Below are 545,083 nucleotides of genomic sequence, written 5' to 3' on the forward strand. Positions count from 1 at the left end.
GAGGGGACAGATGGATCTATAGGTTACAAGGTAGGGCAGCCCCAGTGGCTCAGCGGTTTAGCGCTCCCTTCAGCCCAGGGCGTGATCCTGGAGACTGGGGATCGAGTCCCACGTCAGGCTCCCTGCATGGATCCTGTGTCTCTGCCCCTTCCCTCCATCTCTCGTGAATAAATAAATAAAATCTTAAAAAAATAATATAGGTTACAAGTTAGTATGAAGCTTTTTAAATTTTATTTATTTATTCGTGAGACACACACACACACACACAGAGAGAGGCACAGACACAGGCAGAGGGAGAAGCAGGCTCCATTCCATGCAGGGAGCCTGACGTGGGTCTCCAGGACCACACCCAGGACTGAAGTGCCACTGAGCCACCCAGGCTGCCCATAAATAAAATCTTAAAAAAAAAAAAAGTCATACATATAATAATGAAATTAAGATGAAAATAACAGACATTTACATTTACTCACTGATGATCTTTATTCCTCTCTGAGGATCTAAGTTTCCATCTTTTTTTTTTTTTCCACAGTTTTGAGCACATACGTATTTATTTGTGGGGTCCATCTTTTTTTTAAATATTTTATTTATTTATTCATGAGACACGAGAGAGAGAGAGAGAGACAGAGACACAGGCAGAGGGAGAAGCAGGCTCCACGCAGGGAGCCGTGGGACTCGATCCCGGGACTCTAGGATCAAGCCCTGGGCAGAAGGCAGGCACCAAACTACTGAGCCACCCAGGGATCCCCTAAGTTTCATCTGATATTATATCCCATTAGCCTGTAGGACTTTCTTTAGCAATTATTGTAGTGAGAACCTGCTGGTGGTGAATTTTCTCTTATCTGAGAATGTCTATTTTACTTTTATTCTTGAAGGAGGTTTTCATTGGATATAGAATTCTGAGTTGACATTTTTTTCTTTTCTAGCCTTTAAAATATCCGTTGACTTTTATTAGCATTTATAGTCCACTCTCTAGGGGCTTCATTTAGCTGTTTTTATGTGTGTGTGTTAAATCCAGAGTTTATCTTTTTTTTTCTCTGTGTAAAGTTGCTCTGGCAGGATCTTACTCAACCATTACCAGATGCGGATGTGTCCCAACTTTATTTTACAATTAGGTTTTTTATTTCAAGAAAAAAGTTAGACCTATAGGAAAATTGCAAGAATATTATAATAAAGTCCTGGGACCCCTGGTGGCTCAATGGTTGAGCTCCTGCCTTCGGCCCAGGGTGTGATCCTGGAGACCAGGCATTGAGTCCTACATCAGGCTCCCTGCATGGAGCCTGCTTCTCCCTCTGCCTGTGTCTCTACCTCTTTCTGTGTGTCTCTCATGAATAAATAAATAAAAATCTTAAAAAAAATAAAGTCCTATACATCCCTTACCTATATATCTTTTAAAGATTTTATTTAAGATTTTCCTTATTATTTCTGGATTATGGAATTACTTAGAACCCAGCAAGACATAAAAGAACCAGAATTTGACTGGCATTTCATTTTACTGAATGTAGCTTGTTATTGCAAAATAAACTGGGAAGGGGCACCTGACTTGCTCAGTTGGTAGAGCATGTGACTCTTGATTCCGGGGTCATGAGTTCAAGCCCCACATTGGACACAGAGTTCATAAAAAAATCAAAAAAGAAAGAAAAAGAAAAAAAAAAAAAAAAAAAAAAAAAAAAAAAAAAAGAAAGAAAAAGAGAAAAATGTGGAAAGGAGCCTATTCAAGGGAATTTCTTGGCATGTTTCTATTTTATCATAAAAAAGAAAGTACTGTAAGGATTTATAGATTGTTCCTGAAATGCTCCTTCCTAAAAATAAGTAACTCATTAAATATTTACTTCAGGAAGCTAGAATTTTAAGTTTTGGTCAATAGTGATAAACACAGTAAATCAAACTATACCTCTTATAAACTGTGTATTTTTAAATGAATATGTTTTATTTTTAACTAAATAATGCATGTTTATCCCAAAGAAAACATTTTGACTTTAAATAGTATTTTAAGCTTAAGAAAGTAAAAAATGATCATGTTTTATTATTTTCCTTATTCCCAATTTTTAATTGTGTAAAATTTCTTCTAATTGGGCTTCACCCTAAGACTTTTTTTTTTTTTTAAAGTAAGCTCTACACCCAGCATGGGGCTTGATCTCATGACCCTGAGTCCGGAGTCTGTACTCCACCAACTGGGCCAGCCAAACACCCCCCCCAATAAGATGTTCTTAAATCTGAAGCTTCATTATCCTTTTCATCTCTTGCTTTTAAATGTTTTTACTTTCACAACATGACAAGTTTCAGAATCCTTTAAAAACGACTTTATTCAAATTGTTTACTAAAAGAGAGATTTTGTGTTCTTTGTCTTTCATACCATCCAGAACCACATTTGCCTGAATAGACATTTCAGATGGACTCGGTGTCATCTGGGCCCAAGTGACAGCAAATGATGAAGCAAAACTGTAGAAATTGTCCAACATCTTTTGTGTGAATCAAGTCGATGATTTGCTGAGGATCTAACAGCTTTGCCTTTGTCTGCTGAGACAGATTGTCCAATAATTCCACTGAAATTCCCATCTGAGCAATAAGACAACTAGATCGATGGAAGAGAATAGAGAGCCAGAAATAGACATATACAAATAGAGTCAGCTGATCTTTGACAAAAGAGCAAAGGCAATTCAATGGCGAAAGAAAGAATAGTCTTTTCAACAAATGGTGCTGGAACAAACAGGACACCCACATGCAAAAAGAAAGAAAGGAAGAAAAATAAAAAACAAAAAATGGAATCCAGGGGGCACCTGGCTGGCTTATTTGGTGGAGGATGTGAATCTTGATCTCAAGGTTATAGATTCAAGTCGTACATTGGGTATAGAGATTTCTTTAAAAAAAATAAGAATCAAGACATGAACTTTATACCCTTCCCAAAAAATTAATTCAAAATGCATTATAGATACAAAACTAGAATTTATAGAAATTAACAGAGGAGAAAACATAAGTGACCTCGGGTTGGGTAATGACTTTTAAGATGCAACATCAAAAGCACCATTTATGAAAGAAAAAAATTATGAAAAAAAATTCATGAAAGAAAAATAGGACTTCAGTAAAATTACAAACGTTTGTCCTACCAATCTGAGCAGCAGATGGAGCCTGGACAATATTCATGGCTACTAAAGAGTGTCAGTTTCCTTCTCCAGATTTAAATCTGACATTTTGAAGAAGGCAACAAATTCTAGGAGCTAACATACTGGCACATATCTGAATCAGGACAGGAAAAGGAGAGCATCCCCATTTCTGTAGGAAATGAAATTATTCTCATCACAAAAAAAAAAGCACAACATGGCTGATACTTTCATAACCAGGAGAGTCAACCACAAATCTACCCTTACCACTGCTTTGCTGCTGGTTGCACCAGGCTTCCGGCCGCCTGGCAGCAGGGATGGAAGGCAGCAACTGAGAGTCCTGGGCTTACTGATCAAGTCAAGCCAAGAAGTTTCTAGAACTTGTGGGAGAGCTCCCACCTGGTCACCTACATAGTGGCTGAAAAGCCCTCTTAGTAAGTTGAATTGATCTTTAAGGTCATAATCCTGGCCTCACAAGTAGATTCAATGCAGAAACTCAAAACTCACTGTGAAACCACTGGCTACTGGCTGTTACGAGGAACATAAAAATTTCAAAGTTTTCAGCAAATATGTAATCCTACAAATTACATATTTCAACTTATTTGTAGGATTTCTACTGAGGAAAGCATTTAATTTACTACTGAACCATTGATAAATAGGATATAATGTTATTGTTAAAAACTGTGGTAACAAAAATTGTAACAGCTAACAAAAAATGTACCATTTTAAAGAATTTTACCATTTTGTTTTTGGCTCAGTGGCTCAGTCTGTTAAGTATCTGCCTTCAGCTCAGGTTAGGATCCCAGGGTCCTGGGATCAAGCCCCGCATCCGGCTCCCTGCCCCAAGAGGAGCCTGCTTCTCTCTCTCCCTCTGCTGCTCCCCTTGCTTGTGCTCTCTATCAAGTAAATAAATAAAATCTTTAAAGAAAAAATTGTATACCCATACATCTGTGTGATGCCAAGGCCCATTTTGACAATATCAGGGTGCATATACTTCTTGTATTATTTCCTAAAGGACTACTTTATTTTTACTACAAATATCAGGGAGTGGATATAGCCCTTCATTAGGGCGTGGACTCCAGAGGAAGGTAAACACCCAGGTCTGGGAGTCAGACCCACCTAGGATTGAACCAAAGCTTTTCTCCCCGCCATGTGATCGTGGCAAGATCCATAACTTTGCCAAGCTTGTATTTATTCATGTGCCAAGTGGGGACAAGAACACATCACTCAAAGAGTACGTCTCCTAAGTCAGGATTAGTTGAAGTCAGATAATAAAAAGTGGGTGGTGGAGCAGGGAATTCTGTTGCATTTGGTCTAGCCCTTTCCCTTTGTGGGGGCAGGCAAGTTTCTTTGAGGACACTAGGAATCCCTCCATGGCCCTGAGAAAATGCCTCAAGAATATCTGGTTTTATAAGAGGCAACGCAGAGGATCATAGGGGAAGGGAGGGTAAAATGGAATGGGAAGAAATCAGAGAGGGAGACAAACCATGAAAGGCTCTTAATTGTGGGGAAGAAACTGAAAGTTGCTGGAGGGGAGGAGGAGGATAGACTAACTGGGAGACGGGCATTAAGGAGGGCACGTGAGGTGATGAGCACAGGGTGCTACATGCAACTTCTGAATTACTGAACTCTACATCTGAAACTAATGATGTTCTATATGTTGACTAATTGAATTTAAAAAATTGTTTTTTAAAGTCTGCTTTGCTTTTTCCCTTTCCTCACTGAGAATTGCCCAGCAGGAAGTAGGGGCAAGAGATCAGTCATTCATTCAACACATACTGAGCGCCTTCTGTGTGCCAAGTGCTCTTCTAGGTACTGGAGCCACAGCAGTCAATAAGACAGACAGAGCCCCTGTCCACATGGACCTTCTGTCCCCAGGGGAGACAGGCAATCAACTGCTGAACACATAGATTTTAACATGGCAGATGGTGGGAAGAACTGGACGAAAAAAGAAAGCAAGGGGAAAGGATAGGGAATCCAAGGCTGGGGCAGTAATGCTGCTATCCTATGTGGAGTGGCCACGGAAGGCCTGGCTGATAAGGGGACATTTGGACAGAGACCAGAAGAAGGTGACAGTGTGAGTGGTTCTGATATATGGAGGATGCGTATTCCAAACAGGGGGAGCAGCCGATGCAAAAGTCCTGAGGCAGAGAGCGTGGTTTGTGAGGGGTGAGAATGGGGATAGGGGCAACGGGTGACGTTTAAAGGACCTCTGAGTGAGTGGGAAGCCTTTGAAGTGTTTTTGGAAGAACTGTGATCCATCGAAATGATCCCAGAGGACGTTCCGTGTGCTGTGTTGAGAGGAGACTGCGGACAAGGGAGGAAGCGGCCGTTAGGGCTTCCCCGTTCTCACTTGCTGGAAATGACGCACGCTGGGCTGGGTAGAGCTACGGTGCTGAGGTGTGGTGGGGTCTGCGGATAATCTGGAGGTAAAACCGATGGGATTTACTGACAGATTGCTGTGAGGTAGGGGAGTGCTTTTATTTCTGCTAAGTATTAGATACTCTGGCTTGTTTCAAGTTGTGGTGTCCCTACGCTTATGAGTGAAGCACTGTGCCCGCAGGAGACGTCTCCCCTCTTCTACATGGTTTGGAGCCACTTCTCTAGAAAACATTCTCTTTCTGAGTTTGTCAGTTTTGTCAACACTGAAAATTTGCCCGGAGTAACAGTTTCATCTTTAATTATGGCAGCCAGTTTGCAAAGGCAAATTCCCGGGGCTGCGAATTTTGTGCAGCTGCTTTCTGCATTTTACTGAGGGTGACGGTTAATCACAGGCCTGACGTCAAGGTTCAAGGTCACCGCACGCCTGCACTTCATTCTGCTAGTTCTCAAGTAAGAGCAGAGGGACAAAGCGGAAATGGCCCTGGGTGGGGGGAGACCTGCCCCCCCCAGCTCAGTGACCGTCAGCTGTGTGACCACCCCCCCCAGCATGTCCTGCGGCATCTCTAAGTTAAAGCACTGCAACCAGATCCCTAAGTGACCCATTTGTCCCTCAGACCGCCGTTGCTTTCTTGAGAATTTGGCTGTGCGTTTCCAATGATTTATCCTCTATTTCTAGGTGTCTGCCTGGCTAAAAGCAGGGCCAAGTCACTCTCAGGCATTCACTCACCTGCTCGTGTCACGGCATTTACTGGGCACCTACCCTGTGCCAGACACAGGCAGGCCCTGGAGCCCCAGGGGTACACCAGGCACCCTGAGTCCCTGCCCTCGGAGAACCTGCTGCCCAGCTACTTCCACGCGGTCCTTCAGCTGTGGATCCGCATCCTCAGGGTCTCCTGGAGGTTGTCTGCTTCTGGGGCCACCACACAGCCTTCCAGGGCCGGTTTCCTGGGACTCAGGGCTCCCTCTTTCCCGGGCTACCTTTTCATTTTGCTCGAGAATATCCTCTCAGATTCCTGAGAAGGTGAGCAAGGGAAGAAAAAACTTACCTCCTTGCATATCGGAAGACATCATTTCCTATTTGACAGTAAGCCAAGCTAGTAGAGGACTCTACATAGGGCATCCCTTCCGTTCAGAACTTGGACGCTATTACCCCATTGATCCCTAAGTCTCTGCATTACTTTAGGGAAATGTGTATCATTCAGGTTCTCAGTTCTTTGCAGGTGACCTATTCCCCACCCCACCCCCGATGCTTTTTTCTTTTTTTCTCTTAAGCTTTTCTGTTATCCTCGGAGTTCTGAAATGCCATGATGACAGTCCTCGGTGCAGTTAATTTTTGTTCTTTTGGGCCAGGTTGTTTCGATCTGGAAACTAATACCCCTCAGTTCTGGGCAGCTTTCTTGTCTTCTCTCCCTCTCTTTTGTTTTCCTCTTTCCTTTTCTGGATCTCCAGTTAATCAGATTCTGGCCTTTGGGTTGGCCCTCTGAAGGGTCTCCTTTTCCAAGTCCCTCTCCCTCCATCCCTTCCTCTCTCTTGCATGTCTTACTTTCTGGGAGCTTTCCCTCACTCTCACCTTCTAATTCTTCTCTTGAATCTTTTATTTTGTTGATCATTTTTATTTTAGTAAATTCTATCTCATTGTGTGTGTCTTTTAACTAGCATCCTTTTTTATTTTAAGATTTTATTTATTTATTCATGAGAGACACAGAGAAAGGCAGAGACAGAGACAGAGGGAGAAGCAGGCTCCCCGTGAGGAACCTGGTGCAGAACTCGATCCCAGGACCCTGGGATCACGACATGAGCCAAAAGCAAATGCTCAACCACTGAGCCACCCAGATGCCCAGTATCTCATTTTTTAATTTTTATTTTTGTAAGTAACCTCTACACCCAATGTAAGATCAAACTTATAACCCAGAGATCAAGAGTCGCACAGTCTATACCCACTGAGCCAGCCAGGCGCCCCAGCATTGTATTCTTGCTTTATGGGTTCAATATCATGTCGTATCCAATAATATTCATTAAAGTGTGTTTTGGGGGTTTTCCTTTGGTTTTTGCAGTTTTTTAAATTTCCTTTTTGTTGTTAGTTGTTCTAGTCTTTTATGTCACTGTGAAGAGTATCTGATTGAATGCAAATATCTGTTAGGTCTGGGTATCAGGTTGTGGATTTTTATTAATTTTTCTATGCTTTTCATATGTTTGAATGATTTTACATAGGTTTTAGGTAGACTGGACACTTGTATGTTCGTCCGACTTGGTGGCAGGAAATCTTCAACACAGCATAATCTGCAGAGAGCTGGCCTTTTAGTTGGTGTGCCTCTAAGTGACAGTATTTGTCAGTCTTTTCTCTTGGGCCAGGTTTTCCAGAGACCCTCCTAATCTTCTACCTGGGTACCTACGTCTGGCTGCCATAACTCTAGGGGAAGGGCAGGGAGAAGGAAGGAAAAAAATCTGAGGAGCCCATCATTCAAGATGCAGCTGTGCACTGAAATCGCTGCTTTTGATCCTGTGCCTCCTCCACACCTTTCCCTCCGCCTGCCCGGTGCCCTTGAGTCTGGAGCCTCTGTTGTTCCGTTTCTGCAGATCATAAACCTTCAGGAGGGTGGAAGCAACTCCTGGCTGCAGGGGATGATCGGGGACATTATTTCTTATAGACTTCCCACCCATCCCATGTTCCTCTGTTGCTACGTGCCTGACATCTCAAAGGTACCCGGAGCTCCTGGAACTCTTAGGTTCAGGGCAAATCTGTTCACTTTTTATCGGCATTCTTCTCTGAAAACAGTGACGTTGTAACTTCTGCTCTAGGACATTTCGCTCTATCTGTTCCTCATCTCCATTTTTAGGAGACTTAGTACAATATTTGCATAAGTAAACCTTTTCATTTTCACAGATGTCGCCTGCCTTTTAACATTATTTTAAAATCTGAGTATAGTTGGCACAAAATGTTACATTAGTTTCAGGCGATCAACATGGGATTTGATAAGTCTCTACCATATGCCGTGCTCACCACAGCTGTGTAGCTACCGTCTGTCTTCTTGCAACACGATGACAACATCATTGGTTCTATTCCCTATGCTGTGCCTTTTATTCCCATGACTAACTTATTCCATAACTGGAAGCCTGTATCTCCCACTTAATTTTGTGTGGCCACATTTACCATAAATTCTACAGGATGGGATCTCAGCCGGACAGGCTCTAGAGAAGTTTCCTGTGACACCATGAAGAAATGCAGTTCTCAGAAATGGTCACAAGGTGGCTCAGTGACTCTACATTTAATTTAGGTGTTCTCCCTACTACCCAGCCAAAAGCGTTGAATCTTGGTTAATTGGGCAGAGGGGAACCAGCATCATAGGATATTTATGCTGGACTGAGGCTTGGAGTGCTTTGTAGGCCACTTGCTTCTAGAGACAAGGGAATGTAGAACTACATCTGGAGGTGGTTTGTTGGTGGAAGAGACCCTAGATTTAAATTTTAAAATTCTTTGACAGTCATATTCAAAGTTGCCTTTAAAGGGTACCTGGGTGGCTCAAAGCATCTGCCTTTGGCTCAGGGAGTGATCCTGGAGTCCTGGGATTGAGTCCCGTATAGGGCTCCCTGTGGGGAGCCTGCTTCTCCCTCTGCCTGTGTCTCTGCCTCTCTCTCTGTCTCTCATGAATAATTAAGTAAAATCTTTAAGAAAAAAATCATAAAGTTGCCTTCAAATCGTAACACATATGTGAGTGCATGAAGGTGGCAGTAGAAGTGCAGTCAGGAGTGCTGCCAGTGCAGCCCTCTGCTAAGTGAGGTGGAGTGGAAGAAAGAGAAGAAAAGCCACGGGTTCACTTACCACATGTCCTGAGCTCTCATCACATGGGCAGCAGTGCACTAGGTGCCATAAACATGCAAAGGGGACAAGACAGGATCCTTGCCCTCCAGAGTTTACAATCTGGTAAGGACATGAAGACACTTAACCAAGGAAGTCTGCAATAAATGCCCAGTGGAACCGTAGGTCGTAAGTGTTCTTCTCAGCACAGAGAAGTGGGAATCAATTCCCTGCTCAGGAGTGGAATGTTCTTGCTGGTGGGATTGGGGCTGCCCTTGGAAGAACAGCCTATGTCAACAGTTCTCAAGTTGGAATATGTGCAATAAGCATCGCCTAGGGCTCTTGCTTAAAGGGAGATTCTGATTCAGGTGTGCTGAGAGTCTGCATTTCTAACAAGCTCCCAGGTGATTCCAGTGTGGCTTATCGAAAAGAGTAGCAAGGGCGCAGGCACTAGTTCATGATCAAAAAAGCACTAACACTCCAGTCTCATCTGGGAGATGCTGTGTTCTCTGGGCTGGGTGCGACCTTGGCATTGGAATTTTTAAAAGCACTTCCCAGGTGATTCTCATGCATGGTAAAGTTCGAACATCACTGAGATAGGGAACATTTGTCACTCTTTCCACCCAGCACCCGAACCCCCCACCTAGAGTCAGAGCCCACCCCACACTATGGATGCTGCACACAAGAGAGGCTCTCCCCTACTTCTTAGCATCTGGGACACAAGTATGCACTTTGGCTTCATCAACCAACTTAACCACCTCAGACTTCACAGCAAATGCTATGGGAAGAACCAGAGGCTGCGCAAGGATTTTGGCACAGGTGGCAGCTATATTGTTCTCAGCGGCGGTGATGACCATTCCTGGGGCACAATGTCCAGCGCCAGGAACTGTTAGGCCTCAGCACACCAATTCTGCTAAGCCTGATTTTGAGCAGTGGTCTTGGCTGCATAGCCTCTGAAACTGGTTCTATAGTCCTAGAGTTTGAGCTACCCAGGATAATATTAAACCCACACCCACACAGACAGAGTTCTTCTTCTTTTTCTTCTTTTTTTTTTTTTTAAGATTTATTTATTTATTTATTCATGAGAGACACACACAGAGAGAGAGGCCGGGACATAGGCAGAGGGAGAAGCAGGTGCCTCGCAGGCAGCCTGATATGGGACTCGATCCTGGATCCCGGGATCATGCCCTGAGCTGAAGGCAAACACCCAACCGCTGAGCCACCCAGACGTCCCACACACAGAGTTCTTTTTTTTTTTTTTTTAAGATTTATAAATTTATTCATGAGAGACACACACACGCAGAGGAGAGAGAGAGAGAGGCAGAGACACAGGCAGAGGGAGAAGCAGGCTCCATGCAGGGAGCCAGATGTGGGACTCGATCCCGGGTCTCCAGGATCAGGCCCTGGGCTGAAGGCGGCGCTAAACCGCTGAGCCACCAGGGCCTCCACTCCCCACACAGAGTTCTTTAGGATTAGAATACACCTTTTAAAACCTCATAAAACAAATATGTAGGCTAATGAATTGTTACAAGGCAAGCATCCTTGTAAACATCTGTGCCAGAAGATTTTGCTATCCCTGAAACCCTCCCTGTGCCCCCTACCATATTTTTAAGATTTATTTATTTTAGAGAGAGAGTGCAAGCAAGAGTGGGGGCGCAGAGTGAGAGGGGAGACAGAATCTTGAAGCCAACTGTGCGCTAAGCCCTCTGCGCTGAGCCCAGAGCCAGCCGGACACGGTGCTCGATCTCACAACCCTGAGATCATGACTCAAGCCCAAACCAAGAGTCGACCAAGAGTCAGACACTCAACTGACTGAGCCAATCAGGCACCCCAACCTCCTATCCATAACTCTTCCCTCCCTCCCTCCTAAGAATATCCTTATCCTTTCAGCGTAATCATTTCCTTAATTTTTTTCATATTGCTTCTGTAGTTCCCTAAATACACTACAGTTTATTTTTTATTTTATTTTATTTTTTTAAGACTTTATTTATTCATGAGAGACACAGGGAGAGAGAGGCAGAGACACAGGCAGAGGGAGAAGCAGGCGCCATGCGGGGAGCCCGATGCGGGACTCGATCCCAGGAGCCTGGGATCATGACCTGAGCCAAAGGCAGATGCTCAACTGCTGAGCCACCCAGGCGTCCCTAAATACACTAGTTTAGTTTTGCCTTTTTTTTTTTTCTTTCAGTTTCTGATTCCTTTATAATGTCTCGCTCTCTCCCTCCATTGATATTTAATTGTTGAAGAGACTGGATCAATTGTCCTATAAAATTTACCAGTCTGGATTTTGTTGATTGATATAGTTCATTACGTTCCTCTGTCCTCAGATTTCCTATAAATTGGTAGTTGGATAAAGACCAAACGTTTAATCTGATGTTTGAGAGGATCTCCCTTTGTGGTGTTAGCCATTGTCCATTCCTAGGCCCATTAATTCATTAGTTACAAAACAGTCAAATTCTATCATTTCTTCTTTCTTTCTGTGGTGGAATACTTCTCTACAAACTTCACCTTATTTACTATTTAGTGGGAAGAAAAACTTCATCCTCCTAGGTGCAATGTTTGGAAGCTTGCAAATTAAACTGACAAAAGACAGATCAGGAAGAGAGAAGCAGATGTTTACTCACAGAAGACCCTGTCTCCCCTAATTTGGGGCTTATAGGGGGTAAGGAAGGGCAGAGAGGAATTTCTCAGGGGACAAATGACTTCTTATACAGAGAGAGGGAGAAAGGGCCCTTACATTACTTTTTTTGGAAGATAAATGGAACAGGAGATAAAACGGTCCTGTGACAATGTGCTTGGGTGTGGTACAATCTCTCCAAGAGCCTAGAGTTGCTCCTTAGTGACAGGTGAGTTATCGGATGCTACGCTTTTAAGCAGATAAGAGATTTCAGGAATTCAGAAACCTTCCGTTCAATATGATTTTTATGCCCCAGTGGCTTATTCTGGCCGCCTTCACTGTTCAGTCACCCAGTGGTTTGTTCTGTATAAGGAAGCCAAGATAATTTCTGGATTCTTTTATTTACCCGGGAGGGTCTGATGGGGAAGAGGTTTCCCAAGCAACTTCCAATAGTGACTAATGAGGGGTGTGTGGGCCTGTGCGTGTGTATCACATCATTATGGATCCATAGACTTAGAAACATTTGATGTGTTCAAAATGTCCTCTCTTGGGACGCCTGGGTGGCTCAGGGGTTGAGCGCCTGCCTTTGGCCCAGGACATGATCCTAGAGTCCCGGGATCGAGTCCCACATCAGGCTCCCTGCACGGAGCCTGCTTCTCCCTCTGCCTACGTCTCTGCCTCTCTCTGTGTCTCTCATGAATAAATAAATAAAATCTTGAAAAAAAAAAAGTCCTCTGGCCAGAGTGGGCCTCTTCAAGTTGGCTCCCAAGCCCTACTGACACATCCTGAGATTTTCAGAACTTCTCTGTCTGATGTGACATTTCCAACTCATCTTAGACATTTCCTGCGACAAACATGGACTCTGTCATTTCTTCACGAAGCTCTGGTTTTCTTTTCTTTTAGCAGGAAAAAGGAACTTCTTAGGGCCCGGACTGTTGAAGTCTTCAGCGTTTGTAGTAGCCCCGCTGCGTTCACTTGCCTTTACAGTGCGCGAACCCCTTTGAGTGTGAGCCGCTGCTCTAATACTGGTTTGCGGGGTTTTCAAGTACTTGCTATTTTGGAGCTTTTCAATCCACCAGATGCCGTTTCTTCCCTATGCTTGCTTCTTCACAGATGCTATTATGCAGCTCCTGTTTCTGTCAGAGTTTGCCCCGGCCTGTTTCTGTTCGGGAGTTTGCAGGGGCACCTTATCAACCGCTTTTGCTGTATTCACTGTTCATGAGTTTTACTACCCTACTTGCTTTTTTTTTAATGGAAGGATTTGTAGAAAATGAAAAATTAAGCCACTGCCACCACTTTCATATAAAAATGCAACTTTAGGAGAGCCTGGGTGGCTCAGTTGGTTAAAGCATCTGACTCTTGATTTTGGCTCAAGCCACGATCTCAGGGTTGTGAGATCGAGCCCCATACTGGGCTCCACACTCAGCAAGGAGTCAGCTTGAGATTCTTCCTCTCCCTCTCTCTCTGCTCACCATCACCCCTGCTCACGCATGCACACTCTCAAAATAAACGAATCTTTTAAAAGAATTTAACCTCAACATCCTTTTAATAAATGTCCCCCACTGTTTAAGTAAAGCAAAGTTTTACCAAAACTGACACAGGGGGTGTTAATTAAGCAAAGAGATGGTAGAGGCAATGATCTGTTCCCTGACCTGTTTTGAGGCCTACAAGTAGCTAAGCACATTTGTGTAGAACTCTGGGTGACAGTTAAGGCTGTAACAATGGATTGGGGCGTGGAGAAGGCCCTCAACTGGTGGATCAGGTCAATTTACTCTTTTATTTCCGTGGAAGCATGGATGGTGACAGACTATATGATCAAAGCGTGACACATCCTTGCAGTAGGCAATGGGGTCACTGTAGATTCTTGAGGACCGTGGGGCCTTCAGAAGCTGAACCTTCTGATGTGTGCCAGAGGGACGAGGGGCGTGTCAGGGGGAGAGCAACACTAGGTGGTGAGTTAGGAAAGTAACTCAGTGGCCCAGAACAGTGGACCAAGTACCAAAATGAAAGTGGTGGGAATGTCAAGGGGAACACATGAGATAATGGAGGAAAAGTGAACAGTACTAGGTGACGATGAGGGGAAGAGTCCTCAGCAGTTGAGGTCTCAAAGCTGGGTGATTAGAAACTGAGACACAAGAATAGTAACGTCAACTCCCACATGAGCGATACATATTCTAGGAATTTCTTTACATAATTCTCTTCAAATATTGATTTCCAAGGTAATATGTAGGTGGCCTGTGTTGATTAAGAGGGATAGGGAGTGCCTCGCCCACACTCGGGTGTTCTCTTGGCTGCAGGGATGCGGGAGGGGCCATGGAGAAGGGCGCGACCTGGAGTGACTTCACACCCATCTGGCTCATCCCAGAGCGCTGGTCCCGGGGCAAGTTAGCGTCTTCTCCTCACAGCACCTCACTGCAGCATCTGCCTTCAAAACCTGCCAGACCTGTGGTTTCTGCAATTGCCGACACGACACTTGAGAGGCTTTGAAGAGTACTCCAAGCACGTCAGGAGAGGCACAGGTGAACGGCCTCTTCTGTGAGTCTGACCATTTCCACAGTGATACCCACTCTGCCACCTGCATGTCTGGTCTAAAAATGGACCTGTTCCACTTCCCACTGAGACCCTGTACCTCAGCACTCCCTGGACAGCTTATCTGGGACTGACTTCTCTCTAGCTCCAGTCAAAAGACGAGCTGTCATCATTTCGGAATTAAATAAGAATGGTAATTACCCTTTCTTGAAGAAGCAAGTCTACGGTCTACAGCAAACCAAATCACCAGAAAGCTACAAGCCTACACTTGATTACTTCGGCTCCTTGCAGAAATGCCACCATGGATTTGCAGTGTACTCTTCCATTTTATGGAAATTCACAAAAGTGACAGAGCAAAATGGCAAGCAAATTTATGCATTTAATGAACTTGCTTTGGAGACATTTTCACTTTGGAGGCCAATCAACTTTACTGATAGAAATTTCTGAATTTTGTGCTAGAGACTTTTTCTTAGCAACCATTCTAAGATGCACTAGGACTACATCTCTATCTCAGTGCTGGAAACCTCAGACCTAAATTCAGTGTTCCAGAAAAGCCCGAAGCCCTCAATTCCCCTATAGGAGTCTTAATCTTATATCAAGTTACATACATATTGTACTAATCATTTATTACAAACTATCTCAATTCCACCTAAGAATTTGGGATAAACTCTATCCAGCTACCTTCTTTCCCTTCTCCTGTATTTTGAGTTTTTTCACCATTTCGTGGTAGTGATTAATAAACACAGGTCCCCCTCAAATTCTAGTCTTAGAAAGTCAATTAAGAGAAATGTGAAAAGCAACTACTTTACTTTCAGCCAAAAGATGGTTTGAAGAAGCTAAATTACCCCCATTACAATCATTATAACCAAACCTTAAGACCTTATCCTGAGAAACTGGTAAGGTGAAGGTAAAAACAATGGTTTGCTTTCAAAATCCAACTCTAGCACCAAAGGGATGTGTAACCTTAAGCAGAGTACTATATCTGAGACTGTTTATTTTGTAAATAAATGGTATTTTGGATACCATCTCACCAGGTCACTGGGGATAGAACTCAAAGAACAAAGAACAGTGTCACAAGTACCTAGTAGGCTATTAGGCAAGAAATATTTTTTGGAAAGATTTTATTTATTTATTCATGAAAGACACACAGAGAGAGGCAGAGACACAGAGCGAGAAGTAGGCTCCCCACAAGGAGCCTGATGTGGGACTTGATCCCGGGCCCTGGGATCACGCCCTGAGCCGAAGGCGGGTGCTTAACCACTGAGGCACCCAGTGGTTATTCTGGGCAAGAAATATTCTTTCCCTTTCACATACGTGAACTTAAACCCTGTACTGCCTTTTGTCATTTTAGCCTGGTCCTATTCAAATCTCAATTAGCCTACTAACTTCCTATGTGATCAATCTCCAGAACCCTCCAGCTTCTTCTTTTTCCAATATACCTAGACTTGTTTTCCTCAAATACACACTGCTTTCACCACTCTTGAGGGCTTACCGGGATTCCCCATTGCCTATCTTTGTCCAGCTGGACTTCTGATTTCTCACATAAGCAAAGCCTGTTTCAAATTTACCTGTGGTCCCTTCTTAACCTTCCCATTAGTCTTATAGCCAATCAGTCTAGTTATCTAAGAACCAATTCACATCCCTCTTCCGTCAAAAAGCCACCCCAACTACTCTCAACTGAACTTGGTCTGAACAGCACTTAAAATCTCAATCACGACTAGTTGGCTTTCTTTCTTTCTAAGCTCTATACCCAATGCAGGGCTTAATCTCCCAACTCTGAGATCAAGAGTTGCATGTTCTATGGACTGGGCCAGCCAGGTGGCCCTCATTGGCTCTTATGTATGTTTAGCTAATGATTGTGTTTGCTTTCTAAACCAGATCTTGAATTTAGGGGCAGAGACCATGTTCTATTTTCCTATACCAGTCTCAAAAGAAGAATCATGGGTCTCACCCTAGACACAAAACAGAAAAAGTTGGAGAATGAATAAGGAAGCACTGGAAAAACACTCTTAGGTGATTCCTATCAATGCTGCAAAATGAGAAAACTTCTACACGTGATCTGTCTGGCAGAGATAAGCTTGTCAACAAATATTTATCTCTATTGATTAATAGTGCCCTAATATGGGATTAAGCTTTTCTTTATATAAAACAAAGCTGTCACTTATGGCTCACAAAAAAAGTGGGAAATACTTTTTTCATATAAGAGGATGGTCACCGCTGAAACAAGCATTCACCCTCCAAGATAAGAGCCGACCTTGGTGCCCCTGGGTAATCAGCTGTGGTCAGCTACAGTTGGCCTTTGGTACATTCTAGTGTTGCTGGATGGGGAGTGATAGTCACTGACTCTTTTGACACCAGGATGATTCTTTTTAGTGTCCCAGAGATTTCCATTTTTTATGTAGTTTCTTACAAAGATAGTTCTTGAAAACTTCCGGTTTTTCCTAGGCTGAGAAAGTTACTTCTCTTCTATCTGCCCCTCTAATATTGTTTGTTATTGTGTATTGTCTTCAGAAGTAATCCTCCATCTTCAACTCCATAAATAAATGAAAACCAAGCCACACAGTTGGAAATCAAGTTTTGTTTTTATATGAACAGAAGAAGACCATCTAGAAATATTTCAGTTTATTTAAATTGTTAAGTAGAATATGAAACCGAATTTGTAGCTAGTACCAGAGAATGGACTTAACTGTTTGGTGTTTAATGAGAACAGCTTCTACACAGGATCCCAAGAGACTTACAGAAAAAGGGGCAAAGCCCTAATATTAAGCAAATAAAACTCATGTTTCAAACAGGTTATACAAAAATTGATTTATACTCCATTTCCCTTTTTTTGATATTTAGAAAGTGCAGATTTAACAAAAGGTAGCCATATCCTTTCTATGTACAATGCCGATTATAATTATGCAAACAAAACTGTCAGTCTGTTACCCAAAAATCCCAGTGTTTAGCTCTCAAACCTTAAGTCACTGAATCGAATAAGGATTAAAGAGGGTTAAAAATAAAAAAGCTATTGCCACATTCCAGATGAAGGAAAGCAACACATACATTAAAATTAATCTAACAATAGTAGGTTTAACCTATAACTTTTCGAGAAGCTTAACATCATTTCATTATTATTTTTAGTGGAAAATTAGGGATTATTTGGCAATGCTGCTTTTACTAGTAAACAATGATAAAGTCAAGTGAAGGAAAAGCCTAACAACAACAACCAGTGAGGCATATAAAATTGTTTTTAGGGTACTATCTGAAAAATTCATGGATGTTTATAGCAGATACGTCCCTATGTTGTTGATGTGAGCCAAGAGAGCATTAAAATGCTATCCACGACACAGAAAGACTTTTCAATGGAAGCTGCTGTCCTAAACTCAGCCTCTGCTAGAAATGAATCATGCTATTCACAATTATTTCAACAAAGGTATCATCTTAGGATGCTAGCAGCATAGCAAACTTAACTTACCCTATCCTGATGATAAGCAATGAAGCAAAACTAGAAAAATGAAGTGAAAAAAGGACAGGGTTAGAGATAGCTGAAGATCTTATCTGTACATGAAAAGCCTTTTGTTGTCCTTTTCCCAAATCTATGGTAATACACGTTTTCCAAAGGGATGTGAAGACAGGACTTAAAAGTAATATTCTAAAGTATTTCTAATCTTAAGGTAAAGACAACTTAACACTGAAAAAGTGTTCTTCAAAGGCCAAATCTCAGTATATTTGGCAAACATGTTAATAAATTTCACTCCTCCTCCTTCCCACCATTTAAAAACAAACAAACAAACCTTTACTGGGCTACCAAACTGCTAGAGGAGTTGCCAAAATGGAGACTACTCAAATTTCGGTTAAGAGATTTATTCTAGGAAAGTGAATAGGCTATACACCTAATTAGAAAGACAAACCACAACACCCTCCAAACACTAGTGCATGCAATTAACTCTTCCATTTCATAAACTCGGTGGATAGAAAGGGAACAAAGAGGGAAGGAGAAGAGGAGCATGAAGTAAAAGAGTGAATGGAGGAATCCGGGGCAGAAGTTTTAAGGGAGAGAGAAAATGAGAGGAAGACATTTGAGAGTAGTAGGCAGTTAGAATTGATCTTTCAGTTTACTTATTAGCAAGTTAAATCAGTACTTTATGTTAAACTTGAAAAACCTACTAGTTTGCCCCTTTCATTTTTAAATAACTCATACCATTGGATGGTGGGGGAGGGAGGAGCAAATAAAGCAGCATGCAGGAAGACAGACACAAGGAAAAAGTGGCCAAAGAGAAGAACTGGTGGCAGGAATAGCTTTAAATATCAAGGCCACTTAAAATAAGACTCAGCAAACCAAAGCTATCATTTCTGCATTACCCTTTGTCCTCAATTAACTACTTTGAAAATTACAGCCAAGCAAACCACAAACATTTCAATGGTTTATGTTTGGATGATATGTATGTCTCCTGCACATGCTTCCACCAAAACAAACAAACAAACAAAATAAAGGGAAAACCAAAGAAGTTCCTTTCCACATAAGGCACAGGACAAAATTAATCCCATTTACACATTCAAGGCGAAAATGAGTGTTTTCCTGGCTTTTGTTTGTTTCTTTTGCTATCACATGTCTATAGATTATAGGGACTCAAGCACATTATCCATGACAGAAAATTCCACTGTTGTACAAAATAAAATTGTTAATTCTAACTTTTATTCTTATACAATTTGCAGAATAGAGTTGAAATGATTGCTATAGGTTTTAATGTTGATAAGAAGAACTGGACTATAATACAACTGAAATGCAGTGGTGAGCTGAGCAAGTACATTTAAAAATGAAGTCACAGACATGATTTTTCTATACATTTTCTTGTTTGAAGAAAATTATAAAGTCAGCAAGCAGTCACGGATGAAAGAACAAATAAAACAGGTGGATTGGAGAGTTAAGATGAGGAACAAAAATATCTGTTTAGAGTTAAAAATGGACAGAGTGGTTTATTTTGCAGCAAGAGGAAAAAACAGGGTGGTGGATGGCAACTGACGGAACAGGAGAACGCTCAGCAACATTTGCTCTTCCAGCCTGTCACGCCGCCTCCACTGCTGATATCTACATTTTCACTGTTGGGCTCTTTTACAGGGGTCTGGAACAAACACACAAGGAAAGCAACCCATGAAAAAACATTGCTACAGAGAAATCAAGATTTAACCACCAGAAATATTCTCATAAAGGTAACAAAATGTAACTAGTCACCTGAGATAGGTTTTCTCTCCCATGCAAAGTGAAGATTCAGCAGCTTTGTTTCTGCTGCCATTTCACCTGCTTACCCCAAGTTCTGAACTGTCTAGAGGCCTCTAGACACCCCTGTAATAAAGCTTTCAATATCTTTTCTGCTCTAATTTGCATAGAGGTTTGCTCTTAGCCCTGACCCCCTGAGTATCTAGAACTTAAAAAGCATTATCAAGCGTATGTATAAAACCTGATGTTGGGTCAAGTCTAACCTCAGAGAAGTAAAACAGCCCCTTCTGTCTGGTTACTTGCCTTTTGAGACTGAAGCTTGAAATACTCTATCATAGTTCTATTTATTTTTCTATCATAGTTTTAAAAAGGCAATCTCAACAATGATATACTAACATTAAATGGAGGAAAAAGAATAGGGCAGAATGCAAAGTTGTGTAATTCATGTTAAAAATGGATATAGAAAAAAAAATCAAAAGGAAAGACACCAAATGTCAATAGGAGAAAACTCTCAGGTACTGGGTTTATGAGTGATTTTATTTTCTTCTATGAATAATCCTGTATTTCCCCAATAACCTAAATATTAGTTTTAAAATCAGAAGAATATACTATTTTTAATGGATAGCCTAGTCTTTACAGTATGCATGAAAAGAACATTTTAACAGCTTACATACAGTAAAGCATACAAATCTTAATTGTGCTTAGATTTTTAGTATATAATATGAAGCTAGCAGCTCAAAATATAGAATGTAATACTCCCAGAAGGCTCCCCTGTGCCCCTTTCCAGCCAGTTACCACCCTCCTAAAGGTAATCAGTACTCTCATTTCTGTCACCAGGGATTAGTTTGTTTTTTTTTTTGTTCTTGACCTTCAAATATATGCAACCATGTTTTATGTATTCTTTTATGTATGATTCTCTTTACTCAGCATCAGTCTGTGAAATTTACCCAGGCTGTTTTATTGTGTTAACAGTAGTTCATCATGAATGAAATTTTAAAAGTTAAGATATAACTAGAATGTATTCTCTCATGGCAATATAAGGGAAAGTTAAAGTAACCCAGGGGGTAAAACTTAAAATATTATAAAAAGTCATGTAGCCCAAGAGAAGCCCTACTTAAACTCATAAGGAGGTGAAATTTTGACTTGCGCTTTGAGCTCACCTACCTACTCTTACTGCCCAATGGGATTCTTCTCATTGTATGTTAAAATTTCAAGTTTTGCATTAAAAAAATCTTTGTGAGTTTTCCTGAACAACCAACTTTACTCCTATTGCAGATCTTGAGAAAAATGTACGGAAGAAGATAAAGAGGCCAGTCAGCATATATCCCACAACAAAAGAATATGGTTATACAGGAAATATTCTTTCTCTGGTAATTTTCACATGTGGGTCAGTTAAAAGTACATGGGTGTTTAAAAAAACAAAATACATGGGTGCTTGTAACCAGGGAGGTCACTATATTAATTAGCACCTCACTCACAGTCTATCCTTTTACAATTTAACTTAGATCCTTGAAAGAGACTCTCTGAAAAAAAGAATTATCCCGTGCAGAGTAAAATATTTTAAAGCCAAAAGTATTAAATTTATTAAATACATGAAAACTGTTCCTAGCCAAAAATAAGGGCGAATAACCAGATTTAAAAAGTGAGCAAAGTTTACAGAAAAGGAAATACAAAAGTGATTCTTAAACCTATCTTTAAAAATGCTCCCCATACTCTTTAAGAGAGCTACAAATTAAATATACATTTTTAAAAAATCTGCCAGGCTGGGAAAGATCTGTAAGTCTTACAATCCATTATGTGGCTAGTGTGAGTAAACAATCTCATCCATTGCCAGAAGGAGTGTAAATGGGTACAAGCCTCATACCAACATACGGCAGCATGTAACAGAATTATAAAAATGTACACATATGCTCTTTGGCCACTTCTAGGATTCTGTCCTTCATATACTTGAACATAATCATAGTCTTGCAAAATGGTTTAAAATTAAGATTATTCACTGCCATACAATTTATGAGATCATAAGGCTGAAAATCACCTGAATGTCCCTCACTGAAAAACATGTTTAATTATGACATATCCACTCAAAGGAATAGCATTCAATTATTTTAAAAGTGGAATTATTTTACTTATTTTAAGTGCCAGAGTACATGTTGCCCTGTTTAAAAAAAAAAAAAAAAGGTGGGAATAAAATATATATTCAAATTTACTCATATATAAATAATTAAGAAGTTAATTACATTGATTACCTGTGGGGGAAGAATGAGAAGTTGAGGGAATGTGGTGGGAAACTTCCCTGTACTTTCACTCTCTTTAAATGTTTGAACCACGAGAGTGAATACCTATTCAAATAAGTTAAAAATGTTTTAAATCGCTTTCATTCTAAAATTAATTTTTCTTTTATCAACTCAGGAGAGAAATCATGACACAGAAAGCTGCTCGCCAAGAAGCACTCCTGTATTTCCCATACACTAATTTAAAGCATGTTTATGTTTGATGTTTTAACTCCTAACTTTACCATATTGAAAAGCGTATGTATGTGTATGGGGAAAAAATGGGATCTCACATTGGGGCCTGCCTATAAGAGGAAGACTCCAGACTGAGATCTTAATTGGTGATTCCATACTTTTAAACCTCTAACTAATGTGATAACAAGGAAGATCTATCAACCACGGGGACACAGATTATAAGACTACATAAACTTTATTTTTTTTTTAATGTCAAGATTAATGAGAAGACCAACGGATACAGTGTAGACAGAAAAAAAAAATCAAAAACAATGGAGAAAACTAAAAAATCCAGAAAGAGAAAGAACACAAGAGACAAGAGTATTTCAATAAGTGTTATGGTAAATTCTGTGGGTATAAGAATAATTTTTCACTGTGACCTACCAAACTCTGAAATACAAAGTATTCCACAACTAAGTTATTTTTCTATTCCTGTTATTCTTTTCATTTAATTAAAAATATGAACATTTTCCCTTGTCCACCGAGTACTTGACTTCTTTATTTTATTTTTTTTTCCTCACAGGCATATTTTCAAATATAAAAATGTATTTCCACAAGGAATTCCAAGAGGTTTTGGCTTTATATACTTGTGAAAGAGTATTTTTTAAATTTTAATTTTTTATAACTTTAAAAAGACACATTAAAATTTCTGAACAAAACTATATAAACATATGGGTCATTGAGTAATTGTGTTCTCTACCTCCTTCTCCTTACTACCATCACCCACTTGGAATACTTACTACTTAAGAGTTTGGTATAGATCCTTACAGATCTTTGTTTTGCTAAATAAACCAAATGGGTGTGCACATGCATTTGCATGTGTGTTTGGTAAGATATATAATTTTAAAAAGATCATATTACACGTATTATATCCTAACTTGCTTTTTATTACTCAATATATTATAGATACCAGGATATCAGCAGATGTGGAAGGGCACAACTTTTGCTTTAGAGTTCCTGTGAAAAGCAGTAACTGGTGACATTTTTCTGGTTTGAACACACAATTATAGTTAACAGGTAACTACATTTCACTATTAAAAAAATAAGTTGTTGATTTCTCTGAAATTTCACTAGATGTATATTTGAGATCCCATCACTATTATGTTTTATGGATAGATTGGTTTTGAAAAAATACTGTTATTTCAATTATAAAAATAGGATGGTTACCAGAAGCAATTAAATTTTCTCCTATACACAATTAAATTTTTTCATATACAATGCCTGCTTCTCCTTTAGGAGCTATGTCAGATTTCTTTTCTGTTTTTAAGTGCATTTAAATGTACCTTAGATTGAATAAATAACTCAGAATTTATAACCAAATCTGCGTATTAAATCTACTCATTTGAGGAAAAATATGAATTAGACTTCTCAATTTTGCTACAAGTTACTCATATTGGTAGGTATGCGATTCACAAATTGAAGCTAAACTAACTGAAGTAAAATGAATTCCCTGGGATCATGTTTCAGCAATTTTTAAAATATCGCAGATTGACATAACTGGCTAAATGAAATACAGGGATGGATTTACGGCACTTATTCAGTATATAATATATATATGCTCTTTACTGGCACATATGAGAAATGACTATATATATGACTATATATCACAGAATCAAGTGATTCTGTAGCAGTAACTATTACCTTAAATTCTAAGAAATTACAGCAATGCAAAGAATGTATAAAAGAAGTGAGTCCAAAAGTAAACAGAAGAGTCATAAGACCACGGACAAGACAAAAAGTTGAAAAAAGGGGTATAAAACCGGAGAATTGAGAGTCAGTGTGGGAACTCAATGGTGTTACTACTGACCAGATGCTAGAGATTTCTAATAGCTCACTGCTCCCCTGTTCCGTTTCTACTTCACTTTAGAGGGTTAGTTACTTGTGACAGGTAAACATGTAGGAACAATACCATCCAAATCTAATTCTGTATGTTAATCCATTACTTCAAAAAAGAATTGTGACCCTGGGCACCTTGGGAGTAAAAATTGGATCTTACCTTTCGAAGGATATCTTCAGCTAATGTGAGGAAAGCCTTTTCGATGTTTATATTTGCTTTTGCACTAGTCTCAAAAAATCTAATACCATGCTCCCTTGCAATCTAAAATAGAAGCAAAATGTCATGATAAAACTATCAAGCATAGAGTGCCAACTGATGACTTTAGCATCCTGTATGAAACATTATTATTCTAAAGGCAGCAGTCCCTACTAGGTTATATAAAACAAAATACTTCAATGGGTCATGATTCAAACGGTCAAGTTCTTTCAAAAATAAGTAAACAAAAATAACAAAAGAACTTTATCCCTTCGGGAGTTTACTTCAGATACTTAAAGTCTTAAGCTAAAAAACTGAGAATCATTGATTAGTACTTTCCCTCCTTATAGTTCAAATACAGCTAAAAATACTACTACCACAGATTTGATTCTCCCACACTTGCTAGATATGCACTGGAAAAATTCACTCAAATGATAAACTGCTTCTCACAACATTTATAAAACAATGGGAATAGCTCAGCACACTCCATTACCACTACCAACAATCAAATGCAGTACCATCTTCACAAAGAAAGGACAGCATATTAGTTTCATTCAGAGCTTTTTACCTGCTCTCCTTTTCCTTTAGGTACAACTCTTTTATCGTCCATATCACATTTGTTTCCTAGTAACATTCTTTCCACATCTTCATTGGCATGCTATAATGGAATGAAAATTTAATTTACACACTACCACGACTTACATCTTAATAGTCTCTTGTTTTTCTCAATTTTCAGTGTCACTTTTATAATCTGTAAATTTTAAAGCAATCACCCTGAAAGCACCCTATGTTAAAAGCCTATACAAATGCGTAAATTACTTAGAAACACAATTCCTAAGACGTACGGCTATCAAATATTATTTTACCCTAACAGGAGGCTGGTCTAGTTTCTAGATATATTCTCATCAAAAGAGAAGATATAGGCAAAAGATCTGAAACTGGAATGAATCCCTTATGCATAAGTTAAACCCAAGGTGGACCATGATTTTAGATAATGAATATCACCCAGTAGAAGCCTTAATTAAAAATTCTACAGAGTTCTTAAAATCTCAAAAAACTACACTGCTAGAGCACAAGAAGATCCCATGCAGAAAAATCAGTTAAAAACAAATATTTGCTCCACTGAAATCCTGACATCATTTGCACAAATAGAAAAATCCATCCCTAAAATTCATATGTAATCTCAAGGGACCCTGAAAAACAGGCAAAATGATGTTGAAAAAGAAGTACGAAGTTGGAAGATTCATACTTACTTCCTGATCTCAAAACTTACTACAAAGCTACAATAATCAAAACAGTGTGCTCTGGCATAATGATATATACATAAATAGACAGAATATAGAGCCAAGAAATAATCCCTTGCATGCATGATCAAAAGATTTTCAACAAGAGTGTCAAGCCCACTCAATGTGGGAAAGAAAGAATAGTCTTCTTTAAAACTGGTGCTGGGCATACCAGATATCAATACGTGAAAGAATAAAGTTGGACCCTTAACTTACACAATATACAAAAATGAACTTGGGGCGCCTGGTGGCTCAGCTCATGATCCCAGGGTCCTGGGATGGAGTCCTGCATAGGGCTCCCTGCTCCACGGGAAGCCTGCTTCTCCCTCTCTCTCTGCCTGCCATTCCCCCTCCTTGTACTCCCTGTCAAATAAATAAATAAAATCTTAAAAAAAAAAAATCAAAACAAAAATGAACTCAAAGTGGATCAAAGGCCTACATATAAGACCTAAAACTATAAAACTCATAAAAGAAAATATAGGAGAAATTTTTATGACATTTGATTTGGCAATGGTGTCTTGGATATGACACCAGAAGTATAGGCAACAAAAGAAAAAATAGGCAAATTTTACTTCACTAAAATTAAGAACTTTTGTGTGTCAAAGGTCTCTATTAAGAGTGAAAAGACGGGATCCCTGGGTGGCGCAGCGGTTTAGCGCCTGTCTTTGGCCCAGGGCGCGATCCTGGAGACCCAGGATCGAATCCCATGTCTGGCTCCCGGTGCATGGAGCCTGCTTCTCCCTCTGCCTATGTCTCTGCCTCTCTCTCTCTCTCTCTGACTATCATAAATAAATAAAAATTTAAAAAAAAAAGAGTGAAAAGACAACCAACCCCCAGAGTAAGAAAAATATTTGCAAATCATCTATCTTTGGTCCAATACTCCTTTCCCTGCATGTCTCTACAGCCAAGGTAGTTAGGTTCTCTAGATAACAAAAAGTAATTTGAGATTTGATTTGTCTTAAATTTGAATCCATCACATGCTTTCCACCAGCCCTATCCTTTTATGAGCAACTTTTACTTATTTCTTCAGATCTCAGCTTAAATGTCATTCCTCATATCAAGATTGTTTGGCTATTCCAGGTCCCCTGGCCTGCACCTCCATATGAATTTTAAGATTAACTTGTCAATTTCTGCCAGCTCACCCACCCCACCCCCCAAATTCCCAAGAGAGTAGGTGGGATTTTGACAGGAATTACACTGAATCTGCAGATCACGTTGGCTAGTGCTGCCATCTTAACGATGTGAAATCTTCCAATTCATAAACATGGGGTGTCTTTCCAATTACTCAGATCTTTCATTTCCTTTTAACATTTTATGGTTTTCAGTATTTAAGTCTTGTATGTCTTTGGTTAAAATTTTCCTAATTTTTCTTCTTTTTGATGCCACTCTAAATGGACCTATATTCTTAATTTCATTTTTGGATTATTCACTGCTAGTATGTAGAAATTCAATTGATTTTTATATACTGATCTTGTTTTAGCAGTTTTATTTTTTGGTTTGTGCATGGTTTTTTTTTTTTTAAGTTTTTAGTTATTTGACAGAGAGAAACAAAGCAGGAAAGCCCAAGAACAGGGGGAGCAGCAGAGGGAGAGAGAAACCAATGTGGGGCACAATCCCAGGACCCAGGGATCATGACCTGAGCCAAAGGTAGTTGCTCAACTGACTGAGCCACCCAGGTGCCCCTATGTGCATGGTTTCCTTAGGATTCTTTTTTTTTCTTTTTAAGATTTTATTTATTTGAGAAAGAAAGAGAGGGGGCATGCACACAAGCAGTGGGAGTGGTAGGGAGGTGAGAGAGAAGCAAGCTACTCACAGAGCAGGGAGCCCAACGCAGGACTGGATCCCAGAATCCTGGGATCATGACCTGAGCCATAGGTAGATGCTTAACCAACTGAGCCACCCAGGCACCCCTCCATAAGATTTTCTGAATACAAAAATCTCATTACTTACATATACAGTTTTCCTTCCCAATCTGGGTTTCTCCCTTTTCTTTTTGCCTAATTGCCCTGGCTAGAACCTCTACTACAATTCTGAGCAGAAGTGGCATACTTCTCATTTTTGTGATTGTAAGGGCAGGTATGATGCTGACTGTGGGATTTTCACAGATGTCCTTTACTAGGCTAAGGACATTCTTTTCTATTTCTAGTCTGTGAGTGTTTTTATCATGAAAGGGTGTCGGATTTTGTCAAATTTTCATGGAGTCTGTTGGAACGATTGTATGGCTTTTTGTCTTTTATCACGATGGTGTACTACAGGGGTGCCTGGGTGGCTCAGTCAGTTATGCATCTGCCTTCAGCTCAGGTTGTGATCTCAGGGTCTTGGAATCAACCTCCACATCAGGCTCCCTTCTCAGCAGGGGTCTCCTTCTCCCTCTCCCTCTGCCCCTCCCCACTGCTTATTCTCTCTCAAATAAATAAATAAATAAATAAAATCTTAAAAAAAAAAAAAAAAGATGGGTGTATCACACACTGATTGATTTCTTATATTGAACCACCCTTGCAATATATAATCCTTTTTAAAATGTTGGTGGATGGGAGACGTCTGAGTGGCTCAGTGGCTGAATATCTGTTTTTGGCTCGGAGCGTGATCCCAGAGTCCCGGAGATGGAGTCCAGCATGGGGTTCCCAAAGGGAGCCTGCTTCTCCCTCTGTCTATTTCTCTGCCTCTCTATCTCTCATGAATAAATAAAATCTTAAAAAAATATATGTTGGATCAATTTAGCTTTTTTTCATTTAGTTAAAGCTTTAATTTCTATAACAAAGTGAAAATTAGGCAACACCAATCTCTTATATGTCAGATATGTTGGAAAACTGAAGCCATCAGGCCTATGAAGTTAAATATATAAGGCTCTAATATTTAGACATTAAAAACACATTTGGCCTTAGTCCTCTGGCACTTACTCCTAACTTCCCAAGTGACAGAGTATCTTTTGTTGTTTAGAATAGGGTCCTTGCTGCTTACCTACATTTAGGCTAATGAAGAACTAAGGCAGAGGGCGGCTGATCTCCAGAGCTTCACAAAGGAAGCTGGTCACCAGAGGAACCATTCGTGATTAAAGAATTAGAACTTTCAGCTGCCACTCCTCTACTTACCAGGAGGTGAACGGGACTAGAGATTAAGTTTAATCACCAGAGGCCAATGATTTATTAACTAACTATACCTATGCAGTAAAACTCGGATCAAATCTCTGCAACAATAAAGTTAGGGGACCTCTTCTAGGTTGGTGAACACATCAAAAATGCCCAGAGGGTGACATACCCAGAGATGGATGGCATGGAAGCTCTGTGTTCCCCAATTCCCATACGCTTCCTTTACATCTCTTCTATTTAGCTGTTCCTGCACTGTATCCTTTATAATAAAATTATAAATGTAAATACAACACTTTCCTGAGTTCTAGGAGTCATTCAGCCAACTATTGAACCCAAAAGTGGATCCTGGGAACCCCCAAACTTGCCAAGTCAGACGAAGTGTGGGTAGCTGAGGGGTCCAGGACTTAACATCTGAAAGAAGGGCAATTTTATGGGACAGAGTCCTTACATTTGGGGGTCTGACACTAAGGCTGGGTAGTTAGTGTCAGGATAGGACTGAACTGTAGAAAATCCAGTTCATGCCACAGAATTTGGAAAACTGGTTATTGTTGGAACAACACTGCACAGTGTCTTTATCAATTGCTCCTACTACACGTGCTAACTTGGCTGAATTATAAAATAAAGGCTGAGGAAATCCAAAATGGAGCCTTTTGTTTCAAAATCTGCTACGATCAACTGATAATAGTAACACACTTTCAAGATTTATTGCAGCGATGGAAAAGTTATTAATGAACTGTCAGGATTGCTACCATTGAGATATCATTATCTTGTGTCTAATACTACCTTAAAACTAGGTCTTCTAGCCAAAACTGCTTTAAAGAGTTAGTCTTAAGGAAATTCAAAGCTTAGAAGACTGCAGTAGGACATGAAAAATTATTTCAACAAGAAGCTAGACCTATATTGCAGGACAGAAACAGATCTGCTTTGACATGTATTTTACTTTTTAAAACTGACATCTTCACATGCGATGATATGGCACTATTTTCTTGGGTTTTTACCACATCACTACTCTGTATCTTTCAAAATACCTAGAAGTGATACATTTCTGTTGTTTTAAATTACTACTAAAAATGTAATCTATTCATTTAATAAAAATCTACCAACAAAGAATTCATTTAAAAAGCGGTATGAGGAAAAAAAAAAAAGGTATGTGGGCAGCCTGGGTGGCTCTGCGGTTTAGCGCCACCTTCAGCTCAAGGCGGGATCCTGGAGACCCGAGATCGAGTCCCACATCAGGCTCCTGCATGGAGCCTGCCTCTCTGTCTCTCATGAAAACATAAATATAATATTTTTAAAAAATAAAAAGAGGTATGTAAAACCACTGGTAGCTTCTACATGGGGCCATCTTATAAGAAGGCTATATAGAATTTTGGAATAAGTAATTGCTTTGGATGGGGTTCTAGAAAGACTTACCCAAAAATTTAAGAGAAAGGTAGGCAAAATATAACATTAACCTTTAAGAAGTAAAATAACTCAATAATAATGATAGTACATGATATCCTAAACATAATTTAGAATTATTTATCCTTAGCTAAACATAAAAATGTGTCTTTATAAAAGGATTTATACAATTTCTAGGTCTTACCTCATCTATGTTTCTAAGCCATTTGCTGATGTTTTCAAAACTTTTACCATTGGTGATGTCATATACTAGCATGATACCCATTGCTCCTCTGTAGTAGGAGGTTGTGATGGTGTGAAATCGCTCCTGGCCTGCTGTATCCCTGAAAAAAAGAAACAAAAAAAAAACACCAAAAAACAGTAATAATTTGTATTAAGCATTCTGATATTATTACATTCTAGATATATTCATGACCTACCTACAGTGAACAAAAACCTGGAAGGGAAAAATCCTAGAAAAATGACATGTAAACTCTTGGAGCTTATTTTAAAATGAACACCAGGGGCACCTGGGTGGTTCAGTCGGTTAAGCATCTGCCTTCCACTCAGGTCATGATTCTTTCCTCAGGTCATAATCCCAGGGTCCTGGGATAGAGCCCCACATCGGGCTCTCTGCTCTAGCAGGGAGCCTGCTTCTCCCTCCCCCTCTCCCTCTGCCTGCTGCCCCACCCCACCCCACTTGTGCTCTCTGTGAAATAAATAAAATCTTAAAAAAAAAAAAATCAAACAACAGTAAGTGTGCTAAAAACTCTTGAAATTCCATTTTATTCAGTGATCTAGTTCTAAAATATAACACCAAAACGTGAATGTTTAGAACATTAAAGGATTACAACATAGTACAGCCACGTTTACCTTTAGGATCGTTTACAAAATATTGTAAAGTTAATCTCATTTTTAAGTAACAAAATGGAAATATGTAAATAGAATCTTTTCAATTCCTTCATGCCAGAGATCTAAGATATATATTTTGCTCCTGTAATTTTCCCCTCTTGTTCGCATCACTAATTTCTTCCTTTTATGAATCATTCTCATCAGCATACATACATGTTTACTATCTCCTACTTTTCGAAAAAAGCAAAATTGAAAAAACCCCACAGTACACACACACACGAGTGTAAAAAAAAGTGAACTCTAAATAAGGTCTTTTGATTTTATCAATGTAAATTTTCTGGTTTTGCTTTCATATTGTGGTGTAAGATGTTACCATTGGGGAGAGCTGGGTGAAGGATACACAAGACTTTTTTGTACTATTTTTGTAACTTCCTGTGAGGCTATAATTATTTTAAAATAAAAGTTAAAAAACAAAGTCTGCTGGGGAGGGGAACAGAGAAATGTGTTAATTGGAGCGATGTAGGGTTCAGAGATGTACAGATTTGTGTGATCACCAACACAAACAAGATAGAAAACTGTTGTAGCACCCCTCATCTCCTATAGTCCCTACACTCTGGCCAATAATCTGTTTTCCGTATCTGTAATTCTGTCATTTCCAGAATGCTATATAAATGGAATCATGCCATATACAACCTTTTGAAATGGTCATCTTTCCCTTTTTCACCATAAGCTCTTTGAGATCTATTCAAGTTGTTGCATGTAATACTAATCTATTCCATTTTATTGCTGAATAGTATTCCATTGTATGTACATATCATAATTTGTTTAATTACTCACCTGTGGAAGGACACTGGGTTGTTTCCAGTTTTTGGCCATTACAAGTAGGGTTGCTATGAATATTATATACAAGTTCCCATGTGTATATCAGTTTTAATTTCTCTGGGATGAATACCCAGGAATGTTATTGCTGAGCCTTATGATAATACATATTGAAATTTATAAGAAACTGCCAAGCTTTTCTAGAGTGGCTGTACCACTTTACATTCCATCAAGCAATGTAACAGATCCAGTTTTTCTGCATCCATCAGCATTTGGTGTTGTTACTATTTTTTATTTTAATCTAATAAACAGGTGATGCTTCATGGTCATTTAAATTTGTATTTCTCTATGGCTAATGATAGTGAACATTTTTTCATGCAATTATTTGCCATCCATATATTCTCTCTGGTGAAATGGCTGTTCTTGTCTTCTGCCCATTTTCTAATTGGATTGCTTTTCTTTTTGAAACACTGCTGCATGTTGAGAATTGAGTCTTTTGAGAGTGAAAGTTTGAATACTGAAATCCAATTTACTTATTTTTAAAAAATCTTTGATGAATCATGGCTTTAGTGCTATATCTAAGAACTTTTTGCCTTAAGTTTTAGGTCCCAAAGATTTTGTTTTCTTCTAAAAGAATATGGTTTTACATTTCACATTTAAATTGATGATACACTTTCGAGTTAATTTTTGTACAGGGTGTAAATTTTAAGCAGAGGTTCACATTTTTACTTATGGATATCCAACTACTCTAGCACCATTGTTGAAAATGTTGAGGAAAGAGCCTTTCTTTGAATTGCTTTTTGTACCTTTGACAAAAATCAATCAACCATGACCCAGTTCTATTTCTGGGTTTTTCTTTTTCTTCCAATGACCTATGTGTTTATGCCTCCCTCAATACCATACTGTCTTGATTACTGTAGCTAAATAAAGTCTTAAAACCAGATAGATTCCTCTCACTTATTTTTGTCAAGAGTTGTTTTGGCTAACCTAGCCTTTCCATATAAGTTGCTGTTTTTAGGTAGGCTCTATGCCCAGTATGGAGCCCACTGCAGGCCTTGAACTCACACGTGTCAGATCAAGATCTGAGCTGAGATCAAGAGCCAGGTGCCTAACCAACTGAGCCACCCAGGTGACCCTCCATATACATTTTAAAACCAGCTTGTCGGGATCCCTGGGTGGCGCAGTGGTTTGGCGCCTGCCTTTGGCCCAGGGCGCGATCCTGGAGACCCGGGATCGAATCCCACATCAGGCTCCGGGTGCATGGAGCCTGCTTCTCCCTCTGCCTGTGTCTCTACCTCTCTCTCTCTCTCTCTCTGTGACTATCATAAATAAATAAAAATTAAAAAAAAAAATAAATAAAACCAGCTTGTCTATACCTACAAAAAATATCTCCCTAGCAAACTTCTTTAAAGAGTTCTCTAATTTCTGTCTTCCCAAATTCATTCCTCAACCAATTCTGACTACTGCTACTACTATTCTACAAGACTGTTCTTCTTCAAAAGGTCTCTGAAAACAACCTCTGATAGCTAAATCCAGGATTTAGTTCCTTTTTATATATTTTAATCATTCATTAGGATGCCATAAAATTGACCACTTTCCTTTCTTGAAACAGTTTATTATCATGGCTTTTATGACAATACATGTTTCTGCTCTTAGTTCTATGGCACTGACTGCTCAGTCTCAGTAACTTTTACTGGCATTCTAACATTCAGAGATATAGTAGATGACACTATCTACATAGTAGCCAAAGCAATCTTCTTTAAATATATGTCTGATCACACCATTTTTTTGCTTAAAACTTCCAATAGCTTCAATGGGGAAAGAAAAGGTTTTTCCACAAATGGTGCTAAAACAACGGTTATCTCCATGTGAAAGAATGAAGCTGGACCCCTACACTTTAACCATATAAAAATTAATTCAAAACAAATCTAAGACCTGAATCTAAGAGTTGAAATTATAAAACTCTTAGAAGAAAATATAAGAAGGATGCTTAACACCATTAATCATTAGGGAACTACAAATCAAAACCACTTCATACACTCTAGGATGGCTATAATCAAAAAAGCAAACAACAAAGGATGCAGAGAAATCGAAACCCTCATACACTGTTGGTGTAAATGTAAACTGATGCTGGCCACTGTGGAAAATAGCCTGGCAGTTCCTCAAAATGTTAAACATTTAGATATGATCCAGCAATTCTATTTATTGGTATATAACCAAGGAAAATAAAAACATATGCCAACACAAAAACACATACATCAATATTCATAACAACATTATTCATAATAGCCAAGAAGCAGAAACAACCTGAGTGCCCATCAACTGATAAATGGATAAATAAAATGTGGTATCGTTATACAATGGAATACTATTCAGACATAAAAAAGAATGAAGTAGTATAACTCCTACAACATGGGTGATTCTTGATAACATTATGTTAAGTGAAAGAAATCAGACACAAATGATCAGATAGTGTATGATTCCATTTATATGAAATGTCCACAACAGGAAAATTCACATAAGTAGAAAGTGGCTGGATGGGGAATGGCTGCTAAAGAGTATAGAGTTTCAAAAAAAAAAAAAAAAGTATGGGCTTTCTTTTTGGGAATATACACAGGTTCTAATATTGTGGTGATGGTGTATACATACCTTGAAAATACACTAAAAAAACCAACTGTATACTTTAAATGGGTGAACTGTATGGTACATGAATTATGTCTCATCTCAATAAAGCTATCACAAAACAAAAAAGATTACTAGGCTTAAAAAAATAAAACAAAATATCTGATTTATTACGACTAGAACCAACTCCAAAATTGTTATCTTGAGGTTTACAAAGTGTTACAGGACTTGTTCTTTCTCCAGCCCCGCCCCCATTTTTTTTTTTTTTAAGATTTTATTTATTTATTCATGAGAGACACAGAGAGGAGAGAGAGAGAGAGGCAGAGACACAGGCAGAGGGAGAAGCAGGCTCCCCTCAGGGAGCCCGACGTGGGACTCCCTGGATCTCCAGGGTGTCCAGGATCACGCCCCGGGGTTGAAGGCGGCGTTAAACTGCTGAGCCATCTGGGCTGCCCAAGCCCCCCAAATTCTTTTTTTTTTTTTTTTTTATTTATTTATGATAGTCACAGAGAGAGAGAGAGAGAGAGAGGCAGAGACAGAGGCAGAGGGAGAAGCAGGCTCCATGCACCGGGAGCCCGATGTGGGATTCGATCCCGGGTCTCCAGGATCACGCCCTGGGCCAAAGGCAGGCACCAAACCGCTGCGCCACCCAGGGATCCCGCCCCCCAAATTCTGAGGCATTCTTTTCTTTGACAGTTAGTGTCACGTTTTTTTTTTTAATGTCCCCAAATTCGCAAGCTTGTTTTCACTTGACAGCCTCTGAACTAGCTGTTGCCACAGCCTGCCTGTACTTGACTGGCTCATATTCACATTTTGACCATCACCTTAATAATGAAGCCGTCTCTGACTACCCAATTTAAATAGTCATCCAGTCTTTCTCCATTCCGTCCCCCTACTTTACTTCTCTGTGTAACACTTATTACAGATTTATTGTCTCCCATGTTTTCTAAAATTAAAGTTCCATCAGAGATCTATCTTGTTCATAGCAGAATGCACGGTATCTGCAAGTTGAATAAGCATTCAAATGTTAATGAGTCAGTATTTTAGAAAATTACCTTGCTGATTTTGCATTATTTTATTTTATTTTATTTTATTTATTTATTTTTTTGTATTATTTTAAATATCAAAGCACTCCAATTCAGTTACATGACCCTTAAAAATATTTTTAAAATAATGCTTATATGTCCCAAAATATATATAGCCAGAAATATAATAGAACTACTAATACATCAATATTCCTTACATTCAATCCTGGTACACAATTACCATGTTCACACATCTGCCCTCTATCCATCTATCAATTCAAACATGTACTGATCATCTACCTTGTGCTGGACATTATAACACACAACATGGGTTTGGAGTCAGATCCACGTTTATCCTCAGACTCCAATCCTTCTGGGTAGGTGAACTTAAAAGTATATAAAAGTCAAAAAAAAAAGTATATAAAAGTCTCTGGATCTTTTTTTTTCATTCCCAGCTGGAAGAAATAACTAAAGTAAAATTCCATAATTTATTTATATTATAAACAAGCCCAAAGCAATCTGTAGTAGAAAAATATGCAAAGATACAATGTCATTTTGAGATCTAAAATTTATGATTTCAAGATGTCCTTAAGTCAAAATCATCTCTGTAGATGCTCTTTCAAGTTTGTATCTGTGTTGAAGCTGTACTCGAAGCTGCTTCACAAGGAAATCCCTGGCTTTGACTAAAGCCTATTTCTGAAAAAAAAGGTAAGATAAAATGATTTTTTATTTAGCCAAGTTAAAGATGACCTGGGTGGACTTTTCAACTTTTGTAAGAGAATTTCAGTCCTGTCACTTGCCTAACTCACCTCAAAGTATATGGATTTGCCCTTTATTTATTTATTTTTTTTTAATTTTTATTTATTTATGATAGTCACAGAGAGAGAGAGGCAGAGACACAGGCAGAGGGAGAAGCAGGCTCCATGCACCGGGAGCCTGATGTGGGATTCGATCCCGGGTCTCCAGGATCGCGCCCTGGGCCAAAGGCAGGCGCCAAACCGCTGCGCCACCCAGGGATCCCAACCGCTGCGCCACCCAGGGATCCCTGCCCTTTAATATAATGTAAAAAATCCTGGGTGCCTGAGTGGCTCAGTCAGTTAAGCATCTGCCTTCGGCTCAGGTTGTGATCTCAGGGTCCTGGGATCCAGCTCCACATTGGGCTCCCTGCTCAGCAAGGAGTCTGCTTCTCCCTCTGCCTCTGCCCCTCCCTTGCTTCTGCTTACACTCTCTCTCAAATAAATAAAATCTTTAAAATAAAAAATGTAAAAATGTAAAATCCCATCTATTCATTCTGCAAGTATTTACTGAACAAATAGTACATGCGAGATACTATTCTAGACACCAGAGAGAAAGTTGTAAACAAAATAATTCCTGCCTTAATGAAGTTTTTATAGTCTACTGGGGGTAGGCAACAACCAAATAAATCATTTTTTAAAATATTTTATTCATTTATTCATGAGAGACAGAGAGGGAGGGAGGGAGGGAGGGAGGGAGGGAGGGAGGGAGGCGCAGAGACACAGGCAGAGGGAGAAGCAGGCTCCATGCAGGGAGCCTGATGTGGGACTTCATCCCGGGTCTCCAGGATCAGGCCCTGGACTGAAGGCGGTGCTAAACTGCTGAGCCACTGGGCTGCCCCTAAATCATTATTTCTAAAACTATGTATCTTCAGAGAGTGAGAAGTACCAAGAATATAAAAATTAAAGAGACTAGGGGCTGATATTGGGGATGGTGCAAGCAAGTAAAATTTTAAACAGAATGGTGAGGGAACACCTCAGTGAGAAGGTAAAGGGAATAAGGAAGTATCTAGGGGTAACAATGTTCTAAAAAGAGGGAAGGGGATCCCTGGGTGGCGCAGCGGTTTGGCGCCTGCCTTTGACCCAGGGCGCGATCCTGGAGACCCAGGATCGAATCCCACATCGGGCTCCCGGTGCATGGAGCCTGCTTCTCCCTCTGCCTGTGTCTCTGCCTCTCTCTCTCTCTCTCTCTCTCTGTGACTATCATAAATAAATAAATAAATAAAAATTAAAAAAAAATAAAATAAGATAAAAAGAGGGAAGAACAAGTGCAAAGGTCCTGACCCAGGGCTAAGGAATAATAAAGAGCACAATAGGACTTCAGCTTTTTCTCTGAGATAGGAAGTCTACTGAAGGCTTTAAAAAAAGAAGTAACTTAACCTGCATTTAAAGAGAATCATTCTAAGGGCACCTGGGTGGTCAGTTGGTTAAGTGTCTGCCTTTGGCTTGGGTCATGCCTGGGATGGAGCCCTGCACTGGGCTCCCTGCTCAGTGGGGAGCCTGCTTCTACTCCCTCTCCCTTTGCTGCTGCTCCCCCTGCTTGTGCACACTCTCTCTCTCCAATAAATAAATAAATAAATAAAATATTTTAAAAATGAAAATAAGAAGAATCATTCTATTTACTGTGTTGAAAAACAGTGTGTGTGTAAAAGCAGAGTCGGAAGATAATGCAATACCAAAAAAGGGTAATTAGAGATCAAGGAGTGGAGGAGCCAGATCATCTTGATATAGCCATGTTGGAAGAATGTATGACATTTGTAAATGAAAATGGGATAGAGAAAGCCTTTAAAAAACTTAGGGAAGCATATAAAAAGAAGGAAGGTAGTTGGGTTTAAGAGATTTTGGAAGATGGAGGAGACTAAAAGAACAGATGGAGTAGAATGTCATGGATCAAAACAAACTTAACTCCGAATTTAAATAATGATTATCTTCTTTTCAGAGGGGCCATTAATATTTCAGTATCTTTTCTATTGACATTTCATATGTAACCAGTATTATAAAACCTCCTCTAAGTGCTGTTGATTTAGATTTAACTAAGTAATGTCTTTTGCAGTGTATTCTTTCTTGGTAGAGAATTTAGTCATAGATTTGACACTGAAATGCGTGTATAATTTGCTAATTTTGTAATGTGAATGAATGGGGAAGAAGAAAGCATATCATAACTAGACGGTTTTGGGGGCTGTTGCTCATAGTGAGGTACTGTGGAAGATCTCTTTACATTGTTACTACTTATGACAAAAAATGAAGTAAAAGTTTTGTATGCCTCCTACACTATAGCCAGTAGGCACTTCTGGAGTCCCAGGTGCTACACACACACACACACACACACACACACACACACACACACTCTTTTGTCTTCAGTAAGTATATTTTCAGCCTGGATTTTCTCTAGGAAACTTTAATCTTTCTCTAAGGATATAGAATTATTAATTGATTTATTCTTTTCTTTTTTTTCTTTTTTTGGGGCAGACATTATGTTTTATTTTTTTCCTTGTTCCCTCCCTCCATTTATACCTTTCTTTCAGAAAAGAACTAAACGGTTTCTACTGTGATAAGAAAAAAATTTTTCATGAAATCATAAATTACATGTGATCACAGGTACCTTGTGACTAAATAGATGAGATTAATTAAAGAAAAAAAAAAGAATTTGGAGTTGAGGAAAATGGAAAATATAAATACACTATCTCCAAAGGACAATTTATTTGCTATGCTTATCTTAGAAAACTTACCTAGAAATTTCTTGGGGGCCAAGGCAAAAAAAGGGAAAAGAGAAAGGACTAAGGAGGGATACCCACAGTAGATTATATTACTCTTTTCAGAAATAATGTAAAGAATGCGGGGGAAGGGCAACCCAGGTGGTTTAGCGGTTTAGCACCGCCTTCAGCCCAGGATGTGATCCTGGAGACCCGGGATGGAGTCCCACCTCAGGCTCCCGGTGTGGAGCCTGCTTCTCCCTCTGCCTGTGTCTCTCATGAATAAATAAAAAAAAATCTTAAAAAAACAATGCGGGGGAGACCAGATACAAATGCAGAATACGTTTTTGTAAACCTCCTTCTTGTTATTTTCAGTAAATTAACAAATTTAAAGGTAAGGATGATAAAAATTGTGGTCTAAGAATGTAAATAAACATACAGTTACAAATACGTGTGTGTGCCTGTGTGTGTAGTCTTTATTGATCTAACTTAAGGATACAGGGATCCCTGGGTGGCGCAGCGGTTTGGCGCCTGCCTTTGGCCCAGGGCGCGATCCTGGAGACCCGGGATCGAATCCCACATCGGGCTCCCGGTGCATGGAGCCTGCTTCTCCCTCTGCCTGTGTCTCTGCCTCTCTCTCTCTCACTGTGTGCCTAGCATAAATAAATAAAAAAAAAAAAATTTAAAAAAAAAAAAAAAAAAAATAACTTAAGGATACAACCTGGAACAACTGATAGCATGTCTCTTAGATGGTTTTACTTAAATGACCGAACACTCCTTGATCTCTACCCCTTTTCCTAAATCCTGCCTGGACACTCCTATCAGGCCCTACCAATTGTTAAGGCAATCAACCACTTATTTCCAACCAGAAACTTGAGTTCTTGCTCACTCTAAGCTAATTGATGACCCCCTTTGCCCAGGGCTAAAAATAGCTACAGCTGCTTATTCACTGCCCAAATTATTTTTAGATTTGCATGAACACATACACCCAAGATTAAAGACACCAGGTTGACCCCAATAAGCAAAACCAGGTTTTAAATACCTGAAGAGCAATTTAATGTTGTATGTACTCACAATATTATTTGTTTACCAAAATACAATTTTTTTTAAGATTTTAAAATTTATTTATTCATGAGAGACACAGAAAGAAAGGCAGAGAGAGGAGAAGCAGGCTCCATGCAGGGCGCCCGACGTGGGACTCAATCCCAGGACTGCAGGATCATGCCCTGAGCCAAAGGCAGATGCTCACAACCACTCAACTTGGTTTTCCTTTCTTCTGATTTTTTTCTTCTTTTTTTAAAATGTATTATTTATTTATTTATTCATTCATTCATTCATTCATTCATGAGATATACAAAGAGAGAGAGGCAGAGACATAGGCAGAGGGAGAAGCAGGCTCCATGCAGGAATCCCGATGCGGGACTTGATCCTGGGATTCCAGGATCATGCCCTGAGTCAAAGGCAGATGCTGAACCACTGAGCCACCCAGGCGTCCCTGATTTTTTTTTTCTTCTTTACCTATGTTGAAAGTTTCTGAAATTACAACCCAGTGGCAACAGGACTTTCCTTACATAAAATAATAGATACACAGCTAAGAGAATGTTGCAAAATCCTATTTTTTTTCCCCACTGACATATTATAAAAGAAGTGATATGTTCCTAAGAACTAAAATAGCTTATTTTCTTGTTAGTCCCACATGCAGGGTCAAGGAAGCTGTGTACTCTAGCTGCTATTATGACAGCTATTTTTAGTCTGGGCACTGACAGCACTAGAACAGACCAGATCCAACATCATTTGCTCTGCAAAGCAGAGACCCTAAATTTCCTACCTTTGTGTTTTTGGTAACATAATGAAGTTATTTCTTACTTTATAAATTAGGATATCAAATTTCGCAGAGGCTTTTTTTCTTAAAATTTTATTTTTAAATAACCTCTACACCCAGCGTGGGGCTCAAACTTAAAACCCAGAGATCAAAAGTCACATACACCACCAAATGAGCCAGCTAGGGACCCCACAATGAGTTTTATTTTAACAAGATCTGCATTTCCTTATAGATATGCAATTTCTCTACTTCAAAATATCATGAATTTTAACTACGTTTATCTTCATTAAAAAAAAAAAAAAAAAAAAAAGAAGTCTGAAACCTGCTCTTGCAGTGCTTATATTCCAGTGAGGAAAGGAGCAAGCAAATAAGTAAATATATAATGCCAAACTGTGATCAATGCTAACAAGGTAAACAAGCTGGAGCGATGAAAACTGGGGTAAGGAGAAGGGAAGACATAATCTATAATCTAGATAGAATGATCAGGGAGGTCCCTGATGTTTATGGTGAATGAGAAGTATGAATAGAATCAACCAAACAAGGTCATTTAGTCAACAAATATTTACTGAGCATCTGTATTTGTCAGGCTCTATTCTAGGTGGTTGTTATAACTATGTATCAGACAGATAGGATCCCCATCCCAAAAGGAGGAATAACGGACATTTAAAAAAATATTTTATTAATTTATTCATAAGAGACACACAGAGAGAGGCAGAGAAATAGGCAGAGGGAAAAGCAGGCTCCCCGTGGGGAGCCCGATGAGGCACTCGATCCCAGGACCCCAGGATCACAACCTGAGCCAAAGGCAGAAGCTCAACCACTGAGCCACCCAGGTGTCTTAATGGGACATTTTTTTTAAAATATGGTAACTTAAAAAAAATATATGGTAACTTAATTTTTTTTTGTAACTTAGTTTTTTTTTTAAAAAAAAGATTTATTTATGGGACGTCTGGGTGGCTCAGTGGTTGAGCACCTGCCTTCAGCTCAGGGCGTGATCCCAGGGTCCTGGGATCGAGTCCCTATCAGGCTCTCCATGGAAAGCCTGCTTCTACCTCTGCCTATGTCTCTGCCTCTCTCGCTAAATAAATTGTTTTAAGACTTTATTTATTTAATAAAGTGTGTGTAAATGAGCGGAAAAACAAAGGGAAGATTTCCCACTGAACGTGGAGCTGGATGTGAGTCTCAAATTGACAAACCTGACATCATGACCTGAGCCAAAATCAAGAGTCAGACCTCAACTTAGAGCCACCTAGGTGCCCCCAAAGTATGGTAACTTTAGATACTAAAAAATACTATGATAAAGATCAACTAGGACAAATGAGACAGTGCTTGACGGACTGGGCTGCTTTACCTCAAATCATGCAAGGCCTCCCTCAGAGGATAACACGGAATTAAGATCTGAATGAGAAAGAAGCAGGACAACCAGAAAAACAGTTGAAGTACAAAGTCCCTGAGATGGGAAATGCTTGGCATGCTCAAGGGAGACAAAAGCCACACTGGTTGGAGCAAAGCTGGTGAGAGATGAGATCACAAGGGGCAATAGCCACAACCTGACGTTTTCACATTTTATTTTTGATGAAATGGGAAGGTTCTGGAATGAAGTGGTACTTCAGAATGTTTGGTCTAGCCACGGTTGGGGGTGTGGGAGGTAGAGGTGCTTGAGGGAGGTCTATGGAGCATGTACAAAGGTTCCAAATTGGAAAAGAGCTTGTCATGTTCATGGAATTGAAAGATTCCACTGGGGGTAGAGACTATATATTGTATATACACAAGACACCCCAAAATGAGGTTGAGGCCACTCTGTTAACTGTGGTAAGGAATTTAAATATGGAATTTGGACTTTCATTTGAAATGCAATGGAACTCAAAATGGTCATAAATGGGGAAAGAATGACAACCATGACCTATACTTGATTTATACTAAGGCAAAAGGGGAAATAAGGACCTGTTAGGATACTAAGAGCCTACCTACTATAGTGGCTCAAAGTAGTAGTAATGGTGGCTTGGACTGGGGGTTAACATAGGAGATGGCAAACTGTATGTGGATTCTAGACATAATAAGATTGAGTCAACAGGGCTTACCAAAGAGGATGCTGGGATTAAGGGAATTAAAAAATCAAAGATGGACAGCCTGGGTTGGCTCAGAGGTTTAGCGCCACCTTTGGCCCAGGGCGTTACCCTGGAGGCCCAGGATCAAGTCCCACGTCAGGCTTCCTGTATGGGGCCTGCTTCTCCCTCTGCCTCTCTCTCTCTCTGTGTCTCTCATGAATAAGTAAATAAAATCTTAAAAAAAAAAAAAAAAAGAATCAAAGATGACTCCCCATGAATCTGGCACTTTATAGGTAAATGGTTAATTCTTTAACAATGTGACACTATTGATTTCTCGTTGACTGGGTTGATAATAAATTTGCTGATGGTACAATATATAGATGCTAACAGTAACAAACATTTTTGACCACTTTCCCTTAAAAACAAAACAAGAAAAGTAAACATAAAATAACTCACTAGGGCTTTTTTCCCGGGAGGACCCACAACTCTAAGGAAAGTGCAGATAGATACTGTGGTGGAAACTTCTAGAGATCTGGGATTAAAAAGCCACAGCTGGGGCAGCCCAGGTAGCTCAGCGGTTTGGCTCCACCTTCAGCCCAGGGCCTGATCTTGTAGACCTGGGATCAAGTCCCACATCGGGCTCCCTGCATGGAGCCTGCTTCTCCCTCTGCCTGTGTCTCTGCGTCTCTCTGGGTCTCTCATGAATAAATAAAATCTTTAAAAAAAAAAAAAAAAAAGCCACAGCTTCTCTATATCAGCCAAACAAGCTAATTTTAGGCCTACATACATGTGCCTTGGCCAGCCTGAGATCCATCTCCACCCTTATGCAACAGACTACAAGACCCCTGGAAAAAAGGTAAATGAAGATAATTCAAGTAAAGAAAAATAACACAAATCTTTAGCACTGACTGAAGTTTCCCAAATCAATATTCAATCACAGAACAGAATTTTTCATGCTGAAACAAGAATCTGAATATATTCATTCAAACTAGAGACAGATAAAAAAAAATCACTGTGCTTTTTTAGTAGCAATTGGAAGCAAAGCATTTAATGTTGAGTGAGGATAGTGTTTTGAGTTATGAGTAATGGGTTTTCCAGCTAAAAGCCTTCTTCAATTGTGGTATATCCCAGATCTCTTGGAGATGCATGATTTCCTTCTCCTCTGATTGTTAGAATGAGAACTTTCAAAAGCAAATAAAGAAAATCAGCTACCACAATGCTAACCTCTTAACTATCACTTGCAAATTTTCACCACTCATTCCTGATCTTTATGGGAAAATGGATTTTCAAATTAAAAGCATTTTATATATGAAAACCTAGACTAAATGAAATTTTCCTTCTAAAGTGTTTTTACCCAAAAGTGGTTATATTAATAATGACTAAAAACCAAACAATTCTAAATTAGAAATGTTACCATTTCTGTTCTATACTTGAGATTTAGATGTACAGTAGAAATCATTTCTAGATTAATCTTGAAGGTCAAACTGAGGACTTACTGTTGCAAAATGACATCTTCTAGAAAGGTTCCTTTTTTTTTTTTTAAAGATTTGTATTATTTATTCATGAGAGGCGCAGAGAGAGAGAGAGAGGCAGAGACACAGGCAGAGGGAGAAGCAGGCTCCATGCAGGGAGCCAGATGTGGGACTTGATCCAGTGTCTCCAGGATCACACCCTGGGCTGAAGGTGGCGCTAAACCACTGAGCCACACCCAGGCTTCCCGAAAAGGCTCCCTTTTTAAAAAACAAGTGTTAGGGATCCCTGGGTGGTGCAGCGGTTAAGCCCCTGCCTTTGGCCCAGGGTGCGATCCTGGAGACCCGGGATCGAATCCCACGTCGGGCTCCCGGTGCATGGAGCCTGCTTCCCTCTCTGCCTCTCTCTCTCTCTCTCTCTCTCTCTCTGTGACTATCATAAATAAATAAAAATTAAAAAAAAAAAAAAACAAGTGTTAGTTGTTACTGTTTACTTCTAGAAGCTACAGAAACTAAAACAAGAGGGAGGAAAAAATACTTAAAGTCACAGGACAAGGAACAGAAGGGAAAGGTTGTAGGGGCACCTGGATGGCTCAGAGCATTAAGTGTTCGACTCTTGATTTTGGCTCGGGTCATGATCAGGGTTTTAAGATGGAGCTCCATGTCAGGCTCACACACTGGGTGTAGAGCCTGCTTAAGATTCTCTCTCTCCCTCTCCTTTTGCTCCTCATCCCCTCTGAAAGGAAGGGAAGGAAGGGAAGGAAGGGGAAAGGGGGAAGGGGAAAGGGGAAAGGTAAAGTTTGTGGAAGAATGCAGAAAGACAAACAGGACAAATTTAGCAGGGCAAAGGTTTTATGTAGTATATGAAGAAAAACATCTTAAAATAGTTTTTTGCACTTTTAAAAAAAGATTTTATTTATTTATTCATGAGAGACACAGAAAGAGAGGCAGAAACATAGGCAGAGGGAGAAGCAGGCTCCCTGCGGGGAGCCCGATGCGCGACTGGATCCCAGGAGCCTGGGATCATGACCTGAGCCAAAGGCAGATGCTCAACCACTGAGCCACCCAGGTGCCCCAGTTTTTCGCACTTTTGTTTCTGCTGTATACATGTACATATAATATACTGATTCACAAAGTCACAATGTAAAATATATCTTTTACCATCAAAAAAGCTTGGACATTATTGGTTTACAGTGTGCATAGAGGGACGCCTGGGTGGCTCAGTCAGTTAGTTAAGTGTCTGCTTTCAGCTCAGTTCATGATCTCAGAGTCCCGAGTCCCGGGTTAAGTCCCACATCGGGGTCCCTGTTTTATCCTTCTCCCCCTGCTCACTCATGTGCTCTCTCTCTGTCTCAAATAAATAATAAAATATTAAAAAAAAAAAGTGTGCACAAAGAGGATGCAGTTGAGAGGAATGCCAATCAGTGTGACAGAGCTTAAGTGGGGCTTGGAACACAGACTACCCTGCAGGGCCAATGCTAATATATGGTATGAGATAATAAAGGGCAGGGGGGAGAGTTGGTTGAAATTCAAAATAAATAATTGACATCCATTCCCTTGAGATCAGCTTTAATTATAATGAAACAGAATTATGAGGCCCAGTTCATTTGCTTAGTTATTTCCCAGTTAAAGTAAGGAAAAATCAATAATCCTCAAGTGGACTGTACTTCAAAAGGAATCATTCAATTTAGAAAACACTTTAAAATGTCCACATTTTAGGGCACCTGGGTGGCTCAGTGGTTGAACATCTGTCTTTGGCTCAGGTCATGATCCCAAGATTAAGTCCCACATCAGGATCCCCACAGGAAGCCTGCTTCTCCCTCTGCCTATGTCTCTGCCTTTCTGTCTTTCATGAATAAATTTTTTAAAAATCTTTTAAAAAAAAACGGTTTAAAAAAATCCACATTTTATTTAAATTTGTATTAAATTTTAAATATGTTATAAAGTTCTTACCTCTAATTACATGGTCAGTTAATGACATTCTGGTTAAACATATCCTACTCTTCTAATTATTAGCTCCCTTTGGCACCTAGGTGGCTCAGCTGGTTACATGTGCAACTCTTGGTTTTGACTCAGGTCATAATCTCAAGGTTGTTGAGATTGAGCCCCACATCTGGCTCTGCACTGAGTAAGGAGTCTAAAATTCTCTCTCTCCGGGCACCTGGGTGGGTCAGTTGGTTAAGCGTCTGCCTTCAGTACAAGTCATGATCTCAGGGTCCTGGGACTGAGTTCCATATCTGGTTCCCTACTCAGCAGGGAGTCTGCTTCTCCTTCTCCCTCTGCCCCTCCACTCCATTCATGTTCTCTCTCACTTGTGCTCCCTCTCTCAAGTAAATAAATAAAATCTAAAAAAAAAAAAAAAAAAAATCTCTCACTCTGCCCTCCTCACCCCCTGCTTGCATGGGCTCTCTCCAAAATTTATGAATACTAATATTAGCTCTATTTCAAAGGGAATACCTAACTTTTTGAAACTGTCTTTGGATTCTGGACATTGTTCTTTCCTAATTCTCTTTTTAACTCTCCTTTGCTAACTTTCTCCTCTGCTCATATCCTAAAATAAAATGTTATTATTCTTAGGGTTATAGTCTCTTACTGGAAGATACCCTAATAATAATAGCTATGATTTATTAAACACTAATTATGTATCAGACACTGCTCTTAGTGCTTTACATGTACCACTCATTCTCACAACCATTCTATGACCAGTCCTTTTACAGTGAAACTCAACATGAATTCAAATTTAGTACAATTACTGACTGGTAATGAAGAAAGAAATGACAGAACTGGAAAGAGCAGCAATCAATGTCAAAATGCACTATTTGTAGGAAGCAGGATAGTAATTAATAGTGTTACTCTCAACTCTACAGTCTGAGCATGTAATGTATCCCTGTTCTGCATTTATATGCTGAAGATCTTGGTTATTTCAAAATGCATCCTTTTGGGCAGCCGGGGTGGCTCAGCGGTTTTGCACCGCCTTCAGCCCAGGGTGATCCTGGAGACCCAGGATGGAGTCTGGCGTCGGGCTCTCTGCATGGAGCCTGTTTCTCCCTCTGCCTGTATCTCTGCCTCTCTCTCTCTCTCTCTCTCTCATGAATAAATAAATATATTTTTAAAATGCATCCATTTCATTATCTGTAAAACAGGAGTAATCCAAGAGAAGGAAAATATATAGCAATTCAAAGATCTGGAGCAGCTTTATGGTGAATAACCAAATTATGATGTATCTTAGCAACGGAATACTATTCAGTAATAAAAAGTAATGAACTTTTCCACACACATAAAAAAATCACAGATAATCTTCAAAATAATTACACTACATGAAAGAAGCCAGACCATCTCTACCAGAAAAAAATACGAGAGAAAAAAAAAAAGACACTATATGATTGTATTTATATACAGTACTAGAAAATAGAAACTAATTTACAGTGACAAAAAGTAGAAGAATGGTTGCTTGGGGACCAGGAGTAGAAAGGAAGGAGAGATTACAAAGAGACTTCAAGTGACGGATATGTTCATTATCTTGATTGTGGTGATGGTTTCACAGGTATATACAACATATATATACATTTAACTCACCAAATTGTATACTTTAAATACGTACAGTTACTTTGTGTCAATTATACCTCAACAAAGCTGTTTAAAAAAAGGGAATAATGTATCCCATAGGGTCATTTTGACTATTAACATGTTAATACATATATAGAAAATATTTATCACAAAATACTGTTATTCTAATTTTAAAGTTTATGATTCATACTTGAATACAATTTTTAAAAATTTCATTTTACTTCTATAGGGTAAATCCGATACAGACTAATAAAAATAAAGCCTATAAAAAGTTATAAACACATTAAAGGAAACAAACATTTTAGTGTAAGACTCTCAAAGCAAGAAACTCTTTATATATTGAGTGTTTGTGAGCAAAGTATGGTGCTAAAGGCTCTACATAGATTATTTCATGTAATCCTTAGAACAACCCTTTGAGGTAAGTGGTATTATCTCTATTTTACGTATGAAGATGTAACAACCCCATGTGGTAGGTAACTTGTTCAAGTTCATAGAGTAAGTGGAAAAGATAAAACACTTAGCCAGATCTCACTGACTGAAAAAAAAAAAAAAAATCCATGTCAATAATTATTTATTTACTGTTAAAGTAATCTCTCCACCCAAAATGGGGCTCCAACTCATGACTCCAAGACCAAAAGTCACATGCTCTACCAACTGAGCGATCAGGTGCTCCATGTCCATAATTTTTTTACTTCACTGAAAGGTGACCTGATTGCTGGCTTTAAAGGAAAGTCTCAGAATCTAATCAGGTGACAGAAGGATTTCACTGCCAAACCTTCAGGAACTTGGCAATCTACTACATAAAGCAGGTAAATCAGCATCACTTACCATATCTGTAGCTTGATCTTCTTTCCTTGTAATTCAACTGTTTTGATCTTAAAATCTATTCCTACAACACAGAGAAAAAAAAAGGTAAATTATATCTATGGCTCTGATCTTGGTTCTCCTAAAGTTAACTGGAGTAAAAATAAAAACACACTTTTTAAATCTGAGTCTGGCTCTTGATAGTCACTAAGTATGCAAAATCTGAGCAAATTACCCAATTTTAAACTTGAGTAATAGAAGATCCAACATGGCAAAAGAAACAGCTATATATGAAGATTGAGTTTTAGCAATTAGGAAATAAAAGGGTAAACTTGAAAACATCTCAATTTTTTTAAAGTAGGCTCCACAACCAATGTGGAGCTTGAACTCATGACTTCAAGATAAACAGTTGCATTTTCTACCAACTGAGCCAGCCAGGTGCTTCTAAAATATCTAATATTTTAATATTGGAAAGAATAAAAAAATAAAAGAATAAAAATGTTTCCTAGTAGGAAAAAAATAGTCTTTACTAGCTTGCAAAGCAAAAGATCAGGGATAAAGAGGGTCATTTCAAAATGATAAAAGTGTAAATTCATTAAGAAAGCATAGAAATACTAAATGTTGGGCAGTCTGGGGGGCTCAGCAGTTGAGCGCTGCCTTCAGTCCAGGGTGTGATCCTGGAGGTGAGGGATCCAGTCCCAGTCGGGCTCCCTGCATGGAGCCTGCTTCTCCCTTTGCCTGTGTCTCTGCCTCTCTCTCTCTCTCTCTCTCTCTCTCATGAATGAATAAATAAAATCTTTAAAAAAATGTCTATGCATCTAATAACACAGAGCTTCAAAATATATGAAGCAAAAGCACTGTAGATTACCCAGATCTGTCTGCTCCCTAACCAACCAAAGTCTTCAGCTTGGGTTGTTTGCATACTCAAATCAAAAGAAAAAAAGGGTCACGTTCCTGGCATTTATAAACCTCAGACTTTATCCACAGTCCTAATTTTTGCTTCTCTAGGAATTACTGAAAAAAAAATCACCCTACAGTAATCTGATTGTCAAGACCAATACTGAAGACTAACAATTCCAATTAGGATGTAATTTATTAGTTAATCTAAATGACAAACCTGACAACCAATACTATTTCAAAAAGAACCTCCCTGAAGAGAGGTAAAATTAGGACATGGTCTGAAAACTCCAAACCTTCTGAGATAGAAACCAGGTCCAACTGGAAAATTAAGATTTTAGGTGGTTTTAAGCCACCTACCTCCAACCTAGACTCTGAGTTTCTCTCTCAATCAATGTTGTCTATCCTCAAGCTAATTAGCAATGGTTAAAGCAGTTCTTCATTCTTTCCTGCACAAAAACTCTCCTTGCCTACCTCTGGCCATTCATTCTTCAATATTCATTATTGGTTTCTCCTTAGCTCTCTGAAATTTTCTAAAAATTGGAGTGAACTTTTCTATTTTCACTCATTCCCTTGGTTATTTTCCCTAACCGCATGGCTTTAAATTCCACATACACACTAATAACTCTCCAATTTATATCATAGCCCAGACCTCTCTCTTGAACTCCAAACTTGAGATAACCATTTAGTGTCTATCTGTAAATCCCATCTTTCACAAAGACTAAAGCAAAAGTCCTTAAAACGGTTCACAAGGCCCTACACATTCTGCCCACCTCCCCCATTTTTTTTTCTTTAGATTTTATTTATTTATTCATGAGAGACACAGAGAGAGAGAGAGAGGCAGAGACACAGGCAGAGGGAGAAGCAGGCTCCATGCAGGGAGCCCGATGTGGAACTTGATCCCGGGTCTCTAGGATCAGGCCCTGGACCGAAGGTGGCGCTAAACCGCTGAGCCACCAGGGCTGCCCCACCTCCTCCATTTTCAACACTGTCCTCATACTTTTCTGTATCTTTCTCTGACCTAGCTAACTGTATTGTATCAGCCTCCTTATTATTCCACACAGGGGTCAGGAAGATTCCCAAGACAAGGCCTTTACATATAACTGTTGTCCCAACTTGAAATACCTCTTCTCCATCCATTATGGCTCCTTCCCCTCGCTATCCTTTCCTATGTGTAATGTTTCCCCATGTCCCTGACCCCCATGTCCATTGTCTGTCAATCCCTACCCTTCTTCCTTACTTTTTATCTTTAACATCCCTCAAATATACTGTACATATTTTACTGTTCTTGTTATTTACTGTCTGTCTCCCTATACCAAAATATAAGATCAAAGGGTAGGAATTTTAGCTGTTGAATTCAGTTAAATTTCCAGCATCCAGAGCTATGCCTGACATAAAAGCAGACAATCAAAAAGTATTTGAATAAACAGATAAATGATGTTGTCTAGAGAAATTGAAATGGTACCTGAGAAAAGATATATAGATATTTTACCCTAAGGGTGAAATTCACCACTTGACAAGCTCCACACTTGTCCCCTTAGAATCCAATTATATTTTTAGAGCCTCAGGCCAAAATATGAACAACAAAAGTTCTGATGAGATACCAAAAACTAAACAAACCAAAAAAGAGAAACTGAAGGAGACAGGGGCAATGCAGAGAAAAAGATAACTCCTTTTATCTTCTCGGAGCAAGATGGGGGAAAAAAGAGAAACAGAGGAAACAAAATGAACCTGAACCATGAAACTCTTAGAAATTAAAAGTGGGGGGGGACAATATATTCGACAGAATGGCTGTAAGAGAAAATTGAGATCTCCCAAAAAATATAATAAAATGACAAAGAATTGAATTTGTGATATATGACAGGTTAGAAGATCAAACTGAGAAATCTAGACAATCTAACAGAAGTTCAAGAAAGAACAGAGAAAAAGACATATAAATAGTAACAATTTAAAAATTTCAAGAAATCTGCACAGCAAGGGAAGCAATCAATAAAACTAAAAAGTAACCTACGGAAAAGGAGAAGATACTTGCAAATGATGTCTGATAAAAGGTTAGTATCCTAAATATATAAAGAACTTATAAAAACTCAACACCCAGGGATCCCTGGGTGGCGCAGCGGTTTGGCGCCTGCCTTTGGCCCGGGGCGCGATCCTGGAGACCCGGGATCGAGTCCCACGTCGGGCTCCCTGCATGGAGCCTGCTTCTCCCTCTGCCTGTGTCTCTGCCTCTCTGTCTCTCTCTGTGTGACTATCATGAATAAATAAATAAAATCTTTAAAAAAAAAAACTCAACACCCAAAAAACTAATAATCCAATTAAAAAATTAACAGAGAACATGAAGACATAAAGATGGCTAACAGACACATGAAAAGATGCTCAACATCACCTATCATTGGGGGAATACAAACCCAAACTACAATGAGATTATCACCTTGCACCTGTCAGAATGGCTAAAATCTATACCACAAGAAACAACAGGAGTTAGCTAGGATGTGGAGAAAGGAGAATTCTCTTGCACTGCAGGTGGGAATGCAAACTGGGGCAGCCACTCTGGAAAACAGTATGGAGGTTCCTCTAAAAGTTAAAATAGAACTACCCTACGATCTAACAATTGCACTACTAGGTATCTACCCACAAAATACAAAAATACTAATTCAAAGGGATACCTGCACTCTGATGTACATAGCAGCATTATCTACAACAGCTAAATTATGGAAACAGCCCAAGTGCCCAGTGTTTTATGAAAGTATAAAGATAAAGACGGGAGCCTAGATGGCTCAGTCAATAAGCACTTGCCTTCAGTTCAGGTTGTGATCCCAGAGTCCTGGGATCCGGCCCCCGCTGAGCTCTCTGCTCAGGGAGGAGCCTGCTTTTCCCACTCCCTCTGGCCTTCACCTCACTCTCATGCATGCTTTCTCCCCTATAAATAAATAAATCTTAAAAAAAAAAAAAGATGATAAAGATACTCACACACCAAAATATTTCTCAGCCAAAAAAAAGAATGAAATCTTACAACCACATGGATAGAGCTAGAGAGTATAAAGTCAGTCAAAGAAAGACAAATATATCATTTCAGTCACATGGAATTTAAGAAGCACAACAAACAAGCAAAGGGGAAAAAAGGGAGGCACAGGCAGAAATGGACTCTTAACTACAGAGAACAAGCTGATGGTTTCCAGTGGGGGGGGGGAATGGGGTTAAATAGGTGATGAGGATTAAAGGAGTGCACTTGTCATGAGTACTTGGTGTTGTACAGAAGTTTTGAATCACAACATTGTACACCTGAAATTAATATTATACTGTATGTTAACCAGAATTTAAATTAAAACCTTAAAATATGGTGCAAGAAAACCTAACAGAATCAAAGGAATCTATTTTAGATTGACTCACCAAATGCCTAGCATAGTGAATAAAATAAGTTCTATAAGAAGTAATATCACCATGAAATTTCAAGACATCATGAATAAGTATTATAAAAGTTTGCAGAAACAAATTAGGCCATTATTAACACTCAAAAGTGACAACTCTGAACTTGTACTTTTCAACAGCAACACTAGAATACAATAAGATAATGTCTTTTTTTTTTAATTTTTATTTATTTATGATAGTCACAGAGAGAGAGAGAGAGAGAGGCAGAGACACAGGCAGAGGGAGAAGCAGGCTCCATGCACCGGGAGCCCAACGTGGCATTCGATCCCGGGTCTCCAGGATCGCGCCCTGGGCCAAAGGCAGGCGCCAAACCGCTGCACCACCCAGGGATCCCAAGATAATGTCTTTAAAAAATATTTTCAACCTGGTGTACCTGGCTGGCTTAGCAGGTAGACAGCATGCAACTTCATCTCAGGGGCATGCCCCATGTTAAGTATAGCACTTACTTTAAAAAAAAAAAAAAAAAAAAAAGGTATATTCAAAACCCATATTCAGCCCAGTAAAATAAATGCATTTCCAGACATGAAAGATCTCAATTAGTTAGCTCCCGTACACCTTTTCTAAGACAACTACCAGGAAATCGCTTTGCAAAAAACAAGAAGAAAAGAAATTCATCAAGAAGTGAGGTAAATGGCAGCTCAAACTCACCTAGAGAGCAACCAGTTCAGAAGTGAATGAGGGCAGAAAAGGACAGAACAAAATGAGAAGAAAGTTCCAAGGGATATGCCTACAAAGAGAGGCAGGGGGAGAAATGGTGTTAAATGTAGTTTGTATGAAAAACAGGAATTCAGAGGGTTTGGTAATTCTGCTGCAGAGTTTGGGATAATGTATGGATAACCGTTTTTAAATCTAAGTGAATGTAACAATGAAGAAACTGTAAATCATAGTAAAAACAGAAAGTCATCCAAGAAAGGAAATGTGATTATAGTACACTACTTGGTTTAACAGCTATTAAAAACATGTGTTATAACTATTTGAGAAGATGAAGAGAAAGACCAGGAGTGTCTGGTGGTATAAGAATAATCAATTCTCATTTCCCATAACAACAAGAGAGAATTTCTGAAGTTAAGTTTTCGGGGTTTAAGTTAAAAAGCCATGACTAAGGAATATGGTGTTGAAAAACAGAGTAAAATGGCAAAAAGTGTTTGGAAAAAGAAACACACAGGTAGGCATATGGCAAAGACGCTGTCCTCAAAGGCCTTGAAATACTATGTGACTTCTGAAATTCTGGTCTATTTCACTAACAGAAATAAAAACTGGGTTAACAGGGGAGGAGGTATGTTTACAAATATGTTCTCTCCACTACTTAAACACTGCAATTTGATCATCATATTTTAGAATGGTCCTAAGCCACCCCTATAGTCTCAATCCCTCCAGTATTCCTCTTGTAGTCACCTTCAAACAACTCTTGTAGCTGTGTACTTGTTTCCAAGTAAATACTTTTGTCATTCCAGCACGCACTTTATACATTCCCAAAAATAAACACACTAAGTATGGGAAAACTTTTACTAAAGATAGAGTAGAAAAGCTTTTAATAAAATTTAGGAATTAGAGCAAAATCAATAGCTTAACTGCCAAAAGAAGCTAGGAAAATCTATACCCTTTAAGATTCTGCCAGGAGATATAATCAGATTCTCTAGCAACACTATCATTTCCTAAATTACTACACACTACAGCAATCATAGGGCTTGATCCAACCAGTGATTCTTTTAGGTTTTGCTTACATAAAAACACTTTAAAGGAAATCTCTATTTTTTACAGATTCCTGGGACTCAGCTCAAATGAGTATTTCAATTTACTGCAATCTAACTTTTACCAATTTTCAGTGCTCAGGAAAGTAAGAAACAATACTAGCCAAAGTATTTGCCTTAATGATGTTGCAGAGGCACCATCCAGTGGCAAGAGGAGTAACTGCAACTTCTAGCTACTATTATAAATAAGTTTTCCAAAGCTTAATTAGATTTTTAAAAATATTTTATTTATTTATTTATTCATGAGAGACACAGAGAGAGAAGCAGACATAGGCAGAGGGAGAGGCAGCCTCCCTGCAGGAAGCCTGATGTGGAACTTGATCCCAGGACCCCAGGATCACAATCTGAGCCAAAGGCAGATCTGAGTCACCTAGGTGCCCCTTAATTAGGTTCTGATGACACACCAGTATGTAGTATTTAATGCAGACAGAAATATAATAAACTCCAGACAACCAAAGTTTAACAACTCAAAGGTAAATGATCAGTATCTGTGGTTTTTAACAAATGAAAATAAAGTATTTTCACATCAGGAAAGGAAATAAAAATTCTATACCCACAATCCTTTGAATATAGCTTGATCTGGAATTTAAGAAACATGATTCTAACCCTAGCTCTAGCTCTGTCATAATAGCACAAATTTTGAGAAGACCATTTTCCAATACGACCTTAGTTTATCTAGATGCAGATGTGAAAATGCAGAAGGCAAAAGTTTCCCCCTTCATATAATAGTTAACAGCTTACCAAACACTTTGAGTAAGCTACAATGTGCCTTGCAGTGTTTTAAGGCCTTTGAGTAGATTAATGCATTAAATCTTCAGAACAGAGACGCCTGGGTGACTCAGCGGTTGAGCATCTGCCTTTGGCTTGGAGCGTGATCCCGGAGTCCCGGGATCGAGTCCCACATCGGGCTCCCTGCATGGAGCCTGCTTCTCCCTCTGCCTATGTCTCTGCCCCTCTCTCTCTCTCTCTCTCTGACTCTCATGACTAAATGAATAAAATCTTAAAAAAAAAAAAATCTTCAGAACAATCCTAACCTATACTTTTATTTCCATTCTACAAATGAAAAATGAAATAAAAACCAGTAACAAGAGAGAGAGAGAAAAAAAGGCAGTGACTGGATAATTACAAAGTGTTCTAAGCATTTCACATATACCATCTCATTCAATACCCAAAAATACTCTCTGTAAAAGTGCTAATAATATGCCTATTTACAGAAGAGGAAACTATTTTTTTTAATTTATATTTTAGTTAACATACAGTCCAATATTGGTTTCAGGAGAATTCAGGGATTCATCACTTACATACAATACCTAGTGATCATCCCAAGTGCTCTCTTTAATACCCATCTCCCATCCCCCACCTACCTCCCTCTATCAACCCTCAGTTTGTTCTTTTTTCATTAAGAGTCTCTTATGGGAAAAAAAAAGTCTCTTATGGTTTCCCTCTTTTCCCTTTCCTCCTTTCCCATATGTTCATCTTTTTTCCGACTGAAATCCCACATTAGTGAGATCATATGGTATTTGTCTTTCTCTGATTTATTTCACTTAGCATAATACATTCTAGCTCCATCCATGTCATTGCAAATGGCAAGGTTTTGTTCTTTTTGATGGCTCAGTAATATTCCATCATCTGTGTGTGTTTTTGTGTACACACACATCTCATCTTCTTTATCCATGTATCAAAGGACACTTGGGCCCTCTACATAGTTTGGCTATGAATAACGCTGCTATAAACACTGGGGTTGGGACACCTGTGTGGCTCAGTGATTGAGCATCTGCCTTTGGGTCAGGGCATGATCCCAGAGTCCCGGGGTCAAGTCCTGAACCCAGCTCCTTGCGTGAAGTTTGCTTCTCCTCCCTCTGCCTAGGTCTCTGCCTCTCTCTCATGAATAAATAAAACCTTTTTTTTTTTAATAATAAATTTATTTTTTATTGGTGTTCAATTGGCCAACATACAGAACAACACCCAGTGCTCATCCGGTCAAGTGCCCCCCTCGGTGTCGCCACCCAGTTACCCCCACCCCCCGCCCTCCTCCCCTTCCACCACCCCTAGTTCGTTTCCCAGTTAGGAGTCTTCCATGTTCTGTCTCCCTTTCTGATATTTCCTACCCATTTCTTCTCCCTTCCCCTCTATTCCCTTTCACTATTATTTATATTCCCCAAATGAATGAGACCATATAATGTTTGTCCTCCGATTGACTTATTCCACTCAGCATAAATAAAATCTTAAAAAAAAAAAAAAAAACACTGGGGTGCAGTTACTCCTTCAAATCTGTATTTCTGTACCCTTTGAGTAAATACCTAGTAATGCAATTGCTAGATCGTAATGTAGTTCTATTTTTAACGTTTTGAGGAACCCCTATACAGCTCTCCAGAGTGGCTGCACCAGTTTGCATTCCTATCAACAGTGCAAGAGGGTTCCCCTTTCCAGAAAAGGAAACTTTAATTTACCCTAGGTCAGAGAATTAACAGGTGGCAGAACCAGAAATCAACTCCATCTGTTTTTTCAGAACATACAAGCTCTTAACCTACATTAAGCTCCATAACTCTATTTTTTAAACTTATTTTTATTTTTGAGAGCACACAGGTATGTGTGGGGGGATGGGAGGTAGGAATCTTAATTAAGCAGGCTCCACATCCAGTGAGGAGCCCAATGTGAGGCTCAATCTCAGGACCCAGAGATCATGACCTGGGCCAAAATCAAGAGTTAAGACACTTAACTGACTTAGCCAGCCAGGTTCCTCAAAAATTCCATTTTTTTATTTACTTATTTTCCATTGAGGTAAATTCACATAAGATGCATCATTTTTAAATAAATGATTTGGGGCACCTGAGTGGCTCAGTTGGTTAAGTGTCAGCCTTCAACTCACGTCATGATCTCAGGGTCCTGGGACTGACCCCTGCATTGGGCTCCCTGCGCAGCATGATGCCTGCTTCTCTCTCTCCCTCTGCAGCTCCCCTTGCTTGTGCTGTCAAATAAATAAAATCTTTAAAAAATAATATAAAATGAACAATTCAGTACGTTCACAATGTTAGGCTACCACCATCTCTATCTAATTCCAGAATGTTTTCATCACCTCAAAAGTAAATTCCATACCCATGAAGCAGTTGCTTTCCATTATCCCCTCCCATGACTCCCTGGAAACCATGTCTGCATTCTGTCTCTATAGATTTACCTATTCTGGATATTTTACATAAATAGAAGTGTACAATATGTGACCTTTTTGTCTCTAGCTTCCTTCACTCAGCATAATGTTCTCAAGGTCTATCCCACTGAAAAACATTTATCAGTACTTCATTCTTTTATGAATGAAAATTCCATATGTATATACACCATAATTTGTTCATTCACTTATTTCTTGATGAACATTTGGGACACTTCCAACTTTTGGCCTTTGTGAAGAGCATTGCTATGAACATGCACATACACGGACTTCTGTGAGCACCTGTTTTCAATTGTTTGGGGAATACAAAAAATAGAAATGTTGGGTCTTATGGTCAAATTAAACATAATTTTATGTTTAACTTCTCGAGGAACTGCGGTTTTCCAAATCAGCTACACCATTTTACATTTCCACTAGCAATGTATGAGGGTTCAGTTTTTCTACATCCTTGCCAACATTTATTTTCTTTTTAAATTTTAAGTCATCACAGGGGCTGGGTATGAAGTGGTACCTCATTGTGGTTATGGTTTGCATTTCCCTAAGGACTAATGATATTGAGCATCAATTCATCTGAGCGCTGGCCATCTGTATATCTTCTCTGAAGAAATGTGTATTCAAGTCCTTTGCCCATTTTTTAATCAAGTTGTCCTTTTGTTGTTGAGTTGTAGGAGTACTTTTTAAATTTTGAATAACAGACCCTTAATCAGATTTATGATTTGCAAATATGTCCTACATTCTGTAGGGTCTTTTCACTTTTTAAGTTTCCATTGATGCACAAAAGCTTTTAATTTTGATGAGGTTCAATTATCTTTTTTATTTTGTTGCATGCTATATAACTTTATTGATTTAAATTTCTAAAATGCCTGATAGAAGTTCCTAGGAATTAAAAAATTACTGACAGGGCATTTACACCCGAGAGAGAGACAATAAAATTTTTTTTTAAGATTTGAGAGAGAGACAGAGCATACACATGTGTGCACACATGCACAGGAATGGAAGGTGGGGAAGAAAAAGAGTCTTAAGCAGACTCTGCACTGAGCACAGAGTCTGGTGCTGGGCAGAGAGCCCAACCTGGGACTTTATCTCAAGACTCTGAGATCACAACCCAACCCAAAACCAAGAGTCAGATGCTTAACTGACTGTGCCACCCAGGCACCACAATAAAAGTTTTAATGTTAGTAATGACATATGCTATAAACAGGAATGGAAAAAATAAAAAAAAATAAAAAATAAATAAACAGGAATGGAGAGAGCTGTTTTATACAAGAAAATCAGGGAATGTTTTACTGAAAGGCCTTTGAGCGACCTCAAGGAGGTCTGGAAACAAAGCTGTGTGATTATCTAGGGAGAGTGTTCCAGGCAGAGAAGAAACTAAGAGCAAAGGATCTCAAGTAGAGATGTGCTTGGTGTGTTCAAAAACATAGACAGGGGTTTGAATACAATAATATGAGTCTTCTATACCATGAACATGATAAAATTCATGGTTTATTTGGACAATTTTGTAGTTTCTAGTGCCTAAGTCTTAAATATTATTTTGTTAAAACTTATTCCTATTTCATTTTCACTTTTAGAATGCTGTCATAAATAATACTTTTTTTTTAGTTCATTTTCCAATTGTTTGTTGCTAAATATAGAATACAACTTATTTTGGTATACTGACCTGTACCCTGCAACCTTGCTACAGTCACTTCTTAATTCTAGCTGCTCTTTTGGGGGGGGGGGGTACTTAGGGTTTTCTATGTATGTAATCATAATCAGATAGTCTACAAGAAAAGCACTTGATCATCTTCCTTTCAAACCTCTGGCTTATTTCCCTTGCCTTACTGTTACCAGCTAGGACCTCTAATAAAATGTTGTTTTGTACTTGATCCTTAAGAGAAAGCTTAGACTGAAAGCTTCACCATTAAGGTATCATGTTAACTGTACATCATTTAGTAGGTTGAGAAAATGTCCTTCTATTCCTAGTCAGCTGAGGTATCATGACACAAATAAGGTTGCATTTTCTCAAATGCTTTTTCTATACCTATTAAGATGATCAGGACTTTTCTTTATCCCCCAAAATTGATTTTTGAATGTGAAATCAACATTGGATTCTGGAAATAAAGCCTAGTATGACCTGTTACTCGTTTTCTAAGTTCCCAAGGTGCTTTTGCAATTATTTAGATAAGGATTCTTATGTACATGTTCATAAAGGACATATCACTGTTCCTTGGAGATATCTTTGGGTTTAGTATCCAAGATAAGGCTGGTCCAATAAATGATTTAAAAAGTGTACCCTTCTCCACCATCTACTGAAATACAATTTTCTCCCTTAAAAATCTAATAAAATTCAACAGGGAAGCCATCTGGGCCTTAAAGTTTCTTTCAGAAAAACTTAAGATTCTTTTTTTTTTTTTAAGGTTTTATTGATTTATTCATGAGAGACAGAGAGAGAGAGAGAGAGAGACGCAGAGACACAGGCAGAGGGAGAAGCAGGCTCCATGCAGGGAGCCTGACGTGGGACTAGATCCTGGGTATCCAAGATCACATCCTGGGCTGAAGGCAGCGCTAAACTGCTGAGCCACCAGGCTGCCCTTAAATTAAGATTCTATTTCTTTAATTCTGCTTACTCTATCAATCACTAAAGGAGAATGTTGAATATACAACTGTATAACTGTAGATTTCTATTTCTCCTTCCAATTCTGTCAATTTTTGCTTCAAAGATGTTGAAACTCTGTTATTAGGTATATAAATATGATAAATTAACATCTTTATCATAAAAATCTTTTAAAAATCTTAATCATAAAAAAATCTTATTCTGGGAAGTACATCCTTTCTCTGAAATCTGCTTTGTCTAATGTTAATATAGCCACGAGCTTTATAATTAGCTTGTTAGATTGTCCCAATATATTTTTTCACTGATTGCACTAGAGTTTATAATATACATTTTTAAGTAGTATAATTCACCTTCAAACCATTTCTCATATTAATATAGGAATCTTATTAGTATACTCCCACTTTCTCCCTCCCATTATTGGGCTATTATTTTTTTTCACTTTTTACTTCTACTTGTTGTGCTTTGAAATTTTACTTGTCAATTGTCTTTGAGTAAATTTAAATTTGAGAAAAAACATTTTATATTTCCCCACACGTACCATTTGTTATCCTCTTCATTTCTCTGTGTATATCTGAGTTTCCAAGTAGAATGTCAGCCTGAAAAAACTACCTTTACCATTTTTAATAGTGCAAGACTATCAGCAAGAAATTCTCTCAGCTTTTCTCTGGAAAATGTCTTTATTTTGCCTTCATTTTTGAAAGGTATTTTTGTTAGGATTAAATTCTAACTTGGTAATTTTATCCCTTCAGAACTTCTTGTTTTTTAAGATTTTATTTTATTTTTTTTAATTTTTTAAAGGTATTTATTTATTTATGATAGTCACAGAGAGAGAGAGAGAGGCAGAGACACAGGCAGAGGGAGAAGCAGGCTCCATGCACACCGGGAGCCCGACGTGGGATTCGATCCCGGGTCTCCAGGATCGCGCCCTGGGCCAAAGGCAGGCGCCAAACCGCTGCGCCATCCAGGGATCCCTAAGATTTTATTTTTAAATAATCTCTACATCCAACGTGGGACTCCAGCTTACAACTCTGAGATCAACACTTGCATATTCCATGGACTGAGCCAGCCAGGCACCCCTCCAGAACTTTAAAAGTGTTACTCCACTGTCTTCTGGCATGCACTGCCCCCACAAAAACATACACACCCCTTTTGGTAGAAATGTAGATTTAAGAAACTTTTTATTTTGAAATGATTTTACAGAAAAGTTGCAAAAACAGAGCCCACATATACCTTTCATTCAGCTTCTCCTTATGTTAACACTTTTATAACCATTTGTCCAAAACAAAGTAACACTGGTACCATGCAATTAATTATTGACCAAATTTACCAGTTTTTTCACTAATGTCTTTTTCTGTTGCAGGATCCAATCTAATTCCCACACTGCATGACAAGCCTCCTGTAATCTGTAAGTTACTCAGTATTTTCTTGTCTTGCATGACCTTGTAATTCTAAAGAATACTAGTCAGGTATTTTGTAGAATCTCCCTCCATTTGGGTTTGTCTGAGGTCTTCTCATAATTAGAGCAAAGCTTCACAATTTTTTGGAAGAACACCACAGATACATTTTGCCTTTCCTAGCTCATTATCAGGGAGTATATGCGAATGTCTTATTGCTGTGATATTAACCTTGATACCTTGGTTATGGTGGTATCTACAGAGTTTTCTCTCTACTGTAAATTCACTTTTTCCCTTTGTAACTAAGAAGCTTTTTGGAGAAAATACTTCAAGACTATACAAATATCATGCTTCTCACCATATCTTCACCCACTGATTTTACCTTCCATCATCAATTTGTTCCTGTGACAACCGTTACTGTAATACTCGCCTAATGGATGCAATGTTTCAGTCACTGCTTTACACTTAATAACTGGAATTCAAGTGTTTATTATTGCCAATATGGACTCACATATTTTATTCTACTGCTTATAATGCAATATTATAATTATTTGATTCCAACTTTGGCCATTAGAACCTCTTTCAGGTTGGTTCCTACATCCTTTTGAGACTTCTCACCCTTTTTTTTTTTTTTTTTAATCACTTCTTTCTCTTCTGGCACCAAAGATGTTCCAGGATCATGTCCCATGGCCCCTGTCCCAGCTCCTTCTTCAAAGAGCCTTTGTTCCTCTTATTGAAGAAGTATAGAGTCCAAGATCTGGGCACAGGTATGCTCACTGTTCCTGAGGTGTCATTGCTTCTAGGCATTCCCAGAAGACAGAGCGAGGAAATACATTTATGTAAAATAACCCATGCACATACATACATTTCTGTAATTATCTATGTGTATATGTAATGTATATAAAATAAAACTACGACAATATTAATACCTCTGTCATCTCCAATTCAACATCAAAAGGTTTGTTCTAGTCTTTTTCCTTCGTTTACTGTAACGTCTTCATTTAATAATTAGATACTTAGGACTATCATAACCTAAAATCTATTTACTTATATATTCAATCCTAGTATATACATAAAGTAGTTTATATATAACAAAACAGTTTCAGACTTACTAACCCAAGCCCTTTGAGTAAGGGCAGATTTACTAACTAGAATACTGTATACAATATTTTTATCTTCAGTCTTCCAGTGTATCTAGTCAAAATACTGTGCTTTTCTGTTTTTTTTTTTCTGTTTTGTTTTTTAAAGATTTTATTTATTTATTCATGACAGACACTGAGAGAGAGGCAGGGACACAGGCAGAGGGAGAAGCAGGCTCCCCACAGGTAGCCCAATCTGAAACTCAATCCCAGACCAGGATCACATCCTGAGCCAAAGGCAGACAATCAATCACTGAGTCACCCAGGCATCCCTGATTTTTTTTTTTTTTTTTTTTTTGAGAGAGAGGGGGGCAAGCAAGGGAAGAGGGGAAGAAGGAGAGAGAGAATCTTAAGCAGGCTCCATAGAGAGTACAGAGCCGAAAGAGCAGCTCACTCTCACAACCCTGAGATTACAATTTGAGCCAAAATCTAGAGTTGGACATTTAACTGACTGAGCCACGCAGGTGCCCCATAAAATATGGTTTTCTAATGTTACTTTGATTATTCTCTTCCTTCTCCTTAGTGTGGTTATGTTATTCAATTGTAATAAAATCAGGTTCATTTGCTGACTTACATTTTTCTTCCTGAAAAGTCAACAGCTGTTCTTATCTTTGCCCTCTGTCTATACAATACAGTCTTTCTTTCTTCTAACTTCTCTTAAGATCTTGCTTTGTAATTGGTTTTCAGCAACTGGATTAGGATGTGCCTCAGTGCGACCCTCTTTATTTATCCTATCTGGGCTCGTTAAGTCTAGTTTCATCACACTTGGAAATTTTTCAGCTATTATTTCTTCAAATACTTCTGCACTGCAGCCCCTCCCCTACCATCCTGCATTCCAAATGCAAATTTTAGACTGATAATGTCCCACATATAACTAAGGCTCTTTTCTTTTCCTCCAGCCTTTTTTCCTTTGTGCTTCATTTTGGATAGTTTCTATTACCCTATCACTGATCTTTTCTTCTGCATATCTAATCTGCTGTTAAGAATGTTTCATTTCAGATACTGAAATTTTTCATTTCAGATACTGTTTTCAGTTCTAGAAATTCCAATGAGTCTTTTTTACATCTTCATGTTCATGCTTATCTTTAAATGCTTCAACATATCTCTGTCTTCTAAATCTATCATCTCTGTCATTTCTGGGTCTGTTTCCATCAACTGATTTTTCTCCTGGTTAAGGATTACATTTTCTTATTTCTTCATATGTCTAATAATTTCAGATTAGATGCTGCACATCTTATCTATTTTGTTAATGTATAGATTTTTTAAATGTTGAGATTTGTCCAGATGGGCAGCTAAATTAGTTGAGAATCAGCTTAATCCTTTGAAGGTCTGTTTTTCAGCACAATTTTAAGGTGGGTCAAGAGCAACTTCTTCTCCAGAATTACTTTAGCCACTCCTAATGAGTCCCACTTCTGGGGTCTCCCCTAAATGGCCCTGAGATCTCTCTATTCTGGATGGTCAGATCTAGAATGTCTCCCAACCCATGTTAAGTTGTTCTTTCCCTAATTGTTTTCTGCCCAGCCCGTGGAGCCCCACACATCTTAGTATCCAAAGATTCAAAGAGACTCCTTTCTGGATCTCACTGTCTACATAATCCCATCTTCTTTATTTTTACAAAAAAACAAAACAAAACAAAACAAAACTTTTTTTTTTAAAAAAGTAGGCTCCACACCCAAACTGGTGCTGAGCCAAAGGCAGACAATCAATCTGAGGTCACAACCCTGAGGTCAAGAGCTGCATACTCTGACTCAACCAGCCAGGCGCCCCCATAACTCCATCTTCTATGGTAAACAATCTTGCAAACTCCAGCCTCCCCGTCTCTTCTACTTTGATTTCTATCTCCTTGGCCCAACAAGACTGCCTTGCCCTGCTTAGATCCTGCACTGGAATCTAGTTTCAGACAGAAAGCCAGGGTGATCACTGGGTTCAATTTCTTTGTTTTCCTTCTCTCAAGGATTGCAGTTCTGCCCCAGCTGTTACCAAACATTTAAAAATAGTTGTTTCATATGTTTTGTCCAGTTTTCTAGCAATTTATAGCCAGAAGGCTGTTCTGGTACCTGTTACTCTGTAAGGTCCAGGAATGGAAGTTCTCAACTTTACTGTCTTTTAAAGGTTAAGTAATCCTTGATCTTTTTTGGAATATGTTTCAAATAATTTGAGAACTTAATGAAATACTAAACTGGATATATACAAAATTTGTTGGAGTACAATTTCAGGGAGTTCATGGCCTCGGCCAGCCCACCTACTGTTCCAGAGGGTTGTGGTTTACAGTATTGGTGCACTATCATTCTTTCAAAGCTTTATAGCCAATTTTTATTCACTGAAAACTTGCTACGGCTAGAATTAAAGTATTTGAACCAAAGAATTTTTTAAAATTAAAGACACAAACAATTCAGCTATAATTTTTTCTTCACGTGTGACAGATAAATTTTCTCACATATCTTCATGATGATATACTGGTAGTCTGATATTACAGACTGAAGAAACAAAGCTGAAGTAATCTGGATTTTGTACCTGATATTAGCTTTCATTTGTTATATAAGTATTAAAAAGCATACTATGCTGATCTAGCCAGCAACAACAGCAACACTGATACTGAATTATTAATATATACACTTTATATATGTATTCATTCTTCGTTAACTGTTGTTAAAAACTGGCATTCTCCTAGGTTACTAGTCCTTACACAGTAGCATAAGCCAGCTTTGTCAGGCCAGATGGATATGAATAAATATCACCTCAGAATTCACCCTAGTCCTATATATTCAGCAATATAGATGTGTTGATTTAAGTTAACAAAAGAAGCTGAAAAAGTAAAGACAGAAAGGTAAATAGGAAAGTATAGCATATAAGAGTACTTGATATTTAATTATCAAAACTCAGTGGACCAGAATGTAAGGATTTATTTCTGGACTCTGAATTCTATTCCACTGATCTGTAATGTCTACCTTTATGCTAAAACCACACACAGTCTGGTGGCTCATAACATTAAGCATCTGCTTTCAGCTCAAGTCATGATCCCATGTCCAGCTCCCTGCTCAGCAGGGAGCCTGCTTCCCTCTGCCTGCCACTCTCCCTGTTTGTGTGCTCTCTCTCTCTCAAATAAATATATATATTTTTATAAATAGATAGATGATAGATAGATAGATAGATAGATAGATAGATAGATAGATAGATAGAAAGAACAAACCACAAGTCTTCGTTACTGTAGCTCTGCTGTAAGTTTTGAAATCAGGTAACAGGTTTTCCTACATTGTGCTTCATTTTCAAGATTATTTTGGCTATCCTGGGTCCTCTGCATTTCTCTATGAATCTTAGGAGCCACTTGTCAACTTCTGCAGACAAGCTTCCTAGTATTCTGACAGAAATTGCATTGAATCTGTAGACCAATGTGGACAGTACTGCTGTCACCTTAATAATTGTCTTCTGATCCATGAACAATGGGTATCTTTCCATTTACTCAGATCTTTAGTCTCTTTCAACAGTGTTTTCAGTGTATGAGTCTTGTACTTCTTTTGTTAAATTAGTTTCTAAATATGGATTCTTTTTGATGCTAGTATAAATCCAATGAATGGGGGCACCTGGGTGGCTCAATGGTTGAGCATCTGCCTTCGGCTCAGGTTATGATCCTGGGGTCCTGGGATCCAATTCCGCATCAGGCTCCCTAAAGGGAGCCTGCTTCTCCTTCTGCCTATGTCTCTGCCCTATTAATGAATAAATAAATAAAATATTTTAAAAATAAGTGCATAAATAAATGCAATTAATGTCTTATTTCATTTTTAGATGTTTCATTACTAATGTCTAGAAATACGTTTGATTTTTGTATATTGTTCTTATATTCCATTTATAGACTTTTAAAAAGCAAAGTAGCTATTCTAAAGTACCTGTACATTACATAAAATATTACAAATAAAAAAAGTCATTCGAACAAAAATAACTTCATCCAACAAAAGAAGCTGACACTACAAAGTAGTATATAATAAAGCCCAAGAACTGCCAAACCTATAGGTTTAGGATGAGGAAAGTTTTATTTGATATGCACTAATTTCAGAGACACTCCTCTAATTCATTAAGACTATAGAAGTAATATAGTTAGAAAAGACAACAGAAAATCTAATAAATCCCACAATACCAGTTAATAGAGCATAAAACAAGAGATAAGCAACAACACAAAAACAAAAAATTAACAGGTTTGTCCATGCACAAAAGATTGTCTTTATTCACTGCTAGAATGTTACATTTTCTTATTTGAAAATTTAAAATTTCCTTATACATATATATGTATTTTATTATTTTTTTTTAAGATTTTATTCATGAGAGACACAGAGAGAGAGAGAGGCAGAGACACAGGCCGAGGGAGAAGCAGTCTCCATGCAGGGAGCCTGATGTGGGACTGGATCCCAGGTCTCCAGGATCACACACTGAGCTGAAGGTGGTGCTAAACCGCTGAACCACCCAGGCTGCCCTGTATTTTATTTTTAAGTAATCTCTATACCCAATGTAGGGGGCTCAAACTTACAGCCTGGAGATCAAAAGTCAAATGCTCTACCTACTGAGCCAGCCAGGCATCTCTAATACCTGTATTTGTAATACCTATGTACCCTTTTAAGTATTAGCTGGCATTTTGCCTTTTACTACCTGCTACCCAATTTGGCAAAAATGAAAAATAATAGCCAATCTACACTTCTACCTCACAAGATTTCTAAAAAATCAAAAGCTCTGAAAAATAAAACACAACCATACTTATTGTCTTAATTATTTTGAATTCAAAATATAGCAGAAATTAATGAGCTTTGTGCTTTGTTTCACATAAGCCATAAGATTTATTTCATTGGAGTCATATATTTCCAAAAATAGTTTTAAATTTGGCATGTGTAGTTAACTCCTCAAGTCCCTAATGAATTTCCTTCATTTCCTTTATTCCTAAGCTCTTTATATACTTCTTTGACACTTTTCTAAAAAAAGGAAGGAGAAAAAAAAAAAGGAAGGAGAGACTTTTTCATGTCAAAGAACAAAGCAAGTAAATTCTGTGATGAAACACTGTATTGCTGCTTTTCTACTACCCAAAATTTTGGAGGCATCTTACAAAAGGTGTTCTCCAGAATATGGCAGTATCTTATTTTTTTAAAAAAGATTTTTTTATTCATGAGAGACACAGAGATACAGGCAGAGGGAGAAGTAGGCTCCATGCAGGGAGCCTGATGTGGGACTCGATCCCCAGACTCCAGGATCACAAAGGCAGGCACTCAACCGCTGAGCCACCCAGGGATCCCCTGAGCCATCCAGGGATCCCCAGTATCTTATTTTCTTAAATAGGTATCACAGCATCAAGAGTAACCCTGACTCAAATACCTACCTTGATCCCTACACAAAAAGCTACTCCAGGTGTATTCTCAGGATCGATTAGGTTATACACTACACCTCAACAAGCAAATACAAGTATGGTGTTGACAGTGAATTCACCTTGGGAATTAAGAAAGGTCATATGTAGCATAATGACTGAGAGTATGCAGATAAACATGGTCTTCTAGGTCTGCCACATACTAGCTATGTTGCATTAGATGAAACTTTAATCTTTCTAGACCTCTTCTTGTTGCCTCCCCACCTACAGCAGAAATTATAATTTCCATTTCCAAGATGTTGTAAGGATTAAATGAGATCATGTGCAGAAAGCCCAGGAGGGTACATAACAAGCTTTCAATGAAGCTATTCTTAAGGTGGTCCTGAATACTACTCTAACTATTCAAATTCAGTCTAATGCTTTCCCACTAGTGAGTCAAACTGTCCATCCACTTTTTGGCCTCTCTAATCTTACTCTTCTGACACATCTTGATCCAGCCCAAACTGTATCCCAGGCAGCAACATGATTGTTAGGTTAGTAACTCTTCTCAACTTTCCCAGAACTTGCTAACTTCTCTCCTAACCCTTTGATTAAATTTCTTACATTCATTCCTTTTTTTGTGGGTTTTTAAAACTTCACATATAAAAATTTTTTCTGGGGACAACTGGGTGGCTCAGCGGTTGAGCATCTGCCTTTGGCTCAGGGTGTGATCCTAGAGTCCCAAGATCAAGTCTCACATCAGGCTCCCTGCATGGAGCCTGCTTCTTCCTCTGCTTATGTCTCTGCCTTCTCTCTGTCTCTCATGAATAAATGAATAAAATCTTTAAAAAATAAATAAATAAAAAATACAAAGCTTTTCTGGACCATTATAAAATGAGTTCATACATAATCTCCAAAGGCCACCAAGTCCTCAGAATCTTTCTCTTTTTTTTAAGATTTTATTTATTTATTTATTCTTGAGAGAGACAGAGAGGGAGAGGCAGAGACACAGGCAGAAGGAGAAGCAGGCTCCATGCAGGGAGCCCGATGGGGGACTCAATCCCAGGTCTCCAGGATTACGCCCTGGGCTGAAGGCGGCGCCAAACCACTGAGCCACTTGGGCTGCCCAAGTCCTCAGAATCTAGGACTTGATTAACTGTTTCAAATTTATTATTGAATAATGCTGATCTCCACATAGTACCATGACAACTTGTCATTTGGCCATTATACTTTCACATCAGAATAACACTTTGCAATGGCATTTATTCTGTATTAGACATAACATTACCATTTTAAATTTCTGCTAATTTACTTGACTACTTCTCTTCCCCTCTAGCTTTCAGCTCAGGTTTTAATGTTTTCTCTCTCTCTCTTTTTTTTTTTGGTCTTAAAAAACAAACAAACCTGGAATGCCTAAGTGGCACAGTAGGTTAGGCAACCAACTCTTGGTTTGGGCTCAGGCTGTGATCTTAGGGTCGTGAGATCAAGACCCACGTCGGGCTCTGTGCTCATTGGGAATTCTGCTTAAGTTTCTCTCCATCTCTTTCTGCGTCTCCCTGCCCACACTCACACGCATACATGTGCACTTTCTCTCTCAAATAAATCTTTTTTTTCTTTTATGATAGTCACAGAGAGAGAGAGAGAGAGAGAGAGGCAGAGACATAGGCAGAGGGAGAAGCAGGCTCCATGCACCGGGAGCCCGATGTGGGATACGATCCCGGGTCTCCAGGATCGCGCCCTGGGCCAAAGGCAGGCGCTAAACCGCTGCGCCACCCAGGGATCCCTAAATAAATCTTTTTAAAAAACATCTCAAACAGCCTCTTCCCAAGCCTATTCATGAAAGAGACAAAACATCTGCTTAAGTAAGTTAATTCTGCACTGATCCATTCAGGACACCAGCCAGCCAAAGCACAAAATCATTTCATTCCACAGAGAAGCGGGAGGAGGTAGGTGGGAAGGATCTTCAAATGGGATCAAGCAATAAAAGACTTAATGGAGGAAATGAGGACCATTTTCTCTACTGGAAAATGAAGGACAGTTCTTTTGGCACTCAAGAATTTAGAAGACATTGGCTTGCTAAGAATGTTTGATGTGGGGGGAAAAGGGAGATACTAATAAAATTTGGGCATAAAATTCTCTAATTTCTTACCAATATTCCAACCTTCGACTACCTCATCTTGGCATCTTTAATTCTCCAGGAAGCCTGTACTCTTATACTGTTGTACTAGCTGCTCTAAGATTTAGAATCAGGCTGGTTTCAAGAGCTCCAAATTAAGCCCAGTCTCTACCCTCAACAAATGAGAAAAGAACACCACTGTCTTTTCCCCCAACTTCTTATCACTGTCTGAGGTCCTTGGCTTTTGTTACTGTTTTTGTTTTATTTAACAAACATTTACATAGTGCTTACTATGTGCCAGACATGTTCCAGCATTTTATAAACATTAACTCATTTAATCCTCATAGTACCTCTCAGGGTTTGGGGGATGAGAAATAAAAGGCACATGGAGGATAAGTAATTTACCCAAGGGTAAATGGCAGGACTGGCATTTCAACTGCCATCAGCTTGACTCTTAAAGTTAAAGTCCATGGCTCTTAACTATAAATGCTACTTTTTCTAAGCTTAAAAAACAAAACAAAACAAAACAAAACAAAAACCCTGTAACTTATAGAATGCCTGTACAAGAAATTAGAGCAAGCAAGAATTCTCCCCTTCTTTATAATCCAAGCTTAGGTTTTATCCACAAATGCTGGAGAAAGAAAAGGTGGAAATATTTAAAGGAAGGGGCAGGGAATCCTCAGGGCCCTATGTAACACTATCAATGTTACCACACAGCCTTTCCCTTTACTATTCCCTTCTAAAGTCCCAAAGTAGTATATTATTTTGCACATCATTTAAGTCACTTCTCCCAAATGTCTCAATGTAATGTTGCTTCATTTTCTGCCAAAGGCCATACTGTTGGTGTACTGTTATTTTCCCATACATAGAACTCTACACACCATCTCTTCAACTGTGCTAATAACTACAAATACAATCCATATAAATCACTTAGTACAGTTTCTGGCATATAGTTAGCCTAAGTGTTAGATCATATTACTTTTATTATAAACAGAAAATAAGGCCAAGAAGTGAAATCATTTGCTTATTTAAAAAAAATTATTGTTGACAAAGCTAGTTTTCTGTCTCCAACACAAGGCTCCACCTACTATCTACACTACCAAAAGATTATTATAGAGCAGAACAAAGTATTCCAGTTTATAGTTTCTGGAACTTGTTTAAAAATCCAATGACTGAAAGTGTCTGGGTGGCTCAGTCAGTTAAGCATCTGCCTTCAACTGAGGGCATGATCCTAGGGTCCTGAGATGGAGCCCCAAGTTGTGCTCCCTGCCTAGCAGGGAATCTGCTTCTCCCTCTGCCCCCTAACCCTCACTCATGTTCTCTCTCCTTCTAATAAATAAGTAAAGTCTTTTAGAAAATAAAAATAAATCTTAAAATAAAACCTCCCATTAACTGGTTATCCCCGTTATCTTTCACTGCAAAGCTAGAACAAATAAGGATTGTTTATCCACTTGAGGGGTCCTATAGTACTAAAAACAAAGCATTCTTATAAACATTTAAAATTAATTCTATTGGGACACCTGGGTGGCTCAGTGGTTGAGCATCTGCCTTTGGCTGGGGGCATGATCCCGGAGTCCTGGGATCTAGTCCTGCATCAGGCTCTCTGCACAGAGCTTGCTTCTCCTCACTCTTCCTGTATCTCTGCCTCTCTCTCTGTAGCTCTCATGAATAAATAAAAAAAAATTTTTTTTAATCCAATTTTGTCAAATACTAGATAAAACAAACTTGCTTTCATAAGTTAATTTCATTTCTCAACAAGTTCCCAACATTTTTGTTTTCCATTATTTGCTAGGAAAATTTGTTTTGAATGGACTCCCTTTAAGTGACTTTTCTCACTACAATTGTTTCATACATTATCCTACCATTTCACTTTTCACTTTAGGTCAGTTTCCTATCCCAATTATAAATAGAATTAGGAGAGACTGTAGAAGCAATGAAGAGGTACACCACCAGTTCTCAAATTTTTTGTTCAGAGGACCTCTCTATGCTCCTAAAATTACTGAGGATTCTAAAAAGCTTTAGTTTATGTAGGTTATGTCAGTTTATATTTACCATACCAGAAACTAAAACTAAAAAAAACTTTTAAATATTAATGTATTTTAAAATAATAAACCCATAAATAACATTTTTATGAAAATATATTTTCTAAAAATGAAAGTAAACATGGTGAGAAGATAGCATGATTTTATAGTTTTGTAACTTTAATGTCCAGCTTAATAGGCAGCAAATAGATTTTCAATCTGCTACAATATGCTGTTATGTTTGAAATATATGAAGTCTAGTTGCACACAGATACATAGTTGAAAAAGAGACATGTATTTTAAGAACATATTCATTTAAGGACATTTAATTAACATATTAATTCTAAATACTCTGATGCTATAAAACTCAACAAGTGGTACTTTCTCAAAGATTAGTTGCATTGTGGAATCTGGAACCACACCAAAGAGTTTTTCATATTCAATTGCATTAAACCCATCAGTTACTTTTGTATTTCGAGTGGATCTTTTTCTCCATGCACGATTTTGTAACGTGTACTGGTCGTTGGAAAACACGGGTTCACTAAGCTACACAGTTCTCCAAATGTTAACACATCTCAGTACAAAATATGAAAAAATATCATGTCTGTTAACATCACCATGGGCCTCATCACGAGACTCTCTAAGTACTGGAAAACTGTCAAGCTCATGAAGGCAGACACAAGTTTTCCAAAATTCTAATTTTCATTTAAAAGCATGAATTTTATCATCGGCAACAAATACTATTTCATTCGAGAAAATGTCTGCTAAATATTCAAAGGTGGAATAACCATAATGGTCAATAATTCAATCAAGGATAAATGGTGTTGCATGAAAAAGGTGGCCAATTTGAACCATTTCACTAGTGCTTTTCCTTGAGACAACCAACACTGTTTCAGAACAAGGCAGAAGTATTTTACAGTTACTTCCCATTTTGTCACACAGAAAAAAGATGTGTGCTGAGGGACAAGTTTTTGTAAAAATAAAAATCATTTCTGCTTCATCAAGGAAATTAAGCTTTGTTTTTTTCCTGTAAGACCATGGTAGTGAAGAAAACAATGACTAATTAGTCCAGCTTGATGCCACTGTCTTGGTTAATGATAACGCCAGCAATTTTACACACCACTGCTTCTGTACAATCAGTTTAAGCATCAGCATGGTGAAAAACGACAAATATGTCAGAATTAATATGAACTATATTTTTTTAACTTTCTGGTCATAAAAGATCCCCATGTAAGGTCTATGGAAATCCAAATTTTGAAAACCCCAAAAGTAACACTAACATTTGCTGAGAATTTATGTCATACCGTAATGTGTTAGATGCTTCCATTATATATTTACTCCTTCCAATAATCTTGAAAGAGGTTTTTTTAAACAAGTAAGAAATTCAAGTGGAGTCAAAAAAGAAATCCAACTGTTTCTAATCCCAAATCTTCCCATCACCATGTTTAAGACCAGGCTCTGATATACTTGACACATTATCAAGGGCAGGTCATTAAATTTTGCTTCTTCATCTGTGGAATGATAATTCCCTACTTCACCCCTTCACAGCACTGTGCAAGGCTCATAGAAAGGAAAGTAGTACACCTGGGTGGCTCAGTGGTTGAGCATCTGCCTTCCCCTCAGGGCATGATCCCGGGGTCCCCAGAGAGCCTGCTTCTTCCTCTCTCCCTCTGTCTCTAATGAATAAATAAAAATCTTAAAAAAAAAAAAAAAAAAAAGGAGAGACACCTGGTGGTTCAGTGGTTTAGCGCCTGCCTTCCACTCAGGGCATGATCCTGGAGTCCTAGGATCCAGTCCCACATTGGGCTGCCTGCAAGAAGCCTGCTTCTTCCTCTGCCTATGTCTCTACTTCTCTTTCACAAATAAATAAATAAAATCTTTAAAAAAGAAAAAAAGGAAGGAAAACAGTACTCTAAAATTTTTCCTAAGCTTTATTAAGTATTATGAAACAAACAAAAATCAACTACAAGAAGGGAGGGGGTGGAAATCCTTGAGATTTAAAAAGATGTAGCTAGCCCCTTTATTAAGTGATTATAAACACTTACGTATCTGTTTTGAAACAAGTTAAAAAAAATCACCACTGACACATCTGAAGAAATACTACATCAACATCATCAATGCCCCAGGTCACCATGACTTCAAGAACATGATCACAGGTACCTCACAGGCAGACTGCACTGCGCTGACTGTGGCAAGTGGTGTAGGTGAGTTTGAGTCTGTTTTGCTCGAATTACAACTTAATATAAATCTATCCTTTCCCACCATTTCCTATTGAGCTCTCCAGCCTATCCCTCTGAACAAAATCTAATTTCTGAAGTTCCCAAAGGAGCCAAAAGTAAGCCCTCTACTCTTTATGGAAAAGTGAGGAGGCCAAACTCAGAAAAAGATAACGGTGAGGCCAAGAAAACCAACTCTCATGAGAAAGCCAAGGATGCTTAACTTCAAGTCCAAGGAGCCTGATCCCTAAAACCAAGGAGCTCAAGTAGAAATAATTACAGTTGCACATCCATTATAGCTCAATATAACAGTACAGAGTAAAGATAAATCTAAGATTGACACACTGCCCCAAAACCAAAACTGTTACCATCAAAACTATCTAAGCAGTTGAAGTTTTTTTAAATGCTTTGCTATTTAAGGCATTTATAACTTCAAGATATGCCTCAAAAAGTTGAAATTGCAGGAGTGCCTGGCGGGACAAGTCAGTTAAGTTTCTGCCTTCCGCTCAAGTCATGATCCCAGGGTCCTGGGATCCAGCCCTGCATCAGGCACCCTGCTCGGTGGGGGAGCCTGTTTCTCTCTCTGCTCCTTCCCCTGCTTGTGTGCACGCCTTCTCTCTCTCTCAAATATATAATTATTTACATATTTGAGAGACAGCACGAGAGAGCAGACTCCACATTGAGCAGGGAAGTCTTACACAGTGCTTGATCCTAGGACCCCAAGAGCATGACCTTAGCCGAAGGCAGACGATTAACTGAGCCACCCAGGTGCCCCGAGGCAGATAAAATCCTTAAAAAAAAAAAAAAAAAAAGATTAAATTGTGGAAAAACATAAATCTATAAATCCTGAGGAACACTGCAATCCAGCATTATTCTTGGGACAGCTGAAATTTTTAAAAAATGAAAATTTTGTATATGAAATTATAAGGACACCTGGGTGGCTTATTCAGGTAAGCATCCAACTCTTTATTTCAGACCAGATCATAATCTCGGAGTTCTAAGATCAAGCCCTGCATCAGGCTCTGCACTGGGTATGGAGTCTGCTTAAGATTTTCTTTCTCTCTCTCTGAAAAAAAAAATTATATAGGGACGCATGGCTCAGTGGCTGAGCGTCTGCATTCGACTCAGGGGGTGATCTCAGGGTCCTGAGATCAAGTCCTGCTTCAGGCTCACCTTGGGGAGTCCTTCTTCCTATGTCTCTGTTTCTCTCTCATGAATAAATAAAAATCTTTTAAAAAAGAAATTATGTAAATAAAATAGGAGTGCCTGGGTGATGCAGTTGATTGAGCATTCAACTCTTGATTCTGGCCCAGGTCATGATCCCAGAGTTATGAGACTGAGCCCTGTGTGGGGCTCCGTGCTCAGTAGGGAATATGCTTAAGACTCTCTGCCTCTCCCTCTGCCCCTCCTGCTAGTGCTCTCTAAAAATAAATCTTTTTTTAAAAAAACTAAAATATATAAACCTACAGAGAGGTATAAGGTAAACTTTAAAAATTCTTAAATTCTGGGACACCTAGGTGGCTCAGCGGTGAGCATCTCCCTTCAGCTCCAGGGATCCTGGAGTCCCAGGATCAAGTACCACATTGGGCTCCCTGCATAGAGCTTGCTTCTCCCTCTGCCTATGTCTCTGCCTCTCTCTGTGTCTCTCATGAATAAATAAATAAAGTATTTAAAATAAATAAATAATAAAAATTCTTAAATTCAAACTGCCACTAAAACAGAAAGTGTATCAAGTCCCCTATGGTATACCATATTCTCACTCCTCAATGAAGAATCTGAATGAACTAATGCCCTAACTGCTCTGCAAAAAATTCTGATTAAAAAAACAATAAATAGGGGCACCTGGGTGGTTCAGTGGTTGAGCCTTTGGCTCAGGTCGTGATCCCGGGGTCCTGGGATAGAGTCCTACATTGGGTTCCCCACAGGGAGTCTGCTTCTCCCTCTGCCTGTGTCTCTGCCCCTCTCTGTGTCTCTGTGTCTATCATGAATAAATAAATAAAATATTTTAAAAAATAAAATATCCATAAAACAACAACTTCTTTCCTCTGACTTCTACACAACAGATACAAGATGCCATGAAGTTGGCTAAGTTGACTTTAATTAAGCCTTGCCCACACAGCTAAGAAAATGACTCAGCAAGACTTAGCCCATACGTTAACTACAGTTAAGTAATTAACACAATTAAATTAAACCTGTATTTGTCTAACATGCTCAATTTACAAATAAAGAAAGAGGCTCAGAGGTTAGATGAGTTGCTCAAGCTCACAAAGCAAATTAATAATGATTAGAACCTTGTCTTCTGGGTCGCCTGGGTGGCTCAGGTTGTGAGATCCCAGGATCCGGGATCGAGTCCCACGTCCGGCTCCCTGCAAAGAGCCTGCTTCTCCCCTGCTTCTCCCTCTGCCTATGCCTCTGCCTATCATGAATAAATAAATAAATCTTAAAAAAAAAAAAGAAAGAAAACCTTATCTCCTGGCTAAATATTCTAATACATTTGGCACTAAAAAGATAACTTCCAAAAATTAGATCATTCCAAAAAAGAAATATTCTTTGTGTCCTATTTATATATCTTTACTAGCTACATCTGATGTCATGTGCCTTATATTCTTCTTAAGAATGTGGGTTTTTTCCAGAATGGTTGTTTTTTTTTTTTTAAGATTTCCTTTATTTATTCATGAGAGACAGAGAGAGAGAGACCTAAGCAGAGAAAGAAGCAAGCTCCATGCAAAGAGCCCGATGTGGGACTCGATCCCAGAAATCCAGGATCCTGCCCTGAGCCAAAGGCAGACACTCAACTGCTAAGCCACCCAAGGGTCCTGGTTGTATTTTTTTAATAGTTTTCTGTAGTCCCCTAAGCTGTATTTAAAGATTGTTTTATTGAAAATTACTGACACTTTCATTTGGCCTTTACTTGTTTGCAAGGTTTTATTTTTCAGTAACTGCAATTTGCCAAACACCAAATCCTGAACTTGTTGGCATTTCAATTCATTGATTAAAAAAATGAAATCAAGGGGCACCTGGCTGGCTCAGTGGAGCATATGACTCTTGATCTCAGGGTGGTGAGTTCAAGCCCCACACTGGGTGTGGAGCCTACCTTATATATACAGAAATAAATAAATGCAACCATAATTTATAAGACTCATTTATAAAAAATTACTCCATGCCTCTGTAGGACACTCAGGTAGATTTATGAAGTAGTTCTTTAAAAGCTCAAACATTTCCAAAATATGAATGATGACAGGTAACAGAGAGGAATCACATGGTGCCATTCATTATGTCTATGTATACAGAAATCAGCACAACAGGTTGATCACAAATTGCATATTTCAGTCATTGTGTGTTTCTAAATTTTAATGTCTAAAGCTATCTTTCAAATGGTAGAATACTGTAGCCTTCCCACTTCCCTCCTCCTTTCTTTTTATTTATTTGAGAGAGACAGAGAGTGACCACAGGGACAGAGGGAGAAGGAGACATCCCCCTGAGCAGGAAGTCTGACTTGGGCCTCAATCCTGGGACTCATGGATCATGACCTGAACTGAAAGCAGATGCCCAACAGACTGAGCCACCCAGGCGCCGCTCTGCCACCCCCTTGCCAGCTTTATTTGGACTATAGGTTGACTTTTTTTTTTTTTTTTTTTGTATAGTTGACATACAATGTGAAATCAGTTTCAGGTATAGAACACAGATTCAACAATTCTGTACCTTATGCCATGCTCACCACAAGTAGAGCTACCATCTGTTACCAAACACTGCTATTACAATACCATTGCCTATATTCCCTATCTTGTACATCTTTTATTCCCATGACTCTGATTTATTTGTTCCATAACTGGATGCCTGTTATCACCCACTTCCCTTAACCCATTCTGCTCACCTTCCCACCTTCAAATGCAGTCTTTTTATATGCAGTTAGAACAATGTGTATTCCACAGTCATTCAAAGTATATTTTTTGTTCTATAGTACTTTTTAGCCTAATAGGAACATTTTTGCCATAACACTTATACTCCACTCAAATCTGTGGAGTATCGTCATCACTAAAAAAAAAAAAAAAAACCTTTCCAATAGGGTTTTTATAGACTGATAGAGACCTCACATAAATGAATTCACAAATAAGAGGGAAGGAGAATCCCCATCCTCCTCCCGCCTCTGTTACCTACCCATAAGCTATTTCAGTTAAAGACAGTATCAGTTAGGGGCTCCTCAGTGTCACAGTGGGTTGAGCGTCTGACTCAGTTTTAGCTCAGGTCATGATCTCAGGGTCATGAGACTGAGCCCTGCACTGGGCTCCACGCTAAACAGTGGAGCTCACTTGAGATACTCTCTCCCTGTCCTTCTGCCCCTGCCCCCTATTCTCTCTCTCTCTCTCTCTCACACACACACACACACACACACACACACACACACAAGAATTAAGGAAATATATACAGCAAATAAAAGACCAAGATACATCTCTAAAACAGAACATTCACCTTTTATAAGACAAATCAGCAGCATGGATTCCAGAGCCAGTATGTCTGGGCTGAAACTCTCACATTCCACAAAAGGAAATCAACAGATAACGTCTAAAATTGATAAACAGCAATATAATACTACTTAGAAATATGACAGCAAACAGAATTAGCTAAGAGTCAAAAGGGCTCTCATGGGGAAATAGGACCTGTAGTGGAAAGAGTGGTACAGGAAACTCCTGTTTCTCATGGTAAGTCATACAGTACTGTTTAACGTCTTTAAACTACAAATAGGGAGATCCCTGGGTGGCTCAGCGGTTTAGAGCCTACTTTCGGCCCAGGGCATGATCCTGGAGTCCCAGGATCAAGTCTCACATCAGGCTCCCTGCATGAAGCCTGCTTCTCCCTCTGCCTCTGCCTCTCTCTCTCTCTCTCTCTCTCTCTCTCTGTGTCTCTTGTGAATAAATAAATAAAATCTTAAAAAAAAAAAAAAACTACAAATAGTTACTACTTTGATTAATTTTTTTTGAAATCTGTTTAAACAAAGAAAAAGCTGAGGGATGCCTGGGTGGCTCAGTAGTTGAGCATCTGCCTTTGGCTAAGGGCGTGATCCCAGGTCTGGGGATCGAGTCCCACATCAGGCTCCCTGCGAGGAGCCTGCTTCTCTCTCTGCCTGGGTCTCTGCCTCTCTCTCCCTCTCTCTCAAATAAATAAATCCTTAAAAAAAAAAAAGAAAAAAAGAGAAAAAGTTGGAAAGAATAGATCAAGGAAGCCTATTATGGTTGTGTATGGAGGTTTTTTTTTTTAAGTCAGGAAAATGCTCATTTGATTATATCCACATTAACATAATTCTGGCTAATGAAAAGTGAGATAAACTGGCCAAAGGACTGGTCAGAGTTTTTATGTCCTTCAAAGAAGATAAAAAGGAATGAGAAATGAATATTTTTTTGCAACCCCAAATGTAATCACTGATCCATTCATGGATCAAACCACTGGGTAAAATGTTAGAGAATACAACAGTTACACAGTCTCAAGGTATCATCACACCTATTACTTATTAACTACAAATGGGGAAAAAATACTTTAACAATTTGGCAGATTATCTCTTACACAAGGGCTCAAATTTATTATCTCCAATAATGACAAAATGACATTATGCACACTTCCTGATGTGATGCATTGAAAAGACCATCTAATTAATGTTTGCCAAAATATTTAATTTGAATCTAGTCAAGAAGCAGCAAATCCAAAATGTAGAGCATTCTATTAACAAAATATTTAGACTCACTTAAAAATGTCAATGTCATGATCTATTTTGTTCTCGGTTATGGAAAGTAAAGAGACAGGACAACTAAATTCAATGCAATATCCTAACTGGACTCTGGACACCTCTACTACCAATCATCCTCCAAAAAAGTCAAAGGAGTTGAGAAGTTTAAATAAGGACTATAAAACATATTATTAATACTAAATTTCTTGAGTGTAATCATAATATTATATAAAAATTATTGTTTCTAGCTTATATATACTGCAGTATTTAGGGATATAGTGTCATATCTGGAGCTTACTTTCAAATTTTCAAATGGCCTAGCAAATAAAAGAAATAGAAAGTGAGGGCAGCCCAGGTGCCTCAGCAGTTGAGCGCCGCCTTGAGCCCAGGGTCTGATCCTGGAGTCCCACATCAGGCTCCCTGCATGGAACCTGCTTCTCCCTCTGCCTGTGTCTCTGCCCTTTTCTCTCTCTCTCTCTCTCTCTCTCTCTCTCTCTATCTGTCTCTCTGTGTCTCTCATGAATAAATAAAACCTTAAAAAAAAAATACAAAGTGAGTGCACAAATAAAGCAAAATGTTAATCAGAAAACCTACATGAAGGGCATATATGTGAATAGTGGTACTATTCTTCCAAACTTTCAGTAGGCTTGAAAGTTTTCAAAATAAGCTGGAGGGGAGGGCACCTGGATGGCTCAGTCAGTTGGGCACCTGCCTCTGGCTCAGGTCATGATTCCAGGGTCCTGGGATCGAGTCCTACATCAGGCTCCCTGCTCTGAGAGGAACCTGCTTCTCCCTCTGCCTCTCTCTGTCATGAATAAACAAACAAGATCTTTAAAAAAAAAAAAAAAAAAAAAAAAAACCTGGAGGGGAAAAAGAGATACAAGGAAGAAATAGTCTTGGCGCACCTAGGTGGTTCAGTGGTTGAGCATCTGCCTCTGGCTCAGGGCACGGTACTGGGATCCAGTCCTGCATCAGGCTCCCCACAGGGAGCCTGCTTCTCCCTCTGCCTAGGTTTCTGCCTCTCTCAAGAATAAATAAATAAAATCTTAAAAAAAAATAAAATATGGGCAGCCCGGGTAGCTCAGTGGTTTAGTGCCACCTTTGGACCGGGGCATGATCCTGGGGACTGGGGATCGAGTCCCACGTCAGGCTCCCCGCATGGAACCTGCTTCTCCCTCTGCCTGGTCTCTGCCTCTCTCTCTCTCTCTCTGTGTCTCTCATGAATAAATAAATAAAATCTTTACAAAAATAAAATAAAATAGTCTTTTTTCTTCAAGGTGATGTTATATCTAGTATGTCCAGAGCCTAAAATTGCTGCAGCTGTCTCCACACAATGAGGAAAGCTAGCTGGGGACAAACTACTGACTAAGTGCAGGATGGAAAAATGACTTGGGTTCTAGTTGAGATTGCTAAGCCACTGAGTAAACAGACCCTCGAAGTGGCAGAGCTTCAAACTTATTGTTTAAGCCAGTCTGTGGGATTTCTTTGGGAGGCGAGGAGATGTCACTTCCTAAAACAGAAATGTATTAAGAAGTACTGCTACCAAAAAAATACTGAGGATGTAGAGCCAAGGACAGGCAGCAAGGAATACACAGGTACCACAGTAGTTACTCTTCCTATGTTATACATTTTAAATTTAACATGCATTACTTTTTAAAATTAAATTTTAAATAAACGTAATTCAAATAAAAACACACACCTATTTCTGGAAATCACTTTCCTGACCCAGGGATAAGGGCACTTACTACAGTAATTTACCAGATAATAAAAATATTCTAAGCCAAAGAAAATGTCACATACAGAAACTCCAACTCCACCCCTTTTCTGAAAGCTCCTAGAACAGTAAGCTGTTGGTGGTTAGAGATTTTGAGGTTTTAGTGGGTTCCATTTAAAGAGGTATGATATTTGATGTGAAGAGACATGGCTGCTTAAAATTATCAACAGAAGAGATAAATGATAAATAAATTTCAGCTAGGGGGACCTGGGTGGCTCAAGGGTTGAATGTCTGCCTTTGGCTCAGGTCATGATCCTGGGGGTCCTAGGATTGAGTCCTGCATCAGGCTCCCCACAGGGAGCCTGCATCTCCCTCTGCCTGCCTCTGCCTCTCTGTCTCTCTCATGAATAAATAAGTAAAATCTTAAAAAAAAAAAAATCGGCTAAATATCAGCTCTTTCAACCTAAAAATATGAATAACCAATCCTCTGCCTATAAAAATTCTATCTAGTCTGTTTATAACTATCCTCAAATTACATATCCAAAGTAATCACTCATGTAAAGGATTTTTTTCAATAAAGTCTTTTTAAGTCACAAAACGGTCCAGCCCTGTAGTCTTATCATTCCATTTAATCAATCAAGTTTACAAGGTAGGCATTATTAGCCCCTGCCTAAAGAGAGTTCAGAAAGATTTTAAATATTCATTTACTTGCAAGTGAGAGAGAGAGAGAGAGAGAGAGAGAGAGAGAGAAAGAAAGAGAGAGAGAGAGAGAGCGCGCGCGCGAGATCTCGATCCCAAGCAGTGGGGAGGGGCAGAGGGAGAAGCAGGTTCCCCACTGAGCAGGGAGCTGGATCCCTGGTCCATCCCAGGACCCTAGGATCATGACCTGAGCCAAAGGCAGATGCTTAACTGAATGAGCCACCCAGGCGCCCAGTTCAGAAAGATTTTAAAACCTGCTTGAAATTAAACAGTGGCAAGAAAGATATTAATTAATCCATGTTCTTTTCATTACATCATCCCTCCCTTACCACTCTAGCCACTACTACTTCAGTTCCTTGCTGGATTCCTGTCCCATCTATACTTGAATGTTGGTATTCCTTGCAGTTTTGGGAGGTCTTCTCTTATTCCATATTCACCGACGCCACTGTGACTTCAACTGCTTTTACTTCTCCAGACAAGATTCCACTCCCTACCTCCCAGACATGATATACAAATATCTACTATCTACTAGATACCCTACAGGCATATAACCCAACTCGAAAACTTACCATGCCTCTGACCTGCTCTTTCTCACATATTTCCTGTTAATGACACCAATTCACTCAAACAGTGGCAGCAGCATCAGAAATATGTTACACAGGGCGCCTGGGTGGTTCAGTCAGTTAAGAATCCAACTCTTGATTTCAGCTCAGGTCATGACTTGAGGGTCACATCAGGCTCTGGGCTGGTCATGGAGCTAGTTTAAGATTCTCTCTCCTCAGGCAGCCCAAGTGGCTCAGCAGTTTAGCACTGCCTTCAGCCCAGGGCCTGATCGTGGAGACCAGGATGGAGTCCCACATCGGGCTCCCTGCATGGAGCCTGCTTCTCCCTCTGCCTGTGTCTCTGCCTCTCTGTGTGTGTGTCTCTCATGAATAAATAAATAAAATCTTTAAAAAAAAAAAAAAAAAGAATGGTTTAAAGATTCTCTCTCCTCCCCACCCCCACATACTCTCTCTCTGGGGAAAAAAAAAAAATGTGGCACAGGAGCATCTCTGGCTGACTCAGTTAGTAGAGCATGCAACACTTGATCTCAGGGCTGTTTTAGATCCACATGGGGTTTAGAGGTTACTTAAAAATTAAAAAGAAGGGATGCCTGGGTGGTGAGTGTCTGCCTCTGGCCCAGGGTGTGATCCTGGAGTTCCAGGATCAAGTCCCACATCGGGCTTCCTACATGGAGTCTGCTTCTCCCTCTGCCTATGTCTCTGCCTCTCTGTGTCTCTGATGAATAAATAAAATCTTAAAAAAAAATTAAAAAGAAAAAAAAAAAAAGATACATGGCATACCTTTAACCCTGCCACTCACCACTCCATCTACAGGATGAAGTATAAGTTCCCTGCCAGATCATAAAAAGTCCTTTCACAGTAGACACCCCAGATCCAAGATGCCAATAAATATAGGACAGACAGGTTGACTGTGATACATCTAATGGAACACTATGCAGCAGTTTAAAAAATGAAGAAACTAACACTGATGAGGAATGATCTCCAAGATATATTACAGAAGGGAAGGAAACTACAACTATTTCTGAGATGTATTTAATAATACAGTTGACCCCTAAACAACAGGGGTTCAAACTGCACTGGTCCACTTACATGCAGATCTTTTTGAGGGGGGATAAATACAGTACTGCAAATGTATTTTCTCTTCCTTAAGATTTTCTCAACATTTTCTTTCTTCTAGCTTTCCTTATTGCAAAAATACAGTATATAATACACATAACATAAAAATATGTATTAATCAACTGTTTATATTACTGGTAAGGTTTCTAGTGATAGCTATTTATTAGCAGTTGAGTTTTTTGGGGAGTCAAATTACACACAGATTTTCAACAGCGCAAAGAGGTTGGCACCCCTAACCCCACGCCATTCAACAGGTCAACTGTACAACCCTAGTTCTCAAACTTTACCTTGTATCAAAATCATCTGGAGGGCTATATCAAAACACAGTAGATGGCTGAGCCCTACCCAAGCAGTTTCTGATTTAAAACATCAGAGGTGGAACATGAGAACCTGGCATTTCCAGTAAGTTTCCTGGTGATGTTGGTGCTATTAAAGGAGCACACTTTGCAACCATTGTCTTCAGACACTGCACATTTCAAAAAAACAGATCATTTTTATCATCCTTATTTTTTTTAATTTTTTTTTTAATTTTTTTATTTATTTATGATAGTCACACACACAGAGAGACAGAGAGAGAGAGAGGCAGAGACACAGGCAGAGGGAGAAGCAGGCTCCATGCACCGGGAGCCCGACGTGGGATTCGATCCCGGGTCTCCAGGATCGCGCCCTGGGCCAAAGGCAGGCGCCAAACCGCTGCGCCACCCAGGGATCCCTCATCCTTATTTTTTTTTAATTCAATTTATTTATTCATGAAAGACACAGAGAGAGAAGCAGGCTCCATGCAAGAACCTGATGTGGGACTGGATCCTGGAACTCCAGGATCACGCCCTGGGCTGAAGGCAGGCGCTCAACTGCTGAGCCACCCAGGTGTCCCTATTTTTATCATCTTTAAAGGAAATCAACCCCTCACAGACTGTCCAAATTTTACAATGGTAAAGGAAGGCCAATATATACAATGGAATATTACTCAGCCATTAGAAATAACGAATAACCACCATTTGCTTCGACATGAATGGAATTGGAGGGTATTATGCTGAGTGAATTAAGTCAATTGGAGAAGGACAATCATTATATGGTTTCACTCATACAGGGAATATAAAAAATAGTGAAAGGGATTACAGGGGAAAGGAGAGAAAATGAGTGGGAAAAATCAGAAAGTGTGACAAAACATGAGACCCCTAACTCTGGGAAACGAACAAGGGGTGGTGGAAGGGGAGGTGGCAGGGGGATGGCGTGACTGGGTGAGGGGCACTGAGGGGGGCACTTGACAAGATGAGCACTGGGTGTTATACTATATGTTGGCTCCAATAAAAAAAAAAAAAAAAAAAAGAAGGCCAAACACTGCCTAAAAGCAAATCATCCACTAAAGCAGATTCATGGCAAGTAGGTGATAAAATTTAACTGACAAATAGCAAGAAAGATGAGTCACACTATACTACTATTCCATGGCAAAATCTAAAAAACAACACACAATCATGCAATACCAAGCAGGTACACAACACCACGGCTTTCAGGAAAATGTGTTTTACAGTAAAAGAGTAAAGGACAAGGGTTCCTGGATGGCTCCATCAATTCAGCCTATTGGACTTCGGCTCCAATAGGCTCTGCACTCCATGCGGAGTCTACTTGTCCCTCTACCTCTGCTCCTCCTCTCACTCGCTCGCTCTCTAAAATAAATTTTAAAATCTTAAAAAAAAAAAGTCAAGGACAAATTAACAAAAACTGTATTTACTCTTGAAATTGTTACCTGTAATATGTTCTTTAAAATTAACATTTAAGACTTCTAATTCTTTCCCTGCAACCACTCATCTCCATCAATCAACAAATTAACAGATAAGACAAACTGTATTTGAGAATATAGTTCCCTAAAAAATGCTCACATAACTGAGCAGTTTTAAACTCAGTAATTTACTAAAATTCATTAAGAGATCAGGAAAAAATGTTAAAAGAATCCCTTCAGCAGTAACGTTTTTTAGGAGCTAAAGTATTCCAAGGGTAGACAGAATGTCAAGCATGGAGATGTTCTCCAAGAGTGAAGAAAATGTTGAAAGAGCAAAGTGCTAGATCACCACTGGAACTGGAAATTACCATTAAATAGGAAGATCGCCAACCTACGGCAAAGGGTAAGAGCCTTCATATAAATATACTGCCTCATCCTTGAGCCAATAAACAATGCCTGCTACATAGTATAACCTAAAAACAGTTGAAATCAGCTCAAGGAAATATGTGTTGCGAGCTAAAGAAAGTTTAAAATAAAATGTCTTCTGTTTAAAAAAAAAAAAAAAGTCCTGTAAGTTGTGGCATCTAAATACAAAAACATCAGAAGAGGGAAACGTTTTCAGAAGATAAATTAAAAAATGAGTGGATGTCCTATTATAGTCTAAAACTTGGTTACACTGGAGTTTATCAGGTTAATATTGAAATTATTTTTAATCTCTTTAGAATACATTACCCAATAGTAACAAACAGCCTCAAAAGTACAGTCAACCTACTGCATAATTTATAGTTACCTGTGTTATATATCATTATTTAGTAGTTTTATCATAGAATATTTTATTGTACAGAGAAAAACATTATCAAACCCTCTCTGACTTATGATCCAAAAGTCCATTCTTGAGGGAGGCATATTAAGATTAGAGTATGGCTGACCTCCTGGAAATCCATCTTAAAGGTTAAGTATAAGCTAGTTTCACTAACATGCTATTTATGGCTCTATCATTCATTCACACATCTATGCAGACCCTCTTTGAGTCCATTTAAAACAGAGAAATTGGGGAGCCCGGCTGGCTCAGCAGTTTAGCACTGCCTTCAGCCCAGGGCCTGATCCTGGAGACCCAGGATCAAGTCCCACATCAATCTCCATGCATGGAGCCTGCTTCTTCCTCTGCCTGTGTCTGTGCCTCTCTCTCTCTCTCTGTCTCTCTCATGAATAAATAAAATCTTTAAAAAATAATAATAAATAAAACAAATTATTTCTCTGTATCATTCAATACACAAAAATCCTTATACTTCTCTCCTAAACTGTTTCATTCACGTTTCAAAGGATAACCCTCCAACAAAATCCTAAAACTTGAGAAGTGGTGAATAAATCTTAAATTTTACCTTAGCCAGGCTCATAATTTTCTCTATGTATTATATGCACCCTCTGGCCTCACTTTTCCACTGATCATCCTAACTTTTTAAAATCTTTTTGTTTTGGGGATCCCTGGGTGGCGCAGCGGTTTGGCGCCTGCCTTTGGCCCAGGGCGCGATCCTGGAGACCCGGGATCGAATCCCACATCGGGCTCCCGGTGCATGGAGCCTGCTTCTCCCTCTGCCTATGTCTCTGCCTCTCTCTCTCTCTCTCTCTGTGACTATCATAAATAAATAAACATTTAAAAAAAAAATCTTTTTGTTTTGTTTTTTAGATTTTATTTATTTATTCATGAGAGACAGACTTGATTTTTACTAATTTTTTATTTCTCAGTAACACTGAGAAAACATCAAATATTGCAGTGTTGGAAAACTAATCCCTGGATAAATGTAGCGTTACTAGTTGGTTAAAATTCTCCAACTTAAAGAAACTGGGGGCACCTGGATGGCTCAGTGGTTGAGTGTCTGCCTTTGGCTCAGATTGTGATTCAAGGGTCCTTGAATGAGTCCCCACATCGGGCTCACCACAGGGAGCCTACTTCTCACTCTGCCTGTGTCTCTCATGAATAAATAAAATCGTAAAAAAAAAAAAAAAAAAAGGAACTCTACGTCTTTCTTAAAGTATAGCAATATAATTATATAAAAAAATAAAATAGAGGGACGCCTGGGTGGCTTAGCAGTTGAGCATCTGCCTTTGGCCCAGGGAGTGATCCTGGGACCCAGGATCAAGTCCCGCATTAGGCTCCTTGTAGGGAGCCTGCTTCTCCCTCTCTGCCTGTGTCTCCATCTCTCTCTCTCTCTCTGTCTCTCATGGATAAATAGATAAAATCTTAAAAAAAAAAAAAAGAAAAAAAAGAAAAGAAAAGAAAAGGTATCTTACAAACATAAAGCTTGTATTTCTCACAACAGAAAATGTCTTAGAAGAACAGCAAAGGGAGGGAAAAAAAGAACAGCAAAGGTCTTGAGAATCTGATTCTAACTTCAGGTGCTGAGAAAACAGTAGTATTTTGGTCCTTTTCAACCACTCCCTCCCCCCTAGAGCAGTCACCAACTCATTACTACTTACCACTGCATCCCTGGGGCTCATACAAGATGCCTAACACATTGTAAAAAAAAAAAAAAATCTGATTTTTTTTTAATTAACAACAACTGTAAAGGCTTATAGCTTAATTTCCTAGTTTATTTTTTAAAAAGGACTATGTTTCCCTTGAAATATGTATCTTTAAACTATTTTGAATCAGATACATCATACACAAAATATAAACTCTTAGGAAGTGTAGCAAATATGGGCTATTGGCAGACCTAGAGGAAACATAAGGGGATTCAGAGTAATAAGTATCTTAACTGTTCTGTAGGTTTTAAATTTTTCAAAAGAAAAAAGCTTTTAAAACTCTTATTCACTTAGGTAAGAAGCTAATGTTTGACCAATTATTTTGATATTTTATTTACCTTTCGTAATACTATGCTGAGAATATATCCCCACACACAAATATATGCAAAAAGATATTACTGGATTTTTTTAAATTCATATTTATCTGTTAACTTCTGATTTAAGGAAGGCAAAGGCATTTTTTAGAAGACTAGGAATATATAAAGAAGTAGAATAACAATACTCTCACATTTTATAAGGACAAATGTTTACTAGGAAGTCTCAAACTAGCAATATCAAGAGGTAGTTTATCATTCAGTGCCAAGCGCTATAATATATGGGACACACTGCAATCTTCTGGCAGATTATGAATTTGCTGAATCATTTGTTGTTCAGTATCTTACAAAACAGTATACATCAAAAGCAGAAAACGAAACTAAAGACTCATACTTTGTTCAAAAAGCAAAAATCCTCCTTTTCTCCCCACCCCACCCCCAAGTAAATCAGCCAAGAATTATTCATCTAAATTAAAACAGTTTCCTTTAGGGGTGCCTGAGTGGCTCAGTGGATTAAGTGTCTGCCTTCAGCTCTGGTCATGATCCTGGAGTCCTGGAATGGAGCCCCATGGGGGGGGCGGTGTCCCTGCTCAGCTGGAAGTCTGCTTCTCCCTCTCCCTGTCTCTGCTCACCAGGAAGCCTGCTTCTGCTTCTCCCTCTCCCTCTGCCTGCAGGTCCCACCACTTGCATACTCTTTCTCTGTCAAATAAATAAAATCTTAAAAAAAAAAAAAAAAACGAGTAAAATAAAATTGTTTCCTTCAAATAACATTGTTCTGAGCAGAACTAGTCTGATTCTCTACCACATTCACCTGATTATCCTAAGTAACAAAAATATGGGCTGGATATTTAAAAAACAATAGCAGGACCCCTGGGTGGCTCAGCAGTTGAGCTTCTGCCTTCAGCCCAGCACGTGATCCTGGAGTCCTGGGATGAGTCCCACATCAGGTTCCCTGCATGGAGCCTGCTTCCCCCTCTGCCTGTGTCTCTGCCTCTATCTCCTTCTCTCATGAATAAATAAATAAAATCTTTAAAAATAAAAATAAATAAAAAATAAAAAACAATAGCAAAATATTATTTATCCCTCACTCTATTGGATGTTCTGAATTAAAAAGTGGAGTCACTATCATTTGGAGTCAAAAGTTACTTCAATTTCCAGGGATGCTTGGCTGGCTCAGTAAAGCATGCAACTCTTAATCTCAGGGTTGGCAGTTTGAGTCCCACATTGGGGGGTAGAGATTACTTAAATAAATAAGTAGGTTTTTTTAAAAAGCTACTTCAAATTCCAGTTAAGGTAGTAAGGAAAGATCTTTCTGACCCATTCTCTCCAAAGTCACACCAAAACATTGAAGAAAATAAGGGGCAGCCCGGGTGGCTCAGAGGTTTAGGGTCGCCATCCGCCCAGGGCATGATCCTGGAGACCCAGGATCGAGTCCCACGTTGGGATCCCTGCATGGAGCCTGCTTCTCCCTCTGCCTATGTCTCTGCCTCTCTCTCTCTCTGTGTCTCTCATGAATGAATAAATAAAAAATCTTAAAAAGAAAATAAAAAACATTAAAGAAAATAAGAAAAATAAACAGACAGACAGTGTAATCACAACACATGAAGACAAAAAACCTTATGACCTCAGGGTCAGCTGAAGACACCAAGGAGGAGCAAGCCAATTCATATCTAAGAACCCTGGAAAGGTTTTGCAATAGGAGTTATCAGGCACCGGGCAGAAAGGCCTAATTAAAGGTTTATATAAGGACATCCCCAAGACCTAGACTCCATCTCACAGAGTCAGATTTTACCACACCTCAAGGTTAAAGCAGGAATCTAAATGTTTATTCTTTTTTTTTTTTTTTAATTTTTATTTATTTATGATAGTCACAGAGAGAGAGAGAGAGAGAGAGGCAGAGACATAGGCAGAGGAAGAAGCAGGCTCCATGCACCGGGAGCCTGATGTGGGATTCGATCCGGGGTCTCCAGGATCGCGCCCTGGGCCAAAGGCAGGCGCCAAACCGCTGCGCCACCCAGGGATCCCTAAATGTTTATTCTTTAGAAAATATAAAACAGATACTTTGTGGGTTTTTTTAAAGATTTTGTTTATTTGGGATCCCTGGGTGGCGCCGCGGTTTGGCGCCTGCCTTTGGCCCAGGGCGCGATCCTGGAGACCCAGGATCGAATCCCACATCGGGCTCCCGGTGCATGGAGCCTGCTTCTCCCTCTGCCTGTGTCTCTGCCTCTCTCTCTGTGTGTGACTATCATAAATAAATAAAAATTAAAAAAAAAAAAAGATTTTGTTTATTTATTCATGAGAGACAAAGAGAGAGAAAGAGAGAGAGGTAGAGACATAGGCAGAGGGAGAAGCAGGCTCCATGCAGGGAGCCCGACACAGGACTCGATCCTGGGACTCCGGAATCACGCCCTGGGCCAAAGGCAGGCGAACCGCTGAGCCACCCAGGGATCCCCAACAGATACACTTTGAATGCAAGAACAAGAGGCTCAATGTAGTATGGAGACTAAAAACAAGGAGATTGGGGTGCCTCGGTGGCTCACTGGTTTAAAGCATGTTTAGCTCAGGCAGTGATCCCAGCATACTGGGATCCAATCCGGCATCGGGCTCCCCACGAGGAGCCTGCTTCTCCCTCTGCCTATGTCTCTGCCTTTCTCTGTGTGTCTCATGAATAAATAAAAAAAATACTAAAAAATAAAATAAAAACAAGGAGATTTAAAAGCCCTACCTATGTTTACAGAGCTTGCAAACACCTTTTTAATGACCCATTCTTAATTCTGAACATATACCCTGATATTACCAATCTGAGAAAGGCCTCTACATACAGAATAAACCCTGTGATCTCCTTATTTGCTACAAATAAAAACTAAATAAAAAAATTTTTATTTATTATTTTTTTTTTTATAAAAAAATTTTTAAATTAAAAAATAAAATGCAGAATAAACAAATGTGGGGGGGACACAGAAAACTTGACAGAAAAAAACAGCCATGTAAAGAGGAAAATGTCAAACAAACTAGCCTCAAAAAAAAAGAAAAGAAAAAAAAATGCTGTATTCATGAAAGGAGAACACTTTTAAAAACAAATTTCAAGGAATAAACAAGAAAAAACTACTAGAAATATTAAAATATGACAGCTGAAATAAAACCTACACTAGAAAAGTTAGAAGACAAAAATCGAGGAAATCTCCCCCAGAAAGTAAAGCAAATGAACAAAGCTGGAAAACAGGAAACTACACAATCAACCCAAGAAGTCCAAAAACCAATTAAAAACAGAAAATAGGGGCACCTGGTTGACTCAGTAGTTAAGCGTCTGTCTGCCTTTGGCTCAGGTTGTGATCCTGGGATCCTGGGATGGAGTCCCACATCAGGCTTCCCTCTGCCTATGTCTCTACCTCGCTTTCTGTGTCTTGAATAAATAAATAAAATCTTAAAAAAAAAAAAAAAAAAAGAACTCTCAAAACTCAACAGTAAAAATAAACAATCCAGGACAATGGGCAATTGACATGAACAAACATTTCATTAAAAGATACAGAGATGGGGGATCCCTGGGTGGCGCAGCGGTTTAGTGCCTGCCTTTGGCCCAGGGCGCAATCCTGGAGCCCCGGGATCGAATCCCACGTCAGGCTCCCGGTGCATGGAGCCTGCTTCTCCTTCTGCCTATGTCTCTGCCTCTCTCTCTCTCTCTCTCTCTCTCTGTGACTATCATAAATAATAAAAAAAAAAAAAAGAAGAAGATACAGAGATGGTAAATAAGTACATAAAAAGATTTTTTCAGCACCTCTGGCCAGTAGGGAAATGCAAATTAAAACCACAATGAGAGTATCACTACACACATACCAGAATAGCAAAATACAAAATAGTAACACCACCAAATGCTGGTAAGGATGCAGAGAAACTAGATCACTCATACGCTGCTGGTGGGACTATAAAATAGTACAGCCATTCTGGAAACAGTTTGGTAGTTTCTTATAAAACTAAACATGCAATTACCATATGACCCACTAATTATACTATTGGGCATTTATCCCAGAGAAATGAAAACTTATGATCACATAAAAACCTATACACAAATATTCATAGCAGCTTTATTTATAACAGCCAAAATCTGGAATCAGCTGTGATGTTCTTCAACAGGTGAATGGTTAACAAACCATAGTAAATGCATACCATGGTATACTACACAATAAAAAAGAACTATTGATGATATATGCAACTTGGATGAATCTCTAGAGAATTATGCTAAGTGAATCCCAATCCCAAAGATTACATCTGTACAATTGCATTTATATAACATTTATGAAATAACAAAACATTATAAATGAAAAATTTCTGGAGGAGATAAATGGGGGTTGGGAGTAGGAGTACAGTTAAAAGAACACTAGGGATCCTTGCCCCTTAGACGGTTCAGTATCTTGACGGTGGTGGTGACTATATCAACCTACACAAGTGATAAAACTGTAAAGTAGTATATATACTCGTGTATGTGTATATATATATATATATATACACACACACAAATAAAAATAAGTAAAATGGGAAATGTAAATAAGATTGGTGTACCAAGCCAGATGCTAATATCCTGGTTGTGATATTATACTATAGTTTCAAAAAATGTTTTCATAGGGAGAAACTGAGTAAAATGTACAAGGGATCCCTCTATTACTTTTTATAAGGGCATGTGAATCTACAATTGCCTTAACAAAAATTTCAATTAAAAAAGCATAAGCACTGCTGCTATTGATATGAAAGAAACAAATCAACATTGTCCTTCTGTTCTGATTTTGATACGTTGTACTTTTTGGGTCTCCAGAATACTGGTTTTTCCATTTTCTAATGATTTACAACCTTGGAGGCTCTGTTTCTGGGTCATACTGGAAACTCAGTGTTCATCACCAGTTGCTGTTTTCCACAAGTAAATTATTTTTCATCTCTGGGAAGAATAATAAACATCAAGTAATCACTTCTGCTTATAATCCATAATAATGTTTTCAAAAAACAAATTTCTGATTTCAGATTTCCCTTCAGGTGAGTTTTCTTCACCAAAATATATTCTAACCACCTTTTCAAATTTTTTATCTTATAATCCAAATTTTAAAAACTTATTCCAGGGGCACCTGGCTGGCTCAGTAGGTAGAGCATGTGATCTCAGGGTTGTAAGTTCAAGGTGTAAGTTGTAAAGTGGCTATAGACAGATAACCTAAAAATAAAATCTTTGGGGCGCCTGGGTGGCTCAGTTGGTTAAGCGCCTGCCTTCAGCTCAAGTCATGAATCCAAGGTCCTGGGATCGAGACCCACATTAGGGAGCCTGCTTCTCCCTCTCCGTCTACCTGCGGCTCCCCCTGCTTGTGCATGCTCTCTGTCAAATAAGTAAAATCTTTTTAATAAATTAAAAATAAAAATAGAATCTTAAAAAAAAGTATTCTATTAACCCCCAATATTCATCTACTTGAAGGAAGTAAATCTACGACCTTTACAAGACTTTTGGGATGTCTGGGTGGCTCAGCGGTTTAGCTCCTGCCTTTGGCCCAGGATGTGATCCTGGAGTCCCTGGATCGAGTCCCATGTCAGGCTCTCTGCATGGAGCCTGCTTCTCTCTCTGCCTCTCTCTCTGTGTGTCTCTATGAATAAATAAATAAAATCTTAAAAAAAAAAAAAAAAAACTGTTCCCTTCAAAACAATTTTTTAAAAAATAATAAAATTTAAAAAAGACTTGTATCAGTCTTATGGGTTCAGATAATGTTCTATTAACATGCCCTATAGTTTTAAACTTCCTTTATGACCAAACCATCTCCATAAGCAACTTTCCCATGCATATCTCTTTAGCTAATCACACAACTTATATTTTATGCTAAGTAAGTTTCTAATTTGTAAATCACCACTCAACAAGCCCCTACACTTCTCTATTAATCACAGCTCCTATCACTGCACTGACTGGAGAAACTAGTACTATTAAAATTTGACAGAGATTGCCAGTATTTCTCCTACCATTCTCTTTTACAAACCAAACAGGAGTATTGGTATTTCCTTTGCCACATCTTATACACCATTTTACACCACGATTCTGGAAATAAAAGAAATTATCCCTAACATTATCCATTTAGCTCTGCTCTGTTATGCTGAGTTTGCAAAGGACAAGTAACCTGAACACACCTTTTAATATTCAGTGCTGATATTTGTTCCTCTTCCTCACTCCTGCCAAAACAAAAACAAAACTGGAAACCACTGCAACTCTACTTTTCAAATAGATAATTCCCCTACTCACTAATTTCTATCATTTTTTTTTCATTTTTTTCAACAAAACAATGAAATTCTCAGAATGAGAAACATGGCCATAGACAGAATTAGATCTAGATTCTAGTGAAAACTCTTTCAGGGCACCTAGTTTTAGCTCAGGTCATAATATCAGGGTGGTGGGATACAGCCATGCCCTTAGGCATGGAGGGAGTCTGCCTGTCCCTCTCCCTCGGCTCTCTCCCCACCTAGCCCTTGGGCACCCGTGTTCTCTCAAAATAAATATTTTTTTTTTAAACCACAAACCTCTTTCACTAATTAGCCACATAATCTTCTAAACTTCCTTCACCTCACTAGTCTATTTCCTAACTCTTTTAAATTGCAGGGTTCTTTCCTGCATTAATATTTCATGATTCTAACATTCCATAGAGTTCTGTGTACATACAACAAAAAAGACAAACCTGACTTCAGTATCTAAAAGTACAGACCAATGACACTAAAATATGGTGAAATACCATAAAGAATCCTCTGGACTCAATGACCACTGGTTAACAGTAGCTATTACATGGAACAGTGAGGGGCTGTCTGTGATCAAACACCCTTACAGAGAGAACTGGGGTTAAGAATTGGGTAGGGGTTTTTTTGGATTCTTAGTAAAATATAACATAAAATTTATTTTTTTAAACTATGGTAAAATACACTTAAGACTTATCACCTTGGGGATCCCTGGTTGGCTCAGTGGTTTGGCGTGTGCCTTTGGCCCAGGATGTGATCCCAGAGTCCCTGGATCGAGTTCCACATCGGGCTCCCTGCATGGAGCCTGCTTCTCCCTCTGCCTGTGTCTCTGCCTCTCTCTCTCTCTCTCTCTCTCTGTCTCTCATGAATAAATTTAAAAATATATATTAAAAAAAAAAGACGTATCACCTTAACTAGTTTTAAGGGCAGAGTGCTGTACTATTAAATATATTCACATTGCTGTGCAACAGACCTCCAATACTTTTTCATCTTACAAAACTGAAACTCCATACCCACTGAACAACTCCCTATTTCCCTCTACCCCCACTCCCTGGGGGACTATTGTTGTACCCTTCACCGTTCTACTTTCCGTTTCTATGAATTTGACTTTAGAAACGTCATGTAAATGTAATCATAGTGAATATTTACCTTTTTGTGCATTTTAACCATTTTTATGCATATAATTCAGTGGTGTTATATTCTAATTGTTATACAACCATCACCACTATCCATCTCAAATTTTTCATCCCAAACTGAAACTCTGTACACATTAAGCAGTAACTCCCCATTACCCAGTCCCAAGGCCCTGGTAACCACTATTCCACTTTCTCTATGAATTTGCCTATTCTAAGTACCTCATATAAATGCACACAGTATTTGTCCTTTTTTTGGTCTGGCTTGTTTCACTTAGCACAGTGTTTTTCAAGGTCCATCCATGTTGTAGCATATACCAGAATTTCATTCCTTTTTAAGGCTGATACACTCTACGCAGACAATAATACATTTTGTGTATCCATTCATGTGGACATTTGGGTTGTTTCCACCATTTAGCTATTATGAATAATGCTGCTGCTAAATAGATAAATATTGCTAAGGATGTGGAGAAATTGGAAACCTGGGGCAGTGATAGTGGGAATGTAAAACAGTACAGCCACTATGGAAAACAATATTGTGGTTTCTCAAAAACTTAAAAATAGAATTACCACATAAGCCAGCAATTCCACTTCTAGGTCTATACCCAAAAGAACTGAAAGAACTTGAACAGGTAATTGTATAACAAAGTTCATTTGTGATAACTCAGTCATCCTAATGGGTGTGAAATAACATCTCCTGGTGGTTTTGATTTGCATTTCCCTAATGACTAGTGATGTTGAACACCTTTTCATGTGTGCTTACTGGCCATTTGTGTATCTTCTTTGGGAAAAATGTCCAGATAGTTTTTGATCAGTCCTAAAAATATGTGTTCAAATGAATGATTCATTAGGCACTCTGGCATTCCTATAGCATAAGCTGCTGACTGAGAATCACAGCAAAGTCCAGACGCTTTTCATTTGCCAGAGGTTTTTGTTTTTGTTTCATTTCTCTAAAAAGCAGCCTCCCCATAAAAATGGGCTCAGTTCAATCTAATCAACCAATTCTTAAATGCAGGCTAGTGGAACCATCCTACCCTCCCAAAGCTTAGCAAAAACACTCAGAAAGACAACAAAAGATGCATTCATTATACCTCTCCCAGGGGCAAGAGTCTTTACCAATTTAACTTCTTGCATGGAGCCCAAACACTCCATTTCCCAATGAAAGATACTCCCTATGGAAAAGGTAATATAAGTCTAGGGAAGGAGGAAGGGATTAACAAAACCAAAAAGTAGTATATTCAGTAACAGTCTGCTAAAAATTGCTGCTTTGGGAAATGTCCATTAAACTACTATAACACCAAAAGGTAATGTTTTCCTGACCTCATACTACAAGAGGGTTATAACCAAATCAACCACTGAAATCTGCTCATCCAAAACCAATAACTATCTTTTTAGCAAACATTTCTCATCTCAAACAATCTTTGAATTTCTAAGGCTGGTTTTATAATAAAATTACTCTCTTGGCCAAACAGCTAATATTCTTGAGTAAAGATCCCAATCTACTTCACGTATATAATGCTCAGAAAGTAAGTAGAAAAGAAAATATTTAAATAAAAACTATATTAGAAGATCCTGACTGTATTACCTGTCTGTCTGCCTGTCTTCCTTCACCCACTAAATGAAGAGATTCTTCTAGGTGCTTAGCATCTTTAAAAAAATTAAAAATTAAAAAATTTTTAATTAAAAAAAAAATGCCACCCTCTACTCTTGTGCTGCTTATATTCTAGTGCCCTTGGATCCTTGGACTCTCTTTGAAAATGGTAAGTGTGAAATATACCAGTAATTTGTTTTTGCAAGTCTGTCTACAATAAATCAAATCATTAATACCATACATAATTTCTGATGTAAAAGTATGGGAATTTAAAGTACACAGAAATATTTAAATACAGTTGTCTTTCACTGCACTATAAACATAATAAGCCTATAAAAATTCTTTCTTCCGGGATCCCTGGGTGGCGCAGCGGTTTAGCGCCTGCCTTTGGCCCAGGGCACGATCCTGGAGACCCGGGATCGAATCCCACGTCGGGCTCCTGGTGCATGGAGCCTGCTTCTCCCTCTGCCTGTGTCTCTGCCTCTCTCTCTGACTATCACAAATTAAAAATAAATAAATAAATAAAACTTAAAAAAATTCTTTCTTCCAAGAACCAATAACCAACTAAAATGATTCTGCTTGAAATGAGGACCTGCTTAATATTGGCAGTTTGGCTCTTCTGAATACCTACTTCTGAATACTCACTCAGCAAAGTAACTACCTATAAAAACCTCAGGAGGTTTTAACAATCAAGTAACAACTCAAATTTCACTACCATTCATAATTAAGAGAATGCTCCAGATTTTTTTTTAAAAGCCAAAGGGGGGGGTTTACCTAGTCAACTGATAAAATTTAAAATCTTTTTTTAAAAAGTGAAATAGTAGTATACGTCCATAGTCATTTCTCGTCATCTGCACGTTAACCAACTAGCTAGTTCAGACATGCCCTGTTCAATATGGTAGCTACCAGCCACATGACTACTGAGCACTTGAAAGGTGCCCAATCTAAGTTGAAATTAGCTTTGAGTATAACATACACATGAAGAAAAAAAATATAAAATCTCAACATTTTCTAAACTTTGATTACATAACAAAATGATAACATTTGGGATAAAAATGAATTCAAAATATCATTAAATTCTTCTTTGGGTGCCTGGGTGGCTCAGTTGGTTAAACGTCTGACTCCTGATTTCAGCTCAAGTCATCTCAGGGCTGTGGGATCAAGCCTCACACTCAGCAGGGAGCCTATTTGAGATTCTCTCTCTCCTTCTCCCTCTGCCACACCCCCTGCTCTCCCCAAAAGTGCAAGGGCACAAGCTCTCTAAAATAAATAAATCTGGGCAGCCCCGGTGGCGCAGTGGTTCAGCGGTTTAGCGCCGCCTGCAGCCTGGGGTGTGATCCTGGAGACCCGGGATCAAGTCCCACATCGGGCTCCCTGCAGGGAGCCTGCTTCTCCCTCTGCCTGTGTCTCTGCCCCTCTGCCTGCCTCTCTCTCTCTCTGCCTCTGAAAAAATAAAAATAAAAATAAAAATTTTTAAATAAATAAATCTTTTTTAAAAAATAAAAATAAATTCTTCTTTTACTTTTTTTAAGATTTATTTTTTCTTAAAGATTATGGGCAGCCCCGGTGGCTTAGCAGTTTAGTGTCCCCTTCGGTCTGGGGTGTGATTCTGGAGACCTGGGATTGAGTCACATGTCGGGCTCCCTGCATGGAGCCTGCCTCTCCTTCTGCCTGTGTCTCTGCCTCTCTCTCTCATGAATAAATAAATAACATCTTAAAAAAAAAGAGAGAGAGATTTTATTTATTTTGAGAGAAAGTGCATGCAAATGAGAGCAAAGGGGAAAGGGCATTAGAAGTGGAAGGGAGAGAATCTCAAGCCAACTCCCTGCTGAGCCCAGAGCCTCTCCCAACTAACCTGAGCCAAAACCAAGAGCTGGATGCTTAACCAAATGAACCACCCAGGCACCCCAAGATTTATTTATTTAAATTAAGAGAGAAAGCAGGAGGGCATGCGTGGTGGACAGAGGGGTAGAAGGAAAGGATCTCAAGTAGACTCCACTTAGCCCAGAGTCCAGAGCAGGCCTCAATCCCACAACCCCGAGGTCAGGACCCAAGCCAAAATCAAGAGTCAGATGCTCAATAGACTGAGCCATCCAGGTACCCCATTCTTTTACTTTTGTTAACGTAAAAAATGTCTTTTTTAACTTTTTTAATACCAAAAAATATCACGTGGCTCACATTCTATTTGTTTCAAACAGCACTGGGTTTAAGACAACAGGCTTCTAAACCTGTACACAAAGTAATACATGCAATATGTGCTGGAACTATGTTCAAAATTTTATACTTATGTATTTATTCATTTCTCGGTTCACACTCTTCAATCTATCTTCTATATCAAAATACCAAACATATCAAATATTTTTATATCAAAATATGAAAGTTTCAGAGTCTAATGTGAAATTGTTTAGCAGAGCACTAACAAATATTTGAGTGACCACTGTGCACAGGGCATTCAATCCATAAAGTAACTTACTCTGCTATACTTCAGTGGTCGAAAGGACACATATTCTATATCCTGCTAATATGCACTCTGTTCCTACAGTGTGCCTGGCACCATGTTAGATGCTCTACCCTCCCTGATCCATAAAATCCTCACAACTACCCTATGTAGTAGGTCCTATTTAAAGAAGAAACTGAAGCACATAGAAATTAAGTAACTTGCCAAAGCCCACAGACTGTGGAAGTAGGATTCCAACTCAGCAGGCTCAAACCAAAGCCACCACACATTTTCCCTAATAAAAGGACTACACAGGGTGGCTGGTTCAGTTGAAAGAGCACAGACTCTTGATCTCAAGGTTGTGAGTTCAAGCCCCATGATGGGTGTAGAGATTACCAAAAACACAAATAAAACTTTTAAAAAGGACTACACAAGATTGTGTCATCTTACAGGAGGACTGGGTTCTACTTGAGGGTGTGTACCTATTATAAAAAGACTGAAATAGGGCTTAATGCATTGCTTCTCATTCTCCGCCTACTCTTCTCAATAGCAGGTTAAAGTTGACCACACAAATTAAATCCTTGATCTCACAGACTATGTTCCTTTTCCAGAATTTCTAGGCCCTATCCCATCCCAATTCCTATGTCCTGCAGGCTTCATTTCAAACACCATATCTATGCAAGCCTAGTTAAGACTCCCCATGATTCAGGCTAATCACCCTTCCTCCCTATGTGCATCCCTACTGTAGCAGTTCCCACACTCTGTCCTCACTAGACTGCTCAAGGGGTCTATTGTGTTCACCACTTAGAGTACCTAAAACCGTGCCTAACATTAGGTGCTCAATAAATATTTGCTGATCTAACCACTTGACCCACCCAGCTACAGCTAAAAGGGGAATATTAAAAGCAAACTTAGTGATAGGAGGGGCTAATCCACAAGCAGAGAACAAGTTCTAAATTTCATTAAATTTATGACAGGTCAAAAGAATAGTATGATACACATGAAATAATGATTGCAATGACTCTTACCCACCCCAGAAAAAAAGAAGAGTAAAATTAAAATCTATTTTAAATGATCACTTGCCCAATTTAGTTTCAGCATAATTTTGTAACAATGAATTAAAACGTTGTCCTAAGAAATCCAAATCAACCATTCCAGTAATGCTATAAATTGAAATCAGCTTAATTTTGACAATTCCCAGAGTTCAGAGAAGACTGGAGTTGCTTTTTAAAATCGTCTCAAATATAAAACTAGTTACACTTATAATTGGATTTCACTGCACTCCCCCAATGCTGAGTGCTGGGCTCCACATGACAGGAGCAACCATGTGTCCTTTAAGATATTTGGGGGGGCGGGGGGGGAGGGAAAGGACGGTTTCCACACACAACTCGTTTAACACAAATTGTGTTAATGCCACTAAATTTTCTAACCAGAGTCCAAAGGGACTTTCCTAGAGCCTTCTCTTTTCCAAAACGGGAAACCGACTTAAAAGGTCAATCTTTAGTTCTTACTAATCTAAGTAATCCTGAAACATGAGGTGAAAGTACATGAGAAGTTCTAGGGCTAAGAGGACCGGCCAAATGTTTTCCTATAAACCGGAGCGTAAAGTCAAATGGAAGAGAGGACTTCATTCTTTCGGGTTTGAGGACTGAAAATGATCATCTCTCTTAGATTACTGCTCCTGTTGATGTCTGGAAAAGCACTGTGAGGCAAACATGCCAACTGAGTCCCACCCCAAGCACGAAGAGCCTCCGATTGTTTGACACATCAATGGATTAGTCAACGCGGGGGAACTCACTTTTCCCCTCTAATTTGCTTTAATTATTCCTCACACAAACCCTCAAGTTTACTCTAAGTTATGACCATATGGAACCTTCTCTCTGCCCCTAAGTATTAAATCCAGGCCTTTACCAAACGACTACTACGGCTTCCATCCCATCCCCTAAAATAAATCCCTTACAAGTATCGTACATCTAGTTAACGCCACACAGATATGGAAAAAGCCAGTCCAGGCGCTTAAAGAAACAGCATTTTGGAACGTGGTTAATGCTGCATATTTTGCAACAGAGGCAATGAACAGAGTGGGAGACTCGAAAGCAAAAGACCGGATGGAAAGCATGGGAAGACCCCGCCCCAGCAAGCTCGATGTCGATTCAATCAGTAACTTGGGTCTGTTCGCCTGGAATCGGAATCACTGAAACAAAGGCGTTTATTACGGGAAGCAAGATGTCTGGAGTTAAAAGAAACGGTCTGCAGCTACCCAGACCGTACACCATCTTCCCACAGGTCTTACCTATGGTGGAAATAAAGGTGGTATTGAAGGCATCATCCGAAAAACGAAAAAGGACGCAGGTCTTCCCTACTCCCGAGTCTCCGATCAGGAGCAGCTTGAAAAGCAGGTCGTACGTCTTCTTCGCCATTGGGAGGAGCGGCTCAGGCTCTCGCCGCCGGCGGCCCCAAGGGATCGGTCCCTCTCACGACGGCCAACTCCTCACTTGGGCGTTCTCAGGCCGGAGGACCGGGGTAGCGTGGGAAAAACGAGGGCTCGAGAGGGCGCGGGCGACCTGCGAACGGCCTCGTCGAGGAAGCCCCGACGGTGGCGGCGTCCGGTGCCTCCGAGGGCGGCGACCGCGGCTCCGCAGCCTCTCCCAGCCGCTCCGCCCGGTTCCGGGGAGTCGGTCGGGACAAAATGGCCTCCCCTCCCCCCTCAGGGCTGCTCGGCCGGGACGCTCCCACGGGCGAGCGAACAAGCTCTGCCGTCGAGGGAGCGCGGCGGACGTGAGGACAGGCTCTCTCCCGAGCAGAAACTCCGCGCCAGGACGCGGCGGCGGCAGCGAAGGAGGACCCCGAGCCGACGAGCTCAGCTACATAGCCACAGGAAGCCGAGCCTCCCCGGCCAGAGCCACCTTTTCCCCGTGCCCTCTCACGCCGGCGTGCGCGCTGCCTGAGACGCACGCAAGGACGTACGCCCGCCCTTCCCTCGCGCCCTCGCCCTGCGGATCGCCTCTGCGCACGCGCGCCGGAGGGTGTCGGGGCACGCGGGGGCGGGGAGCGGCGCGCCGGGGCCTCAGAGCCTCAGCCTAGGGCCCCGCGGAGAAGAGAGAGGGGAGGGGCGAGAGAGGGCGAGGCCGCGGGCGCGCTCCCTGCGGCCGCCTGATAGGGTGCGCGGCGCTACGAGCACGCCCCGCGGGGAGGCGCTGCCTGGCGACTGCGCAGGCGCGGCACGCTGGAGTAGCCCCTTGGCACCCCCCACACCCCGCCGGGCGTCTTCCGGGGGTCGCCCTCCTGGCTACGCTGCGGAGGCTCCCGGTCCCGTTTGTCGCGTGTGTCGAGTTGAAGGTCTCGGCGCACTGACAGGCTCGGACGGCCATATGTTCCGGTGCAGCGGCGGCTCGTAAACGCGAGAAAAAAAGTGGCGCCCTGGGTCGTTAATGGGCTCTTTGCTAAAATGAGACGCATCCCCGGAGTGCCCGCCCTCGTGGCTAATCGTGACGGGAGAAACATTTAGACCTCCATCCCGCTTTACTTAACGAGCAAGAGTTGACGTTCCAGAGAGCAGCAGTTTGAAATGGAAAAACTGGCCGGGCTGCTCAGGTGGGGATGATGTCATCCGCCTTTCAGGGCAAGGAGAGGAGGATTGAGGAACACCTGGGCGCGGGGAGGACCTTCCCGCAAAGTGGAGGCTTGGGTGCCGGGCGCCACGGCGAGAACCCGCTGCAGGCCTTGCAGTCCTTTTGGAAGACGGGAGAGCCCCGAGCGCCATGCATGGGAAGCACGGCCCCTCCCTGCCGCCAAAATCGAACCACCGGCGTCCAAGATTGAAGGATACTAAAGCCAGCCCCAACCCGACGCTGCCTCTTCCTGGCACTCTCTTTTCATATGCCTTAAGCCCTTCCTTCGGGCTCCCCCCATCAGGCTTTATGCTTCCCTCTTCCTCTCCTTCCTTTCTGTAGGTTAAATAGTCGTCCTCCTGCCCTGCCATTCCCAGTGTGTTGCACCGCCGCAAAGCACACCTAGAATGTCATGGCTGAGAAGTTGAACCTGTGGTTCGTCCTGATACAGGAGAAAACCCTGAGACATCTGGAAACAGGGATTGAGACAGAAGTAAAAACTACATTTTTACACCCTGCCGCCCCCCCCCCCGCAAAAAAATGCTATGTATATTTAATATGTAACTAAAATTGGTCTTTGAGGCAGTTAGGGTAATCACATTTCAATCTCCCTTTTTTTTAAAAGCTTGGCTTGCGTTCTTCCCAATCACCCCTAAAACCTCCCTACTGAAAATGCTTGTCTTCTTTAATACACCTCGCCCTTCAGTTTGTCTCTTATGATTGCTCTTGTTACTCAAACCTTATCCTCTATGGATCATTCTCTTTCCAGTTTGGAGTGTCTTAAGATAATACCAACAATTCTAATATAACTGTGCAAATCAAAATGAGCTATGGTCAGTGCTACACAGGTTTGTCATCAATTAAGGCATGACATTGTGCACCTCGGGGACTCCATTGATGGCGTGATTCTCCCATTCAAAATAAGTTTGATTAACTCAAGCCCCAGTATTGTGAAGCATTTTTTTTTTAATGTCATGATTTTTAAATGTAGAAAGCCTAATTAATTCCACTACATAAATTTTGGGAATTAGGGCAGCTAAATATGGAAAATAAATTTTTAAAACTATGCTTTATCCCAGTTGTTTCGAGCAGTTATATCAATTAGCCTTTTCTCCACAGGCTCCATATTCTGAAACCTTAGGAATTAATTACACTTATTAACAAATTGTATTTATTATTGAGTCAGGATTGTAGAATTTTAGAGCTTTCATTTTTTTTTTTTTTAAGATTTATTTATTTGAGGGACACCTGAGTGCTCAGCAGTTGAATCTCTGCCTTTGGCTCAAGGCATGATCCTGGGATCCAGGATCCAGTCCCACATCAGGCTCCCTAGGAGGAGCCTGCTTCTCCCTCTGCCTGTGTCTCTCATGAATCATGAAAATATTTTTAAAAGATTTTTCTCTCATGAAATATATTTTTAAGAGATTTATTTATTTGAGAAACCATGCACATGCAAGGGGGCACGAGGCAGTAAATCCCAAGCAGACACTGTACTGAGCATGCAGCCAGAGAGGGGCTCATCCCACCACTCTGAACCAAAACGGAGAATCAGATGCCCAACTGGCTGTACCACCCAGGTGCCCCAAGCTTTCATATCTTTAAATCATAATTCAACTCTTGCATGTGATTTACAAATAAGTCTAAGGCTTAGAGGTCACACCATTAGTGGCAGAGCCAGCATTATGTGCGAGGGAGAAGGGAAGAAAACCTCTACAGGACATCACATTGCATGGAGGTGGCTCAGGCAGTACTTAATATTTGGCTTCCCTAAAGTTAATTAAAAGTTTTGCTGGAGTAAGACATAAGCATCAAGCTATATCTACCACTGAAGGTGTCTGGCATGATCAAGGTGTGAAAGATCTCTGACTCTAGGAAAAAAAAAAAAAAAAAAGAATAAAATGAGGGTCTATGTAGGCCTAAAAGGTAAACCTAGCATCCTGAAATAATATTTGATAAATGCTAAAACTTAGTGAAAGAAAATGCCAAGTTATTACTAGCTTAGGATATATGTAGTTTTAAAAATGCTCTGAAAAGACTCTACTCCAGGGGAGCCTGGGTGGCTCAGCATTAAGCATTTGCCTTCAGATCAGGTCATGATTTCAGGTGGGATCCAGCCCGGTATCGGGCTCCCCACTCAGCGAGAAGTCTACTTCTCCCTCTGCCTCTCCCCCTCCCCTCTTGCCCCTACTCATGTTCGTTCTCTGTCTCTCAAAGAAAATCTTTAAAAAAAAAAAAAAAAAAAAGACTCTAGTCCAAATATTTGTAAAGCCAAGAAATAAAATAGGTATATTTATATGTTCATATTATTAGTTAAGGTATTATTTCTGTATTTTTCTAGAGAACACAAGCTGACCAAAGTCATGTTACGAATCTTCAGCTTCAACTTTCAGGACCTGCCTCTAAAGCTATAAGAAATCCCTGCCTTGGGGCAATTGGCCTGTTCTGTCTGAGGAACATGCAACTCTTGATCTTGGCTTCATGAGTTTAAGCCCCATGCTGAATGTAGAGATAACTTAAATATATATACACATAAGCTTCAAAAAAAAAAAAAAGAAAGAAAGAAATCCCTACTTCAAAAGATACTGACTCAGGATCATCTTTCCTCCTCTTCCTGCATATATTTTCTATTCTTTATACCTGATTTCTTCCTTTAATTTCTCCACCCCTTTGCTCTCTTTGTTCTCCTTAAAAAATGGAGTTCTTCCCTTAAGTGGCAGTTCCACTGTTAGGTCATCACCTTGCTGTAAAACCTACCATTCCAATCTCAGGGCTTTTGCCCATTTGCTACTGCCTGTTTCCTGTGTTCACACACCCAACCTTCAGCAAGGAAGTCCATGAAGAAGGTCTCTTTTAGACATCCCTGATGCCCAGAGGCTGCAACTGTTCTTATCACCATTCCCTGCCAATATTCTGCCCTGACTACCTATCTTGACTTGATCCTACTTCTTGTTAGAGAATGATTGCCCCATGAGCCTTCCCCAGTACATTGCATTGTTTGTTCTAAACTTCTCCAGGGGGGCAGCCTGGGTGGCTCAGCGGTTTAGCACCTGCCTTCGGCCCAGGGCGTGATCCTAGAGTCCCAGGATCAAGTCCCATATCGGGCTCCCTGCATGGAGCCTGCTTCTCCCTCTGCTGATGTCTCTGCCTCTCTCTCTCTCTCTCTCTCTCATGAGTAAATAAATAAAATATTTTTTAAAAAAACTTCTCCAGGGATACCTCAGTTCTGAAATACTGGGCTCCTGAGTGCTGGCACTTAATGGCAAGTCCATACCAGTGAGCTTTATTTCCTATCCTGGTTTCCATATATTAGTCTCCAGATGACTGAACTAGTCATCTTTTCTGCAGTTACTATGCATCTTCTTGATTTCATGCTTAGTTTCATGTGGTTCTCTCCATCTGAAATACACCCTCTCCTCACCCCACTTATATATCTCTTCAGCCTTCAGCATAAAAGTCCTCAGCATAGGCTGTCTTCCCCAACGCTCTTGCTGGGGAAGGAACTTGTTTCTCTTATGAACTCCCATAGCACTTTAAAAAAATCAATTGTTTCCCCTTTCTTATTTCACAAGTAACATAGAACCTATAGATAAGAAAAACACAAAATATTAATTATTAAAAAAACTACCCACAGGAGTGTCTGGCTGGCTCAGTTCATAGAACATGCAACTCAATCTCAGGGTTGTGAGTCTGAGCCCCACATTGGGCATAGAGCTTACTAAAAAAATTTTAAAAATAAAAATAAATAAATAAAATCTTTAAAAAAAAATGTAAAGGAAAGCTTGGGTGACTCAGTGGTTGAGCATCTGCCTTCAACTCAGGGCATGATCTCGGAGTCCTGGAATTGAGTCCCACATCAGGTCCCTTGCATGGAGCCTGCTTCTCCTGTCTCTGCCTCATTCTGTCTCTCATGAATAAATAAATAAGATCTTTTTTAAAACATGTAAAAAAATCAGGGCCCCTGCGTGGCTTAGTGGGTTAAGTGTCTGCTTTCGGCTCAGGTCATGATCCCAGGGTACTGGGATAGAGCCCTGCATTGGCTCCCTCCTCAATAGGTAACCTGCTTCTTCCTCTGTTGCTCCCCCTGCTTGTACTCTCTCTGTCAAATAAATAAATAAATAATTTTTTTTAAAAATACACCTTGAGTTGGTTAGATTTAAGGTTCTATATCTGTCCCTTTGTTAAAAAGAGACCTGTTGTAAGTTACTTATATCTCTAAACCTGTTTTCTCATCTGTGAAGTGAAAATAAGATAGAAAGTACCGTAACATTGTGTGAGGATTAGATGAGACACAGTGTTTGGCCTTTAGTTAAGCCTCAGCGATGTTATTACCGCCACAAGAACTAACACAACTTTTTCCATTTGAGGATCATTGGCTTGTTGAAAAAAGCAAAACTAGAGGGGCATAAATCTTAACAAATTACATGTTTTGAGACATGAAATGCATTCTGTTAATCCATGGTGACATCCTAGACAGGAAGGGATCTTTGCAACTTTATGCCTCACTCCCTGCATAGAGTCTGCTTCTCCCTCTGCCTGTGTCTCTGCCTCTCTCTCTCTTTCCCTCTCTCTCTCTCTCTCTCATGAATAAATAAAATAAAATCTTTAAAAAATGTAAATATGTAAACTAACCTTTTTATAATGTCTAAAGAAAAACAAAAGAATCATCTAAGGCAAAAAGAATCATCCAAGATAATCAAGGATGATTATCTATTTTCTAATAATTGACTCTTCAACTAGGTAATAAAGTATTAGCTGGGAACCCTGGGTGGCGCAGCGGTTTAGCGCCTGCCTTTGGCCCAGGGCGCGATCCTGGAGACCCGGGATCGAATCCCACGTCGGGCTCCCGGTGCATGGAGCCTGCTTCTCCTTCTCCCTCTGCCTATGTCTCTGCCTCTCTCTCTCTCTCTGTATGACTATCATAAATAAATTTTAAAAAAGATTTAAAAAAATAAATAAATAAAGTATTAGCTGCTTTATTTAACTGCTCTATTAACTGCAATTCACATTATTTAGAAAATGAGAGCATCAAGAAATAAACAAACATAGTGGTTCTCTTTTAACATGAAGACATGCAGTAGGGGCACCTGGGTGACTCAGTGATTGAGCATCTTACTTCAGCTCAGGTCATGATCCTGGGGTCTTGGGATCGAGTCCCACATCAGGCTCCCCTGCAGGGAGCCTGCTTCTCCCTCTGCTTATGTCTCTGCCTCTCTCTCTATGTCTATCATGAATAAATAAATAAAATCTTAAAAAAAAAAAAGACATGCAGAATAAACCCCTCGGTGGATCAATGCAAAACAGGGCTATAAGGGCATGCTTTATCCATCACAGGAACTGGAATTTTTATAGCAGCAAAAGTCAGAGCTCTGAAGAGCAAAAGAGGCTTTAGATAAATTGAGAGGGAAAGACAGGAGGGGAGAGCACAGGGCATGGTGACTTGACCTGCATGAGATGGTCAGAAAATTCACAGAAGCACCAAAAGTCAGAAGAAAACAGAGTTAAAGAGAAAAAGCACTTTCTAGAGGCAGAACAAGAGGACAGGAATGCTTTAACCCTTTTCCAAGGCAAGAAATTTGAAGCCACACTTGTGACTTAAAAATTCATGGACTTGGGCAGCCCCAGTGGCTTAGCAGTCGCGCCGCCTTCAGCCCAGGGCGTGATCCTGGAGACCCAGGATCAAGTCCCACGTCAGGCTCCCTGCATGGAGCCTGCTTCTCCCTCTGCCTGCCCTCTGCCTCTCTTTCTCTCTGTGTCTCCACGAATACATTTAAAAAATCTTAAGCTGAGTGAAGTAAGTCAGTCGGAGAAGGACAAACATTATATGTTCTCATTCATTTGGGGAATATAAATAATAGTGAAAGGGAATATAAGGGAAGGGAGAAGAAATGTGTGGGAAATATCAGAAAAGGAGACAGAACGTAAAGACTGCTAACTCTGGGAAACGAACTAGGGGTGGTAGAAGGGGAGGAGGGCGGGGGGTGGGAATGAATGGGTGACGGGCACTGGGGGTTATTCTGTATGTTGGTAAATTGAACACCAATAAAAAATAAATTTAAAAAATCTTTAAAAAAAATTCATAGACTTACGGCATGGTACAATGGAGTCATAGTGATCTGATCTTGAATCCCTGTTACATCTCATTTAGCTGGATCTTCTTAGACAATTACTAATCATCTTGAACTTCAACTTCTTCATCTGGAAAGTGGGGTTATCAGTAGTTGCCAAACCAAGCTATCGTGAAGATTAAAATAATCCATGTAAAGAAACTGACAGTGAGGCTAGCAGTCTCTTAAACATTGACTCTCTTCCCCCTGAAAGATGTAAACCATCTAAGGAACCACTGTTGTATCTTCTATAATACCTAGATCAGGGTCTTTTATATAATAAGGGCTCAATACATATAAATGAGATTGAATTACATCTGCATCAGAGGAAATCTTGAAAGGCGTCTAAACTAATTTCCTGCTCTGTGCAACAATGCCCTAAGCAACCAATGGCCTGTCCAGTCTCAATACTACCAGTGAGTTTGCTGATGCTGAGAGGACTGATTCTAGTGCTAGGTATTTCTGATGGAAGTGTTCCACATACTGAATCTAATTGTGCTTTGCTGGAACATCACCCATTTGTTTTAGTTCTGTACTCTGGAGCAACACAGAATAAACTTTTCCCCACATTCACATGACAGCTCATCAACTCTTTGAAGATAGCATTGGTATTTTCCTTTAAGCTGCTCCAAACTTAGGTGCCTAGGTGGCTCAGTTGGTTAAGCATCTGACTTTTGATTTCAGCTAACGTCATGATCTCAGGGCCATGATCTCAGGGTTGTGAGATCAAATCCCACATCTAGTGGAGCATGGTGTCAGCTTGAGATTCTTTCTCCCTTTGCCCCTCCTCCTGCTCCAGCTCTCTTTCTAAATAAATAAATAATCTTAAAAAAAAATAAATTCCTTAAAAAAAAAAAAAGGCTGCTCCAAGCTAACTCTTTTCATGTAAGGTAACTCTCAGATAACTATCAGCTCTACCTTTTTAGTTTGCATATGTCTCCTCCAGTGGAATGTGACACTTATAATTGAATATTATTTGAATCGAGCATATAACCATAGGGAAAAGGGGACCTGGGGGCTCAGTGGTTGAGTATTTGGCTCAGGGTGTGATCCTGGGATTGAGTCCCACATCAGGCATCCCTGGGGGAGCCTGCTTCTCCCTCTATATTTCTGCTTCTCTCTGTGTCTCTCATGATTAAACAAACAAAATCTTGGGGAAAAAAACCCTATGGAAATTCCCAGATCAGGCTACCACTGCAGGTTATAGAAATCAGGGCCAATAGGGATATTCCCTATGACTGAGGTGATTTGGTACCTGATTGAGAAGAAGCCACCTTCCAGATGAATAGCTACAGAAGCTATTCAATAAATTATGATAAAAATTACCTCTTACATACACAAATTTAAAATAAACAAAGGAGAAAAAATAATAAAATAAAATAAACAAAGGAGAGAAATGGTAATTCACAGGAGTAGAAGAATGTATGGAAAAATGTTCAAATTCACTTGTAATCTGAGAAATTCAAACAACAAGATAGTATTTTCTGCCCATCAGAATGACAAAAATTAAAGGATACCAAGTGTTGGTGAAGATATGAAGGGACAAGAACACTCATGCATAACTGGTGGGAGTGCAGTCTGGTCAAGCTATTCTGGAAAGCAATGAGACAATATTTAATAGACGACATACATGCCTATGACTCGATAATACCACTCGTGGGTATGTCCCTGAGAAATCCCCACATTGGTTCATCATGAATATGTTTGTGGCAGCTGGATGTTGGAATCAATCTAAGCACTTGTTACTAGGTGGTAAATAAAATGTGGAGAATGCATATTGAGCTAATCCAGATCACAAAAGCTTGCCTGGGTGTTGAAAATTGGCTAATATTGGGGGTCCTGGATGGCTTAGTCAGTTAAGCGTCTGACTCTGGATTGCAGCTCAGGTCATGATCTCAGGGTCATGAGATGGAGCCCCCATGTTGGGCTCCACGCTCAGCAGGAAGTCTACTTGTCCCGCTTCTTCTGCTTCTCTCCACGCTCGCTCTCATTTCCTACCTCCCTCTCTCATAAATAAATAAATAAATAAATAAATAAATAAATAAATCTTTAAAGAAAAGAAGAAAATTGGCTAATATGACAACTTAGACCCAAGGCAACATTTTTACTCCAATTCACTAATAAACTGGCAACCAAGTAAAGCAAAGAGCAATGCCTTCCAAGTTCCTAGCATGCACATGCCCAAACTCTGGTGATTAATGCAGGCCATTTAGAGGGAGAAAGACAGGTCTAAAGAGTTCAGAGTCAGGACTAAGTTTTTATAGGATTAGGTTGGTGAGAGGCTGGGTCAGCTTTCAATGGCCTATCCTCTACCATGTAAGAAAATTCTCTACTGGGGCACCTGGGTGGCTCAGTGGTTGAGCATCTGCCTTTGGCTCAGGTCATGATCCTGGGTCCTGGGATTGAGTACCCTCTCTCTCTGTGTCTCTTGTGAACAAATAAATAAAATAAGAAAGAAAGAAAGAAAGAAAGAAAGAAAGAAAGAAAGAAAGAAAGAAAGAAAGAAAGAAAATTCTTTGCTGTACTATTGGGCCAATAGCAGGCCTGTCCAAGTCATACCTCACATGCTATAAAATACTGTGTAGCAATATTAAGCAAGTAACTAGTTGCATGCTCAGCAACTGGAACAAAGGAAACAAAATGATTTCTAGTACAATGCTATTTGTGTAAATTAAAAACATACTAAACAATATTGTATGAGGTTTCAAGCAAATTTTTTTTAAAGATTTTATTTATTTATTCATGAGAGACACGGGGGGAGGGGTGGGTGGGAAGAGGCAGAGAGAGAAGCAGGCTCCATGCAAGAAGCCGTATGTGGGACTCAATCCTGGGACTCCAGGATCAGGCCCCAGGCTGAAGGCAGGCACTAAACCGCTGAGCCACCCAGGGATCCACTCAAGCAAATTTTTTTTTAAAGATTTTATTTATTTATTCATGAGAGACACAGGGAATGAGAGAGGCAGAGACACAGGCAGAGGGAGAAGCAGGCTCCATGCATGGAGCCCAACGTAGGACTCAATCCCCGGTCTCCAGGATCACACCCTGGACTGAAGGCGGCGCTAAACCACTGAGCCACAAGGGCTGCCCACCTCAAGCAAATTTAATTAAGTACATCAAACACATCACAGAGGGAACCTGTGGAAAGGAAGAGCAATGAGAGGGGAAGAAGGGGAAAAAATATGAAATAAAATAAAATGGGAAGGACCTTGCACAGATTAAAAATGTGAGTAGTCCATGTGCAAATAAGTGAGGAAGGTGGTTGATTCAGTGCTCTGCCTCCCAGATCTAAATGTTTATTTTTATTTTCATTTATTGTTTTTTAGAGAGAGGGGAGCAGAGGTAGAGGGATAAAGAGAACCAGATCCAAATTTTTAAACAAAACAAAAGTGAGGAGGGGATTCAGTTGTACCTGGCGGTGGAGGAAATCACTACTGATGCTCCTTGTAGATATGAGCGAGAAAAAAAAAAAAAAAACTAAATATTTGGTTTGGTCTGAAAAAAGAATAGATTTTGGCTGTTTGTTGTTATGCCTATTACCACACAACCTAATAATAGTTATGTAAATTTTAAAATTTGTGACGGATTTATTTGATCACATTGATTGATTATGGAAGCTCAGACTTCATGGAATCCTCCTTTTGAGAAGCTGGGAGCTCAGCTTTCAGCTATCAGCTGTCAGCCCTTGCCCAGTCCTGCTTTCAGTACTTTGGACCAAGCACCCAGTTGTTTACAGGCTGTCCCCCACCTCTTTCCTGGAGCCCAAGAGAGGGTGGAAGCATGGGATATGAAAAGCCTCATTGCTACATAACAATTGAGTTAGACACTACCAAGATATTATCTGAGGGCAGCCATTTCACTTTCAAAACTACTCCAAAGAAGAAATCAGGCCTTTGGGGCACCTGCATGGCTCAGTGGTTGAGTGTCTGCCTTCGGCTCAGGTTGTGATCCCAGGGTCCTGGGATCGAGTCCGTACAGGGAGCCTACTTCTCCCTCTGCCTCCCTCTGTGTGTCTCCCCTGAATAAATAAGTAAAATATTTTAAAAGAGAAAGAAAGAAACCAGGCCTTCGCCATGTAGTTTGTACATCTAGCATTCTACTAAATAAAATTTTTAGGGCAGCCCCGGTGGTACAGCTGTTTGGCACTGCCTGCAGCCTGGGGTGTGATCCTGGAGACCCGGGATCGAGCTCCCTGCATGGAGCCTGCTTCTCCCTCTCCCTCTGCCTGTGTCTCTGTGTCTATGAATAAATAAATAAAATATTTTTAAATAAGTAAATAAAAACTTTTAAAAAGATGGAACTTTTTTGCCCTACTTGGGGCAATGGTATCCATGACAGCTAGGTGGAAATCCTATGTGGATTTCTTTGCCTTGTTACCACCACAGCCAGTCTCCCAGCCCTCACTCATATTCATACTCACTTCCTTGTAGAACAGACATTTGTCAGGTCTTTGGCTGCCCAGCATCAAACTCCTCCCTTTGACAAGCGAACACCCCACCACAAGCAACTACGATGTAGAGCCCTCCTCCCACCGTATTTCCCTTCCCCAGCACCTGCTCCCCTAAACACACATCTCAGCTGTGGGGATATCAGCTGGACCGTACCAGCCTGAAGCACCAGCTTAAAGCTTTGGTACAGAGGCTGATGACACAAAGCAGCAGGCACAGTGTGGCATGTCCTGAAGAGGCAATGGGGTACAGCAGTACTTGGTTCCTAGGGCACCTGCGAGCCCCAGAGCTGGGCAGCATCCCAGGTGCAGTGCTGCCCACCCTGGTGCTGCAGGCTGCATCTTTGGTGTGCATGGGGCAGCTATGGCCTCACATACCGTCGGCATATGCCACCTGTCTCTGTCCCCTAATTCCTTAGCCTTCTCCAGCCTTCTCAGTAATTCTGAGAACTTCCCAATAACCTTTCAATAAATTTATTTTCTGCTTCTATTGACCAAAGTCAGTTTGTGTTGCAACCAAGATCCCTGACTATCACAATTATTTCTGGTAGAACTCCTACAGTGACCCCTTTTTTGCCTGCCATTCCCTCCACGTCCACTTTCTCTTTCTCATTTTTTGCTGACCTTGCTGCATGGACCTGCCACACCTCTGCTCACACTTAGCCTGTGTCTGTCAGTCTCTCTCATATGGCTGCTGTACCTTTGCTCTCTCTTTCACGTGACTCCATAGCCTCCCTCTAGCCCCCTTCCTAGGACTTAGACACCCTGTGCTCCCAGCCCATCTTGAGGCCTGGACAGCTAGGCAAGTCATCCTAACCCTGTTGCAATGTCAGCACCGGATCTGGTGCTGAGAGAGGAGAGCGTCCCTAGATGCTACAAGGAGGGGTCACTAAAAGGAAAGAGAGATACAGGCAGAGAAATGGGAGGGTAGCAAGACTTCCTATTTTTATTATTTAAGTATACAAATTGTCATTTACTGAGTTCTTGCACAGTGCTGGCCCCTTATATGCATGACCTCACATTAATACTTTAAGGTAGGGACTATTATAATCCTATTTTCATGTGAGGAAACGAGAGTTTAAAGAAGTTAGGGTGCCTGGCTGGCTCAGCCGGTGGAGTATGCAACTCTTGATCTCAAGGTCTTAAGTTTAAGCCCCACATAGGACATAGAGCTTACTTTAAAAAAAAGAGTTGGGGTGCTTGGGTGGCTCAGTTGGTTAAGCGCTCGACTCTTGTTTTTGGTTCAGGTGGTGATCTCATGGTCAAAAGATCAAGCCCTGCCCTGCGTCAGGCTCTGCAGTCAGCAGGGAGTCTGCTTGGGACTATCTTTCTCCCTTTCCTTTGCCCCTGCCCCTCCTAAAAGAACTAAATCTTAATAACAAAAATTTTTGAAGAAGTTAAGAGGCATGGAATGGATGAAGCCTGGAATCTCCTTCAAAACAGTTGGAAGGGATCCCTGGGTGGCGCAGCGGTTTAGCGCCTGCCTGTGGCCCAGGGCGCGATCCTGGAGATCCGGGATCGAATCCCATGTCAGGCTCCCGGTGCATGGAGCCTGCTTCTCCATCTGCCTGTGTCTCTGCCTCTCTCTCTCTCTCTCACTGTGTGCCTATCATAAATAAATTAAAAAAAAAAAATTAAAAAAAAAAAAAACAGTTGGAAAGAGGAGAGACAAAACAAGGAGTGATAAAACAAGATTGGCCAAAGGTTGTTTATTGTTCAAGCTGGATAATAGATATATGGAGATTCATCATACTATTATGTCTAATTTCGCTAATTTCTCTATAGTCTAAGTTTTCCATAATTAAAATTAAATATTGCTTCTCTATAGTCTAAGTTTTCCATAATTAAAATTAAATATTGCTTTCTTTTAAGTTAAGAAACTTGATCAAAGTTATACAAAGAATAAATGATAAAGTTGAGTTTTGATTCCAGACCCTCCAGACTTCAACACCTGCCCTCTTAACCTCTACACTGGATTCTTTTTCTTTTTTTTAAGATTTTATTTATTTGAGAAAGAGAGAGTAAGTGAGCAAGAGAAAGAAGAAGCAGGGGCAGGGCAGAGGAAGAAACAGACTCCCTGCTGAGCAGGGAGCCCAACATGAGGCTTGATCATGGGTCCCAGGATCACCACCCAAGCTGAAGGCAGACGCCCAACCGACTGAGCCACCCAGGCACCCCTCTACACTGGATGCTTGACAAGGAACCTAACAAGACCTAAGAGAAAGAGCTTAGTGATTTTCAGAAGCTTCAAAGGGGATTCAGAGATCTCTTAGCTAATTTCTGTTCTGGTTTTCCTGGTAAATTTTGGCAAGGATCAACAGAATATGGCCAGATATTAATTCCCCATATCTAGAGCTTATTATAAAGAAGATGCAAAAAAAAAAAAAAAAAAAAAAAGAAGATGCCCTCATTTTCTCTGCCTGTTTCTGAGGAAATACAGAAGCAGCCCATGGAGTCTTTGGTAGCCAAAGTTTTCTAAAACCACCCAGGCAACAGCTGTCCTTGGACTGTCACCTGTCTTGCCAGGCCCTGAGTCAGCGCCGCTTGCCCTGCCCAGCCCCCACTGCTGAGCCAGATGGGACTTGCCCTTTTCTGGCTGGGCTGAACCGGTTGGGCCAGCCCAGCCCTGCCCTGCCCCAGCATCTTCCTAAGTGTATGGGTTCTTGCTTCCTTACTCTCACCTGGGGTTCCTACCTTTGCACCTCTTTTGTCATCCCAAGCACCAGACTCAAGCCTGGAACTTGAACTCTGAAGGGAGGAGCCAAAAGACCACCTCCCAGGGATCCCTGGGTGGCATAGTGGTTTGGCGCCTGCCTTTGGCCCAGGGCTCGATCCTGGAGACCCGGGATCGAATCCCACGTCGGGCTCCGGTGCATGGAGCCTGCTTCTCCCTCTGCCTATGTCTCTGCCTCTCTCTCTCTCTCTCTGTGACTATCATAAATAAATAAATAAATAAATAAATAAATAAATAAATAAATAAATAAATAAATAAATAAAATTTAAAAAACAAAACAAAACAAAAAAAAAAAAACAAAAGACCACCTCCCAGATGTTGGAGACATGGACAGGTCCCTGGAATTTGTCTTTTGACAGAAAAAATGAGCTGAGTACCAGCATCTCCTACTATCTACAAAGGAAATCCCCCTTCTCTGGGTGACTCTAGGATTTGCTTTAGGAGAAAAGCATTAAAAATATATTTATAAAGACACTGCTCCTTTGCTGTAGAGGAGGATTCCACCCCTAGGCTCAAGCCCAGAAAAGACTGGGTTTGGGGAAATACAGAGACCAAATTTTTGGTCTGTGTTTCTGTGTGGAGAAATTTCTGTGGGCCTTCCCATCACTCCCTTCTCTTGGTTTAGACATAAAGCCACAGCAAGTGTGCTCAGTAAGCCTGGCACTGGAAGACTGGACAATGCAGACACTGACCCCACTACTAAGTCACCAGGGTTAGCTTTCTCCCTAATGTCAGCCCTGTCCCACAGGCATCCAAGGCTAGCCTGCTCAGAATCCGGGCCCTGCCACGTGGGCATGTGTGACCCTAGGATAAGAACTAACCTCTTTGAGCCTCAGTTTTTGTCATCAGTAAAATAAGAATAAAATACTCACCTTGTAGGTTTATGGCAAAGACCAAAGTAGTGTATGTGAAGCACTTAGTAAGTACACAGCACTACTCGTTTCCTTCACCTAGCCTTGGAATTGCCTTCACCTTGCCTATCCTGCCCAAATAGGATTTGCCTCTCCTGGCCAAATTGGACTGATAGTAAAGGTTTTAGGCCTGAGACCACGCACTGGTCTCATGTCTTGATTCTAGACATTCACACCCACCCACACAGGCCAGCTGTTTCTGATCATCAAAATGCAAAATTCCAAGCATTATTTTCTTAAATTAAGAGTTTTGATTCATTTGTCCATGTCGATTAATGTTGGTTCCAAGTACCCATCTTTTTTCCCCAAACACCCAAAGGTAAATTATTTTAAATAACCCAATTTTGAAAATAAAATTAAATTAAATTTTAAAAAATAACCCAATTTTTAAATATATAGCATCAACAATAACTCACTATAGTTTGTTCCCTACCATAAAGCTGGGCCAGCTATACCCCATGGCCACACACATGACCCAGACCATGACAGTCAGAATCTAATCCTGAATTTTAATTTGGAAGCCAAGACTTGCTAACTTGGTAGGTTGTAATCCTCTAGACATTGGTGGCCATTTGCCACCACTTGGGGAGAGTCTGCCAAAGAATGAAACCAACATTGAAGATAGCAGAGCTGAGAGATGGAAAGAAAAGGATTGTTGGATTACATCACTTGAGTCTCTAGACTTAGCTTTGCCTAAAGCCAACCAACCCCTGTAATTTCTGGCTACATGAGCCAATATATTGTATTCTTTTTATAAACCAGTTTAAGCTGAATTTCTATCACTTGCAAAAGAAATCCTGACTAATACAGTATGAGTGTTTTTAGTTGAGCAATAGAATACATAGTCTAAAATGTTGTGTTTAAAAAAAAAGTGTTTTTTTTAATGTAGGCTCCACACACAGCATGGAGCTCAATGTAGGGTTTGAACTCACAACCCTGAGATCAAGAGCTGGGCTGAGATCAAGAGTTGGATGCTCACGGGATCCCTGGGTGGTGCAGCGGTTTAGCGCCTGCCTTTGGCCCAGGGCGCGATCTTGGAGACCCGGGGTCAAATCCCACATCGGGCTCCCAGTGCATGGAGCCTGCTTCTCCCTCTGCCTGTGTCTCTGCCTCTCTCTCTCTCTCTGTGACTATCATACATAAATAATAATTAAAAAAATTTAAAAAAAAAAACGAAGCTAGTATTTAAAAAAAAGAAAAAAAAAGAGTTGGATGCTCAACTGACTGAGCCATTCAGGAGCACCTAAAACATTGTTTTATGTAGAATTTCCGTATGATCGCATTATATATTCAACATTATTATAACAACTTTATTGAGATATAATTCACATACCATAAAATCCACTTATTAAAGCATACAATCCAGTGATTTTTAGTATAGTCACAGAGTTGTGCAACTATTACCACAACTGTATTTTAGAATATTTTCATCAGCCCTAAAAGAAGCTATATCCACTAGCAGTGATTCCTCAACTACCCACTTGCGGATCTTCCTTTAACCACCAACCAACCACTAACCAACTTTCTCTATATATAACTTGTCTATTCTGGACATTTTGTATAAATAAAATCATTCAGGGATCCCTGGGTGGCGCAGCGGTTTAACGCCTGCCTTTGGCCCAGGGCGTGATCCTGGAGACCCCGGATCGAATCCCACGTCCGGCTCCCGGTGCATGGAGCCTGCTTCTCCCCCTGCCTATGTCTCTGCCTCTCTCTCTCTCTCTGTGACTATCATAAATAAATAAAAAATTTAAAAAAAAAATAAAAATAAATAATAAAAAATAATAAAATCATTCAGTATGCGGCCTTTTGTGGCTGACTTCTTTCACTTAGCATAATGTGTTCAAGGTTCATGCGTTTTGTAGCATGAATCAGTGCTTTATTCCTTTTATGGATAAGTAATATTTCATGCTATGAATATACCACATTTTGTTTATACATTCATCATTGGTGTACACTTGCGTCATCTCTACGTTTGGGTGATTACGAATTGTGCTGCTATGAACATTTATGTACAAGTTTTTGCATGGGTGTATATTTCAATTCTCTTGGGTACGTACCCAGGAATGGAATTGCTGAGCTATATGGCAACTTCATGTTTAACTTTTTGAGGAATTGCCAAAATATTTTTTCAAAGTAGCTGAATGAACCATATTAAATTCCTACCGGCAATGTCTAAGGCTTCTAGTTTCTCTACATCCTCAACAATACATGCTATTGTCTGTTTTTAATTTTAGCTATCCCAGTAGGGAGTGAAATGATATGTCATTGTAGTTTTGATTTGCATTTCCCTAGAGATTAGTGATGTTGAGCATCTTTTTCATGTGCTTATTGGCCATTTGTATAGCTTCTCTGGAAAAATGTATATTCAAATCCTTTACCCAGTTTGAATTGAGTTGTCTTACTATTTTATTTTTTTCTTTTTTAGGTAAGCTCTACACCTAACATGGAGCTTGAACTCAGAACCTTGAGATCAAGAGTCATATGCTGAACTAACTGTGCCCTCCAGGCACCCTTAAATTGTCTTTTTAATTTCTAGAAGTTACATGTATGTTCTGGGTACAAGTCTCTTGTCAGATTTATGATCTTCAAATATTTTCTCCCATTCTGTGTTTTTTTTCACTTTTTTTTAAGATTTTATTTATTTATTCATGAGAAACAGAGAGAGACACACACACAGAGAGAGAGAGAGGCAGAGACACAGGCAGAGGGAGAAGCAAGATCCCCACAAGGAACTGGATGGCAGATGCTCAATCACTGAGCCACTCAGGCGTCCCTTTTTCTTCACTTTATTGATGATGTCTCCTAAAGTTCAAAGGTTTTACATTTTGACTGTCTAATTTATCTTTTGGTTTTTTCTCCCACTCCTGCTTTTGTATCATGTCTGTTTTTCTAAGTAATCTGTACACCCAATGTGAGGCTTGAACTTACAACCCCAAGATCAAAAGTCACAGGCTCTACTGACTGAGCTTGCAGGCACCCCCATGTCTTAAAAACCATTACCTAATACAAGGTCAAGAAGATTTACTTGTTCATTATCTTTTAAGAATTTTATAGTTTTATCTCCTATATTTAGGTCTATGATCGGTTTTGAGTTCTCCTTTTTTTATTTTTAATGTGGTATGAGGTAGAGGTCCAACTTCATTCTTTTGCACGTGGATATCCTATTGTCTCAGCATCATTTGTTGTATTTTTCCTGCATTGATATAGCATTATTTTTGTAAGCATGTTTTACTCAGAAAAATATTAATATCAATTTATATTCTCTGAAAATATCACGATTGCTTCTGTCAGCAATGTTGCATGGTAGAGACTGGGAGAAGGGTGATCCTCTGTGGGCAATTAAACATCTGGCCACAGAATATGATCAGTATGATCAGTATGTGTACAATGATGCCCAAAGTTTGGTGTACATCACAATTATCTGCGAAAATGTTTTTTTAATGGGAATCCCCAAGCCCTACCCTAACCTACTACACCAGAATTTCCTGGAGGCAGGGTGGGGAGATAGGCAAAATAGGTGAAGGGGATTAAGAGGTACATATTTCCTGGGGCACCTGGCTCACAGAGCCTGAATTTTTTTTAAGTATTTGCATTTTTATTAATTATTATTTTTTAAAGATTTTATTTTAATTATTCATGAAAGACACAGAGAGAGAGGCAGAGACATAGGCAGAGGGAAAAGCAGGCTCCATGCAGGGAACCCGATGTTGGACTCAATCCCGAGATTCCAGGATCATGCCCTGAGCCAAAGGCAGACGCTCAACCGCTGAGCCACCCAGGTGTCCAGAGAGCATGCAATTTTTGATCTTGGGGTCGTGAGTTCAAGCCCCACATTGGGTGTAAAGCTTACATAAAAAGAATAAAAAGAAGGAAGGAAAGAGAAAGAAAGAAAGAAGAAAGAAAGAAAGAAAGAAAGAAAGAAAGAAAGAAAGAAAGAAAGAAAAAAAGAAAGAAAGAAGGAAGGAAGGAAGGAAGGAAGAAGAAAGAAAGAAAGAAGAGAGAAGAGAAAAAAGAGAGATGCACTTCCAGTTATAAAATGAATAAGTCATGAAGATGAAAAGTAGAGGATAGGGAATATAGTCAATAATATTGTAGTAACTATGTGGTGACAGGTTCTAAGTACACTTATTATGATGAGCACATCATAATGTATATAATTGTCAAGTCACTATATTGCACATCTGAAACTATATATTATACGTCAACTATACTGTAATTAATTTTTTAATTTTTAAAAAGAAGTTTAAAAAGTCAGTTAACAAAACCTAAAAAGATTATAGTTCAGAAACAAACAGAAAAAGGAATTTTCTGGCAACAGTCTCTCTATTCCATATATTGAATCATAAAACATTAGGGATGGAAGTCCTCATAAGACTACATAATTCACCTCTTCATTTTTGAGTTGATTGTTTAACTGGAAAATGATTAGTTTTCGCTCTCACTCCTTGTACACATCATTCATATCAAGGCCAGACTGAGCACTGTTTGCATCCCCCTAACACACTCAAATTCCAAAGTATTTAAAACTAATGAGATTTTACTGAAGGCTTTGTGGGAAGATGGAGAAGAGGATTATATCACATACCACAAAGCAAAACTTATTTATTATTTATTTTTTTTAATATTTTATTTATTGATTGATGAGAGAGAGAGAGAGGGAGAAAGAGAGGCAGACACACAGGCAGAGAGAGAAATAGGCTCCATTGGGCAGGGAGCCTGATGTGGCACTTGATCCCGGGACTTCAGGATCATGCCCTAGGCCGAAGGCAGGTGCTAAACCACTGAGCCACCCAGGGATCCCCACAAAACTTGTTTAGATCCCTCCATTTGACCAACTATCCCTGTTCTTCTTTCAAAAGTTTTCTCCATTGCCAGGTTTCTTCTGAAATTCCCTTTTCGCCAAACCATTTAGCTCTGGTATTGTTTTGTTTTAGTTTATTTATTTATTTATTTATTTATTCATTCATTCATTCATTCATTTATTGCGGATAACCTCTACATCCAATGTGGGACTCAAACTCACAACCCTGAGATCAAGAGTCACCTGCTCTTCCAACAGAGCCAGCCAGGTGCCCCTGGTCTCAAGTTTATATACCACACTCAACAAAGTAAAAGTAACTACTTGCCTATAAAGCAACTATCTTTCCTCAAGCATGCTCCTTGGGAAAGTGAGGAGGTATCTCAGACCATTCTATGGTCATAGAGCCATATCAAGACTTCCTGCTTATTAAGAATAAGACACTGGGCTAAGTATCAGACAAAATGGCTTACCTAAACGTCATTGTAGCTCAACAGTGGCAAATTGGGTATGGAACTTTAATGATAAGGGTTGAAGCACAACCTCTGAGCCACTCATATTTATTGTCTTCTGTTGTTGTGTTTTTTGTTTTGTTTTGGTTTTTTTTTGTTGTTGTTGTTGTTGTTGTTGTTGTTGTTGTTTTTGCTTAATAGTAGCCTGTGGAACACATGGAAAATGTGTTATTACCCCATTTTCTAAAGATAGAGAAATTGAGTTAGAGTGACAATGAGTGACTTGGAACTCGGATAGTGGAAGGTCTCCATCTGGTATTTAGGATTGTTCATCTTTAGCAGTATATGTGAATTGTAGCTGAAATCTCATTGAAAAGCCACATTGAGAAATGTAACCAGTAAGGGACAGGGTGTAATCCTGGGCATAGTAACGGGAGGGAAAGCCTAGAAAAATTGGAGCATTAGGGCTGATAAGGAGCAATGAGAAAGGGGAATGGGGGCAGAGTGTCAGTGTTTCTCCCACAGTGACAGGAAAGGTATGGCAGCGTTGGGCAAGGCAGGATCCTGTTTGGCAAAGAACATCTGTTCTCATGTAGGAAAGCATGACTCATCAGGGTGCCCCAGCTCAGTGACACAGTCTCTTAAGATCTTCCAAGTCCCCTTAGTCCAACTCTGTATTTACCAAGCAACTCTCAGATCTACTTTTGGCTTCCACAGCATGCCTTCCCACAGAGTAAAGAATGTGCTGACTGGGGTTTCTTCAGGCCTATTGTCAATTATGTTTTACAGGATGAATGAATAATGCTGCATCTGGGCTCTTTCTCATGGGTCTGGTGGAGAGTGAGTGTATTCATTCAACATTAATTCGACAAATATTTATTGAGTGCCATCTACGTGTCAGGCATTGGTCTGAGCCCTTGTGATACAAGATATGGACCTACCCTCACAGACTGTCCCTGCTAATGAAGGGTGACACATAACAAAACAAACAAATCAAGAGATAATTTCAAATTGTGATACTCCACACCTAGGGTTATTGAATTCCTTCCAACAGGCTCGGCTGTAGCCCAGGCTCTGCAACCCTCCCCCCACTCATCTTCCCCAGGATGACTTAAGAAGTTTTAGCCCAATCTCAGAGGACTCAGCATGAAATTTCCTCTCTGGTCTGGCCTGGACCCTGAGAAACTGTTTCAGTAACTAAACTTAAGATCCACAGTGTTCTTCACCACAGCTCTAGCCCCTGGGCTTCTATCTCATTTCCTACCCATGCCTTGATAACCTCATCTATTTGTTCACCCAACAAACACTTTCTGAGCTCTTATTGAACACCAACATTTTTTTTTTTTTGAGCTGGCGATTCAGAAATGAATAAGACATGGTCCCCACCCTCTAGTTTACAGTCCAAAGAAAGAGACACACACTCATGATTCCCCTTCTTCTCCTACAGGCTAGGAGTGATGGAAATGCAGAGTGACTATGTGCACAGAAGAGGGATCCCAGAGTCATACTGGAGAGTCGTGTGGTCAGAGAAAGTTTCCCTGATGAGAGGATCTTTAAATTGATGTTTTGGGGGGATTTTTGCTAAGTAACTTCTATTGTATCTTCTTCATAAAATTAACAAATGTTGAAACTTTAGAAAATACAGAAAAATGAAGGACATTTAAAGCCACCCATAAAGTCACCATTGATAACACATTGGTGGCATGGACCTAATGGTCTCTTCACTGTTTGAACTTGGGTTTTGTTTTGCTTTGTTCTTTTTTTTTTTTTTAAAGGTTTTACTTATTTATTTGAGACAGAGAGAGAATACAAGCAAAGAGGGTCAGAGGAAGAGGGAGGAGCAGACTCCCCACGGAGCAGGGAGCCCAAGGGGCTGGATCCCAGGACCCTGAGATCATGACCCAAGCTGAAGGCAGAGGGCCAACGGACCAAGCCACCCAGGCGCCCCATGTTTTGTTTGTTTTTAAAGGTGTATTTATTTATCTTTAGAGAGAGAGAGAAAGAGGAGGGACAGAGGGAGAGGGAGAGAATCTCAAGCAGACTCTTCATTGAGTGCAGAACCAGACACAAGTTTCAATCTCACAACCTTGAGATCATGACCTGAGCCAAAATCACGAGTCATATGCTCAAATGACTGAGCCACGCAGGCACCTTGTGTTTGAGCTTAGTTTTGAAGTACAAAACTTTGAAGGCAGGGAAAAGTATCTGATAAAGGCAACATCCTTAGATTGCCTTTAAGAATGAGATATAATAGATAAAGGCAAATATATATATATATATATACATATATATATATATATATATTTGTTTTGTTTACAGAAATATTGTTGGTACCTAGCCTACACAGCGCAGATAGTAGTTGCTCAACATATATTGGTTAGTAACAAAGGAAAAAAAAGTTCGAGCCCCACAATGGGTATAGAGATTACTTAAAAAAAAAAAAATAGGGGCACCTGGCGGCCCCCTCATAAATAATATAAATAATAAATAAATAAATTTTTTAAATTAAAAAAAAAAAAGAAAAGGGCAGTCCTGGTGGCGCAGCGGTTTGGCGCCGCCTGCAGCCTGGGGTGTGATCCTGGAGACATGGGATGGAGTCCCACATCGGGCTCCCAGCATGGAGCCTGCTTCTCCCTCTCTCTCTGCCTGTGTCTCTGACTCTCTCTGTGTGTCTATGAACAAATAAATAAAATCTAAAAAAAAAGAAAAAGAAAAAGAAAAAAAGGAAAAAAGTCTTGGAAGAAGGCCATGCTAGGCGGGGGTCTCTAATCATTTGTTATCAAATTTTAATGTTATAATTTATGATTTTGTTATCATGCTCTTTGCCTGATCAAATGTCACAAAATGTTTCCCCTATATGTTCTTCTAGAAGGTTAACAGGTTTAGGTCTATGATCCATTTTGAATTCAGTCTTATACCTGGTATGAAGTATGTGTCCTTGTTCATGTTTTTCCATATAGCTATCCTGTCACTACAACACTATATGCTCGAGTATCCTTTCAATGAAATTGAGTTACACTGGCACTTTTATGAAAAAAAAAAAAATCAATTGATTTGATGAATTAGAATTTATTTCTGGACTATGTTCTGTTCCTTTGATCTGTATCCTGCTGACTCCTTTTTATTTATTTATTTATTAAAGACTTTATTTATTTATTCATGAGAGACAGAGAGAGAGGCAGAGACACAGGCAGAGGGAGAAGCAGGCTCCATGCAGGGAGCCCGAGGTGGGACTCGATCCTGGGTCTCCAGGATCACACCCTGGGTCGAAGGCGGCGCTACACGGCTGAGCCACCCGGGCTGCCCGGACTCTTTTTTTTTTTTTTTTTTTTTTAATGAAGTTTTATTGTAATACAGCCACACTATCCATTTCTGTATTATACATGTCTGCTTTCATGCTACAATGGCAGCTCAGTAGTTATTACAGAGACCACACAGCCTGCAAACCTAAAATATTTACTATCTGGCCTTTTAAAGAAAAAGTTTAGAGGCATCTGGGTGTCTCAGTGGTTGAGCATCTACCTTTGGTTCAGGTCGTGATCCCAGAGTCCTGGGGATTGAGTCCGGCATTGGTCTCCCCACAGGGACCCTGCTTCTGCCTCTGCCCATGTCTCTGCCTCTCTCTGTGTGTTTCTCATGAATAAATAAGTAAAATCTTTATTTAAAAAAAAAAGGAAAAACTTGATGATCCCTGGTCTATATATTTATCCTTATGGGGATACCATACTCTCTTGACTACTGAAGCTTTATAGTAAGTCTTTTTTAAAAATTCAGTTTATTTAATATATGCTGTATTGTTAGTTTCAGAATTAGAATTCAGTTCATCAGTTGCATTAACACCCAGGGCTCATTCCATCATGTGCCCTCCCTAACACCCATTACCCAGTTACCCCAACCCCCATCCCCCTCCCCACCAGCAACCCTCAGTTTGTTCCCTATAGTTAAGAGTCTCTTATGGTTTGCCTCCCCCTCTGTTTTCCTCTTGTTTTATATAGTAAGTCTCGATCAGAGAATGTAAGTCCTCCAGCTTTGATAGCCTTCAAAATATTTTAGCTATTCTAAGTCCTTCACTTTTCCATATAAATTTTAAAACAGCTTGTCAACTCCTCAAAAAAGACTTAGATTTTGATTGGGATCACATTAAATCTGAAGAACAAACCGGGGCTGATTGCCAACTTAACAATACCAAGTCGTCTTCTCTTTTTTTTATAAATGATAAACCACTTTTTTTTTAAGTTTATTTATTTATAATCTCTACACCCAATGTGGGGCTTGAACTCATGAGCTCGAGATCAAGAGTCACATGCTCCATCGACTGAGCCAGCCCAACAATATCAAGTCTTTGAAACTATAACATTAAATTCTGTTTATCTAGTTCTTTAATTTCCCTTTGCAATATTTTGTTGTTTTCAATGTACAAATTTTTGCAAAACTTATTCCTTAGTTTGTTTTAATGCTATTATAAATGGAGTTGATTTTAAATTTTTATTTTCTAGCTCTTTGTTGCTGGCATATAGAAATACCATTGATTTTTATATATTGACTGTGTATCCTAACTGGTAAGTTTTATTTATTGCAGTAAGTTCCTTTTGGTAGATTCTTTTTTTTTTTTTTAAGATTTTATTTATTTATTCCGGGAGACACAGAGAGAGAGAGACAGAGACACAGGCAGAGGGAGAAGCAGTCTCTCTGTGGGGAGCCCAATGTGGGACTTGATCCCAGGACCCCAAGATCATGCCCTGAGCCAAAGGCAGACGCTCAAGTGTCCCCCTTTTTGGTAGACTCTTAGCGTTGTTTTTTTTTTTTTTTCCATATACAACAAGGTCATCTACAAATAAAGACAGTTTTACCAATACAGAACTATTCAAGCTTTCTGTGTCTTTAGTTGTTTTATCAATTGCCAAAAGGGAGAGTTTAAATTTCCATTTATGGTTATGGGATTGTGGGAACCCTGGGTGGTGCAGCGGTTTAGCGCCTGCCTTTGGCCCAGGGCGCGACCCTGGAGACCTGGGATTGAGTCCCACGTCAGGCTCCCGGTGCATGGAGCCTGCTTTTCCCTCTGCCTCTCTCTCTCTCTCTCTCTCTGTGTGACTATCATAAATAAGTAAAAATTTAAAAAATACATGGTTATGGGATTGTATGTTCCTCCCTTTAATTCTATTAATAAAATAAAGTAGGTTATTCTCTATAATGTGGATGGGACTTATATAATCAGTTAAAAGTCTTTTTTTTTTAAGATTTTATTTATTTGAAAGAGAGAGAGAAAGAGAGAGAGAATGATCAGGGGGATGTACAGAGGGTGTGGGGAGGCTGACGCAGGGCTCTACTCCAGGACCCTGAGATCATGACCTTAGCCAAAGTCAGATACGTAACAGACTAAGCCACCCAGGTGCCCCTTGAAAGTCTTAATAGAACAAAATCTGACCTCCCCTAAGAAAAAATGAATTTTGCCAGCAAAACTACTTCCTTAAAATCAATTTCTTTTTCCCTCTCTCTTTCCCTATCCACACACAGACACACAGACACATACAGATTTGGCTCTGTTTCCCTGGAGAACCCTAATACAGCCATTTTTCACCAGTGAGTATTATTTCCCTTGGTTTAGCAGGAAATTTTCTTGGCTAGGCTGGAATGGCAAATCCATTTCTTGTGCAGCCTCTTCATTCTCTGTCTGTTCCATACATGTGTGGTGCAGGCATCAGCCGGAGACATGCACCGAGGCTGCTTTTAGGCAATAGGCTTGGGCAATGGAAGCTCCATCAAGGCAAAGGGCCCACAGCAACCACCCAGCTGAATGCAAGCAGACTCATTAAGTGACCCACCTTAAAATAGCCATAGGCCTGGGGCACCTGGGTGGTTCAGTGGTGAAATGTCTGCCTTCAACTCGGGTTGTGATCCCCGGGTCCTGGGATTGAGTCCCACATCAGGCTCCCTGTGGGGAGCCTGCTTCTCCCTCTACCTATGTCTCTGCCTCTCTCTCTGTGTCTCTCTCATGAATAAATAAATAAAATCTTAAAAATAAAAAATAGCCATTGGCCCTCACTGACCAATTAAAACCAGGCACAGTTCCTAAGATGACCAAAAAGGGGGAAATTCCATAAGTCTCCATACCCCCTCATTCGGCCCTATAACTGTAGCTCCTTACCACCACCTCATGGCAGATGGTTTCTACTTTGTTGTCCTGCCCACCGCTCCCTTCTGGTGCATTCAATAAACTTCTATTTCCTCTGTTCTCCCTTGTGTGAATTCCTTCACTACCCATGCTGTCAACCCTCACCCAGCTGGGAACCTCCACAGTATAGGTAGACACTTTGAAGATCTCCTCTCTGGTTCTTTTCTCTTCTCTCTTTCCTTTTTAAAAAGTTTATTTGCTTATTTATTTATTTAGTAATCTCTACACCTAAAGTGGGGTTCGAAGAGATCAAGAGTCACACTCTTCCAGGTGAGCCAGCCAGGTGCTCCTGGTTCTTTCCTCTCCAAGGTTCCACACTTTTCAGTCTTCACTGGTTCCCTGGCTGCTGCTGCTGCTGCTGCTTTTTCTTCTTTCTTCTTTCTTCTCCTCCTCCTCCTCTTCCCCTTCCTCCTCTTCCTCCTCCTCTTCTTCCTCCTTCTCCTCCTCCTCCTTCTTTCCTGCTTCCCACATCAGAAGGATTGTGTGTTTTTCCTTGTGAAGCCCAGTGCCCTTTGTGAGGAACATAGGACGCACTTCACCCTGGGCCAAGAGAACTTCTCTGTGTGACTCTGCCCATCTGCTTCTGCTCCCAGGCCAATCACCTGCAGGGTGCCAGCTCCAGCCTCAGTTCAGTTTACCTTTGGCTGAGTTGAGTGGTGTCTGCCCTGTGCATGACTCAGCAAGGTGGGTCAGAGAGGTAGGGAGAGAGTCTGAGTCTCTTCTCTAGTATCTTCGGGTACTTCCTTTTTATATCAGGCCCAGGAATGATCACTGTTTTCTGCAGAGTCACATGGTAAAATCTTTATCACTTTGAGAAGTAGAGGCTCAGCTTTTGTATTTCTTTTTTTTTTTTAAGATTTTATTTATTTATTCATGAGAGACAGAGAGAGAAGGCAGAGACACAGGCAGAGGGAGAAGCAGGCTCCATGCAGGGAGCCCTGAGCCCAAGGCAGATGCCTAACCACTAACCCATCCACGTGTCCCAAGCTTTTATATTTCTGAAAAAGTTTATTTCATCTTTATTATTGAAAGATATTTTTCTTCTTGTTTGGCTGCTTTTATTTTCCATGCCATGCCTTAGAGATGTCTTTCCATTAACTTCTGGCTTGCAGGTGGCCAACAAGATGTCTCCTATCAACCTTACCTTTGTTCCTCTGCACATGATTTGTTTTTCCCTCTGTCTACTTTTAACATTTTCTCTTTATTATCATCTTCACATTTTCTCTGTGTGGGGTTTGTTCAGTTTCTCTGATATGTGTGGGTTTATGGTTTTTACCAAATTTAAGCAATTTTCAGCCATTATTTCTTCAAATATTTTTTCTGTCCTCTCCTTACCTCATAGTCTCTTTCTGGGCCTCCAGCTACATGCATGTAAGGCCGCTGAAGTGTGCTACCATTCACTAAGGCTGTGGTTATTTTATTTTATTTTATTTTATTTTATTTTATTTTATTTTATTTTATTTTATTTTATTTTAAAGTAGGCTCCATGCATGGAGCCCAACGTGGGGCTTGAACTCATGACCCTGAGATCATCACCATTCACTATATTTTTTTACCTCTAGAATTTTGATATCTCTTTTATATCTTATATTTCACTCCTCTTGAAGCTGCTCTCCTGCACCTTCTGGAATGTATGGGATATATTTATAATGGCTGTTTCAGTGCCCTTTTCTACTATTAGCTAGTGTCATTTCTGGATTTGTTTTTATCGATTGATTTTTTTTTCTGCTTCTTTGAATGACAGTTAAGCTTTTTATTAGATACCAAATATTTGGGATCCCTGGGTGGTGCAGCGGTTTAGCGCCTGCCTTTGGCCCAGGGTGCGATCCTGGAGACCCGGGATTGAATCCCACGTCGGGCTCCCGGTGCATGGAGCCTGCTTCTCCCTCTGCCTGTGTCTCTGCCTCTCTCTCTCTCTCTCTGTGTGTGACTATCATAAATAAATAAAAATTTACAAAAAAAAAGATACCAAATATTTTGTGGGTTTTTTCCAGTTTTATGGAGATACAATTGACATATAATATTTTGTAAGTGTAAGATGTACAACATGATTTTATACATGTATGTATTGTAAAATGATTACCACAAGGAGTTTAGTTAACATCCGAGAACTACTTTTTTAAAATAGCATAGTGGTTGGACGACTCCATACATTATGCTATGCCCCCTACAAACGTAGGTATCATCTGTCACTACATACCACACAACGCTATTGCAATCCCATTGAGTGTATTCCCTATGCTGTACCTTTCATCCCTGTGACTTATTCATCCCATACCTGAAAACCTGTTATCTCCCACTTCCCTTTACCCATTTTGCCCATTCCCCCACCCTACTCCCCTGAGGCAACCATCAACTTGTTCTCTATGTTTATGGGTTTGTTTATATGGGTTTTTGTTTTGTTTTGTTGTTTGTTCATTTGTTTTGTTTTTTAGATTTCATATAAGTAAAATCATACGAGATACCAGATATTTTGAAGTTTATATTGTTGGGTACTAGACTTTTAAAAAACTTTTATTTTTTTTTAATTTTTGTAAAGATTTTATTTATTCATGAGAGACACACACACAGAGAGAGAGAGAGAGAGAGAGGCAGAGACACAGGCAGAGGGAGAAGCAGGCTCCATGCAGGGAGCCTGACGTGGGACTCGGTCCCTGGTTTTTTCCAGGATCACACCCTGGGCTGAAGGCAGTGGCGCTAAACCGCTGAGCCACTGGGGCTGCCCTAAAAAACTCTTTTAAATAGTTGGTGACTTTAGTATAGGATGCAGTTAAGTTACTTGGAACTAGTTTGATCTTTATAAGGCTTGCTTTTCAGCTTTGGTAGGTGGGTCCAGAAGAACTCCTAGAATGGGACTAATTTGGCATGACTACTGGGGTAATTTCCTTCTAAGGACACTATGGCCACTGTGTTGGGAGGTTTTCCCACTCTGGCTGGTAGGAACACCAATTCTTCTCAGCCTTGCATAAGCTCTGCTGGGTTTTCCATCTCCTCATCCTCTACAGGGCTTCTTTCCTCAGTGGTGGCTATTTCTATATACACATGTACTGATTGGTAGCCTGGCAAAAATTCAAGGAGACTCCTCTGTAGATCTCCAAGAATTTTCTCCTTCTCTGTGCTATAGCTCAGAATCTCTCTCCAGATAGTGAGCAGAGATGCTTGTAGAACTCATCCTATTTGTTTCCCCTCTCTCAGGGATCACTGTCCTGAGATGCCTATTATCCAATGTCTTCAAATGATTGCTTCATATATTTTGTTCAATCTTAGAATTGATTAAGGCAGAAGATAAATCTAGATTCTGTTATTTCATCATTGCCAAAAGTAGACATTGCTTTTATTCTTTTAAGTAATCTTTTTTTATTGAAGCTTAGCATACACACATGAAAGCATACAAATCCTCAGTGTACAGCTCAATAAACTCAAAAAATAAACACATCTATGTGACCATCCCATGTTAATAAATAGAATATGGCTAGCACCACAGAAATTTCATGTTCTTTTCCAATCATTATATCCTCTCAGAGTAAACATTATTCTTGTTTCTAGCACCACAGTGCTTGTTTTATATAAATGGAATCACATAGCATGTATCCTTTCATATCTGGCTTCTTTCACTCAATATTGAATGTTTGTCAGATTCATCCATGTTATTATGTGAAGCAATAACAAATTCACTTTAATTGCTGTGTAATATTCTATTTTATAAATATACCACATTATTCCTCTATTCTCCTGTTGGTGGACATTTGAGTTATTTCTAGTTTGGACCTATTATGAGTAGTGCTGCTATGATCACGTTTGCACATTTTTGAGTGTGTGTTTACATATATTTCTACCAGAACTGCTGAGTCATATGCTAGGGATCTCTTCCACTTCAGTAGATACCACCAGTTTTCCAAAGTAGTTTTCCCAAATTTACTCCTACTAGCATAGTATGAGTATTCTAGTTGCTCCCATATTCTCACCAACACTTGTTATTATGTATTTTTCATTGTAATCATTCTGATGGATTTTACTTACATTGCCTTTCAGAACACCCCATGGGCATTATAAAACTACCAGGCAAAATGAGTGAACAGTGTGCCATTTTTGAGACTCCTGTATATATGGTGTTTCTTCTCAATGTCTGTGAGCGTTTCCTAAAGCATTCAGTTACATCTCTGTTCATCGACATTATTTGAGCAGAATTTGAAAGCTAAGTGTTAGATTATTCTAACAGGTGAATATATGGTGAGAGGAAAAACCAACAGGGGCATTCTTGGCAGAGGAAGCAATGTATGGGAAGGAACTCAAAAGGGACCTAGCTCAGGGATGCCTGGTAAAATTGTGCATGATTCTTTCCTTTTTCTATGGAGATGGCACCTCCAAGAATTGTACAGTGCCACAACCCATGAATCTGTACACAGCAGCCATGTGTGTCATGGTCAGGAACTGATAAGAAATTTGTTATGACTGTAAGACAGAGTGGGTAGCAAAGAGAAGCAGGAGAAGATAAAGCCAGAGTTGGGGCAACATAACCAACTTGGATTTTGCCAGAGGCTTACTTTAAAAGTTTACCCCACCCCCACCCCTGCTAGATGAAGGATTGTACAGGCTTCTTCCTCTTGGATCCCTCAGCTCTCTGAGCCAATAGGGCTGCCACTGAACTGGGGCTAAGGTGAAACCCAAGTCAGGAAGGAGAAATGCTGAGCACACTCCAGTTTGTCTTGCTACACAACTCTGGTCTCAACAAGTCGAGGAACCGACGCCCTGTCCTTCCTCTATTTTGGCCTTCCTTTCTTGCCTATGGCCTCAGCACAATCCTCTGCCCGGTAAAACTGGGTGAACCTGGATGGAAAGCTGTGCCCCACCCATCTGACCCTTAGCTTCATGTGCCTGAGTCACTGGAGGTGGTTTCTGAGAGCACAAGAAAGTGAAAGGAAAATCCCAGGGTCCCCACTTATCATTCCCACAGCCTGCCAGAATGAAGCCCATTCCTCCAAAAGAAAGACATTCTCTGGGTTGACATTCTTTGTCCTTAAGGCCTCACTACACTTGTTCTGGGCATTACATAATTTAAATAGGCCCCCCTGTTGGCCTGAAAGGAAGGGACTATCCACTATGGACCAGAGAAGCCAAGGTCTCTTCTGGAAGGTGAGCCTCATGCTCAAGCTCTGCCTTCCTTCCAGTTTCTTGAACAATGTGTATTCCTTAAACTAGAAACCAGGACTGATGGAAGGGTTCCAAGGAATGGCAGAAGGAGAACCTCTCCTGGCTCTGGTTACCAAGGGAGGAGGTCCAGAGAAATAAGTGGTAAGATGGCACCTCCCCAAGGAGGAGACAAAAGCCATGACATGGACTTAGGAAAAGTGCCCATGGTTACGCCGGGATTCTGAGACTAGAGTAAATAGCATGAGACCAGCTGTCAGTGGGAGATTTACAGGTCCTGGGACTAAGTTAACTACGATATAAGTAGAAACCTTTCCAGCCTAGCTTTTTTGGCCTATTTTTCTGCAATTGCAGAAAATTCTGATCATTGCAAGATCAACTTTTATTTTATTATTTTATTTAATAAATAAATAATAAATAAATAAATTTATTTATTTATTTTATTATTATTATTTTATTTTATTTTTTAAAGTTTTTTTTTCTTTTTTTTTCTTTTTTTAAATTTTTTTTTAATTTTTATTTATTTATGATAGTCACAGAGAGAGAGAGAGATAGGCGCAGAGACACAGGCAGAGGGAGAAGCAGGCTCCATGCACCGGGAGCCCGACGTGGGATTCGATCCCGGGTCTCCAGGATCGCGCCCTGGGCCAAAGGCAGGCGCCAAACCGCTGCGCCACCCGGGGATCCCTTTTTTTTTTCTTTTTTTAAGTAATCTCTACACCTACCATAGGGCTTGAACTCACAACCTGGAGATCAAGAGCTCCACTGAATAAGCCAGCCAGGTGCCCATGAGATCAACTTTATTTTCTTTTCTTTCCTTTTTTTTTTTTTTTTTTTTTTTTTAATTTTACTCATTTATTTGAGAGAAAGAGAGAGGGAGGGAGAGGGAGAAGCAGGCTCCCTGAGAGCCCACACAGGCTCAATCCCAGGACCCTGAGATCGTGACCTGAGCTGATGGCAGACACTTAACCGACTGAGCCACCCGCATGCCCCAAGATCAACTTTTCAATCAACTAACAGGAATATACAGCACACTTAAAATATGTTCACGGTGGCTTGGTCTTAGGAGGAGAAGTAGAGAACAAAAGACAAACAATTTCTCTCCTCGAGGAGGCTACTAAGTAACTGAACAGAGCAGAGCAAGGCCTGTGAAACCCTAAGGAACAGTGCAACTGGTAGTATTTTTTGTTTCTATTTTAAGCCAAAATTAAAATGATCATGAACTCCCTGAGCAGACACCAACTGGGCAACAGTAAGAGTATGAAGCAACCCAGGCAGAGGAAGAGCTATCCTGGGACCCAAGACTGTTTCCCCATTCATCTGTGTTGATGATCCTTGTGTGAACTGTCAAATAAACTGTAATATTCCTAAAAACAAACAAACAAGACAATGAAGACCATATCTAGTTAAATTTTAAACTATGTGAGTTGAGGGGGTCCATGGTCCGCCAGACACTCTACGTGCTGAAGAAGTTCCAATTATCACTGGACTGGGGGCAGAAGGGAGGGCAGACTTTGGATAACCGAAGGGCATTCTGGGCAGGGGAACAGTGTGGAAAAGGCAAAGAAACCATTACCTTCCGGCACCTGGGTGGCTCAGTCAGTTAAGTGTCTGGCTTTGGCTCAGGTCATGATCTCTGGGTCCTGAGATTGAGTCCTGCAATCAGGATCCCTGCTCAAAGGGAGCCTGCTTCTCCCTCTTCCTCTGCCTGTCACTCCCCCTGCTTGTATTCTTTCTCTTCCTCTCTCTCTGTGTCAAATAAAGTCCTTAAAGAAAGGAAAGAAAGAAAGAAAGAAAGAAAGAAAGAGAGAGAGAGAGAGAGAGAGAGAGAAAGAAAGAAAGAAAGAAAGAAAGAAGAAAGAAAGAAAAGAAAGAAAGAAAGAAAGAAAGAAAGAAAGAAAGAAAGAAAATCGTCACCTTCAAAATCACTCCCATCTCTCTTGAATTTTAAAGTTTTCATACAACCTTCATAGCTCTGACCTATTTTTATTTTCCCAGTAGCTTTGAGCATTTGGCAGAACAGAGATTCCCACTCACAAGGGAAGTGAGAACTGGAGAGTATCTGTTGATCTTGTTTGCGGTCTCCCATCTTCTGCAACAAGGACCCCACTTTTCCTTGGGAAAGCACTTTCTCCACCCTCAGACTCTGACCAGAGCTGACCCACCACTTGCCACGGTAGTTCAGGCATAGGCACAAACGGGCCTATGAGACACATCCAGAACCTTTGCTGCAACAGCTGAGGAGGAAAATTAAGCCAACACAGAGGATATCTGAGCCGGGAGACCATTTCCTGCTGGCAGTGTTTGGGTTCTTTGATCCAGCTGTGCCTGAAACCAATCTTATCCTCCGATTTTTCAGAGAAGTGAGCCATTACACTACCTTTTTGATTTAAGCCAGTTTGAGTTTAAGTTTTTGTTACTTGCTATTGAAAGAGTCCTGATTCAGGGGCACCTGGGTAGCTCAGTCGGTTGAGCATCCAACTAGGTTTCATGATCTCAGGATTGTGAGATCGAGCCCTATGTGGGGGCTCCACAATGTCTCTCATGGATAAATAAAAAATAAAAAAATAAAGGAGTAGAAAGCCTCAGAAGGCTCTGGAGCAATTTATTTATTTATTTTTTAAGAATTTATTTATTTATTCATGAAGACAGAGAGAGAGGGGCAGAGACACAGAGGGAGAAGCAGGCTCCCTGCAGGGAGCCCGATGTGGGACTCAATCCCTGGACCTCAGGATCATGACCTGAGCCAACAGTAGATGCTCAACCACTGAGCCACCCAGGTGCCCCAAGTTCTGGAGCAATTTAAAAGAGACATTTAAAGAAAATTATGGGGCATGTGGGTGGCTCAGATGGTTAAGCGTGTCTTCGGCTCACATCATGATCTCAGGGTCTTGGGATTGAGGCCTACATTAGGCTCCCTGCTCAGCAACGAGTCTGCTTCTCCCTCTTCTTTTGCCTTTCTCCCTGCTGTGGTCTCTGTCTCTCTCTCTCAAATGAATGAATAAAATATTAAAGAAAGAAAAGAAAAGAAAAGAAAAGAAAAGAAAAGAAAAGAAAAGAAAAGAAAAGGAAGTAATAGCACTGTGTTCTGTTTCTTAACATGGGGGATAGTTATAGCCCACATACATTTGTGATAAATTAGGCATATATTTTTTGTAGGGTTTTCAGAATTCATGGTGTTCAGAATACTGAATAACTTTTTTAAAGTTTTTATTTATTTATTTGAGAGAGAAAGAGTGAGAGAGCATGATGTAGGGGGGCAGAGAAAAAGAGAGAAGCAGACTCCTTAGTGAGCAGAGAGCTTGGTGTTTAGCTCAATCCCAGGATCCTGGGATCACGACCTGGAGCAGAAGGCAGACACTTAACTGACTGATCCACCCAGGCACCCCCTGAATAAATTTTTTGAAGATTTATTTACCCATTTATTTGAGAGAAAGAGAGAGAGAGAGAGAGAGAGCAGGAATGCTTCCACAAGTCAGGGGAGGGCAGAGGGAGAGGGAGAAGCAGGCTCCCCACTGAGCAGGGAGCCTAATGCAGGGCCCATCCCAGGACCCCAGGATCATGAACTGAGCTGCAGTCAGACACTTAACCAACTGAGCCACCCAGACTCCCCTAAATAATTTTTTTAATGAAAAAGAAAATAAATAATGTGATGGGACTGGTCTATAGAATGGAGTGGGAGAGACCTTGGCATCAGAGATGCAGGAAGGCAGCTGGCTCTGAGATGGAGGCTTGGGGTCAGGAAGGTATGGAGTAGAAGCCAGGAATAGGGATGGAGGGGTATGGGAAGATGAGGGGTGCTTGCTGGGTGAATGAGAGCATGAGAAAAATAAACTCCAGATACTGGTAATGATGGCGGAGACAGCGCAGCTATGAGTGAAAGACTTGGCTGGGGATGTCAAGGGAGGCTGGGAGGGTGGTTGCATTTGGAATCGCTCAGGTGGGATTGCTCAGGCTGTCTGTGGTATCCCTTGGAAGGAACAGAAGACTCCCTGGGCCAGCTCAGCTGGGGAACTGGAAAGTCAAAAAACCAGGCTCCTCTCTCTGTCTCTCTGGGACACATGTGATCTTCCCTCTGCTCTTCTTTGCAGACCACTTTCTTCTGTTTTCTGGGAGGGGAGAAGCTCCCCTGGGAGCTCCCCTGGGAGCCTGGGAGAAGCTGGAGCGCCCTGGGAACCCCCCAGGGAGGCAAGGTTAGGATCAAAGCAGCCGAGCAGGAGCACCAGCTGAAAGGACTGTTAAAAGTGTCAAAAGGTGACCAACTGGATGACAAACAGTTCCTGATTTGGGCAAGTTCTAAGGTCTGCATTCAAAGAAAGCAGGAGAAAAGAGAGACTGGTATTAGTCTGGGAAGGAGAGGCAGGTGAAGCCCCGTCCCAGCCGTGCTGATGTGGGTGAGGGCATGAGAGCATCTGTGGCCTATGACGTTCTCTATAGGATTCTTGCTTTCGGGTCTGCATGCCGCCCCTCCTCTCCCCTGCCCTGCAGCCTCCCTTCCTCCTTCCCGGACTCCTTAAAAGCCGCTTTGCTGGGGCTCCTTAGAACCGTGCTAGCAAGGTCTCCAAAGACTTTCTGGTTGTGATAGCCAGGCTCTAAATACTCTCCAGTTCATTCACCAGTCATTCATTCATTCATTCATTCAGAGAATATTTGTTATGTGCCAACTACTTGCCTAGTGGTAGGGATATGATGTTGAACAAGATGAATGAGGCAGAGATTCTCTGTAGAGACAGTGTGAGCCTTTTCCTCCCAAGACACCACACGCATCATGCACGTACACGCACACATGCGCCGGCATATGTGCTTGCTTTTTCTTTTTTTTTTTTTTTTTTTTTTAATTTATTTATGATAGTCACACAGAGAGAGAGAGAGAGAGAGGCAGAGACACAGGCAGAGAGAAAAGCAGGCTCCATGAATCGGGAGCCCGATGTGGGATTCGATCCCGGGTCTCCAGGATCGCGCCCTGAGCCAAAGGCAAGCGCCAAACCGCTGCGCCACCCAGGGATCCCTGTGCTTGCTTTTTCTGCTTAGATCTTCCCCAAAGGCTCTGGGAACCCAGCTGCGGGGCATGTGATCTATGTGGAACACAGACAAATGGAGAGGAAGTTAGGCCTGTAACTTAAGGCAGCTGGGGAGGAAGAGGGGTCAGACATCCTGGAGGGGGCACCCCAGACGTACACATACATCAGCCATGTGGTGGCCATTTGCTAGTGGCCTGGGGAGTGCAGAACTCTGAATGGCAGGCACCCCATAGAAAAGAGCACACTGCCAGGATCTCAGGTTCTGGGCCACTTCAGGCAGTTCTTGAGACAAGGCTCTTTCCAGAAGGCCAGGGAAGAACCCAGGGACCTGGTTCCAGCCTGTCGAACATGCCTGCTATCTCGAATTCCTTCACTGAATCCTGGCCTTGCTCCTGGAGCGTGAAGCACTCCCTGCAAAGGGGAGTCTCTGGGCAGGACCCTGGCATCCTATAAATGCAAGGAGCCAGACAATTAGGGCTCCAGACGGTTAAATACCTAAAGGTTGGTGATGGAAGGTCCCAGAATTTTCCTTTCCTTCTCTTACTGGGGAATTATACAAAGTAAACGAAGAATAAAGAGGAGAGGGAGAAAGAAGAGGGGAGAAGGAGAAAAGGAGCCCATAAGGAAGAAAGAGGTGGAGAAGGAAAGCATTTTTTAACAGAACACAGCTTTGATCACAGTATTTCCCCGCTTTTAGTAACTTCCCATTGCTCATAAGATAACCACAGCCTTCTTTACTCTCTCCGCTACCTCCCCACCCCTTTCAGCCATATGGGGGTTCTGGGGCCTGCTAGGATGTGTTCACAAGTCTTGTGGGAAATTGCCCCATGGGGTTGCAGCAACTGAAACAGGGAGCACCAAAATGGGCCTATCCTAAGGAGCATAGAGACCTACAAAAAGGGGGTTTTAGTCCTGGCTCTATGACTGTAGGACCATAGGAAAATCACAGTCTCTAAGCCTTCTTTTCTCCACCTGCTCAGTGTTCAGAGAGAATGATCCCTGCCCTGCTTTGCTGGTTATTGTGTGGCTCAGGTGAGATAAAGAACCTAGAAACCCTTTGTGAATTCTCAAGTACTGAACAAATAAAGGATTGTTCCAACTACTGTATAAAATACCTTGAGAAGGGTCAGCGGCCTACCCCTTTCATCTCTCAGCCCTTTTCTAAGAACCCTCATATCATTACAACACTTTACGCTTTTCGAAGTACTTTTATATTAATTGTGTCACTTTTCTGACTCTGTTGCCCGAGTGGCTGGGCAGGGCTGCCCCTTGCTGGGCATATCAGGGCACAGGCTCAGAGGGGTGAAGTCACCAGGAGGCCCAGTGTCACGGGGCACACGGTGGCCGAGCCAGGCCTGAGCTCAGGTTTCCTGACTCGGGCCCAGAGCCTGCTCCCAGCTCTTGGGGCCACTCTGCTCCCAGCTCAAAACAGCTGTCATTCTCTTTAGATTCTAAACCATCGGAAGGTACAGACAGGATCTTCTTAGGGGATTAACTTCGGCAGTTAGCATGGCCTTTGGATGGAACTATTGCAGAGGACACTTGAGCCTTTACCAGAGAGACAGGCTTGGGTTTTGAAAATCTACTTGCCCTGGCCTGTGGGAGTTGGCCCTGGCTCCTTCGTCACTCCTCTGTGACAGCAGGGAGCCAAGTCAGGCCAGAGGTGTGCGTGTGGGACCACTTTGGAATCCTTCCTCCAAACACCATTTGGTGGCTCCCTGTCACTGCCAGAGGGTGTATTCGGTGTCCAGCCTCCCCGGCTGGGGAGAGGCAGAGAAACCCACGCATGCTCCCTGTGTCGTCACTCCCAGTGGGAGACACAGCATCGCAGGAGAAGCAGCAAGAGGATGGCGTGAGTGCCCTCTCAAGGGGGGGACCCGATGACCCTCCAGGATGAGAGACACCAGGAGGAGCTCAGAAAGGTAGAGATCCCCTGGGGATGGGGAAGTGGCTGAGGACGCTTCCGGGTGTGTCCCCCTCCCCCAAGCCAGTGTCTGGGTCAGACTGAAACATTCCTGTAGTTTGTGAATCACACCAGGAAACCGCCCCTGCAACATTCCAGGATGCAAAAGCCAGGACCTTGGTCTGACTGCCGATTGGTGGCGGTGGACCAGGGGAAAGGACACCAGCGGGGCCGTCTGCAGATACAGGATTCTGTGCCTTGATCTTCACACGTGGGGGTGGTGGGGGTTGGATGAGGCAAAGGGAGTCCGGGGCTTTTCCTGTCGAGGTTAAATGTCAGAGTGGCCAGAGTTTCACCTCAACCCCGGTCTCCTGACTTTCCCCTGTAGGCACCTCCCAACTTCGGTGATGACAGTGGGCTTGGCTGACAGGCATCATCGGGAGAACCATCTGGAATTCAGGAGGCAGAGCAAGGCTAGAATGTTAGTGGGCAACACCTCCCAGCCCACCTCACCCTCATTTCCTCTTCCTGAGTCCCAGGGGGCTTGGATGAAGCTGTTCCCACAACATTTAAAATAGTGTTTGAAAAAAGAAAACAATGCGGCGCCTGGGTGGCTCAGTGGGTTGGGCGTCTGGCTTCGGCTTAGGTCATGATCCCTGGGTCCTGGGATCAAGCCCTGCATCAGGCTCCAGGCTCAGCCGGGAACCTGCCTCTCCCTCTGCCGCTCCCCCTGCTTGTGCTCTCTTTGTCAAATAAATAAATAAAATCTTAAAAAAAAAAACAAAAAAACACAAGCACACACAAAAAGATCACCCTACATGCAACAACAGGGAGAATGATCTGAAATAAATTATGACCTAAAATAAATTATAAAGTTAAGCCACTATTTAAAACAATAATGTTTTTAGAGCTTCAGTGGTGGTTGAGACTTCACTGCCAAGCTAGGAATGGGACAGATGGTGGAGACTGACCCCGGCACCCGAAGGATCTCACCCTGGTGGTGTAGACACTCCTGCAACAGATGCAAGATAAATGTCGGACTATGTCTGACTAGATCGTGGGAAAGAACTGATGGCATGAGGAGTCCCACTGACGACCTGGAGAAAAACATTGCAGACCTCATGACACAGGCTGGGGCAGAAGAACCGGCAGATGAAGACAAGATATCAGCCACACTAAAGAGTAGAAGCTTGCTATTTTACACTGAAATTTGGAACAGCATTTTTTTTTAAGATGTTATTTATTTATTCATGAGAGACAGAGAGAGAGAGAGAGAGAGAGGCAGAGACACAGGCAGAGGGAGAAGCAGGCTCCATGCAGGGAGCCCGTCGTGGGACTCGATCCCAGATCTCCAGAATCAGGCCCTGGGCTGAAGGCTGCGCTAAACCGCTGAGCCACCCGGACTGCCCCTGGAACAGCATTTTTATTTTTATTTTATTTTATTTTATTTTATTTTATTTTATTTTATTTTAGAACAGCATTTTTATAAGCAAGAGAAGATCGAATGGCTTTTTTTCATTACTTTTTAAATTTATATTCAATTTGCCAACATATAGCATAACATCCAGTGCTCATCCCATCAAGTCCCCTCCTCAGTACCTGTGACTGGGTGGCATCCCCCCACCCACTCCCCTTCCGCAACCCTTTGTTTCCGAGTTAGGAGTCTCTCACTGTCAATGGCTTTTTGAAGCAACTACTATGTACAGACAGGTTTTCTATGATAAAGTGTACACTCTTCTTATCACATACTGTCTAGTGAGTTTATAGGGTGATTCCTCCCAATTTCTCGAACATGGTAATTTCACATCTTTAGACCTTGGTCAGTTATGCTGTTATTTTTTTTAAAAACAAGCAATTTTTTAAAAAGATTTATTTATTTATTTACTTTTTTTTTTTTAATTTTATTTATTTATGATAGTCGCAGAGAGAGAGAGAGGCAGAGACACAGGCAGAGGGAGAAGCAGGCTCCATGCAGGGAGCCTGACGTGGGACTCCATCCCGGGTCTCCAGGATCGCGCCCTGGGGCAAAGGCAGGCGCTAAACCGCTGCGCCACCCAGGGATCCCTATTTACTTATTTATTTATGATAGACACAGAGAGAGAGAGAGAGAGAGAGAGAGAGAGAGAGGCAGAGACACAGGCAGAGGGAGAAGCAGGCTCCATGCAAGGAGCCCGATGTGAGACCTGATCCCTTACTCCAGGATCGCGCTCTGGGCCAAAGGCAAGCGCCAAACCGCTGAGCCACCCAGGGGTCCCCGCAATTTTATTTCTTTTAATGATTTTATTTATTTATTCATGAGAGACAGAGAGAGAGAGAGAGAGAGAGAGAGAGAGGCAGAGACACAGGCAGAGGGAGAAGCAGGCTCCATGCAGGGAGCCGGATGTGGGACCCGATCCCAGGACTCCAGGATCACGCCCTAAGCTGAAGGCGGTGCTAAACTGCTAAGCCACCCAGGCGTCCCAGTTATGCTGTTAAATAGTAAACACCCAAACTTTGGTGGATCCTGCATAAAATTGTCAAATATTTTAGGGTACAAAAAAATAAAACAATAAAACTTTTAGAAAATAATATACGAGGGACGCCTGGGTGGCTCAGCGGTTGAACATCTGCCTTCAGCTCAGGGTGTGATCCCAAGTCCAGAAATTGAGTTCCGCATGGGGCTCCCTGTGAGAAGTCTTCTTCTCCCTCTGCCTGTCTCTCTCTCTCTCTCTCTCTTTCTGTGTCTATCATGAATAAATAAACTCTAAAAAGAAAAGAATATAGAAGAATTTCTTTGTGACCTTGGGTATAGAAAGAGTTTTAAAGCAAAACAGGAAAAGTGCTAATCAAAGAGAAAGATGGAAAAGTATGTCTGTATTCAATTTAAGGAATCCTGAATATAAGAAACACCATAAAAAGAATGAAATGTCAAGCCACAGAGAAGATATTTGCAACACACATAAGCAATAGAAGTTTCAAAGCCAGAATATAAAATAACTCCTATAAGGACACCTGGTGGCTCAGTGGTTAGTCTGCCTTCAGCCCAGGGCATGATCCCAGAGTCCCAGGATCGAGTCCCACATGGGCTCCCTGGATGGAGCCTGCTTCTCCCTCTGCCTGTGTCTCTGCATCTCTCTTTGTGTCTCTCATAAATAAATAAAATATAATAAATAAATAAATAAATAAATAAATAAATAAATAAATAACTCCTATAAAGCAATAAGAACAAGACAGATAATTCAGCAGAAAAGTGCGCAAGAGGGGCACCTGGCTGGCTCAGTTGGAAGAGCACGAAACTTTTGATCTCAGGGTTGTGAGTTCGAGCTCGATGTTGGGCATTAAGATGACTTAAAAGTAAAATCTTTAAAAAAATGAGCAAGAGATATGAAGGGGTAGGTAATTCATGGGAGAAGATATGAAATGTCAGCAGACATATGAAAACATGTTTAACTTTGTCATCTCCAAGAAATCCAAATTAAAGGCATAGTGGGATACCAAGTATCTAAAACAAAGAATGTCAATATTAAGTTTCGGTTCTTCTGAAGCAACTGGAACTCTCATACACTGTTATCAGTGTAACCTTTTACATCCAGTTTGGTAAACAGTTTGACATCATCTACTGAAATTGAAACTTGCATTCTCTATGACCCAGCAATTCCACTCCTAGGGACATACGCAAGGGAAACGGGCTCAATGCACGCAGGAGACATAAATAAGAATGCTCATAGCGTCATAACCTATAATAACTCCAAATTGGAAATAACCCAAATAGTAATTTGGGGGCAGCAGTGTGGCTCAGTTGGTTAGGTATCTGGCTCTCAACTTTGGCTCAGGTCATGATCTCAGGGTCCTGGGATCAGCTCCATGTCAGGCTCCATGCTCAGTGGGAAGTCTACTTGAGGATTCTCTCTCCCCCTACCCCTCCCTCCTCTAGTGCTCTCTTGGTCTCTGGCTCTAAAATAAATAAGTAGCTGAGTGAAGTAAGTCAGTCGGAGAAGGACAAACATTATATGTTCTCATTCATTTGGGGAATATAAATAATAGTGAAAGGGAATATAAGGGAAGGGAGAAGAAATGTGTGGGAAATATCAGAAAGGGAGACAGAACGTAAAGACTGCTAACTCTGGGAAACGAACAAGGGGTGGTAGAAGGGGAGGAGGGCGGGGGGTGGGAGTGAATGGGTGACGGGCACTGGGTGTTATTCTGTATGTTAGTAAATTGAACACCAATAAAAAATAAATTAAAAATAAAATAAAATAAAATAAAATAAATAAGTAAATCTTGTTTAAAAATGAGTAGATAAAAAAATGAGTAGATGATAGGTGGTATAGTCATACAATGAAATATTATACAGTAATAACACTATACACAACAGACACAACAACATAGATGAGTCTATCAAATAAAAGAAACAAGAAAAAAAGCCCCTTACAAAAGAATGCACACTATATGAATTATATAAACCTCAAAAACTGGCTGGCTCAGTTGGTAGAGCATGTGATTCTCAATCTCAGGGTTGTGAGTTCAAGATCCACAGTGAGTGTAGAGTTTACTTTAAAAAACAGGCAAAAGGATCCCTGGGTGGCGCAGCGGTTTGGCGCCTGCCTTTGGCCCAGGGCACAATCCTGGAGACCCGGGATCGAATCCCACATCGGGCTCCCGGTGCATGGAGCCTGCTTCTCCCTCTGCCTGTGTCTCTGCCTCTCTCTCTCTCTGTGACTATCATGAATAAATAAATAAAATCTTTAAAAAAAAAAAATAAAAAAAAAAATAAAAAACAGGCAAAAGAAAACCGTACTCTTTAGATGATAAAAGAAAAAGAAAAGCAAGCAAATGAACATTATAAAATCAGGAGTGCTTACCTTACGGAGAAAGGAGAGAAATGTGACTGCAGAGGGTCCTGCAGGGGACTACTGGGATGCTGGCAATGTCCTCTGTTTAGCTTGGATGGTTGGCACAAGGGATGGTGGTTTGGGGGGGGTATTTTTTTGGCACAAGGGATGATGGGTTTGGTTTTTCTTTTTGGTATTTTGGGGGCATTTTTAAGTGGTATATTCATGTAATACAACTTTCTGAATGTGTTTTATTCGATTGAACTATGTGAAATTGCCAATATCAACCATTTTTAACCTCCAAAATGGCAATTTCAGATGGCTCAACCTAATATTTCATAGTAAAATCAAGTTTACATTAAGATAAGCAGCCATTCAAAAGAAAATAGAAGAAAAAAATAGAAAAAAGAAAGATAAGCAGCCATTCAAAATGACTATTGTAGGGATGCCTGGGTGGCTTGGTGGTTGAGCATCTGCCTTTGGCTCGGGTTGTGGTCCTGCGGTCCTGGGATCAAGTCCCGTACAGGGTGTCTCTGCCTCTCTCTGGGTCTCTCATGAATAAATAATAAAATCTTTTGAAATATGATTATTGTAAAGGCTATTAATAACTACATTCACTTATTTAATTTTTAAAGATATATTTATTTATTTGAGAGAGAGCTTGAGCATGCACACTAACCAGTGGGGGGAGGGACAGAGGCTCAAGCTGAGCACGGAGCCGGAAGTAGGGGCTCCATCCCATGACCCATGAGATCAAGACCTGAGCTGAAACCAAGAGTCAGACGCTCAACTGACTGAGCCACCCAGGTGCCCACCATTTATTTATTAAACAAATATTTCCTGAGGGCTTATGAATCAGGCGTACTTCTAAGCACTGGAATAGAGAATCAAATTCTTTCATGCTGCTTGCATTCTAATGGATTTGAAAACACAAGTGAATGAAGTGGAGGAGAGAGGCCCTGTGCAGCCACGGGAGGGAAAGCCCGCGGGCAGAAGAAAGAGCAAGTGCACAGGCCCTATGACTGGAATGTGCTTGGGAGTACTGCAGAACAGGGAGGCCAGTGTTACTGAGTCAGAGTGCAGCAAGGAGAGAGGATGAATACATGAAATGGGAGAAGTAACTAGAGACCCACCATGGAAGGCCACGTGCCCAGGCAAGGGACTTTGGAGTTTATTCTGAGAGCAATGAGAGGCCATCAGGAGGTTGAGAGCAGGAAGTGGTATGATTTGATCTATAGTTTAGAAGAAAGATTTTTGGCTGTTCTACAGAGAAGGGGAAGTAGGGAAGTGGAAGCAGGGATTCCTGTTAAAATGCCGCTGCAGTGTCCAGGCGACGGATGAAGGTGGCATGGACCACGGTGGCAGTGGTGGTAGCACACAGTATGTTGCAGTCAAGATCGGTAGATTTGATGGGTAGAACTCAGGTAGGATTTGTGGATAGATTGCACCGAGAGTAAGCAGAAAAACAGTTGATAGTGTGTGTATGTGTGTGGGTGTGCATTTTAAGATTTATTTATTTCAGTGAGAGAGAGTGCATGTGAAGGAGGGAGGAGCAGAGGAAGAGGGAGAGAGAAACTCAAGCAGATTCTCTGCTTAGCGTGGAGCCCCACCTAGGGCTCGATCTCATGACCCTAAGATCATGACCAAGAGTGAGAGGCTTAGTCAACTGCACCACCCAGGCACCCTGATAATGTGTATATTTTTTAAAAATTAGGATACACAATTCTATATATGGTACAGTCAAAACTCTTTAAAACATGTTCTTGGGGCACCTGGCTGGCTCAGGTGGAGGAGCATGCAACTCTTGATCTCGGGGTTGTAAGTTCAGGCCCCATGCTGGGTGTAAAAATTACTTAAAAATAAAATCTTTTGGGATGCCTGGGTGGCTCAGTGGTTGAGTGACTCACTTCAGCCCAGGGCGTGATCCTGGAGTCCTGAGATCGAGTCCCACATTGGGCTCCCTGCATAGAACCTGCTTCTCCCTTTGCCTATGTCTTTGCCTCTCTCTCTCTCTGTGTCTCTCTTGAATAAATAAAATATTTAAAAATAAATAAATAGATAATAAATAAATAAAATCTTTAAGGGTGCCTGGATGTCTCAGTCAGTTAAGTGACCAACTCTTGATTTTGACTCAAGTCGTGATCTCAGGTTTGTGAGATGGAGCCCCATGTTGGGCTCTGCACTCAACTGAAATCTACTTGAGAATCTTTCTCTCCCTCTCCCTCTGCCCCCCTCCCCCACCACTTGCACCCTCACACTTTCTCCTCCCTAAATAAATAAAATAAAATAATAAAAATCTTAGGAAAACAAAACAAAACATGTTCTTAAAGTATTTTTGTAACAAGAAATTCAAGAATGGAGAAGTAGAAGAAATTCAGTTGGGGAAACAGAATATTTTCATCAATGGATGGATTACACCATTAAACCAGCCGCTGCTAATTACAGAGTAGGAATGGCTACAGAAGGTAAGGAAAGAAAGAAAGTACCTCACCCCTCGCCCCAATCCCTCTGCCCTGCCCCGGGCTTGGAGAAAGCAAGAAAGTGTTTACTGGAGAGACAGGAGTTAATACGCTGCAAGTGGGGGGGGGGGGGGCATTGAAAGAAGGTGGAGTTGATCCAGGTAGGGGGCCATTTGAAATCAGAGCCTTGGGGCCCAGTACAAAGTGATAGAAAGAGCACCCACTCTGGAGTTGGAGACATTCAGCTCAAGTCCCCGGACTGCCAGGTACCATCTAAATTAATGTGAAAGTTAGATAAACATTCTGTAATCCACCTATGAGGTGTCCAATAAAGGGTAGCTACTAAGGACAGTGTTTTCTTTTTTTTAATATTTAGATTTTTTTAATTTTCAGATTTTTCTATATTTTGGTGGGGATGGGGAGTTAACTCAACTCCTATTTACCAGAAAATACAGCAGACAAAGGAGAAAACAAACTGTTGGGGAAAGAGGAACTGCTATTAATGTAGACTTGGACACAGCCAGGGATCTCTTGAGTTAGATAATCTCACAGTGACGGATCCCAGACTTGGAGCTGCGCCAGTGACTCTGTCACATAGTCATATCTCCCTCTGCTGGCAGAACTTGGTTTTGCAGGGTAACCCCAAACCCTGAATAACTTGTGTCTGAAAATTTGCAGGCTAAGGAGCTAAAATTGCCTTCTTGATATCATCTCATGCTGACTGGTTACTGGGACCACACTGGAAGAAGATGCTGGGATGGGAATCCCCTGAGAAAGAATGGTCATTGTCACAGAAAACAGTGAAGGAAGTTTCTTCCTCCCACCAAGCCAACAATGGGTCTGAACTCCTATGAGACTCGTATTCAAACCAGGACTGAGAAGCAACCATTTTGCCATGTCCACAGGAAGCTTGCCTTGTGACACAGGAGACAGACCACTCGGGTTGAAGGTTTGGAGTCTGAAGACTGTGCCATTTGATGGCGGGGTGTCCCTTCTCTGGTCACTTAGCCTGAAGCTTGGAGTCCTCCTTTGAATGTGGAGATATTAATATTTGCCCTCTCAGGGTTGACGTGGGGATTAAGTGAGAAATAAAGGTGATAACACGTTGTGAACTGTAAATCATTCTACAAATATAAGGGTGTTTCTTTTTGTTTTTGTTTTCATTTTTTACCACCCCTTCTTTGTCTTGTCTCCTCATTTCCTTGCCCTGAAGGTCTTGGAACATTTATTCATTCATTTGCTTCACAACTGATTTTGGTGAACTTAAGTGAATATAGTATCAGGCTAAGTGTGAGGAAAGGAGACACAGAGATAAAGAGCATAGCTCCTGGGTCGCCTAGGTGGTTCAATCAGTTAGGCATCTGCCTTTGGATCTGGTCATGATCCCAGAGTCCTGCTCAATGGAGAGCCTACTTCTCCCTCTCCCTCTCTCTCTCCCCCTCACTTTTGCTTTCTCTCTCTCACTTTCTCTCAAATAAATAAATAACATCTAAAAAAAAAAAAAAGAGCATAGCTCCTGTCTTCATGAGGCACATTTTATGGGGAGGGAGACAGACTCAGGGAACCATAGTACAACAAGGTAGACTGCCATGAGTACTATAAGGCTAATTAAACAACAAGCTATAGAATTATGAGGAAAGAAAATATTATTCAGAATAGAAAGAATTAGGGAAGGCAAAGAAGGCTTCCCAGAAGAAGTGATATTCATACAAGGCTTTCATTTATTTCATTTATTTATAAACATATACTGAGCACATGCTATGTGCCAGGAACTGGACTAGTCATTGTGAATACAAGAATGAACAAAACAGAGGCACCTGACCAGCTCAATTGAGAGAGCATGCAACTCTTGATCCTGCGTCATGAGTTTGAGCTCCACGTTGGGCATAGAGTTTACCTAGAAAAAAAAGAAAATGGGGGTGCCTGGGTGGCTCAGTCAGTTAAGCGTGTGCCTTCAACTCAGGTCATGATCCCAGGGTCCAGCTCTCTGCTCAGTGGGGAGCCTGCTTCTCCCTCTGCCTGCTGTTCTCCCTTCTTGTGCTCTCTCACTCTCTCTCACATGCTTTCTCTCTGTCAAACAAGTAAAATCTTTAAACAAAAATTTTTTAAAGATTTTATTTATTCATGAGAGACACACAGAGAGAGAGAGAGAGAGGCAGAGACACAGGCAGAGGGAGAAGCAGGCTCCATGCAGGGAGCCTGACATGGGACTCGATCCTGGATCTCCAGGATCAGGCCCTGGGCTGAAGGCAGCGCTAAGCCACTGAGCCACCCGGGCTGCCCTAAACAAAAATTTTTTAAAAAGAAGAGAAAATGAATGAAACAGTCATGTTATATTTTCACAGAGCAACAAAAGTGGGCAAATAATTATCGAATTACAAGTATGCTAAATTCTATGAAAGAAAGTAAAGGGAACAATAAGAACAAATTACAAAGAGATATAAATTAGGTGGGAAAGTCAAGAAATATACCCTTAGGAATTGACATTCAAACTGAGAGCTGAAAGATGAAGAGCAGGGATCTAGGGAAAGATGGTGAGGATGAATGTTCTATGTAGCAGAAACAGACCCTGTGTAAGTGCCTTGTGGTAGGAGATTGGAGGGGAACTGGAAAAGACCATTGTAACTAGAGCCCAGGGAGAAGGTGAAGAGTGGCATGAGATGTGACAGGAGATATGGCAGGTACCAGATTATATAGGTAGTTGGGGGTTATGTTTAGGACTTGGACTTTAACTCATGCTCAATGAAGAGCATTACAAGGTTTTAAGAATGGGGTGACATGATCAGACATGTATCTTTAAAAGACTATTTAGCAAAGAATGGGTGAGGGGAGGCAAGGACATACCTAGGGAGACCAGACTGGAGGCTAGTGTAGGATGCCAGGCCAGAGAAGGTGGTGGTTTGTGTCATGATATTGGCTGTAGAAGTAGAGAAGTTGGTAGTTTTGACAAATATTATGGAAGTTGAGTTGATAGGATTTGGTGTTCGGAGGAATATACTGAGGATAGGGAAAGAACTGTTTACAGGGACATTCTTGGAGGACAAAGTTTGGAAGAAGGATGATGGGTTCAGTGTGCACAAGTAGAATTTCAGGGGCATGAGAGCCATCCAAGTGGCGATGTTCATTAAAGAATTGGATATAAAGATTCGGAGCTCAGAGAAGTCTGGGCTGGAATACCAATTTAGAAATCATTTTGACATTAGTTGAAGTCATGAGCTATAGGGGTCATCATAGAGTGCCATTGAAAGAAAAAGAGGGCTTAGGACCTTAACCGACACTATTTAATGTTAGAGTTGAAGGAGGCCAATTAGTTAGGGAGATTGAAACTGAGCAACCAGAACTCAGGAGAGCTTGAGGAGGAAAACTAGAAAAGTGTCGTAGTTGAAAACCACAGAAAGTGAGTGAGAGTTTGCTAAAGAAAGAAGAAGTGGGTTATGTCAAAGACTCCTACTGAAAGGGGCCCTCTAGAATTGGCACCATGGGGTTCCTGATACCCTTTGCAAGAAGCATCTGTATTGAACAGTGGTAGGAGAAGCCATATTGAGTTGCAGAACGAATAGAAGATGAAGCTGTGTAGACAGGAACAAAATTAGAAGAACATTGCCAACAGAGATGTAGCACCAGCAAAGGCATATGGAGGTGCCCCAAACTGTGGTGTGCTTAGAAGACTTAAAGCAAACCCAAGTAGCTAGAGACTTGAGTGTGGAACAGAGAGGGAAGGAAGAGTGGCTGATGAAGATGCTGAAAAAGGAAACACAGGATGTGAACGGCCTTGAATTTGAGGGACAAAAGGAAGAAAAACTATGATTTCTTGAATGCCTTCTACATCCTGGGAGTTTTTATATTATCTCATTTAATACTCATGTAAATAAACCCTGTGAGTAACAGTAGAATTCCTATCTTCACTCTTCCCACTGAGAAAATAAGCTATTCAGAAACGTTTTACTTTTACTCAAAATCACACATCTTGTGAGCAATGGGATTCCAATCTCCCTCCCAAACAGGAGGATCTGGGGAAGTGCCTGCCGGGTGGTGGTATCAAGTGGAGGGGAACAGGGCCAGAAGCCCTTTCCTCCAGCAGCACCACAGCATCAGGTGAGTTAGCCAAAGCAGAGAAAACGTAGTCCAAAAACCAAAGCCAAGTACAACAAGAAAATATTCTAAGAGCCAAATGGTCAGTCTATCCAGAAGCCAAGTTGCCAGAGCCAAGAGAGGTTAGTCTACAAAGCCAAAACCTCACCTAGTAATCGGTCCAAAAGCCAAGTTAATCAGAAGCTTTAGAGCTTGATCAAAGAGAGGGTTGGGGAAAGCCAAGAAACTTCAGAAGTAGGCAAGCCTCCAGCTAAGCCTCAAGCTTCCAGTCGAGGTTTCAGATAACACTACCTCCTCAATCTGGTTTTCAGACAGGAAGGACAACTCGGGCTCATCCACAGGTGCCAATGCCCTCTACAGAGTAGAACATGGGTAGGACACTGGGTTAGTCCCTGGACTTGAGGAATTATACCTGACTTATATCCTAGAGGAAAAATACAGAGACCTCCAAAAAGAAACATCAAACACGGACCTGGTCTACTGAGGATACTCAAGAAAGCCAGAGCTATCAGGTGAACCAAGCCAGACCACAAGCCCATATTAAGGGCTTGGTTAAAAATAAGTCTTCTCTGGCAGCCCCAATGGCCCAGTGGTTTGGCCTGAGGTATGATCTTGGAGACCCAGGATCCAGTCCCACATCAGGCCCCCTGCGTGGAGCCTGCTTCCGCCTCCGCCCGTGTCTCTGCCTCTCTCTCTCTGTGTCTGTCATGAAAAAATAAAATAAAAATTAAAAAAAAAAAGTCTTCTCAGAGGTGACTGGTTGGCTCAATGGGTGGAGTGTGCAGCTCTTGATCTCAGATAGATCGTATAGTAGAAATTACTCAAAAACAAAATCTTTTTAAAAAGTTCTTCTCGGAGATCCCTGGGTGGCTCAGCGGTTTAGCGCCTGCCTTTGGCCCAGGGTGCAATCCTGGAGTCCCGGGATGGAGTCCCACATCAGGCTCTCGGCATGGAGCCTGCTTCTCCCTCCTGTGTCTCTGCCTCTCTCTCTCTCTCTCTCTCTCTCTGTTTATCATAAATAAATAAAAAAATCCTTAAAAAAATAAAAATAAATAAAAATAAAAAAGTCTTCTCATTGGCACAATAGCTCATTCCTTGTTTCATCTGAGTCTCACAACCATTCCATAGAGTATTGTTCCTCTCCCCTTCTCCAATTGTTTTATTTTTTAAAAAGATACATTTTTAAAAATTTATTTATTTATTTATTTGTTTGTTTATTTATTCAAGGGAGGTGGAGGGGAAGAGGGAGAGGGACAAGCAGACTCCTCGCTGAGCCTGGAGCGGAGAGGGGCTTGATCCCACAGCTGAGAGGGGCTTGATCCCACAACCCTGAGATCATGACCTGAGCCACAATCAAGAGTCGGGGTTTGGGATCCCTGGGTGGCGGGCGCAGCGGTTTGGCGCCTGCCTTTGGCCCAGGGCGCGATCCTGGAGACCCGGGATCGAATCCCACGTCGGGCTCCCGGTGCATGGAGCCTGCTTCTCCCTCTGCCTGTGTCTCTGCCTCTCTCTCTCTCTCTCTGTGACTATCATAAATAAATTAAAAAAAAAAAAAAGTTTGCTTTTAAGAGTCGGGGTTTAACTGACTGAGCCCCCCAGGCGCTCTCCAATCGTTTTAAACAGATGAGGAAATTGCAGCTAGAACAAGGTAAGAGATTGCCCAAAGTCACATCATTGGATGGAGATCAGAAGTGCAAGTTCAACCCCAAGCTTTGTTTTATGCAAATTCTGTCTCTCCTGCTGCTGTGGAAAAGAAATTGGTCAGGAAAGACTTCCCAGAAGACGAAGTGCCTGAACCGCACAAGCAAGTGGCAGGCCACCAAGTATAGAAGGGTGACAATGTCCTCTGGGCAAAGGCACAAGGACGCAACACGGCAGAGCCAGCGCAGTAAACAACACAGGGTTCTTCGAATGTGAGCCCCTTGTGGCCAAGAAGGTCCAGCTCCTAGAATGGGGCCTGGGGCTCAGCAGGGGCTGGGGAAGTGCTCGAAGGAACGAGGGAGCGAGGGAGCGAGGGCAGGGAGCGGAACGCAGAGTCTCCCCCGGAGGGTCCTGGAGATGAGGCCGGGAAACCGGGCGGGGGTCAGAAGTCGGAGGGGCTTGTATCCGACAGCGGAAGAGGAGGGAGGGGGCCGCGTGCGAGTGCAGGGAGGACGCAGGAGAGAGGCAGCTGGAAGGGGTTCCAGGAGAGAAGACCAAGGCCAGAAGTAAACCCGGCGGGCGAAAGGGAAGGACAGAGTCGAGAGACGTTTGGGAGTCAAGGTGCCAGGCACCGCTCCGAAGGGGAGGGGTGACCTGTGCGCCTGCACCCCTGAAAGGCGGGAGCAGCCGAGAGACGGAGGACGGCGCCTCGGGGGCCACGAGCGTGGGGGATGGTAACCCCCGACCCGGCCAGGTGGGCTGCACCCTCCGCAGTCCGTCTTCGGTCGCGGGCCCGAGAGGGAGGGGCCTCCCGGACCGGGGAAGGCGGCCGCAACCTGCCAGAGCCCCGTTAACAAAGGCAGGACTACAGTTCCCAGCATGCTCGGGCCCGTGGGGTGACGGCGGGCGGTGGCTGCGCCGCACCCGCCTGCTGGGCGCGGGACCCGGGTGGGCCCCCGAGCCCGTCCCCCCGGAGGGGTCTGCGGGGAGCGAGCGGGCGCTGCACCCCGGCCCCGCGCGCGCCGGGCTCGCGCCTCCCGCCTCCCGCCTCCCGCCTCCCGCCTCCCTCCCGCCGGCGCCCCGCCCCTTGCCCCACCCCAGCCGGGCGGCTTAGCTGGGGCCGCAGCGCGGCGGCAACATCACTCTCGCCGCCGCCGCTCCGCCCCATCCCCTTCTGTTTTCCTCTCATTCTCCGGTGGCAGCGGCGGGGAAGGTGGAGGCAGGGGCAGCAGCAGCCGCGCAGGCTGCGATGAATGATCCCCCAGCGCGGGGGGAGGACTCCAGGTGAGCCTCTGCCCTCGGGAGGACCGGGACCCCCGGCCGCCCAGGACCAGCCGCCCCCGCCATGGATCCCTAGAGGAGGAGGAGGAGGAGGAGGAGGAGGAGAAGACAGCTTCGCCGCCCACCCCCATCCCATTTTCCTCTTCCTTTATCTCATTGTTGCCGTCGCTGTTTACGGCAGCAGCGCTCCCTCTGCCCCAGCATGGGGCGGGCTCCGGGCACTGCCCTTCGGCCGGCACGGCTCCCGCGGCTGCCGGGGCACCCGGCCTGATTCTCCCTGCCCGGCCGGGGCGGCGAGGACCCGAGAGCGCTGGAGGCCCGGACTGCAGCGGCGGCGGGGCCACCTCCCAGCATCCCCACCCTCGGAGGCTGCATGCGGATTGAGGAGCCGCGCCGCGCCTGGGGGCTGGGCCCGCCCCGCTGATCCCGACCTAGCGAGGCCAGCAGGACCGCCCAGGCTGCGGAGGGGCCCCGGGGGCAGGAAGGAAGGAGCGGCAAGATGGCCAGTAAAACCAAGGCCAGCGAGGCCCTGAAGGTGGTGGCTCGGTGCCGCCCCCTCAGCCGGAAGGAGGAGGCTGCTGGTCACGAGCAGATCCTGACCATGGACGTGAAACTGGGCCAGGTGACCCTGCGGAACCCCCGCGCTGCCCCCGGGGAGCTGCCCAAGTCCTTCACCTTCGATGCCGTTTATGATGCCAGCTCCAAGCAGGCGGACTTATACGATGAAACCGTGAGGCCCCTGGTAGACTCGGTGCTTCAGGGTTTCAATGGCACGGTGTTTGCCTATGGCCAGACGGGCACTGGCAAGACCTACACCATGCAGGGGACCTGGGTGGAGCCCGAGCTGCGCGGGGTCATCCCCAATGCCTTTGAGCATATCTTCACCCACATCTCTCGCTCCCAGAACCAGCAGTACCTGGTCCGGGCCTCCTACCTGGAGATCTACCAGGAGGAGATTCGAGACCTGCTCTCCAAGGAGCCTGGCAAGAGGCTAGAACTGAAGGAGAACCCCGAGACCGGTGTCTACATCAAGGATCTCTCCTCCTTTGTCACCAAGAATGTCAAGGAGATCGAGCACGTGATGAACCTGGGAAACCAGACCCGGGCGGTGGGCAGCACACACATGAATGAGGTCAGCTCCCGCTCCCATGCCATATTCGTCATCACTGTGGAGTGCAGTGAGCGTGGCTCAGATGGCCAGGACCACATCCGTGTGGGCAAGCTCAACCTGGTGGACCTGGCTGGCAGTGAGAGGCAGAACAAGGCGGGCCCCAACACAGCTGCAGGGACCGCCGCGCAGTCCACGGGGAGTGGCGGCGGTGGAGGTGGTGGTGGTGGTGGTGGTGGAGGTGGAGAGAGGCCCAAGGAAGCCTCCAAAATCAACCTCTCACTGTCTGCCCTGGGCAACGTGATCGCTGCTCTGGCGGGCAACAGGAGCACCCATATCCCCTACCGGGACTCCAAGCTGACCCGGCTGCTCCAAGACTCTCTGGGGGGGAACGCCAAGACCATCATGGTGGCCACTCTGGGGCCAGCTTCTCACAGCTACGACGAGAGCCTCTCCACCCTGCGCTTTGCCAACAGGGCCAAGAACATCAAGAACAAGCCCCGGGTGAACGAGGATCCCAAGGACACGCTGCTGCGGGAATTCCAGGAGGAGATCGCCCGCCTGAAGGCCCAGCTGGAGAAGAAGGGGATGCTGGGAAAGCGGCTCCGGAGGAAGAGCAGCCGCAGGAAGAAGGCTGTGTCGGCCCCGGCTGGGTACCCGGAGGGGTCAGTGATAGAGGCCTGGGTGGCTGAAGAGGAGGATGACAACAACAACAACCACCGCCCACCCCAGCCCATCCTGGAGTCAGCTTTGGATAAGAACATGGAGAATTACCTGCAGGAGCAGAAGGAGCGCCTGGAGGAGGAGAAGGCAGCCATCCAGGATGACCGTAGCCTGGTGAGTGAGGAGAAGCAGAAGCTGCTGGAGGAAAAGGAGAAGATGCTGGAAGACCTAAGGCGGGAGCAGCAGGCCACAGAGCTGCTCGCAGCCAAGTACAAGGTAAGGGCCCGGGAGAGCAGGGGTACTCCGGAGAGGCCCATGGGCATCCAGGCTGGCAGGATTTTCTTTGAGGGTCTATGACCTGACCTGAAGCAAGGTGTCCTCCTCAGCACAACACACTGCCCTCCTGCCAACCACTCCCCTGGAGCAGCCAGGCGAATTCCTGGGATTCTGGGCTGCCAGGCAGAGCCTTCCAGGAGCACTGAGGAGAACACACAAACCACACACACACACACACACACACATGCACACACGAAGCAAAGCAGGCAGGGAGTCTTTCAAGCCAATGAGCTTGGGTCGATCTGCCCGACTGCCTGTCAATCTCTGTTGGTGGCCCTCTGAAGTGTCAGTCAGGTCCTCAGCGTCATTTGGCTGTGGGGTCTCTTGCATGGCCTTCTCCCCTGTGAACTCCTCCCTCTGCAGCACCTTCACACCTCACACCATTTTAATGATACCTGACATCTGGATAGCACTTCCCAATTTACCAAATGCCCCACAGACGTGATCTCATTTGATCCTTAGCCATCCAGGGTACAGGTTCTTAAATCCCCATTTTATAGGTGAATAACTAAGGCTCAGAGGTGACCTAACCATGGTTCCATCCTACAGAGTGGCAGAGCTGAGCTGGAACACATGGGCCTTGTGCTCTTCTGGGACTTGGATGGCAAGGCAGGACTGGGGATGGACCCTGCTCCCCACGAAAGCAGTCCGTGGGAACCATGCTGTGCAGGACCCAGTGCTTGGTAGCATTAGGAAGGAGATTCAGAGATCACAGAGAGGGTAGGGGAGAGTGCTGGGCTCTACCCTGGAGAACTGGAGTCTAGGCCCAGCTATGGTATCGCTCATTGAGTGGTTTTGTGTAAGTTGCTTCCTCCTTTCATCAAGCCTCAGTGTGGGGCTGAGGTACAGGGGCCCCTGCCAGGCCAGCCACAGACCTGGTAAATTTCATTGCTGCAGATGCCACAACTCAGTGTTCCAGTCATTTCCAGGTCCATGGATTTCTCAACACTGGGGGTGAGAGGAAGGACACAAGGAACAGGAGCTGATGACTTCCTGGGGAGAACCAAACATTGCTATTTTTTATGCCCTCACAAGTGTGCGGGCTAGGGAGCAGGGAACCCAGCTTGGGGAGGGAGAGCTTAAGCTGCCAGAAGACTGGGCAGATGAGCCGTATGCCATTGTCTGTGTTATGGGAACGTGCTGCTGCACCAGGGGCTCTGGCCTTGCATCTTTAATATTTAATTCACCTCCGTGAGCTCAGCAAGGGTTCTGCTGAGGTGATTCCTCAATGGATCAGGTGTCTGGCACCTTTGGGGCCATCCTGGAAGAAGCAAGATGTTAGCTGAACAGTTAGACTCAGCCCTCCCTGGGAGGAAAGGAATCCAGGCAATCTGGTGCTGTCCACTGGGAAATCTCACAGGGCCAACCTGTCATTGGTTTCATTACCAAGGGTACTCCCCTTACCCCTTACTTCCCTTCTCCACCCTCATTCCCCTTAAAGCTGAGAGGTAGTAGAATCTAAGACAGTAAAGAAGCACACTTCAGCCCTGAGGAAATGGGTAGAGGAGTTGATGTGAAGGATCCAGGGGATCCTTCCCATTGGGAACAATGGGGTCTCCCACTGCTGGGAACTGACTGGCTCCCTCAGTAAGATTCTTGGATCTAAGGCAATGTGGGGCACAGCTAATAGGACAACCAAGAGGTCAGGGCAGCCAGCACCAGAATTCTTATATTAGAGGCATTGTCCACAGAGCCCTCCTCAGAGCTGGCAGAGCTGCCCAGGGAAACTGAGGCCTGGACTTGCCCAGGTCCACACAGGTGAGTTAAGGAGATCCCAGACTCTCTATGCTTAATCCAGCCTCTTTCCATTTCTCCAGAGTCCCAATGTCACCTGTGCTACTTGATAATCAGAATAATTCATTTTTATGTAACACTTTGATGTCTTCATCTCGGGCAACCCCAAGAGACGGATATTACTGTTCCCATTTGACAGTTAGGGAAACCAAGACTGGGGAGGTTGAGTGACTATCTCTGTGCCCCCAGTTGAGGAGTGGTAGAGCCACTGGAACCCAGGTCTCCAAATGTTCCCAGACCTGTGCTCTTCCCAAGTCATCACTGTCCCTCCATGTTTGCTCACTGTGTGACTCAGGGCAAAGGCCTTTGCCTCGCTAGGCCTCAGGTTTCTATTCACCTAATGAGAAGTCTGACATATCTCCCTGGGGACTGAGTAAAATGGTCATTATGTGCCAGGCATTCAGATGTTAGAGAGGGAGGGTGGGGGGGCTGGGAAATTCCAGGAGGGGAATGAGTCCATATCCTGTGACTTCTTGTCACACCCAGCCCAGGACAAACAGCAACAAGCAGCTCAGAGAGGAGCCTGGACAGAGGACCCCAACTTCTTCATACCCCACAAGGCACTGTCTGGTTCAGCATTGGATCTTTCTAGGATGGAGGAAACAATTTGAGGGCTCTTGAGGGATCACCAGGGTAGAGAGGGGAGGAGCACATTAGAGTTAATCCCAGGCCAGCCTATTTCACAGGTTTGTGCCCAAGATTAAATGAGATCATTAGTAGGAGGGGGCATTTGAAATAAGTTGAAAGTACCAAATAAACGGAGAGGCATTAGCAGCCGCAAGGTGGCTTCCGTCAATCAAGCAGGGGTCCAGTGATGTCGGGAACTGACATCTTTGTTGTTAGCTTGACTCTGTTCTCTGCGCTGGCCAATCTCAAACTGCTTCACCAACAGCTCCAGAAGCAAAGCCAGACAAGAAAGATCTAGGAGAACTCAGAAGACGAGAGCTTGGGTCCTTCCTGGAAATTAACTGAGCTTTTGCTCCATAAACACAACACACCCCTCCAGTTCCCACTTCTGAGTTACAGCATCAGCTCCCCTAGTCGCCTCCCCCCAAACCCTTCTTCCAGCTCACACCACCCTCTGGGGGCAACTAAGCAGGAGCTGATACGACCTAGTGCCCTCATTCACTCTCTGACTCATCTTACAGCCTGGCTTGCCTGGCTTGCCTGCTTTTCCTGCCTGCCACCCCCAGGCTCCCCGTTTCCTTTGTTCTCCCCTCACTGTGTACAAACACCCTGCCTGTCTCCTTGGAGTCTCCTTTCATCTCTCCTTCCACATTCACTGCGGGCCTGGGGCGGGGGGGGGGGGGGGGGGGGGGGGGGGGGGGGGGATGTTAGGGTGTGCAAATGTGTGAGGGCTTGTGATTGTGATCAGTGCCCTGTTTCTCACTAATCATTAGCAACCCTTACTCACGTGGTATCTCCAGGGGGCTCAATAGGGGGTGCAGAAGGAGTCACAGACTCCCAAGCTGGGGCTGGGGCTTATCAGACACAGTGAAACTCAAATGTTTGTGCACAGTGCACGTACCACAGTGGGGACTGGTGAAAGAGTGTGGATTGGTTGGGAGAAAGCCCACTTTACTCATATTTAATTGTGCAAGACATTTTCCTAAATGACTGATTTTGAACTTTATTTTTTTGAGGGATTGGACCAGGTGATTTGTACAACTCAGATTCTAGATACTTAGAAGAAAAAGAGAGTATCTAGGGAGGTCAGGGCTGCAGATGACACCGAAGGCTCCAACCTTAGAGAGAAGTAGAAGAGACACTGCCTGTTGATCCCCATGTAAGTAGGTCTGGAGGGAGAAGAGCAGGCGGGTCCTGGCTGGAGCCCAGCTCTGTCTGTGGTGGGTGTAGAAAAGAGACCCTGTAGAAGTAGCCCCCGCAGCCAAAAGGATGAGATCATCGCAGAGAATACAAACTGCATTGAATTTTCACTGTCTACTCTGTGGCTCCCTCTTCTTCCCCCCACCTCTGAGCATTGGGATTGACCATAAAAAGATATGTAAGAGGGAGTTTCAAGCCCCAGAAACAGCAGTAATCACAATAATAATGCTGTTTACTTAACACTTGCTACATGCCAGCCGCAATATGCTACATATTACATACAAATGATCTAATGTCACCCACACAAGCACCTTGTGGTGGTGTTACTCTTGCCATTTTATAGGTGAGAAAACCAAGGCCCATAGAGGTTAAGTAACTCTCCCAAGGCCTGGTGATTTGTATGTGGCAAATCTAATTAAGGCCAGGTTGGTTTAACACATAGATCTTCTTTTATGCCTAAAGATTCAGGAATATCATTTTGGAAACTGGTTGCTAGGAAGGTGGTGAAAATTGGCAGATGCTTGTGCCATGGAATTTGAGGTGACAAAATCCAATGGGCAGCTGGAAATGGATTGGTGGAGTTTAAGAGCAAGCACAAGAGTAGCGATGGAGATTGGAGGGCCCATCTGTAGAAGAGAGCTCAAATGAGACCCACGCCTTCTGTTCTTGACACTCTCTCCCTCTAGTAAATGACTCTCCCAGGGTCTCCCATCCTGGTCTCTCTGCTGGCTGTGTTTTTTAGAGTGCTATATTTAGATCATGTGCCTCAGACATGGACAGGCCTGGGTTTAGTGACTTACTAGCTCTAAGACCTCAGTTACCTCATCTATAAAATGAAGTAATAACAGTACCGACATCGGTTCTATTGAGGGGATTAAATGAGATAATCAATGTTAAAGCACTTTGCACTGTTCCCGGCATGTAAGCACAACTGTTTATTACAATCTAATGGACAGTTTCACTTGGCTTCACCTTCCTGATAAGTCAAAAACACCATGTTTTAGTCTGGCATTCAAGACCTACCAGAGACTGGCTGCCATATATCTCCTCAATATTGCCCACCCAAGCAAGCTACTCCAATAGGAGCACCTCACAACCAGCTGGTCTACCTCTATTTTTTGAACCTAATATGCACCTCACTGCCTTTCTGCTGATGGCACTCTTTTTATATCCTAGATTGTCCTGGTAGCCAGGAGGTGGGAATTAGGGGGGCAGACTAAGCTCAATATTAAGAACTTTTTTTTTTTTTTAAGATTTTATTTATTTATTCATGAGAAACACAGAGAGAGAGAGGCAGAGATGTAGGCAGAGGGAGAAGCAGGCTCCATGCAGGGATCACACCCTGAGGCAAAGGCAGATGCTCAACCGCTGAGCCACCCAGGTGTCCCTATATTAAGAACTTATGGATACCTAGAAATGGGCTGCTTCTAGAGGTAGCAGGCTGCAATCCCTGGAAGTCCTCAAGGAGAAATGGAGTGTCAGAGTTGCTCTAAAGGGATTCATGTATCTGTAAAGCCTTTGAACTAGATGGTCTTTAAAGTCTCTTCCTCCTAAAAGCCTTTAATTGTTAAAAATACTATTTTAAAAAAAAAGATTTTATTTGGGCAACCCCGGTGGCTCAAGGGTTTAGCGCTGCCTTCAGCCCAGGGCCTGATCTTGGAGACCTGGGATCGAGTTCCACGTCGGGCTCCCTGCATGGAGCCTGCTTCTTCTCCTTCTGCCTGTGTCTCTGCCTCTCTCTCTCTCCCTCTCTCTCTCTCTCTCTCTGTGTCTCTCATGAATAAATAAAATCTTTTAAAAAATATTTTATTTATTTATATGAGAGAGAGAGGGAAAAAACACAAGGGTGGGGAAGGGCAGAGGGAGATGGAGAAACAGGCTCCCCACTCCCCACGGAGCCCTACGTGGGGCTCAATCCCAGGACCTGAGCCAAAGGCAGATGCTTAACTGACTGAGCCTCCCAGGTGCCCCCAAAATACTGTTTTTTTAGAGCAAAATATAAAATACTCAGTTTATCTTTTTGAAAATTAAGAGGGTTTAGATTTTAATGTATATGTTCAATCAATAATAAAAAAATAATTTTCAGCTTTCTCTCATGGCCAATTAGAGAAAGACAATAAGACAAGAGAGAAGAGAATAGAGAGAAAAACAGGAAAGAAATAGAAGGGGACAGGGAAGAGGGAAAAGAGAAGTGGAGTTATATAAAGGCAGGGAGGGAGAAGGAGGGAGAGGGTGGGTAGAGGAGTGAACAGCAGGGTTTCTGTGGAGAAGAAGCTCCAATAGGAGAAAGTGCTGTAGAGGACAGTTAAATACTCATCGCCGGCAGTGTGATCATTTAACAGAAGTATCACGAGCTGGGGGCATTTTGTAATATAAAGATTTGACAGGCAGGAAGCATTTAAGACTAATACATTTCCATCAGAGATTTTGGGCTTCAAGTTACATCAAGGCTCTGCAGGCCTTTTGGTCCAGTGTTGGGTTTCTCCCAATATGCATTGGCTGGGGGAGTGTATTATAAATTGCCCTTCGTCATTTCCAGCCCCCAGATAGCACAAGACTGGATGAAGTGGCTGTGATAATGTTTTCTTTGTGTTCTGAGGACTAGAGGAAAGGCCTGGAATTCAGCTGGAGAAGAGCACCCTTCTCCCGCCATGCCCTGCCAGCCCATTGCACTTGGCCAGTCTAGCGCATTTCTGGAGCCTTCTGGGCCTGAGAGCTGCTGAACCAGCTGGCCTGAAAAAAATAAGAAAATGGTCCCTCTTCCCACAAATCCAACCCTTCAGCCCTGCACACTGTGCAAGGCATCCCTATATGCTCGAAGTTCATAGGGCATCTACTTTTATGGTTTGGTGGATCTAGAATTTTTAACATACTGAGAAGTTCCTGGGTGTTAACTCCTGGTCAGACTAAAGAGGTACTTCTTGGTTGTCTCCCTTTCCTGCCAGATGTACTCAGCAGAGGAGGACCAGGCCCTGGGCTGGTCTGTTTCTATAGCACTAGGTACTGGACCTGCAGGCTTTCTTCTTTTTCGAGATGAACCCACAGAATAGTAATGGCAACAATAGTAGTGATGATGACAGCTACAAATTTTTTTAGTGCATGTCTAACGCCAAGCAGGCTGCTGTTTTCTCTATGTGCATTGTTCTTCCTTAATCACCATGAAGTACTACTATTTTAAAAATATTTTATTTATTTGACAGAGAAAGAGAGCACAAGCAGGAGAAGCAGCAGAGGGAGAGGGAGAAGCAGGCTCCCCACTGAGCAGGGAGCCGGATGCAGGGCTTGATCCCAGGACCCTGGGACCATGATCTGAGCTGAAGGCAGACACTTAACTGACTAAGCCACCCAGGTGCCCCAAGTAGTACTATTTTAATCTCCTTGTGACAAATGAGGATCCACATGCCCAGGAAGTGTTAGGGCCAGAATAGGAGCCCCCGTCTGCCTGACTCCAGAGCCCATGATCTTCACCTTCACACTATAATACCAACCTTGGAAATGAAGGATTCATGCCACATCCCCGGCTAATAGGCCCCAGTGGGAGCTCTTGTCTGCTGAGATGCTTAACTCAACCCATCTCTGTCCTTCCGTATGATGCAAACCCCCAGCCTCTGACTCACCTGGCTCCATCCATTCATATAATCAACAATTCTTTTTGTGTACCCATGACCAAGAACATAAATCTGTAGGTATAGTTAACAAAGTCTTAAAATTATTTCAATTTCTGGAAGAAATGAGAATTCACTAGTAGTGGTTATTTCTAGGAATTTTAATGGGGAAGGGAGCTTTCGATTTTCACTTTGTACTTTCTTTACTTTTTTTGCTTTTACTGTAAGCATATATTATTTTGTTAAATAAAAACTAATCTACAATTTTTAAGAGAGAAAAAATATAAAAGAAATGTGAGGGATGCCTGAGTGGCTTAGTGGTTGAGCATCTGCCTTCAGCTCAGGGACTGATCCCGGGATCTGGTATCGACTCCCGCATCAGGCTCCCTGTGAGGAGCCTGTTTCTCCCTCTGTCTATGTCTCTGCCTCTCTCTGTGTGTCTCATGAAAAAATAAATAGAATCTTTAAATAATAAAATAACTAAAATCTTTTAAAAAATGAATAATTGAGGAAGATCCATGGTTGATAATAATTCTCAGTGATACCCAGTTATTGGCAATCCTGTGACCTTGGACAAGTCCCTTCCTCTCCCGGGGACTGTAAGAAATGATCAGTAAATGATTCCTTGCTTTCTGCACCATTTGCTATTCACCTGAGAAGCAACAGGTTAGGACCCCAGGGTTAGAGGTCAGCCTGAATGATGGACAGTGGGAATTGGAGAGGAATGACCAAGCGTTGCCTGGGAGCTTCAGGCCATACGACCCCAGATGACCCACCCAAGCTCCTGGGCCCTGTGCCTAGGCTGTCAAATGCTGAGTCTGCACTTCATGCCTCCTTATGTCTCATCCAGTTCTGACACTGTGGCATCCTATTGTCTGGCTGGAGGGAAATAGGGGAGAAGGAGGAAGTAGGGATCAGATCTGAGGCGCTCGTGGTTTTCTCACTGAAGTGGATGGGCCAATTTTTTTCTTCCTGCTTTTCTCTACTGGGCATCCTTACCCTGCCCAGAACGAGGCTGCAAGTGGAGTCCAGGTCACCTCACTCCCCAGCCAATATGTTTCCTGATCCTGAATTTTTTTCTTTTGATGAGAGAATTCCTAGCATCCGAGAGACCGATCATTTCTGTCACATTTCGAGACATCCAAGGAGATTCAAGGCAGGAAACAGACTGGGTCTCCTAATTTCTGTTCCCCTAAGGCAAAGAATCCCTGAAAATAGCACTGTTCTTCCCTCTACCATTGTCTCTTTTGTTTCGTTTTCCCTTACTGCTGGCTCCTCAAGATCTACAACCAGGGAGCCTCAAAAAGAGAAATAGGTCTTTGACAGTCAGCATGGCTATAATAAGAGATAGAAGCAAAGACTTGTCCAATAATTGTTTTGTTCTGTTCTTTGTGATAAGTCATGAATACCTGTCAATCCACATACTGATTGACGAGTAACCACTGACTTCTGATTGTACTTTATCACTTACCAAGTACTTTCACATCTGTTACCCAACTCACCATTCTTACCCAAAGCCTATGAGATTTGTTGGTATTCTCTTCCATTTGACAGATAAGAAAACTGAAGTCCAGGGGCTAGTGCCCTAGATTTCATAGCAAATAGGGTGGCACAGTGTGTCCTAGTATTCAGACTCCCTGACATGCCCAGTGCTCTTTACATCATCCCGCTATGGAACTTGGGAGGTGGCCTTTCCCATGAGCATTCCAGCGGTTAGTCTCTCTCTGGGGTGCTAGGGATCCTGACAACCTCTGCCGAGCATACAATTAACACTCTAACCACTCATCTCAGAGGCCCCCATAAGATGCCTCAGGCAGAAGCATCATCAGCAGAGATCTGCCTGTTTTAGCTCGCAGAGAAAGAAATGGTGCTCTGAGCTTTCCCGATGGTTCCTGAGTCAGTGAAGGTGCAGATACCAAGTGCTGCTTCTCTCCAAGGTACCCTCCTGCCTGAACCCAGGAGAAAGCTGTAGCACAGGGATGCCAGTGGAATTAAGAGTTTGGTGTTCAAATATCACCTCTGCCATTTACTGGCTCCATAATCTTGAGTGAGTCAGTTCATCCATCTGAATATTAGTTTTCTTTTATGTCAAGTGGGGATCATACTTGTTATCTCTTATGGCTCTTATGGTGATTAAATAGGATGATTAATTTAAAAAGGACCTAGCCCAGCCTCAGACACATGACGAGTCACATCTGAGACTCCTGTCTCCTGCGGCATGTGAGAGATTAGCTGGCAGTAGCAGAGCAGAGCCTGTCTGGCTTCTCTCTGAAATCATACCTGATGGTATCTTCTCAGACAAGTGGCTGGCTGGGCCTAGCTGTCTCCACTCTGGCTTTTCAGATCAACACTTAATGAAGTACTGGGGTACTTCTTGTCTTGTACCCCAGTGGCTCTTGGAACAGGAAAGAGTGAGCCTCTGAACATCTACGCTGGGTCTATAAACTAATATGGTCCCTGTAATGAGCTTGGCTATTAATTGTCATGGCAGCTGACCTGCCTCTAATACCTGGAATCAAGACCCTAATCAAATTGGGAAATTATGGGATGCCTGGGTGGCTCAGCGGTTAAGCAATTGCCTTTGGCTCAGGGTGTGATCCCAGCCGAGGCTCCTGCATCAGGCTCCCCATGGAGAGCCTACTTCTCCCTCTGCCTGTGTCTGTGCCTCTCTGCCTGTGTCTCTCATGAATAAATAAATAAAATCTTAAAAACAAAATTGGGAAATTATTCAGAAAGAACATAGTCAATGTAGGAGCAGATACATGTCCTTAATTACGAGACTCCAGGCTTAGACTAATCCATTTCTGGGACTCAGTTTCCTAATCTGTAAAGCAAAGTGGATTGGAGCTGATGATTGGCTGAGGTCGCCTTAGTTATGCTGTGATTTGTATCAGTCTCTCAAGAGTCAAACCATGGCCCTGGAGCTCCCCATCCTGTTTCTTCCACCCCCACGGCCACTGCTTGCCTTTTCGTCACACTGGACTTATTTAGAACCAGTAGGACCAAACCCAGTCCTGTCCACAGGCCCCACCCACCTATCTTTTGCCTTGAGGGATCACAAAGGCAGCATTAACCCGGGCATCTAAGAACTCCAGAGAACTTTTCTTGGGGACCAGAACCCCTGTATTCCCAGCCCTTGCTTAGTATCCCTCAGCCTGAAGGGGGCCTGGGGATTTGAGGCATTCCTGTCCTCCCTGCCCTCCATAAGTGATAGAACAGAGAGATCTGAAGAAAAGGAGGTATCCTCAGAAAAATGGTGAAAAATTAAAAGCAAAAGCAAAAAAACAAAAAAACTCTGTTTCTAAGCAAAGAATTGAAGTCATGCATGACGAATTTCAGAGTGAGGGGATAAAGCGGACAACATGGATTGAGACTAGGCAGAAAGTGGGGGGTGAGACATTGCACCTGGATTGGGGCCCACCCACAGATTTCGAGCCAGGACCAGCCCCCTCTTCTAGCACAAGACAGGCTCTGTCAGGCAGGCTTGGCTGATAGTGTTGGGCTAGGCAAGTGGGCAAGACTTGGCGAGTCACCAGAAAGGCAAATTCAGTTGTCATTCAGACCACGTCTGTGCTGGGTCTCAGCGGGACTAGTAGAGAAACGTAGGGGCAGTGGACAAATGGAATGGGGTGATAATGGACAATCAGACATCATCCAGAATTCTCTGCATGGAGCCCAGGACCCAGCCAGAAGGAGAAATCCTGAAGCAGACTTGCACGTCCAAGGAGATTTCCCCTGAAGGTGGAAGAGCAAGACAAACAGAGAGAAATCTGTCCTGGGAATCATGTCATGGAGGCTGGGAAGAGGCTTAGAACTTGGGGGTGCTAACAGTCTTGGCCGATATATCAGATTCCAGGCCTGACTGGCAGCTCAAATTCTGCCTGACAGTGTCCAAATGGGTTTCTTGAATCCAGAATTTTGAATGAGAAGAGTGTGGGACTAGGTATGAGTAGCTGGAGAAGCTGGAGGTTGAGCAAAGAATTGTTTTGAATCAAAGGTCTGTGTCCTTACTTAAAAATCACCAAGTTGGGGGCCTAGATGGCTCAGTCAGTTGACCATCAAATCTTAAAAAAACAAAAAAACAAAAAAAAAAAAACCCACCTCACCATAAAACTCACGGGATGCCTGGGTGGCTCAGCGGTTGGGTATCTGCCTTCAGCCCAGGGCGTGATCCTGGAGTTCTGGGATCGAGTCCCACATCAGTCTCTCTGTATGGAGCCTACTTCTCCCTCTGCCTATGTGTCTGCCTCTCTCTCTCTGTGTCTCTCCTGAATAAATAAGCAAAATCTTTCCAAAAAAAAAAAAGTCACCAAGAAACAAAATAATTAAAAAAACACATGAAAGAGGTATGTTGTGAAAAGAGAGATCAGACCTCCAAAGTCCACCTTATTCTATAGAGAACATAAAATAAATGGGGAGGCTCAGTTTTATATCTATGATTATAGCAAATTTTAAAAATAATGATGATAATGCCTATGACACTAATAAAAGTTGTTCCATTATTTATTGCTGGCAGTAATTTAAGTGGTATAATCTATTAGAAAGGTAACTTGGCAGTATGTCTTAAGATAGACAAAATGTTGATGATCCTTCATCAGATCCTGAAATTTCCTTCTAAGAAAGTCATCTAAAAAAACAAAAAAATTGTATGTACAAGGGTGGTTTCTTTTTTTACAAGGGTGTTTATTGTAAACAATGTACACAACCAAAATGTCTTCTAATAGGAGTTAATTAAATACATTTAAATTATCTACCATAAGGGATCCCTGGGTGGCGCAGCGGTTTGGCGCCTGCCTTTGGCCCAGGGCGTGATCCCGGAGACCCAGGATCGAATCCCACATCGGGCTTCCGGTGCATGGAGCCTGCTTCTCCCTCTGCCTGTGTCTCTGCCTCCCTCTCTCTCTCTCTCTGTAACTATCATAAATAAATAAAAAAAAATTAAAAAAAATATTTATAAATTATCTACCATAAATATTATGCAGTCATTAAATTTATAGTCATAAACCTTATGGAAGTAACAGCAAATTCTGGAGGGATTTGATAAAATGGAAATAGCAGGACATGAGCTTATATTTATACCATGTCTATGATGTGCATTTGGAAAAAGTTGGAAAAACAGGAGAATTAAAAGAAGCTGATTAGGTAAGGGATATGTGAAATTTTTCTAATTTTATCTTATTTCTGTAGTTTTTTGATCTTCATATTTTTTTTCTAAAAGAAAAGACAAAATTAAAAATAATGTCCCCAGGGAGGTTCCTGGTTGGCTTAGTCTGTAAAGCATGCAGCTCTTGATCTTGGTCCTGAGCTCAAGCCCCACATTGGGCATAGATCTCACTTAAAAAAAAAAAAAAAAAAAAAAAAAAAAAATGTGTCCCTAGAATCCCTTAATACACTCTTAGATATTTAATACAGTCCTCCTGAGATAACAAATTCCATAAATTTATGACCTTCTTTAAACAGTAGAACCTCTCTTTATTTGTCCTAGAAGCCCAAAGTATAAGCTCTTCTCTGTGTACCAGGGTTGATCGGAAAAGTGTGGGTCATTCCTTTTCACACCTATTTTATTTTATTTTATTTTTTTGGTTAAGTGAGCTCTATGCCCAACCTGGATCGAACTCACAATCCTGAGATCAAGAGTCCCATGCTCTGTGGATTGAGTCAGCCACACGCCCCCACACCTGTTTTGATCGTATAGTTTCCAGGTCTATCCTCTTAACCTTTCTTTGTCTTTGTACGCTGAAGAATCCTATTTTTTAATAGCCCTTGGATGGTTTTAGCCGTCCTTCTCTGGATCTCTCTCCTGCATGTCCCCAGAGACGCAGCGAGGCAACTACACACAGTACTCCAGATTCAGCTGCATCACCATTTTATATTAGGGTCGAATGATTTTTGTTTTGTTTCCAAAAAGCCTTCATGATGGTGCCTGGCCAGATGCGGGTGGCTTTTTTAGCTCTGACAGCGTATTAAGCCAATGTCTTCTGGGAACAATAGAGAATTACTCCCCCACCCCTTGTTTTTCTTTTTCTTTTTCTTTTTCTTTTTCTTTTTCTTTTTCTTTTTCTTTCTCTCTCTCTCTCTCCCTCTCTCTCTCTCTCTCTCTCTTTTTAGCTTATAACTGACTGCTCACAGCTCTCATTGAATAAGTAGAGCTAGGATTACTTTTTCCCAGAATGTAAAACTGTAACTGAAGCTCATCTGACATTTTTTGTCAGCTCAGGCGGCCTAGAAATTGTCTCGAACGTTACCATTATGAGGATCTGGCGGTGTCTGTGGAGCTGGGTATCTGGCCAGTGCTCTCTTTCTTGCATGATTTCTAATGGAGATCAGTCCTGTTCTTTCCTATCTGAATATTTTTCCATCCAGAGAGATGCCTGTGTGCCTCTGTTTCCTTTCCCTAATCCACTCCCCTCCCTCATCTAACTCGACTAACCTCTGATGTAGAACCAAGCCAGGAGCATTTTAACCTCCAAAGTGCTGGCCATGGGCTCCCCCAAGTACTGGAATAACCATGGGGTTTAGGCTGACACGATTTCCTCCTGCTGGAAACGTGTGGCTTTGCTTTTAGCAGGTTCTGCTTCCTAAAACATTGAACAGAAAGAATGTCTGGAGTAGACGGGCATTGAAGCCAGGCCTACCTGGGCCTGGATTCTCCATTTAAATTTCGCGGCCATGATGTGACCTTGGATGGATTACTTACCCTGTCTGAGCTTTCCTGAGGAAAATGATGGTGCTAGTGGGATGCCCCTTAAAGCATGTCACACAGGCCACCTGGGGATCTCATTACAAAGCAGTTTCAGATTCACTAGGTCTGTGTAGGGCCTGAGATCTTGCCTTTCTTTTTTTTTTTTTTTTTTTGCGTGAAAGAGCAGAAGTGGGGGGAGGGAAGGGCAGAGGGAGAGGGGGAAGCCGACTTCCCACTGAGCAGGGGGCCTGACTCGGAACTCAATCCCAGGACCCCAACTGAGATCATGACCTGAGCCTGAAGGCAGAAGCTTAATGGGCTGAGTCACTCAGGCGTCCCTGAGATCCTGCACTTCTAATGAGTATCCAATACTGATTCTGGGGGACCTCAAAAAGCAGTGATTCCGTAATAAGAACCTTTGAAAATTTTAATGTGGACCTTATCATGGGCTCCCCGGGCCTTTTCAGTCTGATTGGCAGTGGGGTGTAGCCTGGGCACTGGGCTGAGTAAAAGCTCCCAGGGTGATTCTAATATACATCCAAGTTTGAGACCCACTTAAAGAGTTATTAGAAGTAAATGTGAGAGGTGTCCGGGTGGCTCAGTCGGTTGAGTATCTGCCTTCAGCTCAGATCATGATCCCAGGGTCTTAGGATGGAGCCCCTGGGGATGCTTCTCCCTCTGCCTGCTGCTCTGCCTACTTGTGCTCTCTTTCTCTCTGTCAAATAAATAAAATCTTAAAAAAAAAAAAAAAAAAAAAGGTAAACGTGAAACACCTAATCTGCAAAGAAGACAATGGTTTTCTTCCTCCTGAGTCCTCAGCCTGTTCTCGCTTCACCCCAGTCCCAGTCCTTCAATCAGTCAGGAAAACCAGGGCATGAGCAGTTGCCCTGTGCCGTCCTTTCTAGACTCTTCCCCGGAGCGCCTGGCGCCGGAGTTCTCACAGCCAGTCCTGAGGGGAAGGGCCCAAGCTAATAATGCTATGTGGCCTGGCAGTGGGAGTTTTAAAAGCTCCCCAGTAATGCTAATACAGCAACCAAGTTTGAGAAGTAGGGTCTTTATGCGGTGGCAAGGAGTGAAGAACACCGGAATGACATAAAGCACCAAGGGGAAGTGCAAGGACTCCGGGCTGAAGTGTCCCAGAATAGGAAACCAGGCCAGACACCAGGTCCCCCAAGGTCTCGTGACCTGGTAGGTTGAGGGATCGGTTGTCCGTGGCCCCAGCAGGAGGGGCTTTCCTCCAAGTATGAGAGAGCTGCTGCTTTGGTTCCTGCCTCCCTCTTCACACCCTCCCTTTCCTCCTGCCAGGTTTCCCAGGTGCTCAGACCTGCTGCTCTGCCCTTTTGTCCTGCAACAGTGAGTGTGTTGGTCAGTTGAAGGAGGGGAAACTTGGATAAAGGATCAGTTCTATTCTGCATAACAGAGCCCAGGAAAAGGACTTGAACCCCACTCTGGGGCTACTCCAGGGATTCATTTCAGTTTATCAAACATTTACTGAGCACTTACTGTGTGCCAAGCACTGTGCTAAGCCATGGGACCCTGAGATCTGAGTAGGACATGATTCCTGCCCTGAAGGAGCTCATAGGGGAGACAAGATGTAAGCAATAATGGTCCATGATGGGAAAATAATAGGAATGTGCCCTGGTTCTTGAGGAGGCCCAAAGGAGGAAAAGTACAGATTTTTTTTTTTTAATTTTTATTTGTTTATGATAGTCACAGAGAGAGAGAGAGAGGCAGAGACACAGGCAGAGGGAGAAGCAGGCTCCATGCACCAGGAACCCGACATGGGATTTGATCCTGGGTCTCCAGGACCGCGCCCTGGGCCAAAGGCAGGCGCCAAACCGCTGCGCCACCCAGGGATCCCGGAAAAGTACAGATTTGAGGGAATCAGAGAACCCATCCCAAGATGCTCAAGCTGGGTCTTGCAGGCTAAGGAATGGTTTTCTAGATAGATGTGGAGTGGGAAAAGAAGCCCAGTGTTGTGAAAAGGCACAGCACATGCCAGAAGCTGCTATTCTTTTGGCAGGGCTGGGGTGCAGAGCACATGTGGGGAGTAAGCAGTAAGAGGAGGCTGGGAGGCTGGACCAGGCCACAGGGTATGGTACTGCTGCAGACTTTGGGTTCTATTCTGCAAGGAATGGAGGTCTGTTGAATACTTTGTAAGCAGGGGAGAGGCACATTCTGACTTGTGTTTCTGGCAAATGCCCCCAGGTGGCATGTGGAGATAGATGAATGGAAGGGGAAGCTGAGGCAGGAGGGAGCTGCTGACAAGAATTCAGGTGAATCATGAGGATCTCAGTGAGGTCAGCAGGTGCCATGTGGATGGAAAGGTGGGAATGATATGAGCCCTAACAAGAAGGCAGACTTGATGGGATTGATGACTGGCCCAAGGAAGGGGAGACATGAGAGGCATGCAGGGCAAGGCCTGGGATGCAGGAGGTAAGGTGCATAGGGTACAATATGTAAGGAATCATTCACTCAAAGGACAGTTCAGGTGCTGGCCTTGAGTGAGAAGGAAGAGTCTAGAATGAGTTCAGGCTTGTGATATGGGGGTGAGCTGGATGGTGAGACCATAACCCGGAGCAAGGCCTGGGGGAGGCACAAGCACAGCAGGTGGCAGTGGTGTGGCAGTGAGGACAGGCAGCTGTCAAGGGCCCTTGGCTCTGCAGCAGCTCTGCCCTTGGCCTCTGAGGCAGTGAGGGCCGCTCTGACTGGCCTGTTTTGCTCAGTGTCCAAGGGCATCCTCGCACGGCCCAACATTTGACTGTCCTGCTCTGTCCCCAGTGATGGGGCTCTCCCAGATAGCACAGGGGCCCCCTGCCCCCACATTGTACAGCACTCCCTGCTTTGACAGCCCTCAAGCAGGTCAGCTGGTTCCACTGGGAAAAATTCTAGTGGGGAGGCAGCCAGTATCTTCTGGTGGCTCAAGGTGATTTCAACCTTCTGGGAAGCCTGCAATGAAATCAGAGGACAGCTGGAGTTTCCTGGGGCAGCACCCTCTGATTAGCAAGAGTGAAAATGCATTTTATGTAGTCACAACTTACCCAGCTTATACAAATCCATTACCAGTTAAGCCCCATATTCAACTAGCCCCTATGGCGTGTCTGTGCCAAGCACTGGGCCGAGGGCTTTCACGAAGTATAGGGGCTCACAGGGCGGGACCAGGGGTGGTGGATTCAGATCTCACCTCTTTGTTAACCAGCTGCAGGACCTTACACCAGTTACTCTCAATTTCTTCACTTGTTAAGAGGGAAGAGTAATAGTAGCTTTCTCTTAGGGTGAGGATGGAGATAGTGTTGGCCTCGCCCTTGCATTTGGTGGACAGAACCCAGATCTTTCTGGCTATCTCCAAAGTTCACACTGTTTCTGGGGCCTCATATTGCCCCTTAGTGCTACAGTCTTCTCCCTTTGCCTTGTCTTCTGCTTTGCATGTCAGCTGGAGATGACACCTGTGTTGAGAGCCTTCTTGGGGTGGGGGCCAGTCAGCTAAAGAGTTGGTCTGCCTGGTGACCATATCTCTGCTCCCCACTCTTGAACACTAGGTGGGAGCTGAGTGCTAGGATTCAAAAGCCTCCTGCACACTCCTCCTAGGCATGATGAACCAACCTTCCATCTGTATCCAAAGCAAACAGATCAGTTGCCTATATTCCCCATGGGATGCCCTCTCTTTGCCTCACCTAATGAATGGTCTTATCGGCAATGAGAGCCTCGGGCTGGAGCCCAGGAGGCTGGAGGGGAAACTTTGTCCTCGGGGAGGGCCATGAGGCCCCATCAGGGGTACATTTTTTGTCTACTCCTGGAAGGACCACAGAGCAGGGAAGCCAAACATCTCAAGCTGGCGGCCATACTTTGAAAAGCCCATCCCTTAACCCTTCCGTGTCCCCAGGCCATGGAGAGCAAGCTGCTTATTGGAGGCAGGAACATCATGGATCATACCAATGAGCAGCAGAAGATGTTGGAACTGAAGAGGCAGGAGATTGCTGAGCAGGTAGGGCTGGGGGCTTCCGGTCTCGTGGGAGTGCATGGCCTTGATGTCTAGTCTAGAGGGCACAGGGCAGTGAGCCATCATGGATTCAAGCTCCCTGGAATCCAGTGCTAAGAATCTAAGACCTACAGCCCTGGATCCCAGGGGTCCACCAGCCCAGGAGTGGGCCAGGGGCGCTGCCAGCATATGGGTGAGAGAAATGGTGGCTCTCCATGGTGTCAGCCCCTACAGGTCGCCTGGTATTAGTCCCTGGGCATTCCACAAGGGTGTCAGTTCTTTGCCAACGGTATGATTATGTCCTAAATCTTCAAGAATCGCAATTTGTTCATTCTACCAGTCATCTGTGATACCACATGGGGAGAGGGTGAGGCTGCTGGGAAGTCAGGATGATGGGAATCTATGTCGGCTTGACACTCCCACAATGTGCCAGCTGTTAGGGCTGGGGTCTCCATCCACAGGGGGCAGTGCCTGGCAAAGACATGGCCATATGAGCTAAGAAGGTCCAGAGAGGCTCCAGGGGCCATGGGCCATAGGACACTCTCTTCTCCTTCCCAGCATCTGTAGCCACAGTGGAGTGAAATCCCATGATAGGCAGAGTGAACTTGTCCCCTGAGCTCCCTTGGCCCTCCCCAGTACACGCTGCACCACTGAGCCCCTGTGCCTTGCCTCGGCCTAGAAACGCCGTGAACGGGAAATGCAGCAGGAGATGATGCTCCGCGATGAGGAGACCATGGAGCTCCGGGGTACCTACACGTCCCTGCAGCAGGAGGTGGAGGTCAAAACCAAGAAACTCAAGAAGGTGAGATGATGCGGTGGGGCAGGGAAGGGCCTGGCAGCCTGATGGAGCCTGGATTCTGGGATGAACCTGGAGAACCCAGAGGGTTGCTGAACCCAGAGCAGGCCAGGCAGAGGCCCAGCCACATGGCAGTTTCCAGGGACAGATTACCTCTTGGTGGGTCAGGAGCAGGACAGCAAGCCCTGCGCCCTCCACACCCCCATTTTTAAGAGCCCCTGGAGAGACAGGAGTAGGATAGGTCACCTTCCAAAGTGGCTCGGGCCCCCATCCCTCTCTGAGCCTTGCACCAGCAGTTCTGTACTTGGGTCCTGATTCTGACTCTTCCCATCGCTAGCTGTGTAACTGTGAGCAACCACGTGCCTGAGTTACCTCTTCTCTAGAAAGAGGGTGTTGGGACTAAAGATCTCTCAGGTCCCTTTCAGTGTGAACACGCCACAGTGCTGACAGCAGCCAAGAGGGGGCAGGTAACTGGCCCCCCAGCATAGGACGGACAGGGGGGCAGGAGGGAGATTCAGACTGGGTGGGCCTCTCCCCCTGGACTCAGCTGCTGGAGCCTGAGCCTGCAGAGTGGGGAGCCAGGCTGAGGGAGAGGGGCCTCCCCGCCATGCTGTGTCGCCTCTGAGCAGCGCCTGTCCCCGTGCAGCTCTACGCCAAGCTGCAGGCTGTGAAGGCAGAGATCCAGGACCAGCATGACGAGTACATCCGCGTGCGGCAGGACCTGGAGGAGGCACAGAATGAGCAGACTCGGGAGCTCAAGCTCAAGTAGGGCCCCCCCTCTCCCCACTCCTGGTCCTCACTGCCATCCCTCACTCCCTGGCCAATCCCTGGGGGACTTACTTCCTTCCTCCAGGCCTCATTCCACCCATCTACTCCCTGAGGAGTCCATGTCCCTTAGAAATAGAATGTGTCTGTTTCCTTCTCCTTCCTCTGTTCTGCCGTAATGATGAATCCTCCAAGGTGCATGCTGGGGGCTGGGTGCAGCCAAGAGTAACCCCTAAGGCCCTGAGTCTACCGTCTTTGCACTGGAAGCAGTGATTTCAAGTTCTGGGATTGCTGTAGGGACCCTCTCTTCCAACTTTCTGGTTTTCCCATCACCTCTGCTCCCTCTGCCTCTTTGCTTCTTGCTTCAACCTTCAACGCATGTGGTCGTGTGGTCTGTCACTCCCCAGTTCCCATCTCTGCCTCATTCCTGCTCCCAGGTACCTGATCATCGAGAACTTCATCCCCCCCGAGGAGAAGAACAAGATCATGAACCGCCTTTTCCTGGACTGTGAGGAGGAGCAGTGGAAGTTCCAGCCACTCGTGCCCGCTGGAGTGTGAGTCTCTCGCCACCTGGTCTGGGCCCTGCGCACCTGCCAGCCCACCCCAGGTTGGGGGGTGGCCAGGGGCCTGCGGGGAGTCAGAGGTTTCTGTGGATTTGGAGATAGGTATGGAAGATGCGGATGGAGATGGACTTTTCAGGAGCTGACATAGGTCTTCGTGAAAGAAGGGTGTTCTCCCCAAAATGAAGTGTCTCAGGTGCCCCTTGAGGGACCTACGGAGGGGAAGAGCACTCAGCATTTTGGCAACCCCAGTAAATGATCAACGTCTGGTCCGTCTGGTGAATATTCATTTGTCGGGTGCCAAACCCAGCAACAATAGTTCATATTGCCTGACTGTGTTGGGCTCTGTATACAGGACCCTACGGACAGAGAGTATCAGACGCAGCCAGCGCACGGTGCAGTCAGGAGCGCAGGGAAGCGATCGGCCTGGGGGAAATGACGGAGGTTGGCCTGGTCTTTATAACCTCGCACAGCTCAGCATTGAGCTGGTGATTGAGCACTGGTGGTGATTCAGCATTTCCACCTGTTTCCATAGAGCCTCGTGCGTGGGTATAGCTCGCATCCACTGGCTGGGCGTGTAGCTCCCTCTGCTGGTGGCCACGGAGAATGAGACGATACTCAAACCCAGCAGAGGGACTGCCTCCCTCAGCGGAACCGCTGCCCCTGAATTGAAAAATCTGCCTACAGAGGTGTCCAGGAGGCTGGATACCAAAGCACTTCCCTGGAGCTTCTTTGCTCTCTCTATCTTAGGAATGTTAAGGCCGAGATAGTGCAAGGTTCTCCCCAAAGCTGGGTGGGTCTGTGGCTTCTCCCTGGATATCAGATGCCTACTTAGTCAAAAGGCTGACCCTGCCCAAGCTGACACTATGTAAGTGGCAAGTTCACGAGTAGAGGACTTTTCAATGATGTCACTTTGGACTTTAGTAAAAGCTTCCAGGTGATTCTGCAAGGGAAGCCAGGCTTGAAAGCCACTATTCTAGTGCCCTCTGCTGGAGGGAGATGCTGGTGAGGCTTCTGGTCTGTTAAGGTTATTGATTTTGTACTCAGAAAGTTCTTCAATTGAAATTTTGTGTGGGTGCCTGGCTGGCTCAGCCGGTAGAGTGTGTCACTCTTGACCTTGATCTTGGGGTGGTGGGTCTGAGCCCCATGTTGGGTATAGAGATTATTTTAAAAATTTTTTTAGGGCAGCCCAGATGGCTGAGCGGTTTAGCACCACCTTCAGCCCAGGGCCTGATCCTGGAGACCAAGGATCGAGTCCCACGTCGGGCTCCCTGCATGGATCCTGCTTCTGCCTCTGCCTGTGTCTCTGCCTCTCTCTGTATGTCTCTCATGAATGAATAATAAAATCTTAAAAAACATTTTTTTTTAAAGATTTTATTTATTTATTTGAGAGAACGCAGGTGGGGTGAGGGGCAGAGGGAGAGAGAGAAAGGAAGCTGACTCCCTGCTGAATGCAGAGCTCAATCCCAGGACCCTGAAATCATGACCTGAGCTGAAGTCAGCCACGTAACACACTGAGCCAACCAGGTGCCCCCCGAGATAGTTTTTTTTTTTTAAGATTTTATTTATTTATTCATCAGAGACACAGAAAGAGAGGCAGAGACACAGGGAGAGAGAGAAGCAGGCTCCATGCAAGAAGCCTGATGTGGGACTTGATCCCAGAACTCTGGGATCACGCCCTGAGCCAAAGGCAGATACTCAACTGCTGAGCCACCCAGGCGTGCCAAAAATAAAATTTTTGAAAAAAAAAAAAAGTTTGCAGGTGGAGGAATTTCTTTACATTAGATAGAGATGGGATGAGAGGCTCTAAGAAGGCATGAGTTTTTTTAACTTTTTATTTTAAAAAATAAGCATTGCAAGAACAGTGTAAAGAATTCCCATATACCCTTCATCAAAACTCACTGGATATTGATGTTTTGCCACACCCTGCTTTTTTTTTTTTAATTCATGAGAGACAGAGAGAGAGAGGCAGGCTCCATGCAGGGAGCCTGACGTGAGACTCAATCCTGGGTCTCCAGGATCAGGCCCTGGGCTGAAGGCGGTGCCAAACCACTGAGCTACCTGGGCTGCCCCACCACACCCTGCCTTATTAATTCCCCATCGCCTAACCATTTGAGATTAAGTTGCAGACATTTGGATCCTTTACCTGCATTTTCTAAGAATGAGGACATTCTCTCCCATAACTATAATTCAATGATCAAATTCAGAAAATCTTATATAGACACAGTACTATTATATAGGCAATATTCAGGTTGAGCCAGTTATCCCAATAGTGTCCCTGAGGGCAACTTCCCTCCTCTTGACCTGAGCTGGTGCATGGCATTTAAAGGCAATGCCTCATGGTTTTCCTTTAATCTGGAACTGAGAAGGGATCTTGATTGGAGATTTGTAGTTTCGTGCTTCAGTTTATCCATTTCTCTGAATAGTTGGCATACACCAAAAAATCATTCACAGATTTTTATTTATTTTATTTTTTAAAAGATTTTATGTATTTATTCATAGAGACACGGGGGGGGGGGGGGCGGCAGAGGCACAGGCAGAGGGAGAAGCAGGCTCCATGCAGGGAGCCTGATGTGGGACTCGATTCTGGGTCCCCAGGATCAAACCCTGGGCTGCAGGCGGCGCTAAACCACTACGCCACCGGGGCTGCCCTCATTCACAGATTTTTAAAATTAAAACAGGTGGGGCACCAAACAGGTGGTTGGTTGGTTAAGCGGCTGCCTTCAGCTCAGGTCATGATCTCAGGGTCCTGGGATCAAGCCCCAAGTAGGCCTCTCCACTCAACAGGGAATCTGCTTCTCCTCCCTCTGCTGCTCTCTCTCTCTCAAATAAATAAATAAATAAAAATCTTTTAAAAAGAAATAAATGGGGCAGCCCCGGTGGCGCAGCGGTTTAGCGCAGCCTGCAGCCCAGGGCATGATCCTGGAGACCCTGGATCGAGTCCCACGTCAGGTTCTCTGTATGATGCCTGCTTCTCCCTCTGCCTGTGTCTCTGCCTCTCTCTCTCTCTCTCTGACTCTATGAATTAATAAATAAAATCTTTGAGAAAAGAAAAAGAAAGAAAGAAAGAAAGAAAGAAAGAAAGAAAGAAAGAAAGAAAGAAAGAAAGAAAGAAAGAAATGGGGCAGCCCAGGTGGCTCAGTGCTTTGGCGCCGCCTTCTGCCCAGGGCGTGGTCCTGGAAACCTGGGATCGAGTCCCACATTGGGCTCCCTGCATGGAGCCTGCTTCTCCCTCTGCCTATGTCTCTGCCTCTTTCTGTGTGTGTCCTCATGAATAAATAAATAAAATCTTAAAAAAAAAAAAAAAGAAAGAAATGAAATTCAATAAAATTAAAACAGCTATCTTAAAATAGTACTTTAAATCATTTTTAAGAATAGGTACCAATCGGGCAGCCCTGGTGGCGCAGCGGTTTAGTGCCGCCTGCAGCCCAGGGTGTGATCTTGGAGACCCGGGATCGAGTCCACGTCGGGCTCCCTGCATGGGGCCTGCTTCTCCCTCTGCCTGTCTCTGCCTCTCTCTCGCTCTGTCTCTCATGAATAAATAAATAAATAAAATCTTAAAAAAAAAAAAAAAAGAATAGGTACCAATCATAACTATTAAAAAGAAAGAAATCCTCCAAAATCGAGATAGGAATCTTTGCTTACTGCTTCACTGTTGACTTTCCTAGTCCCTCGTCTCCTGTCTCTTCTGCCTTAAAGGTGAATCTGTACCCTTGACATGCTCTTCGTGTGCCTTGGAAAACCCCCGGCAATGGTTGTGGGCAGGGCATGAGAGCTTAGTTGCCTGTGAGGCTTTTCCCACATCTTCTCTCCCATTAAGTCTTACTCCTCCCTCCAATCCATCTTTCTAAAGGAAGGTAATGCAAAGAAAGTTTCAGTGTTTTCCTTGCCACCAGAAAGCCTGAAAACTGATCATTTTTCAAAAACTTCTCACTGGGGCTTACCTAGTAGTATTTTCTTTTCCAGAACTTTCTGGTAAGAATCAATTCCTACATATGCAACTTGAACAGAGTTGCCCCTCAGCCTGCATGGAGGTGTTTTGTTCTGTTTTGTTTTGTTTCAGAGAGAGAGGGATAGCATGCAAGGGGCAGAGGGAGAGAGAGAGAGAGAGAGAATCTTAAGCAGGCTCCAGGCCCCATGCAGAGCCCTTATACAGGGCTTGGTCTTAACAACCATGAGATCCTGACCTGAGCTGAAACCAAGAGCCACCCAGGCGCCCTGCCAGGCAACTCTTGAAATACGTCCATATCCTTATTTTGGAAGGCTACCCCTTTTTTTTCCTCTGCTATCTCTGTGACACAACTAGTTGATACACGGGCCTTATACCATCACAAACAATTTTTGTATTAAAGTCACTTTGAAAATCCATTTTTGTGGGGCACCTGGTTGGCTCAGTAGGTTAAGTGTCTGTTTGGCTCAGGTCATGATCCTGGGGTTGAGCCCCACACTGGGCTCCCTACTTAGCCTATCTGCTCTTCCCCCTCACCCCCCACTCTTGCTCTCTCTCTCTGAAATAAATAAATAAAATCTTATTAAAAGAAAGACCAGTTTGCAACCAGCTCCAGCAAAAACTACTCTACAAATATAACCTTTTATTTTTAGTTTCTCATAATAGTCTTTATTTTTCATTGTATTTAGACAAAATTGTCTTCTAGGGGTTAATATTTGACAATGTCTATAGCCATTGGTCTATAGTTCACAAAATTCTTTTTGTAACTTTAGCTCTTGGCCCTTTGCAAGCCACCCTAGATTCTTTTTTTTTTTAATATTTATTTATTTATTATTTATGATAGACATAGAGAGAGAGAGAGAGGCAGAGACACAGGAGGAGGGAGAAGCAGGCTCCATGCCAGGAGCCCGACGCGGGACTCGATCCCGGGACTCCAGGATCGCGCCCTGGGCCAAAGGCAGGCGCCAAACCGCTGAGCCACTCAGGGATCCCCCTAGATTCTTTTCAAAGGCATCGTGGTGCAGTAGAAAGACACTGGACTTTGGATTTAGAACATTCTGAATTCTAGTCCCTGCTCTGCCATTTACTTGTGGCCTGTAAAAGGGTTTTGTTTTTCTTTTAGATTTGATTTATTTATTTAAGAGAGAGAGCATGAGTGGTGGGATGGGGGTTGGGGGCAGAGGGACAAGCAGATTCTCCACTGAGCATGGACCCTACTGTTGGCTCAATCCTAAGACCCTGAGATCATGACCTGAGCCAAAATCAAGAGTTGGCCACTTAACCCACTGAGCCACTCAGGCACCTCTGGAAAAAGTTGTTTGTTTGTTTGTTTGTTTGTTTGTTTTAAGATTTTATTTATTTATTCATGAAAGACACAGAGACAGAGAGAGGCAGAGACACAGGTAGAGGGAGAAGCAGGCTCCATGCAGGGAACCCGATGTGGGACTCTATCCCGGTGCTCCAGGATCACACCCTGGGCTGAAGGCGGTGCTAAACTGTTGAGCCACCTGGGCTGCCCTGGAAAGCTTTTTAACCTCACCGAACCCAAATTTCTTCACCTGTATTTTTTTTTTAAGATTTTATTTATTTGAGAGAGAGTGAGCAAGAAATAGAGCACGAGTGGGGGAGAAGCAGAGAAAGGGAGGGAGGAACAGACTCCTCACTGAGAAGGAAGCCTGATGTGGGGCTCTGTCTTAGGACCCCGGGATCATGACCTGAGCCAAAGGCAGACACTTAACTGACTGAACCACTCAGGCACCCCACAAATTTCTTCACCTGTAAGGTGGGATAGTAAATGTACCCTGCAGGATTATTGAGGTTGAAACGGGATAATGCATGGGAGGCTCCAGGCCACAGAGGAGATGATCAATGAATGGTTGCAATCATACTAATGAGCCAATATTATAATTACAGGGATGCAAGAGAAGCCAATTTGCCTTCATCCCATAGAAGTGCCGGAAAAGGGCAGTTTGGTTTACTGTTTTTGTCTCAGATTCTGATTTTTTTATTCAAGCTATCTCCAAGTTTAGAGAGGGAGCATTCCTTGCTCTAAATAGAATCAAGAGGGATCCCTGGGTGGCGCAGCGGTTTGGCGCCTGCCTTTGGCCCAGGGCGCGATCCTGGAGACCCAGGATCAAATCCCACGTCGGGCTCCCGGTGCATGGAGCCTGCTTCTCCCTCTGCCTGTGTCTCTGCCTCTCTCTCTCTCTGTGTGACTATCATAAATAAAAATAAATAAATAAATAAATAAATAAATAAATAAATAGAATCAAGATAGATAAACTTGGGGATCCCTGGGTGGCGCAGTGGTTTAGCGCCTGCCTTTGGCCCAGGGCACAATCCTGGAGATCGAGTCCCACGTCGGGCTCCCTGCATGGAGCCTGCTTCTCTCTCTGCCTCTCTCTCTCTCTCTCTCTGTGTCTATCATGAATAAATAAATAAAATCTTTTTTTTTTTTTTTTAAAGATAGATAAACTTGTTTCATTATACAGGCAAAGTTGACCCCAGTAAGAACATTCTCAGCTCTGGGTTGAGTCCCTAGCTTTATTCACAGATCTGTGACAACTGAGTTGGATCTAAAACAGGGAGAAATTCCAGCTGCCCCCAGGCAAGTAGGGCTGCGACGAGGGAAAGAGTAGAGTAAGCAGAGGGACGCCTGGGTGGCTCAGTCGGTTAAGCATCTGACTCTGGATTTCGGCTCAGGTCATGATCTCAAGGTTCTGGAATCCAGCTCACTCTACCCTCAGCAGGGAGTCTGCTCGAGGATTTTCTCTCTCCCTCTCCATCTGCTCCTCCCTCGTGCTTTCTCTCTCTAAAATAAATAATTAAGAAAAAAAAAGTAAGTAGACATACAGAATGCTTCAGGGTGGCCTGCGGGGACAGAGGGACCAGATCGCAGAGACAAGTCAGATTTGCTGTGGCAGATGATTGGGAAAGACCTTAAAGGAAAACTCACCCTATGATGTTGGACTCTGATTTTCAGCACCAAAGAAGAGGAAAAGAAGGAGATACGACAGCTGATCATGAGATTGGGGTCAGCCCCTAAGACAGAGCTGAGAGATAACTTTTTAATATTAAGGGAAAAAATACTGGGATAGTAATAGTCATATAGAGGAGGGGTCATATGACAATTCCTAGGATCTACTGGGCAGGTAGTTATTGTGGGTCTCTGCTGGGAGGGGCGGCCACATGCAGAGGCAGGCCCCTGCTCCAGTCTGTCAGCCACAACCTGCTTTACTAAGAGGGATCAATCATGGAAAGTAGGCCTGGGGCAGAAGAGGGAATAGATGGGACGTTTGGTGTCCCAGTTACAGACTCCCCTCCCCCAACCCCTTCTTCCCGCATGCCACCCAGAATAGCCCTGGCGTCTTTATTGGGTCAGGCTGCCAATTCACAGTGATCCACACTGCTCTGCTTGCCCAACCCTGTCCCCCTGTCCTATTCCCAGAGCTCACAGCCTTCAAGACGCTCCCAGCCCCAGCCTGTTCCTGGGTTCTCTGAGAGACAGTACAGCATCCTAAAAAGAGTATTTGGGAAGGTCCAGTTCCCAGTGTCTTCCTTCATTGTTCAACCATAGGCACAAAAGGCATTTTGCTTGCCTGAGCCTGGGGCTCCTGGCCTGCCCTTGACTACACCTCAGGAGGTTGTTGCAAAATTCAAATGGGATGTGTTGACGCACCTCATACACGATAAGGGGTTATGTTACCAATTTTTGTCCTCTGCCCTTGAGCCGTCATGGAGCTGCTGCTGCACACATTCACAGCCTCGCTGCTCCCCAACCCCCTCCCCCGGCCCCCCCACCTGGGGCCACACAGCCACAGAGGGAGCTGGGGCTCCTATGATTTCATCATTCTCTGCTTTTATCCATAAAGTGAGGTCAGAAGGGACCCCTAGGTAGGCTCTGGCCTTCTTTTATACGCTTGATAAAATGAACCACAAGTCTGTCCCTTCTCCTTACTCTGCCGCAGAAGGCAGGCCTTGTTGCAGTCAGCTCCTACACTGCTTGTTCTACTGGACAAGGACAGGATGTCCTGTCTATGAATTACTCGGCCTGTTTCTTCTGTCTTCTGTCTGCCTTTTGGCTTTTTTTTTTTTTTTTTCATTGCTCCTTTGTATCCCTGCTTGAAATTAGCAAGATGGATTGAGACTAAATAATCATCACAGCTGCCATGTGTTGAGCCTCTGTTGTGAGCTGTGCTAAGGGCTTATCTTGCTTAATCTCAGCAGTTGTGGGTGGCAGGGAGGAGATAGCTGAGTCTCAGGTATTAAGCCACCTCCCAAGGTAACGAAGCTTTCAGGGGCAGAGCCCACATTCAAACTCAGCTATGTCTTACTCCAAAACTTGTATTATTTTGTTTTAATGGAAATACTTTCTTGATTTCTTTCCTGTCTTTGTTTGTTTTGAATAATAAAAGTTAATACCCCACACCCACCAAACTGCTGGAAATAAGAAGTCTGTCATATTGTGAGGTGGCTAGGATAGAGTATTGGAAGCTTTCTGTCTTTTTTTTTTTTTTAAGATTTTATTTATTTATTCATGAGAGACACAGAGAGAGAGACAGAGACACAGGCAGAGGGAGAAGCAGGCTCCATGCAGGGAGCCCGATGCGGGACTCAATCCCAGGACTCCAGGATCACAGCCTAGGCCGGAGGCAGGCACCAAACCGCTGAGCCACCCAGGGGTCCCACATTGGAAGCTTTCATAGGTGTGACCACTTTGAAAAGCAATTTGGTAATATCTAGTAAAGTGGAAAATGCATATACGCTCCCATGGAACCATTCCATTCCTGGGTATATACTCCAGGGGAACTGTTGAATATGTACTTGAAGATACCTGTACAGAAATGTTCACAGTCGGGGCACCTGGGTGGTTCAGTCAGTTAAGCATCTGCCTTCAGCTCAAGTCAGGATCCCCAGGTCCTGGGATCGAGCCCCGCATTAGGCTCCCTACTCCTCGGGGAGTCTGCTCCTTCTTCTCCCTCTCCTAAAGCTTGTGTGCTCTCTCTCTCTCTCACTCACTCTTTCAAATAAATAAATTAAATATTGTAAAAAACAAACAAAAAAGGAATCAACCTAGATGTCCATCAACAAGAGAATATTATATATATATTTATACACATATATATGATGTTATATCGCAACCTTTAAGATAGTCAATATAAGTAAACTTTAATAATCTGATCTAGACATGCATGGATAAATCTAAAAAAAAAAAAAAATGTTTGTTGGGGATCCCTGGGTGGCTCAGTGGTTTAGTGCCTGCCTTCAGCCCAGGGTGTGATCCTGGGATCCTGGGGTCCTGGGATTGAGTCCCACATTGGGCTCCCTGCATGGAGCATACTTCTCCCTCTGCCTGTGTCTTTGCCTCTCTCTCTCTCTCTCTGTCTCTCATGAATACATAAAATCTTTTTTTTTAAAAAAAAAAAAAGGTTTGTTGAACACACAAAAATGCAGCATGTACACCCACTGTTCAGATTTTAGAAACAGGCATACAGATACCCATGTATATTGTTTATGTATATCCACATACATAAATAATGATAAAAACATGCACTGCATTGCTTAGCACCAGATTCAAGAGAGTAACTCTGGGGAGGAAGAGATAGGAGTCTTAAAAGCTAGTCAGCTTTTTTACATTTTAGATCTTTTTTTTTTTTTTTTTTTTTAGATTTTATTTATTTATTTGAGAGAGTGCAAGAGAGCACAAGCAGGGGGGGCAGACAGAGGGAAAAGGAGAAGCAGGCTCCCCGCTGAGCAGGGAGCCCAATGTGCGGCTCCATCCCAGGACCCTGGGATCATGACCTGAGCCAGGGGCAGATGCTTAACCATCTGAGCCACCCAGGTGCCCTTACAGTTTATTTCTTAAAAAAAGATTTAGAGTAAGCATAACAAAATGTTACACAGATGATTTGACAAGGCCAAATGGTAGGTGTACATATATATATTATTTTCTGTACTTCACTAAATGTCCGAGATAATTAGATACAAAGTAATACATTTTTATTATAAAAAAGTTAAGATTTTGCAGAAGGGCATAAAGATGACAAAAGTCACCTGTAATTACACCATCCAAAGACAATAACTATTTACATTTTGTTGAATACCCAGACTTTTTTCTAAGCATATACACACATCCATACACATTTATTTAAAAACAAAACAGGGCAGCCTGGGTGGCTCAGTGGTTTAGCGCTGCCTTCAGCCCATGGCGTGATCCTGGAGACACGGGACGTCGGGCTCCCTCCATGGAGCCTGCTTCTCCCTCTGCCTGTGTCTCTGCCTCTCTGTGTGTCTCATGAATAAATAAATTTTTTTTTTTTTTTTTTTAAAGTGGGGCTAAGCATCCAACTCTTGATTTTGGCTCAGGTCATGATCTCAGGGTTATGAGATCAAGCCCCACTTGGGGCTCCACTCTGGGTGTAGAGCCCGCTTGAGTTTATCTCTCTCGCTCTCTCTTTGCCCCTCCCCACCCTCCTCTCTCCCTCTCTTTAAAAACAAAGAGAATCTTCATCCTTTTATTTGCTTTTTTTTTTTATTGTATCGTGGTAATCTTTTCATGTGACATGGAACTACATGATTTTAACAACTGCATCATCTTCACACAGCTGACTAATACTTTAGTTCCTATCCTTGCACATCTGGGTTGTTTATAGTACTTTACAATTGTAAGTGATTTTGCAGCAAACATCCCTGCATCCCTGCATTAAATGTCCCCATCTCTGATTATTTCCTTAGGGAAATTTCTAGAAGTGGGAGTTTGGGTCAAAGCATATGCACTTTATTTTATTTTATTTTATTTTTGCATATGCACTTAAAAAAAAAAGCATATGCACTTTTTAAGAGCCACACCTGAGTTGTTTTTTTTTTAATTAATTTTATTGACACGTAGTTCACATTATAAAATTCAACAGTAAAAGTGTATAGTTCAGTGGATGTTAGTATGTTCACAAAGTTGTATAGACACCACTGTCTAATTCCAGAACATTTTTATCACTCCAAAAAGAAAGCCCCAACCCATTAGCAGTCCCTCCTCACTCTCCCCAATGCCTCTAGCTTGGGGCAATCACCACTCTACCTTCTGTCTCTATGGATTTGCCTCTTCTAGACACTTCATATGAATGGAATCATACAATAAGTCTTTTATGAGTCTTTTATGTCTCTCTTTCACCTAGCAAAATATTTTCAGGGCCCATCCATGTTGTAGCATTTATCAGTACTAAATTCCTTTTTACCTTTTTATTGCTGAATAATATTCCATTTTTTGAATATGACATATTTATTCATTTATTAGTTGATGGGCATTGTTTCTACTTTTCGGCTATTAGGAATAATGCTACTATGAACGTTCATGTACAACTTTTACCTTGGCATATGTTTTTGATTCTCTTGACTATATATTGAGTAGTGGAGATGCTGGGTAATATGATAACTCTATTATTTATTAACTTTTTGAAGAACTGATAACTCTTTCCAACTTGGCCAAACCATTCCCTCCAACAATATATGAAAGTTCCAATTTCTCTATATCCTCACCAACATCTGTCTTCTTTGATTATAGTCATCCTAGTAGATGTGAAGTGGTATCTCATTGTGGTTTTGAGATACATTTTGGTAAAGATGTTGACATCTTTCAAGTGCTTATTGCCCATTTGTATAATATGTTCTTTGGGGAAATGTCTATTCAGATCCTTCATCCATTTTTAAATTGGGTTGTTTGTCTTTTGATTGTTGATTTGTTAAAGTTATTTATTTTTTTTAAGATTTTTTATTTATTTATTCATGAGAGACAGAGAGAGAGAGGCAGAGAAGCAGGCTCCATGCAGGGAGCCCGATGTGGGACTCCATCCCAGGTCTCCAGGATCATGCCCTGAGCCAAAGGCAGATGCTCAACTGCTGAGCCACCCAGGCATCCCCTGTGAGAGTTCTTTATATATTTGAGATACAAGTCCCTTATCACATATGTGACTTGCAAATAAACTCTTCCACTTTCTAGATTATCTTTGCACTTTCTTTTTTTTTTTTTTTTAAAGACTTTATTTATTTATTCACAAGAGACACACACAGAGAGAGAGGCAGAGACATAGGCAGAGGGAGAAGCAGGCTCCATGCAAGGATCCCGATGGTGGGACTCAATCCGGGGACTCCAGGATCACACCCTGGGCCAAAGGCAGGCACTAAACCACTGAGCCACCCAGGGATCCCATCTTTGCACTTTCTTTCTGATGTCCTTTGAAGCACAAACTTTTAAAAAATATTTTATTTATTTATTTAGAGAGAGAAAGGGAGAGAGTGCAAGCAGGGGGAGGGGCAGAGGGTGAGGGAAAGAGAATCTTAAGCAGACTCCACACTGAGTGTGGAGCCCAATGAAGGGCTCAATCTTGAGACCTGAAGATCATGACTTCAGCCAAAATCAAGAGTTGGAGACTTAACCAACTAAGTAATCAGGGGCCCCAAAAGTTTTTAGTTTCAGTGAAATCCTGTTTATCTATTTTTTCTTTGGTTGCTTTAGCTTTTGATATCATATCCAAGAGACCTGATCTAGGGTCATGAAGATTTACTTCTGTCATTCTAAGAGTTTTATAGTTTTAGCTCTTACATGTAAGCCTGTGATCTATTTTGAGTTAATTTTTATATATGATACAAGGTAAGGATCCAACTTCATTTTTTTTGCCTGTGGATATCCAATTAATTGTCTCAGTACCATTTGTTGAGGAGACTGTTCATTCCCCATTAAGTGTTCTTGGTATCCATATAGAAGATCAACTGATTGTAAATATAAAGATTTATTTCTAGACTCTCAATTCCATTCCATTGATTTATATTTCTGTCCTTATGCTAGTACCACACAGTCTTGATTACTGTAGGCTTTGTATTAAGTTCTGAAACTGGGACATGCGAGCCCTCCAACTTTGTTCTTTTTCAGGATTGTTTAGGCTATTTTGGGACCCTTGCATTTCAAGCCTGATTTTTAATCATTTTTTGTGCGTGTGCTAACAAAATAAGAAGAATGCGAAAAGCAGAACCACTAATTATCAATGATTTTGCATAGTGTGTGGAATCAGCATATGAATCTGAAAGCTAAAAGAAGATTGGATTTCCTTTCTTTATTTCAGCCTTAATCAAACCTTTTTACTGTGGGGGGAAACAGTGGAAAAAACAAAAGTAAAGGAATACATGTTCCCTTGTGTTATGATAGTTTTCAGTTCTCCAGCTCTATCAGAACAATGAGAAGGAAATTCCTGTGAACCAGGGTCTGCAGAGCCTCCTGCCTACTTTGAATGATACGTAATTCTTCATGATATCATTTTCTCCATCTTCAAAAGAAATCCGCTCTAATATAGTCTCTTCCCCACAGCAATAACAGCCAAATGAAGAAGCGACCAACATCTGCCGTGGGCTACAAGAGGCCTATCAGCCAGTATGCTCGGGTTGCTATGGCAATGGGGTCCCACCCCAGGTACAGGGTAAGAAGCTGGGAAGTAGAAGGAGGGGAAGGAGCGAGAGCCCAAGGGAGGTGATGCTCATAATCTCTGCTTGCTCTACCTATCTCATTACCTTTGCTATGCCCAATATTTACGGAGCGCCTAAGAGATAAGAATCATCAGAGCCCCTGCTCATGTCTATCTGATGTTCCCACCACAGGCTGAAAACATAATGTTTCTGGAGTTGGATGTGTCCCCTCCAGCTGTCTTTGAGATGGAATTCTCTCAGGACCAAGAACAAGACCCCCGTGCACTACACATGGAGAGGCTCATGCGGTTGGACAGCTTTCTGGAAAGACCTTCTACATCTAAAGTTCGAAAGTCCAGGTCCTGGTCAGTGCCACTGTGGTCAGAGTGGGCAAGGGACTTAGGAGGCAGGGAGACTCTATGGGCCAGTTGAGGCACAGAGACTCTATGGGGTGGTTGAGGCATAGAGACCCTATGGGCTGGTTGAGGTTTTGGTTATACCTGTGAGGCCTTAGGGAGGGTAATAACTGGGATCATCAGGGAGGGGTTCCTATAGCCACAGGATGAGGGAAAGGCAAGTCCTTGCTTTTCTGTTTCCTGCTGTCTACCAACCTCCCCACTCACCCACCTCATCCCTACCCTCTGCAGGTGTCAGAGTCCTCAGCGGCCTCCACCCTCTACCGCACATGCCTCACTGGCCTCCGCTGCTCTGCGCCCTACAACAGTGCTAGACCATGAGTAACCACCTTCAGTCAGGCTGCCTACCCAAGAGCCTCCTGGGATGGGGAGCCAACCCTGGATCATCTCACCTGACGCTCAGTGTGTGTGCGTGTGTGTGCATGTGCGTGTGCGTATGTGTGAGGGGGTGAGAATCTGGCAGACCATGCATCTGCCTGCCTTTCTTAGCCTCCTTTATTTAATTAATGTTATTTATTTGTGGAGCTCAGCCGTGGGGGGAGATGCCCTCGCCTGAGCCTGCCGTGGTCACTGCATAGCCTCCTTCCTTTCCTTCTGACTTAGACACCCCCATGTCAGGCCTCCAGCTCCTCCCCGTCAGCTGCTCCCAGAAGGGAAGGTAGCCAGTGCCTGAGAACAGAGTACTTTTTCTACCTGTCTCACTCTAATCCATCTCCTATGCTGACGGTGAGCAGTGCCAAAGCACTTTCTGGGACTAGATAAAATGCTAGCTGTCCACAAAGGACAGGAGATGTCCTGACAGTGTTGGGCCTATGCTCCCAGCAAAAAGAGCCCCGCACTCTGCTTTCTGGACCTCAGACAACCTCTTTTGGCCTCTTGGGCTCCTTTTCAAGGACTTACATGACCTCACCGACACAGCCCATGCTCTTCGGCTTTGGCAAGAACTCATGGCTTACCCAAACTCTGCTCCTGGCCACCTTCCCAACCTTTGGATGGGAACTGTGAACCGACCAGTTGCTGCCTGCTTAGGACCTGCAGAAAACGAAACGGCAATGGAGACAACACGGACAGTCATCTAAGGAAGTCCCTTCTCTGAGTCCCTTCGTTTCTGTCCCCTTGGAGAAGTAACTTGGGTTAACAAGCGATCAAGCCAACTCCCCATTTCGGAGACACTGCTCCTTTCTGCTTTGGTCATTTTCCTTGGCAGCTGCTTGGATCCCACCCAGGTCATGGTGGGAGGAATCAATGTCATTCTCCCCGTGGCTACACAAAGGTATCGGAATCTGCTGTTTCCCCTTCGTTTAGCACAGGAGTCAGAGACCTAGGCACAATCTGCCAGCTTTGCCTATTACTCCTGTTCCACATCGCATTTGTTGAGCACTATTTTGTTGAAAATTATCCTTTCTCCAGCATTGTGCAAACTCTGGTCCCAAGGGAAGTACTCTGCACCTCCCTCTGTGACATCCCAAGATGTCTCCAGGTATCTCAAGTAATAAGTCAATTTCTACCAAAAGAAAAAGAAAGAGAGAGAGAGAGATTTTTATTGATTTACCTTTTTAAGTGTGTATTTTGGTAGAGGAGTGAAGAAGTAATCATGAAAGAAACAAGTGGTTTAGGATTTCAAAATGTCCTAAGAGTGGGAGTCTCTTGTTCCAGAATATAAGGATTCTAGTCATTGCGAGAAAAGCATGAAACTGACTGAGCTGCTTGAATTGGATGAGTGGGAGGTGGGAGTGGGGGTAGGGGCTGATTACCTGGTTCTTCTCTTTCCATCTGGAAGTGAACGCTTCCTGCATGGTTCAAGTTGCGCTCTGAGGACCGAGCTATGGTTTGGTTTAATTCAGTGTTGCTGTCATTTCTGCCATAGTTACTGGATTGGATGGTTGGACAACTCAATTGCCATTTGCTCCTGTCCTTCAAGGAAGTAGCATTTTTCATCAGAGCCCAAGAGATTATTTGAGACTTAGGATTCAGATCAGAGGTTTGGCTGTGTCCGGGACAGGAATCATGTGTAGAAATCCCCCAGGTGGCCGGGACACAGGGCGACTCCCTGCCTACATTGAGCAGCCTTTCCCACTGACCTTTCTTGTTTGTGGATGAACAGCACGCGTCACCCCCATTCATCACTTGGACACATCAACTCTGCATCATCTGGTTGCTTGACCCTCACAGTCTTAGAGCACAAAATACCCAATTTCACCACCCCCAGTCTGAGGGCTGGGCCCGAGGTGTGTCGGAGGAGGAGCTCCTGCCTGCGGTTTTGTGTACGTGTGTATGTGTGTGTGTGTTTGTGTGTGTGTTTACTTCCACAGAGGACACTCTACACTCGGTGTAACATATGCTGGGAACAGGGCCACTGGGGTGGTTGGATCTCTCAGTCTCTCTTCTTTCCCTTTTGATGTATCAAACATTTGATTGACAAAGTAAGGGCCTTGATGAGGACCAAATTTCCATGTCTGTTGCTATGGTCTTTATTTAGGACAACAGTTAATGCAGTGGCCCATTCTTGTCACTCTATACATATGACTATACAGGACATATGTAATATATAAATATATATAAAAAACATTACCCTCTGTCTCCTTGGCTTCAGATGAGGCCTCTCTGTTGAGCTGAAATGCACCTGCAGCTTGGTGCTGCCGGCAGCCTGCAGCCCAGCCCTGTTCAAATTAACAGTCGATAATAAAGGAATGAGTATCGTCACAGAATTGATTGCCTGCCTTCTCTTCCCTTTGTTCTTCCTTATACTCACTTTTGCATTTTCTCCCTTCTTTCTTCCTTGTTTTTCCAAGAGGGGTTTGAGAGTATTTGGAGCTCAGCTACAGTTACCAGCATCTGGGGGAAGAACGGGTTGCTTAAAAGGGACTCCTCTGTCCAGCAGGGTTGAGGCAGGTCCCAGGCTCTAGCCTGAAGTCTGTGCCAGAGCCATGGCAACAGCTGTTCATGTTCTGGGTGAAGAGTCCCCACTTGGTTAATTCTGAGCTATTAGCAGATGTCAGAACAGCCTAGATGTCCAGATTAGCTGTCAATATCATTTGACAGCTCTGCTCCCCCATTGATCAGCCAGGAGAGATGAAAGCGGGTAGTAATGTGTCCAAAGCACATAGATGTGCCTGGCATATGGTGAGCGCTGAATTAAAATAGTTTAAAGACTAACGTGCCATCAGGCTCTCTTCCCAGAGCTTCTTTCCCTCCCCTCCTGATCCTGGCTATTGGTTCCCCATAGCATGGAGGTCTTAGGGGAAATGAAAAGTAGTTGCTGCTGACAAACAAACACAAAGCCCTTGACTCCCAGGGCTGCACTGTGGTTGGCCTGGTGCACACAACTCAGCAGTGAGCCGGTTGGTTTGGCACTGGCGGTTCTCCTGGTGGGGCTCTGTGCCTTTGTGCCCTGCGCCAGCCCAGAGTGCCAGGGCTGGCATGGCTCTGCTGTTTGAGATTTGCCAGGTGTCGCGTTAGGTACTTTACACACGCACACTCCCCTAATCCTCCCATGTGGAAGTTATTGTCACTGGTTTACAGACAAGATTTAGGAAAATTAGCTAACGTGGCTAAAGACGTGTTGGTTAGCAATGTGGCTGGATTTCCACACTCAAAAGCCCGTATTTTTTTTCCCTTCTGTTCCACACCTCAAGCCCATCTGTACCTCAGGAAAACTGATGAGCACCCTGTATGGTTTTATAAGTAGTGAGAGCCAGGGACAGGAGGACAGTGGTTGGAAATAAAACCAGGGATCTCTGGGTGGCGCAGTGGTTTAGCGCCTGCCTTTGGCCCAGGGCGCAATCCTGGAGACCCAGGATCGAATCTCATGTCGGGCTCCCGGTGCATGGAGCCTGCTTCTCCCTCTGCCTGTGTCTCTGCCTCTCTTTCTCTCTCTCTGTGACTAACATAAATAAATAAAAAATTAAAAAAAAAAAAAAAAGGAAATAAAACCAAATCTTCTAAACCTGAACGTAGAGGTCCTATTTTTAAAACCACTCATTTCTCCTTTTAGCAGCAGGATCACCTGTATGGCTGACATAGGTGGTTTTCTAGAGCTTCACAAAACAGCCAGACGGTAGGAACTCTCTCCCTTTGCCCAGGTCTCTTGTTGATAAATAAGCTGCCATGTTCCACTTCTTCCTCCAAGGCTGGGCACCTGATCTCCAGAGGGTGGGCTGTGTGTTCATTAGAACTCTTGGCCACTACTAGAGATTCATTTAAGCTGGCCTGAATGAAATAAGGACCCAGAAAATCATGCCATGGGGATGCCTGGGTGGCTCAGTGGTTGAGCATCTGCCTTTGGTTCAGGTCATGATCCTGAGGTCCTGGGATCGAGTCCCACATTGGGCTTCCCACAAGAAGCCTGCTTCTCTCTGTCTCTGCCTCTCTGTGCCTCTCATGAATAAATAATAAAATAAAATAATAAAATGAAATAAAAAGAAAGAAGAAAAGCATGCCTTGGGCCCCAAGGGCAAGTATAGAACTGGTCCTCAGGAATCATCTAGCATTGGGGATTCAAACACTGCAAAGACCCTCTCTCTTTCACCAAATTTCTTTCTGTGTGGGGTCCGTGCTCTTGCCTCAGCTGCTGCAGTTCTTGATGCAGAAATTACGTCTGCCAGCAGCTCTCTGTTTACACGATGCAGTCATCCGGAGAGACTTAGAATCTCAGTCCTAGTGCCAAATTCATGGGAATGTGATTCCAATTCAGTGGTTTGGGTCAGGTGGGTGGAAACATGATATATGAACAAGACCTCCAAAAGTTCTACTGCTGTAACCATGTGTATGGAGGAGGGGTGGAAATAAAGAGTTTTTTCCAGAAAGATGGTGGGGGTAGCAGTGGGGAATGGAGTATGCTCTGCACAGCCGATAAAACAGACGTCCATGACCAGGACACCCATCATCCAGGATGGCTTCAGAAAGTTTTCATACAGCGTGATCTAAGGCTCACCGGCACCAAAATTAACACCCTCAGACATTCTACTTCATTAGGTTGAGGATAGATCCACGGGACACACACTATAGGTTGCCTTTCCGTTATTCATTCTTCCTTTCTTCCTTATTTACAGAAATGGTTCAAGGAGATCAGTGTACCCAACTAAAAACACTCATCTTCCTAGACTCCCCTGTAGCAACAGGTGGCCATGTGATGTGGTTTTGGCCAAGCAAACGTAAATGGAAGTCGGTTAGGAATTTCTAGAAATGGCACGCCTGGGTGGCTCAGTGGTTGTGGTTGGCCTTTGGCTCAGAGCGTGATCTTGGGGTCTTGGGATTGAATCCCACATTGGGCTCCCCTTGAGGAGCCTGCTTCTCCCTTTGCTTCTCCCTTTGCCTGTGTCTCTCCCTCTCTCTCTCTGGGTCTCTCATGAATAAATAAGTAAAAATTAAAAAAAAAAAAAAGGAATTTCTAGAAATGTTTTTGCTTTCCTGATAGAGACATCACCCGCTTTTCCTCTTCCTCTTTCTTCTTCCTTTCTAAAACTCAGATGTCCCTCCTGGGAGTGCATTCTCTCATTGAACAACTATTTACTGAGCACCTGTTACCCGTGTGTTCGGTCCAGGCATTCTTCTGCTGGGAATACAGCCTTCAACAGAATAAACTGGAATAAACAGAAGCCCCTGCCCTCCCAGTGCTTCCACTCCAGGTTGGGGAGGAGACACTGAAGGAGAAAAATAAAGCAGAGAAGGGAGAGATGGGGAGTTCCCAGATGGTTGGGGCAGGGTGGGAGGAGTTGCCCTTTTTAAAGCCTTAACTAAGAAGGTGACATCTGAGCAGATTTCTGGAGGTAGGAAGTGGCCTCCAGGAGGGGAAAAGGAAAAACAAATGCAAACTTCGTGGGTGGGAGCTGTCAGGCTTGTTCAAAGAGCAGCAACCGTATTGCAACCCTGAGGCAACAAGCACAACACGTAAAGGTTGATGGGGTGGAAGACTGGAGAGCAAGTTCCTGCTGAAGTCTGCGCAGCTGCTGCACCAGCCTGGGTCTCCCACTTCCCAGTTAGAATGATGCGGACAGGGGCGCTTGGCGGACTCAGTGGGTGAAAAGTGCAACTCGGGATCTCGGGTTGTAAAGCTGGGTCTCACATTGGGTACAGAGATTACTTAAAAATAAAATATTTTTTAAAAAAGGAATAATAGGGGATCCCTGGGTGGCGCAGCGATTTAGCGCCTGCCTTTGGCCCAGGGCGCGATCCTGGAGACACGGGATCGAGTCCCACATCGGGCTCCCGGTGCTTGGAGCCTGCTTCTCCCTCTGCCTGTGCCTCTGCCTCTCTGCCTCTTTCTCTCTCTCTCTCTCTCTCTCTCTCTCTCTGTGACTATCATAAATAAATAAATAAAATTAAAAAAAAAAAAGAAAACCTTTAAAAAAAAAAAAAGGAATAATAATGGTAGCAGACAAACCCCTCCAGGTTTAAGCCAGTATTAGGGGGATTTGCCAGAAATTTGCATTTGAAATGAGCACCTCCAGGTGATTGCAGTGCATACTCACTAAAGTGTGAGAATCTCTGGGTCAACTATTTGCAATTCCAAGTCCCGGTGGGCCTGGCTTTCAGCACCTGCCCGCGCAGGGGGCCTTGGGCCTGCGCTCAAGGACGGCAGAGGAGGAGGGCACAAAGCTTCTTGGAGCCCCTGGACTTAGTCATGCATCATTTTTTCTTCCACAACTGGGTGGAGAGGGTGGAGCTACCTCCACCTCAAATAATCACTAACCGAAGTGATTATTTGCTCACATCCAAAGCTCCCGCTTGGCAGTAAAAAAAGCAGACCCATAAAAGGACAGTAATTTCCCCAAAGTCACACAAACTATTAGCATGTGAATTGGACCTGGGAGGCATACGGATTTACTAGTCTGACACTGTTTATATTTTCTGTTGTGTGTTGATCGTTTTAAAATAATGTGAAACTCGGAACAGTTGCAACAATTGCACTAAGAATACCCATATATGAAAAAAAAAAAAGAGTACCCATATAGTCTTGTTTTGTTTTTTTAAGATTTTTTTAAGTTGGCAAGCGTGGGAGCCCAATGCAGAGCTTGAATTTATGACTGTGAGATCAAGACCTGAGTAGAAATCAAGAGTCTGCCACTCAACCGACTGAGCCACCCAGGTGCCCCTCTAAGATTTTATTTTATTTTTTATTATTATTATTTTTATTTATTTATGATAGTCATACAGAGAGAGAGAGAGGCAGAGACATAGGCAGAGGGAGAAGAATCTATGCACTGGAAGCCTGACGTGGGATTTGATCCCGGGTCTCCAGGATCGCGCCTTGGGCCAAAGGCAGGCGCCAAACCGCTGCGCCACCCAGGGATCCCCCAGATTTTATTTTATTTAAAGATGTTATTTATTTATTTATTTGGGAGAGAGAGAAAGCAGGAGCAGAGGGGAGGGTATAGGGAGAGGGAGGAGCAGGCTCCTCCTCACTGAGCAGGGAGACCTATGTGGGACTCCATCCCTAGGATTGTGACCTGAGCCAAGGGCTCACGCTTAACCGACTGAGCCACCCGGGTGCCCCAAGATTTTATTTTTAAATAATCTGTACACCCAATGTAGAGCTCGTATTCACAACCCTGAGATCAGGAGTCACATGCTCCATCGACTGAGACAGCCAGGCACCCCAAGAACACCCATATATATACTCTTCACCCAGTGACTCCATTCAAGTTTTGCCAACTGTCCCAAGAATTATTTTATAACAAAAGGATTAATCCAGGACCATGTGTTGCACTTAGTTGTTATGTCTTTTTGGTCTACTATCTAGAAAAATTCCTTAGTCCATTCTTTTTTTTTTTAAGTTTCTAAAATGTATTTACATAATCTCTACACCCAATGTGGGGCTCAAACTCATAATCCTGAGATCAAGAGGCATGTGCTCCACTGGCTGAGCCGACCAGATGCCCCCACTTAGTCCATTCTTGACCTTTGCACCCTACCTGAGTCCACACCAATTCCTCCCATTTTGACCCAACATCTCAGAGTTCCTTTTGGTATTCCTGTTTTTCATATTTATAACTCCTTTCCCTGACGTTTGAGACACCTGGCTCCCCCCCCCCCTTTTTTTTAACCTGGCTTCCCTTAACCTCAGTGTATTTACTTATTTGCCCACCTCCCTTGTACATGGCCAATTTCTTGACCCCCGCAAGGCTGCCACCGTGCTAGGTTGCCCTCCTCCCACGGGTGCCGACATTTGCCAGGCCCCTACTCTGCACAGCCATGCCTGATGGGTTTTTAGCTGAATCCCTAAGGAAAGGAGGGAATGAAGAGGGAAGAGGCAAGACATACGTGATATGCAAAGCAGGAACCCTCCCCTATTTTCCATTCCTTTCCACGTGCAGCAGTAAATTGAGAAAAGTACAGGAAGACAAGAAAAGAAAGAATGTGCACTACCCCTACTCTAGGGGGTTACAAATAGTCAGGTGTGAATGTTAAGAGCAAAAAGCCAGCATGCTCACCAGCTCATCACCCACGCGGCTGCTTCATGTGCGGTCACCAGGCTTCCACCTGGCGCTCATCCTCATTGGAGAGATCCCTATATCAGGGAGCCTCCCCTGTATGCTCCTAGGCAAGTCCATCAACATCCTGGACCTCAGGATCCTCACAGAAAAGGTCAAAGTGATGACCTTTCCCCACTCCACCCCCTCACCAGCAGTTACTGACCCCAAAAGACACTACAGTGTTTTATAAAGACAAAAGAACAGGGATCCCTGGGTGGCTCAGCGGTTTGGCGCCTGCCTTTGGCCCAGGGCACGATCCTGGAGACCCGGGATTGAGTCCCACATCGGGCTCCCGGTGCATGAAGCCTGCTTCTCCCTCTGCCTATGCCTCTGCCTCTCTCTCTCTCTCTCTCTCTCTCTCTCTGTGACTATCATAAATAAATAAAAATTTAAAAAAAAAAGACAAAAAATAAAAAATAAAGACAAAAGAACTCTATAAATACAAAGGATTATTATTATGGTTGTATCGGGATATAAGATCAGCTTCCTTTTTTAAAAAAAGATTTTATTAAAAAAAAAGATTTTATTTATTTATTCATAGAGACACACACAGAGAGAGAGGCAGAGATACAGGCAGAGGGAGAAGCAGGCTCCACGCAGAGAGCCTGACATGGGACTCGATCCAGGGTCTCCAGGATCACGCCCTGGGCTGCAGGCGGCGCTAAACCGCTGCTCAACCGGGGCTGCCCTAAGATCAGCTTCCTAATGGCAATCCACAATAACTGGGGCTTAACATAGAAACTTTTGGGGGCACCTGGGTGCTTGCTTCTCCCTCTGCCTATGTCTCTGCCTCTCTGTGTGTCTCTCATGAATGAATAAATATAAAAACTTTAAAAAATAAATTTAATTTAATTTAAAAAAATAGAAACTGGGCAGCCCAGGTAGCTCAGAGTTTAGCACTGCCTTCTACCCAGGGCATGATCCTGGAAACCCAGGATCGAGTCCTATGTCAGGCTCCCTGCATGGAGCCTGCTTCTTCCTCTGCTTGTGTCTCTGCCTCTCTCTCTCTCTCTCTCTCTTTCTGTGTCTCTCATGAATTAATAAATAAAATCTTAAAAAAAAAAAAAAAAGTCTGTTTCTGGGCAGCCCCAGTGGCCCAGTGGTTTAGCACCGTCTTCAGCCCAGGGTGTGATCCTGGAGACCCGGGATCGAGTCCCACATCGGGCTCCCGGTGCATGGAGCCTGCTTCTCCCTCCTCCTGTGTCTCTGCCTCTCTCTCTCTCTCTCTCTCTCTCTCTGACTGTCATAAGTAAATTAATTAATTAAAAATAAAATTAAAAAAAAAGAAACTTCTATTACTCTCTCACAGAGTATTATGGGTATAAGTGGACCAAGGCTAGTTTGGGGGTTGATGGGGCTGTTCTGTGGGGTTAGAGACCTATACTCCTTGCATATTGTTGGCTCAACATCTTTAGAGTGTTGTCCTTGTCCACAGGAACAAGATGTTCACCGTCACATCTGCATTCCAGTCCCTGGAAAGGGAGAAAAGAAGTAGAAGGCATGACCTGTTCCTTTTTGGGAATCCATAATTTACATAATTCTATTGGCTACAGCTTTGTCACACCTACCTTCAAGGTGGAAATGTGTGTCTTTATTCTGAGTGACTAAATTTTTTTTAAAGATTTTATTTATTCATTCATGAGAGACCCAGAGAGAGAGACAGAGACACAGGCAGAGGGAGAAGTGGGCTCCATGAAGGGAACCCGATGTGGAACTTGATCCCAGAACCTGGGATCATGCCCTGAGCCAAAGGCAGATGCTCAACAATTGAGCCACCCAGGCATCCCTGAGTAACTAATTTTTTTTTAAAAGATTTTATTTATTTATGAGAGAGAGAGACAGAGAGAGAGAGAGAGAGTATGAGCAGGGGACAGAGACAGAGTGAGAAGGAGAAGCAGATTCCCCGCTGAGCAGGGAGCCCGACCCCAGGCTCAATCCCAGGATCCTCGGATCATGACCTGAGCCAAAGGCAGTTGTTTAACCGACTGGACAGGTGTCCCTCTGAGTGACTAATTATCAGGGATTTTATTATGGTACTATTATATGTATTGGCCCTGTTTCTGTTCACAGCATGCCTTGTATTCTTTTTTTATTTTTTATTTTTATTTTTAAATAATCTCTACACCCAACATGGGGCTCAAACTCATAATCCTGGGATCAAGAGTTGCATCCTCCACCGACTGAGCCAGCCAGGAGCCCCTGCCCTGTACTCTGCGCTTTTCATAATGGCCTCTGTAAGGTCCAGATGTGTCTCTGCCAGAACAGCAGGGACTAGGTTTGCAGGATTTGGACTTTATACAATTTTGGGGAAAGGAGGAGAGCCTTTATTAAGACAAAGAACCAGGGCAGCCTGGCTCAGCGGTTTAGCGCCGCCTTCAGCCCAGGGTGTGATCCTGGAGACCTGGGATCGGGTCCCACATCGGGCTCCCTGCATGGAGCCTGCTTCTCCCTCTGCCTGTGTCTCTGCCTCTGTGTGTGTGTGTGTGTGTGTGTGTGTGTGTGTCTCATGAATGAATAAATAAAATCTAAAAGGAAAAAAACAAATATTATGAAACAAAATTAGATATCAAGGTGAATATTTGTTTAGAATGAGAAAATAAACCACAGCATATTACACAGTTGAAAAGCTGACACATTGTTTTTGTGTTTTGTTTTGTTCGTCGTACAATGACGATAATACACCCTTGTATGTATGACGAACCTCTCTAAAACTTTTTGCCCTGTATTTTTCTACTGTGCATTTTTGGAGGCCTCTGTCTTTGATAGGAACTTTATAATGTTTTCCAGCCAGAAAATAGAAAAAGAATTCAGTATTTCTCTTATTAAGAGTTTAAAATTTTCTTTCTGCTTCAACACTTTATTGGTAATGCCATGTTTAGAATTCTGGTTAAATTTGGGAAAATCTCTATCAAGTTCTTTTTTGAGCTGTAAGATTTCAGAGCATTTGAGGTTTTGTGAGTGCAATAACTAATCTTAAACACTATTTGAAATAATATTGCTAAAAATGAAATAATAATGCTTATTAACCAGCTTGTTGACAATGTTCTAATTGTGATGGCTTCATATGAGTTTTTTGTATTATTTTCAAATGTGGGGATGCAGAAAACACACAACATATACACAGATGTACTAGTTCTTTTAGTATGGCTCCAAGATTGTGCTCATAAACACAAGAAACCTGGTAAATTCTCTTGTGCACAATTATTATCAAAAAGAGGAAAAATGGTGAATTTTATGCTTATGGTTATATACACTGTGTCATGTACATTCCTGACAGGAGGGAACTTCCAGTTTAATCAGGCATTGCGGAGAACCAGTCTACTTATACTGTTTTGCACATCTGATAGCTGGAAGAAATTTCTGCAGACTTAGCTTTTGGCTCTGCAAATGTCAGACCTTGTCTCTCCTTCACTACCCACCGATGTCTGGTGCCAGGCACTGTGGGACTCTTCATTATCCATTTACAATGTCTGGCCTTGCACCTTCACATTTTGCCACCAGGTGAGTTGACAGAGTGGATGACAGGCATATTCCTGCACTCGGTCAGCTAGCAGTAATGTGTCTATACTGGCAGGACTGTGAGCCACATAAATACATCCCACTAAACCACTCTAAATTTGTCTCCCAACTCAACTTCTCTTAAGTTAGAGCTCAAAAATGCCTGCAGCCATGCCATGAGGGTCTGACGGAAGTGGGAATGGAAAGAGATGGTGGTTTTTAAGTGACTGCAGTTAAAATATCTTTTTCTTTTTTTTTTTTTAAGATTGTATTTATTTATTCATGACAGACACAGACAGAGAGAGAGGCAGAGACACAGGCAGAAGGAGAAGCAGGCTTCACGCAGGGAGCCCAACGTGGGACTCAATCCCAGGTCTCCAGGATCATGTCCTGGGCCAAAGGCAGGCACCAAACCGCTGAGCCACCCAGGTGTCCCTAAAATGTTTTTTTAAATTAAATTAAATTAAATTAAAAATTTTAAAGATTTTATTTATTTATTCATGAGAGACAAAGAGAGAGAGAGAGAGGCAGAGACACAGGCAGAGGGAGAAGCAGGCTCATGCAGGGAGCCGATGCGGGACTTGATCCTAGATCTCCAGGATCAGGCCCTGGGCTGAAGGCAGCGCTGAACCACTGAGCCACCCGGGCTGCCCCTAAAATGTCTTTTTTTATAAAAAGATTTTATTTACTGAGAGAGAGAGCACAAGCAGGGGAGGGGCAGTGGGACAGGGAGAAGCAGACTCCCCACTGAGCAAGGACCGGACTCTGGGTTCCATCCCAGGACTCCAAGATCATAATCCGAGCTGAAGTTCGGACACTTAACCAACTGAGCCATTCAGGCACCCCTAAAATATCTTTTAGAAGTTTTTAAGAAACATATGACCTTATAAATACATTGTTAAGGCTCCTCACTGGGCCCTGCAAGCAGGGGGTGTTCTAGGGTTTAAGCTTCAGCAGCTTCTGAGTAAATTGATCTCAGTCCCTGCTGCCCTAGGGCAGAGTGTTTAAGGGCAAAGTGATACAAGTTAGAAAGCAACCTTGCATTCCCCTTTATTACCTTAGCCCTTGCTTTGCTGCCCTCCTCTCCATAGCACTTCACCCCCAACCTCCATTCCAAACCCTGCTCTCCTTCTGATAAAAAAAATTTAAATAGGCAAGTATTCTCATAGAAAAATTTCTATTTTTTTTAAAGATTTTTTTTTTTAAGATTTTATTTATTTGGGATACCTGGGTGGCTCAGTAGTTTAGTGCCTGCCTTTGGCCCAAGGCATGATCCTGGGGTCCCAGGATCAAGTCCCACATCAGGCTCCCTGCATGGAGCCTGCTCCTCCCTCTGCTTATGTCTCTGCCCCTCTCTCTCTTTCTCTCTCTCTCTCTCTCTCTGTGTGTGTGTGTCTCATGAATAAATGAGACACACAGAGAGAGAGAGAGAGAGAGAGAGAGGCAGAGACAAGCAGAGGGAGAGAGAGAAGCAGGCTCCATGCAGGGAGCCCGATGTGTGACCCGATCCCGGGTCCCCAGGATCACTCCCTGGGCCAAAGGCAGGCGCTAAACTGCTGAGCCACCCAGGGATCCCCTAAAGTTTTTTTTTTTTTTTAAGGTTTTTATTTATTTATTCATGAGAGACATAGAAAGAGGAAGAAAGGCAGAGACACATGCAGAGGGAGAAGCAGGCTCCATGTGGGGAGCCCAACGTGGGGCTCGATCCAGGGTCCCCAGGATCACGCCCTGGGCTGAAGGCAGGCACTAAACCACTGAGCTACCCAGGGATCCCCATCCCATGGAAAAATTTCTTAATGTGAAACTTTTTTTTTAAGTTTCTTTCTTTTTTTAGTAACCTTCATACCCTACGTGGGGCTCAAACTTATGACCTCAAGACCAAGAGTCACCTGCTCTTCCAACTAAGCCAGCCAGGTGTACAATGACTTTTTAAATTATAAGGTCAGTACATGCTGGATGCCTGGGTGGCTCAGTAGTTGAGGATCTGCCTTTGGCTCAGGTCATGATCCCCGGGTTCCGGGGTCCTGGGGTCCAGTCCCATATTAGGCACCCCGTGGAGTGTATATATATATATATATATATATATATATATATATATATATACACACACACACACACATACATATACACAAGAAATTAAACAATTGATGAATAATTTTAATATTTTGATCTATGAATATGGAGGACTATTGAGAATAGGTAGCTAAGAGCTGCCCAACCCACTGCTTGCAGGACTGTGCCTAGTTCACAGGCAGCATTCAGGGAAGGCGGACCTTATCCAGAGTGTTTAGGCTGAGCAGGTGGCTGGCGGTGGGGAGGGGTGCGCATGCCCAAGCGCTCATCCTTGTGTGCACACACAGGTATAGGCACCTGGGCTAGGCATCTGGCACTGGGTGGAGTGTGTGTTCTATTTGGCTAGCACTCTTCTTTCCATGATGCCCTTTGAACACATGCTTCCTCATCCAGCCATCTGTTTGGTCTCTCTCCAAAGGAGAGGATGAACATTTCTAGAGCCACATCCTCATACAAACGTTCATTTTTGACTCCCAGTCTGTGTGACCTCCCTTTCCTGAGCTAGTGCCAACCCTGGAATGTAGATGATTAAATAATGTCTTTATTTAAAAATAGACATAAAGTCTGATGACACAATTAGGCGGCTCCCAAGGAAAGGAATCTAAGTGCATAGAGCTTCTTCCCTTCCTCCCACCCTCCTTCCCTTCTTTCCTTCCTTCCTTCTTCCCACCCCACCCTTCTTTTTCCTCCCCCCCCCCCTTCCTGGGAGTCAGTGGCCCACAGGGGATAAAATCATGATTTAAAAACAAAACAAGGGGGATCCCTGGGTGGCACAGCGGTTTGGCTCCTGCCATTGGCCCAGGGCGCGATCCTGGAGACTCGGGATTGAATCCCACGTCGGGCTCCCAGTGCATGGAGCCTGCTTCTCCCTCTGCCTGTGTCTCTGCCTCTCTCTCTCTCTCTCTCTCTCTGTGTGACTATCACAAATAAATAAAAAAAAAAAAAAAAAAAAAAAAAAAAAGGGATGCCTGGGTGGCTCAGCAGTTGAGCATCTGCCTTTGGCTCAGGTCAGGGCATAATCCCACTGTCCCAGGATCGAGTCTCACATTGGGCTCCTTGCATGGAGCCTGCTTCTCCCTCTGCCTATGTCTCTGCCTCTCTCTGTGTCTCTCATGAATAAATAAATAAAATCTTTAAATAAATTTTAAAAAGAAAGCAGATTTTTTCCCTTTATTTTGAGAAAGAATGCTAATACATTTTACTTTTGCACATTTTTAATGAGCAACTAAGAACATAGAACTAATAGTTACATATTTTTTTAAAAACCTACTAAAGGGGACGCCTGGGTGGCTCAGCAGTTGAGTGTCTGCCTTCGGCTCAGGGCATGATCCCAGGGTCGGATCCCATATCGGGCTCCCCGCATGGAGCCTGCTTCTCCCTCTGCCTCTGTCTCTGCTTCTCTCTGTGTCTCTCATGAATAAATAAATAAAATCTTTGAAAAAATAAAACCTACTAAAGTTCTGCAATTTGGCTGCATTTGCATTTGCCTGGTTAAGAGACATTATTAGAAAGAGAAACATGGGTTTGCAGGAAAGAGAAAATAAGAAAGGTGTGTGAGAGCTATTCAGGAGCCTCAAGCAGAAGGCCCAGAATCTGGAAAAGACACCTGGCCGGCAAGGACTGGGCGGGAGAGGCGAGGGAGCTCAGCAGGAAGTGCTTTGTGCTCACGCTCCACTCGAGCCCTCCAGGGTCTTGTAAGCTAAAGGAAGTTAAAGCTGACCTTTGAGTCCTTTTGACTAGTGCAAGAATTTCCGTATCACCTCTGCAATGAAAAATCGGCTTTCTCTTTTCATTATTATCCTTTAACTTTTGAAACTTAATGCTAAAACAACAGCTTAATGCTAAAACGATGGGATTAAATAATAATAAAAAAATAAAACGATGGGATTGTTTAAATAGGGAATTCTAAAAGTTTTGCTAGCATTTGAAGAAGTGACTTGTGTTTCAGTTGCTTTCCCCCACACCTAAGCTTCCTCTGTGGAGCAGTTTGACAGCTCTCTTTAATCTCCAAAAGCTGCTTGACTCATCTTTGTTCTTGCAGAGATCAGGGCTGTTGTCTGCCACAGTACTGACAATTTACAGTTGTTCATGGCCCTTTCCCCTTGTCAAATTAAACCCATACTTTGATTGCATTTTGTTCTAGCAGAATGAGATGCAGTGGAAGTGGTAATAAAAACAGCTCAGTGAAAATGACTTAGAGGAATAAATTGATTTTGCCCTCAGTGCAGCAGGGAAGATTCGCTCATCACTCCCAGCCTCTCCCAGCAACCAGAGTCCCCAGAGCCCAACCAACGCCTCACACCTCCCAGGGGAATCGCAGAGCTCCCAGGCCGCCCCCACTCAATTTGCTTTACAAAGGGAAAGTGATTCTCAGCGAGCTGTTGGAAACTTGCATTCTATCAGGCAAAAAGGCGGGGAGGGTAGCAAGGAAATATTTAAAAAGAGAGCTAGAGAGTGAAGGGGGCATAGGATAGCTGAAAAGATTCAACTAATTCACATACCCACACCCACACCCACCTCTACAAAAATTCCTGTTACCAAGTAGGCAGTAGAATCCAGCTTGGGGAAGACGAGTTGCAGAATTCTTCATCAGTGAGGGATGATCATCCTGTCATTTCAGAAAGGAAGAGAGCTTCATTCTTCCTCTCGTTCATTCGGTGACAATCTGCTGATCCCTACAAGGAACAAAGAGTGACGGGCTGCTCCATCAGCAAGTCCTCACCACTCTAGAGCTCACAATCTCTCACCATTTCCCTGGCAACTGCCCTCCCCCAACCTTAGGCCTCCTAACCTGTCTGTCTGCTCTGCCATTGCTGTCACCTCCCCTCCGGCCCCCGCCCCACAGTACATTATCCACACAGTAGCTAAAGAGGTATTTCATAGCAAACAAGTTATATTTAAAATGCAAAGGGAGGTCATACCAGTCCTCTGCTTAAAAGTCCCCAATGGCTTTATGTTGCACTTCAAAAACTCCTGTCTGCTTTTATAACAATCTTGTATCTCTCTACCTCCTTCGAAATACTCTGAAGCAACATTGGCACTTTTAAAGTCTTATTTTTTTTTAATTTTTAAGGATTTTATTTATTTATTTATGAGAGACACAGAGAGAGAGAGAGAGGGAAAGGGAGAGGCAGAGACACAGGCAGAGGGAGAAGCAGGCTCCATGCAGGGAGCCCGACGCGGGTCTCCAGGATCAGGCCCTGAGCTAAAGGCAGTGCTAAACCACTGAGCCACCCGGGTTGCCCTAACGTCCTCTTTTTTTCCTCAAATATACTATGCTCGTTCCCTGCTCAGCCCTTTGCACTTGCTTTTTTTTTCCCCTTGGAATTGCCCACACTCCTGATTTTTAGATGGTCAGTTCCTTTTCATCATTTGGCTCTCAATCAAATATCACCTCAGAAAGGTGAGCCCAGGCCACCCCATCTATAGTGGCCACCGATCCTGAAAATGTTCTACTCTATTCCCCTTTTTTATTTTTGAAAAGCATTCCACTTACTGTTATCTGAAGGTATTTTAGCATATGATCATTGACATCAGTTCTCAAAGTGTGGCTCTGGGATGAGCGGTTTTAGGATCAACTGGGAATTTATTAGAATTTCATGTTCTCAGGCCCTACTCGAAACCTTTTGCAGGTCAAGCCCAGAAATCTGTATTTTAAGAAATCACCCAGGTGATTCTGATGAAAAGTAAAGTTTGAGAACCACTGGCTTACAACGATTGCTGCTCCCCTTCCTTGTGCCCTGCCTAGATTGTAGACTCCAAGAAAATGGAAGTCCATCTCTCTTGTTCTGCACTGTGCTACAAGCACTAAACACAAAGCACACTCAATAAAATAAATTGTTGAATGGTGACAGATGGAATGAATGATGGATCTGGTGCCTTGAGTTCTGTCTCAGGGGGCCACATGGGAGAGACTTAGCAGAGAGCCCAATAGAGCAGCACCCCAGGGATCTACTGGCCCCCTTTCCACTAGAGCTTTTCTCTGCATAGCATATTGATTTTACAGGCTAGAAAAACCAGAAAAGGGGTTCTGAGATCAAAGAAACACTTGAAAACTGATTCAAAAATGTTATTAATTATAGTTTGGAAACTGCAAGTGTGTTCCAAGGTCCTTCTCAGATAACCAGAAGGTCTGTAGATTTGTAGATGGCATTCAGTAAGAAGGGAAGGATAAGATCTTTTTTTTCTCAATTCTGTAGAGCTCTTCCTGCATTCATCCCAGAGCAGGCTGCTGATTGACAAAGTGGCTTTCTCTCCCCTCAGTCTTTCTGCTTTATATCAATCTTGAAATCTTAAAAAAAAAAAAAAAGAAGGGGAGGGGGACTCTAAACCAATTAATCCTGTCTCCAGTGCTTTCTAAAAGCTTTCAGCTTGCAAACACCAGGCAAACCCCAGTCCAGATCAGGGAGGAAAAACACTATCTTTGCAGAAGACATTGAACTTTAGAAAAGGTTAGATCAACACCAAGAACAATAGAAGGGCCTTGGAAACCTCTCCTTAGAAATAATATGCTGGCTTGAAGCAAGTACTACAGGTCAGGCACCATGCTAGATACCAGAGTTACAGAGACCCAGAGAATAAAGTTCATGTCTTCAAGGATCTCCCAATCCAGAGGAGAGACAGTGTGTACACAGAGCAGAGTGTCAGTGCCGTAGGAGTGACCAAATGCTTAGTTTTGCCAGGGAAGGATTCCTGGAGGAGGTGATATTTGAACAGATTTGGAAGGCTCTATCTGGCTCAGGAGGTGAGAAAGGAAGCACAGTCTAAGCAGAGGAGACAACAAATGTAAAAGCAGAGATGAAAAGGGTCAGGCAGGGTTCAAACAGTGAACAAAAACGAATTTGTTAAAATACATATATATATATAAATATATAAATTAATATATATTGTATTTATATGTATTTATATATAAAAATTTGAATAGTGACTGGCTAGTTAATGAAATCATAGAATTATTAATTTTTTAAGTATTTTAATTATTGGGATCCCTGGGTGGTGCAGCGGTTTGGCACCTGCCTTTGGCCCAGGGCGTGATCCTGGAGACCCGGGATCGAATCCCACATCGGGCTCCCGGTGCATGGAGCCTGCTTCTCCCTCTGCCTATGTCTCTGCCTCTCTCTCTCTGTCTCTCTCTCTCTGTGACTATCATAAATAAATAAAAATTTTAAAAAAGTATTTTAATTATTTTGATTATGTTGTAAGAGTCTTTATATTTTGGAGACACAATATTGAAACATTGTCCCTGGATGAAATGATGTGATATTTGGAATTCACTTCAAAATACTATGGGAATGGGTGGGAGAAGGTAGAAATAAGATGAAATAAGGTTAATTTTTTTTTTTAAAGATTTATCTTAGAGAGAGAGAATGGGCAGGGAGAGGAGCAGAGGGGAAGGGAGAAAGACTCTCCAGCCAACTCTGTGCTGAGTGTGGAGCCTGACAGGGGACTTGATCTCAATGACCCTGACCTGAGTCAAAAGCAGGAGTTGAAGGATTAATGGATTGAGGCACCCAGGCATCTGAAATAAGGTTGAACTTGGTATCAGGGTCATGAGTTTAAGCCTCAGGTTGGGCATACAGCTTACTTTAAAAAAATAAAATAAAATAAATACTAAAAAAATTAAGAACATGAAACAAGGTTGACTTTGGATATGTATAGAAAGGGGGTAATGGAGGGGTGCCTGGGTGGCTCACTCTGTTGATCTCTCAACTCTTAGTTTGGCTCGGGTCATGGTCTTGGGGTTTGGGGATCAAGCATGAGTGGGCTCTGTGCTCAATAGGGAGTCTGCTTGTCCCTCTCCCTTTGCTCCTCCTGCCACTCCCTCACCATGCTCGCTCTCTTTCTCTCTCTCAAATAAATAAATAAAATCTTTAAAAAGAAAGAAAGAAAGAAGAAAGAAAGAAAGAAAAAGAGAGAAAGAAAGAAAGAAAGAAAGAAAAGAAGAAAGAAAGAAAGAAAGAAAAGAAGAAAGAAAAAGAAAGAAAGAAAGAAAGAAAGAAAGAAGGAAGGAAGGAAGGAAGGAAGGAAGGAAGGAAGGAAGGAAGGAAGGAAGGAAGGAAAAAGCTGGTAGAGGGGCACCTGGACTTAAGTCAGTTAAGTGTCTGATTTAGTACAGGTCATGATCTTGGGGTCCTGGGATTGAGCCCCAAGTTGGGTTCTGTGCTCAACATGGAGTCTGTTTCTCCCTCTTCCTCTCCCCCTGCTTGTGCTCTCTCTTTCTCTCTCTCTCTCTCACACATACATAAAAATAAATAAAATCTTTAAAAAAAAAGAAAGAAAAAGAAAGTGGTTGATAAATAGTGGGAGGTCATTATACTATTGAGCAGGGAGCCTGTATTCAGAGAGGCAAAAAGATCAGTCTCCTCAGGGGCTACCTTCTCTTTTATAAGGACTGGCTCAAGCAAGAAGCAAGCTTGAGGACTGATCCCTAGAGGATCTTCTGCATATACCTGGAGCTAGGATACAGACCCTAAGTGAGGAAAGGATCCTCAAGGAACTTCTGGGGAGCATAGCAGAGGGGGAAGCTCCAGGGCCTGGGATATACTATTTAGGCAAAATTTATAAAGATTTTGAGAGGAGGTGGATATAAAATATAACTACCACTTCTCTCTGAAAGAAGTCTCACTGAAAAATTAGAATACCCAAGCAGGGCTGAACTACTTTATAGGTAGACCAGGTGACCCTCTCTTAGCCAGTTGGAGAATCTTCAGCATAGACTCTAAAAACAACTTCCTTGAACACTACAGAAATTAGAAATATCACTATTAGAGGCTGACTCAGTCCATTGAGCATCTGCCTTCAGCTTAGGTCATGATCCTGGGTCCTGGGATGGAGCCCTGTATCAGGCTTCCTGCTCAGCAGAAGGTCTGCTTCTCCTTCTGCCCCTCCCTGCCACTCATGTTCTCTCTCTTTCTCTCCAATAAATAAATAAAATCTTTAAAAAATATATCACTATTGGAGAGTATTTCTTTTATACTAAAATTCATAGGAGGGGACATATATTGTATACTTATTAGGCTATTATTAATAATTTTATGCTGTCTTAAATTCATGTAGTATTATGAAATTTACAAGACTTTTTTTTTAAGATTTTATTTATTTATTCATGAAAGGCACACAGAAAGAAGCAGAGACATAGGCAGAGGGAGAAGCAGGCTCCATGCAGGAGCTCAATGTGGGACTTGATCCCGGGACTCTGGGATCACACCCTGAGCCAAAGGCAGATGCCCAACTACTGAGCAACCCAGGCATCCCTACAAGACATTTAAAAAAAAATCTAATTTATTTACTTGAGAGAGAGAGAGAGAGCACAGGGGAAGGAGTGGAGGCAGAGGAAGAGAGAGTTTCAAGCAGACTCCATGCTGAGCACAGAGCCTCACATGAGGCTTGATCCCACTACCCTGATATCATGATCTGAGCTGAAATCAAGAGGTGGCTGCTAAACCAACTGAGCCACACAAGGTGCCTCACAAGACATTTTTAAAGTTTATTATTTTGAGTAAGCTCTACACCCAAAGTGGGGCTTAAACTCATGACAGAGAGATCAAGAGTCATATACTCAGGGCAGCCCTGAGTCCCAGGATCGAGTCCCAGGTCAGGCTCCCTGCATGGAGCCTGCTTTTCCCTCTGCCTGTGTCTCTGCCTCTCTCTGTATCTCTCATGAATAAATAAATAAAATATTAAAAAAAAAAAAGAGTCACATACTCTTCTCACTGAGCCAGCCAGGTACCCCAAGACATTTTGATTTCTTATAAGGGGTCCCTGCATTAACAAGTAGTATCCTTTTCACATCCCTCCAGATCTTATAACTACTGGGGCTTGAATTCAAGCTTCATTTTTTAAAAGATTTTATTTATTTATGTGTGTGAGAGAGATAGCATGAGCAGAGGGAGGGAGAAACAGACTCCCCACTCAGCAGGGAGCTCCATGTGGGGCTCAATTCCAGAATCCCAAGATCATGACCTGAGTTAAAGGCAGATTTTTTTTTTTTTTAAGATTTTATTTATTTATTCATGATAGTCACAGAGAGAGAGAGAGGCAGAGACACAGGCAGAGGGAGAAGCAGGCTCCATGCAGGGAGCCCGACGTGGGATTCGATCCCGAGTCTCCAGGATCGCGCCCTGGGCCAAAGGCAGGCGCCAAACCACTGCGCCACCCAGGGATCCCAGATTTTTTTTTTTTTAAGATTTTATTTATGAGCAGCCCGGGTGGCTCAGCAGTTTAGTGCTGCCTTCGGCCTGGGGCCTGATCCTGGAGACCCGGGATATTTAAAATATAAATATATAAATATATATATATAAAATGTATTTATTTTATTTTATATTTTATATTTTATATTTTTATATATATATAAAATATATATATTTTATTTATTTATTTGAGAGAGTGAGTGAGTGAGAAAGAGAGAGAGAGAGAAAGAGAGAAAGAGCATGAGCTGGGAAAGGGGCAGAAGCAGAGGGAGAAGCAGACTCCCCACTGAGCAGGGAGCCTGATGTGGAGCTTGGGGCTTGATCCCAGGACCTTGGGATCATGACCTGAGCTGAAGGCTAATGCTCAACTGACTGAGGTACCCAGGCACTTCCAATTTTTTTTTTTTTTTAACTTTTGTTTATTTAAGTAACCTCTACACCCAATGCGGGGCTCAAACTCTCAACTCTGAGGTCAAGAGTTGCACACTTAAAAAAAAAAAAAGAGTTGTACACTTCCCTGACTGAGCCAGCCAGGCACCCCCAATTCAAACTTTTTTATCTTTCAAAATAAAGCTCATCTCTACATGTTTCAATCAATGATTCCTGTGTAACAAACTACCAGAAAACCCCATCAGTCATATGCCTGCACTCAGCCAGTGGTGGGGCTGGCGTGGCCTGCTGGGGTACCTTGCTTTGCCTCGCCTCGCCCTGTGGTCAGCTTGGACTTCCTCACCCTATCTTGTCTTGGGGTTAGCTGGACTTCTTACATAGCAGCAAGATGCCAGGAATGACAGAGGAAGGTATAAGGCCTCTTAAGGCCACATTCAAAAAGAGAGAAAACAGCCTTTTTTATTTTCATTTTTATTTATTTTTAAAAGATTTTATTTATTTATCTTTGAGAGACACACAGAAAGAGAGGCAGAGACACAGGCAGAGGGAGATGCAGGCCTCTCGCAGGGAGCCCAATGCTGGACTCCATCCCGTGACTCCAGGATCATGCCCTGGGCCAAAGGCAGAGGCTAAACTGCTGAGCCACCCAGGGATCCCAGACTCTTTAAAAAAAAAAAAAATTTAATATGAAAGATTGGCATTTTATTTATTTATTTATTTATTTATTTATTTATTTATTTATTAAGATTTTATTTATTTATTCATGATAGACATAGAGAGAGAGAGAGGCAGACACAGGAGGAGGGAGAAGCAGGCTCCATGCAGAGAGCCTGACGCGGGACTCCATCCAGGGACTCCAGGATCGCGCCCTGGGCCAAAGGCAGGCGCTAAACCGCTGAGCCACCCAGGGATCCCCCTATTTATTTATTTTTTAAAGATTTTTAAAAATTTATTCACGAGAGACGCACAGAAAGGCAGAGACACAGGCAGAGGGAGAAGCAGGCTCCAGTGAGCCTGACGTGGGACTTGATCCGGGGCCTCCAGGATCACCCCCTGGGCTGAAGGCGGCGCTAAACCGCTGAGCCACCTGGGCTGCCCCTGGACAGGTATTTTGTAGATTCTTCCTCCGTTGGGCTTTCTGATGTTTTCCTCAGGATTAGATTATGGATTTGGGAGGCTGGGGTTACAAATTTTGGGGAAGAAGACCACAGAGGTAAAGTACTAGTTTCATCACATCATATCAAGGGCACATCCCATTATCATGGCCTATCACAATTGATTTGACCTTGATTACTTACTTGGCTGAGGTAGTGTTTGTCAGGTTTCTCCACTGTAAAATTATTCTTTTTTGCCCTCTTCCCATACCATGCTCTTGGAAAAGAGGTCACTATGAGCATCCCACATTCAAGTGGTGGAGAGTTATTCTCCCTGCCCCCTCCCAGGATGGAGAATCATTTACATAAATTATTTGGAATTCTGATAGGAAATTTGTCTCCTCCCCCATTTATTTATTTTTCATTCATTTATTTGTATCATTATAGACTCAATGAAATTTATACTTTGGGTTATTTTATTTGTTGCTCAAATTATGGGGAGCCATTTAAAAAAAAACTTATTTATTTATTCATGAAAGATACAGAAAGAGGCAGAGATACAGGCAGAGGGAGAAGCAGGCTCCCGACGAGGAGCCGGATTCGGGACTTGATCCTGGGACCCCAGGACCATGACCTGAGCCAAAGGCTGACATTCCACCATCAAGCCACCCAGGCACCTTATGGGGAGCCATTTTTAATCATCTGTCATTACACTAAAGAAATAGAACAGTGTTTTTTTTTAACTTTTAAAATATATATAATGTACAGAAGATTGTACAAACCTCGAGCCTACTGCCTAATGAATTTTCAGAGACACTCACGTAATCAGCACCTAGAAAAAGAAACAAATCATTCTAACTGCCCAGAAACCTACCTCATCCTGCCTGCCAGTCATTACCCTCCAAAAGTAATCAGTATCCTGACTTCCAATAGCACAGATTCATCCTCCTTGTTGTTTTTACATAAATGGAATAATACATTATGTACTTTTCTGTGTCTGGCTTCTTTCACTCAACATTATGTTTGTGAGATTCATCCATGTTGTTATGCTTTGTTGTAGAGGATGCATTTTCTTAAATTTTATTTATTTATTTATTTATTTATTTATTTATTTATTTATTCATTCATTCATTCATTCATTCATTTAGAGGATGCATTCTTGCTATGCAAATCTGCCACCTTGACTTCCCCGCCCCAAGATTCTGAAATGAACCATGTTTCACAAATTTATTTCATTGCCATCTGAGGTTCGGGTCCTCAAAAACAGACTCTGAGACAAGAACATAAGTGTAAGTAATCTATGGGGAGTTGGATCTCAGGAAGCACTGGTCAGGGAGTGAGGAAGGAAACAGAAGAGAGGAAGCCAGGCAGAGGAGTTAATGAGCAATCAAAGCTCTGTTCTGGGGGAGATCCAGGCAACTGTGCCAAATATGTCTGAGTGGTCCCCCAGAAAAGTAAAGAAGCCAAGATGTGTATATACCAACTCCTTTCAGTTATTGGTTTAGAGTTGCTTCTGAGTACATTAACAACACTCTGGCCATTGCAGTCTGCTCCAAGTGTAGGCTAAATATGCACCTATAGCCAGAGAAATCTGGCAAATGGAGGATTGCAGGTACAGGCAGGAAAAAGCCATCAGAGTGAGGAGAGGTGTAGGAAATATGAAGGGCACAAATACATCTTGCCCTACTCTGCTCTATATATCCCACATTAAGTCCATTCTGTCACTGACTCTTCAAAGCTAGCAGCAATACATAAAATAAGATTTAATTGAGATGAATTTGTAGAACAGCCTCAGTCCACGTTACTGCATGGATCCTGTAGCTGTCCTGATCCACTCCTCTACCTCCCTCCTCTACCACTCATTCTGGGTCTTCCTCACCCTCAGTCAGATCTTTGCTGGTCTTGGTTTTTTGTCTCCATCCTTGAGGAATCTGTTTGAATCTTTGGTTACGGAGTCCCTACCTGAGAACCAAGTGCTCTAACCCAGTAGATCCCCCAGTAGGGAACCACACTGGTGTTTTGCGTTATCAGTGTCAACTCAAAGCTCTTGAAAGGCCAGGATATTCCCTTTATCCCATTGTTCAGTTAGTCTAGTAAATGGCCATGGTCCCCTTGTGGAAAGATTAATGGCATCACTACTGTATAGACCTGTTGTGGTGTTTGTAGGGTCCTTCCTCAAAGGGACTAGGAATCCCCTTCAATTGATGCACTCTAGATCTGGAAACTGGGTGAAGAATTATGATATTCTATCATAGTGGCTGGCCTCAGCTTTCTACTCACTCCTATTACTTTTATACTGCTGTATAACAAACTACCACAAACTTAGCAGCTTAGAACACACTCTATTTTATTCATAGTTTCCATGGGTTAGAAGTCTAGGCATGGCTTAGGTGGGTCCTCCACCTGAGGTCTCACAAGGCTGTAATCAAAGTATCACATGGACTATGTTCCTTTCTGGATAGAGCCATCTGAGCACTCTTCCAAGGTGAAGTAGTTGTTGATAGAATTCAGTTTCTTGCAGTTGCAGGACAAAGCAAGTGCTCTTGACACGTTGCCCTCTCTCTTCTAGGCAGTTCACCTTTTAGCAGCTTCCTTCTTCAAGGCCAGCAGGAAGATTTCTCAGTGCAGTTGGCTAATATGGTGTCTTTTATAACATAACCTAATTAAGGAAGTGACTATCCAGGCATCCCCAGTGGCCCAGTGGTTTAGTGCTGCCTTCAGCCTGGGGTGTGATCCTGGAGACCCAGGATCAAGTCCCACATCGGGCTTCCTGCATGGAGCCTGCTTCTCCCTCTGCCTGTGTCTCTGCCTCTCTCTCTCTCTGTGTCTGTCATGAATAATAAATAAAATCTTTAAAAAAAAAAAAAAAAAGGAAGTGACTATCCCATCACCTTTACCATACTCTATTGGCTAGAAACAAGGTATAGATAGGTTCTTGAGAAGAGGCAATTGTACAAGAGTGTGACTCATAGGAGGAGGGGGCTCACCCCAGGCAGAATGCATCTCTTTCACATTCATTCTTGATCTTTTTGTTGCTGTTGTTATAGAAGTTAAGCAATATCCCTATTTTTCTGCCCATCTTTCTTTTTTTTTTTTTTTAAGATTTATTTTTATTTATTTATGATAGACAGAGAGAGAGAGAGAGGGGCAGAGAGAGAAGCAGGATCCATGCCGGGAGCCTGACGTGGGACTCAATCCCAGGACTCCAGGATCACGCCCTGGGCCAAAGGCAAGCGCTAAACCGCTGAGCCACCCAGAGATCCCCTGCCCATCTTTCTTGTTCCTAGGTGCACCCTAGTCTATTAGCCATTGCCCCTTGAATCTGGGATGATCTTGTGACTTGCTTTGACCAATAAAATTGGCAGAAGTGATACTGTGCCTGTGACAGAGCCTAGACCTTAAGGTGTCTTGCAGCTTCTGCTTCTGTCCTCTTGAATGCTGAGATCTCTATATAAGGAAGCTGGTATAGCCCAGTAAAGAAGAAAGGCCATGTGGAGGAAGTGTTCCAAGCCAACTGCCAAAGCCAACTGTGAGACATGTAAGTGATGCCAGCTTGGACCTTTCAGCCCAGCTAAGTACAGTTGAATGCAGCTATGTGAGTGAACCCAGCAAAACCAGAAGAGGAACCACTCAGTCTACACACAGAATCCTGAGAAATTACAAATCATTGTCTTAAGCTACTGGTTTTGGGGTAGTTTGTTACACAGTCATAGGTAACTAAAATATATTTCTATTTGAACTCCAGTCAATCACTGTTTGATGGTTGCCCTGGGGCCTTAAAACCCTGGCTTTTCTGGTCTGCCTTGCTCATGAGTCAAGCGTGCTCCAGTGATTAGGGAAAACTCTCAGGCAGGGAGTCCCAGATGTTTGCAGGAAGGAGCTGTCAGCATATACAGGAACACTGAGTATTGGGCGGATATGGTGGAGACCAGTCACATTTCCTACAACCTCAGAAGGTCTTTTTCTCCAACTTGTATGTGGAGTGGGGGTGGGAGGTGGAGATGAGGAGGTTTCTTTGAGGAACCGCAGACATCCAAGTGAATGATACCTCTGGGAGACACCACCACTTAGGAGAAGAGTTTGCAGAACAGAAAGGTGGGACTGTCCCAAACTGAGATTGGGGGCTTCCCTTGTTCTTCTCAACTTCCCTAAGAGCCAGAGTTCTCACAGTCTGCTCTTAGACGGCATGCCTAGAATCCCACATTTTGCCAGCTCTCAGATTTGTCTCCATTGCTTTCTGCTTCCTAGTGGGCAAACCTACTTACTCTGCCTGGCTGGGCTCCTCACTAGCCTCCTATCGAGCTACCATCCTTCTCTACCATCCTTCTCACCTCTCAGTACCTTCCCTGTTTCCCAGCCTCTGGCCTTGAGGTCCCCACTAACTCCATGTCCTGTCCTGTTCAAATATAATTCATCCAGATCAGCTTTTCCAATATCAGGACATCTAAACCTTAAGGAGTTTTATTTTATTTTAAGATTTATTTATTTATTCATGATAGACAGAGAGAGAGAGAGAGAGAGAGAGAGAGGCAGAGACACAGACAGAGGGAGAAGCAGGCTCCATGCCAGGAGCCTGACGTGGGACTCGATCCCGGGACTCCAGGATCGCGCCCTGAGCCAAAGGCAGGTGCCAAACCGCTGAGCCACCCAGGGATCCCCTAAACCTTAGGGAGTTTTAAAAAGGAACTTGTCAAAAAAGATCTCATCAGTGAGATGAAATTACAGAAAAATCTCAGATGTGATTTTCTCCATTTCTGTCATTGCAGGGGAGATTATATTTAAGGTTGTAATAAATGTGATATCCTAGGCTGCAGAGTTGTTCCCAGGTATCAAATGTTGTGAATTAACATTTCAAAACATCTTGGAAAGTTACCAGAAGAAATCTTTCTTTTGTCTGAACATGCAAAAAAATAAAGAGAAGCAAATTTTGTGCCTATACTAACATGAGCTATGTTCCTGTATTTGAAATATAAGGAAGTGGTTCTACAAGAGACTGACGAAAGAAATTTACTTCCAGTTTAGTAAGACCACAAGAGCAGAAATCACAGCATTTTGCATTGGGTTTGCAAAAAAAAAAAAAAAAAAAATCAGGTGGGGGTGGGAGGTGGGATCTGGGAGATCCAGATGTGAAAAAAAGAACTCACTTTAGAAGAAAAATTTAGTCTGAAACCAAGGATCAGAATACATAGTGTATTATTTACCAATCCTCTGAATTGCAAATGGCGGCAAAAATAAATGAGTTGGTTTAGTTTCCTTCATCTTAGTATTTTCTTCCTCATAATAGCTAGTGAACTTTTTTGAGCATCTATCATGTGTCAAAAACTTCCATTCACTTGATCTAATCCTCAGAGCAACATCCACTATGCCAACTCGTTCTAGTTGAAATTCATGACCACACTTCTCAAAAGGAGTCTCAATGCTGCCAAGCAACCCTACTACACTTCTCCAGTATGTTCTCTCCCCCATTCTCCCAAACCAGTTATTTCACACATTCCGTCTCTTCTCAAAGCTCTCACATCCTCCTCCACTTCCTCAGTCCTACCTACCTCTCCCCTCTCTCCCCAGACTTCTCTCCACCTCACTCCATTCTAGATCTTTATATTCCATGGATACACCAAACTCTTTCTTCTGCCTCAGGGCTTTTGAAATTCTCTTTCCCTCTAATTGGAATGCTCCACACCCTAATCTTCACAAGGCTAGTTCCTTCTTGTCTTCTGTCTTTCCTCAAATGTCAAATTCTCAGAGAGCCCTTCCTTGTAAATTCAAAGATGCTCCAACTCAGTCACTGTCTTGCACATCAACCTGGTTGATTGTCTTCCAAGTATTTATCAACATCCAATACTGCCTATCTATTTATTTCTCCCAGGTCTTCACTTAAATGAAGCTTCCCTATGTGGTTTTCTGCTATATTTTCAACATCCAAATGTGAGTCTGTCACAAATAGTGACTCAAAAATGAATATTTATTGAGTAAATTATCTGAATGTTTGGCAGCTGAGGAAGCTCAAGATCAAAGATTCTAAATAAATTGCTTATATTCACTTAACTAAATGACAAAGTTGGGACTTGAACCTAAATCTTCTTAGGTCCAGGCTTTATCCCTCATCTACATAAAAATCTCTTGCTCGGATGAACATTTAAAAATGTATTTGGACTGAGGAATATTTGTGAATGTGGACAGCATTTAAGATAACTTCAGAATGAATAGTCAAATTCCTCAGGCAGAAAACCAAGGAGATGCTGAGGACATCTGGCTGGACAAAGCCCATGGTAACTAAGGAGCAGTGCAGCCTGGCTATTCCCAGCTTGTTCCTGGCTGGCTTCCAATTCCTCTGCCTTCCTTCCTGCTTCCTGCATCTTTGAGCCTTTGACCACCTGCAGTACAGCACTGTTTAAGTTGGGCTCTCATTTTCCCTTCATACCCATGAAGTGAGCTAGTTCGTGCCTGTCAGTGGCATTAAGATTCGTGTTTTAGAGAACCTAGAATAAGACAGTTTCTGTGGGGACCGGTCAACTCTAAATCTATGTTTATATATCAGCCTAAATCCTTGGGAAATTGCATTTTTAGTTCTTGCAGAAAATGGGAATCTTGTGTTGACACTTCATTGATCCTCAAAATGATGAATAAAAGGTGAAGGAGAGAAAATGAGGACTCTTTTGGGGCACCTAGCTAGTTCAGTCCATAGAGCATGCAACTCTTGATCTCGGGGTCGTTAGTTGGAGCTCCACATTGGGCATAGAGCTCCGTTAAAAAAAAGAAAAGAAAATGAGGACTCTTTTGGTTGTTATTTTAACTAGCATTTAGGGAAATCTTCACAAGTAGGTTATAGTCTCAAGGAATGCTAGATGTAAGGGGTCATTCATTGGATTTTCTTCAGAAACTAAGATCCAGACAGGTAATGATACTTATAGAGTGTTTATTATATACCTGGCATTATTTTCAGTTTTCTTTTTAAAAATTATTATTATTTTATTTTTATTTTTATAAATATTTTATTTATTCACTCATGAGAGACACAGAGAGAGAGGCAGAGACACAGGCAGAGGGAGAAGCAGGCTCCACGCAGGAGCCCGATGTGGGACTCGATCCTGGGACTCCAAGACCACGCCCTGGGCCAAAGGAGGCGCCAAACCGCGGAGCCACCCAGGGATCCCCTAAATTTTTATTATTTTTAAAAGATTTTATTTATTTATTCATGAGAGACACACACAGAGAGGCAGAAACACAGGCAGAGGGAGAAGCAGGCTCCATGCAGGGAGCCCAATGTGGGACTTGATCCTGGGACTCCAGGATCATGCCCTGAGCTGAAGGCGGACGTTCAACCACTGAGCCACCCACACGTCCCTATTTTCAGTTTTCTATGTGTATTTATTTTATCTTTAACACTTTATGAAATAGATACTATCAGTATTACACCCATTTTCCACATGAGGAAACTGAGGCCAAAAAGATTTTGAAAATTTGCCTAAAGTCACAAGCTGTTAGGCGGCAGAGCCAGGATTTCATTCACGCGATCTGACTCTGGAGCAGGGATTCACCTTTTTTTTTTTTTTTTTAATTTTATTTGTTTATTCATGAGAGACACACAGAGAGAGGCAGAGACACAGGCAGAGGGAGAAGCAGGCTCCATGCAGGGAGCCCCACGTGGGACTTGATCCCGGGACCCCAGGATCAGGCCCTGGGCCAATGGTGGCGCTAAACCGCTGAGCCACCCAGGGATCCTCTGGAGCAGAGATTGTTAACTACCCCCTATTTTTGTGTTCATTTGTTTTTACTATGGATTCCTTTGGCGGTTTGTGGAAACCTATAGACTCCTTCTCAGAATCTCTTTAAATGTGTAAATAAAATACATGAGATGACAAAGAACAACATTTATATTGAAATATAATGATTAGAGGGACTCCCAGATGGCTCAGTTGGGCGTCTGCCTTCAGCCCAGGGCGTGATCCCCAGATTCTGGGACCGAGTCCCTCGAGTCCCTCGTTGGGCTCCCTGCATGGAGCCTGCTTCTCCCTCTGCCTGTGTCTCTGCCTCTCTGTGTGTGTCTCTCATGAATAAACAAAATCTTTTTAAAAAAATGAAATATAATGATCAGCTTATTAGAAAAACAAGTATATGTTATAGTGATATATGTGCTGCATTATTAATGCATCAAATAATAAGAGGCAGTGACAGTTCTAATAATACTGAAGTTGTGATAAATGCAAAAATATTTCTAGATATCTCAACTGTAATATAACATGAAAATATCTGTGATTTCTGTTGGTGACAAGGTCATACGTTTAAGGTTAGTGAAAATAAAGTTGTACTTTTGTCTAAGCTAATGGATCCCTCCCTTGGACTGCAAGTTAGGACATAATGCCCTTAGAAGTGTTGCAAAAATCCTCCTGACTGGTCTCTTTGCTTCTAATCTCATTCATTCTCCCGGCCCTGACCACTCTCTTCACTCTCTGTCATTCCTCCTTAGAGACTTGCTGAACACCCTCCCTTACCCTAAGATCCATAGAGTTCATCACCTATTCCTCTATGTCACTTTAGGATCTTGTATATACATTTATGATTGCATGTATAACAATGTATGGTATTTGTTAATAGGTCTTTCTTATTTTAATATGAGCTATTTGGGAGTAGGGACTGTGTCTTGTTTATTCATTCACTTATCTGCTTATTCATTCAATAAAAATGTATTGAGCACTTCCTGTTACAAGGTACTATTCTGGGCACTGCAAATATAATAAACATGATAGACTCAGGCCCTGTCCTCACTATTTCACAATCTTACACTCATTTCTGGCCCTCAGTATTTGGCTCATGATTGAAATATAATAAATTAACCTGTTTAATTGAACTGAATAGAGTATTTCAAGATCATATTACTAGTTGACAGAAACTTTCTCTAAAAAATGTTTTAAAAATGTTTTAAAATATTTTATTTATTTATTTTAGATGGAGGGGCACACAGAAGGGTAGAGGGGGAGGAAGAGGGACAAGCAGACTCTGTGCTAGGCATGGAGCCTGACTTGGGGCTCAATCTCAGTATCCTGAGACCATGACCTAAGCTGAAATCAAGAGTTGGAAGCTCAACCGACTTGAGCCACCCAGGCGCCCCTAAAAAAACATTTCTTGAGAAGTTCCTCAAACTTTTTTTTTTTTTTTTTTTTTTTTTTTAGATTTTATTCATTTACGAAAGACAGAGAGGCAGAGACACAGGCAGAGGGAGAAGCAGGCTGATTCGGGGTTCAATCCTGGAGCTCCAGGATCATGCCCTGAGCTGAAGGCAGATGCTCAACCACTGAGCCACCCAGGTGTCCCAATCTTTGTATTCTCATATAAATTGCCAGGTATATAGCAGACATTCAAAACAAAGATTCCTTTCCTTTAGGCTCTTTGTGGCCCTGACACCAAGTAAGCTAAATCTTGCTGCATAGTAGAGAAATGAGAACAGCTGGTCATTCATAAGTTTTGCAGGAGGGAAGAAGAGTTGAGAAGGACTATGTTTGCCCTCTTTTCTGGTCAGGTATAATATATAAGATACCTAGCTGACATTTATGGATAGTTTCCAATGTACCAGGCACTGTTCTAGGCGCTTTACACATATCACCACCTCATTCAGTTCTCAAAATAATCCTCATAGAGAGAACTGAGGCTTAAAGAGGTTAAACGGGTTGTCCAACTTCTGATAGGTAAAAGGTACTCAGGTGGGGCAGTTCCAGCCCAGGCAGTCCTAGCCTAGCACCTCTTCCTCTTTGCAGCCACTGCTATTGACTATGTAGGGTCAGAGGTAAGGACTTTGAATGGGATCCACCTACAGCCTGCCTCCTGGTCATGACCTAACTCAAGGCAAGCACCTTTGAGATGGCAAATTGGTTAAGGCTGAAGTCTGTAGTGAGAGCAGAGCTGGTGAGAGCAGAGCTAACAGCAGCTCTGTTCCCTGGCACAATCATACTACATTGTTTATCTAATATTGCATTTTTATAACAATTGCTCAAACTATTCCCCTCTGGAACTAGTATCAGTTCTACTATCTGTGAAGCTACAGGAAGAAGTCTCTTAAAAAGGAAATTCTCTTTGAACTGCCATTAGACAGAATTGGATAAATTCTACCAAACTGGGGTATTTATTTAAGTTAATTACATTGCATTCTGATTTTTTTTTTAATTTTTTATTTATTTATGATAGTCACAGAGAGAGAGAGAGAGAGAGAGAGAGGCAGAGACACAGACAGAGGGAGAAGCAGGCTCCATGCACCGGGAGCCCGACGTGGGACTCGATCCCGGGTCTCCAGGATCGCGCCCTGGGTCAAAGGCAGGCGCCAAACCACTGCGCTACCCAGGGATCCCTGCATTCTGATATAATGATATAAATAACACATGTGCATTATTTACCTAATTTACCAAACTGAAATGTAAAATAGAAATACAAGTACCTGAGTATCTTTGGACAGAAGTAATTTAAAAACATATGGATAGAAGTAACTTAAAAAATGAGTTTTTCCTTCTCCAGTCAAAAGATACAGAGTGGCTGAATGGATAAAAAAGCAAAACCCAATTATTCACTGTCTAGAGGAGGCTCACTTCAGCTTTAAGGGCTTAAATAGACTGAAAGTGAAGGGATGGAAAAAGATATTGTATGCAAATGGAAACCAAAAGAAAGCAGAGGTAAGCTATACTTATATCACCCAAAGCAGACTTTAATTAAGCCAAAGCCTGTAACAAGAGACAAAGAAAGTCATTATGTAATGATAAAGGGAACAATTCATTGAGAGGCTGTAACATTTGTAAATATTTACACACTCAACATGGAAACACCTAAATATATAAAACAAATATTAACAAATTTGAATGGAGAAATATGCAGCAATACAATAGTAGGGAACTTCAATATCCCACTTGCAACAATGGATAGATCATCCAGACAGAAAATCAATTAAGGAACATTGGACTTAAAAGACACACTAGACCAGATGAACTTAACAGACATTTAAAGAACATTTCATCCAACAACAGTAGAATACACATTCTTCTCAAAAGCACATGGAACATTCTCCAGGATAGATCATATGTTGGTTAAAAAAATGACTTTTCATCAATTTAATAGCTTGAAATCTTATCAAACATCTTCTCTGAACACAGTGGTATGAAACTAGATAGCAATTACAAGGAGAAAACTGGAAGATTTGCAAGTAGGCAGAAACTAAACAATATGCCCCTCAACAATCAATGGGTCAAAGAAATCAAAAGAGAAAGAAAAAGAACTAAAATGGAAATGTAATATATCAAAATTTAGGGAATGCAGCAAAAGCAGTTTTAATAGGGAAGTCTATAGCAATTAACTCCTACATTAAAAAAGGGGTGGGGGCAGCCCTGGGTGGCTTAGCGGTTTAGCACCTGCTTTCAGCCCAGGGCATGATCCTGGAGTCCTGGGATGGAGTCCCATGTTGGGATCCCTGCATGGAGCCTGCTTCTCCCTCTGCCTGTGTCTGCCTCTCTCTCTCTCTCTGTGTCTCTCATGAGTAAATAAATAAAAATCTTAAAAAAAAAAGAAAGGGGTGGGACACCTGGGTGGCTCAGCAGTTGAGCCTCTGCCTTTGGCTCAGGGCATGATCCCTGGATCCGGGATCAAGTTCCATATCAGGCTCCCTGGATGGAGCCTGCTTCTCCCTCTGCCTATGTCTCTGCTTCTCTCTGTGTGTGTCTCTCATGAATAAATAAATAAAATCTTAAAGAAAAAAAAAAAAAGGAGTGCCTGGGTGGCTCAGTTGGTTAAGCATCTGCCTTCAGCTCAGGACAGGATCCCAGAGTCCTGGCCTAGGGCTCCTGCTTCTCCCTCTTCCTCTCCCCTTCCACTCCCCCACTTCCTGCTCTCATTCTCTCTTCCTCATATAAATAAATACAATCTTAAAAAAACAAAAGCTCTCCAATAGATAACCTAATTTTATACCTCGATGAACTAGAAAAAATAAAGAATGAAGCCCAAGTTAGTAGAAAGAACAAAATAACAAAGATCAGAGCAGAAATAAATGAAACAGATTCTAAAAGACAATAGAAAAGGGATGCCTGTGTGGCCCAGTGGTTGAGCTTCTGCTTTAGGCTCTGGGCGTGATCCCAGGATCCTGGGATTGAGCATGGTATCAAGCTCCCTACTCAGTGGGTAGCCTGTTTCTCTCTCTCCCTCTGCTGCTTCCCTTCCTTGTGCTCTCTCTCTTTCTCTCTCTCTCTCTCTCTCTCTCTCTCTCTCTCTGTGTCGAATAAGTAAATAAAATCTTTAAAAAAGAGAGAGAGGACTCAAAGTTACAAATGAAAGAGGAGACATTACAACTACCAACTACAGAAATTCAAAGGTTCATAAGAGATTACTATGAACAAGTATATGCCAACAAATTGGAAAACCTAGAAGAAATTTTCTAGAAACACACAAACTTCCAAAATTGAATCATGAAGAAATAGAAATCTGAACAGAATGATTACTAGCAAGGAGATTGAATCAGTAATCAAAAAACTCCCAGCAAAGAGAAGTCCTGGACTAGGTGGGTTCACTGATAAATTCTACCAAACATTGGAAGAATTAGCACCAATTCTTTGCAAGCTCTCAAATAGAAAAAGAGGAACCACTTTCAAACTCATTTTATGAGGCCAGTATTACCCTGATACCAAGCCAGACAAGGATATTACAAGAAAAGAAAATTACATGTCAACGTTCCTCATGAACATGGATGCAAAAATCCTTAACAAAAAAATGAGCAAACCATAGAACAATGGAACCAGGAGCTAGTTGTTTGAAAAGCTCAATAAAACTGATAAACTTCTAACTAGAGTCATAAAAAAAGGGAGAAAGAGGACTCAAAAAAATGAGCAAACCAAATCCATAGTACATTAAAAGGGTCATACACCATGATTAATTGAGATTTATTCCAGGAATGTTTTCATATCTTCAAATCAATGTGATATACCACATTAACAAAATGAAAAATAAAAATCATATGATCATCTCAATAGATGCAAAAAAGCATTTGACAAAATTCAACATTTTTTCATAATAAAAACTCTTAACAAACTAGGTGTACAGAGAACACACCTCAACATAATAAAGATCATATTTGTTGGGGTGGCTCAGCGGTTGAGCATCTGCCTTCAGCTCAGGGCATGATCCTGGAGTTCCGGGATCGAGTCCCACATTGGGCTCCCTGCATGGAGCCTAATTCTCCCTCTGCCTGTGTCTCTGCCTCTCTCTGTGTATCGCTCATGAATGAATGAATGAATAAATAAATAAATAAATAAATAAATAAATAAATAAAATAAATCTGTTAAAAAAAAAAGATCATATTTGTCAAGCCCACAGCTAACATTATACTCCATAGTGAAAAGCTGAAACATTTTCTTCTAAGATCAGGAATAAGGGCAGTCCTAGTGGCTCAGCGGTTTAGGACTGCCTTTATCCCAGGGCCTGATTCTGGAGATCCGGGATCAAGTCCCACGTCTGGCTCCCTGCATGGAGCCTGCTTCTCCCTCTGCCTGTGTCTCTGCCTCTCTCTCTTTCTCTCTCTGTGTGTCTCTCATGAATAAATAAATAAAACCTTAAAAAAAAAATCAGGAATAAGACAAAGAGGCCCACTTTTTTTTTAATTTACTTTTTTAAAAAACGTAATCTTTACACCCAATATGGGGCTCAGACTCATGACTCTGGATCAAGAATTTCATGTTCTGGGATCCCTGGGTGGCTCAGCGGTTTAATGCCTGCCTTCAGCCCAGGGCGTGATCCTGCAGTCCAGGAATCGAGTCCTGAATCGGGCTACCTGCATGGAGCCTGCTTTTCCCTCTGCCCGTGTCTCTGCCTCTCTCTCTGTGTCTCTCATAAATAAATAAATAAAATCTTAAAAAAAAAAAAAAGAATTTCATGTTCTACTGAGCCAGCCAGATGCCCCAAGAATGCCCACTCTTGCCACTTTTATTCAACACAGTACTGGAAGTCTTAGGTAGAGCAATTAGGAAGAAGAAGAAATAATAGGTAACCAAATTGGAAGGGAAGAAGTAAAATTGTCTCTATTTGCAGATGATATTACATGTGGAAAACCCTAAAGATCCCACCAGAAAAACTGATAGAATAAACAATTTAGTAAAGTTATAGCATACAAAACCAATATATAAAAATCAGTTGTGTTTCCACACAATAACAATAATCTATCTGAAAAGGAAATTAAGAAAACAATACCACTTGTAATAGCATCAAAAAGAATAAAATACTTAGGGATAAATCTAACCAAGGAGGTGAAAGATCTGAACACTGAAAACTATGACATTGATGAAAGAGATTCCAGACACAAATAAATAGGGGCAGCTCGGGTGGCTCGGCAGTTTAGTGCTGCCTTCAGCCCAGGGTGTGGTCCTGGAGACACGGGATTGAGTCCCAAGTCAGGCTCCCTGCATGGAGCTTGCTTCTTCCTCTGCCTGTGTCTCTGCCTCTCTGTCTCTGTGTCTCGTGTGAATAAATAAATAAAATCTTAAAAAAAAAAAAGACACAAATAAATGAGAACGTACTCTCTGCTCATGGGTTGGAAAGATTGATATTTGTTAATATTTCCATACTAGGGCAGCCTGGGTGGCTCACTAGGATTCGCACCTGCCTTTGGCCCATGGTGTGAACCTGGAGACCCAGGATCAAGTCCCATGTCGGGCTCCCTGCATGGAGCCTACTTCTCCCTCTGTCTGTGTCTCTGCCTCTCTCTCTCTCTTTCTCTCTCTCTGTGTGTGTGTCTCTCATGAATGAATAAGTAAAATCTTAAAAAAAAAAAAAAGAAACTATCCACTGGAAAGTTAAAAAAAATATTCCATACTACTCCAAGCTATCTAGACTGAATACAATCTCTATCAAAATTGCAATGGCATTTTCCACAAAAATATGAAAAACCATTCTAAATTTTTTAAAAAAGATTTTATTTATTCATGAGAGACAGAGAGAGAGAGAGAGAGAAAGAGAGAGAGAGGCAGAGACACAGGCAGAGGGAGAAGCAGGCTCCATGCAGGGAGCCCTATATGGGACTTGATCCCAGGTCTCCAGGATCACACCCTGGGTGGAAGGCAGAGGCTCAACTGCTGAGCCAGTCAGGCGTCCCCCATTCTAAAATATGTATGAAATCACAAAAGGCCCTAAATAGACAAAATCTTGAGAAAGAAGAACAAAACTGGAAGCATCACACTTCCTTTTTTTTTAAGAATTTATTTATTCATAAGAGACACACAGAGAGGCAGAGATATAGGCAGAGGGAGAAGCAGGCTCCCTGTAGGGAACCTGATGCGAGACTCGATCCCAGCACCCCAGGATCATGCCCTGAACTAAAGACAGACACTCAACCACTGAGCCACCCATGTGTCCTGAAGCATCACACTTCCTGATTTCAAGTTATATTACATAGTTATAGTAATCAAAATAGTATGGTATTGAAATATAAGACATGTAGATCAATGGAACCTTATAGAGAGCCCAGACAAACACCCACACATATATGATCAACTAATTTATGACAAAGGAGCCAAGAATACATGCTGGGGAAAGGATAGCTTCTTCAATAGACGATGCTGGGAAAACTGGATAGGAAATGATCCTGGTATCAGACAGACTTGTCTCTACAATGAGCCGTTACCAGATGAGCAAGTTAAAGATTATGTGAACTAGGGGTTCAATGTCCAGCATTCTGTTCAATATATAATAACATCATTGTCTACTTTGAAGGAACAATCAGAAATACAGGCCATGTGGGTAGAGAGGTTGGGATAGTAGGGATTCATAGCTGTAATTGTGAAAACCTGAGGGATTGGCCTTAAGAATTGCCAGTCTTGAGTTCTTGCTTATGTGAGCAAGGGGGAAGCCAGAATGACTCCTCCCTCATCCCATCCCGTGGAAAGCCAAAAATACTAATTTCTCGACCAATGATGATTTCCTACAGATGTACAAAAACTAGTGTCATTTTTAAAAAATGATTTTATTTATTTATTCGTGAGAGACACAGAGAGAAAGAGAGGCAGAGACACAGGCAGAAGGAGAAGCAGGCTCCATGCAGGGAGCCTGACGTGGGACTCCATCCCGGTGCCCCAGGATCATGCCCTGGACTGAAGGCGGTGCTAAACCGCTGAGCCACCGGGACTGCCCCTGTCATCTTTCTTAACAACAATAAGATTTCCAGTAACAACTTCATGAGAAAGTTGATTCTTTACAAAATTGCTCTAGCAATATTTCTGCCAATGCTTGCCTCAGAAAATATCATCTCTACCCTGGATGGGCCTGGCATGTGGCCTCTGGCCATCACAATAGAAGCTATGTTCCAACACAGGTGCTCTCAGCAGATACTATCCATTTGGACCCTGGTCTGATCAATAAGGAGATGCATCTATTGCATCTATATATCTATTTATGAATCTATTATCTGTATCTATTATTTCTCTTTATCTATTTGTATATATCTACTTAAACATATGTAAGGAGGCAAAGTATTTCTATCTATCTATCTATCCATTATATATATATATTTTTTAAAGATTTATTTATTATGAGAGAGAGAGAGTGAGTCCAAGTGGAAGGAGGGATGAAAAGAGAGGAGAGAGAGAATTTCAAACAGACCCCTTACTGAGCTCAGGGTCCAATATGGGGCTCTATCCCATGACCCTGAGATCATGACTTGAGCTGAAACCAAGAGTCAGATGCTTTTTTTAAAAAAAATATTTTATTTATTCATGAGACACACAAAGAGACAGAAAGAGAGGCAGAGACACAGGCAGAAGGAGAAGCAGGCTCCATGCAGGGAGCCCGATGTAGGACTCAATTCTGGGTCTCCAGGATCATACCCTGGGCTGAAGGCAGTGCTAAACCGCTGAGCTACCCAGGCTGCCCAAGACTCAGATGCTTAACTGACTGACCTACCCAGGCGCCCAAGCTTTTATTTTTAAATAATCTCTACACTTAATGTTCAAACTTAAAACCGTGAGAACAAAAGTCAAATCCTCTACCAACTGAACCAGTCAGGTGCCCCAACACTGGTTAACTTTTTGAAATAATTTTTTAAAAACGATTTTATTTATTTATTTATTTGTGAGACAGAAAGCACAAGCAGGAGGAGGGGCAAAGGGAGAAGCAGGCTCCCCACTGAGCAGAGAGCTCCATCCCAGGACACCTGGATCACGACTGGAGCCAAAGGCAGATGCCCAACCAATAAAACCATCCAGGTGTCCCTAAAATAATTTTTCAATCGTGATAAAATATACACAAGATTTATCATTTTAATCATTTTTTTCATTATACTCATTAAAAAAAAGATTTTATTTTTTTGAGAGAGAGAATGAGAGAACAAATAGGGGGAAAGGGAGACTCAGGCTCTCCACTGAGGAGGGAGCCCAATATGAGGCTTGATCCCATGACCCTGAGATCATGACCTGAGCCAAAGTCAGACACTTAACCAACTGAGCCACCCAGGCACACCATTTTAATCGTTTTTTAAAAAAGATTTTATTTATTTACTCATGAGAGACACAGAGAGAAAGAGGCAGAGACACAGGCAGAGGGAGAAGCAGGCTCCATGCAGGGAGCCTGATGTGGGACTCGATCCTGAGTTTCCAGGATCATACCATGGGCCAAAGGCAGCACTAAACCGCTGGGCCACTGGGGCCACCCATTTTTAATCATTTTTAAGAAAGGAATGATAGGGATGCCTGGGTGGCTCAGCGGTTAAAGTGTCTCCCTTTGGTCCACGGCATGATCCAGGACTCCCAGAATCGAGTCCCGCGTCAGGCTCCCTGCATGGAGCCTGCTTCTCCCTCAGCCTGTGTCTCTGCCTCTCTCTCTCTCTGTGTCTCTCATAAATAAATAAATAAAAATTAAAAAAAAAAAAGGAGTTACAATTCAGTGGCATTAAGTACATTAATATTGTTATATAACTATCTCCAGTATCCATCTCCAGAACTTTTTCATCATCCCAAACTGAAACTCTGTAACCCATTAAACAATAATTCCCCATTCTGCCCTACCCCTAGTCCCTGGTAATTTTTTTAAAAATATTTTATTTATTTATTCATGACACAGGGAGGGAGGCAGAGACACAGGCAGAAGGAGAAGCAGGCTCCATGCAGGAAGCCCCATGTGGGACTCAGTCCTGGGACTCCGGGATCATGCCTGGAGTCAGAGGCAGGCACTTAACCACTGAGCCACCCAGGGGTGCTGCCCCTGGTAATTTTTAAAAAAGATTTACTAAAAAAAAAAAAAAAAAAAAAGATTTACTTATTTATTTTGGGAGGATAGGGGCAGAGGGAAAGAGAAGCTTGAGCAAACTCTGAGCTGAGTACAGAGCTCCACATGGGGCTTGATCTCATAATCCCAGGATCATGACCTAAGGCAAAACCAAGAGTTGATTGCCAACTGTGCCACCTAGGTGCTACCCAGGTGCCCCCAACACCTGTTTATTTTTATAGAAGTATGTTTAATCAGGATTCTTTTAGCAATAATTGCGCCTTGGATAAACCTCATTGGCTACGATATTGCCCACTGCGCAAAGCTTTTAATCAGGATTCTTTTTTTTTTTTTTTATTTTTTTTTCAATTTTTATTTATTTATGATAGTCACAGAGAGAGAGAGAGAGAGAGAGGCGGAGACATAGGCAGAGGGAGAAGCAGGCTCCATGCACCGGGAGCCCGATGTGGGATTCGATCCCGGGTCTCCAGGATCGCGCCCTGGGCCAAAGGCAGGCGCCAAACCGCTGCACCACCCAGGGATCCCTTAATCAGGATTCTTAAATGAACTTTTATTTATTTATTTATTTTTAATTTTTTGAACTTTTATTTGTTAATCATAATTTGGGTTTCACTGATACTCTTGAAGTAGATATTGTTTTTATATGTTTGTTGTCTAATTGAATTTCCTCTTTTGTGAATTGTCTGCTTATATTTTGTCCATTTTCCTTTAGGGTTATACTGTGATGTTTTAGTAGGGGTATTAGTGTACTTTCTCCCATGGGATAAAACCAATTTAATTCAATAAATTTCACATTGCTTCCCATGTGGCAGCATAGCAACATTAAGAAGAAAAGAAGGAGTAAAATCCTTCTTTGTCATTCTCAAACTGTTAGCTCTCACTAATCATAATTAATTTTTAAAAAGATTTATTTACTTGGGAGAGAGAGAGAGAGAGAGCGACTGAGAGAAAGAGAGCGCAAGTGGTGGGAGGGGCAGAGGTAAAGGGAGAAGCAGGCTCTCTTCTGAGCAGGGAGCCTGATGTGGGGCTTGAACCCAGCACCCTGGGATTATGAGCTGAGCCAAAGGCAGACATGTAACTGAATGAGCCACTCAGGCACTTAATTTTTTTAATTAAAAAGACACAAAGTTGGGGCACACTGTTGCAGAGTGGGGTTCCTAGGAAGTAGGCTATGAAATGGAGGTTAGCATGCAGGAAGTTTATTGGAGAGTGTCCTCATGATCAACACCTTTTGGAAACCAAAGGAAGCATGACTGGACAGAGGGAGAAGTTGGGCTCTGATACAGTTTCAACAAAAGCTTCAGCCAACTCCCTATGGAGTTCCAAAGCTGGGTCAGCACTTCAGAATTGTCCTGAGTTGGGAGGAAGTGGCCAGTCCTTTATACTCCAATATAGACTAGTCATTGAAGGTTAAGATTCCCTGAGAAGTGATCAGGGACAAAATGACTCTTTTCTTTTAGTTTTCTCAGAAAACGTCCCAAAACTGGAAGAATAAGTTCTTCCGTCCTGAAAGGTGATATGGGAAGTGAATCAGTGTCTTCTACAGTCCACTTTTTGCATCCCTTGGAATCACTTATTTGTGTAAGTGCTGGGTGCAGGTCTTCCAGGTTCTGGTGGGCCTCTCTTCCTGAAGGAAACTTATAAGGAGAGGAGACTGTGATGATATGCAGCTTCCACCACTGAAGCTGATCTCGAGGCCCCAAATATACTCATTGTCTTGTGGTTGAGGTGGTTTACCTGATGTTATGACCCAGGTCCTTATGCCTGAGGGGTCTTAGGCCCTGGTACCAATGCCCTTTATAGACCATGGCTGATGTACTTTTCCATTTACAAAATTGGGTAAGAAAACACCAAGGTGGGACGCCGGGGTGGCTCAGTGGTTGAATGTTTGCCTTTGGCTCAGGTCATGATTCTAGGGTCCTGGGATCCAGTTCCACATCAGGCTCCGTGCGGGAAGCCTGCTTCTCCCTCTGCCTGTGTCTCTTCTCTGCCTCTCTCTCTGTGTGTGTGTGTCTCTTATGAATAAATAAGTAAAATATTAAAAAAAAAAGGCATCAAGGGATACCCGGGTGGATCACTTGGGTGCCAAACATGGTCCTTCCATCCCCTAATATGTAACAGAATCCCAAGCTCCTAATGATAAGGGTTAATTACTCCTGCCAAGATGGTGACTACTCTTGGGCACCTGCCTGGCTCAGTAAGTCGAGCATGTCACTATTGATCTCAAGGTTGTAAGTTCGAGCCCCACATTGGGTGTGGAGATTACTTAAAAATAAATTTTTTTTCAATAAAATCTTGAAAAAAAAGAAAAGATGACTTCTTTTCATGTTCGCTGGTCTCTTGACACAAGGCATCTGAAATGCCCAAACAGCAATCGTAGCTTGAAGTTCAGTGGGACTCCTGCTGTGCCTCTGGGTGCATTCCCCTTAGAAACCAGGATTTATTTATTTATTTATTATTTATTTATTTATTTATTTAGATTTTATTTATTTATAAGACACACACAGAGAGGGGAAGACACAGGCAGAGGGAGAAGCAGGCTCCATGCAGGGAGCCTGACATGGGACTCGATCCCTGGTCTCTAGGATCACATCTTGGGCTGAAGGCAGTGCTAAACCACTGAGCTACCGGGGCTGCCCCAGAAACCAGGATTTCTAAGCTCACAGAACCAGTTGAGCTGCTGGGATGCACAGAGCATGGTCATTTCTACCACTACCCCTTCATTTCCAGACCCATCTATTCTACCTACTGGGGATAAAGCACCATACATTGGTAACTGATTTAGAATGTATGAATAATAAAAAAAAATGTATGAATATGATCTTCAGGGTGGTGTCTCATCTCCTTATCCTTACAAAGTATGGTCTCTGAGCTGGTGTTTCAGTGTGTCTTTGATGAGCCATCACAGGGGATCCCTGGGTGGCGCAGCGGTTTGGCACCTGCCTTTGGCCCAGGGCGTGATCGAGTCCCACGTTGGGCTCCCGGTGCATGGAGCCTGCTTCTCCCTCTGCCTGTGTCTCTGCCTCTCTCTCTTTGTGTGACTATCATAAAAAAAAAAAAAAAAAAAAGGATGAGCCATCACATTGCTTAAAATCTAGGGACAGAGTGTGACTTCTTGAAATGACTATAGACCTAGGTGCTTTTCTTTTCTTCTCCTTCTCTCCTCCTCCTCCTCCTTCTCTTCTTTTTTTTTAAAGTAGGCTCCATGCCCAGCATGGAACCCAACACAAGGCTTGAATTCATGACCCTGAGATCAAGACCTGAGATTGTGTTCAGTGCTTAACCAACTGAAACATCTAGGCCCCCCAAATATTTTATTTTTAAGTAATCTCTACATCCAAGGTGGGGCTCAAACTAATGACCACAAAAGTCGCATGTTCTGCTGCTCTACTGAGTCAGCCAGGCATCCCTAGACCTGGGCTTTAGAGGGAGATGGTACATATGTTGCTTGAGTGCTATGGATAGTACTATGAGTTACTGAAAGGATTTGTGAAAATATACCCATGTCAATTGCTCTTATGCAGCTGTTTGATCAATGACTGAAGGAGAAATATAATGAAGTATCCAGATGGCCTCTCAAACTCCCTATTAATACTTTTTTTGTGTAATAGCCCTTTTGAAAAATTGAGGAAAAGCTATAAATCCTCTTTAATTTTTAAAAAAATTAAAGTAGGCTCCACGACAATGCGGGGCTGGAACTCGTTATACCCAGACATCAAGAATCACATACTCCACCGACTGAGCCAGCCAGGAGCGTCCTGAATCCTTTTCTCAAAAATGCATAATTATACACAAAATACTGTTCATAATTTTAGGGGTCCATGAAATTCTGAAACCAAACCCTGGACTCCAAGTTAAATATTGCTCTCTCCTGTTTTTACTCCCAAGAGGCAGCTTAACTCTCAGTCCTATTTTAGAATACAGTATGGGGCTAAGTTTACTAAACTAGATCTCAAGTAACTTCTTGAAGCAGATTATTTTGGAGAACAGGAGGGGTTACTATATTTTTTTACTTTTTAAAAAAATATTTTATTTATTTATTCATGAGAGACAGAGAGAGAGGCAGAGGAGGGAGAAGCAGGCTCCATGCACCGGGAGCCCGACGTGGGATTCGATCCCGGGTCTCCAGGATCACGCCCTGGACCAAAGGCAGGTGCCAAACCGCTAAGCCACTCAGGGATCCACATTTTTTTTTTTACTTTTCAAAGTATAAAAACACGACAGAAGATGCCACATTCTGGATCAAGAAGCTGTGATGGGCACTACCAACAATAATTTTTTTTTTTAAAGATTTTATTTTTTATTTTAGAGAGAGAGATAGCAAGAGAGACGAGGAACAGGGAGGAGATGAAGTAGGCTCCCCACTGAGCAGGGAACCTGACCTGGGGCTGGATCCCTGGATCTTGGGATCACGTCCTGAGCTGTCCCTTAACCTGAGCTACCCGGGCGCCCCTGATTTCTGACCACAGACGTAGCTGAATCTTCAGCAAATATTTACTGGATGCCTCACCAAGATAAGACAGACACCATTTGGGTCCTTTATGAGCCTCTCCACTTGAAAAAGCTTAGTGCCCTTTATTTATTTTTTTAATAATAAATTTATTTTTTATTGGTGTTCAATTTGCCAACATACAGAATAACACCCAGTGCTCATCCCGTCAAGTGCCCCCCTCAGTGCCCGCCACCCAGTCACCCCCCCTCCTCCCCCCTAGTGGCCTTTAATGAAAAAAAAAAAAAAGGTTGGGGGGGAATCATCTAAGTTTGAGAGGCATCGTGGGGGCTCAAAACAGGGCTCTGGGCTGGCGATCTGATTCCCGGTTTCCCCACGTCGTGGACTGTGTCCTTGGCGAGTCACTTGTCTCTCATCTATGGAAATCGGTTAACCTGCATATAAGAACTGCTGCAAATCGTCAAAGATGACCTTTGTAAAACTGAGCACGGAGAAACGAAAAAACACAAGTACGACGCGTACTGATAAAGCGACAGCCAGGAGGGCCGCACCTTGAGCTCTTGCACGGCTCAATCCCCACCGCGGCGCCCAGCACGAGGTCAGGCGCCGCTCAATAAGCCTTCCGGGAGGGACCCACTTCCGCTTCCGCAGGCCGATTTTCGCTGGAGGCGTGAGCGCAGGACGCCCGACGCACGGCAGCGTCGGACCTCCCCCGCCCCCCGCCGCGCATGCTCCGAAGGCTAGGCGGAGAGCGGAAGGGCGGGGGAGTGACGAGACGCCGCGGACCGCCGGCTCGTTCGTCCCGCAGCCCCGCGCGGGAGGCGGGGGCGCGCGCACGTTCGCGCGGCTGGCTGCGTACAGTAGTGACGGCCGCGCGGGAGCGGTCACGTGACCATAGCGGCTGCCTGTACAGTAAGGACCCAATATGGCAGCGGCGGTAGCAGTGGCAACGGCAGCAGGAGGACCGGCCGCCCCATAGACCCCCGCCCCCCCCCTCCCGCGCACCACCCCCGCCGCTTCCTCTGCTTGGGTGCTCCTCCGGCCTGACTTCCCCTTTCTCCCACCTTTCCCGGCACCGCGGGAAAAGCATCGCAGGGCAGAGCAGGCAGGGAGGGCGGCCGGAGCCCGGACACGGGAGCCTCCCAGTCAGTTCAAGACCCGACATGAGGGAAAAGGGCCGTAGGAAGAAGGGCAGGACCTGGGCGGAGGCCGCCAAGACGGTAAGGGGGAGGGAGCGAAGGGGAAGCCCGGGAGAATTTCGTTCCCTCGCCGCCTGCCGGTCGCAGGGGAAGGGAGGTCATTGGCCCAGCGACCCGGCTGAAGGGGGCACAAAACCGCGCGGAGAGGGCGGCGGTTAGTGTCGGGGTGGTGATCCCGGTGGGCATGGAGGCGCCCAGCGGAAGACGGTCGCCGCGGGGCTGTGGCTTCTCCCCGCGTCTGCGACGAGTCCCCTTGGTGTTTTGAAGCTGGCCGTTCGGGGTCATGTCGCTCTCACCTCCACTCTGTGGTAGCTCCCGCCCCGGCATGGGGAAGTCTGTTGTGCTTGCACAGTAACCGGTTCTTCTCCCTTGTGCGGCTGAAGAGCCCCCCATTGGATGCAGATAGGAGAAGGCTTGTGCGTGCACTCAGCCCCGGAAAGAAGAGAGGAGCGCTGGATCTTGGTAGAATTTACCCGCTATAGCAGACATGCCGCCTGACCCCGGGTCCCCTGCTCGTCTGGGCTCCCGGATCCAACGCGAGGTCACGAGGCTCTTGTTTTTGTTTTGCTGTTGAAGCTGAAAGTGCAGGAGGTGTTTAGAAACGAAGTAACAGGTGGGACTTGTAGAATTTTTTTTTTTTTTTTCTGTTTCCGTAGAGATCTACTCTGAACAAGGCAGCAATGCATGGTGGGACGTGTAGTTTACCCGGCCTTGACTTTTTTTTTTTTTTTTTTTTTTCCGTAGCTAGTGATGGGTTCACGAAGTTGTAATTAGCGGGTAAAACCTTCCTCCTCCCCGGCCCCCGCCTTAATTTTTTTATAACGAAGTTTAGAGGTGGGTTTTACGTGGTCCTTGAGACTTCCAATGTGTTGCATGAAAAAAATGAAGAGCGTGTACGTATGTAGAAATGAAACATTAGGAGATGCAGGAGAAAAGTAATAGGACATAAAACCGCATTTTCGTGTTGGAAAGTGAGAAAGTGTGGAGACGTTATCTTTAATGGTGAATCATGTCAGTAATACTTGTATAATGTGGAGAACCTTTCTAAATGAACCTTTATTATAAGATGTACGGCTTATTTTTTTTTAATGAGTTTTTTTCTGATTATGAAAGTAATAAATGTTAACTGTGGGAAAATTTGGAGAATTATAGGAGCGTATAAAGAAGAAAATAAGAAATCACGCATCTCACCTCTCAGTTTTATCTGTTAAAATGTTTTGTTATATTACCACTTAGTCTTTTTTATTTCCCCACATTTGGATCCTGTGTTTATTCAATCTTGTGCATTTTTGTAAACCTTGTGCATTTGTTTTGTAAATTTGTTGTGATAGGGGATTGATGAGTCTTAAGCTTGTATTTCTGTTTTAGTTGGAAATGTGAAAAAGTTAGTGAATAAATAAAAGCACATTTTATTTATTGAGTGTTTTCACTTAACAACAATCTAATCTCTCTTCATAATTGTGACTGTGCTGATAGTTTCCTTCTAAAAGACTAAACTCTAGAAATAATTTTTTTGGTTTTGAGGAAATTGCTCCTTCACAGAAGGCTGTTACACTTTCTTCTACTTGATGAATACCTCAAGACTTTTGCTTTTTATTAAAAAAATGACAAATTTTATAGTTAGGCAGACCACAATCCCAATTATGTTAATTACGTCTCTACAATCTTGAGTACTTTTGAATTGTGATCTCTTTGAATAAAATTCTCTAATTATTAGGCGATTGTGACAAGTAGGTAAAATTTGCATCTGGTGTTTAGATTTTCCTATAATAGATTAACATATTTGTTCATTTATAATAAACATTTCCTGCCTAGCTAGCTATGTGAAAAATAGTATCTAGAAGAGGGAGAGGCTAGTTTAATAAGAAGAGGACTGAGTTCTTGAAAGGATCAGTATATTAGTGGGTTGGTATTTTTATTTGGTTCTTGCAAATGTAAGGCCTCAATCTAAGTAAAAATGAATTTTAGGATTGTGACACTAAAACTTTTTTTTTTCTAGTAGCCAAAATGTAGAAAACATCCTGCTCTTTTTGGTTTGTTTTATCATCTATATAAAGTGAAGATTTAAACTAAACCTCTGTATTCAAAAGATTTCTATTTGTAGGAAGAACTATTTAGAAGTAAATGTAGAGGGACTAGATACAAGTAAATCTTTAATATTTCAGAATAATGAGATCAGAAAATCAGAAAATTAATATTAATTAAATTAATATTAATATTCTGAAATATTAATATTTCAGAATAATGAGATCAGAAAATTAACTTTGACCTAAATTAAGAAGTGTTGCATATAATTATAACATCAAGAAGACTAGAAGTATGTCTTAAACTTTTTTCATAGGCATTAAGGTCAAATATTCTAAGGACAGAGTTTCAGCAAGGAAAGAATAAAATTATTTACGAAAACAAGCAATATCTGCTGCTTATTTCATTGTGTTCTTGGCACCTGCATTGTAGAGCTGTCCTGTTTTAGGGAGCACTATTAAAATCGGATTGTAAAAAAATAAAAAAATAAAAATAAATAAATAAAATCGGATTGTATTTCTGACCAATAGCATAGCAACAGGTAAATAAACAAGATTATATATGTATATGTACCTGTTTGATGTGGAGGGTATGTGTGTGGATGTGTGAGAGTTACATGAATTGATATAAGATTATTATGGACAATCTGAAATATGAAGATAATATTCATAATTATTATATGATAGTAAAATTATGCTAAAAGGCTGATTAAATATAGAGTATATAGACTGATTCCAATAACTAAGAACACCAGAGAAAGGGAGAATGGAGTTGAGATTCCACAGAACTTGAATGCTCATTACACTGGACCATCTCCCTACTGATCTTATATATTTGCCCTGTATTAATACACTAGTTATAAAAAGCATTTTTCAAGTATTTGTTAACAGTGTCACATGTTTTAAATTTTAGGGGTGGCAGTGATGGTGATGCAATGATTTGGAATTAGATCTGTAGTATAGTGTTTGGTGCAATTTGAATAGAAAAATTTGTAGTAAGCCAGAGAACTTAAAAACCATTACACTGATTTTAGAACTGTTTGGAAAGTTATGCTCATTCTTTAAACAAAACAAAGCAAAAAACCCCATCAGAACCCTTATATCATCTAAATATTTAATGACATCCTTGAGAAATTTAGATGTTCTTGCAAAGCAGATATTTTGAAATAGTACAAACTTGTTGACCCTGTTTTCTCCTTTGACTTTACCTTGTTAACACCACAGCTAGGGAGGCATTAAAAGGGAAAAGTGTCCTAAAAGGGTAAGTTTCTTGTGATTGTAGGTGGAAGGGACAGAAGCAGACCTTAGAGATTGTATGCTAGAGGTACTTTTGAATATCTTGGGAATAAAGTGAGGGTGAGAAGTATGGGTGTTAGAGGTGAGGAGCACAGCAGTCCTGTAAATCTTTAGCATATGGTTTGTAGACTGAAGAAAAAGTTTTTTGGTGGTGGCGGGAGTGCAGGGGGATACTATATCTATATAGATTTCTCTAAATGATTAATACTGTTTTGAATGTACATAGATTTTTATTTTTGTCATTTACCTAAAGTCATTTACCTTTGGGGAATAAGATGGAAAGAAGATAGAAAATTTCTGTTAAAGTAGTAATCAGAGGCTAATTACTTTTGTGTAGGAAGTATAGATAATGGAAGTAATTAAAAGTATAATGGGGGCATCTGGGTGGCTCAGTTTGTTAAAGCATCTGACTCTTGATTTCGGCTCAGGATATGATCTCAGGGTCTATCAAGCCACGAGATTAAGAGTCTTTTTTTTTTTTCTCTGTCCCCATCCTCCACGTGCATGCACAGGTTTGTGCTCTCTCTCTCAAAAAAGTATAATGATAAAAATATATAATGAATGGAAAGATGATTAGGAAAACATCTAAATAAAATATGCTTTAGGGAAAATAGAAGTCTTAGAAATTTTCAGGACCCTTATCTTTACCGTAATTTTTTTTTTTTTTTTTTTTTTTTTAGTACAAATACGCATACAGACTTAAAAGCCATGCTTGGTTATGTCCTCTTGGGTATATATTGACCAGTCCAGAGTACTCTACAGTCTGTATTTGTACTTGTATTAGAATCTCCAGGAAAGAGTGTGTGTCTTGGAAAAACATATTAAATCTATTGTTTTTATCATATAGACTATGGAAGGTAAAACTGGGCAAAATCTTGGTTTGTGGAATACATAGAATATAGAATGAGAAAGCATTGTAAGGGGCATGGGTTAAAAATTGAGAAACTGCTCTGATCCGTAATTTTCAAAACACTAACTGCAAAAAGAAAAAAACCACTAACTGCAAATTTATATTCAGCTTTATTGAGGTATAATTGACATAAATTATAAGATATTTGATACATTTATGAATTTGCTATCTGCAATTCTATTTATGTGAGGGGATTTGATGTTACACTCTACTTGTCTGATTTTCCTTCTTGCCATAATATTAAAGTTCCCATGTTTTTCTTCTTGGATTTGTGTTATTTTCAGTTCGTCCTTCCTTCTGTCCTGTTTTCATGTGCCTGCTTTATTTTTTTATTTTTTATTTTTTTTAAAGATTTTATTTATTTATTCATAGAGACACAGCTAGAGAGAGAGAGGCAGAGACACAGGCAGAGGGAGAAGCAGGCACCATGCAGGGAGCCTGATGTGGGACTCGATCCCGGGTCTCCAGGATCACACCCCGGGCTGCAGGCGGCACCAAACCTCTGCGCCACCGGGGCTGCCCCATGTGCCTGCTTTAAAAGCCCATGAACCTCTAACTAGGTGAATGAAAAATCAAGTCTTTTTTGAACATATAAATTAGAAATGTCTATGAAAGATAGTGCTGCTATTCCATCTCCTAGAATTTTGACAGGAGCTGAAAAAAATAGTATCACATTTGCGGAATTCCTCGCTATTTCCTCCTCTACAGATTTTTTTAAAGCTATTTTTTAAAAGATATTTTATTTATTTATTCATGAGCGACGGAGAGAAGGAATGGCAGAGACACAGGCTGAGGGAGAAGCAGGCTCCATGTAGGGAGCATGATGTGGGACTGGATCCTGGGACTCCAGGATCACACCCTGGGCTGAAGGTGGCGCTAAACCGCTGAGCCACCCTGGCTGTCCTCCTCTACAGATTTTATCTTCTCTTAAAAGTCTGCAATTTTGCTGTTGGTGAAAGGGCGTTGTGTTTTCACTACAAAAGCTTTCTGGAGGAGACCACTGTGTGGAAGATAAAACTACAGGGAACTGAGAGAGACCGTCCTCATAGTTTACAGTAGTGTGTAATGTAGTTTTTTATTATTTTTCTTTTTTAAAGAATTTAATCTCTACATCCAACATGGGGCTTGAACTCAGAACCCTAAGATCAAGAAACATGCTTCACTGACAGCCAGCCAGACACCTCTTTAGTATTTTTAGTACAGTTTGATTTATCATGTTTTTATTTTTTATTTACTTATTTTTATTTTATTTATTTATTTTTTAATATATTTATTTATTTAGTTATGATAGTCACACAGAGAGAGAGAGGCAGAGACACAGGCAGAGGGAGAAGCAGGCTCCATGCACCAGGAGCCCAATGTGGGATTCGATCCCGGGTCTCCAGGATCGCGCCCTGGGCCAGAGGCAGGTGCCAAACCACTGCGCCACCCAGGGATCCCTATTTACTTATTTTTTAAAAAGATTTATTTATTTATTTATTCATGATAGACGTAGAGAGAAAGACAGAGGCAGAGACACAGGAGGAGGGAGAAGCAGGCTCCATGCTGGGAGCCCGACGTGGGACTCGATCCCGGGACTCCAGGATCAGGCCCTGGGCCAAAGGCAGGCGCTAAACCGCTGAGCCACCCAGGGATCCCCCGATTTATCATGTTTTTAATGTTTTATTGTTTATTATTTTTATTTTATTAAAAAGATTTTATTTATTTATTCATGAGAGAGAGAGAGAGTGAGAGAGAGAGGCAGAGACACAGGCAGAGGGAGAAGCAGGCTCCACTCAGGGAGCCTGATGTGGGACTTGATCCTGGGTCTTCAGGATCAGGCCCTGGGCTGAAGGCGGCCCTAAACTGCTGCACCACCGGGGTTGCCCTTTAATGTTGTTTTAAAAGGTTATTGAATATATTAGATTTTAGAACTCTTTAAATAAGACTTAAAAACAAAGTATTACTTTTTTTGTTTTTTTAAGATTTTATTTATTCTTGAGAGAGACACAGAGAGAGGTAGAGCCATAGTGAGAGGGAGAGGCAGGCTCCCCTGGGGGAGCCTCATGCGGGACTCATTCCAACACCCCGGGATCATGACCTGAGCCAAAGGCAGATGCTCAACTACTGAGCCACCCAGGTGCCCCCAAAAGAAAGTATTACTTGTTTTGAGTTTCTATTGAAGTTACATAGGCTCTTTCTTAAAAAAAAGATGGATCAGAAATGTGTAAAAGTTAATCTTTGATGAGTCATTGTAATGAAAATGGGATTAAATCAAAGTCTTCATACTGAAATATTGATAATAGAGTTACCATACTAAAATTAACTATGGTTGATAGTTTAAATATAGCTTTCTGGATTTTTAACTCTGTATGTGGAGATATACTTAAGTATACCTATTTATATTTTATACACAGTTCTGCAACTTGCTTTAATTATGCATATCATGGATGCCTTTTAATGTCATGACTTATGTATTTGCCTCATTCTTTTTAATGTTTTAATATTCTACTCTCTTTAGATGTACTATCATTTAAAAAACTCATTCCTTGATTTTTTGATGTATAGACCATTTATAGTTTTTTTTCCTTTAACAAATACTTCAGTATATACATGTGGGCAAATCTGTATGTTTGCATGTACATTGTGTGCATGTGCACGTGCATTTATATGCTTGGAATAGTTAAAATAAAGAGTTTGTAAACTTGAGTTTGTGCCAATTTATATTCTTCTCCAAAATTTTGAAGGTTACTGTTTTTTCCCTACTTTTCTCTTTTCCAAGGAATATACCAATCTTTACTCTTTGCCACTTTAATATATTAATAAAGCATTTCTTTTGTTCAGTTGAACTTATACAAATGTTCTATATCTGTACTGTGCAACACAGTAGCCACTAGTCATGTGGCTGTTGAGCAGTTGAAATGTGGCTAAGGAACTGAAATTTGAATATTTTTAAAATAAAGACTTATCTGAGAAAGAGCTCACAAGAGAGAGAGCACAAGCAGGAGTGGGAGGCAGTGACACCAAGAGGGAGAAGCAGACTCTCCCCTGAGCAGGAGCCCGACACAGGGCTCAATCTCAGGACCCTGGGATCATAACTGGAGCTGAAGGCAGTGGCTTACGTGACTGATCCACCCAGGTAGCCCTGAATTGTCAGTTTGATTTAATTTTTTTTAAAGGTTTTGTTTATTTATTCATGGGGGGGGGGGGAGAGGCAGAGACACAGGCAGACAGAGAAGCAAGCTCCATGCAGGGAGCCCGACGTGGGACTCGATCCCGGGTCTCTAGGATCACGCCCTGGGCTGAAGGCGGCGCTAAACGGCTGAGCCACGCTGAGCCACCCGGGCTGCCCTGATTTAATTTTAATTTAAGTTTAAGTAGCCTCATTTGTTTAATGGCTACCATTATTGGTTAGTGCAGGGATGAAGTAACTTTGTTTACTTATAATATTTTTCAGTAAACTTGATTGTTCAGATCTTTGCCTTTTGTTTTTCTTACTGGTCTTTTTTATACTAACTTCTAAGATTGCTTTTAGTTCAGGAAATAATGTTTTGTCATATGTGTTGCAGATCTCGTTTGCATTTTTGTTTTTTGTGTTGACTGATGTATGCTTTTTTTTGCTATTCAGACATTTTAAATTGTAAACAGATTTATCAGTCTTTACCTTTTTTGCTTTTCTGTTTTTTTTTGTTTTTTGTTTTTTTTAGATTTTATTTATTTATTCATGAGAGACACAGAGAGACATAGGCAGAGGGAGAAGCAGGCTCCATGCAGGGAGCCCGACGTGGGATTCGATCCCGGGTCTCCAGGATCGCGCCCTGGGCCAAAGGCAGGCGCTAAACCACTGTGCCACCCAGGGATCCCGCATATCTTCCTTAAATAAAATACATGTTTTGTTGTGAACAAATAAAGGGAATTCAGTTTATATTTCACTAAGACTGCTGGTGGAAGGGCAGAGACTTTCTTTTTTAAAGTAGGCTCCATGCCCAAAGTGGGGCTTGAATGCCCCTGGGAATAAGAATCGCATGTTCTACCAACTAAGCCAGCCAGATGCCCCTGAAAGCAGACTCTAAAATTTTCTATCTGCAGAGTTTAACTCACTTTTTTGTACAAGTGCTAAATTTTTTTTCACCTTTTAAAATTTTTTTATTGGAGATAAAAGAGGACTCTGTTCTCACTTTTTAGGAGAGCAAAAAATTTTTTTTAGAATTTATTTATTCACGAGAGACACAGAGAGAGGCAAGAGGCAGAGACATAGGCAGAGGGAGAAGCAGGCTCCTCCTAGGGAGCCCAATGGGGGACTTGATCCTGGATCCCAGAATCATGCCTTGAGCAGAAGGCAGCCCCTCAACCGCTGAGCCACCCAGGCGTTTCTAGGGGAGGAAAATTTAAATAAAGTTAGTCAACTATAATCAGTATTGCTAGGAAAACTGGTCGAGTATCCCTCTAGTTTTTTTTTTTTTTTCTTTCTTTTTTTTTTTTTTGGTTATTCATGAGAAACACAGAGGAGAGAGAGAGGCAGAGACACAGGCAGAGGGAGAAGTAGGCTCCACGCAGGGAGCCTGACATGGGACTCGATCCCGGGTCTCCAGGATCACGCCCTAGGCCGAAGGCAGTGCTAAACCGCTGAGCCACCTGGGCTGCCCGGTATCTCTCTAGTTTTGAGAAAGAAAATTATTACAAGACACACCAGGATATTCAAAGACTGTTTTGAGTAATGATTGGACATTGGGAATTTTCTTCACTTTCATAAAATTTATTTTAGAGCATGCATGCACATGGTTTGGGGTGACGGAGGTGGAGCGAGAATCTCAAGCAGACTACCTGCTGAGCATGGAACCCCATTTGAGGCTTGATCCTATGACTCTGAGATCATGACATGAGCCAAAATCAAGAGTAGGGCTCTTAACCGATTGAGCTCCTAGGTGCCCCTTTACATTGGGATATTTCTATGTTAATTTTTACTTCTGACCTTGCTTAACAAAACTAAAATTGGTTAATGGTAAATGCACTTGTACTTAGTACTAGGCCTCAGGGAACACTGTAAAACTTACAAATTATATGTCTTTTGAGTAATTTGATCTATCTCTTGGTAAAAATTGTGAAGAATTTTTGAAAATTATTTGGCTACTGACATTTAGCAGTTGATACTTTTTTTTTTCAGTTGATACTTTAGAATCTTTTAGTTCACAGCTTGGGATAGCTCAAATCATCTTTATTTTTATTTATTTTATTTTTATTTTATTTTATATTTTATTTTATTTTATTTTATTTTATTTTATTTTTTTAAAAAATATTTATTTATTCATGAGAGGCAGAGACACAGGCAAAGGGAGAAGCAGGCTCCATATGGGGAGCCTGATGCAGGACTTGATCCCTGGACCCCAGGATCACGACCTGAGCCCAAGGCAGATGCTCAACCACGGAGCCACCCAGGCGTACCCATCTTTCATCTTTAACCCACTGATGTCTGAATTACTTAGTAGCTGGTTTAGTTATATTCGGTTTCAAATAAAGTGCTTAATGATGTTAGTGATTTATTTTCAAGTAGTAACATAGAAATTTTATGTGTTGCTCTTAATTTGTAGAGATTAGTTTCCTGTATGGTTTGAGTTCAATTTTTTTTTTCAATTTTTTTTTAAAGATTTATTTATTTATTTTAGAGAGAGAGAGGGAGAGGGAGGAGGGAGAAAATTTCAAGCAGGCTCCCCGTGGAGTGCAGAGCCTGATGTGGGGCTTGATCCTAGGACCCTGAGATGATGGCCTGAGCTGAAATCAGGACTTGGATGCTTAACCTGAGCCACTCAGGTGCCCGGAGACAAATTTTTTATGTTTAAATGGATTTTACCCATGAAATATAAATGTATTAGGAAAGATTTTCTCTTCTGTATTGTGTGTGTGAAGTAAAAGAGAGGGATTACAAGTTAAAGGTAATAGAAAAACAGTTTTCATATATATCATCACTCAATAAAGACATAATAGATAAAGTAGTACTGTTTTTTAAGTAAGATTTATTTATTTTATTTGGGGAGGTAATGACAGCAGGATAGAGGGAGAGGGAGAGAGAGTCTTGTGCCAGATTCTGCACGAGTCTGGAGCCCAATGTAGGGTTCCATCTCACAATCTTGAGATCATGACATGAGCTGAAATCAAGAGTCAGACTGAGCCCAGGAGCCCTTGGACAGGTTATTTAAACCAGTGCTCAAATGCGAATGTAAGAATCATTTAGGGATTTACACCAAGGTTTCTCAATTTTCCTGATGTTAAAATAGAGATAATAATAAAACTTAACCGTTTGGGGTGTTGAAAAGTTCCTTGTACAATATCTAGTGTAAGTACTGTTTGTTGATATTACTGAAAGATAAATACATATTTTATTTATTTATTCATTTATTTATTTATTTATTTATTTATTTATTTATTTAATTTATTTATTTTTAAGGATTTTATTTTATTCAGAGAGGCACAGAGAGAGAGAGGCAGAGGGAGAAGTAGGCTCCATGCAGGGAGCCTGATGTGGGACTCGATCCTGGGTCTCCAGGATCATGCTCTGGGCTGAAGGCAGCGCCAAACCGTTGGGCCACCGAGGCTGCCCTATTTTACGTTTTTTTAAATGGGAAAACTAAACATTGTGAAGATGTTATTAGCAAATAAGCACAGGTTTAAGACCATTCTAATGAAAAGCCCTTTAACCTCAGGGACCCTATTTGCCAGTTGTTTCCCAAATGAATGTGGAATCACACAGAGACGTGGGAACTCACGAAAAATCCATGTCTTCTAGGAGATTTGCACAGAATCCCACTCTTGACTTAGACGTTGTGAACTGCCTGTGGAGAGGGCCATGTGGCAAGGAGTGGCAGGCAGCCTCTAGGAGTTGAGTGACTCCTGGCCAAGAGCCAGCAAGGAAACAGAAAGAGAATTGAGACCTGCCAACAAGTAAGCTTGTTAGTAGGCTTGGAAAAGAACCCAAAGCCTCAGATGAGTTCACAGTTCCAGTTGACACTTTGATTTCAGCCTTGTGAGACCCTAAGTGGAAGACTCAGTTAATCCTTGCTCACAGTCCTGACAACATAGAAACTGAGATAGGGTTGCCTGGCCGGCTCAGTCAGAAGAGCTTGGGACTCTTGGTCTCAGGGTCCTGGGTTTGAGCTCCACATTGGGTGTAGAGATTACTCAAAACAAAACAAAACAAACAAACAAACAAAACCCCACACACAAAAAACCCAAGCCCCCACAAAAACCTAAAAAAAAAAAAAAAAAAACCCCATACATTTATGTTGTTTTAACTTAGGTTTCATAATTATTTCATAAATAATCACAAAATAAATTTGTAGAGGCCATTTAAAAGCAAACTAGTAGTAATACTAAAATTTGGTGGAAAGGGGAGCATCCAGGATTGGTCTCAGAATATTTAGCCTGGGTATTAAGGGATGATGGATAAAACATAGGTGAATATGAGTGAGGAAATTTTAAACAGGAGGAAGAGCTTGAAAAGCGGGAAGATTAAAAAAATGCAGAGAATGTTTGCTGGCACAGCTTATTTACTGTTTAGTATTGTAAAGTATGGTGAAAAATAATAAGGCCAGGAAAGGTAGGTTGGGGGCAAAATGTGGAGAGTTGTAGAAGTTGGACTGACAGCTGTTTTTATTCTAGGAGCTATAGAGAATTTTTATGAGGAGATAACATCACATCTGTATTTGAGCACTTCAGGTCATTTGTGGAATTTACTGTAAAGGTGTTATGAGGTTTAGAGTACGGCTTTCTTCAATTAAAAGGGTAGGAAGGGGGCACCTGGGTTGTTTAGCGGTTGAGCATCTATCTACCTTTGGTTCTACTTTTGGCTTGGATCATGATCCCTGGGTCCCAGGATCCAGTCATGCATCGGGCTCCCCAAGGGGAGCCTGCTTCTCCCTCTGCCTATGTCTCTGCTTCTCTCTCTGTGTGTCTCATGAATAAATAAATGAAATCTTAAAAAAAAAAAAAAAAGGGTGGGAGGGGCTATACATTTTTTTTCGTGTTTAGGTTTTTTTCATTTTACATCAGTTCTGCCTACACCTATTCCATTTACAGTTCTCCAACAGAAGCCTTTACTGAAGTTCCACTAGTCTTCTGAAGTTTTCACACATACAAGAGGTTGTGGAATGCTTTTGAATCTTTTTTTTTTTTTTAAATTTTTATTTATTTATGATAGTCACAGAGAGAGAAAGAGAGAGAGGCAGAGGGAGAAGCAGGCTCCATGCACCGGAAGCCCGATGTGGGATTCGATCCCGGGTCTCCAGGATCGCGCCCTGGGCCAAAGGCAGGCGCCAAACCCAGGGATCCCTGTGGAATGCTTTTGAACACAACAAATAGGTACTATTCTTGAGATAAAAGCAGAACTCTTGGGCAGCCCGGGTGGCTCAGCGGTTTAGTGCCGCCTTCAGCCCAGGGCCTGATCTTGGGGACCCGGGATCGAGTCCCACGTTGGGCTCCCTGCATGGAGCCTGCTTCTCCCTCTGCCTGTGTTGCTGCCTCTCTCTCTCTCTCTCTGTGTCTCTCATGAACAAATAAAATCTTAAAAAAAAAAAGCAGAACTCTTTCCCAGTTATTCTAGCTCATGTTGATTTTTCTTATTTCTGAATTCCTGAATGTTCTTTCCATACCATGGTCCTCTGTGTGCCTGGTCATCAGGTTGATGCAGATGATAGAATCAATCAGGGCTGTGTGTTGCACAACTCCAAGAGGGAGCCATTCATACTGTATTTATGTGAATACTGCTCCCTGGAGTTGAATACCTCAGTAGCTCTGGGTTGTGTGATGCTCTTTGTGAAAACACCATTAAATATTTTGGATAAATAAATATGGATTATTTCTCTCTTTTTTTTTTTAAATTTAGTACTGGATTTGCTTCATATGTATTTCCCAGGTTTGTTTTCTAGCAGAAAAGAGGTAGCAAAGGCAGATGCTCTACCACTGAGCCACCCAGGCATCCCTTTAGATATTTTTTAATCTATATTTAATCAAACATTTTTGTTAGTCTTTTTCTTATTTTTTTTTTTTTAAGATTTTATTTATTTATTCATGAGAGAGAGAGGCAGAGACATAGGCAGAGAGAGAAGCAGGCTCCATGCAGGGAGCCAGACGCAGGACTTGATCCCAGGACTCGAGGACTATGCCCTGGGCCAAAAGCAGATGCTCAACTGCTGAGCCATCCAGGGATCCTTAGTCTTTTTCTTATTAATGACCTACATGAGGTTTGACATTTTATAAATTTATTGTTTGTGAACCTTGGTTCAGTTAGGATTACTGTATTATTTTTCACTCTATTGAGATGTACTTATTATTGAAGAATAACTAACATACAATATTGTATTAGTTTCAGTTGTACAACACAGTGACTCCTTATATACATTATAAAATGTATATAATTTGTCGTCATACAAAGTTTTTATAATATCATTGGCTGTATCCCTTATGCTGTACATTATATCCCTGTGTCTTATTTACTTTACATCTGGAAGATTGTACCTCTTAATCCCCTTCACCTATTTGGTTCATCCCCTCCCCCCCTTCCTGCTGGCAACCATCAGTTTGTCATCTGTATCTCTGGGTTTGTTTTTGTTTGTTTTGTTTGTTGGGAAATCATACAATATTTGTCTTTGACTTATTTCACTTAGCATAATACCGTCTAGGTCCATCCATGTTGAAATTTAAAATAAATATATTTTAGTTTTAGTAATATGTAATAGGTTTCCTTCATTTTACAAAAGTTTTATGAATTATTTAAATTATAGAAATAAGGGCACCTGGGTGGCTCAGTGATTGAGCCTCTGCCTTTGGCTCAGGTCCTGGGATCGAGTTCCGCATCAGGCTCTTCACAGGGAACCTGCTTCTCTCTCTCCCTATGTCTCTGCCCCTCTCTCTGTGTCTATCATGAATAAGTAAATAAAATTAAAAAAGATTTAAGTTAGGGACGCCTGGGTGGCTCAGCAGTTGAGCATCTGCCTTCAGCTCTGGGCGAGATCCCGGGGTCCTGGGATCGAGTTCCACATTGGGCTGCCTGCATGGAGCCTGCTTCTCCCTCTGCCTGTGTCTTTGCCTCTCTCTCACTGTGTGTCTCATGAATAAATAGATAAAATCTTAAAAAAATTTAAATTATAGAAATAATACTAACTTGGGAAAAATTACTCTGACACAATATAAACATTTTGGGATATTTCCTTCTAGTCTTTGATAGATTTTTTTCTGTGTAGGTGTAATTAGTCTCTCAGTTTCTAATCTGCTTTTCCATGTTAAATACTTTGATGTGTCATTTTCTGGTTTTGCTAACAGTAACCCCTTTTTATGGCTGAAGGCTATTCTATTATGTGGTTATGTCATAAATGCTCAACAGTATTAAGAAAATGAGAAAATTTTAAATCACTTTCATGCTGTAGTGACTTTGTTTTTAAAAGATTTTATTTATTCACAAGAGAAAGAGAGAGAGAAAGAGAGATAGGCAGAGACACGGGCAGAGGGAGAAGCAGGCTCCATGCAGGGAGCCCAATGTGGGACTCGATCCCAGTACTACAGGATCACACCCTGGGCTGAAGGAGGTGGTAAACTGTTGAGCCACCTGAGCTGCCCTATTTTCTACCTACATACGCGTGGTACCTCACTCTAGTATTTTGGTTAAGAAGTTTATATTAAGGGATCCCTGGATGGCGCAGCGGTTTGGCGCCTGCCTTTGGCCCAGGGCGTGATCCTGGAGACCCGGGATCGAATCCCACGTTGGGCTCCCGGTGCATGGGGCCTGCTTCTCCCTCTGCCTGTGTCTCTGCCTCTCTCTCTCTCTGTGACTATCATAAATAAATAAATAAATACCTAAAAAAAAATTATAAGAAGTTTATATTAAAAATTACCATGCAGCAAAAAACTGACCTTTTGTTACATAGTTGTGTGAATTTAACACATGTAACCGCCACCATTATAGTCAGGTACAAGCCAGGAAATATTGTTCTATCTTGCTGTAGTTACCCCCCACTTGCCCTTAACCCTTGGCAACTGCTGATATGTTACTCATCACTAGTTTTGTCTTTGAGAATGCCATGTAAATGGCATTATATAGTGTATAACCTTTTGAGACTTTTTTTTTTTTTAACATTTTATTTATTTATTCATCAGAGATAGAGAGAGGCAGGTGCAGAGACAACAGGCAGAGGGAGAAGCAGGCTCCATGCAGGGAGCCTGTTGTGGGACTTGATCCTGGCTCTCTGGCTCTCCAGGATCACGCCCTGGGCTGAGGGTGGTACTAAATTACGCTGAGCCACCCGGGATGCACTTGAGGCTAGTTTCTTAAATTCACTTTAATGCCTTTGAGATTCATCTGTGTTGTTTTATGTGTTAGTAGTTCATTCTGTTTATGGCTGAGTTCATTGTGCTAATGAGTAATGATTTATCCATTTCGCTGTTGAGGAATGTGTTGGTTGTTTCTGCTTTTGGCAAATAAGAATAGAATTGCAATAAACATTTGTGGCAGATTCTCCTTTGAATGTTACATTTTCATTTCTCTAGGATAAATACCCAGAAGTAGGGTTGTTGCATAATTGGTAAATATGTATCTACCTTTATAAGAAACTGGGAAACTTTTTCAGAGTGGCTGCTTTGTTTTGCATTTCCACCAGCAGTCTATTTGAAATGCAGTTGATCTTCATCCTTGCTTGTACTTGGTACTGTCAGCATTTTCATTTTAGTCATTCATTTTTTTTTAAAAATTTTATTTATGTGAGAGCATGAACAAGTGGAATGGGAGGGGGAGAGGGAGAAGCAGAGCCCACACACTCCCACCCCAACTGAGCAGGGAGCAACATGCAACGATAGATCCCTGGACCCTGAGATCATGACCTGAGCCAAAGGTAGACACTAAACCCACTGATTCACCCAGGCCCCCCCCCCCTTTTTTTTTTTTTTTTTAGCAATTCTAATATGTGAATAGTAGTAGATTATTGTGATTTTAATTTCTCTATGGCATATGTTGTGGAACATCTTTTTTTTTTTTTTTAACTGAACCATCTTTATTGGGGAAAGCTAGGATTACAAGGGCCGATGTAAGAGTTGGCATTGGGGCCCTTTTTCTTGCCAAAGATGGGCATAACATTGACAAAGCACCGGTTGTACTGCTTCCACTACTTGGCTCAGCCTGTCTTCTTTTTTTCTCGTTTGGCCACCTTGGGAGTCTGCCCTCTTACTTTCCCAGCATGGGCCAGGGAACCATGGACCTTACCTCCAAGCGTGTGGCCAGTTACTTCCAGGGTGGTCAGAGCCTTTATTCCACACTGACCTGGGGTAGCCTAGTCCTCTAGAGGCATGCCTACTAGGAGCACTACTTAATCTTGTAGAGCAATGCCCTCTAGCGAGGCTACATGAACCTTGATCTGGGCGACTGTCTCCTGCCTGGTCGCCTCAAGGATGTGTAGCTCCTGGGTGTGGACAAAGAGCTGCATGTTGGAGACAGAACTGCCGCTATTGCAGGTGTTACAGCAGAGATGGAATCTGGAAAGAGGAAGCAGCAAGGGTGCTATGTCCTCATTGCCTACTGTGCACCATGTCACACTTTTTTTTTTTTTCAAGATTATATTTGTTTATTCATGAGAGACTCAAAGAGGCAGAGACATAGGCAGAAGGAGAAGCAGGCTTCCTGTAGGGAGTCCGATGAGGGACTTAATCCCAGGATCCCAGGATCACTATTCCAGCCAAAGGCAGACGTCTGTTAACCACTGAGCCACCGGGGGGTCCCTTGTGCCATATCACTTTTAAGCATCTTTCTATGTGCTTTTTTTCCAACTGTATATCATCCTTGGTGAAGTGTTCTGCCCACTGTTTAACTGGGTTGTTGTTCTACTGATGGGATTTGAGAATTCTTTATGTGTTTTAGGTATGAGTTTTTTGCTGGATAGGATTTGCAGATACTTTTTTTCTGATTATGGGTAGAGCATTCCATCTTTCATTGTTAAGAGTATTAGCTATAGGTTTTTTGTAAGCACTTACTGTCAGGTTGAGGAAGTTCCCTTTTATTTCTAGCTTACTTAAGAGTTTTTGTTATGAATGGATGTTGAATTTTGTCCGATGCTTTTTCTGACTCAATTGCTGGGATCATTTGCGTTTAAGTTTTAGCCTGTTAATACGGTAGATGACATTGATTTTCAAATTTCAAATTGGCTTTGCATTCCTGGGGTAAAAAATAATCTCACCTGGTTATTGTGTATTTTTTTATATATAGCTGGATTTGCTAACATTTCGCGGAGGATATTTATAGTTGTTCATGAGACATATTAGTCTGTAGTTTTCTTGAGTCATCTGTGTCTCGGTTTTGGTATTAGGATAATGCTGGCCTCATAAAAATCAGTTGGAAAGTCTTCTCACTTTTCTGTTTCTTTTTGAAGAAGATCACATTTTATCATTGTCATTCCTAGATTCAGTCTTTATGAATTCAGCTACTTGATAAAATTTATTCCTTAATTAAAAAAAAATTTTTTTAAGAGAGAGTATGAGTGAGCCTGGTGGGGTAGGAGACCGGGGGTGGGGGGGATGGAGAGAGAGAGAGAGAGAATATCTTAAGTAGGCTCCATACCCAGCATGGAGCCCATCAGAAGGATTGATCTTATGACTCAAAGTTCATGACCTGAGCTGAAATCTTGATTTCAGAAGCTTAACGGACTGAGCTACCCAAGTACCCCCAAAAATATATTCCTAACACCAAAATCAACGCTTATGACATTTTTGTTGTCATTCACGGACATGTGCAATGTGGCAAAAAATTTGACTCACCTGAGTGGATATTCCCAGTTGAGGTCCCTCCTGGGGTTGAACAAGGTGGGATGCTCTGCCTTCTTGTTTATCTCTCGTAGTGAAAATGTGTCCTTTTTGTGACCTATTTAGTGCCTTGGCATTTTCATTTTCGTTGGTGCTTTCACTGTTTAAAATGACCCCAAAGTGTAGTGCTGAAATGCTGTGTAGTATTCTTAAGTTCAAGAAAGCTGTATATATATAAAAAAAAACAACAACAAAAATCAGCTGTGATGTTCCTTATGGAGAAAATTGCTTGTGTCAGATAAGATTTATTTAGGCATGAATTTTACTCTTGGCCAGGAGTTCAGTGTTAATGAATTATTAATATGTGTTATATAAGATATCTTTATTGTTACTTTTAAAGATTTTATTTATTTATTCACAAGAGACACAGAGAGAGGCAGAGACACAGGCAGAGGGAGAAGCAGGCCCCACGCAGGGAGCCCGACATGGAACTTGATCCCCGGACTCCAGGATCACGCCCTGGGCCAAAGGCAGGCTCTAAACCACTAAGCCACCCAGGGATCCCTATATAAGATATCTTTAAACAGAAGTACATAAAATCAAAGTTATATTGATTAGTTGACATAAATATGAGCAGAGTCTTGTAGGAACCTAACTTTGTATTTCCTCTAGGAGCATTGGTTCAAATATTTGCTAATATAGTGTTTGCAGTGACCTTTATAGAACATAACTGTTGTGAATTGTGAGAATCAATAGTTTCTTCTATAAATGTTTGATAGAATCCACCAGTGAAACATTCTGGGTCTGTTTTTAAGATTTTATTTACTTATTTAGAGCAAGAGAGAAAGCACAGAAGGAGAGGGAGAAGCAGACTACCCACTGAGCAGAGAACCCAGTCTGGGACTCGATCTCAGGGCCCTAAGATTAAGACTGCTTATATCAACAATAGCAACACTGTTGAAGATGTTGGCTACCTGGAGCCTGTGGGTTTCAGCCACAGTTCCCTCCCTGCTGCATGTGGAGCAGGAAGGAGATTGCTGGAGACAACACTCTTGTCCTACAGAGTATACCTAGAGAGTGACAGCATAAGAGAGGACCTTTTGCAGAGGGAGCAAAACAGTTCTTTTTGGTATATATCGAGGAGTGGAATTGCTAGGTCATCTGTTAGCTCTGTGTTTAACTTTCTGAGGAATTGCCAAACTATTTGCCATGTGCCTGTTTACATTGTTACCAGCAATATTTGATTATTCTAATTTCTCCACATCCTTGCCAACACTCGTGGATTTCTTTTTTAAAATTTTTTTTATCATAGTCATTCTGGTGGATGTGAACTTGTATCTCATTGTGGTTTTGATTTGTATTTTCCTGGTGAATGATGCTATTCATATGCTTTTTTAAAAAGGTGCTTTTCATAGCATCCTTTCATGTGTCTACTGACCATTGTCTAGTCTGTCTTTGAAGAAATGTCTATTCATATCCTTGGCCAATTTTTTAATTGGGGTATTTGTTATTTGTTGGTTCATACAAGTTTTTTATCAGATGTTAATTGAAATATTTTCTTCATTTTGTGGGTTGTTTTTTCACTTTCTTTGTTTTTGTGTTTTTTATTTGTTTAGTTTTTTAAAGACTTTTTTCAGTAACCTCTCTACACCTGACATGGGACTTGAACTCACAGTCCTGTGATTAAGTCTCATGCTCCACTGACTAAGCCAGCCAGGCACCCTGTTCTTTTACTTTCTTGATATGACATACACAAATTTAATTTTTGAGTAGAGGTTTTTTATTTTTTAATCATTAGATAATTTCTGTGTTTCTGTTTTCATGTTCACTTCCTCTTCTGTTATTGATTCATTGAATGAAGTGTTTTTTTGTTTTGGTTATTTTTCAGTTCTAAAATTTACATTTGCTTCTACTTTGTATCTTCCTCTTCCTTCAAGAGTGTTTACCTTTACGTGGAGCATTTTTATAATAGCCGCTTTTAAGTCTTTGTGAAACATTTCCCATATCAGATTTATCTTGTTGCTTCTATCTTTTGATTTTCTTTCCTAAGCAAATTGAGGTTTTCTTGGGTTGCTATACCTAGTAAATTTAGATTGTAATTGACACTTTGTATCTTGTTTGAATTTTGAGAATGTTGATAGTTTTGTTTTAGCAAACAGTTGACTGAATTGTGTTTAGCCTTCAAGTTTTTTTTTTCAAGTTTTTTTTAAATAATAAATTTATTTTTTATTGGTGTTCAATTTGCCAACATACAGAATAACACCCAGTGCCCCCCTCAGTGCCCGCCACCCAGTCACCCCCACCCCCTGCCCTAGCCTTCAAGTTTTGACCAGCCGTCTGTGGGTTGTTGTTTCAATGTCAGTTAAGTCTTCAAATACTTTTGACTGCTATTTGGATTTGTCCTTTGTGTGAACTGTCATAGTATCTGGGATTTGGGTGGTGGTCTTCCCTGTGGGTTGTGAAACTATGGCCTGTGGGCCAGATTCAGTTCACTGCCTATTTTTATAAATGAGATTTTATTGAAACACAGCAATGCCAACTTGTTTGTAATTTTTGTGGCTGCTTTCATACTTCAGTGGTCACATTTGAGCAGTTGTGACAGAAGCTGTTTGGCCTACAAAACCTAAAATATTTACTATTTGGCCCTTTGTAGAAAAGTTTTACTGACTCCAATCTATCCCATAGTTTAGTTCTCAAAGTCTATCTATGCTTTTTTTTGTATCCAGCCCGTATATGCACAGCTTAGGTGTTACTGAAGGATTTCATTCATAAGTTTAAGGGGCTTACTTTCCTGAGTTCTTTTGTCTGATTCCATGGAACTCCCATTTTTCATCTTTGGCCAGAAATTTCTTTATTCCTCTCTGTATATTTCCACAACTCTGTTCCCCTTGGGCCAAGCAGCAGGAGACAAGAGACTTAAAAAGAGCAATGGGGTTTTGTCTCAGTCTCTTGGGACCATAACTCCTCTGATATGGAGGGGATGGTTTCCCTCCTTTGAGAGTTTTAGGCACCTACTTATTCTGTTGCTGTTGTTGCCACAGAATAGCTTGGGTTCTGAGGTATGAGAGAACAAGGAAAATTAAAAGAAAGAAAATGGAGTAATTCTTGTTTTGTTGCTGCACATTAGGAGACTTCTATCCTAATGGCATTATCCACACTGATGCCCATATCCAGGTTTTTGGCTGTGTTGAGTTCAGATTGAGAGATACTGATGGGGAAAATTTACTAAACTCACTGCCAGTTGATATTTTGAATTCTGGTCTTCCCCAGTCTGTCTGCTACTATTTACTTTGTTGTATTTGATTTGTTAATATTTTGTTAAGGATTTTCCTCACTGTGTTAGTGAGAGATACTGATCTGTAGGGTTTTTTTCCCCTATAGTATCTTTATCTAGTTCTGGAATTAGGATATTGCTGGCCTAAGAATGAGTTAGGAAGTATTCCTTCTGCTTCTACCCTCTGGAAAACATTGTAGAGAATTGGTATAATTTCTGCCTTCAATGTTTGGAGGAGTGCCTGGGTGGCACAGTTGGTTAAGCGCTGACTCTCAGTTTCAGCTTAAGTCTTGGTCTCAGGGTCATGAGATGAAGCCCCAAGTCCAGCTTTGCTCTAGGCATGGAGTCTGCTTGAGATTCTCTCTCTCCCTGTTCCTCTGCCCCTCCTGTCCTCTGTCTTTCTTAAATAAATATATAAATCTTAAAAAAAAAAAGTATGCCATGGGATGCCTGGGTGGTCTCAGGTGCCCTATAGGTCCTATTCATAATAGATATAATTATCTATTTAAGATCTTTTGCAGGGCATCTGGGTGGCTCAGTGGTTGAGTGTCTACTTTTGGCTCAGGTCATCATCCTGGGATCTGGAATCGAGTCCCACACTGGGCTCCTTGCAGGAAGCCTGCTTCTCCCTCAGGCTATGTCTCTGCCTCTCTTTCTCTGAGTGTCATAAATAAGTAAGTAAATAAATAAATCTATCTTAAAAATTTTTTTTAAAAATTTTATTTATTCATGATGGACATAAAGAGAGAGAGAGAGAGAGAGGGGGGGGGGGCAGAGACACAGGCAGAGGGAGAAACAGGCTCCATGCAGGGAGCTTGACGTGAGACTCGATTCCAGGACTCCAGGATCGTGCCCTGGGCCAAAGGCAGGTGCCAAACCGCTGAGCCACCCAGGGATCCCCTATCTATCTTTAAAAAAAGAGTATTGTAGAATTTGCCAGAGAACCAATGTGGGCCTGGTGCTTTCTGTTTTGGAAGGTTATTAGCTATTTATTCCATTTCTTTTTAAAAAAATATTAATTTATTTGAGGGCAGCCTGGGTGGCTCAGCAGTTTAATGCTGCCGCCTTCAGCCCAGGGCCTGATCTTGGAGACCTGGGATCAAGTCCCACATCGGGCTCCCTGCATGGAGCCTGCTTCTTCCTCTCCTTGTGTTTTTGCCTCTCTCTCTGTGCATGTGTGTGTCTCTCATGAATAAATAAATAAAATCTTTAAAAAATAATAATAAAATTAATTTATTTGAGAGTGAGAGTGCAAGAGAACATGAGTGGGGGGGAGCATAGAGGGAGAGGGAGAAGGAGAAGTAGATTCCCTACTGACCAAAGAGCCTGATGTAAGGCTCGATTCCAGGACCCTGGGATCATGACTTGAGCTGAAGGCAGATGCTTGACCAACTGAGGCACCCAGGCACCCTAAAATTCAGGTTTTTGCCTGCATTAAAATTTTTTTTAAATTTAAATTCCAGTTAACCGGGACACCTCGGTGGCTCAGCGGTTAAGCACCTGCCTTCAGCTCAGGGTGTGATCCTGGAATCCCAGGATCGAGTCCCACATTGGGCTCCCTGAATGGAGCTTGCTTCTCTCTCTATGTATGTCTCTGCCTCTCACTCTCTGTGTCTCATGAATAAAATCTTAAAAAAAAATTCCAGTTAACATACAGTTTAAACCCATATTGTTTTTTTTTTTTTCCTTTAGATTTATTTATTTGAGAGAGAGAGAGAGAGAGAGAGAGAAAGCACCTGCACACGAGCCAGGGGAGGGGCAGAAGGAGAGGGAGAGAATCCAAGCAGACTCCATGCTGAGTGTAGAGCGTGTCTCAGGGCCCAGTCCCATGACCCACGAGGTGACGATCTGAGCAGAAACCAAGAGTTAAGACACTAAACTGACTGAGCCACCCAGGCGCCTCATAAACCTGTATTTTATTGTTACCACTTCCACCCTTTACCTCTTTTAACAGTAGTTTTGTTTTTTAAATTTCCCTTTGGAAGTAGACAAAATGGAGATGAAGATATGACTGCTGTGAAGTGAAGGAAGGCACCAAACTGACATACTCTGGAGTGGGGTGGAAAGAACATTTTCTTCTGAAATCTTTTCTTGTTTTCTCCACAGGTTAAGAGATTTAGGTAGAGACCAAGGATTATAGTATCATTATAAATATTGTCAATTTTAAAAAGTCAGGTCTTTAGATTTGTAAGGTAATGAATGGAAGGAGCAGTTCTTTGGTAAGTATCTTAGGTTGGCTTAGGTGAGGATCAATTTGCAAACACTAAATCTCACTGTCATATCTTTGGAGATTCAATATATGGAATATTTAATTTAGTTAAATATTTATTGAAGATTTACCATATGTCAGGCACATTCTGAGATCTGTAGATGTAGTAGTGAACAAATCAGAAAAAAAAATCCCTCTAGGCATGAAACTTTACAATATGTGGGTGGGGTAGAAGACAGGCAACATAGTAAATACATAAATTATATGCATATTACCGTAGCAACAGGTGCTATGAGGAAGAGGAAAGCAGGATGGCTGGGGAATGCTGGGCTGGGATTGGAGTGGTTTGCAATTTTAATTGGATATTCTAGGAAGGCCTCGCTGAGAAGTTGACCTTTGACCAAACATTTGAAAGTGGTGAAGGATCAAGCTTTGCTGATATTCAGGGAAAGAGAGTTCTTTATACGAGGGAGCAGTCAGGACAAAGACTGAGGCAGGAATGTGCCTGTCTTGGTCTAGTAATGGTGAAGAGGCAGGTGTGGCTAGAGTACAATGATTGAGGAGAACAGATATAGGAGATAAAGTCAGGGAGGTAATATGTATAATTACTAGGACCAAACTGTGGTGTCTGGGATTCTTGGTAGGTTTTATTGCCTTCTTGTCTCAATTTACTCTCCAGATTGTGCTACCTAGATATTAGATAAGATCTCCTGGAATGGGGATGCCTGGGTGGCTCAGGAGTTGAGTGTCTGCCTTCGTAGGCTCAGGGCATGATCCCACGGTCCCAGGATCTAGTCCTGCTTGAGGCTCCCTGCAAAGAGCCTGCTTCTCCCTGTGCTCTGAGAGTCTCTGCCTCTCTCCTCTGTGTCTCTCATGAATAAATAAAATCTTAAAATAAGATTTATTAAAAAAATAAAATCTTTAGGAAAAAAGGTTTTCCAGTAGAGTTTCTATATACCAATAATAACAAAAATAATGGCAAATATAAAGTATGTAGAAATAAGTTGAATAAGAAATGTACAGAATCTAGGTGAGGAAAACTATAAAATCCTTGAAAAGGATGAGGGAAAGACTTGAAAAATTGAACAGGGCCAATTTGTGTTTGGACCAGAAGAATCAGTATGATCAAAATTTCAATTCTTGTCAAGTAAGTTTATAAATTTAAAACAGTTCTACTTTGCAAAACAATTCAAAAGTTCAACTGGGTTAGACTAAGAATATTATTTGTGTATTTTTGTATGTATGTATGTATTTATTTAAAAAAGATTTTATTCATGAGAGACACACAGAGAGAGAGAGAGTCAGAGACGTAGGCAGAGGGAGAAGTAGGCTTCCTGCAAGGAGCCCGAATTGGGACTCGATCTGGGATCCCGGGATCACACCCTAAGCGGAAGGCAGAAGCTCAACAGCTGAGTCACCCAGGCATCTCTATTATCTTTTTGCGTGTGTGTGTGTGTGTGTGTGTGTCCACATTGCTCTTTTTAATAGTGGCATTCCCTCTTTTATTTGGTTAATTATCAATCTATTTTTACTAATTACTTGGAATTTAGACCATTCCAGTTTTATGATGTTACAAAAATATTTTAAGTAAATGTTGTACATATTTATTTGTGTTCTTGTAAATTCTTACATAGAATTGATGTAAGCTATAGAATTAATTTTTATATTGGAATTGATGGGTCAGAGATATATCCATCCAAGGCTGGAGAGTGCTAAATTGTGCTTCGAAAGGGTCGTACCATTTTATAGCAGTGGGTGACAGTGTCCGCTCCCCACACGCTGACAGATAATGGCCTTTTCAGTCTTTTTACTTTGGCCAACTCTGTAGGTGAAAAAAATCTGGTTTTGATTTCGATTTCTGAATTTATGGTTGTATGGCTGTGGTTAAACATCTTTGTAATGCTTACTGACTACTTGTATTTGTCTCTGTGAACTACCTTTTTATATCCTTTGCTAGTTCTTTTTTTTTTTTTAAATTATTGGTGTTTTTCTCATTTATTTATAAAAACCTTTTCTGTGTGTGTTTATATATTCTAATTTTCCCTAGTTTTTCTTTATACTTTGTTTATGGATTTGTGTGTGTACATGTGCATATGTATGATACCAAGTTTTTCGCTTTTATGTAGTTACAGTTGGTAATATTTTTCTTCTTCTGGTTTTGTGTCATTCTGTGGAAAGCATATGTAACAAAAGTAGAATCCATAAAGGACAAGATTTGATTGCAAAAAATGAAAAAAAAACTTTTGTGGGACAAATTAATATTTGCACTTGATAGAAAATGTGTGGGGGGGGGCTTAAAAGGAAAAAAATCACCCACTGACCTACTACCCAGTGGCAACCACCATTGGCATTTCAGCCTTAATTTTTTTGCCCCCTTCTAACTTAATCTTGTTTTGGTTTGTGGAGAATTATTAGTATGTAGCATGGTCACTGACCTGGAGGTAACACCGGACTTACTAATTGTGGAGGAATGATGGCTCTTATTTCTTGCCTGAACTCTTCCAGTTCACTTAGGCTTCCTGTCAGCTGGGAAGGAACTAGAGCGAGGAGTTTTGGTATTAGGAGATCATCATTGTGAGGTTCAGAAATCTGTTCATGTAAAAGTTACTGTGAAGTCTTACCCTTCCTTGTGTTGTGAAGCTTTGCTTCATTATTAGTAAAGTTCTTTATATAGTGCATGCACTTTTTCTTTCTTTTAAACTTTGGAAGGGCAGAAAGAGTTTATTTTTAAGTTTTTTTTTTTTGTTTTTTTTTTTAAGATTTTATTTATTTATTCATGAAAGACACACAGAGAGAGGCAGAGAAACAGGCAGAGGGAGAAGCAGGCTCCATGCAGGAAGCCTGATGTGAGACTTGATCCCCGGACTCCAGGATCATACCCTGGGGCTGAAGGCAGAAGCTCAACAGCTGAGTCACCCAGGCGTCCCTTTTAAAAAAAATTTTTTTAAAGATTTTATTTATTTATTCATGAGAGACACAGAAAGAGAGAGGCAGAGACCTAGGCAGAGGGAGAAGCAGGCTCTATGCAGGAAGCCCAACGTGGGACTGGATCCTGGGACTCCAGGATCACACCCTGAGCCAAAGGCAGACGCGCTTAACCGCTGAGCTACCCAGGCAACGGAGCCGAAAGAGGGTATCTTAATCTACTTTTTCATGGAGATTTAAATAGAAATTGTACATCTGGGGGACTACTGTGTGGATGGTGGTACTAATCACAGTGAGAAAACTGAGTTTTCTACTAAAAGAAAGGGAAAATTTAGTAAATCTACGTTGGAATTACCTGGTTATCTGTCCTCTTCGGGAGATTTTTTTTCTAGTTCTCTTTTGATTAAAACCTTGACTATTTTGTCTCTGTGAATAAGTGCATTTCACTGTGGAGAAAAGAGTAAGAAACTAAAATAAGTAAGAATGAGGGACGTCAGGCTGGCTCAGTCAGTAAAGCATGTGACTCTTGAGCTTGAGGTCCTGAGTTCAAGCCCAGTGTTGGGTGTGAAGCCTACTTAAAAAAATAAATAAAATTATTTAAATGATAAGATAAATAGGAATGATAAAAAAAAAATATATGTAGTTAGTTGCTGAAATTGCCCACTTCAAGTACCTAAGGTTGAGAAGGAAATGTGTCTCTGAGTCTGTGAGCAGACTTTTTGGATGTAGTGAGGCTTTAAGTTGATTGTTTTGAGTAAAGATTTAGAAGTCCAGATTCTGTTTGACATCTGTGAAATTCTTTAGTCCTAAAACAATTGCCTTGTCTTGGTAGCTTTAAAGCATTGCTTTTACTGGCTTCTGGGAATTTCATCATATAGTTAGTTAATTTACAAAGCTTAAATAAAAAATAACGTTAGGATTTTTTTTTCCTACACTAGGTTAAAAGCTTTTTGTGACTAGTAGGCTCTAATTATTGCCAATGTATTCACCATAATTAGCTTTACTGTTACAAGCCCATGCATATATGGATTCAGAATATAGATTTGTTATCTACTTCAGGAGTTCTTAATTTTGATCTATGAATGGGCGGCTCTATGTCAGGACTATTTTGAAAATGGTAGACATCTCTTCCAAAGTGATAGAAAAAAGAAAAGGGTATTGTCAACAGAAAATCTAAGGGAAGAGCTTTAGGTATGGTTGGATTCATTCTTTAAATAAAGGCATTATTAAGATTTTGTTTTCTCTCTCACTCTTTTGCTTTTTTTGTTTGACTTTGGGATATTTGAAAGCTGTTAGCTTCAGTCTCTCATCATTTAAGTTGAAGTCCGGTAGTTCCTGGGGCAGAAAATGTCTTTTTCCTGTCATTCTGCTCCTGTAGCCTTAGTTTCAGTCTTCTGCCCATTTCTGAGCGAATACTGTGGTTGGAAAGTGCTAATTTGTTTCCTGCTTTATTGCTAGTGTTGGTTCCCACCATATGGACTGAGAATGGAGGAGGGAGGTGGGTCTCCAAAAGTAAATCAGGGCCTTTTAACCAGAGGAATGTTGAATGGAACATAAGTGGTTAAAATCACAAATTTACCTTAACTTTCATGGAGTCTGTGGACCCATAGAAACTAACCATAAAAATTCATTTTTTTCCTTCTGAGAAGGGTTTTTAATAGCTATCAGACTCTGAAAGGGGTATGCACCTGTAAAAAAGGTTGTTTTTGATACGACTCTAAAGCGAAAAGGGCATTTTAACTGAGGATAAGTTCATTACCGAAGATGTACTTGAGAATGATTTTTGAGAAACAGCGGAATTGGGTTAACTTAACCCTGTGAAGATAGTTTGTTGAGGATAGTAGAGTATAAATTTGAATATTTTAGGTGACTTGTTATGTGATAGGACAACAGTTGACCCTTGAACAACATGGGTTAGGGGTGCTGATCCCCACGCAGTTGAAAATCTGAGTCTAACTTTGGACTTCCCCCCAGACTTAACTACTTACAGCATACTACTGTCAGAAGCCTTACTGGTAACATAGACAGTTGATTAATGCATATATTCTGTTACATGTATTACATACTGTGTTCTTACAATAAAGTAAGCTAGAGAAATGAAAATGTTAGGGAAATCATAAGAGAAAATACATCTATAGTACTCTACTGTATTTATTTATTTATTTAAAAGATTTTTAAAATTCATTTGTGAGAGACAAACACAGAGAAGGCAGAGACACAGGCAGAGGGAGAAGCAGGCTCCATGCAGGGAGCCCGACGTGGGACGTGATCCTGGGTATCCAGGATTACACCCTCAGCTGAAGGCAGCGCTAAACTGCTGGGCCACCCGGGCTGCCTGAGAAGCAGGCTCCTTGCTGGAAGCCCGATGTGGGACTTGATCCCAGGACTCCAGGATTATGCCCTGAGCCAGAAGGCAGACATTTAACCACTGAGCCACCCAGGTGTCCCTATTTATTTATTTATTTATTTATTTATTTATTTATTTATTTATTTATTTATTTATTTAAAGGTTTATTTTATTTTATTTGTTTTATTTTATATTCATTTATTCATAAGAGACACAGAAAGAGGCAGAGACACAGGCAGAGGGAGAAACAGGCTCCCTGCAGGGGACTTGGGACTTGATCCCAGTTGTGGGATCTTGTGGGACTTGATCCAAGAATCCTGGGATCACGCCATGACCTGAAGGCAGACACTCAACCACTGAGCCACTCACGTGTCCCCCCCAAAATTTTTTTTAAGAGTTTATTTATTTATTCATGAGAGACACACACACACAAACACAGAGGCAGAGACACAGGCAGAGGGAGAAGCAGGCTTCCTGCAGGAAACCCAATGTGCGACTCAATCCCGGGACTCCGGGATTACGCCCTGAGCCAAAGGCAGATGCTCAACCACTGAGCATCCAAAGGACTTTATTTTTTATAATTTATGGTTTTATTGTATTACAATCAGAAGTTTGAACATTTCAAACATGTTTTTGTACTTATTGAGACTTCCTAATAAACAGGAGATTTTTCTAATTATTTTCACTAGTGGTTGTGAGAAAAAGTTTTTGAAGAGTTTGAAGTTTGGTATATCTTTGAAATTAACCTTACTCATTTTATTATTCATATACTCTTATCTCTGTTTGTAATCATTTTTTTTATATAATTTTTTAAATTTTTATTTATTTATGATAGTCACAGAGAGAGAGAGAGAGGCAGAGACACAGGCAGAGGGAGAAGCAGGCTCCATGCACCGGGAGCCCGATGTGGGATTCGATCCCGGGTCTCCAGGATCGCGCCCTGGGCCAAAGGCAGGCGCCAAACCGCTGCGCCACCCAGGGATCCCTCTGTTTGTAATCATAATGAGAATTGTAGTAGTAGTAGTAGAAGGAAGATTGGGAGAGAGATGCACTTTATTTTATTTATTTTTAAAGATTTTATTTATTTTATTCATGAGAGACAGAGAGAGAGAGAGAAGGTGAGAGAGAGAGAGAGAGAGGCAGAGACACAGGAAAAGGGAGAAGCAGGCTCCACGCAGGGAGCCCAACGTGGGGCTCGATCCCGGGACTCCAGGATCACACCCTGGGTCAAAGGTAGGCGCTAAACTGCTGAGCCACCCAGGGATCCCCTTTAATTAGTTTTTTTAAAAAGTTTTATTTATTTTAGAGAGAGTGCGTGCATGCACACACACAAGCCGGGGGAAGAGTAGAGGAAGAGGGAGAGAAACCCTCAAGCCGACTTCCCTCTGAGATACAGCCAAATCCCAGGACCCCTAGATGATGACCTGAAACGAAGAGCTAGTCACCCACCTGACTGAGCCACCCAGGTGCCCGCCCCCCACCCCAGCTTCATTTTTGTGTGTATGGTTTAGCTTACTTAATTTTGTTGGAAATTTTTATCAGGGATTGTCTAACAACCCTAAAATTTGGAACCTACTTTTTAACTGAGACGTAGAATCCTTTTGCTGAAATTCTTTTCTGATAGTAACACATTTGTAGAGTGGTACTAACAGCATTGTTTTCCTATTCTTGTTCCTCCTTTGTTAGCTGGCTCATTTCTTTGAGGGATTGTAACATACAGATGGCTCAGAGTTGGCCTTTTTGATGACAAGTTTTGGATTCTCAGTAGCAATATTAGCTAAGGTTTATCAATTTTCATGAAAGGAAGGCTCTGTGCTATTGAGCTCATAAATTGCCTTCATCCCTGTCACCATGATGTCTTCATATGTGGGTCTGTTGGATATGCACATAGTGGTTTAAGACATTCTGGAGCATTTATTTGTTCAACCTGGCAGTTTGTTTAGGATTTCTGATAGGGTTTCTAACTTCCCTGTACTGGGGCTGCCCTGTTGCTGTTTGGTCTTCCTTGGCTTTGGAGAAAGCCTTGAGGCACAAAAGTGGAGAGACTCCTGGAACCTTGAGATAGGCCTATTGTCAGCCTGAGGTGAAACACTGTTAGTGTAAGTGGGAATTGTCCATAGCAGATGTGGCTGAGTTCACTTGTGTGGACTCAGGATGAGATACAGGGCACCAGCTGTTTCTGCTATATACTGTGCAAAAGATGGGAAACGGTCCCCAAACTCATCATTAGGAGATAGTTAAGTAAATTGTAGTATATCTATACAATGGAATATTATGCAGCTATGAAAAAGATCAGATGCTTTCTATATATAAACACAGGGACCTTCAAGATACTATAGTTGAATAAGATCATTTATTGAATATTGTATGTGACTTGTTGCCTTTTTTATGCAAAAGGAGAGTGTTTGCTTGTGATTACTTTAATGTTAGGAGGATACATAAGAAACTAGTGTCTGAGGAGGAGATGGGGGAAAATAAGAGGTGGATGGTGAGGGGGAGAAGGCAATAAAACTTTCCATGGTTTACTTTTTGTTTTCTTTAAATGTATCATCTGTTCTTTTTTGTTGTTGTTGTTGTTGTTCTTTTTTTGTTCTTTTTTTTTAAAGTAAAACTACCCCTATGAAATATTTATTATTGAGTTTGAATTTTATTTTCCATGGGATTAAATAAACTAGAATTTTTCATGGCTTTGAACTAAACTAATCAAATAGGACTTTGCTCTTATTTTGCCCTCAAATATTTCCATGCCTGGCAATTTGTCACTCCGTTCTCAGTTACATGTTGGGTCATCACAGGCTTGTGACTATTCAGTGCAATGATCTCTCTTCCCATTTGCTGTCACCCGGGCTGCCCCTGCATACATTTTATAGGAAGAATTAAACGTTCTTTATGTTTGTTTCTATAATTCTTTGTATCTTTTTAGTATTTGTTGTGTCATAGTTATAGTTGTCTGTCTCCCCTTTGCGCTACTTTTATTCTACCCTAGTTGACTATAGGATTTGTTTCTTACTTATCCTGCAGCCACAGGTTTTGGCATTTACACAGTTATTAATTGTATATTACAGTAACAACTAATTTTAGGAGTAGTATGGATGTGTAACTGATTGAGAGAGGAGGTATAGCATAATGCTTAGGAGCAAAGAATCTTGTCCTCCATCACTTACTAGCTAATGTTACCCTGGGCAAGTTACTTATTCTTTGTGCCACAGTTTTCACATCTGAAAAAAAAAGCCATAATAATGAATACCTCATGGGTTTATTATAAAGATTAAATAAGGGTAGCCCCGGTGGCTCATTGGTTTAGCACCCCCTTCAGCCTGGGGCATGATCCTGGAGACCCAGGATCGAGTCCCACGTCAGGCTCCCTGCATGGAGCCTGCTTCTCCCTCTGCCTGTGTCTCTGCCTCTCTCTCTGTGTCTCTCATGAATAAATAAATAAAATCTTAAAAAAAAATGATTAAATGAGGGCAGCCTGGGTGGCTCAGCGGTTTGGCACCACCTTCATCCCCGGGCGTGATCCTGGAGACTCGGGATCGAGTCCCATGTTGGGCTTCCTGCATGGAGCCTACTCCTCTCTCTGCCTCTCTGTGTCTCATGAATAAATACAATCTTAAAAAAAAAATTAAATGAGCTAATGTATGTAAAGCACTTCAGACTCTACCTGGCACTTAAATGGTAGATAAATATTAAATCTTAAGAATTTTGGGGAGTTAGGTTTTGAGAACTTTTTTTACTTGAACTAAGGAGTGTGCATGACATACAGACTTCTTGGATAATCAGGTAGAAAGAATCTAAATGGAATGAACTAGATAGGAATAACTTGATAGAGCTATTCAGAATTGAGGGGCCTTTAGGTAAAACTATACTTGTGAGTTTATGAAGCCAGCCTATGTAATAATCATCTCTGGCTATCTGTAGCTGTTTCTTTGTATATAAGTATCCTCAGCCACTTCTTACATTTAAGTAAGAAGATTCTGCTCTGAATCTACAAACTTATTTGCATTTGCATTCACCTATTATCATCCTTCTTTCTTGTTTTAAAAGAAAAAACACAGGGGATCCCTGGGTGGCTCAGCGGTTTGGTGCCTGCCTTTGGCCTAGGGCGCAATCCTGGAGTCCCGGGATCGAGTTTCGAGTCAGCCCGGCATGGAGCCTGCTTCTCCCTCTGCCTGTGTCTACCTCTCTCTGTCTATCATGAATAAATAAATAAATAAATATTAAAAAAAAGAAAAAACACAAATATTTTTATCATTGTCTAAAGCTAGTCTTGCCACCTGCATCCGTAATATTCCAGTTAGCCATCACATTTTAGACCTACCAAATGATAGGCACTAGAGATACTATATGAACAAGACAGAAGGTCCCAGCTCTTATGGAGCTTATGTACCAGTGGGCAAGACCAATCATTTAAAATGGAATTATAATAAATACAGTGTGATAAGCACTACTGGGCGTGTATAGAATGGCACTGTAGGAGCATATTAGTTTTTGAAATCATGAGAGTATGAAAATGTACAAGGAGATTAGAAATTAAGAGAATCCTGAGGAAGATCAGCATTAAAAGATTGCAGAGAATGAAAAGTCTCTGGTGGAGAGGTAGGGAAAGGAGAGTCTGGTGTCACAGATCTGAACAGAGGAGTGCATCTCAGGACAGAGGTAGTGATCAACAGATACTGCTAAGCAGCCAGGTAAGGTCCTTTCCCCCCTTTCCTTTTCAGATATTTGGCTCTATTAGTTATTCCTTCAAAATTCCATGTATTATTATTAGCTATTTAGCTTTTAAACTCACATAGACAGTTTGTATAGTTAGTTTGGTAGGTGGGGGATACTGTATCCTCTGAATTCATCTTGTTCCCAAGTGTGAAATTGGTAATAATCTATTTGCCTCTCATGTTGGGAATGAGGAGAATTGGGTAGCTAGAGATACTTCTGTGTCCTTTTATTCTGGTTCCATAAAACGTGGTCAAGTCCGTTTGACCGAACGATTTTTCCTTGACTCCTACATTTCCTTCACTGTTCTAGGAAGAGTTGTTTTAACTCCCTGTTGACACCTCAGGGCCTCTCATTGAGTGCTTAGACTCCCTCAAGTTTGATTTCTTTCCTCTTATGAAGCTAATTAAAGAGCTCCTTATTGCTAAATACAGTGGATTATGAAGTTGTTATCTCAACTCTTAGCAGTTTTTTTTTTTAAGATTTTTATTTATTCATAGACAGAGAGAGAGAGAGGCAGAGACACAGACAGAGGGAGAAGCAGGCTCCATGCAGGGAGCCCAATGTGGGACTCGATCCCCGGTCTCCAGGATCACACCCTGGCTGCAGGCGGCGCCAAACCGCTGCGCCACCGGGGCTGCCCAACTCTCAGCAGTTTTTGACATTGTTGACCACTTCATCCTTCTTAGAATGCTTGGTAAAGCATTTCGTTCTTCTGATTTTCTTCCTGTTCCTCTGGGCCACTCCTTAGTTATTTGCTAGTTTTTCTTCTCTCTTTAACATTGGTACAGGGCAGCACTGGTGGTGCGGCGGTTTAGCGCCGCCTGCAGCCTGGGGTGTGATCCTGGAGACCCGGGATTGAGTCCCACGTCGGGCTTCCTGTAGGGGGCCTGCTTCTCCCTCTGCCTATTCCTCTGCCTCTCTCTGTGTCTCTATGAATAAACAAAATCTTTAAAAAAAAAATAACATTGGTATAGTAGTTCTGTAGCATAGGCTTTCATCATTCTGCATATTTTCTGTGTGACCTTATTCATTACTGTGACATTAGTTACACTAATTGATGCTTTTGGACAGTAAGAAAACCATATAACACTGATAAAAATCTGTAAAGATTGTCATTTTTATCTGTTGATTTCATTTTTTAAAAGATTTATTTATTTGAGAGAGCGCATGGGTGAAAGAGAGAATACTATGCACGAACAGAGTGATAGGGAGAAGCAGGCTTCTCATTGAGCAGGGATCCCATTCTGGAGCTCAATCCCAGGACCCTGGATCATGACCTGAGCCAAAGGCAGATGTTTAACTGATTGAGGTACCCAGGCACCTCATCTGTGCATTTAAAATTCAAAATAAATCATCTAGATTATGTAAAATTCAGGCTCTGCATTTCTGTGCATATCTGGAAGGAACTCATAAGTGCAGCAGTAATTGAAATACTGCTGTTATTTACGCTAGAGTTAAACTCAAGTCTTAGGGGATATCTAGATTATTCCTGGTACTCAAGGTATAATTTTAGTATCTTGTTAGGTGGATGTAAGAATCTGCAAGTAAAAAAAATAGATGTATTAAGCACACTTTAAGGAACTATTTTATCATACTTTAATTCAGTGATGTTAATTTTAATTTTTAAAAAAGATTTTATTTATTTATTCATGAGATACACAGAGAGAGAAGAGAGGCAGAGACACAAGCAGAGGGAGAAGCAGGCCTCATGCAGGGAGCCTCACATGGGACTCCATCCCTGGTCTCCAGGGTCAGGCCCTGGGCTGAAGGTGGTGCTAAACCGCTGAACCACCCAGGCTGCCCAATTTTAATTCTGAGCAGGTTCGCCTTCCTGGCTCACTTGATAGAACATGCGACTCCTGATCTTGGGGTTGTGAGTCAAGCCCCATGTTGGGCATAGGGCTTACATTAAAACAATTCATTTGAGCAGCTACTCTGATTATCATAAAGTAGTTCTAAAAATTGTGTTTTGGAAGTAGTTCCATGAATAATTCCAAAGGAATGATACTTTTGTTTTTTGAAAACACTGCCCTCCTGTGGTTAAAGAAAGCCAAATACTTTGTAAAAGTACTGTGGTCTTTTTGTTTACATTAAACTTGTGGTAAAATAATATATCAGTAATAGTAATACAATATAGTAATAGTATTGTAATAGTAATTTACTGGAATACAGTATTTTTGCTTGGAAGGAAATGTGGTCATTTTGTCCTTTTCTCCATTGTTAGAGGTAAATGAAAAGGTGGATACATATTAAACTATTGAAGGGAGAGAAGCTATACTTAAATGTATAAGAGCTAAAATAAATCAAAAGAAAAGACCAGTCAGTTGTAATATGTGATGTTAATAAAAACCTTCATGGAAAACCCACAGTAATGAAAAGATGGAGGATAAACTAGAAAAAATATTTGCAATAAATGTGATAGTAAAAGTCTTATTATTTATTTTAGAGTTTTATTTTATTTTTTTTAAAAAAGATTTTATTTATTCATGAGAGACACAGGAAGAAGGCAGAGACACAGGCAGAGGGAGAAGCAGGCTCCCCACAGGAAGCCCGATGTGGGACTCGATCCCGGAACCCTGGGATCATGCCCTGAGCCGAAGGCAGTCGCTCGACCGCTGAGCCACCCAAGCATCCCAATTTTAACGTTTTAATATATTGAATGTGAAGATAAACTCATACAAATGGCATATATACTGAGTGAACGATGGTTATGAATAACCAGTTTGCAAGTGAGGAAATACAGAAATTAAATCACAAAAATATATTAAAATTCATAATAATATTCCACGAAATGTTATTCATAATATTTCTAATGATGTTTCAAATGAACAACCCAACCTCACTGTTCATTTTTGGAGCATTCTAGGCAAGCCAGCTAATTATTTTGAAAATTATTAAAAGAATTAAGCACTTAACCTTTTTCTGTATGAACTGTACATTCTTTAGGTAATCAAATAATAGATGGAGGAAAACTTCTCTTTTTAGAAAGATTCTAGCTGATGAATGAAGAAAGAATAATAGACTTATCACCATTTATGAACACCTAAATAAAATAAGTAAAGGTAGTGATCATCAGTGGCTATAAAAATAATTATGTTGGAATGCTGGTGGGAAACTTTATAATAGCTTATTGTTAAAAATATAAAATAGGTTTGTAGTTTATAATATGAAACTTTCCAATTGTCATTTCAAAAAAAGAGACCACAGATATTTTTTGTGTTCTGATGTGGTATGACAGGAAGTATATAACACTGCCTATGAAGTCTTTTTGCTAAAATAAAATCTGAATCTGAGCAGGCCTTAGGTGTTAATTCTAATTTTCAGGAGATATGAGGGACAGAGACTATACAATTAGCAAAATATAGAATGTGGAAAACAATAGTACAGTCTACCTGGTTTCTTCTATAAATAAATTGGAAGGAAAAAGGGAGGAAATCCAAAAATTAAAAGAGAGTTTAAGACATGTGTTAACCAAATGTGATGTGTATGGGTCTTTGAATACTGATTTGAACAAACCAACTGTTTAAAAAGTTTCTTTTGGGGGCACCTGGGTGGTGCATTTGGTTAAGCGACTGACTTTTGGTTTCAGCTCCAATTCTGATCTCTGGGTCATCAGACTGAGCACTGCATCAGGCATGGTGCTTAGTGTGGGATTCTCTCTTCCTCTGCTTCTGCCCATCCCACTCATGTGTGCGTGCTTGCTCTCTCTGAAACAGATATTTAAAAAAAAAATAAAATAATTTTTTCATGAAAATTGTGGATATTGTCTAAGTAATTTAATATTAAGGAATTATAGTTAATTTTTTGAGGTTTAAATGGTACTTTTGCTTTTAGAGAATGAGTCCTTATTTTTTTGGAGCTATAACTAAAGTATGGATGAAATATTTGAGATTTGCTTCAAAGTAATCCAGTTTGTGGGATGCCTGGGTGGCTCAGCGCTTGGGCACCTGCCTTTGGCTCAGGTCATGATCCTGGGATCTGAGATCGAGTCCTGCATCGGGCTGGGCTCCCTGCAAGGAGCCTGCTTCTCCCTCTGCTCTGCCTATGTCTCTGCCTCTCTCTCTCAGTCTGTGTCTTTCATGAATAAATAAATAAATCTTACAAAAAATAATCTAGTTTGTGGAGAAGAGGCTGGTGGTATAGATGAAACAAGATATAAGCCATGTTTGTAATTGTTGATTGTAGTGTTCTGTTTACTTTTGTATGTTTTAGAATTTCTGTAATAAAACACTTAAAAGTAGAGTACTTCAGTCTTTTTTTTTTTTTTTAGATTTTATTTATTTATTCATGAGAGACAGAGAGAAGCAGAGACATAGGCAGATGGAGAAGCAGGTTCCTTGTAGGGAGCCCGATGTGGAACTCAATCCTAGGATCCCAGGATCATGATCTGAACAAAAAGGCAGATGCTCAACCACTGAGCCACTCAGGTGCCCTAGTACTTCAGTCTTTAATTGAAAAACATTTCTGTTTCTTCCCCAGACTAAATGTTTTTTTTTTTTAAAAGGGCTTTTTAACTTTTTTTTAAACTTTTTTTTTTTTTTTTTAAGATTTTTATTAATTCATGAGAGATACGGAGAGAGAGAGAGAAGCAGAGACACAGGCAGAAGCAGAAGCAGGCTCCATGAAGGGAGCCTGATGTGGGACTCGATCCCGGGACTCCTTGGGCCAAAGGCAGGTGCTAAACTGCTGAGCCACCTAGGGATCCCTCAAACTAAATGATTTATATAGCTCTAAATATTGAGAAAATTTAGCATAAATTTTCTAAATTAAAATTAATTTTAGGTGCCTAGTACTTATTTTTATTAAGATTTTATTTATTAGAGAGAAAGAGTGTGCTCAAGCACATGGAGGAGCAGGAGCAAGGGAGAGGGACAAACAGACTCTGTGCTGAGCACAGAGCCCTACATGAGCTTGATCCCAGGACCCTGCTCTCAAGCAGACTCCTTGCTAAGCTCAGAGCCAGACTTGGGGCTTGATCTTACTGACCCTGAGATCATGACCGGAGCCGAAATCAAGAGTTGGGTGCTGGTATGCCTGGGTGGCTCAGCTGTTGAGCATTTGCCTTTGGTTCAGAGCATGATCCCCAAGTCCCAGGATCGAGTCCCACATAGGGCTTCCTGCATGGGGCCTGCTTCTCCCTCTGCCTATGTCTGCTTCTCTCTCTCTGTGTTTCTCATGAATAAATAAAATCTTAGAAAAAAAAAAAAAAAGAATTGATGCTTAACTGACAGAGCACCCAAGCACCACTAGTAAAAACACACTCCTTTGTATTTTTAAGCTTTTCAAAAATATTTATTTATTTATTTATTTATTTATTTATTTATAATTTTTTTTAAATTTTTATTTATTTATTTATGATAGTCACAGAGAGAGAGAGAGAGGCAGAGACATAGGCAGAGGGAGAAGCAGGCTCCATGCACCGGGAGCCCGATGTGGGATTCGATCCCGGGTCTCCAGGATCACGCCCTGGGCCAAAGGCAGGCGCCAAACCACTGCGCCACCCAGGGATCCCTCAAAAATATTTAAATTAAATTTGCAAGCATATAGTATAACACCCATTGCTCATCTCATCTTGTGCCCTCCTTGATACCTATTACCCAGTTATCCTATCCCTCCACCTATCTCCACTTCTGCAACCCTTTGTTTCCCAGAGTTAGGAGTCTCTCATGGTTTGTCTTCCTCTCTAATTTTTCCTCACTCAATTTCCCTCCTTTCCCTTATGGTCCCTTTCACTATTTCTTAAAATTCCATGTATTTTTATGTTTTAAAATTATTTAATTTTAATTTTTAATTTTTATTTATTTTATTTTTTTAAAAAGATTTATTTATTTATTTATTCATGAGAAACAGAGAGAGAGAGAGAGAGAGAGAGAGAGGCAGAGACACAGGCAGAGGGAGAAGCAGGCTCCATGCAAGGAGCCCGATGTGGGACTCGATGCCAGGTCTCCAGGGTCACACCCTGGGCTGCAGGCGGCGCTAAACCGCTGCGCCACCGGGGCTACCCAATTTTTAGTTTTTAAAGTAGGCTCCACACCCAATGTTGGGCTCAAACTCATGACCCCAAGGATCAAGACCCGCATGCTATATAATACCAACTGAGCCAGTCAGCTGCCCCACCAGAGAATTTTTTATTAATTTCCATTTTCTAGCTCCTTGGGCAGACAAAGAAGTCTCATTATGATTAATCAAAATATTTTTGCATATGAATGCAAGTGCCTTAATCAGTGATTTTTCACTTGTTTTTTTCCGTACAGAATAGTCTTCATATCTAGTCTTTATATTTGGAAATCTGTAATGTAAACAAGATTTGAAGTTTAGAGAAATGACATGATATGATTGTGAAGTCTTGGCATTTCATGTAAAATTATCTCATATTGTAAATTTTGTTTCTTGTGTACTATTTTTTTATTACCAGCAGGAATTATTAGTATAGGGCATTGTTAATTATCTGTGATGAAAATGGTGAAAAAGTCAAAGGGCGGGTAGCTTGAGAAAAGCATGCTATCTTTTGTATTTTTCATCCCCCTAACGAACACTGATGATTAAATGGGAGTATATCAGAAATGTGAACTGGCAAACAATGTTGTCATGTAGTTGATTAATAATAACAAAAGCCACTTTTATCAGCCACTTACAGTAAGTTAAGAATACTGCAGAATGTTTAATTTCATGTTCTTACCTTTGAGAATGTTACAACCCTCACTCTACCAATGAAGGATTGGGATTTAAGGCCTTTAGTCACCTAGGATATATTCTTAGGGCTATTAGAAGCAGGCTGACCTCTATACCTGTGCTTTGAAACTCTTGAATATTTTCCATAAATTAAAATTTTTTTCCAAACAAAACCCCTTGCTTATATGAATAGCTCTTACAGACACCAAAATAGAGTCTCAATCAATTTAAATTTACTATTGTATATCTGTATGGGGAGGAGTATTTATTATAAGCACTTGATACCATTTAAGAAAATCAAGCAGATCTTTTATTTGTGCTCTTATTTATTATTTAAAAAATTTTTTAAAGATTGATTTATTCATGAGAAACAGAGAGAGAGAGAGAGAGAGAGGCAGAGACCCAGGCAGAGGAAGAAGCGGGCTCCATGCAGGGAGCCTGATGTGGGACTCTATCCCAGGATTCTGGGATCATGCCCTGAGCCAAAGACAGATGCTCAACCACCCAGGCGTCCGTTTTTTTGTTTTTTTTTTTTTTTGTTTTGTTTTTAATATAAAGATTTTATTTATTTGTTTATTAGAGATAGAGATTGCACAAGCAGGAGTAGCGGCAGGGGTAAAGAGAGAGAGAGAGAGAGAGAGAGAGATTGAAAAGCAGGCTCCCCATTGAGCAGGGAACCCTACTTGGAGCTTGATTCCAGGACTCTGGGATCATTACCCAAGCCCAAGGCAGCAGATGCTTAACCAACTGAGCCACCCAGACACCCCTTGTGCCCATATTTAAATTTATGTTACACATTTTTGTATTCAGGATTTCCTAATGATAGTAACAAAGTGAAACTTAATTGCCAGGTGGATGATTGTATTAATTTCCCTAGAAGTCCCTTCTAGTTCTTGACTGGGAGAGCATAACATCTATTGCACAAAGTGGTCTTCTGTCAACTCCAGTGCTTTTCAGTACGATTTATAAAAACCTCTACATCTTCCCACTTTTCCCAGGCATCTCAAGCCTGATTAATATTAGAGTTTGAGAAATACTCAAAATACTCAAATCTTCCCAAGCCCCACCAGGATCTTGTTTTTCATTTTTATTTACTTGCTCATTACTAAAGACAGAGCCAGAGACCTACCTCTTTATTTTTATTTATTTATTTTTGATACCTACCTCTTTAAGATACCGACTTAATTTGTAGACATATGTGAAGGCTGACATTTTCATTAAGCTAATCTTGACATGTTTCAAAATAGACCTGTGAGAAAAAGGTCTCTATCTGATCATTATAGTTGAAGGTCCTACCCATTCCTATCTTAATCAAAACAGTAAGTGACATTTCTACAATCCTGTTATTATTATTATTTTTGCCTCAGCAAGTAAAAATCTACCTGTCCAGTAGAGGCACAGTTTTTTTTTATCATTCCAGTACATGTTTTAGTTAATAAAATAAATAGATTTTTTTGGTCATTGAACTATTTGCTTTGTATTAATTGTTGTTATTATCCTTTTTAGCTTGGGAAATTAAGAGTTTTGCCATTCAAGTTCAGGCTATGCTTTGTAACTTTTTTTTTTCTATTTATTTGTTTATTCATTTATTCATTCATTGATTCATTCATTCATGAGAGACAGAGAGAGGCAGAGACATAGGCAGAGGGAGAAGCAGGCTCTCTGTGGGGAGCCTGATGCAGAACTCGATCCCAGGATCCTGGGATCACAACCTGAACCAAAGGCAGATGTTCAACTACTGAGCCACCCAGGCACTGCCCCCCTTTTGGGTAACTTTTCTAAGTCTTACTTTTGTTCCTGGTAATAATAGACATACCTAAACCTGTGCTGCTCTTTTCTTGGATTGTTGTGAGGATCAAATGAAATGGCTATACAATGTTTTTTTTTTTTTTTAAGATTTTATTTATTCATAGACAGAGAGAGAGAGGCAAAGACACAGGCAGAGGGAGAGGGAGAAGCAGGCTCCATGCAGGGAGCCCGAAGTGGGACTCGATCCCAGGTCTCCAGGATCATACTCCAGGCTGCAGGCGGTGCCAAACCGCTGCGCCACCAGGGCTGCCCGGCTATACAATGTTTGTAAACCACAAGGCAGTTAGAAGTATGTACAAATTAAGGGAGAAATACAAAAATTTTGTATATATTATCTGGGCTGCACTATAGGAAAATAGTTTTTATAGGAAGATATGTTTTTTGTCGGCTCAGGTTTTATTTTTTTAGTAGGTATATCAGTCTTTTGTGTCCTTACCTGACCATCTTTTGTGTGTATATTTCAATATAAAGGCTCTTTTTTTGTGCTACATAAGTTGGTACAACCATTACAGAAAACAGTATGGAGGTTTCTCAAAAAATTAAAAATAGAACTATCGGCAATCCCGCTTTTGGGTATATATCCAAAGGAAATGAAATCACTATCTTAGAGTGATATCTACACCCCTGTATTCATTGCAGCATTATTCGGAATAGCTGAGACATGGAAACAACTTTAGTATCTAACAACAGATGATCAGATAAAGAAAATTACTATATGTACACAATGGAATATTATTCAGCCATAGAAAAAGAATGCAGTCTGCCCTCTTTGACAATAGGAATGAACCTTGTAAGCTGTATACTAAGTGAAACAAGTCAGACAGAAACAAATAGTGCGGATTTCCCTTAAACCCCGCCCCCCCATCATTCTCCATTGAATTTTTTTTTTTAAGATTTTATTTATTCATGAAAGACACACACACACACACAGAGCATGCGCAGCAGAGACACAGGCAGAGGGAGGACACACACACACACAGAGCATGCGCAGCAGAGACACAGGCAGAGGGAGAAGCAGGCTCCAGGCAGGGAGCCCGCTGATGTGGGACTCCATCCCGGGTCCATCCTGGGTCTCCAGAATCAGGCCCTGGGCTGAAGGCGGCGCTAAACCGCTGAGCCACCAGGGCTGTCCCTCTCCATTGGTTTTAAAGAAACATACAGTAAGATAACATCAAAATGTCTAATACAATCCAAAATCCCTTGACAAATGAAGAATTGGGAAAATCTTAAGAACTCATAAGGGAAAAGACACCTACAGACAATAAACCCAAGATGACCAAGATGTTGGAACTATCAAAGACATTATTTCTTTTTTTTTTAAAGATTTTTATTTATATATTTGTGAGAGACACACAGAGAGAGGCAGAGACTTAGGCAGAGGGAGAAGCAGGCTCAGATCACAACCTGAGCCGAAGGCAGACACTCAACCACTGAGCCACCCAGGTGCCCCTATCAGAGACTTTAAAGTGACTATTATAACTATGCTTAAAGAAGTCAAGTTTAAGTGGAGAGTGATGCGGCATGGGCTGTGGGGAGTGAGACGTTTTTAAAGCACTCATTTGACTTTGTTAGGTTCAGAACACAAGTTTCCAACCCATCTTCTCTGCACTAAAATTCCAATGTCTAGTTTTCAAAGCCTTTGCAGAGCTGTTCTGATCTGTAGGTGTACCATCTGGTGACTAATTTGGGAACCTCATGGTATGATTAGGGTCAGATATACACATATGCATAGCTCTGGACTGACCCCAGGAGTGTTTATAGAACTTAATAGTATCACTTTCTTGAGCTCCTTTTGCTTTGCAAGTTCCTTGATTCTTTCTGGGTCCTAGAGACCCTTATTTTATTTTATTTTATTTTATTTTATTTTATTTTATTTTATTTTATTTTATTTTATTTTTTATTTTATTTTATTTTTTAATTAATTAATTAATTAATTTATTTATTTTGAGACCCTTCTTTGTCCCATGGCCTGACAGACAGGTAGGGCTTTATTTTCCTGTTCTGCTGTATACATCTACCTTTGATGGATGGCAGAGAAAGAATATAAGCCATGTGGATTCCATTCACACTTAAAGGACCAGGAGGATTCTGCTTTGTTGGAATTTTAGGTCCCTGTTCAGCCATTGCTGATAGTATCACTGCCAAGGCTGCTGCCTTTGGCTTGATTGGGAACACAGATCAAGAGAAAGGGGGAAACGCCCAGAAAACCTTGCCTCCCTGGGGGCTATATTACTAATCTTCAGACCAAAAAAGAGAAGAATTCTCTTAGAGCTATTTCTGTCTACATTTAGTGAACAGTTCTTTTATACTGCCTTTGAGTCTAGGCTGAGTGGTCCCAGAGGAAACAAAACCAGGAAACTCACTTTGGGATTAGTAGAAGAACTTGTAGTTGTGGTTTCCTACTTCAGGCCAATTGCTATCATTTTCAGAGTTGTTAGATAGTTGCTCCATGCATTCTCTCCAGGTTTTTAGTTGTGTTCACCCTGAGAGAAGGATAAACTATGCTTACTCCTTTTTTTTACCAGAACCAAAATACAGATACCTTTTTAATATTGTTGCAACTATATTACTCATTTTTTCTGGCTAAGAATTTATTGAGAATTCATGCCATATGAGGCTTTGCTGGAAATATAAAAATGGTTAATCTTTAAGTACCTATAGTAGATCTACAGTTAGGCGTGTGATATGGAGGTAGAGGCAGAAAGTAAACAATTTCTTATTACACATTAGTAATAAATAACTTAGTTATTAATCTTACCCTTTTTGATCCATTTCTGCTTCAGGACTTGATATACTGTTTGTGGCTAAAAGAAGAACCTGTTTATATTCCATTAATTTTTTTTTAATTGTCCCAAAATATAAGGAATGGAAAATCTCTGGATATGTATGTGCTGGATGAAATTAATACATAGTTTTAATAAGAATAAGAAATATATATATAATAAGAACTTAAGACAAGAAGAAATAATTTATTATTATATACTTGTTTCTCAGGTCTTAGAAAAATACCCCAATACACCCATGAGTCATAAAGAAATTCTTCAAGTTATCCAGAGAGAAGGACTAAAAGAAATCAGGTGAGTTATTTAAATATTATTAGTAATAATTATAATACTTGATTAGAGTGTTTCATAGTATACAGCAGTGTATCTTAGTTCTGAAGATTAATGATTTAGTAATAACTGCTTTGCTAATTTCTGATTTGTTTAGTTGTCAGATCTTTTGAGTTTTCAGTAATAGCACAGTTACAAAATCCACAAGTAAGTTTAAAAGAAAATTCTTAGCTGTGTCCAACCCATGCACTTTAATTCTTAGGAAGGCATGGAGCCATCTTCAAGCCTTCATCTATGAGTTCAGGCTTTTGATAAAATAAGCTTGGTCATTAGCAGGTAAAAAGTACTCTGTAGTACAAAGAGAGGACTAGAGGTAGATAGTCTAGGAAGAAGTACCTTGTTCAAAAGGAATAAATTGGGAAAGATGTTAATAAAGCAGTGTATATTTCGTGTAATTATCTTATGTACAAGTAAAACAGCTTGGGGTCAATTAATACAGGACCAAAGGTAAAACACACTAATTTTTTAAGAGCCTTATATTAACAATAGTGTATAATAGTCACTTCATAATCAATTCCCCCTGCTATCAAGAAATGTTAAAATAATAGTCAATGTAGTTGGTATTCTTAAGGTAGAAATCTGGGAGTCTACATGAGAGATATTTTCATTAAAATGGAAAAGGTTGCAGTGCTTTAAAACTGCTACCAGTTGTTCTCAGTAGGGGTGGTATTGTGTAAACACCCATAGGGAAAGTGTTTAGAATTTATGGGATTATTTTTGGTGTTTTGTTTTTTTTTGAAGGGGGGTTATTTTTGGTTTTCCAAGTGTCTAGAAAGGAAGGGAGCACTGTGGCATTTAATGCTCAGCAAACAGGGATGCTAAATGTCTCACATTGTGTTGGACAGTCCTCCACACTGAATTGTTCAGCTGAGATGCCAGAGTAGTAGTGAGCTATGCTGAAACATTTGTAAATGGACACTAGTGTATTTTTTGATACAAAGCTATTGCATGTCTAGATTTTAATTCTTATTTTCTTTAATATAAAATTCAGTTTTTGGCCATTTGCTAACATAGCTAAAAATTTTTGTTTTGACCTATGGCCAAATGTTAGTAGGCTGGGAATAAATTAGGTTTGTTTTATTACTATGAAACAATGAAGTATAAATTAGTTTTATTTCACTTTATGTAACATGTCTCTGAGAAATTGTTTGGATATTTGTAAATTAAAACATTGAAATGCATTTGAGGAATTAGCTTTTAAACATTGTAAATTAAAAGATTAATCACTTATTTTATCAATGATACAATTCTAAATTTTTTTTTTTTAAGATTTTATTTATTTACCCATGAGAGACAGAGAGAGAGAGGCAGAGACACAGGCAGAGGGAGAAGCAGGCTCCATGCAGGGAGCCCGATGTGGGAATCGATTCCAGGTCTCCAGATCACGCCCGTGGCTGAAGGCGGTGCTAAAGCACGGAGCCACCTGGGCTGCCCACAATTCTAAATTTTTATTTGAATTAGATAAGCTTTATTAGATTAAAATTAAAGCATACAATTAAAGCCTTTTTTTTTTTTTTAAGATTTAATTTATTTGTTCTTGAGAGAGAGAGAGAGAGGCAGAGACATAGGTAGAGGGAGAAGCAGGCTCCACGCAGGGAGCCCGATGTGGGACTTGATCCTGGGTCTCCAGGATCATGCCCTGGGTGGAAGGCGGCGCTAAACTGCTGAGCCACCTGGGCTGCCCAAGCCTATGTATTTTTTATTTTTTTTCACTTTTTTAAAAATTTAAATTCAATTAATGTAGAGTGTATTATTAGTTTCAGAGGTAGAGTTCAGTGATTCATTAGTCTTATATTAACACCCAGTGCTCATTACATCACATCCCCTCTTTAATGTCCCTCACCCAGTTACCCTGATGCCCCTCATTCCCCACATAAAGCCTATTTAATAACACCAATTTGTACAAAGCTACAGGGGAAAAGATAGTTATTTTTGTGGTCTGAGGAACAAGTTCTACTAAGGTATTTTATTATTCTTTTATAACGCTATTGGGTTATTGAATAGGAATGAGTAAGAGATTTCATTTTTTCCTTAATATTAGACTTTTGATACACTGGGGAAATAGACCAGGATGTCTGGTATACAGAAACCAGATTCCCATCAGTCCCTTAGATCTAAATGCCATTTGGAGAGTCGTGTAGCTCCAATGTACTAAGGCTCTGTGACTTTATACTTGTCATTATCATTTCTTGGAAGCAGGCAAGAATAGTAAATAAGTAAAGAATAGTAAAGAAGGTGAAAAAAAGAACTTTAGAAAAAGTAGCAAGATGGTAGTCATCAAAAATAGCTTCTGGCTTTGTTTAGTGATAACAATTTATAAGTAGCTGTTCTTGGTTAAATTACATTGTTGTGATGCAGTTATGTGACCACAAAGCAGTTCTTTCTAAGTCAGCAGTGACTTCCATTTTGTTAATTCCATGGGACTTGTAGTTCCTGATTCTTATTTCTTAGCATTATTTAACATAGCCAAATACTGCTTCCTTCTTGAAACTGTTTTGTTACCTGAAGTGACCACAAACATTCCTCCTTCTTCCTTCTCAGTTTTTTTGCTTATTACCTTCTCACTTATGTATAATTTTATCCATTCCCATAGCTTTAAATATTATATGTTGTCAATTCTCAAATATGCAGAGAAGCTGTTTCCTGCCTCAGTCTTTGTATATGCTGCCTTCATAGCAGGGAATGTGCTTTTTTCTCTCAGTTGCATCTTATTTTTTAGGTGTCAGTTTGAGTACATCTTTTTAAGAGAACTTTGGCTGACTTTACAAGCTAGAACAAATTTCTTTTTTTAGTTTATTAAAGTGTTCTGTTTATTTCTGCATACCACCTAAAGGCTTGGAATTACATATTTTTGTGATCTTAAAAAAATCATACAGCTTATTTGTAGCTTATAGTAAGGTAGCTCCATGAGGGCAGTGATATTTGCTCTTTTTCTCCTTTCTCTTTTATGCTTGGCATATACCAGACACTGAAAGCCTTCTAGTTAATGCATATATGAAGTATCAGTGGTTGGAAGATCACATTCAGATGCAGTTACAACTTACTCTCTTGCTGTGATGATGTAGTAAATGATTAAAGTTTTTAGACAGGTTACAGAATGAAGTAGATAATACCTTTTTTAGAAGATTTTATTTATTTATTTGATAGAACACAAGCGGGGGGAAGGGTAGAGAGAGAGGGAGAAGCAGGCTCCCTGCTGAGCTGGGAACCCGATATGGGGCTCCATCCCAGGACCCCGGATCACGAACCAAGCCAAAGGCAGACACTTAACCAAGTGAGCCACCCAGTTGCCCTGAAATAGATAATATCATTATTGAAGATGTGCTACTTCTTACAGTTAATTTTCCTTCTTCAGTTCTCAGTACATGGCTTTCATTTCCCTGTGTTCCCCATTCTGAAGAGGCTCACTTAATTTTTTTTTAACATTTAATTTAATTTATTTATTTGAGAGAGAGAGAAAGAATGAGCTGAGTGAGGGTCAGAGGGAGAGGGAGAAGCAGACTCCCTGCTGAGTAGGGAGCCCGTCTTGGGGCTGATCCCAGGACCCCGAAATCATGATCTGAGCCAAAGGCAGATGCTTAACTGACTGAGCCACCCAGGTGCCCTGCTATTGCATAACATTAAAGTGGAAATAGCCCAAATGTCCATCAAATGGTGGAATATTATTCAGCCTTATGAAGGATTGAAATTCTGTGTGGATGAACCTGAAAAACGTGCTAAGTGAAATAAGATAGACACAAAGGTCAAATAGTGATGTGGCAACAGGAAAAAAAGGGCAAATGTATGATTCCTTTTATGTGAGTTACTTAGGACAGGCAAACTCACAGAGACAGAGAGTAAAATAGAGTTTACTAGGGGCTGAGAATAGGGAAGAATAGAGAGTTATTGTTTAAATTAGTACAGAGTTTGTTTTTGGGATAATGAAGAAATTCTGGAAATGGACAGTAATGACTGCACAGCATTGTGAGTGTATTCAATACCACTGCAATCTACACTTAAAAATGGTTCAAATGGTAACTTGTATGTTATGTATATTTTGCCACAACTAACAAACAAAAAAAGTATGAAAAATGAGGTGATTGGCTTCTGGCTGAGAAAAGAGTGAGGTACTTGTCCCTTTAAGAACTTAAAAGAGTTTTTTAGGGGATCCCTGGGTGGCTCAGCGGTTTCATGCCTGCCTTTGGCCCAGGGCGCGATCCTGGAGTCCTGGGATTGAGTCCCGCGTCGGGCTCCCCGCGTGGAGCCTGCTTCTCCCTCTGCCTCTCTCTCTCTCTCTCTCTCTCTCTCTGTGTCTATCATAAATAAATAAAAATAAATTTTTTAAAGAGTTTTTTAGCGATGTTTTCTGCAGTCTTTGACCTTTGCAGTTTTATAAGTCTCAGGATCTGGTCAGCAGATGGAAGCTATATGGTAATTTAAACAGGGAAGTTATTAAGTTAACTGGTTAAGTTGTTAATTGGTTAACCAGAAACTATTTAAAGAGAGCAACTAGTAACTTAGGGCTGAGGGCAGTATGCTGTAGGAAAGAGTAGCTTTCAAGAATCTCCCTCTATGTCCCTAGGTTGTGATTCAGATCTTAATGGAGTAGGTGGGGCTTTGGTCCAGTGGATGACAAAGATCACTGGTGCTGTAGCCTGGGCTGGCAAATAGGAAACTGCCTACTGGGCATTAGAACTTGCTGGAAAGCCTCCTGTTGGGCACCTGTCCTGCAGTCACTCGGGAGCCAGCTGAGGCACCAGCAGAATTTTCTGGGAAGCCACCCACAGTCATTCAGCTGAACCTTGCTGAAGGTTAGGTGCCATTAAGTGTCCCTCATGTTGCTGGGTGCTGCCTGCCATAAGAACAGGCAGGCAAGGGCACAGTAAAACCAGAAAGAAAGTCCCCTTTCATTCTGCAGTGTTCCTCCAGTTCTCTGCTGACAAAACTTAACATCGAGCCAGCTGGCAAAGGAGGAGTGTTTATAGGGTCCAGCTCCACTAGGAGAAAGACAAAGAAGGTTGGATTTGGAGCTAAAAGTCAATAAATTGATAACTAGCACAGCAGCTGTCAGTAGTTTTTCAGTAGAATAACTGAGATCATTGTATGGCCCCCTACAATGATTTTTTTCCATCTTCACTCCAGCTAAATAGATACACTGCTGTTCTCTGTACAGGAGCTAAGATTTCTCACCTTAGGACATAGATAAAAATCTTTTATCTTTACTTTTTTATGAAAAAATCTTGATAGTCTTTCAAAATCTCCTATGTTTTTTCTTACTTAGCCTGCTTATCTGGTATTATGGGGGTTGAGTTTTGAATACTGAGCCACCTTTGCACACCTGTAATCCTGCTTGGTTGTGGTGTATATAATTTATTTTATACACTACTGCATTTGGTTTGTTTTAACATTATTGAAGATTTTTGTTTTCGGGTCCACAAGAGATGTTAGTCTGCAGTTTTCTGACTTCTATACGGTTACTGTCTGGCTTGGGTCTCAAAAGTAACATAGGTCTCATAAAAGTATTTGAGAAGTGTTCTCGAGACCTTCTCTTTTCTGGAGGATATTGTGTGAAATTTGTGTTCTTTATTTGGTGGAATTCTCAATCGAAACAGCTTGGACTTAGAAGTTTCTTTTTCAGGAGCTTTTAAATAAAAATTTGATTCCTTTAATGGCTATAGGACTATGCAGATTATCTGTTTTACATAGTTGAGTTTGGGTAGTTGATAGTTTTTGAGGAATTTATCCATTTCTTCTGATTTGCCAAATTGATTGGGAGCTAAGTTATTTGTACTAGTCCCTCACTGTCCTTTGAAAGGCTGTATAATCTATGGTGACACTTCTGTTTCATTCCTGATATTGGTGATTTGTGTTTTTCATCAATGATCTTTTCGGTCTCGCTAGAGATTTATTAATTTCATTATTCTTTAAGAAAGAAACCAGATTTTTATTTCTCTTTTTCTGTTGTTCTTGTCGGGTTTTTATCATTTTATGGCTCAAGATATGGTCTGTCTTGGTATATGTAAATGTTCCATGCATGTTTGTAAAGCATGTGTGTTTTCTGCTGGTTTGGGGTAGAGTGTTCTATAAATGTCAGTTATGTCAAATTGGTTAATAAGGTTGTTTAGATCTTCTGATTTTCTGTTTGTTTTATTTTGAAAAAAGGCTGTTGAATTCCTTTTCTTCCTTTTTTTTTTTTTTAAGGTTTTATTTATTCATTTGAGAGAGAGAGAGAGTGACCAAGAAAGAAAGAGAACACAATTTGGGGAGGGGAGGAGACAAGGGCAGCAGGAGAGGGAGAAGCAGACTCCCCCACTGAGCAGGGAGCTGGAGGCAGGGCCTGATCAGGGGACCCCGAGATCATGACCTGAACTGAAGGCAGACACTTAACCTGACTGAGCCACCCCAGGTGCCCCAAGGCTGTTGAATTCTACAATTATAATTGTTTGTCTTTCTCTTTTTAGTTATTTTGGTTTTTGCTTCATGTATTTTGAATATTTGTTGTTAGGTATAATTACATTAAAGGCATTAAAGTTGGGCAGCCTGGGTGGCTCAGTGGTTTAATGCCGCCTTCAGCCTAGGGCCTGATCCTGGAGAACCAGGATCGAGTCTCACGTCGGGTTCCCTGCATGGAGCCCTCTGCCTGTGTCTCTGCTTCTTTCTTGTCTCTCATGAATAAATAAATAAAATATTAAAACAAAAATAAAGGCATTAAGTTTTCTTAGTGAATAGACCTTGTTAGTGTCTGTAGTCACTCTCTTTTTCCTTGGTAATATTCTTTGCTTTGAAATCTATTTTGATACCTTGTAGTATTTTTAAAAAAACAATTTTTTAAAAAGATTTTATTTATTTATTCATGAAAGACACAGAGAAAGAGGCAGAGACTTGGGCAGAGGGAGAAGCAAGCTCCCCACAAGGAGCCTGGGACTCGATCATAGGACCCCGGGACTCGATCATAGGACCTCGAGATCATGAGCTGAGCTAAAGGCAGATGCTTAACCACTGAGCCTCCCAGGCATCCCTAAAAATTCTTTCTGGGGCGCCTGGGTGGCACAGTTGGTTGAGCATCTGACTCTTGGTTTTACCTCAGCTTGTGATCTCAGGGGTTGTGAGATACAGCCCCAAACCAGGCTCTGCTCTCAGCGCAGAGTCTGTTTGAGATTCTCTCCTTCTCACTGTGCCCCTCCCACTCATGCATACACGCACATGCATGCTTTCTCTCTCTTACTTTTTTTTTTTTTTTTAGATTTTATTTATTTATTCATGGACAGAGAGACACAATGAGAGAGAGGGCGGCAGAGACAGGCAGAAGCAGGCTCCATGCAGGGAGCCTGATGTGGGACTCGATCCTGGGACTCCAGGATCACGCCCTGGGCAGAAGGCAGGCACTAAACTGCTGAGCCACTCAGGGATCCCCTCTCTCTTAAATAAATAAATAAATCTTTAAAAAAAGAATCCTATCAAAAAATAAAAAAATAAAAAAAAGAATCCTATCTGGGCACCCAAGTGGCTCAGTGGTTGAGTGTCTGTCTTCAGCTCAGGTTGTGATCCTGGGGTCCTGAGATCGAGTCCTGCATCGGGCTCCCCATGGAGAGCCCACTTCTCCTTCTGCCTATGTCTCCGCCTTTCTTTTTGTGTTTTTCATGAATTAAAAATTGAAAAAAAATATATTTTTAAAAAGAATCCTATCTGATAATCATTGACATGATTAGATTTACTCTGCCATTTTACTATTATTTTATTTTTCCTTCTTAGTTTTTAGTTTACTGTCCCCTCTCTGCTGCCTTCTTTTGAATAATTTGAGGGTTTTGGAGTATATTTTATTTCATTTATATTTTAGTTCATTTCTCTTTACCGCCTGGAGTATAGTAATATTGAATGCTTTAAAGGTTTTGTCTGATGAGTTTAACATCTGGATAATCTTAAGGATGGCAACTGTTGATTGTCTTTTCCCATAAGAATTTCTCACATTTTCCTGGGTCATTGTTTATTGAGAAATTTAAAGTTGTATTATTCTGAACATTTTAAATATTATGTTGTTTTAGGCTCTGTTTTTCTTTTACAAACCTCTGGAGAATGGTGATTCCTTTCTTCCTGCCTGCCTGCCTTCCTTGCTTCCTTGCTTCCTTCCTTGCTTCCAAGCAACCCAGCTGTCCTCAGATTATATGTTCTCTCTTACCTTCTGTAGGTGTTGGTTCAATAATCAGTTGTTTTCAAAGCCCCTGCTCTACTGTTTTGGGTTTGTTTCATGCATGTGCCACTCAAGGTTATTAGCCTGAGATGTGAGCTGTGGTTCAGTTCTCAAAGCCTTTACTGTGTTGGTTGGGAATGTCCTAAGTATGCAGAGCTCCAGGATGAGCCCATGCCTTGTGTGGGAATTAGGGTATTCCCTTCTCCTGTTCTGTTCTCTCTGGAATACCACCCCTCTTACCCCCCAGCCTTCAATGTCCTTTTTTTCATATCTTGGCTAGAAAGATAGGAGTTTTTCTCAGAATTGTATCTGTTCCTTACAGTGGTATATTTCCTCAATCAGGGTCTGTTTTTTAGTCAAAATGGTGAGAAAACCCTCCAGAAAACTTCCTATGTGAGAATTTAGCCAACTGCAATGTTAAAGGGAACAGTCCACATGATTGACTTCACTTATTAGTCCCAACTGCCTAGTTCAAGGAACCCCAGGACTATTCTCAAGGCTTGATACTTTGCTGGAAGAACTTGCATAATTCACTGAAAACTGTTATACTCATGATTATGGGAAGGATACAGGGAAAGGATACAGATGATGATTAGCCAAGGGAAGAGACAGATAGGGCAGTTAAGGTAAAGTGCCAAACACAGACCTTCTGTCTTCCTCTCTCCATGATGTAGGCTAGTGTTAAATATCAATATTAGTGTGTGTAGCATTTATCAGTATTTCATTTCTTTATTGCTAAATAGTATTCCGTTGTATGCATATGCCACATTTTGTTTATCCATTCATCAATTGATGGACATTGGAATTATTTTCACTTTTTGGCTATTATGAATAATGCCACTGTGAACATCTGTGTACACACTTTGGGAAGTTGGTTTTTGTATTTTTGTCCACAGGTTTTAGTTGGAACCAGCCAGAGGGAGAGAGGCTCTTGGGTCTGTTCTGTCTTCACCAAGTCTCTTTTAGTCAATTTTACTTTTATTTTTTTATTTTTTAAAGATTTTATTTATTTGAGAAAGAAAGAGCGTGTGCAAGCACACACGAGCAGGGTGGGGGGCAGAAGGAGAAACATACTCCCTGTTGAGTAGGGAGCCCAGTCCCAGGACCCCAGGATTGTGACCTGTGCCAAAGGCAGGGGCTTAACTGACTGAACCACCCAGGTGCCCACACTTGGTCAAGTTTAGATTATGAAATTGAATTGAGCCTGAGATTCATAGAATTCATGGAAGCGTGAATTAACCCACAAATTTTAGTTCAAAATCATTTGTGTTTTTCTTCGACTTAGGCAAAATTCTAGATTTTGGTGTAGCTTTTTTTGTAGTCATTTAAAATTTAAAATTTAAAAAATTTAAAATTTAAAAAATTACTATAAGGGGATTTATCACAGGTAATCTGGTGTAGGCTATTTAACATATGTTTTATGACTAGTATTTGGAACCTCTGTGTTGACTAGTTCCATAATTGGAGTTTGTTTTTTGAACCAAATAAGTAAGTAGATGTGAGTAGAACACAGCAAACCAGTATGAATCCATTGGTGAGGGTAAATGTAGAAGCATTGCTCTGTCCAAATGTGTAGTCAGTCCTCAAAGGGAAATCATACACCTACCTCAGACCTTTGGATCTGATAATTACAAGATGATGTGTAGTCTGAATTAATGATTTAGAGAACTGTATATATGTGAATGTAGTTTATGAAGAACTACTGCAGCAGTCAGGAGTTGAAAGAGTTAAGGAGACTAATGAAGGATTGTTTTACTAGAGTAGACAAGATATGGTGGTTTGGATTACGTGAATAGTGCTGGAGAGAATATAATGATTTGAGATACGTATTTCAAGACTTGCTGTTGGATTGATGGGGGAGGTAAAAGGAAGGAGGAAATAAATGATTTCTGGATTTCTGGATTGCATAGCTGCCATTTACTATAGAAAAGAACTGAGGAATTAAACTGGGCAAGTGAGGAACTGATAAAGGATTCACTAAGCGTATACTTGTGGGTTCAAAAAAACGTTTTGAAAAAAAAATGTTTTGAACCTCAGGAGGGGTGAGAAAGTATTCAGATGCAGGACATGGTTATGTTGTAAATCTCAAGATAGCAGTTAAAAGGTAACATGATCTGGAGCTGTAGAGTAGGTATGCATTGCCAGAGATAAATACCTAATACCTGCCTTGGACATTAGTGAGTAAAGAGTTCTCCTGGTGTGTTATAGAATCCAAGAATCCACTCTTTTCCTGTCATGATAATATACTTACGTCACAAGTCTAGGTTAATAAGGTAGGTACTGAAGACAGTTATTTAAATATAAATTTTTACTGTTAGAAAATTAAAACAAAAGTGTATATCCTCCAGCTAAATTGTAAATGGTCCTCCTACCCCACACTGTTTTGAAGTCAATCTTAGGCATTTTATTACTTCAGCATTGTAGTATATATCTAAGAGCTAAGAACTCAAGAGACTAGGTACAAATTAGACATTGTGGCTTGATAGGAAGAAAACAACTAAACACAAGTTAAGTATGCATACTATGGGTAAAACATACATAGAACAGTCTGTAAGTCAAATGCTTATGTATGCTGTGACATCATTCTTGCTGATCCTTACTGTTGTCACCCATTACTACTACTTTCCCTCGTCTTTTTTTTTTTTTTTTTTTTTTTTTTTTTTATGATAGGCACACAGTGAGAGAGAGAGAGAGGCAGAGACACAGGCAGAGGGAGAAGCAGGCTCCATGCACCGGGAGCCTGACGTGGGATTCGATCCTGGGTCTCCAGGATCGCGCCCTGGGCCAAAGGCAGGCGCCAAACCGCTGGGCCACCCAGGGATCCCTCCCTCGTCTTTTGTACAGGTTTTTCCCCTTCGTCAGTTGTGGCAGCCATTGATATTTACAATGTACTTTTATGGCATTAGTGTAGGACTTCAAGCTTTCATTCTAAAGTAGCCATTGCTTTTAGTGCCTGCCCCCTACCCCCCAAGTTATCTTTCTTTTTAAAAATTTTTTAAAAATAATTTCAATTAACATAGCATATTATTGGTTTCAGAGGTAGAGTTCAGTGATTCATCAGTCTTATATGACACCCAGTGCTCATTACATTATGTGCCCTCCTTAATGTCCATCACCCATTTACCCCATCCCCTTATCTCCCTCCCCTCCAGCAGCCCTCAGTTTGTTTCCTGTGATTAGGAATCTCTTATGGTTTGTCTCCTTCTCTGATTTTGTCTTCATTTTTTTCCTCTCTTCCCCTAAGATTCTCTGTTTTGTTTATTAAATTCTACATATAAGTGAGATCATATGATAATTGTCTTTCTCTGATTGACTTATTTTGCTTAGCATAATACCCTGTAGTTCCAGCCATGTTACTGCAAATGGCAAGATTTCTTTTTTTTTTGATGGCTGAGTAGTAGTCCATTGTGTGTGTGTGTGTTTGTGTGTGTGTGTGTATACACACATCTTTATCCACTTATCTGTTGATGAATATATGGGGTCTTTCCATAGTTTGGCTCTTGTGGACATTGCTGCTATAAACATTGGGGTGCAGGTACCCCTTTGGTTCACTACATTTTTATCTTTTCCCCCAAGTTTTCTTAACCTGCCTTGTTCATCCTTGGCTGTATTACCTCGACTCTTCTTATTTCTGCTAGTAGAGAAAGAGAGTTTTTAGGAAAGGAGAAAAATAACAACATAATTATTTTCTGAGACCCTATTCTCTTACTAGTTTTTCTTTCCACTCATAAGTAGAAGATGAGGGGTGCCTGGATGGCTTAGTAAGGTTAAGTGTCTGCCTTCTGCTTGGGTCATGATCCTTAGGGTCCTGGCATTGAGCCCCACATTGGGCTCCCTGATTAGCAGGGGAGTCTGTCTGCTTCTCCCTGTCTCTCTGTCTCCATCTGTGCTCTTTCTGTCTCTGTCAAATAAATAAAAAACCTTAGAAAAAATTAGTAGACCAAAGAAATTAGGAAGATTTTTGGTTTTATGAATTTGTCATTCACAGATTGAGTATTTTCTGAATTATATCACTCATGAGTGGCCCCAAGGGCTCTTGATATATAATAATAATTTTGGTGAGGCATGAATTTGAATCTTGTACACCGTAAAATTGATGTGAGAGAATAAGTTATGCACTAATAAGAGAGGAGCCAACTACCTAGCCTTTAAATTCCTATCATTGGGCAGCCCCGGTGGTGCAGCGGTTTGGTGCCACCTGCAGCCTGGGGTGTGATCCTGGAGACCCAGGATCGAGTACCACGTCCGGCTCCCTGCATGGAGCCTGCTTCTCCCTCTGCCTGTGTCTCTGCCTCTCTCGTGTATTGGCAGATGTGAGGCCAAGCAGACGATGTGATTGAGGGTTTCTTGCAAGTAAAGTTTATCTATTTATTTACATCATCATGGCCCCAATTAAAAGGATAATCTCTTGGCATTCCTCACCCTTTCCTCCCTCCTCAGCCCCTTTTGTAAACCAGTCACATTATTTCAGTCACAAAATGTTATAGCTAGAAAAGATAATTGGGATATTATCATTATTTCTCATTTTATTTTTTTAATTTCTTAAATTAAAAAAAATTTTTTATATCTCATTTTATTATTGAAGAATTAGGGCCCATGGAAATTGAACAAGGTCATACAACTGGTTCTGTGAAACTAGAAACCCAGGCTAATTGCTTCTAGTTTTTATTCGTATGTCATACTGCCTGTATATCCCTAGTTTTTCCTACTCTTCTGATTAGTCTATTTGCTCTCTTTTTCAAATTAAACTTACATAATATGCTGACATATAATAACTTTAGGATAGTTGCTGTCTGTTAATTGCTTTCTGGAAGAATTTGAAACAAAAACTTCAGCCATTATAATAACTAGGCTTCTGAAAGGGCCAATACATTTTTTTTTTTTTTTAAGTAGGCTCTACACTGGGTGGAGCCTCCAGTGGGGCTTGAACTCATGATCCTGAGATCAAGACTAAGCTGAGATCAAGAGCCAGACATTTAACTGACTGAACCACCCAATGGCCAGTACATTTTTAAAGAACTTATAGTATGGAATATTTTAATATATTAATATTTTAATAGATATTTATATTGTTGTTTTGTAGAGCTCCAGTTTCTTCCCTAACAAGGAATAGTTTTTCTGTTTTTTTTGTTTGTTTGTTTGTTTGTTTTTTTAATGTTTCAGTCCTGTGTCCCAAGTAAGCTCCTTTAAAGTTGGAATTGTAAGCTTTGTGCAGTGGCAGTATCGTAGCCAATGAGGTTTATCCGAGGTGCGATTATTGCTAATTAAAGTTGGAATTGTAAAGAATCCTGGGAACCATCTAGCAAACACCATGTTCAGTAAACATTTGCCAGGTTGAAATTTTACCTTTTTGAAGGAGTCCCAGTTGAATTTGATTAGTATGAATACATTTACTTATGAACAAAATAATCTCTCTCACATGGATTAAAAATATGTTTTAGCTCATCTCATACCAGAAACTAATCCTAGCACCTATTTTTTTCCCCGTCTGTTCTTATTTAAATGTGTAGCAAGGGAAATAAAAGTCAACATTTTCTACTACTTTTCAGCAGAAATCATTATCTCTGCATAGTAGGTCATTGGACTGTTTGCCAAGCTGAATTGCTTTACAGTGATTTATTAGAAAGAACTCAGTTTAAGAGTGAAGAACATTGTTGATTATATTGATAACCATATTTATCTAAAAATTAGCTGACTTTGAGTTCAGCCTGTGTTTTCTTTATCTACCCATTGCAGTCTACTCTCAAGCACACAAACCTTGTAGGGATGTCAAAAAGGATTAATAATGAGAAAACAAAAACCCTCAACTGCTTGCATATTGACAGAAAAGAATATCCATATCCATTGTTATTTAGCTTCGTGGTAGTGTGAGTTCATTATGGATCAAAGGGAGGCTAGTAAGCCTTAGGGCCCATAGCTGGTGGCTTTATGATGGCTCCTTGAAATTGAAATGCATGGGAGGAATATTAAAGAATATTCACTATATCCACATTTAACTCCAAACTGCTTTAATAGTTTTAGTATGCCACATAATTAAGGTATCGCAACTGCTGTCTGAAATGTTTGACTATTTAGCTGAGTTTAACTGTGCATTTTTAGACAAAGATATTTTGGGCTTAACTTAAATTCTAAAGAAGAAATGAATGTTTTATAAAGCAAAGCAGGAGGAGGGCACTAATTGAATTGTGGATATTGCTGGGAGGGAAAGGGAGAGGTTATTTTTTGACTTTATTGTTAAAATTAAAAGTTTTTTTTTCTTTCTTTCATTTTCTTGGGGTGCATTCCAAATCCAGAAGGTAAGAAGTATTATTTTATTCTAAGGAAGTATATACAATGATAAGTGTCTTCTATAAGTTTAATTGAATTCACCTTTGGATGCATGATTTTTATTTTATAAAATTAAATAGTCCAGAAACTAAATAAGCATGAGATTCTTATGTAAATATTTATTATATGTGCTCTTTTTGTCTTTGCTGTTTGTAATAATCATTATTTGGTCATAGTTTTAGAAACCAATCAACATTTAATTTTGTTAAAATTATCGTTTGACTTACTACCATTGGGCTGCCTAGTGTTCTGCAGAAAATATTTCAAGTTGAAAAAATGTGTGAGTTAACATTTGCTTTATGACTGTATGATTGAAAATATATGTTTATGCTTTGATTTAGAGAGAATAATGGTAAATTCTCTATGGGAATGACACCAGGCTAGAATAGGTTAAAATGAATAGTTTGGATCTTTTACTGAATTGGCTTTTTTCTGTGTTGACATAGCTATTCATTCATTCGTTCATTCATTCATTCATTCATTCATTCATTTACTTACTTGTTACAAGTATTCTATTTTTAGTTTGTTTCCTTCACCAATATTTCTTTTACCCTAAATAGTATGTCCTCATATGCAACCCTCTGTACCTCTTTAGTTTAGAGACATTTGCTTATTGTTCATGAACTTGGCCCAGCCAGTTAAGACAAGTTAGCATCCTGATGAGATGAAACAATGGCAGTTGATGATACTGTTTTATATGCAGTAGTTATAGAGTGACCTTTCTTAAGAGGATTGCGTTTCTCTTAAAGTCTGTATTTTTTTTTTACTATGTATTTCTCATAAGATTGAAAAGCAAAATGTTTTAGTTAATAGTAGAAATGGCTATTGGCTAAGATAGGAGTCAGATAGTTTATGCATATGATTTATTTAATCTTAAACCCTCTGAAGTATTTTTTTTTTTTTAAAGATTTTATTTATTTATTCATGATAGTCACAGAGAGAGAGAGAGAGAGAGGCAGAGACACAGGCAGAGGGAGAAGCAGGCTCCATGCACCGGGAGCCCGACGTGGGATCCGATCCCGGGTCCCCAGGATTGCGCCCTGGGCCAAAGGCAGGCGCCAAACCGCTGCGCCACCCAGGGATCCCCCCTCTGAAGTATTTATTTCATAGATAAAGACATCGAATCAATGAGAAGTTATATAACTAGTTAGTGATAAAACTTGAATCCACATCTGTCTGACTCTAAAATATAAGTCTCACTTTTGCCTCACTTTTGAGTGGGTTGAGGAGATTGAGTAAGGCTCTTAAATCTTTTGTATTTCTCGGGTGAAAAGTTACAGTGTTCTCCGAAGTCCTTCTCTATTGAGAGTTTGTGATTTCCAGTCTAAATAAAATTGAACCTTGTTGTTCCATTTATTTACTTTAAAGTAGGATCTATCAATCAGTTAATCAAATAAAACAGAACCACTGGACCATATTTTTCCTGTTTGGTTTTTTTCCCCTTTGGTGGAAATGGTTTTGCTCACGTCTCAATGGTACTGGACAAAGCATGCTTTTGAAAAAACAATAGTGGGGAAACCGCAATAATGGGAAGATAAAGACGAGAGGATAGATAGGCTACACAAATTTTTCAGAGTCTGTGTTTATTTCTGTGACCTCCCTCTCCAGGTCCCAGATTACTCTTCTACTTGTTTTGTGCCCTTTTACTACTCTACTGATCCACACCTCTCATTTTGGGGTTCCAACTAGGCTTCTCCAAAAATGCTTGTTTAAAAATTTCCCTGCATACCCATTCGTTCTCCAGTGATTCTTTCACATTTGTTTCATATGTTTGGGGAGGAAAATAGTTTGAAGAAGCGAATTCATTAAACTATGGATACATCAGATTGCTACCTTTTCTTTTTTTAAAATCTCAGTTTTTTTCTTTTTTTAAGATTTTTATTTATTTATTCATGAGAGACACACGGAGAGAGAAAGAGGCAGAGACACAGGCAGAGGGAGAAGCAGGCTCCATGCAGGGAGTCTGACGTGGTACTCAATCCCGGGTCTCCGGGATCAGGCACTGGGCTGAAGGCAGTGCTAAACCACCCAGGCTGCCCAGATTGCTACCTTTCTTTTTTTAAGATTTATTTATTTATTCATGAGAGACACAGAGAGAGGGGTGGTGGGCAGAGACATAGACAGAGGGAGAAGCAGGCTCCCCTCAGGAAGCCTAGTGTGAGACTGGATCCTGGATCCTGGATCCTGGGATCACGCCATGAACTGAAGGCAGATGCTCAACTGCTGAGCCACCCAGGCATCCCAGATTGCTTTTTTTTTTTTTTTTTTTAAGATTTTATTTATTTATTCATGAGAGAGACAGAGAGAGAAAGAGAGGCAGAGACACAGGCAGAGGGAAAAGCAGGCTCCATGCAAGGAGCCTGATGTGGGGATCTATCCCGGGTCTCCAGGATCACACCCTGGGGCGAAGGCAGGTGCCAAACCGCTGAGCCACCAGGGATCCCCCCAGTAATTACCTTTTTAAAAGTAGATAGTTGTTACTGAAATTAATTTCTTGTTGGAAGAATTGCTGGTAACATGACCGAGAGAGAGCAAGCTAAAGACTTTAATGAAAGAGTTTCTTTCTTTAAAAAAAAAAACAACAACTATTTATTTATTTATTTATTTATTTATTTATTTATTTAAATGAAGGGGTTTCTAAGAATACAACAATTTCCAGTGAATTAAAAACCTACCAAGACTATTTATTCATTTAGTGATTTCTAAACTCCCTATTTTTCAACATAAGGGTGCTGTTGAGTTCATTTTTGTTCTGGGTGCTCTGTCAGGTAAGCATGCCATAAAAATCAGTTCTTAGTTTTAAAGTTAGTTTGTATGTGGATAATGAATACGGTGCCTGTGTGTCTGTATAGATATATGTATAAATGTATCACGTAAGTTAAAGATTATTACATGTTTATTATTTTTGTACATTTAAAATTGACCTGAAATAGGGCATCCGACCATCTGTTTGGGGAACTGGATGACTCTACATTTCTTTTAACCTTGGAAGTCTGAGTCTGTTATTTAATCCTATTGAAATTCAAAGGATTGAGCTCTAAAGGATAAATATAGAATGTGTAATAGTTTAGTCAGAGATAGGGAAGCTGATTAATTGAGGCCTAGTTTTGACAAGCCTGTTCTGTAGGAAGGAGTACAGAAAAATGAACAAGAGATTGGGATTAAAGATTAGGCTGGGTAATGTATTACAAGGGGAAATATCAGTAAGAATAAATAAAGGAGACTGGTGAAATCTCTTAAAGCTTTTTATCATCAGCTTGAAATGGGCATAATATATGTGCTGCCGAAGCAAGCACTAAAGTGGGAATAATATTGGAGGACATTGGTGAATTTTAAGGATGAACTGTAAAGTTTATTAAATTTCTTTAGATTGGTTGCAAGAGGGGATGCCAGTGAGGAGAGAATTACAAATATGAAAAGGAGTAGACTTTAGGATTTTATGAAGAGGCCTAAAATACTCAAAGAGCTGTCCTATGGAGTAATGAAGAAATAATGTTAAATTTTTCTCCTACTCACAAAGATAAATATTGCAGGGTCATTTCGGAAAATTCAAAGTACAGAAAATCACAGATTTTTCCACCATGATAGCCACTGATTTCCAGCATAAAATAAAAACTAAACATGGAGTTTTAGGAAGAGATATACTTGGCTTAGCTTAAGGAAGAATTTATGAATAACTGGAAATGCTTGAGGACATAGTTAGCCTCTACCACCTTATATGCTTGTGTCAGACTGGACGATTACCTATTGATGATGTTTTAGGAGGAGTCATAAGCATCTGTAGTAAATGGACGAGATGACCAGTGAAGCTTGTGGTCAACCTGTGGATTTGTCTGATTCTTACTTGTAGATGTTGCATAACTGAGAGTATGGTAAAGAACAAGTAAGAGTTATAGGATTATATTTGACCTAGCAAGCCTGAGTTTGGCTATACACAAAGGAATTGAGAGTAGGAACTTGAATAGATCTATTGACCCCGATATTCCTAGCAGCAGTAGTCATGATAGGCAAAAGACAGAAACAACCCAGATGTCTACTAATGGATGAATGGATGAACAAAATGTGGCATATAAATTCAGTGGAGTATTTTTTTTAAAGATTTATTTATTCATGAGAGACACACAGAGAGAGGCAGAGACATAGGCAGAGAGAGAAGCATGCTCCCCATGGGAGCACAATGCGGGACTTGATCCCAGGACTCCGGGATCATGACCTGAGCCAAAAGCAGATGCTCAACCACTGAGCCACCCAGGTGCCCCCATTCAATGGACTATTATTCAGACTTAACAAGGAAGGAAATCTAATATGCTACAACATGGATGAACTTAAAAGACACTGTAGTAAGTGAAGTAAACCAGACACAAGAAGGGAAATATTGTAATTCCATTTACAGGAGTCCTATATATAGAGCCAGAAAGTAGAAGAATGGTTGCCAAGGGTTGGATGTAGGGGAAAAAAGAGAGGTATTTAATGGGCATAGAGTTTGAGTTTTGCAAGCTATCTTTTTTTTTTTAAATATAGAATTTCTTTTTTTTTTTTTTTTTTTTTTTTAAGATTTCTATTCACTTATTAGAGACACACACACACACACAGAGAGAGAGAGAGGCAGAGACACAGGCAGAGGGATAAGCAGGCTCCATGCAGGGAGCCCGTCCTGGGAATTGATCCCGAGGCTCCAGGATCACGCCCAGGGCTGAAGGTGGCACTAAACCGCTAAGCCACTGGGGCTGCCCTCTTTTTTTTTTTTTTTTTTTTAATATATTTTATTTATTATATACACAGAGAGAGAGAGAGAGAGAGAGAGAGAGAGAGAAAGAGAGAGAGGCAGAGACACAGGTAGAGGGAGAAGCAGGCTTCATGCAGGGAGCCTGACATGGGACTCAATCCCAGGTCCCCAGGATCACACCCTGGGCTGAAGGCGGTGCTAAACCGCTGAGCCACCTGGGCTGCCCACGTTTTGCAAGATTTCTAGCACTCGGTTGTATAAATAATGTGAAGGTAAGGTACTTAAGTGTAAGTGAAGTGTACACTTAGAAATGGTTGAGATGGTAAATTTTATATTTATAGTTTTTTTTTAAAGATTTTATTTATTTATTCATAGACACACAGAGAGAGAGGCAGAGACACAGGCAGAGGGAGAAGCAGGCTCCATGCAGGGAGCCCGATGTGGGACTCGATCCTGGGTCTCCAGGATCACAACCCAGGCTGCAGGCAGCGCCAAACCGCTGCGCCACCAGGGCTGCCCTATTTATAGTTTATATATATAGTTATTTATGCTTATGTTCAGTTCTTGAATTGATAGCAAAATTGCAAATATGATTAAAATTTTATTTTATTGCACATTTAAAATTTGTACCAACTTGCCTCATCTCTCTGATGGGAAGGAAATATCAGTTAATCATAAATGATTGTATAGTGTGTGTGCACGCACTATGAAATAGAGACACATCATCTGGCTCTGCTCAGTGCCAGTCCCATTATTTTTATTATTTATTTTTTTAGAGAGAGTACACGTACATGCGGGCACAGCAGTGAGGGGAGGGGAATAAGAAGAAGGAGAAAGAGAGACTGGGCATGGAGCCCAACTAAGGGCTCAATCTCAGGGACCCAGAGATCATGAACTTAGCCCAAATCAAGAGTCAGATGCTTAACTGACTGAGCCATCCAGGTGTCCCCCTCCCTTCATTTTTACATTAAAATGTATACTTAAGAAACCTCTGCTTCCCTTTTTATATCACCAACACTTACTACCTTGAGTTTACATGATAGCTTCTTTGTAAATGTTCAGTGAATGAGAAACCAGATTAATTTTTTTCCACATTGTCTTTTTTAAAATGTAGCTTTATTGATCCTCTTAGGTGTCTCAGTTGATGGAACAACTGACTCTTGATTTCTACTCAGGTCATGATATTAAGACCTATGTCAGGCTCCGTGCTCAGTATGGAGTTAGCTTCAGATTCCTTTTCTCCCTCTCCCTTTGCCCCTACCCCCTCTCACACTTTCTCTCTCTCTAAAATAAATGAAATTTTAAAGAACAGAAGCAAGTTTATTGAGATATGGTATACATTCTATAAACTTCACCCATTTTAAGTGTACAATTCAGTGAATTTTAGTAAATTTACTAGGTTGTGCAACTATCACCATAATGCAGTTTTAGAACATTTCCATCTCCCCATAAGATCACTCATGCATGTCTACAGTTAATAGAAGTTCCCATTGCCAAACCGTAGTCTACCTTCTGTCTGTATATTGACCATTTCTGGATATTTCAAATAAATGGAATCATGTGGTTTTGGAGGTTGATTAATCTATATTGTAGCATTTATCAGTACTTACACTTTTTCATTAGTCCATATTCTTTTTGTAGTTTTCTCATACAGTGCATGCTTTTAGCTTCTTATGTATTTGTTTGACATATTAATTTCAGACTTTAAGGAAAATTACAAAAGTAGTGCAAATAATTTTTATATAACTTTTGCTTAAATCCCCCAAATGTTAAAGTTTTATACTTTATCATTGTAATTTGTATTTCTTAAATGTCAGAATAAATTGTAGACATGATGCCCCATTCACCTTTAAACACTTCAGAGTATATTTTCAAAGTCAGGATACTAACATTGATATAATGTTACTACTCTCTAATCAACAGTCTTTATTCGGATTTGATAATTCTTCCACCAACGTCCTAATTCAGGCTCACACATTGCATTTGCATTTAATTTTCATGTGTCTTTATAGCCTCCTTTAATGTGAAGTTGTTCTTTAGTCTTTGTCTTTCATGACCTTGGCATTTTTAAGAGTTCAGGCCAGCTCTTTTGTAGTTTGTCCCTCAAATTGAGTATGTCTGATGTTTTCTCACTATTAGATTCAGGTTGTGCTAGAGTAGGCTGGAGCAGAGGGTGTAGGAAAATGATCACGGGATCAGGTCATATGAATAATTCTGGACTTGATTCTAAGAACATTATGATAGTATGGGTGAATTTTAAAAATATATATTTTATTTATTTATACTGAGAGACACAGAGAGAGGCAGAGGGAGAAGCACGCTCCTCGTGGGGAGCCTGATATGGAACTCAGTCACAGGACCCCAGGAGCATGACCTGAGCCAAAAGCAGACGCTCAACCACTGAGCCACCCAGGTGTTCCACATGGGTGAATGTTAAGCCCAGCAAAGTGGCATGATCATATTTGTTTTTAAAAGTTACCCCTGGCTTGGGGGTGGAGAATTGAGGGTGAAGGTGAATTTACTCTCACTTGAGATAGGAAACACTAAAACTTTTTGAGACTAGGCCAGAGGGGCAAGTTGTTGGGGTAATGATCACAGTTACTGAATATCTCCTCTGACACACTTTGATATATTATCTGTAATCTATGCAGATTACAAAGTAGATGGTATTACATCCATTTTACAGAGGAGAAAATGAAGTTTAAAGGTATTTAAAGTGATTCGCTATGGCCACTATCAGATCTGAATTCAGATGGGTGTGAATATCTAAGTCTGGCTCTTTTTGCTACATGGGGCTGTCTCCTTTCATTAGTTTGTTTGTTTATTTTTATGAGAGGCAAACTAAGAAACAGACTTTTAAATTTAATTTTTATTTTTAAAAAATTTTAAAAGATTTTATTCCTTTATGACAGACACAGAGAGAGAGAGAGAGAGAGGGGCAGAGACACAGGCAGAGGGAGAAGCAGGCTCCATGCAGGGAGCCCGACATGGGACTCGATCCCGGGTCTCCAGGATCATGCCCTGGGCTGAAGGTGGCGCTAAACTGCTGAGCCACCAGGGCTGCCCGAGAAACAGACTTTTTAAAAAAGATTTTTTATTCATTTGAGAGAGAGAAAGAGACAGAGCACAAGCAGGGGGAGCAGTAGAGGCAGAGGAAGAGGGAGAGGTAGGTAGCTTCCTGTTGAGCTGGGAGCACAATGTGGGGCTTTATCCCAGCACTTGTAGATCATGACCTCAGCTGAAGGCAGATGCCTAACCATCTGAGCCACCCAGGGACCCCCATTAGTTACTATATTTAATGCTTCATCTGAGCAGTGTGATTACAAACCTCAGGTCTTTAGCCCTACTTGCCACTGGTGAGTAACCACTTTTCTGCAAAGAGGATTAAATAAGGCCATTGGCAGTATAACTGAAGTTACTTCTGTTCTTGGGACTTGTGTATGCAACATCTTACTGTATTTCCTTACATGAGATAGATTTAGCCTAAAATTACAGCACTGCACTTGTTCTTTTCCTGACCCTCCTCCCCAACTCTGCTGTCTTGAGCATGGATAATAAAAATTAGAAGCTTCATTGTCTCATGATAATTATGAAATTAAAAAAAAAGATTTATTTATTTATTTATGATAGACATAGAGAGAGAGAGGCAAAGACACAGGAGGAGGGAAAAGCAGGCTCCATGCTGGGAGCCTGACGTGGGACTTGATCCCGGGACTCCAGGATTGCGCCCTGGGCCAAAGGCAGGCGCCAAACTGCTGAGCCACCCAGGGATCCCCTAATTATGAATCTTTTGAAGTGTTTTTGCTTCAGCTGCTTTGGGTGTCAGGACTTCCCTCATACTGTACTGCACTTGACTTTGCCCTCCTCAATACCAGGGTATTGTTGTCCATTTAGATGGTACCTGTTTCTTTGAGTTATTCAGTTATTTTTATTTTATTATATAATTCTGGAGTTTTTGTCCTTGAAGATCTATTCCTGCCATCATGGGAAGTGTAGCCTATTGTACTTCTCTGCCATTGCTTCATTTTTTGTAAAAATAAACTGCCAGGATGCTGGCTTTTTATATTTTCCCAAAACCAAAACTAAAATTTTGTTTTAAACAGTACAGTGTTCTGGGAGTGCCTGTGTGGCTCAGTTGGTTGAAAATCTTACTCTTTTTTTTTTTTTAAGTTATTTTTTAAAATAAATTTTATTTATTCATGAGAGACACACAGAGAGAGAGAGAGAGAGAGAGACAGAGACACAGGCAGAGGGAGAAACAGGCTCCACACAGGGAGCCCGACATGGGACTCGATCCCAGGTCTCCAGGGTCACGCCCTGGGCTGAAGGCGGTGCTAAACTGCTGAGCCACCAGAGCAGCCCTGAACGTCTTACTCTTGATTTCAGCTCAGGGTTGTGAGTTCAAGCCCTACGTCGGGCTCATGGCTTAGTGGGGAGTTTGCTTGAGATTCTCTCTCCCTCTCTCCCTCTCTCTCTCTTTCTGCCCCTTCCCCTACTTCCTTGCATTTGTGAGCTCTCTCAAACAAACAAATAAATAAATCTTTTAAAGAAACAGTATATTGTTCTATCTTGTGTGTTATTCAAAACTTCCTTATTTCCTTCAAAGGAAAATTATATCCAGATATTCAAGGAAAATATTATGATGGTGTTTATGTGACTTTTACCACATATTTTTACCAGATGTGTATGTCATTTACTTTCATTACTTGGGTTTTACTTTAAGGGGTTTTTGGTTTGGATTGGGTTGTTTTTCGTTGGGTTTTGTTTTGTTTTGTTTTGTTTTTTTGGGGTGGGGGTTCTGGGTACTAGATCCTAGATCACATTATTTGTTTCTTTCTCTGAGTTAAAGTACTTTATTATCTTTTAAAAAATTTTTTTAAAGTTGTTCTCTTTTTAAAGTAATCTCTACATTCAAGATGGGGCTCAAACCACAATCTTAAAATCAAGAGTCAGAAGCTCCATAGATTGAGCCAGGCAGGCACCCCTAAAGTACTTTAAATATATAGATCTGCAGTCTGTATTCTATAATTCCAAAATCTAAAATGCTTGAAAGAATTTTTTTCATATATTTGATATCAAAACTTGTTTGATAATAGCACTTCTGCTAAACTGACATAAAAGTACATACATTATTAGTATATCTGATTTAGTGTAAATATTTATGTTTTAATGTGTTAGGTTATGGGATTCTGTCCCTAATCCTTCTGATGGTGCTTCATAATAGATGGCATATCATGTTACTTTTCTAAAATTCAAAAGATTTTTATGCCTAAAACACTTGACCTTAAGTATTTTGGGTCAGGGATTGTAGGCCTATTTATAGCACTGATTACAGTGTCCTGTGGCTTTGTTCCCTTATCTATCTTTCTTTTTCTGAGCTAAGTAAGAATTCCTCCTTGGGCCTACACACAGACCCTAGTTTATTGGCCTAAACAGAGTGGGCACATAATACTGGAATTGAATACTATTAGATGGGGGCAAACTTGTACCAGATGGATTATTGAACTACAGATAACATGTTTTTTTACTTGGTCTTATTTTCTTTTTTTTTTTTTTTTTTTTTTAATTTTTTTTATTTTTATTTATTTATGATAGTCACAGAGAGAGAGAGAGGCGCAGAGACACAGGCAGAGGGAGAAGCAGGCTCCATGCACCGGGAGCCCGATGTGGGATTCGATCCCGGGTCTCCAGGATCGCGCCCTGGGCCAAAGGCAGGCACCAAACCGCTGCGCCACCCAGGGATCCCCGGTCTTATTTTCTTTTTAAGCATTCTTTTTTCTGCTTCTGTTTTCTTTCTTCTTACTGGAATCTTGGTTTCATCATTTACTAATCATATGGTTTTGTTATTTAACACCCTTATATGTTAAGTTTTTTCATTTATAAGAATGGCCTAACAATTTTGCCTGCCTCAAAGGATTGATGTGAGGGCTAAACAGAATGCTTCCTAGAATTTAGCACTTCTTTTGTTGTTAATGTAGTTGTTATTGATCATGTCCTCTTGGTTACTTTACTAACATACCGTTCCCTTATTAATGGACTTTGAAGTCATTTTCTGTGCTTTAACTTATAACACTGCTGGGTATGATCCTTCATATATGGCTGCAAGTCCTTGTAACCTTATTTTTTTAGGATAGATAGAATTCAATTGTTGGATCACTGGGCCCTAATATTTTTTCATTTCAATGGATACTTTTCATGATACTTCACTAAAGCAAAATTGAGATGGAGTGGGGAAGGCAGCAGTTTTTAGTTCTGTCAGCAATCTGTTAGAGTGCTCACTTGCTTTTATAACCATACCAGCAATGGATTTTTATCAATTCACTTGTGTTTTTTTTTATTTAATTAATTTCTTTATCTTTATTTATTTGAGAGGGAGTGCGAGAGAGAGTGTACTCATGAGCAGAGTCAGGAAGGTACAGAGAGATAGAGAGAGAAGCCTGATGAGGGACTCAGTCCTAGGATCCCAAGGTCATGATATGAGCTGAAGTCAGATGCTTAACTGACTGAGCCACCCAGGCACCCCTGTTTTTTATTTTAATGTAATTATAGACTCACAGGACATTGGAAAAAGTCCATGCATATGTCACCCAGCTTCCTCTGGTGGTAACATCATTATAAATATAGTATAATATCAAAACCAGGCGTTTGATGTTAGCATAGTACTGTTAACTTGGATTCATTTGCTTTCTTCCAATCTGATCAATGGTATCTTGATTTAATTATTTTCCCCCAAACTTAATAAGTTTGGGCTTCTTTTCATGTGTTCTAGTGACCATTTATGTTGCATGTTTTACAATTATTCATATCCTTTATTTTTTTAAAATTTTATTTATTTATTTATTTATTTATTTATTAAGATTTTATTTATTTATTTATTCATGAAAGACAGAGAGAGAGAGAGAGGCGGAGACACAGGCTGAGGGAGAAGCAGGCCCCATGCAGGGAGCCTGATGTGGGACTTGATCCTGGGACTCCAGGATCACACCCTGGGCCAAAGGCAGGCATTAAACCGCTGAGCCACCCAGGGATTCCCTCCTTTATCTATTTTTTGTTAGTATTTTCCTAAAAGCAGCTCTCTTAAGGCTATTCATTGTTTTGTCTGCCATATGTTTTGCAGTTTCTTATTTCAGCCTTATATACTTACTTTTTTTTTTTTTTTTAAAGATTTTATTTGTTTATTCATGAGAGAGACACAGAGAGAGAGGCAGAGACACAGGCAGAGGGAGAAGCCGGCTCCATGCAGGGAGCCCGGATGTGGGACTCGATCCTGGGATTCCAGGACCACGCCCTGGGTCCAAGGCAGGCACTAAACTGCTGAGCCATCCAGGGATCCGCATCTTCATATACTTTCCATAGAAAGTTGGTTGATTTTGTTTTTATCCTATGTAGAGCTTTTTTATTTTTATGTAGTCAATGTGTTTCTCTTTTGTGGTTCTTAGGCTTTCTTTCTTATTTAGAAAGGTTTATCCATCTAGCAGGTTATATACTATTTTCCTTTTTAATTTTAAGATTTTATTTATTTGAGAGAGCATGAGCGGGGGGAGGGGCAAAGGGAGAGGTAGAAGCGGACTCTGTGCTGGATCCCAGATCCCTGAGATCATAACCTGAGCCGAAGGCAGACAACCCACTGAGCCACCCAGGTACCCCCTATTTTCCTTTTAATATTTTCTACTTTTTACTGTTTGGTCTTTAATCCATTTGGAATGTGTTTTGGATATACTGTGAGAATTCTTTTTTTTTTTTTTTTTTTTTACTGTAAGAATTCTTTTCCTCAGATGTGTAACAGGCTATTCCAGCACTACTTAACATAAACTGTTTTATTCATGACTCTTTTGGTTGCTTATGACTTTAAAACCTCAGCAATTCCAAAGGTAGGAGTGGCTTGAGGCAAGGCTTGATATAGTGGCAAAGTAATATTGCTAAAATTATTGCTGTTTTCCTTTTTTATTTTTCAGTTTAGTGCCTTTTGGGGTGCTGTATTTTTCCCTGTAATTCTTACCCAACACTTCCTTTGTCCTGTGTGGTGTTTACCCCAATCCCAGATGCTTTCCTGATGGTCACATGATTGAAAGTTTTAGGCATTACTTCCTCTTACTGCTCAGGGGAAGAGAAAGAAGGTCTTTCTGAAGCTTTTCAGCAGAGCAAGTTTCTTAAGTGCCCAAGTAAATAGCTCCTTAGATTGTTGCCCCAAATTAGGTCATATGTCTGTTCCTGAATCTTTCCCTGTGGGGTGGGGAATGGGGTGTACACAGAAATGCTGATTGGCTTTTTATACCAGGAAATGTGGCTTAACAGTTTGGATTTAAACCTGTGATGCGCATGGGATTAATTCTGTCTCAACCACCTGTATGAGGATGAGAAGGGGGATAATGTTTCATGGGAAATTTTAGGTATTGTCTCCAGAAGAGGGTTCAAGTAGATGCCAGGTAGTAAAACCACAGGTGACCAGGTCATGACTCTGTCTCCTTCCTACTACATAGATCATAGAGAAAGGTACAGAATTGTACAAAGGTACAGAAATTGCACCTTTTACATTTATTATGATCTGTTTCTGAATTTTATTCTAGTAGCAGTCCAGGGTGTTCATTTGTCTATCCTGTCCTAGAGGCATACTGCTTCAATAATATAGTAGCTTTGAGTACATTTTAATATCTTCTTAACAAGGCTTCTATCTTTTTTCCCCCAGAAATTTCTTATATATTTATTTGATATGAACTTTGGGATTCTGACTAGATTGCATTATGCATATTTTTAAGATGGAAATTCCAAATTATATAAAAATATCTATAAGAATCAAACTGAAGACTCAATACTTTCTTTAGCAAAAATTAAAAAAAAATTTTCTTGCTTGCCCTCCATCGTCTTTACAGTTTTTGACCCTCAACACTTTCACAAATATCAGAAGGCAATGAACCATGGTCCTGCTCACCCCACAGAGAACTCCTATTATTGAGTATTCCCAGGATAACTGGCAGCCTCTTCTAGTAGCCTTACTCGGGTTATTGAGTGTTACCAGCAGAGAACTGAGAGGGAGAACTGCTGGAAATGTTCAGATAAGCTGCCTTATCCCTCAGATCTGAGGAAAAAAATTTTTAGTACTATAGTTATAATGAAGGAAGTTACTACTTCAGTTACTACTGAAGGAAGCTGGGTGACATATGCATGGGACTATTTTTCAATTTCCTGTGAGTCTATAATTACTTTAAAATAAAAATTTTTTTACATCTTCCGTTAAATTGCTATTTGTTATGTTAGATAAGTACAAAAAGATAGGAAAATAAGATGTGATAACAGAAAAGAAAATAATATATTTATAGTTTTTACAGATAATTTATTATATTCCTAAAACTCTAGAAATATGGTACATGTATATTGGAATTAGTAAACATTTAACCAAGGTGCTACATAGAAGATAAATATTCTAAAACTTACTTTATACGTCTTTAAGTGATACTGTGTTAGGTCTAAGTACAAGAGACCATTGTGTGTGTGTGTATGTGTATGACATCACTATTGTTGTACACTTGAAACTAATGTTATATGTCAGTTATATCAATAAAAATATAAAAAATTAATACAAGAGACCATAGAAATGTGTTCATTTCATACCTCAGATTTAGTGTGTTGCAGTAGTCCGCAAAGAGATTTATATATATATAAAATATATATATATTTTAAGGAGACTAATATTGTTTATTTGGATCTGTATGTATATTCTTTCCTTCCCCTATTTTACTTCTGGACCTGTAAAACTTGTGTTAAATGAAGGAGAATGTTTTGTTTTGTTTTGTTTTAATTTTAGCTTTATTGAGGTATAATTGACAAAATTGTAAGTGAAATACAATATTCACAATATATTTGTAAGACTTCTGTAAGATACATGTTTTCTTACATGTTAGATATTAGATCAGGATTAAGAAAATGAAAGAATTATTTTTCCTTCATATATATGGGGATGAATTTTATATCTATTTTCTCTATGGCAGCCTCTCTGTAGATTGTTAGACTTTTTATAGTTTATACAATGTGTTTATGTCAAATGATGTTAATCAGTTAATTTTATCTTATGTCAGCGTTACAGAGACAGAAACTAATCATTGTGTTCCTCTTGTTTTTGTTTTTGTTTTTTTGCAGTGGGACTTCTCCTCTTGCATGCCTGAATGCAATGCTGCACACAAACTCCCGAGGTGAAGAGGGCATCTTCTATAAAGTTCCAGGTAGAATGGGAGTATATACTTTGAAGGTAAATATTTTTGTTAAGGCATCATTTATAAAGTAAAATAAGTGACTATATAAAAAAAAAAAAAAAGAAGTGACTATATCTAAATGATATTTGTATCATAGACACAGAATTCTGTTCTTGAAGAGCTCATTTTTAGGAAAAGGTAATATGTAATATGTTCAACTCTGTATCCTGTACATTTTTATACTAATCTGTGGCCATCTGTGGGTAGACTAGAGAAGTAACTATTTTTTATTCTTTATGATAATACTGTCTTGAAAGGATGAACTGAAAATGACTTCCAGTGACTTTTTGAAGGACCTCACAACATTTGAATAATAAGTGTTAACTTGGAGCATACAGACCTGATGCTTTATAAATTGCTATTTAATTCTCCATTATAGTTCAGAGCTGTGGTTCTTCTTTTTTTTTGTAATAGAGAAAGCCCACGTTCAGAAGATTCGATTTTCTTGTTTAGTGTTTATCAGATAGTGTAAGAACTGGAATATGGACCCAGATCTGACTGGATTCCTGAGCTCATGTTCTTTTTACCATACCAGCCTTGCTGATTTCTAATTCTGGCACCGAGAAGACACTTGACTTTCAGTGTCCCTTCACTTACAAACCAGAAAACCAACTCAAATGAGCTTGATGGAAACAGAGTTTATTAGTTCATATAACTGTAGATTCTAAGGAAACGGAGTCTGGACCCAGGAGCTCAAATGATATCATCAGGGATTGATCTCGGCTTTCTTTTGTCTTCATTCTCAGGCAGGCTGTCTCCTATCATACATGACTTCACCGTTAACCCCCACTCTGCAGGATGTAAATCTGGAGAGAAAAGCAAGAACTAAAGTGGGAGCCCTTCAGTTAATTCTGATGTGGCTTAATTGGTTTGGCATGGCCCATGTGCCTATAACTGAATAATCGCTGTTGCCAAATGCATTGAGTCTTCTGATTGGCTATACATAGGTTCACGATCACTCTTGATGTGAGGTTGAGGATAAGTCCTCTGCCAGATGAATTCAGGAAAGGGATTGTTTGCCAAAGGAAATTATCAACAGAAGGAGAATTAATGCTTGGCATGCACTGACTATTGTCGATGTGTATGTGGGACTCTTTCCCTTCTTTTTAGCTTTCAGCTGTAGTCAACTCTATGCTCAGTGGTTGTAGTAGCCCACTAACATTACAAAGTTCTAATTTACCTATAATACCTCCTTATTCACTTTGTTAAACTTCTTATGATTACAGGGCTCTATTCTCACAGGGAGCTTTTTGCATTGCTTTAAGGTTCTAGCTGTTCTAGACCTTCTGTATTGTTAATAACACTAATTAAATGCCTACTCAATGCTGGACACTGTAAAGACTATAAAGAAGAATAAACTGTGGTCCCTGAGCTCTCGATGCTCGCATAGTTATTGAAGTGATTACATACTGACAAAATGTACTGTGATATAAAGTACTATAAGGCATTGTCATAGGGTAGAGAAATAAAGCTTAATTTTGAATAAGGGGATCTAGAAAGCTTTTGTTTGTTTTTTTTTTTAACTTAAAATGTTTGAGTTGAACTTTGGCAGATAACTAATGGGGGGAAGGGCCTTCAGGATAAGGAACTAGCTTAAGCAAAGGCATAGAAGGATCCAGAATGGATTTGAAACTAGAATAGATTGAAGTGGTTACCTTCATCTGTGTGTGGGTTAGTGTGGTAAGGAGTTGGGGGTGGAGTAAGCATTCGGTGAAGATCAATTTTGGAGGCCTTTTGAAAATCTGACTTAGCAGTTTTCGAGAGGGGAGGGGGAAGGAGAGTGCTGAGGAGATGGCAGAGGTTTTTCAGGAGAATAGTGTGATCAAATCTGTGTTAGGAAGATAATCCAAACTGGATAGATTTAAGGGTAAATCAGGGATTGTTTGTAAGAGATAATTGGCTTGAACTATGAGAGTGGTAATAGAGGCAGGGGCAAGGGACATTAGAGAAATAAAATATATACTATAGAATGGGCAAAAGGAGGGGTGAAATGATTCTGAGATTCGGGGCATTCATAGTTGACCAGATGATCCTGCAAGGGGTCACAGGTTTAAGCTCAACAAGAGTTATATTTGTACTTAAAATACTTGTTGAACCTACAGGTCAGGAGGTCTGGCTGGCAACTAACTCTGTAAAAGTTGTTCCACATTTTGAAGGAAAGAATAGAAAAATATGGGCTGTGTATTTTTTAAGAAAGTATACAACATCAGAAATGGCTTAGAGAGAAATGGCACTAAGATACAGACATAAGTGGGAAGTAACAGTTCCTTACTAGATCAGAGGTTTTATCTTGGCTATAATGTGTCAGTTGTAGGAAGGAGAGTCACATATCAGAATTATTTTTTATCTGATTATAAAGTGTGGGAAAATAAAAAATCTATTGAGGGGAAAAAAGAACTATCCATAGTTCTATAACTTCGAAGTTCACTAATGTGTTTGTTTACATGTGTATATTTTTATATACTACATACATACATAGTAGCTAATATATTTTGAGTTCTTATATGTCAGGCACTATTCTTAAGTATTTTCCATTTAACTCATTTAATTTCGAATGATCTCTTAAGATAGGTACTATTATCTCCATGTTATAGGCAGGGAAACTGAGGCATAAGAGGTTAAGACTTTGACCAAGATTGTATAATTAGGAAAAGATAGAGCCAGAATTCAACTCCAGAAAGTCTTAATTTCCTAGTTCTTCATCTTGCACCTATCCTACTGTATCTCTCACATACTGTGCTGACACAGGTGTCTTTTCTGATTAACATTCTCACTATTCAGTTTAGAAACCAAAGATTCCTGTGAGTTTAATAAAAAATTATTCCTTTTAGGGTACCTGGCTGGCTGTCAGTAGAGCATGCTCGGGGTTGTAAGTGTGAGCCCCACATTAAGAGTTTATTTTAAAATAGAAAAACATTTGTTTTAATTATTCCTTTTGTATTTGACTCTTGTTACTTATTAACCAATATTTAGGAATCAGATTCTCAAATAGTGAACTATCTCTCCCTATCCAGATTCAACTCAATTCACAATACTTAATGATACATACACACAAATACATATCTGTGAATGATGACTAATAGGTATCTTTTACAAAATTGTTACTGTATAGTTTTTTTATTCTGAAAACCTTCTCCTTTACTTGGACTTACATATACCCAGTTTTTTTTTTTTTTCCTAATTTAAGCCTCTGTATTATGCTTGCATATGATTTTCATGTATAATTTTTATCTTTGGATGTAGATGGAAACATTAGCTAATTTGACCCAAAGAAGAGAGATGACAGGAATTCCAAATAGATTACTGGTTCTGCTACTGAATCCTATAATATTAAAAATTTATCAGCACAGTTAAGTTGCAATAACGCATATTAGAAATTTAATTCCTATTTGCTGAAATGGTAATGATTAATCCTAATTGGATGCCTACATTTTCAGAAAGATGTGCCGGATGGGGTGAAAGAGCTATCAGAAGGTTCAGAAGAAAGCAGTGATGGTCAGTCAGATTCCCAGAGTTCTGAGAACAGCAGCAGCAGCAGTGATGGTGGCAGCAACAAGGAGGGAAAAAAGAGCAGGTGGAAAAGGAAAGGTAAATCCACCTGATCGCTCAATAAAGTATTGAATGCTATACGACAAAAGCCCTTGTTAGTAGCTCCACTTTTTTCAGACCCCAGGACAGTTCATCTCTTTCCCTTCCCTCTAGATTGGTAATGTCCTAGAATTTCTTGCAATGATGGAAATGTTCTGTGTTTGTGTTGTCCAACCTAACACGGCCAGTAGCTAGTCTACAGAGCACTTGAAATATGGCAGTTTGAATAAGGAACTGAATTTTTTATTCTTTTTAAATTTTAATTTAAATAGCCACATGTGTCTAGTGGCTACCAGTTGGATAACACAGCTCTCTAGGTTTTACCTGGGTTTATATTCAGCTCTTGGTCATCCCTAGCCTTTTTGAAGGATGCTGTCATCTTACTTGCCTCTTTAATCCTCTCTTCTAAACTTGAACACTTACTGCTCTAATAGCTCTCTACTTAACCAAGAAAAGAATGCTTTTCATTTCTACTAGTAAAGACTAAATTTAATCTGCTGTTCTTTGCTCTCCCCTGCTTGGTGTCTGCTTTATAGCTTACCCAAAAAACTTTTTTTTAGAGAATAATGTCTTTGTTGCTGCAGCTTCTTTGGGATGGATTTTCCACTTAAGGATACATTTTATTAAAAAAACAAAAAACAAAACAAAACAAAAAGGATACATTTTATTACCTATTCTTGCTAATTATTCATAGCTTCTTGTCAGAGTCTTCTTGAAGAGGGCAAATTGTTTTTACCTCAGTTTTTATAAATTTAGCTATACATGGCAGAGCAGATTTAAGTCAACTCCTGATGATTCCTTTACAAGGATTAATGTAATGGTATTCTAGAACAAAATGACATCCAAGAATTTCCCTAGCCTGGATATCCTCTTAGGTTTGTGTTACGGACATGAGCTGTCCTTAGATCTAGAATACTTGATTCATTAATTTAAGTGCCTTTGGAATTATTGATGTGGAACTGTATCAGAAAAATAGTCTGATTCATTACCATTCCTGCATTCGTGTGTGTGCTACTCCTGGAGGGAACTAAGATAATTGGTGACATCATTTGTGTTCTCTGGTAAAGCTACCACACATGCAGTTTGGGCAAATTTTATAAGAGGATTTTAGTTTTAAGATCACAATTACTTGGAGAGTAACCCAGACCTCAGGTGTTAGGAACAAATAGAATAAAGTCAAGATAAAGTTAGTACCTGTGACCAGTATTCTTGAGAGATATACATATATTAAAATCAATAGTGATGATTGAAAGGAGGTGTGGTCCAGGCCCTACATTCCTCAGAGTCCACTAAGGATGTTTTTTGGAAGAATGGAGCCAAAAGTGTTAAGACCTCTATCTTTCCTGCTTGTCTGTGGTTTAAACTTTCTTTCTTTTTAAAGATTTATTTTTATTTATTTAATTTTTTATTTTTTATTTTTTATTTTTATTTTTTATATTTATTTATTTATTTATTTATTTATTTATTTATTTATTTATTTATTTATTTATAATAGGCACACAGTGAGAGAGAGAGAGAGAGAGAGAGAGAGGCAGAGACACAGGCAGAGGGAGAAGCAGGCTCCATGCACCGAGAGCCCGATGTGGGATTCGATCCCGGGTCTCCAGGATCGCGCCCTGGGCCAAAGGCAGGCGCCAAACCACTGCGTCACCCAGGGACCCCTATTTATTATTTATTTTAGAGAGAGAGAGCCCACAAACAGGAGAGGCAGAGGGATCCCAAGCCAGCTTTACACTGGGCATGGAGCTAGTCACAGGGCTTGATCTCACAGCCCTGAGATCATGACCTGAGCTGAAACCAAGAGTCAGATGCTTAACCAACTGCACCACCCAAGTGCCCCACCTAGTTTAAACTTTTAATTCTGGAAGTTGTTGATCTAAGATTAGGAACCAAGCCAAATCATCAAGCAAGAGAAACAGCAAGATTCATAATTTCCAACAAGATGTGGCTAGAAACAGGGAAATCAGTAACTAAGTAGGCCAGACTAGCAAATTTGGGAACAGAATCATGGTCTTGGGGTCATTCCTTTTCACTTTTCAGTAGCCATATATGCTGTAGTAGCTGTTTGTTATGTGTTTGTTAAAGTTACATGTTTGTTAAAGGCAATCTCTGAGAAATTAAGGTGAATGTACTGTGATACAGGAAGATCTAAGAACTAACAGTAGAATCGCATTGTCAGTAGGTTAATAGATTTTTTTTAAAAAGATTTTATTTATTTATTCATAGGAGACAGAGATAGAGAGAGAGGCAGAGACACAGGCAGAGGGAGAAGCAGGCTCCATGCAGGGAGCCTAATGTGGTACTCGATCCTGGGTCTCCGGGATCATGCCCTGGGCTGAAGGCGGTGCTAAACCGCTGAGCCACCTGGGCTGCCCATAATAGAAGATATTTAACAGCAAAGTAAGAGCAAATTCGGAATTGTGGTCCAGATAAACTATTCTGTCATGCCTTTGTACTCATTCCTCTTCTAGAAATTATCACATTATTGAATATTTACCCTCCATTTACATTAAGATGAGATGTTCTATAAAGATCTTTTCTGATGATACGTAGTTTATTAAACTGAGGACAGGCTATATATGCTGTTTGGAAGGGAAAGGGAAAGGTGCAAATGATGTCATACGGGATTCATGTTTACCCTTTGCTGAGCTACCCTCAATGAAGAATGATTTAGTTTCTAATAGAATGTGCTTCTCTCGTTCATGGGTCATACATAGGTATTTGGCATAGATACATAAATTTTTAGGTATATGTTACATAATCTGTGAATGTTTTCGTAGCCCAGTGTAAATTGACGTGGAAAATTTGTAGGTAGCAGTGATAGGGCAACAGGGCAGTTCTAAATCAGTTATAGTTATTAATAAAGGTAAAGCAAAGTAATTGTGCTTATTCCTTTTTCTTATTTAGGGCTTTTACTCTCAATCTGACATCACTTATTTCAAAAGCTTTGTAAGACAGGAAGAACATTGAGATAGTATCAAAACCCACTTCCTTTTATGTACAAAAATAAAGAGCTCTGACAGCAAAACTGATACTTCTAGTTGAAAATCGATAGAAACTCTCTTGATAATAGGTATACCTTTCAGCCAAATAGAAACAGAGAACAGAACTTTGAAATTCAGTCCAATATCAAAACTAGTTTATTGATTTCCAAGTTCTTCCATAAAGTGGAAGAACTTAGAAGTTCACAGTTTTGGTTCCTAATTGTCAGACAGGAAACAATGTTCAGAGAAGAGCTTTATGGAATTCCAAGTCAAGGTAAGGTGAAATAAATCCAGAAAAAAAGATTAAAATCAACTTTTTCTGTTGCTTTTTTTGTAGGACCATAGCTAAGCAAAGTCTCTGCCTTTTCCCCAAGATAAAATATAAATATTGCTGCATGAAGCAATGATAGAAGGAGGATTATTTTTTTATCTTCTGATAGAGAAGTTTTGTTAAATTTTGGCCTGCTTTTTAAGTATCTTAAGAAAAATATTAATTATGTAAAATATACCTTTTTACTTACAAGGAATTACTAGTTCTTTCCTGGGGCATGATCGAATGTTAATTTATTTGCTTGTTCAAAACTACTTTAAATCAGGAATTTGATAACTACTATGTTTGGAGTTCTTTCAAATACCAAAGACCTGCCTGCCCTCTAATATCATTTCTAGATACAAGTTTACTGAATGGGGATGACTATATATAGAAATGTCTCATTTAAAAAGTATCCTGGGGAGAACAGCTCCTTTGACAAAGTTAACTTTTGTGGAGAGAGATCTTTCAGAGAGATGCTGTCTTTGTTCTGTGGTGTGGTTGGTTGGTGGCTGGGTCAGAGGTTTTAGCTCTGTCATGTGTTAAAGATGTCTCCACTATTAGTACTTGGATAGGTAGGTTATCCAGAAGCAAGAAAAGGTGTCCAGGTATGGCCTCTCCATCTTTGATTAGGAGATTGTTTGAATATTCATCAGTAGTGGCAACCTGCACTTGGTGTTGGAAGAAGGTACTTAAAAACTAAAACAGTCGGTTAACTCTTGGAAATGAAATTCCTCAAAAGACAGACTATGGTGAAAATAAAAACTCTCCTTTAAGAGGATTACTATTTGTGAAGATTAGAACAATTTTTGATACTTCAATTGTTAATCAGTCTTTCAGCTATTAATTCTTCAACTATAGAAAAAAACTAAGCTTCAATTTTGATGTTACTGCTTCATTATTTCTGGTAGTATCTCTAATACTTTAGAGGGACTCATTGAATATCTTCAGGAAACATAAAATATTCAGTCAAGAATTACTAAAGTCTTCAAAGACATCTAAGATGGATAATCTATCCTTTTGACCTTGTTCAGTGTAATAGTCATCCATTGAAATGGAAAATTCTCAGTGCTGTAATATATCTGAAAAGTAGTTCCTTCTGAATGTATACTCAGTGGGTAATACTAATTGTTCAGCAACCTGAAACTACTTCAGTAAACTATATAAAACTGGCTTTAAGTGCCTCAAGTTCTAGGGGCCCTGGGTGGCTCAGTTGATTAAGCCTCTGACTCTTGATCTCAGTTCAGGTCTTGATCTTAGGGTCATAAGTTCAAGCCTCAAGTTCTAAAATTTGTTTTAGATATTTTTCAGAAAATAATTGTAAGCTTAAAAACTCATTTCTTTACTAGGCTGCTGGGTTTTTGTTTTGCTTTTTAAATCAAATAGTAAGTAACTTGATCTTTTGATTAGAATTTGTTAATATTTAATAAAAAAGAATTTGTTAATATTTTATTAGGTCTATGTATTTATATGAAAACAAGCATTTTTGTTTCTAATCAGATACTATATACGTTCCTAAATAAAGAGAGCTTTTAAGCATTGAGCAGTCCATATTTGAAGACCAGTAGATCAGGATATAATCCTGAGAAGCAGTATTATTTAGGCGGTTAGTTTATTTACAGAACCAAAGAAATATTTCTAGACTGCTTGCCACACTTTCTTTTTCCAGTGCTATATACTATTTGCTAGGTATTTGGGGCAACCAATTTAAATAAGGTGCAGGCCCCATCCATATCTAGAAGTATAGAAAAAGAAGCAGATAGTTAGCAAATGACTTTAATAACAAGTGTTTATATGTGTCATGTTATAGCAGCATTAGAGAATTGTTAACTTTACCTGCTATAGAATTTTTTTTTTAAAGATTTTATTTATTTTTTTCATGAGAGACAGAGAGAGACAGAGACAGAGACAGAGATACAGGCAGAGACACCACTGAGCCACCCAAGTGTCCTGAGCTATAGAATATATTGGGAGTATAATCTCCAAGGAAGACAGGATGTATCATGGAAAGAAAACATTTATAAAGACAGGAAGGTAGAAGCGTGTTTCAGAAGGTCATATGAAGATAAGTGGATGGAAAAGCTTTGTAGAGAGAAAAAAAGAGAAAGAAGTAGAGATCAGACTGTTAATTTTTAGTGTTAGTCTCCATTATTTATAGGGTGTTGGTGTGCATAAAGTAATCTCTTAGGAGAATTAAGAAATGTAGTATGGAGATGCCTGGGTGGCTCAGTGGTTGAGCGTCTGTCTCTGGCTCAGGGTGTGGTCCTGGAGTCCCAGAATTGAGTCCTGCATCAGGCTCCCTTCAAGGAGCCTGCTCCTCCCTCTGCCTGTGTCTCTACCTCTCTGTCTCTCATTAATAAATAAATAAAATCTTTAAAAGAAAAAAAAAAGAAAGAAATGTAGTATGTATGGATCAGAGAATAGCAACCCGGCAGACTCTTTCAAATTTTCATAGCCATGTACCAAGAGAAACAAAATCTTTGTTTATAGAATTTTTGCTGTTGGTTTCATCCTCTTGTCCACTTAAGATCTGAGTTAATAGGGACACCTGGGTGGCTCAGCAATTGAGTGTCTGCCTTTGGCTCAGGCATGATCAGGTTTCTGGGATCGAGTCCCACATCAGGCTCCCTGCATGGAGCCTGATTCTCCTCCCTCTTGCCTGTGTCTCTGCCTCTCTTTCTGTGTCTCTCATGAATGAATAAATAAAATCTTAAAAAAAAAAAAATCTAAGTTAATACATTAGCTTTTTTAAAAAATAAAATTAAAAATTTTTATTTTATTTTTGTCTTTCAAGTTTTTTATTATTATTTTTTAAAGATTTTATTTATTTATTCATGAGAGACACAGAGAAAGAGAGAGAGAGGCAGAGACACAGGCAGAGGGAGAAGCAGGCTCCCATGCAGGGAGCCCGACGTGGGACTCGATCCTGGAACCCCAGGAGCAGCCCCTGGCCAAAGGCGGCGCTAAACCACTGAGCCACCTGGGCTGCCCTCTTTCAAGTTTTTATTTAAATTCCAGTTCAGGGATGCCTGGGTGGCTCAGCGGTTGGGCATTTGCCTTCGGCTCAGGGGGTGATCCTGGAGTCCCAGGATTGAGTCCCGCATAGGGCTCCTTGCATGGAGCCTGCTTCTCCCTCTGTGTCTCTGCCTCTCTCTGTATCTCTCATGAATAAATAAATAAAAATCTTTTAAAAATAAAAAATAAAATAAATAAATTCCAGTTCACTGGGCATATGGGTAGCTCAGATGATTAAGCATCTGCCTTTGGCTCAGTTTATGTCCCAGAGTCCTGGGATGGAGCCCAGCATCAGGTTCCTTACTCAGGGGGGAACCTGCTTCTGCTTCTCCCTCTCTTTCTGCCTACTACTCCCCCTGCTTGTGTGTACTTTTACTCTCTATGTCAAATGAATAAATAGAATCTTAAAAAAATAAATTCCAGTTCATTATATATGCTCGTTTTTGGTTCTTTAAAAATATTTTTTAAAATTTATTTACCAGAGAGAGAGAGAGTGGGAGTGCACATTAGGGGGAGTGGCAGAGGAAGAGGGAGAAGCCGCCAGGCTCCCCGCTGAGAAGGTTGCCCCACCCGGGGCTCAATCCCAGGAACCTGGGATCATGACCCAAGCCAAAGGCAGACTCTTAAATGACTGAGCCACCCAGGCACCTCTAAATATGTTAATTTTGATTTGTTTTTTTTACTTACTGTTATTTATTGTGATATTTCTCCTAATTGGATGGGGGCCCCCAAATGTGGAGTGACAATCCAGGTGGAAGCTGGTGGTGCTGGTAGTCAGAAGAATTCACCTGAGGCAGAACAAAGGAGATAGAAGTTTATTGAATACACTGCAAGGGAGCAGCAGGCAGGACAGCAAAGAAGAGACTATCTGCATGAGGTGGTGGGTGAGGGCTGTTTTTAAAAGAGTGGGGGTGCGGTTAAGAGATATAAGGATGTATGGAATCTTCCCTCTTTTGGGTAACTATGCCTGGTTGTAAGTAGCCCATTGGTCAGTTAGGGCATATAGATATTTTGAAGTGGGTCCTCTGATGGGCCAGTCTATTCAGCCAGTCCCCCACCCCCAGGCCTTTTGCCTTGTTCTACAGTCCATTGCTCAAGTCTGTTGCCCAAAAGCAACCTCTGTGTTTATGGTAGTTCAATTTATTTCTAATCACTAGTATATAGGTTAAAAGAATTCATTTCCATTTCACTGTTAAAAATCATTTGTTTTGGGTAATAGATTTCCTTAATACAGGATTAGATTAATTGGTGACATTAATTGGTTTTATTTGAAGTAAAAAGTAAAACCAATAGTACAGAAGTGCGAGAGATTATTTTTCTCAAAGTGCCGATTCGTAAGATAGGATTATAAACAATGTCTTAGTCCTTGTGGGATTTTGTGGGTCAACACTGTGTGGGTGCCAGCACTAATCAGTGGTCTATGAAACCCAGGAAACATTCAATGGAGGGAAGGCAAAAAAATCATAACAAAGGTTTGATTTCCCACTGCTTTGTGTTGATTTGCGAACAAAGAAGTATAATGTATATTGCACATGAATTTGTAAACCGAAATTTCTTGCAGCACACATACTACCTACCAAGAAATAAACATACTTTGTTTTTAAAAAAAGATTGTAGGGCACCTGGGTGGCTCAGTGGTTAAGGGTGCCTTTGGCTCAGGTCATGACCCCGGATCTTGGGATCAAGACAACATCAGGCGCCCCAGAGGGAGTCTACTTCCCTCTCTGCTTAGGTCTCTGCCTCTCTCCCTGTGTCATCAATCAATCAATCAATTAATCTTTTATTTTATTTTATTATTTTTTAAATCAATCTTTTAAAAAAAGGATTATAAATGGGCTTGATGAAGTTAAAATACAGCCTTAATATTCATTTTTCAATGTCCTATTCTTCATATCTTTATCTTTTTAAAAATGTAGCCCTGGTAAATCTTAGTTCCTTACTTTGTAATTCTGTGGACACTATTCCCATGCCCTTCCCACACACCCCCTACCCTACATCTTCCCCTCCTCAGCTAGCTGGTTTATTCTTAAACTTTTCATCACAAAGGACTGTTCTCTCCCCTTCTCTATCCATTGTGGACTGACACATAAAATACAATAAAATGGCCCAGCAGTGTCAGTTTTCTATGAAAATATCTAAATGCTCTCACTTTTGTATTTATCTAATAGCAGGCCAGGCTTTGGACTATATTTGAATAGCAGTGGTTTAGATGATTTGTCAATCTTATAAACTTTGGGAATGCTGTGTTTCTTTAATAAGAAAGGAGGAAAAATCTTTCATTCTGTTTTAAAGAAGGAAAAACATAAAATGATCATGTCTCCCCCTTTTTTGAATTGAGATTAGAAAATAACCACCTTCTTGAGTAAACAGTGAACCATAATGATCTTTATTAGCTAGCACTGCAGAGACATTATGCCAGCTTCTCGGTCACTGCCCATCCTTCCTCAGAAGTAGATGGTTGTCCCTTCTTCTGTCAACATAGATCAGTTTTGTCTGTTTAAAATTTTGATTAAGTTATATATTCAGGAAAAATGTATACATATTGTAAGTATACAGCTTGTGGAATTTTCACAAATGGAACCGCATCATGAACCAGCATTCAGATCAAAGAACAAAACACTGGGGTGCCTGGGTGGCTCAGCAGTTGAGTGTCTGCCTTTGGCTCAGGGAGTGATCCCAGATTCCCGGGACCGAGTTCCACATTGGGCTTCTTGTATGGAGCCTACTCCTCCTCCCTCTGCCTCTCTTTCTGTGTCTCTCATGAATAAGGAAAAAAATAAAAATAAAAAAGCTTAAAAATATATATTAAAAAAAAACAACGAAGAACAAAATATTGTCAATATCCCAGGAGCCCTCTCTGTGCTCCCTTCTGGTAATAACCATTGCCTCAAAGTAACCACTATAATAATTTCTGATAGTATAGATAAGACATGTCTGGAACAGAACCAGAAACTTTTTAAACTTAAATCATGTTTTTTTTTTCCTTGAATAATTTTATAAGTCTTCATCCATATTTTTGCGTGTATTCATCAGATTCTTGAAATTGTATAGTATTCTGTAACTATTCCCTAGTACCTTTACTTATCCATTTTTGCATTGATGAACATTAGGCTATTTCTAGTTTGTTTTTTTTTTTTTTGCCTATTGTGAATTTTTTTTTTATGTCTGGGCTTTTTTGTTTTTGTTTTTGTACTCATTTTTTTCTGGGTATGTACTTGGGAGCAAAATTAACTGTAGTGTATACTACCAGACAGTTTTCCAGACTGGTTGTGCCAATTTATACTCCCACCAATAATGTATGAGAGTTCCAGCTATTTCTCATGCTCACTAATTGTCAGTCTTTAAAATTTTAGACTTTGGTTAGTATATAATAGTGTCTCATGTGATTTTAAGAACCACTGGTTAAACCTTGTAGTAATAAGAGCAAAAGACCAGAAAGAAACAACATACTCATCAGTCTGGTTGAAGAGATTATAGTACATCTGCTCAGTGGAGTTCTGTGCATCTATTAAAAGGAATGTGGAAGATCTCTGTATTCTGTTCTAGAATGTTCCCCAGAACATATTAAGTTAAAAAATCAATATTCTGGACAATTTATGGTGGTTGATTTTTTACTTAAATGAGTAAAATGAATGCCTGGATGGCTCAGTGGTTGAGTGTCTGCCTTTGGCTTGTGTCTTTGTTCCGGAGTCCTGGGATTGAGTCCCGTATCATGCTCCCTACAGGGAGCCTGCTTCTCTCTTTACCTATGTCTCTGCCTCTCTGTGTCTCTCATGAATAAATAAATAAAATCTTAAAAAAAAAAAAAAAAGAAATGAGTACAAGTATTAAAAGGCCTATACTAAAAAAAAATAAAAAATAAAAAAAAATAAAATGTCTATACTATGTTTCACCAAAACAAAAATATAGGTAAAAAAACAATGGAAGGATGCAAATTAATATAAATGATTTCTTAAATGGGAAGAGAAGTAATAAAGGGGTCTCAACAATGGAGGGAGCTAGATTCATATGGAAGTAAGTTGTTTTATCACTTTACATAATTAAAACAAGTTTTTAAAATATACTTTCTAGAAATAACAAAACAAAGCAAACTCGAGTGTATGTCAAATTTGTGGCATAATGACATAAGTAAGTTTCTAGGGATATATCTTAGTTATAGGAGATCAGACACCAAGAAATCCTTAAACTACATTTAGTAGTCTCATTTTCAGGAATTATATAGGTATACTTTCTTTGAAATTAGATCTATAGTAGAAAGCAAATTAATAATTACAGTAATGTTATTAGGAAGCAGGATTATCAGGGGAGAAGAGAAGTGATAGAATTATAGAATCAGAAAAGTTAAGTGACAGTCCTGTCATCTTAAATTCGAATTTGGCATCTATGCATGAACTTATTTTTCTCTTTATAAAAAAAGGGACCTTTCTTGTTCTAATTATTGAAAAGTCCTAGAACCAGTGATAACCCCATAACAGTGAGCACCCCGTATCGTGCAGCACGTTTTTTTTTAAGTTTATTTAATTTTTTTTAATTTTTTTTTAAAGATTTTATTTATTTACTCATGAGAGACACACACACACACACACACACACACACACACAGAGGCAGAGACACAGGCAGAGGGAGAAGCAGGCTCCATGCCGGGGGCCCGATGTGGGACTCAATCCTGGGTCTCCCGGATCAGGCCCTGGGCTGCAGGTGGCGCTAAACCGCTGAGCCACCGGGGCTGCCCCGAGCACATGGTTTTTATTTTTTTATTTTTTTATTTTTATTTTTTTATGGTTTTTAATAACATTTCCGATTAAATGGGTCTCCAGGGTCCTTGGAGAAGTGGCTGATCCAACTAGGGCAAAAAAATATGCAAGGTTGCATGAGACTCTGTGGCAGGTAGAGAGGAAGCAGCTAGATACTGCTGAGGCCATGTCCCAGAGATGGTTTACAACTTGAAAGCTCTCCCACCAACCCAAGAGGGGGACCCAGTTTGAGTGCCAAATTTGTGATGATTGTTTTTGACTTAAACATTTCAAATACATAAACATCTGTAGGTTCATAGTGACAGTTTAAAATCAGTTTTACATACTATTAGTTTTTTGAAACTGCTATAACAAATTACAGCAAACGAGGTGCCTTAAAACAACAAAAATTTATTTTCTCATGTTCTGGAGGCCAGAAGTCAAATCAGGGTGTTAGCAGGGATACACTTCTACAGAGGCTCTAGGGGAGAACTCTGGTTCTTGTATTCTTTAGCTTCTGGTTGCTGACTGAGTTGCCTTGTGGCCATATCACGCAATCTCTGCCTGTCTTCACCTCACCTTCTTTTCTTTCTGTCCTCTGTGTCACTGGATTTAGGACACTGAGATAATCCAAGAAGATCTCATCTCAAGAGCCTTAATTACATCTGGACTCTTTCCAAATAATGTAACATGCACAGATTCTGGGGATTAGGACATAACTTTTTGGTGGCCACCATTCAGCCCACAACAAGTACCCACTCATTCTGAAAATATACTGAGTTTGGATCTTGGCTGTGCCCCTTACTGTCTGAGTCCTCTGCAAACTAATTATATTTCCTGATACGTAAAATTTAGATAATATTACAATATACAGAAAAATGTATATATTTGAAATTTATGTATAAATATATGTCCTTGGATTGAGCCCTGCTTGTACTTCTCTCTCTTTCTCTGTCTCAGATAAGTAAATCCTTAAAAAAATAAATATATGTCCTTTATAAAACATTTTTGTATTTCCTTGTGTGTATAGAAAAAATGTCAGTAAGGTGCCAACCCAAACATATTATCTAGTTATTTCTGAAGGTAGAATTGGAGGAGTTTGGATGGGAATAGAAAGAGGACTTGTACCCACTTGAAATGCTGTAAAAATGATCCTAGCATGCTGTTAGATGCATACAAGATAGTTACTTTTGTTTGCCCTTATTAATAAAAATGTGTCTGAAGAGATTGTAGCCACTAAAAGTAATTATGAGAGAGAAGTTTCTCACCATGTGTTTAAGCCTTTAATATTTAAAAGTTAGGACAAAGTTTAAGTTTCATAGAAGTTGAGACCTGTATTTAGTCAATTCTGGGAGATAGTCCCTACTGGTGGGTCCTGAAATTTTCATGATTTATTTCAGCTGGCTTTGAGATATGTTTATGTTTCATTTGATAGAAAAGGTTTTTGCCTTAAGGGGGAACAGTCCAAATAGTTTGCCCTGGCAATTACAGATAGCTTTATTGTCTCTTTTTCAGGCTGCAAAATGGAATTCTTATATAGTCTAATGGAATTATTTTGTTTGTTTTCTGTTTATTGTCAGGCAGTGCTTGAGGGTTAGGAAATGTATGTTTTCAGATTTCTGCAAACCATTAAAAAGAAAATGAACAGTCAAATGTTTGTTAATAGTCTATTTATTTTATGTCCCTTTAAAAACATTGGTCAAAAAAAAAAGACAGGAAATAACAGTTGTTGACAAGAATTGGAACCCTCACACATTCCTGTACTATTGTAAAAATGGTATAGCCAGTTTGGAAGACATTTTGACGGTTCCTCAAAAAGTTAAATATAGAGTTGATATAAGACCCAGAACTTCCACTTTAAGATCTGAACCCAGGAGAATTGAAAATATATGTCTCAATACAAAATCATGCTAATGAATGACCTTCATATCATTGTTCAGAATGACCAAAAGGGGAAACAACCCAAATGTCCATCAGTTAATGAATAAACAAAATGCAGTGTATGCATGAAATGGCCTGTTATTCGATGATAAGAAGTATTGATACATGCTTCAGTATGGATCGAGCTTCAAAACATGATCAGTGAAAAAAGCCAGTCACGAAAGAGCACATATTGTATGATTCCATTTATGTGAAAGGTCTAGAATAGGCAGATGCAGAAAGTAGATTAGTAATTGCATAGCACTAGGGCCATAGTTAGGGGAAAGAGAGGTGATAGCCAGCCAGTACAGGACTTTTAGACGGGTGGTGAAAATTGATTCTGGTGGTGGTTTTACAACTTTTAACCGAAGCTATTAAAATTTTTACACTTCAGGTAAATTGTATATTATATAAATCATATCTCTGTAAAGCTGTCATTTTAAAAAAATTGGTCAATGTAAGTAGACTGAGGATGTGGTTTCTTTCTGTTGCTCAGTTATCTCCGGAATTATCCAACTTTTATGTTTGTATGATAAATCACAACAAACTTTTTTTTTTTTAATTTCATGCTTACCACATGTCAGTTCTTTCCCATATATAAACCTTATCATAAGGATTGGAGTTGAAAGCCGGGTATGCCAAGTATGATCAGTCATCATCTTACTCTTGTCTGCTGTTGTCCTCTTTAAATGTTATCTACTGTGTATTCCTTTCTTAGGACATACAAGAATCTGTTGAAAAACTGTTTTCCCAAACTTGTGTATTCCCATGAACTATGATGCTTCTGCATTTTTATGTCAAGTAGCTACCTACCAGCATACTTTATGTGGTATCTTCAAGCTCTTTAGCCATACCATGAAATGCCATTTTGCTATCCAGGCCTTTTTGTCCAGTTACTATGGAAAAGAGAAGGTGTTAGTAAGCATGTACTCTTCCAGAGTCATCCCTAGCAGTAGTGATTATTATTTTTTATTATTTCTATTATTAAGGGGTCTGAATCAGCATATTTTGGTTATCTTTTATCATGAGTAATTCACTACTGAACTTTACAGAACATAAAAATCTAGTTGCTGTTTTATTATAATAGGTATATAAAAAAATAGGGTATATAGGCTTCTGAAGAGAAAACCCTCATTTACATCTTAGCTTTGGCTAAGCTCTGATGAGATATAAAACAACTTGTGATGAAGTAGAGAGGGGTTACACCCTATGCAAGTGTATGTTGCTTCTATTGGAGAAATCCTAATGCACCCTCTCACATTGGCAGGCCTGAAACTATTGATTTTAAGAGCTGAAGGAATATAAGAATTAAAGCTACAGTAGAGTTTTTGAAGTAGAATGGCCTTATTACTTTCATTTTAAAGATAAGGAAAACTGGGACCCATTCAGTCAGTCCTGGGCTCTTTCACAATATCATGTTGTCATTAGATCTACCTTAAGAACATACATACTGTCCAACAAGCTCTAGAATCTCCTCTGAGTTTTATCTAATTTGATGACTCATGGTTTATATTCTGCTTCCTGCTTCAATCAATCTATTGAAAAATCACAGAATGAAAAGTAATGAATACTAACACACATCCCTTCCCCATCCTATCATCCTTCACTAGAGCTTTCTGAGGAAATAAACTGAAAAGGGAGGCTGTTTGCAGTAGAACTCCAAAAAGAAGATCCTTCCCAAAAGTGTTTGGTCACAGTTCTTAATACAGGTAGCAGCATATGATTGGGGAAGGAATGGTGCTTGATACCAACTCTGATAACCACATTTTTTATTATCATTTTCCCCCTACTAGTATCGTCTAGACTGTCACAGCCATCCTCTCCCCAGTCAGGCTGCCCGTCACCCACCATTCCAGCAGGTAAAGTCATTTCTCCATCACAGAAGCACAGCAAGAAGGCACTAAAGCAGGTAATTATGCTCATCTCTGTTTATCAAAAGTCTAATCTATGTTAAAAATTCGTGATTCTGGAAGGCATTGGAAATTTCTTGAAAGGACATAAGGTCCTAATTTTGAGGAAAAATTTCTTGCAGTTTTCCAATTCGGATTTAATAATTTATGGACTTCTGTGTTATAGGTTTGTGGTAGCTAGTCTTTTTTATCATGGTTTAAAAGCTCTTCATTTGTTCCTAATTTGCTAAGAGGTTTTTAAATTGTGAATAGGTGTTGAACTTTTCAGGTTTGTTTTCTTCAGCATTTATTGAGAGGGTCAGGTTGCTTTTCTCTTTAAATCTACGAACACACAGACTTCCGAGGCTAGGTACTCTAGGGTAACGCATGCTTAGCTGTCAGCAATAAATTCTACATGTTTGTTACATGTTTTTAAATATGATAGATTTTTCTTTTGCTTGGATTTTGCTGTTTTCTTGTACAATTCTTGTACAATTTTGGAATCAGGATTCTAGCATTAAAAAGTTGGGGGCAGCCCGGGTGGCTCAGCGGTTTAGCGCCGCCTTTAGCCGGGGCGTGATCCTGGAGACCTGAGATCGAGTCCCACATCCCACGTCGGGCTCCCTGCATGGAACCTGCTTCTCCCTCTGCCTGGTCTCTCTCTCTCTGTGTGTGTCTCTCTCATGAATAAATAAATAAAATCTTAAAAAAAAAAAGTTGGATAGCTCTCTGCATTTTTCTAGATTTTTGGAAAACAATCATAGAATTGTTTTCATAGCATTTCAGTTTCATCTGTTACTGGTCTCATTTGATTCCTGCTTTTTCAGCTAATTTTGGAAAAATGTTTTTTCTTAATTTTGGATATGTATTTCTCTTAGAAAATGGTCCATTTCACTTGACTGTTAAAAATATTTGCATAAAGTTGTAGTAGCATTCTTTTATGTTTCTTTTTTGTTCCTCATTGTTGTTCATTTATAATGTATCTCTTTCCCTAGGGCTACTTGCCATTGGTCTATGTTATTGGGCTTTTCAAAGAACATTTTTTTTTGAAATGCAAATGGTCAGTAAATATAAACTCACTACTAATTAACTGAACATTAACAGATTTCTTTTATCCTCAGATTCGTATAAACTAAAGAACTTTATCAGATGTTGGCAAGTGTGTAGAAAAATGGCTTCTGGTAGTTGCTGGTGAAATATAAACTATCATATAGCTACTTTGGAAAGAAATTTTGTGATATCTATTAAAATTTCATTAAAATTTTAAATGCCCATACCTCATGACTAAGCATTTGAACATTTTGGAACTTAGGTTAGAAAAATACAGATATACATACCAATTACAAACACACAGAAAAATATTTGTATTGATGCTTGTAATAGCAAAAACTTGCAAGTAACCAAATATATATCAGGGAATTCCTTCATAAATGATGGTGTATCTATATGCTGGACAATGATACAAGATTAAAAGTTTGTAATGTGGTTGTTTTATATATATAGACATGGAAGCATCACCACACTATAATGTTGATTCACTAAATTTAAGTTGTATTACAACATTTAGAGCGTGATACCACTGATAAACAATGTATTTTTAATAGAGACATACATCAGTGTAAGAAAAGCTCAGTAAGGAAAATTAAATTGACTGTAGTTATCTCTGAAGACGAGGGGGCAAGACTGAGTGGTCAAGAGGGTTTAGCTTTATGTTTGAATTAAATGGTAAAGATGTAATCGTGTATTATCTATATAATTGAAATTTTAAAAATTATGTAGATCTTAAAGTATTAAAGGAAGTATTTAAAACAAAAGTGATTTTATTAAAAGCTTCGGAATTTGATAGCATTGATTGCTGTCTGTCTGGATAATCTCATAGCAGTTGTTTTTTTATAAATTCTTTAGAAGATTTTAAGAAGTATGTGATGCTTCTTTCCACAGGAAAAAAGGCATGTATTTTTCTAAACCTTATTAGAAAATGCATGACATGTTTACTACTCCTGTATTATACTCCTGTAATCCCAAGAGTCAAATGTATTTTCTTTAAAGAATACCAGTATGGAAAAATACGTTTATTAGGTTGTTGGTATGTAAAGTAATACCTTGCCTCCATTGTATACTTTTTATAGTATTAGGTGAGAAAAATTACTTCAAAATAAGGTATCCTTTATCACAATATGAGGGTTTTGTTATTGTTGTTCTTTTCATTTTAAAATAGAATAGGAACAGAGTTTGTAAGCTACTTAGGGAGGAGAAAACTGAGTACAGTTCTTAGGCTATAAGCTACTCTGTTTCCATCATGTATCTGAATTTACATGTTCACAGCAGGAATAGATGAGATCAAATGGTTCTATTAAATTTTGCATTAACCTGGAATGATGTGGATATTGTGAGAGACTAGGAAAGACCCACTGGCTGCCACCCAGGAAGCCTATGAATATTTTCTGTTCTGATTGCAGAGAATGAGAGAGAAGCTATAATCAGTAAACAACACTGACATTTTTTATACATTGTACTCCTGCCTTGGCTTTTATAAATGTTGAAGGTGAATGTAAGCCAGCCAGATCCCTGACTCACTCAGTTAGTTTTTCCCTTTGGCAGCTTAGGTCAAGATCAGTCGTTGCCTATGTAACATAGCCTGAGATGAGTGTGAAGAGGTAATGGGAACCAAGTAGCCAGTTAACCCACACTTTTTTGCATGATGGTCTAAAGGTTAAAACTTAAACTGGCAATTTAGCAAGGTCATAGGTTTCCAAAGTTTTCCTGAAATGTAGCTTTACTTTCTTAATTTCTGTGTCTTTTTTTTTTTAAACCTTGAGTTAAAAAGTTGCCTTCATATACTTTCATGACTAAACTCTAGGAAGTTAACTCTCTTCTATTTTTTTTTTAATTAGTTAACTGTCTTCTAATTCATTCCAAATAGTTTAGAGTATTCTACAAACTAGAAACATTATAGAAATAAAAATATGCTGAAATAGCCAGAAGAAATCATACTATGTTTTCCAACCTTCCTTCCCTTCTATTTACTGCTTTGCTATAAATTATGAGGATTTGGTCTTTGGCTCTTACAGGAGATCAGAATCAAGTAATTACTTAACATCTATTGTTCACATGTATCACCTCTGAAATATATGTAAGCTAAATATTTATATTTATACATAGAGCTAATGCAAATGAGTCTCTTTTTTGGTTGAAGGCTTAGAATTTTATTTCCAGAAATGATTGAAAACCTCTAATTTTCTGCTGCTACAATTACGAGAAGTCTGTGCATTACTGGTGATTTTTAAGTTCTAAAAATGTTCGTGACTAATTCTCACATTTATATACAGGAGTAATACTACCAAAAAATACTCAAACTCTTAAGTATCATTTTGGCCTTGCATTTAATTGGTTTCATTTAGGGTTTTGTTTACTTTGATAGCTTTCAAAGAAATTGGGTGATCAGCATGTTCCTCACCACTTAAAAAGCAGTCCTTCACTGTGTTTTTACTAAAAAATTATTTTGTTGCTTATAGAGTTTCTTTTTATAGGCTCTAAAACAGCAACAGCAGAAGAAGCAGCAGCAACAACAATGCAGGCCAAGCATGTCCATCTCCTCCAACCAGCCTCTTTCTCTCAAGACTGTCAAAGCAGCCAGTGACTCTGTACCTGCCAAACCTGGTAAGCAGACTTGGGTGTATTTCCATTGGAAGTTTCTTTTTCTAGTATTTTTTTATACCATTTTTCCAGTTTGTATACCATATACTTATTTTTAAGTTGCTCGGATTATTTACATAGCCTGTTACTGCAAGATCATTGATATAAATCCATTCAGCATAAATGGGAAAATTTATGCAGAATCATCATGCAGTTATGAAAAAATAAATTGGCGATATTTGCATGTTAGAATGAAATCAATGCCTGACTTCCAGGATTTCTAATCTAGTAATATTTGGAAGCCTCTAATCAGTGACCTTACAGAGCTGATGTTGCCAAGACACTGAGACTAACCTTCACCAGTCTCTCCTTTAAAGATAGGAAATTTTCCTAAGAATATTGGCTACCTTTGAATTTCCATTGGATATAAACACAGTCCTTTGGATTCTGGTTGTTGTTATTGTTATTTGTTTTATTTTTCATCAAAACCAGATTAGATACAGAGTTTGTATTTTATTACACAGTTCATTTTGATGCTAGCTGATTACATGGGCCTACCAAATTTAAGTGGTGTTCTGCAGACCTTTGCATTTTGTTAGGAAGGAGATTTACCACCAGAAGCAAATAATGTGCTGGGGGGAAGGAAGGGATTTTATTTTACTTTTTAATTCTGATTTTGCAGACTCAAAACACATTTGCAGGGTCACATTTCCTCATATGTAACTCCTTTCAGTTTGTGTTTGATTGATTGATTTCTGTCTATAACCCTAATGTCACCAGTCTTTGATATATTTTTTCTCTTAGCAATATGGGAAGGAAAGCCATCTGATGGGCAGTCAAGTAGCCCTCAGAACTCAAACTCTAGCTATTCTTGTTCAGTTCAAGTGGAAAACCCCTTGTTAGGCTTGGGGAAGAAGGCATTCCAGAGATCTGACAGGCTCCACACACGTAAGTTAATTTACAAAAACTTCGGTTCCGCATCTTAATTTGTCAACTGTGTGTTTGAATTTCAGCAGCTGTTGTGTGGTTTAGTTCTTTTTCTGACAATAGGCTGCTTTGTCTAGCATTATTTATGTCTTATTTCTTTGCACAGAGAAGTAGAAGGACTCATAATTAAACATAGTAAATTGACCCTTTTTGCCTGTTCCTTCTGAAATCCCACTAAGATGGGAATATGGAAATCCAAAAGATTAGATCCATAAGGGTGAAGAAAATAAAGAGACAACAGATGGGCAAGCAGTCAAGAGATTTTCAAAGATGAAGACTAGATGGAATTTTTCACCGAGCCTAGCAACAGATACCAATAATAAGCCAGCTAAGGCTGCAGACACCAGAAAGATTCAGGAATAGGAGACAGCATGTATCACAGTGGGGAAGGGTGATGCCTAGGATTGAAAAGAAGAGCCTTTTTTGAAAGTTAATAAGAAGCAGTCTGATGCTTTACCATAGCAGGAGGTAGGTTTATTTTGAGGTGATAAAACCATATAGACTACAAACTCAGAGATAACAGTGGTGGCTGAGGACAGATAATGAGGCAATGTACTGAAATCAGGGAAACAAGAAAAATATAAAGACTAACAGTGATCCTTCTGCTTGACTTCCAGAATGTTAGTAGTAAGGCATGTTCCTGTCACCACTACTTCCTTCCCTCCAGCCCACTGATGTTCCAGCAGGAGATGGGTGGGTTGGTGCCTAAAAACAGTGAACAACCTCAGAAGAAAATCTGCAGGCAAATTTATAGATTTCATACTAAATAGAAATCATCTGGGTCATACTTTTGTGAAGTTCACCAGTCTATAAGACCCACCTATGCACCCTAAATTGCCAGTCAGCCTTTTTTAATGCCTTTGTTTTCATTGTGATTATTCACAATCATCTTTGAAGAAGACCTCCACTATGAGACACAGAATCTGAAATACAGATTCAGAAAAAACAGGCAATTCAGGAATATTTAAAACAAATAACATCAAAAACTGTAATATCCACAGAAGGATATAAAAGATGATATTGCATCCATAAAAGAGACTATTTTAAAAATTGAAAAATAAAGAGAGTATTAACAGATAAGGTAGCTGAAATTTAAAAAAATAGAAATATTAAAAGGTGGGGTGCCTGGGTGGGTAGCATAGTTGGTTTAGTGTCTAGCGCTTCGTTTCAGCCCAGGTTGTGATCTTGGGTTGTAGGATCAGGTCCACGTTGAGCTCCACGTTCACCGCAGAGTCTGCTTGAGTTTCTTCTTCTCCCCCCCATCCCCCACACCCCATGCTTTCTTGCTCTCTTTCACTCACTCAAACGAATAAGTAAATCTTAAAAAAAAAATACTGAAAGGTGAAGAAATATCTCTGAACATAAGTCAAAAGAGAGATTCAAAAGTAGAGAGAAGGTAAGAAAACTGGAATACCAATCTAGGATATCTGATGTCTAAAATAGTAGAACCATTAGAAAGGACAGAAATTAAAAGGGGGGAGGGGAGGATAAGATAATAAGAAAAATCATACAAGAAAATTCCAGGGAATGGAAAGCCCCAGATTCCAAAGATGAAACTACATAATTGATGTCAAGAAACATGAATAAAAAGAAACCTGTTCCAAGGCACGTTTCTTTGAAATTTCAAAGCATCCAGGATAATGAAAATATTACAAAAAAGCAACCAAGGAGAAAGAAAATACTTCACATACAAAGATGTAAAAATTGAGATGGTAAACGTAGCAGCAGCAGAATAGAAGCTGAAGGGGTAGTACAGGGATGCTGACAAAATTCAAAGGAAAAGTTATTCTATGACCATTTATATTCCAGACCCTTCTAAACTATTAAGTATGAGAACAGAATTAATATTTTCAGACTTAATTTTTTGTTTTTTGATTTTATAAAATTATTTATTAAAAAAACAAATGATAGTTGGGAGGCTTGGTGGCTCAGTTAGTTAGGCATCTGCCTTCGGCTCGGGTCATGATCCCAGAATCCTGGGATTAAGCCCCATGTGGAGCTCCCTACTCAGCTGGGAATCTGCCTTTCCCTCTCCATCTGCCTCTTTGACAACTCATGCTCTCTCTCTCTCTCTGAAATGGGTGAATAAAATCTTTTTAAAAATAAATAAATAGGGACACCTGGGTGGCCCAGTAGTTGAGCATCTGCCTTTAGCTCAGGTTGTGATCCTGGCGTCCTGGGATCGAGTCCCACATCAGGTGCACCTCGAAGAGTCTGCTTCTCCCTCTGCCATGTCTCTGCCTCTCTGTGTCTCTCATGAATAAATTTAGATAGATAGATAGATAGATAGATAGATAGATAGATAGATAAGATAGCTAGCTAGCTAGCTAGCTACCTGAATGGCTCAGTCATTTCAGCATCCAACTCTTGATTTAAGCTCAGCTCATGATTTCAGGGTCATGAGATGGAACCTCATGTCAGGCTCCACACTCAGCAGGGAGTCTTCTTGAGATTCTCTAACCCCTCCCCCTCACATGTGCATGTGCCCCCCCCAAAATACATAAATTTTTAAAAATAATAATAAAATTAAAAAACAAGTCAGAATTCTTGAAATCTGGGGGGACCTGGCTGGTTCATTCAGTGAAGAGTGCAACTCTTAATCTCGGGGTTGTGAATTCAGGCCCATGTTGGGTGTAGAGATTACTTAAAAATAATAAACCTTTAAAGAAAAAGGAATTCTTGAAATCCAACAGTTGCCTTTCTGGGTTTGATTTAAATTTTAATTATATTGCACTTGGAAGATTATGCTATGTTATAGAGATGTAGAGGCATTTCCAGTCCTGCAGGAGCTGTAGCTTAGGTGTCTCCTGGCACCTGCAAAAAGCAGAACCTATCGAATTTGTTCTCCCCAAGAAGACATTTAAGTGAGATGTTAAGGCAGGAGGAGAAATAATTCAAAGATTATCAGGCACAATATATGCAATGAAATGTTAAGAACCTATTTTACAACTTGCTGGGGATGCCAGCTTCTTTGCCTATTGTCCTTATTCCAGCAACCGGACAGCCTCTTTGTAAAGTCTGGTTTGATTCTGGGTGGACTGTAAAATGGTGCATTTTTCTTAGGGGCGATTCTGCAATAAACTGAGCATATCCTTTGATTATTAATTCCACTGCCAAATATTAAAAATATTCATAAATTACATAAATACTTGTAAATGGTACACTAATATGCCAAATCACAGTTTTCTAGAGATGTGATGAACTGAACAAAGTTTCTTCCTTATGGAGATTATATTCTACTTAAATGCATTTAAACAGTTTTACTGTTTTCATTCAATTGCAGTAGAGATGTCAATGTAAAAAATTGAGAAATTATGGACTGAGAATTTCCAACTTCCATACTATAAACTAGAAAAAATTAATCATAAGAAAGAAGGCATGATGCATTTAAGTTTCACTTAATGGCCAAGAAGTAAATGCAGGTTCATCTTGTCATGCAAATAAGCATTAACGGAAATAAGATGGGAATTTTTACAGCACATGCCACAATGAGCATTTTTTTGAAAAATTTGTGAGAGAGGGAGAGAGCACGCACAAGTAGGGGGAGAGGCAGAGGGAGAGAATCTCCAGCAGACTCCTCACTGAGTACAAAGCCCAACTCCAGGCTTAATCCCACAACCCAAGAGATTGTGACCTAAGCCAAAATCATGAGTTGGACACTTAACTGAGCCATCTAGGCATCCCCCAAAGAGTATTTTTTAAATGTATGGAAGAAGCTGTACATTTTATGTAAAACAAATGATAAAGCTAAATTTCGATAATTCACATGAAATCTTTTTAGTTTACATTGATATAATTTGTTTTAGACAACTTCAGTAAAAATTAATAGTATATTACATCCCAGATTTAATCAGAAAAAAAAACATAGCTCACATTTCAAGTATAATATGATAAAATACAGCAACCTAAACTGAGGGGAAAAAAGGTCAACTTTATTTTTTTTTTAAGATTTTATTTATTCATAAGAGACACAGAGAGAGAGGCAGAGACACAGGCAGAGGGAGAATCAGGCTCCATGCAGGGAGCCCGATGTGGAACTCGATCCCAGGACTCCAGGATCACGCCCTGAGCCAAAGGCAGATGCTCAACTGCTGAGCTACCCAGGCATCCCAACTTTACCAAAACTGGAGGACTTTTTTAAACTTTAAATTCTAGAAATGAGCCAGTTAGTGTAAGGAACACAAAAATATCGCAGACACTATTTGATCAAGAATACATCAATATAATTTACAACTACTTCTCAGTCTCACTTAAGGAGTTAAGTTAAATTTTAGTGGGGCACCTGGCTGGCTTAGTCGGTGGAGCATGCAACTCTTGATCTCCAGGTCACGAGTTCAAGCCCCACATTGGGCATAGGGCTTACTTTAAAAAATTTGTTTTAAGAATTTTAACTAGAGTTTGACTCATGTGAAGGTACAAAATGAATGCACAATTAGCAAAAGCTATTAAAGGAATGCTGACACTCATTTCATCAGTCATATGGGGAAGCAGAACTAGGATGCTGCTCTCTCAGTCCCTAGAGCCATAGCAACATTGTTTATGCAAACCAAAAAATGGTAACCACCTATGTGATCATCAGTGGGTTTCTAATTAAATGAGTCATGGTATATATGTTGGAATATGGTGAAGCCTATCAAAAAGAGATGGCTTTGTAGGTTGTAGTTTGGAAAGTAGTTCAAGATATTCAGTGAAACAAAAGACATAATATAATTGATATGTATTTTGTGATTTCATTTATTCAAATTAAAAATATCATCTCTGATAGGACGGGGTTTGAATGTAGAAACCTGTACTTTTCATTTTATATATTTTGATACTTTTTCAGTTTTGGAGATATTTACTTTCACCTCTCAAATGCTGTGTTTAATATCATTCAATTTGAAAATTTTAAAAATATTTTATTGTGATTTTTCCTTTGTCTCAGGAGTTATTTTGAAGTTTTAAAAATTTTCTTAAAATATATAGGGATTTTTGAGAAAATTGGACAGACACATACAGAAGAATGAAACTGGACCACTCTCTTACACTATACACAAAAATTAAAAAATGGATGAAAGACATGAATGTGAGAGAAGCCATTAAAATCTTAGAGGAGAACCTTTGACCTCAGCCACAGCAACTTCTTGCTAGACATGTCTCCAAAGGCAAGAGAAACAAAAGCAAAAATGAACTATTGGGACTTCATCAAGATAAAAAGCTTTTGCACAGCAAAGGAAACGGTTAACAAAACCAAAAGATAACCGACAGAATGGGAGAAGATATTTGCAAATGTCTTATCAGATAAAGGGAAAAAACTTCTCAAACTCAACATCTGAAAAAACAAAAAATCCAGTCAAGAAATAGGTAGAAGACACGAACATTTCTACAAAGGTGACATACAAATGGCTAACAGACACATGAAAAAAGGTTCAACATCATTCAGCATCAGGGAAATCCAAATCAAAACCACAATGAGATACCACCTCACCCCGGTCAGAATGGCTAAAATTAACAAGTCAGGAAACAACAGATGTTGCCTAGGATGCAGAGAAAGGGGACCCCTCTTAGACTGTTGGTGAGAATGAAAGCTTGTGCAGCCACTGTGGAAAACAGTATGGAGGTTCCTCAAAAAGTTGAAAATAGAGCTATCCTATGATGCAGTAATTACAGTACTGGGTATTTACCCTAGGGATATAAATGTAGTGATTGAAAGGGGCGCTTGCACCTCAATGTTTATAGCAGCAATGTCCACAATAGCCAGACTGTAGAGGAGCCAAGATGTCCATTGACAAATGAATGGATAAAGAAGTGGTATATGTATACAATGGAATATTACTCAGCCATCAAAAGGAGTGAAATCTTGCCATTTGCAATGATGTTGATGGAACTAGAGGGTATAATGCTAAATGAAATAAGACAGAGAAAGACAAATACCATATGATTTCACTCATGTGGAATTTGAGAAACAAAACAGATGAACATAAGGGAAGGAAAGGAAAAGTAAAATAAGATGAAAACAAGATGAAACAGGGAGGGAGGAAAACCATAGAGACTCTTAACTTTAGGAAACAAACTGAAGGCTGCTGGAAGGGAGGAGGTGGGGAGATGGGGTAATTGGGGGATAGACATTCAGGAGGGCACTTGATATAATAAGCACTGGGTGTTGTATGCACTGAATTCTATCTCTGAAACTAATAATTTGGTATATGTTAATTATATTGAATACAAATAAAAAAAATTTTAAAATATATAGGGAGTTGGGGGCACTTGGCTGGACTTTATGATAGCTCTACCTCTATATAGTGATAAACAACAGCCTCTAAAGGCACAATGCCTGGGTTCAAATTCCTGCACTGTAACCTAATAGTACAATTTTGGGCAAATTATTTACCATGCCTCGGCTTCATTTTCATCTGTGAAATATATAATTATACTTTCTTACTTTATAGAATTATGAAATAAACAAGTTAACACATGGTCAGTGTTTAGTGCCTGGCATTAATGAAGCATTACAGAAGCATTTGTTGCTGCTATTATTGATTATTATTGTTATAATTACTACTAATATTATTTGAAATTTACTGAGACCTGATTGTGTTCATTCCTAATTATTGTATCCTCATCTTTACAATCACGTTCTTTATTTCTTTAATATTTTATGCAGCACCGTTCTGTATTTTATCTGTGACAGTTTCAGTGATAGTAGTACTTTTAGGTCTAAACCTTTTATTTTTTGTTTCTATTGACTCTGTGCACATCTGTTGGTTTGTCAGGGGTAGTCTGTGAGATTTTAATTTATAGGAATTCTGTGGGCCTAACTTAAGGGAAATCCTTTCCTCTTAAGAGAGCTTACTTTTGCTTCACCTTCAACTAGGAACAGAGGTTATCCACATTCAGGATTGTATAGTTTTGTGCATGTATTTCTAAAGATAAAATTTCTGGATCTTAGATTCTGACACACAGAGACACTGGGTGTCTCAGTGGATGAGCTTAGGGCGTGATCATGGAGTCCTGGGATTGAGTCCTACATTGGGCTCCCCTCCCCACAAGGAGCCTGCCTCTCCCACTGCCGGTGTCTCTCATGAATAAACAAAATCTTAAAAAAAAAAAAAAAGATTTCAACACACATGAAATTTTGGTATATATTATTAATTTTTTTTCCTAATACGATTATATAAATTTGGGACCCATCAGCGGTATTTGAGAGTAGTCTGTGCTTTTTCTCTGTGTAGTCTCATTACTATATTGCAGTATTTGCCATTTTGATAGGCAAAAAAGAGTTCATTGGTTTAACTGGCATTTAAAAAATATTAATACTGTAGCATATGTTTATGATTAGTTAACTATGAATTACCTGTAATTTCCTGTGCTCACTTTTCTAATGGTGGTATTTCTTTTTCATATTTATTTATTGATGCACTTAAAAAAATTTTTTTTAATATCTATCTATTGCTCTATGCTCAACATGAGGCTTGAACTCACAACCCTGAGATCAAGAGTCTCATGTTCTACCGACCTACTCAGCCAGATGCCCCATATAGATGCACTTTTAATATGAAGAATAGTAATAAAGTTTTGTCATGACTGGCAAATGTTTCTGTCAAGTTAGTCTTTTGTTTATAATATTTTTTGCCATTTACATTTGAAACCTTTGGATACTCAAATCTGTCAGTCATTTGAAAGTCCCTAATCTTTTGATTGTGACTAAGTTTCTTGAAATCATGAAGCTATTCAGTTATAACTTTTTTGGGGTAATCAAAATTAAAATTTAAAATTGATAAAAAAATTTTCATGGGAAGGGAAAAAGGATCTCAGTATGATATATAGATCTGAATTTTTCTGGATTTTTTTTTTATCATTGTATGTGTCATCCTTGATTTTGTTAGTCTTAGAAGAAATTTCTAAAAACCTTAAGTGTTCCCTTCTTCACTGTGTGATATTTAAGTAGTCATAACTATGATTTTTTTGCAGCCCAGGGTAAGCTATATGTTAGATAGAAACAAAAATGTAAAGGAGGCCCAAATGATTCTTTTCCCCTGTCTTTGTAGGGCAGATGAAAAGGACTAAATGTGCTGAAATTGATGTTGAGACACCAGACTCCATTCTGGTTAATACAAATCTCCGAGCACTGATCAACAAACACACCTTTTCAGTCCTTCCCGGAGATTGCCAGCAGCGACTGCTTTTACTACTGCCAGAGGTGGATCGACAGGTGTGTTATTTTTAAGCATAAGCAGTTTAAAAAAAAACCTTCTGAGGCTTTGTTCACTCATCTCCTTTAGAACTCCTTGAGACTTTTTGAATAGCTTTTTTTATGTAGACTTGGAAAGAAGTGGTATCAAAGGTAATCAAACAAGTAAGAATATTTTTATGTAAGTGTTCCTAATACTTTTGCCCTGTAAGCCTTCAAAAGGAAAAAACTTATCAGAATGTCAAGGTTAGGGGGTCAGATTTTTGTAGCTATCATAGTAGGAGGTAAGGTATTCATTGAATACAGTCCAGAAAGAAGAGTTGTCTTGCTTAGGACATTTAACAGGGACTTTTGAGTGTTTTGTTTTGTTTTGATTTGTTTGAAGGGAATAAGAATGTAGTTATTTTCATGTTTTGGTAGATTTTTAACAAAAACATTTCTTGCTTTCATAATAAAGAATTTTAAAAACCCAATATAGTTTATACTCTTAAAAAAAAGATAGCTAGAAGAAATACCAAAGGCTTGGGAAAAGTTCAGATCGGGACCAGAGAGATTTAGGTTGGTCAAGAATAAGGTCAAGAGGGACACCTGGGTGGCTCAGCATCTGCTTTCAGCTCGGGGTGTGATCCCAGAGTCCTGGGATCGAGTTCTGCATTGGGCTCCCTGCATGGAGCCTGCTTTTCCCCCTGGCTCTGTCTCTGCCTCTCTGTGTGTGTCTCTCTTGAATAAACAAACAAACAAGCAAACCTAACAAAAAAAAAGGATAAGGCCAAGATCTGAGACTTAGGCTTTTATCAAGGAAAGAGTGACCAGTAAGTCACTCTCCCTTCTGATCACCTGTTTCCTTCTCTACAAAAGGAAGATAGGACAATTATGATTTTTCTAAGGTTTATTCAACTCGAGGGGTTTTTTTATTCTGAGAATATAAAAAAACTCTATTATTTCCAAATACATAGTGTGTTCTAAGTAATCTGGTAGGCCCTCCTCTTTTTTCCTAATCATTATAAAAACAAGAAGAGAGTGAGTTTTCCCTGTTTACAGTAAGAAGACTAGATTTATATCCTGGTTTGTAATAAGAGATTAAAGAAGAATAAGTTGAGTTTACACACATCATCCTCAGAAATTATGACAAAACAAAATATTTCTAAGTTTGAAAACTATCTATTAAACTGTATTGATACCAGTTTCATTGCATAGTCATGTGAATCAGCAAGTAGGAAAGCAGGTCAGATTCCATTTCCAGAGAGACCAAGTAAGTCATATATACTACCAGCAGTAGGGCAAAGAAGTAAGTAAAGCTGATCCTTCCCAGGACTGCTTTTCCCTCCTTAAAAATTCTTGAGGAAATGACAGCTTCGGGGATGCCAAGTTAGGAGGCTGACCTTTCTGCAGAGTTTTTAAAGAATTTCTCATTACGAATTACTCTCATTTTTTTTTTTTTTAAAGACTCAGGTTATGATGTTGGGAATAAGATAGGACCTAACTAAGGCTTATCTCTAGAACTCTAATGCAGGTTCCTTAGAACTGTCTTTTGATTAATGGCCCTTATCTTCTCTCAGAAGCAGGATTGCTACATAAAATTTTAGAATTAAAAGGGACTTTACAAGCTATCTGTTCAAATTCCCATGGAGTGCAGTCCTGTGGGGAATTCTTAGTAGGACATTACTTAGCCTGTCTTTCTTTTTTTTTTTTTTTTTAAGATTTTATTTATTTATTCATTCATGATAGACAGAGAGAGGCAGAGACACAGGCAGAGGGAGAAGCAGGCTCCACGCAGGGAGCCCGACGCGGGACTCGATCCCGGGACCCCAGGATCGCGCCCCGGGCCAAAGGCAGGCACTAAACCGCGGAGCCACCCAGGGATCCCCTTAGTCTGTCTTTCTGAGTATGGTGAGAACACACAGTAATCTGAGAAATAATGTCCTCATGTATAGAAGTATGAAACTCAAATGAACTTCACTGTCATGTATAATTTGGAGCGTTTATAGAATTCTGGTTATTAATAGGATGAAACTGAAAACCACATTTCAGTGTACGGAATGCCCAGCTATGAAATAAAATTTAAGGGATCCCTGGGTGGTGCAGCGGTTTCGCGCCTGCCTTTGGCCCAGGGCGTGATCCTGGAGACCCGGGATCGAGTCCCACGTCGGGCTCCCAGTGCATGGAGCCTGCTTCTCCCTCTGCCTGTGTCTCTGCCCCTCTCTCTCTCTCTTTCTGTGTGACTATCATAAATAAATAAATTAAAAAAAAAAAGAAATAAAATTAAAAAAAACATCATTTAGACCAGAGAAAAAAAACATGGGAGGGGAATGGATTAAAGCACCTGTCTAGGGATCCCTGGGTGGCTCAGCGGTTTAGCACCTGCCTTCGGCCCAGGGCATGATCCTGGAGACCTGGGATCGAGTCCCATGTCGGGGTCTCTGCATGGAGCCTGCTTCTCCCTCTGCCTCTCTCTGTCTCTCTCTGTCTCTTTTATGTGTGTCTCTCATGAATAAGTAAATAAAATCTTTAAAAAAAAAAAGCATCTGTCCAGATATATTTGAAGGTCTGTCCTATGAAAGAGGTAAACTTTTGTGTTTCTCCAGAAAACAGATAGGGAGTTAAAATAACTTAAAACAAAACAGCCATAGCTATTTAAATGGATTGCCTTGTGATGGAGTAAGTTGCTCATCACTGGACTACTATTAAAGCAGAGGTTGGATGACCTGTTCCTATAGGGAAAACTGTTACTTCCCCCTCTGCCAACTTTCTAGAGTACAAATCAGCAGTTAGTAAATTATAGGCCTTGTGCCAGTTTCAGCCCACTGCTTGTTTTTGTAAATAAAGTTCTATTGACATATAGCCACTCTCATTAGTTTGTGTATTGTCTATAGCTACATTCATGCAGCAATGGCAGTTATTATATAGTTGCAACAGAGGCCCTGTGGCCTTGCTAAGCCTAAAATACTTGCAGTCTCTCCTCTGACAAAAAGAGTTCACCAATTTCTGCTCTAGAGCTAGGAGAAGATTATGTGGGCCCAGATAGGTGTAGGAAGTGAAATGGGTTGAGAAGAGTTCCTCAATCCCTGGGATGACCCAAAATTTAACTTAAATTTTCTTCAAAAAATTGTTTTTGACTTTTAATTCATCTAGAAATTTTTTTTAATTGGTGTTCAATTTACCAACATACAGAATAACCCCCAGTGCCCGTCACCCAATCACTCCCACCCCCCGCCCTCCTCCCCTTCTACCACCCCTAGTTCGTTTCCCAGAGTTAGCAGTCTTTACGTTCTGTCTCCCTTTCTGATATTTCCCACACATTTCTTCTCCCTTCCCTTATATTCCCTTTCACTATTATTTATATTCCCCATATGACTGAGAACATATAATGTTTGTCTTTCTCTGACTGACTTCACTCAGCTAGAAATTTTTTTTGTATCGCTCTGAAATCGAAGTTCAACTTTATTTTCTACTGAATAATAGCCAGTTGTTCCATCATTACACATTTAATATAACCATCTTCTCACAGTTTGAAACACCATCTTGATTATGTATTCTATCCGATTACATGCAGTGTGTGTTTATGCACACACTCCTTCCACTCATTTCTTCGTTCCTTCTAATGCTAGTAAAGTAGTTTTGACTGTAGTGGCTATGTGTAGTGGGTATGTTTAATAATTGAAAAGGCAATTTTTCTTATTCTTTTCCTTCGGAGCTTTATAATCATTTTGTTAAAAAGATATAAAATCATTTTGTTAATGAAAAATTGCATAGAGATTCTGATTGGAATGTAAATTTTAAATATGGGGGAAATGGCAATTTTATTAAGTTTCTCGGTCCAAATTATTTTCAAATCTTGTGTTTTATGTCCTTAAATAAGATTTATGCATCTGAACCAAGGTAGGGAATCCAAAATCTCTAATAGAAAGAATCTTAAAACCCTTTGGCAAGACATTACAAATCAAGTCAGTAGGCAGATAAATTGGGGGAAATATTTTTAGTATATATGACAGTTTAACTATGAATAATATGTAAAAGATCCAAACAAATTGATAAAAATAAGCAACTTCATAGAAAAATGAGCAAATGATAAGAATTTCACAAGATGGTAACTCTAAATATTTAATTAACATGCAAAAACATAAATTGTTCACCTTTGTGCATATTTATTAAATATATAGATTTACCATCTTGTGATATTAACTCTGCCAGAATGCTTATTGCAGCTTGGTTGATTATGGGAAAACTTTGGAAACAAGGTGTATGTTTATGATTAAAAAACTGGTAAATGAATTGAGGTGCATGCATACAATGAAATAATATGCAGCTATTATAAAGGAGCTAACATTATGCCAGTTGACTTGGAGAGACTTCCACAATGTTTTTTTTTTTTTTTTTTTTGATTTTTTATTTATTTATGATAGTCACACAGAGAGAGAGAGAGAGAGGCAGAGACATAGGCAGAGGGAGAAGCAGGCTCCATGCACCGGGAGCCCGACGTGGGATTCAATCCCGGGTCTCCAGGATCGCGCCCTGGGCCAAAGGCAGGCGCTGAACCGCTGCGCCACCCAGGGATCCCTCCACAATGTATTATGTGAGAAAAATAAGATTCAGAGCCATGTAGGGAGCTTGATCACAGTTTTATAAAACAAGTAATAACCGTGTCAGGAAAAAAACCTACATGTAGATCTATTTGTTTATAGATGATTCTTTGAGTATAATTAATGGGGAATGGAATTCAAAGTAGACAGGAGAGAAATTTATTAGGAAAAATGATATAAAATAGAAGTGTCCATAATCCACATGGTATGATATAGTCATGTTTCTATAAAATGTAGATGTATATACCTTCTTCTCTGAAATGAAAGAAAGTCAAATTCCACATGACACATTTGGCTTTCTTTGTAAGCTTCTCTTGGCTTATTCTTTGACCCAGGTTGGTCCAGATGGTCTGATGAAGTTAAATGGCTCAGCCCTTAACAATGAGTTCTTCACTTCAGCAGCCCAAGGCTGGAAGGAAAGACTCTCAGAAGGTAAGTGCTCAACTTCATGTGCCTCCTAGAATTATATATGTACTTGGAGCCACTATGAGGGCATATTGGCACCTTTGTGCCTCAGGGCGTTTGAGCAATTTTGGTAATCTTAAGGACAGGGTATTTCGGTAAGGTAGAACCAGCTATCTTGTGTGAAACACTACACTGACTTTTGTCTGGAACCTTTGTAACCAGGTTTTGCTCCAGATGGAGTCTAGCAATGTTTGTTTAAGAATTCAAAGTCACCTTTGAATTTGAGGAAACTAAAAAACTACATATTTTTAGGCCTTGTTCCTAAAGATTTTGATTCAGTGATTCTAGGTTAATGCCCAGGAATTAAAATTTTCCTAAGCAGAATATAGAATTAGACTTATATTGTTCGATTATGTTTGTTTTCCAGTATACATGGAATACATAACATTTGAAAGGTCATAGCTTAAACAGGTGTGAGAAGCTTTAAATACATTTATTTGTAAGGAGAACACTGGGAATAGTATTTATTGCTGACATTTTTGTCAGATCTCTAGCTTTTAGAGTTAATTGACCAGCTAATTAATATTTATATTGTTCACTGCAATTTTTGACATTTACTTTCCTATTGTTTTGGAATTTTTTTTTTTTTTTTTGGTGGGGGGGGCTACAAATTCTGTATAGAGGAGCTCTCTGACTGGTTACTGTGGTTCTATCTCTTAAAGATTTCCTTGAGCAGAGACCACTTTTTTCTGAAAGAACTGCAGTTACGTATGCACTTTAAAACATAAGTATTACCATCACATTTATTTTAAGAATAATTTGATAAAGGATATATGCCCTGCCCAACCCTCTATTTTTTTGTTTTTTCTTTTTGAGAAGAGAGCAAGCTGTGATGGGAGGAAAGGGGCGAGAGAGAATCTTAAGCAGGCTCTATGCCCAGTGCAGAGCTAAAAGCAGGGTTGATCTCTCGACCATGAGATCATGACCTGAGCCAAAATCAGGACTTAACCAGCTGAGCCACCCAGGCACTCATTCCGCAACCCCTGTTCTTTTTTTTTTTTTTTTTTTTTAAAGATTTTATTTATTTATTTATAGAGACACAGAGAGAGAATGAGAGGCAGAGACACAGGCAGAGAGAGAAGCAGGCTCCATGCAGGGAGCCTGACGTGGGGCTCGATCCAGGGTCTCCAGGATCATGCCCCGGGCTGCAGGCGGCGCCAAACCGCTGCGCCACCAGGGCTGCCCCGCAACCCCTGTTCTTTAAAGTAGATTTATCAATAGTGATTCCTTGATTATTATCAATGTTACCTTTTTTGTTTTTGTATATGAGCAGTCACTGCTATACCTAGTCATGTGATTATATTTTATGAGCAGCAAAAACTTTGAACACTATACACATGTGAACAGAATTCAATACTTTTTATTCCTCATTCTTTAATGCACAGTAGACTCACTAACCTGGAGACCCAGGATCGAGTCCTGCGTCGGGTTCCCAGCATGGGGCCTGCTTCTCCCTCTGCCTGTGTCTCTGCCCCCGCCCCCCTCTCTGTGTCTCTCATGAATAAATAAATAAAATCTTAAAAAAAAAAAAAGTAGTTCTCGGTTGGGTTCTGACAGGCAGATTCCTCTCTTCCTACTCCTATGCCCAGGACTGTGTCTTCAAACACTTTACATTCCATATTTTTACCCTGAAAACACCTAAACTTCAAGTCTACCATTTCTTTCTCTTATTCCTTGATGTCCTAGGTAGTAGAGATAAAAGAGCACAGCCTTTCTGAGGCACAGTTTGAAGATGGCCTACCCAGCATATTGCAGTCCTCTGCTGTTGGAGTGGGAGGGATTGAGATAGTTAGGAGTATATGCAAATAAGTGTCATATTCAGAGCAATGGGGTCATTGGCATGTTGAGTGTCTTATTGCCAAGGCACTAGAATGGTTCAATTTCTGGAACAATTGGAAAACTAACAACTCCCAAATAACTCCCTTTTACTGAAACTTCAATTGCCTCTGAACAGGGTCACAGCTGTTCATTATGCAGTAAAAGATAAAAGGCACAAAATACAAGTTGCCTGAGAGAAACAGAAGTTTAACAAAATGCCCAGTGGCATTATTTACTGAAAACACATGACTTTTTTCCAGTGGAAAAGAAATTACAAGTTCAAGGTTAGTGATAAAAGAAATCTTAGGGAATATGGTGTTTGGAGCAGGAGGGACATGTTCCAGGAGAGTCCAGAGAAAAGGCACAGGTGGCCTCCATTGAGTACTGAAAACTGCATGCAGTGGTGTGTAAGCATTGGATGTCACCTGATGGCTTTCAAGTGCTCCTTGCCAGTGAGGAATTGTGGGAAATTTCTGTTCCTCTCACATGATAGTATTCTGACTCCTGCATGAGTCTTTTATGATTTACAAATAGTTAAAAGTTACAAACAGCCTATTTCTATTGAATATCTTTTTTTATTTTTTTTTTCTTTTTGATACATTACAGGTGAGTTTACACCTGAGATGCAGGTCAGAATTCGACAAGAGATTGAGAAGGAGAAAAAAGTAGAGCCATGGAAAGAACAATTCTTTGAAAGCTACTATGGTCAGAGGTAATACCAAGACAGTTTCTATAAACCAAATGTGAATTCCTACATATATGTCATACCATGTTTCATCTTAACTACTTTCCAGAAATTCTAGCCCTCAGTTTCCTTCTATGTTTTCACCAATTCTATTTAACCAAGAATTTTTTTTTTTTTTTTAATGAATCATGGGTGCACAGAATTGAATTACTTGACTCTTAATACATTACCATTGTGGGTGGGATGGTTTCATTAAAATTTTTTTATTATCTTGTATTGGAGTCCCTTTCTTTGAATATACTGAATCGTTCTTCCAGTAATTTTGTAAGAATACTGAAGTTCTGTACATTTTTTTTTCTAATAGTTAATTATCCCACAAGATAGTAATTTATCCAGAATCAACAAGGAATAGTAGGAATCCCATTAAATGGACCATTCCACCCAGGGCATCATTAAACAGCCTCTTTTTAGAAGGCACTCTGACAGGTCTTCATAGTTGAATAAATATACAACCCCTATTCTTAAGGGGATGTACTTTAAATCATTTTTCTTCTAACAAAAAATCCAAATAAAATATTAATGGAGTCATTTAAATAGATGACCATAGAGCTGTATTGTTTGAAGTAGAATTGAACATCCAGAGGTTTATTGGTTCTCTCTCTTCTTGCCTTCTGCATACCGAATGGCAATCCTTAAGGACACTCTGTAACCACAGTTTAACAACTAATAGCTCTTTTTCTTATCTTGAAGTAGTTCATTGATCCCCTTTATGGTCATGTAGGAAGTGATTCCTATTGAGATTAAGAGTCTTACATATTCACGGACCTGGATGGCTTGATCGGTAGAGTGTGTAACTCTTGATCTTGGAATTGTGTATGTGAGCCCCACGTTGGGGGTAGAGATTCCTTAAAAATAAAATCTTAAAAAAAAAAAAAAGAGTCTTACATATTGATATTTTTACAGTCTTGGTATGAGCTTTGAGCCCTTCTATAGAAATGATGGTGTATACATTTAGACTATTATTACAGGTAACAGTTACTCCATAAATATTGTTTATTCCCTCCATAAGCATATACGTTAATTTCCGGGTCTTTCTTTTGTCAGCTGTTACTTTTTGGGCAGTTTTTACAGGAGGACTGTTTTTTTTTTTTTTTTATTGTCTAGTTTTGTTGTTAGCCACTCCATCTCAGAGGTGCAGTATGGATCATTTGAAGTCACCAAAGAGGGTCTTTGCTTTTGCCTGTTTAGTACTCTAAAACATTAGAAGGAATCTCTAGTGACCTCTGCTGAGTAGCCTAGCTCTACATAAGCCACACTGTGGAAGTCCCAGTTGACCTTCACTCCCAGGGTAATTCAGAGGCATTGGTCTCAGAGTTACAGAGCTATACTAAGTGAAGTTTAAACTTTAGGCTTTCCAGAAACTCCACAGTTTTAATTTTCAACCTCTGGAGAATGTTGATAGCCACCTCCTACTGTCTCCTCAGGGGCCCATAGATTTCTTGGGCCAGCCTTTCTACAGGTGCTACAGAGTGTAGTTGATCAGGGTGAGTGAGTCTTGGCCTTCTTTCACCTACCCGGTGGGTAGTCTGTGATGCTTGCCTCTAGACAAGACAGCCCCTCTTATAAGCATAAATAATAGTGATAATTAACATTATTGAGCTTTAATATGTACTAGGTACTGTTCTGAATACTTTATATGCATTAACTTAATCACACCAACAGTATAAAGTAATATAATTAAAGACTGGTGACTTACTTAATGTCACATGGATATGTTGGAGCCAGGGTTTGCATCTAGGCACTCAAGCTGCAGAACTTCACTAATAATAATAATAGTGATGATATATGAGGAATACTTACTATATGTCAGGGTTTCTTCTAGGCATTGCTATATACTATTATATCCTAATGCTTTCAATAACACGGGCCATTTCTCAACCAGAATGTTTTTTTCTTCTACCTTTTAGTTCTGGCCTGAGCCTTGAGGATTCAAAGAAATTGACAGCCTTGCCCAGTGATCTCAAAGTAAAGAAAACCCCAGCTGAGCAACCAAAACCCATGCTTCCTTCAGAGGCCTCACCTGTCAGTGTAGTCCCAGTAATTCCCCAGTCAGGGTCTAAAGAAGAAGTGGTGCAAATACCATCCCCAGTAAGAAAAGAAGAACATGAAATCCAAGATACGGTGCAGCCAAACCCCAAATCCACAGAGCCCCTACTTTCCTCAGCAAGCAATACACATGAGCTTAGCAGCATTCTTCCCATCAAGTGCCCAAAGGATGATGATCTCTTGGAGCAGAAGCCAGTTGCCTCTGCTGAACAGGAGTCTGAGAAAGAGAATCATCTCGCTACTACAACTCCTAATTATAACAAAGATGAAGGCCAAGAGGCTTTAGTTATGTCCCCAAACAAACCCAAGAGTCCTGGGGTGGAAAAACCAGTAATGAAGCCCACAGCAGAAGCAAGTCCACAGGAGACCACTGCAAAAGAACCTCCATCAACTCTGATTGATCACAGCCCAGAAAGCCTCAAGAGGAAATCTTGTATCATCCAAGAAGAGGCCCCTGTGAGCTGGGAGAAAAGGCCACGTGTCACTGAGAATCGCCAGCACCAGCAGCCATTTCAAGTCTCTCCACAGCCCTTTCTCAGTAGAGGGGACAGGATCCAGGTGCGAAAAGTACCACCTCTCAAGGTAAGAGAGTGGGAAGAATTGAAAAAGAGAGATAGTCTGAACACAAAGGTTCTGGTCTTATTAAATTTCAAGACATTTGTGGCATTAATGCAGAAGCAGTTGTATATATTTGATAAGCATATAACTGTGTTCTTACATAAAAAATTATTAATAAACAGGCATTTAGAACTGCATTCCTACAGATATTTATTAGTGTTTGAGTAAGTAAGGTACCTGGGTATCTAATGTAGACCACCTCCACCCACCCTCCCAGTTGGCTACTGTCATATCTTAAGATAGTTATGGAAATTATTCTGTCTCATGTGACAAAATAAGAAATAATGATAATAAACAGAAGGAAGCCATTGGTGTAATCAAGAGATTTTTGTGGCAAGAACCATGATATTTGTAAGTCTACTCTGGCCCTTTTCTGCCGTAACTGATTTGATGTTCTGTGGCTCTAGAACTACCTTTAGTTCCATCTTTTTAAAGGAAACATTTGACTGCCGTGAGTCACTGCTGATGACTTTAGGGACATTGGTAAGGTGCAATAGCCTTGCTAAGCTCTCCTGCTTAGGATATGTTATTAACTTCCATGTTACCATTATATTGCTGCTTATCAAATCTTTCACATTCATAAAGTGGTGTCCCTATCTTAGTTTATAAAGGCTACATCTAACCAGTAGGGAGCCCTTTAAAACCCAAACGCATTTTTACCTCTGACCTAAAAGTTTATTAATACTTGTGCTTAGTATCAGTTTGTGGGGCATTTATTCACTTAATAAATAGTATCAATAAAGTTTTATTTTTGGTATTTATTAATACTGTTGTATCTACTACGAGCCCAGGCACTGGGTATTAATTCATTCATATATTTGGGTATAAATAGAAAAAGGTGCCACATAGAAATACTTTTCCCCCCTTTTTTATTTAACTTAAATGAACCAAAGTTAGTTCTATTGGGAAACCATCCCTTAGAAACATTCAGTTGCTAGTACTTGACCCATTTCATTTACTACGTGATTTCTCTCATTTTGCTGCTTATTCCTAATCATATGACATTCTTTATTACTTTTTAAGATTTATGTGCTTAGGAATCACCCTTTTAAAAAAATTCTTGACCCTTTTCTACCATTAACATACCTTACGTGCTTTGCCAGAGATGTGATTTTTTATGAAAATCATTTTTGCTATTCTTTTTTTCCCACTTTTATTATTCTTACAAAAATATTGGAAACCTTTCCGTAATGAATGTCAGAATTTCTATCCAGACCTGAGAGCTGAGTTACAGTTTAGGTTTTACTTTATATAAATAATACTAGGTGAGATTCGTTGTTTCTATTATCTTATTTGTATAGAGGCTGAATTACAACCCCTTTGGTCTCCTTTCTATAATCCAGAGAGACTCCATACTGAAAACTTAAGTCTACCATGACTGTGTTATTGTTACTTAATTTTTTTTCCTTTCTTTTGCTTTCTTCTTTTTCTTCCCCCTGAACTCCCTCCCCGCCCCCACCACAGAATACTTTCTACCAGAAATTGCTGTAATAACTCTTAGCTTAGGTGGCCGTATCTCAAATCTCACTTTCTGAGACAAAACTTAATGTAATTTGTAACAGAGCAGAACCTTTTAACCAAAACTTAGGAAGAAAAATAAAATTTTAATTGTGTTATGTATATATACATATATATATATATGTTATATATATAACAAATGTTATATTTGTGTGTGTATAAAAGTTACGTATATGTATGCACATACATGTTATAACATGGATATCTGTAACATAATGTGTACAGAGAGAGAGAGAAAACTCAAACAGGCATTATGTGTTCTCTATTCAGTATATATTTAAAAAGAAAATCTACCTGGCTCTACCAGGCGTGGGCCTCTTGGTGTTTAATTGTTACCAGTGCCCATGCCCAGACAACATTGAAGCTTTAGTGCTTACAAAGTGTAACATCTCATTTATTTCACATCAACAGATAATAGATCTATTTGCATAAATAACTGAAACTTATTATTTTTACATATTAAAACTTTTTCTTTGAACCACTTTTAATAAAATTAACATTCCAGTAATGATTTTCAGCCATTACAATAGATATTATTTATTGTGTTAGGTATATGGTTTTTCTCAAGACTGTTCTGTTACAAGGTTGTTTGTCCCTATATACAATTCCCTTAAACAATTGTGCTTTTACTTTCTTGGATTTAATTTTCTGGTTTTATCTACTTTCTTTCTCCCCTTCCTACTAGTGCCTTCTAGATGATATTACCAAGAGACAACAATTGCTTCTTTCCCTCAGTTGATAGCCTCTGAAATACTGTGCAGTTAGATGTAAAAGAGATGCAGTGTTAAGAGAGAGATTAGGTACATCTCATGATGTGGGATGTGCGGACTTCATAATGGCTATTACACAGTCCCACAGCTCTGACTTCTGAATGACAGAGAATCCATTTCTCAGGACCACTGACCTTTTGAGAAATGGTTATTGCAAATAAACAGTTTTAGTGACTTTATTATTCTTAATTTAGGGAGTTCCAGAAAGATGACCTGCATTTTCTTAGAGTTCCATGCCTTAATTTTTCTTTTTTCTTTTTTTTTTAAATTAAAGGCCCTAGAAAGTCTATTGTAACAGTTATTTGCTCATTTAAGCTCTGGCAACTACTAGAAGGGTCTAGATTTTGATGCATTCTAATTTAACTCTGATAGCTTCCAAAGTATTGTTTCAAACAGGAGTGAGATTCCTTTCAGATACAATATTTTATGATACAAAAGTCAGTGGTTTCAAACCTGGTGATATATCAGGATCTCCCAGCAAGTGTTTCAGAAAAGCATTTTTTTTCCCTAGGGTTCTAATTTGTAAATTTGGGATAGGACTCAGAACATATATATTTTTAAACAGCTCCTCGAGTAAGTATAAAGGCAGCCAGGGATGAGAATAACTGTGGTATACGTTATGTACATACTCACTCACATGGATGGACAGAGTAGGGTATATCCATGGATCACTGTGTGCCTTCCAGTGCTATCTAGAAGCCTGTGTCATTGAGATGATTCAGCCTGTATGCTGAAATGTGCATGCGTGTATGTGTGTAGAGCAGAAGAGAGCAAGAGTTTTCCTTGGACCTTGAATGGAGAGCTATGAAGAAAAAGATAGTGGTATGCTTCGTCTCTCTCACACACACATTCGAAAGTGCAAATACCATAGCAAGGTGTGTATCTTAGGTAATAAGCAGTTGTGAGTAGTAATGCCCTTAGGAGGGAGTTGTTTTGAGAAAAGAAGCATGGGGTGGAAAAGATGTCAGGGGAGGAGAGGTTTTGGTACCAGTAGAGAACGTGGAAGGACCCTATAGATGAAGTCAAGTTGCTGTCTCCTCGGTTTGATCACTCGGCTGTGGACTTCCCATCTTTGTCCCTGGTGTGCAGTGTTTACTGCAGAAATTCAGGTGTTCGTGAAGTTCCAGTATTCCTGTAAATGAAAACTAAACTCTGGGGTTTTTTTTTCTCCCTCCTTCTTTCAGATCCCGGTCTCCAGGATCTCCCCCATGCCTTTTCCTACATCGCAGGTCTCTCCCAGGGCTCGTTTTCCAGTCTCCATCACTAGTCCTAACAGAACAGGAGCCAGAACTCTTGCAGACATCAAAGCAAAAGCCCAGCTGGTCAAAGCACAGAGGGCAGCAGCAGCCGCCGCCGCCGCTGCCGCCGCCGCAGCCACCTCCGTTGGAGGGACCATTCCAGGACCTGGCCCAGGGGGTGGACAAGGTCCAGGAGAGGGTGGTGACAGGAAAACTGCTAGAGGGGGATGTCCAGACTCAGACAGAGGTGACGCACCTGGAAAGGGCCCCACACTGGAATTGGCAGGAACTGGAAGCAGGGGAGGTACGAGAGAGCTTTTACCCTGTGGTCCAGAGACTCAGCCCCAGTCTGAGGCCAAGACCCCAGACCAGGCACAGCCTCCTAGTGTCTCTGGAGCACAACTACAGCAAACCTCCTCAGTGCCTCCAACCTCTGCCGTCGGTGGAGCACGCACAGGTGTCCCATCAGCAGCCCACACTAATGCACCCCCACCAGCTGTAGGGAAACTGAATAATGAACAACTGAATCCCACCAGGGCAACAGTCACAGTGGCCTCTCTGACCCACCCACAAGGCCCCAGTAACTGCAGACAGGAGAAAGCGCCTTCTACTCCAGCAGATTCTGCCCTAATCTCCGGTGCCTCACCTGTTTGTTTTGCAGCTGATGGCACGGTTGAGTCTCGAGCAGGTTCTAGTAAGAATATACCAGATCTTTCAGCCTCAGCGGAGACAGCTACTAGTACTTCGACGGATATGACTCCCTCTCCTTTAACATCTTTATTAACAACAGCCACTTTAGAAAAGCTTCCTGTACCCCAGGTTAGTGTAACTGTAGTACCTACGGGATTAGCTACATCCTCGAGCACTTTGCCAGTAGCTTCTAGCCTTAAAACTCCAGGAACTCCTTCAAATATGAATGGACCCATTTCAAGGTCAAGCTCCAGTATCCCTGCAAATAATCCTTTGGTCACTCAGCTGCTTCAGGGCAAAGATGTTCCCATGGAGCAAATTCTGCCTAAACCTCTCACCAAAGTTGAAATGAAAACTGTTCCACTGACTACAAAAGAGGAGCCGGGGGTAGGAGCGCTCCCAGGCACCCAGGTGGCAGAAAACAGCAGCAGAGAGGAAGGTAGTGAGAGGCAGCCCCACCCGGCTCTGCAGCAGCTGGGTAAAGCCTTGCACAGTAAGCAGCTCCCCCAGGTTCCCAGGCCCCTTCAGCTCTTTTCAGGTAAGGAACTGAGGGACTCAGGCATTGACACACACCAGTACCAGGAGGGGCTCGGCAAGGCCACCCAGGATCAGATCCTTCAGACTCTCATACAGAGGGTTCGGAGGCAGAACGTTCTCTCATTTGTGCAGCCCTCCCAGTTCAACTTCACTCACTCAGGTTTCCAGTTAGAAGATATCTCCACAAGCCAGAGGTTCATGCTGGGTTTTGCTGGCAGAAGGACATCGAAACCTGCAATGGCAGGTCACTACTTACTGAACATTTCCACCTATGGCCGGGGTTCAGAGAGCTTTAGGAGGACCCATTCCGTAAACCTTGAAGACCGTTTGTGTCTAAATAGCCCAACGGAGGCCTTGAAAATGGGATATACTGACTGTAAAAATGCAACAGGTGATAGTAGTAGCGGCAAAGAAGAAGATACTGATGAGGAAAGTACTGGTGATGAGCAAGAATCTGTCATGGTGAAGGAGGAACCCCAGGCTACTCAGGGCTCTGGCAAGTGTGAAGCAAATTCGGGACCCCACAGTAGAGAAACTCTGTCCACCAATGATTGTTTAGCAAAAAAGAATGTGAAGGCGGAGACACCAGCGCATGAGCAAACCACTTTAAGCAAGGAGAATTACCTGTTCAGTAGAGGCCAAATATTGGATGAGAAGACCCTAGCCAGAGATTTCCTTCAGGTGGCACAGAAACAGATGGCTCATGCAGTGAGAGGGAAGACGATGCGAACCAGCCCTGAGCTTTTCCATTCTACCAGTCTCCCTCTGACTGCAGACAGTCCCACCCATCAGCCGCTCCTGCTTCCACCCCTGCAGACCCCCAAGCTGTATGGAAGCCCCACCCAGATCGGGCCGAGCTACAGAGGCATGATCAATGTCTCCACCTCGTCTGACATGGACCACAATTCTGCTGTCCCAGGGATGCCTGATGGCAGCCAGGTGTCTAGCAACGTAGGTGACGTCATGTCCTTTTCGGTGACTGTCACTACTATCCCCGCTAGCCAGGCTATGAATCCCAGCAGCCACGGCCAGACCATTCCCGTTCAGGCCTTTCCTGAAGAGAACAGCATAGAGGACACACCTTCGAAATGTTACTGCCGCTTGAAAGCCATGATCATGTGCAAGGGGTGTGGAGCATTCTGCCACGATGATTGCATTGGCCCCTCCAAACTCTGCGTTTCCTGCCTTGTCGTTCGGTAATGCAGCTAGAGAGAGAACACATCGTAAAGGAGGCAGGGAGGGAAGGGTTGATGAGATAAGGTTTTTTGCGTCCTTTTTGGGAATCACAGAAATAAATAAGTAGGTTTCAGTTGTCTTAAGAGACAAATGTTACTTAATCAGGAATACAGAGTACAGATCTTACATTTTAGAGGAAGAGCACCTTGTATAGTAAGTCTAGGTCAAGCAAGACTTTGTGAATTTGTGACAAGTTTGCACTTAAAAAATCATGTAAATATGTCACATTTTGTTTTAACATTGTTTTCCCAAGTGTTTAGGTAATAATGTATTACTTTGAATTCAGATTTATGTTTCACTTCACCATGACTCTGAGAAAAGTTTAATGCCATGCATGGTTAAAAGGAAGCTGTCTCTCTTTTTCTCTCCTTTCTTAAGAGACTAGGAAAAGGAAGGAGGGAAGGAACGGTCCGGAGAAATGACCGTTCAAGCTGATTATGTCATGGCAGTCTGACCGCAGGCTTTACGTAGATTATTCAGCTTTTGCGGGATTTAGATTCAGGGTTTACTCAGTCCCTTTACCTTAGACAGAACCTTCTTAAGTTCAAATTGTTGATAAGGTATTCATTTCACAGGTGGTAAATTCAGACTCTGAAAGCTCATGACCTGGTTCTTGGCTTCCACAAACCAGTACCACCCCCAAGCTCTCTGCTTGCGGTTTGTGGACACCTGCCCTCCAGACCCCCTGCCCTGCCCTGAGATGGTGAGTGTGGCCCAAGAGGGGTGTGCTGCCCTGGGCCCCTGCTGTTAGCATAGCCTCTGTGGGGCCACAGTTCCAGCAGTAACACCGGGCACCTCGGCAGTCATGGGAGCTTACAAACAGGTGTGAAATACTAGTATGGCAGTAACAAAAAAATGTTAGTAACGGATGATTTGAACTATGTGTTTTGTTGGGCAAGGGAATAAAAAGTGCAGAAACTAATAAACTGAACATGAAGAACTTTGGAAAATGATTTTAACACTAGAAACAAGGTAGCCTCTCTTTTCTTCTTCTTGCCCAACTGTGTTCCCTAATGTTCTGTAGTCCGCTGTTGTGCAGGAGGAAAAGATCCTTTTTGCCACACTTGCCTGTTCTGTTAAGCCTATTTTGACCTCCCCAGGCATCTGAGGAGTATAGAGTAATCTTATTAAATATTACTTTGAACACGATGTGTGCGTGCACACATGCACACACACAGTAAAAGTTAGACGCTTCTCCTGTTTTAGAAAATATGTCCTCTGTTTTGGATGATTGCTGTCTATGCACTAGAAATTTCTAATGTAAAGGGACTTAAGTAAATGGCTAAGGGAACATCTAGAAAGGAAGATTAATTATTTCCAAAGTTTTGTTGCTTATTTTTGCTGACTCTCTTTTGTTTCCTTTGTTGTTGTTTTTTAAATCTTGTCTCTAGTGACTGAAGAGTTTTTGAGTACATATACTTAGGTCATGGTTAAAGGACATTAAAATAAATCTACAATTTACCAGAATTTGGTATTAAAGAATTGGGTATTGTCAATGTGCATCATTTGCATATTGATCTTAAGTTTCCTAATTTCAAGTGTGTAAAGTAAAAATATTACCGCAACCTAGTACACCTGTAGTTGTACTTAGTATTCAGGATGTGATATTTACCATATGCAGAACAGTGTAAACTTATTAAGTCACATTCCAGATTAGGAGAAAGTAGACAGTAATTACTCTTTGCTCTTCCCTATTCTGTTACCCATTTTTCCCCACCCTCCTCCACATTATACACACTTTTAATACTTTTGAATCCCATAAGAAACTTACTGCTTCACTGTTTTTCAGTTTTGGCTTCTGTTATTTTTTGTGGCTTAAGGCAAATATAGGATTAATATCTGTGTTCTAGTTTCAGCCAAGACAATAGGATGTTCTAACTTTCCTTTTCCTTCCTGCACACACATAGCTAAAACATAACGAAGGCCGCATGGATCCAGGGATAAGGAATATTCTCAAGCCAGGATCCAGGAGGAAACAAACATGGTTCAGTTCCCCAAACTTCGAGTACTCTGGGTAGTCCAAGGGCAGGGGCTGGAAGGACCTATTGCTGGTTAAAACTCTCCATGCTCAGCTTCACTCTCTGCATCAGGGCCAGGACCCAGGGCTGGTCTGCATGCTGAAGTGCCTGAGTAGTTTGGAACTGACCCTGTGCTAAAACTAAAACATTAGTTACCAATTTGGCTTGATCAAAGTGAATTTTCTTCTTTGCACCTTTCCTGTCCTAGAAGAGTCTCTCCTCCATGGTTCCCCTAATCTGAGGTTGAACAGGTAAACCAGGAAAGGTAGAATGGTTATCAGGGATTTTTAAGTCCACTTGGAGAGCAGACCGTATTGTGCCTCTTCATCTTGACCAGGCTCTTACAGATAGGTCCCTAAGCATTATTATTCCCCAGATTCTCTTAACAAGCAATACTCAGCTAATAAAATATTGGCATTTATGAATGTCCCTAAAACAGAATTGGTCAACTAGGTACACTGCCTCAATCTTGACAAAACGAGAGAATAGGTTCTCTCAGGTTGGTAGTAAATTGAATACAGTCCGTTAGTTTGCTTCAAAACAGTGTTTTCAGATAGAAAGTCATTCATTTTAAGAGCTGAACAGAAAAACAACAGCAACAATCCAAACACATTCCAGTCTGGCCTTTTGAAAATGAAGCAGTAGGAACAAGGAAAATCTTTATATTATTGAGAGCATGGTACTCCAGAACCATGAAAGCAGTTTTTATCTTAGGTTTTCAGAGTTGCTTTACCTTTCAGTTCAATCTAAAAGGTTGCTAATAAATGCTAAGCTTTTTTTTTTTTTTTTTTAATGATATTTAGTTGCACTATTTCCAGTGACTAGTCAGGCATTGTGCCTGATATTTATGCCTCCAAGGGATGTCTCTCGAGCCTTCAGGTACCTTCCATTGTAGGTCACCTTGGGGAGATAGCATTAACAATAAATATGTCATCTCAGTCTTACTTAATGAATGTTCTGAGTTGTCTAGTAGAGAAGGCTCCCTGAATCTTAAGAAAAAATTTTGATTAAAATTCTCCATCCTATTAAGCAGAAGATAAAGCCAAATGACCTGGAGTTGATCGCCCTACTCTTCCTTAACCCCTGTGCTCAAGATACTGAAACTATCTGTGGTAACCCATGTAACATTTCTAAGTAAGATCTGGCAAATGGGACATTTTTGTTAGGAGTAGGGGAAGCATACTTGCGTGGGCTGGGAAGGCACCCAGATGTAGGTGTTTTAGGAATTATCTCAGATTTAGATAAATAGCCAAAGGAAGACCTCATTGCCTTCCTGGTGAAGGTGTAAATTCATACATATTGCTGACTTGACAGTTACCATCCTAATTGCTTATTATTGCCTTTCTCCACCTTAGAGCCCTTACAGAGCTCTTGGGTGAAATGATTTGTTATAACGATGGAGTCTTCTCTGGTCATTACACCACTATTTATTTCTAGAACTCACTATCAGTGAGTAGTGCCAGGGTTTTTCTCTTTGACCTAGAGGTTTCACTTCACAGCAAAGAGGGAAAAGTCCCTGTTGCATTACCACAACTTGCTAAGTAAAAAACTTGGCCGACGGTAGTTTTCAGCTCAATTTATAGAATAGTCCAAAGAGACTCTGAGAAACATGATGATAGGCAGGGATCTTTCCTCCCATGTTTCAATACCTACATACCTATTGAAAGGGAACAGTAGGTAAAACATTTCCTAAAGTTGAAGTGAGAGCTTCATAGATTCTTGGTTACTTTATTTTTTTTAATGCTTTACATTTGATACAACTATTAAAGATCAATTTTAAAAATAGCTTTCCAGTAATATATTTTAAGTAATATATATTTTAATATCTATGTAAAAAGTGACAGTGGAAGACTTTGAATTTCTCATATATGGTATGTTTAACGTAGGACCTCACTGTTAAGGCACAAATTGTTACAAAGGAAGTTACTCTAAAGACACTCAGATTATTTCCAGAAAATGCAATAAGGGGAATAGTTTTGAAGTTTATTTTTTATTTTAAAAGAATATCAACTTATTTACCACAAGCTATTTTTTTTCCTTCTGGCTTATAAGGTTTGTACAGACTGGTTTGGTAAATGCTAAACTTTTGTGTCTTTTTGCCTTTTTAAAGGAATTGTTAACATTGGAATTGAGGGTATGTACAGAGAAGTTGGTGTCAACACCATTTAAAAAGTCATATTTTTTCACAAATATAGAAAAATCATTTTACATAAGAATTTTAAGTATTTGCAATAAATATATGTATATAGATTGTATGTATTCATATATTCTTATTTTTCATTTTATTATTAAGTAAAAGATAATTAAAGTGAAAATAAAAACCTTGGACTTTTTGGTGAATCTTGAGGTCTGACATCCATCTGAGAGCGGTGTGGGTAAGGGCCCTCAGCTGTTGCCTTATATTATTACCATTGGAAGATTACAACAGATTGTATAGAAGGGTAAAATGAGAAATTTGGTGATAAATCAGGGTAGCATATTTCTTTCAGAACTCTAGTAAAAATATTAAACTTGCCTAATCTGTCTGTCTCTGCTTTCACCCTTGAACTGTTCTGTCTCTTAACCATGGGATGTTACTGGGAACGTTGAAAAACAGACAAACACAAAAACATGGTGCATTCCTTTTTTTTTTTTTTAATGTGCCCACTGTTTGCTTCTAAAACAAAGAATGGTAAGAAAATATCTCAGGGGTAAAAATAGGTTTTTCTTTCTCAACTGTGGTTAATAATTCATTAGCAAACATTCACTGCCACAACCTTCTAAGCGATAGGAGTATGTGAAGAAATAATCCCATGAAGATAATCAAAAACTTGTTTTCTCTTTACCAGTTCTTCTCTGAGAAGTAAGTTTCCTAACTGGTTCTGTATCCTTCCTGATTGATCTGGTGAGGGAGTTTCAAAACCAGTTTTAGGTCCTTCCTAATTGATCTGGAGAGCTAGAAGAGCTAGGAGAGCTTGGATTTTGATCTCCCCTGTGTCAGGAAGGGCATTTATGCAAATGAGGACTCAGCCAGATATTAGGAGAGCTTAACTGCCAGTCTATATCCCATACCTACAGATAGCCTGGAATCCTGCTGTTCAAGAGAATTTTGTGGTTGCAAATACTTGGTTTTAGGATATGATTGAAGGAGCAAAATGATACCTAGATAGTCTTTGGAAATAGATATCTAGTCTATTCTTTAAAAATGAATAATTTATAGATTTATTGATGAAATAAAAAATAAGGTCAGAACTCCACGAATGTATCTTAGTGACCCATGAAACTGACTCTTCTAGTTTCCTAGTTCTCCCCTTAATTCCTCAGCTGTGATTATTTCACTGATAAAAGTAGCATATTTTGGAAATTAATAAGGATTTATAGAATGCTTTTTTTAAAAGATTGCCTTGTTATCTTTCAAAAATTGAAATTTCAAATATTGGGGTTGCCCAAAGACATTGAAGATCATTTACCACTCCAAGAGAACAGCATTCTAAATCTTTGCTTAAAATATGCTTTTTCTAAAGGAAATTTTCATATGTCTCAGGGAACATCTGCATTCTTATAATTACCATATATAATAGAAGTGAAAGTGAAATATTTAAATGTATGTGAACCAGTCCATTATGGCCATTTACAGACAGACACACACACACACACCGTTTCTAATACATATTTATAATTATTTAAATGGGCCTCCTACCTCACCGGAAGTAAAATTTCTTCATGTTCAGGTTAATGACATAGGAGCCTAAATGTGTAGTTGATGTGCAGTTGAATGAGAAAGAGCAATATACTAGAACACGACTTCAACTTGAATCTCCAATTGTCCATTCTTTATTTACATCACAGTCTAGAAACCTGTGTTCAATGCTTTTGACACTACTTGACCAAACGGTCTTAAGAAATAAGATTTTGCATAATGTGTCTAGCTGGTTTTGTGTACAAATCATGTTATTCATTGATTCACATATTTCTCGGAGCACCTACTATGTGCTAGGCACTGTGATGAGGTTCAGGTTTTATAAGGGTAAACAAAAGCAACCAGGTAGATTGCAAAAGGTCTTCCTAACATATCAGTAGCCATACAGCACATGTCTAGTTCAGGGCTCAAGGAGTAATAGATACCACATATTTCCCAAGACACGATGGAAATTTAAATATAAATGAGTTATGGAAGGGACGTGTTTGAGGCACTGTTTGAAACCATGGCAAAACATGAAGAGCGAAAGGAAAGGCATTGCCCCTAGGTAAAATAACATGGAAGTGAAGAAGATGTAGAATTCTTAATAGAAACTTAAATTTCTTAGTAACATCTTAGTTGAAGAGAGAATCCCGTTCAATTAATTCTGGTCAGTGCACCCAGAAAGATGCTATAATCTTAACTAACCCTTTCCAATAACTCTTAGGTAAATAATGTAGCCTGCCTTTCCCTAATGTTCAAACCGAAAGGAAGCTAAAGGGAATTAAAACTAAACCTTGATTTTCATTTTGTAGTCTGGTGAGAAGGAAGAGATGTTGCATCCCTGTTTTTTCTCCATAATGGATAAAACTGGTGTTCTAAAGTTTTTATTCTAGTACAGTAGAATTGGCTCCCCCATCCCCCATTATGAAGTCACAGAATTTTTAACTACAAGAAACTTCAGCAGTACCTTAGTCCTTTTTAATGGCCTAAATTCCCAATTTTTACTTTAAGATTTTCTGGTTAAAAAAAAATTTTTTTAAGATAAATCATTGTATTTTGTGAGTGCTTATTCTTGAATTTTCCTTATCATTTATCATTAACTTGGATTGTTGGATTTGCAACTCAAATTCTGCATGCCAAAATATCCATATTCACCTTTAAAAGAGGTATTTGGTGTATTCCACCATGAAATGTCCCAACTTTGCCCAGGAAGTAGGAGGGTGGGTATCCTGTATTTTCCTAATACTTGGTGACCTTAGAAAACCGAGTTTCTTTTACAGAGATGTATAAACTGAGGAATCTCTATACCTCCGTGGAGCTTTCACTCTTAATCAGTAAAGACTATCTCTATAAGAAAGACTTCCCTAAGAAAGACAGGAAGGAGGGATTGAGCCTGGAAGGGAGAGCCAGAGATGATCAGGCCATAGAAATGGGCTGTGACAAGATAGTGTGTTCTCCTGAAGAATAACTTCCAACTCTATTCCTGGTTCTTCAAACTCAAAAGGAGGCTAAAGGGAAATAAAAAAAGCCCACTGATTTCCATCTTGACTGCAAAACCCACAGAATGCCTGGGGGAGAAAAAAGGTAAACCCAAGATTGGATTTAAAATGGGTTTAAGTAAACTGAATTATTCTTAACTTACCCTTTTATGGAGTTTTTTTTTTTTTTTAAGGTTTTGAGTTCACATAATGTTAAATTGCCATGATTAGAATGTGAAATTTGATTTGAGACATTTTATGGGCAAGGTGATGGTTTTCTATTGAGTTATCCGGTGGCAGCTTTTGCTGCTGCTCAGGATTTAGTGTTGTGCACCTGTGTCTGTTAAATAATGCCGATGTTGCTCATAAACACTATTTTGCCAACTTGAGTCAACAATTTTATTAACTTTAATCGTGGGTTCTCTTTCTAAATATTTAAAATTTAAATTAGCCCAATAAGAAAGCAGTGCATTAAATGTTATCAAAATACTTGAAGATAACTTAGAACTATTATTTTACACACAGCCTGTTCCCTTTCTATGGAAAGGGTGGTACAAAAACTTTTACTTTATTACTTTCTTTCCAAAAACCAATATCTGATGTTTCCAGATACCTAGAGCTTGGAAATGATGGAGTTGGACTTTGGCCCGAGGTTAGCAATTCTCATTTTAGGTTTTTGGGCAATAGCAATTTGAAGACCTGGGTGGTAACCCCAGCTGAACGTATATGTAATCACTTAACACAAACTTTAAAGTAATGAAACTTTTCCAGAGTCTCAGATTTGGTTTCTCCTCTGTTGTTGCATAAGGAGATGGATTCTGGGCTGGGAAGGACCTAACCGTTTGTTCCTTGATAATAGACTACTGATTGAAGGGCAGGCTCTTACTGAATTCGTGAAATTCATAGAATCCATAAAAGATCTCGAGTACATGACTAATGAAACTCTGGAAATAAACCTTTCTCAGCCATAAGTGCTATGACCTATTTTTTTTTAAAACCCGTCTTAATCCTGTGACTCATTGCATCACACCTTAAAACTTTTTCACCAGCACCAAGAGAAATCAGAATGGAAGAAATGACCTTATGTTGGTCTTGTTCACTTAATCTTTGTGCACATAGGCCTTAGCACTTTGACAGATAAAATTCTGCCTTTTAGCTCCCCTCTCACTATCGTCTTTATTCCTCTCACTTTTAGACCGTTCCTTTTATTGGTTGTATAAAACTACCTTCCTCAGAATTGAATGTACAATGTTTCTGCACATGGGCAAATTGTATTTTATCTTAATGACTCATTTAAGTTGAATAAAGGCGTACAGTTTTACTCTAGCGACTGTGCCTTCTCTTTTCCAAAGAAATCAGACGTCATGTTGAATGACCCACCTGTTGCTCCTTTTCTTGCACCCGATTGCACAATTATCCCTGGGTCCTTGGCTAAATTTGGGTACTACAAAAAGTGCCAGTCTCTAGGCAACACTTGGGGATTAAAGAATGGATCACGAGCCATAAAGGATGTGTTGTACATTTCAAAAATAAAAAAGAAACCTATACCCAAAAGCCACAGAAATTAAAGCAGTGTGGTAATGGCATGAAGATAGACATACAGACCAATGAGGTAAAACAGAGAGCCCAGAAGTAAACCTTCACATGTATTGATCAAGTGATTTTTTGGACAAGAGTGCCAAGGCCAGTCAATGAGAAAAGGGGGGCAGTCTTTTCGATAAATGTTGCAAAACTTGCATATCCACATGCAAGAGAATGAAATCAGACCCTTACCCTATGCCGTATACAAAAATTAATATTGATCTAAGACCTAAACATTGAAAGCTAAAAATATAAAACACTTAGAAGAAAATGAGGAAAATTTCATAATTTGACTTGGCAGTGATTTCTGGGATTTGTCAAAAGCACAGGCAACAAAAGAAAAGATAAATTGGATTTCATTAAAAACAAAATGTTAAAATTCTGAAACTAAAGTCTTGTACATCAGAGGACATTATTCAGAGTGAAAACACAGCCCTCAGTATGGGAGAAAATATTTGCAAATCCTATGTCAACAAGAAATCAATATTCAGAATATGTAAGGAACTCCTACAGCTCAACAGCAAAAGAACAACCAATTAAAAAATGAGTAAAGGACTGGAGTAGGCATTTCTGTAGAGAAGATACACACAGATGGCCAAATAAGCACATGAAAAGATGCTCAAGATCACTAACTACCAGGAAAATGCAAACAAAATCACAATGAGACAACTCCATACCCATAAGGATAGCTATTAAAACAAGGGGCACCTGGCTAGCTCAGTAGAGCATGAGACTCTTGATCTCAGGGTCATGAGTTCAAGCCCCATGTTGGGAGTAGAGTTCATACACACACACACAAACTAAGTGTTGGCAAGGATGTAGAGAATTTAGTGTGCATTGCTAGTAGAAATGTGAAATGACTTTATTGCTGTGGAAAACAGTTTGACCATTCCTCAAAACAGAAGTACTGTATGATCCAGCAATTTCACTTCTGGCTATATACCCCAAAGAAATGAAAACAGGGACTTGAACAGATATTTGCATATCAGTGTTCATAGCAATGTTATTTATAATAGCTGAAAAGTAAAACAACCTAATATTCATCAATGAATGGGTAAACAAAATGTGATATACTTGGAATATTCAGCCTTAAAAAAGAATGTCATTCTGACACATGCCACAACATGGATGAACCTTGTAGGCACTGTGCTAAGTGAAATAAGCCAGACACAAAAAGGAATAAATATACGATTCCACTTATATAATGAACATACAGAAGTCAAATTCATGGAGAAATTAGAATGATGGTTGACAGTGATTTGGAGTAGAGAAGATTGGGAGTTGTGTTTATTAAACTTAATAAATTATTTAAAGATGTTATATTGGGCAGCCCTGGTGGCTCAGCAGTTTAGTGCCCCCATCAGCCCGGGGTGTGATCCTGGAGACCCGGGATCGAGTCCCACATCGGGCTCCCTGCACAGAGCCTTGCTTCTTCCTCTGCCTGTGTCTCTGCCTCTCTCTCTCTCTGTCATGGATAAATAAATAAAATCTTAAAAAAAAAAAAAAAAGTCTGTTTCTGGGCAGGCCCAGTGGTTTAGCACCGCTTTCAGCCCAGGGTGTGAGACCCTGGAGACCCTGGATCGATTCCCATGTCGGGCTCCCTGCATGGAGCCTGCTTCTCCCTCTGCCTGTGTCTCTGCCCCACCCCCCCTCTGTGCCTCTCATGAATAAATAAATAAAATATTTAAAAAAATAAAGATGTGATATCTGGGACGCCTGGGTGGCTCAGCGGTTGAACATCTGCCTTTAGCTCAGGGTGTGATTCCAGTCCTGGGATCGAGTCCTACGTTGGGTTCCTTGCATGGTGCCTACTTCTCCCTCTGACTGTGTCTCTGCCTCTCTCTCTCTGTCTCTCATGAATAAATAAATAAAATCTTAAAGATGTGATATCCAATTGTTCTCACATTAAAAGACATACTGAATGACTTTCATACCTCTGTTGGAAATCAATTGTCCATATATGTGTGAATCTATTTTCAGATTTCTGTTCCACTGATATGCTTGTATATCTTTGCACTAGTACCACATTGTCTTAATTACTGTAGCTTTATAAATGTTTTAAAATCGGGTAATGTTAGTTCTCCAACTTTGTTTTTTACCTTCAAATTCTATTAGGCTATTTGCCCTTTGATTTCCATGAATTACAGAACCAGTTGTCAATTTCTGTAAAAACAAGTTTAACTGGGATTGTGTTTAAGGTATACAACAATTTGAAAGAAATTGAGATCTTAGTATTTTGTCATTAATCCATATTTCCATTTATTTACATAATATTTAATTTCTCTTAGCAATGTCTTATTGGTACCAGTGAATAGAGCTTTCACATCTTTTGTCTGATTTAATCCTACATTTCAATTTTTTTTACTTTTAAAGTTTTTTAGGGGTGCCTGAGTCACTCAGTTAGTTAAGCATCTTGCTTAAGCATCTGGGATTGAGCCCCGCATCGGGCTCCCTGCTCAACAGGGAGCCTGCTTCTCCCTCTCCCACCCCCTCTGTGCTTTCTCTGTCAAATAAAAAAGTAAAATCTCTAAAAATTAAAAGTAAAAAATTTTAAATGATCCTATGAAAAATTTTTTAAATTTCAGTTTTAAAGGTCAACACTCAAATTTCTGAGCATTAATTGGTGGATATAAACATTCACTTTACATTCTTATACAGGCTTTGATAAAATCAATTGCTAGGGCAGCCTGGGTGGCTCAGCAGTTTAGCGCCGCCTTCAGCCCAGGGCGTGATCCTGGACACCCAGGACTGAGTCCCACGTCGGGCTCCCTGCAAGGAGCCTGCTTCTCCCTCTGCCTGTGTCTGCCTGCCTGTCTCTCATGAATAAATAAATAAAATCTTAAAAAAAAAATAAAAATCAATTGCTAACCTCGCTTACTAGATTTAGTGGCTTCTTTGTACATATATTCTGTTGGATTTTCTATATAGAGAACACTGTTAGCTGCAAAGACAATGTTTTATTCTAGATAACTTCTTTTTCTCATCTGCACTGGTTAGAACCTGTAGTACAATGTTGAATACAAGTGGTGAGAGTAGCCATCCTTGTTCCTGATCTTACAAGGAAAGCATTTACTATTTCATATCAAGTATGATGTTAGCTAAAGGTTTCTCCTAGTTGCCCTTCATTAGGCTGAGGAAGTTCCCTTCTATCACCTGCTAGGAGTGTATTTGTTTTTGTTTTTTAAATCAGGAATGGATGTCAAATTTTGTCAAATGCTTTTTCTACATCTATTGACTTGATATGGGGTTCTTTTTCAGTTTGTTAACATGATGAATTTCATTGATTGATTTCAGAATATTAATCCAGCTTTGGATTCATTGGTTTTCTCTATTGTTTTTGTTATTGTTTTCTAATTTCATTGATTTCCATTCCCTCTCTGTGTCTTTTACTGTTTTTTAAAGATTTTATTTATTTATTCATGAGAGACAGAAGAGGCAGAGACGTAGGCAGAGGGAGAAGCGGGCTCCCTGTGGGTAGCCTGATGTGGGACTCCATCCCAGGACCCCGGGATCACACCCTGAGCCAAAGGCAGATGCTCAACCACTGAGACACCCAGGCGCGCCTCCCCCCACCACTTTCTTTTAAAGTAAGCTCTATGCCCAATGTGGGGCTTCACATGTCCCCAAGATAAAGAGTTGCATGCTCTACTGACTGAGCCATCCAGGCACCCCCATTGATTTCCACTCTTACTGTGTTTCATTTATTTTGCTTATTTTATGTTTAATATGTTATTCTTTGTCTAATGTCTTAATATGGAGGCTGTTGTCAATAATTTGAGAACTTTATTAATAATTTTCTTTTTTTCTTTTTATTTTTTATTATTAATAATTTTCTAATGTAAATGTTCAATGCTATGAATTTCCCCCTAAGTGCTGCTATAGTAACATCCCCACAATTCTGATATGTTGTTTCATTTCTCTTCGGTTCAAACTACTTTCTAATTTTGATTTTGATTTCTTCTTCAACTCATGTGTAATTGAGAGATGTGTTATCTGGTTTCCAAATATTTGAATACTTCAGATATCTTCTCTTATAGATTTCTATTTTAAAAAAAAAGATTTCTATTTTAATTCCATTATACTCAAAGAACATACTTTGTGTGACCTGAATCATTCTAACTGTATTGAGACTAATTATTTTTTAAAGATTTATTTCAGAGAGAAAGACACACACACACACACACACACACACACACACACAAAGCGGTGGGGGGCAGATAGGTAGAGGCAGAAGGAGAAGGGAAGCAGACTCCCCTATGAGCATAGAGCTCCATATGGGGCTCAGTTTCCTGATTTGGAGATCATGACCTGAGCCAAAATGAAAATCAAAAGTTGGATCCTTAACTGACTGAGCCATCCAGGTGCCCCCCCTTTTTAAGGATTTTATTTATGTATTTATTTATTTAGGGAGAGAGAGACCACACCAGCAGGGGCAGGGGGAGGGGCAGAGGGAGAAGCTGGCTCCCCACTGAGCAGGGAGCCCAATGCGGGGCTCCATCCCAGGACCCTGAGATCATGTCCTGAGCCAAAGGCAGACACTTAACCAACTGAGCCACCCAGGCACCCCTCATATATTTTTTAATAGACTTTCAAGAGCAATTTTAGGTTCACAGCAAAACTGAAGGGAAAGGAAAGAGAGTTAACGTATACCCTCTGCCCCCCGCATTCCTCTCATTATTAATAACATCCTATACCAGAGTGGTATATTTTTTTAAATCAGTGAATCTACATTGACACATTATTATCACCCAAAGTCCAGAGTTTACATTAGTGTTGTAACTTCTATGAGTTTTGACAAATGTGTAAGGACATGTATCTATCATTACAGTATCATACAGAATGACTTCAGTGCTGTAAAAATCCACTGTGTTCCATTTATCCCTCTCTCCCATCAACCACTGATCTTTTTATTGTCTCTATTGTTTTGCCTTTTCCAGAATGCCCTGTAGTTGGAAACATATACTATGTAAACTTTTCAGATTGGCTTCTTTCAGTTATATGCATTTAAGTTTCTTCATGTATTTTCATGGCTTCATAGCTCCTTTCTTTATAGTTCTAAATAATATTCCATTGTCTGGATATATCACAATTTATTTTGTTCACTCACCTACTGAAGACCATCTTGCTTTGCCCCCAAGTTTTGTGAATAAAACTGCTATAAAAAAAAACTGCTATAAACATCAGCAGGTTTTTGTGTGGACATAAGTTTTCTTGCTTGTTTGGTAAACAGCAAGAAGGATGACTCCTGGATTGTATGGTAATAGTATGTTTAGTTTTGTAAAAACTGTCAAAGTGTCTTCCACAGTGGCTGTGCTCTTTTGCAGTTCCATCAGCAATGAATGAGAATACCTGTTGTTTTGCATCCTTGCCAGCATTCAGTGTTTTTAGTGTTTTTGGATTTTAACCACTCTAATTATGTAGTAGTATCTTGTTTTTAAAAATTAATTAATCTATTTTTAAAGGTTTTATTTATTCATGAGAGACACAGAGAGAGACACAGAGACATAGGCAGAAGGAGAAGCAGGCTCTCTGCAGGGAGCTTGATGTGGAACTCGATCCCAGAACCTCAGAATCATGACCTGAGCTGAAGCTAGACTCTCAACCACTGAGCCATCCAGGTGCCCCAGTACCTCTGCCCTTAAGGCCACCAGGTCGGAAACCATCTCACAGGTGGCTCAGTGTAAGTCAGGCAGTGTCTTTTGAAGTTTTTAATTTTAATGAAGTCTAGCTAACCAATTATTTCTTTCCTGGATTGTGTCTTTGGTGTTGTATCTAAAAAGCCATTGTCAGACCCAAAGTTACCTAGATTTTCTCCTATGTCATTGTCAGTTATATATATATATGTGTGTGTGTTTTACATTTAAGCCTATGATTCATTGTAAGTCTTGATACCTGAGTACCTGACATTTTTAGTACGTGTGACAAAATGGGAAGTTTACACATAAAACACTCCAACACACTGAAGTACAGTAGTTATTTTGAGAAAATGCATTAGTGTAGTTATTTGGGTGATGAGCTGATCTCACTAGTTGTTTCATGTTTAAGAAATGGGTGAAGGGGCGCCTGAGTGGCTCATTCAGTAGAGTGTCTGATGCTTGATTTCAGCTCAGGTCATGATCTCAGGGTTGTGAAGCCCTAAGTTGGGTTCTGTGCTCAGCAGGAAGTCTGCTTGAGATTCTCTCCTTCTCCCTCTGCCCCTCGCCCTGCTCTTTCTCTCTCTCTCTCTCTCTAAAATAAATAAATAAAATGTGTTTTTAAAAAAAGAAATCAATGAGGATCATCAAAGGACAAAAAAGAAAGGAAGAAAAACCATTTAGGAGTATGACTGACAAACTATGGTTATTCAGATTTGGGAATTTTTTTGAAAATGAACAAAGTCAGCCTGTCACTTAAGAAAAATAATTGATAGTGGGGCACCTGGGTGGTACAGTTAGTTAAGAATCTGACTCTTGGTTTCAGCTTAGTTTGTGAGATCAATTTCTGAGTCTGGCTCTGCACAGACTGCTTAAGACTCTCCTTCTGCCCCTCCCCCTAAAATAAATAAATAATTAAATCTTCAAAAGTACTTAAAATTTAAAAAAAAAATTTTAAAAGAAAAATAACTGGTAGTATTGGGGTGCCTGGCTGGCTCAGTCAGTGAAGCATGCAACTTTTGACCTTGGGGTCCTGACTTAAAGCCATATACTGGGTGTACAGCTTACTTAAATAATTAATAGTATTGGGATGCCTGACAGGCTCAGTTGGTAGAGCATGCAACTCTGGTTCTTGGGATTGTGAGCTCGAGCCCCACGTTGGGTGTGGAGATAAGATTTTTTAAAAAATAATTGATAGTATTTGTTGGCAATGATAAAATTTGAGCTTTCGAGCGAAAGAATTTTGGAAAACGTTTATCTGCCACCATGAGCTTGATAGCTTCCCAACACTTAAAGACTTCTGAAAAATAAAAAATACTAAGTTAGATAGATGTAAATAGATACTATATTACTATATAATGGTATATATCAACATTTAGAATATCTACATAACTCAGAGAACCAATATGTTCCAAATGATAAAATGATGTTACAAAAACATGAATGGTAAAGATCCATTCAAAGTGCAAAATAGAAAAAAAAAAAGTGCAAAATAGGGACATCTCAGTGGCTCAGTGGTTTAGAGTCCGCCTTTGGCGCAGGGCGTGATCCCAGGGTTCTGGGATGTAATCCTGCATGGGCTCCCCTCAGGGAGCCTGCTTCTCCCTCTGCCTGTGCCTCTGCCTCTCATGAATAAATAAATAACATATTAAAAAGAAGAAGTGCAAAGTAGGTCAGGGGCACCTAGATGACTCGATCAGTTAAGTACTTAACTCTCAATTTTATCTGAGGTCATGATCCCCCAGTCTTGAGATCAAGGCCGCCGTCAGGCTCCATGCTCAGCAGGGAGTCTGCTTAAGACTGTCTCCCCCTGGGGATCCCTGGGTGGCGCAGCGGTTTAGCGCCTGCCTTTGGCCCAGGGTGCGATCCTGGAGACCCGGGATCGAATCCCACGTCGGGCTCCCGGTGCATGGAGCCTGCTTCTCCCTCTGCCTATGTCTCTGCCTCTCTCTCTCTCTCTGTGTGACTATCATAAATAAATAAAAATTAAAAAAAAAAAAGACTGTCTCTCCCTCTCTCTTTCTGCCCCTCCCTCCACTCGCATGCATGTGCTGTCTCTCAAATAAACAAAATCTTAAATAAAGACAAGGTGCAAAATAGATAAAAAAATTTTATTGTAATGGAGAATAAAAAGTTTACTGATAATGTGACTTTATTTAAGTAATCTCTACACTCAACATGGGCTCAAACTCATGACCCCAAGATTAAGAGTCACATGCTCTACCAACTGAGCCAGCCAGGCACCCCAGTAATGTGGTTTTAGATTCCACATTGCAACTAATCTTTACAAAACTACCACTTGCTGAATTTTTGTGTCATATCGAAGAAGGATATCCAGGTTATCCAAATTCTATTCAGAAACTTCTCTTTTCCAACTAATCTTGCATAAGGCTGGATTTCTTCACATACTTCAACCACAGTAATTTTTCATAACAAATTTAATGCAGGATCAAATTTAAAGCAGAAAGAATCTGCTTTCTATTAAGTTTGATGTATAAAGTGATATATATACACACAATGCCATTGTGTGTATATTTAAAATTTTTTGGAAAAATAGTAATTTTTTAATAAAAATATTTATATTAAGGGGAGCCTGGGTGGCTCAATTTGTTAAGCGTCTGACTCTTGATTTCTGCTCAAGTCATTTAAAAATCTTAAATTTTCTTTCTTTTTTTTTTAATTTTATTTACTTATGATAGTCATATATATAGAGAGAGGCAGAGACATAGGCAGAGGGAGAAGCAGGCTCCATGCACCAGGAGCCCGATGTGGGATTCGATCCCGGGTCTCGAGGATCACGCCCTGGGCCAAAGGCAGGCGCCAAACCGCTGCGCCACCCAGGGATCCCTTAAAAATCTTTAAAAAAATAAATAAATAAAAATAATCTTTAAAAAATAATAATAATTTGTAAGAATATCAAGGGATCTCAAAACGAAAAAATTTAAAAACCACACCCTACAGAAACAGGCTCACTTGTTCTTGTTCTGCCTTCCAGAGATCAAAAAGTTTGAGAACCCTGTTCCATAACACTCTCCGTTACAGGTGACTCATGAACAACACAGGTTAGAACTATGAGAGTACATTTATATGCTGATTTTTTATAGTACTATAATCTTAAATAAAGATTTTCTGTTCCTTGTGATTTTCATACCATTTTTTCCTTTAGCTTACTTTATTATAAGAATACAGTATCATACTAAATAACATATATAGTATGCAAAATATGTGTTAATTGACTATGATATTGGTAAGGCTTTTTGTCAACAGTGGGCTATGAACTTTTAGGGGAGTAAAAAAATTGTATGTGGGTTTTGGATGGGCAGGGGCAGTCAGCACTCCTAACCCCTTCAAATCCCCCTCAAAGGTCAACTATGTATGGTTGATACATTAGGAGGCTGACACCAGGCCCACCTACCTTAGACACCTCCCTCAGCTATTGCTACATTACCAATCTAGAGAAGTTTGTCCTAGAGACATGATCAGTATCCTCACAGTGGGAAATTAGACACCAGCCTTGATATTCTTTTTATTTATAAATTTATTTTTTATTGGTGTTCAATTTGCCAACATACAGAATAACACCCAGTGCTCATCCCGTCAAGTGCCCCCCTCAGTGCCCATCACCCATTCACCCTGACCTTGATATTCTTAACATTATCCATACTTACCTAGTATTTAGCTATTGCAGTTTTGACACTCAGGTGATGCAAGAGATTTGCATTTATTTATTTTTTAAGATTTTATTTATTTATTTATTCATAGAGACAGAGAGAGAGGCAGAGACACAGGCAGAGGGAGAAGCAGGCTCCACACAGAGCCCAACGCAGGACTCGATTCTGGATCTCCAGGATCACTCCCTGGACCGAAGTTGGTACCAAACTGCTGAGCCACCCGGGCTGCCCGAGATTTGCATTTAAATCCTGCCTTTCGGGAACCTCGGGTGGCTCAGCGGTTTAAGCGCCTGCCTTCATCCCAAGGCATGATCCTGGAGTCCTGGGATCGAGTCCCGCATCGGGTTCCCCGCATGGAGCCTGCTTCTCCCTCTGCCTGTGTCTCTGCGTCTCTCTCTCTCTCTGTCTATCATGAATAAATAAATAAATAAAATATTTAAAAATAATAATAATAAATAAATCCTGCCTTTCGGGGTGCCTGGATGGTGCGGTTGGTGGGGCCTCTGGCTCAGGTCATGATCTCATGGTTGTGGGATCGAGCCCCAGTTGGGGCTCCGTGCTCAGTGCAGTCCGCTTGAGATTCTCTCTCCCTCTCCCTCTGCCCCTGCTGCTCATACTCGCTCGCTCGCTCTCTGTCTCTCTGAAAAATATTTTTTAAAAATAATACAAAATAAACCCTGCCTTTCTCTTTCTCATTCCCAGCTCATTCCCACTCTAGTGGAAGGGCTTTCTCCTCCACGTGTGGCAAGAATCTATGCTTCCTACTGTCTATGGCTTGTTCTGTGGTCAGTCCTCTAAAAGACATTGTAGAAACACAGCTTTAGAATTGCTGAGAAATATCTCTTTATTTCTCAAAAAAAAAAAAAAACCCTGACTTTTAAGACTATTGTCTCACTGTGAACTTTTAAAAAGTCTAATTCAAAGCACAAAGCTGAGCCACAACTTCTTTGTTTTAGCCAGCGTTCCTCTTTCTCTTCCCTCAGGCAGTAAACTTCAGTCTGAGGGAAAGGATGGTGGGGTGGGTGGGGGGCGGGAGAGGATGAGCTACCAGGAAGGGAAAGTACATTATTACCCAATAATTATGGATTGCAGGTGTTAATTAGGTTGAAGAAAAAGTAAAAAGTTCAAAACACCAAGATCCAGGGTATTGAGTGGCAAGGCCATGTGTAGATTGGAACAAGAGGTGTGAGGTAGAGAAAAAACCCATAGATTTCAAGTGTTTTTCTCAGTCCTGCGTATGCAAATATACATTGAATCAAATAGAACTCTTCATTTGCAATTTTTAAATTATTTTCTTTTACTTTCCAGAATTGGGGAAATGGAACAAAGGGGAAGAATGTTTTTTGAAGCACAGCCAGAAAGAGGGAAGAGTTTATTAAACCCTCTAATTTCAAATTATATTTAATTTGATGTCAAATTATATTAAAAGTATTAAATTAAAAAATGAACAGCTGGAAGGATAAACAAAGGCATATCAATGCTATGTACTGCCTAAAGTGTACTTGGAAATGAAAAAGAATGCTCACCTCTCCTCAGTGTATTTGCAAGATGTGTATTTAGACGATTAAATACACAGCTCTTCTGTTTGCTGAGACAATATTTCTCTAGTTTAATACTTTAATTGCAAATAGTAATATTAGCAATCAAATATTTATTGAGCACTAACCATGATCTTGAGGATTGGGACACCATGGTTCTAGAGAGGAGGAAGGGAGAGATGATCACACACTTACTTCACAAGTCGGCCAGAGCCTCACACGTCGACGTTTGGTGGCCACTGGCCCTTGGTGAAGGGGATATCCCGGCACTTCTGTTATTTATGGCAACATGCCTACATTTGTATCACACGTCTACAATTTATAAAGTGCTTTACAAAATGTGTTACATTTCATTCTTATCCTCTCCTGCTTGGTAGAGATTATCATGCTTGTTTAACATGTAAAAATCTGAGGCTTCGAGGGGAAGAAGTGTCCTCAATCACACAGTTAGTCAGTAGCAGAGTTGGGAGTGGCACCCCATTTCCTGAATCCTGGACCCAAGCACACCACTGGCTCCCTTCTGAGAAGGGGAGAGCATGCCCTGTTGTGGCTATGGCTGGCCTGCTTGCTTTTATTCCTTTTTCTGGCACTACCATCTATTGGGGAGGAATCCCAGGCTCCTCCAGGGGAAAGAAGCTCTGCAATTAGACTAAATATAGTCTGCGAGGGGCTGCATCTCATTTGGACTAATTATCTTGTCACCCATCAGAAGAACAAAGAGTAAAGAATTTTCAGGCCTCATCATTTCCATTCCTCTCACTAGCCTGGACTTCCATGGGATCGGCCTGGAGACAAATGTTAACAGAGTAGACATGCCCGTGGACTGAGGAATGTCTGGGCTGCCGAGGAAGTGTTTCTCTCTCCGGCACAATGACTGCATTTAGAACTGGAAGGAAGCTAACCTAGGGAAGAGATCCATCAGTCCTGGAGATGTCTGGGCCAGAGACAGAGAACAAGGATCATCCCTCAGTGGACAGCACAGCCTGACGGGCAGTCGCATGGTATATTGATAACCCATTTAGCAAAGCCCTCCCTGTTCTTCCTTCTAGCAAATACTTACTGAGCACATGTGCCAGGCATGTGGGGGGTTAATGAAATATCATGCTGTAAGGAAAGCAGAAGAAACCCTCCCTGGATCCCTAAGCATTGGATTCAAAACCAAAGTTAGGGGCAGCCCGGTGGCTCAGCGGTTTAGCGCCGCCTTCAGTCAAGGGCCTGATCCTGGAGACCTGGGTTCAAGTCCCACGTCGGGCTCCCTGCATGGAGCCTGCTTCTCCCTCTGCCTGTGTCTCTGCCTCTCTCTCTCTGTGTCTCTCATAAATAAATAAAATCTTAAAAACAACAACAACAAAACAAAACCAAAGTTAGAAAAATTTAAGAGGAATTTAAGAGGACAAAGATACTTTGGTCAGGATATGTGCTTGTACCAGTAAGTTTTGGGGTTGAGTTTCATTACTGAACGCTAGTATGTCAGGGGCAAGTTTAAGCAATGAAATATTGTCTCAGGAAGCTTTTACTAAGTTCTTGTTTATAGTAAGGAAGTGCCATAAAACACTCGCCATCAGCCAGTAACAAAATCTTTAAAGTGAGGCATGATGCTTAATAGACCACAAAATTCTGTTAGCCCACAAGTATTACAAGAATTATGAAATAATTCTCATCAATTTGTTACTGGCTGTCATGGATGACTTGATGTTAGAGAGGCACAACATTTGCAAGTGGGCTCAGGTAAACTGTTTTATCAAAGAATCTGTAACAGCACATCTGCGACAAGTGCCAAATAAAGTACTGCACTGGAAGGAACGGATGGCAGGTTTCAGATCACATGTTGGCACATTTTAAAATCAAATCTCACTTCTTAGAAAAGGTACATAGCTTATTCAGCCTATGGGACATCAAATACAGAGTTCAAAGGGTTCACACCATGGTTTGAATCATCCTCTAACCCAGATGAGTGCAGACATGACTCACACATCCTGTGCTTGGTACTCGCTTGTGGCTATTCAGTCTTTGTCAATAACAGTACCAATAATCCACTATGATAAGGTGAATGGAAACAGAAAATAGTTTTGCATTTCACGTGCACAATCCTTCGGATCCATATGCTGCTTCAACACAGGATTCTGCCATGGAGCCCAGCTATGGGACGGGACCTCCCACCTCTACCCAGAAGGTGGGAGGGAAAGGAGCTAGCACCCAACACAATGCTTCCGGAAAGCACAACAGAAGAAGGCAAAAGAGTAAGCTAAGGTGAGGATCCAGGGCTCTTGATGCTAAGAAGGTTAAGACTGGCCATTTCCATTCTTTCTGGGCTTGTTAGCCAACCGCCCCCACCCCCCACCCCCCCAACCCCCCCCAGACCTTTGGTCCCCCTCCCCTTTCTCTCTCATTGTCCCTCGCTCTTGCTCTCTCTCCTTCCTTCCTCCCTCCCTCTCCTTCTGGCTTCATGTTATTTTGCCTCACTATTCAGCATCCTCTACTTTGTCCAAAATTTGTGTTGCCTTGCTGCACAGATGTAAGAAAACCATCAGATTAAAAGCCAGTCACTCTGGAAGTCTGGGCTGCCCTGAAGACCAAATAGGATTAATTACACCCAGACAAGCTTTAAAAAGAAAGAAAGCCAAATGAACTGAAAACTCGGGTTCAGTGGCCTTGAGATAATTTGAATCATTTGCATATCTTGGTAAGGTTTTCAAAGAGTAAAAAAGAAAAAGCCCTTTCCAGGAACCTTTTTTTTTTTATTTTTTAAAATTTTTTATTAAGGTAGGCTCCACACTCAGCTTGGAGCCCAATGCGGAGCTTGAACTCACGACTCTGAGATTGAGACCTGAACAGAGATCAAGAGTCAGATGCTTAACTGACCGAGCCACCCAGGTAACCCAGGAACTTTTTGTTTGAAAACTAATTTTTTTTAATTTTTTATTTATTTATGATAGTCACACACACACACAGAGAGAGAGAGAGAGAGAGAGAGAGAGGCAGAGACACAGGCAGAGGGAGAAGCAGGATCCATGTACCGGGAGCCTGACGTGGGATTCGATCCCGGGTCTCCAGGATCGCGCCCTGGGCCAAAGGCAGGCGCTAAACCGCTGCGCCACCCAGGGATCCCCTGAAAACTAATTTTTATAAGAGAATCAGTTAAATATAACACTCAGATTAAAAATAAATAAATAAATAAATAAATAAATAAATAAATAAACAAACACTCAGAGAATGCAGTGATAGTGCTGAGTACTATGAAAACAGACTTCCAGGTCCATCTTCTCTGTCCCCGAGAGGAATATGTTTCTGGTTTGAGAAACTATAAGAGCCTTCCCCTAACATGGGCAAGTGCCATAGAGCCTAGAACAAAAGGGCTGGTTTTTCTAAGCCTCATAAGGGTAAAATGTGTCTCTATCCCTTTGTGGCCCAAAGCAACTGATTGTGGAATAAGCAGATCCCCTCTAGACCACGGTTCCTTAGCCTTGGCATAATGAAAGGCTGTCCTGTGCATTGTAGGATGTGTAGCAACATCCCTGACCTCCCCTATTACATGCCAGCACCATGCCCTCCACCTCCAGGTTATAACAACATCAGAAAATGTCTTCAGACTTTGCCAAATGTCTCCTGGGCAGCAAAACCAACCCCCTGTTGAGAACCACTTCTTTAGAGAAAAAGATGGAATATTTCATTCCAAAATATACATATAAGATATTAACTTTTTAAAAGTGGGAAAATAGGATGTTTTAGAAGAAATATGATGATAATACCTTCATAACTTGCAAGGCATGGCTCCAAGCTGTTATTTCTGCTCAATTATAAGCTTTCAATGGTGGGAACAACGTGCATCTTTCTTGTTTATTGCCATCATCTTAGGATCCAGTATTGTGCTGGGGATGTAGGAGGTGTTTAATAACAGTCGTGGGATGGATGCACAATTGATTGAGCAAATGCTACATGCCAAGAACTATGCCATGTTCATACATTAGCCCTAATCGTCACAACAACACTAATAGGATCGACGTTAAAACAAAACTCTTCAATAAAGCAAATTCAGATATTGCACAGTTCTTTGCCTCCCGGTTCCTGTCCTTCCCCCAGGCTCTGCTTTCAAAGGGATGAGCCGGAGTTCTTACCGACCAGAGTGGGAAGGGCTGTAGCTCCCTCTGGGGAGGTGGGAGGTGGGCAGAGAGTGAGTCCCTGTGTCCTCTGTGTTCTTCCAGCCAAACTTCCCTGGGTCCAGAAGACACTAAGGGTGCCAGGTGACAAGATTCCTGGAATTGTTGCTCCTGTCCTGGGAACTTTAGCCAGTGGCGGAACGGGACCCATCCTTGTCTCCATCAATATTTAAACCAGAGTAAACAGTGCTCAGGTGGCACCAAACCACAGCTGAGGCTGGAGAGGAGGACTTAGCTGACATCGCCAGAACCCTGGGAAGCCAAGTCATTTCATTAACTTCTCGAAATTGTGCACTTGCGTTTTATGAGACTGACCTACCCATCACCTGATGGGGGGTTTTTACTGTATCATCTTTATGCTATGAGTGGGGAAACCGAGGCCCTAAGAGATTGCGTGACTTGTTCAAATCACTTGCCTGCTTTGCGGCAACCCAAGATTCGAACCATGCCGTCAGGGCCTGACTCCTGCCCCCGCCAGGCGCCTCGGAGCGGGGCACACGTGCTCTTCCTGCGTCCCACGCGTCAACAATTCCCTGCGTGGCTCCGGGTGGTGGGTCGCGGTCTCTATCGTGTGGGCTGGGGAGGCGCAGGCGAACCAGAGCTGGCTTGGGGCCAACAGCCTCTACGCTATGCCAAGCTGACATACCAGGACGAACAGCGGGCAGGACCAGACTGGCCTGGTAAGAGCCGGCCGAGGCAGAAAATGCAGCATCTGGGGAGGAGAGGCAGCACCCACAGGAGGAGCTCGCTCGCCAGCTCGCCCCCGTGCCGTGGGCAGGACCGCGGAGCCGAGGGCGGCCCCCTAAAACGCGGTGAACGGAGCCTGGGATCGGAGAAGCCAGGAGTCTTGGCCGCTGCCACGTTGGGGAGCACGGGTGGAAACTGCACGCATCTGCAATGGTTTGCAGGAGGAAAGCTAGCTGGGTGCAGGAGAAGGCTGGTGTTCTGTACACGTGTCCTTTTTTATTTTTTAGAGCCCTCCTATTCTTTAAAACGTGGTATGCTTTAGGCGGTTATGTGGTCACCAGTCTGGCGGTTGATGTGCATCCGAGAGTGATACAGACGGGGGTGGGGGGGAGGGGGTCCCCCTGGTTACAGAAGTCAAGCGCACAATCGTTTCCAGCGAACGGCTGAAGCCAGCACGCTGCAATTTAGGAAGGAGCCACAGCCCCTGCGACTCTATCTTCCTTACCTGGGAATCCCAGGCCGGGCGGCAGCCAGGTCCGCTTTGGAAGATGGAAACGGGAAAGAGAACAGGCCCCAGCCACAGTCCAAGTGAGCAGGTGGTCCCAGATGTGACCCAGGGCGGAGGTGCTTCTGGGACGAGAGAGCAGGCCTGCTTGGTGGGGTTTTGTTTGTTTTTGATTGATAGTTGAAAACATATTATTGGGACGCCTGGGTGGCTTAGTGGTTGAGCATTTGCCTTTGGCTCAAGGTGTGATCCCGGAGTCCCGAGACCGAGTCCCGCATTGCGCTCCCTGCATGGAGCCTGCTTCTTCTCCCTCTGCCTATGTCTCTGCCTCTCTCTCATTGTGTCTCTCGTGAATAAATAAATAAAATTCTCAGGCCCATGTGGACCATAAGAGAAACTCCAGCTAGATGTTGCATAGAACCATCTATAAAACTTGGAGGGACCTTTGAAAATGTCTTGGAAGGGTACCATGTTGTTGAGGTGTCCATGCTATATTCCAGCAAGTCTAAGAAGCCTGGTATTCCCTCCAGGGTGGCGATGCAGTGACGCAGAGGTGGGAGCTCCCCGCCTCTGCCGGTCCCCGGTCCCTGGGGGCAGACGGGGTGTCACTCACACCCCAGTGAGCTCCCTTGCCTCCACGGGAAGACTGCATGGGAGCACTTGTACTCACTCCATCCCTTGCCTCCATAGTGTGAACCCATGTCGTATATTACTAGTAAGATGGTTTTCTATTATTTCATTAATCAAGTTCTGCCGACACAGGGGAACTCACACGCTAGGTCTCTCATTCTCATTTATTTTTTGATGCATGGACAGTTAGTAGTATGTATTTTTTAAATGTATTCAGACATGTACTGATATTTACTTTTTTTTTTTTTTTAATTTACTGGGTTCTAAGCTTTGTTGCAGATCCTAGGGACATAAAACCCGTAAGATTCCTACTGCTGGGCAGGCAAGGTGGGAAAGGAACATGTGGATGCACAGACAATATAATTCCAGATGGTGATAATCATCTCTCTGAAGTTAACACAATGCATTACAGTGTCCTGAATCACTACATTTGTTGTTCTATATAATATTCCGATGCTGACTATACATATTTTCCCTTCTCCTCGGTGTCCTGGAGAAAGTGTGAACCCTAAAAGCAGGTCTGCTGCTTTTCGGCAGAGCCATTTAGCTCGGAAGCTGTTACGTTTCCAGTGGGCTGGTTTTGGCCATACTGTTTTTTCCGCGCGATGTTAAATTACATCTGCGATCAGTCAGTCAGTTGTGTCATTGATTTGCTGTAATGGGTAAGGAGGTGAGAAGAATCAGGGAAGAGCTTTTAGGGTAGGCAGGATTTTGTAATGGCGAAAGTTTCACCTTTGGCAGGTTGTAACAGGCTGAATAATGGGCCCCTGAGATGTCCACACCCTGTTTCATGGAATGGTGTTGCTTTATACGACAGACAAAAGGGCAACCGTTTGCAGCTGTGATGAAATTCAGGATCTTGAGCTGGGGAAATGCTCCTGGATTGTCTGGGTGGGCCCAATGTAATCCCAAGAGTCCTTATAAAAGGGAGGCAGGGGACCCAGGTGGGTAGAGGTGATGGGATGATGGAAGCAGAGGGGAAAAAGTGATGTGATTGTGGGCCAAGGAATGAGAGCTAAGAGCTGGAGAGGCAATGAATTCTCTCCCAGAGCCTCCAGAAGAAAACAGCCTTGCAGACCTTGATCTTAGTCCTGTAAAATTCATTTTGGACATTTAACCCCTTGAGCTATTTTAAAAAAATCATTTTGTGTTGTTTTAAGCCACTAAGTTTTTATAATTTGTTACAGCAGCAACAGGAAATCAGTGCATGTGTGATTTTCACCTAGAGCCCACAACAGGAAAATGTATGAATCCTTCTCCTTCTGGTCCCATCTCTTCCATCTGGCTGCAGAGCAGGACTCAGTTTGGGAAGCCAGAAGGAATGATAGAGTTGTCTGGGGAAGGAAGGTCACGTAAGTACAGGCATCTGATCTCCTTTTTATCTACCTGCTAACGTTACATCTGCTGTCTCCTGCCTCTCTCTGTGCTCCCAGCTGAGAAGGGCTACATTGATCCGGGAAGACAGGAATGATCGGGAAAGACCAATCTGAACTCATTCTGATACTGATTCCCTACAGCCAATTGAGGAATCTGTAAGGAATAAATAAGCAAAGGAATACGCAAGGAGTTCAATTAGTCACCATGCATTTGTCAAGTGCCTCCAATTTTCTAAGAACCACATTGATACTAGAGAGCCAGAGATAAAGAAGCATAGTCAGTCCCTGACCTTGAGGAAAGACAGACGTGTACACAGTGAATTATAAAACCACACATGAAATTCTGTAATAGAGGAAGCAATTGTGCCATAGGAACACAAGGCACAGGGAGGAGTTCTGACAAGAGGCTGGAGGTAGCTCCATTCAGGAAGTATCATCTGATCTGGGCTTTGAAGGATGGACAGGAATTTCACAGAGAAGAAGAAATCTGTGTTCCAGCCAGAGGAGAAGAGATGTGAAAACGCAAGATTTAGCAGCCAGCAGTCCTGTGTCATCCATCACTCTTCTTTACCTTATGGGCCCTCGTGTGGCTACATTAACGAGGTGGCACTAAGTTTCATGGAGAAAGAGTGTGGGTAGGAGTCATGCACAAAGGACCACGGAGACCAGAAACTGGCAGTGTGGGGGGACAGTATCCTTCCTGGCCTCACAGTAGCAGCCACCCAGCCTTCTCATAGTTCTTAGGCTGTCTCTATTCATATGCAACCAACGGCAGTGGGACATTCCTCCCTTTATGGTTTATATGGAAACCACTATATAACTGTTCAGAAATTCAGTTTAAAAATGGTAAGCATGGGGCACCTGGGGGGCTCAGTGGTTGAGAGCTTGCCTTTGGCTCAGGTCGTGATCCCGGGGTTCTGGGATCAAGTCCCACATCGGGCTTCCCACAAGGAGCCTGCTTCTCCCTCTACCTGTGACTCTCTCTCTCTCTCTGTGTCTCTCATGAATAAATAAATAAAATCTTTAAAACAATACCAAAACCCGATAAGCACAAGACATTTTATAGGAAAAAAAAAAAAAAAAAGGAATTAGGTCAATATTCATCTTGCATGTACCATTTCAGCTTTTCTGATTTTTGTCAGGAAACTTACCAAAGTTAAAAACTCACAAAGTTAGGTTCCTAGCTTCCCACAAACACCAAGAGACAGGGGCTCTGTCTTCAGGTGTTGGCTGGAACAAACAGAACACTCCTTTGGCAGCCTTGAGTTTTCTCAGGCTGGTACTTGAAGTGGGGCCTACGGTCATCCCAAGGATGTGGCCTTGAGCTGTTGGCACCTATGTTAGTGTTTGTTCAAGTCTTTCTAGGCCAAGGTTGAGGCCTGGTGGAGAAAAGGCTCAGAGGAGGCTGGCTGGAGTTTAGTTAAGGAGAGAATGGTTGTCACCATTCAGATGCCTGGCATTGTCCCTGGTGACTTTCTAGACCTATCCCCATCTCTGAGACACCTGGGTCTATTTGTTGCTCTGGGGACCCCCAAAGATACCTCTCAATAAATGTTCCTAGCCTCCCAATAAATTTTCCTTTATTTAAGCTAATTGGATGGATTCTGGGCTTATAAGGAAGTAATCCCTAACCAAGACAGATCCCATTATCTATGTCAACACAGTCCACATACTTGTCATTTTAAAAGGTTAAATGGCCATTCCTTCTTGTTAATGTATCTTAGCTTGTTTTACAATGACTAAAGTCATTTCCAGTCTTTTTTTTTAAGATTTTATTTATTCATGAGACACAGAGAGGGAGAGACAGAGACACAGGCAGAGGGAGAAGCAGGCTCCCTGCGGGGAACCCCATGTAGGACTCAATCCCAGGACCCCAGGATCACAACTTGAGCCAAAGGCAGACAATCAACCGCTGAGCTACCCAAGTGTCCCTCCAGCTTTTTTGTTTTGTTTTCTTTTGTTTTTTTTTAATACTGCTGCATTAAAGAGCTATGGTGAACATATGTAAGAGTTACTTTTTCCTCCTTCCATCAGGTCAACAAGTGTACTGACTTGAGAGCTCCTGTCACGTTGCTGCCAGATTCCTCTCCAGCTGGAGTGCCATCAGCCCCGTTCCAGGGCATCTGTTCTCCCGCAGCCCCATCTCAACAGGGTTTCATTTTTATGTATTTTGGTTTGTGTAATGGTACCTTGGAATTATTTCACTGATATTTTTAAATTGCTAATGAGGTTCTGTGAGGATTCAATTAGATGATATGCAGAGAGGTCAGAGCACAGAGCCCGGCATATAGGGCATTAATATTACTATTGATAGTTACTGAGTAAAAAAATTAAATATTGACCTTATATTTGTGTTTTTTCTTTTTTTTTTTTAAAGACTTATTTATTTATTTTAGAGAGAGAACACGAGTGGAGGGAAGGGCAGGGGAGGGAAAATCTCAAAGCAGACTTCCTGCTAAACTCAGAGCCCCAAATGGGGCTCGATCCCATCACCTGGAGATCAGGACCTGAGCCAAAACAAAGAGTTGGATGTCCAACCGATTGAGCCACCCAGGCACCCGTTTGTGTTTTTTCTTATGTGTCTGTTTTGTTTCTCTCTCTCTCTCTCTTTTAAAAGATTTTATTTCTGTGACACAGAGAGAGAGAGAGAGAGAGAGCATGCACACAAGCAAGGGGATCGGTGGGGAGAGATGCAGGCTCCCACTGAGCAGGGAGCCCAACGTGGCGCTCAATCCTAGGACCCTGGGACCATGACCTGAGCCAAAGGCAGATGCTCAACCGACTGGGCCACCCAGGTGCCCTGGTTGCTTCTCTTTGTCTACATGGTAGCGCCTTCTCAATCTGCATGCTGCCTCCTGGCTCGGGCCGATTAGTAATTTCATTCCGTCCTGTGTCCTTACTACTGTCCATGTGCCAGCAGAACACACTCCTATCTCTAGCCTGGACTTCTCTCCTGTTCTCCAAACACACCTAACTGCCTACTCAACGTCTCCTCTTGGATGTGGCATCTCACACTTCATAACCTCCAGAGCTGAGCTCCTGCTCCCCACTGCACCTGCTCCTCCCACGGCCTTTTTCCATCTCAGTGAACAGCAACCATCCTTGCAGGTGCTCAAGTTAAAGACTCTTGAGTCTTCCTTCACTCATTCTTTCCCTCTCTCGCTTCACATCCCCGGCCTCCAAATCCATTGGCCACCATCTTCAAAATATATCCAGAATCCAGCCACTTGTCACCACCCTGGCCAAGACACCACCATCTCTCACCTGCAAAAACCAGTCTCCCTGGTTGTACACTTGTGCATCCTCAGCTTTTCAGCCCTTTGGCCCTCCTCCTGCTCATGTCCCAGCTCTGGTTGTGGTCCTGCCTTTGTGGTGAAGCTGCAGCAGCAGAAGACTCTTATTTAGAGCAACAAACCATCTGCAGAAAGCAGAGTTCCCTTCACCTGCCCATCCCTAAACCAGCCCGCGGCAAGAGGGACAGATCACTAGACTGACCTGGACAAATCGGGATCACCCCTGAGCAGCGTTTGGGACCAGCGTTATCTTTTCTGACAAGTAGACTCCTGAGCAGCAGTGAGGCTCCGATTGTTGAGGAATAAATGGGGAACAGAAGTTGGGTGAACACCCGAACAGAGTCTGTCACCACGTGGGAGGTCAGAGAGTCAATAAGAGAGGCCACTTACTTTTCTGGGCTGCCTAGTGTGGGTGGCCCCAGGCCCACAGGCCTTGACCATATATATCCAAGCAGGGACAGGGATGTGACAGGGAACTTGGGTCTGTTTCTGCCAATGGGAGATTTCCACCTTTGGGGGGCCCTTTATTTTGGGTTAATGGAAGAAGGCACATAACAGTGTTTGTATCCTCGGGCTGTGTAACAACCACACACTGGGGCTTGAAACAACACGAGTTTACCCTCTCTCAGCTCTGGAGCCTAGAAGGCAGAAATCAAGGTGTTGCCAGGGCCATGCTCTCCTGAGGCGCTAGGGAAAGTCAGCTCCGTGCCTATTTCTTAGCTCCTTGGCATTTCATGGCTTATGACTGCATCACTCCTGCCTTGACCTCTCTTGTCACATGGCCTCCTCCCTGTATGTCCCTGTGTCTCTTCATGTGAGGACGGAGCCATATTGAGTTAAGGACCCACCCTACCCTAGTATGACCTTGTCTTAACTGATTACTTTACAGCTACCCTATTTCTAAGTAAGGCCACCTTTTAAGGTCTGGGGGTTAGAATTTCAACAAATCTTTTTGGGGGACACGAGTGAACCCCTAACACTTATATTTACAGTATTAATTAGAACCTAATTTTTCTTCATTTCTTCCTTTCTGATCTGATTGTCCTTTCTTTCATTTTCTTGCCTGACTGATTAGAACCTCTAGGCATTTGTAACTATAAGTTTCCCTCTAAGTCCTGCATAGCTGCATCCCATACATTTTGGTATGTTGTGCCGAATTTTCTTCAGAAACTATTGTGTGTTGAGGCTTGACTTGAATTTGCTATGTCAGTATTAATAGCTGAAATTTTGAAGATCTGTTCCTCACCTCCCTTCCTTTCTCCCTCCCTCCCTCCCTCCTTTCCTTTAACTCACCTTTAAAAAGTAAAGGTCATTTACTGGAGAGTTTAATAAACTAGTAGCTACAGATCAAGAATTAAACAGTGTTTAAAAAGAGAGCATAAGGACATTGTGTATTAATGTCCTCTGTTTTGTTTTAGTTGTTCATGCCTGGGTTATGTCTTTACCATTGGTACTAATGGGACCAAAGCTTGATCCCACTGCACACATCCTGTCAGAACCCAAATTACAGACGCCATGCTTAGGAGGAAGCAGCCACCACAGACTGTATAATCTTAAGACAATATGTGAAATTTGCATTTTTCATTTCAGTGCACTACTGTTTTATGTTTTATCTGTAAGCCGGCAACTTTTTGTCTAGTTAATCACTTTCATTTTACAGAACCATTTTTAAGACCCGTGGGTGGAATTAACTCAATGATGTAGTGTTTATATTCTTCAGCTTCCTAGGGATTGGAAGAGCCAAAGGCTGAACAGGGAAGCATCACAATGTTTCCCCATGAAAAAGATGCCTTTCTTCACCTCCCTTCAGCTTGCTCCCCCAACACCCGCACCACTGTGGCACCAATGCTTTTCCAGTTTACAAGCATCGGCTCCCTCTCTCCAGCAAAGTCCTCCAAATCCCTAATTATGGATCAGGAACTGGCACCCTCCCCTGCCTTCTCTCCTGAGGGAAAGGTGATTCTGCGTCTCACTGAGTTCACTGCAGGAAAACCTGACATTGAGGTGAGAATTTCTCCGACTGCATCTCCTTGCATAGCAACACCCCTTGGCACAAACTCACCAGGGATGTCCAGCCCCCCGCACTTCCACCAGGAGTATTTATAGACTGTTTTCACAGCTCCCCTCCCCTCACGGGCTGTGCAGGGAAGTTGGCCTTTTGGAGCTTGCTCCTCCTTCTAGCCTGTCCAGGCGGAGGCTAGAAATCTGCCACTTGGGGGCAGAGGATGGCACTGGGCATGAGTCTACTCACAATAGCCTGCAGCCAGAATCAGTCCAAATAAAAAGTCAGACGGCTCTTGCCGCCACCTCGCCCAGACCTCATGGTCTTGCCATTGGCAGAGCATCCCCCGGCCTGCTGCTTGAGCAGCTGCTAAGGGGCTGGTCCTCTCACCTGCCTCTGCAGGAGACCATTAGCAGGCTGCTGGTAGCTGAGGCTCCGGGTGCTGATACAGGCTGCGCTCAGAGCTGCCCGCCAGCCCATCGATTGTGGGTTCACCGGGATGCTTTCTGACCTTTCAAGGTTGGTGAAGACTCAGCAGTTGCATACAGTTCTGTTATTAAATGTTTTGATCCTGAGTGTGGTTTATCGTCTTGTAATTCAGAGGACAAAAGGGACAGTAAGTAGCAAGGTAGTTTTTAGTGACTGTTACACTATGACACAGTCTTAAAAGTTTTAAAGAAACAAAGGTAGTCACAACTCTCACGTGTTTTATTTTTGGCATATTTTGTTTTTTGTATTTGGGTAGCTATAATGATATTTTCTGCACGTAATAATACATATTTTTTTAGTGAAGTATAGTTGACACCCAAGGTTATATTAATTTCAGGTATACAACAGAGTGATTTGACATCTCTACACGTTCCGCAGGCTCATCACATGGGTAACTGCTGTCTGTCACCATGCAACGTCATTACAATGCCATTGGTTGTATTCCCTGTGCTGTCTTTCATCTCCATGACTTATTCATTCCACGACTAGAAGCCTGCACTTCCCTTTCACCCATTTTGCCCATCCCCCCACCCCACCCCCACCCCTCTGGCAACCACCAATTTGTTCTATTTATGAGTCTGTTTCTGCTTTTTTTTCCTGCTTCCCTCCCCCCATTTGCTTGTTTAGTTGTTTCACTTTTTTTTTTTATTTTTTTTTTATTTTTTTATTTTTTTATTTGTTTCACTTTTTAGAGTGCACATAGAAGTGAAATCATGTGGTATTTGTCTTTCTCTGACTTCTTTCACTTAACATAATACCCTTTAGGTCCATCTACATTGGCAAGATATCATTCTTTTTTATGGCTGAGTAATATTCCATTATATATATATATATCTCACATCTTCTTTCTGTTCATCAATCAATGGACACTTAAATTGCTACCATATATTGGCTAATGTAAGTAATGCTGCAAATAGGGTACATTTATCTTTTCAAATTAGTGTTTTTGTTTTCTATGGGTAAATACCCAGTAGTGGAATAATTGGATCATATGGTATTTCTTTTTTTCTTTTTAAGATTTTATTTATTTATCCACAAGAGACACACACACAGAGAGAGGCAAAGACATAGGCTGAAGGAGAAGCAGGCTCCCCGAGGAAAGCTTGATGTGGGACTTGATCCCAGGACCCCAGGACATGCCCTGAGTCGAAGGCAGATGCTCAACAGCTGAGCCACTCAGGAGCCCCTGTATTTCTATTTTTAACTTTTTGTGGAACCTCCATACTGTTTTCCACAGTGGCTGTACCACTTTATAATCCTACCAACATTGCATGAGGGTTTCTTTTAAAAATCAGATTTTTATTTTTTGGTGTTGAGCTGTGTAAATTCTTTATATATTTTGGGTATTGACCCTTTATTGGACATATCATTGCAAATATCTTCTCCCATTCAGTAGGTTGCCTTTTTGTTTGTTGATGGTTTCATTTGCTGTGCAAAGGCATTTTATTTGGGTGTAGTCCCAATAGTTTATTTTTGCTTTTGTTTCCCTTGCCTGAGGAGATATCTAGAAAAATGTTGCTAAGGCTGATGTCAGAGAGAGTAGTGCCTAAGTTTTCTTAATGATACATATTATTTAATAAGTATTGCCCTAAGTTTCTATCCAATCTTTATGGTAGTTTTTAAGGAAGATTTTATTTATTTGTCTGTTTGAGAGAGAGAGCAAGAGCATGCATGCATGGGGTAGGGGGTGTTTGGGAAGTAGGGGCAAAGGGAGACGGAGAGAAAGAGGGAAAGAATCCCAAGTGGACTCTGGGCTGAGCAAGGCGCCCTACATAGGACTTGATCTAAGGACTCTGAGATCATGACCTGAGCTGAAATCAAGAGTCAGAGGCTTACCTGGCTGAACCACCCAGGCGCCCCTCTTTATGGTAGTTTTATTTATTTTATTTTTTAAAACAATTTTATTTATTTACTCACGAGAGACACACACAGAGAAGCAGAGACAGGCAGAGGGAGAAGCAGGCTCCCTGCAGGGAACCTGATTCAGCACTCGATCTCAGGATCCCAGGATCACGACCTGAGCTGAAGGCAGATGCTCAACCGCTGAGCCACCCAGGAGCCCCTCTTTATGGTAGTTTTAAAGGCTACCTAATCCTTTGATTTGATGTGCCTCACAGATGGCATTTCACTTCCTTACTTGTTGCATATTTAGGTTTTGGCAGAAGTTATTTAGTTGAAGAAGGTGTCAGATAATGCAGTACTCACCAGGAGGTTAGTAAGGGGGGCCACAGTGAAGGTTCTGGTGTCCACTGCCATGAGAAGGCAATGGGTACCTTGGTGTGGGATTGTAATAGGACAGAAACAAACCCCTCACCTTTTTGTCAGAGACGAGCCCTGGTTCTATGTACATCAACTTATGCTTCATCTTAAAAAAACAAACAAACAAACAAACAAAAAACCCCAAAAAGCCCAAACCAAAAAACACATAAGAAAAAAACGTCGAGGCATGTGTCATTTTTAGCACTGCAGGAATCACATGGTGTCCTATCAGGATCCGAAAGCCAGAGCCCGCTGGTCAGCACACAATAGAACTTCCTTAGGTCCCAGGACTGACATGGCTGCAGCTGGGGTCTGTGAAGTGGGTAGGTACAGACCTCCCGCTGCCCCATCTTTATCCCCTAGCTGTGGTCCCTTGGCCCTGCCCAAGCCCGGGGATCATCCTACCACTGGCCAAGGGAAAGCTAATTAGCCTCAGGAAAAGAAACAGGCATCACCTTGGGGAGGAGATCCGAGAGTAGAGCTTCTAAGCACACACATCCCACCCCCTCCCCACAAGCCACAAAGAACCAGAGGTCTGGGATGGGGCCTAGGAACTAGCATTCCAACAAGTACGCCGATTATCCCCATACAGTAATCGACCAGATGGAAACACACAACCTCTGGCCACAGCTTAGGACTTGGAGTCAAGGCTACTCCCTTCTGGCTGCAATGTACTCCTGATGCTGTAGCTGGGTCCCCCCCCCCCCGGGGCACCTGGCCACTTCTCAGGGCTCGGGGCTTGTGCTGGGCTCCTGCCTCCCCTCCAGCTCCGGAAGAACCACTGTCCGTCAGAGAACAGACGTTGCCCTGATGGATGGCTGCCGAGGGTCCTTCCGGCTCCCATCGCTCAGCGTTGCTGAAAGACCACAGGGTGTGTCACCCTCCGGCGTCCAGGTCCTCCAGGGCCACCTCCAAGACCTCGCCTTCCCGGTGCTCCCCGGGCGCTGGCCTGGGTGCTGACCCCGGTCCTCGCGTCTCCGGGCTTCCCGGGTCAGGGCGGCCCGAGCCGGTGGCCTCGCGCCCTCCTCAACCATCGGCTCCTCAGCATTTTCAGGCCGGTGACCAGGAGGCCAAAGAGGTGGTTAGTGCTGGAGTCCGTGGGTCAGACCAAATAAATGTGATCTATGTAATGACGCCCTCGAACATTCTGCTACACAGGGTTTCGCCGCGGACAGCAGCAAGCAGTAAAGGCCAGTCGCAGGTTGCGCTGTTGCCGACTCACACTGTATTTGTAACCTAGGCCCGACCTCTGACTCCCAGACCAACAAGGTCTCTACCGGTGGTTTGTCCTACAGGCCTGCAATGGGACCCTTTCACCACTAGAAGGCAAACGTGCAGGGTTTCTGCCTCTCTCTGCTAGCTGGAAGCTCTGCGGGAAGGTGCCAGAGAGCCGGGGTTCCTGGGCTCCCAGAGTCCAAAAGTGGGTGGGGGCAGTGAAGGAAGCCACTGAGGTGGGAAGAGAAGGAAGCCTCTAGTAGCGGATTGTAAGCCGTGCTCTTAGTCCCTGAGGCGCACACATCTCTCTTAATCCTTCTGGCCGCCCCATTGACAGATGAGGAAACAGAGTCAGGGGCCATAAGGCCCGCCCAAGACAACAGAGCTGACTAGTGGGGGACAGATTGAAACCAGACCCCATCGTGATAAAGCCTGTGCTCTGAGGACAAGTAATGGCCTAGAAGGGAGGTTAGGGTGCCTCGTCACCACCGCACTTCATTGTGGGAATGACCAGCTCTGTTCTTGTCACCTGTGCTCCAACCACAGCCGTCTGCGAGCTCAGGCCTCACACAAATGTGTGTGTGTGCATCTGCCTCCAGAAATAGTGCTTCAGAAGCCTGGCATGGCTGCTTTCTGTCCTGAAATGGAAATGATCAAGTGTCCTTGCAGGGTCTTTAGGCTTTAAATCCTAAAGACTGACCAGACATCCTAGTCTAGGGCTCTAGAAATGGCTGTGTGAGCAGCTGCCATTCCAGTGGCCCTGCCCAGGCAAGGCTGGTCTCCTCGTTCCGAGCTTCCACACGTCTAGTACCATCCATTTTGGTCAATTTGTGTTGGTCTATTTTCATTTGGTTATGTATATTGCTTTGAAGAATACACCGTGGACCATTCCACTTATGGGTTCATGCCCAAAAGAATTGAAAACAAGGCCTGAACAGATATTTGTCCACCAAAGTTCACAGCAGCATTATTCACGGTAGCCCAGTGGGGGAATTGGCCCACACATCCACCCAGTGAAGAATGGCTGACACGTGTATCCATACAACGCAATAGTATCCAGCCTTTAAAGAGGACAGAAATCCTGGCACATGCTTGAAGACGTCATGCTAAATGAAATGAGTCAGTCACCAAAAGACAAAAATTTTTTTTAAGATTTTATTTACTTATTCATGAGAGACACACACAGAGAGAGAAGCAGAGACACAGGCAGAGGGAGAAAGAAGCAGGCTCCATGCAAGGAGCCTGACGTGGGACTCGATCGCAGGTCTCCAGGATCAAGCCCTGGCCTGAGGGTGGCGCTAAACCGCTGAGCCACCCGGGCCACCCTCAAAAGACAAGTATTGTATAGTTTCCCCAGTAGGAGATAACTAGTGTAGTCAAATTTATAGACACTGAAAGTAGAACAGTGGGTACCAGGGGCTGGTACCATGGAAAACTGGTGTTTAATGGGTAATTTCATCTGGGAATGATGGAAAACTTCTGGAAATGGATGGTGGTGATGATTGCACAACAGTGTAAATTATTTAATGCCACAGAACTGCGCTCTTTAAAACAGCCAAGAGGGCAAATTTAATGTTATACCATAATTTAAAAAATTGTGTTGAACATCTCCCTGACAATCTCGGTCCAAGTTGTCAGTGACCTGTCCCTAACAGAAGCCTGGTGTCCCACTGGTTGCAGCCAAAGGAGTGCTTCCCTGGACACTGGTGCAAGCCCCGCTGTCTGGCTTGGCAGAAAGGGGACCCCGGGAAAGGCTAGCTCCCTCCACCATGTCTTGGAAAGTTCCTGAGCTCCCCTCACGTCCCAGCCTCCCATCAGACCGCGTCAGCCCCCGGCCTGGGTGATCAGCGTCACAGGCTGCTTCTGCCGAGCCCGCAGCCTTGCAGGAGGAAAGCCGAGGAAAGCGTTCGGGCTCTAAGGCACCAGGGACCCCGTGCTGCTCAAATCCCATGTTTTCCAGCTCAAGTGGTGCCAGTAGCTCGATTTTCAGTATGACTCTTCCAGATTCTTTTGTTAAGCTTTCACTTTTTCAACCTCCCCATCATGCCTGCAGCAAAAGCTCTCTGTGTCTCCTTCACTAACTTCATTGTGTTCTCCTCCATCTCGCCTCCTCCCTTTCTGTTTTGCCTGGAGCTGATGCCCCAGGAGAACTTCCTCTTCCATGGCCTCCTCCTTGCTTCCCTGGCTCAACTCAGCTCAGGGACGTTAGATCTCTCAGTCTGAATAAGGTTTGCCTGGAGGAAGTTGCTTCATTTACCGAAGGTGTCTTTAGACAGCATTACTTTGGAGGATGGAGGGGCTCTCTCTCGTGCTGTGACTGACTCCCCCGCTGCCCACCCCCTCTTCTCCAGGGCAGAGATGCTCCGTTGTCCTTTTCTCACCATCTGCTTACCTCCAAGCATGTTCGAAGGTGTACACCCCTTGACCCTGCACCCCATTCGGGTTGCCAGCCACCCCTCGTCTCCTTACCGCCAGACTTAATGGGAAAGTTAGCAAAGCCTGTCCCCACTTTGTGACTGTGCTCTCAGCTGCTTCCAGCCTGGCTTCGGCCCATCCGCCCGCGTATTTGGGACCTCACCTGCGCTTTGGGGTCGGTCACCACTTTCCATCTCTGCCTGGGGACCCTGCTCTCCTCTGCATCCTCTGTTCCACCGCTTTCTCCTTCACTTGCCTCTTCTCCGATGCCTACAGATGGTGCCATAGGTTTCTGCTTCAGCCGCCTTATCAGACCCTCTACCTCCCCGGCTTTTTTTTTTTTTTTTAAGATTTTATTTCTTTATGAGAGAGAGAGAGAGAGAGAGAGAGAGAGAGAGAGGCAGAAGGAGAAGCAGGCTCCACGCAGGGAGCCCGACATGGGACTCAATCCCGGGTCTCCAGGGTCAGGCCCTGGGCCGAAGGCGGTGCCAAGCGACTGAGCCCCCGGGCTGCCCTGGCTGCAGCTTTTGAATGGCTGGCTCTCGAGGGTGGCCCGCCTGCCCCATCAAGCCTCCTGTTGGACTCACTGCATCCTGAGCTAAACCCTTCACTTTCACCCCCAGGCCAGCCCATTCCCCCCGGTTTCCTGTCCCCATTGTCAGCGTCCCCAGCGCTCTGGGTCCTGGGTTATCGATGCCTCCTTCATCCCACTGGCCGCCAGTCGTCACCAAGCCCTATCAGTTCTGTCCTGCAGCCCTCTCACGTCTCTTCCTTTCTGTTGGGCTCCTGGCACCCCGGCCCCATCCAGCTCTTTGCCCTTCCCTGGCACGGCTGCTCCTTCCTGTCTTCCCCGCTCTGTCCACAGGGCCTGGCGCTAAAGCACCGCGGGTGGGCCGCTGGAGGCATGACCCCTCCTGGCTGCAATCCCCCTCCCACCAAACCTCTGGGTGCCGCACTCAGGGGCTCTGGCCCAGCCTCACCGGCCCGCCAACCGCTGCCTAAGTGCACCAGAATCTTCCCGACCTCTGCCTTTTCCACTGGCTGCTCAGCCAGAAACACCTCCCCAGGGGTCATCCTTTAAGGCCTGGGGCAAGTGATCCTTCTGGCTGGACATCATCTCTCCCTCCTCCTGGCTTTGGTACCAGTGGTGGTTTCCCCACCATTCAATATCCTGCCTCGTAGCCACAAGCTCCCTGTCTCTCTGTCTCTGTGTCTCTCTCCCTTCTCGCCCTCCCCCCACAGCCCATGCTGGGATGCAAGCTCCTTGCAGCAACAACCCCGTCCTAGTCATCTTTGTATCCTCTCTGCGTCTTATGCAAAGTAGATGCTCAAAAATGTGGGTTACTTTGAAGGAAGAAGCTGATCTTAACTTCAGATGGGGGGATGAGGTGATGTCACTTCCGTCACTGCCTCTCTCTGGTTTCCAGCAACAAAGCACCTTGGTCAGATCACCTCTCAGGAGGTGCGGTTCCCTTGTTTTCTGGTCTCCTGCTGGAACCAGCCTGGCAAAAAGTGGGGCAACTCAGGGTCTCTCACAATTGCCTTGTTATACTTTCATCCTGAGTCTCCCTCTTGGCTGGAGCGACAGATAGCCTGACTAACCCTTTCCCAGCTTAGGGACTCCTGGTCGGCCCCTCGGGGTTACTGGTGGGTCTCCTGGGTGCTGCGTCAGGATTCCTGTGGCTTGGAGGACCCCCGCCACCCCCAGAGCATCTAGGGTGGGCTTTCCTGTTCTCTCACTCCCATAGGAGCATCCGATTTGTCGTCAGAGTGTAGAATAGAGGTAATGGGGTTTTAAAAAACTTTACTATAAGGCAACCTATAAGAAATAAGAAAAACCTTCACCATGATCTCAGCCCTTTTATACAACTATTTTCATATTTGCACGTTTCTTTCTAGCTGTGTCCATATGCAGTGTCTATTTTTATAGTTACTGTAATATGATATATATATAGACTTTTCCACTAATTATGAAATCACGAACACTTTCCTGTGATTTTACACCTTTCATAATAGTTCTTGTACTTGGCTATAGAATATTGCCCACACAATAATTTATTTATCCTTTTTATTAGATCTTTAGATTGTTTCTGAGTTTTTTTATATTGAGTTGATGCATATAGCTTTTATAATATATTTCCTTGGGATAAATTCCTAAGGAGGGGAAGACAAAGTCAAAGGACAAACATTTTTAGGACTCTCAATTCTTATTTTCTTATTGCATTCTAAAAGCATTGTCCTGACTTACTGATAATAGTATTTCAGTGCTACCACAGTCCATTCTATTGTTAATGCCTACTCAGATTCAACAAATATTTGATTGCTTTTTTTTTTAAGGTTTACTTATTAGAGACAGAGATTGTGCACCTGTGAGCAGGGGGATAGAGAGGTTCCCAAGCAGACTCCCCACTGAGTGTGGAGCCTGACAGGGCTCGACCCCAGGACCCTGAGATCACGACCTGAGCTGAAATCAAGAGTCCGATGCTCAACTGCTTGAGCTACCCAGGCGGCCCCTGACTGCTTATTATGTGGGAGGCACTTACATATTTATTTATGCATTAAAATATCTTCCTAGAACCTTAGGCTTTCAGAGTTGGAAGACACATGCTCATTTTATGAATGAAGCAGGAAACCCAGAGAAATTATATACAACATTTACCGCTGCATGGTTTGAAAACGATAACACTTGGATGATAAACCTTGATTCTCTGGTCCTCGAGCCCTCTGCACTCTCTACCATGCCCAGCAGGTGCAGTCTGGGTGTTTGTTTCTTTCCTGCTCATGCACAGCAGAGAAGTGACAGTGCAAGTTTGTCCTCTGGCCACTGCCACCCAGAGGATCCCTTGCACGGCACATGTTTGGCCAGTAGAAGCCAGAAAGCTCCAGAACTTTAAGATTCAACAGATAAGCCAAGACCTCTGATGGCTAATGAAAGACTTACTGGCGTTGCTTTCTAAAAGGGGGCTCCTTTATTCCTTCTGGGCGTAGTTCTGGCAGATTGTGGCATATTAAGCATGAAGCAACCTGTAATTCCCTGTTCTTCCCCTTCCCCCACGCCTTTGTTTATACTCCCACCTTGCAGTGCCAGGAAGAGCCTTTCTCTGGCCTTCTATTTGCTCATCCTCTCTGATCTTTAAGTACTAGCTCCTCCAAGAAGGCTTTTTATTATTTATTTATTTATTTATTTATTTATTTATTTATTTAAAAAAGATTTTATTTTTTTATTCATGAGAGACAGGCAGAGACATAGACAGGGAGAAGCAGGCTCCTTGCAAGGCACTTGATGTAGGTCTTGATCCCAGGACCACTGAGCCACCCAGGGGCCCCCTAGAAGGCTTTTAAAAATCTTCCTGTGTGTCAGTTATCTATTGCCTAACAGAACCACCCTGAAACATTTTACTCAAACTAATAGTTACTTATAATTTCTCATGATTCTGTGGATTGACTGAGTGGTTCCAATGCTGGTTTCACCTGAAAATACTCATTCAACCAGGGTAGGAGGAGCTGATGGTCAAGATCTCTGGCAGTTGTTGGCTCACACCCGGGGCACCTCAATTCCCCTCACGGGGCCTCTCCTCTGGCAGTGGGCCAGATGGGCTTCCTTACGTGGCAGTCCCAGGGGATGTTTTAACGTGCAAGGGCCTATCAAGCCTCTGGTGTGGCACTGTCCCATTAGCCAAAGCAAACCACAAGGCCACACTCAGAGTCTATGGGAGAAGGAGGCACACACGCAGGTGTCCTGGGAGGCCTGATTCAGAGGACAGCTCCTCTAACAAATGGCTCACCTCCCTCCCACGTGCAAATCCCCTCACTCCTCCGGGTGCCCTCACACCTCACCTGATCACGGCCCCAGGCTTACAGCGCTGGGCCTCCTGGTCACCTTGGGCCCTGGTGCGTGCAAGCCTCCTCAGGTGCAGTTCCTTTGTGGCTCCTCTCGGTCCAAGGACTGTGAGCTTAAGAGGCAAACCATCTCCTCTGCTCCCTGCGCCCATCACATGGGCTGAGAGGGGCGGGATGACTTTGGTAGAACTCCCGTCCAAAGTGGGAGCAGCGGGAGACACGCAGCAACCGGGCACTTCTAAAATGAGCGGGATCTGTGCGGTCAAGGCTCCCTACTCTGAAGGGAGGGCGCCCCTGCCCTGGGCCCTGCCAGCTCAGCAGCGGGATTCACTGCCTTGTTCTCTCTGCCCCGCAGCTTTGCCCTCGGGGCTTCGGGTCCACCTTCTGAGATACTCTTTCTGGTCAGTGTGAACTGTGTCTGCGGCTGAGGAGCTCTCTGAGCCTGCTTTCTGCAACTTAGAATGTGTGGAGCCCTGGGGACTGTTTCACTTTGAAATCTCCTTGTCCAACGACCCTCCTTGACTCCCCCCTCCGCCCCCCACCCCCGGCCAAAAAAACAGTGTCAGAGAAGAGTCTACTTGGTTGGACAAAAGCCATTCCAGCAATTAATTTAGAGATGGTTCTCCCTCCATTTAGGCCAGCATGTTGGGGAGCTCTGGGGCAATGACCTTGTGATTCTTGGAAGCTGCTTTTCCAGAAGGGCTACTAGGTACCACCTTCTATCATTCTGAGGTCTTAACCCAGAGTCACAGCCTCAGACTTAATTTGATCTTCACTCTGAAGCCATGTCTTACTTGGAGACTTTTGTGGGTTAGAGACCAGAAATATAAAATGCTTAAATTGGTTTTGTTTTGGTTTATTTTATTCTATTATTATTATATTTTAAGAGTGTGACAAAGAGCAAGCAAGGGACGGGTCAAGGGAGAAGGAAGAGAATCTCAAGCAGACTCTGCTGAGCTCGGAGCCCTTGATGCAAGGCTCTATCTCAGGACCCTGAGATCATGACCTGGACTGAAATCAAGAGTCAGATGCTTAATGGACTGAGCCACCCAGGCACCTGAAACACTTTATTTTGGAAGCCAGCTCACCCCTACCTCACCCCTACCTCTCGTCTTCTTTTTAAATTCCTATGGGACACTGAACAATTCCTCCCTCCTGTCCCTTACAGTAAAAGCTGCTAAAAAAGACAATTTATAGTTTCAACATTCTGCCTGGAAATTCCCTGAGCCAGATTCATAAGCTTAATAGGTAAGTTTTCTACCTTCTAAATTCCTGCTAGGGGCAATTTTGCGGGACTGCTGTCACTGCTCACTGTTTCATTGCCAGAAGCTGCCTTTTCCCGTCCAGTAGGTTCCCCCCTGAAATCTCCAGGCTACACTCCTAGCCTCCCTTTGCAACACAATTGAAAGCCGCTACTACATGTTTTGCAGTTTTGTTATGGCGCTACCTCCTTCCAGGTACAAATTCCTGTATACTATCTATTGGTGTGTAACAAATCACTCCAAACTTTGAGTCTTAAAACAATATTTTTTCTCTCATTTACACATGGGTCAGCTAGGAAGCTCTTCTATTGGTGTCACTAGGGCACACTCATGTGGCTGCACTTAAACTGCGAAGTCAACTGGGCTAGAATATCCAAAATGGCGGCCCTCCATGTCTGGCAGTAGGTGAAGATGGTCTCTGTTTCCTCCACTTGGCCTCTTCACATGCTAGACAGGCTTCCTTACAAGGTGGTCACAGGCAATGTTCCAAGAGAGCAAGTCCTACTGTGCAAGTATTTCTCAAGCTTCTGCTGTGTATGTGTGCCATTTGTCCCATTGGACAGTGCAAGTTACAAGGCCAAGTCAGAGTTGACGTGGGAGGGGAACACACAAGGACACATATATCATAAGGCATGACGCACTGGGGACTATGGCTGTTATAGTCAGGCACACCATGCCTCTAGACCGAATGGGTCTTCTTCTTTGGGATCCCCTGGCCCTTTGTTTGTTTGTTTGTTTTTTAAGATTTTATTTATTTATTCATGAGAGACACAGAGAGAGGCAGAGACAGAGGCAGAAGGAGAAGCAGGCTCCATGCAGGAGCCTGATGCAGGACTCGATTCCAGAACCCCAGGATCACGTCCTGAGCCAAAGGCAGATGCTCAACAAATGAGCCACCCAGGTGTCCCTCCCCTGGCTCTTTAAACCTCTATTAAAATTCACTTAACTTAGTCTGTCTTTAAAATTGTCATTTCTGTATAACTCACTTGCTATCTGTAAGCTTTTCTTTTTTTTACAGGGAAAATAACTTTTCAGGACTTCTGGCTTCTTGCTGCCATGGCTTTGGGGATCTTGAGCACACCGGAGCACACAGTCTTGCTCGAGGGCTGGCACTTGCCCACTGTGACCATGTCGCCAATATGGATGTCCCTGAAGCAGGGGGGCAGGTGTGTGAATATGTTCTTGTGGTGTTTCTTGAAGTAGTTGTATGTTAGGATGCAGTGGAGGTAGTTGCCACAGAGGAAAATGGTCCTCTGTCTTCGTCACCTGCCACACCAGACAGAATTTGCCTTCAGATGGAGATATTACCAGTAAAGGGGCATCTCTGGTCAGTACAGGTGTCCTCAGTGGCCTCCGTGGGCATCTTAAAGCCCAGACCGATGTTTCTGTGGTATCACAGGAGCCTCTCTTTGCCAGTTTCTCTAAGCAGGACCATCTTCTTATTTTGAACGATGGTGAGCTACTTTTGGTAGGCATGCGCAGTCTGAATATCTGCCATTTCTTGGCCTCTTGAGGAAAGGTCTGTAAGCTTCTTTAAGAAGAAATGTCCAGGTCTGTTTTCTATTCCACCTTCTATTTCATAGCTTAGCACAGAGTCAGTGTTCATGAAATATTAGCTGTTAGTGAGAAAGTCCTAGAAGCGCAGCCCAGGGCATGGTAGTTCGTGTGGGGTTGGCATGTCATTCCTCCTTGATGTTTCTCACCCAACACCAGAGTACTGCACAGATTCTCCATCTCCTCAGATTTCTAAAGGGCCATGAAAGGATGTTGACTGGTGGGAATGTGGTTTAAGCTATGTGAGCCTACATGTAGAATATGGTCTCCTCCGTCGTCAGCACACTCAGCACTTGTATCCCAGCCAGCTGCAGACCCTCTGAGGCCCAACCCAAGCCCAAGGCCTACCTCTCATCTCTGTGGCCACAGCCTTCATTGCGTGTTCTGATCATGAGTCTTGGGTTTTGAGGAACTTGAAATCTAGTTGAGGAAGCAGAATGGGCACATATGAAACAACCCAAACTACTTACTAATCAATAGGTCAACAAAAGGCAAAAACCAGTACACTAACCCTGGGCCTGGTGGTATAAGGGATACAACACAAATATAGTGAGTCAGAATGCAATGAGGCGAATTCTAAGAAAGCCATCTCCTTGGAGAAGGTGAAGCGTGAGTTGGATCTAGAAACAGAGTATGGACGGATATTGGTGCAGACAATAGAGGATGATCGAGGGGTCTTAGTGGAGTGTGATGTCATGGAGTCAAATGAATGAGGTAGGAAACTGACACCTGATGTGCGGCAGAGAGTAAGCAGATCTGGAATTGGGAACCAAAAAATGTTGGGGAAAAATCAGTGGAGTGACGGATATGCCTTTAAAAGCCTCAGCAGGGCACTTGGTGGCTCAGCGGTTGAGCGCCTGCCTTCGGCTCAGTGCATGATCCTGGAGACCTGGGATCGAGTCCCGCGTCAGGCTCCCTGCATGGAGCCTGCTTCTCCCTCTGCCTGTGTCTCTGCCTCTCTCTCTCTCTCTGTGTCTCTCATGAATAAATAAATAAAATCTTAAAAAAAAAAAAAGCCTCAGCAAATCAAGCTGTACCCAGGGGGTTATCTGGGTACCTGAGATTGCCTCTGTGGGTGAAGTCTGTTTCTGGAGTTCTCCTCACCCTACAGTGAAGTTGTTTTGCATTTCGGGGCAATCAAAAGAGCTAGTACTGCATACATAAGGGAGGAATAGAGGAGGTGGGAAGCTACCCTGCCCCAAGGGGAGCTCAGAGCTCTGGGTAGCAGCACTGGGAAGCTGCCATCTTGGAGATTTGGCTTTCCCTGTGTTCCACGCGGTTTGCTGTACCTGTCACGACACCTCCAGTTCCAATGGTGACTTTTTTTTGCCTTTCTGCAATTTGGCCTCCTTGCTCCTGCATCTTTGCAAAAGATGGAAACATTGCAATGAGAGAAAAAGGAGGAACTTTCCCAGGCACACAGTGGTTCTAACCCATACTGGAAGGAAGCACCCTTAATATGACATAAAATGAAGCCACTGAGGCCCCTGAGTAGGCCTAGAGAAACATTCAACAGTGGGGATCCAGGCCCTAGAAGAATTCACTGTGGGGAACAAGAAGAGGTGGAAGGCTGCCCCAGGCTGAGCTCTGAAATGCTGGGATGAGGAACATAAATGTGCTGAGGCATGGAGCAGAAGAAGCTAACCGCAAGACGAGGAAACTAGTGAGTGTGGAGAAGCAAAAAAAAAAAAAAAAAAAGAACAGGTCAGCACTGGTGACAAGAAAGCACTTTCTTGTTCTGGGGCTTGCAGGGCTCATGTGTCCTTTCTAGTTCTAGAGAGAGGCACAGAAGTCCTAGAAGAGGACTGGGCAGGCATAGCTCTTTTCTCTTTCTTCCCTCACATGGTAACAGGGAAACGTGAAAAACTTATATTCCAATGTCCAAGGCTGTGTGGCGACATTCTGGAATGGAAAGCAGCTCAGCGCCCCTGCCCCTGTCAGCCATTCTGGAACAGCCCAGGATGCATGCAGGCACATGTGGGTACTAGGGAGCTGGCAGGGTTACCTTCCTCCTTCCACCAAGCTCATCCACAAATGCCCTTTGCCCTCTTTCTACAATCAGAACCTCTTCAAATAATTAACTTTAACAAGTGAAGAAGCTCAGTGGTTCTCCACTTTGGCTACACGTTGTATCACTTGCAGCCACTTTAAAAAATTCAGTTCATCTAGGGTTGGCCTGAGATGTAGGGATTTTTTTTTTTTTAAAGCATACCAGATTGGTATGATTGGTATGAAGCCAGATTGAGAACAGCTGGATTTACTAATCTTGAGCCACTTTAGAAAGTTTAGTTAACATAGAATTTGTTGATCTTTCAAGGTGTCTGAAAACACCACATAAATAATTAGCCTTTGGTAAACCAGCAAGACCTAGGAGATACCTTCTCTTAGATGTTGTGACTTCTGGGTTGCCTTCCTGGGGGAATTTTTAAATCAATTTTATTTATTTATGAGAGAGAGAGGGAGGGGGGTGGGGAGGAGTGGAGAGAGAGGGACAAGCAGACTCCATGCTGAGTGTGGAGCCCAACGCAGGGCTTGACCTCAGGACCCTGAGACCATGACCTGAACCAAAACCAAGGGTAGGATGCTTAAATGACTGAGCCACCCAGGCAACCCTCCTGGGGGGAGTTCTTAAGGATCCTTTGTGTGCCATTTAGGCTCTGGCCTCCTGAGCTTTCCACATTATGGCAGAATGAGAGCTCTTCCTGTGACCATCAGCACACAGCACAGCAAATACCCTGGTGGCTCAGTGTGGCTGAGTGGTTCGGTCCAGTACCATCTTCAGCATGACACCCGAGGACAGTTTTGTTGAAGAGCACAATTGCTATCCATAATGTAAATCTCAGAGAGTTTCATCGTAAGGTTTTCCATGTACTTTGTCTCAGACCTCACAAGACGTTATGGGGGGTGAGACAGGGTACCCTTGTCTCAGCACTGCCTCTCCTCCTGGCCATGCCCCATCCTCATCTAGCCTTCCAATCGTCTTCTGGGCCATCTTCACTTCACATTTGGACAAGACTGAGAACCGGTGATTCAGCCTCTGTGGGGGGAAGGATTTCCACATTGCTACCCACCGTGCAAAATAGCAGTTCCTATTTATCTCTTCCAAATTTGCCTCCTTCAGCCACCAGCAGCCACCCCTGACTGCTGGTATATAAGATTTGGTGGCCGCATGCATGCCAGCTCTGTACACCTTTGGCATATGACACTTAAGCCCTCGTCTTCCTCTGAAGGCCAGTGTTTGGTTTTTGTTTGTCATCATGTAAAGAACACTCTTCCTGCTTGTCATTTTAATTACTCACTATTGAACTCTTTCCAGTCCTGTTACATCCTCTGTACGTGCCAGGGAACAGAATGACACACATGATGGTGTCAGTTTACTCTAATTTGGTATAAGAATGGGATTGTGATATTTTGTTTCCAGTTTTCTTATCTGCACATTATTAGGGATTTTTGGTGGGGAGGTGAAGGGCAGGGCAGTGGATTCATAACTTCAAGAAATGTTTTTCAGGTTCATTACCTTATTTTCCGTGAGCTGTTATTATCGTTGCCTGCACTGACGCTCAGCTGGCAGGTGTCTGCCCTCCCACGCAGCGTGCTAACATCCTTCTTTTCACTGCTGTCAGCTCACTACCTGGCCAAACTTGGTGTCACCAACGACCTTGGCGATTCCACTGCATGCCTCTTCCCTGGATCATTTATCACCATGAAAATTAAGACTTGGATGTTCAGACTGCAGAATGCAAATGGGATGGGTTCTAGTATAGACTTTCGAAAAAGATTTTTTTTCTTGTTTTCCAAAAAGTGCATATTAACGTAAGACCATTGGAAAATGTAAATGAATACAAAGAAAATTAAAAGCAGTCCTCATCCTACCCTCCCTACCCCCCAGAGGCAATCTCTGCTAATATTTTGGTTTCTATTCTTCCAGTTTTTTCTTCAGGAAGCACAACACACACACACACACACACACACACACCTCTGTAAAACTCTTTCTCCCTATCTTTTTTTAACACAAACACCAAGAAACAAAACATCATGAATAATTGGCAATAATTGTCATTTACCAAAGCTCTCCCAGCTTTCCTCCCACGGGGTAACTATTTTCTCCAAGTCTGGGTTTATGATTCCCTTGCTTTATAAACGTGATTTTATAAATTGTGTTTACTTGATTTTAAGCTTTATAAAAAATGGTATCATGCTCTAATCATGTCCCTTGCTGTTTTCACTCAAACAACACATTGGCTCATTTTGTCCACGCTGTGTCGTGTAGATGAAGTTCCTTCGTTGAGACTCCTATGCAGTATTTCTGTCGTAGAGATACACATGATTTAGGTGATCGCTCTTCTCTTGCTGGCCACTTGGGTTGTTCTCAGTATTTTGTTATTAAAAGCAGTGCTTGTGCATGCCTTTTGGTACATGTGTCAAGAGTGTCTTTGGGGTGAAATCTTTGGCTATAAAGTATGTTTCCAACTGATCAGCTGCCTGTCCAACATTTGGCATCGTCAGACTTTAACACGTTTGCCTTTCTCGTAGGTTTATAACATTGTAGTTTTAATTTGCATTTTCCTGAATACTAATGAACTTGAGGATCTTTTCGTGCATTTACTTGCCATATGTGTTTACCTTCCTATAAAATGTCTGCTTATATTTTTGAATCCTTTCCTCTTGGACTTATTTATCTCTCACAAATATTTTTAAGCAAAATTTGAATTATACTACACATACCATTTTACACTTTTCCATGACATGAAATAATCTTTTACACTGTTATTTTCATGGCAGTGGCATCTTCTATTTCATGGATATCTTGTAATTTAATTGAAGACTTTTACCGGGTATTTTTTAATTTTAGTTTTTAGAAATAACTCTGGTAAGATATACTAATGCATAAATTTAAATATACATTACTAAATGTTTTTGTATAAGAAGCTGCAAGAATTTGGATTTCTGGGTCAAAGAATATCAACATTAAAAAAACCTGATATTTCTATATCACTTTCCAGAACGGTTCTATAATTTATATTTCTTCAAAAAACCCTTGGGGTGCCTGGGTGACTCAGTCGGTTAAGAGTCTGCCTTTGGCTCAGGTCATGATCTCAGGGTCCTGGGATTGAGCCCCGCATCAGGCTCCCTGCTCAGTGGGGAGTCTGCTTTTCCCTCTCCCTCTGCCTGCCACTCCCCCCGCTTTTGCTCTCTCTCTCTGTCAAATAAATAAGTAAAATCTGAAAAAAAAAAAAAAACAACCCCAAAGCCTCTTTACCATTGGATATTAAATATCAAATAGTTTGCTAATTTAATCTGTAAATATTAGCAATAAAGATAACATTTAAAAATGTTTATTTGCCACTGTGTTTTGTCTTTTTCTGGTATTCTTTTTTTCTCAGCTTATAGTTTGCATTCAAATGAAGGTATATCTAAGCACCATATACAAAATTACCTGGCTTACTTCTTTCTCCCTCTTCACATGGTTATATTATTCATTTGACACACAAATGAGTTCATTTATTTCTGTTTGCATCTAGTTACAGATTTTTCATCGTTTCTTATGCTTTTTGATTTAATTTTATTATTTTTTAAAGTTTTATTTAAGTAATTTCTACATTCAGCATGGGACTCAAGCTCATGACCCTGAGATCAAGAGTCACATGCTCCCCTGACTGAGCCAGCCAGGTACCCCTGAATTTTGTGTTTGAATGTATGCAACATTAACATGTTTCCAGAAGCCAAAACTACCTCAAAATTGTCCCTTCCTCTCTTATCCTTTCTACCTGTTCCTCACCTAATTCCTAACAGGCAAACAATTTCATTGTTTTCCGGCTTATTGTTCTTGTGATGATCTTTTAATAAAGGAAGCAAGTCCAGTTTATTTTCTTGTCTTTATTATACAAAAGGTGACATACTATACATTTGTTTTTGTACTTTGTTTTTAAAACTTAATAATATATCTTGGAAATTACAATGAATCAGTTATAAAGATTCCTCATTCATTTTTCTTGCTTCCTAGGTGTCAGTTGTAAGTTTATTCAACCAGTCTTCCTGTTTGGGCATTTAGGTAGCATCCAATATCCTGCAAATACAAATAATGATACAATGAAGAAGTATACATATGTAGTGTATGTATTATTTCTGGAGATTTCTTTAGGGCAAGTTCCTAGAAGCTGGAGTGCTGCGTTGAAAGGTAAATGCACAGGGGCACCTGGGTGGTGCAGTTGGTCAAGCATCCAAATCTTGGTTTGGCTCAGGTCGGGATCTCAAGAGACTGAGCCTCGTGTCTGGTCCCACATTTGGCTCCGCACTCAGCACAGAGTCTACTTAAGACTCTCTCTCCCTCTCCCTCTACCCTTCCTCCCCCCTCACTGTTCTCTCTTTCATAAATAAATAAATCTTAGGTAAGTGCACAAACCACTCATTAGATATTGGCAAATGCCCCTCCAGAGGGGTTTTACTATTTCCCATTCCTTCTAGTAATATTTGTTTCCCCATACCCTCACCAACAGAGTGAGGCTGTGCATGGCTGGACAGTCCTCCCAACACCATAATAAAAAGTCCTTCTTGGGGGTATCTGGCTGGCTCAGTCAGTGAAGCCTCTGCCTTTGGTTCAGGTCATGATCCCGGGGTCTTGGGATCGAGCCCCGTGTCGAGTTCCCTGCTCAGCGAGGGTCTGCTTCTCCCTCTCCCTCTGCTTCCCCCACCTCATGCTCTCTGTCGCAAATAAATAAATACAATATTTTTTTAAAAAGTCCTTTGTCTCAGCCATTTGACTGCTTCTCATATACTAGAACTCACATGTAGTTGGACTGATTTCAGTACCTACTATTTGATCACACTGGTCTGTCTATTCATGTGCCAGAACCACTTTGTTCCCAGCCAAGAGCTCCATGGTAAGTTTTGATACTGATTAGAGCCAATCTTTTCTCATATCTCTTTTCAGTGTTCTACTAGCTGTTCCTCGGTGTTTATTTTTCCACAAGAACTTTGGTTTCAATTTGTCTAGCTTCAGAAAACAAGAAAAAAAATTTGTTTCTATTTTGGGGGGAATTCTTTTAAATTTATAAATTAGCATAAGGAAAATTGTCACCTTAATGATGTTGAACTATTTTAACCAAAACCAAGGGATGTCTCCTTCAAGTATACTTTTGTGTCTTTCAGGATTGTTCTTTAGTTTTCTTTTTTCAAAGAACCAGATTTATTGAGACATAATTCAGATGTCTTTCATCTATTTAAAGTGTACCATTCACTGATTTTGGTATGATCACAGACTCGTGAATCCATCACCACAGTCATTTTAGAACATTTTCATCAACTCAAAAAGTAATCCTATGCCTGAAAAGTTCTTTCCCAATCCCTCCAACCCCTCCAGCCAACTTGCCAACCACCAACCTACTTTCTCTCTCTTGTCGATTTGTCTATTCTGTATATTCCATATACATAGAATTATATAGTATTTGGTCTTCTGTGACTGGCTTCTTTCACTTGGCACATCTTCTAGATTCTTCCATGTTCTAACATATGCTCCATTCTACTTTATTTTTGGAGGGGAGAGAGAAAGAGTGCACATGTGCATGTGCAGGGAGGGGTGGGTGGGAGAGGTAGAGGGGGAGAAAGAGAAAGAGAGTCCTAAGTAGGCTCCACACCCAGCACAGACCCCAAGATGGGGCTCGATCTCACAAGCCTGAGATCACGGGCAGCCCAGGTGGCTCGGCGGTTTAGCGCCGACTTCAGCCCAGGCCCTGATCCTGGAGACCCGGGATCGAGTCCCATGTCGGACTCCCTGCATGGAGCCTGCTTCTCCCTCTGCCTGTGTCTCTGCCTCTCTCTCTCTCTCTCCTCTCTGTCTTTCTCATGAATAAATAAAAATAAAATCTTAAAAAAAAACAAAAAACAAGCCTGAGATCACAACTGAAGCTGAAATCAAGAGCTGGATGCTTTACTGACTGAGCCACCCAGGCATCCATGCTCTGTTCTTTTTTATTGCTAAATACTATTCCATTGTATGGATGGATGTACCACATTTTGTTTACCCATTCATCAGGTGATGGAGTTTGGGGTTGTTTTCACTTTTTGGCTGTTGTGAACAAGACTGTGAACATTTTTGTATAGGTTGCTGGGTAGGCATATATTTTCAAGTCTCCTACAGTATATCCCTAGAAGTAGGATTGCTAGGGCATATGATAACATTACGTTTAACCTTCTGAGGGCTGCCACGCTGTTTTTGGAAACAGTTACACCTTTTTACATTCCCACCAGCTATGTATCAAGGTTCCAGTTTCTTCACATCCTCACCCGCACTTGCTATTGTCTGTGATTTTGATGTGAGCAATCCTAGGAGGGGTGAAGTGATATCTTCTATTTTTTACTTACATTCCACTAAGGGCTAATTATACTGAACATCTTTACATGTGCTTACCAGTCAGATAGCTATCTCTTCTTGGAAGAAATGTCTGTTCAAATCCTTTTCCTATTTTTCAACGGAGTTATTTGTGTTATAATAGTGTTGCTAGTATATATTTCTGATATAAGTCCCTTAGCATATATATTATTTGGAAATAGTTATTCCCATCCTGTAGGCTGTCTTTGTACTTTTTAATGGTGTCCTTTGATGCACAAAAGTATTTAATTTTGATAAAGTCAAATTTATCTACCTTTTCTTTTGTCATTTGTGCTTGTGGTGTGTATCTAAGGAGGTTTTGCCAAGGTAACAAGGACTTACACCTATGTTTTCTTCTGAGAGTTTTGCCTAATCATACCGAATGTGACTATTTTTGAAGATAGGGTCTTGAAAGAGATAATTAAATTAAAATGATGTCCTTAGGGGGCATCTGGCTGGCTCAGTTAGAGAAGCATGTGACTCTTAATCTCAGGTTTGTGAGTTTGAGTCCCACATTGGGTGTAGAGATTACTGATAAGTAAGTAAATAAATAATTTAAGAAATATGGTCATTAGGGTGGGCTCTACTTTACTATGACTGGTGGTATCCTTAGTTCAGACACTCACACTGCAGAGTGGCTGCCTATTTTTTTTAAAGATTATTATTTATTTATTTTAGAGAGATCGAAAAGAGAGAGAGAGAGAGAGAGAGAGAAGGGGCTGAGCAGAGAGCCTGATGCAGGGCTTGATCAGGGCCTGAGCCAAAACCAAGAGTCAGACACTTAACCTACTGAGCCACCCAGGCACCCCTGGCTGCCTATTTTTTAAAATCCATTTTATTTGCGATATAGTCACAGTCACTTCTTTGTGTATATATATATAATATATATATATATTATATATATATTATATATATATATATAGAGAGAGAGGCTTTTGTGCTTCAATAGCAGAGTTGAATATTAGACCTGCAAACCCCAAACATTTGCTATCTGATGCTTTAGAAAAAATGTGCTGAACCCTGCTTTAGGAAATACTTCGGATGGGCTTATGTGCATATTATTCTTTGAGTTCTTGGATTTTAAAAAGAGGATTTTTTTTCCTATAGAGTTTAATGCCTGAAAAGCAGCATGGATGGGTGGGTACAAAATCCTTAGCTTGCATCTTCTTTGCTCAAGTTTTTCAAAAATGCTGCATCACTATTGCCTTGCTTTGCTCTTGAGAAGTCTGATGCCAGATATTTTCTTTCCCAGATTCCATAACAAACTATTTAGTTTGAAAAGTAATGGCTTAAAGTGAGAACTATTTTGGATATAATTTCACAATCTTTAGGGTCAGGAATTTGGGTGGGGTTTGGCTGGATTATTCTTCTGTTCTACATAGCTTTGACTGGGGTCACTGTGTGGTACCCCAGCTGATGGCTGATCTGATATAGAGCATTCATGATGACTTCACTCACATCAGCTAGAGTCAGCTAGTCTCTCTCCCTCTCTATGCTATCTCAGAGTCTCTCCACAGGGAGTTAGATTTTTAAAAAAGATTTATTTATTTTAGAGAGAGAGAGAGACAGCAGGAGTGGGAGGGGGAGAGGAAGAAGGAGAGAGAATCTCTTCATGCTGGAGTCCAAGAAGACTCCCCCTCTGAGCACAGAGCTGGAACAAGGCTCCATCCCAGGACCCTGAGATCATAACCTGAGCCGAAACCAAGAGTCAGATGCTTAACCAACTGTGCCACCCAGGTGCCCAGGGGAGTTAGATATTTCATATTGTGCCTCAGGGCTTCAAGAGCAAGTGTGCTCAAAGACCCAGTGGATTCTTCAAGACTTCTTATGAAGTCTTAGAAGTCCTGTATACTGGGGATCCCTGGGTGGCTCAGCAGTTTAGCGCCTGCCTTTGGCCCAGAGCGAGATCCTGGAGTCCCAGGATTGAGTCCCACGTTCGGCTCCCTGCATGGAGCCTGCTTCTTTCTCCTTCTGCCTCTCTCTCTCTCTCTCTCTGTCTCTCATGAATAAATAAATAAAATCTTAAAAAAAAAAAAAAGTCCTGTATACATCACACATTCTGCTGGTCAAGCAATTCTCTTGGGCCAGCCTGGATCAAAAGAAGGGACACAGAATCTGCAGACATCTTTAATGTACTGCAGCCTTAGTACATTAAGTAATTTGAACTTTTTGCATGGTGGCTTTGAAAACTATTATTTTTGTCTAATAGTTTTAAGAGGCTAGCTCTTAGAATCGATCACTCTGATGGTTTCCCCCAAGTACAAGGGGGCTCTCTCATTATGTAGGTTTACATTTTCTTATTTCAAGAAAATTTCATTATTTGTCCCATTATTTGGCATTCCAAACAGAGAGAGAAATAAGCACAAAGGTCTGCAGGCAAGGGAAAGGAGGAACATTCCAGGAGTTTGGATGGGATTTGTGTAGGAAGTGACAGAGAGGAAGTGGGGAGATAGACAAAGGATAGATGAATGGATGGTTTTGCGTGCCATGCTGAGCAGTAACATATGCAGGCAGCATATTCTGGGAAGTGTTTTCTGACATGCAGTATAGAATATGGAATGAAAGGAACGAGACCACAGGAGAGGGACAGGATCAAAGCTATTACGTTAGTCTAGGTGAGAGGCTTAGCCATGAGGGACAGATTCTAGAGTTCTTAATGAGGAGAATCAACACGATTGTTGAGTGTGGTGGGGACGGGAAGGGAGGAATCCAGGATGACTCTCAGGTTTCTGAACTGGGCAACTGAGTGGACAGTAATGCAGAACAGTTTTAGACACATAGGGCTTGGGGTGGCTGGAGGACATCTAGGGGAAGAGGTCCAGAAGGTGTTTGTCTGTGGAACTCAGATGAGTGGTCTGAGCCAGTAATGCATTTGAGAGTTGCTGGTATATGTGATGGATGAAGACAGGGAGGGGGTGGAATGGCTTCAGGAGATTGTGTAGGGTGAACCGAACACTGAGAACAGAACTTGGGAGACTCAGGAGTGGTCAGCAGGGTGAGGAGGTGAGTCATGTCATGAAGGCCAAGGGAGTTTCCAAAAGAGTGGAGTGCTTTGTGTTGCCAGGTGCCACCAAGAGCCCAGTGATATGAGGACTCAGATACAGCCTGTGACATTTGGGATTCAGCAAGCCCTTAACGATGGATTGGTGCAGGGATGTGGTGGGGACAGAAGTTACATTGCGTGGGTTGACGAGGGAGAAGCTGCTGAGTTGGCAGAGATGAGTGCAAACTACTTTCAAGACATTTGTGAAGGGAAATAGAGAAAGGGAGCAAGCAGTAACTAGAACACAATGCAGAGGGACCGAGGGGTTTCTTGTTCTGAGGACAGGAAAAGCCTGACTATGGCAGATGGTGATGGAAAAGGTAAGAGGGTTTGATAATTTTGAGAGCTTGAGGTGGGGCGGGGGGCACGATCGAAATATGTCTGAAAGGAGTTTTCTGAGGATGTGGGAGGTAATGAGGTATGTATGATGCTCATAGAAGTGAACTTAATTCCCAGAATGGCTTATTATAGTCCAGCTCTGGTACTGAAATTACCTTGGTTTCAATCAATACGGCAAATATAGCAAACAATATCGACATATTTATTTTACATCATTTACACATCTTTTCTCCAAAGGGTAGGATCAATGTTTTACCCTTTCAAAGCCTCCCACATAGTTGGTGCTCAGTAAGTGGTAAATGAATAAACAAGATGTCTCTTGCCTGTATTCTGAGTATCTCAGCATATTCAGAACACAGTCAAGACCCTGCACACAAGCGAAAAAGCTTGAAAAAGCTTGCATGCTTAGAAGCATCCAAGAGTCCTAAAATCCATGTGTCAAAGTTGATGTCCTTTCCTTGAGGAACCTGTTTACCCTCACTTATTTCCTTCACCCTGGGAGTTTAAAAATAGGAAAATGAGAGGAGGAGGAAGAGGATGTTCTAAAGGCAGTCAGGCAGGCAGACAGCAGCAGGAGGTGGCACGATCTGCCTTACCATAAGGTGCCAAAAAGCAGTGAAAACCCAGGCGCACAGCATCCTGGCTTGGGGGCTCTTTGCTTAGGGACTTAACATCCCGCACTCACAGTGCAATTATCCTTAAAGGACACTGCTGATTTGAGCCGTAAGCAACTGTGAGAAGAACGATCCTCTGAACTATCGAGAAAAAGCTTAGCTGTTCTTATTTCGAATCATCTCCTACATTTCACACACTTTGGAAAGCATTCTGTCAAAAATGAATAATATTAAAACAAAAAAGCTGATGTCGAGATGGTAAATCTGGGTCCGGCTCCGTTCCCTCGCCCAAGCTGTTTACCCAGCCTTGGACGCCCTTTTTTTTTTTTTTTTTTTTCTCCTCGGACGTGTTTCTTTCTCTTCCTTCCAGTTGGGACACAATTGCCACCTATTCCAGGAACCCCCTCCACTTGGTCCAAGCGGAAGTAATCTCTTCCTCCTCTGCCCTGCCATAGCATCTCCTTGTGGGCTTGGCTTTGCCTGGGTCACCAGCCCCGCCTGTTTACACGGCTGCTTTCGTACGAAATTATGCGCACCTCGAACCAGGGGCCGTGACCGCGACGGCGTACCTGCGCAGCACCTGGCAGCGAGCTAAGCGCGGAGCCGGCGCTCACGAAACGCTCGCTGGGTTGAACTTCATTTGGGAAGATCCCTCAGGGCAAGACCTCTCGCCGGAGGCGCGGATGAATGATTCATGGGGTGGTTCTTTGCATTCTTCACCTTCGAGTCACGGCGCGCACAGTGTCCAGCTGCCCCGGCACATACCTGTGGAATCGAAACGCACCTCCGCCGCCAGCGCGCGGGACCAGCCGGAAGGGGGCGGGTTTCACCCCTCCGCGTCCGCCAGTCGCGGGCCCGCTGGGGGGAGGGGAGGGACGGGGGAGCCGGGTCCCGCTCGGCCGCAGGGGGCGGGGCTCGGAGGGAGCTCGGCCCGCTCGCCCGCCCCCTCCTCTGCGAGGCGGAAGCCCCGCCCCCGGCCGCGCGCTCGCACAGGCGGCGCGCGCCCGCCCCCCGCCCCCCGCCCCGCGCCCCGCGCCCCGCGCCCCGCGTCTCCGCGCCCCCGCGCCCTCGCGCCCCCGCGTCTCCGCGCCCCCGCGTCTCCGCGCCCCCGCGCCCCCGCGCCCCCGCGTCTCCGCGCCCCCGCGCCCCGCGCCCCCGCGCCCCAGCGCCCTCGCGCCCTCGCGCCGGGGGCGGGCTTGCTGCGCGTGCCGGGCGGGGAGACGGCGCGAGCCGGGCGCCTGAGAACGTCCGCCGCGGGGGCGGCTCCGGGGCCTGAGCGGGCTCCGCCGCCACCTCGGCCGCCGGGCCCGGGCCGCAGGAGGCGCAGGAGGCTGCGGCCGCCCGAGACCTTCGCGGCGTCCCCAGCTCCGGCCGGGAAGTGAGTGCGGCGGCGGCTCGCGGCGGCCGCGGGCTGCGGGAGGGCGGCGGGGTGGGCTGGAGCCTCGCGCCCGCGAGGAGCGGGAAGGAGCCTCCGGGCGGCGGGGGACGGACGGGGCTCGGGGAGCCGGGGCCGCTGCACCGCGAGCGCAGAGTCCGGGGCCGGCGCGGCTGGGCTCGGAGCCCCGGGCCGGGGAGGGGTCCCCGGGGTCCCGAGCGCACCGTGGCCGCGGGGCGCGGGGCCGGGCTGCGGGCGCCGGGCTGATGCTGCTGCTGGAGGAGGAGGCTGAGTTAGGTGCTGTGAGGGGCGAAGGAGGCAGGTCCTGGCAGAGGGCAGGTGAGGCAGTTAGGCCCTGGCAGAGGGAAGGGACTGTATCTCAGCTCGCCCCCAAGCACTGCTTGCGGAGGCGCCTAACCGTGCTGAACCCGTGCACCGAGGTCACCCTCGAAAAGAAGGTGTCCTGAGAGCAGGCGGGGTGGAGGTAACAGATGCTTGCCGTTGAATTCCTGTGCCAGGCCTTGGGATTAGGAAGACCTTCCAGCGCTCCTGGCCAACGTTTATCGATTAGCTACCTGGGGTAGAGAACCGCGGTCAGCAGCTGGGGCCACGAAATAGTGTAAAACACAGCCGTGATCTGCCGTGTAGGTAGGTGCTGACGATTTGGGAGCGAAGGTGTGTGCATGTGAAATACAAAGTAGCATTGAATTTCGTCTCACACTTTATTCACTTTAGGTCTTTTTTTGGGTCTTTTCCCAGTGTTGGGAAATTGGAGCTATAAATTGCTTGGTTTGGAGATAAAGCAGAAGAGTCAGAGGAGCTTGTGGGGGAAATTTGAGAGACTTCGAAGGCAGTTCTGCCTAACATTTAAAGGGGGGAGAAGGGAAGAAGAAATCTGGAAAGAGAAAAGAAGTTACCTTCCCTCCCTCCTAAAAAAAAAAAAAAAAAAAAAAAAAAAAATTTATTGGAGTTCAGTTCTCCTAAAATTAAGCTCCATGACTATAGCTGCTAAATCCTCAATGACAAGAACAGTGCCTGGCCCACAGCAGTCAGGTAAAAAATATTTATTGCGTGAACCAATGAACCAAGCAAGGCTTTGCTGTGTTTTACACGGAGCAGTATTAAATACTTAGATGTTAAGAATGGCTGATGGGATTCCCGAGATTCTTATTCTTATTCTTATTCTTATTCTTATTCTTATTCTTATTCTTATTTTCTTTTCTTTCTTTTTCTCCTCCTTTTTTCTTTTCCCCTTTCTCTCTTCCTCTTCTTTTTTTTTAATATTTTGGTCACATAAGGTAACCCAGGTTTCTAGGTCTGGGTATTTATTTTTTATTTTTATTTATTTTAATTTTAATGTTTATTTCTTTTTATTTTTTTATTGAAGTTCAGTTTGCCAACATATAGCATAACACCCAGTGCTCATCCCATCAAGTGCCCCCCTCAGTGCCCATCACCTAGTCACCCCATCCCCTCCCACCTCCCCTTCCACTACCCCTTGTTCTTTTCCCAGAGTTAGGTGTCTCTCATGTTCTGTCACCCTCTCTGATATTTCCCACTTGTTTTCTCACCTTTCCCCTTTAATTCCTTTCGCTATTTTTTATATTCCCCAAATGAATGAGACCATATAATGTTTGTCCTTCTCCAACTGACTTACTTCACTCAGCATAATATCCTCCAGCTCCATCCACGTTGAAGCAAATGGTGGGTATTTGTCGGTTTTGATGGCTGAGTAATATTCCAGTTATATATTAGGTCTGGGGATTTAAAGCAGTGGCTGAGGAGTGGTGATTTCTTGTGGCCACCCTGCCACTTTCACATCTTTATTCCACGTTGGCCAGCAGGAGCTTAGTCCTTGGGTCATTCCTTCTAGCCATCCAATTCTGGCCCTCCTCTTTTCTGTCACTTGAGGAAGAAGAGCACTTTTGTCTAGGGAACATTTTTTACACTTTTATCCTGGTTTTTGGATCTAAGAGAATGTGTCCCTGCTCTTCTGTGAGGACTGCAGTTCTACTTATTCTCTGCTGCAGTTGGATTTCTGGGCTCTCCAGCTCCCAGCTGCTGTTTCAGTGCCCGGGGTTGCAGTGCCTGTTGGGTTACTTTGTCTGCCAAACTAAAACTTGACCTTTTATGAGTTCTGTGAGGATTTTTATCATGCATAAGTGGAATTACCTTTGGAGAGGGTTATATAGTTAAAGTTGTGCCGGCGGGGTTTTTGAGCGTCCACTATGCATGGGAGACAAATTTTCTACTTAGAAAATTAGACTTAGAACCAACAGAATGCCAAGTTGCCTTTTATTTTATGGCTTTAATAAAAATCTTCTAGGGCCTTTGCTTGCACGTATAAAAAATAAGGGTAATACCAATCCAAACTTGGTCTTGTGCTGAAAGCCTTGAAGAACTAAGTTCATTTCTTTTTAGTTTTAGGACTGTGCACTTCAGAATGCAACCAGCAGGAGTCCATCAGTTCTTGTTTCAGGGTACCCTAGCCTGTAATTTTGAGTGCCTTAGTCCAGGTCCTCTCACTGATGTGGTATTTTATCAGTATATTTATGTTTCCTTTAAAATCAGTTTTATGGATGTGTAGTTGACATATAATAAAATGCACAAATATCTGTGTACAGTTGGGTGTGTTCTGAAAAATGTATATACTTTGTAACCACTACCCCAATCAGGATATAGATATTTACATCATCCCAGAAAATGCCCTCATGCTGGTTTATAGTCCACCCTCTCTCATTTTATTTACTTCTAGTTACACAAACATCAGGGCTGTGGTGTCTGGTTATGCAGGATGTGTATCACCTGCCTTTCGAGGGTGCCATTCATAGCGGAATCCCTGTAAATGTACCTCCTGGGCTTGTCTCATGCACAGTCTGTGGGGCTCGGTACTGCAGCTCTGTGAAGGGCTCATGAACACACACTTTCTTATAAAATACTCAAAATACAAACAGAATAAACCTTTCTTGGCCCACTCTCTTTTCTACTGAAATTGCAGTTACCAGTTTGTTACTATCCTTCCAAATCTTTTTTTTTTTTTTTTTTTTTAAGATTTTATTTATTCATGAGAGAGAGGGAGAGGCAGAGACACACAGGCAGAGGGAGAAGCAGGCTCCACGCAGGGAGCCTGACGTGGGACTTGATCCTGGGTCTCCAGGATCACACCCCGGGCTGAAGGCAGCACTAAACCGCTAAGCCACCGGGGCTGCCCTATCCTTCCAAATCTTTGCATTGTCTTCTATATATAGGTAATACAGAAAAAAAGCTAATTTCTCTCCACTCTTAAATTACTGACATGATACTGTACATTGTTACTGTTGCTGTTGTTTCCTAACAAAATCCCTGAGATCTTTCTGTGTTGGAACATTGGTATCTACCTGATTTTTCTTGACTAGACTACTACATGAACTCTTATGTGTGTTGTACTGTTGTTTATTTAATCGTCTCCTCATTAAAGGCCATTTAAGCTCTTTGCTGTTTCGGACACTGCTGCAGTGAATGAAAGAAGTAGAATTGCAAAGAGGATGCACATTTTAAATTTTAATTCAGGGGGATTTAACCATGGAACTTGTGGATCTGGTTCATTTTTTTTAAACTACTAGGTAATGTACAATTGTAGACTTAAATCACCTTTTTCATTCTTCATTCACTGAGGGACAGACAGTTGTGTTACTTTGGATACTAAATCTTTTTGGATCTATGTGTTGCAAATGCATCCTGCTAGTCTGAGGCTTGCCTTTCCCCTTGGTTGGCAGTGTCTTTGTTTGTATGCAAGTTTAAAATTTTAATGTTATATTTATGAAAAAATTTCCCTTAAATTAGAAAGAAAAGGTTGTGTATGTCTTTTTTTTTTTTTTTAAGATTTATTTATTTGAGAGAGAGAGAGAGTGAGCACGAGCAGGGGGAAGGGCAAAGGGAGAGGGACAAGCAGGCTCCCTGCTGAGTGGGGAGCCCAATGTTGGGCTCAGTCCCAGAACCCTGAGATCATGACCTGAGCTGAAGTCAGACTGACTGAGCCACCCAGGCACCCCTGTATGTGTCTGGTTTAAGTAAATTTTTTCTACCCCAGGGTGCGAATTATATATTTCTGTATTTTCATCTAAAATTTAAAAAGGGGCCTGACTGGCTTGTCAGAAGAGCATGTAGGGTTGTGATCTGGGGTTGTGAATTCGAGCCTCACATTAGGTGTAGAGATGACTTAAATAAGTAAAACTTAAAAAAACTAAATTAAAAAGTTTTGCTTTCCATGTAGAATTTCTCTGTGGTAGAAGGAAGAGAGCCTTTTTTTCCCTCCAATTTGGATATCTAGTTTTTCTGCTTTTTAAAAATTGTAAAATATACATGGCATACAACTTACCAAGTATACATTTGTGGCATGAGGTACATTCACATGGTTGTGTAACCATTACCATTGTCCATCTCTAGAACTTTTTCATTTTCCCCACCTGAAACTCCGTACCCACCAAACACCTCCCTTCAGCCCCTGGCAACCACCATTCTACTATCCGTATGACTTTGACTACTCCAGAGACCTCAAGTAAGTGGAATAACATAATATTTGTCCTTTTGCCTGGCTTATTTCATGTAGCATAGTGTCTTAGGAGTTCATTTATATTGTAGCATGTATCAGGATTTCCTTCCTTTTTAAGGTGAAATACTCTTCCATTGTATGTACATACACATTTGTTTATTCATTCATCCATCAGTGGACATTTGGATTGTTTCTACCTTTTGGCTGTTGTAAATAATGCTGTTATGAACATGGGTGTTCAAATATTTGTTCAGGTCCCTATTTCAAGCTTTTTTGTGTATATACCCAGAAGTGGAACTGTCTGTGATATTTTAAAAAAATTATATACATAACTGAATATGACCAAAATGGGTAGATGGTAGAGTATATGTCCCTTCTTCTCTGTATATGATTTCTCCTGTTATTAATATTTTGTTTTAGTGTGGTACATGTCTTATAACTGATGAATCAATGTTAATAAGTTATTATTAATTTAAGCTCATTGTATATATTAGGCTTCTCATTGTGTCCTTTGTGTTTTGTGGTTTTGACAAATGCAAAATGTCATGCATCATTAATGTCAGTACATGAATTTCGTGTAATGTCATTGCACTATCATCAGAATAATTTTATTGCTCTAAAAATCCCGAGTTCCATCTATTCATTCCTTCTTACCTCCTCCTGAGCTCCTGATAACTACTGATTATTTTACTGTGTCTATAGTTTTGCCTTTTTTGAGAATATTATGCAGTTAGAAATCATACAGTAAGTATTGTGGTCTTTCAGACTGTTCTCTTTCACATAGCAGTGTGCATGTAAGTTTCTGCTATGTCTTTTCTTATCTCCATAGCTTCTTTCTTTTCTTTCTCTCTCTTTCTCTTTCATTGAAATTCTAGTCAACATACAGCTCAGTGTTGGTTTCAGGAGTATAGTTTAGTGGTTCATCACTTACATACAACACCTAATGTTCCTCATGACAGGTGCCGTTTTTAATACCCATCACCCCTCTTTCCCATCCCCGACCCACCTTTCTCCATTAACCCTCAGTTTGTTCTCTGTGATCAAGAGTATCTCATGATTAAAAAAAAAAAAAAAAAAGTATCTCATGATTTGTTTTCTTTTCTCTCTTTTTTCCCCTTTCAGTATGTTCATCAATTTTGTTTCTTAAATTCCACATGAATGAAATCATATGGTACTTGTCTTTCTCTGACTTATTTTGCTTATTATGTTACACTGTAGCTACATCTGTGTCTTTGCAAACAGCAAGATTTCATTCTTTTTGATGGCTGAGTAGTATTCTATTGTATATATGTACCATATCTTCTTTATCCATTCATCAGTTTTTGGGCATTTGGGCTCTTTCCACAGTTTGGCTATTGTTGATAATGTTGCTATAAACATTGAGGAAACTTATTTCTTTTTATAGTTAAATAACATTCCATTGTATGAAAGTACCAGTTTGTTTATCCATTCACCTATTGAAGGACATCTTGTTTACTTCCAGTTTGGGGCAATTATGAGTAAAATGCCTAAATATTTATGTTCAGGTTTTTGTTTGGACACAGGTTTTCATCTCTTTTCAGTAAATACATAGGAGCATTTTTGCCGGATCTCATGGTAAGAGTATGTTTAGCTTTAAAAGAAACTGCCTAAGTGCCTTCTGAATGTGGCTGTACAATTTTGCATTCCCAATAATTAAAAAAAATTTATATCCTAGCACCCTAAATGTACTTAAAAAATAAGCCTTTGTCAGACTGTTCTCTAAAATTAAACTTCATCTGGAATGAATTCATATTCTAATTGTTGCTTTTGTTGGCTATCTTTCTTAGCATTATATTTCTTTATGTCTTTTGAAGTTTTGATTTATAGACTCATTCGAGTGTGAGTGCTTTTTATTCTGTTTTCCTTATTTCTGTGCTCACCCTTCTCTGTGTGGTGATATTTCAGGTGCTCCCATTGACTTTTTGAACCATAGTCAAGAAATCAGGTATAATAATGATGGGTTGGGGGTCCTACCCTTTGAGATAATTGGGGCTATTTTAGATCCATTCACAGAATATGGGAATGTCTTGGTTCAGTTCCTGGTCACGAGGATGTTTTTATCTTCCCACTTTTCTAGGCCTAGAGCATTATATAAACTGTAGCTCTAGGCAGAGACTGGCAGCAGTATTTTGTAGCTTCCTTTCAGCTCCAGGCCTCATCCTTGGCTTTAAGCAGTGAGTCTGGCTCAGATGTTTCTCCACCTCCTTTACTTTGAGTCACTGTTGCCCTTGAAGAAGGTATGTACCTGCTTCTGGGCTCGGGGTCCAGCAAGCCTGTAGCTTCAGTCCTGCTTATAGTTTTGTGTATCTGTTTAGTTTCTGATCCAAATGGAATTTTACCTTGTTTTTGAGCCTGCTTAAATCATTAACAATTTTTTATTTTTAAATTATCTCTATACCCAACGTGGGGCTGAAACTAAAAACCCTGAGGTCAAGAGTTACATGCACTACTGACCGAGCCAGCCAGGTGCCCCATGTCATTTAAAAATCTATTTAAAAATAGTTTATCTATTGATGTGTATTTGGAATAGAGGGGATGCACTAAAGTGTTTACTTACCAGGCTACTTTGATTAGAAGACCTAATTGACCAGGTGTCTTTCTAATCTTCATACCACTTACTTTGTTTGCATAATTGCAATGCCTAGACTCTCCAATACAAAAGTTGAATAGCAGTGATGATAATGGGCATTTTTATCTTTTTTTCTAAATGAGAATGCTTCAAGTGTTTCACTATTAAATATGATACTTACTGAAGGTTTCTGATAGATTTTTTTTGTCACTTTACAGAAGTTTTCATCTGTTCTTGGTTTGTATTTTCTTTTTTCTTTTTTTAAAAAGATTTATTTATCTATTCATGAGAGACACAGACTGAGAGAGAGAGGGGCAGAGACATAGGCAGAGGGAGAAGCAGGCTCCCCGCAGGGAGCCCGATGTGGGACTCGATATCGATCTCGGATCCTGGGATCACAACCTAAGCCGAAGGCAGACGCTCAACCGCTGAGCCACCCAGGCGTCCCTGTATTTTCTTTTTAAAGTTTTATTTATTAAGTAATCTCTACATCTCATGTGGGGCTTGAACTCACAATCCTGAGATCAAGAGTTATATGCTCCTCTGACTGAGTCAGCCAGGCATCCTGGTTTGTGTTTTTATTGAATGTTAAATTTTATCAGGGTTTTTTTTTTTTGCATTTGTTGAAATTATCATGGTCTTCTCTTTAATATGTTAAGAGTAGGACAGACAACTTTTGGAGTTGTAGATAATTGAGAGAAACATATATTGGTTATGATTTACTTAATGCATTTTTTAAAAAAGATTTTATTTATTCATTCATGAGAGACACAGAGAGAGAGAGAGAGGCAGAGACACAGGCAAAGGAGAAGCAGGCTCCATGCAGGGAGCCCGATACGGGACTCGATCCCCGGTGTCCAGGATCACGCCCCGGACTGAAGGCGGCGCTAAACCGCTGCGCCCCCCGGGCTGCCCTGATAATGCACTTTTTAACAAAAAATGAATCTTTAGAAAAACTCATTTTGATCTTGAATTTTTATGTATTAACAACATTATAAATAAGCTAATACAGGACTAAAATGCTATAATAACCAGGTCTGGGGACACCTGAGTGGTTCAGTGTGGTTGAGTGTCTGCCTTTGGCTCAGGTTGTGATCCCATGGTCCTGGGATCGAGTCTGCATCAGGGGAGCTTGCTTCTCCCTCTGCCTATGTTTCTGCCTCCCTCTCTCTCTGTCTTTCATGAATAAATAAATAAAATCTTAAAAAAAATCAGGTCTGGGCTAAATATTCTTGTAATTAAGCCTCACTATAATGAAATAGTGCTCAGTTAAAAATTTTTTTGGTAACTTCTGGGACTCTACAAAGACTTTTTCAGCGCCTAACCATTTGAACTTCTTCCTGGCTTCTTTTTGTAGACTTTTTACTCCCTCTTTTTAACTTCTCTCTCTGCCTGTTGTCTCTTCTTGCCAGAGAGAGACTTTCTTCCACAAGTAATAATATTATTTATTATGAGGCTATAGTATATCAAGTGCTTTTTCATAGATAAGGACTATTTTTTAATCTTTATTATTTTGGAAGCTAGGTATGGTATCTCCAGTATATGGATGGAGCTCAGAAAGGTTAAAACTTCTTTAGGACCACACAGCTAATCAGGGACCCGTATAATATTTGAACCCGGGGCAAACTTCAAAGCCCTTGTCCTTTCTACATGCTGTCTTTAAACAAGACTGTTGTTCTAGTTCAACTTGAGTTTTGTGTTTTGGTTTACTCACGTGATTCCTGAGTGGTCCCGACAGAACCACTCTGTGTCTCCAATATGATTTCCCTTTTTTTTTTTTTTTTAAGATTTTATTTATTTATTCATGAGAGACATGCAGAGAGAGGCAGAGACATAGGCAGAGGGAGAAGCAGGCTCCATGCAGGGAGCCTGATGTGGGACTCAATCCCAGGACTCTGGGATCATGACCTGGGCCAAAGGCAGACGCTCCACCACGGAGCCACCCAGGTGCCCCTCCAATATGATTTCTTTAAGAGACTTTTTCCTTAGGTACTTTATTGCTTTTTCCCCAGTCTGATGTTTTACATCTTCTTGAGAGATTTCTTAAAATTATGCAGTCTTTCTTGAATATGGAATGAATAGTGTCATGGTTATGCAAGTGGGCTCTGGAGTAAAGTATTTTGGTTGGACCTTGAGTTTATTTTCTTTTAATTTTGTGAACGTTGTGAAACATTGACTTTCTGAAAGATAAGGAGAATAAAACTAGTGAGTACCTATATACATACCTCTCAAGAAGGTAGGCTCCTTTTAGGGTTGAACCCTCATGTAACTCTTTGCCAATTGTATTCTCTTCCCCTTTCAAGGGGACTACTTTTCTGAACTTGATACTTTTCATTCCTGTACATACTTTCATTACATATGTAAATAGCCCTAAGATGTATATTCTTTTGCATTTAAAAAACTTTATATTAAAAATATTAATTATTTCTTTTTGTAACTTATCTTTTTTTTCCCTCTCAGTATTGTGAGACTCATCTATATGGATACATGTAGCTGTAGTGCTTTCATCTTGGCAGAATAGGACTGTATTTTTTGACTGTGTCACAATATACTTTTATATTTTCCTGTAGATTGGCAATTCATTTGTTCTGGATTTTTTTTTTTTTTTTTGCTATTACAAATAACACTGCTATGAATATTCTTGTCAGATTTCCTTGAGCACACATACATGTCTTTTAGAGTACTTGGGGGTAAAAAACGCTGGCTTGTGTGCCATGCACATCTTCAACTTTAGTGGGTATTACTGAATTTCTCTCTGAAGTGGCTTTACCAGTTGACATTTGCATCAGTGGTGTGTGGCTTCTATTGCTTCCCTGCTTTGTCAACCTTTAGTGTTATTAGAGTTTATAATTTTTGCAAATCTGATGGATGAACAATATAATCTTATTTTTTTATTATTTTGGTTTTTAATATATATTTTACTGATTATTAGTGAGACTGAACATTGCTTGATGTTTTTATTGGCTCTTTAGATTTCCTATTCTGTGATTTGCTTGTTTTCATCATTTACCTTTTTTTCTGTTGTATTAGCTTTTTCATACTGGTTTTTAATTCTTACTACCTTTTATACTGACATAGAAAGGTAGTATAACAGACCAAGAGTTATGGCTTCTGGGTTTCTATTTCCATTTCTTTATTGTAAAGTATTACTGTAACTGGGGACAAGACATTTATTTGGATGCTCAAAATTTGAGGTCTGGGTTAGGTAATTTCTAAGCCCTCCCATTCTGATTCTCCATTGCTTTGCTTTGGCTTTTGTAGCTCATAAGAATTACTACAAATGTGTTAACTGAAATTAAGGATCTGAGAACTTAGAAAAGGAATTTTTAACATCATGGATTTTGATGCGAAGGCTGCACACTGCTATTTATTTATTTATTTATTTAGATTTTTTTTACACTTTTTTTTTTTTTTTAAAGATTTGTTTATTTGAGGTGGCAGGAGGGGCAGAGGGAGAGAGAATCTTAAGCAGACCCTCTCTGCCCCCAGCAGGGAGCTCTAGGCCGGGCTGGATCTCAGGGGAAACCAAGTCAGCAGGGCTTAACCGACTGGGCCACCCAGGTACCTGAAAAGAGGTTTTCAAAAATACAACTTCATGTAGCAGTTCTGATGAATATCTTTTACTTCACGTAAATGTCTACTTTTAGTAGCAATCTCAAAAAGAAAATCCTATTTTTAGGAGTATGTTTAATTGAAAAAGTTCATTTTTTCCCACTTTCGTCTAGGCAATTGTTTTGACCAAAGGTAAGCCTCCACCAAGTACCTCATACTTAAGCACAGTTTGTAGCTTTTTTTGAAACTTTCATCCAAAATACACTTTATATCTTCTGTGGCCTAGGAAATACCTGTATCTTTCTATTAGGGTAATGGAAAGGAAACACTATGCCAGAGGCTGGACTATACAGAGTTTGGAGCCCCATATACCCCACTTGCAGACCACCACACTCATGTCTGCTGTTCACTAAGCCTGCTCCAAAAGCTCTAAAGTGAGCACTCTTCAGAGGTTCCAGAATTGGGTCAGGAGGTGGGTGGCCACCCTGTGAATCCGTGGCTCCGGATCAGACCCACTTCTTGGTGATGTTGAGATGGTCGAGCTGGTCTGCCACGAACCTGTGCAGGGGGAACTTGGACATCCTGGTCACCTTGATGGCCTTGAAGGCCGCCGCCCTGTACCCCGTCGCGTGGCCGTACTCCTGCTCCGCCGACAGGTAGGATGCGTTCCGCCAGTACTGGTCCTCTGCTTCTATCTCCAGCCGGTGGATCATGTTCTGCTTCGCTTGGAAGGACACAGGCCCGCGGCCGCTGGTGCTTCCTGATCCACTGCCGACTGCATCCCCCAACAGACCCCACGGCCTCCTTGTATAGATTTTATTTTTAAGGAACCTCCATACTTAGTATAGGGCTTGAACTTACAACCCCAAGATCAAGAGTTGCACGATTTACTAGCTGAGCCAGATAGGTACCTCTGCACACTGCTATTTAATTGGTTTTATTTTCTTTTCATTAATTCCAGAGTAATTTGAAAAAGTCATTCTTAATATCTTTCTTAAAAAAAGTCTCTAGGGACAAGCCTAACACTATGAATAACTAACAAAGATATGTTTTCTGAAATATAGCTATGAAAACTAGAGCTTTACATGTCCTTTCAAGAGTGTACCTTTTATTGTTCATATGCTTTTAGTATTTCCCTATTAGGTAAGTAGTATCTTTTCTTAGAACTAAAATTCCTTCTTATTAACTAAGCAACCCATAGCAGGTTTTAGGAAAAACTAGGAGGTTTGTCTTTAGCACAGTAGAGGCACATGTTTCTTCTTTCAGTGGCTTACTTTCTGTTACATTCTTTCTCTGATTCTTTGGGCACATTACATTTCTACCTCTTTATCTCTTTTCACTTTTGTTAAAACCTTTTCTCTATTCCAAATTTAAAGTGTAACAAGTGATTAATAACAAAGTATTTACTTCCAAGTTTATATCTTTATACTATTATTTTTTTAAAAGTCTCTTTTAGGGATCCCTGGGTGGCGCAGCGGTTTGGCGCCTGCCTTTGGCCCAGGGCGCGATCCTGGAGACCCGGGATCGAATCCCACATCGGGCTCCCGGTGCATGGAGCCTGCTTCTCCCTCTGCCTGTGTCTCTGCCTCTCTCTCTCTCTGTGACTATCATAAATAAATTTAAAAAAAAAAAAAAAAAAAAAAGTCTATTTTATGTTTTTCAGTAACCTCTACACCCAATGTGGGGCTCAAACTCTTGACCCAAAAGTCAGGAGTTGCGTGTTCTTCCAACTGAGTCAGCCAGGTGCCCCAATATTTTTATACCTTTAAATCAGAAGAATTGTAAATTAAGAAGGAGGAGTCTTGCCCACAGAATTCTAGTCTATGCATCATCCAAGAGGGTAGTTACATAATAACATCAATAATGATAATAATAATAGTAGCTGACATTTATTAGGCTCTTATTTTGTGCCAGGCATTGTGCTAAATGCTTTACATAATTTATTAATAGTTACCACAGCCCTATGAGGTTATTATGTTAGCCATTCAGAGCTCTTTGTGGTAGTGAAGTACAGTTTTGAATGTTTTGTATTGGAACCTAGAGGACTTTTTCAGATTTGTAAAAAAGAAAATCTTAGGGTTTCACAAACATTACTTTCCCTGGCTTCTCTTCTTTTCTTTTCTTTTCTTTTCTTTTCTTTTCTTTTCTTTTCTTTTCTTTTCTTTTCTTTTCTTTTCTTTTCTTTCTTTTCTTTTCTTTTTCTTTTTCTTTTTCTTTTCTTTCTTTCTTTCTTTCTTTCTTTCTTTCTTTCTTTCTTTCTTTCTTTCTTTCTTTCTTTCTTTCTTTCTTTCTTTCATATAAAGGAGAAGAGAAAAGAAGTGTTACAGGCAGAATAGTAGGGAATTTTCCTGAAATAGGCAAGGAAGTTCTCTTTCAGGGAAGTGTGACTAGTTACAACGAAGTACTAACTAGTGACAATCTCTGTTATCTCTGACTTCTTAAATAAATGGGCATCCAGAAAAAAGCTGATAGGAGTTTTGCTGGGAGACAGTGAATTTGCCCAAGAAGTTTTAATTCATGCATCCTTTGAAGTAACTGAGAGCTGGAAGGGTTAAGACAGTAACAAAAAGATTCAGGGGAGATGAAAGATATTTAACACTTGGGTGTAGTACAGAGACGTTCTGCAAACATTTCTAGAGCCTGCTCTCTTTCCGATAATCTTTTCCTTTAGTCTTCTCTGCTGACAGACTTAGTCCAACTCTGGAGCCTATTGCTTCCCATATGGGACTAACAAGGGGTCTAGATGTTTTGTTGCATCTAGATGTTTTGTTTTTGAAGCCTAATCTCCAGGCTTCATTTAATTGTAACATAAAAAAAACCTCTGTTCATGAACTTGCATTTTTCTTATTCCTGGAGTCCTCATGTTTGCCCTGGAGAGGGCGATGTGGCCCAGCAGAAAGAGAGTAGGTTTTTCTAGTCAAATGGGTTGGTTGCCTAACCCCACAGATTACTAACTTTGTAACCTTAGGCCACATTAACTAACCATGTAGGCTCTAAATTTCCTCATATGATTGCTACCACCCATATTACTCATTTGTTCTTCAAATCTAGCACAGGCCCATTTTCTCATTCTAGGGTGTTGTGTGTCTCTGTGTTTTAAAGAACAGTGGTTCCTAGAGTGGGAGGTGTGCAAAATGATTCTCCAGATAGGGTATAACAAAATATGGACAATTAACTTCTACTAGTTGACTAATAGGTTGACACTTTACTCTGTCTGTGTATCTGGTGATATACATCGGGTATGGTCAGCTAAGTAACCTGAGAGGGAGATGCTGGGGACACTACAGCCTGGAGGGGTTTGTCGTGAGAGCCTCCTTATTTGTTGGCTTATGTTCTGCTTGGACATATTACAGTTCATCTCTGCCTGGATTAGTGGTCTTTTGGATTATATTATCTGATTTCAATTAAATAAACCTTGCTAAAGAGACAAAGGGCTTAAGGGATTCCTGCAAAGAAATTACAGGCTGAAGTTTCTGATTTGGCTGAAGATTGAAGTAATGATATGCAAGAACACATGAACAACAAGAAAAAAACAGAGCTGATACTTTTATTTATATTATAAGCTTGTCAGTCTCATGAAAAGTATAAAATAATAATGATCTAAGTGGATTGAAGAGGAGTCAGTAAAAAAATTGTTAAATACTATTTGATATATGAGTTTATATGCACTGAGTATATTGTATCTTAAGATATTTACTAATGATAGTATGAGCCTACTTTTATCAGTTGAGATATTAAAACTAAGCGTTTAGTGTATGAAGACAAACTTACCGAAATTTTTCAGTGATGATTATAGGCATAAGCTAACTAATCTAGTACATTAAAAATTATTAAGTTAGACATTTTTAGAAGATTCTTTAGAGATTTCTTACTTTAGGAGTAAAAGACAAAAAGCCATAAACCTTTGCTTTTCCTGTTTGATTAAAATGGCTGAAATACCATATGGACAAATCAATAACTTTAGTTTGGTGACAAACTAAAATGCATCTTTTGTTGGGATACTCATAGAAGACATTGCTGAAGATTGAAGTAATAAATACTGTATCAAATTTGGAGCTTATGAGAGTTGGTGTACGTTTGGATAAAACTACAGAGCTTATGGTATTTTGTATACTGTTTCAATAATAAAATATATGGAGTCCTATATCCCCAACACCCCCAACCACTAAAGAAAAGATTTACTAGAGAATATACTCTAAATAAATGATTTAATGTTTTATTATGAAATAGGACCTATAGGGCACCTGAGTAGCTCAGTGGTTGAGTGCCTCCCTTCAGCTCAGGGCATGATCCTGGAGTCCCAGGATTGAGTCCCACATTGGGCTCCCCAGAGGGAGCCTGCTTCTCCCTCTGCCTATGTCTCTGCCCCTCTCTCTGTGTCTCTCATGAAGAAATAAATAAAATATTAAAAAAATAGGACCTATAAAAAATAATACAGGGTGCCCAGAACCCAATCCAATAAATAAAACAGCTAAGTAGAGTTAGTGTCCCTTTGCAGTCACATCATTCTGCTTCCATCTCCAGAGGTGTTCACTCCTCCGAATTTGGTGATGCATGCTTCATGTGCACTTGGAAAGAATTTGTATTTTGCCATTATCGGATGGCATGTTCAATAAATATCAATTAGATCTAGTTGGCTGGTGGTGTGGTTCAGTCCTTCCATGTTCATCTTGAATTTCTACTTGTATTGATCATAGAGAAGTATTAAAGTCTCCAAATGGAAATGTGGATTTGTTAATTTCTCCTTTGAGTTCTATCAATTTTTGCTTAGTGTATTCTGAGGCACTATGGTTAGATATGACATTTAGGATTGTTATGTCTTCTCAGGGAATTCTGTATGTTATAGGCCCAGCAATATAATGTTATGTATACTGTTTTATGTAATTGCTTTTTAAAAAAATTTTTATTTTAAAAATTTTTTAAAGATTTATTTACTTGAGAGAGAGCTTGCACATGAAATTGCAGGGGCAGGAGAGGCTGAGGGGGAGAGGGGAATGGAGAGGGACAAGCAGATTCCAAGCTGAGGGCAGAGCCAGATTATTCACTCATTATTTATATTAATGTCAATATTAATATCAAGTTGAATACTATTTAATTTTGTTGCTGAAATTGTTTCAACTTTGACCATTGGGAGCTTTCAGTTGGCTTCTTTTTTTTTTTTTTTTCCTAGTTGGCTTCTGTGTCCCTTTGATTCACTCCTGTCAGATGTTTCTTTCCTTCCCAGAACTTACTTTCAAGGTGCTCCGGGGCTCTTATCATGTATTTCCTGCCTCAGCCATTTCTCCAAGGAGCCCGGGTTTCTTTTATTGGAGAATGATATTATGCACCAAAATTTGGGCACTAAGTGTGCTCATTGCTATTGGGATATTGTTGTTTCTAGGCCCTCTCAATTGTCAGAGCAAGGACGTCTATATGTGTACACTAACCCATGTATATACACATATCTACAGATGCTTCCATGTGTAACTGTCTGTATCTGTATTAAAATAACATGAACTTGTATGGATGTTTCCAATTGTAATCCTTTACCACATGGATCTTTCTAGCTTCTCATCTTGCTTATCTGTAACCTCATCACTCCACCATCTGCTATCCATTAACTTAAGTGTTCGGTTGCAGTACACATGCATACTAATATCAGAATTGTCAACTTATAACCTGTGGGAAACTAGAGTACAGTTATATTTTGCTTTGCCTTTAGTCTTACAGACTCCATTTATTTTCAGAGTTGCTTAGGTGACTACTTTTCCCCTCAGCTTCTTCAGGAGGTTGTGTCATACATTTTGTAATACAGTTTGACTGTTTTGTCACATTCTCCATTTCATCGTGAGATCCTTTGACATTATAAGGATTTTTAAAAAATTTACATATTTTGAGGTTCACTCTAAAATTTCAGTTTTGATAAATGTGTAGTGTCATGGATCCACCATTCCAGTATCATATGTAAGTTTCACCACCCTAAAAGTTCCCCTATTCATTCCTTTTGGTTTCTCCCCAAACCTCTGGTAACTACTGATCATTTTTACCATTTGTATAGTGTAGTTTTTCTAGAAGGACATAAAATTGGATTTATATGGTGTGTAGCCATTTCCAACTTGCTTTTTCACTTAACAATATATATTTAAGCTTCCTCTGTGTCTTTTCATGGCTTGATAGATCATTTATTATTGCTAAACCAGTTGTGAAAGTACCACTGTTTATCTCTTCATACATTACAGGGCTTCTTATGGTTCCTTTCATTATTTGACACTTGTGAATCAAGCTGAGTGTAATCATTTGGGTGCAGGCTTTATGTGAGTATAAGTTTTCAACTCATTGGGTAAATACCTAGTGATGCAGTTGCTGGGTCACATGGCAATAAGATTATGATGAGCTTTGCAGAGGCTGCCAGCTTGTCTTCCAACATGACTGTGCATTTATCACTTGTAATGGATGAGACTGTTTGGGCATTATCGCTTGCAAGAATTGCTCTACATTCTTGTCAGCATTTAGTATTGTCATTAAAAAAAATTTAGCCATTGTAACAGGCATATAGTAATATCTCGTGTTTTAATTTGTAATTTCCTAATGACAATGATATTGAACACCTTTTTATGTACTTACTTATTATCATTTGTATGTCTTCTTTGGGGAAGTATCTAGATCTTTTGATCATTTTTTTTAATTGGGCTCTTTTCAAAAAAGATTTATTAATTTATTTTTAGAGAAAGAGAGAGTGTGAGGGGGAAGGGGTAGAGGGAGAGGAAGAGAGTCTTAAGCAGATTCTGTGCTGACTGTGGAGCCTGACATCAGGACCTGAGCTGAAACCAAGAGTCTGATGCTTAACTGACTGTGCCACCCAGGCCCCCCTCTTTTAAAAGATTTGATTTATTTTGTTGGAGGTGGGGAGGGAGAAGAAGAGAGAGAGGAGGATTCTTACTGTTGAATTTTTTTTTTAAGATTTTTATTTTATTTATTTATTTATGAGAGACAGAGAGAGAGAGAGGCAGAGACACAGGCAGAGGGAGAAGCAGACTCCATACAGGGAGCCTGACGCGGGACTCAATTCCGGGACTCCAGGATCATGACCTGAGCTGAAGGCAGCGCTAAACCGCTGAGCCACCAGGGCTGCCCTACTGCTGAGTTTTAAAAGTTTTTTTATACTTTGAATATAAGTCCTTTATCAGATGTGTTTTGAAAACATTTCAAATTAGGGCTTGTCTTTTTTATTATCTTAGGAGTTTCTTTTGCATAACAATTAATTTTGATAAGATTCAACTTATCACTTTTGTCTGTCATAGATTTTGCCTTTGAGGTGTTGTATCTTAAAACTCATTCTGTTTGATGAGGCATTAAACAGCCTCTTCTAGGGACTTACTGTTTCAACTGTTTTTTGATTGAAGAAACTTTACTTACATTCTCATAGCTAGAACTCTGGGTGGTGTTTTTGTTTTTGTTTTTGTTTTTGTTTTTTTTACATTTTGTAGACTAAGGCTGTGCTCTGGTTTTTTTTAATTATTAATTTTGCTTCAAAAGTGTTTATTGTTGCATTGTTCAAAATAGTAGATAATTGGAAATAATTGCCAACAATCAAGGCTTGAATAAGGAATTGTGATAAATTTCTGTTCTACCATTCAAAATTATGTTTTTGAAGAGTGCTCAATGGCATGGAAAGATGTTCATATATATTGTTAAATTCCTTCCCTTAGTTTTATCGAAGTGTAATTGACAAATAAAATTGTATATCTTTAAAGTGTACAGTGTGATTTGATACATATATACCTTGTGAGATGATTACCACAGTTGAGTTAATTAACACAACTATCACTTCACAGTTATCTTTTTTTGTGGTAGTTTAAGATCTATTCTCTTATCAAATTTCAAGTATACAATACAGTACAGTATTACCAACTATACTTATCACCGGGTACATTTGATCCCCAGACCTCATTCATCCAATAACTGAAAGTTTGTACCCTTTGATCACTATCTTCCCATTTCTCCCACCTCCCAGCCCCTGGAAATCACCATTCTACTCTGCTTCTGCTTCTATGGTGAGTTTGACTTTTTTTTTATTGCTAGATTCCACATATGAATGAGTTCATGGTATTTGTTTTTCTTTCTCTTAGTTCACTTTGTACCTTAATCTTTTTAGTTGGATAGAGTGAAGCTCCTGAGTAGGATCCCTGAAGATGGAACGTGTTGGCATAAATACACCTAGTGGATTTTTCTGTATATCCACAGGATGAACTACAGGAAGATGTGGGTGCAGAGTCTGAGATCACAGTGTCATAGAATTGTATTTGTGCATTCATGTGGACAAAGATTTTGGCAGTCGAAATGGGAAAAAAGGGTGGATGCTTGTGATCATGAGGAAGGAAATGGCAGGGTTTGAAGCCAGTTAGAATATGAAGGGAATGATACAGAGGTGTTGGTTACCTCTTGATCAGGAGGCTAAGAAAAGGCAAAGTGCCAGGAATGCAAGTGGAAGGAAGTAAAGAAATGTACTTGCATTCATGTTGTAAGTGTTGATTTTCAAGGTTTTATCAGAAGGACAAGGATATACAATCAGGTGTGGCAGTAGAATTAGATATTTGTTGAGTGTGGAAATGTTAAAATCATAATTACAGGGCTTAAGCTATTAGTATCCATAGAGCACTGGATGGACTCACCTATCAGTAAGGCCTAGGGGAATCATTTATAGTGATCTTAGTTTGTATGTACCCTATATTTTATGTAATCTGAATTGTAGGGTTGGTTGAAGTGAAAAGACTTAATGTTTTAGTTTGAGTTCTCCCCAGAAGCTGACTCAAACAGGATTGAGTGCAAGTATTTTGTTTTGGAGATTATCCCAGGAAATACTAGTAGGGGACCGTGAAGATAGGGAAAGGAAGTTTAGCAAATAAAGGATTTGTTTCAAGCAAGTTACCACTGTGAGAAACTGAGCTTATTCCTCCTGGGGAACTCTAGGAGCCGATGTAAAACATGTCCTCAGAGCAAGGTAGGTGGAGTATCTATCGGTCATTGGATAGGAATGTTTCCAAAGGATGGTAATTCTATAGTATTTCAGGCTTGACAGCAAGGAACTTTCTCTCAGAAGTCAAAGAAAGCCATCAGTATTTTGTTTTTAAGATTTTATTATTTTTTAATTTGGCTCCATGCCCACCGTGGGGTCTGAAGCCATGACCCTGATGAGATCAAGACCAGAGTTGAGATCAAGAGTAAGATACTCAACCAACGGAGCCACCCAGGTACCCCTTACAGATTTTATTTTCAAGTAATCTCTCTACCCAATGTGGGGTTCAAACCTGCAATCCTGAGATCAAGAGTCATATGCTCTACTGACTGACCCAGCCAGGTGCCCCCTGTTTTCTTTTGTTTTTAAAGCAGATACTGTCAGTCCAGTAGAGACAGAATTGGCAAAGATTAGGAGACATGGGCAGGGAGCCCGCTTTTGCCTCTTTTCTTTATACTATGCCATGTCGTTCTAGCATCTCCATTTTCTATAGGTCATCAATCCTCCTCACACCGAGGCTCAAATGAGTCCATCTAGCTGTACATTAGGACTGGCTCTAGGTGTCCTCTGGAACATTGCGTCCTAGGTCATGGGGGGAGTGCCCCTATACCAACAATTCTCACCAACCTTATTCTTGGTGGCCAAGTTCATTCCCAGGTCCCACCAGTGCATTTCATCAGTCCAATAGCTGTTTTGGTAAATCACTCCTTTCTATCCAAAGTAAGGACCGTATGTCTCTATTTCCATGAGGCCAAGACTTGACCCTCGTTATTAGCTTGGAATCAGTGAAGGAGGTAGGGACAGGTCCTGAGAAGGGGTCAGCATCTTTTGAGGAATGTATCTCAGATGAGGCCTTTTGTGGTCTAGGCAGAGGAGAGCGCCATCTTGTAGTAAGAGCCAGGGAGCCACTTCTTTTGGCTCAGAGGGTTCAGGAGAATCTTGACTGGACTGTGAATTCAGTCTTGTCTTGTCTTGTCTTTTCTTTTCTTTTCTTTTCTTTTCTTTTCTTTTCTTTTCTTTTCTTTTCTTTTCTTTCTTTCTTTCTTTCTTTCTTTCTTTCTTTCTTTCTTTCTTTCTTTCTTTCTTTCTTTCCTTCTTCCTTCCTTCCTTTTCCTTTTTCCTTTTTCCCCTCCCTTCCTTCCTTCCTTCCTTCCTTCCTTCCTTCCTTCCTTCCTTCCTTCCTTCCTTCCTTCCAGATTTTATATATTTATTCATGAGAGACATAGAGAGAGGCAGAGACACAGGCAGAGGGAGAAGCAGGATCCATGCAGGGAGCCCGACGCAGGACTCGATCTCAGGACTCCAGGATCACGCCCTGGGCTAAAGGCAGGTGCTAAACCGCTGAGCCATCCAGGCATCCCTGAATTCAGTCTAATAACTTACCAACTTTCATAATCAGAATTTGGGACTGATTTTTAGCACAATCTGCCTTCTAGTTGTAGGGACTGAGAGCTCCTTAAAATGCTGCTGTGAGGTCTTCTGGCTGTCATTATCATGCTTTGAATTGGTACTTAGATGATTTAGGTCTTGACATTTTCTTTCTTCTGTGCATCAATGCTACTTAACAAAAACTCAACCAATTTAATTATCTTTAAAATTCTTGATGCCCCTATATCTCTCAAATGCTAAAGCTATCACATAACCTGGTCATCTTTACCTGTATCGCATCCCACCTCCACCACATTGAGAGTCTTAGTAATATTGAGGCAACAGCATACCAGGGGTTCTCACCAAGCCACTTAATTACCAGCACTGGGAACCTTGTCTGTCATCTGGTTGGTAAGTGAACTACTTACAGAATGTTATATCAGGATCAAATCTGTCTTATTTTGGGTATTCTAGAAGCAAATGCTGATGTAAAGATAAGTGCAAGTTTGTTTTTGTTTTGTTTTTTTTTTCATGAATAAATAAATAAAACCTTAAAAAAAAAATCAAATGGCCTTTTCCAGTATTGTACTGTCTTGATGACTGTGGCTTTAGAGTAATTCTTCAAATTGAGTACCATAATCCTGCAACTTTATTCTTCCTTTTCAAAAGTGTCTTGTCGGTCAGCCCGGGTGGCTCAGTGTTTTAGCGCTGCCTTCAGTCCAGGGCCTGATCCTGGAGACCTGGGATCGGGTCCCACGTTGGGCTCCCTGCATGGAGCCTGCTTCTCCCTCTGCCTGTGTCTCTGCTTGCCCCCCCCGCCCCGGTGTGTCTCATGAATAAATAAATAAAATATTTAAAAAAGCAAACAAACAAAAGTGTCTTGTCTATTCCTTTTGCCTATTCATATAAAATTTAGAATTGTCTATATTTATAAAAATTTCTGCTGGAATTTTGAGTAGACTGACTGGGTAGATGGTATGTCTGTTTGTTTGAGTCTTTTAAAAATTTCATCACTGTTGGGTAGTTCCAGTATATAGATCCTATACATACTTTGTTAGTGTATACCTAAGGATCTCATTTTTGTTAGATATATTGTAAATGCTGTTTCCTAAGTATTCAGTTTCTAATTGTGTGGTGTTAGTAAACAGAACTGTGGTTGACTTTTGTGTTTTGACCTTGTGTCCTGTAACAGTGTTAGACTCACATTTTAGTTTTAGGACCTTTTTTTTGGCTCCTAGAATTTGCAATTTCTACAAAAATAATCATGCTGTCTGCAAGTAGGGACAATTTTATATCTTCCTTTCCAATCTGTTTTCCTTTTATTTTTTGTTTTATTTCAGTGGCTGAGACATGCTGTATGATGTTTAATAGAAGTCATAAGAATGGGCATCCTTGTCTTGGTCCCAATCTCAGGGGGAAAGCATATAGTTTTCTACCATTAAGTGTGACCTTAGCTGTAAATTTTCTGTAGATGCCCTGTATCAGGTGGAGAAAAGGGTTTTTTTCTAGCTTGTAGAGACTTTATCATCAGGAAGGGACATTGTATTTTGTCAGGTGCTCTTTTTGCATCTGATATAAGTGTGTTTTTTTCCATTAGATTGTTAATATGTTGGATTATATTGATTAATTTTCAAATGTTGAACTGGCCTTGCATCCCTGGGTTAAACTCCCACTGCTTCCGAGGTTTTTATATATTGCTTGATTCAATTTATAATATTTTGTTGAGGATTTTTCTGTCTGTGGTCATGAGAGACATTTGTTTTTGTACTGTCCTTGTCTGTTTTGGGTATTAGGATATTAGTGACTTTTCAAAATGAATAGGGAGATGTTCTTTTGTATTTTCTTGTAGCAATTATGTGAGATTGGTGTTATTTCTTCTAATACCTTTTCCATTGCTGTTCTTCATTTGTAATATTTTGTAATTATTTTTCCTTTCTGAAGAACTTTCTTTAGCAATTATTTTAGAGCATGTCTACTGGCTACAAATTCTCTTAGTTTTCTTCAATTTCTAAAGGATAATATCCTTTTAATATAAAATTAAAAGCATTGCTCTACCATCTTCTGACTTCCATAGTTTCTCATGAGAAATCTGCAGTAATTCATATCATGGTTCCTCTCAAACAGGAGTTGGTGGGTTATGTTCTGTCAGTTGACTGCTTGTTTGTTTTCAAAAGAAAATTTCAACAAAGCCATACCTACTTGTCTATATATAGTTTGTGGCTGTTTTCATGCTGCAGTGGCAATGGTGAGTAGTTGTGACAGAGACCACATGGCTGGTAAACCTAAAATATTTACTATTTGGCTCTTTAAGAAAAAACTGGCTGATCCCTATCCTATGAGTAAAATGTTCTTTTACTCTGATTTCTTTCAAGAATTTTTCTTTATTTTTCAGCAATTTGATCATGATATAACTATTATCATGAGTTTCTCTGCTTTGCTCAGTTTCTTGAATTTGTAGGTATATCTTTCACTGAACTTGGTAAGTTCTCACCTATTATGTCTTCATGAATTGTGTAGCACCACATCACCACATTTCTTTTCTCCCTTTGGGATTCTGAGCACATGATGAATGTTGGATCTTTTGTTTTTGTCCACCAAGTCCCTGAGGTTTTATTCCTTAAAAAAAAAAAGAAAAAAAAAAAAAAAGAAATCTCTCTCTCTCTCTCTCTCTCTCTCTCTCTCTCTTTTCTGTTCAGATCGGATAATTTCTGTTTGATATATCTTAAAGTTTACTGATTCTTTCCTCTGTCATCTCCATTCTACCATTGAGTCCATCCAGTGAGTCCCCTACCTCCTCTAATGAGTGTATAATTTCAGTTCTAATATTTCCATTTGGTTCATTTCATATCTTTTGTTTCTCTGCTGACACTTAAGATTTCAACTCTTGTTTCAGGAGTGTTTGTGATTGCTAATATGAGCATTTTTATAATCACTGCTTTAAAGTCTCTGTCAGGGGTGCCTTGGTGGCTCAGTGGTTGAGCGTCTGGCCTCTGCGTGGGTTGTAATCCTGGGGTCCTGGGATTGAGTTTCACGTTGGGCTGCCTGTGGGGAGCCTGCTTCTCCCTCTGCCTGTGTCTGTGCCTCTCTGTGTGTCTCTCATGAATAAATAAATAAAATCTTAAAAAAAAAATCTCTGTCAGGTTATTCCACCATCTGTTTCATCAGGTTACTGGCATCTGTCGATTGTCCTTTCCCTTGTGAGTTAAAGATTTTCTTGTTTGCCAAATAATTTTGTATTGTTTCCTAGACATACTGAACATTTTAAGACTTTGGGTCTTCTTTACATTTTAGATAATGTTGATATTTTTGTTTTAACATTATAGTTTGGTGGATAACCTGATGATCCAGAATATTAATTTTTCAAGATTAATTTGAAAAGAAAGATAAAATTTAGAAAATTTTCATAAAGAACTTAGAGAGCTCCAGGAATTCTTAGACCCTACTTTGAAAAAAGTGATGTAGAGAAATAGCAGTAATGTAGACAAAAAGTAGAAGAAAGGATATAATAAATGAGATATGTTATAAAGGATATTATGATAATATCTTTTAATTTGTGGTTAGCATTTTGCAATTTGTATTACTTAGTGAGAGACCAAGATTGGGGAGGAGGCAGTAAACTTAAATATCTTAATTTCTTTGTAATTATAGGCTCCTGATACCAACTCTTGTTTTTTTTAATCTAGGACCTAGATTTCATTAAATTTTTGGTGTTTCTAGTTGGTTTTTCTTTTGGCTTTCTTCCTGTTTAAAATTTTTTCCTCTTGGTAAATTGTTAAGTAACCATTATGTATGTTGAAGCCTACTTAGTAATATATCAATGACTTAGGAAAAAGTCAGCCTTAATTATCAAAATAGTCATTGTAGAATGTTAAGGAATGTATTTACATTTAAATTTTCTTTAGGATATACTTATAACTAAAAAACAAAAAAAAAAGGATATACTTATAACTAAACTTTTGCCAGGTACCTTGTTTTAATGGATGTGTAATTTGTGTATTCCTCATTTAATTTGTGATTCTAATATTATTGAGACTGTGCTATATAAATCACTCCGTGATTTATAGTAATTTAATCTACTTAGGGAAATTATTTATCTTATGTTCTTTGTCTAGAATTTTTTTCTTCATAGAATAAGGCAAAATTCAACTGAGATTATCACAGATTTTGCATCAGTAGGGTCTGTGTAATGGGGCATTTGTTTTCTAGCTTTTTAGGTGTGGAGATTTGGCAGTATGCATCTAAAAGCAACAATTATGTAAGAAGTTTAATGAAAGGGTGGAATTTTACTCTACCACTTCAGAGTTGTGCCCTCAAGCAAGTTAGTGTTTTCTAGCTTGTTTCCTAATCTACGAAATGGGGGTAGTAATGATACCAGTATCTAGGGTTGTTGGAAGAATTAAATGAACTAATACATGGAAAGAGTTTTAACAGAGTGACTGGCATAGTTTGTGACTGTCAACCCAAACTATTACCATATTGATAAAAAATTTACCTTCAGGAGTTCTTTGAATTTGGGGATGAATACCTTTTTGTTCACTATTGTTTAATAAGAAAACAGAAAATTTTATTTATATCTTTCTTTTAAGATTTTATTTATTCATGAGACACACAGAGGAGAGTGAGAGAGAGAGACAAGCAGAGGGAGAAGTAGGCTCCATGCAGGGAGCCCCACGTGGGACTCCTTCCCCCGTCTCCAGGATCACACCCTGGGCCGAAGGTGGCGCTAAACCGTTGAGCCACCCAGGCTGCCCATATCTTTTATATATAAGCTAATAACTATTATGTTCTTTAATTTAACCTTTCTTTTTTTTTTTTAACCTTTCATTATAATTATTTTCTAAATTATATTTAGTAACATGTTTATCTATGTAAAACTGTAGGGATATAGGAAACTGTGTCCCAACTAAGCCAGGACTCTGCAGAGAAAATAAAGTTAGAAATAAGACATAGCCTCATATTTTCAGCACAGGAAGCAAGTGTATGAGCTCATTTAATTATTGACTTTGTAGTATTTTAAAACCTATCAAATAAATAAAAGTACGGTGGTTTGTCTTTTTCTATATCGGGCTTCCAGTTTATTTTTCTGATACTCTCTTAAATGTGCATATATAGTGTGGTTTCTTGTATTTCTTCATAACAGAATGATAAGCACTTGGTTGAATTGTTAAATTACAGTGGTTTAATATATCTTTCTTTGTTTCTAGAATGATTGAGGAAAGTGGGAACAAGCGGAAGACCATGGCAGAGAAGAGGCAGCTGTTCATAGAAATGCGTGAGTCTTGAGTGCTTCTGGATTCCTTGGTTCCTTGTTTGTATGTGTGGGGACGCCTTTTTTTCTTTTTCCTGATCAAGTCACAGCTTTAAGCATTAGCATGTTCCTTTTTTTTTTTTTAAAGATTTATTTATATCAGAGAGAGACAGAGTACAAGCAGAGTGAGGGGCAGAAGAAGAGGGAGTGGGAGAGAATCTTACGCTGACTCTATGCTGAGCATGGATCCTGACCTGGGGCTCTATTTCATGACTCTGAGATCATGACTTGAGCTAAAATCAGGAGTTGGGTGCTTAACTGATTGAGCCACCCAGGCACCCCAAGCATTAGCATGTTCCAAGCTCTAGGAAAGGAGGAACGGGAGTTGAATCATAGAGTTGAAGGACCTCAAGCCAGAGCATATATTGTAATTGAGTTGACTTGAATTGCTTTCTTCAGCAAGATCATAAATACTAAAGCAGAAATATTACCTAAAACATCTGGGAGTTTAAGATTTATTTTAAGGAAATCTCTACAAGTAACATGGACTCAAATTTATAATCCTGAAATCAAGAGTTGCATGCTCTGCCAACTGAGCCAGCCAGGTGTCCTAAGGTACACCAGTCAGTTTAGATCTCTTACTGTAACTCCATTGTTACCATGAGGTTGCAGGTGGTGATAAATAATTAATACATTATATAAGATACCTTATACTAGATACAGATTCTAAGATATAGAGAACTGAGTGTTAGGGCAACATTTAAAGCTATAGGAATAATTAAAAAAGCACAAATATATATGGCTTGGTATATTACTTTGTGATACAATTTGAAATCTTCTGTTAAAAAATTATATTCTTCTATAAAACTTGAACAAAGAGAAAGATAGCTGAGAGGAATGGAATAGTTCCCAGTATTTGAATGACTTTGTTGGTCTGCGATTACTTATCTATGTGGCCTGGACTGTGTGGCCTTGACCAGTGCACTCACATTTGGTGGATCACAAATTCCTTTGCCATGAATTAGAGTTACTGGTCTGTACCAGTGATCGTGATATCCTTTAAAAGCATTGTACTCTTTTTAAAAAGTGGGATCTTACGAAGACCCTCAACATGTGTCATAAAATTGGTACTGCTTGGTTAGAGAGGGGAGACAGGAGCCCTGCCTGAGATAGCCCCTGAGAAAATGGTAGAAATCTAGAGTTCTGCATATCACAGAGTAAAAATCGACAGATAAAGCCTCAAAAAATCAGTAGATAAAAATCAAGGTATTTAAAATCTTTGGAGTCTTAGTAATAGCAGGCAGATTTTGACTCAACTCAGATCTATATTGTCCTGTCAAGCATAAACTAGGTAAATATTTGTTGAAGATGTCAGAGAAGAAATTTTTGGCATTGGGTGGGCAGTCAGTTGGGCAATCTTTGAGTTCTGTAGTTCTGGGTCTCCAGTTGCTAGTCATCCAGGTCAGACACCTTGCAGTCACTTCCCTCCACCTCACCTTCTGCCTCCAAAGTCGCAAAATGCAGCTGAGTTTAATCTCATACGGGAGTCTTGAGTGGTCTGTTCCTCATACTGTAGTGGCACTGAATCCAGGCTCTGCCATCAGACTGCCTGTGTTTAGGCCCTGGCTGTATAACCTTAGGTGACTTTACTTCATCTCTGTGCTATAGTTTCCTTGCCCATAAAACAAGAATAGTATCTACTTCATAGAATTATTGTGAAGATTAAATGAGATACTGTCACTTAGGCACATAGCACAGTGCTTGACACAGAATAGTAGGTATTTTATGTGGTTAGTTGTGTTTAATATTTTTATCATCATTACTTTTCTGAACTAAAGCAATCTGTTTCAGATCTTTTCTTTCAGGGTCAACCATTTCAAATCTGTGATCTCTGATGCTGCCAGCTGAACTGTATAAATCTGTGTTACTTCCTTCTTAGATCCTCTCAGTTGCTCCTCATCACTCTCCCAAGAAAGCCCAAGCTCCTGGGCATGCCAGGCAAGGCTCTTCTGGCCTCTTTTGTCCTCAGTTCACAGGTTCCCGGTTCCCATCACACACTGTATGTGCCATCTCCCAAATGGATCATGCATTTGGTGTCTTTGTGACCTTATTCATGCCATTGGGCCCACCTTCATCTCTCTTGTTGTTCCTGCTTATGTTCAAAGGGGTCATCTTTTCCATTTAATTTTTAACACATTTATTGAGGGTCTATTATGTTCCAGGCACTGTTCTAGGTGCTGGGGATAAGGGGAGAACTGAACATAGTCTCTGACTTCTCTCATATTGCTCACATTTTGAGAAGGAGAAATGGACAAAATGAGGAAAGCAAAATAAATAATAATTCCGATACTAACAAGTGCCTGGGATGCCTTCAGTAAATAAACACGAGCATGCAAGAGAGCACAACTAAGATAGATATTTGGAGTAGATATTGTGTATTCTGTGAAGAATTGGGTTTGCTGCTTGGTAAATGTTATCATTTTGACACAAACCTCAAATTGCCTTTCTCTGTAACAAACTCAAGTATATGGAGTTTTGGAGATGTTTTGGAGATGTTTGGTAAATATAGCTTTGTTTGTTTGGAGATGTTTGGTAAATATAGCTTCTTGTCTCCCCTCTTTTTTCATGGGAAGAATTGCATTGGTGACAGTGGTATCTGCTGCTAAAAGCCCTACTCTCTCTTTTCCAATATCCTGCCTAATCTCCATTAGTGCCTTCTATAGATGTAAAAATCATCTTTTGCCAGCCTTATCATATGATTCTACTGTCTAGGTTTTGGGTTGATTTTATGTTAATTTTGAATCCACTGATCTTTCTCCTCTCTTTCATTAGTCTCAATGGGTATTTAATAGATTCTTACTTATGTAGGTATATCCATCTTTTTTTTTTTTTTTTTAAAGACGTCACTTTTTTATTTTTTATTTATTTATTTATTTTTTAAGACGTCACTTTTTTAGAGCAGTTTTAAGTTCACAGTAAAACTGAGAGGCAGGTAAGGTAAGTTCCCATAGGATATGTGCTTAGTTTCCTCCTTTACTCCCCACCGGAAGGTAGACTCACTACAAATGATAGGCCTGTGTTGACAAATTGTTAACACCCAAAATTCGTAGTTTACATGAGGGTTCATTCTTAATGTTGTACATTCTTTGGGACTGTATGTACATATTTTTAAAGATTTTATTTATTTATTTGAGAGAGAGAGAGAGCCAGAGAGAGAGAGCGCGCACAAGTGGGGGTCAGGGGAGGAACAGAGGGAGAGGGAAAAGCAGACTTATGATTCGAGAATCATGAATGAGTATCGAATTTTATCAGATGTTTTCTGCTTCTCTTGAGATGAATATATTTCTCCTTTACTCTGTAAATATAGTACTGGGCTAGCAATCTTTCCTTAAATGGTCAGAAAGTAAATATTTTAGGATTTGCAGACCATATGATGAGTTCTCTGTCAGAGTGACTCAACTTTGCCGTATAGCTTGAAAGCAGTCCTAATAATTTAATAATTTAGTTAGGTTGTATTTTCCAATGTTGGATGACCCTTATTATTACTCCTTTCTATAATACTTTTAAGCCTTTCTGTTTTTAGACCATACCTTTAAATTCCCTACTATTCTTTCTTTGCTTAATATTTTCTCTGGTTAGACTCTAAGTGCCATGAGAATAAGGATCACATCTATTTATCTTGGTGACCTCAGTAGCTCGATAGATATTTATTGAAAGAAGAGTGGAGTAAATTACATGGAAATAATTTGTTAGTTTACGATTCTGACATGATATAAAATTACTAAGAAAAATGAAAGGTGGTAAGTGAGAATAGTAGTTCTTAACTCTGGTGCTAAAGTATAGTTCCATCTATAAAATGCTTGATGCCAGGCCTCCCTGCTCAGAGATTCTGATTTTATTTTTCCTTTTCCAAAGTTTTGTTAGTTTCATTGGTCTTTTCTTTTTTTTTTTTTTTTAATTTTTATTTATTTATGATAGTCACAGAGAGAGAGAGAGAGAGAGGCAGAGACATAGGCAGAGGGAGAAGCAGGCTCCATGCACTGGGAGCCTGATGTGGGATTCGATCCTGGGTCTCCAGGATCGCGCCCTGGGCCAAAGGCAGGCGCCAAACCGCTGCGCCACCCAGGGATCCCTCATTGGTCTTTTCAAGGAACTTTGGCTTTGTTGGTCCTCTCCATATATCTTTGTTTCTGCCTCATTATTTTGTGCCATTGTGTTTATTACTTTCTTCTTTCCACTTCAGGCAATTCTCTTGTTTTTTCCCCTGACTTCTTATGTTGGGTTACTTGGGCCATTTATTTTCAGACTTTTTTCCTCTCTTATGTAAGCACTTAAGAACTTCTTTCCTGTGATTTTCTATTTTTGCCTTCCATGTGTTCCAATATATGCCATTTTCATGATTACTTCTCTGTGTTTTCTAACTTCTCTTAGGAATTATTTAGAAGTACTCTTTTAAATTTGCAAATCAGTGACTTAATTAAAAAAATATTTAGTTTAATTGGGATATGGGTCAAGGAATGAAGGATGTTCTAGAATCTTTGGTGATATTTTTTTATATGTTTCTGTAAATATTCCATGTGTGCTTGAAAATATGCGTATGATTTTGTTATTTAGGTTTAGCTTGTTACATGTTTTATTCAGACTTTTTTTGTCCTTTCTGATTTGACCACTTAATTAGTGAAAGTTGTTAAAAAACCTCTGCTATGATCATGGATTTTAATTTTTTATCCCTTAGTTTTGTCTGTGATTTGCAGCTTTTGTCCATAGATGCACATGCATTAAAGTATTACATCTACCTAGGAAATTGACTGTTTTGTCATTATATAGGTACCCTCTTTTTCTACTAATGCTTTTTGCTGTGAGGTCTATTTTGTTGTTATTAATATAGCTGTATCAGTTTTCTTTGGTTAGCACGCCTTAAAACAGTATCTTTTCTTTCTTTTAAAAACTTGTGTCTTTATGTTTTTTTAAATGATTCATTTATTTATTTTAGAGGAGAGGATGTAGGGGCAGAGGGAGAGGAAGAGAAGGAATCCTCAACAGATTCCATACTGAGCCTGGATCCTGACATGAGGCTTGATCCCTGGACCCTAAGATCATGACCTGAGCCAAAATCAAGAGTTGAATGCTCAACTGACTGAGCCACCCAGGTGCTCCCATGTCCTTATGTTTTATGTGTATCTCCTGTAAACAGCATAAGGTAGATTATTTAACAACAACCATTGTGACCGACAATCTTTGTTTTTTCACTGAAGAATTTATCCTGTTTAATTTTTTAATGAATTTTTTTAATGAATATTGATAGATTTCATTTTTTCTTCCATCTTGTTTTGTGTATCAGCTGTGTCCTTTCTCTGTTTTTTTTTTTTCCTTCATTTCTTGCCTTCCTTAGATGAATTGAGCTTCCTTCCTTCCATCCCACTTTTCCCTCTTCTTGGTTGTGAGTATTCTTTTTCCATCCTTTCATCCCACTTTTCCCTCTTCTTGGTTGTGTATATTCTTTTTCTATTTTTTTTGTGGCTACCCTAGAAATTCTAACATCAATTAAAATGAAATCCAGAGCTTATCAATATTCATAACTTTATTCGGAGTAATACAGGAATATTAGAAAGTTTTAGAGTATCCCTTTATGAGATATATGCTATTTTTAGAATTATTTTTTTAACACCACAAATTAGACTTTATTCTTTAGTATGATCAGTTTTCTTTTGTCTAACCTCTTTGATTATCACTTTTTTGCTTGCTTTGAAAATTTTAATCTAAATCTGGTGGAGCCAGTCATGTGTCCCTAACATTTCCCTTTGTGGGATTTTTTTTTTTTTTTCTAGCTTACCCACTGAGAGAGTCACCATTCTGTGGTCTGTACCTTCCTCTCTGTTGGGACCTCTGGCTTCATCTCTGATCCCCAGGGTTTCTAATCATACTGCCAAGAAAAAAAATAAGTCATTTGTGTTTATATCTGTTACTTATTCAGACTCCTATACTCTTGAAAAGTTTTGCTTATTAAAAGTGACTGTAAGTGTTCCAGGGTGCCTGAGTGGTTTAGTCAGTTGAGTCTGCTTTCAGCTCGGGTCATGATCCCACAGTTTTGGGATAGAGTCCCACATAGGGCTCCCTGCTCAGTGGGGAGCCTGCTGCTCCCTCTCCTCCCCGCTTGTCCTATCTCGGTCACTATCTTTGTTTCTCTCTGTCTCTCTCAAATAAAATCTTAAAAAAAAAAAAAAGATTGTAGGAGTTTCAGACAACTCAGAAATGTTACTATCCTTAAGTTTACTAGGTTTGTCTTCTCTTTCTCCTTCTCTCCTCCTCATGTATTAGTTAGATCCTTTTTAACAAAATACACTTACTTCTTTTATTTATTTATTTATTTTTAAATACACTTATTTCTTTACATCTTCTCTGGGTGTGCTGAGCATCTCCACCAAATCCTCTAGCCCCTAGAATGCAGTTTGGGATCCTGTGCTCTATCTGAAGAAGGTTGCATGCATCAATGTGTTTATACAGGGAAAGGAGTTGGTTTCCCCACTACTTTTATCATCTCCTTGTATCAGCTTTTCCAAAATTATATAGTTTATGTAATATTTTTACTTTATTTGCTATATTTTTGGGGGAAAGCAGATTAGTCTTTTATACCAACAAAGAACTTTCTAATTTTCAGTTACTTATTTGTTCAGTAAATATTTCAGGTGCTATTTTTATGATGTCCTAGTTTTGGGCATATAATAATGAACAACAACACAGTAATAAAATAATCTCTGCCTTCATGAAACACTTATTTTCCTGAAAATGGAAATAAGAAATGATAGGGTGGGAGGAGCCATGATTGGGAAAGCACTGGGTGGAGGGTGGTCCAGGAAGGGATCTGGAAGGAAGCAATGTCTAGGCTCAGTCAGTTCAGTGATGTGATGAAGAAAGGGCTGGAGCAGTAAGTAGCACTTACAAAGGCTCAGATGAGAGGGCTTGGCATGTTTGGGTAATTATATGTAACCCATACTGATTGGAGTTGGGTGTGAGGTAAAATTTGAGAGTTGCATGAGCCAGACCTTTTAGCTGAGTTGGATAGTTATGTGTTTCCCAAACCTAGCTTGATTATAGGACTCTCTAGAATGAAGTCTCCAAGTTCCTCTCCAAGACTCTGATACAAGCCTATGATACAAGCAGATATAATATAACCCTTCCATTTGATTCTTTGCTTTCCTTGGGATTCTGTTATACTATAGAGGTTGATATCCTAGTCTCATGAATGAGGAGAAGTATAATATAGAAAGAAGGGTTAATCCTTTCTTAGCCTTTCCCTGTACTTCTTGGGTACTCAGTGGTTTTAGATAGTCTCCTCTCTGTCCAGGAGGTTCCCTGGGCTCTCTACCTTTGGCTAGAGTTCTGCCTGTGTGTTTGGTTAGGACTCTTTGTGCCATATCTTGATGAGCTTGAAATATACTGTCTGACATTAGTGTATTTCTTATAACGAAATATTCTCAAAATGAGTGAAAATGAAGAGTAATCTTTTCTAGTTCACAATACCCAAAGGGATAATATAATCATTTTAGTTTCTTCACTGGGGCTTTCTGTTCTTTTTTTTATGTGCCAAATTACCATATTTTCTGATCAGGAAATCAACATGACACTTACATAAGGGAAATTTTTAAAAAGTAAGGGCTATTTTTAGAGCAGTATGAGGATTTTCCTTATAGAAACCAGGAAAGATGACTGCTTCAGAAGAAGGTAAATGTATGAGAAGTTTGGGAACCTGAGTGGTTGAATATTGGTACATTAAGATTTTAATAAAGTTCTACAGCTATTGATTATATCATCTTGTAGAAATTATTTTGGATTTTTAAAAAGATTTTATTTATTTATTCATGAGAGACACAGAGAGGCAGGACATAGGCAGAGGGAGAAGCAGGCTCCCTGCCAGGAGTCCAACACAGGACTTGATCCCAGGACCCCGGGATCATGCCCTGAGCCAGAGGCAGATGCTCAACCATGAGCCACCTAGTGCCCCTTGTTTTGGGATTTGGACTACTATTAGACTTTTAAAATGATATTATGGCCAGGGTTCCCTAAAATTTCTGAATCCTGTGCCATCCCATTCTTATTTCTGCCTTTTCCCACTGGGTTATATTATTATTTTTTTTAATTTAAAAAAATATTTTATTAATTTATTCATGAGAGACAGAGAGAGAGAGGCAGAGACATAGGGAGAGGAGAAGCAGGCTCCCCATGGGGAGCCCGATGTGGGACTCAAACCCAGGACCCTGGGATCATGACCTGAGCCGAAGGCAGACGCTCAAACACTGAGCCACCCAGGCATCCCTCCCACTGGGTTTAGAGGGATGTATTTTCATAGGGAAAAAAATGACAAAGGAAAACAGAGTGATACTTGGATCTTGACTAGCACCTAAAACCTTAAAGTGGAGATGTCTGGCAAACTGGGCTGGAGCTTGCAGAGTTTCCCGTTTTCTTCAACTGGTTCACTTTGGACATTTGTGATATTTGCCCTGTTTCATTATGCAGTACCTAGATCTGGCTTTACCGGAGGAAGCATCTGAAGAGAGTGAGTTACATACCACGGGCACTGAGTTTTTCCTATACCTTCTCCATGAGCAGACAAGGCCTGATAACTGTCCTGTAGTCTGATCCATCAGATTAATACTCTTTCTGTTTAGTTGATGGGGATAGGACTTTCCTTTCCCAGCTGCTCACATTAGTTTTCCTCGTATTTCCCACAGAAGTAGTAGAAAAGGGAAGATTCGCTGAAGTTATGAATGTTCTCCCTTAGAATTTTTGTTAGGCTGGCAGACAGGATAATGTAGGCAAAACTGCTAGCATGGTCCTGAGCACAGAGTGGGCACTACTAACCTTTCCTTATCCCTTTTGTTTTCTCAGAAGAAGACCTAGTTGACATGTTAGATATAGCCTGTGTACATGCTGTGGAAAAGAGTCACTTCCCAGCATTTAGAAATTCCGTGGTAAATCCAGCTGAACATCTTGTTTGTACTTTTTTCAGGTGCTCAGAATTTTGATGTCATACGGCTATCAACTTATAGAACAGCTTGCAAATTACGATTTGTACAAAAACGATGCAACCGTAAGTCATTTCAGCTAATTTCTGTGATAGCTGCATAGTGCTCTCAAAACTAAAAGGTTTTAGTATCTTTTAGTCATATTGTAATGTTAATTAAATTTTTTTTGTCCTAAGTGTTTATTAAAATGTAAAAATTAGTCACGGAAAGAACTCATTTTACTCTGTGTGTCCTTCAAAATGTTTGCCCAAATACAATAATGTAACTGGTTTTGAGGGTGGCACAGTATTAATGTTCTTTAAATGAGAGAATTGATTTCTCCTTCTCACCTTTCTATGTTTAAAAAATATACAAAAAAAATATACAAAATGAGTATGATAATCAGCTTCTGGAAGAAAAGAAAAACATTAGTATTTTAATGGAAGCGTAGTAAGTTAATTTTCTTGATTAAAGTGAATACAACACAAATCAGCCTTTTTTTTTATAAGTAATCATTATGAGAATTGCTACTTATAAGTAAATGAAATATATGTGTATGTATGTATATGCATACACATGCACACAGGCATATAAAATCTTCCTCTCTTAATTTCCATGAAGATTAACTTATGACAGAATTATTGTATTTTTCTTGTGTGTGTGTGTGTGTGTGCGCATGTGTATGTGTATTAATGAAAAACTATTTTGTGTAATGGAAAGAACATTGGCTTTTGAATTGGAAAAATCTTAGTTTTAGTCCTGGTTTTGACATTTACTATAAGCATGTGATGTTGGGTAAGTCACTTTAACATCTAAATACTTCAACCCTACTTTAAGTGTTACTCAAAAATCCTTGCATGAAATTCTCTTTAGAGAGTTTACCATGTCATGCTGGACTGAAGTCTCCGGTTTCCTAAAGCATTGTTTTTCAAATTATGGGTTGTAACCCATTAATGGTTCATGAAATCATTTTGATGAGCTGTAGCCAGAATTTAAAACATGTAATAGAGAAAAAAAGAGAAGGAAAAAAAAATCAGAACACAAATTATGTGATAAGGTTAAAAGTATTTTGTGAAACTTTTTTTTTTATATATCTAGAAGAGTGTGTGTGTGTTGATTTAAATATATTTCTGGGGATCCCTGGGTGGCGCAACCGTTTAGCGCCTGCCTTTGGCCCAGGGCGTGATCCTGGAGACCCGGGATCGAATCCCACGTCGGGCTCCCGGTGCATGGAGCCTGCTTCTCCCTCTGCCTGTGTCTCTGCCTCTCTCTCTCTCTCTCTCTGTATGACTATCACAAATAAAAAAAATTAAAAAATATATATATATATTTCTGTGGGTTGTGGTAAAACCACTGTCAATTTTAATAATTGACAACTACAATTTTAATAATTCTTCCTGTTTCTTGGGAACCAGCAGTCTGTGTGTGGAGTGTTGAGAGTCTGAACCCAGGCTATTGGCATTAGTAATGTATAGTAAAAGATGCATTGTTCTAGAAGTTTTATTTTGTCACATTTGATTCTTTTTAATCAGCGTTGAATTTTTTTGTTTGTGGGTGTACAGTTTAGGAGTAAAATTTTAGTTTTGTCCACGTGTATGTTCTGTTGTCCCTATACTGTTTATTGAAAAGGCCATCCTTTTTTCTTCACTGGCCAAAAATCTTTCCTCATACTCATTAGGAGAAATATGTAAAAATTTTCATAGCAGTTTCCATGTATGAGAACTGCTTTTGGACTCTGTGTTCCGTTGGTCTGTTTGTCCTATCAATAACCACTATTATAGCTTTATAAAAAGTCTTTTTTAAAAAGATTTACTCATTTATTTGAGAGAGAGTGAGAGTTTGGGGTGGGGGTCAGGGCAGAGGAGAGGGAGAGAGACAATCTTAAGCTCCATGTTAAGCAGGCAGCCCAACTCAGGGCTCGATTCTGACCCAGAGATAATGGCCTGAGCTGATACAATATCAAGAGTTGGACACTTAACTAATTGAGCCACCCAGGTACCTCCTTTTGTAGTAAATCTTAACATCAAATAGAGCAAGTCTGTCTACTTTGTTGTTTTTCTTTTTAAGATTGGGACATTTTTGGCCTTTTACATTTATTTTCATATAAACTTTATTTTATTTTATTTTTTTCATATAAATTTTAGAATCTGATTATCAATTTCTACTAAGAACAAACAAAATGAAGCAAAGAACTCTGCTAGGATTTTTCCATCTTTATTTCTTTTTTTAAGGTATAATTTATATATAGTAAAATTTATCCTTTTAACATACAGCCCTGTGGCATTTTGTTGGGACTGCACTGAATCTATAGGTTAAGTTGGGGAGAATTGATATTTATAGATTTATTTTTTTCATAGAGACATTACAGTTCTTCCATTGGATTTGTTCCTAAATCTTTGATAATTTATGCTATTATAAATAATATTTTAAAATTTCATTTTCTGTTGCTAATAGAAATATAGTAATTTTTATGTTTTATATATAGCAATAATTCTAGACTCAAATATCAGTTTTAGTAATTTATCTAGTGAATCTGATTTTCTATGTGTAGAATTTTGTCATTTCTGAATAATGACAGCTATATTTCTTCATTTCTGAAATTCACATGGATAATTACTGCTTATTTATATTGGTTAGGACCCAAAGTACAATAGAAATGATAATAGTGAGCATTTCTTTTTTAAGATTTATTTATTTATTTTAGAGAGAAAGAGAACGCAGGTGTGTGAGCAAGGGGAGGGGCAGAGGGAGGCAGAGAAAAACTCAAGTAGACTCCCTGCTGAGCATGGAGCCCATCAGGACCCTGAGATCATGACCTGAGCTAAAATCAACAGTTGAATGCTAACCAACTGAGCCGTACAGATGCCCCATTTCTTTTTTTTTTTTAATTGAAGTATAGTTGATACACAATGTTACATTTGTTTCACATATACAACATAGTGATTCTACAACTCTGTGTGTTAGCTATGCCTACTGCAAATGTAGCTACCATCTGTCACCATACAATGCTATTACAGTACCATTGACTGTATTCCCTATGCTTTTCTTTTTATTCTCATGACTTATTCATTCCATAACTAGAAGCTTGTATCTCTCATTCCCCTTCACCCATTCTGTCCATCCCCTTACCCCCTCCCTCTGGCAATGACCAGTTCTTTGTATTTAGGGGCCTGTTTCTGGTTTTTTGTTTATGTGTTCTTTTGTTTTCTATATTCCACATATAAGTGAAATCATATGTTATTTGTCTTTCTCTGTGTGACTTATTTCACTTAGTGTGATACCCTCTATGTCCATCCATGTTGTTGCAAATGGTAAAATCTCATTCTTTTTATATGGCTGAATAATCTTCCATTCTATATGTATACCACATCCTCTTTGTTTATTCATCCATCAGTGGATGCTTGGGTTGTTACTGTATAATGACTAATGTAAATAATGATGCAGTAAACAAAGAGGTGCATGTATCTTTTCAAATTAGTGTCATTTTCTTTGGGCAAATACCCAGTAATGGAATTACTGATTCATGTGGTATTTTTATTTTTAATTTTTTAAGGAACCTCCTTCTTGTTTTCCATAGTTACAGTACCAATTTATATTCGATAGTGGGCATTTCTTATCTCATTCACAATATCAGAGGAAAGGCTTTCAACATTTACTATTAAGTAATATGTTTGCTGTAGTTTTCTGTAAATATCTTTTTTTTTAATTTTTATTTATTTATGATAGTCACAGAGAGAGAGAGAGAGGTAGAGACATAGGCAGAGGGAGAAGCAGGCTCCATGCACTGGGAGCCCGATGTGGAATTCGATCCCGGGTCTCCAGGATCGCGCCCTGGGCCAAAGGCAGGCGCCAAACCCCTGCGCCACCCAGGGATCCCAGTTTTCTGTAAATATCTTTAATCAGATTAAGGACATTGCCTAGTACTGTGTTTTTTCATTTCTGAATGTGGTCTTTTTGATAATTGGTAACTTAATTTCATTTTGATCAAAGAGCATGTTTGAAATGACTTGAATCCTTTGAAATTTGCCAAGATCAGCTTTATGACTCAGGATAAGGTCAATTTTCATACATGATGTTTGTGGTCTTGAAAATAGAGTATATTCTCTAAACACTAGGGGCAGGATTTCATGTTGTGCCCATTATACCTACTTTGCCAGTTGTAAAGTTTGATTGTCTACATCTGTATTTATGCTTGTATGTTTGCTCTACCACATACTGAGAGAAATGTATTAATACTTAATACTTCCCACTAAGCTTGTGAATTTGTCTCTGATGTTCTGTTAAATTTCACAATATATATATTTTGAAATATATATATTGTAGGGGAGGCAAAACTTTACCTCTACCCTCTTAAGGTCTCTGGTTAGGCCTGACAGTTAAATTGACATAGGTAGATTAGCAGAAGAGCACACAGATTTTTACATGTACCTGGGAGCCCCCATAGCAAAGTAAAGACCCGAAGGAGGGACGAGGCCTAAGTGCTGATATATTAGGGAAGAAGGAGTAGGGATTGTGGAAAATAACTAAAATATATGGGGAGTCTCAAGGAAGATAGAGGTTATTTTAACGAAACCCGTACAGATTTCTCTTGGCCTCATTTCACTGTCTTCAGGGATAAGAATGTTTCTTTCCTTTTGGAATAGGGAGGGCATCTTTCACTTGGGAGTTTATTTCCTGCTTTCAGAAAGAAAAAGGAGTTTAGCATGACCTTCTTGGCACCTGCTGTTCTTCAGGTGTCTTTAGCTCAAAATAATCCTTATGCTAAAGTGGCATATTTTGTATTTGGGGATCTTATTTTGCCACCCTTCAGTATTCTGTTAGATGTAAATAAATGAAAAGTTCTTAGACCTTTCTGATGAATTAAAACTTTTAAATTGTTGACTGTTTATTTTCTTTGTGTTTTAGTCCATCTTGTTGATATCTGGAACATGATTGAAGCCTTCCGAGACAATGGCCTTAATACACTGGACCATAGCACTGAGATCAGTGTGTCCCGCCTCGAAACAGTCATCTCCTCTCTCTACTACCAGCTGAATAAGCGCCTTCCTTCTACTCACCAAATCAGTGTGGAGCAGTCTATCAGCCTCCTCCTCAACTTTATGATTGCTGCATATGACAGGCTAGTACCTTGCATGCTTACTTCATTTTAAGAATGTTTGTCCCTTAGTCATCCTTCTTCCAGATTGCCTTGCTGAGGGCTGTCAACTTAGAATCACAGTTAAAAGGGAAGTTATTTTATGTAAATTCCTTCTAAATACTCGTTAGATGCCAGTGTGACTTACTGTCCTTGGGCATGTCACATATTAAATTTTATAAAATTATGGAAAATCACAACACTGAGACATATTGTTTGGTAAAATTATAAGTACTATAGTATAGCTGTTCTCTATTCAGAGAAGTATAGCTAAGTTATGAATTTGACTATGAGGTATTCTATTTGACCTTAAAGCTAACCTTTCTTTACTCTGTAATAATAAATGCCCCTTGACTCTCTACTCTTACTTTCTTCTCATTATGTCTAGGGTACTATTTTAATTTTTTTCAGTATAGAACATTGTTTATACACTTCATAACACTAGAAGAAAACTAAGTGTACTACAAATTAAAACAGAAATGATTTGATGTTTTTGTATTCATGGAGAGTGAAGTTAGTATTATAAAAAATGAAAAGAAATAATAAATGATGGAACCACGGAAGTTAATGTTTATATTCCAGGAACCAAGAGTTTAGGTTTTTTATTTCTGCTATAATGTTGGTCATCCAATTTGGATGGGTTAATTCTTTCTGCTTTTTTTTTTCCTTTCTGTAAACCTACTTTCAGTTTATATATTTGTAAAATGTTACTCATTACACTTTATAATATTGAAGACTGAATTAATGATAAAAGTCTGCAATTGTCAAAGTCAAATCACAGTGTAGGTACTCAATTCACATTTTATAAGATGTTATCCAATTTTTTTTTATGTTATCCAATTTTATAAGATGTTATCTAATTAGATATTCTATCCATTTAATAAAACATTATTTTGGGAAATTTGAATTTTTAAAATAAGAGTATATATTAGACCTAAATCCCAGAATTTGAATGCCCTTTTTTTAGTAATTTATTTTTTATTTTTTAAAGATTTATTTATTTATTTATTTATTTATTTATTTATTTATTTATTTGAAACACAGAGAGAGGCAGGGACACAGGCAGAGGGAGAAGCAGGCTCCTCACAGGGAGCCTGATGTGGGACTAAATCCCTGAACTGGGATCATGCCCTGAGCCAAAGGCAGACACTCAACTGCTGAGCCACCCAGGCATCCCTTTTTTTTTTTTTTTTTTTAGTAATTTAGATTAGTGAATCCGTAAGGTTGATTTTATACTGTTCAAAGAATGACTCTTTTGATTTGAAGACCCTTAGTAAAAATGGTTATTTTGTGGTGAATAAGCAGCACCTTATCATGACACTAATTCACTGAGTAAATCAATTAAGGTTGTGCAACACAGATTAATTCAAGAAACAATATTTTTACAAAATCAGAAATAAAAGTCATGTTACTGTTTAAAAATGATAAAGCAGAGATTATAAACTTTGATTCCATAATCATCTCAAATAAGTTAAATACTATGGGTAAGGAACGAAGGAGAGGGAAGAGTAAAGAGATAGCAAGAGACAATGGGAAGACCAACCAGAGGAGAAGATGCAGAGGTGTTCTGGTACATAGTTACAGACAGCTGGACACATCCAGATAGAGACAAAGGAAAAGAATAAGCAAACATAAATCATATGAAGACAGATCAGTAGATGAGTACACTGCAGAGAACTAGGAAAAACAAAAAAAGATGAGTGAGTTTAGAAGAGGAAGGGCAGTAGTAGGTCAGTGGTAAATTTGGTAATTCTCATATCATAATATCCTGTTGAAAACTTTGGCCATGGGCATCAGAATCAATGCTCACATCATTGTTAACCTAGAAATCTTATATTTATGAAATATGTATATATATATATATATATTTGTGATAATATCTTGATTTCCTCTTCAGTAATTTGAAATTGGCTTTCATGTCCTGGAAAAATGAAAGGATCTGGTTATGGGGTTTTATTTGTGAAAATCATAGCATTTTGTTGTGAAATATTTCAAATATTAGTCTTTTTATTGATTGGCTTCTTTATTACTTAGACTGGAGAGTCCTTTTGATATACAGAATATCTAGTTACTGACTTTACTTAATCTTTTCAGGTTTCATATTTCATGATTCCTGAGTTAAAATTTGAATGCAACACTTCTTTAATTATCCTTAAGTCACCTCACCTCCAAATTCACAGTCAAATTTTTGGCCAGGTTGTTTTCTGGTCATTATAATGGATTATAAGACTGTAAAACTATTTAAGGAACAAATAGGATCTAGACTTCTCTTTAAGTGTGTATTTAATTAGGAATTAATCTTTTTAATGCCAAGGGTTTAAAATATTTTATATTTGACAACTAAAACCACAGAGAACAGTAATGTAAGCATCTTTGTGTAGGACATTAGTAGAAGCTGTGAGGAATAGTCAAAACATTTGGATAGGCTTATTTTTTTCCTTACCGGGTCCTCAGTATGACAGTATCGGTAGTCATGTGGTCTGGTCTGAAGGTACAACAGAGGATGCTGTGACCAACTGTTTCTTCTTTTTTTTAAGAGCAGGGATATTGAAACTTCCAGCATGAGGGACAGGAAATCTCCCTCACTCTTTATCAGTTGAGCCAATTTCATTGTTTAGGGCTTGTGATTTACAAACTGCCTTTCCATCTTTGACATCTGTAGTATTAGGTTGGTGTTTCTAGTTGCAAGCAGTAGAAAACCTACTCACATGGGCTTTTGCAGTAACAGGAATATAGGCTCACATCACTGAGGAGCCCAGAGGCAGGCCAGCCCTCAATCTGGCTTGCATCAGAGCTCTGGCTTCAATTCTTCTCTTCGTAGTGGTTGTGGTTTTGTGTTCCTCTTATCTCAGCTTCATCCTTTTGCTACTTCAAAAAATGCCTGCTGTCAGCTATTCCATGCTTCCTCTTTCAAGTCTAGGTAGCTGGAGAGAGCCGGTTTCTTTCTGAGCCTCCCTCCAGACACGTGTATTTGGGCCATGCTTGTGCAGACGTTATACTTTTTAGCTCAAACAGATCAGGATTTGTGTCTCTGGAGCAGAGGGTGATTAAATTCTCACCCTCACTACATGTTGCCTCACAGTGGAGGGTGATTGGACTCTATATGAGGGAGATGACCATGTGTCCACCATGAAATTCTTTGTAGTGCGGCTAAACTTGGGGCTCCCTTTCCTGTTACGTGGCCTTCCCTGCATTCAGCTCCTTAAATCTGAAACCTGTAAGAATGACTTACACCCTTCCTTCTCTCTCAGCTTCACATCCATGTCAGTTACCAAGATCTGTCATTTCTATCTCTTGAATCTCTCAAATCTGTGTATGTCACTACAGCCCCACAGCTACTACCCAGCCTGCCACCATCATCTGCTCCCTGAACTGCTACCATGGCTTCTAACAGGTCTTTCTGTATGTGTTTTCTTGCCTCATCCATTCTTATAAATAATAAACATCATGAGCCCCAGTATCTAACCTGGGAACTTGAACATTAGCAGTAACTTAACACTTATCTCTCTTGTCCCATCCCATTGACCTACGCATAACTAAGGTGAACCTGATTCTGATTTTATGTTATCTTGTTCTTCTTAAAGAACAGTTTTTTCCCACATGTAGAGGCATAAACACAGTATTAATTTTAAACATTTTTACCAATTGTAAAAAAAAAAGTCATGCTATCTGTACTATTACCTGATTTACTTTCTTCATGTAGTAATATCTTTTAAAGATTCATTCATGTTTCATGTAGCTATAGTTCAGTAATTTTCACTGTCGTGTAAAGTTCTGTTGTGTTACTATACATTTTATTTTCTCCGGGTTCTTGTTCTAAGAAACAACACTGCCTGAAATGTTCTTATATGTATGTCCTGGTGCATGCATATAAGTGTGTTAAACTGCTCTTTTAGTCCTATCCTGAGGAATGGAATTGCTGATTTGGTGGGGGATGTACATGAAATTCAGTTTTAGAGGATAGTATCATATTATTTTAACAAATTGTACCAATGCATAAGAGATCCTTTTGATCCACGTTCTTTCTGTATGCCTTAGAGTTGTCAGACTTTCCAGTTTTTGTTAAATGACATCTCATTGTTGTCCTGATTTGCATTTTCTTGATTATCAAGCATGTCTTTGTGTGTTTCTTGGCCAAATATATTACTTCTATGAAATGCCTCTTTGTCTTTTGCCCATGATTCTAGTATATTTTTTCTTCTTTTGTGCTGATATAGGGGCTCTTCATAGATTCCAGGTAACGGTCCTTTCTTGCTTACACATGTTGTACATATCTTCTATTTATTTGTAGCTTGACTTTTTACATTTTTTAAAAAATATTTTATTTATTTATTTGAGAAAGAGAGACAGCATGAGCAGGGTGAGGGGGAGAGGGAGAAGCAGATTCCTCACTGAGTAGGGAGCCTGATTCAGGGCTTGATCTTGGGACTCTGGGATTATGACCTGAGCCAAAGGCTTCCACTTAACCAACTGAGCTACCCAGGCACCCCTGACTTTTTACTTTCTTAGGATATTTTTTTCTTAAAATGTTTTCTTTTGGGGGGGTTATTTTATTTTATTTTATTTTTTTTATTTTTTATTGGTGTTCAGTTTACTAACATACAGAATAACCCCCAGTGCCCGTCACCCATTCACTCCCACCCCCCGCCCTCCTCCCCTTCCAACACCCCTAGTTCGTTTCCCAGAGTTAGCAGTCTTTACGTTCTGTTTCCCTTTCTGATATTTCCCACACATTTCTTCCCCCTTCCCTTATATTCCCTTTCACTATTATTTATATTCCCCAAATGAATGAGAACATATAATGTTTGTCCTTCTCCGACTGGCTTACCTGGCAGGGGAGATACCATGATCACGGGGGGGTTATTTTAATTTAATTTTATTTTTTTTTGAGGGGAGGTGGGTTAGGGCAGAGGGAGAGAGAGAGAATCTTAATAGGCTCCATGCCCAGCACAGAGCCTGATGTGGGGCTTAATCTCATGACCCTGAGATCATGACCTGAGCTGAAGTCAAGAGTCAGACATTTAACTGCACTACCAAAGTACCCCTCTTAAAATGTTTTCTAATGAAAAATTTCAAATATATACAAACATAGAAAGAATATGGTAATAAAACTCAAGGTATCTATCACTCAGCTTCAGTAATTACAGTACATCACTGATTTTATTTCATCTGTGTCCCCAGGCTATTCTCCTCTACCCTCCCCTTTTCCTTGGCTTCTTTTGAAGTAAACCTCAAGTGTCATTATTTCATGTGTAAATATTCCAGTGCACACATTCTGTTGTGTTATAATACCATTTTCTTGCCCAGGTTTTTGCTCTAATAAGTACTACTGCTTGGAATGTAATGAAATTACACCTTAAATGAAATAAACCTATAAAAAATCATATGTCTAATGAAACTAGGTTTGGCTAAAATTCAAAATATATCAGTGTTGAACTTATCAACGGAAGGCTCGGGGTTATTGTTTATCATCTAAGTAACAGTATAATAGTATAAAACACTGTTGCTACTTTGAACAATCTAAAGATTTCTTTAGTGTAAAGAGTTTTATGTATATAATTTATGATGAGTAAATATAGAAAAAGTTGCTGTGTAGTTTGGCAATATGGCTAAGAACTTTTTTTTTTTAAGATTTTATTTATTTATTCATGAGAGATGCAGAGAGACAGGCAGAGACATAGGTAGAGGGAGAAGCAGACTGCCTACAGGGAGCCTGAATCAGGACTTGATCCCTATATTTACTCCCTACAGGGAGCCTGAATTGAGACTTGATCCCAGGACCCTGGTATCATGACCTGAACCAAAGGCAGATGTTCAGCCGCTGAGCCACCCAGGTGCCCTGGCTAAGAACGATTTTTAAATCTTGCTTTAACAACTTAATTTGGATATATTTAAAAGTTTCCATCGGTTTCTCTTAAATACTGAATGCTAAAAACAAAACAATATAAAAAAACAAACCAAAAACAATTTTATTTTAAATAAAGCAATTGTATTCCTTAAATTCTGAATATGCCCAGCTAGCATATTATGGAATGGACATTGCTAAAGAAATATTAGTTTACAGTCTTCTTCATTAATGATTTTTAAATAAAAGTATATACTGGGAGGCATAAAAACTTCATGTATTTATATACAGTATTTACTATTATCTCTGTGTGTTCTCAGATGGATTCAGTATGGCAGGAAAAAATGTAGCCAAATACAAGTAGGAGAGAAGTAGGGCTGAGTGGGAAGAGTTTGATGCTCACAGTAGCAGCACGTTTAGCTCTTAAAAGGATGTGAGCATAGCTCTTCTAGGAAATTTCCAGGGGTTGGTAGAAAATGAGATAGGGGTTTTGGATGTTTTAAAAAGGTGAAATCTAAGGGGAATGTAAAATGGAGAGAAACTGAAAATGGCTGTCCTGGTAGAAGAGGAGGAGGGCAGCCCACCTGCTTATGCTACATCCCCTACACTGCCATGTGGGTGTCATGTGGGTGTCGAGATGTGATGTCACAAAAGCCAGTTCACTGAGCCACAGTCTCAGTACTTGGTGGCAGGATTATTTATAGAGCAGAAATGAGTGAACTTGAAGTTTACTTATTACTCTTCCCATCACTTACTCTTTATTTTGTAGCTTTTCTTTCAAGAGAAGTCATGAGTTCATGCTAATTTTCAAGAAATCATCAAGCATGATGATTGCAGACCTGCAAGGGTTTCACCATTAGTAACTCTTTCAGAAAAAAAATTTTTTTGCATATTATTTTGGTCTTATCTTACTGTTTCCTTTATATATATAATTTTTTTTAAATAAAAGGCAAGAAAGGGCATACTTTTTCTGAGTGTTACTTTTCTCTTGCTTTTTTTCATTCTGAAAGTGAGGAGAGAGGTAGTTATAGAGACTTTGCTAGTCTATTCAGTACTTCCAAATTAATCTGATTAAGATCCTGATTTCATCATGTAACTTCTCACTGGAGAACCTTTCAGAATTCCCTGTGGTTTTTGAACGAGATGCCTACTCCTCAGTTCTAATAGTATCAGTCCTTAATTCCCTGCTCATGTCAAGGTCTAAGTAAGCTACTTGAGGCACTTTTCAATTTTTCCAACATGACATACTCATTCCTCCCTCTAACCATACGCACACAGACACACTCCAACCGCCACCCCATCAAGTTTTTACCTACTGTGTAGCTTTATAATCACCCCATTTTCATTCCTTTTAATAAAAATTGTATCATTTTGACCTTAAATTATATAATGATCTGAGCTGCTTCATAAGTGTACAAATAAGATTGAAAGCCCTTCAGAGCAGAGACTCTACCTTATATTTCTTTGATTCCTCAGTAAAAACAATGCTAAATTCTTAATAAATATTTGTAAGGTTGAAATGAAAATTAGCAGGCATTCTGATTGTGATAAAATTGAATAATATTCTGATTTTGCTTGATTAAACTATTTGACATTTGCCAAGTGGATTCTTGATTTGCAGTTGATTATTGCATAATCCATTCACTGTGAAGTTCTGTAAATTAAGATTAATTTGGAAAATATGAGTTTCTGAAAATCAAAGAACTGTTATTACTTTTAGATACATGTGATAATTGGACTAGTAATAGTGCTTCTAAAGTAGAAGTCTATTTTTATGTGAGAAGTACTATTTTATGGTTGGTAGCATCCACAATTGCTTGCTAAAGATGTAGAAACAGCTTGTTTTCTTAAGTAAAAAATATTTCCTGTAGTCTTGTTTTCAAAAATATTAATTTTAATAGCAAGTTCTTATTAGATAGTTCACAGCTATAAACACCATCCAGATTAGGTTAGTTTAAATATTTTTTAAAAAATAGAATTTGAGACTTTGCTAAACTGAAATGAACAAACTCCTGTCCGGGGGCACAGGTGAGGATTGCAGAGGTTGCTGAAGGTAGCTGCATGTTAAAACATAACAATGTTTATTCAGGGTGACTCACTGTCTGCTTAGCTTGGCACAGAGCTAATCATGGTGTTTTCTCAGTATTGGATAATAAGAATTCTTTTTTAGAAGTCGTGTGCATGGTTTATTGTCAGACTGTAAAATGATAGGTCTATAGAAGTGAATCATGCAGGGAAGTCTGAGAAAGAGAAGCATGATGTTTCTTTTTGAGGGAGGGTGCTCCCTGGAGAGACCGTTTGGGTGGGGTTAAAATAACATGTTTCCTCTCTCTCATCATCTTCAACAAATACTACCTGTTTGTACTTTCATTTTAGTATCTTTATGTAGGGGTTAATATACACTGTTTTTTTTTTTTAATTTTTTTAATTTTTATTTATTTATGATAGTCACACAGAGAGAGAGAGAGAGAGAGAGAGGCAGAGACAGGCAGAGAGAGAAGCAGGCTCCATGCACCGGGAGCCCGACGTGGGATTCGATCCCGAGTCTCCAGGATCGCGCCCTGGGCCAAAGGCAGGCGCCAAACCGCTGCGCCACCCAGGGATCCCTTAATATACACTGTTGTGTTTAACTTCTTAAATATTGACCTGCTAATCAACTTTGCGGGTATCATAGGCCAGATTTTAAGTTGAGTCATATTTTTTTTTTTTTTTGTATGATAAAACCCGGTTAAATATCTTCTCTGAATCCTGTTTGAAGGATACTGATTCTGGGATGAACTTGGATTTTCTATTGAAAGGACTGAAAACATGGATGTTGGTGAGGCTATGTATGCCATGGCCAGGGACAGCTAACTCTTCAGTTTTAAATGTAACTTGACTAGTGTATACAGATTAAATTCAGATGTCTGGTGGGAAGGATCGAGAATGAGTTTTTCCAAAAAGAAAGAATCAATTAGATAAAGGCCATAATCACAGGTTATTAGGGCACTAAGTGCCTGCAGTTCTTCTCTGCTGCCTCTGTAGAGGAAGACTGCAGGAACGCTAATGCAACACTAGAAAACACAGTAATAGTGACACTTTCCCTTTACTTTGTTTGGGGGTGGCTATAGGAAATTTTGGTTAGGCTTAAAGTAGACTGAGGAGCCTCAGTGCCAAGAAAAGCATTTAGAGCAGAGGAAAAAATGCTGATGTTTGGTTTACAAAGCAAACAGTTGAGAGGAAGGAGCTGAGATTCTATTTGAAGAGAAAAATAGAATTAACATGATTTCAGGAAGAATTCTGAGAATACCCCTTCACTAATTTATTGGGTGGTTATTTATGCTGAATTAGATTTTATATAAGTATCTTTAATAAGTATTTAAAATATCTTTAAATATACCATTTGTTATTTATATCAGTATTTCCTTTTGAAAGATGAGTAAACTTTTCGAGGGTTGAAACTCTGAACCTAAAGTTGTAAATGATGGTAAGCATTTTTAAGTAGGGAAGGTTAGTTCATAATTCCGACCTGAACCTACAGCCTCATTTTGAGGATGCATAGTTATATACTTATAAACAGATTCTTTTTTTTTTTTAATTTTTTATTTATTCATGATAGGCACACAGTGAGAGAGAGAGAGGCAGAGACACAGGCAGAGGGAGAAGCAGGCTCCATGCACCGGGAGCCTGACGTGGGATTCGATCCCGGATCTCCAGGATTGCGCCCTGGGCCAAAGGCAGGCGCCAAACCGCTGCGCCACCCAGGGATCCCTTATAAACAGATTCTTGAACATAAGGGCTCAGTAAACATCATTCCCAAATTTCTTTGTCTATAGGTCCTAATGATTCTTAATTTCAGATACTTCTCCTTTCCCCTTACTTAAAACACCCTCAACCTTGCCTATATATTCTCTTTATCCTATTGAGTTACACATTAACATATACATGCATATCCCCTCACTGTCAAATAAAATATGCATTGCAAGCACACATACATTTGCATACCCCAAAAGAGCATGCAGACAGAAGATCCATGGTGCAGTAGGTGGGAGATTATGTGTGGAGATTGCTCTGTAGCTCTTGTGAATGGGAAAATGGTTAGAAAGTAGATCTAAGAGATGACAAGTTGAGGGACCACATATTACTGATAGTAATTAGTTAAGGGGTGATGCACTCTTCTGTTAATAGTCTGTGAACTGCTTGATCTGAGACCAGCCATTGAGGTTATTAAAAATCCTAATGAGTGTAAAAGGTTACAAGTGCTAATCTAAGTCAATTGAGAAGGATAGTGTTGTCTTGTATTTGAATATAAGATGTTCTGAATCTAGAACTAATATTTGCATTAGAGCTGATTTAAAGAATGTTTAAATAAGGGATGGAGAGTGTTCCTAAAGCATTTAGAAGATTAGGAAAAAAGTGTTGTTTCAATGCTATTAGAGTAATTTTTACAAGTAAATTATCATAGTACCCACTAAGCCCTGCCATGTGGCATTTATCAATGGGTACTGTGGGTTAAGTCTTCAGTAACAGAATTGAGTTTGACCTGGCTCTCTTGCCAGTAGGTTGGGCTTTGCCACACTCTCCTGTTTGCATAAGTGGCATCAGTTTCTTCTTTGCAGCAAGAAGAGTTATCACTTTTTCTCTTTGAAGGAAGAACATGAGATTTGGAGCCAGAAAGTTATACAATCACAATATGATTAATTCTCTTTAATCTTTTATTATGTCCTTTGATTTATCATTACTTACAAAGTAAAAGCTAAAGTCTTAGTATTGCTTTCAAAGTTCTGTGTTGGTAGTTCTCAGCTCTGGATGCATATTAAAATAACACGAGAATTTTTTAAAAAATACCAAGCACAGTGTGGTGTTTAGGTATCTGAATTTTGGTGTCCACGTTCATGAGGGATACCGAGTTATCTTTTGTCGTAATGGGTTATTGTTTTTGGTATCAAAATTATGCAGGTCTCATAAAAGAATTGGGAAGCGTTTCTCCTTTTTTTATTCCCTCAAAGAGTTAATATAGAAATGCAATTATTTCTTCTTTAAATGTTTAGAATCCGGGGCAGCCCTGGTGGCACAGCGGTTTAGTGCCGCCTGCAGCTCAGGATGTGATCCTGGAGACCCGGGATTGAGTCCCACATCGGGCTTCTTGCATGGAGCCTGCTTCTCCCTCTGCCTGTGTCTCTGCCTCTCTCTCTCTCTCTGTGTTTCTCATGAATAAATAAATTAATTAATTAAAAAAAATAAATGTTTAGAATTCACCAAGATATCTCTCTGCATGAATTTTCTTTTTTGGAGGCTTAAAAATTAGATTTAGTTTCTGTGTTTGAACACAGAAACTAAACTATGGGCCTCTTGAAGTTACCTGTTTCTTGTTGCATGAGCTCTAATGATTGGTGTTTTTCAAGGAGTGATTTGTGTCTGTCCAGTTCATTTAAGTTGTTGAATTTATGGACTTTATAATATTTCCTATTTCTGTCATATTTGTAGAATGCATGGTTGATAACTTTTCTTTCATTCTTGATATTGGTAATTTCTGTCTTCTCTCTCTTTTTCTTAGCTTGGCTAGAGATTTATCAATATTATTGATCTATTCAAAGAACCAGCTTTTGGTTTTATTAATTTTTCTCGATTTTTTCTGTTTTTAATTTCATTGATTTCTGTTCTTAAGCATATATTTTTTTTTCCTTTTGCTTGTTTTGGGTTTGGTTTGCTGTTCTTTTTCTAGTGTCTTAATATTATTGACTCGAGAACTGTCTTTTCTAGCATAAGCATATTTAATACTTATAAAGTGAAAAGTGCCCAGACTGCCATGCTTTCCTTTGATTGCCTTCTTTCTACTCTGGACACAACCAATGTTATTTTTTTCAACATCCTTTCACAGAATGCTATATAGCATTACAGCAATTATTTTGTTCCATGCTTTGACCCCCCCCCTTTTTTAAATTTAGTAATCTATCTTGGATATAATTTTTTATCTTTCACATATTATTTTTTATTCTTTTTATGAAGCATAAAGAGCCAGTCTTCTACTAATGGACATTTAAGGATAGGCCTGGGTCTTGGTATTTTTAGTATTTTTTTCTTTTTATGCATTTTTAAAAAAGATTTATTTATTTATGATAGACATAGAGAAAGAGAGAGAGCGGCAGAGACAGGAGGAGCTAGAAGCAGGCTCCATGCCGGGAGCCCATCGTGGACTCGATCCCCGGACTCCAGGATCACGCCCCGGGCCAACAGCAGGCGCTAAACCGCTGAGCCACCCACGGATCCCCCTTTTTATGCATTTTATTATGAAAATTTTTATTCATGCAGTTTATATGTCTTAAATGTCTTTTAACCTGTGGGTTTCCCTTCACTTTTTTTTTTTTTTAAAGATTTTATTGATTTATTTGAGAGAGAGAGCACAAGCGGTGGGGAGAGGCAGAGAGAGAAGGAGAAGCAGACTCCCCACTGAGCAGGGAACCTGATGTGGGACTCGATCCCAGGACCCTGGGATCATGACCTGAACTGAAGGCAGATGCTTAACTGACTGAGCCACCCAGGCACCTCAGAAAGATTTTATGCATGCTGTTTATATATCTTAAATATCTTTTAACCTGTGTGTTTCCCTTCATTTTTCACCTTAAACCCTTAGCCTTGTCCAGTCATGGTAACCCTCACTTTCCCAGGATTCATTTTCTAAACAATTTTTATTGAGAATTAGAAAATGCTGACAGAAATATACCTAAAATGAAGTACAGTGTCATGAATCACAGTGAAGCAGATGCCCCATGTGGATACTCTGGCAGCCGAGGGACAGAGTAGAGTGAGCACCCAGGAGCCCCTTGTGTGGTGTGTCTGTGTCACCCCTTCCCCTTCTCCCAAAGGTAATCAGTATCCTGATTTTTATGGAAACCTCTTCTTTTTTTTTTAATATTTCATTTATTTATTCATAAACACAGAGAGAGAGGCAGAGACACAGGCAGAGGGAGAGAGAGAAGCAGGCTCCATGCAGGGAGCCCGACGTGGGACTCGATCCCGAGTCTCCAGGATCACACCCCAGGCTGCAGGCGGCGCCAAACCGCTGCGCCACCGGGGCTGCCCATGGAAACCTCTTCTAAGATTAATTTTTACTTTCCCCTGGACAGTCTCACATCATGAAATCAGTGTCTGCAAAAAACATTTGAGCACGTTCACCTTAAAAAATGTTAGTAGCTGTGCATCCAGGCTTCATCTGCTTTTCGTGAGCACTTTCTCTTTGTTCTTGCTCTGCTGATCGTCAGGCATGCCGCCTCACACTCTGGACTGCAGGAATGTTCTCTCTTGTTGCTTCATCTTTCTGGGCCACTTCACTTCAGGATGGAAGCTGTATCCATCAGGGTTCTTAGCTGTAAGCAATAGAAAGCACCTCTGGCTAATCTGTTAAAAGAATATGCATGACCCACAGACTCTGAGAAGATTGGGAAGGTGGGCTTGATGAGCACACTGCCATGAAAAAGAATTTCAAAATTGTGTCACAAAACTGGTCTCATGAAGACACCTCCTCCACCTCTGTGGGGCACAGATATTGCTGCTTGTGTTCCCTCTACCACTGCCTCTGGGCTGTGGACATGATGTAGGAATCTCTGTCTCTGCTGCCTCAGGAAGCTGAAGATAACTCCTCCTGGTGTGGCTATCCTTGCAGTGGACTCTTTGGAGTCCCTGTTTTTAAAAACTAATAGTTTTCTATTTGGTCTAGAGTGGGTGCATCTTGTTGGCAGAGCTTGTGGCATTGTGCCCATGTCTTAGTGTTGAAGAAAAATGGGAAAACAAATAGGTGAGGTTTTCTTTTTTCCCTTCTTCGTGCTTTGGCAATGGGATATGTATTTGTGTCATAAAAGAGGGCATGCTTGGGACACCTGGGTAGGTAGCTCAGTAGTTGAGTATCTGCCTTTGGCTCAAGGCGTGATCTTGGGTCTGGGGATGGAGTCCCGCTTCAGGCTCCCCATAGGTAATCTGCTTTTCCCTCTGTCTATGTTTCTGCCTCTATCTGTGTGTCTCTCATGAATAAATAAATAAAATCTTAAAAAGAGAGAGAGAGAGAGCATGCTTAAAAGTGTAGTTGGCATTTAGATGGTTGGTGACAAAAAGACATGTCACTGTAAAAGTTCTCTATCAGTCTTAGAAATCCATTCCTTTTAATAGTTGATGTTCTTTATAGCTATTTAATGTTGTTTATACAGTGCAGTAAGTATTTGACATAGACATACTCCTTATATGGCCAGGTGCTATTAAGATGTGGAGCAGTGTCTATATTTCTGAAGAACTATATATTTAAAAAAACCCATCTTGGAGCACCTGGCTGGGTCAATTGGTAGAGCATGTGACTCTTGATCTCTGGGTTGTGAGTTTGAGCCCCATATTGGGTGTAGAGATTACTTAAAAATAAAATCCTTAAAAGATAAAAATAAAAAAACCCATCCTAATTTTAGCTAATTGCATGGATTCCTGTTTTTTTCTTATGAATAAACTTAATGAGGGGTAGTAATTGAAAATCAGACTGTAACAAGTATTAGTATTTCCTGGAGATCTTTTCACTGAGAACCTTTGGGCTTATAGACCATTTGCCTTTTCCAGGTGTGATCTTACTGTTTACAAGTTTTGGAAAATGGGAGACACTGTTAGGATCCCATCAGTAAAGATAAATAGGATGACACTTGCTTTTCAAAACCAAGATGACATAGTTCTCATTATTTTAGATAAAAGATATTTTACTCTTACTATGAAACTTTATATGCACAAGCTTTATTATCTATCTATCTATCATCTATCTATTTTTAAAGATTTTATTTATTTATTCATGAGAGACACAGAGAGAGGCAGAGACATAGGCAGAAGAAGAAGCAGGCTCTCTGCGGGGGAGGGTGGGGGGTGGGGGGCAATGAGGGACTCCGTCCCAGGACTCCAGGATCACACCATGAGCCGAAGGCAGATGCTCAACCACCGAGCTACCCAACTGTCCCTGGGTAGGGACAAGCACAAGCTTTATAAAATGAACACAAAAGCCCATTGTTTGTTTGCATGTGATGACTTCAAAAACTGGCTAGTGAAGTTTTCATCTGCTGTGAAACCAGGGCATGGCAAGTGGATGGAGCAGTGGGCATGTGTGTCAGAGGGGCTTGCTGACATTGCCTTGGCTCTGCAGGTGGTGTGCAGTGTTATTTTGGATAATTCATGTATGTTCTATATTTCATCTTTCCAGTCGCTATAAAAGAATATTACTACCCTTTCCCCTTCACTTTTCTTACAGTGGTGGTATGGGAAGATCAGAGATAGATACAATCAAACTTCTTAGAACAAATACACAGTAACATAAGCTTGTCACAGTGAAAACAAAAAAGAATGTAATATAAAATTTTTATAGCACTGTGTACCCTGTAGGTTTAGTACATAACAAGAAACTGTCGTTATCACAATGGGAAGACACATTTCTGAATTATTCAAACCAGGTGGTGCCTCAGTTTTGAATACTAAAAACAACTCAGCTGTGAATTTCATGGGCTAAATTGATAGGAAATTTACTGCTGGTTCATCCATTTGACCTCTGTGTACATAGCCAATAGAAATTTCTTTACAGAATGTAAAGGTCCTTTCCAAATAATTCAGGTAGTTTTAATACTATCTACCTAACATACATGCGGCCTTAATTCTACAAAGGAAAAAAAAATCCAAGGTAATATTATAGCATATAAAGGTAGTTTACTAATTGATTGATATTTACTGATACCTTTGATTGGTTTTGTTATTCCATATAGCAATTGTTTCTAATATAATTTATTTTGCAGTGAGGGCCGAGGCAAGTTGACCGTATTTTCAGTTAAAGCTATGTTAGCAACCATGTGTGGTGGAAAAATGCTGGACAAATTGAGATGTAAGTACTTTCATATTATTTAAGAGATTGTATTTTCAAATCAGGACTTTTGAACAGTTTTAATGTTTTCAGAATTTTGGATGATGCTATATTGAACTTTTTTATTTTTACTACACATCACTTCGTAGCAACTGGCTCAGAGTATGTAAGTTATGCCACCTACTGTTGAGATGGAAAAACTGATTGAATTAATTTGTTTAGATTTCTTTTTTTTTTTTTTAATAAAGTAACAAAACTGAAGAGATTCAGAACGGTAATGTTGACCTTAAAAAGCCTTTTAAAAATGTTTTTCATATTATCAAAAATTTTGCTTGTAGATGATTATGTTGAGTGTATTTAGTTAGAAAATAAATTTGATTATTTTTACCAGTTTTGGTCAAAATTAGTCCTTTTTAAAATAATTCTCCATCAGGTGATATTTTTGTGATTAAACTTTTCCTTAGTAGCTTAGAGTTAAGCTCAGTTATTTAGAAATTTAGAGCCTGTTTTTTTGTTTGTTCAGTTATTTTTCCTAAATTTTTTCTTATTGTTGGCCATTTTGGCATTTTACTGTTGCCAAGATTAAAGACATTAAGATTAAATGACATCAGAGGAGGTAAAAAGTTATTTAAATTTTTTTGTTTATGGTTTTCATTTATTCATTCATTAGATACTAACTGCCTAAGGTATATGCCAAGGCATACCTTAAGCATTGTGCTAAGTGCTTTACATATATTTTCTCACTGAATGCTTAAAATTTCTTTGAGCAGCAGGTGGTATTTTCTCCATTTTATAGATGAGTTAACTGAGGGGACGAAGCTAGGATTTCAGCTCAGGCTGTCTAGCTTCATAGCCCTGTTCTAAGCTATTTTGTTGTAGTCTATATACTAATCCTATAATGGGCGGCACATATGTGATGGATACAGTACACTGATCAGAGTGCCATGCTTCAAGTAAGAAACTCTGGCAGGTTTCAGGGAGGTGAGGTTGAAGTTGTGGGTTTTAATGAAGTGTTGAGATACCCTGTGAACTACTTTGTTGAAGAAACTGGGTCATCTGTCCTCTAGCATTTCTCATGGACTAGAGTTTGATGATTGCATCCCCATGATGTTCTTCTGTGTCCTACTGTGTCCTACATTTTTTTGTTTTAATTGAAAGATAGAGAGACTTGGTCAGGTTTAAGCATAATCTTTTGGGCAAAGTGACTTGAGGGGTGCATTTATTTTCTGTGATTTTTCTTACCTGTTACCATGACATTGAAAGTTGGAAACCTGGATGACTCACCGGATAGAGATATAACTATTCTAAAGAAAGGTCTTAGATAATATGTTTGGTCAACTGTTATCTGGTTTATCTTCATTTCAAAATCAGCTGCAATGTAAAACAGTTTTAAGAAATATTCTTCTGAGTGTTTTTCACATGGTATCTCAAAATACTATTTGTTTAGACTGAAATTTCTTAGTATTTTCTTAATTCTACATGGTGTTTTTCTGAGGAAGATAATGTAATATGGATGAAATTATATTTCATTCAAACACAAAGAAAAAGTTGGAATTTTATCTGTTTTTAATGATGGTGACCTAAGTTAAAGACTATGCATTGCCATCTTTATTAGTACTGGAGAAAGTGGCTGAAAAACAGAAAATTGATGATCAAAACCGCATTGTAGGAAACTCTGGAGTCTGTAAGTTTCTATGATTAAATCTGCTACATTTAGATAGAGCAGGGACCTGGCACATAGTAAGTGCCAAAATTTTGCCAAATATCAATTGTTGATTGAGTATTACAATGACTGCAATTCTCTGTTAGTGAAAAAGTGCGAATTTTAGTATTATGTGAAGTGTGGAAGGGAACCAGGTGATGGCAGAGTTGTTTTGCTTTGTTTTGTTTTGTTTAACGTTGCTTTTGAACTTGTTGGAGGAACACAAGTGACCAGTATTCAAGAGGCACAAAGTATGTGTGCCCGGGCCAACATGTCAGTTTGCTCAGAATGCCAGCTCACTGCACATCAGATATGGATTGATGAGATACCAGCCATGCTAGGTCACTAATCACCATGTTTATATCATGCAGATAGATTTAAAATATGGTTTCCTTATCTTCTTCATGTTCAAAATTATAGTTTTCTTTACCATCAATAGCTCTTGTTTCATTATTTTTATGGTACTAATTATTGTGGCTCGAAAATGAGATATTTAACATAAGTAAAATTTTCAGATATTGAAGCCTATCTCCACTTCTTAATTTTAATCATCCAGAATGGAAACCAGTTTACATGTGGGCTGTCCGTCTTGTTTTATAGAGTTCACTGGTTATAATTTACATATTTTTCATAGCTCAGGGATGTCATCCTCTGATGCATTTGGGGCTCATTGTGAGGCTCTGTCTGGGTTGTTTGTCCCTTCTGATGTGTTTAGATGATGACTGCTTTCTCAGTTCTTGAGCTTTTTGTTGGTGGTGGTGCAGTGGTGATGGTGTGCACGTCCCCTTTATCACTGATAAATGTGATGGGATTATCTGAGTATCAGTCTCTACAAATCTCTTTGCTTCTAATTTACATTTAATGTAGAGAAAAAATAAGGAAACTTCTGAGCATTCATCTAAGGTATGAATGTAAGTAATGACTGGAGGTTTTGTAGTGTGATTGGCAATTTGGCTGCTGTAGGAATCCTTTTCTCCCTAGCTTTCCAGGGCCCAGCTGTGTCCTGCTTAGTTGAGATGGCTGAATAGTAGTGTAGACAAAAGTGAGCTAGAACGCTGTATGGTAACATCCAGTGACAGTTGACTGTTCACTTTCTTCTCTCTGCTTGCTCCACTGTTACTCCATCCTCCTGCTGCTAACTGCATTTTCTGCTGTTACCTCTGTTAACATCTCTTTAAATGAGGCTTTCCAATTTATGGAATACAACTTAGTGTTTCTACTTTCCTTCCTTTTATTTGGCTCTTTCTGCATTTTACCTTTTTTAAAAATTTTTTTTATTTTTATCTTTTTTTAAGATTTTATTTATTTATTCATGAGAGACACACACAGAGAGGCAGAGACATGGGCAAAGGGAGAAGCAGGCTCCCTGTGTGGAGCCTGATGCGGAACTCGATCCCAGGACCCCAGGATGACAATGTGATGCTCAACCACTGAGCCACCCAGGTGCCCCTTCTGCCTTTTACCTTTTTTAAAAAAATTAATTAATTTATTTATTCATTATACATATATATATATATAGAGAGAGTATATATATATATATATAGAGGGGGGGGGCGGCAGAGACACAGGAGAGAGAAGCAGACTCCATGCTGGGAGCCCAATGTGGGACTCGATTTCAGGACCCCAGGATCACGCCCTGGGCCAAAGGCAGGTGCCAAACCACTGAGCCACCCAGGGATCCCTGCCTTTTACCTTTTATTTTAGATTTTTTTTTCCTGAAATTTTCTTCCCTACCCCTTTTTGATTTGATATATTTTGTTTGCTTGTTTTAGGGTCAAGATAGCATTTAGAGCTACTTAACCAATATTTGTACTTTTAGCTTGAAACATTTTTTTTTAATTTAAGATTTTATTTATTTATTCATGAGAGACACAGAGAGAGAGGCAGAGACATAGGCAGAGAGAGAATCAGGCTCCTTGCAGGGAGCATGATGTGGGACTCGATCCCTGGACCCCAGGATCCTGACCTGAGCCAAAGGCAGACATTCAACTGCTGATGACATTTCTTTTATTTATTTATTTATTTATTTATTTATTTATTTATTTATTTATTTATTTTATTTTATTTTTTTTTTTGACATTTCATCTCTAGCTTGAAACATTTCTTGATTAGGTTTTTCAGATTTCTCTTATAAAAGTTTCTGTCCCTAGGTAGCACTCATTTGTAGAAAGAGTTCACTGTTGTGGCCATTTAGGGACTATATCCTAGATTCACAGTTAACCTAGGGTCTGATTCCAAATACCAACGATTTATAATTAGAATACAGACTTTAATTATAAGGATGATCAAAACTCAGTAATGTCAAAAACCCTACAAATAACTCAGAGAACAAAATTTATAGACTGTAAAGCCCATTATTTATGATTTGTCATTTAATTTATGTGATTTATTTACTTTAATTCTGCTATTCATTTTCCAAGAAACTTAGTCTCTCCTTCAGAACTCGTCTGTCTTGCATTAAAAGATAGGAGCAGAATCATATAGTTTATTTCTAAATTCTTTAAAAACCTGGTGCTACCATTTTGAAGGACAGTCTAAAAGTATGTATCAGGAAGGCTGTAAGAATATCTGTATCTGTTGACTCAGTCTATTTCTTGAGTTTACCCTGAGGAATTAATCAGAGTGCACCCTAAATTTCATGTATGTTCGGGTTTTTTTAAAGATTAAAAAAAATTATTCATGAGAGATACAGAGAGAGAGGCAGAGACACAGAAAAGGGGAGGAAAAGCAGGCTCCATGCAGAGAGCCCGATGCAGGACTTCCTGGACTCTGGGATCACGCCCTGAGTGAAAGGCAGACGCTCAACCACTGAGCCACCCAGGTGTCCCTTCATGTATATTTGTTATGACATTTTTATAATATGCAAAAACTTGAGACAGCTTTAGTGTCCAAAACCCAGAGCTTATAGTTCGGAATACCCACATGATTGAATATAATGTCCTCAAAGATGTTTCAGATCAAAATGCATCAATGTGATTTGGTTTTAGACAACAACTTGTTATGCACATAGAAAAAGTATACCAAAATGATAACCGGTATTTTTTCTGGGTTATAGCATAAGAATGTTTTTGTAATAATAATGATTTATATTACTTTCATTTTTGCATGTTTCTGACAGACCACACTTTGAGTAGCTGGAGAAAAGATGATCTGAGGTGCTGTTTTTGCCCAGAACTGGCAGCTCTCACTGACATTTCAATTGCTTGCTTCTTTGCTTTTGTGCTAGCAGACTGTAGAGGAAGCTGTCTTTTGCAGTTATAATTAAACAGATTCACCTGTTCAAAGTTTAGCCTCCTCTGCAATGGTCTTTTAACTGCCTGTCACTGCAGAGTTACCCTGGCTTCTTTATGCTAATCATCCCTTCTAGTCATTAGACAGACAAGACTATTTAATATGAATGAGTGATGTCCACATTTGCATTTCTCATATGACCAAAATGTTCTAGAACTGGAAGCAAGTAAGAGATAAGTCCTAAATCAGTATTTTATCATAAGAAGAAAAAGAAAAACAAACAAAACCAAGGGAGGCCTTGAAACTTGTCTGAAGCAGTTCCTGGCTGAGTCAGCTCTCGAGAGACCCAAAACGTGCTAACTCCCATCCTCCAGCCTCCCTCTGGGTTAATGAATGATGTAGGAATATTCATGAGTTTGGGAATAAAATATTCACTTGGATTTGGTTACATATAGGTATTTCTAAACATGCAGATGTATATACATGTTTTTGAGGGTTAGATTACTTAGTTGATAGAAAGATGATAGGTGATGAGAGTCAGTTACCTGGGAAAGCTAACATATAAAAGAAAATGGTATTCTGTTTATAGACTTTATTGTAGACAACCGTATTATCTTGCAAAAAGTGTGTGACTGGTTATGTGGGGAGAAGAAAAGAATGGATAGATGCAATGAGTAAAACCAGGCTCATTATCACCAGAAAAAGAAAAAAAATGGAAACATATGTGATGATGGTAAAATAGTAGCATTATTTTGCCATTGCACAGAGGACAGAATATTTTTTAAAGTGTGTATACATAAGCATTTAGGGACTCAGTTGTGGGTTTTTCACAAGGGAGAAAGCCTACATTTTTATCTGGAAACCACTAATGGGGAATTAGCATACCTTCTTTCAGAGGTATATAAGTAGAAAGAGAATTACTGAGGAAATTAACCAGTGTTCTGGGGAATAATTTAGACCCTTAATGCCTGAAGGGTTGAGGGCTTTAATTAGAGGATTAGTTTAATTTTTATTAAATTTTATTGTCTTTTATTTATTTCTTTGATGAGATCTTTTTATTTGTAGATAGTAAATCACATATTCATTGTTATACTTCATTTAAGATTTTAAAAATTAATAATTTTATACCGTTTTTCTTATGGATAAAAGAAGCCTAATCTCTAAAAAAAAATACTGTTGTAAACTAGTAACTCAGGAAATAATAAATAATTTCACTATGGCTTCAGTTTGGGGATCTAACAGTATTTCTCTTATTAAATCAAACAAAGAAACATGTTTCTGCTTGTTCTCTTGTAATTGTATTATGATCCTATTAAGTTATAGTTTCTTTTTTTAATGAATCTTTAAAAAATATAACTCTGAATATATTATAGGACATGTTAACCAAGTGTAAAAGAAAAGAATACTTTTTTGAGGAGATGTTAGTCATTTTATGATCCAGTCACTCCCTTTCATTACTGAATGAGTCAGGTGTAGATTTGTCAGTGCAGGTATATACATTGGTGTTTTTGGGATTGTGAAACTGTGGATATGTGTATTTATGTACTTGGTAGCATCAGTTTCCCATCTTGAATATTTACACCATTTAGTTAGTGGGTATAGTGTAATAACTTGCCAGTTTATCACTTACGAATACATTGAGTGGCAACAAAAAACTTCACTAACGGTAGCTAAAACACATTGAGATTTATTTTTCTCATGTTAAAATGAGTCCAAAGGCTGGTAAGTCAGTTGGTGTAGTGACTTAAGGATGTCATCAGAGACTCAAGTTCCATCCTCTTCTGCTCTGCCATGTGGCTTTCCTCCTTCTGACCTTGTGATTGCTGGATAGGCCTTGCATTCTCTTTCCAAGCAGAAAGAAGAAAGCAGTGCCTCTCTCAGGAAAACAGAAGCATTCCCAGAAACCCACTTAGGGTTACATTGTGCAAAAGAAATTGGGAAGTTATTTATTTTTATTTATTTTTTTGGGGGGGGAAGTTATTTTTTTAAGTGGAGCACATCGCCATTCTCAACACAGGGCTCAGCTGGGGAGCAAGCAGGGGAAGATAGATACTGAGTGTAGGCACCTCTCCACACACTGACTCTTTGTTTTCATTCAGGTTATTTTCCTCATTATAAGAATAGCACCCAGCTATCTAAAAATGAAGTCACTATGCGCTCCCCTCCTTAAGGGCATCCGTTTTTCACATTATTGGTACCATCTTCAAAGCTCTGTATCTGCAGTCTTGAGCTATAGCCCAATTCTCAGGTTCTCACTGCCTGCAGGAGTGTTTTACCTGGACATTTGCTGCTTGGTTCAAATATACTTATGTGCAAAGCTAAGTCTTTTTATCTTTAGTTAGTTTTTTTTTTTTTTTTTTTCAGTCAGGATTGTCTGCATTTTACCATATTAGGAGCTTAGAATAATCCTAACTTCTTAAATTCCTTTATTCCAGAATCCAGCCAGCCATCAGTTGTAGTTTCCTTCACTGAAATGTCTTGGAGGTGACCCCCTCCCCCCACCCACTGTCATTGCTGAAGTTCAAACACTCACCACCTCATTTGTACATCATCCACAAGGTTTACCAGCTGACTTCTCCAATCCTGTTCTTCCTCTTTTATCATTCTGGGGTCACTAACAGTCAAATTTTATTAAAACTTAGTTTTCTTTTTTTTTTTTAAACTTAGTTTTCTTAAATATTTTCCCCCTATATAGAGTTTTTAAAACAAATTTAAAGTGCTTTCCTCTTTTAGAGATTTCTTTTTTTAAAAATTTTTATTTATTTATGATAGTCACAGAGAGAGAGACAGAGACACAGGCAGAGGGAGAAGCAGGCTCCATGCACCGGGAGCCTGACATGGGACTCGATCCCGGGTCTCCAGGATCGCGCCCTGGGCCAAAGGCAGGCGCCAAACCGCTGCGCCACCCAGGGATCCCCTAGAGATTTCTTTCATACTAGATACTTATTCTGTCTTTATTTCTCAATCTAAATTGTCTTTCTTGTTGAAGAATTCACTCCTCAGTATACTGTCTGCCGCTTATCTGCTAACAATTACAAGTGGTCATGGAGAGTTTCCTCCTCTTCCCTGATTGTGTCCCCAGCCCCCACCTCCAGCATGTTTCCATTCTCATCATTCCAAGTTCTACCTTTTAAGGCCTACCTTCTAAATTATTTTCTTTTAGAACTTTCTTTGACAGTTCCTTCCTATGTGTTTTTGTATCTGTTCTAAACTACATTTTGAAGAAGCTATGTGGTATAATGAGATTTCTTTGGAGCCAGAGAAGTATAACTTTAAATCTTAGCTACACAGCAACTTTTTAGCCTTAAGCAAGTTAACCTTTCTAATCTAGTTCCCTTTTCTTTGAAATTTAAATAATTATGTGTACACACATATACCTTTTTGTGAGTGTAAAATGAAGTAACATTTAGTAATATATGTTAGTACTTAGTATTAGGAATTGTTGCTTGAAAACAAAAACCCAGGATAATAGTATCTTGAAATTGAAGTTTATTTTTCTCTTACATAAAAGAAGTCCAGGGTTAGGAAGTGTCCAGGGCTGATAAGGTAGTTCATCTGGGACCCAGGCTTTCTCTGCTTTTGTTTTCTTTCATCTCCTAGAGCCTAATTTCTATATCAAAATTATAATTACCTAAAAAAAAAAAACCACGAAAAACCCCAAAATTATAATTAGTTCAAGGTGGCTGCTGGAGCTCTAGCTATCATAACTACATTTCAGATAGCAAAAGGAGGAAGAGCATGAGGAGGGAAAGGAGGCCTGCTTTTCAGCTTAGCTTTCTTTAACTAGCCTTCCTGGAAGTCCTTCAAACCCCTGCTAATGATAGTCTCATTGGCTGGCACTTAGTCACATGACCACCACTTGCTAAAAGGAGGCTGTAAATTTTAATCTCTCAGTTGTTGGTACACTGTTGCACAAAATAGAATGAATATTCTATTACTAAGAAACAAGGAGATAATTAACGTTGAGTGGCTACAGGCAGCCTCAGCCATAGTTACTTGTGGTAACCCTGTGGTGCTTGACAAATAGGCTTAACAAGTATCTTTATGTCTCTCTATTATTTCTGTTCTACTTAGTGTCAACTTAGCACTTTATTCTTCTTTGCTTCAAATATATCTTACTTTTTCAGGTACATTGAAAGTTTCTAAGTGGACAAAGACTGTATATCATAATTCTTTGTTGTGTTTCACAACACCTAACAGAATGCTTGGCACTTGGACCATGTAGTAGGAATTTAGTATGTATTTGTTAATTGATTTTATTTTTTACTAGGACCATAGTTTTTTTTGCCTCTCATTGAATCTCCCCACCCATCATGAGTATTTAGTACTTATTCTTCAACTACAAAGTAGCAGCTGTCTAGAGAGGATGTACTTGAGATTTTCATTTCTTTGATAATTTCCTGCTTTCTCTTGCCTAAAAAGTTAGTCTGTGGAGTTGATATTCTAACACTTTATCTTTCTTGGGTTAATGTATTTAAAATGGATTTGTTATATACCTAGTGCTTCAAGATAAATACTTCAAATTAAACCTAAGGAATAATGCATATTTGTTTGTAGTATATATCAATTACGTATATATCTCTAATATACTTATTCATTATGCATATATAGAATAAGACTTCAAAATGCCACTTTTAGCAAGGCCTCAGGAAATGATTTTTCTGTGCATATTTAATTCACTCATTTGTAAGGAAACTCAATAGTTTGAAAAAAAGCTTAGGTCACATTTCTTTGTCACACTGATTTTGAGTTGCTAGTGATTTTTCTTTTTCTCCCCAACCATGGATGAGAAGACAGGAAGAACTAACTGGAGAGAGGAGACTCTTTCCAAGAAGATAAAGAAATAGTATTACTAGAAAGTTCTTTCCCATCTGCTTGAGTCAGACTTTATGGTAAAAATAAGATGTTACGGAATCAAAGTATCTTGGGATAGAAGAGTTTATAGGAATTCTTTTTATTCCATTTTGGTACTCACTGAATGGGGTATTTTTTTTTTTTTAAGATTTTATCTATTTATTTATTTGAGAGAGAGAACAAGTTGGGGGAGGGACAGAGGGAGAAGCAGGCTCCCTGCTGATCAGGGAGCTAGACATGGGGCTTGATCCCAGGACCCTGGGATCATGACCTGAGGTGAAGGCAGAAACTTAACCAACTGAACCACCCAGGCATCCCTGAATGGAATATTTTAAACATGCTTTATGCTTCTTTCACAGGTATACATTACATTATTAGCATATGAATATACAAATATGATACAATTTCACACCCCCTTTAACCAGTATGCTAATATATTCACCCAAACATGCATATGTCTTATATAAACACATATAAATGCTAAGAGAGAAAAGTTATGCTGCTACAAATTCTTCTTAGAACAAAGTTAGCTATAAATAAAAAAGAGTTATATATCATTCATTACACTCAAAGAGTAGGAAGTAGACTTATATGAGTGGTTATTTGGTTTGATGTTTAGATATATATTAAGTGGGTGGGAGATAGGGGCTTGGACAGTAAAGTAACTATACAATGTTAATAAGAATATATATTAACGAAAAATTATAATAGCTTTATGATACTTTTTAATTGATACTTTTTGACTGGTGTACAAATGACAGAGTCATTTATTTATGAAAAGTTGATATTTCTTTCTAGTTTGACTTTATTTGGTTTTGTTCTCATAGATGTTTTCTCCCAGATGTCAGATTCCAATGGCTTAATGATATTTAGCAAGTTTGACCAGTTTCTGAAGGAAGTTCTGAAGCTCCCAACAGCTGTTTTTGAAGGGCCGTCTTTTGGTTACACAGAACACTCAGTCCGCACCTGTTTTCCCCAGCAGGTAAGAACAGTTTTGTAAAATCTAGGACTAGGAGAGCGCTCATTTATCCCTCTACCTTTTACAGATTTCACCAGGTTGCTTGTAGTCTAGGGACATAAAGGGGGCGGGGGGGAGACTGAAGAGGGTGGATAAAAAATTTACCTGAGAATTTTGGTTTGGGGGAGAGGGGAGTCTTTTCTGAAAAGTGATAACATAAAATATTTTAAATTACTAACATTTTAAAGAAAAATGTTTGAGATGAAATGTTTATATTATTGCTGCTGGACATTTATTACTCTCCTGAATGAGATCTTTAAACTGTGAGACATAGGAATTTTGGCATAAAACTCTACAATACTGGACCATTTTTTCCTGAGCACCAAAGATTCCCAGCTGCCAGCTCAGAATCCCTCAAGGGCACACTGCCGTTTTCATATGAAGGAAAGACAGATTGGGTTTCCTCTTTATTTGTATGTCCTTCTGCAATCCTGCCCTTGAGGTTGAATGTGTGAATTCCTGAGATCTTAACTGGGCCTCAAATGACTCAGAGCACAGTGGATGCTGACTGTAGCTTCATTTATTCAGGGAGACATGAGATAAAAGGCACTTCATGCTAAACTTAGAAAGTTAGGGAAAGTGGGAAATTAAGAAAAAGTCTGTCTTTAAACTAATGAGTAAGAGAATAAGTAGGATATTGACATAGTCTGAAAGTATCTCTCCATAAGATATTTATTAATTATAAAAGGAAATATAGTAACCTTAAAAAGTTACTATGTTATAGTAGAGAAACCTCTTAGATCCACATTAACCAAGTGATCAAAGACCCTATCACCAGTAAAGGGGACACACTGATGTCCCTGCCAATCAGGAGGCAACACAGGAGGATGCACTGAGAAGCACCCAGTACCACTGCTTTGGTACATGGGCCAGAAAAGCACAACCTAAGTCTCATTTTCCTTTTTTCCTCTCCATTTTTTTTTAAAGATTTTATTTATTTATTCATGAGAGACACACACAGAGAGAGAGGCAGAGGCACAAGTAGAGGGAGAAGCAGGCTGCATTCAGGGAGCCCGACATGGCACTCGATCCCAGGTCTCCAGGATCATGCCCTGGGCTGAAGGTGGCGCTAAACCACTGAGCCACCTGCGCTGCCCTCCCCTCCATTTTTTGTTTGATTTTATTTTTTACAGTTTTGTTGAGATGTAATTGACATACAACTTTTTTTTTTTAATTATTGGTATTCACTTCAGAAACTTGAATCCACAGATATAAGCAGTATATTACCAGAAAGTTACAAGTAAACACAGATTATACATGCAAATTTCTGTTCACAAAAGTCACATGTGCAGGTATATGAATTAGAAGCGTGCATCTAGGGCACTGAGGTGGCACTTGCTGGGATGAGCACTGGGTGTTATTCTGTATGTTGGCAAATTGAACACCAATAAAAAATAAATTTATTATTAAAAAAAAAACGTGCATCTAGATTATGGCCAAACTGTTTTTAAAATGCAGAAATGTAAAATTACATCTTGAAATATGAAAAGATGATCTACACACTTCAAAAATCAAATGTTGCTTATACCAGATGTATGACAGCTACAGGATTCAAGTGACAAGCAATAAGATCTCAAGAAATGAATACTGCTCAAAGAGAACGGGAATATTTTTACATTTCACTGAAAATACATTGACTACTAGAATACAAAATCTAGCAGGAAGGGGGAAAAATTACAAAAATCTAAAGCCATTTGGCCATTTAGAGTTAAGAATTCATATTTATCTGAATTTAGGGGAAAAAATTACAAAAGTCTAAAGCCGATTACTTAGTATTTCTTATTACCTAAACAACAGCATGACATTAAAAGAAAACTGGGGATCCCTGGGTGGCGCAGCGGTTTAGCGCCTGCCTTTGGCCTGGGGTGCGATCTTGGAGACCCGGGATCGAATCCCACGTCAGGCTCCCGGTGCATGGAGCCTGCTTCTCCCTCTGCCTATGTCTCTGCCTCTCTCTCTCTCTCTCTCTCTCTCTCTCTGTGTGTGACTATCATAAATAAATAAAAATTAAAAAAAAAATAAAATAAAAGAAAACTGCACCTGCTTTTTAATTGCCAATCTCATATTAGTGAAAATCTCCAAATAAAAAGCAACCAAAAAAGCTTCAAACTCCAAATGAAAAGTCTGCAAGGCTCAGATTAAAATGTGGAATGTTTCAGATGAAAGTAATGAAAATACAGTTGGTTTTGTTCTTTATTGAATGGAATCAAAAGTATAAGGTGTACAACGTAATGACTTGGTGTTTGTATATATTGCAAAACAATTATCCACAATAAATTTACTTAACATCTATTTGGCCTGAGTCTCATCTTGAGGAAACATCTGACAAGTCCAAATGAAAGGATTTCTACAAAGTAACTAGCTTGTACACTTTATAAATGTCAATGTCATGAAAGACAAAAAAAAAAAAAAAAAAAAAAGACTGAGCTGTTCTACATTACATGAGTCTAAAGAGAGAAACATTCAATGCAGTTTACAATCTAGGTTTTTCTTTTGTTATGAAGGACATTATTGGGACATTTGAAAAATTCTGGATAAATTTTGTAGACTAGATAATAGTATTTTGTCAATAAATGTTAATTTACTGATTTTGATACTTGTATTAAGTTATGTAAGAAATATCCTTGTTTTAAGAAATATGATCTGAGGTATTTAAGGGCAGAAGGGTATCTCTTCTGCAGTGTTAGCAGTTAAGGAATCTGGGTAAATGGGAATTTTTTTGGTAATCTTACAGTCATTCTATAATAATAGAAATAATTCTAAAATTACTTACAAATAAGTTAAAATATAGAAAGAACAAATCTAAAGGTTTGAGAACTGAAAGTACATTGTAAACTAGATCCTCCCACCTGTAATATTTTGATTCACAAGAGCCAAAAACAAATACACATATATTTCTTTTTACATTTAGAGTTAAGAATTCATATTTATCTGAATTCAGACTTTCAAACATATTTTATTATTTGTTTAGAGATTACTCATTGGCTTTGACACCGAACGTGGTGCCTATAATACTGGTGAATTATTTTCACCAAGTTCTGAGATGTTCTTCCCAAATCTGTATGCACTTGGGCTAATTGTTTTTGTAGAAATTTGTCTCTATACATAATTTATTTTTTCTCCGTGTAAATGACAATACCAGCTTTTAGCATATTAAACATAGCTGTGTGCTTCAATTTATTCTAATAAAGTACAGTTTGCACCTTCCCATCCCATATATTCATTTTTATTTTTATTTTTTAAAGATTTTATTTATTCATTCATGAGAGACACAGAGAGAGGCAGAGACAGGGACAGAGGGAGGAGGCCCCCTGTGGGGAGCATGATGTAGGACTCAATCCCAGGACCCTGGGATCACAACTTGAGCCAAAGGCAAACGCTCAATCACTGAGCCACCCAGGTGCCGCCCTCCCTGCCCCCCAACCCAGTATATTTATTATTTATTCATTCATTCATTCATTCATTCATTCATTCATTATTTTATTTATTCATTCGTGAGAGACACACAGAGCCAGAGACACAGGCAGAGGGAAAAGTAGGCTCCATACAGGGAGCCCCATGTGGGACTTGATCTCCGGATCAGGATCATGTCTTGAGCCAAAGGCAGACGCTTAACCGCTGAGCCACCCATCTGTCCCATATATTCATTTTTAAATAATCTGAGCTGTCCATAGGTATCTTAGTACAGGATACCCTGCAGGTATTAAAATGCCCAGAAGCAATGTAAGTGAGGATGAGTATGAAAAAGAAACTGCAAATATTTTTCATTTAGAACTCATCTCACTTTTGCTGCTTTAGTAGTACCATTTCATCAAATGATTGCCCCCAAAATACTCTGGGGTAATCATGTATGTGATGTACATGTTGCTTTTCACACAAGATACTTGCTGGAGGTCAGGCTAAAACTTGATCAAGTTTTGGAATGCTATTATTAAGTGTCAGAATAGGGAAGGGAATTTATACAAAGAAGTGTCCGTAAAGAACAACATCTGATCAGTGATTAATTATGTGGGGTGCTAAATCCAAAGTAACCCTTGATCTAATTGTAATGTGACTAATATGACACTTTGGTATTGGAGCAGAAGTTTAAAATATTGAAGAATATACAGAAACTTCCAACTGTTAATCCTAAGAATGCTATCTAGAATTCTCCAGATTACTATATGCCTTTATTGTGAAGCCTTTGAACTGACTGTTGCTTCTTATATACTTCAGATTCCTATAAAAACTCAGTCTGTGTTTTGATATGTGCCAAATTTGGAAAAGTCAGAGAAGCTTATCTCAATCTAGAGGAAACTTACATTTTCCTTGGTCTGTAAAGATGACAAAAGAAAAAAGACCCTCACAAGAAAAAGAAACTACTGATAGAATGACCCCAAAAAAAGAGACTGGAAAAAGTTTCATGCAGCAAGAGTTAAATCCGATGATTTTTGGGTTCCTTTTTGAAATGGTCTTTTTCCATATGGATTGTTTTACTATGTGTGTGTTTTTTTAATGCAAATTCACTCTTAGACCCTCAGATGGAGAGAGAACAGTGTCAGCGTAAAGTGGAAATTGCACTGTTGAATCACATGCAGTTTTCCCCAGCTTATTAATATTCTCGGCTGAACAAAGAAGTGATCACAGAATGTACGTCTCTTTTAAGAAAGAAGTGGAAATCTTGCAGAAGTATCTTTCTTTAGTGAAAGAACTGGCTAGTTTGGAGAATTCACGAACTGCTTCACTTTCTACGGTGTTAATGGGGTAAAACTGTAGCTACAGATTCAAGAGATGTGAAGACATCTTCTGTCCCCCTACACCCGTGCTACAAAAATTGATTGATAGGGTTAGCTATCCCTTGGATCCAGTATTTAGTTTTGATAAAACTAATCTGTTTTGGGGCACCTGGGTGGCTCTATCAGTTGAGTGTCTGCTCAGGTCATGATGCTGGGGTCCTGGGATTGAGTCCAGCATCAGGCTCCCCACTGGAAGCCTGCTTCTTCCTCTGCTTGTGTCTCTGCCTCTTTCTGTGTGTCTCTCATGAATAAATAAATAAAATCTTAAAACAAAACAAAACAAAAAACTAATTTGTCTTGAAAGTAGTATGCCCTTATGAAGAAGTAAAAATGTGTCTCTGGATTTAAGACCAAAAGGTATCATCTGGTAGTGACTTTGGTTGGCAGTGCCTATGGAGATTTAATTGTACTGATAGTGGTGTTGATATTGTTTTGTTTGTCCTCTGTTTATAAGGCTGCATAGGTTCTTAGGTTTGTGCCAATCCTGTTTTTCTCATATACTTTGTTATTTTTAAGTCCACAGTTTTGAGGTATGTGCAATTTTTCCAATAATGTATGTGTTGAATTACAGGAGAAATGCTTGAATTTTTTTTAATGACATGAAGAAAGTTACATATTTGTTTATTTTAATACAGCTTTAATTCTTTTTTAAAAAACAATTTTTCAAACTAACCCAATATAAGAGATGTTGGACTTATGTAGTTTTAAAAACACAACAAAGGGGCACCTCAGTGGCTGAGTTGGTTAAGCATCTGCCTTCGGCTCACGTCATGATCCGGGGTCCTAGGACTGAGCCCCACATTGGGCTCCCTGCTCAGTGGAGAGCCTGCTTCTCCCTCTCCCTCTGCTCCTCCCCACCGCTTGTGCTCTCTCTCTTTCTCAAATAAGTAAAATCTTTAAAAAAAAAAACTCAACAAAATTAAAAGCATTTATAAGTTTATTCAGCAGAACACATCTACTGGAATAGCTAAAATTCAGACTACACCAAATGTTGTTGAAGATTTGGAGCAGCAGAACTCTCATACAAACCACTTTGAAAGAGGCTCTGTTGGTTTCCTATAAACCCTTACAAATACCTACCCATGATCTGGCAGTTTGACTCTTGAGTTTTTTTCCCACATGAAATAAAAGCTTATGTCCAAAAAAAGATTTACAAGGATGCCTTTATGAGCGTCAGAAGCATTTGAAATGTTTGTAATAAACCACTGGAGTAAAGTTAATTCAAGAAATAGTATGTCTGGAATTTTCTTCCAATTAATCCAGACTGAAGGAAGAGTAAAGGCATAAATTAAAATTAGTTGTATGTTGAGAATTGTTGAAGCTGGATGACAAGAATATTATATAATTCTATTTTGGTATATTTTAAATTAATAGAAAAATTAATCCTAGCTGTAAATTTGTGATCATGATTATTGTCTGAATAAAGCACAGTATTAACAGCACCTCAAGTCTAACATTTTGGGGAGTAGACCAAATTTATTGATTCTTCAGTGGTTATTTATTTACTTATTTATTGATTGTTAAAATTTTTATTTACTTATTTGAGAGACAGAGCATGTGAGGTGGAGGGAGAAGCAGTGGGAGGGAGTGAGGGGGAGAGAATCTCAAGCAGACTCTGAGGAGAGTGGAGCCTGATTTAGACCTCGAGTCACAACCCTGAGATCATGACCTGAGCTGAAACCAAGAGTTGGATTCCTAATGGACTAAGCCATCCAGGTGCCCCTGATTCTTCAGTGGTCATACACTAACAAACTGACTTTAGAGACTTAAAAAAGTTTTTATAAACAAGCAGTGCATAGCAATATGTTAAATTTCTCTGCATTTTTTCTAAACTTCAGTGTTTGAGTATGAGTTCTGTTTCTCCTTAAAAAGGTGATTGCTATTTGTTGTATTATTTATTTTTTAGGTTTGTATTGACTTTAGTTTGAAGTGTTCAGTCCACCCTGCAGAGGATTTCATTTTTTAATTGTTTTTTAAATGTGTGAATTTTTTTTTTTTTTGAGAGAGAGGTAGAGGGGCAGAGGGAGAGAGTGAATCTTAATGGGCATGGGGCTCTATCTCACTGACCCTGAGATCATGACCTGAGCCAAAATCAAGAGTCAGATGCTTAACTGACTGAGCCACCCAGGCAACCCTCACCCTGCAGAGGATTTTAAATTTGATGTCTATCTGTATGGAAGACTGAATAAGTAGAGCAGGGGAGAGAAGGATGAAAGAGGGAGATGGGGAAGTAGAGGCATTCTTTCACTCAGTGTGGCAGGATTCTCCTTGATTCACAGGGAGGTAGGAAGTGGGTAGCTATGAGATTACATTATCACCAGTGGATTTTTCAGAATAACAACAGGATTTCTCATGCCTGGAGATGTCTCTGATTCTATTTCGACCAGCGTATCTTTTGCTGTATGCCAAAGTGACTTTTCTTCCCACTTTATCTTTGAAGTGAGATGTTTTCTGGACGTTCTGACCTAGTTTTCCTGGACATTGAATAAAGTTTGGTAAGAATTGCCTGGCACATGTATATGTGTATTTCATAGGAATTCTAATTAAGCAGATTTTACAGTGTCCAGCAGCGGTCCTTTATTACTGTGATCTAGTTGGGTTATTACCATGTTTCATTGATTTGAAGACATTCAAATCACACCTTCGCATCTCTGATATAGAGATACTTCATATAGCTAATGGCATGTTACAATTGCAGTTGGCCAGGCAGTAGTTATGATGGGTTGTCTTTCCTTGCACATGTGTGAACTTGGTCATAGCACTTCCTGTTGTTGCTTCAGCTGAATTATGCCTGTGTTTGGTCCTGCATGTGTTGTCATTTCAAATGATATTGGTTTGCACTGACATGCCAATAACCCCTGAACTTCTCTCTCTTCAACAGAGGCCCTCATATTTCATATCCCAGCTAAAATAGCCCTTTTTCTTTGATGCCCTGAATCTTTCAATGTAGGATTAATTGTTCCTCTTCTCATTCCCATGGCATGTTATATCTAGCTCCCTTATATCCTGAAGGGATGCACCTTGATCTTCAACTTTATATCCCTGTGACTAATGATGTTTGGAAAATGAGTGATGCTTACTAGTGATTTGTTAGATTAAATGATTTAAATCAAATATGGCATGAGAGAGTATCTTTGGCTTGCATTCTAACTGAAAGTTTGAATCTCATGGATGTACCTGCAATCTTGTTTTCATTGGCTTTTTATTCCATGATTCTCTCAAATGAAACAATCTTTGCAATGAGGAAAATAGAGTATTTTAGAAATTCTGAAGTCTCCCCATCTTTTAGCTGTATTAAATAAAAACATCTCTAAAAAAATAGCACAGCAACATTATATTGTTGTGTCATTACAAAGTACTTTAATTTCAAAATAAATCTGCGATATGGACAAATCAGTGTCTAATAATAATCAGAAGGCTGACCCATAGCACTGGTCCTATAACCAGTTAATGTATGTTTGCCCTGTTCAGGCAAAATATTTTTAACTCTGCACAAAAGTTTATATAAACATGTTTTTAATCTGGAAGATTTTTTAAAAATGTTTTCAAGTTTGTTAACTATATGTCATACATGGTTTATTGTTTACCAAGTGAGTTAAGGCAATGGATAAGAAATACATGTTGTCCATAAGGAAACAAGAAGTTGTAATGGAAATGATGAGGTTGGAAATTGCACCTGTGATGATCCAATGCTAAACTAATTTACTTGTTTTTTCATGGTATTTTACTGATACTGGGTTTCTCATTTTTAAGAAATGGTCCCTGCCCCCCTGTAAAACAGGGAAAATGTAGTCATGGGTGGAGGGAAGGAGGTGAGAATGGCTCTAGGGTAATAGTATTGAGGCTTAGAATAACAAAGGGCAAGGGAGGTAGGTGACAAAAAGAAAGCTCATTTCCAAGAAAAAAGGTGAGTACACATAGGATAGAAACAGCGTGTTTTATAGAGGAAGGCAGAGATAAATCATGGTGTCTCTGCTCAGTGGATCAGACAGCTGTTAAAATGATTAGAAATGAAGACTTCATAGCAAAACAATTAATATTTAATAAAAAGTTAAGTGAAAAAACATATGTTTTCATCTACCCTATGTACATAATTACATAGATGCATATATACATTTGGAAAGAAATACAGAAAAATGAGAATTGTGGGAATGTACAGTTTTTGCAATTTTATTATAGTTTTTGTTATAAATATTGTGCTATAAAAATAAGGAGAAATGCAAAGGATGTGTTCAACTCAAGAAAAATAAAAATAAAAAAGGAGAAAAAAGAGCCAACCGGTCTTCCACACAGTTATTTACTAAGTCATGGAATTTTTGAGCAAGGAATTCTATCTCAGCTATTCTCAACCTTTTTGGTCTCAGGACCTCTTTACAATAAAAAAATTTTTTTAAAGATTTTATTTATTTATTCATAGAGATGCAGAGAGAGAGAGAGAGAGAGAGGCAGAGACACAGGCAGAGGGAGAAGCAGGCTCCATGCAGAGAGCCCAACATGGGACTCGATCCAGGGTCTCCAGATCACGCCCTTGGCTGCAGGCGGCGCTAAACCGTTGCGCCACCAGGGCTGCCCTCTTTACAACAAAAATTATTGAGGTCCCCAAAGAGCTTTTGTTTATGTGGGTTATACCTATTGATATTTCTATACTAAAGATTAAATTTGAGAAATTAAAGGTATTTATTGTCACTTTAAAATAACAATGATAGGACGCCTAAGGGGCTCAATCAGTTGGGCGTCCAACACTTGATCTCAGCTCAGTTTTCAATCTCAGGGTCATGAGTTCAAGCTCACAGTGGGCTCCACACCCAGTTGGAGCCTACATGAAAAAAAATAAAATAACAATCTTAAATAATAATAATAATAATCTTACATCTTACATCTTAAATAATACATTTTTATAAAAAATTAACTACATATTCCAAAACAAAAATATTTAACCAGAGTGCCATGGTAGTACATTTTTTTGCAAATTGCTTTAATATTTGGCTCAATTGAAGACAGCTGGGTTCTCCTATCTGCTTATCCATGGGTTCTGTTGTGATATGTTGTTTTGGTTAAAGTATGGAAAGAAATCTGGCCTCACATAGGGAGGAATTGGAAAAAGGAGGAATGCTTTAGTAGCTTTTTCAGATGATTGTGGATATGCCACTTTGCCTCTGGCACACCCCACTGTACACCTATAAGAGACATATTTTGAAATGGGCAAGTAATGTCTGAGAATTGTTTTAAAAATAGTTCTGGCCTCATGGACTCCTTGAAAATGTTTTAGAGACCTATAGGGCAGCTTCTGACCACACTCTGAGAAGCACTGCTCTACTGAAACCAGAATGTTTTTGTTTTTAAAGATTTTATTTGTTTAATCATGAGAGACAGAGAGAGGCAGAAACATAGGCAGAGGACGGAAGCAGGCTCCTTGCAAGGGAGCCCAATGCAGGACTATATCCCAGGACCCTGGTATTATGCCCTGAGCCAAAGGTAAACACTCAACCACTGAGAGCCACCCAGGTGCCCCTGAAACCAGAATGTTAAGTGACTTTCTCCAAATGGAAGACAAGAGTACTGGACACAGTTATGGTTTTATTTCTCATGCTCTTGGAGGAATTCAAATTACAGTATGACTTTAGGACAACTTTTGTAAACTGACCCTGAGTATTTTTATCAGGCTCTTCTGAGATGTCAAGTATAATTGTCCTTTTTCAACTTGAGTATTAAAAGAGAAACCTAAAAAAAAATAAAATAAAATAAAATAAAATAAAATAAAAGAGAAACCTCCATGATAGGCAAATCAAAACTTTCTAAGAGAAAGTAGCGTTAGGATTATAGGTAGACTTGTAGAAATGTAATTTTTTAATATTAGGTATAAAAATATAGAAATATTAATTTAAACATACATTTAGTTTTGATTACTACCTCTTACTAGCTAAAAAAAACTTCCCAGCATCTTCTTTCCCAGTAATTTTATGTAGACAATTTTCATTTATTTGTCTTTGTTGCATTTATGCAAATATCCTTATTTAGAGGCATTTTCCATATCTGAACCTCCCTTTAAATGTTCTGTGACTTTCTGGTTTGGTTTTTAATGTTTTGTTCACTCATTCCTCTGAGGTTCCACTGAGGTCTCAGAAACATCAATGACTTGGATGCCTGAGATGGAAAACACTTTGGAAAACTTTATTTAGCCTAATTAAGTGGGTATTTCCCAAACCTCACTACCAGTGCACAGCTTTCTATAAAGAGCCTTTGGATGGTAACTTCCTACTGTTATCAAACAGTAGGAAGCCCTCCATAAGCCCTCTTGCTTGCCCCTGCCCTACCCCTATTCAGTGTTGGCCTCCAATCTCTGTCCTCAGTTGGAGGCTTTCCTTAATTTTTCTTCCTCTTTTTCAAGTTTTTATTACAAAAGTCTCTTTCTTGCCTTGCCATCTACTTTATCTTCCTTTTTCTGTTCCCTAATTACCAATTTTTTTTCTTAAGATTATTGTTAATAAGAATTATCTCCTTATGTACAATGGAATCAAGATTCTCATAGTTACCAAAAAGATACACAAAAACAGAGATCCCTGGGTGGCTCAGTGGTTTAGTGCCACCTTCGATCCAGGGCATGATCCTGGAGACCTGGGATTGAGTCCCACGTCGGGCTCCCGGCATGGAGCCTGCTTCTCCCTCTGTGTCTCTGCCTCTCTCCTTCTCTCTCTCTGTGTCTCTCGTGAGTAAATAAATTAAATCTTAAAAAAAAAAAAAAAGTCTAGCTGGGGAGGTGGTGTTACAGGGGAGTGATGGACGTTGGATGTTTAGAGTCTATTTTCATCCCTATTTTCACTATCTCTGTGACTGGGTCTAATTACTTCACTTTTCTGCACTTTAGTTTTCTTTCTGTAAATGAGAAAGTTGTCAAGTGATGTTTAACAGTGTTTGCTCCTCACTTTTGTATGGACTCAACGATTACTTATCCAGTGCCTGTTGTGTGCCTGGCACTGTTATGAAATGCTGGCAAGGGACGCCTGGGTGGCTCAGTGATTGAGTGTCTGTGTTTGGCTTGGGGTGTGATCCCAGAGTGCCGGTATCGGGATCAAGTCCCACATCAGGCTCCCTGCATGGAGCCTGCTTCTCCCTCTGCCTATGTCTCTGCCTCTCTCTCTGTGAGTCTCTCATGAATAAATAAATAAAATCGTAAAACAAAACAAAACAAAACAAAACAAAAAAACCCAAAACCCCGAAATGCTGGCAATACAGTAAACAACAAATGGAGTAGTTTCTGCTCTCAATGATGTTGTTCTATAACAAGGTGTGGAATGTCTGTCTACCCCACAGGTAAGAGAAATAGTAATTTGAAGGGCAGCTGAGTTCCAGTCCTCGCTTTATGTGATTTAGGTAGGACCTTTACAGGTTATTCATTCATTCATTCATTCATCCCCTAAAGATTTACTTATTTGAGAGAGAGAGAAAGAAAGAGAATCCCAAACAGGCTTCCTGCTGAGTTCGGAGCCTGAAGCAAGGCTCAATCCCACAACTCTGAGATCATGACCTGAGCTGAAACCAAGAGTCAGATGCTCAACCAGCGGAGCCACCAAGGTGTCCCAAGATCTTTATAAATCATTTAAACGCTTTGTTCCTTCTTTTTCTCATCTGTAAGATGAAGATAGTGATATCTAAACTATTTACCTTATATGGTTAAGACTCAACGTGTGTGGAAATGCATTGAATATAGTGGTAATGTACAATGTGTTGCAATGTCTATAGTAATGTAAAATGTAATTGTACTTTGCTATAGAATTTCACATGGAATTCATTACAGCTTGGTTGAGAAACTTCTAGATTAACTTAATTTTGGAATTCAGAGGTACTTGAAGAATATAAAGTATGTTTGTTTTTCTTCTCTTCACAGAAAAAGATAATGCTAAATATGTTTTTAGACACGATGATGGCCGATCCTCCTCCCCAGTGCCTTGTCTGGCTACCTCTCATGCATAGGCTTGCCCACGTTGAGAATGGTAAGCAGAACTTTTGTCATTCAGTCTCGAGCTATAGGCAATATATGAATTTCCGGAGATTTGACCCATATCTTTGTCTTGCTTGGAATTGAAATGGTAGTTATCTCCAGTAACTTCTTAATTTTTTCTTTTTTTGTTATCGGTTTATCTCCTTGTTTAGCTTGTGTGAGTTTGATAAAGGAAAGGCTGTAGTTTTTATGTAACCTCCTCCTTTCTCTCAAGGCTCTTGGTGTTTCCTATTCTACCAAAGAGAACCAGTAACAGCTGAGAGGTGCTAAAAAGCCAAGCTCTCTTTTTCCCCTTTGTAAGCATGAAATACACGTCCACACTGTCTTCTCTCTCTCATCCATGCCTTTTATTTTTATGTTTTTTTTTCTTTATTTATTTATGATAGTCACACAGAGAGAGAGAGAGAGGCAGAGACACAGGCAGAGGGAGAAGCAGGCTCCATGCACCGGGAGCCCGACGTGGGATTCGATCCCGGGTCTCTAGGATCGCACCCTGGGCCAAAGGCAGGCGCCAAACCGCTGCGCCACCCAGGGATCCCGCCTTTTATTTTTAAACCTCTGAGCCTTTTGCCCCACTGTGGCTTTAGTTCACAGCTACCTTAGATTCAGGATTATTTTCTGAAAGGTGTAGACTCTCTTGACTAAACTAAAACAGTTAAAATTAAAAAAAAAAAAAGGATTTTACTTATTAGAGAGGGAGGGAGAGAGTACAAGCCAAGATGGGTGAAGGAGGGGCTAGGAGTGTGAGAAGCAGGCTCCCTGCTGAGCAGGGAGCCCTGACTTGAAGCTCCATCCCCAGACCCTGAGATCCTGACCCGAGGGAAAGGCAGACCAAACACTTGACCCACTGAGCCACCTAGGCACCTCAGCAACTAATTTTTTTAACTGGATTTTTGGATAGAGATTTATATTGTTAAGTTATTATAGTATTATTGGAGTATTATTGGCTCTTTTGGAGGCAATACTTTTAAAGCCTGAAGTGTTTTAGGACTTTTATATTCAGTTTGTTTTATAAAATCATTTTGTATCTGCCATACCATATAGAAAGAATCTCATTTGTCCTGATTTTTGTTATCCATATGAACATTTTATTGTGACTTTGTGTATAGTATTTATTGATTACATTCTTATGGGGTTAGTGATATTTTTCTCAGCTACAGAGAAATAATATGAACTCATTGACATATCTTAAAAATAAAACATTTTATCTATCACAATAACATTTACCTACATATCTTAATTTTTATGTTAGGGAAATAAATTCTAAAATTGTGGTATTTCTATATGGTATTATAGTTTGGGCTCTTTCTATGAAATTCATCACTTGAATTATGTTGAAGTAACTATAGGGTAGATATCTACACAAAAATTGTGCTTTTTATATTGGTTTACTAATCCAACTATATTGTTTATAAGAAGATTACAACATGATGCATTCTTCCAAAAAGAATACTTTTACCAAAACCTGATCTTATTTGTAATTGACCCAGTACACTTAGTGATCCTCTCCACATTCTGGTTCTTTCCATATCCACCTGGTCAGCCCACTACACAGTCTAATACAAGCACTGGCTCATGACTGGTATAGAAGTGAAGAAGAATTACACAGATATATATACATGTTCAACCAAGATTATCAGAATGTACTTAATAATTTAATATTAATGTACATATATTATTTAATATCAATAAAAATTATTGTATAGAATTATAAATGCTGGTATGTTGATGTTGACTCTGTTGATGTGAGCTCTAGATTGATTTGGAAATAGTGTTATTTGGTAAAACTTTACTAGGTTGTATAGTTTTAATTTGGAGCACAGATTCTTCTTAGTACTTCCATTATGCCTTAGAAATATCTTGATGACAGAAAGCTTGAATTTCTTAAAGGAAGTATGTCCTTTGGAGTTCTCATTCCTGATTTTACTTTTTTTTAGTCTTTAATGATCCTGTTACATTGGTTTTCTCTCCTAGTGTTCATTTTTGTTTGTTTTTTGAGTCTTGATTCCCTAGTTAATGTACATTTTTGGAAACAGGACCAAAAATCCTTATAAGATTGGATTTGTACACATAGTACTAGAAAGAGTTATTCAAATGAAGACTTAAATACTATATGCCCCTTTCCTATTGACTTCCATTTCTTGTGTTCAGAATTAAATTGTCAGAGGGGACAATTAATTATGCTACCAACACTTAAAAGTATAAACAACCGCCTATAACATACAGTTGTGCATTGCCCGTTTCCCACTCAATGAACTGGAGGTTCAGATTGTAAGAGAATCCCAGCAATCTCTATGAATCCTGACTGCTACCTGGCAGTTTTTCATAAGGTGAGATGCTCGTTAAGTGGAGAAAAGAATGACAGGTCCTTGAGTTTCTCTTCTTCCAAATCACTGCCCCTTCGTTAGTCTAGAGTACTTTATTTTACTGTTCTACTTAGAACTCTTACCTAAAACTAACATGGTAATATACTTGATTTTTTTTTTTTTACCAGTTACCACTTACACCCAGGTGTATGGTAGCTTTTAATTCAACCAACATTTGAAGGCCTTCAGTTGAAGGTACTGAGTAAAATACATAGTATTTTCAGGTAACAGAGACACATAGTATGTCATCCTGGCTCTCACAGATCTCATGTCAGTGAAGGAGATAAATGTCTCTATAGCTAACAATGATATATCTCTTTAAAAAGCAACAGGTTTGGAAAATAAGTTTTAGACTGAGAGGGCTTCTCTCTCTTCTTTCCTTATATATTTATCTGAGTTTTGAGAAACATGAGTTTCATTTAAAAAAAAAAAAAAAGAAAGAAATTGGTAAAAGAGAAAAAAAGAAAAAGAAATTGGTTATTTTCTAAAAAAAAAAAAAAAAAAAAAAGAAATTGGTTATTTTCTAAGGTGGATTGGAATGTAATATTCTAACCTGAAAAACCATTTTCTCCTCTATTGTCTTTCCCTTTTATTCCCGTAAATGGCAGTTTCCGTTAATTAAAAGACAATTTAGAATTTTCAATTCTAATTTTGTTTTCACCTTTGCTTTTTTACATGATATTTGGTTTTCCACTGTATTGACTTTATTCTTCAATGAAAATGACTTCTTTCCCTCCCCTGTTCTCCCCTCACCCCCACCTCGTCCATCCCCTGCCTTGCTTTCTGCCCTCCGCAAGTCTTCCATCCCGTGGAATGCTCTTACTGCCGCTGTGAGAGTATGATGGGTTTCCGGTACCGATGCCAGCAGTGCCACAACTACCAGCTCTGCCAAAACTGCTTTTGGCGTGGCCATGCCAGCGGCCCTCACAGCAACCAACACCAGATGAAGGAGCACTCCTCTTGGGTAATCACTTTGTGTCTCAGTCTATGTCCTCTACTGTTAATCTGTCTCTGCAGTGACAGCACTGGGCCAGCTTCCTGATAGATGCCTAACGAATAAGGATGCGGTGTAATCAAATCTTCATGATGAAGTTGCAAATACATTGTGCTTCGTCACCTGATTTTATTTATTTCCATCACTTGATTTTTTTTTTTAATTTTTATTTATTTATGATAGTCACACAGAGAGAGAGAGAGGCAGAGACACAGGCAGAGGGAGAAGCAGGCTCCATGCACTGGGAGCCCGACGTGGGATTCGATCCCGGGTCTCCAGGATCGCGCCCTGGGCCAAAGGCAGGCGCCAAACCGCTGCGCCACCTAGGGATCCCCTCCATCACTTGATTTTAAAAGTAGAATTTTTAAAATTCCAGGGGTTACTATTACAATTGAAATGGAAAAGTAAGTGAAAAGTGTCTTCTTATTTTAAAATTGTGCAAGGGGGGCTGCGGGGGGGGGACTGTGCGGCCGGGAGCAGCTTGGAGGCCGCTCTGGCAGAGGAAGAGGCTCCGCGCGGAGGGGGCTGTGCGGCTCTGGGAGCAGCTCCGAGGTGCTCGGGCTGCGGCTCCGCGGTGCTCGGGCTGCGGCTCCGCGGAGGGGGCTGCGGGGCGGGAGCGCGAATCCAACAGCGCAGGCCCCGGAGCCCAGGGCGCCGGGGACACAGCCCGGGATCCGGCCTCCCCCCGGGGACAGGCAGAGGCCGGGAGGGCCCAGGACAGCAAGGACGCTCCTGCCCCGAGCTGAGCAGATCAGTGGACCCGCCCCGGAGCATCCAGGCCCTGCAGGCGGAGAGCTTCAGAGTTCCTGTGGGGGCTGAATCCAGGGCTCCAGAGCTGGCCCCGCCACTGGGGTTGTTCCTCCAGGGGCCTCACGGGGTAAACAACCCCCACTGAGCCCTGCACCAGGCAGGGGGCAGAGCAGCAACCCCAAGTGCTAACACCTGAAATTCAGCACAACAGGCCCCTCCCCCAGAAGACCAGCTAGACGGACAAGTTCCAGGGGAAGTCAAGGGACTTAAAGTATACAGAATCAGAAGATACTCCCCCGTGGGGTTTTTTTTTTCTTTTTTCTTTTTTTTCTTTTTGATTTCTGTTTGCTTCCCCCACCCTTTTTTCCCTTTCATTCTTTTTCTTTCTCTTTCTCTTTTTCTTCTTTTGTTCTTTTTTTCTTCCTTTTTTCTTTTTCTCTTTTCTTTCCTTCTTTCTCTTTTTCTCCTTTTCCCCATACAACTTGTTTTTGGCCATTCTGCACTGAGCAAAATGACTAGAAGGAAAACCTCACCTCAAACGAAAGAATCAGAAACAGTCCTCTCTCCCATACAGTTACAAAATCTGGATTACAATTCAATGTCAGAAAGCCAATTCAGAAGCACTATCATACAGCTACTGGTGGCTCTAGAAAAAAGCATAAAGGACTCAAGAGACTTTATGACTGCAGAATTTAGATCCAATCAGGCAGAAATTAAAAATCAATTGAATGAGATGCAATCCAAACTAGAAGTCCTAACGACGAGGGTTAACGAGGTGGAAGAACGAGTGAGTGACATAGAAGACAAGTTGATGGCAAAGAGGGAAACTGAGGAAAAAAGAGACAATTAAAAGACCATGAGGTTAGATTAAGGGAAATAAACAACAGCCTGAGGAAGAAAAACCTACGTTTAATTGGGGTTCCCGAGGGCGCCGAAAGGGACAGAGGGCCAGAATATGTATTTGAACAAATCATAGCTAAAAACTTTCCTAATCTGGGAAGGGAAACAGGCATTCAGATCCAGGAAATAGAGAGATCCCCCCCTAAAATCAATAAAAACCGTTCAACACCTCGACATCTAATAGTGAAGCTTGCAAATTGCAAAGATAAAGAGAAGATCCTTAAAGCAGCAAGAGACAAGAAATCCCTGCCTTTTATGGGGAGGAGTATTAGGGTAACAGCAGACCTCTCCACAGAGACCTGGCAGGCCAGAAAGGGCTAGCAGGATATATTCAGGGTCCTAAATGAGAAGAATATGCAACCAAGAATACTTTATCCAGCAAGGCTCTCATTCAAAATGGAAGGAGAGATAAAGAGCTTCCAAGACAGGCAGGAGCTGAAAGAATATGTGACCTCCAAACCAGCTCTGCAAGAAATTTTAAGGGGGACTCTTAAAATTCCCCTTTAAGAAGAAATTCAGTGGAACAATCCACAAAAACAAGAACTGAATAGATATCATGATGACTCTAAACTCCTGTCAGTAGTAACTCTGAACGTGAATGGGCTTAATGACCCCATCAAAAGGCGCAGGGTTTCAGACTGGATAAAAAAGCAGGACCCATCTATTTGCTGTCTACAAGAGACTCATTTTAGACAGAAGGACACCTACAGCCTGAAAATAAAAGGTTGGAGAACCATTTACCATTCAAATGGTCCTCAAAAGAAAGCAGGGGTAGCCATCCTTATATCAGATAAGCTAAAATTTACCCCGAAGATTGTAGTGAGAGATGAAGAGGGACACTATCTCATACTTAAAGGATCTATCCAACAAGAGGACTTGACAATCCTGAATATATATGCCCTGAATGTGGGAGCTGCCAAATATTTAAACCAATTAATAACCAAAGTGAAGAAATACTTAGATAATAATACACTTATACTTGGTGACTTCAATCTAGCTCTTTCTACCCTCGATAGGTCTTCTTAAGCACAACATCTCCAAAGAAATGAGAGCTTTAAATGATACACTGGACCAGATGGATTTCACAGATATCTACAGAACTTTACATCCAAACTCAACTGAATACACATTCTTCTCAAGTGTACATGGAACTTTCTCCAGAATAGACCACATACTGGGTCACAAATCGGGTCTGAACTGATACCAAAAGATTGGGATCGTCCCCTGCATATTCTCAGACCATAATGCCTTGAAATTAGAACTAAATCACAACAAGAAGTTTGGAAGGACCTCAAACACGTGGAGGTTAAGGACCATCCTGCTAAAAGATGAAAGGGTCAACCAGGAAATTAAGGAAGAATTAAAAAGATTCATGGAAACTAATGAGAATGAAGATACAACCGTTCAAAATCTTTGGGATGCAGCAAAAGCAGTCCTAAGGGGGAAATACATCGCAATACAAGCATCCATTCAAAAACTGGAAAGAACTCAAATACAAAAGCTAACCTTACACATAAAGGAGCTAGAGAATAAATAGCAGATTGACCCCACGCCCAGCAGAAGAAGAGAGTTAATTAAAATTCGAGCAGAACTCAACGAAATCGAGACCAGAAGAACTGTGGAACAGATCAACAGAACCAGGAGTTGGTTCTTTGAAAGAATTAATAAGATAGATAAACCATTAGCCAGCCTTATTAAAAAGAAGAGAGAGGAGACTCAAATTAATAAAATCATGAATGAGAAAGGAGAGATCACTACCAACACCAAGGAAATACAAATGCTTTAAAAAACATATTATAAACAGCTATACGCCAATAAATTAGGCAATCTAGAAGAAATGGACGCATTCCTGGAAAGCCACAAACTACCAAAACTGGAACAGGAAGAAATAGAAAACCTGAACAGGCCAATAACCAGGGAGGAAATTGAAGCAGTCATCAAAAACCTCCCAAGACACAAGAGTCCAGGGCCAGATGGCTTCCCAGGGGAATTCTATCAAACATTTAAAGAAGAAATCATACCTATTCTACTAAAGCTGTTTGGAAAGATAGAAAGAGATGGAGTACTTCCAAATTCGTTCTATGAGGCCAGCATCACCTTAATTCCAAAACCAGACAAAGACCTCACCAAAAAGGAGAATTACAGACCAATATCCCTGATGAACATGGATGCAAAAATTCTCAACAAGATACTAGCCAATAGGATCCAACAGCACATTAAGAAAATTATTCACCATGACCAAGTAGGATTTATCCCCGGGACACAAGGCTGGTTCAACACTCGTAAAACAATCAATGTGATTCATCATATCAGCAAGAGAAAAACCAAGAACCATATGATCCTCTCATTAGATGCAGAGAAAGCATTTGACAAAATACAGCATCCATTCCTGATCAAAACTCTTCAGAGTGTAGGGATAGAGGGAACTTTCCTCGACATCTTAAAAGCCATCTACGAAAAGCCCACAGCAAATATCATTCTCAATGGGGAAGCACTGGGAGCCTTTCCCCTAAGATCAGGAACAAGACAGGGATGTCCACTCTCACCACTGCTGTTCAACATAGTATTGGAAGTCCTAGCCTCAGCAATCAGACAACAAAAAGACATTAAAGGCATTCAAATTGGCAAAGAAGAAGTCAAACTCTCCCTCTTCGCCAATGACATGATACTCTACATAGAAAACCCAAAAGACTCCACCCCAAGATTGCTAGAACTCATACAGCAATTTGGTAGCGTGGCAGGATACAAAATCAATGCCCAGAAATCAATGGCATTTCTATACACTAACAATGAGACTGAAGAAAGAGAAATTAAGGAGTCAATCCCATTTACAATTACACCCAAAAGCATAAGATACCTAGGAATAAACTTTACCAAAGAGGTAAAGGATCTATGCCCTAAAAACTATAGAACACTTCTGAAAGAAATTGAGGAAGACACAAAGAGATGGAAAAATATTCCATGCTCATGGATTGGCAGAATTAATATTGTGAAAATGTCAGTGTTACCCAGGGCAATTTACACGTTTAATGCAATCCCTATCAAAATACCATGGACTTTCTTCAGAGAGTTAGAACAAATTATTTTAAGATTTGTGTGGAATCAGAAAAGACCCCGAATAGCCAGGGGAATTTTAAAAAAGAAAACCATATCTGGGGGCATCACAATGCCAGATTTCAGGTTGTACTACAAAGCTGTGGTCATCAAGACAGTGTGGTACTGGCACAAAAACAGACACATAGATCAATGGAACAGAATAGAGATCCCAGAAGTGGACCCTGAACTTTATGGCCAACTAATATTCGATAAAGGAGGAAAGACTATCCACTGGAAGAAAGACAGTCTCTTCAATAAATGGTGCTGGGAAGATTGGACATCCACATGCAGAAGAATGAAACTAGACCACTCTCTTTCACCATACACAAAGATAAACTCAAAATGGATGAAAGATCTAAATGTGAGACCAGATTCCATCAAAATCCTAGAGGAGAACACAGGCAACACCCTTTTTGAACTTGGCCACAGTAACTTCTTGCAAGATACATCCAGGAAGGCAAAAGAAACAAAAGCAAAAATGAACTATTGGGACTTCATCAAGATAAGAAGCTTTTGCACAGCAAAGGATACAGTCAACAAAACTAAAAGACAACCTACAGAATGCGAGAAGATATTTGCAAATGACGTATCAGATAAAGGGCTAGTTTCCAAGATCTATAAAGAACTTCTTAAACTCAACACCAAAGAAACAAACAATCCAATCATGAAATGGGCAAAAGACATGAAGAGAAATCTCACAGAGGAAGACATAGACATGGCCAACATGCACATGAGAAAATGCTCCGCATCACTTGCCATCAGGGAAATACAAATCAAAACCACAATGAAAAAAAAAAAACAAAAAACAAAACCACAATGAGATACCACCTCACACCAGTGAGAATGGGGCAAATTAACAAAGCAGGAAACAACAAATGTTGGAGAGGATGTGGAGAAAAGGGAACCCTCTTGCACTGTTGGTGGGAATGTGAACTGGTGCAGCCACTCTGGAAAACTGTGTGGAGGTTCCACAAACAGTTAAAAATAGACCTGCCCTACGACCCAGCAATTGCACTGCTGGGGATTTACCCCAATGATTCAAATGCAATGAAACGCCGGAACACCTGCACCCCGATGTTTATAGCAGCAATGTCCACAATAGCCAAACTGGAAGGAGCCTTGGTGTCCATCGAAAGATGAATGGATAAAGAAGATGTGGTCTATGTATACAATGGAATATTACTCAGCCATTAGGAACGACAAATACCCACCATTTGCTTCAACGTGGATGGAACTGGAGGGTATTATGCTGAGTGAAGTAAGTCAATCGGAGAAGGACAAACAGTGTATGTTCTCATTCATTTGGGGAATATAAATAATAGTGAAAGGGAATATAAGGGAAGGGAGAAGAAATGTGTGGGAAATATCAGAAAGGGAGACAGAACATAAAGACTCCTAACTCTGGGAAACGATCTAGGGGTGGTGGAAGGGGAGGAGGGCGGGGGGTGGGGGTGAGTGGGTGATGGGCACTGAGGGGGGCACTTGACGGGATGAGCACTGGGTGTTATTCTGTATGTTGGTAAATTGAACACCAATAAAAATTATTTTATTATAAAAAAATAAAATAAAAAATAAAAAGTATTTTAAATGAAAAAAAAATTGTGCAAGGGGTATCCCCCTAAAGCTTATTCTCTGAGCTTTAAGTAAGATTTAAAGTTCTTTTTTTCAAGCATATTTTCTTCACTTCATATTCCTTCACTGTAGGGCTTATATAAATATTGCAAAGAAAGGTGCATGAAGTAAAGGAGTTAAATTTTTGTCTGTCTGAAGTTGAAGAAAATACAGTTGAAAAACTGTATTTTTACAGTTGCCACATTGGTGTCCTTACTTTCAAAAGTCATCCTTTAAATAACAATATTTGGGTGGAAGTCGATGTGTGTGATTGTCCTGTGCTGGTTGTAAATCCTGTAACCAGCTTAGCATCAATCATTTTTCTTTCCTTTTCTCAATTTATTTTCAGTTTTTTAAATGCTGTACTTTTATTTCCAAAAAGTTGATTTAAAAAATTTTTCTCTCTGGGTTTCATTGGTTGGTTGGTTGGTTTGCTAAAGGGTAGAACAATATACAGGGTCATACATATAAATCAGGATTTAGGTTCTTACCCTTGTTCATCCTGCTGGACCTTAAGTATTAGAAAGCTTCAGTTACCAGGGGATTTTCTTTTTTTTTTTCTAGTTAGCCTTCCTAAAACTCAACCCAGAAAAAAGCAAGTAAGTTCATATTGGGGATTTGTTTAAAAAAAAATAAATAAATTTCAACCCACATGTACATTTTACTTCTTATATCTCTGACATGTTACAGATATTTTTTTTTTAATCAGATAGGTTTTCAGTTACACTCAACCATAAAATTTTGTTAAACTGAACATCCTATCCTGGGTTGCTTTGTGTTGTAAATTCCAGTATTTTTTGGTTGAGAAGTGACTATTTAAAGTTTTTTAAACAAGCAAAGGAAAAAAAAATACAATGTGGTAGTTTCTTTTTTATTGAATAGAGATAATCTATAGATTTTCAAGTTGTTACTTTTCCCTTTCTTAAAGTACAAGTGTCTCACTTAATTGATTTGTTAATGTTCTTTCCACTGTTTTTTGTTTAGAGTATAAATCTCAATACTGAGGTGGCTCTTTGCTAGGTTACCATTTATAATGATTGGATTCCCTGGAGTGTTTCTTCTGACAAAATTCTCATTCTAGATGTTGAGGGGAAGAGAGTGAAGAACTTTTTGTTCATCTTAGTTTGAAATTGCTCGTTTAGCTAATTTGTAGTCCTTTTAGAAATGGGAATTTTACATTTTTTTTTAAAGATAAGTGACTGCATATTGTATTATGACTTACAAAGCAGTGTTTCAAATACTCCATTGAATTTTCGTTATTAGGTTAAAACACACATGAATGGAAGTACAGAAATCACAAGTGAATTCTTGTATTTCTGCATGATCCTCACAACATTCTTGTAAAGTAAGCCAAAACCCCATTTGTTATTATTTTCATTTCAGCTTTCTTTTTTTTAATTTCATTCATTTTTGTTGTAATGACTGAAGATTTCAAGAAAAATCTAGTCTTATAGGCATGAAGCTGGTATCAGTTCTGAATTTTGATGAGTATATGAATTATGTGTGACTGATGCATACTGGTAAGGTTTTTTGGCACTGTGTGTGTGTGTGTGTGTGTAACTTGTTTTCAACATTAGAACTGTATGTGCAGTACCATTGTTCTTTGAGGAAGATGTGAGTGAATTTTGAGACTAATGTGGGTAAAGAAGTTTCCATTAACAAAAAGATGTGTAATCACTTTGATAGTAATTTTTTGAAGATTGTCCACTGTTCTTATACTAGTATTTGAATGAATATTTCTCTGTGTTCACAAGAGATAAATATAGTGTGCATTTAACAAGTTTGTATATGAATTTGTATTGTAGATTTGATAGGTTATATTGGTGCTTGGAAGTTTACTCTGATTTTTCCAAAAGTTTCTGTTTAATGTTTTACCTTAGTAACTATGCATTGTAATTCATTTATTCTTTTAGTCATCAATCCATTCATTTGATTTTATTTTAGAAAAAAAGTGCCGTGTAGTATTATATCTGTGATTCATTGTGTGCATTCAGTATTCATTCAAAAGATATTATTTGAGTCCCTACTGTGTGTGCCAGACACTGTTACAGGCATGTGGGGTACATCTATGAAGATTCTTGCCTGGTGGGGCTTAAGTTGTAAGGGGTATGAAAGAGACCATTAGGGTTCACTGACATCGCTGTTTTCCTATTTTTGGTGGGCACACATCTAGACTACATTTCTCTGCCTCTGTATCTAGGAAGGACCGTGTAAGTAGCACTTATCAGTGGAATGTGATCAGAGTGATATGTGTCTTCCCAGAATAAGACTGTTAATAGCTGAGTGCCTCTTCTGTTCTCTCTGCCAGCTTAGTGGAAAGAATTTTACTGGGACCCAGGGGAGGATAAAACCACAAATGAAAGGAAACCCGGTCCTTGAATGATGGGTGGAGAAGAATGTCCTGCCAACCTACTTGACTTTGAGGGGAGCAGGAGAGAAACTCTGTGTTAAGCTTCTGAGGTTTTAGTTTTTGCTACAATGGTTGGTATAGGAAGTAGAGTTCTGTTAAAGAAAAACCTTAAAATTTGTGTTCATTGATTTAGTAGTCAAGTAACCCCCAAGAGGACACTAATATTGGAGTTGGAGAGGACAGAAACCCATGTTATGCCTTGGTGACCAATTGAGTAGATTTGTCATCCATGATAATTTAGAAGGCACACTTCATGCCACCTGAGCTCTAGATCAAAGGTTGGAAAGGATGGGGTAGGTGAGTTTATGTTGACTGTTTTTGGTTAGGGATGACAAGAAAGAGATGGGCTTAAGAAAGAAATTAGTTTTCAAGCAAAAAATGAGAGGGAATAGGGAAAGTTCTGACAGTTGGAGCAGTGACAGGAAAAATAGATTGCTTATAGACCCTTGAGAGCAATAGGTAAGAGTTAGAAAGGCTTTGAGCAATAAAGGCCTACTGAACTTTCTCAGCCAAAGAAAGTGACTTAGTCCCATGGTGAAGATCAGATCAGGGCATGTGTTCTCATTCTTGGCTGTTCATCAAAATCACCTTGCTCTTACTTATGTAGCTTCTGATTTAATGGGTCAAAGGTACATGAAACTTAGATAAGGCAGTTTTTAAAAGTTCCCCCAAGTGATTCTATCATGCAGCCAAAGTTGGAAACTGCTGACCTATTGTTTCATATGGCCTCCAGGTGGCTTCTGTTACTTCAAAGCAAGAGGAATGGAGGCAAAGACATAAATCAGGCTTGAGAATTGTGTCTAGGAAAGGACTTTGTGTGTGGTTACTGGCACATGGAACTGACTGGAAATAAATAGATCAAAGGCCTACTAAGTTTTTGAGGGAATTGTATATTGGCAAAGGAACCGTGGGCCTGCACTTAACAAGCCATTGACTGTTTGAACTGTAAAACTACTTTTTAAGGACGCAGAACTTGCTCTGGGAAGAGGTGGGTTGTGAAGGTTGCATGGTACCTGGGGAGGGCATGCCAGAGCTCACTTTGCCAAGGAGGATATTGGATAAAGAAGAACCTCCTGCTCATGTTCCTTCATTGTATATTGGAACCAGGGAGGGTGGGTGCCTATAATTTGCCCTGTTTCTGGTTTGCATTGTAAGGAACTACATGTGGTCTTGTTGAAGAAGACTGATGTACCCAGAGGTCCTGGACTTGACGTTAGGTGCACTGACTAAATGGGACCTTAGGTTTTCTTCTGGGAGAGTTTGAGTGTGTTTTATATGTAGGAAGAGGGAGGAGAAGGGTATTTCGTGATTAGAATTCCTTACTAATATCCATGTTTTCCTTCTTTTCCCGGACCTATACCTAGATGACATAGCCCATCCTCCTTGCAGCCAAATGGGGCCATATGACTAGTTCTCACCAGTGGAATTTATTTGCAAGTGATCTGTGTAACTTCTGGGGTCAAGGCCATTTAAAGCAGATGTGTCCTCTCATCCCCTCTTTACCCTTCTCACTCCCAGTAGACATTGGCCACATGGAAATATTTCCAAAGAAACTAGTAGAGGCAAGAATACATAGATGAAAGGGGCCTGGGTATCTGGTTGATGGATCAGAGCCCCTTGGTCAATTTACACTGGACTTGCACATGAGCAAGAAATCAGAAAGTAGAATCCAGAGTTATCAGGTCATATAGGCTGTGCTGATGAAGTGAGATTTGAGCAGAATCTTTGGTGTCTGTTAGCAGACATCTGAATAAAAGGAGACATTTTCAGCATGAAGCCTGAGAGCAGGAGTGTGCCTCTGAGTTCAGGGAACAGCAGAGAAGCATGTGTGGCCAGAGTGGAGTGAACAGGAGGAGGGCTATTGGGGAGGAGGTTAGAGAGCTCACAAGGGCCCTACTGGCCATTGTAAGGATGTTGGCCTTTACTCCAGGGAAATGAGGAGTCTTTATAGGATTTTGAGTAGAAGAATCGCATGGCTTGATTTATCTTTTAAAATGATCAGTCTGGGGGATCCCTGGGTGGTTTGGCGGTTTGGCGCCTGCCTTTGGTCCAGGGCGCGATCCTGGAGTCCTGGGATCGAGTCCCGCGTCGGGCTCCTGGCATGGAGCCTGCTTCTCCCTCTGCCTGTGTTTCTGCCTCTCTCTCTATGTCTATCAGGAATAAATAAATAAGTAAATAAATCTTTAAAAAATAAATAAAATGATCAGTCTGTATAACATGTAAAAAGTAAAATGGGAGGAAAAGATAGCATCAGAGAGACCATTTCAGGAGAGATGATTGCAGTAATCAAAACCAGATTCGGTAGGATGGTGGCAGTAGAGGTGGTGACAAGGGTGGGACAAGAATATATTTTATAAATTGACCTAATGGGTTGGCTATGGCTTGTGAGACAACAGGAGTTAAGATTTTGCCTTGAAAGGGGATCCCTGGATGGCTTAGTGGTTTAGCGCCTGTCTTTGGCCCAGGGCGTGATCCTGGAGTCCCGGGATTGAGTCCCACATCAGGCTCCCGGCATGGAGTCTGCTTCTCCCTCCTCCTGTGTGTCTGCCTCTCTCTCTCTCTCTCTCTCTCTCTCTCTCTCTCTCTCTCTCATAAATAAATAAATAAATAAATAAATAAATAAATAAATAAATAAATAAATCTTTAAAAAAAGATTTTGCCTTGAACAACTAGAAGGATGGAATTGTCATCAGCTGAGATGAGACAGCTGTGGATAGAGCACACATAGAGGTAAGGATTGAGAGTTCTCTTTGGGAATTCAGTTCAGAATTTCAGGTGCTTACTAGATAGCCATATAGAATTGTTGAATAAGCTGTAGTACATGAGTCTAGACATCAAGAAAGGAGTCTGAGATGAAAACTCAGGGCAGCCCGGTGGCTCAGCAGTTTAGCACCGCCTTCAGCCCAGGGCGTGATCCTGGAGACCTGGGATCGAGTCCCACATCGAGCTCCCTGCATGGAGCCTGCTTCTCCCTCTGCCTGTGTCTCTGCCTCTCTCTCTGTCTGTGCCTCTCATGAATGAATGAATGAATGAATGAATGAATGAATGAATAAATAAATAAATATCTAAAAAAAGGTCAGCTGGGGGAGGGGGGGTCATTGGCAAGTAGTTGATATTTAAAGCCATGATACTGGATGGTACCACCAGGTGAGTGAGTAGAGATAGAGGAGAGAAGAAAGAAGAGGAATGAGAACTGACCTCAGGGGTCATCGTTAAGGGATCTGGGAGAAGAGAAAGAACCTGCAAGCAGTGATGCAGGAGGAAAGCCAGGGAAAGCAAGTGTTCTGGAAAACGTTTGCATGACTAGTGTTTTGAGGAGGAGGGAGTAATTATCTGTGTCCAGTGCTGTGACAATCAAGTGAGAAGGCTGAGAAGTGGCCCCTCATCTAACAATGTAGGGATTGTCTTGCAAGAACAGTTTCTGTGGAGTGATGGGGACAAAATCTAACTGAAGTGATCTATTTCTAACAGTTTTTATTAGTGGGATTTTAGGAGACCAGATTAATCCCACTTTGCTTTTCCCCACTCACAGTTGCAGTTGGGAGTTAGGCAGATGCCAATCTGTTCAAGAAGGTAGTTTTAACTGTGAAGAAGTAATGGACTTGCCAGTGGCTCCTGAATTGAATACAGCTCAACCCAATACAAGCCTTTCCAGCAGGGAGCAGAGCCCCGTAGCTTGTGGCTCAGGGCACAGAGGAAAACGTGTGTTTTCTGTGATGCTTGCAGATACCAGGAAACAAGGGAGGGGAAGAGGCTGAGCTGGCATGTTCATTCCTTTCCTAGGACCAACCAGTCTGGTCAGAAGAATGAGGGGTCTTCCAGAGAAGGTCCCCCACATGGAAACAAGGCACTGAGCCATGTAATCAGTATTCATTTTTACATTCTAGTTTGCAAGAATATATTCATCATCTTCTCTGAGGTTCTTGGGCTAGATTCAAAGTAACCCTGCCACCAAGAGGCCTGCGGTGTACAGTATTTCAGTTATTGAAAATAAGGCTGCAAAATAAGCCTCTTTAAAACTAGTGACATAAAAACAACCATTATTAGGCCCATTGGGTTTGGTGTCAGGAGTTTGGACAAGGCAGAGGGGCTGGGTTGTCCCTACTCCATGATATCTGGGGTCTCTGCTGGATGTCTGAAATACCAGGCAGGATGGGTGGCTTGAATAACTGAAGGCTTCTTCACTCCCATATCCAGCATCTGCCCTGGGATAGCTAGAAGACTGGACTCAGCCAGATGGGTAGACTGGACCAACCTGTGTATGGCCTGTGGCCTGCATGTGGCCTGTGCATTCCACAGCATGGTGGCTGTGTTTTCAGAGAGAGCATCTCTGGGAGGAAGCATCTGGAGAATCAGTGTTCCATCTCTGTTAATTCCTTGCCTTTCCTGCCTGAGCTGTGGAAGTCATGCAGTCACATTCTGCCAAATAGTGTTGGTTGCATCCCTGAGGCATTAGGGCTGGTCCAGGTGCGGGGAGGGAGAGGGTGCTGGGGGGCAGCGGTGGTGCTAAGTCCCATCGCAAAGGAGCACATGTGGTGTGGTGAGTGGGATGATGCAGTTATGCCTACATGCAGTTAATGCTCAGTATTTGTTAAATAGATGAATGAAAGAACGTACAAAGAGTATGTCCAACTGTGCATCCAGTCTGCCATACAGAGGAGAACACCTTACAATCTGAACAAGACTTTCCATTTAAATGGTTAATTCACCCAGAGAAACTACCTATCATGTTTCTCTACTAAGTTATACTTTTTAGAAGAGCACTTTGTCGAAACAACGATGCATAATATTTACTGGGATTTTTATCTCCGTATTTAAATGATTCAGGTTTGGAGGAAAATTCTTTTAAAGTATTTCAGGTATAGTTAAATGATCTTAACCCTGACCTTTGTTTTCCTTGGTCAGGGCCGTACATGCTTTTCTGATTTACTTTATGTATCCTTCCTTTGCCGTCGTTGTCCTCCTCCTCCTCCTCCTCCTCCTCCTCCTCCTCCTCCTCCTTCTCTTCCCCTCCTTCCTCTCCTCCCTTCCTCCTCCTCCCCTTCCTCCTGTGTCATATCTCTCACTTTCTTTCCATTACTGTGAAAGATATACAAGATAAAATTTACATTTTACCTCTTTAATGTCCAGTTCACTGGCATTAAGCACATTCATATTGTTGTGCAACCATTGCCAACCATCCATCTGGAACTTTTCCATTTTCCCAAACAGAAACTCTGAACTGTTTCTGGCTATGCAAGAAGTGCCAGAAAGAAGCCATTTCCTGCCCTCACCCGTACCTTACATTCACATCTCTGCTTGTCCTGGTCTTCACTTTACCAAGAAAAATTTGACTGATTTCCACTTGGCAGGAAGTGTGTGTGTGTGTTTATACAAAATACACTTGTAGCATGGCTACCATTTGTTAGCTGAGTGGCTTAGTAGAGGCAGTTACGTAATATGAAATATATGGAAATTTCACCTTTTTTCCCAGCAGAGGGCAGGCTCTACCTCTGAACAAAGTTATCTTGTTCTTTAAAATCTATAAATGAGGAAGTACTTGGATTTGTTTAGCAATCTCTGTTAATATTATTGCCTCTTTTTTAAAAAAAATATTAACAGGTAACACACATATGTCTAGTAAGTATAAGTATATTGATTTATGATATTAAATAATTTGCCTTACAGACCCAGAGCAAATTTTTTTGTCATAGGTCTGGACCAGTTAAGATTGTTCTTCATCTGTCCTTGTCAGAAGCAGTATTTCATTCTCATGTGACTAGCACACCTCTCCTCACATCTCCAGAATTTTGAGAGAATATGTATTCAATGAGAAAAAAGTATGCTTCTTGATCATGCTTCTGCCTAGATCCAAACAGTCACATTATAATTTAATGACTACTTTGTACATAGTGTAAAACTAGGCAGGAGATTTTAAAAATAATTTAATTTTTAAAATTTAAGTGCAATTAACATACAATGTTATATTAGTTTCAGGTGTATAATACAGTGATTCAACAACTTTATACTTCACTTGGTGCTCATCATTAAGTCTGCTCTTCATCCCCTTCACCTATTTCACCCATCCCTCACCCACTTCCCCTCAGTTAACCACCAGTTTGATTTCTATAGTTAAGAGTTTGTTTTTTGGTTTGTCTCTTTTTTCCCTTTGTTTTAGTTTCTTAAATTCCACATATGAATGAAATCATACAGTTTATGTCTTTCTCTGGTTGACTCATTTCACTTAGCCTAATACTCTCTAGGTCCGACCATGTTGTTATAAATGGCAAGATTTCATTCTTTCTTATGGTTGAGTAACATTCTATTGCATGTATACCACACCTTCTTTGTCCATTTATCTATTGATGGACACTTGGGTTGCTTCCAAAATTCGACTACTATAAATAATGTTACAGTAAACATAGGGGTGCATATATCTTTTTGAATTAATATTTTTGTTTTGTTTTCTTTGGGTAAATACCCAGTGGTGGAATTATTGGATCATACAGTAATTCTATTTTTAATTTGTTGTGGAACATCCATAGTGTTTTCCACAGTGGTTGTACCAGCTTATCTCTCACCAACAACAGTGCATGAGGGATCCTTTTTAGGAGGACTGGTTTTTTTTTAAAGGCATAAGACAGTATCCCCACTTGTGGTAAGCTGTAGCACAAGGTAAGACAAATACATGAAAACATTCCAAATAAAATCAACAAATTGGGCGTTTAGTCCAATGCCCCACATCCTCAGAAAAGCTCCTGAGACTATCTACTATGGTTCCCACCTCTGTTTTCTTTCTTTCTTTTTTAAGATTTATTTATTTATTTGAGAGAGAAAGAGCAGTGAGCACACAGAGGGAGCAGAAGAGAGAGAAGCAGACTCCCTGATGCCAGGGAGCCTGATGTGGGCTCAGTCACAGACCCCCAAGATCATGACCTGAGCTGAAGGCAGATGCTTAACTGGCTAAGCCACCCAGGTGCCCCCCCCCACCTCAGTTTTCATTAGTCACTGTCATGGTAAGCTATCTGGTCTTGCTGTCTTACATGGCACCACCATTCCCATCTTAATCCATTGGTGATTCATTACCCACCCCCATCCTTCTTACAATCCTCCACATCTCAAGTACTTTTAGAACTGCTATTTCTTAGTCAGCTAGCTGCCCTCACTTTTACTGCTTCTCTAAGCATTTCTTCTACTCCCTGTCTTAATTGAAGTTTGGTTATCCTTTAGGAGCTCCCCTTCTCCTGCATCCCTTTCAGGTGGTAGCTATTTATTTTCCCATCTATGTGTTTTTAGGGATTGGGAGGTGAAATTATTGTGAGGGTGGCTATATAATTTATCTACCATGTAATGCAGACTTACTTAAGAGTAAAAGGGGCCCTATTCTTTATGCTGGGACAACATGCATAAACTGGGATATCCTGGGTAAAATGTTTATGGACACTGTTTTAGTTTAGTGTCCTTTTACTGCATAATAAATTATCACAAAGTTAACAGCTTAAAACAACAAATTTGTTATTTCCGTTTCTGTGCGTTAGAAGACCAGGCAGTGGCATGACTGGATGTTCTGCTCTAGGTCTTACTGGGCTGAATTCAGGGTGTTGGCCAAGACTATAGTTCTCATCTGGGCTGGGGGGTCCTCTCTCCAGCTCACTGGTCGGCAGAATTCATTTTGTTGCAGGTATGGTGTTGAGGTCCCCGTTCTCCCACCAGCTTCCCGTCAGGGAGGACTCTCAGCCACTAGGTGCCACCTACAGTTCCTTGCCATGTAGCCCCCAGAGGCAGTTTACAAAATGGACATTTGCTTTCTTAGGCCAGTTGGAGCAGATCTGTGTGCTGCCAAGTTCACTCACTTATTTGTATTTATTCAACAAATTCTTATTAGATACCTGATACATAGCACATGTATTGGAAAAGCTACAAAACATCATTGAAAGATATTTAAGAAATATAATTAAAGAAGACCTAAGTAAAGAGAAAAAAACCTACACATTCATAGATTTAAAGACTTAATATTGTTAAGATGACAATGCCCCTTAAATTTATCTATAGATTCAATGCTATATCCATGAGAATCTCAGCTGCTTTTTTTTTTTTTTTTTTTTGCATAACTCTCTAAGCTGATCCTAAAATTCATATGGATATGCAGGGGATTCAAAGCAGCCAAAACAATTGTGAAAAAGAACACAGACGACTCATACTTCCTGACTTTAAAACTTATATCAGTAATGAAATAGTAATCAAGACAGTGTAGTACTTGCACGAGGATTGATGTATAGATAGATTAGTGGAATAAAATTACGAGTCTAAAAATAAGCACTTACATTTGTTGTTGATAGATTTTCTTTTTAAAAATTAAAAGATTTTATTTTATTTATTTATTTATTTATTTATTTTAAAGATTTTATTTAATTATTCATGAGAGAGACAGAAAGAGAGGCAGAGGGAGAAGCAGGCATCATGCAAGGAGCCTGATATGGGACTCGATCCAGGGACTCCAGGATCACACCCTGAACTGAAGGCAGGTGCTCAACCACTGAACCACCCAGGAGTCCCGATTTTATTTATTTATTCATGACAGACACAGAGAGAGAGACAGAGACATAGGCAGAGGGAGAAGCGGGCTCCATGCAGGAAGCCCAATGTGGGACTTGATCCCAGGACTCCCGGATCATGCCCTGAGTCAAAAGCAGATGCTCAACCACCGAGCCACCTAGGCATCTCTCGACAGATTTTCAATAAGGGTGACAAGACCATTCAGGAGGGGAAGAATAGTCTTTTCAAAATATGATGCTGGGTTAGTTGCATATCTCCACACAAAAAAATGAAACCAGACTCCTACCTTATAAAATATAAAAAATTAACTCAAAATGGATTATAGATCTAAATGTAAGAGCTGAAACTAGGAAACTCTTAGAATAAAACATAGGCATAGATTTTTGTGGCCTTGGGGTATGCTCTACCTTCCTAGATGTGATATTAAAAGCACAAGCAAAGAATAATAATAGATAATTGGACTTCATCAAAATTAAAAAATTGATGCCTCAAAGAACACCATCAAGACAGTAAAAAGGCAATTCACTGAAAAGGAGGAAATACTTGCAAATCATATATCTGATAAGTGACTTGAATCCAGAATTATAAAGAACTCTTATAACTCAACAAAAACCACCAAGTAACCCAATTTAAACATGAGCAAAGGGAAAGTAGAGTGGTGGTTACCAGGAGCTGGGGGTGGGGGAAAGAATAAGAGTTGTGTAATCAGTACAGAGTTTCAGATTTGCAAGATGAATAAATTTGGGAAATCTGTTTCACAACAGTGTGAATGAATATACTTAACACTACTGAAGTAATGGTTGAGATGGCCAATTCTCTGTCATGGGAGTTTCATAATGAAAAAAAAAAAAGTTAACATTAGGGGGAAAATGGGTAAAGGACTTGAATAGACATTTCTCCAAGAAAGATATATAAATAAATGGGCAGTAAATACATGAAAAGTTGTTTAATGTCATTAGTCATTAGGGAAATGTCTAATCAAAGCTGCCATGAGATGCCACTTCATACCCACTGCGATGGTTAAGATAAGAAAAGATTGACAATAGCTAGTGGTAACAAGAATGTGAAGAAATAGGAACCCTGGTACACTGCTGGTGGGAATGTAAAACTTTTCCACTGTAGAAAAACAGCTTAGGAGTTCCTCAAAAGGTTAAACATAGTTACGATGAGGTCCAGTACTCCTAGGTGAGAGTTGAGAATTCTCCTTTGGGAATTGAAAATACATGTGCACATAAAAACTTGTATATGAATGTTCATGGCAACATTATTCAAAATAGCTAAAAAGTGGAAATAAACCAAGTATCAGTCAACTGACGAACAGATAAGCATAATCTATGTCAATATAATGCAGTATTATTAGACAAGAAAAAGAGATGAAGTATTGATACATGCTAAATATGGATGAATCTTGAAACTGTGCCAAGTGAAAGAAGCTAGACACAAAATGTCACATATTTTATGACTCCATTTATATGAAATGTCCAGAATAGGCAAATGCAAAGAGACAGCAGATTGGTGGTTGCCTAGGGCTGAGGAGAAGGAGGAATAGGGTGTGACTGCCAATGAGTATTGAATTTCTTTTTTGGGGTGAAGAAAATGTTCTGAAATGAGATATTAGTTACGGTTGTACAACTCTTTCAGTATACTAAAAACCACTGAATTGTAATGTTAAAAAGGATGAATTTTATGGTATGTAAATTATATCTCAATAAAGCTATTATTTATTTATTCTTAACTTGGTCAGGGAAAGTCCTATTGAAGAAGTGACATTTAAACTGAGATGGAATGACTGACTTGAAATTGGTGGTTATAAATTCAAAGTCTGACCAGTCAGGATAGTGGGATATTCACTTCCCCAGTGTAAAGAGGGTAGAGGAGCAAAATGTATAAAGTTGGGGTTTTAGATAGAGTATGACAAAGGAAGACAACTGGCAAGGGGGTGTTGGAGAATATGCAAAGAAATGAATATAGTAATGGGCCGTGGTGTGTAGGTTGATTAAAGGAGAAATGAGGCCATGAGGGAGATAAGGGACTAGGTGAAGGTGGTAGCCTCAGTGGAGTATAGGACCTGCTGGCACTGAAGTATTGCTGTAGGTAGGTCCTTGAAGGAGTGAGCTAGACAGAAGTTTGTATGAGAGTGGGGTGCTTGGAAATTGAGATTTTAGGCAATGTACAATAATTGGCAGAAATATGTTTCAGGATGTGACTGTGAGGCTGGTGGCTGATGTAGAGGAAGGGAAAGGTAGTTGAAGGTTAGTTCAAGAAGACCAGTGTATAAGTTTCCTATAGCTGCCAAAACAAATCATTACAAACTTGGTGACTTAAAGCAGAAGTTTATTCTCTCATAGTTCTTGACACCACAAATTTGAAATCAAGATGTCAGCAGGACCACACTCCCTGTGGAGATTCTACAGAAGAATCCATTTGTATTAGAGTTCTCTAGAGAAACAGAACCTATACATACATTACATATATTTACACATATGTATTTATATATAAGGAGATTTATTATAAGGAATTGGTTCGTGCAATTATGGAGGCTGACAAGTCTCGAGATGTGCAGGATGAGTCAGCAAGCTGGAGGCCCATGAGAGCCGATGGTGTAGTGCCAATTTCAGTCTGACGGCCTAGGAACCTGGAGAACTGATGATGTAGTTCCGGTCTGGGTCTGAAGGCTGGCAGCCTCAAGACCCAGGAAGAGCAGATGTTTCAATTCAAGTCTGAAGGCAGGAAAAAGCCAGTGTCCTATTTTTAAGGCAAGCCAGAGGAATTCTATTTTATTTGGGCAAGGGTCAGCCTTTTTGTTCTACTCAGGTCTTCAGCTAACTGCATAAAGCCCACTCGCATTAGGGAGGGGAGTCTGCTTTACTTGGTCTACCAATTTATATGTTAATCTCATCTAAAAACACCCTTACAAGAACACTCAAAATAATGTCTGACCAAATATCTGGGTATCCTATAGCCCAGCAAGTTGACATGAAATTAATCATCGTACCATTCTTTGCCTCCTCTCCTCTTTGGGCTATTGGCATTTCTTGACTTATGGCTGCATCACTGCAATCACTGCCTCCTTGGTCATGTCACTTCTACCTCTTTCTCTTTTCCTTTGTGTGTCTATTTTATGGGGATACAGGTAATTGCATTTGGGCCCACTCAGATAATCCAGGATAAACTATGTCTCAAGATCCTAATTTAATCCTATTTTCCCTTAGCAGGTAATAATCACTTTTTTTTGCCATAAAGGGTAATATTCTCAGGTTCCAGAGATTAGGATGCAGACATATCTTTTGGGGGCCACCATTCGACTGCTGTAACTAGTATATGGGAAAGGTCAACTATGTGGACATTGGAAACAATAAGAATTATGGCAGTTGTAATGTTGGACTCCACTACAGATATTTAGTATTTTGGTCTGATGATATGACATTCACAACTGGGGTTTTAAGGAAAAGGGAAAATGATCTGAGGGTGGCAGTGAGTTTTAGGAGAAGATTCAGCAGTTTGAGGGTACAAGAAAGAAAGCAGCTGTTTCTTTTTATTTTTTATTTTTAAAGATTTTATTTATTTATTCATGAGAGAGAGAGAGAGAGAGAGAGAGAGGCAGAGACACAGGCAGAGGGAGAAGCAGGCTCCATGCAGGGAGCCCGACGTGGGACTCGATCCTGGGTTTCCAGGATCACACCCTGGGCTGAAGGCAGTGCTAAACTGCTGAGCCACTGGGGCTGCCCAAAGCAGCTGTTTCTTGAATGGCTGCAGGAGCAGCCAAGCCCTCAGGGAAAGCCAGGTTTCCTCCCAGGGCGAGAAGGTGAAGTAACACTCAGAGAAGAGGATTCTCTGCCAGAGCATGGATTTGGGAGTGGAGATCATGAAGACCAGTAGAATGAGAGTTGAGGATTAGTGAGAGAGAGTTGTGAATGGTATCACAGGGCCTTATGGGACTGAGAATCCAAGTGGGAATCTTGGATTTCTAATGAAACAAGCATGGTGTGATAACCTTATGACAAAGGTTGTGCTGGAATCCATCCTAGATAGTGTCCAATGCAGACCATGGTGCTGTCACACTATTAGTTGGGAGAGGTCCTGCCAGGCATGTGGAGCTCTGGGTGCCTGTCTTTTCTCCTGTCCTTGTGTATGTTGTCCAGGGAGAAATGCCCTGAAGTTCTCCTGATCAACAGCTGCTAAACTGACTGCTTCACTAACCAACGTACTCCTTCTGAAATGGTGGACTTTCTAGTGCCATCTGAGAGATAGAAGGGAAAGGGTGGAGAGAAGAAATAGGCTGGAGATATCCTGATAGCATTTATCAGCATTTTCAGTAGGTTGATCGAGAGTTTTAAATATTGCTTTTTTCAGCATCTGAACATTGCCCCCACTCTACTATGGTATTCGGATGCACTATTTATTCTTAAATCCATTTACAGCTGCAAAAGTGCTGAGTTTGAAAGCAGAACATTTGAAATGGACCCAGCTGTTTAAAAAGATGGATGCTTATCAAAGAAAGTATTGGTGTTTAGTTTATGAACAATAAGGCATTTTTTTCCCCCAACCAGCTTGATTATTCTTAGAGCAAAGAGATGACAGGGAGGTTTTCCATTGGAGAGAAATGTATGACTTAACCCAAACAACTTCTTCAAATGAGCAATTTCCTCCCACAGCCATGACTCCCCCACAGCCCTTTCTCCGGCTGTAGATCTTTTCTGATTCTTACAGGTGGCCACCAGAGCTGAATTGGAGAATGTGTACCCTACCTCCATGTGTGGACAGGATTACAGGGATCCATATGATCCTACAGTGTGAATTGCTTGTGTCTGTATTAACTCACATGTATCAGGATTGTTGCCTGTTTAAATTAGTGCTTTCTGAGATCTGTTGATACAGATTTAGGGTAGAACTGTTTCTCTAAAGAAGTTTAATACATGTGTATTGTATATTCATTTTCTCTCCATTTAGTGACTACAGCAGGTTCAGTGATGGAATGTTCTGTGTTAGTGATGAAACCTTTTGATTACCTCTGATAAACCAGATATTGTGTTTCCTGGTATTCTCTCCTGAGCTGTGTTTTCTTCTCTTTTGGTGCTCTCTCTTTGAATGTTTTCACACAGTTCCAGGTTTTTAAGTGATACTCCTGGACATGGATAGATTTCTGCAATTTTTAAAAAGATTTATTTATTTATTTATTTGAGAGACAGATATAGATAGCAAGAGAGAGCACAAGTGAGGAGAGGGAGAAACAGATTTCCCACTGAGAAGGGAGCCCGATGTGGGACTTGTTCTTAGGACTCCAGAATCATGACCTGAGGTGAAGGAAGACACTTAACTGACTGAGCTGCCCAAGTGCCCCAGATTTCTGCAATTCTTAATTCCAGCCCAGACTTCTTTTCTAGGTTAATATTCCTATAGTCCGTGGTCTAATGGACATTTCCATCTTGAAGTCTCACTGGTTTTTCTGTCAATACATAATTCTAATAATTTTTCAGTCAATTTTCTTGGACTTCTAAGTAGACAACTGTATCACCTATAAGAAACTGTAACTTAGTAATTTTCTGATAATTACAACTTTTTTTTTTAACATCTTTGTGTTGGTAGGAACTTCCAGAGTAGTGTATCCTAAATTTGCCTGAAAAGAATCAACCGGGCAGCTTATTAAATATACAAAATACCAAGCCTTTAGTCTACTCCTGGAAATTTTATCTTAGTAGGTCTGGGTTGAGGCAGAGGAATCTGCTTTGTTTTGTTTTATTTTTAAAACAAGGGTCCCAGGAAATTTTTTTTTTTTTTTTAATCTTTAGGCAAGTTTGGGAAAGTGTTTCAGAGCAGCGCTAAGTCCTAGTGGTGGTAGTCTTTGTTTCCTGACTTTGGTGTGTTTGTATCATGGATGGTGTTACTTGACTCCTGGCTCTCCTCCTGCCTTGACCTGTGGCAATATTTGCGACAACCCTTGCAGATCTTGGTTGCCCAGGTGTAGTCATACAGTTGGTGATCCAGGCTGCCCTGGTGATCCTTCCAAAAACATTTCTAGTGCCTGTTACACTCCAGGCCCCCACGTGTGCACAGAAGCTCTTGGTTTTCCCACCTCCACACTTTCTAGCCTCCCTTCTCTGTCTCAGGGCTTTGACCGTCTGTTAGTCTGCTTCTGTAGTCCTCTGTGCTCTGCTTCTACTTGTTTTAGCTGACTAGACCCTTTGTTTGCCAAAACCTGAAGTATTGGTCACACTTCCTTGTTCTCTCCTGCCATGCAACCTGTCATTGCTCTTGAGTCAGAGCTCTGTCTGCCCAACATGTACTTGTAAATCAGATGATTTATAACACACTGAAGTTCTCTTTTATGAAGTAATGTTTGAAAAACCTTTAGACTTATGTCTGTGGCCTGGGACTTCTACTTATATCTTCGACTCACAGGCAGCTCTCTATCAGTACTGAACTATTTGTAGGTACCTGTTCCACATGTTTTCTTACCTTTCTGTCTTGAAATCTGTTGTTCTAGCTGCCTTTTCCTCCTCTCGTCCCTATCTTCCCAACTGCTGTCAGAGCCTCTACAATTCAGCTCAGCTGTTGCCTCTTTCCCTGATCTCTCAGTCTGATTTACATGTCTGTTCATGCTTTGCTGTGGCACACTGAACACCATTTTCAACTTACCATGCCATCGTAAGTATCTGTTTGTTTGTCTGTATATTCCATTATATCGTTAAGTTCTCAGTATGTTATTAGCCTTTATACTTGTGTTTAATAAGGAACTTTCTAAGTTGGCATTTCCCACTTGTTCCAGTTTTTAAACTGCTTTTGATCATGGTTCATTTTATGCCTACCCGATACTTAAGAGATTGCTAAGATCCAGTTCTGGAAGGAATATGGAGAAGAGTACTCTAGAAGATTCTTGGCAGGAGTGTGAATGGATATACATGAAAAATAATATTTTAAATGAATATAACCTTTGACCCAATAATTCCCCATCTAGAAATTCTTCCATAAGAACATTTGTACCAAGTGTATTAAGATTTCTCTATGATGTTATCATATCAGCATTATTTGGCAGAGCCTAACCCCCCTAAAAAATGAAATGTCCAAAATATTCAATAGTAGTAAAATGGTTAAATTTGTTATGGTTTGTACGTAACTATACCTATGAAATTCTATATGTGTAGCAGTCAAAATAAGTGAAATCAATTTTTGTGTACAAATATGGGGCAGCCCCAGTGGCACAGTGATTTAGTGCCGCCTGCAGCCCAGGGTGCAATCCTGGAGACCCAGGATCGAGTCCAATGTCAGGCTCCCAGTGTGGAGCCTGCTTCTCCCTCTGCCTGTGTCTCTGCCTCTCTCTCTCTGTGTGTCTTTCATGAATAAATAAATAAAATCTTTAAAAAAAATATGGAAAGAAGTCTGTAATACATCTACATTCTCCTTCCTCCTCAGAGATAACCTCTATTTTGATTTTGGTATTTAGTATTTCCATTCATATTTTTGTATTTTTTGTTATGCACATGAATGTGACTATTTAAATATATAAGCTTTATCAAAGTAGCGTCATAGTGCATATTTTTTTTCCTGCAGCCTCCTTTTTATCTATATTGTTTTTAAATGATCCTTGTGTTGATATGGTTATTTTCAATGCCATTTAGAATTGATTTATTCTCCTACTGATTGACATTCAACTTGTTTCTGATTTTCTACTTTTCCAAACAAATTTTTAGTGGATTTTCTGGCACAGGTCATCTTGTGCAGTGTGGAGCTTTTCTAAGGGTATGTTTTTAGAAGTGGAATCCCAGATTCAAGGGCACTGTGCATCTTTAGTTTTACTAGATACTTCAAAGTTACTTTCCAAAGTGGCTTTACTTCTATATACTCCCACCAGCAGTGTATGAGCTTTGCTATTTATCTATCTCTTTGTTTATTAGGAATATATTGCCCCCTTTTTTTATAAAGATGTTATTTATTTATTCGTGAGAGACACAGAGAGATAGACAGACAGATAGACAGAGACACAGGCAGAGGGAGAAGCAGGCTCCATGCAGGGAGCCTGACGTGGGACTTGATCCTGGGTCTCCAGAATCAGGCCCTGTGCTGAAGGCAGCGCTAAATGGCTGAGCCACCTGGGCTGCCCAGGAATATATTACTTTTAAATCTTTTATGGAACAGCAAAACTCAATGTATTTTTTTAAGAGGATAGGAATATAAACTGCCAGTTAAACCTACAGAGAAGGAATGTTTTATCCATGGTATCAGACCGATGTTTTTTTTTTTTTTTTTTTTTTTTTTTTCAGACCGATGTTTTATAGGGCAATCTGCTACTTGGTGCAGCATTTTTCTCTGTTGCATATACTGTGAAGGGTGCCAACGCCCACACAAAATTGAATGCTTTCAACTCAGGCCAGCTTGACAACTCAAAGTTTGGCCTTGAACTGTGTTTTTGTCTATATGCATTCACAACTTTTTCAGCTTTGATTTACTTGCAATTAATGTAGCAATTGTTTGTGCTTTAAGAGTGCCACTGTCACCCCCGGGGTTGGTATGTGGGGAACCATAAGTACTGCATTGATGATCATGGCATACCTAGGAATGTCAGTCTGTCCATGTTGAATTCCTGCAAATCTGTCATCTTTTTCACCTGAAAGAGGAGCTGAAGCTATTTGCTGCTCAGTCCAAGATACTGCTATTCTTTATGCAGCTCCTACCTCATCTATTGTTGGACCATTTGGAATAGCAATGATTCCTTTTTGTGGGTTAAGAGGTTGTTGTAACTTATAAGCATATTTCAGAAGCCATATTGTGAACTAATTACATTTTTATCCTACCTAACCACATTTTCATAACTGTTAGAGAGTTAATACTCTTAAATCTTGGAAGTGTAACAAAAATTACATGGATTACATTTCTCTCATACATTAATCAATCAAAATTATACCTTTACAAATTAAGTTAAACTGGAGTTTTAGCAATTTGAATTTTTTACTTTCTAAAGCAGTTATTCTGAAGGCCAAAAATAATATATCACAAGATACTACAAAATTTTCAAAATAAATTTTTATTAACTTTAATTTAAAAAAAGAAGTGGGAATTCCATTTCAAGGTGGTGGACTGAAGACCTGATATAGCTTTCCTTCTTGTCCCAAATTCTTAGAAATGATACTTCAGAATATTTTAAAAATAAGCTGCAAGTATACTAGAGAAGCCCTAGTCCATGAAGAATCCCCATGAAAAGCACATGGGATCTGTTTGCAGAAGGAAATCTTGGTCCAAAACAAGGTTAAGAAAGTATTTTGGCTCAGGATAAGAATCACATCTAGAAGAATAGTGTCTACTTCCACTAGGAAGTAGTAGTTATAGAAAGCTATGAAGGGCTCAGGGCAAGTAAGAGAGTGACTGGTACTGTTGCATGGTGATGGAGGTGTCTCAGACAGGTGTAGTGTACATAGGAACTGGGGTTGGAGAGACAGGGCTGAGATCCAGGTGATTGGTGAATTCCAGAAGAACAAGAAGCTTCCATGCTCAGAAGACTAGGTACAAATCTTTTCCATGAGATGGTCCCTCCTCCATTCACTGAAAACACTTCTCCCCTCTGGGTAGGCAGTGCACATGGATAGACTGTCTGAACAGAGCCTTGAGGATAAAGATGAACTCTTTCTTTCTTTCTTTCTTTCTTTCTTTCTTTCTTTCTTTCTTTCTTTCTTTCTTTCTCTTTCTTTCTTCTTTTTCTTTTCTTTCTTTCTTTCTTTCTTTCTTTCTTTCTTTCTTTTTCTTTCTTTCTTTCTTTCTTCTTTCTTTCCTTTCTTTCTTTTTTTCTTTTTCTTTTAAGTAGGCTCCACACCCAATGTGGGGCTTGAATTCACAACCCTGAAATCAAGAGTTGCATGTTCTCCTGACTGAGCCAGCTAGGTGCCCCAAAGATGAGCACTTTGCTAAATATCACAAAAAACAAGAGGAACACAACCGTGCAGAGGAGATAAGAGAAGAATTTATCTCCTAGAATTAATGGAATAGATAGAACTAGATTTTACAATATGTATAGTTGAAACCTTGGAGAGAGATATTCAGTTATTTTATCTACCAAAAATAATTAAGTATTGATCCAGGAAATGAAATTTTGATTGTCAAAGTAAGATTCCTTAGATGGGCTAATTGAAAATGTTTCCAGCAGAAGAGCAAATTTGTGAACTGGCAGCTAGAGCAAAGAAGTGTTCCTAAGCCCATCACAAAAGAATAAAGTAATAGAAAAGAAAACTAAGACATGGAGGATAAATGGACTCATTATTTAGACTGCCATCTAAAAAGAGTTCCAGGGATGCCTGGGTGGCTAAGTGGTTGAGCATCTGCCTTTGGCTCAGGGCATGATCCTGGAGTTCTGGGATCAAGTCCCACATTGGGCTCCCTGCATGGAGCCTGCTTCTCCCTCTTCCTATGTCTCTCTCTCTCTCTCTCTCTCTCTCTCTCTCTCTGTGTGTGTGTGTCATGAATAAATAAATAAAATCTTTAAAAAATAAAAATAAAAATAAATAAAGAGTTCCACAAAGAAGCTGAAGAGAATGCAGAGAGATGATAAAGAAATAAAAGATCCAATTTTGAGATATCTGACCAAACACATACTTCGCCTTTCTTCTGCACCAAACCCATAGAAATGATAAAACTTTAAGTTAGATGAATAAATTCTTTCAAAATGGAAAAGAAAAGGAATGTTCCAGATTAGAAGTCATAAGATATCTTTAAGCAAAGAAGATATATATTAAATGAGAATTTGCGGTAAGGAGCTGCTCACACTGACTTTTGAGGTCATCATTACTGCAGGATTTGGAAGCTGCTCTTTGTCAGAACAGATTCAACTTGAGGTCTCCTGGCCAGAAGGCCAGTGCTGGCTAAGGTGGCAACTGAACAGTGCTATGGGAGATGTTTGTATGGCCAAGAACCATGAAAACCCAGAGGAAGCCTAGCACAGTGAAGTATAAATAGGAGAACTACACTTTAGCAAGTAGAACAATGAGAAAGACACTTTAAAAAGAGGTCAATGTAGGGGCTCCTGGGTGGCTCATTCGGTTGAGCATCTGCCTTTAGCTCAGGTCATGATCCCAGGGTCCTGTGAGCGAGCCCGCATTGGGTTCCCTGCTCAGTGGAAAGCCTGCTTTTCCCTCTCCCGCTCTCCCTACTTGTGTGCTCTCTGTCAAATAAATAAATAAAATCTTTTTAAAAAAATGTCAATTTAATTTTCTTAGAGGACCAAGCATAGATTTTCATGCTTAATACAAGAAGCAGAAGTTATGAAATGATCAACAATAATGAAAATGAAGAATGTGGTTGTTGAACAAGCTCATTGGATAGGCTATAGCAAACTGGATATAGCGAAAGAACAAATTAGTGAACTAAAACAGGGTGAGAAGTTCTCTCAAAATTCAACATCAGGAGACCAAAGAGTTTGAAACAAAGGTTGAAGCATTTAGGACTGTGTGGAAGTTAAAATATTTATCCAATAGGAGTTGCAAGTGAAGAAAATGAGCTGAGAAGTATGAACCCTTAGGTAAAAAGAGCCTAACTGTCGAGAAGAATACATTTTGAAAAGAACCAATACAAAAGACAGCACCTATCCACGTCAGAGTGATAATGATGAAGAGAAATTCTTAGGAGACACCAGATGGAAAAGACTGAGAATCCAAATGATATTAGACTTAATTGCTGGTTTTAAGAAAACAGTAGCACAATGCCTTCAAGATGCTGAGAGAAAATAAATTGGAACCTAAAATTCTCTTCCCACCCAAACTTCCTTTCAACAGTGAGGGCACTGTAATAACATTTTCAGACTTGAAGGACTTTGACAGCCTTTTGTTGAAAGAACTAATCCAAAAATACACTGTGGTAGAAAAAAAAAAAAACAATAAGGTAGGAATAGGATACAAGAGAAAGCAGAAAAAGAATGTTAAACCTAAATAAATGTTGGTTGTAAAATAGAAGATGACTTTTAGTAAATTGTAACTTAAATCAGCCAAGTGAACAGCATGGAATTTGTGATTTGGTGGAGGGAAAGGGGGCAATAAATGCATGCTGGGGATTGCAGGATGAGGATGATAAAATATAATCAACTCAAACTTGTAAAAAATGTAATCTTAAATATGCATTGAAAATGTAAGGGCAGCTACTAGAATCAGATATAAAATATAGAACCTTAAAACTGTTGGAAGAAAAACCGTAGCAGAAACAATCTGGATCAATCCAAAAGGAGACAGGAGAGTGGGAAAAAAGAAAACCATGGTAAATAACACAAAATAAGTCACTAGGAATAAATATAAACTTGCACATCAGTGTAAAAATGAATTAAACTCCTCTACTTAAGAGGTAAAAACTCAGATTTAACAAGACAGCAAAAGCCACCGTATGTTATTTTAGAAGGGGATACAAACAGTTGACAATAAAGGTATAAAAAAAGCAGTATAAAAGATTAGCATGAGACAAAACAAGGCAAACAACATTGGAAGGGACAAAAAGGGAGTTCAAAATGCTAAAAAAGTATAATTTATAGAGTTGTTATCAGTTGTGAGCCTGTTTGTCCTGCCTTTAACGACTCTGCATTTATTTATATATATATATGTATATAAATATATACATTTTAAAATTATTATGAGGCTTTCCCAGTGGTGTCCCTGATTCTGCCCTTGTGACCTTCAGTCTATTCTAAGTGTAGCAGCCCCAATGATCCTATTAAAAACTTCACATCCGGGGTGCCTGAGTGGTTCAGTTGGTTAGGCATCTCTGTTTGGCTTGGGGTCCTGGGATCAAGCCCCACATCGGGTTCCATGATCAGTGAGGAGCCTGCTTCTCCCTCTGCCTCTCCCCACACCCCGCTCATGCTCTCTCTCGCTCTCTCTCTCTTTCAAATAAATATTTGAAAAAATTTTAGTAAATTAATTTGAGCTTGATGACTACGTAGCATTTATCTTGAAAGTACAAGAATAATTAAACTTTAGAAGATCTGTCTGTTGCACCAACTTAAAACTGCTGGCTTCAGCAACATGGTAGACTAAGCAGACTATAGTTTCCTATCCCCAGTGACAGACAGGCATGCCGGATTAAATGTAACAAGAACAACAAAACTAAAATGTAGAATTGAACCGGAATAAAAGATAAATATCTGGCTATTGAAAATTAAACCCAAAATTGTGGTATCTCATGGAATTATCAGACTGGATACTGGATTTAGGCCAGTGGTTGGGGTTTACTGCCCCTGTGGCATGGGAAATCTAAGGTGGATCCACTAAAGATGAATAGAACTAATATTTTTGTAAAAGCTGGGACTTTAGAATAGCAGCCTCCTTGAAAAAGAGGGACTGAAAATACTCCACTGGCCCAGAGAAGGTACAAATAGGACTCCCATACAAAAAGCAGTCCCTGCTAAAAGTGAACTCGTTATCAAAAATTGCAAATTCAGTTATGAAATGATCAGGAAGAGAATCAACAAATAGGAGCTTTAATGTGCCAAGAACTTTAGAAAATTCTACGTTTAAAAAGTTAAAGGGGTGAGTGCCTGAGTGGCTCAGTCTGGTTAAGCATCTGCCTTTAGCTCTAGTCATGATCTCAGGGTCTTGGGATTGAGTCTTGCATTGGGCTCCCTGCTCTAGAGGGAGTCTGTTCTCCCTCTGCCTCTACTCCTTCTCCCTGCTTGTGCTTGCAAATGCGTGCATACTCTTTCTTGCTCTCACTCTCTCTCTCTCAAATAAGTAAATAAAATCTTAAAAAAAAAAAAAAGTTAAAGAGGCAATTGGATGGATTGGTTGGTAAAGTGTTGGACTCTTGATTTCGGTTCAGGTCATGATTTCTGGGTTGTGAGATCATGCCCTGTGTCAGGCTCTATACTTAATGTAGAGTCTCCTTGTCCCAAATTAAACTTCTAAAAATAAAAAATATTAAGGTTAAAGAGGGGTTAAATAACAAATTAGAGACAGCTACAGCAAAAATTAGGGAATGGAAAACATCTGAAGAAATTAACCAGGATATAGAATATTGATTGAACACAGATATAGGGAAATGGAAAATGTGAAAGGCAAATAAAGGATAGAGCCATAAAATCAACCTAGAATTATATACTAATCCATTCAATTATATACTAATCCACTCAAGAGCAAAGAGGGAAAAAAATCTATTTTTGGAAAAAGTCTTAGTGGTTTTGCCACCAATAGACAGTTGCTGAAGGAATAATAAAATATATACTTTAGGGAAAAAATAAATAGAAGCAATAAGGGAGAAATGGGATACAAGAAGTAATGGTGCACAGTGGAATTGGTAAATGTGGGTAAATGTAAATAAGCATCATGTGTAAAATAATAAATGACTAATTTTGGTGGGTTTAAAATAAGATGCAACTAGAGAACTAGTCAACTATGACATGACTGTAGTTAAGGCATGAGTAGAGTTAAAGACTTTTAAGTTTAGAGGATGAGAGTATAGATGCTAATTAAGATTGTGGCAAGTATTCATGTTAAAATAGTTAGTGGAGGTTCCTGGCTTGTCTGAGGATTTAAGAGGCTTATGTTTCTTCGTGGATCCCCTCTATGGTGGCTTGGAGCTCAGGATGATGGACGCAGAGAGAGTAATTTGAAGTGAACATGACAGGAATGGCCTCCGAGGCACCAATCCTGAGCTTTTTCCATTAGGCTGTTAAGCTCCCAAGTGTCAGGGCCTGTCACCATGTGCCTGTGCTGTGCAAGCAGTTAGCTCCAGGCTGATTGAAAATACCATCATCTGAGCTCAACAAAAAATTTGTTCAGAGTGTCTTAGTGCCTGGTCTATGGTTGTCTGAGGAAAGCAAGTTTTAGCCCTGCATAGGAGCACATGGTGCAGCAGTTAACAGCACAGACCACCTCTTGCTCCCTATATTGGAATCTACCCCTCATTTGAAAACTCTGTCCCATCCCTGAGTCATCCAGCCAGGTTTCCTCTTCGTGACTTCCATTGTGGTACTTGGCATCCCCAGTCAGTTGCTGGCTGTTTGCAAGAATGTCTCACTGTCTTTCCTAATCCCTGTGTGTTCTTTCTCTCAGTCATTTCACCTGTGGAGGGGCTTATTGTACTGTGAAAAGAATAAGACACACTGAGTTTCTATTAGCTTTAGTTTCTGTACTTATCAAATTGAGACTCTTAACATCTAATTGATAAGACTGTCGAGAGGGCTAAATTAGCCTTTCTTAGTGTGCAAAAGCTCCTGTCAGGTATGTGACACTACATTCTTTTTTTTTTTTTTTTGGTTTATTTATTTATTCATGAGAGACACAGACTGAGAGAGAGAGAGGGAGATGCAGAGACATAGGCAGAGTGAAAAGCAGGTTCCTCACAGGGAGCCCAATGTGGGACCCGATCCCTGATCCCAGGATCACGACCTGAGCCGAAGGCAGACACCCGACCCTGAGCCACCCAGGCATACTGACAATACATTCTTAATAACCATTTCTCCCAGTTCAGGGAAAAAAAACAACAAAAAGCAGCCACTAGAAGAGTAGACTCAGAGTATGGTTGCCAAAAAAGGAAAACAAAATAAAATGAGAAAAATGAGAAAACAAAACCTAAAAAAAGTAAGAAAAGATAAAGGGAAAGTAATCAAATAAATAATAAAACAATGATTTAATAAACCATAGAAATAAAAGTATATTCATAATCAGTAAATTAATGTTCCAGATAAAAAGCAGCAGTTGTCAAATGACTATTTTTAAAAATTGAACTTTATGTTGTTTATGAGACAGCAAAAAAAAAAAAAAGATACAAAAAGGTTAAACATTAAGGTTAAAAAAAACATATCAGGCAAAGTACCAACCAAAAGAAATTTAGTAAAACTATATTAATCTCAGAAAATAGATTTCAGGACAAAAATCTTTACCAGATAGGCTAAAATGGTATATTTTACACTATGTATATTCGGTCACAATAAAAACTTTTTTTACCAGAGATAGTTTGCCAGAATAAAAAGATGCAGTTCGGGGCAGCCTGGGTGGCTCAGCAGTTTAGCGCTGCCTTCGGCCCAGGATGTGATCCTGGAGACCCAGTATCGAGTCCCACGTTGGGCTCCCTGCATGGAGCCTGCTTCTCCCTCTGCCTGTGTCTCTGCCTCTCTCTCTCTCTCTTTTTTTATATAAATTTATTTTTTATTGGTGTTCATTTTGCCAACATATAGAATAACACCCAGTGCTCATACTGCCTCTCTCTCCGTGTCTCTCATGAATAAATAAATAAAATCTTAAAAAAAAAAAGCAGTTAACAATTCCACAGAAATACATATACTAATGTAGCTATACAATACATAAATAATATTATTAGGGGCACAATAGAAGTTGAAAAATACATTATTAAAATGGTAATTTTACCATACTTCTCTCAACAGTTGTTAGAATCATTAGACAATAATGACTATAGAAAATTTGAATGTACCCAGTAATTAATGATTACACATCTTGTCAAACACTAAAAAATTGACCACTTTAAAAAAAATAAAAAAATAAAAATAAATTGACCACATTAAGGAAGCCTCAAAAGAGAATTAGTATCATATAAACTATATTGTGTGATTATAGTGCATTTGGCTTAGGAATCAATGAACAGAAAGATGACAAGAAAAAAGCAGTACATTGGTTATTGAAAGCTTAGTTGATAATAAATTCCTAGAACAACCTTACCAAAACTGGTTCAAGATGGAATAAAAACCCCAAATAGTAGTGTAATCATTAAATAATTTGATTTAGTAGCATAAAAAGCTTCCAAATAAACAATCAGGCCTGAATGGCTTTTTTTTTTTTTTAAGATTTTATTTATTCATGACAGAGAGAGAGGCAGAGACATAGGCAGAAGGAGAAGCAGGTGGGCTCCGACCCCAGGACCCCAGAACCACGACCTGAGCCAAAGGCAGACGCTCAACCACTGAGCCACCCAGGCATCCCAGGCCTGAATGACTTGATAGGAGTTTCAGCAAACATTCAAAGAAAAAATGAATTCCAGTATTATGTAAAACTTCCTAGATTCCAGAAAAAATAATGAGCATTCCAGTTTCATTCCTGAGGCGAGAATAACCTTCGTATCAAAACCTTATGAGGACAGTAGGAAAGGAAAATTATAAGCTGTTTTCATGAATAGAAATGCTCTGCATCACTTGCCATCAGGGAAATACAAATCAAAACCACAATGAGATACCACCTCACACCGGTGAGAATGGGGCAAATTAACAAGGCAGGAAACAACAAATGTTGGAGGGGATGCGGAGAAAAGGGAACCCTCTTGCACTGTTGGTGGGAATGTGAACTGGTGCAGCCACTCTGGAAAACTGTGTGGAGGTTCCACAAACAGTTAAAAATAGACCTGCCCTACAACCCAGCAATTGCACTGTTGGGGATTTACCCCAAAGATACAGATGCAATGAAACGCTGGGACACCTGCACCCCGATGTTTATAGCAGCAATGGCCACGATAGCCAAACTGTGGAAGGAGCCTCGGTGTCCAACGAAAGATGAATGGATAAAGAAGATGTGGTTTATGTATACAATGGAATATTACTCAGCTGTTAGAAATGACAAATACCCACCATTTGCTTCAACGTGGATGGAACTGGAGGGTATTATGCTGAGTGAAGTAAGTCAGTCGGAGAAGGACAAACATTATATGTTCTCATTCATTTGGGGAATATAAATAATAGTGAAAGGGAATATAAGGGAAGGGAGAAGAAATGTGTGGGAAATATCAGAAAGGGAGACAGAACGTAAAGACTGCTAACTCTGGGAAACGAACTAGGGGTGGTAGAAGGGGAGGAGGGTGGGGGGTGGGAGTGAATGGGTGACGGGCACTGGGGGTTATTCTGTATGTTAGTAAATTGAACACCAATAAAAAATAAATTAAAAAAAATAGAAATGAAAACCTAAAGAAAATACTATGAAGCTGAATCTAGCAGTGTTCAAAAAAGATAGTACATCAGGACCACACTAGTTTTATCCCAGCAATTAAAGATAAATTATTACAACAAAACCAAATTCATAGATTAATGGGTTAAACCCATATAATCATCTGAAAAGACTTACATAAAATATGTCTATTTAAAAAAATTGAACCTGGTATCCATCGATAATTTACACACACAGATACACCAGAAAAAAACTCTTTAAAACAAAAAACCTTAGCAACCTAATATATTTATAAAAACTGATAGTATTCATTATATTTACTAATGAAATGTTAAAATTATTTAAGATTGTTAAACAAAACAAAGCTTTGCTTCACCACCTACACTTAGCATTTTATTGGTAGTCCTAAGCAGCATAATAAATAAGGAAAAAGTGTTTGAATTGAAAAGAAACAAAATTGTCATTATTTGATTATAACTGTCAGTGTAGGAAGTCTGAGAGAATCTTCAGATAAATCAATAGAATTAAAAACTTCTGTGCATCGAAGGACACAAACATAGTGAAAAGGCAAATGATGGAATGGGAGAAAATATTTGTATATCATGTATCTGATTAGGTGTTCATATCTAGAATATCTAAAGAACTTCTATAACTCAATAGCAAAAACCAAGTGACTCATATGAAAAATAGGCTAAGAACTTGAATGGACATTTTTCCAAAGATGATATAATAATGGCTACAAGCATATGAAAAGATAAGGGACATCACTAATCATTAGGGAAATGCAAATCAAAACGACAATGAGATATTCCTCACACCTACTAGGATGGTTACTATTTAAAAAAAGAGAAGGTGTTGGTAAGTATGTAGAGAAATTAGAACCCATGTTTGGTACAATGTAAAATGGTGCAGCCACTGTGGAAAACAGTATGGATGTTTCTCAAAAAATTAAATATAGAATTACCAATAATTCTACTTCTGGGTATATTCCGAAAGAATTGAAAGTATATTCTTGAGATATTTATACACCCATGTTCATAATAGATTATTTACAATAGCTGAAACTTGGAAGCAACTCAAATGTCCATTGATGGATGAATGGATAAACAAAATGTGGTATACATATACGATGGAATATGATTCAGCCTTGATAAAGGAAAGAAATTCTGACGCATGCTCCAACGTGGATGGACCTGAAGGACATTATTCTAAGTAATAGAAGCCAGTCACAAAAAGGCAAATACTGTATGATTCTATTTATATGAGGTTGTCTAGAGTAGTAATATTCATAGAACCAAAAAGTAGACTGGTGGTAACCAGGGACTGAGGGGAAGGGGAAATGAGAAGTTTAATGAAAATAGCATTTCAGTTTGGCAAGATGAAAAAATTTTGGAGATTGATTGTACAACAATGTGAATATATTTTACTGAACTGTACAGTTTAAAATGATTAAGGTGGTAAATTTTTATGTATACTTTACTATAATTCTTCTCTCTTTTTAAAGATTTTATTTATTTGACAGAGAGAGAAAGAGAGCATGAGCAGGGGGAGGGGAAGCTGGAGAGGGAGAAGCAGACTCCCTGCTGAGTTGGGAGCCTGACCAGGGAGGTGGGGGCCGCTGATCCCAGGGACCCTGAGATTATGACCTGAGGCGAAGTCATATACTTAACTGAGCCACCCAGGTGCCCCTTACTACAATTCTTTAAAGTAAAATGAGAGCAGGGTTGTTGGTTACAAAATTTATGTATAAAATAACTAGAAGTAAGAGAGTTGTATAGATGCTTTATGGACAAGAGTTTAACTTTATTGAAAGACATTAAAGAAGGTTTAAAATATATGAGAAGTTGAACACATTAATAAAAAGAAATGTTCAATATATGAAGATGTCATTTCTCTCCAAAATTTTCTATAGATTTGATAAGTTCCCATTGAAATCCCGACAGGATATTTTGTGGTAAATGACAAACTCATTTTAAAATTTAAGTGGAAATACAAAGGGTCAGGAGTAATGAAGACACTCCTGAAGAAGACTCGTAAGATACTACCTGAGAGGATATGAGGAAGCTACAATTCAATCCCTGTTACACTGTACGGAGACAGAAATGGAATATGGGGGATCTCTGGGTGGCGCAGCAGTTTAGCACCTGCCTTTGGCTCAGGGCGCGATCCTGGAGACCCGGGATCGAATCCCACGTCGGGCTCCCGGTGCATGGAGCCTGCTTCTCCCTCTGCCTATGTCTCTGCCTCTCTCTCTCTCTCTCTCTCTCTCTCCCTGTGACTATCATAAAAAAATAAAATAAATAAAAATGATTTTATATAAAAAAAAAGAAATGGAATATGGAGTAGAAAACAAATGACCTATTTATTAAATGGTTGTGTGGCAATTGATTATCTATAAAGAATAAACTTGGATTCTTTCCTCATATCTATAAAAAAATTTAAGTAGATTTAAATTGAATATCAGAAAAATAAAAAATTTGAGAAGACAGTGTAGGAGAATATCTTTGTGATCTCAGGGAGGGAATATATCTTAAGATACAAAAAGCACAAAATATAAAGGAAAAGATTAATAAATTGGGACTACCATTACAGTAGTTAAAGATGACTGTCCATCAAAATCAAGCCTTAAAGTAGGAGTTATTTGTGAAACCTAACTTCTGTAGGGTTAAAATACAAAAAATATAAAGAACTCTTATAGGACTCCTGGGTGGCTCAATAGGTTAAGCCGCCTTTGACTCAGGTCATGATCCTGGAGTGCCAGGATGGAGCCCCCTCTGGAGCCCCACGTGGGGCTCTGGGCTCAGCGGAGAGTCTGCTTCTCCCTTTCTCTCTGTCCCTCCCCCTACTTGTGCTCACTCTCTCTCTGTCTCACTCACTTGGTCTCACTCTCTCAAAGTCTTTAAAAAATAAATTTAAAAAAAAGGAACTCCTACAAATCAGTAAGAGAAAGGCAACCCAGTGAAACGCTACACCAAAGACAGGAATAAGCATTTCACAGAAGAAACCCAAATGGCTCGTAAACATTGGAAAAGATGCTCAACCTTTTTGGCAATCAGAGAATTGCAAATTAAAACCACAGTATCATTTATCACCCACTAGACTGGCAAATGTTAAAATGTCTGACAATAGCAAGGGTTAGCCAGAGTGTGGAGATTTAAGAAGTCTCTCACACAGCTGATGGAGTAGAAATTATTGTAACCACTTTGTAAAAACAAGTTGGCAGTGCCTAGTAAAATTGAATGTGCATAACTCATGATCGGGTAATTCCATTCTGATGAAAGAAACTCTTACACATGGCCTTCTGGAGACCCGGACAAGAAAGCTTATAGCACCATTGTGCGTGAGAGGGAAAAAATGGAAGCAACCCAAATGTTCATCAGCAATGGAATGGATATATAAATTATGATGTAATTAAGCAGTGAGATACAATCAGTTGGTGAAAAAAATGTATGACTTACAGATACATATATCAATATGGATGATTTGTAACATAATTTTAAGTGAAAGCAAGTTGCAGCAAAATATATCTAAGTCTATATAGGTTTTAAACATCTATTAAATAAATCATGTATTATTTATACATAATTGCTAAAGTAATAAAATCAAAGACATGATTAATACAAAATCCAGAATACAGGTTACCAGGAGAGGAGCAGGTATGGTGGAGAGGGGGCTCTTAGCATAAGATCCCACTGCAAGGCTTCAGAGTGACTCCCATATTTCTGTTTCTCAGGCAGAATAGAGGGTAGGTGGGTATTTGTTTTATAACTGTTTAAACTGCACATACACATTTTATATACTCGGATATGTATTTTTTTATTGTAACCTGTAGTATTTTTAAGAGATGGTAGGAAATGGTTTGAAATTCAGTAATGTTGATTAAGGTACTGAAAATGCACAAAGTTTGAAAATCATCACCTATGAGTGTGTTGGGAAAGATGTACCTTTTCAGGTTAAGGCCTTTCCATATGTTTATTAATTTTAGAGTCCAGGTGATGGGAAGGTACAGAGATGTAAAATGCTGTGCTTGGCAGAGTAGCTTAAATGAGGTGTGAAAGACACCAGTCTGTACCCAGACTACCTTTCTTCCTCACTTCTGTAAATATTGAATGACTAACCGCCCAGTCCTAGGCATTGTCCCAGGGGCTCAGGAGCTGGAGAGGAGATGTCCCTATCTTGGAGCTTCTAACCACTTTTGCATTCAGGATTTCAGGCTTTGTTAATCTTAGCCTCCTAAACTAGCTAGAGAGCAAAATTCACGTCAGGTGCATATCCTAATTTACTCTTTGATATCTTCTTAAGGAAGTCATTTATTTACATATTTAGACAACCTAATTGAATACGTTATCTTTAAAATTTTCAGAGTAATCCTTTTTGGTTTGGTCCTTAGTTCATATTCTAATTTCTATATATATTTATTCTCAGTTTTTTCCCTTTCTGTGCGTATCAGAACTCTTGATATGTTCTAATTATTTGGCATTGACTTTGATGTATTAGTTTTACCTTTCAGTCTATATTTTTGAGACTCAAAGTTGGATCTGATGTTAAACCTTGGTTTTAAAGCAGAGTTCTCAAAAGCATTACAAGCATACTGCTAGGGATTATAAGGTGATAAAGAGGGAAACATTTAATCATCAGGTAATTGTTTTAATTTAATTTGTAATTGTATTATAAAATATACACCGAAAATCTGTGATTTCTTTTTTTTTTTTTAAGATTTTATTTATTCATTCATGAGAGAAACAGAGACATAGGCAGAGGGAGAAGCAGGCTCTCTGAAGATAGCCTGGCACGGGACTCGATTCCAGGACCCCAGGATAACAGCCTGAGCCAAAGGCAGATGTTCAACCACTGAGCCACCCAGGTTCCCTGAAACCTCTGATTCCATGGCTGTTTTTGCTCAGAATGCAGCTAACGTAGTCTCTCTGATTATCCCTCTCACATAGACTACGTGAATTAATGTCCCAGGTGGTTCTCAGACATAGCAAAATATCATGAAATTAATATGTGGATTACAGATTTAGTTGTAAAGGTGAATCAAGGTATTCTCTGATGATCTCTGTATCATACTTGTGTTATAACTCAAAAAATAAGCTTAGTGGTTTGGCCAGGAAAAAGCAATGTAGAAAATTCATCTAGGCAAATTGCTCAAATAACATGTTCTATTACAGGACAGATTCTGGGACTATAAAGATGAATAAGACACAGATTCTACTTTTTCAGGAGCACTAGTTTCACAGAGATAGACACATAAATTAAAAAGTGCATCATAGCATGATTAAGCATAGCAGTGGAAACATGCACAGTAAACAGGTACATAGAAAAGGTGGTCTCTGACTTATGGAGCCAGGAGGAAGGTCTGCCCAGGGCAAGGCTTGCAAGGAGTCTGCAGACCTGAGCAGAAAACCTACAGAAAAATAGACAGGCAAAGGGCAATATCAGAATGGCATGGTGTTTGGGCTGAGTAGCTAGCTCCTCATGTACGTACTAGGAAGAGGAGAGATGGGAGCCAGATAGGAAGGCTTTTGTATGGGATGTGATGGTACGTGTTTAGACCTCATTCTGTAAGTATTATCAGCCTTTGAAAGGTGTTAGGCAGAAGTGACACAAGGTCTGGGGCTGTGTAGAAAACAGATGAGAGGGGAGGGTCAAGTCACATTTCAGCCCGTCATTAGGCAAAAGGGAGAGAAAGCGCGTGGGGTGGGGGGTGTTTAACATTTCTGCTTTGTTTAGCTTTGTAGGACTTTTAGGAAATCAGATTACATTTAGATTTTGCCCAGAATTTAATGTGTTAAAGGGGTTAGTGATAGGTGATTTGGAGCCAATATACGAAGTTTCTGAAGAAATTGGTATTATTTAGCCTGTGTTATAAACAAGGTAGTAATTTTCCCTATATAGTCTTTTTTTTTTTTTTTAAGACTTATTTTGGAGAGAGAGAGGGCAGGAAGAGCAGAGGGTGGGGAGGTAGGGGTGGGGGAAAAGGAGAGAGTCTTTAGTAGACTCTGTGTTGAGCATGGAGCCTGACATGGAGCTCAATCCCATGACCCTGAGATCATGACCTGAGCCAAAATCAAGAGTTGGATGCCTAATGATTAAGTCACCTAGGTGCCCTTTCTTTCCTTACATAGTCTTAAAGGCAAAGAGAGTTTTGCTTATTTTATGTTAAATACATGCAAGCAGCATATAAATATTAAATGGAGATGTGGTATTGATAAGGCCCACAGCTGCAAACAAGTTCTGTTTTTCAGTTAGAGTGGTACATATGGTAGTACACTGTAGAGAGTGTAGAATGAAATACTTACATCTTTTTGCAGTTAATATCCTTCCAAAGAAAGCTCAACAACCATGTCATTTAAAGGAAATTGGCTGAGCAATAATATCAATGTATGAAGAGCCTCCTTTATATATGGGTTTCCAATGTGAATGTTCTGGATAACTTAGTTGTGGCGTATTGTTCACTTTTGTGCATATTACTGTTAAATCTTAGACTCACTAGTTTTTGGATTTAGTGTATGTATTTTCTTCTAC

General features: G+C 40.4%; 4 protein-coding genes, 3 long non-coding RNA genes and 5 pseudogenes across 34 annotated transcripts in view; 6 read left to right on the forward strand and 6 right to left on the reverse strand.

Moving 5' to 3' along the window:
• Positions 1–16,985: 16,985 nt before the first annotated feature.
• Positions 16,986–103,229, reverse strand: RAB10 (RAB10, member RAS oncogene family). Its single transcript, XM_072770816.1, has 6 exons — positions 102,533–103,229; positions 48,450–48,510; positions 30,116–30,254; positions 24,727–24,816; positions 24,123–24,224; positions 16,986–19,527 (listed from the first exon to the last, which is right to left on the reverse strand). Exons 1-6 carry the CDS (start codon positions 102,657–102,659, stop codon positions 19,444–19,446), a joined length of 603 nt encoding a protein of 200 aa, XP_072626917.1. The 5' UTR covers positions 102,660–103,229; the 3' UTR covers positions 16,986–19,443.
• On the forward strand, positions 18,123–28,780 carry LOC140601620 (uncharacterized). 2 transcript variants are annotated; one of them, XR_012004615.1, is made up of 5 exons: positions 18,609–19,615; positions 20,898–20,992; positions 22,032–22,467; positions 23,033–23,143; positions 28,382–28,780. It is a non-coding gene; the product is annotated as an uncharacterized lncRNA (long non-coding RNA). The 2 variants fall into 2 exon arrangements; XR_012004614.1 differs by having other exon boundaries at positions 18,123–19,615; positions 22,032–23,143.
• On the forward strand, positions 34,032–369,836 carry ASXL2 (ASXL transcriptional regulator 2). 4 transcript variants are annotated; one of them, XM_072770813.1, is made up of 13 exons: positions 219,034–219,185; positions 221,339–221,397; positions 284,275–284,357; positions 313,748–313,856; positions 317,298–317,448; positions 332,204–332,319; positions 335,830–335,959; positions 336,740–336,883; positions 344,950–345,113; positions 350,008–350,104; positions 352,562–352,667; positions 354,608–355,328; positions 358,837–369,836. In XM_072770813.1, exons 3-13 carry the CDS (start codon positions 284,302–284,304, stop codon positions 361,315–361,317), a joined length of 4,275 nt encoding a protein of 1,424 aa, XP_072626914.1. In that variant the 5' UTR covers positions 219,034–219,185; positions 221,339–221,397; positions 284,275–284,301; the 3' UTR covers positions 361,318–369,836. The 4 variants fall into 4 exon arrangements, with proteins under 4 accessions (XP_072626915.1, XP_072626914.1, XP_072626913.1 ...); XM_072770812.1 differs by lacking the exons at positions 219,034–219,185; positions 221,339–221,397 and adding an exon at positions 238,957–239,373; XM_072770814.1 differs by lacking the exons at positions 219,034–219,185; positions 221,339–221,397; positions 284,275–284,357 and adding an exon at positions 34,032–34,037 and having other exon boundaries at positions 313,746–313,856.
• On the forward strand, positions 141,035–143,452 carry LOC140600720 (heat shock factor-binding protein 1 pseudogene; annotated as a pseudogene).
• KIF3C (kinesin family member 3C) lies at positions 155,685–194,462 on the forward strand. 2 transcript variants are annotated; one of them, XM_072770810.1, is made up of 8 exons: positions 155,685–157,871; positions 175,723–175,824; positions 176,498–176,620; positions 177,261–177,379; positions 177,817–177,933; positions 191,244–191,352; positions 191,531–191,703; positions 191,986–194,462. In XM_072770810.1, exons 1-8 carry the CDS (start codon positions 156,324–156,326, stop codon positions 192,077–192,079), a joined length of 2,385 nt encoding a protein of 794 aa, XP_072626911.1. In that variant the 5' UTR covers positions 155,685–156,323; the 3' UTR covers positions 192,080–194,462. The 2 variants fall into 2 exon arrangements, with proteins under 2 accessions (XP_072626911.1, XP_072626912.1); XM_072770811.1 differs by having other exon boundaries at positions 191,531–191,697; positions 191,986–193,277.
• Positions 233,878–234,009, reverse strand: LOC140602046 (U4 spliceosomal RNA; annotated as a pseudogene).
• On the reverse strand, positions 255,594–256,022 carry LOC140601865 (ubiquitin-like FUBI-ribosomal protein eS30 fusion protein; annotated as a pseudogene).
• On the forward strand, positions 297,764–297,917 carry LOC140602038 (U4 spliceosomal RNA; annotated as a pseudogene).
• Positions 314,484–386,126, reverse strand: LOC140601621 (uncharacterized). Of its 6 annotated transcripts, none has more exons than XR_012004620.1 (5): positions 385,049–386,126; positions 361,199–361,322; positions 331,224–331,306; positions 324,445–324,545; positions 314,484–314,666 (listed from the first exon to the last, which is right to left on the reverse strand). It is a non-coding gene; the product is annotated as an uncharacterized lncRNA (long non-coding RNA). The 6 variants fall into 6 exon arrangements; XR_012004616.1 differs by lacking the exon at positions 385,049–386,126 and adding an exon at positions 367,051–367,161; XR_012004617.1 differs by lacking the exon at positions 361,199–361,322 and having other exon boundaries at positions 385,049–386,119.
• A 19,968-nt stretch (positions 386,127–406,094) lies between these two features.
• Positions 406,095–407,026, reverse strand: LOC140600806 (small ribosomal subunit protein uS17 pseudogene; annotated as a pseudogene).
• A 5,453-nt stretch (positions 407,027–412,479) lies between these two features.
• Positions 412,480–419,942, reverse strand: LOC140601624 (uncharacterized). The gene is made up of 2 exons (XR_012004623.1): positions 419,551–419,942; positions 412,480–412,684 (listed from the first exon to the last, which is right to left on the reverse strand). It is a non-coding gene; the product is annotated as an uncharacterized lncRNA (long non-coding RNA).
• DTNB (dystrobrevin beta) overlaps positions 418,331–545,083 on the forward strand; it is a 244,948-nt gene continuing 118,195 nt past the window's right edge. For 15 of the 18 annotated variants that reach the window (XM_072770822.1, XM_072770825.1, XM_072770824.1 and 12 more), the window contains exons 1-8: positions 420,203–420,359; positions 446,597–446,664; positions 455,648–455,728; positions 460,548–460,761; positions 476,404–476,489; positions 487,083–487,237; positions 499,934–500,039; positions 503,211–503,377. In XM_072770822.1, the coding sequence (XP_072626923.1) occupies positions 446,598–446,664; positions 455,648–455,728; positions 460,548–460,761; positions 476,404–476,489; positions 487,083–487,237; positions 499,934–500,039; positions 503,211–503,377 (876 nt within the window). In that variant the 5' untranslated portion in view covers positions 420,203–420,359; position 446,597. Of the gene's footprint in view, positions 418,349–420,202; positions 420,360–420,925; positions 421,005–427,127; positions 427,146–446,596; positions 446,665–455,647; positions 455,729–460,547; positions 460,762–476,403; positions 476,490–487,082; positions 487,238–499,933; positions 500,040–503,210; positions 503,378–545,083 lie in introns of those variants that run through there. The other 3 variants (XM_072770820.1, XM_072770819.1, XM_072770821.1) reach the window with 3 other exon arrangements.

This window comes from Canis lupus, chromosome 12, assembly GCF_048164855.1.
Source record: "Canis lupus baileyi chromosome 12, mCanLup2.hap1, whole genome shotgun sequence".
NCBI lineage: Eukaryota > Metazoa > Chordata > Mammalia > Carnivora > Canidae > Canis > Canis lupus.

Coding starts and splice junctions, on each gene's coding strand:
- RAB10 (XM_072770816.1), bottom strand. CDS start 102,659: ATGGCGAAGAAGACGTACGACCTGCTTTTCAAGCTGCTCCTGATCGGA. Junction 48,511..102,532: donor CACCTTTATTTCCACCATAG/GTAAGACCTGTG, acceptor TCTGTGTTGTAG/GAATAGATTTTAAGATCAAA. Junction 24,817..30,115: donor GGCTTAGAAACATAGATGAG/GTAAGACCTAGA, acceptor ATTCCATTATAG/CATGCCAATGAAGATGTGGA.
- KIF3C (XM_072770810.1), top strand. CDS start 156,324: ATGGCCAGTAAAACCAAGGCCAGCGAGGCCCTGAAGGTGGTGGCTCGG. Junction 176,621..177,260: donor AAACCAAGAAACTCAAGAAG/GTGAGATGATGC, acceptor GTCCCCGTGCAG/CTCTACGCCAAGCTGCAGGC. Junction 191,353..191,530: donor GGTCCCACCCCAGGTACAGG/GTAAGAAGCTGG, acceptor TTCCCACCACAG/GCTGAAAACATAATGTTTCT.
- ASXL2 (XM_072770812.1), top strand. CDS start 239,317: ATGAGGGAAAAGGGCCGTAGGAAGAAGGGCAGGACCTGGGCGGAGGCC. Junction 335,960..336,739: donor CTCTGTACCTGCCAAACCTG/GTAAGCAGACTT, acceptor TTTTTCTCTTAG/CAATATGGGAAGGAAAGCCA. Junction 345,114..350,007: donor TGCCAGAGGTGGATCGACAG/GTGTGTTATTTT, acceptor TCTTTGACCCAG/GTTGGTCCAGATGGTCTGAT.